The sequence below is a fragment of the Leguminivora glycinivorella genome, chromosome 8, assembly GCF_023078275.1.
Source record: "Leguminivora glycinivorella isolate SPB_JAAS2020 chromosome 8, LegGlyc_1.1, whole genome shotgun sequence".
In the NCBI taxonomy this organism is placed as follows: domain Eukaryota; kingdom Metazoa; phylum Arthropoda; class Insecta; order Lepidoptera; family Tortricidae; genus Leguminivora; species Leguminivora glycinivorella.
The window spans coordinates 284,149-765,190 of record NC_062978.1 but is presented as its reverse complement, the minus strand read 5'-3'; the positions used below and the strand labels follow the sequence as shown (position 1 = coordinate 765,190).

General features: G+C 39.1%; 9 protein-coding genes, 1 long non-coding RNA gene and 1 other non-coding gene across 19 annotated transcripts; 7 read left to right on the top strand and 4 right to left on the bottom strand.

Annotated features, from left to right (window-relative positions):
- The first annotated feature begins 13,626 nt into the window (after positions 1-13,626).
- Positions 13,627-129,711, top strand: LOC125228634 (eye-specific diacylglycerol kinase-like). Its single transcript, XM_048133290.1, has 3 exons — positions 13,627-13,711; positions 122,770-122,943; positions 129,571-129,711. Exons 2-3 carry the CDS (start codon positions 122,854-122,856, stop codon positions 129,709-129,711), a joined length of 231 nt encoding a protein of 76 aa, XP_047989247.1. The 5' UTR covers positions 13,627-13,711; positions 122,770-122,853.
- Trnas-cga lies at positions 103,614-103,685 on the bottom strand. The gene has a single exon. It is a non-coding gene; the product is annotated as a tRNA-Ser (tRNA).
- A 4,587-nt stretch (positions 129,712-134,298) lies between the features above and the next one.
- Positions 134,299-332,831, top strand: LOC125228633 (eye-specific diacylglycerol kinase-like). The gene is made up of 19 exons (XM_048133289.1): positions 134,299-135,044; positions 259,054-260,050; positions 266,946-267,149; positions 287,156-287,242; positions 288,269-288,398; positions 290,278-290,584; positions 292,781-292,949; positions 299,077-299,305; positions 300,123-300,315; positions 315,295-315,397; positions 316,967-317,157; positions 317,580-317,677; positions 321,413-321,538; positions 322,612-322,888; positions 323,569-323,850; positions 326,622-326,685; positions 327,065-327,244; positions 329,250-329,391; positions 331,524-332,831. The coding sequence occupies exons 1-19, from the start codon at positions 134,299-134,301 to the stop codon at positions 331,571-331,573; spliced, it is 4,575 nt and encodes a 1,524-aa protein (XP_047989246.1). The 3' UTR covers positions 331,574-332,831.
- On the bottom strand, positions 212,782-216,753 carry LOC125228586. Its single transcript, XM_048133209.1, has 2 exons — positions 213,103-216,753; positions 212,782-212,916 (listed from the first exon to the last, which is right to left on the bottom strand). The coding sequence occupies exon 1, from the start codon at positions 216,428-216,430 to the stop codon at positions 213,635-213,637; it is 2,796 nt and encodes a 931-aa protein (XP_047989166.1). The 5' UTR covers positions 216,431-216,753; the 3' UTR covers positions 212,782-212,916; positions 213,103-213,634.
- On the bottom strand, positions 216,761-219,201 carry LOC125228587. Its single transcript, XM_048133210.1, has 4 exons — positions 218,830-219,201; positions 218,641-218,742; positions 218,236-218,361; positions 216,761-218,127 (listed from the first exon to the last, which is right to left on the bottom strand). Coding segments are annotated over exons 1-4 (597 nt in total). The 5' UTR covers positions 218,832-219,201; the 3' UTR covers positions 216,761-217,760.
- Positions 300,736-305,733, top strand: LOC125228589. The gene is made up of 4 exons (XR_007177307.1): positions 300,736-301,292; positions 301,450-301,565; positions 303,268-304,261; positions 305,091-305,733. It is a non-coding gene; the product is annotated as an uncharacterized LOC125228589 (long non-coding RNA).
- Positions 332,832-347,285: 14,454 nt separating the features above from the next.
- LOC125228632 (craniofacial development protein 2-like) lies at positions 347,286-347,963 on the top strand. The gene has a single exon (XM_048133288.1). The coding sequence runs from the start codon at positions 347,286-347,288 to the stop codon at positions 347,961-347,963; it is 678 nt and encodes a 225-aa protein (XP_047989245.1).
- A 29,246-nt stretch (positions 347,964-377,209) lies between these two features.
- LOC125229074 lies at positions 377,210-381,614 on the top strand. The gene is made up of 7 exons (XM_048133850.1): positions 377,210-377,459; positions 377,631-377,824; positions 378,052-378,197; positions 378,625-378,770; positions 379,166-379,419; positions 379,916-380,080; positions 381,144-381,614. Exons 1-7 carry the CDS (start codon positions 377,255-377,257, stop codon positions 381,390-381,392), a joined length of 1,359 nt encoding a protein of 452 aa, XP_047989807.1. The 5' UTR covers positions 377,210-377,254; the 3' UTR covers positions 381,393-381,614.
- A 2,312-nt stretch (positions 381,615-383,926) lies between these two features.
- On the top strand, positions 383,927-386,741 carry LOC125229154 (CRAL-TRIO domain-containing protein C3H8.02). The gene is made up of 4 exons (XM_048133935.1): positions 383,927-384,276; positions 384,414-384,623; positions 385,268-385,479; positions 386,006-386,741. Exons 1-4 carry the CDS (start codon positions 384,121-384,123, stop codon positions 386,100-386,102), a joined length of 675 nt encoding a protein of 224 aa, XP_047989892.1. The 5' UTR covers positions 383,927-384,120; the 3' UTR covers positions 386,103-386,741.
- A 7,370-nt stretch (positions 386,742-394,111) lies between these two features.
- LOC125229234 (tyrosine-protein kinase Btk29A) lies at positions 394,112-459,384 on the bottom strand. 9 transcript variants are annotated; one of them, XM_048134031.1, is made up of 18 exons: positions 459,200-459,384; positions 458,456-458,611; positions 438,700-438,828; positions 426,755-426,848; positions 425,043-425,210; positions 417,085-417,155; positions 416,360-416,434; positions 415,835-415,899; positions 415,404-415,469; positions 413,450-413,546; positions 413,366-413,397; positions 412,818-413,011; positions 411,436-411,607; positions 396,336-398,109; positions 395,817-395,912; positions 394,892-395,033; positions 394,423-394,556; positions 394,112-394,287 (listed from the first exon to the last, which is right to left on the bottom strand). In XM_048134031.1, exons 2-18 carry the CDS (start codon positions 458,603-458,605, stop codon positions 394,186-394,188), a joined length of 3,561 nt encoding a protein of 1,186 aa, XP_047989988.1. In that variant the 5' UTR covers positions 458,606-458,611; positions 459,200-459,384; the 3' UTR covers positions 394,112-394,185. The 9 variants fall into 9 exon arrangements, with proteins under 9 accessions (XP_047989988.1, XP_047989989.1, XP_047989990.1 ...); XM_048134032.1 differs by lacking the exon at positions 413,366-413,397 and adding an exon at positions 413,213-413,244; XM_048134040.1 differs by having other exon boundaries at positions 394,113-394,287; positions 397,944-398,109.
- Positions 459,385-474,642: 15,258 nt separating this feature from the next.
- LOC125229223 lies at positions 474,643-476,413 on the top strand. Its single transcript, XM_048134016.1, has 3 exons — positions 474,643-475,008; positions 475,282-475,499; positions 475,720-476,413. The coding sequence occupies exons 1-3, from the start codon at positions 474,758-474,760 to the stop codon at positions 476,388-476,390; spliced, it is 1,140 nt and encodes a 379-aa protein (XP_047989973.1). The 5' UTR covers positions 474,643-474,757; the 3' UTR covers positions 476,391-476,413.
- The last annotated feature ends 4,629 nt before the right edge of the window (positions 476,414-481,042 follow it).

Here is a 481,042-nt window from a genome sequence, read left to right as displayed (position 1 = left end):
GTTAAAATACAAGTTAAAATATTTTCTATGAAAATAATTTAATTTGTTCTTAGAGAATGGTACTGCATGTAATTAATGGTAATCATTTGCTGTATTGTAATGAATTAATTATTGTTTAAAGCTAGTTTTTATTAATTAAGCATTTAGATTATTACAAATTATTTGTTATTTATTTGGTATTCAACACACCGTATGTAAATTATTTGTTATTAATTTGGTATTCAACACACGATTAAATTATTAATTATTACTCTTCCAGTAGGTTTTTATTTTTTTATACCTTAATGTAAGTTATTAGTTTTACAGTTATTTAGGTTTTTTAGATTTAATTTAGTTTTATTTGTAGGTTAATTTGTACCCATGTTATACGGTTAATCAAATAAATTCCTTTCAGAACATAAAACTAGAAATTGAACGCGTTTTGAGTAGATTAATAGTACTAGTCAGAAAGAACGGTTATTAAATGATTACGTTAGTTACATAATACACAAATATTCCGTCATTATTACTTATTTATTTATTTATTTAAACTTTATTGCACAAAAATACTTATACATAAAAATGTACAAATTGCGGACTTAATGCCACACGATTAAATGATATGGATCGTATACACAACCAAATAAAGGAAGTGCTTGATTTCAGATAAAATCAGTTTCCTGAAAATATGCCATATTATCCGGTAGATAAATAATCGATAAAAACAAATATTACTAGTAATGACCAAGATAAGTAAACTCAAAGATAACTAGATTTATAAAAGCCGATGAATCAACAGAAATGCTATCTGATTGACATTGTGATAAAGACAATAAAGAATATAATCGTAAAGTAATAATCTCCATTCTCCAATGTCAAAAGATACTTTAGTGCTCGTGATTATTGCTGCAAAATAGATTACAGACGCATTAGGTAGTACATTGTACATACACCGTGTTTTTATTGTTTTCCGTTAAATTCGACACGCAATTAGGTTCATCATCAGGAACCATCCTGTATTATCGCTTTTCGTTAAATTCATAAAAATTTTTTTACTTTCCACACATAATAAATGAATTAATTAATGTGAGAGGACATTAATCATAACATTAAAGTCAGTGTCAAGTGTCTGACGGCAAATGTCAAAAAAAAATAACATAGTAAGCGTTAGGACGCTAGTTTCTTAGAAAAATTATTTGTATTTGACCTAAAGAACCTTCCCTTAAAGTTAACGGAATTCAATCAAAACAGGGTGTATTTAGGATCAAAATATATATAATGTACCTACCTACGGAGAGTCTTTCTACAATATATGGAGGAAATGGTCATGTTCCAAAACTATCTGTAAACTAAAAATTGTGGGCAAAAAGACAATGTGTCTTCGTAAAACAGAAAAGTGGCACTTTGATCCCTCCTAGTGGGGAAAAAATGTCTTTTTTTATTAATTTTAACGTTAAATATTTTAATGTTAAATTTTAATTTGTTTTAACATTTTTGTGTCGTTGGAGTTAAGTACAGTCAGCCAAAAAAGTGGTTTACCACTAAACAGACTCGAAAAGTGGTAAACCACTTTCTTGGTCGACTGTACCTACGTGGATCGTGGATTTTCACGCCATTATGCAGAGTCCTATTATTCGGTCTATGTTTTCTGTTTTATTTGTACTTTCATGTAGCGTTAAATAAATGTTTTCTATTTTATTCCATTTTAAAGGTAAATATTTACCGCCGCTTTCAGCGCCTAAAACAATATGGTAATTAGATTATTATTTGGCGTTACGATTATCGCTTATAAGAACAACCTAGACCTATAAGCACACACACTCAACATGTATCGTGACACAAATTTGCGTCTTCGACAATGAATGGGTAAGTTTTTTTTTAAATTTATTTTGAAAGGACAAAAAAAATGTAAAAATAAGAATACAAATGGGTAAGTAAAACTCTTTATTTACATGAACATATTTACATATTTATATAAGAAACTAATACTAAAGTTAAAAGCTAGCTAATGTCTAAAATAGGCCCTTGAGGCATTGTACCCAAGGATACTGGCGACATTTCCTCGCTGTATCGCAATGCTGATACGTTGTGCAAGGAAATGAATGGGTTAGTGCGTTTTCACATTATCCCATCCGATGGAATGTAGGACCGATATCCTATACATTTAGGCAGCAATCTTTGATTTTTGACTTTGAAATCCTTCCGACATCCGATATCGGATCGGATAATGTGAAAATGCACTTAATATGGTACATACTGTTAAAGTAATACCGACAATTCGTACTCCTCGATTTTTTAGCGCCACCTATTAAATACTATCATAACTACACTGACGATGCCCACATTTTTTTTTATGTGTAATGACGTGATATCATGATTTTGTGAATACTGGAATAAAATAAAATTCCATATATTTGAGTAAATAGTGCTATTGTAAATAAATTAACAACAATGTTTTCCTCCACAATGATTAGGACTAATCCGTCTAACAATTTAGTTTTGTTCTGCAATCAACTTTTTTTAATAAATGTCAAAAAAATCAGCATATATGGCAAAATTGGCATTGTAACTAATAATAATTCATTAGTACTAGCCAGAATTACACACATAAGATATTATGATATAACAAAACCTCTTGATACTTAGTTCTCATTAAGCGAAATATCCTGAAATTTCAAATATGTAACAACGAATTAAACGACACCAATAGGGCGGTTAAATCGATATTGCGTTTATAAATCATCAAAACTTTAAACCAAAACGAATTAATAACATCTTTATGGCGTTTAACTCGATTTTGCGATTTAGAATATACGCTTATTATAATTTGTAAAAGTAAATTTGGCGTTCAATTCGTTTTTACGTAACGACTTAGTACACAGGGCCATACAAATTTTAACGTGTCGCTTGATTCTACCCCTTAAAATAAGGCTGCAAGCATGATTTTTCAACAAAGAAATAATCAATACTATAGATTATCACATTTATATCCGAACTGCATTCATAACTTTTTTTTCGGATTTTGGCGCTTAGTTCGCTATTCCATAACACCGTCCATTTGGTCTTCTAAAACATAAAAACTAATTTGGGAAAAATATGATTTTGGCCACTGCCAGGCTGCGAACAGCGCCATCTAGTTTTAAGCTTAAAAGGTCCCTACATTTCAGGGGAACGCTTTTTTATATGGGCTTTGTCAGTCCCGTATTAAATCGTTCTTGGCTGATTAGGAATCAATTTATAAACATAAACATTGCTTAGGTATGGGTAAGTAATAATAGTAGTATGATAACATAAAAAGAAAATATGAGCAGTAAAACAAATTCATTTTCTCAAACATGCAATGAAATATTGTCTTTACGTTCCTTAAAATGGGCTGGGAAGTATCGCTTTTTGGGCGCAACAACTCGAGAGGACTGTAAAGGGATTTCATATTATTTTTTAGGCCTAGGCCTGCAAAGTAACTTTTTTTTATAAAATATTGTCCTTTAGAGCATTTTTTTTTATTTCATTGTATGTTTGAGAAAAGCACTATACATGCCTCGGCGTGAAAACGGATTCCCGGCCTCGTATCCCTATCCGCCCATATATCCTATATACCCACTTGGCCGGAAATCCTCATTTTCCCGGCCTCTGATGTAATGTACTATTAAGTAATGGCATTTCAATATATCTTTTAGCATTCTGAAGTTGGCATCTCCTAAAGTAAACCAAAACGAAACTACCTATAAAGCACCACTCCGCATAGTTCTGTGTTCTCTGGAACTTTCAACTGAAATAAACTCTTATTAGTCTTGTTACCAACCGAAGTTGTTGGAGGAAGCGGGGGAGGAAAGCGGAGGAAAAGGTAGAAAAGTGTGAGAGATGATAGAAACAGTCCGGAAGAAAAACTACATACTAAGAATTAAAAAATATATTTTCGTAGAAGTGACACTACCTCGTAGAAGTCACTCAACATTCTGTATATTTTTACATGTAAAATGGTGCAATATAGTACATTTCGATACAAGTGCGAAAAAGAGGAAGTTCGAAACGAGTGGCGATAAATTAAAACACGACCGAAGGGAGTGTTTTAAATCGACACGAGTTACGAATTCCCTTTTCGCACGTGTATCGAACGACGTTTTTCAGTACAGATGGACCTCCGAAGTTTCGACCTGACATATAATGAACCACTTCTCGCACTAGTGCGTAAAAAAAACACCATCTGTACTGAAAAAGAATATTTACTTAGGTACTTACTTACTTACCTACTAATTGTACTATTATAAACATTAAATAAATTAATTTAGTTTTAGATATACACTGTATAGTTTAGAATACTTACTTGTAACTAACCTAACATTAAGTAAAATTGTCAATTGTGTTGTGAATGTGGCGGATCAGGTTTGTATTTATTTGGTTATTAATAAATTATTTTTTATATTATCAAAAAAAAAAAAAAAATTGTCAACCGGTTACAACTCAACTTGTTACAACTTATGTTTTTTGGTCCCCGCGATACAGGCTTGCCTAGTGCGGGTACTAAAGCTAATCATGTATAAATGTATAACCTAGTGGTAATAAATATTTTTCATTTTTTTTTTTTTTCAATATCAAACACATTGAAACCGGTTGGTAACAAGCCTCCAAGTGGACTTGGTCAGTTTTTCTTTGTATATATATGTTATTTAGTTCATGTTAAAAAAAATACAATTTTACATATAATAGACAAAAATCTAAACTAGAAAATTCATGTGGATTATGTGTTCAGAAAGTTGGTCAGTTTTAATAATAAAACTATACAACCTTTTTTTTTAAGTACCTTTTTTTTAAGTACATGAACATTTTTACATAGTCCTCATCATCCTCCCTGCGTTATCCCGGCATTTGCCAGAGCTCATGGGAGCTTGGGGTCCGCTCTGACAACTAATTCCAAGATTTTTACATAGTATAAAGAAAAAATAATAACATAATAAAACTACTTAAAACTAAATACCTAACCTACTTATAAATAAAAAATTTGGCCCAAAGCGCCGTCAATGGGGAAGGTGCTCAGAAGGCTGGCAGTATTTCCACGCTGTATGGCGATACTAATTCGTTGTGCGAAATACTGGCCAGCCCTCTGGTCGCCTGAGGTCTCTATAAGGCGAGCCGACAAATCTTTATATCACTTGGCTCGGCCCCCATGGCCCCAAGGTCTTATAAAATTATTCTGATTCTGATTCTGCTGTGCCGACCCCAAGTAACTAATTGGTATAAGGGCAAGCGAATGAATGATGAGTCTTGTTTCCAAACGGTAAATCTAAATATAGGTACTCTTTACCATTAAATATAACGGATCAAACAATTGTTCAGAATCTGCCGATCCTATTTTAAGAATATTGTTTGACGGCGTTTGCTTTGGATTTTGGAATCAATTGAATTGTTAATTAAGTTTGTCAATTGATTGCTAAATTTGCTTTAGATGTGCATTTTAAATAGTACGTCTATATACAGAAATAGAAAGTACCTTAGAACGTATAAACATGATTGACTATGACTGCAATAATCTAACATTTTACAAATATTAATGCCGTACTATTGTTAAGACGCTACAGGAGCGAAAATGCTAAAATGGAAAGGAGCCCCCCTTTCAATTTGGAAATTCTAGTTTCATATACTAGTGTTATCAACTAGATTTATTGAAAAAAAATTGTCCATTCAGAACAACTCAGTTAAAAGATATTACGAAAAACTCTTTAATATCGAGGTTCCGTTCTCGACTGTTTCCTCCTTCAAAACTTAAACAATCGGAACAAAATTTGAGACTCTGAATAACAAAGATTTAATTAATAATTGTTACCAATCTTGAGTATCACACCTTTTTTTTGCGCCATAACGAAAAAGGCCGTTTTAAAAAAAAATTGATTGGCTCTAGCGTCTTTAAAAATAAAAATACCAAAGAAATCAAAACGTTCCGACACAGATAAAAATAATAATAATCTGTGTTGAAAAAATCATTGCTCTATCTTCAAAAACCAGGGAGGAAATATTCGAGAGCGTTTGTATGGAGAATTGACCCCTCCTGTATCGTCTTAATGATAATTACAAAAATACTTTAGCGCTAAACGCTTGACGTTGGTACAGATGTAGATGCGAAAAGAATTTCCTTCGTATTTTTACGGAAACGTGTGTGTGTGTCATGCTATTTCAGCCAATCTCAACAAGACGTACTGACACTGTCTAAACTAGCATGACAAATACGAACGTTTCCGGAAAAATACGATGGAAAAGCTTTTCGCACTTCATCTCTTTATACTACCACAGGACGAACTCTCAATTAATGTCTTCAGCGATATAAAAATTGACAAAATTTAGCACTTTTGAAACGAGTAGTTTTTGCTTCAAAAAAATGAATAATACGAGTAGTTTTATTAATTAATAGTAATTAAGTCATCATTTTTTCTTTGTTTTAAAATGTTTGCATTATCAAATTGAGTGTCCGCTCAACATAATAGTGTAATAATGGAAAATATGGATGAGTTATAATTGCCCCCCAGTCGATATTTGCCCCGCTGTACCTTACACACAAAAAAGAAAAGCATTTTGACCTTTCCTTGGCCACCGAAACACGTGGCTTTCCTTTCCTGTTCTTTGTGTGTTGTATACGCGTGTAGCCTGCATGCGTGTATAACCCTACTAATTCACGGAGCCCCCCACGGCTTGCCGTGTAATTACGTGCCACGTGCGCACCCCGATTATCTTTATCTGACATTTGATATTCATGTATAAAAAAAAAAAACCAAAAATATCATAGGTACAAATTTTTGACGAGGCGATATTGACTTAAATTCATAATAATTCTGTCCTTTTACACCTAACTAAATACGCAACGCTAATAAAACTTAAGACGCAACAGGGGTAGAAATGCTAAAATGGTAAGGGGACGCCCTCTTAATTTGGGAATTTTAGTTAAATATACTAGTGTTATTAACTAGATTTATCGAAAAAAATTGGCCATTAAGAACAACTCAATTAAAAGATAATTATTGTGAAATAGTATTTTATACAATCGTGATATAATACAAAGCTTTTCAGTCGAGTACCATGTTTAGGCCAAGAAGCTTGCTGAGTGGCCTAATAGTACGGTACGAGAGTGAAAAGCTTAATTATATCACTATTGTATACAATACTTTTTCTACGAGTCATCATCTTCATCATCAATGGACGGAAATATCATCATTCATGCAAGTTAAAATTAATGTTAATAGAGTCGTTCACCGTTGTATCAACATCGAATTACCTAGCAACCAATTGTTTGTAATAACCGTCTCTGATTGGCCGATAACGCGACAGATAAAAAAAAACGTGTTTCAGATGCAGGAAAATTTGCCAGGTATCTCAAATTAGTATAGGAATTGTATGAAGTTCTATTTTTGAATTTATTACAGTTAACTAAAGTCAACTATAATGAGCTTATTATAATTGAGTCGGAACTGCCATAGAGTATCCAACACTGAAAAGTTAGCACTTATAGTTTAGTCTGTGGTGCCCTAATTGACAGATTACAGTCGACAAGTAGAAAAAAATCTTTAAAATCGAGATTCCGCTCTCGATTGTTTCCTCCTTCAAAACTTCATCAATCGTAATGAAATTTTTTGGCTGATTGTTACCAATTTTGAATACTACACCTTTTTTGCGCCATAATCAGTAAGGCTGTTTTTGGAATTTTTTGATAATAATCTGCGTTAAAAAAATCATTGCCCTATCTTCAAAAACCAAGGAGGAAATAGTCGAGAGCGTTTGTATGGAGAATTGACCCCTCCTGTTGCGTCTTAAAAATGTCTCTGTTCCTCGGAACTTGACACACTGTTTATTAGGAGTAAATAGGGGTGTAGGCTGCATGCGTGGATAACCTTACTAATTTACGGAGCTCGGCCCCGGCCAGTTGAGTAATTACATGCCATACCACGCGGGCATCTGATTATCTTTAGCTGAAAGGTTTACTAATTACCAAGGATTATTTATATAGGATTTACATACTTCGTACTAAGAATCGTCATTCGATTTTTTAGCGCCACCTATTAAATACTATCATAACTACACTGATGATGCCTACATTTTTTTTTCAAAATGTGTATTGACGTGATATCATGATTTTAAAATAAAGAAATATGTCATTTGTTCTTATAAAAAATAAAAACACGCAAAAATATATGGGGGAAATAAGGTTTTTTCCACTTTCAGGTTGCAAACAGCGCCATCTAGTTTTAAGCCTATAAGGCCCACACATTTCAGGGGTAAGCTTTTTTGTATGGGCTTTGTCAGTCCAGTAAATCGTTCTTGCTAATGACATTTGATTTTTATGTTAAAAACCACCACCTTTGCACCCGGTACAGCTCGCGGAGGTCTTTTTGATTAGTTTATATATTTTAATTTAGTTTTATTTAATTTTTTTAAGGTAGTTTAGTTTTAATTTTTATATTTTATTTGTTTAAGATTGTACATGTTAGTAACTTTTTTTTTGATGTTAAAATAATAATGATTTTTTTAACATAATCATGGCAAAATTGACCTAAGTCCTAAATATACATGTAAATAATAATGCCCTTCTTTTAGCCTCAGATAGGCGTATATAAAACTTAAAATCTTACCCGTTACTGGTTTATTACGGGTAAAATAAGCATGTTGGGATAAGCTGCGATATTGCAATTAAATTATCAAATTAATTAATTGATAAATTCACCATGCACTTTTGCAGCTCACTGTACAGATACAGATGTAGTGCATAATGAAAACGTTCGTATTTGTTAGTACGTCTTTTACCGAGGCTGACTGAAGTAGCATGACACGTTCGTACGTTTCCGTAAATAGTCAGGGACCAAACGACCTCTTTTACAAAAAGTCGTCGACATCTCTTCTAAATACCTAAAACAGGTATGGATGTGTTCCTCGTTCTCTCCAGATTACGAATTGACCTGTTTTAGTTTAAGGAGGGGGGGACGGGTTGAGAAAAAGGGGGAGAAAGATGGCGGCCGACCATCATAGATATTTATTCACATCTCGAGTCCTATGGCATCAATCTGTTCGTGCAAGGTGTCGTTTGAAAGCTTATTAAATCTACTTTAATTGTTTTTAAATAACTATACTCATAAAAGTAACCGTTTAAGAAATATTTGAAAATATGTGTTTTTTTATCGCGCATGAATTGCACAAGTACTAGAACAAAAGCGTCTAACTCAATAAACAATAACTTTACCGCAATTGATGTCATTATAAAATTTTCGCGTCTATTCATGCTCTTTCTAAAAATATAAGTTTCATTGGTATATGATAATATATAACCATGTAATTACGAATTTGGCTTAGCAGGAGTCACTCTGCCCGGTCGCAGAAATGGGCGCTGACCGTAGTAAAGTATTCAATATTTTTGAGGTCCTATTTTACGGATCCATATGCGAGAGGTATCGTTTCAAAGCTAATTAAACCTACTATATTTTTTTATAAATAACTATAATCATAAAGGTAGCTGTTTAGAAGATATTTGAAAATATGTGTTTTATAGACCATGAGTCGCACAAGTACCTACTGGTAAAAAATGCTTCTTAACCAATAAACAACAACTTTTCCGGAATTGATGTTAGTATAAGATTTACGCGGAATTTCGTGCGCTTTCTAATAACATACGTTTTATTGGTGTATGATATTATATAACCAAGTAATTACAAATATGGTTAAGTAGGGGCCACAGCGCCCGGCCACGTATGGATGCTGACCGTCGCCAAATTTTCTATATTTTTCAGATCCTATTTTATTTAACAGGAATCTTTTGAAAGCATATTATGCGTACTATCATTAGTTCTCAATAATTTTAGTTGTAACTGTAGTAGCTAACAAAATATTTGAAAATATGCATTGGAACCGATGTGAGTAAAACATGCTTCTAGCTCAATGAATTATATTTTTTCCGCAATTGATATAATAACAAAATAAACGGCGAAATGTATGACCTTTTCAAATAACAAGTTTTGTCAGTATTGCATAAACAATTAATGTTAATTTATCCATCATACTCACTGCGCACCGTCATATAGGTACATGGATGACCATTTTCGTTGCCGTTTTCATAATTTTTAAGATTGTATCTTGGTGCATGACCAATAAACAATAACTTTACCGCAAATAATGTTATGATAAGATTTACAGGACATTTCATATGCTTTCTAAAAATATAAGTTTTATTGATGTATGATGTTTACAACCAAGTAATTACGAATTTGGTTTAGCAGGTGTCACTGCACCCCCGTGACGTAAATAGGTGCTAACCGTCGCCTAATTTTATGTATTTCTCAGATCCTATTTTAGCGATCAATTTGTGAGAGGTATCATTTGAAAGCATATTATGCGTACTATCGTTACTTTTTAATAATTTTAGTCGTAATTGTAAAAGTTTACAAAATATTTGACAATATGTGTATTTTTACTGTAGTATATGAATAGCATTCGCACTGATACGAGTGAAACATGCTTCTAGCTCAATAAATTATATTTTTCCGCAATTGCTATAATAACGAAATGAACCGCAAAATGTATGGCTTTTACAAAAAATGAGTTTTGTTAGTTTTGCTTAAACAATTAATGTTAATTTGTCCACCATACCCACTGCGCACGGTCAATCTTCATATAAACGGATGCCCACCGCCGTTGCCTTAATTTTTTCATCATTTTACAGATTTTATTTTACTGATCAATTAAGTATATAAGTAAATTCGATACGTGATAGATTATATTTATTATGAATATACGATTAGTGAAATAAAATATGAAAAATCATAAAAAAAAGGCAACAACGGTGGACATCCATTTATATGATGGTGCGCAGTAGGTGAGCTGAACAAATTCAAATTAATTGTTTATGCAATACAAACTAAACTTAGTTTTTGTGTAAGTCATACATTTTCCGTTTATTTTGTTATTATTTCAATTGCGGAAAACTATAATTTATTGAGCAAGAAGCGTGTCTTATCAATGCTAATGCTATTCATGCACAGTAAATTACACATATTTTGTAAACTTCTACAGTTTCGACTTGAAATATTAGAAATAAAGATAGTACGCATAATATGCTTTCAAATGATACCTCTAACAAATTTATCACTAAAATAGGATCTGAGTAACGTAGAAAATTTGGCGACGGTCAGTCAGCACCCAATATCGTGACAGGGCGCAGTGACCCCTGCTAAACCAAATTCGTAATTACTTGGTCATATATTATCATACACCAATAAAACTTATATTTTTAGAAAGCGCATGAAATTTCGCGTAAATTTTATAATAACATTAATTGCGGTAAAGTTATGGTTTATTAAGTTAGAAGCATTTTTTATCGGTATATGTGCAACTCGTGCTCGAAAAAAAACTCATGTTTTCAAATATTTTATAAACAGCTACCTTTATAACTATAGTTATTCAAAAATAATTATAGTAGGTTTAATTTGCTTTCAAATGATACCTCTTACATATGGATCCGTAAAATAAGAACTTAAAAATATTGAATACTTTACTACGGTCAGCGCTCATTTTTATGCGACCGGCGGAGTGACCACTACGAAACAAAATTCGTAATTTAATGGTTATATTATCACTTACCAATAAAACTTATATTTTTGGAAATCTCATGAATAGTCGCGTAAATTTTATAATAACATCAATTCCGGTAACGTTCTTGTTTATTGACTTAGAAGCATTTTTTACCAGTACTTGTGCGATTCACGCTCGATAAAAAACACATATTTTCTAATATTATGTAAACAGCTACCTTTAATACTATAGTTATGTGTAAACAATTATAGTAGGTTTAATTATCTTTCATACGATACCTCTCACATATGGATCCGTAAAATAAGACCTCAAAAATATTGAATACTTTACTACGGTCAGCGCCCGTTTGTGCGACCTGGAGGATAACCCCTGCCAAACAAAATTCTTAATTACATGGTTATATATTATCATATACCAATGAAACTTATATTTTTAGAAAGAGCATGAATAGACGCGAAAATTTTATAATAACATCAATTGCGGTAAAGTTATTGTTTATTGAGTTAGACGCATTTTTTACTAGTACTTGTGCAATTCATGTGCGATAAAAAAACACATATTTTCAAATATTTCCTAAACGATTACTTTTATGAGCATAGTTGTTTGAAAACAATTAAAGTAGATTTAATAAGCTTTCAAATGACACCTCGCACGAACAGATTGGTGCCATAGGACTCGAGATGTGAATAAATATCTATGATGGTCGGTCGCCATCTTTCCCCCCCTTTTTCTCGACCCGTCCCCCCCTCCTTAAACTAAAACAGGTCAATTCGTAATCTGGAGAGAACGAGGAACATATCCATACCTGTTTTAGGTATTTAGAAGAGATGTCGACGAAAATCGTGAAGGAGACGACTTGTGGCCAAATTGGCTCTAGACTAAAATATACGAAGGAAAAGCTTTCCGCACTACTTTGACGACCGGTCTGGCGCAGTCGGTAGTGTCCCTGCCTGCTACGCCGCGGTCCCGGGTTCGAATCCCGGTAAGGGCATTTATTTGTGTGATGAGCACAGATATTTGTTCCTGAGTCATGGATGTTTTCTATGTATATAAGTATTTATATATTATATATATCGTTGTCTGAGTACCCACAATACAAGCCTTCTTGAGCTTACCGTGGGGCTCAGTCAATCTGTGTAAAAATGTCCAATAATATTTATTTATTTATTTATTATTTAGCCTGATGCGTCATGCGTATATAACCTTACTAATTTACGGAGTCCGTATCTTGATTATCTTTCAGCTGACCTACATTATCCTGTGGGTTCACCTTCCACCCTGGTACTTTACTGCTTAATTATCTATGCATTGTATCCGGGGCGTAAACACTCAAAACAGGACTGAAGAAAATATATGCTAATCTTAAACATTTGTTTTTCGGCGCAGACACCATAAATGATGTTCTATATTCAGTGTTTACTAACCTACTTTACGTGTTGTCTTGTTGTCTATGATTATTTGATTGTTTAATGTATAATACATGACATTGTCATACAGACATTTCTGAAAGTGGTTACATTTTGTGCTCAAACAATATTTTTAACTGATTATTTTTCAGTGGGAAAACGCGGCAAGTATCCTAGGAACGATGCCGGACGACCCTAAAATACATCGAGAACTAATAAATGAAGATGTACAACTGTAAATACCTAATATGTTTAATAAATGTTTGGTGTTTCCCTTGCGCTATGACATGGGGTTCTTCAAGAAGCAGGTATTTAGGGTTCTCAAAGGTCGGCAACGCATAAGTGGCTCTGCTGATGTTGCTATGACTGCTTACCATCAGGCGGCTCGTCTGCTCGTTTGCTGCCTATTTCATAAAAAAAAAATTGTGAACAAGCTATTTAAAAGTAGCAGAAGCTTCCTGTAAATAAAACTAAAGACGGGACGATTTCTAAGCGCGATTAGCTTGCATCGCGAAGGCTTTAAAGTTAGGTGCGCTTAAAGCTCGGGCCGGCGCCGGCGGCAGGGCGGGCGGCGCGTCAGTCGTCGCTGCGCCGAGGACCCGCACGCTCCTGCGGCCGCCAGCCCGCGCTACTCTCGCGACTTCCCCAACTAAAACTAAATCTTGTGAGTGAACAGTTTGGCTAAGTTTTGTGGAGTGACATGTGGGACCACGCGCCCGCCGTCGGCTGAGCGCTGCTTCGACCATACAACACCACAAGTTTTCTTGGTAAGTCATTTTTGTTATAATTGACGGTAGATAAAAACATCTTGTTTAACATTTTTGGCTACATTCGGATATAAAATCTTAATAACTATGTGCAAAAGACTATTTCCATAGACTATATCTTGACATTCCAACATCCGCAGCCGTCATGCTGCGACAACTATAAAAAAGCTCAACATACTAAGTTGATTGTTGATATGCAAACGGCGGCGATATCAATAAGGGTAATCGACTTAATACTTATATTAAGTTCATAAATACAACGGTTCTTTTCAATTAGACCGCTGTACACTAATTATGAGGATATATATTTTAAACTATCTGTTTGTAGTAAATTTATAAATAAATTAGTTTCCAAAGTCAAACACTGCTACTTTGATATTAATATAAAATTTCAAATCTTTTGACATTCATAAATTAAAAGTGATTAAGTAAATTTAGAGCCAATAAAGTAAAGTCCTTAAATTAGTTATTATCGAATTCAAACACAACTTCTATGATCTTTATTTTATTTCAAACCTAGTGCTTTTCGTAAATAAAAAATAAATTTAGTTAATTTAGGAATTGTAAAATAGTCACTAAACCAATTTCATATTAATATTATATTACATTTCAAATTTGGTGCTCGTCATAATAAAAATGAATTAAGTGACTTTAGGCCCAATAAAGTCATATATATTAATTTAAAGTAACACGATCTTCCCTCATATTATCTCATATTTATAACCTTTATTTATTTTTCTTCTTAAGTTAGGTTTTGTACAATATGAGTATAAAAGTAAAATAAAAAAAAACACTTACAAAACAATATAAAACATATAAACACATTATAAAAAACCTAACCTAGGGTGCCGCCAGCAGCGGGGCAGGGCCCAAGCTGCCGGTGGTTAGGGCTGCAGAGAGAGGAACCGTCGGACTATCCGCGTTGTGTCCAAGATCACCGCCTTCTGCATCTGGCCATTGATCCAGCCACCTAGCGAGAGTCTCTTAAGATGTTGGTCGAGACTCTTCGCTATGAGACCGTTCGCTGAAACGACTATCGGAACAATGATCGTTGAATCAACATCCCACATGGCGGTTATCTCGTGAGCCAAGTCTAGGTACTTACTGGACTTGTCCTTCTCGTCTTTTACGTTATTCTCATCATGGGGGATGGTGAAGTCAACGAGCACGGCCCGGCGTTGCGGTCGATCTATTATCACAATGTCAGGCTCATTGGCTACAATAGTCCTGTCAGTGATAATAGATCGATCCCAATAGAGCGTGGCACGACCATTTTCAAGAACTGGCGCAGGCAAGTACTTGTAGTACGGTACTTCGCAGTCCACAAGGCCGTATTGAAGAGCAAGTTGCTGGTGAATAATCCTGGCTACGAGATTATGTCTGTGCAAGTACTCGCCGTTAGCAAGATGAGAACAACCGGAAATTATATGCCTGAGTGACTCTCCGGGACGGCGGCATGCCCGACAAATGTCGACCGTACCGTCCTTCAGGATATATTTCCGGTAGTTGTTCGTCATCATAACTTCGTCCGCAATTGTACAGGAAAAACCCTCGGTTTCTCCGAAGAGGTCCCCGAATCGTAACCAGTTCACCGATGCGTTATCTCATATTATCTTTTATTTATCTTTTCTCTTAGGCTAGGTTTTTTACAATATGAGTCATCATTTCATTCGCCTGCCCTTATCCCATTCATTTGGGGTCGGCGCATATGAGTATAAAAGTAAAATAAAAAAAAACACACTTACAAAACAATACAAAACTTATAAACACATTATAAAAAACCTAACCTAGGGTGCTGCCAGCCACGGGGCAGGGCCCAAGCTGCCGGTGGTTAGGGCTGCAGAGAGAGGAACCGTCGGACTATCCGCGCTGTGTCCAAGATCACCGCCTTCTGCATCTGACCCTTGATCCAGCCACCTAACGAGAGTCTCTTAAGATGTTGGTCGAATTTATCTTTATCTTATATGTCTTACCATATCTCGGGACCATGGGGTCCCGGACTTTTGGGAGGCATGTGTGGGGCCGAAGCCAACAGCACAGAGGCCCTTTTAGACACTTTAATCTAAAGGCAAGGGATACACCTGGCGGATACCATCCCCGAGCGCACAATATGATACATCCAGAGATGGTCCCCGCCAGGTGTAAAGACTTTCAGTGCAGCACTTTTGTGTTGCGATGGGAACTAAGGTCATAGGCTATTGTTGTGCAAGTTGGATGGACTGGATAATGGTCTATGGGGGGAGACTATCGGACACCTGCCATGACAACTAGTCTCAAGATTGTAAAAGACAGGCGGTGACTCGCCAACTCATTGAGTGGGCCCTGCAAAACGGCCGCACGCATGGTGCGACAACAGAGCAACACTTGAAGAGTGGCTGAAAGGTTGTCGAGAGGTGAGACTGCGGTAGCCAGATCCCGGTGATCCGTTCAGCAGGCCGCCGGCGTTATGACATTTTACACTTCCAACCTGGAGCATTATCTTATATTATTATTATATTAGCCCGTGACCGCGGACGTAATGTCATGTCCGAAACGTCGGGTTAAATATAAACGTAAGTTTTACGCGATGAAATCCAATAAACTCATGTCCTTAAATAAGTTATATCTAGAACACTATGTATAAGTTAAACACAGCTATTTATTTCAAACTTGATTCTTGCCATAAATAAAAACGAATTAAGTAAAAGGGCCTATAATGTCAACTCTTTAAATGAGTTATTACCGAAGTAAAACAAGGCTACTTTGTTATTCATTATTGCTTGTCATAAATTAAATGGATCTGAGTTAATTTAGTCCCAAAGTCTTTAAATTAGTTATAGAAATCAAACACAGCTGTTTACTTCAAATCAAATATTTACCTGGGGCCCATTTCTCAAAACTGAAAGTTACAAGTTACAAGCGGAAGTCTTTTTCCAACTTGTCATATTAGACATTGACAACCGCTTTAAAATTATAACTTGTAGTTTGGACTTCCGGTTCGAACGCCATCTTAGCAGTATCGTGTCGTGAATAATTTCTCCTTCTTTTGCTCATTAAAGTGTAATATCGATAGCTTATTATGCAGTAAACTAATGTTATAGTGAGAAGCTGATGAAGAATTAATCTCGAAACGCGTTTAGCCACTTTTTTGTCGTCAACGGCCGATAGTCCACGTGCCCTTGTAAAATCTAGCTATCAATTTACAAGTGCCAACTACCGAACACTGTCGTACTTACCGTACCAAAATCAATAGCAATTAACTTATATCACCTTGACACTGGCAAAATAGTCCCACCAATGGACTGAGGCCATTTAATTTTAAAAACTTAACATTTGATTTTGAGAAAAGGGCCTCAGGGGCCCTTTTCTCGAAACTACAAGTTACATTAGTACAAGCGAAAGCCTCTTTCCAGCGTGTCATATTAGACATTGACGACCACTTGTAAATTGTAACTTGTAGCTTCGAGAAATGGGGCCCAGGGGCCCGTTTCTCGAAAGGTACAAGCCTTGTATTACAAGTGCGCGAACTGTCAAATCGTATGGGTTGTCATGGAAACACACTTTTAATACAAGGCTTGTACCTTTCGAGAAACGGGCCACTGGTAGTCAAATTAAAGCGAATAATATAAAAGGCTCAATATTAATTCTCGTCTTTAAATGAATTACCGAAGTAAAACAACTTGATATTGTTTCTTGTCATAAATTAATATGATTTGAGCAAGTTTAAACCCAATAAAACTGTCTTTAAATTGGTTATCGAATTCAACCAACAGTCAACACTGCTACTTTGATATTAATTAAAACTCAGTGCTTTTTTTAGGAGTCGGTCTCATAGGGAACTTGCCTTTAGGTACAATAAGCTGTAAAAGTGCATGGCGAATTTATCAATGACTTCATTCATATAATTTCTCCGTGCACTTTTGCTGCTGACAGTACATAAAATAGCTTAATTTACCCTTACCATGCACGAAAACACCAGATAATTATAAGTAAAACATGGACAGTAGTTTTAAACCCAATTTGTATTTAATAAGTCGGAGAGAAAAAAAAAGTAAATGAGTTGACCCTGGCACTGGCACTCAACAAGATTTCATATTAATTCCATATTAGCAAATAGTTCGAAAATCTGACCTGCAATATAATGATTATTAGCTAGAGGGCGCTGTTATTCTGATGGATGAGGTGACAGTTCAGTTTAGTACAAAGAAAAAATTAAAATTTTGAGAAAAACCCCGACATATCGTCACTACTTTGAAAAAATCTCGTATTTCACGCTGCTCCTCAAAGTTAAAACGCAGTAAGTCTGTATACATTCCATACATACTTACTACAATTTTCTTTTCATTGACAGACGAAGATACAAGTTTTTTTTAAATTAGTGACGATATGTAGCGGACCGATTTTCCTGAAACATGGCTAAGAACACACTCTTGACTAATTCAGCTTTCAAATAAAAAAAAAACTAAATCTAAATCGGTTAATTCATTCGGGAGCTACGATGCCACTGACAGACACACACACAGACAGACAGATAGACACGTCACACTTATAACACCCCGTCGTTTTTTGCGTCGGGGGTTAAAAATAGTTCTAATGAAATTCCGCAAGATGGCGCGTAGCGTAGTCATATATTTTTGGTCAGGCTTTATTTCGCTTTGACAGTTCCACACCTCGGACACTGGTGATCAAATATATGAAAGAGGCGCGTTCCTAGCACACATGTCTAAGCTCGTGTAGGTGAACGCGTACTATGCTTGTATGAGTGAAATATGTCAGGTCGACTGTTCGCGTATTTGACAGGCGGTAACTGTGAGGTAACCGAGAGGGGGTGGGCGGAACTTTCGGCGGGAAGCGGGAATGCCCATACTGTAAGTACTCTTTATTATACTGTGACAGTTCTTAAAGAGAAGCTGATTTGACTATAAGGAAAGGTCGGTAGAATAATTTGGTGAATAGTTTATAAGGCTCCCCCGGTTAATAAAGTAGGGGTCGGCGGGTTAATGTGTGAAGAGCTCTGGCTTCGGGCTTTACGACTTTCATGTCGAATTACGAACGGAAAATAGGCCGTTAACACGTTATTTATACTAGGCCTCTAGCCAAAACTACAGCCGTTGCGAATTAAGCATCTCACTCGTAGCACAGAATATAATATATAATAGTACAAGTACAGACTCGAATATTAGTTTTCGGGACATCCCGGCATCATAAATATTATGGATATGGTAGAGCGAAGCTCTAAACTCCCAAAACACCTATCAAAAAAAAAATCGAATATTAGTGCGAATAGTCCTGCCTACGTAGACCTGTAGCTTGCAAAACTATTGTAGCATGCACGCGGACAAAATTACTGGCAAACGGACTGGCACATTAAATCGATGACTGGCACGCAATTATTCTGCACGTGGCTGACATGCCAGTGTGCGTAGCCGAATGCACAAACGCTCACGATAATATCTCCTTCGTAGCTATCTATCTCTATCGCTCTTGCGTATTAGCGCGACAGAGCCGGAATACATTTCTGCGGCGTTTCGATAGCGTTTCGTTACGCTACGGGGTCAGGCAGGCAAGTATGGTCGCGCGATAAATGATAAAAAACGTGGCCATCCCTATCGCACTATTTGTAAGTTTTATCATTTATCGCGCGACCATACTTGCCTGCCGTGTGCAAGCTAAAAGGCATGTGTATCGCGCAGGAACAAGTAACCTGTTATGAAGAAATGGTGGTTCGCGGCTCTGACTTTCAGATTATATCCACCAGATATACTTGTCAAATATTAGCTATAAGTAAGTATATATACGATATGAACAGGAAAAGTAACGTTTTTGTATGAAGAAAAGTCTAAGAAGCAGAGTTTTTTGACTGATTATTCATTAAGAGCTGTTTAATATTTGACGTATATTAAAGTTTGGTGCAATGCGACATTTTCCGGAAATGCTGGTATGCAGGACTATGAACGCAATTATTTTATAATTTTTACTCTGCTTAAAAGGGTCTAATAATGTTTGTTTAGTGTCTTTTTCTACTCCCGAACTGTTATACGTCATTTACACGGTCGTGCATAGTTCTTTAAAACCCTACATAAAGGTCTATTCCCCAAAGCCAGTGTCCGCCGGCTTTCCGCGCATGCGCGCAGTATCGAAAAAACTGAAAACGCATTGTTTGGCTCTGTAACTATGGCAACGCTACCCACGCCACTCGTCTTTTTTGACCTCCTTTAAACGCCTGTTGCATAAAATACTATTAACCTTTCATATGCACCTGTCAAAAATTTGTCATTGATATACCTGATATAGTAAATACATGTTAACGTTGAAAGAATAAGGAGCAGATCTGCTACTGCATAGGAGAGTTTAAAGGAAGCGAAGGATTCACAAGCTGAACCACGTGCATAGCGAATCTTAAATAAATAAAAGCAATTTTAGTAAGTTTGTTTTAACTATTTTAACAGATACCCATCAGTCAAAATAATATGAGTCAAATTGCCAAAACTGAGGCTTTATATGTTTTAATCCTGTATTGAGCTAGTAAACATATAAGTGCAATTTCCATAGTAATTATACATTTCGTTTCATGGTTTAAAAGACGATTGATTGTTAGGGTGTTTGGGCCATTGTACGAAAACGCACGACGTGTCCCATACGAAAGTCACTGCGTTTCCGTACCGTCTGCGCATTTTGAGCAGCGGTGTGGGGAGTATGCGGTAAAAACGGTACGAATACGATGTGTCACTGCGATTCCGTACCGTCACCGTTTGTTAAGTAGCGATGTGTTTCTAGCACCTTAATCCTATACAGACATATTTAAGTATAAATTGTTAAGGTACCTAATAATAGCAATTTTCGTTTAATTCGCAATAATTAATAATTATATTCTTGTCTTCAATCTTCATTAGAAAGGTTCATTACCTCGTTCTTTGTTGAATTCCTTGAAACTATGATGAACTCTAAATAATAAAGATAATATATTAGTAAGGTACAGCGGGGAAAATCTCGACTGGGGGGCAATTGTAACTAATCCATTTTTTCCATTATTACACTATGATGTTGAGTTCTACATGTATCCACTGAACACGCCTACCATATTTAACCGGTGGATACTCTATTTAATAATGCAAACATTGTAAAACAGGGAAAGAATGGGCCAGTTACATTTGCCCCCCAGTCGAGATTTGCCCCGCTGTACCTTACTTAAGAATTTGTTTACTATGCGCTAATTAAATGAAACATATCTTCGTAAAATAAACAAAAATGTTGATTTACGCGTGGGAGAATTGAAAATAAATATCATTCCCGAATGTAAGCGAGGCAAATATGCTAATTGGTGAATTATTTACTTGTGTCTACATTCGTTTTAATTGCAATAGTCTACGATACAAGTATGCGAGTAGTTTGTGATATAAGTAATTTAATCTATTATTCATTATATAGGCATTTTCAGAATTTGGGACACAAAATTAGCGAAAGTTTTTAACAAAAATTAACTCGCTGTCAGTTTTGTGACGACAATTAAACATAAAATCTGTCTAAAAAATAGCTTTTTTCAGGAGATGTTTTGTAGGTCGCCTTAAGTTTATGTAATAAACACAAAAACAATATTTTATTAAAATTTCATGCTTACATTAAATTACATGCCTAGTGGCACTAAATTCTAATTCAACATTTACAATTATTTACATGACCTTTTTCAGGCCTCCGTGGCGCAGGTTGGAAGCGCGATGGCCCCGGCAAGGCCAAAGGTCGCAGGTTTGAGTCCTGTGAATTTTTAATTAATTTAAAAATATACAAATACGACGCCGCGGGACGTAAGCGCCACCGACAATAAGGTCAATTTTCATGAAGGTCAAATTCGCATAATGTGACAACTAATGAGATGTCCTATCGCCACTTTTCGTTTTGGCTTTGGTTATTGGGACACGCTGTATAACTGTTAATTTTAAGCATTTGTACAGTTTTCTATCCCTCAAGTGTGTCATAAGACGTGGAGTAGGAATCTTTTGTCTGCAAGTAGCACGAGCAAAATGTTGTAGGTCACAACACCAACACATTGTGGAAATTGTTTGCACGCTGGTGTCTGCAAGAGGTAAATATAAATAGACTAGCTGTTGCCCGCAGCTTCGCTCGCTTTCACCCCTGATTTTACAGAAGTCGGGTCTTAGAAAGAGATCTAAAGTAGCCTATGTCACTCTCCATCCCTTCACCTATCTCCAGGTAAAAAATCACGTCAATTCATCGCTCCGTTTTGCCGTGAAAGACGGACAAACAAACAGACACACACACTTTCCCATTTATAATATTAGTATGGAAGTATGGATTACTTATAGATGCGTATCACACAACAAAACACATGTACGAGTATGATATGAATATGAATACATGTCTGCGTGAATATACTACTACACATAAACAAACAAATAAACGAATACTATGTAAAACGATGGATACTGCTCAAACTATACCACCCCCTTTTCTACTACTGAAAAATGAAAATGAAAAATGAAAATGAAATATTTATTTTTCAAGTAGGCATATTACAATGCGCATATGAACGTCAAATAAAGCTACGCCGGCTCTAACCCTACGCCTCAGCCTCGAGAAGATTTCAGTCCCCCCTCAGTTGGGAGGGGGGTATCCACTATGGGACCGGCAAGAAACTCGGCGGGCAACTTCTTTTCAAAACATTACATCTTATAATTAACATGCATTAAATAACAAGATACAATTTAACATGCAAAAGTATTCATCAAAGAATATGAACAGACTAGGTACTCTATGGAAATTAATTTCAATAAATTATATTATTGCTTAATAATACGTCGTTCTTCTTCAGAGAAAACATATCAAATTGTCACAGAAGAAAAAGATAATATGAATCTCAATATCATTAAATATGTAATTTACCTACACAACATAAAATATAAAATATTTGATGTGCTTTCTTATCTGAACTGTGTCCTCTATACATAATACAATTATTTTAATTGCTATTCGTTTTTTGTAGTTTCTGGTTCGGGCCATGCATGTTTATCTGTCAAATAGTCCTCGACTCTGTAATAAGTCTTTAACATCAATGATTTTTTTAAGTAGTTCTTAAGAGCTGGGAGGGGTAATCTCAAAGCAGTGTCAGGTAACTTATTATTAAAATGAATGCATTGCCCAACAAATGACTTCTGTACTTTACGGACACGAAACTTCTTTATGGCAAGCTTATTTTTGTTTCTAGTGTTATAATTATGGATATCAGAATTCTTAGTGTAACAGTCTAAATTCTTAACAACATAAATTATACTATCATAAATGTATTGGGAAGCTACAGTTAAGATATTAATTTCTTTGAAGAGTTCTCTTACTGATTCACGTGTTCCTAAGTTGTAAATAGAACGAATGGCTCTCTTTTGTAATACAAAGATAGTCTGTATGTCAGCTGCTTTGCCCCAAACCAGAATACCGTATGACATTACACTGTGAAAATAACTATGATACACTAGGCGAGCTGTATACTGTATAGCTGTACTGGGTACGTATAAGTATATGTCAACTGTGGGATACGATATGAGTCCATTGTTATGTGGAGCGATGGGCTGGCTAATCTGGCAACCTGCACAACAATATCACAATGTTTCCTTTCAAACACTTCATCGCAAAGAGTGGCATTGAAACTTGAGTAGTTTCATGTGCTCCGCCTAACCCCTTTTAGGAATATACCTCTAGACGTAAGTTAAGCATGAAATCAGTTGTGTATGTATATTAAAGTAGATGCCAATCCTGTCCGCTCGGCCTGCAACTCAATAATGGACATGCCGCGTTATTCCGCCGTCGTCGCGAACATTGATCAGAGATTTAGAGGATTATAACCTAATTGGGGCGATCAGGGCCCGTGTACAAGAGGCCAAACGCTAACGCTCCTCGCCAAATATTTTACATTTTGTATGGTTTCTTATTTGGAGTTGACATATTAAGGAAAACTAAAAGTATTGGAAAATTATAAAAAGTGTTTTTCCCTTTTGACCCATAATTACAAAAACATGTGAAGTGCCAAGCGTATCATTTCTGCGCATTTCGGCGAATTTGTAGCAACACAAAGTTACACTCAAGGAGTTGAGTATTGTTGTGTGTTAAGCATGTCCACAAACATTGTCATCAACTTCATCACATCCTACTGAGAAGGTGTACAGTAATTGGGACACGTGAACGATTGACAACTTTTGCATCCCGATAAAAGGAAAAAGTATCGTTGATGGTCACGTGAGCGATTGGCGACTTGTCTACGGGACCAGGCCCCGTAGCCGAATGGCATTTCTCCGACGCCAAACGAAAGCGATACGCCGCTGGCTCTGTCGCGCCAATACGCAAGCGCGATACAGATAGATATCTACTAGCGCTTCGTTTCGTACGCACTTGTAGTATACAGCTGATAACTCCTCGGCATGCGACTGCGGCTTTTCGTGGCAGCTTCAAGTACAATGCGACCAAGTGCTGGAACATCATTCCTCCGCCCCTCAGGAACCTACAAAGTGTAACAAGTTTTAAAACCAAATTTAAAGAAATTATACTCAAACACCAGCAGTCACAGGAAGTATTACGGCATGACACAAGTTATGTCTGATGTTCGATCTCTGTTACATGTTAACATATTAAATAGTGCGTAACTGTTTTTCTGTCCTTTCCTCACTATCAAATGTAATGTAAATGTTCGTGTCCTTTCATAGTTTTGATTAGTCTGTTTCTTCTGTACCATATTTGAGGTTATGTTTCTATCCTGTAATTGTCTTTAAAGCCGTGTTTTGTTCTCTTTATATCTTCCGTAGTGTGCATAATATAAACTTGATATGATCACTTCACTTAATTTTTTTACCTAAACTTTCTCCTTGGTAACGGGAAAGCTATTAGATGTACATAATTATAAGCCTCCATGTTACGTTGTGTTGTTTTCAAATCATTTATTTTCTAATACCAAATATTTATTTTACTGTTTTTTATCACTTGTTTACATTATTTAATGATTTACCACTAATATTTATAGTTGAACTATCTATGTCATAGCGTAATGTAATAATTTATTATTATTGTGCTGTACGGTATGGCCATGTTGTAAGTAATGCAAATCAGGCAAATGTCAATTGATGGAATAGACAAAATGGCGCCTTCAGTAAGGACGCGTTCAACACGGTAGGGCCGTACCGTACGGCTGCGTTCGTGTCTCGCAAATGGTCTCGTCGGAAGATCAGCGCTGACCTCCGGGTCGGCATTATGCTGAGACGGGACCATTTCGTGATAAACTTATCCATCCCATGTACATTTGTAGTTTTAGTCATACTTAATGCATAATGTGTAGTTTTTAAGTTTATTACGAATAAATATTTTGATTGATTGATTGATTGATTGAGCGTTTCGTGAGCGATTGTGCCATTCGGCTAGCCACCCAGAACGGTCCGTGCGACACATACTGGGACACGAGATCATAGCTTCTACCATTAGTGTTTGTCATTTTAGAAATTTAAGGAAAATGTACCTATGTATATTTTTGGTTATTGATGAAATAGTACATTACGATATAAGTGCGTAAAAAAGGAAGTTCGAAACGAGTGGCGATAAATTAAAACACGACCGAAGGGAGTGTTTTAAATCGACACGAATTTGAGATGATGAGAGTTGTTTTATAGTACATTACGATACTAGTGGGAAAAAAGGAAGTTCGAAACGAGTGGCGATAAATTAAAACACGACCGAAGGGAGTGTATTAAATCGACACGAGTTACGAATTTCCTTTTCGCACGTGTATCGTACGACGTTTTTCAGTACAGATGGCCTTCCGAAGTTTCGACCTGGCACATAATGAACCGCTTCTCGCACTAATGCGTGAAAAAAACACCATCTGTACTGAAAAGATAGTTAAGATACACACATCAGTAGTAGAGACGTAATGGTCTGGGTGCGCTGTCCACGTTTTCCATACAATGACTATTATTTTCCATGGAGTTTGTTAAGCTATCGAGTAACGTATTCTAAAACGTCAAAACTCGTGGTAGAGCTACAAGTCCCGTGTTCAATTAAATTGAACAAGTACCTCCGAATCATTTCCTCAATCAATCTCGGTCACATGCCGGATTAAGGGTTTTGTATGTCCGGCCGGATGTTATTAGTATATATTTTAACATGTATTGTGGGCAGTTATTTTGTTTATTTATTTGATACACTAAACGGTGGCTCTTAGAGCTGATGCGTGTATATCATTGCACTTGTGTTTATTTTGCATTTTTTTCAGTACAGATGGTGTTTTTTTACGCACTAGTGCGAGAAGTGGTTCATTATATGTCAGGTCTAAACTTCGGAGGGCCATCTGTACTGAAAAACGTCATACTATACACGTACGAAAAGGAAATTCGTAACTCGTGTCGATTTGAAACGCTCCCTTCGGTCGTGTTTGCCACTCGTTTCGAACTTACTCTTTTTCGAACTTGTATCGTAATGTTATAATTTGATTACCTATCCACTTTATCCAGCCTATTTGAAGTTTTTTTCAACATCAACTGGGAATAAAACATAGATTCAGGCCTGTATTCCCAAGAGAACTGGGCAGAGCACATGAAACTGATCACATTTTAATACCACTCCTAGCAATGAACGGGTTAAAACGAACCTAAAATTGTGATACAAATATCGGAGTGACATGCCCATTGCGTACATCACCCAAATCCCTGAGTTGACTTCTACGACACCCACGGGAAGAAAGGGGGTGAATTCTTAGACTGTCACCTCATGGGACCGATATAATATCGGATATACCTACATATGAAGACGTAGGTATATGGCGTTTATACGTTGAGACTCAGATTAATTATAACACCAGATAGTGTTTCCGAACATCCTATTTAGTGCAGCCATGCCAAGTGCGAATTTTTTTCGCACTTGTGTGATTGTATCCGAACGGCACTCGCAGTACTCAATTTAAAGTCGTTCTAGAAACATCTCCCGAAAAAATAATAATTTGCGAGTAATATGGTAGTTTGTGTCGAGAATGGATGTTATAACACAACATATAATAAAAAGAAACCGCCCGATTGTACATTCCACGTGAAAGTATAGAGTTTAAGGTGATATTTTTACGAAATAGTAAATACTAAAATTGAAATTTTCGTCGTCCGCCATTTCTTATAAATGTTGCCAGTCCAATGATTTTTTTTCCGCCAATGTTTAAAATATAAGTAACAACAATTTTAGGTTTTTTGTGTGAAATATATACATATAGTTAATGAAATACATTTTAAAATGAAAAAATATTTTTCTAAGTTTAAAGACAAACATTTTGTTGTTTTATCGAAATTCTAATTCTAGCTAAGAATTATAGCATAATGTTTCTTCATTTTAGATTTCCTACTAATCCGCTTCTGTCTGCGAAACGTACGAATGTCATGGTACTCGTATTTCAGTCAGTCTCAGTACAAGAAGTACTGAAATTGACTGAACTAGAATGAGAAATACGACGTTTCCGGAAAAATACGAAGGAAAATCACACTACTACAACTTTCGATATTTTCACAGTTTTATTTCATGTGCAAATATCGCGCTAGTAATCAATGTTAATAAATTTAAAGTAAGTTTGTTTACACATGAATGCCTGTACGTGGGAGCTAGAAAAGAATAACTCTTTCTCGCTCCCAATTACAGGATAGTAATTGGATGACTTTGGTGCGGCAGGGTCCTCGTACGGTCATGTGTTAGCACTATAATAACACTCCCAATTCGTAGATGTTAAAAACAAATCGATAACATAAGTAGAACAGTTCTTAAGATATTTAGAAATGTGACAGACAGACAGACAGACGGCCAGAGTCGCACCATATCAAAAGGGTTCCTGTTGTACCCGGTTACTTTAGATACCTAATAGGTAACCAAACAGAAATTTATCTGTATAGGCACTCAATATGTACTTATATTTTTAAAATAAATTCATTTCAACCATTACTTACAACATTTCCATGGAACACGCACTAAAAATAATTAGTAATTAATTATTATAACCAAGTACAACGACTTTGTAAAAATCCCAACTTCGAGCGAAATCAGTTTTCTCTGGCAATATTTTTATATGCATGTGTGCGTGGGGTGAGCGTAAAACAGGAGCCGTTCCACGCACACATCGATCGGGTTTTGGCTTCATTGTTGGCCGATGAGTTGTATGGAAACTATCTTTCTATGTGTAATATTTCTATGCGTTGAGACATATCAGATTATCACTTGAGACTATGTTGCGTCTAATTGGCACGGTTCTTACAACATTTTGTCTTACTCGCAGCAATTAGACAGCAAAATTGAGATATTTTTTTGTCAACTGAAATAGATAGGTACCATACACTAAAGAATAAGCGATCAAGCCCACTGGTGGCGAAGCCGGGAATCGAACCCGGGTCTCCAGCTATTGCGGCTGACGTGCTAAACTGTTACACCACCTCGACCGCCGTCTACCCGTCGAAATTTCTCTAGTGTATGTTATCTCTGAAGGCTAGGCGCCTTTGACCAACTCTAAGGGCGAGCAATTTGAGCTTGCACCTCCTATATGAATCCTTACATATTTCCTTGATTTGTTACATAATTTTTTATCTTTTGATTAAAACGATATGTATTTATTTAAGTTGTACTCGTATTCTGTTTAATTTACGCTGTTTCCATTTGGCATGGTTTTTGTTTGAGATATGTGCGTTTTCCGTCCTACGGTCTTACCTCTAGCGAATCTACAACTACATCTAGCGCGACTTTTAATATAGACTAGCATGCAAGAGTGCAAGGATTGTTAAACCGTCATATTAAACGATTTCAATTTGATTGGATCCACGTTTTTCTGAAAGTGTTCGAAAAAAGCCATTTATATTAAAGTAGTCTTGAGTTTCTTTAGCCTGTCTTTACAAGACGAGACGGGAGCGAAGAGGTAAGCCTGCCGGTAATTGAAAGCTCGTAAAATAAGAGGAATTTAATAGCGTACGGATCGGATTTGATGCCGGCGGGGCGTATATAAGCAGCTGCCGGCCTAGCCAAATTGACAATCGGTGACGCTACTTGGCGATCGAAATCCAATATGGAACAGCGTTAACTTGTTACAAACACATATGTAACTCCGTATAGACGGATAAAGTCTAACGCCGCGGCTTGTATGGGCGACAGTCGCGCGATGGTCGCGCGACGGCGATGCGAAGCATACGAAATCAAACCTTATCGATAGGGAAGTATGAGACGCGACGCAAGACACGGCGTAAGAAAAAAACGTACCTCAAAGCCCTAGAGAAAAAGGTACGGTGGCCTAGATGCCGTTACACCTTTGGGGAACGCTCGGCTAGATGGCGCTAATGTGAATATTTGACATTTTAACACATATCAAGCTAACAATATAGGCCAAATTGTCAAAACCGAGGTTCGAAAGTTTCAAGCCTGTGTCGAGAGATGGCAGTCTATGCACTGTGATTACAGATTTTACTTTGACAGTAACTCTCTATAATACTCGATCCTCTTTGAGTTGTTACGATAATTAACGGTAATTAATTAATTTCCTTAACCTATTTCATCATTTATACACATTTATTTATTTAACTGTAACGTGATCTGGGTACCGGCAGAATATCAGTGCCTCACTCGAAAACGTGAAGCGTATAGCTGAGTCGGAATCCTTTTGTTTTCGCTGCAATGCACACAGTGTAGGTAAGCATTTTTTTTTTGTATATCGTGTACGCAATGTTAAGTCAATTGTATGTTTGAGTATATATTGTATTTGTGTTGTAATTGTGTGTTATTGCAGAGCAAAGCTTCTATCTATCTATCATAACAAGTATTACTGTAAGCATTTGTGCATTTGGCTACGCACCCTGGCTACTTAAAAAACGTCCCAATTGCTTACGCTTTGTAAGCGTCTCGTTTGACCTAATCTAGTTCTCCCTACTATGAGCTACTACCCGTACTACACCTTATAAATAAATAAATATTTGGGGGACATGTTACACCAACTCTAGGTTATACCGGTCGTTAAACATCATACCTATCTATCACTCTAGATTATGTAGCGGCGCGACAGAGTCACAGATGTTAAATAACCTAACCACAAAATTAAAATTAAAAAAAAATCCCGACTTAGTGGAAGACCGATTTTCATGAAACATGGCTAAGAACACTCCCGACTAACTCAGCTTTCAAACAAAAAAAATGAAATCTAAATCGGTTCATCCGTTCAGGAGCCACAGACAGACACACACACACAGACACACACACACACAGACAGACAGACAGACACGTCAAACATATAACACCCCGTCGTTTTTGCGTCGGGGGTTAAAAATTGATGAACTTGTTTTAGTTTGATTTTTTACAGTATTTTCCTTGTGTTGGTCTTGTGATTTTTTTTGTTTCACTCGGTGGCATAATTTGTTTAACCTACATGCCTTGTTCAAGATTCCACTTCCCGAACCACTAGCTACGCTCGCGGTTCCATGTTGTAATCTTCCGCTTGCTCGGGTATCAATATTGGCACGTGCGGTTAAACGGATCTCCGCACTCTTTCTCTTCTCTTTAATGCTCTTTTTACACCTTCTTCTCCTTTATACCTCTCTCAAAAATTTATATTTCTGGCTGATGGCAGTGGCCACCGTCTGCGTTCTAGTGCGAATTTATGTCTTGCCATTCCCCCTCACAAATCTCGTGGATACCATAAGTCTTTTGCTGTCCGTGCAGTGAAGCTATGGAATGAGCTGCCCGTCTCGCTTAGACAGGCACAATCGGTTGCGTCGCTCAAGGAGAGGCTAAAGAAGCTGTGGTTATCTGACTAAATTGCCTTTGTTGCTTTATATGTAAATGTATTTTGTGTTTCTTTTCAACTTAGTGTATTTTTCTCATTCCTTTTTGTGTGATATAGTTATGTTTATCCTATAACTATATATAGATTTTTATCCATTGTCGTTATGGTACCTTGTTGTACAAATTGCTAGATTTTGTTACCCTCTTTAACTCTTTCCTCTCATTTACTCAAAGGTTAACTGGAAGAAATCCCTCTATGGGATAAGTTCGCCTTTGTACTTCGCATCTCAATGTATGTTATTTTTAATGTGTTTTTGTACAATAAAGAGTTACTACTACTACTACTACTAAACAACAACTTAGCCCAAAAACAGATAACAAAAAAGCCTTGATCTGGGTTTGATATCAGTTTGTTTATTTATAGTGTCACGGTCGTTTAATTTAGTGTGATCGATGTATATATATCTTTATGATGTTTTGATTACTGATAATGTATTGACTTGATATACTATACACCGTGTTTTTTTTGTTTTCCGTTAAATTCAACACGCTGTTAGGTTCATTATCGGGAAGCACCCTGTAATATCACTCTTAATTAAATTCGCAAAAAAATTTTTTCATCGTTTTCATACATAATCAATGAATTAGTGTGAGAGACCCTTAAGAATAATATTCAAGTTTGTGTCAAGTGATTGACGGCACATGTGTCATAACAAATAACATTGGGAAGTGGTAAAGGCTGTCACACACATGTTCAGTAATTATTTTTATTCTTTTAATAACTTGATAACCGTAAGAGTTAAGACACTAGTTTCTTAGAAAAATTAATTGTATTTGATCTCAAGAACCATCCCTTATGTATGATTTTGGATTTTAAGTTATACGTGAAGTTTGTTGAGAGTTTGAATTATTATTATATTTTGGGACCAGGATGAGGTTCTGGTTCTCATGATGATGGAGTCAGGCAGGAGATGTTCAACAGAACTGCTATTCTACTTATCATAACTCCACCATGTTTGGGCTCATTAGATTTGGGCTGATGAGCACCATCGATCTAGATGAGGTCCAAGGTCTCATGATGGAGTCAGGAGGTGGTCAACAGAACTGCTATTCTCCTCATCATAACCCCATCATGTTTGGGCTCATTAGATTTGGGCTGACGAGCACCATCGAACTAGATGAGGTCCAAGGTCTCATGACGGGGTCAGGAGGTGGCCAACAGAACTGCTATTCTCCTCATCATAACCCCATCATGGTCGGGCTCATTAGATTTGGGCTGACGAGCACCATCGAACTAGATGAGGTCCAAGGTCTCATGATGGAGTCAGGAGGTGGTCAACAGAACTGCTATTCTCCTCATCATAACCCCATCATGTTTGGGCTCATTAGATTTGGGCTGACGAGCACCATCGAACTAGATGAGGTCCAGGGTCTCATGATGGAGCCAGGAGGTGGTCAACAGAATTGCTATTCTCCTCATCATAACCCCATCATGTTTGGGCTCATTAGATTTGGGCTGACGAGCACCACCGAACTAGATGAGGTCCAAGGTCTTATGACGGGGTCAGAAGGTGGCCAACAGAACTGCTATTCTCCTCATCATAACCCCATCATGTTCGGGCTCATTAGATTTGGGCTGACGCGCACCATCGAACTAGATGAGGTCCAAGGTCTCATGATGGAGTCAGGAGGTGGTCAACAGAACTGCTATTCTCCTCATCATAACCCCATCATGTTTGGGCTCATTAGATTTGGGCTGACGAGCACCATCGAACTAGATGAGGTCCAGGGTCTCATGATGGAGTCAGGAGGTGGCCAACAGAACTGCTATTCTCCTCATCATAATCCCATCATGTTCGGGCTCATTAGATTTGGGCTGACGAGCACCATCGAACTAGACGAGGTCCAAGTTCTCATGATGGAGTCAGGAGGTGGTCAACAGAACTGCTATTCTCCTCATCATAACCCCATCATGTTTGGGCTCATTATAAATATGTGGAAGGTCGTTAATAATAATAAATGTTTTATTAGGGTACCCCTACATGTAAAGAGGGGGCAGATATTTTTTTTCATTTCAACCCCAACGTGTGATATATTGTTAGATAGGTATTTAAAAATGAATTAGGTTTTACTAAGATCGATTTTTGATAATTTTCATATTTTCGGAAATAATCGCTATAACTTTTGAACCATATGTTTAAAAATATGAAAAAAATCACAAAAGTAGAACTTTACAAAGACTTTCTTTGAAAATTTGTTTTGAACTTTATAGGTTAGTTTTTGAGAAAAATACGGAAAACTACGGAACCCTACACTGAGCGTGGCCCGACACGCTTTTGGCCGGTTTTGCCTTTCAGATTCGAGGAGTTCCCTCGATTACTCCAGGATCCCATCATCAGAACTGGGTTCTGAGAAAAATGGGACCAATCTGTATTCATATACATTCAATAATTTTTTTTAATCGGTCCAGTAACAACGGAGATATCGAGGAACAAACATAAAAAAATGAAAAAAATAAATAAACATACAGACGAATTGAGAACCTCGCCTCAAATCTCTCAGATTTGAGGCGACGGTTAAAAAGTGACACATCATGAGCAGTTCCAATGCACCAAATGTCACTGTTCTGGACGTAAGTGCATGCTGTTCTTATAAAAATATGAAAGTCACTATAACTGTGATAATTTCCGAAAATATTAATATTATCAAAAAACGATCTTAGTAAACCCTTATTCATTTTTAAATACCTGTCCAAAAATATATCACACGTTGGGGTTGGAATGAAAAAAAAATCAGCCCCCACTTTACACTTTACACTAATAAAATTTTTTTTTCCATTTTTCATTTTTGCACTTTGTTGACGTGATTGATATACATATTGTTACTAAATTTCAGCTTTCTAGTGCTTACGGTTACTGAGATTATCCGCGGACGGACGGACGGACGGACGGACGGACGGACGGATGGACAGACAGACATGACGAAACTATAAGAGTTCCTAGTTGACTACGGAACCCTAAAAAACAGAAATCACTATTAAACTATTCTCTAATTTTAAGTTCCTAACTAAAATTTTCCTAATAAAAAAAAAAACAAATTGATCCCGCTACAAACTTTCACCCCCTTTTTCCCTCTACTAGGGGTGTAAATTTTCATAATCGATTCTTATCTCTTCGAAATTTTGTTAATGCAATCTATACAAATTTCGACTTTCTAGCTTTCGTAGTTTCGGCTCAGCGGTGTTGGTTGTTGAATCAATCAATTAGGAAACCTGAATTTATATATGTACATGTAGACTAATACTATACTTTTACTACATTCAATATACCTTATTTACTACTACCATACCATGAATATGAAATTAAATAAAGAGTCCCCATATAAAATTGAAAATTATATTATTAGCAATTTAATTCAAAACTATCAAGATTATTCGTGTCTGCGTTGAAACGCGCGTTGAGTTGCCGGTGCTCGCGTACCGAGCGCGAACGCCATCTATCGATGGCCGTTTCGTGAAATTGATGAGCGCTCTAAGGAGTAAGGGGTCTTATGCCGTGGCTTGCGTGGGTGACGGTCGCGCGATGGTCGCGCGACGGCGATGCGACGCATACGAAATCAAACCTTATCGATATGGAAGTACGAGACGCGACCGTCGCCCACGCAAGACACGGCGTTAAAGTTAACGGAATTCAATAAAAACAGGTTGTATATAATATATGGCATTTTAGTCGTAAAATGTGATCAGGAATACGCTCTTAAAATTATACGGGTTCCTCATTTAACAACATATGGCGTAAGACATGTCGAAGTATTAGTGAGTTTTCACATTATCCGATCCGATATCGGATGTCGGACGAATTTCAAAGGCAAAAATGAAAGATGGCTTCTTAAATGTATGGGAAATCGGTCCTAAATCCGATATCGGATCGGATAATGTGAAAACGCACTTAAGTTACGTAAATAGCTCACTCAGCCCGACCTCTAATGTAAGGTTTCTTCAAACTAAAATGTCACTTACGACTTCTTGATATGACGTGCCGATCCATAATCTTGCCGACAGCTTATTTATGACGTATAGCATTTACCAAACACGATATGTGTACATCATAATAATATAGATAAGATTAAACCTATAATAATTAACTACACGGAAATGCCTCCAAAAACCTTTTTTATTTTTGTATGTCCTTGTATAACATTGGCCCGCCGTAATTCAGTGTATATTAGTACTACAGGGTTCAGAATACGCTTAGTCTTTGGTTTTTAATCCCCGACGCAAAAACGACGGGGTGTTATAAGTTTTACATGTCTGTCTGTTTGTCTGTCTGTCTGTCTGTCTGTCTGTCTGTCTGTCTGTCTGTCTGTGGCATCGTAGCTCCCGAACGGATGAACCGATTTAGATTTAGTTTTTTTTTGTTTGAAAGCTGAGTTAGTCGGGAGTGTTCTTCGCCATGTTTCATGAAAATCAGTCCACTAAGTATGTCGGGGGTTTTTTCAAAATTTAAATTTAAAGTACCTAGTTACGACAAGTAAAAATGTAAGTAGTTGAAGCACCCTTGCTGGCTCAATAAAATATTGTTTTTAACCGAAGGAGGAGGTTCTCAATTCGACTATTTTTTTTTGTATGTATGTTACTCGATATCTCCGAGAGTCGTGGACCGATTTTCAAATTTTTTTTTTAATCGAACGGGAATAACCCCGAGATGGTCCCATTGGTACCAAGTCGGGGTCTGATGATGGGATCTTGGAGAAATCGAGGGAACTCTTCAAATGTTATAGGGACATGTAATGTTTTTAGTGTATTTTTCAACGGTACACCAGTATTTACGCCTGATGGTAATAATTTTATGTGGCTGAGCTGATGATGGAAGGTCAACTCCTCAATGGTTAGGAGTTAAGAGCGCTATGACAAAAAAAGGCGATATATTGTAAAATGCACAATATTTATCGACAAAATTGTACACTTTACTCATACTAAAAGACAGTGAAAGTACTTGTTTCAGTTAGAACATCTTATTAACTGTCGGTTAAATAAAAAACATATGAAAAAAAAAGCTTTTTCAATTAGTAATGATTGTTTTTCTGATGCTCGTTTAGGAAAAACCGCGTGAAGCACAGAATTCGGAGCTCTTATTATGTACAATTTGATAAGATCACTCTCATAAATGAGGTAAATTTAAGTTCCAAATATCTTGTACTTAAGGCCCATTAAACAATATTTATCATTTAATCCTTTGAAATTGAGAAATTGAAAGTAAAACGAACTCAATTTTGTCTTGAAAATACATCGAAACAAGTGATCATTTCTCCGAAAATCTACATGTTATCGAAGTTATTTTAGTATATAAATAATCTGCACAATGTGCTTAAACTGCTGTTATCCATTTGTCGTTATAATATTTTATCATGATTTTTTGCCAATTTTTTGAAAACTAGCCTTCCTGTCGCTATTTTACCGGCGACGGACGCCTGCGATTTCAGTGCCGCGCCGGAGCTCGAGCAGGTAAGACGTATGTCACTTTGGTCTCCGAGTTTTCATCGCAAACGTCGAGAATATTTATTGTTGTGTGGGTCGGACGCCTTGTTTCTACACGGGCTATCCTCGCATTGTGTGTGTGTAAACAGCGACCAACGAATTTGATCCTAGATCCGTAAATATTTGCTTTTGTAATACTTTGTTATGTTTGAATGTTAAAGTATTACAACGTTGTGATGATAAAAATGTGAAAATTACAATACGGTCAAGATGATAAGACACATCAAGATGGTACTCGGGATCTGATGATGGAGCCAGAAGGTGGTCACCAGTACCAGTGAACCATGTAAGTAAACGACTTCGTGTTTAGGCTCGTTGGGTTCGTCTCAACAAGACCTTTGACAAGAGGTGGTACTCAGGGTCTGATGATGGAGCCAGATGGTGGTCACCAGTACCAATGAACCATATAACTAAACCCACAGATGGGGAAATCGTAATCGATTCCGGATTACACGATTACTTGATTTTACTTTGTAATCTGACACTACTGGGTGTCAGATTACTTGTAATGTAATCAAGTGAAACGGTAAATTACCATTACATGTAAAGGAATCACTAATCATCTATACAATCATTACTATTACCAATAACTCGGAATCATAGTCGATTCAAAATAACTGAAATTATTGACTTGATTACTTTCAGATTACGAATATGTAGTACCTCAGATTGCCGACTGTCACTTTGACACAAAAGTCATCATGGGTGTCGTAAAATAGGTTTTAGGGGGTGCTGATTCCAAAATTAATGACCAATGTGGAATCTGACATTGCTGACTGTCACTTTGACACAAAAGTCGTCATGGGTGTCGTAAAATAGGTTTTAGGGGGTGCTGATTCCAAAATTAATGACCAATGTTCAATCTGACATTGCTGACTGTCACTCTGACACAAAAGTCGTCATGGGTGTCGTACGAGGGGTGATCCAAAAGTAATGATAATCAGTATGAAAGACACATAAAATGTTTAATAAAATAATTTATTTTTCTACGTAATCTCCTTCCAAGTCTACACACTTGGACCATCGTTTCTCCAGACTACGAATTCCTTTAAAAAAAAAATCTTTTTCTTGACCCTCCAAAAATGCCTCCACAGCGGCCATTACCTCGCCATCATTCAAAAATTTGTTGCCTCTAAGATCTTCCTTCAGCCGTGGAAAGAGATAAAAGTCGCTGGGGGCTAGGTCTGGCGAATATGGGGGGTGTTCCAGCAATTCGAACCCTGAATCACGGATGGCAGCCATCGCAACACCGGCCTTGTGGGGCGGTGCGTTGTCCTGGTGAAACAGGATGCCAGCTCGAAGTTTACCCCGCCGCTTTTCTTTGATTGCCTCTCTCAATCTGCGTATTTGGTCAGCGTAGTAGGAGCCCGTAATAGTGGTTCCCTTTTCCAGGTATTCGATCATTATGACTCCCTCAGCATCCCAAAACACTGAAGCCATGACCTTACCAGCGGAGCTTGCTACCTTGAATTTCTTCGGTGTAGGGGACGACGCTCGCTTCCAGGTCATGGATTGCTGTTTGGTCTCAGGATCGAAATGATGGATCCAAGACTCGTCCATGGTTACAAACCGACGCAAAAATGTTTCGGGATCAGTTTGAAATTTTTCAAGATTAGACTTCGAAATCTCACAACGTATTTTCTTTTGTTCAGCCGTTAACATTCTAGGCACCCAACGAGCGGAGACTTTTTTCATATGTAATTCATCAGTTAAGATTCTTTGAATGCTGCCATACGAGATGCCTGTGAGCTCAACTAGATGCCTGATAGTCATCCTTCTATCTGTTAAAACGAGATCATTAATTTTTTTACGTTTTCTCCAGTAAGGGCGACAGATGGACGGCCTTCGCGGTGTTCATCTTGAGTGGATGTTCTTCCCAAGTTAAACTCCTTTGACCAGCGTGCCACTGTAGAAACGGCGGAGCGGACTCCCCCAGTGTTCCCACTAATTCAGCGTATATATCTTTAGTACACATTTTTTTCAAACAGAAGTATTTAATAACCGCTCTCACCTCAGTTTTCTCCATTTTTGCGATATTGTTCCGACTGCTCGTGAAAAAACAAATGCAACTCTCTGACAGATACATATTTTTTATTTTTATTTTTTTTTATTTACTAAGGAGTCTTTGTGGACAGTAACGGCATACCTATTTATTTTAATCCGATGCAAAAAGTATTCAGTTATCATTACTTTTGGATCACCCCTCGTAAAATAGGTTTTAGGGGGTGCTGATTACAAAATGAATGACCAATTTGGAATCTGACAGTGCTGACTGTCACTTTGACACAAAAGTCGTCATGGGTGTCGTAAAATAGGTTTTAGGGGGTGCTGATTCCAAAATTAATGACCAATGTGGAATCTGACATTGCTGACTGTCACTCTGACACAAAAGTCGTCATGGGTGTCGTAAAATAGGTTTTAGGGGGTGCTGATTCCAAAATTAATGACCAATTTGGAATCTGACATTGCTGACTGTCACTTTGACACAAAAGTCGTCATGGGTGTCGTAAAATAGGTTTTAGGGGGTGCTGATTCCAAAATTAATGACCAATGTGGAATCTGACATTGCTGACTGTCACTTTGACACAAAAGTCGTCATGGGTGTCGTAAAATAGGTTTTAGGGGGTGCTGATTCCAAAATTAATGACCAATGTTCAATCTGACATTGCTGACTGTCACTCTGACACAAAAGTCGTCATGGGTGTCGTAAAATAGGTTTTAGGGGGTGCTGATTACAAAATGAATGACCAATTTGGAATCTGACAGTGCTGACTGTCACTTTGACACAAAAGTCGTCATGGGTGTCGTAAAATAGGTTTTAGGGGTGCTGATTCCAAAATTAATGACCAATGTGGAATCTGACATTGCTGACTGTCACTCTGACACAAAAGTCGTCATGGGTGTCGTAAAATAGGTTTTAGGGGGTGCTGATTCCAAAATTAATAACCAATTTGGAATCTGACATTGCTGACTGTCACTTTGACACAAAAGTCGTCATGGGTGTCGTAAAATAGGTTTTAGGGGGTGCTGATTCCAAAATTAATGACCAATGTGGAATCTGACATTGCTGACTGTCACTTTGACACAAAAGTCGTCATGGGTGTCGTAAAATAGGTTTTAGGGGGTGCTGATTCCAAAATTAATGACCAATGTTCAATCTGACATTGCTGACTGTCACTCTGACACAAAAGTCGTCATGGGTGTCGTAAAATAGGTTTTAGGGGTGCTGATTCCAAAATTAATGACCAATGTTCAATCTGACATTTCTGACTGTCACTTTGACACAAAAGTCGTCATGGGTGTCGTAAAATAGGTTTTAGGGGGTGCTGATTCCAAAATTAGTGACCAATTTGGAATCTGACATTGCTGACTGTCACTTTGACACAAAAGTCGTCATGGGTGTCGTCAAATAGGTATCCGGAGGTGTTTGAAAACTAATGACCAATTTGGAATCTGACACTGTTGACTGTCACTTTGACACAAAAGTGATCATGGGTGTCTTCAAATAGGTTTTCATGGGTACTGATCTCAATATTAATAATCAATTTGGAATCTGACATTGCTGACTGTCACTTTGACATAAAAGTCGTTATGGGTGTCGTCAAATAGGTTACCAGGGGTACTGTGCAATGTCAGGTTCCAAATCGGTCATAACTTTTTAAATCATTTCATTAATTTTGGAATCAGTACCCCCTAAAAACTATTTGACTACACCCATGATTCCTTTTGTGTCAAAATGACAATTAGCACTGTGAGATTCCAAAATAGTCGTTAATTTTGGAATCAGCACCCCGGAAACCTTTTTGACGACACCCATGACGACTTTTGTCAAAGTGACAGTCAGCAATGTCAAGCAATTCAAGATTCCAAATCGGTCATTAATTTTCAAATCAGCACCTCCGGAAACCTATTTGACGACACCCATGATGACTTTTGTGTCAAAGTGACAGTCAGCAATGTTAGATTCCACATTAGTCATTATTTTTGGAATCAGCACCCCCTAAAACCTATTTTACGACACCCATGATGACTTTTGTGTCAAAGTGGCAGTCAGCAATGTTAGATTCCACATTGGTCATTATTTTTGGAATCAGCACCCCTAAAGCCAATTTTACGACACCCATGACGACTTTTGTGTCAAAGTGACAGTCAGCAATGTCAGATTCCACATTGTTCATTAATTTTGGAATCAGCACCCCCGCAAACCTATTTGACGACACCCATGACGACTTTTGTGTCAAAGTGACAGTCAGCAATGTCAGATTCCACATTGGTCATTAATTTTGGAATCAGCACCCCCTAAAACCAATTTTACGACACCCATGACGACTTTTGTGTCAAAGTGACAGTCAGCAATGTCAGATTCCACATTGTTCATTAATTTTGGAATCAGCACCCCCTAAAACCTATTTTACGACACCCATGACGACTTTTGTGTCAAAGTGACAGTCAGCAATGTCAGATTCCACATTGTTCATTAATTTTGGAATCAGCCCCCGCAAACCTATTTGACGACACCCATGACGACTTTTGTGTCAAAGTGACAGTCAGCAATGTCAGATTCCACATTGGTCATTAATTTTGGAATCAGCACCCCCTAAAACCAATTTTACGACACCCATGACGACTTTTGTGTCAAAGTGACAGTCAGCAATGTCAGATTCCACATTGTTCATTAATTTTGGAATCAGCACCCCCGCAAACCTATTTGACGACACCCATGACGACTTTTGTGTCAAAGTGACAGTCAGCAATGTCAGATTCCACATTGGTCATTAATTTTGGAATCAGCACCCCCTAAAACCTATTTTACGACACCCATGATGACTTTTGTGTCAAAGTGACAGTCAGCAATGTCAGATTCCAAATCGGTCATTAATTTTTAAATCAGCACACCCGAAAACCTATACTCGTGGTATATGCACTTGAAATGTGAAAGTGAAAATGCTAGAATGACATGTAAACCACGAAGTTGTATAGTCGTTCATTGGTATTGGTGACCACCATCTGGCTCCATCATCAGACCCTGAGCACCACCTTGAAGTAATTAGAATTGTATTTGTCTTATTTTATCATCATATTAATATATACTTTACTCTAATACTTATCATATAACAAAAGCAAATATTTGGGATGGGATCTACTTTTATAATTATTACTTTAATTTTTTAAATAAATTTTAACATAATTGATATTATTTCGCGCTATATTCTCGTATTTTCGTACAAAATAATGTTTATTAGAAACCAAAAGTTTATATCGAGATAGTAGATTGTGGTTGTTATCAAAATTCCATAGAAAGGATCAAGAATGTTTTGTCCATTATTGTAGTGCGAGCGAGTGATAAGACGTGCTAGAAAGGGTCGGCATATTGGGCTCGCGCGGCGGGTAAAATACCTAATTTCGCCCGACGCCGAAATGTTATAACGCTCTTAAAGGATAATTCTTTCACTACTGTACATATATTCGGACTGATACATATAATATCAATAGGAACCACTAAAAATCAACAAATAAATAAACTTTTTAACAAAAAATAAAACCGCCTTCAAAAAAAAGCGCGTTACAAAACACGGAGAAACTAAAAAGCAAAAAATAATAAACCTTTGAATTCTGATTCCTTATCGGATTGCAATAATCTATAAACATCCAAATTATAAACAAATCAATTATTTTTGGAGTCGGGGCCAGCCTGCGTATGGTTGGGTGGGGCAAACAGGAAATAGCAAGGCGACGAACAGGTCTGGTACCGACTACAAAAATAATTGATTTGTTTCTAATTTGGATGTTTAGATTATTGCAATCCGATAAGGAATCAGAATTCAAAGGTTTATTATTTTTTGCTTTTTAGTTTCTCCGTGTTTTGTAACGCGCTTTTTTTTGAAGGCGGTTTTATTTTTAGGGTTCCGTAGTCAACTAGGAACCCTTATAGTTTCGCCATGTCTGTCTGTCTGTCCGTCCGTCCGTCCGTCCGTCCGTCCGTCCGTCCGTCCGTCCGTCCGTCCGCGGATAATCTCAGTAACTGTAAGCACTAGAAAGCTGAAATTTGGTACCAATATGTATATCAATCACGCCAACAAAGTGCAAAAATAAAAAATGGAAAAAAATGTTTTATTAGGGTACCCCCCCTACATGTAAAGTGGGGGCGGATATTTTTTTTCATTCTAACCCCAACGTGTGATATATTGTTGGATAGGTATTTAAAAATGAAGACGGGTTTACTAAGATCGTTTTTCAATAATATCAATATTTTCGGAAATAATCGCTTCTAAAGGAAAAAAAAGTGCGTCCCCCCCCTCTAACTTTTGAACCCTATGTTCAAAAAATATGAAAAAAATCACAATAGTAGATCTTTATAAAAACTTTCTAGGAAAATTATTTTTAACTTGATAGGTTCAGTAGTTTTTGAGAAAAATACGGAAAACTACGGAACCCTACACTGAGCGTGGCCCGACACGCTCTTGGCCGGTTTTTTTTTTATTAATTAATGAAAAGCAACCTGTTTAAATTTTCGTTATTAAATGTCCTCATATAACTACATCCATCAAAAGATTTTTGGGAGACATAGTAATCTAACATATTTATATGCAAAACAAATTGAAAAAAAAAATACATGTGTCAATAAGTCTTTGAGTACCGAAATCAGATAACGAAAGCAAATCATGTTAACAAATATTTATGACAGCTATTTGACATCAAACCTAAACTTTCATCAAGGCTAAAACACTTTTTAATATTTTATTACTCTTTTTGAGAGGTCATGTTCTGATATTAGGGCATTTTCAAACATTGGGACCCAATAGTACATTACGATACAAGTGCGTAAAAAAGGAAGTTCGAAACGAGTGACGATAAATTAAAACACGACCGAAAGGAGTGTTTTAAATCGACACGAGTTACGAATTTCCTTTTCGCACGTGTATCGTACGACGTTTTTCAGTACAGATGAGCCTTCGAAGTTTTGACCTGGCATATAATGAACCACTTCTCGCACTAGTGCGTAAAAAAAACACCATCTGTACTGAAAAATTAGTGACGTTGTTAACAATTACCCTAACCACAAAATTAAAATTTTGAAACAAGCCCCGACCGCGACATAGTGGACCGATTTTCATGAAACATGGCTAAGAACACTCCCGACTAACTCAGCTTTCAGACAAAAAAAACTAAATCAAAATCGGTTCATCCGTTCGAGAGCTACGATGCCACAGACAGACACATACACAGACAAACAGACAGACAGACAGACAGACGGACAGACAGACAGACAGACACGTCAAACTTATAACACCCCTTCGTTTTTGCGTCGGGGGTTAAAAATAAAAACATTAAGTATGATTTGTTATCTAAGTAGACACATTTTTTCGGCAACGATTAATGTTTGATTTAACAATGGTACAGACAAACTCACGCCTGTATTTCCGGGTAGGAAGAGTACAAACATATTTTCCGCTTCCCACCCGTGAGTACCTTTCAAAATGTGAGAAAAGGGTTAATATATAGGGTTATATTCCCAATGGGTACCAACTCGACAGGTATAATATATGGCGAACTAGTGCCATCAATGAGCGAGTTTCTGGAAGAACCCCTTTGGGTACACTGTTTACTTTCTCCATACAAAGCATGGAATTTACACATTGCACAATAACCTAACAACAAAATTAAAATTTTGAAAATACCACCGACATATAAGTAGGGGACCGATTTTCATGAAACACCCACACACACTCCCGACTACGTCAGCTTTCAAACAAAAAAAAAACTAAATCGGTTCATCCGTTCGGGAGCTACGATGCCACAGACAGACACACACGCAGATTTAAAAAGCCATGTTTCATAGAAATCGGTCCACTATGTCGCGGTCGGTTTTTTTTTTTAAATTTTAATTGTACGATGACTGTGTTCTAAAACGTCTAAAACCCACGGTATTAGAGTCCTAGAGGCTAAGGTCCCATTTACAAAATACACTCACCCATTCAACAGGTTTAAAATAGTTCTCGAAGCAAAGTGGTTATTTATATTGAACGTACGGCGCTGCTGCTATTTTGTGTATGTTTACAATTCATCATACATCACGCCGAACTGCCCAATGTTTCACGTTTCAATTGGTATGATCGGTGTTTTTAGTTTGTAGCATATAGGTATCGATAATGTTTTATGAAAAATCTATTATTTAGGGCTGAGGAATTGTTTAACTTAACATGTAGAGGTCCTTTTGATACTGAAGAGTTCACGCGTTGATATTATCAATCGATGAAGTCATATAATTTAATAAATAATAGTATTTTAAACAATCGTGATATAATACAAAGCTTTTCAGTCGAGTACCATGTTTAGGGTTCCGTACCAAAAAGGTACAAAAAGAACCCTTATGGCGCGACTCTGTCCGTATGTCTGTCACATTCCTAAATATCTCGAGAACTACTTATGCTATCGATTTGAAATTTGGCATATTTATTTTCTCTGCATGGTGGTGTCAGGTGTGCCGTCAAGCACTCCGCTAAGCGCCATGATGACAATTGACGAGTTATTCGAATACAGATAAGTACTCCAACAATTATAAGGGTTTATTTCTTATGCAAAGTACAGGTTTTAACTACGTCCAAGGGTCCACTATTATTACGACGTATGTATAAGTACTAACCGGACGTAGCAATTTCAAAGTGAAATCTATTAGTGGGTCAAAAGTTAAAACAAAGTTTAGTGAATGGGCTACTGTAGGTATTCACAAAAGTAGAAAAAGACTTTATGAACTTTATGGTGAGAGAGAGCTGAACAAGAATTCAGAATTCCTGGACTATGTAAGAAACTACTCAAGAATCTTCAAGAAAGTGTGTTTAACTGCTAAGAAAAACTTTATTAGTTCTAAATTGAAAGTGTCGGACAACAAAGTGAAAACAACTTGGAGTATTATAAATAAAGAAGCTGGTAAATGTAAATCACGCGATTGTCAAGTCAACATTGTATCAGATAATCAACAAATAGTGTCGAACAGCGATGTTGCCTCGGCATTCGAAGATTATTTCTCAAATATAGCCGTTAACACCACAAAATGTTTACATTCTTCTGCGGCTCAAGCCCATTCATTACTTTGTGCTAATGTTAAGAAATGTAATAATTCATTTGAATTTAGTCAAGTAGACTCTGTAAATATTGTTAAAACATTCAAGTCACTCAATTTAAAGAAAACGGAAGACTTATGGGGAACATCAGTTAAAGTAATTAGTCATGTCATAGATATAATAGCACCTTACTTGGCCGTAATATATAATATTTCAATTTCACAAGGCACCTTTCCAGATCTTATGAAATGTAGCAAAGTCATACCGCTTTTTAAATCGGGTGATTCGAGTGATATAACCAATTTCCGTCCCATATCAATACTTCCTGTACTAAGTAAAGTCTTTGAGAAGCTAATGTTAAATGATCTACTGGGACACTTCAACAGACATAGATTACTTACAAGCAAACAGTTCGGTTTCACAAGGGGCCGTTCCACGACCGATGCTGCTTCGGTACTCATTAAACATATATATAATTTTTGGGAAAATTCTTGTGATGCAATTGGCATATTTTGTGATCTTTCAAAAGCCTTTGATTGTGTGGATCATGGAACGCTCATTTTGAAATTAGAACACTATGGTTTGTCTATAAATGCCCTAAACTTTATGTCTTCTTACCTTAGCAATAGAACACAAACAGTAGTTGTTAACAAAACTCGCTCTAGCGGGACTGTAGTCCAATTAGGAGTGCCACAAGGCTCAATTTTAGGTCCATTCCTGTTTTTGGTTTATATAAATGATTTGCCATATATAGTAAAAAACTTTTGTGAAATAGTACTTTTTGCTGATGATACATCACTGCTTTTTAATGTTGACCGAAAATCTACGGATTACAATGTAATTAATAGCACGTTAGCTGATGTACTGCAGTGGTTTACTGTCAACAATTTACTTCTTAATTCTAAGAAAACCAAATGTATTCGATTTTCTCTGCCGAATGTTAAACCAATCGATACAAAAATACTTTTGAATGATGAATGCTTAGAGATGGTAGATACAACACTGTTCCTTGGTTTAACATTGGACAAAAATCTACAATGGAGTCCTCATATAAAGAAACTAGCAAGCAAATTAAGTTCAGCCACATACGCCGTTAGGAGAATCAGGCAACTGACTAATGTTGAGACAGCTCGCCTAGTGTATCATAGTTATTTTCACAGTGTAATGTCATACGGTATTCTGGTTTGGGGCAAAGCAGCTGACATACAGACTATCTTTGTATTACAAAAGAGAGCCATTCGTTCTATTTACAACTTAGGAACACGTGAATCAGTAAGAGAACTCTTCAAAGAAATTAATATCTTAACTGTAGCTTCCCAATACATTTATGATAGTATAATTTATGTTGTTAAGAATTTAGACTGTTTCACTAAGAATTCTGATATCCATAATTATAACACTAGAAACAAAAATAAGCTTGCCATAAAGAAGTTTCGTGTCCGTAAAGTACAGAAGTCATTTGTTGGGCAATGCATTCATTTTTATAATAAGTTACCTGACACTGCTTTGAGATTACCCCTCCCAGCTCTTAAGAACTACTTAAAAAAAACATTGATGTTAAAGGCTTATTACAGAGTCGAGGACTATTTGACAGACAAACATGCATGGCCCGAACCAGAAACTACAAAAAACGAATAGCAATTAAAATAATTGTATTATGTATAGAGGACACAGTTCAGATAAGAAAGCACATCAAATATTTTATATTTTATGTTGTGTAGGTAAATTACATATTTAATGATATTGAGATTCATATTATCTTTTTCTTCTGTGACAATTTGATATGTTTTCTCTGAAGAAGAACGACGTATTATTAAGCAATAATATAATTTATTGAAATTAATTTCCATAGAGTACCTAGTCTGTTCATATTCTTTGATGAATACTTTTGCATGTTAAATTGTATCTTGTTATTTAATGCATGTTAATTATAAGATGTAATGTTTTGAAAAGAAGTTGCCCGCCGAGTTTCTTGCCGGTCCCATAGTGGATACCCCCCACCCAACTGAGGGGGACTGAAATCTTCTCGAGGCTGAGGCGTAGGGTTAGAGCCGGCGTAGCTTTATTTGACGTTCATATGCGCATTGTAATATGCCTACTTGAAAAATAAATATTTCATTTTCATTTCATTTTCATTTTCATTTAGCACTAAACGGAATAATTTTCTTTGTTATAATATAGCTAATAAGTTTTTTTTATATAGAAACAAACAGTCTTATGAATAAATATGAATATAGGATAACAATTTTTCAGTACGTAATAGACCTATAGTTTCCTGTATGTAAGCAAAATATTAACAAATAGACTAATTACTACAAAAATAACATGCATGTTCAGTTATACAAGAAGAAGAGAGAGAACAAAAAAATAGTTTTTTAAACATCTTAATAACAATTTCAAGTTATTAAAAATTACCTATTTAACATATTTTTATTTTAATGAAGAATAAACTAATTTCTTAAACATTCTTAATGAATGAGTTAATGACATAACGTACGTCCTTATAACTGTTTTCTTTCATTAGTTTCCTACGTGCGTGAAACTAACCCTTCGCGGAAAAGCCTCTTCCATTGATTTTCACATTTCCCTGTCATTTTGACGTATGCATCCATCTTTTTCATGCTATTATGTCATCATCGATCATCGGTTCATGCTGACTATATGACATTTTGTTTAGTATTTTTTCAGTATATTAGTCTGACAAGCCATTTGGATAAAAAAGCGACACACATATAAATGATGTAGACGCCAATGTTTACCCGCCACGGAAAAATTGAATTTCGTGCCTTTTTTTGTATTTGACCGGCTAAATATTTTTTTTTTATCTAGATATGCTTTTCATGTAATGTAAATCTCAGTACCTCTGTTTATGTGATGTACCTATTGACTTGAAAATAAGCCACGGTGGCCTACTTGCAGAATACATTTTTGAATTTTCAATTGTTCATTCGATTATTGATCTCATCATTTTATTGCTTTCCTTTGGCTGTTTTAGTTTTTTGACAACTTAATTTTGCCACATTTATGTTATTACTAGCTTTTGCCCGCGGCTCCGCTCGCGTTAAATTCGAAAATTGCTTGAATGCTCCATACAAACTTCCACCCCATATTTTAAGGAAGTGGGGGGTTAGAAAGAGACAAAAAGTAGCCTATGTCACTCTCCATCCCTTCAACTATTTCCACTTAAAAAATCGCGTCAATTCGTGGCTTCGTTTCGCCGTGAAAGACGGACATACAAACAGACACACACACTTTTCTTTTAATATTAGTATGGATTTTTAAGAGCTAAGGGTGGTATCCGGATTTAAGTATATTTAAACAGTGTTTACGATAACCGTTTTTGTACTTTTTCCATTTTTTTTAATCAGAGTGTTTGACAATTTAGCAAATACCAAAAATTTTTATATGACCATTTCCGATTTCCCACTTTTGTAACATTACATTTTTCATATATTTCTAGATACCTACTAAGTATTTGTCGTTATAAAATATGGTATTATCCTATTCAATCTTGTCTAAAGCTATAAGCCTAAACCAAGCCAAGTTTGCGCCAAACACCGTGAGGGCGAAAAGCATTCCCGTGTTCGCCTTCAGCGGGAAGGCTCGGCGATTACAAACTGCCTACTTTCAGGTCCCACGTAGCTATTATAATACAATTACTTGCTCACTTTATATTAAACTCTAGTACAGGCGCCATCAGATATATCGGAGCGGGCGAGGTGCTCACAAATATCCGAACACGGCTCTATTGTGTCTGTAGTGACCATGACCCTGCCTGCTAAGCCGCGGTCCTGGGTTCGTATACCGGTATTGACATTTAAGGGCATTTTCATAATTTAGGACTCCCCAATTAGCGAAAGTTGTTAACAAAAACTGGACCAATGTCAAGTGTCACTGTGCGTATTAAATTCAGAAATTATGTATGATAACATGAATAATTTGCTTTTCTAACTGTTTAATCGAAACGGAAATCACCCACTGTATCCTCTAAATACAACTATTTGTACTGAAAGGTCCGATTAATCCGTTAACTCAAAATTGATAGGCCGCGTGCGGCCGCTGCCCAAAAATGGTCACGTTTTTAGGGTTCCGTAGTCAACTAGGAACCCTTATAGTTTCGCCATGTCTGTCTGTCCGTCCGTCCGTCCGTCCGTCCGTCCGTCCGTCCGTCCGTCCGTCCGTCCGTCCGTCCGTCCGTCCGTCCGTCCGTCCGTCCGCGGATAATCTCAGTAACCGTTAGCACTAGAAAGCTGAAATTTGGTAACAATATGTATATCAATCACGCCGACAAAGTGCAAAAATAAAAAATGGAAAAAAATGTTTTATTAGGGTACCCCCCCTACATGTAAAGTGGGGGCTGATATTTTTTTTCATTCCAACCCCAACGTGTGATATGTTGTTGGATAGGTATTTAAAAATGAATAAGGGTTTACTAAGATCGTTTTTTGATAATATTAATATTTTCGGAAATAATCGCTTCTAAAGGAAAAAAAAGTGCGTCCCCCCCCCTCTAACTTTTGAACCGTATGGTTAAAAAATATGAAAAAAATCACAAAAGTAGAACTTTATAAAGACTTTCTAGGAAAATTGTTTTGAACTTGATAGGTTCAGTAGTTTTTGAGAAAAATACGGAAAACTACGGAACCCTACACTGAGCGTGGCCCGACACGCTCTTGGCCGGTTTTTCATTTGTAGTCTGCCTCTTTTCCACTTATAGGATGATCATATACGTGACAGCTTCTCTTTTGCACACTTCAGCAGTCTTTAAGCGTAAGTGAAATGATAGGTCTGTGTTACCAACCAATGAAAAATTAGTAATTACCAGGTAGTCCAGTCTAATTAAATACTGAACAAAGCAACGAAAGTGTCCAAATAATCTATCAAAGCTAATTTTACTTTGCGAATAATATAGTTCCACCGTTAATACCTAATAGAATCTCGCTCGTTTTTACTTTACGTAACACCGCCGCCGTTCATCTTTTATGCTACAAGCACTTTCGCTAACGTATTTCTGCTAGTCGACAGAGGATTACTGACGTCAATGTTGCTTTATGACTCGATCCGACGGTAGCTCTCTTCCAGCTGAGTTGCAGCCCGCTCTAAAAATATACATCAATTTACATACATTTTTAGTATGCCACCTAACTCTAAGGCTCCCCCCTCGACCCACTGCCTTTTACCCACAGACTATCCAGATACCTCATTAAGGAGAGTTTACACAGAGCATGTCACCAGACATACGACAAATTTTATTGGTAAAATACCATGATTTCAGCAGCGTAGTTAATTGAGTAGTATCTTACACGATTACATAGTATAACAGTCCAGCGGACACACTACTTCGTTAAACTTTATCGCATGGGTGCGGACGGCCTGACGTGATATAGTTTATCGGTCATCATATTTGACGACTGGTCTGGCCTGGCGCGTAGTGACCCTGCCTGCTAAGCCGCGAATCCCGAATCCCGGTAACGGCATTAATGTGTGTGATGTGCAATCAGATATTGGTTTCTGGGTCATAGATGTTTTCTATGTATATATGTATTTATTTATCTATATAAGTAAGTATATCGTCGCCTAACACCCATAGTACAAGCTTTGCTTAGTTTGGGGTTAGGTTGATCTGTGTAAGGTGTCCCCAATATTTATTTATTTATTTTATACTTGCCTGCCAGGTTTATCCTTAAAACTCATTCTTTTATAAAATGAATATTCGTAAATTACACGAGTGCTGGTTGTGAATGTTGACATAACTGGATCAGACTGCTGCGTTCCCATACTAAATTACTAAGTATGGGAAATCATATGGGTGGTGACTATGAGTTGGCTCGAATGCTCCGTCTAGTCTAGTATATAGTTGAACTGGTTGCTTTTACGAGTAGGTACCTTAATACTGATGTGAAGCTGTGTCTTCAACTTTGAAACATTGTAATGTCGGTCAGCAATGTTGAGTGTTTGATACGATCTCGTACTTTCTATAGTTTCACGTATCAATTGAGCAAACTTGAGTTGAGAACAAAGAAGTGTGTCGTGAGGGTTGGACGGCGCGTGCTCGCGAGTCGAACACAGGTGCTCGCAAACTGTTAACGGGTCGGGGTGAGTAGGCGAAAGAAATACGAGAAACACAAAGCACAGGGTATGTATAGTGTAGCGTGTAGCCAAATGCAGACGCTTACGTTAATATCGTTACTGCTATCTCTATCGTTCATCCGTATTGGTGCGATGTTCCGTATTTGTCATTTCGGCTAGGCCGACATAGCGGAGTGAACTTTCAGTCGATGCTAATTATCAGAATCGTGCGAAATGTTCTTAGGATTTAAAAAAAAAAAAAACACAAGCATAAGGTACCATAAATAAGGTTTTTGGTCGCGGAATTCAGGATCAACTAGACAATTTCAATTGAAGTATTTTTTTTATTTCCGACTATTTATCAAATTTTGTTCCTTACTTTAAAATTACCACTTCATTCACGTTACCGGCAGAATATCATCATCATCATCGCTTAAGTCGAAAAAGTAAAGAGTATTGCTGAGTCGGAACGGAAGTATTGTTGCAACATTTAAATAAAGCTTTTATCTCAAAGGATTTGAAAGAGTCTTTTCTCTGTAAACACAGTACTCTTGAATAATTTATTTTAAATACCATAGGTGTGCATGTTTCATGTATGTACAGTAAAGTGTAAAAATATGGGTGTACACATCTTATTCAAAAATATGTCCTATAGCATCTTAGTCCGGTGTAATAAGAGCGTAGTACCATATTTATGAGACGATTATTTCGATACGTATTTATGCACTTGACTGTACCTAATGTGCCTATACTTACAAATAAATACCTAATTATGTAATTAGGTATTTATTTGTAAGTATAGGCACATTAGGTACATTCAAGAAATAAAAGGAGTTTTATTTACCTGGTACCTATGGTTTCCACGTTCTACCGAACGAACTAGTGTAGCGACGGATCTGCATCAGCTTCGTCAGTGGCGCGCTTTTATTTCGGAAGCCAAAGATTCACTTTGGATCAATGAGCCATATAGTTAGTTAGTTTGTATGGGTTCGACAGTACAGCTATCTACTCTTGAACACGGAGCTGTTTTATGGTGTACAAATAACTCTACAAATAGACTACAAATAATTATACCTACAGGTTGCAAACGAGTGAAATGAAAGAATCTGCACATTGCCGTCAACAGCCGCCCGCGCACGCTTTTACGATCTTTTGGCGTTTCCGAGCCACTAAACAATACACATTTTATTAATAGGCGCATTTAATAGCCGCTCCATGGCTAACTATTTCTGTTCTTGGGTTTGGTACCATTGTTGTGTAATTGTTTACCGCGCTAAGGTAACTGGTGAATGCTTGGAAAATATCGCGTCCGAAATAGTTCATAGCTTATATGTAACGATGGCAGGTGGACTAAAATGTTTACGAATTGGTAGCTGCTCACAGATGTAAGAAGCGCTTATCACCCGTTGGCTCGTTGTATTGGCGACATCGAGAAAATTGCGACTCACAACTTGGCGAGACTAGCTCAGGACCGGGAGAAGTGGCGTACTAGAAGAGAGGCCTATGCTCAGCAGTGGGCGATAAAGGGCTGATGTATATGATGATGATGAAGTATGTAAACTATTTATAATGAAAGGTTGAATTCAGTAATTCTGCTACTGATTGCAAATATTTAATAATAGGTACTTTTGGAACATAAGCGTATGCTCAATGTATCAAACGAGAATAAAATCTACAGACTCGCGAGTTTGCACATATTTTCATTACATTATACAACGAAATAAAAATATGTGAAAATAAGTAATTAAAAAAGTTAATTATCGTACCTACTAGAAATAACATTACTCCCTTTAAAAGCTTTTACTACGTATAACTCTCGCTACGAGTGCCTACATTGCACACTGTGGTGAAAAACCATTTGTAGCATGGCCATGAGCTAGTTAAGTCATATCATAAAACATATTAGCACACATACTACATACAAGTGAGGCTGAATGACGAGGACAGCTGTACTTTAACAGATTTCTTATCAATAGGTAAACTAATAATACCTACTTAATAAGCGTGTCGCCGTCATTACCTCCACCTATACCAACACAGAATGGAAAAATGCTAAAAGTAGTATATCACACAATCTCTAATCATGATTTGTTTCATATAAAAGTAAAGACAATAGAACACGGGCATTTTCGCGAGAACAATCACCAAAAAATTTTTTATAAGGTAGGTAAATTGTATGTTTTTCCTACTCAGAATCACGAGCCCTCTCGATCTAGGACAATAAACACGAGACAAAAAATGCTCCCAATATTTTCTATTATTTTGCATAGTTTCCACTTTGTAACTGCTGTACAAAGCGTTTGAAAAATGGTAACGAAGCGGAAAAAATAAATTTGGGACGCTTTTTTTAAGCCCAGTATCTAGGATCGAAATGGCTCGTGATTCTGAGTAGGAAAAACATTAAATTTACCTATTTTGTTGAATCTTTTTTCGCGAAAAAGCCCACATAGGTATTAATATAGGGTGAAATGAAAAGGACCGCATAAAGACTTTGTGGTCGTAATGAAAATCTTTTATTATGAAACCAATGCTGAAATCGCGAAAAAAATTTGGCTGTTTCATTGCGACTGTCATGATCTTTTTTTTTTGGGATTTCACCATTGGTCCCATAATAAAAGTTGTTCATTATTAGACATACTGACCGGGATATAGACCGTGATTACCTTTTTGATTTTTGTCGAGCTCCCGATATTTTGGCGCAGTTACATGCATCATGATCACGGAAAACTGAAGAAGGCGGATAGTTTTTCATTCTACTACTGACCTTAGCGTCTATTTCAGACGATTTATGGTGCAATGTCGTAGAGACATCGCTTTAGATGACTAAAGAGACAATACAATACAAATATTCATTATTGCTCACCATTAACAAGAGACCTATGCGAGAGCGACATATTTTGCCACATAGCTGACAAGGGAAGCTTGCAACCGATTGCGACGTTTCGCTATGGTGTCTTCTTTCCCTTTTGTCAGCAAGTGCCGCAAACCAGGTCTCATCGACATCCGCAAGCTTCTCCCAGTTTTGGTAGTCAATTTTAAAGGCTGCAATGTCCCTCTTGGCGCAGTCTTTGAAGCGAAGTTTTTCATTATGACCTCAAAAATCGCTACGGCCCTTTTTATTTCACCGTGTATAAATAGCACATTACGATACAAGTGCGCAAAACAGGAAGATCGAAACATATGAAATTGCATGCGTCCTGCAGGCTACGGTGACTGTTTACCATTAGGCGGGTCATTCATTTATTCCATTTTGGAATAGTAGCTGTATCATTTACAATACTAGGCCACCGTAGAACCTTTTTACAATAAACGTCAAAGTGACTTACACGGCGAATAAAGCACGATTTCAATAAGACAAGGTTCTAGAGTGGCATAGGATACGAATTGCTTGACTGCACACTGAAAAGTATTGTAATCAGTATGGTAATGTAGTGGTCGCGTGCCGCCTGCGTCCTAGTTAGGCGCTGCAGCTCCCGACATGTACGGAGCGAAGGTTTCCCGTGACGTCAGACTGCTAGCTATATACATGTGTCCATCTAGTTAGTAACCAGCCCCTCTAGCAGAACTTGCCTTGTCGCGCGCGAGTCCATACTTGAAGTCGCGATTGATGTATGGACTCGCGCGCGACAAGGCAAGTTGTGCTAAAGGGTCTGGTCTGGGTCTCTTGGGTCGACTCGTTCGTTTTTCGTCACGTTCCTAAATTAGTCCGATTCTGCTTTCGTCAGCCATTCTTCATTCGTCAACTTAGTCTGCAGTCATTATCGTCTTTAGCCATAAGACCAGAAGATTATAACGAGTAAAGAACGAGACGGATTAAGATAAAGATGAACAACGAAATTGACCGTTGAAAAAGACCATCGACGATCGTGACGAAAAAGAATGGCTAACGAAAGCAGAATCGGACAAATTTAGGAACGTGACGAAAAACGAACGAGTCGACCCAAGAGTATACCGGTAACCTTTGGGAGCGCTATTTACTGTCCATACAATTAAAATATTTTTTCTTAACAAATTTAAAAGTGGAAAATGTCTGGGGGTCTTGGGTGAGACTTGAACTCACGGCCTCTGGATCGATACTCCAGCGCTCTGCCAACTGAGCCACCAAGATTTCAACCAAGCCAGCGAAATTTTCCACCACTTAGGTCTTAAACTTCTTAAACGGCAACCGGAATTCCAAGTCATATTGGAAATTCACCAGTTACGATGCGCTAACCATGCTAAATTTTAACTTTTGATTAGCAGAAACGTCTGCAATCGATGCCACTTTTCCACTTTTAAATTTATTCTAAGCCTAATGGCATCGATTGCAGACGTTTCTGCTAATCAGAAGTTAAAATTTTTTCTTAACGTCTACGCTATCAAGCAACGTATTCTAAAAACGTCAAAAACTCATAGGTACAGTCAATACGAGCTTATTTCTACGCGTTAAAGTAGTGTATAGATTTCTGGCACTTTGTCCGTGCCACAATATTTATTACTTACCTTGACTTTAGTAGGAGCTCTGGTTGTCCAGGGTACGTAGCCAAATGCACAAACGATCACGATAATATCGATTTCGTAGCTTATTATCTGGGCCTTTTTTTTTCAAAGTTGTCCACCCCACTTCTTTTTAGATTTAGAACTTTTTATGTGATTTTCTCTCAGAATCGCGAGCTCTTCCAATCCTAGTAGGAGAAAAAAAGTGTCCCAAGGTTTTTTTCCCATTCCGTTAGCACTTTTTCATACATTTGGTATGGCGGTAACGGAATGGAAGGTTTGAGAAATGTATGGAAATCTTGGGACATTTGTTTTCTCCTACCAGGATCGAAAGACTTCGCGATTCTGAGTATGAATCGCGTAAAAATACCCATGTTACAAAAAAAAGTGGGGTGGACAACTTTGAAAAAAAAATGACCCATCCGCTCCTGCGTATTGGCGCGACCGAGCCAGACTGCGTTTTGATCGGCGTCTAGCGCCAACGATTGTCATTCGGCCAGGCCCCGTAGCCGAATGGCATTTCTGCGACGCGAAACGAAAACGAAACGCCCCGAAAGGTAGTCTGGCTCTGTCGCGCCAATACGCAAGAGCGATAGAGATAGATATCTACGAGCGTTTCGTTTCGTGAGCGTTTCGTTTCGTGAGCGTTTCGTGACTGTTTGTGCCATTCGGCTACGCACCCAGGCTGGCTGATAGTGGAGTTGAAATTTGCGCGTCTTAATCTCGCCTGTCCTCTCTCATTATCACGAACTATGGTTAAGTTTCGGGAACGATCGACGGAGCTTTCAAATGCAGACTTGAGCTCCGTAAAGTAGTTTTAGATTACTTCATTAGAAGTATAATTGCTTGAACTAGTTCGTTGCTAATCGGGAATCTCAGAAATTTGTGTTAATGCTACGGTTATCCTACATATCTATGTCTTCTGCCTGCGGCGAATGTGCATGTGCATGGCCACACTGTAAGTGCGTTCCCACATTATCCGATCCGATATCGGATGTTGGACTGATATCCCATACGTGTACAAGTTCATAATGGGTTGGCAACGCGCATGTGAGACTTCTTGAGTTGCAGGCGTCCATAGGTTACGGTGACCGCTTTCCATCAGGTGGACCGTATGCTTGTTTGCCACCGACGTAGTATAAAAAAAAGACAGCCATTAAAAAAATGTACCTCTACGTAATACGTGTACGTACGTGTTCTTTCAACCCCTTATTTGCCAAGAGTGGCACTGAAGCTTCAGTAGTTTCATGTGTTCTGCCTACCCCTTTATGGGATACAGGCGTGATTGTATGTATGTATGTATGTACCTCTACGTAATCTTAAGTTTTTATCGCCCCGTAGAAAACTTGAATTTTGCGCCTTTTTCAAGTGACAAAATTGATGACAAGTTATAAATATAGATCTGTGACAATTAAAAATTAGGCACGATGTTACTTTTAGTTAAGGTACAGCGGGGCAAATCTCGACTGGGGGGCAAATGTAACTGGTCCATTTTTTCCATATTTTAGAATGTTTGCATTATTAAATAGTGTTCACCGGTTATTTATGGTAGGCGTGTTCAGTGGCTACATGTAGAACTCAACATCATACCTAGTGTAATAATGGAAAAAATGGACAATTGAAAGTCGAGATTTGCCCCGCTGTACCTTACCACCATTTTAGTCCACGCTGTAAAGTACCTACCAACAAAGAGGATCAAGTATTATAGAGTTACTGTCGAAGTAAAATGTGTAATCACAGTGCATGGACTGCCATCTCTTGACACAGGCTTAAAACTTTTGAACCTCAGTTTTGACAATTTGGCCCATATTCTTAGCTTGATATGTTTTAAAATGTCAAATATTAATATTAGCGCCATTTAGCTGAGCGTACCTCAAAGGTGTATTAATGCCATCTAGGCCACCGCACCTTTTTCTGTATGGTACTGAGGTACGTTTTTTTTTCTTAGACTTTATCTGTCTATACGGAGTTATATATGTCTTTGCTACCAATCTCTATCAAATACGATTTACCTTTAATAAAATTCGCTTTTTAACTTAATCCTACTGCGACATTATAAGTACATTTCAAAGACAATTTTTCCAACTAGTTCAGTTTTAATTGCTTATCGCTATATAAATGAAATTTTAATTCCGAGCGGGTGCATTCACTGAACACCGGCAGTACTCTGCGTTCAATTAATTTTGCTCGAGAACTGATGGATCTACATTAAAACCATTGATAAGTAAATACTTGACTAAAAGAGGTCATTCAGCTATTACCTATATACTTCTCATATGTATGTATGTAGAGGTACAGTGAACCGTGAAAGTGCATGGCGAATTTATCAATGAATACATTCATAAGTATTTTCTTGCAATTTCGTAGCTCACTGTACGTCTTTTTCCATACAGTTGGCCCGACGCTACGCTCGCGAGACGCTGGATGTGGGGGGCCCTACGGTTTCACCAACAAAAGTAAAAGTTAAAAACTATTAAAAAGTGATGGCAACATCGCAGTGTCGTCCCGTTTTCGTACACATATTGATTTGAAAGGGATGAATGATGTAGTTTTGAAGTTTATTATTCGCCTTTGCGCCCATACATACTCGTAATAATATACGAACAAGTAGTAATATGTTTCGGGTGTCCATGGGCGGCAGTGATCGCTTACCATCAGGCGACCTGTCTGCTCGTTTGCCTCCTATCCCATAAAAAAAAGTAGGTATGACTGAAACCACTCGTGATAATAACAATATTATATTTGAATGTGACTAAGGTCGAATTGTTATCCGGAATATTGTTACACAATAGGTATTTACTCAGAACAGTTCGGGGAAAATTCGCAATAGTTATCAACACTGTTAGAATATTACCGTGATGTAAACGACCCCCAGTTTCTCCGTCCTATGTCGCCACCATAGATTTTTATTACGTTACTCGTTTGAGTGAATGTCACAGAAAATGTCATTAATTGCATGTCGGTGGGTTAAATTGTGGCGTAGGCGAGAGGCTGGCAACCTATCACTGCAATGTCACAATTTGGATTTCTTTTAACCACTTTTTGACAAGTGTGGCACTGAAACTTAGTAGTTCGTGTGCTCTGCCTACCCCTTTATGGGATACAGGCGTGATTATGTGTATCTATTGTATGTAATTATGTAGAATGTGAACAGCCGGCGTATCATGCTGCCAATTTTATCACTTATCCACGTGGATAAAGCATCCGTCACGCTTCAGCAAGTATGTTAGTGTTAGAGTGACAGATGTCTTATCCACGTGGATAAGTGATAAAATTGGCAGCATGATACGCCGGCTGCACCCCCAAACGGTTACTCGGGCAATTTTTTTCAAAGTTGTCCACCCCACTTTTTTTTTTGGATTTGGAAATTTTTATGTGGTTTCCACTCAGAATCGCGAGCTCTTTCAATTCTAATAGGAGAAAAAAAGTGTCCCAAGGTCTTTTTCCCATTCCGTTACCATTTTTTCATACATTTCATCACACACAGAATATGGTAGAAGTACCTACTGATCTGGGACTTAAAATAAATTTAAAGTGCAATATTACTATTCTGGGTAAGACATGGACTCACGGCCTCTGGATAATTCTAGCGCTCTGCCAACAGAGCCACAGAACCACCAAGACTAAAGCCAACAAAATTGTAAACCATATTGATTGGCCAATGCCACCCAAGTCAGTAATAGACTATTTAGTTTCCTACCTAGTCAAATCAGCTTCTTTTTAAGAACTGTCAAAACGATTTGCTAATTTGGAATTACTATGAAATACTGAGGAGTGACGTCACGGTCAATTTATTTATATCTTTCTCTTTGACTTAAATATTAAATAGAAATTATGTTTAAACATAACTAAGCACCGGCGGAGCAAAAAGAGCAAAAAGTACCGGCGGAGCTACTCAGGATCTTTCAATATTGGTACCTTAATCAGAGCAATAGTGTCAGATGGGCCGGTAGGTTTTCTCAGACGTACATGTTGAAGTGTGGGGTGAGGCAGGGGGGGATAACCTCTCCCAAGCTCTTCAGCCTGTATGTGAACGACCTGATCGAGGGATTGAGCAGAACTCCGGTAGGGTGCAGAGTTGATGATGTTAGTGTCAACAACATCAGCTACGCAGACGATATGGTGCTGCTCACTCCATCGGTCAGAGCTATGAGAAAACTACTAGGCATATGTGAAGAATATGTAGGTAAGCATGGTTTACTGTATAATGCTAAAAAAAGCGAATATATGGTGTTTAAGGCCGTCGGGGGCAAGCTACCGGAAAGTGTACCAGTCATCAAACTTAATAATAATGAACTTAAGCGTGTACACGCATTTAAGTATCTGGGACACTACGTCACCGACGACCTTAAAGACCAATAGAGAGGGAGCGTAGGGCGCTGGCGGTACGATGCAATATGCTGGTAAGGAGGTTTGCACGTTGTAGTCAACAGGTAAAAATAACTTTATTTAAAGCCTATTGTCAAGTCTTCTACACGTGCAGCCTCTGGACTAGTTATTCGCAGAAGACCATCAGTGCCCTGCGCGTGCTTTACAATAATGGTTTCAGGATGTTGTTGGGGCTGTCTCGTTTCTGCAGCGCATCAGGTATGTTCGCACAAGCTCGCACGGATGACTACTATGCCATAATGCGCAAAAGAACTGCCTCGTTGCTTTGTAGAGTGCGGGCCAGTACCAACCCCATCCTGGCCACTATAGCCTGCCGATATGACTCACCTATAGCGCGGCATTTTGAGTGTGTCATGACCGCCACTAGGTGAGTGTTTTATTGTTTTTTCTACTCCCGAACTTTTATACGTCATTTACACGGTCGTGCATAGTTCTTTAAAACCCTACATAAAGGTCTATTCCCCAAAGCCAGTGTCCGCCGGCTTTCCGCGCATGCGCGCAGTATCGAAAAAACTGAAAACGCATTGTTTGGCTCTGTAACTATGGCAACGCCACTGCGACACTGCGCGAGTGCGCGAAAAGGCTTTGGGCAGCTGAGCTGACAGTGCAAACCTTGGCGTCAAAATACAGGAAGCAGTGTGAATTTCACGAAAGTTATTCAAGAAAACTATTAAAAACTAAGTGCATGGTCGTAGAAAAAGTATTGTATGCAACGGTGTTTAACTGGGTCAAAAAATACTCGTGTCGTCTCAATAACAATTTTCGGCTTCGCCTCAAATTGTTACCCACGCCACTCGTCTTTTTTGACCTCCTTTAAACGCCTGTTGCATAAAATACTATTATTGTTGTATTATTGTGTCGACTTTTTGTTTATGTTATACTAACAGGTAGTTTTTAAAATATCCAATAATGTATAAGTACTAACCATTATGGGCCCTTTGTTGTCTTATATAATAAATAAATAAATAAATTAATTAATTAATAACTACTGTCCATATTTTTCTTCTAAATATGTGATGCTTTATTTCGTGCACTGCATACAATATTTTAAGTATAGGAAACTAGCCTACTTTCCATTTTAGTGGCATTGATAGCAGACGTTTCTCCTTGTCAAAAAGTTAAATACAACGGCCTGTATCGAGAGGTACGTTTATTAAATTACATCGAATTTATATTATTAATATATACGTCCCCCTGTAGACCGAGTAAACCTCCTAATTGAATCAGGAGTGATGAAATTTACATAGACTTGATTCTTGGCTGCTTCCCAAAATAGCCGTTCGGAGGTGAAATAATAAAATCGTTCTATCGTAGCGGCCTGTTATTGTATATAATACTTATTGGGTTGTGTAAAAGTTGTAAAACCCTAACTTATGCTTGTGCGTATTTTTTTCTTCTCTATATTTTTTGTTTATATATTACAAACTTTTGCCCTGCGCTGGTAGCCTAGCGACTGCGTGCGACTTTCGTTCCGGAGGTCGCGGGTTCGAACCCCGGCTCGCACCAATGAGTTTTTCGGAACTTATGTGCGAAATGTCATTTGATATTTGCCAGTCGCTTTCCGGTGAAGGAAAACATCGTGAGGAAACCGGACTAATTCCAATCAGGTCTAGTTACCCTTCAGGTTGGAAGGTCAGATGGCAGTCGCTTTCGTAAAACTAGTGCCTACGCCAAATCTTGGGGTTAGTTGTCAAAGCGGACCCCAGGCTCCCATGAGCCGTGGCAAATGCCGGGATAACGCAAGGAGGATGATGATTACAAGCTTTTGCCCGCGGCTTCGCTCGCGTTAGAAAGAGACAAAAAGTAGCCTACGTCACTCTCCATCCCTTCAACTATCTCCACTTAAAACAATCACGTCAATTCGTCGCTCTCCGTTTTGTCGTGAAAGACGGACAAACAAACAGACACACACTTTCCCATTTATAATATTAGTACGGATGCACTCTTGACAACGTTTTTTTAGAATATTCATAAACCAGACAGTCACACCATAAACACAAAATACTATATACATTACTAGCGACCCGCCCCGGCTTCGCACGGGTACTATACCTACATGTAAACCTTCCTCTACAATCACTCTATCTATTAAAAAAACCGCATCAAAATCCGTTGCGTAGTTTTAAAGATTTAAGCATACATAGGGACATAGGGACAGAGAAAGCGACTTTGTTTTATACTATGTAGTGAAGTGATACTAATAATATTAGCAATATAAAATGTACTGCAAGAAAAAATAAACAATAACAAAAGACCTGGATGTTCATAATTGTGTACATAATAATTAGCAGCAGTTTTCGAAAAGTTTGTACAAAAATTAAGGAAAGAGTTAAATTTGTTTTTATTATTCCTATTTTTTTGATGAATTGAGATTTCAGTAAGTTTTATTTTGCCATTAAGGTACTCTAGTATCTATATTTGCTTAATTATAACAATTATCCTGTACCTATATATCTTACGAAAGTCGACTTATATTACTAAATGTTGGTAACAAAATAGGATCAATTAAAATTTGCTGCCGTGGCTATGTACAAAGTATTCGGGAACTGCTATGGGTTTCTCCACATAATTAATTAACTCAGTTACTCTTCAGTTTCAAGTTAAAAGTAACTGAAAAACACCTCTTAACTAAAGGTTAACTGGAAGAGATCCCTTAAGGGGATAAGTTCGCCTTTGTACTGAAACTTTTTATTTTATATGTGTTGTATTCTTTGGGTCAGTTGCCTTCGAGGAAAGCCAGTCCTGTCAAACTGGTGTAACTTAGCCGACGTTTCAAATCTTCAAGAAAAGAGCGTACACCCATCTTAAAGGCCGGCAACGCACCTCCAACACCTCTGGTGTTTCGGGTGTCCATGGACGGCGGTGATCGCTTACCATCAGGCGACCTGTCTGCTCGTTTGCCTCCTATCCCATAAAAAAAAACTAAACATTTTATTGTGCAATAAAGTGTTTACATACTTAATTAAATGATTAGTGAATACAGTAATGTATTTATTCTATGTCTGTTTTAATAACTCCCATATCCGTGTTTTTCAATAACTTCATAAACTCTCCGTTTTACTGAGAAATCTACGTATGGAGTGACAGTGCTTCGTTGTTTCCCTACGGCAGGAACGTTGAACCCGTGTTGGTAAAAATCGTTAAGCGGCAGGCAATGTTCCATTTAAAAGGCTTCCAACATTGTACAGTCAGTCTTAAATATAGGAACGGGCAGTGTGCCAAAAGTATGTATCCACGACCTTAACGTGTTAAGCAACTTGTGCCACTTATATGAAGCGCGCTTGGGGATTTTACAGTAACATTATATATATGTTACATTAAAAGTCGTTTTTGGGTTGCTCACACTCTACCTAACACGCTCCTCATCGCTTCGCTCGTCGTCGCACCTAACTGGACTCTGTCACATGAGATTTCTGTTGCCGTAATAATAAGTATAGTTATTATAATATATTACTTTAATTTGTGACACAAGTTTTTCATACAACTTCCCCAAACCTTCTGCCTGATACAACATTTATCGAGCGCCGTGGTAAGACCCTAGGTTTTAATGTCGGTAAAAACCCGAAGTAAAAAACAAGTATTTCTTACATTGGGCTTTTATAAATCAGCATCGGTAAAAGGTATGGCGTAGGCGACCGCACCATACCGGCACAACGGACACTGGCGATCAAATATATGAAAGAGGCGCGTTCCTAGCACACAGTCTAAGCTCGTGTAGGTGAACGCGTACTATGCTTGTATGAGTGAAATATGACAGGTCGACTGTTCGCGTTTTTCACAGGCGGTAACTGTGAGGTAACCGAGAGGGGGTGGGCGGCACTTTCAGCGGGGAGCGGGAGTGGCCATGCTGTATTGTTTACTGTACTTCGGGCTTTAGAGTGACATATGCACATGTTCGGTACTTTGTTTTTTACGCATCTATATTTTTTATGCGTTGACTGTATAAGTACACGGTGTATATTGATACGAAAATAAACTTTTTAACAAAAAATAAAACCGCCTTCAAAAATAAGCGTGTTACAAAACACGGAGAAACTAAAAAGCCAAAAATAATAAACCTTTGAATTCAGATTTCTTATCGGATTGCAATAATCTAAACATCCAAATTATAAACAAATCAATTATTTTTGTAGTCGGTACCAGACCTGTTCGTCGCCTTGCTATTTCCTGTTTGCCCCACCCAACCATACGCAGGCTGGCCCCGACTCCAAAAATAATTGATTTGTTTATAATTTGGATGTTTAGATTATTGCAATCCGATAAGAAATCTGAATTCAAAGGTTTATTATTTTTAGCTTTTTAGTTTCTCCGTGTTTTGTAACACGCTTATTTTTGAAGGCGGTTTTATTTTTTGTTAAAAAGTTTATTTATTTGTTGATTTTTAGTGGTTCCTAGTGATATTATATGTATCAGTCCGAATATATGTACAGTAGTGAAAGAATTATCCTTTAACTCCTAACCATTGAGGAGTTGACCTTCCATCATCAGCTCAGCCACATAAAATTATTACCATCAGGCGTAAATACTGGTGTACCTTTAAAAAATACACTAAAAACATTACATGTGCCTATAACATTTGAAGAGTTCCCTCGATTTCTCCAAGATCCCATCATCAGACCCCGACTTGGTGCCAATGGGACCATCTCGGGGTTATATCCGTTCGATCAAAAAAAAAATTTTGAAAATCGGTCCATGATTCTCGGAGATATCGAGTAACATACATACAAACAAAAAAAAAACATTCAGTCGAATTGAGAACCTCCTCCTTTTTTGAAGTCGGTTAATAATAATCGTTATCGACGTGTTTGAACACAAAAGCCGTGCTATCGATTGCTATGATTTCGATGATAAATGAAGATGTCCGATTTATGTGACATTGTTTGTCTAAACGATATCTTATCGATTTGATATAAATATTGACTATAAATGTTATAAAAGCACTTTGTCAGGCGATGACCTGAACTCACTAATCACCTTACCGACACGAAACAATAGTAGTTATAATGATTTTTGAAATATTTATAAATAAATAAATATTATAGGACATTCTTACACAGATTGACTGAGGCCTACGGTAAGCTCAAGAAGGCTTGTGTTGTGGGTACTCAGGCAACGATATATATAATATATAAATACTTATATACATAGAAAACATCCATGACTCAGGAACAAATATCAGTGCTCATCACACAAATAAATGCCCTTACCGGGATTCGAACCCGGGACCGCGGCGTAGCAGGCAGGGCCACTACCGACTGCGCCAGACCGGTCGTCAAAATTTATAGTTAGGTTTAGTTTCAATCGATTATTGATAGTTATTGTACATTAAAATAGTAGGTTACATAGTACGTACTATCAGCTGCCAAAGTGCATGGAGAAATTATGAATGAATTCATTGTCAAATTCGCCATGGACTTTTGCAGCTGATAGTTCATACCTAGGCCGGTAAAGAAAGAAAATGTCTCAAATCACGTGTAATTTTATTGTCAGCCGAGGCGGAGCCGAGGTCAACAAACATCTGATCTGAGGCTCTCTTATTTACTTACTGGCTTGAGTATATTATTTTGGCTTGTACACGAAGTTTTTTACTGTTCTTTAAATACCCCGCATTAATTTTGCTACCAGCTACTTTATTTGACTGGTAGAAAAAGCCTTGTAAGATAATTCCGCTCAATAAGTGTATTAGTATTATTATCTACAGAGTGGGGCCTGTAACAAAGGCGAAAAATTGAACTCTAGGCTATTCTCCTTATACTGATCAACATTTGTTCGGCGACTTTTAAAAATAACTTGTATTTTGATTTTTATCACCCTTGAAAGTTTTTTCTAAGAGGTAATGTATTGCGAATTCTGTTAAGTCTAAAGTGTGACAGACAACGTCAATGACAACAATAATGGCGTACATTGAAGCTAATATTTATTTTGTATGAAAAATTAAAAATTTAAAGACTTCATAATTTTTAAAAGTCACTGAACAAATGTTGATCAGTATATGGAGAATAGCCTACAGTTCAATTCTTCGCCTTTGTTACAGGCCCCACTCTGTATAATACTGTGCAATATAGTCAAAATTTGTTACCTGACTTTATAATATTCTAACCGAGTGGCGTCATTGTAAGCAGCATTTCGATGATTCTGTACATTTTTCCTCAGACCATTTTTATCTAATACGAAGTTATACATATATCTTTGCCGATATAAAACGGATCTTGTGGACGCTCGAAGCTCGAACCGAGGCCTGAGGGCCGTCTAATGAGTGTACAAACAGAACTGGGTACGTAGCCAAATGTACAAACGCTTTCGACACACCTCGGACACTGACGATCAAATTAGGCTTGTGCCGTTTCGTTCGTTGATCGGAGCGCTCCGATCTCGTTCAATCGCTCCCACGAACTAGTTCGCTCTTTTAGGCCTTTTGCTCATTTAGTTCAGTCAGACCGGCGACTACTGCGGTCGGAAAGATCAGAACGAATGGGAACGAATAGTGTCAAAATGATACGAATAGTCCACAGATAGTAACATTCCGGGCCGAAAGGTTGTAAGTAACCGAAGCTTAATATGAAAACTTGACGTTTTTGTCGCTCTCGGTCGGCACAATCACACACTCGTTCTTGTTCCGAACCGCTCGCGCTCGCCCATCATATACTGAACTAAATGAGCAAAGACCGATCCACAGAGCACGGGTAGATTCAGTTCCTTTCGGTCATTGATGGGATTTTATTCCTAACAGTTCATAGTTCGTGAACGACACAAGCCTAGATCAAATATAGGAAAGAGGCGTGTTCCTAACACAAAGTCGTGTACTATGCTTGTATGAGTGAAATATGACAGGTCGACTGTTCGCGTTTTTGACAGGCGGTAACTGTGAGGTAACCGAGAGGGGGTGGGCGGCACTTTCAGCGGGGAGCGGGAGTGGCCATACTGTACGAAAGTACTCTTTATTATACTGTGCTTTCGAAAACATCGTTATCGTAGCTATCTGTCTCTATCGCTCTCCCGTATTGGCGCGACAGAGACTGCGTTTCGATCGGCGTCTAGCGTCAACTATTGTCATTCGGCTAAGCTGGCTGGATACAAACGAGTGAACGACTTGTTTGCCCTCCATTCCTGTCAGAGTTACTTCAGCAAACGTGGGTCGTTCCAAGTTGGAACGGAACTTATTCGTCGACTTATTTAGGAGTCGAGGTGAACTATCTACAGTCAAATGTAGAAATATAGCTTGGGCTAAAATAATTATGACAATTTTTCTTATGACAACGATCACATTTGCTATAAGACATAATTTTTGAGCTAGTTTTGTAACCTTTTATTTATACCTATTTTTGTATTGTTATAGGTACTTGTACTAATATGTATTCTGTGATATTGTTTTTAAATTTATATGCATTAAAAAATCCTAACCTGCCCCGCTGCTGGCGGCAGTCTAGATTAGGTTAAATACTTGTTTATGTTTTGTAATTGTTTTTATATGCATTAAAAAAAAATCTAACCTAGCACCAAAATAAAAACGGATAAAGGACATACCTTTTTTCGCCTATTATTTTTTATCTTACAAAATATAATACTTTGTACAAATTCCCCGTGTGTACATTTAAGGATTTCTTCCTTTTCCTTTTTGTGACAGAACCCTAAAAGGTGTAGACAGCTAAGCACCCAATTACTTTAAATCGATTTGTGCATTCCCTAACTAGATTCGATCAAAATTGATGATTGGGTAATAAATTGCGGGCTCGGTATACATATTGTAGGGACTTATACTTAATTATTTATGTAGTTACTAGCTTGTTCCCGCGGCTACGCTCGCGTTAAACTCGAATATTGCGGAAGGCTCCATACAAACTTCCACCCCCCATTTTAGGGAAGTGGGGGTTATAAAGAGACAAAAATTAGTCTATGTCACTATCCATCCCTTCAACTATCTCCACTTAAAAAATCACGTCAGCTCGTCGCTCCGTTTTGCCGTGAAAGACGGACAAACAAACAGACACACACTTACCCATTTATGATATTAGTATGGATATTGTTTGACGACCGGTATGACCTGTTGACTTTGAATCCCATTTATTTTTGTGATGAGCATAGATATAGTCATATTTTTAGGGTGTTATTACGTAGGTAAGTACTTACTTATCGTTGTCTGAGTACCCATAACACAAGTCTTTGTGAGCTTACCGTAGGTTGTGCGTGGGTGGTGCATCAAACAAAAACTAGGTACTAATACTAAGATCTGTTTGATATTTGGCATTTAAATACCTTAGCTAATGAATGTATAGCTAAAGCTTCTATTTTTATGTATAAATAATATACTAATAACAAAACATCGCTTTCCCACAATTTTATAGTCCATTTGTCAGAAAATAGTGTAGAAACTAGAAAACAACATAGAAATGTCGATAAGCAAACTTATCCGATTCTATCGAAAATAGGAAACTTCTGCAGACATGTTAAATAAGCTGAAAACACCCAAATTGCTTTTGTATGCTCTTTACCTTCGAATGGATGAACTATACGCTCTCTATTTCACGCTCGGTGGCCGAGCAGCGAACTTGTTGTTTGTTTTGTTACAGTTTGTTGAACGTTACATAAATTCCAAGACTTATTTATTGGGATGAGATATACTGAACTTTTAACATAAGCGAAACGTACCGTCGATATACCTACACCGAAGAGAGTCGAGTATATTATAAAAAATACTGTCAAAATAAAATGTGTAGTCACAGTATAGGTCTAGGTATAGACTGCCATCTCTCGACAGAGGATTAACACTTTTGTACCTTGTTTTTGACAATAGACTAGTTTTCTACTAGTTGAATCAGCTTCTTTTTAAGAACTGTCAAAACGATTTGCTTATATGGAATTACTATGAAATACTGAGGAGTGACGTCACGGTCAATTCATTTACTTTATATCTTTCTCTTTGACTTATTAAATAGAAATTATGTTTATACATAACTACTATCCATATTTTTCTCCTAATTATGTGGTGCTTTATTTCGTGCACTGCATAACAATTTTATTTTAAGTACAGGAAGCTAGTCTATTATTAGCGCTCATATTCTTAACTTGATTTATGTGTAAAAATTGTCAAATATTAATGTTTGTATATATAGCGCCATCCCGCCAAGAATCAAACAATGGTGTAGCGCCATCTAGATGACTATTTGTTCTTGATGGTTCCGAGGTTCTTTTTTTTTAGACTTTAGGTATCTGTTTATTAACCCCCGGCGCAAAAATGACGGGGTGTTATACGTTTGACGTGTCTGTCTGTTTGTCTGCCTGTCTGTTTTTCTGTCTGTCTGTCTATCTGTGTGTGTGTCTGTCTGTGGCATCGTAGCTCTGGAACCGATGAACCGATTTAGATTTAGTTTTTTTGTTTGAAAGCTGAGTTACTACGTGTTAAACATGTATATATGGATAGGAATAATTAGCTACTACGTGTTAAACGTATATCGGGTAATTGTCGAAGGTCGCTCGACATGTTTCGCTCCGTAACGAGGAGCACGCGCGATGCCGATGAAACATGTCGAGCGACCTTCGACAATTTTACGTGAGTTACCCGATTTTACATGTCTAATATGTCAGTGTCTCACGGTAGTTTTATTAAAGTTACTACGTGAGTTTGCAAATAAAATACCTGCCTTATTTCTTTAATATCGAACTAGTTTACAAAGCCATTTCCCGAGTGATTGTTATCTTAAAATCAGGATCGAGTGTCGTAATTCATGAGCCGCCTAATTACGGACTCCAAATTCTTCGCGCCTTCTTCAGGAAGATTAATCTTCCTCAAGAAGACGGAAGCGGAACCCGTTTGTTCTATAATGAATAACTTTTGATTAATATACTTGGGTGATTGTTTTTAAGTAAGATTCTAATCACCGACTTGGTACAGCCCTGCCAACTAAACAATTAGTATAAGACCTGGGTACAGTCGAGTCCATAAATATGTGTACAAGGTGAAAACCGGCCAAGAGCGTGTCGGGCCACGTTCAGTGTAGGGTTCCGTAGTTTTCCGTATTTTTCTCAAAAACTACTGAACCTATATCAAGTTCAAAATAATTTTCCTAGAAAGTCTTTATAACGTTCTACTTTTGTGATTTTTTCATATTTTGGAAACATATGGTTCAAAAGTTAGAGGGGGGGGGAAGCACTTTTTTTTCCTTTAAGAGCGATTATTTCCGAAAATATTAATATTATCAAAAAACGATCTTAGTAAACCCTTACTCATTTTTAAATACCTATCCAACAATGTATCACACGTTGGGGTTGGAATGAAAAAATATATCAGCCCCCACTTTACATGTAGGGGGGGTACCCTAATAAAACATTTTTTTCCATTTTTTATTTTTGCATTTTGTTGGCGTGACTTACTGCTGCGAATTAAGGTGAAGATATGTACACATATTTATGAACTCGACTGTACGTAGCCGAATGGCACAAACGCTCACGAAATGCTCGTAGATATCTATCTCTATCGCTCTCACGGCGGCACTTTCAGCGAGGAGCGGGAGTGGCCTTACTGTTCGATAGTACAGTCACCAGCATAAATAAGTGATGATTTCTGTACCTTGTCACTTTAACGTCGTGTTTGAAATGTCATATGAAATTGTCAAACGATTAAAAGCGACAAGGTACAAAAATCATGACTTATTTATGCCGGCGACTGTACTTTTTTTTATTTTATTTTATTTTCTTTATTGGGGAAAAAAACAGATACAGACCAATAATATTTATACAGACAAGTTATAAAATCTTACTTATAGCCTACATCCTAACACAATTCCCACTAGGAGGTATGACAGTAGTTTTAGGGACAGCATTGTGATCGGAACTAATTAACAAACTTATACTAAGACTTGAACTTAACTTATAAAGCTACATAGATTGTTACCAACAGAAAAATATTAAGAAACAAATTAAGAAGTTAGTTACACAATATTATTGAATATTTTGGAGGCTTAGAACTATAATAATGAGCTTACTAAACGCTTAAATCGTATTTTAGTGTTATTGAAAATGTCAACCGAGACCAGGCGTTTGTTGTAGCTATCACACATCCTACGAAGCGGAGCTCGCACCCCAGCGTTAGTGGAAGTCATTGGAACCGCGAATAGGGACTGGTTTCGTGTCCTGTGGTTAGAAGCGCGAAAACTAATAGCTTCTAATAGCTCCGCACAGTTATAATGCCCTGTACATATATTGTACAGCACTGCAGCATCTTGTGCGTTACGTCTGCTTGCGAGCGTCTTCATATTGTACCTATCCAGAAGCTTTGCATAAGACAATGTTGTACGTTCGAGTCTGTAGTGAAGGGCCCTAAGGAAACGCTTCTGTACCGCTTCTACCGCATTTATGTAGACGGCGTAATGTGGGTTCCATACCTCTGATGCATACTCGAGGTACGGGCGCACAAGAGCATTATACAGCATTAGGTATGACGAACATTTTTTTAGAGGTTTAGCAGATCTAAGAATAAACCCTAACATTTGAAAAGCTTTGGCTGTTATTTTGTCTATATGATGATCAAAAGTTAACTTCTCATCAAATGTCACTCCAAGATCCTTCACTAGCGAAACTTTTTGGACTGTTTGCCCTCCTATAACATATCTAGATAAGATTTTATTTTTATTTTTTGTGAATGTGATTTGAACACACTTGTCATGCGCAAGAAATAGTTTATTATCTAGGCAATACTGATTGAACCGATCTAAGTCCTCTTGTACGAGAGTGCAGTCCTGCTGATTTTTGACCGTTTTATAGATTTTAAGGTCGTCTGCAAACATCGCGAATTTACAATGACTAAAACAGTTTCCAATGTCATTGATAAATATAGAATATAGAAGTGGTCCTAAAATTGATCCTTGAATCACCCCTGACGCTACGTGGGACGCATGCGATTCATAGCCATTAATGACAATTTTTTGGGTACGATTGTCTAAGTAAGAAATGAACCATCTCAATAGATTCCCTTTTATGCCATTAAAAGCTAATTTGCGTAAGAGTAGCAGGTGGTCCACTTTATCAAAAGCTTTTCGGAAGTCCGTGTACACAACATCCACCTGACTACGTTTGTCCATAGCTGAGAACAAATAGTTTGAGTATACAAGCAGATTGGTAGATGTTGACTTATTTTTCATGAAACCGTGCTGTTGGGGTATGATTCTATTTTTGAAAAGCGGATAAATTGTATCGTGAATAAGTGACTCTAATAGTTTCGATATACAGGATTGTATCGATATCGGACGGTAATTGTTAACCTGGGCTTTAGACCCAGATTTATGTATGGGGGTGACGAGAGACATCTTCCAGTATTCGGGGTAAGTACCCTCATGAAGACATTTATTAAATAATATTTTAAGTGGGGTTACTATAGCGGGTGAAGTATGTTTCAAAAAATGTGGGCTAATTCTATCGGGGCCAGGCCCTTTATTAGTGTCCAGACGACGAAGTTTGCGTTTAATATCAATGGCACTTATAGATATGTCAGAAATGATATCGGCTGATTCGGAGCATGGCCAGAGATCTAAATCGCGTCTATCACAGGTGGATTTGGGCTCGAATACAGAACCAAAGAATTTTGAAAATAGTTCACTTACGTCCTTAGGTGTATTTGCAACACTATTTTCAAGAAACATAGTTTGGGGGTAGTTCGATTTTGTGTTTTTTAGCGATGATATATAAGCCCAAAAGGATTTTATATTTGATCTCATAGCATTCTCGGTATTTTCTGTGTACTTGCGGAAACAGTTTGTCATAAGCGATTTGCAACGGGAGCGTAACAGTGAGAATTCACTATAATCTCTAAGGGATTTATATGTTTTCCATTTAAGCCATACCTTCTCTTTTCTTTTTAAAGTTTTTATAAGACATTGCGAAAACCACTTAGGGTAGGTTCCGTTATTTTTTTTGCATAGAGGGACATTGTCATCTATTATTTTATATATAAAATTGTAAAATTTCGTTACAGCCTCATTTGTGTCTAAGCAATTTAGTTCTTGTGGCCAGTCAATCTTATTTATTTCGCTAATAATATCAGTGTAATTAGCTTTGTAGAAATTATATTTAGGCGTATCAATTGACGGCAATGGGACAAAAGGCTGTATATTAATGTTGAACTGAAATGGAGGGTGGTGCCGTTCAATGTTACTGAGGACTGAGTCGGGAGTGGACAGCTTACAATTTGTATTTGAAAGTAATAAGTCAAGTGTTCTCGTATTTTGATTAGTTAGGAAATTGTATTGGTGCAAGTCTAGTAGGTTGATAGTGTTGAGCAAGTGTTGGCAGGCATCGCTGGGTCTAGAAGTCGTCTGACCTATTAATTTACCCTGATCCGCAGTCCAGGTAAGTTCGGGTAAGTTGTAATCTCCCATAATACACAATTTGCAGTTAAGGATTGAATCACATATTTTTTCAATAGATTTAAAGTGATTAATATATATATATTTACTTGAGGCCGGCGGGATATAAACAACCGAGATAACTAGTTTACAGTTAGGGGTACGTAGAACCAAGAATACGTCCTCAACGCCTATAGACTCATATTCCGTACATCGGGTAGCCTGTAATGGTTTCCTGACTCCAATAAGTACTCCACCACCATCTTTTTTTGAACTAGTTGAAGGGTCGCGATCGCGACGGTACAATATGTAATCACTACCCAGTATCTCGGCATCATGTATACCGGGTTGTAGCCAAGTCTCGGTTAACACTATTATGTCGTATGCAGAGTTGAGTACGTTAAGGCGAAGATCGACCAGCTTAGACCGTAATCCACCGCAGTTCTGGTAATAAAATGATAAATCCTTTTTATTTGACACTAACGATATACAACAAAATAGTAATATAGTTCAGATAATAATGTGAAAGTAGGTATGCAGTGTGGTACGATCGCCCCTGGTCGACACATTTATATATAAGTATATTGGGTATGCAAGTGTTGTAAAAATAAGTCTTATTTCATAAATGTAATTTTTATAATCATTATTAACATAGATTTGTACTCGTGGAGGTAATATATACTTATTTAGCCCATCAGGTATTAGAATTTTAAATCTTGATATCAAAATATGTATATTACAAACAATGATTTTAAGAATTAAGCGGTAAGAACACATGTGTATACATAGCCTCTGATCAAATTTAATTAATTTATCACAATCGATGTTGGTTGATAGTGAATAATACCATAATATTAGCCAATTAATTACATACATTAATTTGTTTTTAACTATTCTGATTGTAAGCGTTAAGTAGGTTGCATAACAGTTATTATATAAATGTTGACACTCATGTACTTTAGGTAAAACAATAACTACCACAGGTGAATGTAAATAAACCCGTCACAAGCGATCGAAGTCCAACTCATGATTGCAATAATGCGCGAATCATCAGTTTTACGCATTAGTATAGTACCATTCCTTACCCATATCCACTTATAGTTTTTTTCTTTTCGTAAGGCCCGGGCCTTAGAGTGTAAGATTTTATTTTTAAGAGTTAAATGTTCATTAACATATATGGGAGTTGCCGCCATCACTGTGTCTGATGCTGACGAAGCACCAGATAAGCCGGACGCCTCGAACAGTTGCCCGGCCGTCAGTCCTCGGCGCACCCTGGCAGCGGCCACTATGTCATCCCGTAGGCGGCGCGTAGTTACTCTTTATTATACTGTGACATTTGTATGAGCTTGAATTGTTTGACATGCACGCCGCACTCCCCGCCTCGATACGCGCCCGATATGAACGTGCACTCAAGCCTGAGAGCGTGTAGCATAATTTGACTTAAGTAGCCAGTCACAGAAGACCTTATGAGAAGAAAAAACGATAGATACATATATAGGATATGTAGCATCCCCCTCCCGTACCGTTTTTCCTCCTTTGGGAGTCATATAAGTCAACTGTAAGATATAGGTTCCCTTATGGTATATAAATAAGACGAATAACGATAGCTTTTTAATTTTAAAACACAATTTCACAACCACAAACCATATTCTATTCAACATAACACATGTTGCAAATAAAACAATGTTCCCTACTCTAAATGTCAGCCATCTACCTCTATTCCAACGTGTGATTTTAAGTTCGACACGAGACCCTGATCAATAGTGTCCAGTGTCAAAGCTTAAAAGAGTGAACGGAATACATTGACCCATTTTCTAACTTCCAAAACTGCCATCACGTACGAATATCGGCTCGATTTCATTGACTTATATTTTACTTTGTAAGGACGTGGCATATATGCACCAACATGGCGCCATCAGAGTGGCAGTACCAGTGGCTTGGCACAGTAATCGCACGTTTTGCAATACTAAAAGTACTATTTATTGTACAGCCTAATGAAGTAGAATAGACTATAGAAGACTAGAATGTAGAAGTAGATAGTCTTAATACAGAAACAGTACAGTGAAGGGGTACAAGTAAAATTAGCCCTGAATAAGCTGTTAAATACTATAAAACAAGGTTGTATATTGCACTTGAAAATGCACTGCTTTAAAATTATCACAAATTATAAAGAAAAGTCCATATTCTGTTCAACCACTTTCTTTCTGATCCACTCTTTACAATACTTATAAAATTATTTGATCCTTACTTTTGAAATCTTTGGCCAACGTCGACACAGAGTCGGGGGAAATAGTTGATATAAGTAGTTTAGGGGTTGCCTTTGTGTGACAATTTTGATTGTTAATTTTCCTCCAGACCACGTTTCGGGTTCGCGGTATTTGTGAATTTGGGAATTACCTCATCCTTTGATCTAACCTTCACGTTCTCTGTCTTGCATATACAGTGTGTTACCCAAAAGTGGGTGTTTTTAATAGCGTGAATTTTCAATTTAAAGTAAACGTCATACTCATAACATTTAATTTTGTACAAGTAGTGGCGTTCGAATTTGGTCGGATACCGTTTGGATTGATTACTGCACCCATCGGTCAAACGATTCAGTAGAACGAGCCAGTAGGTATTATTGTTAGCCTGAAACGTACATTAAATGGATCGTTATTTAACCTTATCATTCCCTTAATTTACTTATTGAATAAATTAAAAAATTGACGTTTCAAACTTCCTCAAAACGTTAGGTGCCAGCAAAGTAGATTGTCAAATAAGTGAAATGACAGCTCGTAAGAATACATAGTAGGCAGCAATGTGAGTAATGACAATACGAACTAAACGCAGTACATTCAGAGTGAATTTCGATAAATTAACTGTACAGTTAATTTAAATATCTATGATTTCCTGATATACGCAAATTATTGTTTGTGAGAGTTTTGAATGATTCACGATTATTTTCATTAGAATTATATTGACTGGGATATAGACCGTCATTACCTGTTTGATTTTTGTCGAGCTACCGATATTTCGCAGTTGCATGCATCATGATCACGGAAAACATATAAACATATATTGTTAGTGATTCATATTAAATTATTATCAGTTCAAATAAATGTCTGCATGGTGGTAACACGCTGTATAAGTACATACAGTCAGCACAGCCATTAGCTTTAGCACGTATGAATACATACGATTCGAGTTCATTTAAAGGTTAAATAACATTATTTTTAATAACTTTTGCGTGTCTAGACACGTCTTCGGATGTACAACTTATACGACTGTCTATGAAAATAATGAAAATGCATCAAAAATAATTGAATGTTGTTCTACCTCCCCCTAAAAGTTAATAGGAACTCCTTTATGATTTCTAACTGCTTTAAGCAATTTGTTGTTTTCTTTTAGATTTTAGACAGACATGATCTGAATATATTATAAGGGACAAACTCCCTCCGTTCGTGCGCAGAAGCAATGCTTTTCAACCGATATTAAAATTTCAGATGAAGAAAATTATCAATTCGATTATATATATTTTTTATACATGGTGAATCTGAGTAACCCGACAAATTTCAACAGCGTATTCCTGATCCCATTTTAAGACTTATTTTTATTTATAAATAATTAGAGCATATATCAAGATACATTTGTTCAATATTATTTAACTAACTTAAATACTAACACAGACTTCAATACATAATTCTATAACATATCATCTTAAATTAACATACATATACTTTATGATCAAACACAATTACACAAAAAAAAAACACAACAACAATCAGTCAAACAACCCCCCACGAGTCATTCCAGGTGCAAAGGTTCCCAAGACGCTAGCTGCATTTCCGCGCTGGACCGCGATCGATAACCTCTGCACCAGGAATGACCCGGAGCGGGGATCGAGCCCCCTCTCCCTCAGGCGATGATTTTAAGACTAAAATGTCATGTTAAATTGTTCTGGATTTCACCAAGTTCCAGAGTTATTACCAATTGAATAAACAATATTTTTGGCAAAATTTCCTCATCTGTATATAACATTTTTCTTTCTACACTCTGTTTTTATTGAATTCCGTTAACTTTATGGGAAGGTTTTTTTTTTTTTTTTTATGGGATAGGAGGCAAACGAGCAGACAGGTCGCCTGATGGTAAGCGATCACCGCCCCCATGGACACCCGAAACACCAGAGGTGTTGGAGGTGCGTTGCCGGCCTTTAAGATGGGTGTACGCTCTTTTCTTGAAGATTTGAAGGTCGTATCGGTCCGGAAATACCGCAGGCGACAATTCATTCCACAGTTTAGCTGTTTTAGTTTAGATCAAATACAATTAACTTCTCTAATAAACTAGCATCTTAACTCTTACGGTTATTGAGTTATTAAAAAAATAATGACTGAACACGTGTGTGACAGCCTTTACCACTTCCTAATGTTATTTGTTTTGACATGTGCACTTTCAAATTTCAATCACTTGACACTAACTTGAATTTTATTCTTAAGGTCTCTCACACTAATTAATTCATTTATTATGTATGAAAACGACGAAAAATATTTTTTGTCGAATTTAACTAAAAGTGATGGTTCCTGGGGGCCGATTTTTGAGTCTCACGGCGTTCGAGTTCAGAAAATTGTCACTGAAAATAATAGGCAATTCACCGTTTTCAACCGGTATTTTAGTGACAGTGAGACTCAAAAATCGGCCCCCTGATAACGAACCTAACGACGTGTCAAATTTAACGGAAAACAAAAAAACACGGTGTATTGGCCTCAGAAATGCGTGGTTAAAATTGGTCGGGCTATTCATTCATTCAGATTCACCGTGTATGTAATAATAACAACTAAACTATGTTTGGCTCCTACAGGCCCTACAGCCTACGAAGAGAACCTTCGTAGCATGTATTTCGTCACCGAGGCATGCAGTGCTACGCCGTAGTCTGTAGCAATGGTAGCATAAACTCAGTATGCAGCGAAAATGCTTTGCAGAGCCGTAGCGCAAGGAGCTATGTCTCTATACTCTGTATCTTTAGGTACTTAAATAAAATGTAAACAAAATCTACCCTCAAATGTAAATGAAAACAATGCACGACCAAATAAGTAGGTTAAAGACAGGTCGCTCAGTAACCGATCGGTTTGGTTTTGTATTTGGTTGGTTAACCGACAATTTATTTATTTATTTATTTAAACTTTATTGCACAAAAGAACAACTTAATGTACAAAAGGAGAACTTCATGCCGTGAGGCGCAGTCAAGGCAAAGCAGAGAAGATTGTAGGCGGTGCATTAAGAGACCAATTTTGAAATACAATTGTTGGACAATTGTTGTTGCTACCTGAATTTTTATAAATTACTCTTTTATGAAATGTGAAATGTGATTTTTTTTTCTAAATAATCATTGTATGTAAATAATTGACGTGTAAATGTGAATATTTTACCAATAAACATCTAAATCTATATCTATATCTATATCTATGTTTTTTAAGTACTTACCTAAAAGGCGAGATATATTTTTAAGACTTACCTAATTGGCAAACCTAGGCCGTCTCTGATATGACAATTTGTTAAAATTACTGATGTGCCGACGGAAAGTTTCCAAAATTCAGAAATTTTCACATAGGAAAACTTCGGAAACTTTCCATACTTTGTACGGACGATTGTATGGGTGGAAACTTTCCATTTCATAAATTTAAATTCCCTTTATTTTTCGTGAAAGTTTCGTGAATTTTTCAAGAAAATTAAGATTTTTTGGAAAGTTTCAGCAACTTGCACATCACTAGCCACAACCATTTTTTTTTATTATGGTCCGACTTTGACACAACAATGCATGTCACGCGATTTAATAGTTACTATTGTCCCAGATATGTAAGTTCACATTTTTGACACATTTGTTTTGAAGTATGTTGCGATGTGGCTAAGACGTATCGTTTGCCAAATCTAACGATTAATTTCGAATTGGTTGAATTGATTAGGCCCTATGTACAAGGAGGTGCTTAAACAAATATACGATTTCTATCAACTTAGTGAAATGTCATTTGAATCGAAATGGCAGACTCTGCCACAGCACTAGTTTAAAAATAAAAATGAATGATAAATGACATAATAAGTAAATCCTGGGTGATAAATTAATATCGTAAAATACTCACTAACGAAGATCCGCAAAAATGTAACATGTGTTAGATTATGTTTAAAGTAAGCGAAATATTGTTTTTAAGTACTTGATTTTTTTTCAAATATTATTACAGGATTTTATTTAAAGTTTCATTCGGTTGCGCGAGTTTATGTTTTGTGGTCGCTGTCATGTGTCAAAAAGAGGTTCCTGTAAATCTGGGACAATAATGAATAGGTAAGTGAGGCTGAGAGTGAGTGAGATGTTACTTCTTCCTTGGTTCTGTGTCCATTATTCAAGGAACTTGGCACCGATAGCGCCCGACCGCGACCTATCAGTGTGCACGGAACAAAACATCCAGAGAGCCAGATTTCGATCGGACGTCCGTGCGCTCAAGGCCACGTCCGCGTCCGTCGACCGATAGTTTGCACGGTTATGTGTATTTCCATTGTCCAGATTCCCGTCCGCGGTCGATTTACGACGGACGTCCGCGTAGTGTGTTCCTAGCTTCAACGTGCAACGTAGCAATGGTACGGAGTAAGGACGCTATTTTTGATACTTTGTAGTGTTACTGCAGAGTGCAGTAACAACTGTAGCAGTTGGTTTCTGTAAGGTCCATTCAGAACTTTACGATGTGAGGATTATGATTGGATTGGTTAGTCAACAATGTTGGTTTTTGAAAGTTTAAAAACGAATGACAAAGTTGCATTTTATCCGCAAGAGTGCAAAGTCATCATCCTCCTTGCGTTATTCCGGCATTTACCACGGCTCATGGGAGCCTGGGGTCCGCTTTGACAACTAATCCCAAGATTAGGCGTAGGCACTAGTTTTACGAAAGCGACTGCCATCTTGCCTTCCAACCCGAAGGGTAACTGGGCCTTATTGGAATTACTCCGGTTTCCTCACGATGTTTTCCTTCACCGAAAAGCGACTGGCAAATGTCAAGAGTGCAAAGTAATTTCATACAAATTTTAGAATGGAGAATGGACGTTTAAATGATGATTTTCCATCAAAAATGTAAAAAAAAAGAATTTGATTGAGTTTGATGTTTATCAGTTCATATTTTACTGGTGTTGGTGTGGTGAAAAAATTATATACGGTCTCTGACTTTAATTATTGATCCACTTCTATTAGCTCATTTATTTAATACTGGACATCTCATAGTTAAGGATAGTTAAGGTAAGAAGTGTCCAGTATAAAATGAGCTAAAAGTGGGTCAGCAATTAAAGTCCGTGACTGTACCTACCTATGTATACCAGACACATATGTAACTCCGTATAGATGGATAAAGTCTAAGAAAAAAACGTACCTCAAACCTCAAAGCCCTAGAAAAAAGGCACGGTGGCCTAGATGGCGTTACACCTTTGGGGAACGCTCGGCTAGATGGCGCTAATATTAATATTTGACATTTTAACACAAGCTAACAATATGGGTCAAATTGTCAAAACGGAGGTTCAAAAGTTTTAAGCTTGTGTCCAGAGATGGCAGTCTATGCACTGTGATTACGCATTTTACTTTGACAGTGTCTCTATAATACTCGATCCTCTTTGTTATATTATACGTACTGTTGCATAGGTATTTCCATAAATTTTTATCAAGTTGAAATACTTTTTTACCTCACTCCTGAAACTGAAAGTTTATGATTTTGTTTATACATATAACAAAATTAAGACAATTATTCAAAACCACAGGTCCCAGCTAATCACCGTAATGTCCATCCACTTTTCGTTCACAGTTGACACAATTTAATCAGAGGCCGTGCACGGGCGACCACCCCTATCTCTTTACAGTCAATCGATACAAAACTTTAGTACGAAAGGGAATTTTTTAACCCTTAAATGCATGGTGATGTATATATGCATCATATATTTGATGGCCCGTGGTTCGATATGTAGCTATCCAAAATCACATTTATTGCTTAATTATTATTCATTATTTATTATTATTTAATAAACAATTAAATAAATTAAATAATATAATGATTTACTATTTATTATTTAAGGATTAAGATGAAATGGCGGAAAAGTGTGAAAAAACAGGACGATGGCGATTTTTAGTATGTGATTTAGGCTGATTTTTTCGGAGTTGGTAATTAGTTTATGTTTAAACATTTTATCATAGAGGTTCCACAAATAGTGTAACTTTTTAATAGTAGTAATTTTTTTTAAACAAACCTTACCAATTACGATATATTTATATAAATAAGATTTGGCCTATTTAACTTCTAACACTGATTTAGTATAAAAATCGATCTTAAATATTTTTTTTATTATTTTTCCCAGAGTCAGAAAACCATTGTCTATCACATATATTAATATCTCGTTAAAAGAAAAATTCATGCATTTAAGGGTTAATTAGTTAGGTTTTATTTTCGTTTTAAGCGTTTTTCGCTTGGTACGAATTAATAATTTACATGGCGTGATTTGCGTTGCGTTGGAGTAAACTTTAAAGATTACCAGCGCGATTTCTTTATAGGTTTATGTACAGAGTTTAGGCACAAGTCGAGGCTGAAAGCAATATAATGTAAGCGAATGTCATCGACTTTGAGAGATGAGAAACGAAGAGGCTTCGCTTTTGTCGTCTGTCGGGAGTGCCGGGAAGTAGAGCGGGGTGTCCAAGTGTTATTAATGGATAACTTCACTTTTAAATCTATACTTATCGTATATTTTGTACGAATTCAGGAACCCCGCCAAACATAACATTTCATAGCTACACACAAACTGAGGCGTTTCCCAAACGGGGTAAGCAGAGCACATAAAACCTCTCTAGCTTCTGTCACATAATATAATAGGGAACTTGACTGTAGGTATATAAATTAAAATATTTTATACCATGCACGAAATAAATCATCACGTAAATATAAGAAAGACATAGATAAAAGTTATTTTTAAATCCGATATCTATTTAATAACTTAGATAGAAAAATATATAAAGTAACTGAGTTGACCGTGACGTCACTCAATTCGATTTCATTTAAAATCCATATTAGTACGTCGTTCAAATTCGTTTTGGCAGTTCTTAAAAGGAAGCTGATTTGACTAGGAGGCAAGTAGCCTATTATTATAAAATTACAAGTAGGTACAGTCGACCAAAAATGTGGTTTACCACCCTACGGGTGAGGTTCGTTTAAACGTCATGAGACAACAAGGTCGATTTCCGCTTGCAATAATATTATGTCAGTGACAATTGCTCTGTCTATATATGATCTTTACGTCATGCCATGTGTCAAGTCAACCTTAGCGATCGTTAGAGCTCACAGAAACTTTTGTAAAAACTGGTAGACCACTTTCTTGGCCGACTGTACCACTTTCTGTGCCACGCTTAGCAAAGAGTTTCTATCATTTATTTATTTGCATTTATCATGACGGTTACCTAATAAGACAGTGTAGCAAATCTTAACTTTATTTTTGCAATATATTTGCAATACATTTCAAATAAATTTCAATGAATTAACATGAATACCTACATTTTAACTTAAGTTCTTATGAATAAATAAGTATTATTGCAATTCGGCGTCTCAGTTCTTATATTCACAATTAGAATACATGAGTTTACAAAGTGGCGCTTTATTTTAAGAATTTTGAGTAAAGCCCTATATGACTCGTGTAAAGAGCTAAATACTTGCCGGCTTCGGAATCATCGGATTCCATTAAACGGACTCCCAACGGCCGTCCGTTTAAAATGAATCCCAAGCCTGCAATGAGCTACTTCTCGTCCTCGACAATAATGTAATATTTACGATTAGGCAGTGTCTTCTTAAATAATTTGGATCCGTGGAAATCTTCAGAGCATTTGAATAAGAAGGTAATTTTCCTTCCCTTTTACTTCGTAATAAAGCTATTAGTGAACGAGGCGGGTTCTAAATTGAATTGTACCTACGGTGCGTTAGGGTAAGTTTCAAACGGGGGTAAAACAAATAAGTATCTTTCTTTCATCCCGAGTAATTTAGTCCTCTCAATATAAAATAGAAGAAATAAATCCGTTCTTTCAATGTCTGCTGACTTAAACGTATGTATACCTACCATACTGTGGTCAAGTATCTTGATTTATTTAAGCGATTACAATAAATATGACGAAAGTGTGTCACTGTCATCTATTGGGCATATGTGTCTTGAGATCTCTGGTACTTTTACCGATTGCGATGAGCAGAGATTCGATCATGCAATGAAGCATCACATTTTTAGATATTATTAGTTTTATTACTAAACGCTGCGCATAGTGGTCCCACACTGGCTGGTACAAGTATTATATAACACTGTGTGTGACAAGGACAACGTAATGTCAAGCCTTCGCGCTGTCCCTGTCACACAATGTTATACATATAACATTTATAACAGCCAGTGTGGGACCATCACCAGTGCGTTTTCACATTATCCGATCCGATATCGGATGTCGGACCGATATCCCATACATTACAGGCGCCATCTTGGATTTTTTCCATTGAAATCCTTCCGACATCCGATATCCGAATGGTCGACATTCAAAAATCGGCTCCCTGGGTACGTAGCGGAATGGCACAAACGCTCACGAAACGAAACGCTCGTAGAAAACTCTTTCTGACATTATAACATAATACAATACAATAATAATACATATCTATCTCTATCGCTCTTGCGTATTGGCGCGACAGAGCCAGACTACCTTTCGCAATCAAATCAAAATAATTTATTCAGCAAATAGGCCACAGGGGCACTTTTACACGTCACATGTACACATATTTAGAAAATATTTAAAATTGAGTTGAAATTACAATTGATACTATTATATACTAATTCTAAGTTCTAACTAAAGTTAACTCTATACAATTAATTAGAGATGTAGAAGGTCTCTAAATGTCGAATTACAACCAAGAACTACACTAAATATAAAGTACAAATACAAAAAAAAAGTCTTAAAATTACTTTAGAGGTGCAAATGACTCTAAATGTCACAACTAAAGATAAAATGTATATCTACTTAATCTAATTCTCCTTAGAGATGTATATGGTCTCCATGAGTCAAAATCATATATTTAAAATATTCACTAAAAGAAAGGAAACAAACGACAACCGAACAAAGTATCCTAATTTAATAAAAATTAGAATTAAATTAGAAAAACAATTAGAAAGCGGCGTTTTGTTTTCGTTTCGTGTCGCAGAAATGCCATTCGGCTACGGCACTTGGAGTCAGTCAGCTGACGCCAAATCGGTCTGGAATGGCATCTGCAGCTTGCAATGCAATGCAGCATACCACAGCGCATAGCTCGTACCATTGTGTCCTGGGTGGCTAGCCGAATGGCACAATCGCTCACGAAACGCTCACGAAACGAAGCGCTAGTAGATATCTATCTCTATCGCGCTTGCGTATTGGCGCGACAGAGCCAGCGGCGTATCGCTTTCGTTTGGCGTCGGAGAAATGCCATTCGGCTACGGGGCCTGCGCGACTTAGTACGCGGTATGCCAAATAAAATAAATAGGTAAGCGGCCAAGTACGAGTCCAATTTGCACGTAGTTTTCCGTAATTATATTAACTGTTAATAAGTCACGGCTGTTATATGTATAAGAGCCAAATTTCAATATTAATTTAATTCAACAGAGTGTATTTTGTTGTTGGGTCACTTCAGCTACCAGATCTCCTTGCTAACTACGTGAAAGGTTTTAGAAGGCCTTTCCTCATTTCAAATGAATGACGATTGCATTAATTTACTTTAATAGTCGGATGTTTTTCAGAATATAACCTTTTGATCGATAGGGATGCGATCCATTGGAGTAAAAAATATTTAAAATGCCTGGTTTGCTCAGCCTCTGTATGTTTTATTCCAAATCATGTAAGATTTGTTTGAAGACCGTAGCACGGGATCTGGTAGCTGCCCCCAGGGCACTAAGTAAAGGGCAGTGCATTTCTGATTCCTATTCACAAAATACACCCTGTATAACGTAACGTAGGTAGGTACAAATACACGCTTCTAATAAAAATTGTAGCCTTGTTACCGTAGGAAATAAATCTAGCCAGACCAACCAATTTAGAGACAAAAGCCGTAACAACGTGATCAGTAATAAAAACTAAATATGTACCTACTGTGCTACGTAAGTACCTACGTAGATCCACACTACATAATATTGTTACCGCGACAGTGTGTCTGTATGTCTGTTCTCTTTGTCTCTCCACGCTTAAACCACTCAACGGATTCAGTTGCTATTTGGCATATTGATATAGTTTGAATCGGTCCCCAGGGACGAATCGGACACGACAATTTTTATGACGAAAGACATCCCTAATTAGTAAAAAGTGAGGAGGAATCAGAAATGATTTTTTTATTAATTACTTAGCATAATTATGATCAAAGTGATTTTTTGCCACGATATACTATCTCCAGGCCTTACATCATCTTCCTTGCGTTATCCCGGTATTTGCCACAGCTCATGGGAGCCTTTGGTCCGCTTTGATAACTAATCCCAAAATTTGGCGTAGGCACTAGTTTAACGAAAGCGACTGCCATCTGGCCTTTCAACCCGAAGGGTAACTAGGCCTTATTGGAATTAGTCCGGCTTCCTCACGATGTTTTCCTTCACCCAAAAGCGACTGGCAAACATCAAATGACATTTCGCACATAAGTTCCGAAAACTCATTGGTACGAGCCGGAGTTCGAACCCGCGACCTCCGGATCGGAAGTCGCACGCTCTTACCGCTAGGCCACCATCTCCAGGCCTTACCTTTACCTACTTAAACATATTCCAGGCAGAGTCGCGGGTATAAGCTAGTAGTATTAGAATACATACACTGTATATAAAAGTAGGCAGGCGCGTGTAGCGTGTACGGCCGTCGTAAAATACGTGAGTGAGGTTTGCGATGTTGACCGTCACGCTGACGCCTGTTTCCAGGCTCATTCATAATTCAGCGCTCAGCAGTAAGGACGGACACTCGCAAATTACTCTGCCTTAATTCATTAAGGCACCAGAGCCTCTTACAATGAGTTTTTAAAGTTTTAGAATACGTTATTCTATAAAGAAAATATCAGAATTCTATGTATCACAGCAAAGAGGATCACGTATTTTAGAGAGTTACTGTAAAAGTAAAATATGTAATCACAGTGCATAGACTGCCATCTCTTGACACAAGCTTAAAACTTTTAAACCTCTGTTTTGACAATTTGGCCCATATTCTTGCTTGGTATGAGTAAAAATGTCAAATATTAATATTAGCGACATCTAGCCGAGCGTCCCCCAAGGTGTAATGCCGTCTAGGCCATCGTACCTTTTTCTTTGATGTGCTCTAGCGTCTATAAAAATAAGAATATCAAAAAAATCAAAACGGTCCGACACTGATGAAAATAATAATAATATGTGTTGAAAAAATCATTGCTCTGTCTTTAAACACCAGGGAGGAAACAGTCGAGAGCGTTTGTGTGGAGAATTGACCGGTCCTGTATCGTCTTAATAGGGCAGAAGAATTTCGGAAATTAGTCAAATTTGAATTCCGTCAAATTGTCAAATAAAGTCTAAACTATGGTGGTAAATATAAATGCCCCCTGCCCTATTAAGGGTCACTTGCACCAACGAAAATGGAGGGTTAACTCGGGTTAACCCTCGGGGGTTAACCCACCATTTTATATGGAATTTGACAGATGACAGCCCACTAACCTTTTTTTTTTTGTTTAGGGGGGGAAAATGCGTTCCGCATACCACTAGGGTGCGAGGGGGGACCCTAGTGGTTATGTGGGACTCCCGTATTGGCTAATGAGGCCACGGTATACCCACTAAAAACCCCCCACATGCCACCTCGCCGCTTTGTTGGCGGGGTTACCGGAACACTTGCGCTCACAACGGCGACCCCGCCGGCGGCAGCCGCCCACGTGCAGCTTCTCCGCGGATGCCCAAAGGCCCTCCACAGTGAGTGCGCCGGATGACAGGGCGCACCTTCCTCCTCGGCCGCTTATAGGTACAGTGACGGACCCCCTCGAGTCCGCCACAAAGAAGCCATGGGCGCCAGAATGTTCCGGCGCCCAGCGGTGGAAATGGTCTTTGGTTCCACCACTAACCAAGTCGGCCGCAAAGGATAGGGAGAACGGCGCACCGTAATACCGGCACTCCTCTTCCCTTGCGGCCCCACCAATGCCGCTACAGCGGAGCGGCCCCGCCAAGGTCGCAGGGGGTAGGGAGAGTGGCGCACCGTTATACCATCACGCCTCTCCCCCTGCGATCCCACCTCGGCTACCGTGGGAGGGCACAGAGCGGCATCCCATACTGCCGGATCTTCCACTGCAGTCCTCCCAGACGCGTCTTAAGTGGGCTTTACAAGCCCACTTAGAGCGACCACCTCGGGCCAGCCAGGTCCCCAAACCGGCCGGCCCTGGGTACCTCTTAGCTTCACCGTGGGTGACCAGTCCACGGTTACTAAGCCCCCCCACCACGGCAAGGTGGGCACCCTAGGGGGGGAGCCCACTAACCCTGAGTTAAGTAGTTGGTGCAAGTGGGCCTAAGGGTTAAGCTGGATAGCTGATACTTTTTTTTTTTTTTTTATACTACGTCGGTGGCAAACAAGTATACGGCCCGCCTGATGTAAAGCGGTCACCGTAACCTATGGACGCCTGCAACTCAAACAGTGTCACATGCGCGTTGCCACCCCATTAGAAACTGGTACATTCCCTTTTGCTGTGTTAAGTACACAGGAGGACTTGATAGTAACGTACCTATTTTATACGTCAAAATCTCATAGAAGAATCCCAGAGCGATGTGATTGCATGTATTAATTACTCAGGCACTTCGCGTGTTTCAAATGAGCTCTGAGTGCAGACTGGACGACCATTCGGCTTTTGATATTAAAGCTGTAATGGGATGGGCTAACCCACACCGCAGAGTGTGGCTGCGGCTTTAGCTCGCAGGTCGTTCATTTCCTTTTCATAGAAATCTCTGCGCTCGGGGCTTATTCGACCTGCATTCACTGTCAAAGTCGCATCATTTTAAAACCAACAGTGGATAGAATTTAATCAAGGTGTTTGATGAATGCCTGTTTCACCAATTTGACAATAAATTTGTCGCCCGAAAATGGCACTTCGCCGTACATTGCCTGTTCAACGACGAAATGTTGACAATGAGATGAGTAATCATTAATCAATGTTATTTATGGATCCGGGCACAGAATTGTCAATGTCAGGTGTCAATGTAACGATGGTGAAATATACCACAAAACGTATTGAATAAAGAAATATTGTAACAAAATATTTATGGGCGGTGGCACTTACCATCAGGCGACCTTTTTGGTAATTTAAATTTCCTCCTACTATCTTATAATAGTATTTTATGCAACTGGCGTTTAAGTAATGTCAAAAAAGACGAGTGGCGTGGGTAACAATTTTAGGCGAAGCCGAAAATTGTTATTAAGACATCACGAGTATTTTTTGACTCAGTTAAACACCGTTGCATACAATACTTTTTCTACGACCATGCACTTAGTTTTTTATAGTTTTCTTAAATAACTTTCGTTAAATTCACACTGTTTCCTGTATTTTGACGCAAAGGTTTGCACTGTCAGCTCAACTGCCCAAAGCCTTCCCGCGCACGCGCGCAATATCGTTATAACAATGTGTTGCCATGGTTACAGAGCCAAACAATGCGTTTCCAGTTTTTTCGATACTGCGCGCATGCGCGGAAAGCCGGCGGACGCTGGCTTTGGGGAATAGACTTTTATGTAGGGTTTTAAAGATCTATGCACGACCCTGTAAATGACGAATAACAGCTCGGGAGTAGAAAAACAAATATACCCTATACTCTATAGATACGGTTTATGGCAGTTTATAAGTAGTTTAACAATCACACTTGTGACCTAACTGTGGATTGCAAATGTCTAATTTTGACAGATAGTTGTACCTATTCGACGGGTTGCGATTTTACCCACATCAACAGAGAATGATAGTGTTGGCGAGTCGAGTAGCTCGTGTGCTCGTTAGCACAATGTGGCTGCCCCGCAACCGAGCCTTGCTCGATGATTAGGTTACCGTCCATTAATGATAGCCTTTAACTCACTAAGGTTCGGCTGTGACCATGCGGTGCAACGGTCCTGGGTTCGAATACTGACTTGTGGCAATAGCCTCACAATAGTGAGGCAATAAAAAATGTTGTATTTAGAGGAAACAGTACGATTGGCATTTTCTTTCTTTCTACAGAAAGGAATGCCAAATTGTGTCACTGTTAATATTGTCTTCGGTTACCGCGATGGTTACTCATGAAATAAAACTATGGAAACGGATTAGCTTTACTAACAGTGTGTGATCCTGCCTTAAAAATCTAAATTATTTATGGTCATGATGCTCATGATTCATTAATATTTCTTGTATGTGGGTAGCTTTTGCACAATGTAATTTTTCCTCAGTCACTCGTTGACCACGAATGCTGTAAAGTGTTCGAAACGTCGGGATGAATTGCAAATTCATTATACGCGACATAATCCGTTTCCATAGTTTTATTTCATGTATCACTGTTGTTTATACAGCGTGTGGATTCCATACGGGCGAATAATGTATCCAGTTATAGTATCTAATCATACGAATCATATAGGATAATCAAAAGTGTTGTTAATTAAGAGTAATTATTTTTTTAAATCTGACCAAGCAGCAATGTACGCCGTCCATATTAACTTGACTGACATAAACGTCATGTCGTAATGACGTTTAGGTAGGTACGCTAATTGATGTGGACGTAATACATTGCGTGCTGAATTATTATGTATGAAAAAAAAAATCTCATCTATTCAATGAAAAAACCATGTAGTTAGGCTCCTCAGGTCCAATACTAATCGTTATTGAAATATTCGCCCGTATGGAATACACACGGTCCACGCTGTATATAAAACTGCACACAAAGGGTTAAGGAAGTGCTCTACGGAGATTAATCGTTTGCCTATTTTTGTGACAACATACTGTAGAAGTGTTGCGTATAAAGGGATTCTGAGTTCTCCGTAGTACACGTGGCACTAGAACTACTAGGAGCATCATCTACAGGGTGTAACATTAATGCTGGTGATCCGCATAACCGGTATCGAATAGCGGTTACGAATACCACTTCCTTTTTTTAAAATAAACACCATGAAAATTAAAGGTACTATAGAAGGTAATGTATAAGCCGTAGGATTTATCTTCGGCAATTATGTTACATAGTGTATATTAATATCTATACAAACAAACATTGTAGATTTCCAAGGAGCCGACACGACCCCTCGATTACAATACTCGTACTATCTATAGTGCATAGACAACAAAACATACTATACAATACAAATTCACTTTATTGTACAACCCCAGAAATGTACAAAGGAAACACACATTAGGTACAATACCTGATTAACCCCTGGAACGCCGCCGTTGTCAAAAATTTGTTACTGAATTAATAACCTTCAATGTGTTAATTACAGTTTAAATTGTCTGGGACAGATCTGGAATTAAGCGTTTGAGGGGTTAAACATTATTAGTTTTTGAACCTCAATGTCGTCTACATCCAAAAATCAACCTGAGCTGTGGAGCCACCTGAACGAAAATAAAAAAACATCCTGACAAAAATCCTCTACATCCATTCTCATTGGTTCTCGTCACGGCACACATAACCGTGAAGAAATACCGCACATTCATCGGAAGGGTATAGAATACAAGCGCCGCTCTGAAGCGGCAGTCCAGTCTGCTTTGTTAGAACTGTACTATTTATTTTTATTGTGATGCACTTTCGTTCAAGTGCCACTAGGGATACTTTTAGGTTATTTTTGCACGTTTACCGTTCTCCTGTCTTTAGTCACTATTGGTCTTATACCTACGAGTTTAGAAAAAAAAATATGAAAACAAAAATGGCAGATAGACCCAATAGTCTGAAACTGACCTGAGAATCACTAATAATGGCTTAGCGGTAAGAGCGTTCAACTTTCAATTGTAATATGGCGAATTAGCCACTTTCCGTGTTTAGCGGTCCTAACAAAATGGTTTAGTGCGACATAACGCACATTGCTTGGTCAGCGACAACCACACATGTATGAGGTGAACATGGGTTCGAACCCCGGCTCCCAAACTACTGAGTTTTTCGGAACTTATGTGCGAAATGTCGTTTTTTTGCAAGTCGCTTCTTGGTGAAGCAAAACGTCGTGAGGTAACCGGAATAATACCAATAAGGCCTAGTTACCCTTCGGGTTGGAAGTTCAGGAGGCAGTCGTCATTATCTTAAACAAAACTAGTGCATCCGCCAAATCTTGGGATTCGTTAACAAGCCGTGGCGAATGCCGGTATAACTCAACGAGGATGATCTGCCTGAAAATGAGCTAAGTTGACATGTTCTTTGTGTAATAATTCTTTTACTATATGTATGAATGTAAGTCAATTATAATAATACATTCAGAGCCAGCGCGGATCACACGCTACGTTTATATCCGATAACGATGTTTTCTCACAAAGAGAGATCTGCCTGGTGATAAGATAAGCAGCAGATAAGTACCAAAGCTGAAATAAATTACAAATAAGTGAAAGAAAATTGGAGCACTGAAGGCCTTAAGTTACCTATTTACCTACTTATCATTTATATCAGTTTATTAACCCCCGACTTGTATCTGCTTGTTTTTCTGTCTGTCTGTGTGTGTCTGTCTGGGGCATCGCAGCTATCGAACCGATGTAGATTTCGTTTCTTTTTGTTTGAAATCTGAATTAGTCGGGAGTGTTCTTAGCCATGTTCGATGAAAATCGGTCCACTATGCCGGAAGGTTTTTTTTTCAAAATTCAAAATTTTTAATCCTTTTTATAAACGTTCACTAAAGTTATCAAGCCGATAAAGTTCGTTTGTCCCTTTCCTACATGTTGGTGTGATAGAAAAGGGACAAACGAACTTTATTGGCTTAATAACTCAAGTGTAATGCTTATGAAAAATTCTGACATTATTTATAAGTAGATGCTGTAGATGATAGAAGATATATGCTAAATTTCACAGATATATTCTGTCAAACAAGTCTGTCAGTAAATAAGAACTAAGAAAACTATAGGCATCCTTTTCTCTAGCACCCTACAGAAAAGGATGCCTATAGTTTTCGTTGTTCTTATTAACTGACAGACTTGGTTGACAGAGTATAGCGCATATTTATGTACAGTCAAGTGCAAAAATATGTATCGAAAAAATCGTCTTATTAAATACTACGCTCTTATTACACCGGACTAAGATGCTATAGGACATATTTTTGAGGGATGTATATCTAGATTCCTAAAGTTTTTTCTTCTATTTTTGTTTCGCCTAAACCTTTTTGGTATAATGATCAGTTGGCCTAATGATAATATGACCTAATCGTGGTTGCCCTATTCAGTTTTGGATGAAATTTTTATGTCCTAAAATTTTGTGTTCTAATGTTAATTGGCATACTCATTAGTTGTACTAATATAGTTTGCCATAATAATTCATTGTCATAATCCTTTTTCTCCCTAACGCATTGTATGACCTAATAATTATTACTCCTGTAGCGATTTAAACTAATATTATGTGTACTAATATTTTTGCTCCTACTATAATTTTGTAGAAGTATTAGATGTCCTACTTGTTAGTGCTACTAGTACTATCGATTTGGCCTGATGTACACATTTGTAGCAACAAGTCAATTTTGTGGTTGTCATGTCACAGTTCTAACCTAACCTTACCCACTTTTCTTGCAACAAGTCGTTTCTTTAATGGCCACAGTTCTAACCCAACCTAACCCAATTTTGTGCCAGCAAGTCGATTTTGTGGTTGTCGCAGTTCTAACCTAACCTAACCCACTTTCCTTGCAACAAGTCGTTTTTTTAATAGTCACAGTTCTAACCTAACCTAACCCAATTTTGTGCCAACAAGTTGATTTTGTGGTTGTCGCAGTTCTAACCTAACCTAAAACACTTTTCTTGCAACAAGTTGTTTATGTCATGGTCACAGTTTTAATCTAACCTAACCCACTTTTGTGGCAACAAACACACAACAATAACAAGTAGTATACTGGTTATTTTCGGGCAGGCAACAAATCAAATTCAGCAAACAAATTTAGATTAACTACTGAGTTGTTTTGCCACATATTATTAAGTATGACATGTTTAACGTAGAACAATTAATATGTGGCCAATCCTTTATTAATTTTATTATGCTCATTATATATTAGGCTAATACATATGAGGCGAAAGTAGTTATGGAATAATAGTATAGATCAAAAGTTTTTATGATCATAAATCTTATTGCAAATAAAATAAGGCCTTTTAAGTAATATAGTAACAGTAAATAGGACACATAAAGATTAGGCCATCCATTACACTATGCCAAGTACGATGTTATGCTAATTGATTATTAGGTTACATGCCCATTAGGCCAAAACGGTTAGGCCAAGTGATAATAGAACAAACGTTCTTAGGAATGTAGAGGGACACCCATTTTTGAGTAAGATGTGTACACCCATATTTTTACACTTGACTGTACGCGCGTATTGTTATCTAATTAGTGGTCACGTTTGTATCCAGTGCTATAGGACTATAGGATATACATAATTATACGAATAAGGGAGTAATTAGGTATGTCCTAAAATAACATAAGAATATCTTCAATAAACATTAATTTATTTTGTGTAAACACGTGTTCAAGTTAATAATTATCTTCGTCAAGATACGAGTACATTCGAAAATGTGGAACAAAGGAGGCGTATAACTTGACGTGATTCCGACAAATTGCTTCTGATATTACCTGATTCCACAATCAAATATGTACTCTGTTTACGTACGAGGCTCGGCAAATGGCGAATATGATACTGTTGTAATTTCCTAATTATAATTATACTAGCTTTTGCCCGCGACTTCACTTGCGTTAAATCCGAAAATTGCAGAATGCTTCATAAAAAAATTCCACCCTCCATTTTAGGGAATTGGGGGGTTAGAAAGAGACAAAAAGTAGCCTATGTCACTCTCCATCCCTCCAACTATCTCCACTTAAAAAATCACGTCAATTCGTCGCTCCGTCTTGTCGTGAGAGACGGACAACAAACAGACACACACATTTTCATATTAGCATGGATTAACTGTGCCGGCAAGCTTCCATGTCGCGATGTAACTTACTCTCGTTTGAAAGTTTTGCCCCTCGTTGCACAATAAATAATTAATAAATATATAGGACATTCTTACACAGACTGAGTCCCTCGGTAAGCTCAAGAAGGCTTGTATTGTGGTACTCGGACAACGATATATATAATATACAAATACTTATATACATGGAAAACGTCCATGACTCAGGAACAAATATCTGTGCTCATCATACAAATAAAGCCCCTTATCGGGATTTGAACCCAGGACCGCGGCTCAGCAGGCAGGGTCACTACCGACTGAGCCAACCGGTCGTCAATGACAATGTCGCACTATTTTTACTATCTTCTATTTTTTTTTGCAAGCTGTAAAATATAGATGTAAAACTTTTGAGAGATATTTTCAAATATTTAATCAATATATGGTTGTACTTACCTACTCACGTTATTATATCGTGACTGTTTCGAGTCATTTAGGAGACCCGTCCTCGGGCGTGAGTGCTCGCGGCGGCTAGACAGTCGTATTGATGTAGGACCGATATCCCATATATTTCAGCCGCCACTTTGATGTTTGCCTTTGAAATCCTTCCTACATTCGATATCGGATCGGATCGGAAGGATTGTGTTTAGGAAGGATCCGATATGAAAACGCACTTGTTTGCTATGAACTTAACTCCGATTTAATCCGAAAACCGAAGGACCTTTAGAAATCTCACGGGCAGTGTATACATTTTGAAACGTGTTTACTTGGTAGATAGAGGGAACAGGGATGGATTGGCTTCCTCATGCCGGTCACAAGTACGTAGCCGAATGGCACAAACGCTCACGAAACGAAACGCTCGTAGTATATCTATCTCTATCGCTCTTGCTATTGGCGCGACAGAGCCAGACTACCTTTCGCGGCGTTTAGTTTTCGTTTCGCGTCGCAGTAATGACATTTGGCTGCGGCACCTGCTCCCACGGGACCTCGTGGCTTAGACGGCTTACGGCTAAGTCTTATCGGAATTAAAAATGCACTAGACGGAAAGCGAAAAGGAAGCTTACTCAGGGTTCGTTCGTTTGATAAATAACAATTTGGAGATATACATACATTTGTTTAAGAGATTGTGATGTGATGTTTAAAAAAGGTTTTGGATTCGTTGTATTAAATAACTGTCCAAATCCAACTTTAAATCATATTATATTTTTTTAGAGGCAGCAAACAAGTAGACGATCCGCCTGATGGGAATCAGTTTTCGCCACCCATGAACATAAGCAACATCAGGAAAGGCCGCTTATGCGCTTCCGTCCCTTGAGAATCCTACCATTCCTGCTTTTTGAATAATATAAAGGTACATATAATTAACGAACATTTTATCTGAATTGCTTCATTGAATAGAATAGAATAGAAAAGTTTTATTCGTAAACACACACAGACAATAAACAATATTTATGAATGACATAGGAGAATAAAGTGCCACGAAACTGACTATTTATTTCCTACCCAAATTGTTTTCATTCCTTTAATGGATTCCATGACTTTTTCCGGGGTCAAAACCATCGCTATACCAATGTCTACATCAAACTGATCATGTTTCAGTGCTAATACTTTTAGCAATTAATGGGTTGCAGTGGCAGGTTGCTAGCCCATCGTCCACATCATAATTAATACACCACAGTCGACTTCTACGACTCCCATGGGAGGAAAGTGGGAGGGTGAAATTCCTAACCGATGACTAAATTCAACGGGGCCGGGAAGCGGTAATTTCGTTTAGCACAGCAGCCGGAAACTTGACGCTTTCCGGCCGCGCGGAGGGCAGAAAAATAGTTGTCTGTTTCAGCATTTTGCCTGTCTCAACAGGGATGGGGATGATTCCAACATAAAAGTTGTTCATGTTGACCTTAGTACGGTGCTGCTCCTAATTGTACCTATATTCATCCAGCAAATTAATGCTCCTGATTATAGTGTCTCTGTCTATTCTATAGCCTGTATCTGGGCATTCTCAGAAATTGGGACCAAAAATCAGTGACAGTTGTTAACAAAAATGAACTCGATGTCAGTTTTGTGACGACAATTTGCCTAAAAACATTTTTTTTTCATGTTCTAAATGTAGATTATTGCTTATAGTTTATAATACAAAAGAAATATTGTTATTGAAATATCATGCTTAATTGTCGTCACAAAACTGACATCGAGTTAATTTTTGTTAACAACTTTCACTAATTTGGGGTCACAATTTTTGGAAATGGCCATCTTAAGGTTTTTTTTATAGTTTCAATAATCTACTCTCAAATGGCTCCTTAGTCTAGTCGAGGGTAAACGAAAGCATTACACGACCAAAAATGAAGGTCAAAGCCAGGTCGCTCAGTGCCTGATCCGCTCGGTTTTCTATTTGGTTGCTTAACCCACAAATGTAACTACCCAAAACATACAAATTATTTGTTAACGTTTATTTTAAAACCACAGAGTGTATAAAATGTGAGTGTGTTTAATAAAACGTCCCGCTTTGTCGGTTACCATTAAGGCACAGAATATATAAAAGTACAAGTACAGAAGGCTCACTCTCAACAACCTGTCAACGGACTGCATGCGACATTGAGTTCTATTGTGCAGCGTGAAGGTTGTCAAACTTTATGGGCCGCGAACTCGCGGCCGTCGAAATGTACGGAAAAAACGCGCAGTGAGCCGCCCCTGATTAAGGTGAGATTTACTTGTATCTTTATATGAATAAATTGACAAAGCCGCTTTATAGCAATCGACAAAGTGGGATGTTTGGCCGTGCACACTCACAAATAAACACGATCCTGTATCTAATGTACGGAATATACCTAGAATACAAAATGAAACAAAACAAGACAAAATCTGTTGCAAAATATGAAATCTTGGCCAAGTTATCTGAATTGAGACGAGTTTGTGTTGTGTTCCGTTTTTCGTTGCAAAGTTGAGATGTATGCTTATTGGCTACGCCGCCATAATGCGATGTAAATCAAACGGTCTTTTAGGAGCCCCTTCCGCGGGTTTTCGACGTTTTGAAATACATCACTCGATAGCACACAAATCAAGGAGACGAACCTTCATTGTATCGAGAAAGTAAACGGTGCCTGAAAATTTAAGAGGAATTCCCTTCCGGGAACGCTCCGTTGAGGAATGAGCTCCCTGTCCATTAAGTGTCCATGTTTTTACTATTATATATTCAGTGGTTTTCCCGAATATATATATATCTATAGTATCGAGTATGGAGTTCTTCAAAAAAGGAGTGGACAGAATTTTAAAGGGTCGGCATTGGTTAGTTACTTGAACCAAGAATAGGGAAATAGACTGCAAATACTGCAGTCACTGGCAATAAAATCGTTGACTGCACAAATATATCTATCACGGTCTTATGGCTCTACTCGTAGGACTAAGATTAGCCGGCGTAGCCGAATGGCAATCGTCGACGCCAGACGCCGACAGAAATGCAGTCGTGCCAATACGCAAGAGCGATAGAGATAGATAGCTACGAAACGGACATTATCGTGAGCGTTTGTGCATTTGGCTTCGTACACTGATATTTTTAACCCCCTAACGCAAAAACGACGGGGTGTTAAAAATTTGATGTGTCTGTCTGTCTGTATGCCTGTGTGTGTGTCTGTGGCATTGTAGCTCCCGAACGGATGAACCGATTTGGATTTCGTTTTTTTTAGGGTTCCGTACCTCAAAGAGGAGAAACGGAACCCTTATAGGATCACTCGTGTGTCTGTCTGTCCCTCTGTTACAGCCGATTTCTCCGAAACTACTGGACCGATTTACTTGAAATTTGGTACACATATGTAAACCTGTGGCCCAAAGACGGACATGTAATTTAATTAAATGAAATTTAATCATAGGGGTCACTTTTGGGGGGTAAACTTGAAAATTAAAAATCAAAGTTATTAAAACTATATTATGTTATATATCAAATGAAAGAGAATTTTATGACCATTTGAAATATATTTTTTTTTAATTTTTAATTTTGGTACTTTAGAAGTAATTTAAGAAAATAGACAAAAAATGACCATTCCCCCCCCCCTTATCTCCGAAACTACTTAGCGTAAAATTTTCAAAAAAATACACGAGATAGCCCTCTACCTGTAGATTACAGGAAAACCTATTAGAAATCTACAGTCAAGCGTAAGTCGGACTTACGAGAAAAAAACTCAAATTAAGATTTTCACTCACTGACGCTGCAAGCAGTTACTAAACGTCTTAAAATTTTGTAAGCGTGATGGACAGGTAGAAAGAAATTCATTTCTGTCTTTTTCTTTTTAGAAATTGTTCAATTTTTTTTTTCATTTGCCAAAATGACTTAAGTTCCTACTAAAAAGGAGGCGCTTAAGACCGTTTGTAAGTGGACTGAGCAAAATTTTGTTCAAATCGGTCCAAAAAAAGGTCTCTGTTGACGAAAACATAGAATTTGTGGCAACGACAGCCCAAATCTGAAGTCCATTTTGCTCTATCTCTTATCGTTTCAGAGATATATACGTAAAGTCTTGAAAGTGCGAAAAGTTAACTTTGCCATCACAGTCGTTCAGGCGCTCATGAGTTCTTTGTATGGAAAAGTCGAAAACCGACTCGCACTTGACCAATGTTCATAGAACGTGTTGTGGTTTTTTACGCGGGTCCGCGACTGACGACGTTCGAATGTTTTGTTCGGAAATGTTTGAGGGTGGTTTCTTTGAAACGTCCCCGGTGGCGGGTGGTTCGACGGGCGAAGGTCACACGCCGCACGCGACGGTCTGTATTCGTTTTGTACAATAGCAACGGACGGCGGGTGGCGTCTTGATATGGAAAATGACTGACTTCACTAAAGATAATGATGAACTCATTGAGGTAATACTAGAGAGGACACTGCGAGCAAAACGTTTGCAAGTCCATTGGACTTATGTTTCTGCCTGCACACAAATAAAATGTAAAAATGCCTTCCTGCGCAACAAGATGCTGTTTAAGCCATACGAGAAAATCGAATAAAACTGACGTGTCACATTTCATCGGTTAGTATACACGCTATGTTAATCGATCTTTATTTAAGTAATTATTTCAATGAAGGGACGCGCTCCTCAAACGCGAAGCTATCGCTGCCATTTTGTTGAACGAAATCATAGATTAATCGCATCATAATCGCACAGACTTGACATGTAGGTAATGAAGTATAGTAATTGTGATTATATTCTGTTTGTAATATATAAAAGAGAAATGTTAAATTTATTTCACGTTATACTTATGAATACTACACAGTTCTAACACGAGTTGTAATCGATATTTTCATACAATAATAACCTATGATTTTCTTCAAGGGCAATTAAAGTAGGTATATGAAAAAAATCAATAATGTATTTTTGTTTCACTTAGTAGAACTTAAACATAGCACAATGTATGATAGTGCTAAAATTAAACTGCTTACCCCCTTATTCATAAACGTTCACTAAAGTTATCAAGCCGATAAAGTTCGTTTGTCCCTTTCTATCACACCAATACGCCGAAAAGGGACAAACGAACTTTATCGGCTTGATAACTTTAGTGTGCGTTTATGAATAAGGGGGTTAGTATTTTACAAAAAGTATAAAAAAAGGTCTACACTAAGAGTGTCGCGTCTAGGTGGTCATTGGTCAAGTCTTAGGCCGTTTTCACATTATCCGATCCGATATCGGATGTCGGAAGGATTTCAATAGAAAAAATCCAAGATGGCGCCTGTAATGTATGGGATATCAGTCCGACATCCGATATCGGATCGGATAATGTGAAAACGCACTTACTCTATGACACGGTACCTCCCCACGCATGCGCCGCGCGCTGCCGGCCGGAGCACAGACTTTGTTTGGGGTGTAATTTCTAGTATGTTAGTAACTTAGTACATAGTAGTTGTGTGCCCTGACAGGGTGTCATGGAAGCTATTTGTAAAATTTTAAGATCCTATGTACATGACTTATACAAATAAACATCTTATCTTATCTTATCTAGTAATTCAATGGATGAATTGTACTTCTGTGAACTGTTTTCGATATACTTAATCGAATATATGATGTAAATTTTTCTTTACTACAATGAAAGTGTTTGAGTACCAAGTTAAAAATTTCACTTTCTTTTTGCCGGTTTCATACAAAAATATCGTTTGACTGTCTCTTTTTTTGGGTAATATCAATATTTATATGGAAACGGATTAAGTCGCGTATAATCTTCTTCCTCTAAGAATTACAATGTAAGTATTTTTGCATTCATTTTGATCAGAGCACAACACAACAGTTCAAAAATCAGTCTACCAGAGCTTCTGAGTTCCGTCGCCGACGACGGGTGACCAAGGGTCAGAAAACCCACGCACCCGCGACCGACAGCGTGTGGCACAGCGGCACATGCGGCTCACATCCAAACATTCCAAACGCCGCCGGGCGCGTGTGACGGGCCAGAGAAACCAGGGCCTTAGGGCTAGGTGATTATCGCCGCGCAGAGGACGCGCTGAGGGGGGGGGGGGGGGGGGCGGTGCCTACAGCAGTTGTAGTTGTATGCATACCTAGCTCACGCACACAGACGCGCCCGCTGGCGCCGCCAGGGGCGGCTCACTCCGCTATCCTATCGCCGCGCTACAAGTATATCCTGGCGGCCGCGAGCTGTGGCCGCGAGTTCGCGGCCTACTCAGGGGTGGCGCACATTCTCACGGAATGCACGTTCGCACTTTCTATTGTTACTTTACGTCGCGAGGTTTTTAAGCGATGTCCGCGGGTGGAATGGCTAATAATACTTAATTAAATAGACATATTGAATAAAATAAATACCAAAAGATATTCTTATACAGATCTACTACTGATTAAGTCCCACGGAAAAGTTCAATAAGGCTTGTGATGTTGGAACCTTGAACAAAAATATATAAATACAGCGTATATACCTAGAAAGTACTCAAGACTTGAATATAATAATATAACATTTAATGTGAGTATTAATTCGTTTGGATCCATTGGTAACCCTATCACCGGACGCCGCGCACGTGCGGCTCGTTTCTTTGTAAGAATGTTGTAGGTATTTAAAAAGGCGACATTTCGGAAACATCAAAGCAGTGGGCCTTCTTTACTTGTGCTATTATATATTCTGTGGCGCCGCGCCGGTGTCCACGTGCGCTCTCTGCAGTGTGCGCTGCCGCTGCCACGAAACGTTTACCTACTCCGTGTAATACTGATAAAAGAAAGTATTGACATGAATTCACACGTTTCGGAAATGACTGTAGGTATTTTAAATATTTTAGCACAATATGTTTTTTGCCTCTTATTGCCTATTATACAATATAGGTATACATACCTACTATGGCAACTCTATCACAGCGCAGAATATGCAGAAGCCACATGGTGGTCTGCGACAGAAACTCAATAGACATTTTCAGAGTTTTTAAAATAAGTACCTAAGTAGGTACGTGAAGTAACATGGTAAATTAAAAAAATATCATTAGATACTTATTGCGAAGGTGTAAACAATTTCCTTCGTTTTGCCACATATCAATAATTATTTACCTATCTATATTAAATTCATTAATCCGTATACAACTATACATTACATTTTTACAGTACGGTAATACTCACCCCGTTATTCATAAACGTACACTAAGTTATCAAGCCGATAAAGTTCGGTTGTCCCTTTCCGACGTATTGGTGTGATAGAAAGGGATAAACGAACTTTATCGGCTGGATAACTTTAGTCTACGTTTATGAATAAAGGTGTTAAAATTTATAGCTACGAAATTTTACATAAAACACCTACTTTAAAATAAAATAAAAAATGTTGAATTTGGTTAACATTATAAAAGACCTCACGCAAGCTGTGCTAATCAGTTCGCGAATTCGTCGAGAGATGGCGCTAAACACAATTATGCTCATTAGAGAACCTATACTTCTAGCCTAGCCCAGTCTTTAGACTTATGTGAGTAACGTAAAAGTACCTAATAGTTTTGTAGGTACGGAACCCTCGGTGGGCGAGTCCGACTCGCACTTGTTTTTTGTCTGAAATCTGAGTAAGTCGGGAGTGTTCTTAGCCATGTTTCGTGAAAATCGGTCTACTATGTCACGGTCGGGGGTTTTTTCAAAATTTTAATTTTGTGGTTTGGTTATTGCGGCCTTCTTTTTGTGCAACGATATTTCCGATGACTGTACTATAGGTACATTTCCTGTGACGTTCAATCTGTCGAGTTGAGTCTTCTAAAACCTCAAACACTCATGTTAGCGGCTCGGTGACGGAAACTCCGTAAAGTTTATGAGCGCTATGACGCTTGGCAAATCATTTTTCACGCCCGGGGCATTATATTTGTATTATCCTCGCATTGCTTTGAGAACTTTGTTTTGTTGACTCAGATCGCTTTATTCACGGTTTGGCTTTTTAATGGCCTATTTAAAAGTGTTTTGTGGAATTAATGAAGTGAAAGAGAAAATAAATAATGAAGAATATTTATTATTCAGAACATAATAACTACATTACGAACGTATTAAAATTTACTTACTCCTCTAGCACAGCGACCCAAAGTGTGTCATGGCCTCCAACACAATCGGCCACCACTGGGGCGGCCTCGATCCTCCGCGGTTTCTCTCCAGGGTACATAGCCAAATGGGCCATTTTTTTGCTGTCCACCCCACTTGTTTTTTGATTTGGAAATTTTTATGTTTTTTCCACTCAGAATCGCGAGCTCTTTCAATCCTAATAGGAGAAAAAAAGTGCCCCAAGGTGTTTTCCCCATTCCGTTACCATTTTTTCATACAATTTGTATGGCGGTAACGGGATGGAAGGTTCGAAAAAATGTATGGAAATCTTTGGACATTTTTTTTCTCCTATCAGGATCGAAAGACTTCGCGATTCTGAGTACCTATTAATCGCGTAAAAAATACCCATGTTACAAAAAAAGTGGGGTGGACAACTTTGAAAACAAATGGCCCAAATGCATCGTATCTAAATCTCTCTAAGATTATCGTATTGGAGCGACAGAGCCAGGCTGCGTTTCGGTCGGCGCCTGGCGTCAACGATTGTCTTTCGGCTGGGTTGGCAGTTTTCAACCGGGAGCTCGAGCAGATCCGCCCCCACAGCTGCTTCCCATCGGTATCTTGGCCTACCGACTGGGGGCGAGCTGACTGATATCTCATTCATAATTAATCTTTAAAAAAATATTCGTCAATATATCCTAACCTGAAATAAATGTCATACAAAGAAAAAGTGACCAAGGCCTCCAAGTGTTCAAAGCTGGATTCGAACCAGCGTCCTCCGTTATCGAGACGGATGCCTAAACCACTCGGCCATTCGGACAGGGTTTTAGGCATCCGTCGCGATAACGGAGGACGCTGGTTCGAATCCAGCTTTTAACACTTGGGAGGCCTTGGTCACTTTTTCTTTGTATATGACATTTATTTCAGTTTATAGTTAAAATAGTAGTGTGTCTACTAAAAAATGCAAATTAAATTATTTTCTATGAGGATAAATTAATTTGTTCTAAGAATATCCTAACCTATTGAAAGTGCTCTCATATTGGCGGATACCTCTCAATTATCGATCAAAACATAATACAAAGAATACAAGTTTAGTTGAACTACAGGTAACAAGCAAAATGTCAACACTAGAAACATCTGTGTTTTAAAATTGGAAAGTATTTGTACGGCTAGAAATCGTGCTTCCGATCCGAAAGCCCAGTGAGGCCTCGGCTGGCCATTTTTAAGCGGATGCGACAGCGAAAGCCGGATATCAGGCTTATCCGGCCTGAGATACGAGGGTCACTGGGCTACGTAAATAGCGAAATATTTTTGCTGAAAAGATGTTATTTTTGTAAAATATAGATAAATAGATAGATAGATAGAATACTCTTTATTGGTGCACCTCAGCAAATCACACAGACAGCCCAGTCTCTCTCCTACGCCACAATTTAACCCATATCCCACAGTCGACTTCTACGACACCCACGAGAAGAAGGGGGGTGGTGAAATTCTTAACCCGTCACCACACGGTGTGTATAATGTACCATGATTAATAGCCAGGTTGGACTAAATGATTGGCACAAAGGATTTATAATGGCTTCCAATATAATGGACGTATCGGGTATCGGATAATTTAGCCATCGCTGTCGTTCTAACAATGCCCCGACATTTTGCAGAATCATAATTTAAAAGCAGCCACAGTCACCCGTAGCTGAGTGCAATCTTTCACACACCATGTCGTATTGTATACTTAGTTATTTGTTTCACAAGGGGGCAAAGTTGTTTAATGTTGCTTCTGTGGATAAATTGCAACTTTGTCATTCGGTTTTGAAATATCAAGAAAGACTACTAGACATATTAAACATGTAAAATCGGGTAACTCACGTAAAATTGTCGAAGGTCGCTCGACATGTTTCGCTCCGTAACGAGGGTGTCAGTCTGCGTCGGGATACCATCGGCATCGCGCGTGCTCAATGAAAATGCTTCTCGTTACGGAGCGAAACATGGCGAGCGACCTTCGACAATTTTACGTGAGTTACCCGATTTTACATGTTTAATATAATAGTCTCACGATAGTTTTATTATTAAAGACTACTAGAGTTAGTGTGGTGAAAAAGTTTTCTTCCTAGGGCATTATGTAATTTCTAAAAGTATGATGAAAGAACAAGTATGATGAAAAAAAAATGTTACTTCGGGAGTATATCGAAAACTCGAAGTCGAAATCGATTATCTTCTCTTTACGCCTCATGTTGTATAATGTACTATTTTTAGCTCTATTCGTCTGTTTTAAACTAGTTTGTCACTGTCACGCTACATACCTGGTATGGGAGGCATGTAATATGTATGGGATCGTAAAGAACTCGTAAAAATATAAACCGCATTTTAACACGCACGATGTACCCAGCTTACATGGTAATAACAAAGATTTCATATTTAAGGACAAGACAATTTGTTTTTCGCCTAAAATTCCAGACTACATTCTTGGCTGCTATAATATCGCACAAGGCCGCAAAAATATCTGATACAATCTTATTGACAGAGCCACAAGAGCGTGTCAGATATACAGCTTTCTTTTTGTGTGATATCATTGTCGGGGACTGTGTACAGTCGACCAAAAATGTGGTTTACCATTCTTGAGGTTCGTTTGAACGTCATGAGACAACAAGGTCGATTTCCGTTTGCAATAATATTATGTCAGTGACAATTGTTCTGTCTAAATATGATATTTACGTCATGCCATGTGTCAAGTCAACCTTAGCGATCGTTAGAGCTCACTGAAACTTTTATTAAAACTGGTAGACCACTTTCTTGGCCCACTGTACTCCTGCCGGCCTAGCCGAAATGACGATCGTTGAAGCTAGACGCCAATCGAAACGCAGTCTGACTCTTTCGCGCCAATACGGTCTAGCTACGATAACGGTATTATTGTAAGAATGGCGGTTTGTGGATTCGGCTACGTACCCTATGCTGACTCCATTTTTGATGCCACGTCCTTATGAAATAATATAAAAGTCGCTTGGTAACATTTTACGTGTATGACGCTATTTATTTACTTAACACATGAATATGCATGAAGTGCCTAAGTAAAGCTAGAGTATTAAAATTCTCAAGACTGCACTATTCGGAATGGAGCTGAGCAAATATTGCAAAATAAGCATCTTCCAGCACGTTGCTGTGTAAAGACTGTATTCTAAAATAAATGCCTCGAGCGCTCAGCGCTTTCCCCGGTATGTAAAATATGGATATTTATACAATCTGATTTATTTTTATTGATTTCCGTTAACTTTAAGGGAAGGTTCTTAGGTCGAATAAAATTAATTTCTAGTTTTTATATTAAAAGAAAAAAAATGGAAATATTTACGCTTCAGGCAGGACCGGTGCGGTGAGGTGCATACACTACACCACACATAGATGGCGCCACAAAAAAAAAATGTCTTGTAGCTTTCGATTATAGGTACTTGTACAGGTCAATTCACAAGAGCTGGCACGAATGGAACGAACGAAACTTTGATTGTGTGAGTGACACCTGTATTGGTATACAGTCGTAACTGTCAAGAGCCACCATTTTATTGGTTAATCTGTCACACACATGCATATTTTCATTCAAACATTCGTTCCATTCGTGCCAGCTCTTGTGAATTGACCTGTAGATGGCGTTAAGTGTCACTTTTGACATAGATTGATGGCACGAAAGTGACACTTAATGCCAATCTACAAATAATCGATGGCAACAAGGCGTTTTTTGTGGCGCCATCTATATGTGTTGTAGTGTATGCGCGTTCTTAGCTGGTTGCATTTTAATGTATGGGATGGTATGATCTTCTTATATTTAATCTATGTCAGAACCTACATACTACATACTATACTAATATTGTTTATTTTGACATGTGCCATCAGCTATTTGATGATTTTGTCTTGTTTGTTATTCTTAAGGTTCTCTCACGTATGTTCATTAATTTATTATGTCTGAATACGATTTTTTTTTCTTATTTAACAAAAAGTAACTAAATGGATAGCATTTAGTTTCTGTAAATGATAAGGACGTACCAAACTTAACAGGAATCGAAAAACACGGTGTACAGACGACTCGACATTTAAAAAATAACTTTTTCCATGAATGTAGTATTGAAGCGAATTTCTCATATTTAGCATTTTCCGAGGCAATACCATTCCAGGTTATTTAATATTGTTACAAAATTAGGCGAGTTTTATTTACATTCTGTCTACAAAGTCCCGGGTTGTGTACTTCTGACCTACTTTGCTTTTTATGTTTCCTTTATATTTACCTCTGTTCTCTTGGATGGCTTAATTAAATACTAACCCCCTTATTCATAAACGTATTCTAAAGTTATCAAGCCGATAAAGTTCGTTTGTCCTTTTCTATCACACCAATACGTCGGAAAGGGACAAACGAACTTTATCGGCTTGATAACTTTAGAGTACGTTTATGAATAAGGGGGTAGGTGTATAGTATTTATTACTCACGAAACACTTAATTAAATGTAGTCGCCATCAGTTATAGTCAGTGCGGTCAAGTTTAGATATTTTTGCGCGCCAAAGCCGGTCAGACTTATTTGATGACTGACTGTACATTCGATATAGAGGACCAATTATTTAAATTCGAGCGCATGATTTCGCCTTTCATTCGAAAGACTGGAAAACTGCGAAATGCTATTTTTAAGAATCGTGGTCGACGTTTAACCGGGTGTCTGGTAACTTAAAAAATTATTTCCTCTGTCAAAATTAATTACTAGGTACAGTAGGTACCATTTGTTTTTGACGATTAAGAATACGATACTTGATACCATAAACGTTACGGAAAATAACATTAATTGTATGGAGAAAGTGAAGAAGATTTTCCGGAGAGCGTTTACCTATCGCATAACGTACCTATTCTTAACGTCTAACACACATGGCAGATGCTCACATCATAGGTCACTAACGTGCCGTGTAGGTAGGTTCAGAGTGTACATAAATGTACCTAACTGATATACATTTTAAATAATACCTACTAACTAATTTGGAAGCGTACATCCCGTCAGCAGCGGTTAGCGGTCATCCTCAGTGACAGGCAGCAAGACTTTGCTTTTTAACCTTTTTTCAATGTTTCACATCAATTACAAACTTGTAAATAAACGACGTAAAGCTACTTGTAAAAAAATAAATTGCTTTGTTAAAATGATGAGGACAAATTGAATTTCTTTACAACACGGTGAAAGATAAACGAGCTAATAATGGGAATGGATCACTCATCTCCGAGGGTGAGAGAAAAAGACTGCGGGAAAAGATTTATGAAGTAAGGATAAGGCAATTCATATAATTTCGACTGATAGAACTAAACTACTACTTACTATTAATGCGCTTTGATAAAACGCTATAACGCGGGTTCACATTTAGGTACGTGCGCGATTGGTCGCGCGAAATCTCCGTCAGTAAAAATTGCGAACAATATTTATGTACCTACACTGAGAGAAATCTGCATTGTGAATTTAACAAGTTCGACAGTTTATCCGTTTGAATCAGCCAAACGTATATTTAAAACAATATGTGTCAGGTTGTTTTTATAAAATCGACTTGTTGATTCAAATATATTGCCGATTCAAATGACAAGTAGCTTGTTGTTTGAACCAAAGAGCACGTAGGCGCTATTTTAACCAAAAAACTTGTTGAACGAACATGAAAACTGGTTGTATTTTCTCTCAGTGTATAAGTAAATTTTCAATGAAGATTCGGTATTCAAGCACTGTTCAAGCATGTTAAATAACACATGAATTTAGTCAGTGTTTGATGAGATAGAATGGAAATTATGTACATATTGAAAGACAAAAATTGTTGTCATGATTCACAAATTCTGTAGATTGCGACTTTAGATCTAGGTACTTGCTTGGCTCACATTTGGGCATTCTGAGAGTTTCAACCGCATTGACGGCAAGATTTTTACGTGAATCTCGTAAGAGGCACAAACAATTTTGACAACTTAAGTAGAGTTCTCGGATTTATACCAGAAACGAAGATCATCCTACTATTACAGGATTTGGGTAATACTGCTGCCAACAAAGTTAAAGCGATCGAATTGCTCGGAAATTTACACAGAGAGTCTTTTACAACTCTAAAGTTATTTTAGTTATCTTTTATTTGTATCAGTTCGTTGTTTTTTCTTCGTCATGTATAATTTTTCTTTTTTTAGATGTACTTTGACAGTTAGAGACTCTATACATCTCTAACATCTCTTATTTTATTAATCATAGTAGCTTTGTATTTTGTATAATTTATTGAAATTAATTTCCATAGAGTAGGTACCTAGTCTGTTAATTTTTTTTTGATGAATACTTTTGCTTATTAAATTGTATCTTGTTTTTTAATGCATGTTAATTATAAGATGTAATGTTTTGAAAAGAAGTGGCCCGCCGAGTTTATTGCCGGTCCCATAGTGGATACCCCCCTCCAACTGAGGGGGGACTGAAATCTTCTCGAGGCTGAGGCGTAGGGTTAGAGCCGGCGTAGCTTTATTTGACGTTCATAAGCGCATTGTATTATGACTACTTGGAAAATAAATATTTCATTTCATTTCATTTCATTCATTTCATTTCAGAGGTGCCATTAGCTGTGCGATGTTATTAACATCGCTGTGTTGGTACCATTATTGATGTTATATGCCACGTCCGAGTGAAGTAATACATAAGTCAATATCCAGTGGAGTGTCGTCGGCAGCGGCAATCAGTGGCTCGTACGTGCAATCTTTTAAAAGTCATAGTTTTTATCGCTTTCACGTAAGGGCCGTTTTTGCTTCAAGTATAACGTAGACAGATTGCTTGGTTTTGCGGATTTAGATCGCTAGCCGAGACGAGTGATACTTGGATCGGTGTAAGGCACGTTCTCTGATGTTCCGTACTCGTATATTAACGACGCCACCTTCAATATTTGACTTTGACATCATTCCTATATATATCCGATCCGATATCGGAGGGACGATGTAAAAGGCAGACGTAAAATGGGAAAGTGTGTGTGTCTGTTTGTCCGTCTTTCACGGTAAAACTGAGCGACAAATTGACGTGATTCTTTAAGTGGAGATAAACTCTGTCAAACAAGTCTGTCAGTAAATAAGGACCAATAAAACTATAGGTATCCTTTCTTTAGCACCTTAAAGAGAAGTATGCATATAGTTTTCTTTGTTCTTTTTTACTGACAGACTTGTTTGACAGAGTATAGTTGAAGGGATGGAGAGTGACGTAGGCTACTTTTTGTCTATAAAATGGGGGGTGGAAGTTTCTATGGGGCATTCTGCAATTTTCTAAGATAACGGGAGCTAGTACGAGCCCCAATGCAAATGATATCGTCTAGTCACACTTCAACGTGCGATATTTATTTCCGAAACTGGTGTTTAAACCCAGATTGACTTTGATGATAAATGGAATACACGACACACTAAGCCATTAAAACTAGTTTAATCTTGCGCCGTACAAAATGCCCTAATGTTATATGTTTAAATATAATCATATCATAAAAATAACATATCTAAAGCAAAAAAATACGCCTAGTTCATATTTGAGGCATAATAGGTCGTCTATTTTAAATAAAAATAGTTTAGTAAGATTTATATTATACAATAATATTTTAAATTGAATTAATAATATTATAAGTCGTCTGATATGATATACGGCTACATAAAAAGGTAAATTCTGTAAAAAATATAATTATTCTACAACATTTTTATACCAAAATAGCAAGAGGTAAGTCGGTGCCTGAATCAGTGAGGAAAATTATAATTTCCAGTAACAATAGCGGCAAATCTACGTTCCAAAATATCCAAAGACCTTTTTTTGCCAAGATCTACGGCGCATACAATCATCCAGCATCAACTAAAACACGGAACCGTCTCCTGTTTAAATAAATCTGGCCGTCGAAGAATAACTGCCAAAGAGAAAACAGGATTTTGAGGAGCATCATCAGGAAAAATCGTCATGCAAGAGCAGGAGAACTTACCTAACCATGGCATGACGCGATCAAAATAAACATTTCAGTCGATACCTGAAAGACAGTAATGAAAATAATGGGCTTCGGTTTTCACACCGCTAAACAGAAACCATTACTTACTCAAAAGCAGAAAACTAACAGGTTGAAATTTGTACAAAAGTACAGAAACTGGACTGCCGATCAGTGGCGAAAAATAATATGGAGCGACAAATCCAAATTTGAGGTCATAGTTGGCGATGAACGAAGTAAAGTCATTCAAGAAAAAGGAGATGCATTTCACAAAGACTGTCTTGAACGCAAGGTGTAGTTTCCAGCATCTTTAAATGATTTGGGGCTGTATGTCGGCACAGGGTGTGGGATGTCTGCAATTTATAGATGGAACCGTCAATGCAGAGAAATACAAAAGCATCTTGGAATAGAGTTCACTACCGTCTATAAGAAAGTTCAAGTATATAAATGGATTTACTTTTCAACAAGATGGTGCCTTATGTCATACTGGCAAGACAACGATGGAGTGGCTGAAACAAAAACAAATTCCTACCATATCATGGCCATCCAGCAGTCCAGACTTGTCTCCCATAAAAACTTTGTAGTGGTAAATGAAGAAAAAGTTGCGAAAAGATCCTTCTAAATCCAAAGCTGATTTTAAGGAGAAACTTGTGGGTGTCTGGAATGGAATAACCCCTGAGGAGTATAGACAGTTGGTAGATACAATGCCGCTCAGAATTAAGGCCGTTTTAGATGCAAAAGGTGACGCCACCAAGTGGTAGTTGTTCTTTTCTGCATCGGCTACGCTGAAGACGAACATTTTTGCGAGTGTTACATTTGGTGAAATTATGTTTTTTTGTTTACTAGTGAGGAAAATTGTTAATTTATGTTTTGAATAAATAAAATATGCATTATAAGCTCTCTTGTTTTTATGTTACATGTTCTACTAATCATCTAATTCATCCTGAATTTTGAGGTCGAAGTTAGGACATAATATTTTTTTCATACTAGACGATATCATTTGCATTGGGGCTCGTACCTATATAGAAGATTATCGATCCTATATACATCCTGTAGGCCTAGCACATAATTACCGCGAGATTATGTCGCCGCGTATAAGCGCTTCTAACTGTATTAATGACATAAGGACGGGTAGTCTATCTCGCGGTGGCATACTCTCGCGGCAATCATGTGCTAACCCTGTTGATATCGGATAGGATAAAGTGAAAACGCTGTGAATGAATTTGCCAATATGGAAGAGCGATAGAGACAACGATATTATCGTAAGCTCTTGTCCATTTGACTAGGTACAGCGAACCAATTGGAACCCTAGGCCACTGTAGAACTATGTCATAGTGACGTTATAAATCAGATTGTAAGAAATTTCTTACTGATTGTCATTTCGACATGGTTGTAAAGTGGCCTAGGGTTTCAATTGGTTGACTGTACATACCCAGGTCTGAACTTGCTAGCGATGGGAATAGAGATCCCCGCATCAGCGACAAAGCGACGGGATTACACCGATTGCCTTTTAGTTTATACTTTATACCACTTCAACGAATTTGTTTTAAAGCGAACTACTTTTATTTGTATTTTGTGCTTTAAATAACAAACGTAGATAGCGGCCTGTTTTTACATAAACCAATATGAAATCGTCTTGTTTTATGAAGTTTCATTCATTACAAAATATACATTTACTTATTCCCATAAACTGCATTAAAGGGTCGAAAGCAAACGGAATTATGGTATTACAAAATATATGAATTATACTTAGTAGGTATGTTCGGAGACAAAAACGTTTGAAAACTGTTGCTCTTGTTATTTGAATCAACCAACATTGTTAAATAATAATCTTAACAATATTTTTAAACGTTTTCCATCGATGTTCTCACCTAACATTTCCGTGTTTTCCTCAAAACAATGGGCCGTTGTTAGAAATACCCGTCAAGAAGTTTGATCACTCACGTCGCGGCGAGTTTGCCGCGAGTTTTCGGACAGGCGCGTGAATATTCATATCCTGCCGCAGCGAATAGGAAGTTAATGAAATTCATAAAAATTCGGGAAGCTAACGTCGGCAGGTCGACTGTATTATGCATATTTTATAGATTTTCAGCCTACTATAACTTGGATATTTTTAATTCAAGAGCATAGAGGAATAAGTAAGGGATGAGTTGTAACTCTATTCTATACTTACATCAGTAAATGCGAGTTATTTGTATAGGCATAGTTAAGTGACATCTAGCGACAATCACGCGTCAACTAGCGTGAATTATCAGTACCACTACTCGATACTAGGTGGCAACAGTGTCTCGTCTGCCCGAAATTTAATATTAGAACAGTTTACAACTTATATTACAAGCAGAAGGAATTGAAAACAGAATAACGATTAAAACTATTGTAATATTAGCTAAAAATTGGTTAGCATTAGACTCTTCGTTCGTCGCGACATCTATTGTGTTGTACCTTTCTAAGTAGCTGTACTGATAATTTACGCTAGTTGACAAAAAAAAAAAAAAAGTTGCGTGATTTTAGTTCGCGTGATTGACGCGTGATTGTCGCTAGATGTCACTTAACTATGCCTATACAAATAAGTCGCATTTTACTGATTTTTTACTTACAACTCTTCCCTTACTTATTCCTCTATGTTCAAAAGTGATAAACGAGCTCCATCACTGCATCGCCACTTTTCATCAGTGGACTATTTCACGACAGTGACATTCACACTTGACACTAACAATTCTGAACTATTTCTGGGTTGATAAGTAACATTGTTACTTAGCGTCAATATTTCCTTGTTGACCAGGCAATGAGTGGCGAAGTGTCACCACACCTCGGACACTAGCGATCAAATATATGAAAGAGGCGCGTTCCTATCTCACATTCTAAGCTCGTGTAGGTGAACGCGTACTATGCTTCTATGAGTGAAATATGACAGGTCGACTGTTCGCGTTTTTGACAGGCGGTAACTGAGAGGGGGTGGGCGGCACTTTCAGCGCGGAGAGGGAGTGGCCATACTGTACGATAGGTGTCACTGTTGGGCCACAATTGTCACTGATGTGAATTATGCCACTGACCATCTCGTAGGCACACTTGTATCTTTTTATTCGACAATGATCAGCTTCTCCAGATTATCTTACCTACTTAATAAAATACCATTTGCGTTTTTAAATACTTTGTAGATAGAAAACTTAACTATAATGTTCCTTTGAAAACTCATTCTGGCGGTTAGCTTGCGGGCAAATTAAGTTGTAATATAATAGAGTGCTAGTCTAAAGGAACAAAGATAAAGGGACTCCAGGAAAGGGTTTACACAGTCTTCGCTCTTCTTGCAATCAGTTTATAACTCGAAGGTTGAAACATCGTTCCAGGGTTATACATTTCATTTCAGAGGAAAATAACAAATGAACTCTTACTAATTCTGTTTTAGGATTAGGATTCTGTTTGAAAGTGGTTTTGATACGGATTTAAATTAAGTAAGGCCATTTATTTGTCCACCCCCACAGGCCACAGTTATCCACCCCACTTTTTTTGTAACATGGGTATTTTTTACGCGATTCATACTCAGAATCTTTCGATTCTGATAGGAGAAAAAAAATGTCTCAAGATTTCCATACATTTTTTCGAACCTTCCATTCCGTTACCGCCATACAAAATGTATGAAAAAATGGTAACGGAATGGGAAAAAACCTTAGGACACTTTTTTCTCCTATTAGGATTGAAAGAGCTCGCGATTCTGAGTGGAAAACACATAAAAATTTCCAAATCCAAAAAAAAAGTGGGGTAGAAATCTTTGAAAAAAATGGCCCAATTGTTGCGTCAGTATCTCTACGCGAAATAGATCAGGCATTTTTTTTTCTTTGTATTAATGCCATAAGGACAGGACAGGTCAGGTCTGGGACCCAGTCTTTCTTACAGCAAGATCTCGCGCCAATCATGTGCTAGCTTTTCAGGACTCACGCACACCAATATGTATTTTCTTATGAATTATCTCTTCTTATGTGTAAGATGCCTAGTATTGCCACAGAATACATATTAGTACAAGTGTATATTTAGGTACTTATATTCAGACCAAGTATGCAACGATTTCGATAGCCCTGCAAGGGTAAACGTCATAATTTCATCGAAATTTTGTCGTTTTATATAAAATTTGCACCGGCGACTTTCAAAATCGCGAAGTTGATAGCGGTTCTATTACTAATTGATATAACGGCGACCTTTTTTTGGACCGATTTGGACTTTTTTTAATCCGATTTTCGTTGTAAGCTGAGTAAAAAAAAGTCTACAAAATAAACGAAAACCACATTCGTTTGTTTAAACAGAACTTGTCTCCTCTGAGCTGTAGTAAATAAAAGAAACGTATTTGTGAGAAGCGCACCCACTTATTTGTTACTGCAAGTGCAACATGACACGTGAATCCTTGAAGAAAACCCGGAGCAAAAGAGAACATTTTTATTTTTATTTGAAATAGATTCACTGTTACTGGACGTTTTCCTCGAGTTATAGAGAACAGATTATTATCAAGTATTTCTCTACTTTATTGTATTTTTCTAAGGGGGCAAAGTTGTTGTTTAACCGTACGTGCCAGTATTGATACCCGAGCAAGGGAAAGATTCCAATATTGAACCTTGGAATTTTGAGCGTTGCGAGGGTTTCAAAGCACGAAGGTTAAACAAACTTTGACACCGAGTGAAACAGAAATTTTTTCAACACACTAACACGAACAAAATACTGAGAAAAAACATCAAATTAAATCAAATCTATCAATCAATAGTTTTGATTCAAAATCATCATTTATAAAAAAAATATCAGCCAGCTTGATTTTAACTTGATATCTTGAGCTGCTCAAGATATCAAGTTAAAATTTGTATGAAATTACTTTGCAATCTTGTGGATAAAATGCAATTTTGCTATATGTTTTCGAATAGCAAAGTAAGCCTTTACCAGTTGGTGTGGTGAAAAATTGATAACAGCGATTAGCTCTTTTATTAAAGACTTCACAATGTTAAAAGCAAAAGATAATCCCTGGAAGTAATGTGTAAGAAATATACAATGTATTATATCGAACTATAGAAATAAAATTATGTTGTAAAACATTAAATATCTTAGATTCCTTTTTGAGAAACTGGCCAGTTGTCGCTCAAAACTTATAAGAATGGAAGAAGGGGGGCTTTGCCTAGCAGTGGGACACAATATAGGCTCATAATAAAATAAAAATAATAGTAACACTACCACTACTATAAGTATACCAATTGAAAACTTGAATAGACTCCACACACCAAAGAAAAACCGATGGTCTATTGCATGGTGATGTAGCCGGGAAGCAAACCCGGATCTTTAGCTTACGCGGCTAACGTGCTCACCGCTACACCACCACGACCATAGGCATTATTTATTTATTTATTTAAACTGTATTGCACAAATTTACAAAAAAAAAACCCGGCCAAGAGCGTGTCGGGCCACGCTCAGTGTAGGGTTCCGTAGTTTTCCGTATTTTTCTCAAAAACTAATGAACCTATCAAGTTCAAAACAATTTTCCTAGAACGTTTTTATAAAGTTGTACTATTGTGATTTTTTTCATATTTTTTGAACATAGGGTTCAAAAGTAAAAACGGGGGGGACGCACTTTTTTTTCCTTTAGAAACGATTATTTCCAAAACTATTAATATTATCAAAAAACAATCTTAGTAAACCATTCTTCATTTTTAAATAACTATCCAACAATATATCACACGTTGGGGTTGGAATGCAAAAAAAAAAATCAGCCCCCACTTTACATGTAAGGGGGGGGGGGTACCCTAATAAAACATTTTTTTTAATTTTTTTATTTTTGCACTTTGTTGGCGTGATTGATATACATATTGGTACCAAATTTCAGCTTTCTAGTGCCTACGGTTACTGAGATTATCCGCGGACGGACGGACGGACAGACAGACATGGCGAAACTATAAGGGTTCCTAGTTGACTACGGAACCCTAAAAAAGAGTACAAATGGCGGACTTAACGCCTTGAGGCATTCTCTACCAGTCAACCATTGGGCTAAACAGAAACCTTAGTTTGGTGCAGGATTAGGTATTAGGGATATTGGAGTTGTATCCATCCATACTAATATTATAAATGGGAAAGTGTGTGTCTGTTTGTTTGTCCGTGTTTCACGGCAAAACTGAGCGACGAATTGACGTGATTCTTTAGTTGGAGATAGTTGAAGGGATGGAGAGTGACATAGGGTATTTTTGTCTCTTTCTAACGCGAGCGAAGCCACGGGCAAAAGCTAGTTTTAAATATTCTAATAGAACGTCTATGAGTATGTATAAACCACTTATTATAGTAATATTTTTATGGAAAATAGCCCGAAGTTTTCATAGCATTCAAATTCAAAAAAAATTCAAAAAATTCAAAATTCTTTATTGTGATTTTAACATACATTATTTAATACATGGGATGGGGCCGCCCAGTAAGCAAAATTGCTTGTGTCGGGAGACACCGCTCTTCCTAAGGTTGAAGTTTCAGAGGTATGTAAGTAATTAATATGTTAAACATAATTATGTATCTATCTAAACATAAGCATGCAAGCGTGTGAGCGTGCGTGCATACGCGCTCGCGTTTATGAGCGTGTATGTGTGTGTGTGTGTGTGTGTGTGTGTGTGTGTGTGTGTGTGTGTGTGTGTGTGTGTGTGTGTGTGTGTGTGTGTGTGTAGCATACCTACCTACTGTGTTTGGTTAGCAAACATTATATCCACACAAGTTTGTCGTCTCTCTATTCCATCTATTGAATAATGCAGTAGCAACAGAACCTTTGAATGAACGTGTTATTTGTATAAACATCTGCGAACAGGAGATAATACCATCGACTTCATAAAATTTCGTAAGGACGTGGCATATGGGCACGAAATGGCCGAGTACCCAAATGTATGCGTCTTGTGCGCACAACTGTTCAATCGAGATTAGGGTCTGTTCGTAAAGAAAAGTGTTGTGAAATGTAATAGGAGATGACATGTAATAGGTACCTATACCTAGATATTTTTCTAGCACGAACGAAGTGACACTAGTGACTTCCTTCCGATATTTAGTTCATCGATAACTTACATTATAATATGTCATTAATTATTATAATTATATCATTAATTATTGCCGTGGTACTGGATCTTGAGTAATTTAATATGCTCTGCTTACCCCGTTTAGGGAATATAGCGTATTTAAATAAATAAATAAATATTATAGGACATTCTTACACAGATTGACTGAGTCGCACGGTAAGCTCAAGAAGGCTTGTGTTGTGGGTACTCAGACAACAATATATAATTATAATATACAAATGCATAAACAACGTGTTTCCGGTATCACTCAAAACCTCAGACACCCCAACAGATTTTTATTTTTTTAAACTCATCTAGAGTATTCATCTTTTAATCTGATGGTTACTATTTTTTTTAAATTGAATTTTTAGATTTCTGTACAGCTCTACTTGACTTTTAGCTCTACACTCAATAAAATAATTGCTAACTACCATCATAAACCATGAAACTATTTATTTGTGTACGTTACTGCAACGACATAAGGTTTACCAATAGGCAGCTAAGATGTCATTGTAAAACACTTTAAAGCTTTGTCACAGTATACTTCAAATTGGACAGGTAATCGCAGTAAGCAAATTTAAACCCAATATTCAGAATGACAAGGTTGTAATTAGGTACGAGTTCAATTTGTTATGACTTATGATAAACATTAAGATTAAACTGACAAACAACGTCAAACTCGTAGCGGAAAAAATAATCGTCCAAGTAACCAGTCAGTATTAATACCCCTAAATACTGAAAAAGGTAAACAACCTCTAGCAATGCGATATACACAATGTTGTATTACGAACACAATGGAATAGGCACGTAAAAAATAACTAATCATACTAATTTAAATAAAAATATTACCCCCATCAAGATATAGCTCAATCGATTCTACTCTCGATTCTGAACAAACTGTTTTCAGTTTTTTAGTGTTAAGTGAAACACGGTGTATATACTAAATTAACGACCATTTTTAGGGTTCCGTAGTCAACAAGGAACCCTTATAGTTTCGCCATGTCTGTCCGTCCGTCCGTCCGTCCGTCCGTCCGTCCGTCCGTCCGCGGATAATCTCAGTAACTGTTAGCACTAGAAAGCTGAAATTTGGTACCAATATGTATATCAATCACGCCAACAAAGTGCAAAAATAAAAAATGGAAAAAAATGTTTTATTAGGGTACCCCCCCTACATGTAAAGTGGGGGCTGATATTTTTTTTCATTCCAACCCCAACGTGTGATATATTGTTGGATAGGTATTAAAAAATGAATAAGGGTTTACTAAGATCGTTTTTTGATAATATTAACATTTTTGGAAATAATCGCTCCTAAAGGAAAAAAAAGTGCGTCCCCCCCCCCCCTCTAACTTTTGAACCATATGTTTAAAAAATATGAAAAAAATCACAAAAGTAGAACTTTATAAATACTTTCTAGGAAAATTGTTTTGAACTTGATAGGTTCAGTAGTTTTTGAGAAAAATACGGAAAACTACGGAACTCTACACTGAGCGTGGCCCGACACGCTCTTGGCCGGTTTTTCGATTGACTGTCTGTTGTGCTCGTGGCAGATTTTAGTTAAAAACTGAGAGGCTGTTTCAATTTAAAAAGCAATTCATAAAATAAGTCCATTTTTCTGTTGCGCATTGAGACGGAAACTTGGAAGTTTCAGCCTGGAAAATGAATGGAATTAAATATTTTACTAGGTAGGGGAGACCGGGGCTAGTTGACTATAGGGCTAGGTTGACTAACTATTAAAAAATTGAGCCAAAAATCAAACGAGCCAACCAGTGATACGATATGAGGTACGAGAGGCTCACCGGTGACTGACTTTCGTATCTCACTGGTGGCTCAAGTTTGATTTTTGGCTCAATTATTTATAGTCAACCTACCCCTATAGTCAACTAGCCACGGTCTCCCCTACAGTCAAGGTATTCTATATAAATGCGGACAACGTGCCACAAACATGTATCCACTATCTTAACGTATAAGCAATAAACTCGTGTCTACAGATTTCTGCACTTTGTTAATCTTATTTTATCTTATCTTTAAACGAGCAATTCTTATACTATATTTATTTACATATACCGGCGATCTCGGAGATCGCTCTAACGATTTCGCTGAAATTTGTTATGTGAGGATTTTCGGGGGCGAAAACTCGATCTAGCTTAATCTTCAGGGGATTGTTGGGTCTGCCCTGGCGCCGCAGCCCGTCGGGAATGTTCGCCGAGTGGAGCACGGATGGCTTCCACGCAGTGTTGCGTAAGAGGGTGGCGTCATTGTGGCAGCGCGTAAGGGACAGCACCAACACTCTCTTCAGGGTGGTCGCAGAAAGGGTTGATAGCCCTCTTACGCCGTGGCTTGCGTGGGCGACGGTCGCGCGACGGTCGCGCGACGGCGATGCGACGCATACGAAATCAAACCTTATCAATATGGAAGTATGAGACGCGACGGCGACGGTCGCGCGACGGTCGCGCGACCGTCGCCCACGCAAGACACGGAGTTATTACTCATTGGATGTCAATGCATGTTAGATCCAATGAGCATTATGTTTACTAATAACACTAGGTTACCGCGATAGTTACTCATGAAATAAAACTATGGAAACGGATTATATCGCAAAAAAAATGGAATGCTGTAAAGTGTTCGAAACGTCGGGATGAATTGTAAATTCATTATACGCGATATAATCCGTTTCCATAATTTCATTTCATGTTTTATTTTTAATTTGTATTTTAATTGTTTTGATCCACTAATATTTTGTTTAAATTAATTTAGGTCCCAAAAAACGCGAACTTTCGAGTCATCGAAGCTCCTTCTCCCAGGTACTGTTGTATAATACCTTGACTATACACTACAATAGGTCCTTTACCTATAAACAATAAATTTAATGTTCAATTGCGTCAACAACAACAGGACCCCGAAGATATTTATGGACCGTTATAATTTATCCCGACTGGTGACGGGTTAAGAATTTCACTCTTTTCCTCCCGTGGGTGTCGTAAACGTCGACTGAGGGATAAGGGTTAAATTGTGGGCGATGAGCTAGTAACCTTACAATACAATATCATAATTTCGTTTTCTTTTAACCTCTTTATTGCAAAATGGCCAATTTTATTTTCAAAGTTGTATATTTGTATAGGGGCCCCACTGAAGTTTCTTGCCTGTAATTTTTTGTAACATGGGTATCACGTAACGAGGCATTTTTTTTTTTCGCGATTCATACTCAGAATCGCGAGGTCTTTCGATCGAGGTAGGAGAAAAAAAATTCCCAAGATTTCCATAATTTTTTCAAACCTTCCATTCCGTTGCCGCCATACAAAATGTATGAAAAAATGGTAAAGGATTGGAAAAAAATCTTAGGACACTTTTTTCTCCTATTAGGATTGAAAGAGTTCGCGATTCTGAGTGCAAACCACATAAAATTTCCAAATGCAAAAAGATTGTGGGTTGGACAATTTTGAAAAACAAATGGCCTAAATATGTATTTAGCGTAGCTTGATTTTTAAGTGTAATGTAAGGGAGCCTCGTCTGCCAACAAAAAAACCACAATGTGGTTTGGCAGAAGATATGTTAATAGTCTTAAGCTTTACGTTCCGAATACCTAAACGTTTTCGCACACTAAATGTACCTACTGCCATTGCACACAGGCGGCGTGGGAGTTTTAGAACAATCGTTCTCCCGAGGGAGTTATGAAATTTCTAGTACCGTACTTGACTTTTTTATATCTATTTACATATTTCTTACATTGCGAGCGTGTTGAAAAACACTGTGCTTAACTCAGAACGTAAAATCCAAACTGCCAATTGGAGTCTTGGAGTGTTTATCGAGTAGTTTTGTGTTGTTTACATCTCAGGTGACACTTTGCTGGGACGTCAGTCTTCCCTCCCTAGGGCCAAACCGTTATTATTATTAATTTATTAACTGACTGCGCTTCTGTATGTTTTCGAAGCTTTTCCCTCGTGTTTTTTCGAATAAGTTTTGATTCTCGTTAAAGTTTTCGCGGCTGAGGTAATAAACGTTTATTTGAAGTTTAATAGTTCTGAACTATGATTTGGTGGAAGTTTTATTGAACTCTAGAGACTTTTGGATATTTGTAGGAGGCGAGGAGGGAAATTAAAGTTTGTATGATAGCAATGTTTTTTCGAAAGGTAATTGAAGATTATCAAAGAAGCAGTGTTTTAGTGATATCCTCATATACATTATAGGTACTTTTAATAAACGTGCGACATTCTTAAGAAATATTTTTAAATATCAACAGGTTTTAGCGTGAACCTAATGAAACTCACCTCGTCTTGCCTATGAGACTGACTATGAGTTCTATTATTATAGGCATATTCACGAAAAAACCATTGGATGTAGCCAAAAATGTTGATTATACTAGGTGTGGATTAAATTGTTAATAAAATACACTATTTTGTGAGTCTGCGGGCGTAGCACACTAGTGTGATAAAACTGATAAACCCTATCGCGGCGGTGCCTCCTTATTGCACTTAAAAATAGTGCGAAAAGGACGCACTAACGTGATACGCTTTATCACGCGACTGTGCTTGCTCGGCTAGTAATCAAATACTTACAGCATATAAAATGTTGTGAGTCTGGTGATTAATAAGATATAGCATACAGGGTGAAATAAAAAGGACCAAACATTGCATAGTGAATTTTGAGGTCATAAGTCATAATGAACAATTTTTATTATGAGACCAATGCTGAAATCACAAAAAAAATTGACTGCTTCATACATTTCGGCTGTCATGACGCCGTTCATTTTAATGGAACCGCCAATTTTTTTTGCGTTTTCAGCATTGGTCCCATAATAAAAGTTGTTCATTATGACCTCAAAAGTCACTATGCAAAGTATGAACAGTCCTTTTTATTTCACTCTGTATATAATATAGTGAGTTGTTGTAGTGGCGAGCGGTCGCGGCGGGGGTGCGGCGGGCGGGCGGCGGGGGCGCGACATGACCCGCGCGCGCGCACCCCGCCCCGCGCGCCATGCAACGTCTGCGCTCCACCTTCAAACGCTCCAAGACGCCCACGCCGCAAGACATGAAGACGCAGAGCAGCCTTGAAGTGCCTAAGCAGGTGGGTACCACATTCATGTAGCGGGTTCCCTCTATTTGGCATACCTTTCATTGTCCGAAACGATTTTCGCATAATCGGTTTTCGACGAAGGTTAATTTGGCAGAAAACTTATTTGTCATAATCTAAAATAATACGAATATTACTACCTCATGTAGCTTGTAAGTCGAGTATAAAATCTTGGTTAAAGATGAAATGAATAAAGGCTAGACTGACTGACGAGGCGAAATAGCTACTCTGCGCGCGATGAAACGTCTACGATCCAAGACGCCCACGCCGGCAGACATGATGACGATGCAGTGCCTAAACAGATGTGTACTTCATTCATGTAGCTTGGCTAGAGTCTTGGGTAAAGATGAGACGAGTAAAAACTAGAGTATAAGCGTGAGTGCTCTGCGAACAGATGAGACGAGTAAATGTAAGGCCTGAGTGGACGCTCGGAGCGTTCGGTGGGGCAAGCGAGCGTGCCTATACTCGTACGCTATGCAGCAAACACTCAGGACACTTGCACGCCCCGCCTTGCTGGACAGCCAATATAAGCGTGCACTCAGACGTTACAAATTATTGACATTATCTATAAGCGCGAGACAGAAGCCCCGCGCGCTATGCGATGTTACTTTTTTATGCAATAAGAGGCAAACGACCAAACAGGTCGCCTAATGGTACAAACGATCACTGCTGCGCTGCCCATGGACAATTGAAATACCTGACGAGTTGGAGGAGCGTTTCCAGTACGTAAGCTCTTTTCTTAAAATCTGATCGGAAATACCGTCCTACAGTTTGGCTGTGCGAGACAGGAAGTTTCTGGAGACTTTTAAACGTTCCAAAATTTCAGGCGTTGAAGTGCCTATTGCGCACTACTATACCTACTTATAAGAGTCTAGACAGCGCTCCGATCCACAAAACTGCGAGATAACACGCGAAGGGAGCACTTTGTGATATTGTATTCGGCCTGTAAATTGTAAATTGAATTTTTGAGATGTTAGAGGTCGAATCTGAAAACAGGTTAGGTTAGTAAGAATGCCAGATATGAATTTTCAGTTCAAAATTTTAACAGCTGTGATTGCTACCTTATGTTATCTTAGATTCTATCTAATTACTTCTTACTAATATTGAAACAAGACGTGGCGCCATAACTTATAATAATAAAATAAAATATTCTTTATTGCAACTATAAATAATAATAATTAAAAAGCAAAATACGATAAATACGGCCAATTAGTGGCCATATTTTCAATTCCTAATATGGTTTACATCATTCAAACTTAAGATACTTATACCAAAGAATGCTTAAAATATTAGCAAATAAATACTACGAATAATAACGACAAAAATATGCTTTGTATTATGCAAAAAGATCGCCTTATTAAGTGAAAAACATCAACCCTATATACTGTGTTGGCACCTGACTTATTAAATTTTTACGCCAAGAATCTAATTAAGTAGGCATGAGAAGTGTACCCCGGCCCAATACAATGACCCAGTTTCGCGATATTGAGTGGCTGTCGCGTCTGCTACACCTGTGCTGCTTCCTGTACATATGGTTATACTGATCACGGGAATATTTTATGCTCATCGGCTGACTTTTATAAACGTAAAAGTTTTTGGGGAAAAATAGGGTGATTGACAAAATTAAATATCCACAAGTATGTTATCGATATAATAAGAAAATAGCTACCGTGAAATACAAGACTACTCCATATACTTTTTGATAAATGTAATATCCAGACATCGGATTTCGTGGGGCGAAACTTCTTGACAGCTAGGGACTTCCTATATCGATAAACTCATTTATCGATACTAGTTCTATATACTAGTGACCGCCCCCAACATTGTGTGTGTTTTTTGTAACTATTGTTCTGAAGACCAGTATGAAATTCATACATAGCGTCTAAAATAAATAGCGTCGAAATAAATTGCGACGAGTAAACTTTTAAAAACGTTTTCAAAAAAGAAGAAGAAAATTGAGTTCTTATTTTATTATATAATTTTTTTTTTATACTACGTCGGTGACAACCAAGCATACGGTCCGATGCGGTGGAAAGCGGTTACCGTAACCTATGGACGCCTGCAACTCAAACAGTGTCACATGTGCATACTCTTTTAATAAAAAAATATTTTATAAGCAAACCTTTGTGTGATCACTAGTATTTAGAACTAGTATCGATAAATGAGTTTATCGATATAGGAAGTCCCTAGCTGTCAAGAAGTTTCGCTTTCGCCCCACGGAATTCGATGTCTGGCTAATATCCTTTGTTATTGATTTGATTTCTTGAAAATTTTCCGTAATTTACAACAACTATATTTAAGTTATATCTTTTTAGTTAATAATGTATTATAAGTTTTCGATAACAGATTTATCGATGTTTCATTTGTCAAACACTCATTTCTGCCACAAAAACTTCTATGCCTATTTATAGATAAAGCGTCGACTATTTTTTAACCGTTCGGGTCCACTCGTAGTAAGTAGTACTTTTTTTACGACAGACGTAAAACTATGGATATTGGAAGGGCACAAAATATATGATCCCTGCACGAAAATTGCGATGGAAGAACCTTTCATTGATCCAAGGCATACAGAAAATATTCTTATACTTATCAAAAAGAATACCGAATAATTTCTTCAATTGGGAATTTTTTTATAATTTTTCCTAATAACTTACTGGTTCCTCGTACTTTCATAGGTTTATAAATATTAGGGCAGATTTATGTTTTGGTTGCCGATTTCACAATTTTTTCTTTTTGAAAAATTTTGTAGTTTTTTTTAACTCAGAATCATGAGCTCTTCCAATTCCGCAGGAGAACAGAATTCTCCCCCTTCTCCAAGCTCTTTAGACGGTTACTTGTATCTACTACGAGCACGTACGGCTGGTTGCGGTGAAAGACTCGCGCTTCGGTGACCTTTTCAGCGTCCCGTGGCACTAACCGCAGCTTTAGGACAAACCGGAAACCGAGATACCTGAGACAAGCAGCTTAATGTAAACTAGAAACGTCGATTGAAATCATAAATGCTTTAATACCTACGTAAATTTGAATATATTTGACGACCAGTCTGGCTTAGCGCGTAGTGACCTAGTGACCCTACCTGCTAAGCTGCGGCCCTGGGTTCGAATCCCGGTAAAGGCATTTATTTGTGTGATGGAACTGATGAACACAGATATTTTCACCCGAGTCATGGATGTTTTCTTAGTTTGGGACTAGGTTGATTTGTGTAAGGTGTCCCCCAATATTATATACAAACTGCACTAAGTATTTAGCTTCAACGATATCGAGGGTTGATGTCTGTTTAAGTTTAGGTTCTTAGTTTTAGTTTTATTTCTAAGTCAAAAATGTAGTAATGTAAATTATCTCTAAATTGATTCAGAGATTATTTTATTCCCCATACAGGCCCCATACCACAGAACTTAATTTAGATAGAAGAAACAAATTCATATATTTGTATAGCCCCAAATTTTGTACCTTGCTGTAATTTTAAATATGTTTCTTGATTGTTCTTTGCAATTGAATATCACGGACATTTTTTATGTTTTGGTTGCAAAAATTGACGCCCGAAAGCCAAGCTGCGAGTAAAGACGGACAACTCAGTGGATTTCACTGAGTTCATTTGACACCTAAGTAGATACGTTTGCTTGATCTATGGTATATATGACATCTGTGCCCCATACCTTGCTTTTCACTTTAAAGGGACGCTCGCGCCACTTCAATGGACCCTAATGTTTTGTAAAAGTCAAGTCGGGGGAAATGAAAACGACTTAAATAATAGAAAAGAGCAACAACTCAAACGAGAAACAGTATCAAATTGTAGTTGCTAACGAAGAATTAAAAAGTTCGTGGACAAATTATGAGTTCGCGCAAAGAAAGAAGTACTTTAAACCGTCGCTTTGTATCGGTTCAGAAAATTGTTTAACTAGTTTAGACTTTATAAGCCAATTTACAATTTTCCGACGCTTAAGCGACCTTTTCTTGACTTTTAAGCTCTTTTGAGCTTGACTTTTAAGCTCTTTTGAGGTTGACTTTTAAGGGGCTCTTACCATAATTCGTTATGTTACAGTTTTTAAATGGTAAATGTTTTCAACAACGGGGATACTGGTATTTCGACACCGCCTTAATAACCTGGCGTGTCTCTGGTCAAAAGAGTCAATATATAATATTTTCTACATATTGGTATTCTAAAATAAACGTTACATTCAGGGTGAAAGTTGAGAAAACCAACGAAAAGGAAATGGCGTCTTCTGTGAGTTCAGAAGATTCTGATTCGATGCCTGTTTGGTCACTTTTACCTTCGTTTATTTTAAGAACGACCTGTCTGCTCGTTTGCCTCATATCATATCTCAGAAAAAAAAACTAAGTACACAAATGAACAACATGAAAATTATTTGACACATAACACCACAAAAAGGTAGGTGGTAAGGTAGTAGTAGTAGTACACATTTTATTGCACAGAACAAATTTCATGATGTACAGTGAATAATTATAGTGGTTATGTACAAAAGCGAGCTTATCCCTTTAAAGGATCTCTTCCAGCCAACCTTAGAACAACTGAGAGAGGAAAATAGGAAATGGTAGACAAAATGGTAAGGTAAGGTAAGATATATCTTCCCCATTATTTCATTTATCTAACTGAACGCACAGACTGTATAAAGCATGACTAGGTAGGTAGGGTAGGTACACATATATCCATACTAAGCCTGCATACGTGCGGCATATTGGTACGCAGTAGGTAATTCCAACCAAAAGCAGTGGGATACCCCCTTTTGCCAGAATTTCATTTGCCATAATTTTATTTGCCACCCTATTCAACAATCATAATATTGTTTCTCATAACATCTTATGCCATAATCATTGTTTACTACATTAATCAAGTGCTAGAAACTTTGTTTCCCATAAAGTCAGTTTCCATAATGTCATTTGTCAGAATCATCGAAATCAGTAATTACCACATTCCATACCATCATTTGTCATCCAAATTAGCGACCAGAAAAGTCAATTTCCATAATGTGATTTGGCAGAATCATCGAAATGCGTAATTATCACAGAGACGACACTACTAGAAGTACTAGAGAATAAAACTGCTATGAAAGTAGGTTAGGTTAGGTTAGAACTGTGACCCCCTGGAAAATGAAACTGCTATCAGAAAGTAGGTTAGGTTAGGTTAGAACTGTGACCCCCTGGAAAATGAAACTGCTTGAAAAGTAGGTTAGGTTAGGTTAGAACTGTGACCCCCTGGAAAATGAAACTGCTATCAGAAAGTAGGTTAGGTAATAATATGGGCAACAATTAATATGGCAATAATTGCTTATGGCGTTCGAATATTATATTAAACCATATTATTGCACTTAATAATATGGCTAACAAATAGTATGGCATTGTATGATTATGGAAGGTAATGTTCGGATAAACAACCAGTATGTCATACAATTATTATGGTAAACAAATCATTCGGGCAAATGAAATTCAGGCAAGTTAGATTCGGGTATATGAATATTATGTTAAATGACTGTCGGGCAAACAATAGACAACCATCTGCCAAGCCGAGCGCGAAGCAAGCTCTGCCGTACAATCCTTTACAGGAACCATTTCGCCGCATTTTCAGGCCCCTATTTGAGAACCTCCGGATAAGACCAGCGGGCCGATTTTTGAGTCTCACGCGTTCGAATTCAGAAAATTAACACTGAAAATATTAAAGCAAGTCACCGTTTTCAACCGGTAGTATTTTAGTGACAAAATCCCGTATGCAAAAAACAAAAATATTTTATTGTATAAATTAAAATAATAAAATAAATAAATAAATAAATTCTTTATTCGCTTAAAATATGGTACAATGAGATGGTAGGTATATATACATTTATCGAGCTATACATATTTTGCTGATTGCATGCAAATACACTTAACCTAAACTTAACTAAATACTTAAAGTAATACTATTACATGCAAAACAGGTCGTCAATAGAGTAAAACATTTTAATTTTTAGCCAACGATAGAGTTGTGTCTTAAATGAATTAAGGGTAAGATCTTTTATTGTATCTGGGAGAGCATTAAATATTTGTATGCACATGTTATAACTGCTTTTCATAAAAAGGGCACTATTAGGAACAAAATCAATTACAAGCCTATTAGGATTTCTTGTGTTTCTATGGAATACTTGATTAGCCTTGACAAACAAATGTGGATATTTTTTTACAAACACAGCAGCTTCAAAAATATACATACAAGGCAGTGTCAAAATTTCGTGCTTTGCGAATAGTGGCCTACAAGATTCTCGTTGGGGGTCTCGTTTAATATGGGTACTCTTGCATAAGTATTTTCATCATCCTCCTTGCGTTATCCCGGCATTCGTCACGGCTCATGGGAACCTGGTGCCGTAGCCGAATGGCATTTCTGCGACGCGAAACGAAAACGAAACGCCGCGAAAGGTAGTCTGGCTCTGTCGCGCCAGTACGCAAGAGCGATAGAGATACCATAGATATCTACGAACGTTTCGTTTCGTGAGCGTTTCGTGACTTTCGTGAGCGTTTGTGCCATTCGGCCCGTCCGCTTTGAGAACGGTTATAACTGGTTATTGATACAATTTATACTAATTATTATATTATAAGTATTATAACATTGTTAACCTTTCTGTGCGTGCGCAGGTGCGGTCGGCATCGTTCGATGAGATCCAATTGGAGGCGGCGCGCGGCGCGGGCGCCGGCGCGCTATTGGCAGTCCCGCAGAGCGGCGCGCGCAGCCGTTCTTTTGACTCGGCGGGCTCCGAGGATTCGGGACACATCTAGAGGTGAGTGCTGTGTGTAGCGGGGTGCGCGGCGCCGGCGCGCTGCTGGCGTGCGCAGCCGCTCGTTCGACTCGGCGGGCTCCGAGGATTCAGGGCACACATCTAGAGGTGAGTGCTGTGTGTAGCGGGGTGCGCGGGCGCCGGCGCGCTGCTGGCGTGCGCAGCCGCTCCTTCGACTCGGCGGGCTCCGAGGATTCAGGGACACATCTAGAGGTGAGTGCTGTGTGTAGCGGGGTGCGCGACGCCGGCGCGCTGCTGGCGTGCGCAGCCGCTCCTTCGACTCGGCGGGCTCCGAGGATTCAGGGACACATCTAGAGGTGAGTGCTGTGTGTAGCGGGGTGCGCGGCGCCGGCGCGCTGCTGGCGTGCGCAGCCGCTCCTTCGACTCGGCGGGCTCCGAGGACTCGGGCACACATCTTGAGGTGAGTGCTGTGTGTAGCGGGGTGCGCGGCGCCGGCGCGCTGCTGGCGTGCGCAGCCGCTCCTTCGACTCGGCGGGCTCCGAGGACTCGGGCACACATCTAGAGGTGAGTGCTGTGTGTAGCGGGGTGCGCGGCGCCGGCGCGCTGCTGGCGTGCGCAGCCGCTCCTTCGACTCGGCGGGCTCCGAGGACTCGGGCACACATCTAGAGGTGAGTGCTGTGTGTAGCGGGGTGCGCGACGCCGGCGCGCTGCTGGCGTGCGCAGCCGCTCCTTCGACTCGGCGGGCTCCGAGGACTCGGGCACACATCTAGAGGTGAGTGCTGTGTGTAGCGGGGTGCGCGACGCCGGCGCGCTGCTGGCGTGCGCAGCAGCCGCTCCTTCGACTCGGCGGGCTCCGAGGACTCGGGCACACATCTAGAGGTGAGTGCTGTGTGTAGCGGGGTGCGCGACGCCGGCGCGCTGCTGGCGTGCGCAGCCGCTCCTTCGACTCGGCGGGCTCCGAGGACTCGGGCACACATCTTGAGGTGAGTGCTGTGTGCTGCTGGCCGTGCCGCAGAGCGGCATTTTTCCATACGAAATTCGAGTTTTCAATACATCACGCTCGTACATACTAAGGTCGGGACGTAAAGGAAAAAAAAAATGAGGGCACATTTTTTTATCATCAGGATCGAATCAGCTCGTGATTCTGAGAAGAATGAGCCCAAACACGTCCAGATCTGGTGAAATTCGAGATTTATTTTGAAAAACGCCCTCTTCTGACTCGTCGTGCTCAGAGGAAACAGGCACTCATCTAAAGGTAAATATGATGATGATGATATACTGTTATCCCTCATCAGGGTAATATGGCTTTCAGAAGAGATTTCCAATGTTATAGGTAAATATTTAAAAAAGTCTACAGGGTGTAACAAAAATGGTGGTAATCCGTTTAAGGGCGTATTCAGTATTGTATTCTCATCAGGAAAAAGTAGGATAAAAATTTTTTTTCGCAAAAAATTTTTTTATCTTTGTATGGAGATTTCGACCGATTCGCGTGGCCCGGCTCATACAAAAGTAACAGATCACCACCATTTTTGTTACACTCTGTATATCTATTAGAATTTCCCATTTCTGGGAAAAGGACTGATTTCCCTAGCACTCGACTCCTCGATTATATTTTCCGGCAAGTTGTTAAGGTGTCAAAGGTGTCAAGGTGTGAACCTATTAACATGTTTGATGTCCGGTCTGACCTAGTAGTGGGTAGTACTAGTAACCCTTCCTGCTAAGCGGATAGTCCTGGTTTCGGATCTGGTAAGGACATTTACTTGCGTGATGAGCACAGATATTTGTTCGTGATTCATCGACGTAGTAGTACCTGCTACTTTTCAGCTGAGCGTTCAATGCGCACTGAGTAAAATTATTAAAATTAGTTTAAATAACTTGTGTAAGTACTTATTACTACTTACTTAAACATTCCGCTTTGTATTAGTTAAAAAAATAAGCCTAACCGAATCAAATGTTCGAATAAAATTCAAACTAGACATCAGTTATTTATTAAATATCACTGAAACAGTGATACAAGTAAAAGCTCACTATTTTAATGATATTCAAACTGTTTGGTCATGCCAATTAAACAAAAATCGAATATGTTAGCCAATTTCAGATTAGCTGAAAACAAATCGTACCTAAATGATACAGGCGGCCAACTGCTATGTTATTCATGAGTGGACATTGATCGAGTTGTTCATTTATTTTGAACTAGCTTTTGCCCGCTGCTTCGCTCGCGCTAGAAAGAGACAAAAAGTAGCCTATGTCACTCTCCATCCCTCCAACTATCACTTAAAAAATCCCGTCAATTCGTCGCTCCGTTTTGCCGTGAAAGACAGACAAACAAACAGACACACACACTATCCCATTTATAATATTAGTATGGATGTCATGTCATGTGTATGTGCGGATTCAGACCAAGCTAAGTTAGCAACGATTTTGGATAGTACCGCCTATGCAAGGGTTAATTGAATGTTAATAATTTAATAGAAGTTTGACGTATAACCTTTGCTGTCACAATTGCTGCCAAATCCTTATGACTCTAGCATCGGCAAATACCCGTACGTAGCAAAAAGCGACTACGGACTAAGTCAGCGTCAAAGAGCAAAGCACTAAAGTCTGAAATTTATTTAAAAAAATCTACTAAAATTTCAATGATAATTTTACCAACAAACAAACATTTATAGACTGCCAAGAAAATGTAATTATTATCATATATTAGCATATGGCTGAAAAGTGGCGCAGTCGGTAGGATCATGTGTAGTACCTATGTAAGGGCACAGGAAACGTGCATCAAATAAGACGAGTACTGCTTTCAGACGGATCTATTATTTTTCTGCAACCACCCACCTATTATATATGACACTTATCGCTAAAAAAGGCGGCAAATTTGAAAATGTAGAGGCCAATGTTTATCCGGCAACCTTCAAATGTAGAGTGAACAGGCATCTTCTTGGGCGAGCTTACTCTATCGTAGGCCACGTCTTTGTCTTTGGCTAATCTGTGGCCAAGAGCTGAGTAAGCCCATTTATAATAATAGAAAAAAAAACGTCTTATACAAACTTTGAATTTAGCGCCATTTTTGTGACAAGTTTTGTTTGACCGTATATACATGACATGCACATTATGCTCCTATATGGTCTATACCTTTTGATACCAAGGGACCGGATATTTTGTTTGCAATTGTTCAGGTTTCCAATTTATTCAGGTCCCAATTACCCTGGTTTCACTGTATTTCTCAATTTGTAAAAACAGTTACCACAAGAGCTCGCTTGACTTTAATCATTTTTACACTATTTGAACAGAACGTATCAAAGTAAAACTTCACTCACGGTTAAGCTAGTGTACAGTCAAAGGTATTTGATATAGATGCGGACAAGGTTACAAAAATATGTACCCACAACCTTCACGCGTAAGCAATAAAGTTGTCTATACATATTCTTGGTACTTTGTCCGCATGTATAATTAATACCTTATCTACGACGAATACTTGTATTTGCATAAAGTAAACGTTACCGATGTTTGCATTAATGCAATCTTCGTGAGATTGAATGTGGGTGAATATTATTTTAATATCAATCCACAAAATTGTTTCTGAAGTTTCTGGAAATATGTAGCTTTACGGAAGGGTCCTTTTGCTTCATAAGAGATATTTATTTATTTAAAATCTTTATTGCACCAAAAAATACAGTACAAAAAGGCAGACTGAATGATTTAAGGCATTCCTTACCAATCAACTTCTAGACTAAGCACAGCTTGTGAGTTGGTGCTACAATTCCAACAGCAAGCAGTGGTGTTTATCTCTTCCATTTGCACCAGTATATATACCTACGTATTTGTGGTAAATACTGAAATAAATGCCCTTCCCAGGGTTTGAACCCATGTGTTCTCCGGGGACTAGGCTAGGGCCGGGCCGGGGATAAGGCCAGCTGAACACAAACTGCCCTGTTGGGATAAAACGCTGTAGGGTACGTGTAAAGTCACCTGCATTCATGTGTTATACGAAGTGTATCCGTAAGGGCCCCCGCAGATTTAAGATAAGATAAGATAAGATGTGTTATACAACGAAAATATCTTTACAGCCATAATTTACAACGTGTCACATATTTGTGCGTCCTTCAAAATGTAACATATTATTGTTGGTGACTGTACTTAACACTAAAATAAATACTATAAACAGTGCGAATGTTGCATTCACTCGAATCCATTAGCCGAAGCTTATTTAATGGAATCAATAGTTCGTTGAATAGCAGTAAAATATACTAGCTATTTTATTAGTAGTAAAGGTTAAAGTAATACTAAAACGAAATGAGTTTATCGAAAGATATTACAATTATAAACAAAGAGCGCTCTAAAATATCTTACTTCAATTTAAAATGATTGCTTACCTAAAAAGGTCTTTTCAACAGAGAGTAATTGTATCCATTTACGAAAATTAAGTTGCATGATAAAGAAAACAAGTAAGACACTAGAAAAAAGCGGTAAGTTTGAAAATGAAGACCCGAATGTCGCCTTTTCTAGTGACAAACATGTTTGACCAGCTATAGATAATATATCATATTTCTCTTGAAATTATGTGTCTGTAAGACAGACAGTAAATAAAAAAGAGAAAGTAAAATAAAAGTGAAATTTAACTTGAAAGAAGATGAGAGAAGAATCATGTATTGTATTTATGTGCCAGGTACCGCGACTATGGTCCCGGCGGCGCTCGGGCAAGGGCACGCCGCCGCCGTGCGTGCACTGCCGCCACCTGGAGGCGTGGCTGGCGCGCCGCCGCGACGAGCGCGCCGACCGCCCGCCGCTCTCCTCCTCCGCCGAGGACGACGACAGCGAGCTCGACAGCGAGCTGGAGTCCCCGCGCGCGCTGCTCGCGCCCCCGCCCCACCACTCGCCGCCACCCTCCCCCACAACCCTCCTGCCCCCCACACAGTCGCCGCCTCCGACCCCCGGCGCGCCGTCCTTCGAACTCCAACCCCCCAACGACGAACCCCCAATACTCCCGCAACGCCGCCGCTCCATATCCCGCCAAGAAGCGTTCTTCGTCGAGCCCACCGGCAGCTCGCTCGAAAACGTCCGCGCTTCCGAAGAAAACGCCGCCAAGGACACCCTAGTCCACGACATTTACTTAGCTGTGCCGGATTTGAAGCGCGACCGTGCCGCGTCCGTGGACTCCTGCTTCTCTAAAGTGTCCGGAGCTCGAGCGGAGGAGTTGAAGGGAGCGGGGAACTCGCTGACGGTGCCGGTGAACGGGCTGCGCTCGCGCTCCGTGGACATCGTGCTGCCGACGGCGGAGCAGTCGCGGTACAAGGCGCTGGCGCTGACGTCTGCGCAGGCGCCGCCCGCGCCCGTCGCGCGCGCCGTCCCGGACCTCGCCCTGCCCCCGGACGACGGGTGAGTCTACCAACTGATGCATGATATCAAATATAAGTATTAACCGCCCATCTTTTTTTCCCATAAATTGACAAAAAAACAATATCATGTTAATGTTTGCTAAAGACGGAAATGACGGTATATAGGTGAAACTTTGCAAAAAGTTGCTTTTGCATAAAAGTTATCGGATATGCCTGCCCGAGGCGGTTGGCGACGAGGCGGTCGGCGACGTTCAATATTCCCTGGGACGGCTAAAGAGCTCAGTACTGATGTTGACGCGGCGCGGCGCTCGACAACAACGTTACTTATTGTTAGGTAATAACTGGGTATACAGGGAAGTGTAAAATATGGGTGTACAGCGGCTGCTCAAAGTTATGCCCCATAGCTCTTAATTCGCCGGTATAAAACAACTTTGGGGCATATTTTTGAGCAGCATTCGTACTTTCTTAAAAAGGGACGCGGCGGTATCGTTGCCATTCGATAACTATTGTTTTTCGCATACGTTAATGGCAGAGACATGAAAAAGATTTTCTCAACATAAGGGGAGGAACTCGCATGTTTACGCTTCGTAGATAATGTAATGATAAAAAAATTACTAAAACAGTTTTTCAATAAGCTGAAATTTATTTTCATATCGTCGATATTTACCTGCATAATAATATAACCACTTCGCTCTCTTATTTACTTGTACTGGTGATGGTGACTGGCTTTAATCGATCACTTTATAATATTTCCTTTAAAGTCGTTGAACTTTGTATGTAATTGCCAAAAGAGTACTACAATCGCTTTGTCATAAGTTACAGGAAATCGAGTCGATTCAATTTAGTAACTCAAAAGCTTCATGTAAGATAACTCGTATATTGTAATTCCTAGTTGTTGTAATCATGTGATGTTAATTCAAAAAGTTAAATTACTTCATTGTATGTACTTTTCTTGAGATAAGTACTAAAGTCAAGTCAAGCACGTTTGTTTTCAAACTCAAGCTTCGCCACCACCTGTGGCGTTCAGCACAAACGATTGTTCTTTGCACATATTATGCATACCTAACCCCTTATTCATAAGTTATCAGTCCGATAAAGTTCGTTTGTCTCTTTCCGACGTATTTCTGTGATAGAAAAGGACAAATGAAATTTATCGGCGTGATAGCTTTAGAGTACGTTTATGTCTAATTAATAAGGGGATTAATCTTTATTATATACATACTTCGCTCTTTTTTATTTTTTTGTCGTCTAGCACCCAATCACCCATACAAGCTTTGCTTAGTTTGGGGCTAGATTGATCTGTGTAACGCCGTGGCTTGCATGGGCGACGGCGATGCGACGCATATGAAATCAAACCTTAATCGATATGGAAGTCAGACGATGCGATGAGACGCGACGGCGACGGTCGCGCGACCGTCGCCCACGCAAGGCACGGCGTAAGGTGTTCCCCGATATTTATTTTGAATTATTTATTTAAGTATGTGATATTTAATTTGATTGTCATTTTTTGTATGACATTATGTGACGTTTTCGCGTAAAAGGTACCACATTATCGCTATGCCTTTCGGGCTGTTTCGGCTCCTTTCGGCTCAGCAAAATTATTGGTGTTGACATAACTTCACGACCCTTTAAGTGCAACCATAATATAATTACTTGTTTTTTGTAAACCCTAAAATACCTAGACGAACTTTGATTTTTCCACTCAGTTGTTTTTGGTAGCTCTAGTTACCAGCTGTCACCTTTATTTTACTTGATAATAGAGTCCATTAAACATTTTAGAGCAATTGAGTGGGTAGGGAATGTCTTTTCATGACACTACGGTCCTATTATTAATAGGGTTTCCATAATAATTGGGAAATCCACATTTAGTCTGTTATTACGTCCGATACCGATGAAATTAACACATTCTCCGCCAGTACACGTAATTATGTGTTGATTGTACGAAACTGCACCCCGGGCAGTAATTGTGTGGTCTGGGTCAACCCTTATTATGTACATAAAAATCTCTCTCTCTCTCTCTCTCTCTCTCTCTCTCTCTCTCTCATTAAATACCTCGCACGTTGCAGTAGGTACTTATCACAGATATCATATACACCATAGATCAAGCAGACGTCAACTTAGCGTGTCAAATGAACTCAGTAAAATCCACTGAGCTGTCCGTCTTTAGTCGCAGCTTGCAGCTTTCGGGCGTCAATTTTTGTAAGTTGAAGTGAATAAAAACATTAAAAATGCCCTTTTACGTAATATTTAATTACAACGACATAAAAAATATGAACACTCAAGTGCCTGAGACATATTTAAAATCACAGGCAAGTAACAACTTCAGTACAAAATCTGACACTCTCGGCCCCTATACAAGTAGATTAACTTTTTTTCTATCTAAAATCTAGTTCTGGGGTTACTTATTATACTTTTTCAGTAAGTAAGCTGAAGTCCGCGTGGTGACTGGTTAAGAATTTCACCACCTTCCCGTGGGTGTCGTAGAAGTCATCTGTGGGATATGAATTCAATTTTAGTGTGGGTTCAAACCTGTTACTGCAATATCACGATTTTCGTCTTAATTATAACCCCTGAATTGCTAAGAGCGGCACTGATACTTAAGAGCGTTCCCTGCGCCAATGACCTTCAATTTGAATCCATTGATATTATGATTGGAAAGCCTATCATATTAACAGCGCAGCGTCGTCTTTATACAAAATAGTATCTTATATTTCCTTCACAGCTCATTTTTTCTGTGATATTTGGTATCAAAATTGAATAATTTTAGGGTTAAAAACTGGTATTTTGGTAATAACTTTTGTTTAAATTACTTTATTTATTTATTTATATTTATTTATATGAGCCTAGAGTGTCCCACTGCTGGGCAAAGGCCTCCCTCTTCGCTTTCCACGTATCCCGGTCCTGACCCGTTTCCCACCAGTTGTCATCAAAAGCGTCAAGGTCATCTCGCCAACGCCGTCGAGGCTTTCCGCGACCCCGGGTTCGATTTGGTGGGACCCAATTGGTTGTCGCTTTAGCTCACATATAATCCGGCATACGACAAACGTGCCCTGCCCAGTCCCACTTAAGCTTGGCGGCTGTTTCAGCTACGTCAGTTATCCGTGTTTCGGAGCGTAGTACAGTGTTTCTGAGGCGATCGGTCAACTTCACGCCGAGTATACTACGCTCCATGGCACGCTGACAGACCTTGAGGGTGGATTTCTGAACTTTTGTCAAAGACCAAGTCTGTGCTCCGTAGGTCAGGATGGGGAGAATGCACATGTCCATGAGCTTTCTTTTTAAAGATATTGGGAAGTCACCCTTCATTTGCTCTTTCAAATTACTTACTTTAAAATTAAAATTACTCTTTAATTTTTTTTTGAAATGTCAAAGGTTAATCCAAACATGTCGATTTAATGTAATACCATTCACTAAAATCAAATTTCGATAAAAGTGTTTTATACACCATTAAGTATTATTTTCTTTCAAAATATAGCTGTTACGAATAGAGAAAGAATATTAAAAAACCGTTGGCCGCTGGTCTTATAATTCTATCTGTAGTGAAAATTTACCCCCTTAAATAATATCTGTGCTATGCTTATCCCTTTTAGAAATACAGGCGTGTGTAGTAATCTAAATGTAGTTCTTACTGGATCCTAGCCACCGATATTGTTTTATTCAAATGAGTAAATAGTACGACTCCCGGAATCTTCTTTTTGCTCAATACCATGTCATTTCATTTGCATAAAATTTAATTGAATTTCATTAATTCTAGTCACGATTAACAATACTCTTTTTTATTACAGCCCAATACAAATTTAAAGATAATCAAAATATAGATATTATAGTACTGGAATCCAAAAAAAATACTTTTAAAAGGCTATTAAAAATATTTTTGGATACTCTTATAGCGTTTGTCCTACAGTTTGTATATTTAATCCAACTAAGTATTAACAAAACAAAAGAAGTTATATATTAATTTGTATATTTAACTATATTAATAAGAAAACTGTATAAAAAGAGACTGAAACGACTCCACAGTCAAACTAATTATAGTTTTGTGGAGCATTGTTTAAGTAATATTTTGTAATTCTTGAGTATAATTATATTAATGAATTATTTATCGTATGGCTTTTACACACTGGTTAAAACTTATTACTTATTAACTTAATGAATAAAATATATATATACTCAAGAATTACAAATATATAATAATTAATCAAATACATACATACATACATACAATCACGCCTGGATCCCATAAGGGGTAGGCAGAGCACATGAAACTACTAAAGCTTCAGTGCCACTCTTGGCAAATAAGGGGTTAAAAGAAAACGAAACTGTGGCATTGCAGTGACAGGTTGCCAGCCTCTCGCCTACGCCACAATTTAACCCATATCTCACAGTCGCCTTCTACGACACCCACGGGAAGAAGGGGGTGGTAAAATTCTTAACCCGTCACCACACAGGCAGGTTAATAAAATAATTTGGTAATTCGCGGATTAGCATATAATTTCTAGATTTTGATTATCATAGATTTCCGCAAATTTACTCCTGATCTCACCATTTACTTTAAAGTAAGTCGAATGACAGCTCTAGATATGACATACGGATGTTACTTCAGTTCAGACATAAACATCTATTTTGACACTGACATACGATCGTATCTAGAAAGAATAGAATAAGAATAGTTTATTATTAATAAGAAATTATTACAATTGTACATTATTTGTCTTGTGGCCCCACACTAGGCCAAAATTGAATGAGCATCTAGAGCGTAATTTTACATATCTAAAAGTTCGAATAAAGCTAGGAACATACTACGCGGACGTCCGTCATAAATCGACCGCGACCGCGACCGATCAGTGTGCACGGAACAAAACATCCAGCGAGCCAGATTTCGATCGGACGTCCATGCGCTCAAGGTCACGTCCACGTCCGTCGACCGATAGTTTGCACGGTTGTGTGTATTTCCATTGTCCAGATTCCCGTCCGCGGTCGATTTACGACGGACGTCCGCGTAGTATGTTCCTAGCTTTAGGCTGTGTGAAATGCCGTTATTTTTTGAACAATATTAATGTTAACACAGCTACATCACATCCATATATCATATCTAGATCCAATATTATACGTATAACAACGTTGAATCGGGCAATTTAATGTATAAATACTCGCAGACAGTAGGCTTCTCCGACTAACAGATATAAACCGAATATCGATTAAAACTAACAATAGAGACGTGGCTTTCTACTCCGCAAGGATCCTCATACATTGGGTGTTTTATCAGGATTTCTGTTAGGATTTCGGATGGATCTCTGTGTGGTGACGCGTTAAGAATATCACCATTCCCTTTCTTCCCGTGGGTGTCGTAGAAGTCGACTGTGGGTTATGGGTTAAATTGTGACGTATGACGTGACGTGAGGATGACAACAGTTCATTCCACAGTTTAGCTGTGGCGGCAGGACGTTTTCTATTTTTCATGTTTGTGTGTTCAGCGGATGTAATTTGTCAGGATCGTAGTAAATGGAAAGCCGTGAAAATGAAATGAAAATGAATGAAAATGAAAATGAAATATTTATTTTTCAAGTAGGCATATTACAATGCGCATATGAACGTCAAATAAAGCTACGCCGGCTCTAACCCTACGCCTCAGCCTCGAGAAGATTTCAGTCCCCCCTCAGTTGGGAGGGGGGTATCCACTATGGGACCGGCAAGAAACTCGGCGGGCAACTTCTTTTCAAAACATTACATCTTATAATTAACATGCATTAAATAACAAGATACAATTTAACATGCAAAAATATTCATCAAAGAATATGAACAGACTAGGTACTCTATGGAAATTAATTTCAATAAATTATATTATTGTTTAATAATACGTCGTTCTTCTTCAGAGAAAACATATCAAATTGTCACAGAAGAAAAAGATAATATGAATCTCAATATCATTAAATATGTAATTTACCTACACATCATAAAATATAAAATATTTGATGTGCTTTCTTATCTGAACTGTGTCCTCTATACATAATACAATTATTTTAATTGCTATTCGTTTTTTGTAGTTTCTGGTTCGGGCCAATCTCAATATCATTAAATATGTAATTTACCTACACAACATAAAATATAAAATATTTGATGTGCTTTCTTAATATCTGAACTGTGTCCTCTATACATAATACAATTATTTTAATTGCTATTCGTTTTTTGTAGTTTCTGGTTCGGGCCATGCATGTTTGTCTGTCAAATAGTCCTCGACTCTGTAATAAGCCTTTAACATCAATGTTTTTTTTAAGTAGTTCTTAAGAGCTGGGAGGGGTAATCTCAAAGCAGTGTCAGGTAACTTATTATAAAAATGAATGCATTGCCCAACAAATGACTTCTGTACTTTACGGACACGAAACTTCTTTATGGCAAGCTTATTTTTGTTTCTAGTGTTATAATTATGGATATCAGAATTCTTAGTGAAACAGTCTAAATTCTTAACAACATAAATTATACTATCATAAATGTATTGGGAAGCTACAGTTAAGATATTAATTTCTTTGAAGAGTTCTCTTACTGATTCACGTGTTTCTAAGTTGTAAATAGAACGAATGGCTCTCTTTTGTAATACAAAGATAGTCTGTATGTCAGCTGCTTTGCCCCAAACCAGAATACCATATGACATTACACTGTGAAAATAACTATGATACACTAGGCGAGCTGTCTCAACATTAGTCAGTTGCCTAATTCTCCTAACGGCGTATGCGTGATCTCTGCCTACCCCTCTGGGACACACGCGTGATTGTATGTATGTATGTGTGTTCATTTTCGTTTTCTGTCAACCTCTATCAAGAGTGGCACTGAAACTGGAGTACTTTCATGTGCTTTGCCTACCCCTTTTTGGGATACATGTATGTAAGTACTTCAGAATTTAACGCGAGCGAAGCCGCGGCCAAAAGCTAGTTTATCATATGTCTGGTGACCACACGCTCTTTGTAAATGTTTCGTAATTTGATGTGTCGACGACCGGTCTGGCCTACTCGGCACTTGGTAATGACCCTAGCTGCTAAGCCTATGGTCCTGGTAAGGGTATTTGCGTGATGAGCTGATGAACAAAGATATTGTTTTGATACCAGAGTCATGGTTTTATCATTGTTAGAGTACCCTAAAAACAAGCCTTTTTGAGCTTACTGTGGGACAGCCAATTTATGTAAGAATGTCTTAATAGTTATTTGTTATACAAGGGGGCAAAGTTGTATTTTAACGCCGAGTGTGGAATTGAAAAACGAGCAAGTGAAAGGATTCTATAGTCGAACCACGAGCGAAGCGAGTGGTTCGAGAATAGAATCCTGAACTTGCGAGTTCTTTAACACACAAGAAGTAAAATACATTTGCACCCGATTGTAACACAAAACTTTTCCCCTCACTATAGCGAGGAAACTACAAAGCAAAAAACCGGCCAAGAGCGTGTCGGGCCACGCTCAGTGTAGGGTTCCGTAGTTTTCCGTATTTTTCTCAAAAACTACTGAACCTATCAAGTTCAAAACAAATTTCCTAGGAAGTCCTTATAAAGTTCTACTTTTGTGATTTTTTTCATATTTTTTAAACATATGGTTCAAAAGTTAGAGGGGGGGGACGCACTTTTTTTTCCTTTAGGAGCGATTATTTCCGAAAATATTAATATTATCAAAAAACAATCTTAGCAAACCCATATTCATTTTTAAATACCTATCCAACAATATATCACACGTTGGAGTTGGAATGAAAAAAAAATATCAGCCCCCACTTTACATGTAGGGGGGTACCCTAATAAAACATTTTTTTCCACTTTTTGTTTTCGCACTTTGTTGGCGTGATTGATATACATATTGGTACCAAATTTCAGCTTTCTAGTGCTAACGGTTACTGAGATTATCCGCGGACGGACGGACGGACGGACGGACGGACGGATGGACGGACGGACGGACAGACAGACATGGCGAAACTATAAGGGTTCCTAGTTGACTACGGAACCCTAAAAATGCGTTTATCACTGCTTCCAGTAGTTCCACAGGTGGTAAATCATCTTTATTACTAGATTCACCTACTTTTATTAATTTTAAAGCAGTTAATTTGAATTTATTCAAGGTCAAATTACTTTACCCACTAGTGGATAAAATGCGTTTTTACCCGCTGGTATTAAAGGAAAAAACACGTGTTTCCGAGCTAGTGAGGGGAAAAATATTTATTATATATTATTATATTTTATTCCTGGCAGTACCGGTGACGCGCACGGTGTCGCATAAGAATTCGCCGCTATGTCGTGCGTGCGCTTACATTGCTCAATACGCTTCTGACATCCGCACCTGAATGCGACTTGTTTGCGTGGAGATGGGCGAATGTGTGTTATGAATGTTTAAGGTTTTGTGAGTCGATGGATGACAGGTTGTCTTGTTTTGTTATAAAATTTGTATTTGTTTTGTTATAAAATTGTGTACAGCGAAAATGTATATACTCTATTTCTCGGTGTATTGGCTTGTCTGTAATGCCGTGTAAATATATTGCTAGATAAAGAAAGCTTATATATACGCTAGCGAAGTCTAAGAAAATGCGATATTGGTTAGGCATTAGGCACCACGGTTTTGTGTACTTAGCATGTATTTATTTAAGCGAGAATATCTGGAAGGTCCGGATTACGTATGTAGCTTTTATTTACTTATTTTATCTATTTTTAGCGAACTGTATCTAGCTTGTATTTATATACATACACAAGCCGCCATTCAAAAGTTACAAAATACCCGGTTTTTTTGTAGTGAAACGTATAAAATAGAGTCTATGCGGAAAGAGAAGAGACAGGATATATTATTGGGCCCCATACATTCCACGATTCTTTTCTTGGCTTGGCAACGATTTTGATAGGCTCCTTTTTGCTGTGTACTTAACACAGCAAAAATTAGTGTACAAGTTTGTAATGGGTTGGCAACGCGCACGCGACACCCTTGAGTTGCAGGCGTCCATAGGTGACGGTGACCGCTTTCCATCAGGCGGACCGTATGCTTGTTTGCCACCGACGTGACATTAAAAAAAGATAAGTCTGCCTCTTGGAGGGTTAATTAAATATTATAATCTCATCGAGGTTTGACGTTTACCAGCGAGGATGTCAAAATCGTTACCGACTAATCTTATATTAACTAGATACCTATACAAAGAGGTAAAATGTCAAAATAAGTAAGTACTTAATCCATACTTATAATACTGGAAAGTGTGTGCGTCTGTTTGTTTGTCCGTCTTTCACGGCAAAATGGAGCAATGAATTGACGTGGTTTTTAGGGATCCGTATTTAAAGTGGAGATAGTTGAAGGGATGGAGAGTGACATAGGCTACTTTTGTCTCTGACTAACCCACTTCCGTAAAGTGTATGGAAGTTTGTATGGATCATACCGAAATTTTCGAATTTAACGCGAGCGAAGCCGTGGGCAAAAGCTAGTTAACTTTAAAACTCCCGTGAGAATGGAACATAATATAAATATTTAAAGCGCGTTACTCACGGTTAATTTAGTCGAAATAACGCTCGACGTGTTTCAATCCATTTTTGAGGCTTATTTTCACACGAGTAGTTATTTAAATAAGTATTAATAAGTAACTTATTTTCTATTTGTCACAAAAATTACTTGAACTACGGATTAAAGTATAAACCTTCAGTCGAATTGAGAACCTCCTCCTTTTTTTGAAGTCGGTTAATAATAGCGTTCGATTGGGGATATAATGAATTGCTAAATATTGTGCCGTTTAGGTATAAATACAACAGGTAGGTACAACGTTTTCAAACTAATTCTAGCTTTGCTTTCCCTAAAATAAAAGAAGCAATGAGAATTTTACAAATCAGTGCGGTTTAAAGGTTTAAAGGTACAGGTTGAATGAACGCTAACTGAAAAAATTGCGTACAGTTCTGACATATTTAAATTGCAGTTTGTAGGTAACCACTTTATTGCACAAGAAAATAATACAACAGATATAAAATAAAAAGTTTCAGTACAAAGGCAAACTTATCCCTCTTAGTCCGTTTTCACATTATCCGATCCGATATCGGATGTCGGAAAGATTTCAATGGATAAAATCCAAGATGGCGCCCGTAATGTATGGGATATCTTTATATACACTTAGGGCGAGTGGCGATACATAAATTAAAACATGACCAAAGGAAGTGTTTTAAATCAACACGAGATTCGAATTTCCTTTTCGCACGTGTATCGTACGACGTTCTTCAGTACAGATGGCCCTCTGAACTGAAGTTTCCATTTCGTCCTGCCAAGAAATGATCCACTTGGCGCACTAGTGCAGGCAAAAAGCACCATCTGTAACTGAAGAATATTTAGCGTTATAAAAGGGTTGACAGTTTTCCCTTTCCCTGTATGATATCTCCAAGAATTTCCACTTCAGATTTGGAATGCCACGTCGAATAAAGCTCGGTTACCGACGCATGCCACAGAGTGCCGTAAAGCGTGCAGTAAAACGTACTTTATGGCGCATTCTCTCCATATATTATTTGAACTGCGTCCTAAAAGCAGCCGAGCCGGAAAATCGGAAATTAGTCTTGTATCCGGAAGAATTTATAGAGCGAGCTTGTACTGAGGGAAACTACAATATTATAGAAAATAAGAGAGATGAAATACATATTCTATTGCTTATTATTTATACTAAGTAATATTTATTTGGGTGTCGTAGAAGGCGACTGTAAGATATGGGTTAAATTGTGGCGTAGGCGAGAGGCTGGCGACCTGTCCTGCAATGTCACAATTTCGTTTTTTTCAAGCCCTTATTGCCAAGAGTGGCACTGAAACTTGAGTAGTTCATGTGCTCTGCCTACCCCTTTATGGGATACAGGCGTGTTTGTATGTATGTTGTATGTAAGTAATATTTAGGGTCGGCAATACACTCTTGGAAAACATGTGGTTTCAACAATTCGGGGCCACGCGTCACATGCCACAAGCCACAATAAAAACATTAAAAAGAACGTTTCCTGGTCGATTACTTTCGATTCGAGAAACGGTGTCATTGACTGCCCCACAAGATCACCTGATATAACAGCTAATGACTTTTTTCTGTGGGGCATCTAAAAAAAATCTAAATTAACATAATTATGTAGGTAAAGGAGAGAACTGATGATGCCTTGGTAATAGCACACTCAGTAAGTATAATTATGTGTAAGTGGCCACCACCGAGTGCATTCTGGTCCAGTGTATGAGCTATCTCAGCGATCAGCCAAGACGGCCAGGAGGCTGTGCCGGCTGCCACGCAGGGAACTATACTATGACTAAATGGACGTGTCTAATAGGCTAGTTTCCTATACTTAAAATAAAATATTTTATGCCGTGCACGAAATAAAGCACCACATAATTATAAGAAAAACATGGACAGTAGTTATGTTTAAACATAATTTCTATTTAATAAGTCAAAGAGAAAGATATAAAGTAGATGAATTAACCGTGACGTCACTCCTCAGTATTTCATAGTATTTCCATATAAGCAAATCGTTTTGACAGTTCTTAAAAAGAAGCTGATTTGACTAGTAGGAAACTAGCCTATTGTCTATGCTATATGCCAACGAACCTTCAGCAATTAAAACGAAATATTCGAAACACAGTCACTGAGATAACGCCGAAACTGCGAGAAATAGTGATGAAAAACGCGAGGAAAAGGGTTCCCATCTTCTGCCGTGCTGCTGGTGGAAATTTGTCCTACATTATTTTCATGTGTAATTGCCGGCCCAAATATTAAATAAATATAAATAAATAAATATTATAGGACATTCTTACACAGATTGACTGAGGCCCACGGTAAGCTCAAGACGGCTTGTGTTGTGGGTACTCAGACAACGATATATATAATATATAAATACTTATATACATAGAAAACATCCATGACTCAGGAACAAATATCTGTGCTCATCACACAAATAAATGCCCTTACCGGGATTCGAACCCGGGACCGCGGCGTAGCAGGCAGGGTCACTACCGACTACGCCAAAGCGGTCGTCAAATATTATATCTAACAATCTATCTAAATATATAAAAGAAGAAACTGACTACCTGACTGACATATCAACGCACAGCCGCACGCAGCACGCGGTTTCCGCTGGTCCTAGAGATTCCAAATTTGGCACGTAGGTTCCTAATAAGGTGTAGAGGAGCACTAAGAAAGGATTTTACAAAATTCACCTCCTGAGGGGGTGAAATGGGGGCCCAAAGTTTGTATGTGAAAACAAGATTAAATTAGTACGCGGGCGAAACCGCGGGAAAAAGCTAGTACTTCATATTTTTTATGACTGTGTTATAGAATACAATTTCAAAAATAAACTCTCAAATTTAATTGTCATCTATATTTGACTAGGGTTGCGAATCTTACAATCGTGCGAGTGGCGTACGCTCGGTCACTTTACAAATTACTCTTTCTACCTTGTAATGGAACCTACCGCGGCATAACCCGCTTTCTTTATTATAGAAAAGCGTCTGCGTGAAAAATACTCATCAGAAACGAAATTACTTTCAACAGAAAAAGCGAAAACGAATTGAGGCAGAATTCGCTGAGGTAGCTCGCATTTAATAAATTACGTCGGCGATACTTAACCATTTAAGTGAAAACTTATACCTGAGTCTGGTTTATTTAATAAGATTCTTTGTAAGAAATTACTTCTTGATCTTAAAAGCAATTTTGTGGAAATATTTCTACAGTTTCTTTTAATCCTGTCACCTAAATGTAACGTAGCCGACATAAAATAAAAATAAAGTTGAAGTGAACTTTCAAAAGAGCCTTCGGGTTTCTGAAAATCTATATAAAGCTGAGTTTACACCAGCAAGTTATTGCTGCAAGTTTTGAGACGCAACTATGGGTAAGAGTGAGTGGCAAATATCTACATCCCTTTCTTGCATATACCTCTGTTTCAAAACTTGCAGTAATAATGCAAATTTGTCCAATAATGCCCATTTGAAGGCTCACACATTGTACGTAAGTCTTTTTTGTAAGCCCGCTTTAGTACCCCACTGCTGGGCAAAGTGTTCCCCTCCTTTTCTCCACTCGAGCCTGTTATCATACATAAGCAACATGTACAACATTTGTAAACCAATTTTGACCATTGTATATCTGAGTTCGTCTGTTTCCATGACAACAAGTCATGTTGGGATTAAATCAGCTTATCTTTCCAATTAAATAGTCTAATTTGGGGGTTTCCCAAAAGCCGAGCTTCTACCACGAGTCTTTGACTTTTTAAATACATTAACACGTGTCACAGTACTCGATAGCGTAAAAACATCACATAAAATGTACCTTTGTAACTTTGAACCCAGTATGTAACAGTTTGGAGGCGCTGCTTACTTTTTCGTGTAATTTTCCGTGAAATTTAACTAGTAACGTAAGTACTATGGAACCTACTGAATCATGACCCACTTGGCAGATAATTCGTTTGAAAATTTCAAACTTGTAAGGTCTAGCGCTTATAATGTCAGGTCGTTTTAAATACTAACAATTTTTTTTCGCTACACACATGTCAGTGTCTAATAACGTTCGTCACCAAGGAAACCCTATCTTCAAGCGATATTCGATCTACTTACATTTATACGGTTTGGCAAAATGAGCGGTCGGTCATGATTCAGTTAGTTCGATAGTACAAGTATTCAGAATTCATGGCAAAGGATCAGCGTGCGTAGCCGAATGCACAAACGCTCACGAAACGCTCACGAAACGAAACGCTCGTAGATATCTATCTCTATCGCTCTTGCGTATTGGCGCGACAGAGTCAGACTACCTTTCGCGGCGTTTCGTTTCGTTGCTCGTAGATATCTCTATCGCTCTCGCGTATTGGCGCGACAGAGCCAAACTACCTTTCGCGGCGTTTCGTTTTCGTTTCGCGTCGTAGAAATGCCATTCGGCTACAGATGCGCGTCTTATCACGCGGACAGCGTAACAAATTGAAATTGAGGACCTTTTCAGCGCCGAATGAACAGTGCTTACGGTTTCGCACCCTGGCACCGCTTGCACCCTCGCACCATCACGTTCGAGTTCGAGCAGCCAATGTAATAATACGGGTACGGGCTTGTAGTGATGTGCCGATGGGAATGTTTTCGCACCATCACGTTCGAGTTCGAGCAAAAATTAGTGCTTTATCTTATTTTTTTCAATGTAATAATACGAACGTCGTCGTACGCCCGCGCGGCGTCGACGGCTTGTAGTGATGTGCCGATCGCAGTGACGTCCGCGCGGCGGAATGCGCCGCGCCTCCTTTCGATTCTGAGAATGCCTAATGACGAAGAAATTTGGCCTGTGTTGTATCAACACGTTTGAGAATTTCATCGGAAAAAGCATTCTTGTAAAAACACTAAACAGAGAATGTGTCGAAGAAATCAAAAAGCAATATTTATGTGACTGATGCAAAAATTAGTGCTTTATCTTATTCCGATTTTTTCGGTTTTGAAATCTACCCAAAAATGAGAAATTTTCTGGATTTATTTTCTTTACGTTTACGGGAGTTTCGTTGGAGTGGCGACGACGTTCGCGAACTAGATGTGGGGGGACCCTTACTTTCAAATAACGTGTTTATGTTTAGGGATATTTCCGAGGTTTTACTACCGGCGTTTAGTCAATTATTGTTTTAAAGGTAATTGCGTTCAAGTTTCTACATACTTATGTTATTCGTCTCATCTCTTTTTACTAAGCAAATACGATTAAACATTTCGTCGAGTTAGCGTTGAAAAGGTTTTAGTTCCCAGTGGGGAGATAAAAATTTCACCATAGTGACACTGACGATTCTGTGCCTATTTCTGGGTTGCTACTTAGCGTTAATATTTTCTTGTTGAACAGGCAATTAACGGTGATGTGTCACTGTCGGGCGACAGTTGTCACCATTGTGAAATAGGCCACAGAGAACGTTTTCAGAAATTTTCGAGAACGTTCCCTATACATTTCTCTGTTCTCGAGAAAATTTCGGGAACGGCACATCACTAGATGTGGGTGCTAGACTCTCTGTGATCCTTTAGGAGCGTGAGTGCAATTTGTAAACGCCATTTCTTATTCACTCTTTAATTCACGCTTTGAAATGTTATTTACATGAAACATGTAAATAAATAGAACGATCGGAATAGGAATTTGTTTACGCACAGCTTTACAAAGAAAAGCATAAATATTTTGTTTCTTTCTAAAAAGACTTGTTTTGTAAATCATTGCGCTGCAGGGCATCAGACCCTCTACCACCGGTCATTAACGTTTTAGAATACTCAATTGCGTTAACGTCACGGAACATGTTACATGGTACAGTTTTGACTACCGGATAATTCCAATTTATCTATACTCTGTACTTTTAGGTACAGTATGGGGTTCTTCAAAAAAGGAGTGTACAAGTTTCTAAAAAAAATGGGTACGATGCCACAGACAGACACACACACAGACAAACAGACAGACAGACAGACAGACAGACAGACAGACAGACAGACAGACAGGTAACGCTTATAACACCCCTTCGACACCTCTAATGGGTCGGTTGAGTTGCAGGCGTCCATAGGTTATGATAACTGCTTTCCATCAGGCGAACCGTAACATACCTGTTTGCCACCGACGTGGTATAAAAAAAACTTTAAAAAACGTAAACAAATAATTTGTGAATTTTCGGGTGGTTACAACTTTTATCGGTTAACCAACCAAATACAAAATCAAGTGGATCTGTCACTGAGCGACCTGTCTTAACCTTTTAATTTGGTCGTGTAATGTTCGCACTTACCCTCAAGTGGCTTAAGGACAGACTTTGTCGTGATTTATTTAAATACCTAAAAATAAAGAATTTTTTTTTCTGTTTTACACTATTGACTTTAGTGCCATATGTGTCACTGAACACACGTGAAATGTGACCAGTGCAAGTAGACACTCTAATAATTTAAATAATGTAACCAAGTAACTGACCCAGTAATCCAAAGTGAATCTTGGTTTCCGAAATGAGAGCACGCCTTAAATAATCTAAAAAAAATTATAAATCATGTACAAACTCGATAATTTGAAACTACGCACCGGTCAAAATGACTATCTATTGATCCCCCTGTACCTGTACCTTATGTAATTTTTTGGTTGTAATGTAAGTAACCTTCGTCTTTTTCCATACAATAAATGTCATCATCCATGACACTCGCTATCGAGTAGCGTATTTTAAAACACCAGAAACCCATGGTAGGCGTTCAGACATATGTACCTTAGCCTACTCATCTGGGACGGCATTGCGCTCTTTAGAAAAGTTACTTCCAGAGATGAGCCGAAACAATAGGCATTGTGGAGACGGGGGGTTACCATGAAGTACTAAAGCCTTTCAGTTTGGGTCGAGAGAAAGGGACAGCTATACCAGTTACATAGCTCCGTCCCTGTCTCTCAACCTAAACTAAACGGCCTGAATGAAACCGACCTGAAACTCGTGTAACTTGTGTTCGTCGTACGTGAGGTTCGTTTGTTTACAAATTGTCAACTGTAGTGGCGAAGGGCTTAAGATTAAGAGGATAGGGGATTATCGATTTTCCAGACAAATGTAGTGTTCCGCATTTTCCTATCAGGTTGCATTAAAGAAAATATTTTACTCGTAGTCAGTTTCATTCATTCATTTATTTAATGTAGGTACTTAATTAATCATTACGAAATAATATTTCAATCATCAGGTATTAAAGTTTTACTTTTTTAATGAATGTGAAAGTATAAAGTCATAGGAATTGAAACAATTTGTTAGATTACAAATAAATGGGAATTGTAACAAGCTGCTATGGATTGACTTATAAGCCCCTGTACAGGTATTTCCAGTGAGTATTTTTCTGACTGGCTTCACGTAGGAAAGTACGCTCTTTCCTGCTGAGGTGTAAATATATTTACAATAATATCAATATCCCGGAAGGAAAATGAAAGTTACTTTTATAAAAATAACCGGGTACAAACGGTCGTCCACTCCCGTCTTAAGAGGATTTGCTCAAGCATCTGCGTGACGTCAACATGATGAATCGCCGGCAAGAAGGCGGAGTAATGACGTAATAATCAGCTTGAACAAAAGCTGCCGCTAATGAGAGATCGCTTGCTTAAATTATGGCGTTAACGAATAATGTCGCATCTTGAGTTGAAAAATTAAGTATGTACTTATTCCTTTACATTTGTTATGTTTGGTTTGTTTGAGTGATTCTTAGGACTGTTTAAAAAACTGTCTTATACATTTATAGCTAATAATATTCTAGATGGCCTTAGATTACCTACTGTCGGTTTTACATCTGGTTACCAAACACCCTGTACGTAAATATTTTTTCGACGCTTACTTTCGATATCTTCTTTTTATCCAAAAAATAAACCCACATAAAAATTCACGCCTCTTAAAATATATAAAAATGATCAACATAAAAGGGAAATTCGTGTAAATGTGCTTCTAAATATTAAAATTTTTTGGTTTCCTCGCAAATTTATGATGTTGTAAATTACCCATATGACGTTGTTGGTTAATCCCGCTCTTGGGTACTGGTCCCACCGCGAGCTAGTAAGCTATGAGCTATCGGCTATAAAAACGAACAAAAGATAAGCACTCTCGTGTAAATAAAAGAGACACGGCGATATTGATAGCTCACCGCTGGGCGAGTAACTATAAACATCGCCGTGTCTCTTTTATTTACGCGGGAGTGCTTATCTTTTGTTCGTTTTTATAGCCGATAGCTCATAGCTTACTAGCTCGCGGTGGGAGCAGTGCCTCATGTACCTTGTTTGAAACTCGGGCTTGTGTCGCTGTCGTTTTGACATTTTCATACAGGTTGTTATAATATATACTAACACCTGAGCCTTTGTTATGATATGGAGTTGGTTTAAAATACTTTACTGGACGGTGTAATTTTGAAAACGACATGCATGGTACCTATAGACAGTGTGATCAGCGCCCCGAAACGGTTACTCAATAGAACCTAAAATACGTATTTTCCGTGACGTTTACGCTAAAGTAACGCAGGAATTTTAAAACGCCAAATACGTATGCTAATGGCTCTATAAGTAGTAATTTATAAGTACTTAGTAAACATGAAGGCACACTACTACGTTAGTACTCTTTATTATATTAATAAATATTATAGGACATTCTTACACAGATTGACTGAGGCCCACGGTAAGCTCAAGAAGGCTTGTGCTGTGGGTACTTAGACAACGATATATATAGTATATAAATACTTATATACATAGAAAACATCCATGACTCAGGAACAAATATCTGTGCTCATCACACTAATAAATGCCCTTACCGGGATTCGAACCCGGGACCGCGGCGCAGCAGGCAGGGTCACTACCGACTGCGCCAGACCGGTCGTCAAAATATTGTGACACTACTCAAACTTTTACTTTGATTCCTACACCAAAATTGGAGAATGTACCTATATAAAGGATTAAAAGAAAAAGGACTAAAAAAATGTACCTTCCCAAACAAAAAATTCAAGGTATTCAGTATATGATGTATCAATTTTTTCGGCGCCCAATCTATGTAACTTCTTGGGATAGATCCTATAGCAGTAAATACAGGACTCCTTATAATACAGAATATATCATTATTTTCCAACATTAAAGTTTATTATTTGCGAGAGCTCCGAGAGCTTCAAAATTTTTGTTGTTTAATGTGTAGCTGCGTAAAACCGAATCAAGAGCCCTTAGCATGAGTTTTTGACGATTTAAAATACATTTAGTAAAACATTTCAACACGTTTTCTCATGTGTGGGTCGCAAAAGTCGTCAGTGGGATATGGGTTCAATTGTGGCGTGGCTGTAGACGATGGGCTAGTAACTTATCACTGCAATATGGTTTCGTTTTCTTTTAATCCTTTATATAATTGCTAATAGTAGTACTAAAACGTGAATAGTTTCATGCCTATCCTATTCGAGAAAACGAAAAACGAGCATATCCGAAGGAAGTGTTGAGTTTATGCTCTTTTCTTGAAGGTTTTTTTGGGTGCGATCATATAAAATTGTTATATAGATTATTGGTAGTCCGAAAATGTTTTCACACAATTTTACGATCCATGTTAATAACATCCGAATGAATGGAAACGAACTTTTAATGTTGTATATGACTGATGCGCTTCTATACCAAGTTTTTCTTAGCAAAACTTTGAAGACGCCTGTAGGTACGAACAGTGATAGTAGTACTGAAACAAAATTATGATAAGTAAAATTATTTCATTCGGAGCACAAAGGTTGTATGCGTAGAATATGTTGCTCGATAGCGCAAAATGTTAACGTTTTCTAAAACGTAAAAACTCGTGGTAGAGAAGAGACTTTGTTATTTTTATGCAGACACTAAATAACTCTCTTAGCCAACGACCGCAGTGCTCCATCATTAGTATTTTATTCATGATTAGCCATTTCTCCGCGCACTTCTGCTAGGTGTTTCAAATTTCCCTCGGGTGCTAAATATTTTTTCTGGTGAAACAAAAACGCAGTATTAATACAGGGTGAATTGAGCGACGTGCAGGGCTTAGCACACACTTTACACTCCCTTAATGTTACTTAATGGATGGGTGGATGGAGGAAATTTCCAATTTAATGGGGGCCTTTTTGAAAATACAATTTTTCACGTAAAGCACCTTGGGTAACCAAATTATGTGTACAGTCACCGGCATAAATAAGTGATGATTTCTGTACCTTGTCGCTTTAAATCGTTTGACAATTTTATTTCGTATGACATTTCAAACAAGACGTTCATGTGACAAGGTAGGTATAGAAATCATCACATATTTATGGCGGTGAATGTACTATCAGCTGCAAAAGTGGATGGCGAATTTGCCAATGAACTCATTCATAATTTCTCCATGCACTTTTGCAGTTGATAGTACCAGTATTTATACGTTTCGGAAAAACTTGGTTATGATATATACAGAGCTAAGTGTGATACAACAAGGGCTTTTTCCCTTTATTTAATAAAATTAATGCTATCAGTTTACTCTTAGTCATAAAAATTACTACTCGTAGTGTACGAATGGATATTTCATTTGTAATTACGATAATGTTCTTGTAAGATTACGTGTAAAGTACTTATTTTTGATATTTATTTACAAAAAATATTTTGATTTAAACAAACACGATTTAACTCAAATTATTAATATTTTTTAAGCTGTTACGTTAAACTACGTAACATTACTAATTTATACACATTCCTACAAATACACCTGCAGTTACCTAAACTAATAATGTACAACCCAAAAATAGCCCCGTATCCCAAATCCGTTGGCCACCGCATACCTATGCCGTATAAATAGACTGATCACTTGGCAGTTGTCCTCCGATGCTCACATCGCGTGCCATCCACGACGACGCACAGTTTGTCTCATTTAATGCTTATTCATAGGATAGTACGAGTGAAGGTGCACGTGTTCGTAAATGATAGGTCCCTGCCAGCCTAGCCGGAGTATCAGTCGTTCGTTGGCGCTAGACGCCGATCAAAACGCAGTCTGTCTCTGTCGCGCCAATACGGAGTAGCGATGGTATAGCTAATAGCTACCAAAACGATATTATCGGTAAGCGTTTGTGCATTTGGGCATTTTCGCGAGAACAATCAATCACCAAAAATATTTTTTTCTAAGGTAGGTAAATTTTATGTTTTGCCTACTCAGAATTACCAGCCCTTTCGATCCAGGACAAAAAACAAGAGACAAAAAAATGCTCCCAATTTTTTAATTATTTTGTATTAAAATGGTAACGAAGTGGAAATATTAAATTTGGGACGCTTTTTTTACGTAGTAGGATCGAAAGAGCTCGTAATTCTGAGTAGGAAAACTTTTAAATTTACTTTTACGGATTTTAGATACAGAGCTGTTTTGAATCTTTTTTCGCGAAAATGCCCATTTGTACTCTGGGTACCTAGTCAACTTCACACTTACGCTTCCTAAGCGTTTTGTCCCTAGCTCTCCCTATCATTCTTCTGTAGTAGCCCGACAGAAACTGCGTTTCGTTTCGATCGCCGCGTAGCGTCAACAATTGTCTCTTCGGCTAGGCGGTACACTGCACGCCATACTAAATGTCGCGTGTGAACGCTCTTTCTGTTTATTTTCGTCCGAAGCGATTGACGCGACGACCTGTGGTATCGATCGGACATGTGTTGATAATTGGGTAGACTACTAGTCAAATCAGATGAGCTTTTGAAGTTATAATCTAGGCGTTCACATGTCCGTATCGTACACATTGCATTTCGTCCATTGATAATTGCGGTACGCACAGAATACTGATTCTACGCACTTGTGTAACTTTCTATAAGTACAATAATATTGGGTTGGTAAGAAAGTAATGAGCGAATCATAACCAATAGTGTAATTTTTATTTAATTTATTATTTTAATCATTTATCAAAAATATAACGGCCTTCGTTATCTACTACTTGTCTCCATCGTTCTGGTAAAGAATGAATAGCATCGGCGAAGAAGTTCTTAGGTTTAGATTCAAAAAACTCAGCTATGTACTGTCGTAGATGGGCTTGATCATCGAACTTTTTTTCATTGAAGGCATTGCTTAGCGATCTGAACAATGCGTAATCCGTAGGTGCCAAGTCTGGAGAGTACGGTGGATGAGGTATCACTTTCCAACCTAGCTCCAATAGCTTTAGCCGAGTCACTTTTGCAATGTGTGGGCGAGCATTGTCGTGTAAGAAAAAACTTTAGCATGCTGTGGACGATTCTGACAGATTTTTTGGTTTAAATTTTCAAGCTGATTACAGTATAGGTACTGATGCGGTAACAGTCATTCCACTTGGTAGGAGTTCCCAGTGAATAATACCATGAATATCCCACCAAACGGACAGCATAACTTTTTTCGGGTGAGGCTCTGTTTTTGGTGCCTCTATTCCTTTTTCGTTTGGAGCTAGCCACTGACGTTTGCGTGTGTGATTTATATATAAGACCCATTTTTCATCTCCAGTGATAAGATGGTCCAACCAGTTGAATGTGCGGCGAAAAGACAGAAGTTGTATGCAGATATCGGCACGGCGGTTTAGTTGATCTCTATCAAGTTCGTGCGGTATCCAAACACTGTATTTGTAGTTTTTTCCCAACTCGTGTAAATGTGTTTCTATGGTGACATGAGAGCAGCCTAACTCGGTAGCAAGAGTACGACTCGTCAGCCTCGGATCTCCTTCAATTAAGGTTTTTAATTTGGCTACATCAATCTTCACCGGTCGACCAGACAGGTTGATCTGATAATGAAAAGTCGCCACTACGAAACCGCTGGAACCATCGTTTCGCCGTGGCCTCAGACACAACTTCAGGAGCAACACGCTGACATATATTACGCACTGCTTCGGCGGCTGAATGGCCAGACTGAAATTCATATAGTAAGCAATGCCTTACATGCACTTTTAATTCGTCCATTTTCTTCCTTATATTAGCTCGGCGACAGCTAGTGAATGACTGACGAGAAACTGTGCGACTCGCCCTTTATATACTTTCGACCATAGAAGATTCTAGAACTCTCTCAAAAATTTTATGTGGAATTCAATCGATCGCTCATTACTTTCTTACCAACCCAATATTAAATGCGTTGCGTCCGATGCGTGCAATGCGTGTCTAGAATACGTTCCACGATATCTTAAAGGTCACAAAAAAGGATATTCATTTTATGGAGAATGTGTACAGCGTCAACAGACAGAGAATTACTTGCTAGAACTACTAGTTGAACCAAAAATTACATACCTAGATTTTCTATGACGATCAGGCTATTGAGTAATGTATTCAAAAACGTTATAAACTTATGGTAGAGGATTATTTATTTTTTGTCAAAATGTCCACTGTTAGCTTGTTTGTTGCTTTTTCAGGTTGTTCGTTTAAAGATGGACACAATGACATACATAGATCATCCTTATAAATGCCTTCTTGAACTTACCGTGGGACTCAGTCTGTGTAAGAATGTCCCATAATATTTTTAACCCCCGACGCAAAAACGAAGGGGTGTTATAAGTTTGACGTGTCTGTCTGTATGTATGTCTGTCTGTCTGTCTGTCTGTCTGTTTGTCTGTCTGTCTGTCTGTCTGTCTGTCTGTGTGTGTGTCTGTCTGTGGCATCGTAGCTCTCGAACGGATGAACCGATTTTGATTTAGTTTTTTTTGTCTGAAAGCTGAGTTAGTCGGGAGTGTTCTTAGCCATGTTTCATGAAAATCGGTCCACTAGGTCGCGGACGGGGGTTTTTTCAAAATTTTAATTTAGTGGTTAGGTTATATTTATTTGTTTTTAAATAGTAAGTGGCAAAGTTTTTGTTTTATTTTATTTCCATACTACGTCGGTGGCAAACAGGCATACGGTCCGCCTGATGAAAAGCGATCACCGGAACCTATGGACGCATGGAACTCAAGGAGTGCCACATGCGCGTTGCCATCCCCTTTAGAAACTTGTAAACTCCTTTTTACGTTGGACTTTATTAAATTTTGACACATTTATTTAATAAAACAATCACCTTATAAGTAGTATACCTCTGTTTTTTAACCCCCGACGCAAAAATGACGGGGTGTTATAAGTTTGACTTGTCTGTCTGTTTGTCGGTCTGTCTGTCTGTGGCATCGTAGCTCCCGAACGGAGGAACCGATTTAGATTTAGTTTTTTTGTCTGTAAGCTGAGTTAGTCGGGAGTGTTCTTAGCCATGTTTCATGAAGATCGGTCCACTATATCGCGGTCGGCGGTTTTTAAAAAAAATTTATTACAGGTTGCACTTCGGGGAGTGTGCTCAAGAGCTACACGAGCTTATTCCACCGTCCCCATTCTACCATCGGACTCTTAGATGCACGGCCGGTCTCCATCCTTACTTGGTAGTTATTCCGCGAATTCGCACGAAGCGCTTTGCTTCTTTTCTTATGCGCACTACCAAGGAGTGGAATTCCTTGCCGGCGGCTATATTTCCGAGCTCATATAACCCGGCAACTTTCAAATCAAGGGTAAACAGGCATCTTCTGGGTGAGCTCACTCCATCGTAGGCCACGTTTTTGCCTTTGGCTAGTCTGGTGTGGTCAAGATTACTCTTGCCCATTCATAATAATAAAAAAACCGGCCAAGAGCGTGTCGGGCCACGCTCAGTGTAGGGTTCCGTAGTTTTCCGTATTTTTCTCAAAAACTACTGAACCTATCAAGTTGAAAACAATTTTCCTAGAAAGTCTTTATAAAGTTCTACTTTTGTGATTTTTTTCATATTTTTTAAACATACGGTTCAAAAGTTAGAGGGGGGGGACGCACTTTTTTTTTCCTTTAGGAGCGATTATTTCCGAAAATACTAATATATTATCAAAAAACCATCTTAGTAAACCTTTATTCATTTTTAAATACCTATCCAACAATATATCACACAGACATGGCGAAACTATAAGGGTTCCTAGTTGACTACGGAACCCTAAAAAGAGTACGAAGGAAACCCTTTTCGCACTATATCTAACTTTTATTATGGGACCAACCAAAATGTATGAAATGCCAAATTTTTCGCAATTTCGCGTTTGCTCTAATAGTAAAAGTTGCTCAGTTTGACCATTTGGTATCTTTATGGTTACCTTTATGGTATCTTTTTCCTTTACCGAAAAGCGACTGGAAAATTATATCAAATGATATTTCGCACATATTATTATGTTCCGAAAAACTCATTAGTACGAGCCGGGGTTTGAACCCGCGACCTCCGGATCGAAAGTCACACGCTCTTACCACTAGGCTACCAGCGCTTCCAGTAAACATACATAAACATATAAGTATATACATAATTCTATATATCAGTAGGTATATCCGTATATATGTATTATATCATCCAAAATATCGTCTAATTATTATTAAGGAGGATAATCTTTGCCAGTAGGCATACAAACAAAACAAATACATTAATAGAAGCTTAGGGAACGCCGATATGTTGCGTCACTTACGTCATTAGTCATTATTGTCAAACACATTACATTATATGCAACGACTTCAAAACTATGGATAAGGCAATTTAATTCGACTGAATTAATTCGACATTCTCGTTTGATGACGACATGCCCTAGGTAGAACACTACAACGTGATTGGTTGATGAGTTGGCAACACGCGCGCGATTGGTCGCGTAGACTGCACGCTTGGGTCCCATTCGGTCGCAGGCCGCTGAGCTGGCGTCATTTGTGGTCTTAGTGTTGTACCGATGTGAATGTTCTCATTTCTGAGATTTCTTTTTCAGAAGAAATTTCCAACTTTCTGGAGAACGTTCGGTCTTACTAGCAGAAATTAGTGCACTATCTGATTTTTTAATATTTTCTTTCCTTTAGTTTACGTCATTAGGATTTATTTTTAAGTTTTACTGCAGGTTTTTAGTTACCCTATTATTATAGTATTTTTCAATGTTACCATGGGTGTTACAAAGTATTTGCGTTAAGTATTTGTAATATTTGTTTTATTTCTTTTATCAAGCCATGGAATATAATAAGCTAGGTACTCCTCGAGTTTAGGTCCCAGAGAACGGTTTTGGAAATTTCCGTAGATTTCTCTGTTCTCGGGAACAGGAACGGCACATCGCTATTTGTGATGACATGGCACGTCCTTAATAAGTAATAAACAAGTCAATGATTACACTACATTAGCGGACAAGGAAGTGCGTCCCAGTTAGCCCGGGCTCATTCCAATTAACAAACATTTTGTCCGTCCCCCCCGGACCGATGAAACAAATTAAATTAGTGCCTGTTTGTTTTGCTACGAACAATATTGTTTCACCTGACTGTTCAGTGTTGATATGGGTTCTGCCGTGTAATTTATTTAGTGTTCAACTAATTTTGAGTTCGGAAGTCGAAGTAATATTTCAATGAGCATGAATTATGTGTAAATACTTGTGTTTTCCTCGAATGTTTATTTCGAGTTCGAAGTAAATAGTAAGTTAAACCTGTAAGTTCGTACTTACTAATACTCATTTTCATTTATTTATATTACTTATTCAGTTCGAAGTAGGGGCAATTTTGTTTAATTTCAATAACAGGTCAATTTACACATTCATTAAAGTGAGTGAGTGGTCATTAAAGTGTTATAACAGGTCAATTTATCAAATCTTGATTCGATCAACTGGACAAACTAAATTCATGAATTCAAGAAATAATGAAACAAAATTCAATTTTGCATTTGGTGCCTCTTTTGTCACCAAACTGTTAATGTGATTTTGACATGATTTTTCCAACATCAACGGCTATACATACATATGATCAACACGGTAAGACAGTTTTCGCATACCAAACGTTTAAAGGCGTTTTTAAAAGGTTTCTCCATTTGCCAGCAGTAAGTGTGTTACAAAACGTACTACAGAGGCTTAATTGTCAGTTTGACTGACATGACCGACTCAGAGACCTCGTGTGACGTCTCGGATCAAGCTTGAAGACCCGCGATCAATACGGACGAAATAGAGGCTCGATTCCAACAGGATTCCTCAAAAATTAGATTTCGATACATTTTCCAACAGATGACATGACATGTTTTTTGTTTGAAGAAACGTCGTTTTTGATCCAATCCATATTGTATCTAGAGCTTCTTTTTGACGTTCGAATCTGGCAGTAAAACGTATTGTGTACCTACTGTTTACATTGTTTACGCAGTTGTTGAAGAAGGGAGGCGGACGTGTTTGCACGTGGATCTGTTGTCTTTGTCTAATATATTGTCATTCTCTTACCTTGCGGGTCTTATCTTTTATATCCCTTGTTGCAGTGACACAGATAACCTACTAACAGAATTGTCTTCATAAAACGCTTGCCTTCCTAAATTTTGACGGCGGAATCATTAATGAGTCATAGAAAATTTAGGGGTGAAGGTTTAGTTCCCATAGAAAATTTGAATATCGCGCCTCTTTTTAGGGCCAACATTTGGTTGATTATGCATTATATCCATAGTTCAGGCTTGTCGAGCATTTATGAACAACGCCATAAGATGAATAACGTATTAATCTTATACTATAAACGAGATGAAGTATTATACTGAAATTTGTTATGTATGGGTAATATCTAGCGTAGGATATCGAGTATTAATACGTTTGTAAACATAAAATATATGTGTATGTTTGTGTAGGTATATACGCAGATAGATTTTAGGGTTTTTTAAATTGTAAATCTAAAGACGTGATATATTATACAGACAGATATTAAATACATGATATTTTATTTTTACTATTGATGTATATATTATTATTTAAATTGTAAATGTACTGTAACAGACATTACAGCTTAGTGTATGTATAATTTTCCTATTCCTTTAATTATGTCTTGCACTACCATTTTCAAAATGTCTATTCTTTATTGCCTGCTACTCTAAGGTTGTCTGGTACAGATCGCTTGCAGCGATAAGACCGCCTGTTATTATTATATGTTTAATGTAATTCAGCTATTTGTAAATCTGTTATCTTTGTGGTGCAATAAAGAATATTTACTTACTTACATATGGTAATGTCCGCGCAGACAAGTCTGGCGAATTTCGTCGAGGTCATGTAGTCAAGTGTTGTAGACTATTGGAAGCATTTCTATTTCGGAGCGACACGAATGTCGCGTACGCGTGGGACCGGCGCACGCGCCGCCGCCGCCGCGCCGGCGCGACGCGACCTGTCACTTTAGTTCGCGAGAGTGTTTATTGAAACAAACACGTACGGGAACAAAGTTATCGGAGTGCAACGAAAAGGGATAACAATGGTCATCTAAAAGTGAGGTTACAAAAGTGATGTTACAAAAAGTGATGTGTTTATAGTCATATGGGGATTACCCTTGAGGATAAAAGTATAGTGAAGGATAATAATAATAGGTAAATTTGAGCGTGGTTCGTGCTTTAGTTTGACAATGGGTTGACAAAGATTTCGGTTGAGTTAACCTCGAAGCTGGTTAACTATTCAATATAACTTGCGGAATTAAGTGACATTTTGGATTTTAGATGATCTTTAACCCGTACAAACCCTGAACTGCCTTATAAATCAGATTGTAACAAATCTCTTAGGTACTGCTTGTCATTTTGACATGGTTGTAGAGTGGCCTAGGGTTCCAATTGGTTGACCTTAACGTGTAAGCAATAGAGTTGTGTATGCATATTTTTGGCAGTTGGTCCGTATCTATATTTAAGGTTGAGTCACTCTGCCTATAAAGCTGGTGGTTCTGGGTTCGAATCTTGATCAGGATATTTATTATTGTACGATATAAATAAATAAATAAATATTTTAGGACATCCTTACACAGATTGACTGAGCCCCACGGTAAGCTCAAGAAGGCTTGTGATGTGGGTACCTACCTACTCAGACAACGATATACATAATATACAACTACTTATATACATAGAAAACGTCCATGACTCAGGAACAAATGTCTGTGCTCATCGCACAAACAAATGCCCTTACCGGGATTCGAACCCAGGACCGCGGCGTAGCAGGCAGGGTCACTACCGACTAGGCCAAACCGGTCGTCAAAACGACGATATGATACTTTTATTTATTTATTTTAACTTTATTGCTCAGTAAAAAATTGTACCCAACGCGAACCTAATGCGAGAAAGCATTCTCTACGAGCTAAGCTTTGGGCCAAACAGAGATCAATAAGAGCTTAATAGGTAGGTGCGTCACGTCATGGATATTTTCCGTGTATTTAAGTACATATTTGTAGATATATATTATGTTATATTTTCGTCTGACTGCTCACAAGTTCACTAAACAAGCCATTACTGTATAGGTCTAATAAATTATTAGGTGCCTATAAATATCGAGATGATCTATGAACTTTCTTGTGTGTTGTGTGCCAACACTTTGCGCATACCCGATTAAGAGGATACGGTAGGGGTCAATTCTCCATACAAACGCTCTCGACTATTTCCTCCCTGGTTTTTGAAGATAGAGCAATGATTTTTTTAACACAAATTGTTATTATTTTTTTTGTGTCGGACCGTTTTGATTTTTTTGATATTCTGCTTTTTAAGACTCTAGAGCCAATCAAAAATTTCCAAAAACGGCCTTTTTCATTGTGGCGCAAAAAAAGGTGTGATACTCAAGATTGGTAACAATTAACCAAAAAAGCTAAACGGTCCGACATAGATTATTTTATTGTTATTCAGATTCTCAAATTTCGTTCCGATTGATTAAGTTTTGAAGGAGGAAAGAGTCGAGAGCGGAACCTCGATTTTAAAGATTTTTTTGAAATATCTTTTGACTGAGTTGTTCGTAATGGACAATTTTTTTCCGATAAATCTAGTTAATAACACTTGTATATTTAACTAAAATTCCCAAGTTGAAAAGGGGGCTCCTTTCCATTTTAGCATTTTCGCTACCGTATCCTCTTAAACAACAGTAAGCTCAATACGGATAAGTATGTCATAAGGGGAAGTGTGTCTGGCCTTCATATTTGTCCTGTTTAAAGTGTTTTCATCACACCCGCACTTTAAATGTGCTATTGCACGCAGGCAGAGTGTGAGTTTTAGAAAAATCGTTCTCCCAAGGGAATAATGAAATTTCTTGTACCGTACTTAACTTTTTTACATCTATTTAATTTTACATATTTTTTACATTGCGAGTGTGATGAAAATCATTGTGTGTAACTCGGGAAGTATGAATATTACTAACTCGAGTCTTTAAATCGCTCCGGCAAGCCGTCGCGATTTAACTTACTCTCGTTAGTAATATCACAGAATATATAATAGTACAAGTACAGAAGGCCCACTGCTTTGATGTTCACGAAATGCCGCCTTTTAAATGCCTACAAAATTCTAACAAAGAAACGAGCCGCACGTGCGCAGCGTCGGGCGATAGGGTTGCCTATATGGATTAAAACGAATTAATTCTCAGATAAAATGTTATACTATATATTCAAGTCTTGGGTACTTTCTAGGTATATATACAGTATTTATATATTTTGTTTAAGCCTTCAGCATCACAAGCCTTATTGGACTCTTCCGTGGGACTTAATCAATAAGATAAGTGTGTAAGATTGTCCAATTTTATTCATGATGTCTATTTAACTAAGCATTATTAGCCATTCCACACGTGGACATCGCATAATGAACCCTAAAAAAAATTCGCGACGTAATGTAACAATAGAAAGTGCAAACGTGCGTTCCGTGAGAACGCGCGCCACCCCTGATTAGGCCGCGAATTCGCGGCCGCCAGCATGTACTTGTAGCGTGGCGATAGAATCGCGGAGTGAGCCGCCCCTGGTAATATTTAACTTCCTCCCCTTGTTGCACAGTGTACTATTAAACCAATGTTCAGTGTTTATTGAGAGTCCATACGCATACACATCCCCTAATCGTGAGTAGCAAGTAGCAAAAGTATGAACTCGGAAAAACAAAAATACCTGTGACAATGAGTAAAAAGGTCAAATGTGAAGGCCAGACATACTGGCTACCCCTTATGATACACTGATCCGTACTAACCTTACGTAAATATATATATTGTACATATTGTTACATGCCTAAATAATGTAAGAATAATGTCGCTTTGAATTGAAGAGTCTCGTCCAACATCTTAAGAGACTCTCGCTAGGTGGCTGGATCAAGGGTCAGATGCAGAAGGCGGTGATCTTGGACACGGCGCGGATAGCCCGATGGTTCCTCTGCAGCCCTAACCACCGGCAGCTTGGGCCCTGCCCCGCTGCTGGCGGCACCCTAGGTTAGGTTTTTTATAATGTGTTTATCCGTTTTGTACTGTTTTGTAAGTGTTTTTATATTTTATTTTATATACATATTGTAAAAATCCTAGTAGCCTAGAGAATGAAAAGAAATACCGAGGAATGTCGCTTTTGATTTTTTTATTAATTATCATAACTACTTCGTTTAAATTAAAGATAAGTATAACCAAAGAACGCACCTAATGGGTTGGTAATCAACTTATTAATATTCGTAGATCTTGAAGTGAGTATCGTAAAATCTTCGCCTAGCTTTATAAAAGTTGAATTACGTATCGCTTAGTTTTTATTGTAGTTTCCTCAAAATTAACTAAACTAAATTTTATTACTAGTTCTGTGCGGAACTACCACTAAAAACTTGACGCTAATTTCAACTTTTATGAAATCTGACGAAGATAGGTAGGTATCTTAGGGTAAAAGTTGGATAGAGGTTTTAAGTTACCTAATTATTATATTATACCTAAATAACTATGAAACAGAGTAGCTATGAGTTTCAGAAGTTTTAGAATGGGAAACAAAAATGACATTAAATAGTTGTATTCTAAGGAGAAAGTAAACAGAAGAATTAGGTATGTACACATAGAACCTAAAATTACAATATATACCAACGCCCATTCTGCTTATCATTTACTGTATCAAGTGACGTATTTTAAAACGTCAAAAATTACTTGTTTTAAAAACTCATAGCTGAGGTAGGTATACTGTCGTTACAGACTTAACATATACGGTACCTATTTATAGATACCCGCATTGTCCCCGTGACAACGAGCAACATTTAAAAATCGTTAATGAATACGCCACGACCAACTTGTGGCGTGGAAAATGTACACGTTGTCGTTGTGCGAAGGCCGCCATGAGCCATGACTCACACGATTCATACAATATGAACTCCTTATTTGAATACCCCTTTTGTCGCTGAAGCCAGCGCTGCGCCGCTCGTATTTTATTCAGACTGCAAATAATTTACCAACTGAATATCTGATGACATGGACGCAGTATTTCGTATGATTTGTTTATTTCATTGATCGATGAAATATGTGAAATATGTATTGGATTTGAATTTTACTAAAATATATATGAACAAACAACAACACAACAATATGTATAGGGGCCAATGAGTTAAGAAGATTACATTAAATTATTGTACAGAAGGAAATGCTTGGAACACACATTTTTTTTACTTTATTAATGTTTCAAAAGACTGCTTCGTTGGTGATAATATCAAAAGTTTCATGGGTCATACCCTTCAGAAGGGGTGTTTCAACATATGTAAATTTTTGCCCGTACATCTCGGAAACCAAGCATCATAAGAACATGATGTTTATGACATAATAAAACCTGATAAGATTTGCTACAAATTTACTCAAGTCAAGTTTTTAGGCATCTTGTATACTTACCTAGAATTGTAAACCATTTATTGCTTGGACTAGAACGACTTTATCTATTTTTTAGTTTAATTCAGTTTCATGTATTGATAGAAAACACCAGTAATATAAGGCCCTAGATATAATATTAGTGGGAATATCCCGCAGTAACTGTGAGCGGAAAAAACCTTCCGAATTATCCCAAATGACGACAGAACACGTCTATAAATGCAGGAGTTTCCCAAGTAATAAAACCATGTGCGATATATCTCATAGTACGTTCGGCCCCGCATCACCGACTGATCGAAGTTAATGTACGCCGCGATAGCATTGTTTGCACAGTGATAGGCCGCCGCGCGCTGCGCGCTCCGCACATTCCTACCAACCACCTGTTTACCACGGAATCTGTGCGCTACATCAAATTAACCACAGAAATTTGTTCTCCCATTCCGGAGCTTTTAGACACTTACCTCAAAGTCGGGCTGTGTGATACATATCTCAACTTTAACGAGTGATTGAAGCTTTACGCCGCGAGATAGCGGGCCACCTCAAATTTACCACAGAATTTCCCTCGGAGCATGTGATAGTATTACAGTGAACAGTGAGAAGTGCGCGTGACCCGTGTTCGTTCAATCGGCGCGCCGATATGTTGTTGAATGGTGCGGCGAGCTGGCCTGCAGTACAACGGAGACGCTCAGGTCTCTGCGCAGCTCCATGCTGTCATGGGCCGGCGGCAAGGCGCGGGCGCCGGCGCGGGGCCCGGCGGGGCCCCCCGCGCCCGAGGCCCCGGGGCCCGACGACGAGGGCGCGCTGCTCGCGGGCGCCGCCGCCCTGGCAAGAAGGCGACACGCCATAAGGATCAAGAGGAAACCGAAAACTTTTCGAGTATTAAGGTCTGTACTGTTAACTCAATCACGGTCTCAAAGGTCACTAACACCAAAATCATGTAGTTATTAATATATCTAACTATTAAACTACAAAACAGATAAGTTAAACACTGAAAAACGTGTTTTGATGGCCAAATGTTTCGATTGTTCCGGAGATTCATGAGTGTTCACTCACGGCCGCTCAGTGGAGCCTCGTTTTTGTTTTGAATAAGTAATATGTCTCACGAAAGTTTAACTTTATATTTATTAACTAGCCCACTAACTAGAAGAAGTTTCTACGCTTGGCATGCACAGTCAACTACAGGTTTAATTTAAGTCGGCCAGTGACGTCGGTAGCCTCATTGTTAGACAATTTAGGTCAATCAATGAATAAAGCACTTATCACGTCCATTGTAAGAAGAGGCCCAGTGCGATATAATACAACTGGACCGTATTGTTCAATTTTGCATGTACAAGCAATAGCTATTGACGTTTATAGTACAGGACGGGGCATACGGGCGGCAAAAATGCCCTAGCACAGAGTATAGGCTAGTTTCCTACTAGTAAAGTTAGATTCTTTTCAAGAACTCCACGGGCTGCCCCGTACAAAATATTATTAATTATTTCGTGCGTTGAGATTTTTGTTCGGCATTTAAAGCGGGCGATCAAAGTTCTGTGCATAATTCTGCACATTGCCTTAGATAAAGATCCTCTCACACCAGCCAATTTACAGATGATACTTCATTCGTGTTTGTACGGGACAACGTTGGACTTTTTCATGAAATGCTGCTTTTGCTAATATGTATGGAATTTAATGAAATCGTGAGTAGTGACGTCACGGTCAATTTATGTAGGTACTTTACTTTATATCTTTCTCTTTGACTTATTAAATAGAAATTATGTTCAAAAATAACTACTGTTCATAATTTTCTTCTAATTATTTGAAATGAAATGATATATGCATAAAATATATTATTTTAAGTATATGTATTATTGTGTATGTATGTGCGACGAATCGAGCGCGTGATGCGACCTCATCAACCAATCGCGTTTTAGCGTTCCATCAAGGCGCATGAAACGAATTTTTATGAATAGCACTTATCCTTACTTTTGAAATCTTTGGAGATATCGATTATCGATGCATGCAATTTCGAAGTTCGGCAAATGATTGGCTGAATTGGTTTTTGACAACGGAAACGGGACGGACGCGGAAGCCAATTAAAACTACAACTTTATTTGTGTACAACAGCGTGTATACTGAATATTTCAGTGTCGAATGACAGCTACATTTGTATAAATCTATCCAGTAAATAAATAAATATTATAGGACATTAGTTCTTATCTACACAGATTGACTGAGTCCCACAGTAAGCTCAAGTAAAGTCAGTAAGTTTGTTAATAAATTTTTGCGAATGGATACAACATTGTGGAGTACTTAGTACCAGGTGGTAGACCAGGTGGTATTTTTTAATTTCTACTCTTTCTAGTCTTTCTTGATAGGTTGTATCCATCAGAATCAGAATCACTCATTATTTGCTAAAACATGGTACAAAAGGTCATGTATTGGGTTGGTAAGAAAGTAATGAGCGAATCATAACCAATATTGTAATTTTTATTTAATTTATTATTTTAATCATTTATAAAAAATATAACGGCCTTCGTTATCTACTACTTGTCTCCATCGTTCTGGTAAAGAATGAATAGCATCGGCGAAGAAGTTCTTAGGTTTAGATTCAAAAACTCAGCTATGTACTGTCGTAGATGGGCTTCATCATCGAACTTTTTTTCATTCAAGGCATTTCTTAGCGATCTGAACAATGCGTAATCCGTAGGTGCCAAGTCTGGAGAGTACGGTGGATGAGGTATCACTTTCCAACCTAGCTCCAATAGCTTTAGCCGAGTCACTTTTGCAATGTGTGGGCGAGCATTGTCGTGTAAGAAAAAACTTTAGCATGCTGTGGACGATTCTGACAGATTTTTTGGTTTAAATTTTCAAGCTGATTACAGTATACTGATGCGGTAACAGTCATTCCACTTGGTAGGAGTTCCCAGTGAATAATACCATGAATATCCCACCAAACGGACAGCATAACTTTTTTCGGGTGAGGCTCTGTTTTTGGTGCCTCTATTCCTTTTTCGTTTGGAGCTAGCAACTGACGTTTGCGTGTGTGATTTATATATAAGACCCATTTTTCATCTCCAGTGATAAGATGGTCCAACCAGTTGAATGTGCGGCGAAAAGACAGAAGTTGTATGCAGATATCGGCACGGCGGTTTAGTTGATCTCTATCAAGTTCGTGCGGTATCCAAACACTGTATTTGTAGTTTTTTCCTAACTCGTGTAAATGTGTTTCTATGGTGACATGAGAGCAGCCTAACTCGGTAGCAAGAGTACGACTCGTTAGCCTCGGATCTCCTTCAATTAAGGTTTTTAATTTGGCTACATCAATCTTCACCGGTCGACCAGACTTAGGTTGATCTGATAATGAAAAGTCGCCACTACGAAACCGCTGGAACCATCGTTTCGCCGTGGCCTCAGACACAACTTCAGGAGCAACACGCTGACATATATTACGCACTGCTTCGGCGGCTGAATGGCCAGACTGAAATTCATATAGTAAGCAATGCCTTACATGCACTTTTAATTCGTCCATTTTCTTCCTTATATTAGCTCGGCGACAGCTAGTGAATGACTGACGAGAAACTGTGCGACTCGCCCTTTATATACTTTCGACTATAGAAGATTCTAGAACTCTCTCAAAAGTTTTATGTGGAATTCAATCGATCGCTCATTACTTTCTTACCAACCCAATATATTCAATTTATAAGGACTACATGTTTCGTCACAAAGACATGCAAATATTTATAAATATTGTATGCATACAACATTAAGATACTCTTTAATACTATAGTATGCCTTAGCACAGTATAATAAAGAGTACTTTCGTACAGTATGGCCACTCCCGCTCCCCGCTGAAAGTGCCGCCCACCCCCTCTCGGTTACCTCACAGTTACCGTCTGTCAAACGCGAACAGTCGACTTGTCATATCTCACTCATACAAGCATAGTACGCGTTCACCTACACGAGCTTAGACTGTGTGCTAGGAACGCGCCTCTTTCATATATTTGATCGCCAGTGTCCGAGGTGTGGCCTTAGCCAGCTAAAAAGATATACAGTGTAGATTTAAATTCTTTTATATTTTCAAGTCGTAGGTATGCTTAATGGTAATTTATTGTATATTGTAGGCGCTATACCAATTATACGTTTAGACACAGAGGCGGTTCTAGATAACTTATAATAATTTTTCCCTGGTTTTCTTTTACCATACGTTGACATTTTAGAATACGTCCGGTAGGTACTGAGAGCATCCAAACATTTAAACAACGCTTTGAATCAATATTTTTTTTATATTTTAGGAGCTAAGTACAACCGTTCACTCTCAATCGCTGCTTCTATATGAATGCCCCTTTGAAGTGTCTGTTTTCCTTGACATTCTTATACTGTTCCAATTTTAAATCAGGGACTGCCAGTCAGCGACCATGACTGCTGTAAAAGGTTTCATTCTGAATGCGAAACCTCTTACATATCCCTCCCCTTATGTTAGAAGCAGCCATTGTTCACAATACTACACCCTATCCTATCCTATTCTACCCTAACTACCGGTTGGCCCTACCTAAGCCAGGCCCCCCTACACACAAAAAAAAATCTCCTAACACCCAATAGTGACAGCCTCATTCAAGGTAGCCAACATCTAACGCTCTTTGCGTGGTTGCCTAGTCCACGGTTGAGACCGCCATAATTTGGATAGTTGGACTATAGCCAAGGTCCTCGCAAATTAGTCAGATATGGACTATGGTTAGGAAAACCAATGGCAAAAACCTAACCCCTGCCCATCGACTAAACCCTTTTATTTTGAACTTTCTGACAGCTAATTGTCTGTGGCCATGACTAGATGACATTGACATGACAGCTGTTAGCAAATTCTCCTAACTTCAAGTAAAAAAAACAAGGCAAAACGTTTATTTTACATGAAAAAACATAATAAATTTTGAAGATGCCGATTCTTGTTGGCGGTGGCGTTGAAGTGGGGGCTTCTCATGGCCGCCAATCTTCCCGCCGCGCCGGTTGCGAAGTGAAGCGGAGCCCGAACGGCTCATGAAGATTGCTACAGCTGTAGTGTGCTGCACGTTGGTGATGACGACGAAGTGGGGGTTGCATATGACCGCCAGCCATCCCGCCACACCGTGAGCAGCTGGATCATCTGGTCATCTAGTCGGCCTTGTCTTGATACATGTAAAAGAAATGTGTATGAACGTTGTTCTTTGTAGTCAGGAAATTATAAGGGTGTTGTGACATTACTCTATAACTTTAAACGATTGTATCTATTTATTAAATATTTACAGTTTGGGGTGTGTTTTATTCCACAGTTTACATATTTTCATATAACTTAACCTTATTGGTAGCTATAGGAAAACATTATGGAATAAATAAGCCTATCAAATAGTTTTTATTCTAATATAAACATTGCATAAATAATATGTAAAGTATTCTACATGTTATATATTGCGCCAAAATAATTAGTTCTATGTGGTTATTTACAAATAATTATCCTTTTTAACATTAGGGATAGGCAAATGACATTTTCTGCCACAAGTCGTTTTTCCTTTGAAATAATGTACATTTTAGTTCACAAATCACAATTATTCCGTAAGTTCTACAATATAATGTATAATTAAAAGATTGAAACTAAATTTACATTGCCTATCTAATGTAACCTACATATCTAGGAAGATTTACTGCATATGTGTATGATTAAGTATATAGGTATGATGGAGCTGATGTTCACGCAATTCGCGTCGACGCCCATGGTCACCGAAGAGGAGTCGTTGAGTTTCTTGAATAACACAATCTTGAGCGCCCGTTGCTCTGTTGAATGTCTCGCATTCCATTTTTACGTCAATTCTGCACAGCTATATGTTAACTACGGAATGGGTGATAATGAGTATTAAATAATAAGAAGTATATCACCCGGGATAGCTCTTCGTATCGGCGACGATGGTCACTTTGTTTTCCTTCTTGTTAAAGCGCGTTTGGCTTATCGCTTGGCATGCGCTTCCTCGCGCTGTGAGGTCGGGGTTCGTTGTCTGAAAACTCTGAAACCGAAACTAGGGGAAACTTTCAGACGTTAGTGCCTCCACCATGTAAGAGAGTCGGCCTATCAGTGGAGAGCATCCAAACATTTAAACAACGCTTTGAATCAATATTTTTTTTATATTTTAGGAGCTAAGTACAACCGTTCACTCTCAATCGCTGCTTCTATATGAATGCCCCTTTGAAGTGTCTGTTTTCCTTGACATTCTTATACTGTTCCAATTTTAAATCAGGGACTGCCAGTCAGCGACCATGACTGCTGTAAAAGGTTTCATTCTGAATGCGAAACCTCTTACAGTACCCTATACCACCCTATACTATCGAGTATCGAAAAACGCCAAAAAGTCACGACAGAGGCTATATCTGCATTGAAGTTAGACGGCTCACTTGTATTAGCGTCGAGCACGCGTGAACAATGGCTTCCGGCGCGCGCTAGTCTCTAGTCCAACGTACCATCGCTGGCGCTCCGAACGATTTTATACGCAACTGACTGTCGCACCACTGTGGAAGAGCGACAGTGATAGAGATAACTGCAATATGCTACGGAGCGCCATCGATTGCACGCTTGGCTAGAGGGCTGGTTAGAATTCCGTACGTGGCGCTGCCGCTCCACAGGTACCCGTACAATGGGCTGGCCCGCATACGGGCGCCTTTAACATAGGCCCGATTATTAGCTCCAAATACGATATGAATCGGATATATAGTGTCTCTTTGTCAGTGTCCTGAAATATGTTCCTTTATTTAAAAGTTCGAATTGGATCTTATTGGTCTATTAATTTGCCGAGTCACCATAACATGGTCAACACGTGTTAAAATGCATTGAGTTTAAATACAATGCAACTATGACTATTTTCGGTGTGGTTATTTATTTATTCATATTGTGGCGTGTGATTAGAACCGTGATCAGGGGGCCGATTTTTTAATCCCGGCCAATCGATTTCGTGAAATTCGTTCAATAATATCTCCACTACTAGCGATTAAAATTCTACTAACAGGACCGAAAACGAGTGGTTTTTAGGGTTCCGTAGTCAACTAGGCACCCTTATAGTTTCGCCATGTCTGTCTGTCCGTCCGTCCGTCCGTCCGTCCGTCCGTCCGTCCGTCCGCGGATAATCTCAGTCACCGTAAGCACTAGAAAGCTGAAATTTGGTACCAATATGTATATTAATCACGCCAACAAAGTGCAAAAATAAAAAATGGAAAAAAAAATTTTTTTTTGGGTACCCCCCCTACATGTAAAGTAGGGGCTGATTTTTTTTTTCATTCCAACCCCAACGTGTGATATATTGTTGGATAGGTATTTAAAAATGAATAAGGGTTTACTAAGATCGTTTTTTGATAATATTAATATTTTCGGAAATAATTGCTCCTAAAGGAAAAAAAAGTGCGTCCCCCCCCCTCCAACTTTTGAACCACATGTTTAAAAAATATGAAAAAAATCACAAAAGTAGAACTTTATAAAGACTTTCTAGGAAAATTGTTTTGAACTTGATAGGTTCAGTAGTTTTTGAGAAAAATACGGAAAACTACGGAACCCTACACTGAGCGTGGCCCGACACGCTCTTGGCCGGTTTTTTACCACTAGTTTTAAAATGACTAGCCGTCCTTTTTCAAAAATAGCATTAAGTCTATTTTCACAGACTTTCGAACGGCGAATTCGTCCGTTCCAAATTCAAAAATCGATCCCCAGTCCCAGTTTCTTGCACTTAACTAAATGGTCAAATGCAGCTGCGGATGATATTTTAACGTGGCTAAATACTTACCAGAAGGCCTAACCAAACTAGAAATAGCTTGTATTGTAGAGAATCTACCAATCTATCCGTGATTGTTTGAGATACTGTGAGATGATGGATGAGTTAAATAAAATGATGTGACTGTTCTTCGCATTTTTTTACATAATTGTATAAAGCCTTTTTTTGGATAAAGCATTTTGTTTTTTGGCATATTTGTACCATTTGTTATTATTGCCTTTTTTCTAATTGTATAATGTGTATTTGCATGAATTAATCATAATTACTGTAATTATTAATCTCACTAAGCATGTTTAAATTTGCCAGCGCTTTGGTGCAAACTATAATGCTGTGTAAATTGTATATTATATAAACAAATAAATAACTAAATCTACATCACAAAATGATCGAGATAATCCTCCAACACCGCTGAAGAGTCGTGTGAGTTGTGCGGTTTGCCATAAGGGCCAGGCATAAGGGTGTCTCCAAGTCTATCCACGCGGGGTCGGCTCTAGCCTAGCCGACCAAAAATCGATCACGGTTCGTTACAACCAAATTTTATAATACCATGTTCTTAGAATGTCGCAATGTTAAAACCTATTAGTAGTAAAATGTCTAAAATTACAAAAAAAACAATTTTCAGTACATCAAAAAGCCGAAATGACATTGGATTATTACATCCAATACCTGAAATTCTGAGAAAGTGTCATTTTGAATTCTGGTTATTATGAAACTAATTTCATAATAACCAGAATTCAAAATGACACTGTCTCAGAATACCTAAAATTTTATAAATTTACAGCGTGCATTATATTGCTTGCACTGTGTTTTATTATTAACTTTATTATTCATCTAATGAATTAATGCTAACTATTTATGAAAAACAGTAAAAATACAGTTTTCATGGATTTTTCATTTTAGGCATTTTGAAAAAGTGAAGTTTTGGTTTTAAGTTAATTTGACTTTTAAACATTTTGGGAAAACGGTAATTTGAGAAGTAGGTTTAAGTCATTGCAAGTTTTAGACATTAGGAGACTAATCTGTTTGGGCGTTGCGACATTTTAGAAATATGTTTAAGTATAATAATGTAACCGTAATCCAAAAATCGCTCGTTAGTATAAAGATACTTATGCGTCGGAAAGCCCAACGCATCGGTCCGCATGTACTAATTCATACTAATGAGTGATTTTTGGTTGACGAAAACCGATTCCTCGTCGATAGGATTAGAGAAACCAACCGGCCTAATATGCTTCCAATTTTATCACTTATCAGCGTGGATAAGACATCTGTCACTCTTACACTGACATACTTGACAAAGCGTGACAGATCTCTTATCCACGTGGTTAAGTGATAAAATTGGAAGTATAATAGCCGGCCAGATTTCCATGTCCACGTGTCATCATCATCCTCCTTGCGTTATCCCGGCATTTGCCACGGCTCATGGGAGCCTGGGGTTCGCTTTGACAACTAATCACAAAATTTGGCGTAGGCACTAGTTTTACGAAAGTGACTGCGATCTGACCTTCCAACCCGAAGGGTAACTAGGCCTTATTGGAATTAGTCCGGTTTCTTCACTATGTTTTCCTTCACCGAAAAGCGACTGGCAAATATCAAATGACATTTCGCACATAAGTTCCGAAAAACTCATTGGTACGAGCCGGGGTTCGAGCCCGCGACTTCCGGACCGAAAGTCGCATTGCATGTCCACGTGTAACATAATATAATTATACCCTTTACATTCCCATAAAAATACATTGTAAAAGTGAGCATATAATCAGTATTGGTATTGTAATAGTACGTAATGAGTTAATGACGGCTGCGATGTACGTGCCAATTACGCGGCTTCCCCCCCCCTCCCTCTACATTGTGTGACACGTGACTACAATACTCGTGACTTTTCGTTTTAAACCGTCTTGAGTTATAAATACATTTCGGGGGATACCTTAGTCGTGCCTTTCTTCCCGTGGGTGGCGTAGAAGTCGACTGTGGGTGTGGGGTGGTTAACCCATAGTTAACATGGTGTGGGCAATGGACTAGCAACCTGTCACTGCAATATTACAATAATATATCGTTTTCAACCTCTATATAAAATTTCAGAAAGGAGAAAGTCCCCGCTCGCTCCTAGTCGTTCCTGGTGCAAAAACTGTCCATAGTAATTCAACGCGGAAATGCTGCGAGCGTCATGGGCATTTTTGTATCGGGACCGACAGGGTACAATTTATTTGGATAATTTTATGTTTTTATTCTTATTAGTTATTAGGTACCTATTGTTTTAGGTTTATATAAAATGTATTAGGTTATTTAGTTTTAGTTTAATTATTATGAGTATAGTCTTCGGGCCGGTTGCATTAAACTGTCTGTCACCATTAAAGCGTTCGTTAAATTTTATTGTATGGGAAGTTCCATAGACGTCTGCTGCGTGACGATGATGTGTCTGTCAAATGTGGTTGGTGCAACTGGCCCTTAGTAACCTAGTGTCAAGTGTCTGAAGGCATATTAAATAAATAAATATTGGGGGACACCTTACATAAATCAACCTAGCCCCAAACTAAGCAAAGCTTGTACTATGTGAGCTAGGCGACGATATACATACTTACATAGATAAATATATACTTATATACATAGAATTATATTATGTCAATATACGAGTCAATAATATTAGGATACTGAATTATATTATTATTAAAAAATATGGATATTATTAAAAAAAAGGTTGTAACTTATACTTAAATAAAACTTATTTTTTAAATAACTCATTAACAGTAAGAGAGTAACACACTAAAAACGTTCAAATCTTCTTACAAAAAATAACTGTACTTAAAGAAGAACAATGAACTTTTAAAGATTTTAAAGAAACTGTATTTGACCTAAGAACCTTCCAATAAATTGAACGGAAATAAAATAAACACGGTGTATAAAATGAATTCATGACGCGAGTATTGAAATATCATTCCGACATGTTATTTTATTACACAGTGAAACTACGTGATCAATAGTTCAACGTGTACGGGTAGGTGTGTGTTCACGTCACGTCACGTCAATCAATACTAGTTACTTATCAATATTATGTTACTAAATAGAGGCTACTAATCTACTGAAAAATGTGTTGTTATGCCTATAAATATAACTATCACTCTTAGTACATACATGCCTTGCCACTTTTTAACCCATATTTGTTTCGCTTAACTTGCAAACCTGGGTAAATCCATTCTACTTTAAGGTTGAATATATAAAAAATATAATATGGTCTGAAAGATAATCAATCTTATAGCAGAATGGACTTACCCAGTTTTGAAGTTATGAATAACATTTATGTACATTGTACATACAATTACGCCTGTATCCCACAAAACTACTCGAGTTCCAGTGCCACTCTTTGCAATAATTAAGGGATTGAAAGAAATCGAAATTGTGTCATTATGTTGATGAATAAATGGATTAGAAAGAGTACTTTGCTACGTCACTCTCCATCCCTTCAAATATATATTTAAAAAACCACGTCAATTCGTCGCTCCGTTTTGCCGTGAAAGACGGACAAAGAAACAGATACACACACTTTCCCATTTATAATATTTTTTTAGAATCGTCCCGAGAAAAATCCCATTTATAATAAGATTTTAACGAATTTTTCGCAATATCTTTTAACTGAGTTGTGCAGGAAACGTAGCCGAATGGCACATACGCTCACGAAACGAAACGCTCGTAGATATCTATATCTATATCGCTCGTGCGTATTGGCGCGATAGAGCCAGACTACATTCGCGGCGTTTCGTTTTTGTTTCGCGTCGCAGAAATGCTATTCGGCTACGGCACCGTAGTATCTTATACTTTTAAACGAGCAATTCTTGTATATTTATTTATTTATTTATTTATTTATATATATATTTATTTACACTGACGATCTCGGAAACCGCTCTAACGATTTCGCAGAAATTTGTTATGTGGGGGTTTTTGGGGGTGAAAAATCGGTCTAACTTATCCTTAGGTTTTAACTTCTGATTAGCAGAAACGTCTGCAATCGATGCCGTTAGCAGAGCGCTGGAGTATCGATCCAGAGGCCGTGAGTTCAAGTCTCACCCAAGGCAGACATTTTCCACTTTTAAATTTATCCTTAGGTCCCGGAAAACGCGAATTTTCGAGTTTTCATGCGTTTTTCTTCGCGCGCCATCTCGTGTGCAGTAGTTGTACTGTTAAGACAGAATTCTTTCGGTTGATGTAAGTACTATTTATTGCAAACACTAGATGGCGACACAGGTCAAGGCTAAAACGAATAGAAAAATACACTATTTGAGTTTTTGTGGCGAAATGCGCGCCATCTCGTGTGGAGTAGTTGTGTTGTTAAGGCTGAGAATTCTTTCGCTCGATGTAGGTACTATTCATTTTTAAACTAGATGGCGACACATGTCAAGGACACGAAACAGAACCGAGCGAAGCTCGGTTGCCCAGATATTATTTAACTAAAATTCCCAAATTGAAAGAGGGGCTCCTTTCCATTTTAGCATTTTCGCTCCTGTAGCGTCTTAAGATGTATTCTCGCTGACGTCTGCAATGCGGGTTTACTATACATAATAATAAACGTTAGAGTTCAGGATCCAGGGAGAGCGTCAGAAGTGGAAGGTTATCAAACAATAAGCCTATTAACGTGTCGGCCACTGTACAGCCGCCGGGCTATTAATTATTCAATACGGACTCCCGTGCCCCTGATGTGGTCTCTTGATGTATAGATATTATGCTTTATTCGGCATTTGGCATAATTATCCTGTTATTTATAATCAGATACCTACTAATCACACACTTGTTTTGTTTGTTATTTTAGAGCGCACTATTCGCCAATAAACTGTTTTGCCGAAAAAAGATTGTGTAGGTATTTTAAAAGTTGTACATTTTTAACAATGTACATTTAAAAGTTGTACATTTTTGACGACCGGTCTGGCTCAGTCGGTAGTGACCCTGTCTGCTGAGCCGCGGTCCTGGGTTCGAATCCCGGTAAGGGCATTTGTTTGTGTGATGAGCACAGACATTTGTTCCTGAGTCATGGATGTTTTCTATGTATATAAGTATGTATTTATCTATTTAAGTATGTATATCGTCGCTTAGAACCCATAGTACAAGCTTTGCTCAGTTTGGGGCTAAGTTGATCTGTGTAAGGTTGTCCCCAATATATATTTATATATATATTTATATTTAATGTTAAATGAATAAAGGAGTTTGTAAACATTTTCTGGGTAGTTAGATAATCGATGTTTCACAAATTTCATAATTACTGTTATTAATCCTAACTAACGATTACAGCTAGATTTAGATTTTCATAAGCCTATAAAGAATGTTGCACTGAAATTGCTGGAAAATGTACGATTTAAATATGGTTATATTGGTTATTACATTCTTGGGCATTTTAAAAATGTCTGAATAAGTTGTTTTTAATTTATTTTTTAAATCGAGCTAAATTTTGGATACCCTATTTATGCATTCCAGGAAAGTACATGGTTCTCGATTTCGATGAAATGTAACTTTTATATACACATGTGCTCTGCGACCTACTTTTTATAGCCAATATAAATTTTCCAGTAAAAAATCCAGTTTCATAGATACACTATTAATAACCACTTTAATGCATTTCCATTAAGTTATGAAACACTACCTACGAGTATGAATGATCCTGGGGTGCTGTTTTCATATTTAATGCACGCATACAGCGAATGAAATCTAATATTAACATAAATTAAATGTTGATATTTCATTTGTAGATTTGAAATTCGATTAAATCAAATTCTATTTAAATACATGGAATAGGCAGATACCTGCAAGGCTGCAATAATAACTTTGCTGCGGCTACGTCGGTTTACATACGTACATATCGTCACTACTTTTAAAAATCTCGTATCTCACGCTGTTCCTCAAAGTTAAAACGCAGTAAGTCTACGAGTATATGCATTCCATACATACTTACTACAATTTTCTTTTCATTGACAGACGAAGATACAAGTTTTTTTTAAAGTAGTGACGATATGTGGCATCATCATCATCATCATTCCTTTGCCCTTTTCCCATTTTTGGGGTCGGCGCAGCAGATCATCTTCCTCCATTCCTCTCTATCAGCTGTCCTTTCCATACTAATACCTTTCACTCTCATATCATTATTCACCCAATCCATCCATCTTTTCTCAGGCCTTCCACTACCATTGTATCCATCCACCTTCATAGTCCGTCTGTCTGTCTGTCTGTCTGTCCATCCGTCCGCGGATAATCTCAGTAACCGTTAGCACTAGAAAGCTGAAATTTGTTACTGATATGTATATCAATCACACCAACAAAGTGCAAAAATAAAAAATGGAAAAACATGTTTTACTAGGGTATCCCCCCCCCCCTACATGTAAAGTGGGGGCTGATATTTTTTTTTTTAATTCCAACCCCATTGTGTGATATATTGTTAGATAGGTATTTAAAAATGAATAAGGGTTTACTAAGATCGTTTTTTGATAATATTAACAGTTTCGGAAACTAAAGGAAACTTTTGAACCATATATTTAAAAATTATGAAAAAAATCACAAAAGTAGAATTTTATAAAGAAGGAAAATTGTTTTGAACTTGATAGGTTCAGTAGTTTTTGAGAAAAATAAGGAAAACTACGGAACCCTACACTGAGCGTGGCCCGACACGCTCTTGGCCGGTTTTTTTTTTTATTATTTTCTCTCTGTCTCACTAATACTGAAGAGCAATCGATAAATAACTACTTACAGGTACAGTAGTTATTTTTAAATTGTTCTTCAGTATTAATAAGACATATACATATTTACCTACATTGTTTAATTTTAATTTAATACAATTTGATTACTCAAGCCACATTTTAATGAAACATCAGTGACCTGTCGAAGCCTGTCACACGATTAAAATGGCCGCCAATCAGCCGCACTCGACTCGAGCGCCATCGAGCGGGCTTCTATCGAAAACTCAACTCGTAAGTAATTAATACCTGAACCCATACTACGAGTTTATAAAAATTTAAAATACATTACTCGATCACGTAAACGTCAACGAAAACAACAAACTAAAGCCTTCAGTTTGGCTTTTTTGCTGAAGGAAGTTACAGCGCGACTCTTGGCAAATAAGGGGTTGAAGGAAAACGATCCTGTGACATTGCAGTGACAGGTTGCCAGCCTCTCGCCTACGCCACAATTTAACCCATATCCCATAGTCGACTTATACGACATCCACGGGAAGAAAGGGGGAGGTGAAATTCTTAACCCGTCACCAGTTTATAAGGTTTATAATGCCAATATAATTTTGGGGTTCTAGTGTCGAACCATGATATGTTGGCAACGATTTTGGTAGCCCACCCAAGCCTACATACGTCACTCAAACCGAGGGGCCCCACGCCCGCCTGTGTAGTCGCGTGGCACGTACCTACTATTCTTCTGAGTTTTACGTAGTAACTAAAGTACGTAGTAACTAAATAAAGCGTAGGTATTTATCGTTTGGTGAACAAGTGAAGGATCTGTTACGTAATAGTGGGGAAGTTTATCGACAAAAAGAGGCCAAACCTTTTTTTTCTTGACCAAAGCATGAAACTTGGCACAGTTGTTCCTTATATCAAAATAAGCCGATTAAGATCGGGAGCCTTCGGGAGCCTCCCCCCTGGGGCTCGGGAAGGGGGGGTCAAAGTACCGCTTCACCCGGCTTGCTTTGAAAAATTCTAACATACCCCGTTTAGTTCATAGGTCATGTTTGGTATCGTTTTCGAGTAAATCAATAACGTAGAATTCGTTTTTAGTACTAAAATTATAATTTAATGGTAAATAAAATAAAAAAAAATAAAAAAATTGAAATTTTCATCCATGATTTACAAATTCAGTTCATCATAAATAACAAACTGTTTGCTTTTTCTATAAATAAAAAAATAAGACATGATAGCCTATTTAATATAGATTATAAAAAATATAACTTTTATCCACCTTTACTGACGTTAAGTTCCACAAAAAAATTACTTTAAGACGCGCGGCGTCGGGACGCCGCGAGCGTAATTTTAAAATGCCTTTATTTTAAAAAACTCTATTAGAACCCGTTTAGCTATTAGGTCATGTTTAGTATCGTTTTCGAGTAAATAAATAACGTAGAATTTAGTTTTGGTACTAAAATGACCATTTAATGTTAAATGAAATAAAAAAAAAAAAAATTCTGTGAGTTGCAAATTCAAGTCACCATAAATGTCAAACGGTTTGCTTTTTCTATAAATATAAAAATATGATATTAAAGCCTATTCACAAAGGATAGTACGCGTTCACCTACGCGAGCTTAGACTGTGTGCGGGGAACGCGCCTCTTTCATATATTTGATCGCCAGTGTCAGAGGTGTGTTAATGCATAAATAGAAAAAGATTCATTATTATTGACTCCGGTGTCGACAACGGCAACACTCGGGTCGGACCACACGATCTAAAGACCGACTGTACCTGTTATTTATTCATTGTAGTGAATCCTGTAAGAAATTTATATAATAGTATTTTATACAATCGTGATATAATACAAAACTTTTCAGTCGAGTACCATGTGTAGTACGGTACTAGAGTGAAAAGCTTAATTATATCACTATTGTATACAATACTTTTTCTACGTGTCATCATCTTCATCATCAATGGACGGAAATATCACCATTCATGCAAGTTAAAATTAATGTCAATAGAGTCGTTCACTGTTGTATCAACATCGAATTACCTAGCAACCAATTGTTTGTAATAACCGTCTCTGATTGGCCGATACCGCGACAGATAAAAAAAATGTGTTTCAGATGCAGGAAAATTTGCCAGATATCGCAAATTAGTATAGAAATTGTATGAAGTTCTATTTTTGAAATTATTATAGTTAACTAAAGTCAATTATAATGAGCTTATTATAATTGAGTCGGAACTGCCATAGAGTATCCAACACTGAAAAGTTAGCACTTATAGTTTAGTCTGTGGTGTCCTAATTGACAGATTACTCATACTCATACTATACATTCCCTTCACAGAGACATAGCTGGGTACATATGGAACTGCATAAAGAAGGCTCTACCCACTTTATGCAGTTGCATCGGTGTTTGCAACCTGATTTACATTTACATCTTTTAACTTCTAAGCATATACTGGCCACTTCAGTATTGCCTGACTGGGATGGAAGGAAGAAGGAGACGAATGGGTACCACACTACCCATTCGTCTCCTTCTTCCTTCCATCCCAAGAAGACGGACTTGGCAAATTTTGGTGTGGCACCAACGCCTGACTCCAAACAAGAACGCCCTGAGTCCCATTTCTCAAAACTGAAAGTTACAAGTTACAAGCGGAAGTCTCTTTGCAACTTGTCATATTAGACATTGACAACCAGTTGAAAATTGTAACTTGTAGCTTCGAGAAATGGGCCCCTGGTACACTGTGCGCAGTATATGCTGATGCAAGGCAGCCTCTGAAGGAGGTATGTGCTCCAATTGTCGATCTTTTTTGGTACCTAAAGAGGTAGGTACTTCGACCACTCATTCACCGTTACGCAACGACTTGGTCTGAATCTGAAACAATATGTGCATTATCATTTTAGAGTCTACAACTATCAATTTACAACTTTTTGGTGGATCACGTAACCTTCAGTATTACCCACTTACGTTACGTATCATACAAAATTATTACAAACTTTAGTAGAATCTGATTCGCCTCTGATATTGCTCCATCTTGTAATAGTTTGACACCTTGGGTGGCCTGGCTAAGCTTCAAAGCCAAAAGAAAACTTTTCTAGATTAGACATAGTATGGGATAGGTACGATAAACGCAGCTTGAAACGATCAACAAGGGAGAAACATGGCCACCTAAGGCTTCAAACTATTACGAGATGGAGCAATATCATAGATAGGCTAATCTGATTCTACTAAAGTTTGTAATTATTTTGTATGATAGGTAAGTGTGTAATAGTGAAGGTGATCCACCAAAATGTTGTAATTTGATAGTTGCAGAATCTGTTTAAATAAAATGACAATGCACATATTGTTTCAGATCAAGGGTCCTTACGCAGCAGTGAATGAGTGAAGGAAGAACCTCTTTACTAGAAAAGATCGACACTTGGAGAACATACCTCCTTCCGAGGCTGCCTAACTTCATCATATACTGCCATTTGTCTAAGACTGGGGCTAAAGACATGCCAACCACACCCTTGCTGCCGACGCATTAGGACACCACGGACTCCACTGCCAGTCTAGTGCTGGCCGAATTTTGTGACACGCTGCACTTAACGATTTAATCCGCAAGGCTCTCGGCACAGCGAACATACCGACAACCCTCGAACCTGTCGGCTTATCAGCAGCAGACGGAAAGCGGCCTGATGGTTGCTCGCTTTTGCCTTGGTTTCTGGGACGACCCTTGGCGCGTGACCTGTGTGGATACCTTGGCTCCGTCCAACGTCTAACGTTCGGCCCAGAAACCAGGGACTGCTGCTGCAAAACGCCCAGTTTAAACGCGCAAATATGCATTTTTAAAAAACAACTACATATTTGCGGCAATTGCATTTGAAACATTTGGACCATGGTCATCAGACACAAAGCAGTTCGTGAAGGAAGTTTTCACCAAACTTGTCTGGGTGTTTGGTGACATACGCATAGGCTTTTACATCATATTTTTTATTTAAAGAAAAATCAAACAGTTGACATTTTTGTTGACTTGAATTTGCAAATCATAGATGAATATTTTTTATTTATTTATTTACCATTAAATTATAATTGTAGTACCAAAAATAAATTCTTCGTTATTAATTTAATAGAGTTTTTAAAATAGAGGTATTTTAAAATTACGCTCGCGGCGTCCCGACGCCGCGCGTCTTAAAGTAATTTTTTTGTGGAACTTAACGTTTGTGAAGGTGGATAAAAGTTATATTTTTTATAATCTATATTAAATAGGCTTTCATATCATATTTTTTATTTATAGAAAAAGCAAACAGTTTGTCATTTATGATGACTTGAATTTGTAAATCATGGATGAAAATTTCAAATTTTTTAATTTTTTTAATTTTACTTACCATTAAATTATAATTTTAGTACCAAAAATGAATTCTACGTTATTGATTTACTCGAAAACGATATCAAACATGACCTAATAGCTAAACGGGGTCTAATAGAGTTTCTAAAATAAAGGCATTTTAAAATTACGCTCGCGGCGTCCCGACGCCGCGCGTCTTAAAGTAATTTTTTTGTGGAACTTAACGTTAGTAAAGGTGGATAAAAGTTATATTTTTTATAATCTATATTAAATAGGCTATCATGTCTTATTTTTTATTTATAGAAAAAGCAAACAGTTTGTTATTTATGATGAACTGAATTTGTAAATCATGGATGAAAATTTCAATTTTTTTATTTTTTTTTATTTTATTTACCATTAAATTATAATTTTAGTACTAAAAACGAATTCTACGTTATTGATTTACTCGAAAACGATACCAAACATGACCTATTAACTAAACGGCGTAAGTTAGAATTTTTCAAACCAAGCCGGGTGAAGCGGTACTTTGACCCCCCCTCCCGGGCCCCAGGGGGGAGGCTCCCGAAGGCTCCCGATCTTAATCGGCTTATTTTTATATAAGGAACAACTGTGCCAAGTTTCATGCTTTGGTCAAAAAATTTAAGGTTTTGCAATAAACTCCCCAGCTATAAGTAACTTATTATTCTTATTAATAATCTGTGGCCCATCTTAGATAAGAGAACATCACAATTTCACTGGAGAAAGACCTTTAGAATCCAATTTAAATGTTTTAAAATTTACACTAATGTGCTGATTTTATTCTCAACAGCAATTTCATTAAACATTATTTTTGACACTAATGACCTTCAAACCTGCAAGAAAAGAGCGTATACTTATTTTAAAGGCCGGCAACGCACCTCCAACCTTTCTGGTGTTTTAGGTGTCCATTGGCGGCAGTGATCGGTAATGGATTTTTTTCATCAGCAATTTAATGAAATGCGTAGCTTGAAGATTTCTTATTTAAGTACCTACATGCGTAATTACTTCCGTAAGAAACGTAAAGCTAAGAAAAAGCGCCTTTTATGAAGGGACCGAGTTTCCCTCGGCAATTATGGCTGAATTAAAATAAAAGGAACTCGTTTAAAAAACAAAAAAGATCGTAAGCACATTTATTTATTTATTTATTACAAGTTTACATCTGTAACTTACAGCTAACATGCCAAAGCGTTGACAAATATTAATTAAACATAATTATACTCATATCAACAAACTATCAAATTTACAATAATTAAAATCTAATGCAGACATCGTGATTTAAGAATTCTACATATAACACACTAGGTTTTTCTCGCGGCTTCGCTCGCGTTAGAAAGAGACAAAAAGTAGCCTATGTCACTCTCCATGCCTTCAACTATCGCCACTTAAAAAATCACGTCAATTCGTCGCTCCGTTTTGCCGTGAAAGACGGACAAACAAACAGACACACACACTTTCCCATTTATAATATTAGTATGGATATGGATATTAGGATGTTTCAATAACTTCCTTACATTTTTGAATTAGGAAATCCCATGTAGAGTGGAATGGATCACATTGCGTGTCTGAGTGAAGTATGGAGTTGAGCTACATAAGACCACAGATTAAATATAAGAAGATCATACCATCCCATACATTAAAATGCGTCCGCCTAAGAACGCACATACACTACACCACACATAGATAGCGCCACAAAAAAATATCTTGTAGCTTTTGATTATACTTGTAGATGGCGTGAAGTGTCACTTTTGACATAGATTTATGGCTCGAAAGTGACATTTAACGCCAATCTACAAATAATCGATGATAAACAAGGCATTTTCTGTGGCACCATCTATGTCTGGTGTAGTGTATGCGCGTTCATAGGCGGTCGCATTTTAATGTATGGGATAGTATGATCTTTTTATATTTAATCTATAATAAGTCAGAGGAAAGACAGCGTGCCTAAGGGAAAAAAGTTAGTTATATAAGAACATTTAATTTGATTGTTTTATTAAACAATATTTAAGCACGTGAATTCAGTGGATAAATACATAGTATTATGTACTTTCAAAATTTTATTTCTTATCTTTCTTTTCAACATAATTTGGTTTCTAAATCGCTTAGTGTTCGGTAATTAGTAACAATCATTCAAAACATACATGCTATTTGTGAGTGTGTTTAGTAAACCATGTCCCACTTTGTCGATTGATATACAGCCGCTGTGTCATTTATTCATATAAAGATACAAGCAAATCTCATCTTTATGGTAAGTGACAAAGTGGGACGTTTGACTAAACATACATTTTTTATCGATTTACTTCATAAAATTTATAGCTTCATATTTTTTAAAGATTGTGTGACACGTATTTCATTTTACATTTATGTGATATTTTCGAATCACGCTAAAATTATTCATATACTTAACACTAAATATACCCAGGTAGGTTGGGAGGTTAGACAGAGCAAAAATGCCTAGGAAAAAACCCATGCACTAGCTTTCGCTCCACGAAAGGGACGCTATAAAAATTCTTGTAAGAAAATTGGAATTTATGGGATGTTCTTCATTGATTTATATATTACTTCGTATGGACGTGGCATACGAACACAAATAGTGTTAGTAACACCGCTGTGGACGAATGTGGATCAAGCGTACAGTCTATCGTCAACCAATTCCATTGTAGTGTTCCATCAATGAGCATCAAATGAAAATGACATACTTAATGAATCTACGGTTTTACTCACGTTATTATATCGCTATTGCTGCGACATGTTTTGGGCCAATTTGGAGGCTCCTCTTCAGGTATATAGCGATATAATAACGTGAGTACAACCGTAGATTCATTAATTATTTGAATATGTAATACTTTAGACAACAGAATCAATGTTTAATCATTGTTTACACTGTACTTTAATTATATAGCTAACTTGTTTTTCTAACTTTCATGACATATAAATGCAATACAGGTCTCCCGCGGTACAGGCCTAGCCTAGTGCGGGGACCCCTGGAAACTTGTGTTAACAATAATTAGGATATGCACAAATGGATGTAAATTTTACCTATCTTTTGTAACAAATGACTTTGTGTTTATGTGCAACAATAAACGATTTTTACTTTTACTTTTACTTTACTTTACTATGTCTCACGAAAGTTTAACGTGTATAATGGCATACTTTTTTAAATAAAGGGAAAATTAAAACACATGATCTGTGGCAGTAGGTCCAGTCCAATTGCTCTAACTATCTAAGCTTCTAAACTATGGAGACTTACCAGAAGTAGTGTTGTGATTTTTTCCGTGCCTTCCCCCAATGAATAAACGAAAAAATAAGGACATAAATATCAATTCAGTGTCACGGTAAGCCAAGAAATCTTGTGTTGTTAATGGGACCATAGTCAATCAAAATTATGAATTCATCATCATCATCATCATCTCAGCCTTTTATCGCCCATCACTGCTGAGCTTAGGCCTCTCTTCTAATCCGCCACTTGTCCCGGTCCTGAGTTATCTCATCCTGCTGTGACCCGTATTTTTCGGATGTCGCCCACCTAATGAACCAAGGGATGCCAAGCGCTGCTTATAAATAGCCTTATCCTTACTGTTGAAATCTTTGTTATCTTCATATGGCAATTGGCACCCCTAGGATCTGAGGTGTCGTTTAGTCCGATTTCACGACAACGCTCTTTTATGGCAGATAACCTTTATGGCTTTCGTACAACATTGACTTTGTGGGTTACGACTTTGTAGTAAGGGCAATCCGGGTAAACTCGAAAGGGGGGTTATTTTGAAAATGGCCAATTAAAAACTGGAACCACTAATCCTTAATTTGGTAACACTTTGTAATGTTGATTTTTTTTTCTGTTTATTTATAAGTTCGTCAACTTTTGCTGAAAGCGTATTTGTTTTATCAGTCTGTGTACAATACTGTGTATTTTTTATCTTTTATCTAATTACATGTATTGCTTATTATTGTTACAGTAAAAATCCACTATCGCCATTATGTAATTAATGACAAATTTCGTTTTCTGTGAGCAAACAAATTTAAAACGTTGGCTACACGGGCTGTTCAATTCGTTTGTGACAAGACGAAGGTGATTAAATCCCACGGTGTTTTCAGTCAAAGGAAATAGTAAGGTCAAGCGGGACAACTGCGACTACTGTATAATCTTCGCTGGGCTCAGGTGTTCTTGATGGTGGTAAATGATAAGCGGACTGTAGTTTATGCTGGTTTAATCCAAATTGTAAGATTCCAAGAAAAGTGACACCGTGAATAAAGTCGTTGGAGAGCGGAACAAGCGAACAGTAACAGTAAGTTTTTGAAAGCTCTAAAAAGCTGTCGGATTTGAATTTTGAATATTGCCATTTGTGAATAAGTAGTGATTTTGGTTATACATTCCAATGAATATTTTATTTAAAAAATATGCAAGTATTATTAATGAATTATAGAACTATCAATGAACATTAAATAAAAATTGAATAAATTAATACTGATGATTTGCAATGCGTAATGTCAACTTGAATACAATATTAAATATTTTAATGAAGGAATATACAAATTGAAATGTCAACAGTTACATGATAATGAATTAGAATTAAAATGAATGTCTTTCCCATCACGGAACAATGGTATTTCGGACCTTTGGGAGGCGTGCGCGGGGCCGAAGCCAACGCGTAGAGGCCCTTTCGACACTTTAATGAAATGTAAGGGGTACACCGAGCGGATGTTGCCCTTGCCCGTATCATGGGACACACGCAGAGGCAACACCCGCCAGGGTGTAAGGACTATTTGAGAGTTAATGGAATCTAAAATGAACTGGTCTATTTTGATGAAAGTGATGGAATAAATACTGGGCTATGGATAAAAAACCGGACGCTTGCCTAATAAAACGGTATCCAATTTTATTTCCGGCAGACGGTGACTCGTCCCCACAAGATGGGCCCCCACAAAAAGCGACATCTAAGATGGCTCAAGGGCAACACCGGTGTGAGAACTCAAGGGTGTCGAGAGGTGTACACCGCTTTCTGCCCAGGGTGGCTAGCCGAATGGCACAATCGCTCACGAAACGCTCACGAAACGAAGCGCTAGTAGATATCTATCTCTATCGCGCTTGCGTATTGGCGCGACAGAGCCAGCGGCGTATCGCTTTCGTTTGGCGTCGGAGAAATGCCATTCGGCTACGGGGCCAGTGGCTGTTAAGCCACTGTACCAACTCGAGTCTTATGCAAATTTTCACTTCCACCCCTGGGGCATGTAGCCCTAACGACTCCACTCTGGACGGCCAGCCAAGGCAAGCCAGAGGTAGAGAGTACTGTCCCACCCACCCGCCTTACGGGTAACAGAACTCCCCAGGAGCACTCGGGTACGTGGGGTCGCTGTTCCCCAACAGCTCGCCACAAGCTGCCCTGCGTTGACTGATTGCACTGCTAAAACCAATGGGCGATGGGGTCGTCACATCCCTACGCCAAATGAATTATTATTATTAAATTTATAAAATTGAAAATTGATTTTTAATTACAAAAATTAATATCTTAACCTAACGAAGACGGATCAAAAACTAGGGTGGTTTTTGAACGGTTTCGTAACATGCTCCCGCCTTGAAGTCTATGACTTCAACAATGTTGTTAGGGAGAGGGTAGCTGATGTAAGCCGTTCGTTGCCGTCGCTGCCATGGATGCCTCCCAACTTGTCCTGCTGATGAGTGCCACGAACCGTTGAAGTGTTGCAGGCTGCAATCTGTGCATATGAAACGAAATGTGTGGATCGCCCATCAGGAAGTGGAAAGGGAGGAAAGGACTTTCGACCCACGGCTTCGATGATGAAGACCCGTTGTATAGATGGAGCCTGACTCGGTGCCACAGTCTTGTCCTCTCACAATTCAGAGGCTTCGTAAGGACCATGTATAATCTTCGCTGGGCTCAGGTGTTCTTGATGTTGGTAAATGATAAGCGGACTGTAGTTTATGCTGGTTTAATCCAAATTGTAAGATTCCAAGAAAAGTGACACAGTGAATAAAGTTTAATAGTCGAAATTTGTCTCCATCGCAATTTAAGGGAATTTAAACTATCGCTTAAATACTACATATTAACCCATTAAAATCAGAAGACTGAAGGACATACAAACATAAAAAAGTTTATAATTATGCAACTAACTGTAGAAAAAATGTTAAATCACATTAAAACCATAATTTTTATGGAATGTTTGAGAGGCTGTCTCTCACGCGCATACTACCAATTTCGTCGAAAACTTCACGGTCGTGTAGATCAGAGATCATTAGTACCTACTATCAACACTTCATTCATCATGAATCAATTGTACTGTGTACTACTAAATCTGTATTTATTTTTATTTTTACCAATATGACATTTTAATTTGTTCGCACTGCTTGTTTCCATTTTATTTGTAATTTTAATTTTATTATTTCTTTTATAACGATCGTTATACGAAATAAACTAAACTAAACTAAACTACAATATTCTACAATTCATTCATTATTTAGAATATATGATGTAATTTTTGACGATCACGATAAAAATATAAGCATAATTTTGTCATGTAGGTAGCTTTATAGTGTATTTTTTATCATGAAATAAAGAAATCGATCCATATTTGATATCACAACAGTTAATATAATAATTTAACCAAGGTACAGCGGGGCAAATCTCGAATGGGGGCAATTGTAACTGATCCATTTTTTTCATTATTACACTATGATGTTGAGTTTTACATGTATCCACTGAACACGCCTACTATATATAACCGACGGACACTCTTTTTAATAATGCAAACATTGTAAGACATGGAAAAAATGGACCTGTTACATTTGCCCCTCAGTCGAGATTTGTCCCGCTGTACCTTACTTAAACAGAATAAAATTGCTAAGAGTTGTTTTGTTTTATTTCGCTTAATTTGAAAACGAAACCAATTCTATTATTATTAAATAATCTAATATTACTGGCAATTTTCCTTGTACGACGGGACGCTTGAAGGTGAATTTGTTTATTCAAATAAAGAAAATGAAATGGGCCTCCTTTTGCCATTGATGTATCTAATATACCTACATTTCCGGTGGTATTTATAGGTACCTTTTATGACATCTTTCAATTCTTATCTTGTAATGTAATGTAATTTAATGATAATAAATAATAATAATAATGTAAATAAAACTATGGAAACGGATTAAATCGCGTATAATGAATTTAAAATACATCCCGACGTTTCGAACTCTTTACAGCGTTCGTGGTCAACGGGTGACTGAGGAAAAATTAAAATGTGCAAAAGCTACCCACTTACAAGAAATATTAACGAACCATGACCACAAATAATATAGATTTCTAAGGCAGGTTCACACACTATTAATAAAGCTAGTTATACAATATTCAAAAAATTTTACCATTACTCTGTTAAAAAATAATTAACCAATTAATCTACACAAAATTGACAAAGAAACAAACTGCAAATGTCCAACACCATACAACACAAATGCCTCACAGCCTTCGTCGTGCTTGTTCCATTATCAGATGTACTACTGGATCCCAAGCCGGTGGTAAAGTAAAGCCATCCTCTCTATTAAAGTTTGGATATTTCTTGATCTCAATGGCCTCTCGCAACATTCTGGGTATATATCGCTTCTCCTTAGCGAGAACCAGAGGCTTGTCAAACTTTATAGCATGATTGACTTTATCCATGACATGTTCAGAGACTGCAGACCTTTGCCGACGGTGCTTGACATCCGCTATGTGTTCCTTCACCCGTGTGGAAATGCTTCGTTTCGTCTGTCCCACATATGACAGGCCGCACTCACAGTCTAGCCTGTACACTCCCGCGCTTTGTAGAGGAGTTTGACATTTCACAGGCCTCAGGAATTGGGACATCTTCTTCATAGGCTTGAAATATATAGAAAACCTACTCATACTGATAGGTACTTAAATGGCAAATCCCACCACCATCCCAGTCAACTAGCTATTGTAGGCAAATCTTTGTTTCAGAGAGCCCAAAGGATATGTGACGACCAACATTTGACCGCGGAGCTTCAACATGCCAGGCAGGCGCTGTTGGCGAACGAGCTCAAGATACCGCGTGTCAAGCAGAAGGCCCGTTTGAAGATCCCTACAGTCGAGCGCCGGCCTGCAATTCTCCCTTTTGTTAGAGGGGTCACAGATAGGATCAGCCACATCTTGAAACGGGCTTCTATTAAAACTTATTTCAAGCCTATGAAGAAGATGTCCCAATTCCTGAGGCCTGTGAAATGTCAAACTCCTCTACAAAGCGCGGGAGTGTACAGGCTAGACTGTGAGTGCGGCCTGTCATATGTGGGACAGACGAAACGAAGCATTTCCACACGGGTGAAGGAACACATAGCGGATGTCAAGCACCGTCGGCAAAGGTCTGCAGTCTCTGAACATGTCATGGATAAAGTCAATCATGCTATAAAGTTTGACAAGCCTCTGGTTCTCGCTAAGGACAAGCGATATATACCCAGAATGTTGCGAGAGGCCATTGAGATCAAGAAATATCCAAACTTTAATAGAGAGGATGGCTTTACTTTACCACCGGCTTGGGATCCAGTAGTACATCTGATAATGGAACAAGCACGACGAAGGCTGTGAGGCATTTGTGTTTTATGGTGTTGGACATTTGCAGTTTGTTTCTTTGTCAATTTTGTGTAGAATAATTGGTTAATTATTTTTTAACAGAGTAATGGTAAAATTTTTTGAATATTGTATAACTAGCTTTATTAATAGTGTGTGAACCTGCCTTAGAAATCTATATTATTTGTGGTCATGGTTCGTTAATATTTCTTGTAAGTGGGTAGCTTTTGCACATTTTAATTTTTCCTCAGTCACCCGTTGACCACGAACGCTGTAAAGAGTTCGAAACGTCGGGATGTATTTTAAATTCATTATACGCGATTTAATCCGTTTCCATAGTTTTATTTCATGAGTAATTATCGCGGTAACCGAAGACAATATTAAATATATCTCGTTTGAAAGGGCTAATTTATAGCATTAAGCTATTATTATAGTAAGTAAGTTGCTCTGTTCTTTGCGGAATGCTTCATACAAACTTCCACTCCAGGAATGTGGGGAGTTAGAAAAAGACAACAAGTAGCCTATGTGACTCTTTATCCCTTCAACTATTTCCACTTAATAATCACGTCAATTCGTCGCTCCCTTTTGCCGTAAAAGACTAACAAACAAAGAGACACACATACTATCCGATCCATAATATCAAAGACCTATATAACTTCGTATAGACAGATAAAGTCTAAGAAAAAAACGTACCCCAAAACCATACAGAAAATGGTACGGTGAGCTAGATGGCGATACACCTTTGGGGTACGCTCGGCTAGATGGCGCTAATATTAATATTTGACATTTTAAAACATATCAAGCTAAGAATATGGGCCAAATTGTCAAAACTGAGGTTCAAAAGTTTTAAGCCTGTGACGAGAGATGGCAGTCTATGCACTGTGATTACACATTTCACTTTGACAGTAACGCTCTTTAATACTCGATCCTCTTTGATAATACTAAAGTATGAATTTTATTTCTGATACCAACTTTGAATTACTTGCACCTAGAAGTCAACTGTGATATAAATATATTGGTTTAAATTATGGATTCATTTCAACCCGTATAAATACGTATGTATGTAAATATCTCAAAATCGTACTTAAACTTACCTTGGACTAGCTGTAGATATAACCCGCTCAATAGATTTAGCTTCGTTCCATCCTGGGGTTAAATTTTCTAATACTAATACAACTTATTCGTATTGAAAATGAAGTCTCCATGGAATGGAATAGAGATACTTTTACTTTTGTACAAAAGATTTTCAACAATATTTTCCTAATACCATCGCTTCAAATTCGATTGCCAATTTTCGCTAGAGGATTACAGTCAGCGTCGGATATACTGTGACAGCCAGTGGGCTTTCTGTGCCTATTTCTGGCCTGATAACATTGTTACCAAGTACGATATATATATGGGGACTGATAAATCCCATAAAAAAATGTATGGGCCTTTTAGAGATAAAACTATGTATGTAGCTGGCGCTGTTTCGCAGCCTGGACGTGGCAAAAATCAAATTTTCCCCAAATATTTAAGCTTTTCTATTTTTTAAAAGAACAAATGACAAAAGTATTTCTTTATTTTATTTTTATTATTTTATCACGTCAATAAACATTTTGAAAAAAGAAAAAGAAATTTGTAGGCGTCATCAGTGTAGTTATGATACTATTTAATAGGTGGCGCTAAAAAATGGAGGTACGATTCCTCTAATTCTTAGTATGAAGATTGTCAATACTATAGAAATCATCCTTGTTGTTACTCAGCGTCAATATTTCCTTGTTGAACAGGCAACGTCGAAGTGTCACTGTCAGGTGACAATTGTCACTGTTGTGAAATAGGCCACAGAGGGCCAAATAATACCTATACCATACCTATCGTAACAAAACTTCGTTATTATAAAAATAAACATTTGTATTCCGGTATATTTCGCGCTTCGACTCTCAGAATATATTCTAAGTTAAACAGTGTGTTTCTTGTAATACGAGCAAATAATTAAAACATTAAACATGATGACATTGATGACACTAAACTTGTAAGAAATACGTATATTTGAAAGTCAAAAGCAGTAGGTACACAAAAATTCTCCAAAAATTACTCCTTAAAACTTTAAAATTGAAGTACTAATCCGATTCAGGGCCGGTTGCACCAAACCGTCTGTCTCCGTTAAAGGGTTCGTTAAATTTTATTGTATAGGAAGTTCCATAGACGTCTACTGCGTGACGATGATGTGTCTGTTAAATGTGGTTGATGCAACTGGCCCTAATTATTTGTTCAATAAGAAAGTTGTAAAAATTATGATTTATGTATTAGTCATTAAACTTTTACGTAGTTATCGGTGTATTTCATTAGCGTTTATTAGTTCCTCCTTCACAAATTATAACACAATTCTCAAAAGGTTTATTTGCTTGAATTGAAATCATAATACAAGTTATATTTAGAAGTCGCTTAACAATAATTTTACTTTGTTTGGAGAGTTCAGCCTACAGTTCAATTATTTGCTTGTGTTACAAACCACGGGTCAAATTGCTTGCAATTTACAGGTAGGTATAATAATTTATGATGTAATTATCAACAATTATCAGCAATGTTTTACAATGAGACTGCCCCACCCGAAAAAAGGCGATTTTTGGCTGTCTGATCTTGACATTTTGTATGGCACTCTCTCATTGTTTCGGACGAGTTTTTTTTACTTAATCGTCAAATTGGCAATACTTAATTCAAATTGGCAATAAAACATACTAAGGAAGTAACATGTCATGAAACATCTCACTTAGAATAACATTTCAGAGCATACCTTATTATCACATGATCCCACTATTTTCATTAGAAACAACGGGAATTCGTACCTCAAGTCTCGTCTACCGTAAGGGCCAAGTAAGACTATTGAGGTCACACACATAAATGGCCGCGTATAACCATGTATACATTTAGAATGGGAGCGAAGCCGCTACTATCAATTACGATTAACTTGTGTTAATTATATAAAGATATAAGTGTAAATCGACACCAGTTACGAATTACTTCTTTGCGCGTGTATTGTATGACGTAAAAAATACCCGCCTGGGCTGTAATACCTCTAGCTATTATGTATATACAGATGTACTTATAATACGAACAAAATATCTATATCTAAGCACTGTTGGCTTTACTCCTCAGAATGACCAACATTTGTTCAAGGACTTTAAAAAAATAAATGACTTCCTATTTTTCACACAAATTACTTGTAACCTTCATGTACGAGTACGCTGTCATCAGTGTAATTGACGTTGCTTTGTCATGATTTAACCCTTCATTTGGCACAAAAAACTCATAGTCGATTGGTCGTGCTTTCAAGCCTCTTCGTTACTAAGAGGTACAAAAAAAATGTACTAGTAAAAGAAACAAAAAGATGAAGAGGGTTTTAAACGTAACAAAATTCGCAAAACACTGCGTACTTATTATCATATCTTAAAGTTAGGGAAAGAACATAGGATTGTTTTTATAAATCGCTATATTATCGTCATTCCAAGCAGACGAAGTCACATGTAGAAGCTAGTGGTACCTAATAATCTATTAAGCATTAGTATTAATTGCTCTTAATTGGATAACAGAGAGCGGTCTAAGTAAGTACTCTCTCCATTTTTACCTCGTGATGCGACAGCGCCGTACAATCCACATAATGTGCCTAATTAATTCGTACTAAACAAATGGCGTCAAGGGCTCAGCCCTCCTTTATTTAATTGTCGTTTTAAGCCACATAAAAATTCATATTTCTTTAAGGAAATTGTAGACAAAGTAAGTCAAATAAATTAGTCACCGTCTTAAATTTCTTTATGCTTTTCTTTCCAGGAATTTTATTTTTAACTTGAAATGTTTCTCGGTTTCATAGTCTGCAGAATTTTAAATCAATTATGAGTAAAGTTGTGCTCAGTTTGCATTGACTCTGGAAGAATACAATTGGCTTCATTAAAATCTACGACCTTTTTTATTCGCCGTAGTTTAATTATAAAGGGATGAATTTTTCATTAATTTTATAGATAATATTAGCACAATAATATTATTATTACCTAAGAGAACAAAAATATTTACTTGTATTTTTACCAGACCTTTTCTTAGTCACTCTATAAAAAATGTTGTTTGAACTTTAACAAGCTATACCTACCTACACATTGTAAGTAATCCCTGGGATCAGATACAAGCTTAGAATGTATTTTATTATGCCCTGTTTGACGCCTCTCTCTAACGCCCACAAAGCCTCTTTTATTCCCTACCTGCATTAGTCTAAACTTATCTATGAAAATAGAGTGAACAGAGGAATGTTCAAAGATCGAGAAGCAATATTCCCGTGTGGCCGTAATAATCCTGCAACGACGTCCCAAGGGCAGACTAGGGTAGAAGACACTTCATTTATTAATTCAAAATCTTAGGCTAGGTTATTACTAATATTTAGGCACTGGTCCCACCAGCAGCGAGTAAGCGATGTGCTATCGGCGATAACAATTAAAGGTAGTGTGTTGTCTTTACTTATAAACAGAGATCGGATTTTTGTGCGTCATCTCATACTAAAAGTCACTAAGAACGTCGCAAATCCGTCCGATCTCTGCTTATAAACGAAGGGTCGGTTGTACCAAACCGTCCTATACCGAATTTAGTAGAGATGCACCAAATATTCGGTTACTATTCGGTATCCGGCCTATTCGGCCCTTATTTTAATATTCGGCCGGATACCGGATAGTGACCTACTATTCGGCCGGATACCAGATGTGCTATTTTTGATTGAATGATTTTGGGGTAAACAAATTAAATGTAAAAAAAAAACAGTTACGGTTATAATCAGAGATGTTAAAAAATAGGTTGTGCAATGTATTTAAATACGAAATGCAAATACTTTGGGTTTATACCTATTTCAAATAAAAATACAAAACAGTTTTACAAAAAAGTATTTGAAATACAAAATGCAAAATAGGTATTTTCAAAATACCTTTATTCAAATAAAATACTTTTTCAGTACAGATGATCGCTTTTTTACGCACTAGTTCGAGAAGTGGTTCATTATATGTCAGGTCGAAACTTCGGAGGTCCATCTGTACTGAAAAACGTTGTTCAATACACGTGCGAAAAGGAAATTCGTAAACGTGTCGATTTAAAACACTCCGTTCGGTCGTGTTTTAATTTATCGCCACTCGTTTCGAACTTCCTTTTTTTCGCACTTGTATCGAAATGTACTATTTTGACATAAAGTAAAACTTTTATTTTTAAGATGTATTTAAAACACAGAAATCACAGAATCACCAGAGAACCCAAAAACCTGGCTCCTTCCTGGCTCTATAAAATGAACACGATAAAAAGTGAAACCAAAATAGACTGTGTCCATGTCTTTTACCTAATATTATAAAAATCGAATGAAAGAGTTACATCGCATGTATGAAATATGAAAAAAAATATCCTAAAATAGTACTTAATATTAATTAGGTATACGAATCGATATGGATTTTCCTCGATTTTTCGATGTTCACGGTCAGGGGTCACCTATTTATTGAACCTTAATTATTATAGGAACCACTATGTTGGCAGCACTGAAAATAAGTGTGTTTTTGTAAAACATCAAATTAAGCACTTCCGAACGTGTTGTTCCGGTCACAACTTGGGCAGACAAAGAAAAATAGAATACGCGCTCTGTACCATCTATCTTACGTCAAAAAGTGACAAAAAGCATTTTGTATTTTGAAATGGTAGAAAATACAAAATACTTGCACTAAAAAGTATTTCAAATAAAATACAAAATAGTTTTCGATAAAGGTATTTAAAATACCAAATACAAAATAGGTAGGTATTTTGTATTTCTATTTGAAATGCTTTTATTTCAAATAGTTAACATCTCTGGTTATAATACTTATAATCATAGCCCTTTATTATTAAAAAAATAAACATTTAAAACAAAACCGGACTCCGCGCGAAGTTCACTACGAAACAAGTCAAAACCTGCACGACACGCCCGCTCCCTGCTTGAATTGTAGGTATTGTAGGTAAAATTCTGCTGTCCGAATATTCGCGGCCGGATACCGAATATTCGATCGATGGTTGGGCCGAATATTCGGTATCCGGTATCCGGCCAAACAACTATTCGTTGCATCTCTAGAATTTAGCATTACCAATTTTTTTGGGAATTTCCATATACTTGTGCTGCGTGACATTGATGTATCTGTTAACTGTGATTGATTCAACTGGCCCCATAATTGAATAATCAATAATTGAATCAATAACAAATGTTATTTTATTGTTTCAGGTAAGAGACAAAGGGTTCCTGGTGCAATGCGGCCTAAGGTTTTTAACCCTAACATTACCATTGTTAACGGTTATAATCGCTATCGTGAATTCTTATTTCTAGGTAAATATTAGATTTTATAACTGGCACTACTTTCAAGATATGGTAAGCTGGCTAAGTAAAAAAAAAGTAAACATCAATTAATATCATTATGTCGTTCAATATTGCAGGTTATAAAAATGACAACCTGTATAACATGGTAAACATTCATAAATTTAGTTAGAATTTGTGATTTTGATCATAGCCGTGTATATCGTATGTCTGGTGTGATTAGAAGTTATCTATCTATCTACCCGTGTGGTGACGGGTTAAGAATTTCACCACCCCCTTTCTTCCCGTGGGTGTCGTAGAAGTCGACTGTGGGATATGGGTTAAATTGTGGCGTAGGCGAGAGGCTGGCAACCTGTCACTGCAATGTCACAGTTTCGTTTTCTTTCAACCCCTTATTTGCCAAGAGTGGCACTGAAACTTGGGTAGTTTCATGTGCTCTGCCTACCCCTTCATGGGATACAGGCGTGATTGTATGTTATGTTATGTTATGTTATGTCTATCTGAAAATGAAAATGAAAATGAAAATGAAATATTTATTTTTCAAGTAGGCATATTACAATGCGCATATGAACGTCAAATAAAGCTACGTCAAATAAATCTATCTATTATATGACACTATGTAACTCCGTAGGCGTAGGCGAGAGGCTGGCAACCTGTCACTGCAATGTCACAATTTCGTTTTCTGTCAACCCCTTATTTGCCAAGAGTGGCACTGAAACTTGAGTAGTTTCATGTGCTTTGCCTACCCCTTCATGGGATACAGGCGTGATTGTATGTATGTAACTCCAATGTGGGAGCCAATACTGTCTATTGCTCTTCGACACACATTCGACAATCAGTCTCGTCTCGTCCGACTGTCCCGTCACACTACTTATATGTATTTTTTATACACAATACCTATAACAGCGGTCACGAATCTTAATTTACAACTCACGGTTCTTGCTACGTAGTACGTACATATGTATGTCCGAAACAGAAAAGTGCCAATCACGTTTTCCTTATACCGGTATACGCCGGTACGGTCGCGCGACCGAACCGTTGTCGTCTACTTCCATATCGATAAGGTTTGAGTTCGCATCGACAATATCTTATGGTGTCACGCATTAGGACGCGCCTTGGTTCTTTCTTAATCGTCATGCCGTTAAAGGTAAAGCTAGATTTGACGATTTTGTCGATTTTGGTACAATCAATGAATTCATTCATAATTTCTCCATGCCATTTTGCAGCTCACTGTACTTAACTATCGTAAGTTGGACTAATTGTCCGATATCCTATAGCTATATTTATGGCCCTATCTTTGACATTTGACTTTAACATCCTTTCTACATCCGATATCGGATCGCATAATGTGAAAATGCTCGAAGATTTACATTATACACGTAGTATACCTACGATTTTTATTACGAAAAATTATACAAAAAAATAAAAATAAAAATTATAAGTATATTATTGTATTCGGTTGAAATGAAACGAGTGTCTTTTGCGCGTCATCTATAGATGATAATTTGTGGCGTGCCATGCCCAAAGGGACCTAATGATCCATTAGCGATAAGAGCCTATTTATCCGACTTTCCGTTTCAATATCAGATGTAAAGAACCTTATTAAACTTAAATCATAAGCACTTAAGGCTTGGAAAGCCCCACTTTGTGGCACAATTGCCTCCGTTTATTGTATGTTAATTGAATCTCGAATGCGTAGGCGCAGATTGAGCTCATTCATCATCACGGCAAGTAAGGCGGCCTAGCAGAAATGTCAATCGTTGACGCTAGACGCCGATCGAAACGCAGTCTGGCTCTGTCGCGCCAATACGGAAGAGCGATAGAGATAACAATATTATCGTAAGCGTTTGTGCATTTGGCTCCGCACCCTGGCCTTGTCTAACGCTAGTAACTATTAGAAAATCGTGCGCAAATGACGAATCTCGTTGCCATTATATTGTCATTTTTTTCATCTTTTGTACCTGTGTATTAATAAGAAACAGACAGTAACTCGTATTAAATTTAAATCGTTTTTTTATAATGAAAATGTGGCCGCACTTGCATCAGCAGCTTGCACGTAGAAGTAGTAAAATGTCTATCACGTCATCACATGCATCGAAGTGCAACGAGTAATGGCAAGTCAATCAATACTAGACAAAAAAAACCTTCCTAAAAATACCACCTTTAATGTGACCATCGCGTGTAAAGTTTACCACGGAGCTTATCTATACGTGCCTATACTTTAGTCTGATAATGGTATGAAATGAGTTCATCTCACTTGTGATATTAAGCTGCGATATACCTGACTGGTAAAGTCCTATTTTGAAATTGAAATGACCGCTAGTAATAGCAGTGTGACGTAGCGAAGTGTGACGTCACGGCGTGCAGCGAAGTGCATCGAGCGAGGCTCGGCGGCCGCGGAGCCGCGGAGCCCGACGGTCGCGAAGCCCCCAGCGGAGCTCCGCTTAGTCATGCCACACTGCGCGGCCGCCGCACACCTGTGATAAAACTTCAAACTCCCACCTACTAATATTTATTTGTTTATTAGCCTGTGTTGCTGGGCAAGCATTTCATCCCACGCGTCTCGGTCTAAACAGCGATGATTTCTCAATCTTTAAGGACTTCAAAGTAATCCCGCCATCTCCTAAGTGATAACTTGTGATAAATCTGTGATAACCTATCTGTGATCAGCCATGGGCTTTCTAAGTGGTGTTTCGTTTTCTGTTTTCAAAAAGTGTCCCAGATTGAGAAGACGGAAACCTCGGACCAGGTAGGATACGTATTTCACTGAGATGAACGTGTGATTGTTATCTTTATCACTATCACTGATAACGCTTATCTATCTTGCAATATGTAGGTCGATAGGGAGTACCTATATAACAAAAGAATATCGGTATTGAATGTGGTTTGCGGACTATTGTTTGTTTATTGTTTGATATTGATTTATGGATAAACCTTGAACTTCCCCGCACCTGAGTAATTGATACAACTGTGTTGTGTGTCGGTTTTTGCCGTATAAATAATATATGGAGTGACAGTATTTATATTAAGGATAAAAATATTCAAATCAACATTACTGTTCTAGATGATAAAATAGATTAATGGACTCTTCGATTATAGGAATTCTTGTTCTAAACTAGTTTTTGAATGTTTATTATGAATGCGTAGCAGGTATCTAATTTATTTACCTGCACATTAAAAAAACTGTATGATAATTATATCGCTTGACAGAATCTACAGATCTGTTTTTATATAAATGATGTAATACAAACAATTATGACAGAGGTAGCAAACGATGGAACTAGAACAAGCAGGTAATCATAAAAATAAACATGTTAACGTCAAAGTTTGTTTTCCTCATCAAGCGGAACATGCTGATATTACCTTTTCTATCTCGCAAAATTACTTATTTAATAAACCAGTTATAAGGTACAATGTTTTCCTAAAAACAGACCTAGCGATCAATCAGAAACAGTCACAAACCTATAATATTTTTCTTTGAGGTATAAAGTCTTATTTACCATTTAACTTTTTAAAAACTTTGGTAATTTCTATCCTACAGTGCTTAGCACTCTTTAAAGTACTAGTAGTATACAGAAACCTAATGAACACACACAAAAGAAGTCCAAGTAATATCATGAATGAGAATTGAGAGTTTAGGTACCTATTAGAAAGCTATTTTTTAGGTAATGCCCTCAATAATGTAATAAACTAAGCAAGGTTATTTAGCAAAAGTTGCAAAATCAAATTAGGAAACGTCAAAAAATGTGACCTTTCTGTTACGAGGACTAGTTTTATAATAAAATAACAAAAATTGGACTTTTGACATTGAGAGACCGTACGAAAACAAAAACAAATTAAGCCTACCTGTATATGTAGATTGAGTTCTCAATAGAATGTGTACCTACATTTTGACCGGATTATATTTGGCTCACCATACATTTTAAGTACCTAACCTATTATGAAACACTGCCCAGTAGACAATAGTGACAAAACACGGAAATCTTTTCTATTTCCTCTTACAGGATTCGCAATATCGCTGTCAAAGCACGTCAGGCGCTTGGCTAAGAGTAAGCGGATTGCCGCCATTCAATGTTGGCAACACTATCAGTGTGGACCGTAACCATGGCAACGCCGGGCATTGTTGGTATAACACTATCAGTGTCGACCGTAACCGTGGCCGTGACGAGGCAACGGATCGCTGGCTGCACATGCCCGTTCAAACTTGGATTCTGTAACTGGGGGACTAACGTTCAAATTTGATACTGTTTTTAATGAATTGAAATCAAAAACACAAAGGACTATTCATGGGAGTGTTCCCTTTTAAATAACAATATCGCCGAATGGAAGTTGCTAAATCCATTCAGTTACCATTTTAGTTACGGACTTAACGTACTTATTGTTTATGAATTTTAACATTTTTAACGTGATAAACTATGAAAATTAGTAAAGAAGGTAGTTCACTATTTATTTCCTACAAGACCTAAGTAGCTACCGTAGGTATATTTAATTAGGTACCTGCAGTATTCGAATAATGCTTCTTGGATAATAAAGTATCATTGCTATATGATACCGACTTGTTCGTTTCATTTTTTTTTAAATATAAACGATGTTATAGACACTGACTTATCCAATCCATATCGTATCTAGATGTAATATTTGTCATAAGTAGCTATATATTGGGAGTTCTGGCCCACTCCTAATGCTCCAGCTTCGCTTCGCTCGCTGTCGCAGTCGTGGTCCAGACACTCCCAATATATAGCTACGTGCGTGGTTCAGAAACTCTCAGTATATAACCATCATTTGCAACGTTGGGATAAAATATATACTCTAAAGCTTATTAAAATATACTACTGGCATATTGTCTTTCAAGTTAGTTGCACGTGTCTATTGATAATATGAAGTTTGTAAAACAGTCTCAGAAATTGCAGTTGGATGCTGTTTGTTCTTTGTCCAAGAAACGCTATTTTCGACATGGCTCACTTTTACCTGACACCATACGCTGTATAATATGCGGCCCATCCAACTGTGGAAAAACAAATTTAATTGTTGGTTTGCTGCTACATGAACAAGGTCTACGCTTTGAAAATGTTTATGTATACTCTAAAACCTTATTTCAACCAATGTACCAATTTCTTGAGCAAGTTTTAAAACTAGTTCCATCAGTTTCATTTAAAAAATATAGTGTAAATGATGAAATCTTAAGTCCTCATATAGCAAACATGAATTCCATTATAATATTTGATGATGTTGCGTGTGAAAATCAAAATAATATACGAGATTACTTCGCAATGGGAAGACATAAAAATATAGATAGCTTTTATCTGAATCAAACGTATAGTAAAATACCTAAACAATTAATAAGAGATAATGCTAACTTAATCATTCTTTTTAAACAGGATGATATTAATTTAAAGCATGTTTATGATGAACATGTAGGAAGTGATATGTCATGGTCTCAATTTCGTGAAATGTGTGCACAAGTATGGAAGATACCGTTTGATTACTTAGTCATAAATAAAGATTGTAATAGAAATTCAGGATGTTATAGAAAAGGATTTGATACATTTATAATTCTAGATTAACTTGATATATAAAGGATAGTATTACATTAAAAACTTATTGTTGAAAATGAAACCATCCAGTTCAGACATGGAACATAAAATTAACGAAGAAAAAATATTTAAACATAAAGTACTCAAATCTGCTGAAGCAGTAAGAAAAAAGTTAAACGCATTCGTGATGTTAAAACAAACGATAATATGATGTTGGAAGCAATGTTAAAACCAATCACAGACCCACTTGGTGAAATGGTAAAAAAACATAGTAGTAATGATAACAATCTTAATATTAGTGCCTCAGATTTCGATAACGATAGGTTTAAATGGAATAAGTCGGTAAAAACTTTGAAATATAGTCCTTCAGAAGATGGGATGAAAGAAAGTTTGGATAATAAAACAATGCTGAGAAAGTCATTTGAATCTGAACCAAATTATAGTGAAAATGAATTAAATGATAGTGAATATAGTGATTCTTCATCTCAAAGAAGTGGGAACCAAAGTGATTCTGATACAACAAATAATGTATCATTTAGAACGTCAGACTCGTTTTATTCTCCTCGCGATGATCCTGCTTGGCAAAAACAATATTTTATCATGAATATTCCATTCGGTGTACGAAATGAGCGCGGAAAGCTAATGCTTGGATCTTACCCAATTTCTGTTAATGATGACAAACTCGTAATAGGTGGAGAAAGCTATTTTTTAACACGAGGCTTAAATGATTTGTTGTTTAAGAAAGTACCTGACTTAAAACTAGTAACTGAAGATGATAAACGATTGTATAAAACATTGTTATTGAAAACGAATGCACATAGACGTGACTTTGATCCAAATAAACCCATAAAAAGCAACAAGGGTATGAAATATTTAAACGTTATAAAACCCCTTTTCAAATTATCCAAACAACGCACAGTAAGTGAAGAATTATGTGTATCCGGTGAAGGTTTACCATCAATGAAAAAAGTAAAAAGAGATATTTCATATGTATATTGGGATGATCCAAACGAATTAGTAGACAGATTAAAACTGCTTATGGCATCGCGAGACGCTGGTAATACTGGGTTAGATAACGAAATCATATCCATAATTGAAGAATTACGTGAAGCAGGCTTGATAAATAATATATAAGTGAATACTCTTACCTTTCTAATCAGTCGAAGTTTGACTTTCAAGTAAAAAATGAATATAGACAAATTCGGACACCATGTTCATAAACGTTTGCGTACTGATGAAATCTCTGAGCTCAAGTACAAAGCTTTGCTTCGAACAGAAGCAGGAAATTTTGATCTAAAAACTGTTAGATTAAAAGGAGTTGTTAAACCATTATCTTCCGATGATGCAGTTAACAAACAGTACGTTGATGAATACATTCAAAACATGTACGAAAAGAAGTATATAGACTCTTTGTTTAACACAATAAATAATCAAATTCACCAACTCGTAACTCAGTTAAAACTGAACTTTTACACGAAGAAGGAGGTAGATGATATTTTAAAAAAAATAAATAATGGCAAAACAACAAATAGTGAACGAGATCCACCGGTCAGCGCGAAGAAATTTTAAGCGACGATCGGTTGTACTAAAAGAAATTGATGATTTATGGCAAGCTGATTTGATAGATTTACAAAAGCTTCATACTGTTAACAGAGGATATAAATATATTTTAGTCGTTATTGACACATTTTCAAAGTATGCATGGTGTACACCTATTAAGTCTAAAACTAAAACAGAAGTCAAAGATGCATTCGAACTAATAATCAAAACATCTAAACGGAGACCTAATAACTTACAAACTGATCTAGGAAAAGAATTCTACAATCATGAATTTGATTTCTATTTAAAATCATTAAACGTAAATCATTACTCAACTTATTCAATTAAAAAGGCATCTATCGTTGAAAGGCTGATAAAGACCATTAAGTTTAAACTCTACAAACATTTCAGTTTAGTTGGTAACTATAAATGGGTTGGTAAGCCATTAGACGATGTAGTAAAATCGTATAATCAGACCGTACATCGCACAACAAAAATGAAACCTATTGATGTAAATGTTGATAATGAAATGCAAGTATTAAAAAATATTAAAAGATCACAAGCCACTTTGTCTTATAAATTGAACAAATTTAATAAAGGAGATTGTGTACGCATTAGTAAGTATAAAAATGCCTTTCACAAAGGTTACACACCTAATTGGTCAACAGAACTTTTCACTATTACTCATGTGAATCGCACTCAACCTGTTACGTATCACGTTCAAGACCAGCATAAAAACACTATACTCGGTACATTTTACGAAGAAGAACTTCTGAAAACCAACCATCCAAACGTTTACCTTGTAGAAAAGGTTATTAAAAAAAAGGGTAGAAAGTTGTATGTTAAATGGTTAGGCCTTGATGATAGCGAAAACAGTTGGATTGATAAAAGTGCCATTGTTTAATGTTATTTATATAATATCCTTTTAATGATAGTGTTATTATCTTACGGGATATGAAAGGGAGAGGACTCTTAAACAGCGCTATTAATAATTTGCCCTTCGAATTACACTTACCTGGTTATAACTATTGTGGTCCGGGAACGAAATTGCGCAAAAGGTTACAAAGAGGTGATAAAGGAATTAATGCGCTAGATAATGCGTGTATGAAACACGACATAGCATATGATAATTATTCTGATTTAGCTGGTAGACATCGTGCTGATTTAGAACTATACGAAATGGCGAAACAAAGAAGAAAGTCGAAAGATGCAGGAGAGGAGAAAAAATTGCTTCATGGTTAGTTAGCAAAGTGATGAAATCGAAAATAAAGGCCGGTGCGGGTATAAAACCTTTTAAACGTTTTGTGTCCAAGATACGCACTGAATTAAAAAAGAAACCAAAAACAAAACGTAATATAATTGATCGAGCTCTTATTGCTGCGACAAAAATTTTCAATACCAATTCCAAGGTACGGGTACCTCGTATTATACCAATTCCAAAAACTGGAGGCTTCTTACCGCTGATACCTATTTTTGCCGGTCTGTCTGCGCTGGGATCATTAGCAGGAGGAGCTGCCGGAATTGCTAAAGCTGTAGGTGATTACAAAGCCGCTAGAAAAAATTTAGCGGAATCAGAGCGACATAACAAGATGATGGAATCTATTGCATTAGGAAAAGGCTTACACATTAAACCATATAAAAATGGCAAAGGATTATGTTTGAAAATTTCAAAAAACTAAATGAGAGGTTACCCAGGCGCGCTCTTTCAAATATTGATATTTTAAAACACTCATCTGATATTCCATATTTTCGAGGAGTTTATATGAGAGACAGTTTACCAAAGAGTCCTAAAAAGTAGAATGTGGAATTGTTAATTTGGACAGTTCTAAAAACAATGGTACACACTGGGTAGCCTATGTAAAAGATAATAATTATTGTGAATATTTTAATAGTTATGGAGACCTTCCACCTCCGCTAGAATTAAAGAGGTATTTAAAAAAATATGATATTTACTATAATTATGACACGTACCAAAAGTTTAACACTGTCAATTGTGGTCATTTATGTCTAAAATACTTAAAACAATATTGGTATAACCGTTTAAATATCATCGCACAATAAACAGTTTATCATTCTCACAATGTCTTTCACTTTGTCTATAACTGGAACATCTTCCACTCTGTTAACAAACTATTCACCAGCTCTTCAACTGGATGGTGAATATGAGTGTGGGCTATTGTATATGTCAACTTTTAATTCTATACCCAACATAGACAACAGAAATAATAAGTTATATTATGGTAAAAACAAAGTAATTAAAATTCCTGAAGGATCATATGAACTTCAAGATATTGACGATTACCTTAAAGAACATATTGAAGGATGCTCTTTTGCATTAACATGCAATAATAATACCTTAAAAACATCTATTTTATGCTCTGAAAATATTCATTTCAACAAAGAAGGCTCTATCGGTAATTTACTTGGCTTCGGTTCAGAATCCATTCAAGCTAATATATTAACCGAATCCCCTTATCCTGTTTCCATTCTGTCGACAACTATAGTACGCATTGAATGTGACATAGTGAGCGGTTCATTTGTTAACGGAAAACCTAGTCATATAATTCACGAGTTTGTACCAAATGTGGCACCTGGTTATCGGATTATAGAAACACCAAAAAACGTTATTTATTTCCCTGTAACCCAAAACAGCTTAAATACAATTACGATAAGAATTTTAGACGTTAAAAATAATCTAGTTAATTTACGAGGTGAAGAAATTCAGATATACTTACATCTAAGGAAAAAATGATAGACTTCAATAAAACTTCAATCTCTCTTAAAAAAACTATCAGTACTCATCCTGCAATCATAAAAAGAAGACCTAAAGTGAAACTTACGAAACAAAATAAGCAATTCCTCCAAAGCTTACGGCTATTAAAATGAGTATATTAAACTTAACAGAACCTTTTGTCTTTGATAATTCTATCGAGAGCTTTGAATATCATTCATATAAGCCGTACGTAACAAGTTTTAATTTCAACGATGAAATACGTATACCTATAAACCAACAAGATCTTTATGTACTACCATCAGCAAGTTCTTTATACATAGAAGGTACTATAACCGCATTCAATAGAGAAACAAAAGCCGAGGTAAAAAGTGTTCTTTTTACAAACAACCCCATACTTCATCTATTTCAAGATATTCGATATGAATTAAATGGAATCGAAATTGACAAAATTAAAAACGCAGGAGTTACAACAACTATGAAATCTCTTGTATCTATGAATGAACTGGAAGCATCTATGTCTAAGTTATGGGGATTTGATGTCAAAGGCATAAAAAACACGCAAGGTTCATTTTCCGTGTCTGTACCCTTAAACAAGATTCTCGGGTTTGCTGAGGATTACAACAAAATCATAATTAATTGCAAGCATGAACTCATTATTTTAAGATCCAATACTAATTTGAATAGCGTTAAACTAAATGCGAATGAATATATAGACAATATTACTATATCTAAAATAGTATGGCGCATGCCTCATGTTAAAGTGTCTGATCGAGAAAGATTAAACTTACTCAAATGTTTGGAAAGTGATCGTGCCATTCAGATAGCATTTAGGACTTGGGATTTATATGAATATCCGCTCTTGCCTGAGACGTCAAAACATTCTTGGTCTATCAAAACTTCATCTCAAATTGAAAAGCCGCGTTATATTATAATTGGTTTGAAAACGGGACGAAAAAATGACGCTAATAAAGACATAACACATTTTGATCACTGTAATTTGAGAGATGTTAAAGTTTTTTTGAATTCAGTCTACTTTCCGTACGAAAGTTTTGATGTTAGTTTTTCGGGTGGAAAGTTTGCTATATTATACGAGCAGTATGCGAAATTTCAGCAGTCTTATTATAACCGTCTACAAGCGCCGTTGTTAAGTCCTCAAGACTTTAAAGATATAGCTCCTTTATTTGTTATCAACTGTTCTCGTCAAAACGAAACCTTAAAAACCGGATCGGTAGATGTGAGAGTTGAATTGGATTGTGAATCTGATATACCAAAGAACACTGCAGCTTACTGTCTGATTTTAAATGATAGTATATTTGAATATAAGCCCTTAAGTAATATTACGAAAAAAGTATCGTAATGCAGCATATATTTGTAGACCTTCAAGGATTTAAAACAAAAGAAAATGAATTTATTGTCAAAGAATTTGCATACAGCACGCTAGAATACACTCAAGTTTTCTTAATAAAACCCCCTTTTCGTTTTTCTAAATTGGCGGAAAGTGAAAAGAGGCAGACAAGATGGATTGAAAAACATTTAGGTATTTTATGGCACGAAGGTTATGTTGATTATAGAGAATTTAGAAGACTTATTGATAACCATATAAAAGATAAGACAATCTACGTTAAAGGTTTGGAAAAAGTTCAATGGATTAAAGATTTATATCCAAAATGCACTATTTTAGATTTGGGTGAAAAAGATGTGCCTAATTTAAAAGAACTGTATAAAAAATATTGTACTAATGAATGTATTTTTAACTGTGTGTATCATAAAAAATCTTGTGCATTAAAAAATGTTTTATGTATAAAAAAATGGTATTTAGACAATCGACAAATCTAATTTTAATTTGTATTCAAAATGTGTTTCTTAAAATAAATGTTTGTTATTAATTATATTAGTTTTTTTTATACCATTCTATATAACTACTGATAACTACCTAATAAGTTTTTTATAGTAAATGTTATATTTTTAATTTTTAGCTTAGATTTTACATAATTTGCATAAGAAAAACTTATTAGTTAGTATGGATATAAATAAAACGACAACTTACTCATATAATATTTATTACTTATATAATATTTAAAATACAACTTTAATAACTAGTACTGTATCCACAAATTTTTTTGAAATTTTATTTATTAAAGCCTCTGTGCTGTCAATAATTTCATCAAAATTATCGCCTGCAACATACTGCGCGCTCAGTAATACATTTTCGTTCTGTTCATCGTTTTGATCCCTTACATCCTCTGTTATGTTGATTATTTGAATTTTGATCAGTTTATTGCCTTTGATCTCATGATTATTTATCACAAAAGATGGTGGGTGTCCTTGAGTCCTTTTCACTACTTTATTATGAATGTTAACTTTATTACGTTTCTTGGCTTTAGGGTTTTCGATGTTCTTTTTAATTTTTTTATATAAGTCGCTATCGTCAAATTCTTGTGGTAGCTCAAACTCTTGTGCATATTGCGAAAATGGAATTGGGATGTCTTCGCTGTCTGCCATTTTTTGAAAACCTAAGACAAAACGAAAAATTATATAATATTGATAAATCAGATTACACAACGAACAAAAATGTATATAACCACAAATAAATTAATTTTAATGTTTATTTGATTTGTAAAATATAATATATAATTTTAATATATATATAATATATATATATATAATTTTAATAAGTAGTTAGTTAAAAAACAACTTACCAGGTCTATGTCTGCGAGTGGATAATAAAGACGCGTTGATGCTATTCGAATGTAACCAATTAAAAATTACTTTGCGCTTATAAAGGTTAGCTATTGTTTGTTCAGCAAAATATAAATGCGCAATCCTGTTATATGATAGCTTTAACTTTACACGTGTGTATGTCTTTACCTAAACAAGTCACAACTTGTTTTATGAACACGTTTATGAATAAACTATCTATAGAAATGTTTAAGGTAAATTAAAATGAAAACAAGAAAATAATAAGATAATATATTTATTTATCATAAGACATCACTGAATAATATTGTTAAAATAAAAACACAATAAGTATAATAAGTAGAAGAAAGATTTATTTTTAGGACATATAATTGAATTAGTTATTATCTTCAACTTATATTTATAGTTTTTAATAGATTTATAAAATTAATATCAAAATGTTGTTTCAATTATATGTGCTATTCAATTTACTAATGACCTCTGACTGCATATAGTACAATTTATTTTATACAAAACATGACAATTGATTACAAATTAAACATTAAGTATTGAGGTATGCCCCCAAGCTTTCGTCACTATTTGGTTGTCAGATATCATACGCTTATCATCATTAGCTGAAAGGGCGACTTTATTTACACTTTGGGTAAATATATTGTGCTTAATCGACTTAAATAATATGTTTCTTCTTTTTATTTCATCTCCTTGAAATAATGATTTCACGTAATGAGAAAACTCAAATTTGCATACTACAGGTTCTCTCACACCCTTAGCTTTTTTAATAATTTTATCAACTGTTTTGATAGAATACACTTTAGAACGAAGTCCAACATACTCTTTAATCATTTTTCCTTTCATTTCATCCTTAAAAAGTCCTGGCACTTTTTTATTTTGAACAGGTAATAAAAATTTATTATCAATATCGTAACAACTAGTATCGAAATATGTTAAAAAATGCATTCTTAAATCTTTAAAAAAGTCTTTTGTTTGTATATAATAAACAAAACTATCTGTATCCGTGTAACACATTTGTAGACGAGTATCATAAAAACGTTTAAATACTGAATAATGAAAATCATACATATGACTTTTAGATAACTCTAGTACAGCGAAACCAATGTAGATCGGTTTATCTAAAATTATTAGATCTGGTTTCAATTGAACTGCCACCAAATTTTCAGTAAAAACTGATACACTGTGAAAATTTGGCCTTGCAATTAATCTGTCAGCGGTGATTTTCTTTTTTGTTGTGTTATCATTGTCTGTCCACTGATTAACTAAGCGCACATCAACCCTTTTCTCAGTATTTTCTAAAGTTTTACCAAATATACTGTTATTCATCAATTTACAAAAATCTTGTTCAAAGACAGACGTTGCCTCTTGACGTAGCCTTGTATTCATATCAATATATTGTTTTAAGTAAGGGGACTGTTTGAACGTAATTACTCTATGTACTTTTTTTAATTTTAAACCATGTTTAAGACACGTTTTCAAATGTACATAATGAATCACATACAAATATTTGTCATATAGATTAGGTACCAGTTTATAATGCGTCCCACCTGGTGGAACACATTTTTCGGGACAAAATGGTAAATCATTATGTTTATCATGTAAATCATTGGGGTAAATAATATCAACTTCTAGAATGAAACCATAATCCGAGTCATCAGGGATTTGAGTGATATTTAAAGCACTTATTTCATTGGTTTCTAGAAACCTAAAGTCTGATAGGGGCATATACTGACACATGCTGTAACCATATAAATTATTACAGTCGATATAAATTAGGTATGAGTCTATCTGGGATGAGTCATAGTGAGGTAAGTATATGTTATTAGCCTTTGCATATCGTAGAGAGGTCATACAGACTCCCCCTCTTATTCCAGATTGGATCATCTTAAGCATGTTAAAGTCATCTATAAGCTCTAATTCAATACCAGTTTTCAGAAGCATGGCATCAAATGATAAGCTAGGTGTAGTTAAATAAAAAGCAGGATCCAAGTCATAGTGTTGTTTGCAAGTAGCGCGAAACTTTTCAAAAATATCGGTTAGCAGAAGAACATCCGTTTGCAAATATAGGTCTGTATATTCACCTAAATTTTGAATTTTAAACTGTTGCCATACTTTTTGCGCATGATTATAATCTTTTACAGAAATGTTCTCATCAGTGAGCGAATTATGAAAACAGTCAATACTTGGCAGGTATTTTTCTTCAAAACATTGCCATTTATTCATATACTCATAGGGAAACACACCTTTTCGTGTAAGTAATTCAAACTCCTCATCATTACAAAAATATTTATGTAAATGAACAAAGTCAGATTTCTGCATAGTTGTAGTTAGTTTTTCTAAACTTGTATCTAAAAATTTGAAAGAATCTACAAAACGAAGCTGAAAATACTCATTCTCGATAGGGATAAATTTAGTAAAAGAAATATAGTTTTCTTTGGTTTTAGGTATAACTTTGACGTTTCCAGGTGCCTCCCCCAATTTTTTGATAAATAGATGGCAATCATAACCAGACAGATTGTGAAAAAAAATAGGTACGAAACAAGGACGTTTATATTGTAAGTTACATATATTATGTGCCGCTCCCCGATATCTTCCTGTAATGTGACAGTGATCTCGAACCCGATCAGAAAATAGAAAATGGTTACAAATATGACAACGTTTAGCGTTCAAAAAGTTTTGGTCGTCATTCTCATTACATATTATTGGGGTATTTTTGTTCACAATTTTATAAATTTTAGCAACATCTTTGTAGATTGCCTCAATAAATTTATCGACGCAATCAGTACCGCGATAAGAGAAATAACGATTATGACTCGGATCTGCGTTACAAACAATATGATACCCAAAGGCAGCTGGTATATGATGATGCAAAGTTGTAGTGTTAGGGGTAAGACTATCACTAGTATCAGTATCAGAGTCACTAGTTTCAGTTGGTTGTAGTAACGATTCAAAATCTGCATATATAACGAATGGAACATTCTGTTTACGATCGAAATGTTTAAATTTAATTACTGTCCCCTTTTCTGGTAAAACGGTAACTATTCCAGTACACAAGTGATTTGCGAGTTCTTCCTGCGTGAGAAAAAATAACAGACAGGTTTCGCAAAAGTATATCTTACTATTATGCTTTGTTACTTGTCTGCGCACAAGACGACTCAAGTCTTTAATTAGAACATAATGTGGTGGGTGACTACCATCGTCTATTAAAAGTAGGTTTATATTTTTTCTACATTTCTGATTACTAGATACTTTAGACTTGTAAAGGGGGCCCACAACAATTTTATTATTTTTCAAACCAAAAATCGTCAATGAAATCATAGGGTTATTTTTTTCGAATATTCTTATGTCATCAAATGTGACTGGAAAAGAAATTTGAGAAATATTCAAAACGTCTCGAAAATTAGGATAAGATGATACTCTTTCAGGGTGTTTTGTAGAAGGATGCAAAGCCGCTGTTACACACCATAAAAAACAGCATTGATCGTTGTTTTGTATATTTATACATGCTTTTTTGTTTTTTATGAACTTTGGCAGGTCAACATAGCTTGAACCTCGTAATGGTTGATACTTGTTAATGTTGATCTCTAAATGAGAGTTACTAACAAAAGCCCATCCACTATCACGGTCTTGAAATTCCTCAAATTTTTCTTTAGACAGTTAACAACTTCGCAAAACAGTGACTCAAAATCATAACTTAAGTATAAAATTTTATTTTTAGTTCCAAATGATTTTATTGATTGACTATTATCTTTGAACATTAAAAACAATCCAAAGAGCTCGAAATTTACTTTTACGCACGTATGTTTCGTAAGTGAATTATCTAAAAGCCGTTTTATTTTGTTTCGAATAGAGTTCATAAACGCATCGACAGACGCCAGACTTTGGTCGTTGGTTGCTGATATACGATAAGTGGCAATGCGCATCCGAAATGCAGACTCTACTACTTCAACACCATCATTAAGTAATTTGTTAGAACATACAGTTGTTTTATGTGCAGTGCTTCGAAGATGACCTGTCCATTTATTTTTGTCTACAGATGAACTACACGGTACACAGAAAGGCATAATGAATTATGTTAATGCAAAAGATGTAGCTAAACTCACTAGGCTATTTTGAAACCGTAATTTGTCAAACACTAATTTAATACATCTATTTACTATTAGCATACGTTGTATTAATCAAAACAGTTGACTCGACTGACTTCTCATTAAGAATGCAATGAATTGTTAACACTATGCAAAGTATGGTAGTATAAGTCTATAAATATAAATCAAATAAAGTCGCAGTATTAAATTATCGCATTCGAAAATATTCTTTAAATTTAACAGAAAGTAACCTTTTATCTTACAAAAATTAATTTCTGTATTTATTCATTAAAACTTTTTCGCACATAAAATATTGAAAACCTATAATATTTAAGTATCTATTTTTGTACACAAACTATTTATATAAGCGTACGATAATATCGTACGCTATACGAATATATTATATTCTTAATGCAAAAACCATATTCGAGATTTAGTTATAGACGTAGGTATCTACCTTTGCTATTAACTATAACTTGATTTTGTCAACAACTTTGAATAAAAAATAACAAAATTTTGTTTAAATAGAATTCTCTTACTGTGGGAGATTTGAAAATATTCAACTAATTTTTTTTATAATTATTATAATAAACAGGTTCACATTCTCCAAAAATATTAAAGGCTTGACCTAAGAACGTTTGTATTTGATTCCACTCGGAGGAATTCTCTTGACATTGCAATTTAACCGACGCTAATGCTTTTTTATAACGTTCTTCAGGCTCAGATTTTTGGTAATCATTAATGTTATACACTTTTAAATCAATGAAAAAATTACCGTCTGTTATCGTAGTGCGTCGACTAGAACCTGTCGATACGCGGCTGGTAAACGATGATGTTGTCTTGACGGTTTTCGAACTGCCCTCGCTGGTGATCTTCTCTTCTTCTCTTATGATTTTGAAGATATCGGTTTCAGGCGATTTTTTGGAAGAACTGAAAAATAAAACAGAATTACAATATTTCAAGCAAATACATTATGTTATAGTTGCACAATCACAATAAAGTAATTTAATTTTAAAAACAACTAAAAATAAGTAGTACCTAGAGCCAACATTCTTATTTTCACTGGTTGACGTTCGTGCTTTTTTGGTTGTTTTTTTCTTTTGCGCGCAAGGTGTTGGTGAGGATGAATGTAGTACCCGTCGATTTTCTGTTTCAACTTCGGACCTTAAATAAGAAAAACAATATTAAATATATGTCAATTAATAATAATTATGTTGACACAAAACTAAACCAAGTTCATAGTTATGACTGACAACGTTATAAATAGATGAGAATAAGATAACTGAGAAATAAATTAACGTGATAAACACACAGATATGCCTTACCAGGATTAAATCCTGTAACCTCAAGCTTAGAAAATAGAGTCACTAACGACTAGACTAGCAGGAACTGTTAAATATAACTCTAAGGATTATTTTAATTAATATAAAATAAATGAATTACCTTGCGGCTGAGGATGATTTCCTTTTCTTGATATTCTTTGTAGCAATCTTCTTCGGTTCAGGTGAGGGCGTGCGCGTGTATACTGAACATTCGGAGTCAGACCTTCAAAAAAGAATAAAAATATACCAACAATACTTAAATCAAAGTTTTAAAGAGATTCGATATATAGGGTTATAAATACTTACTAACATTTTAAATGAAGTTGAAAGTTGCAGATTCCTCACTTAACAAAAATAACGAGCAGCTTCACGTCGCAATACAGAATAGTAAAGAAATTGTTGCATAAAAACGCATTATTTTATAGTGAAATATTTGATGAGTTGATATTAAATCGAAACATAAATATATGACTAAAGAACCAAGTTCTGACATTCAACTTTAGATCTAAATATTATAAATTTAAATAAATATTATCGTTTTTATAAATTGAAGCACATAATTTATATTCAAAGTATATTACCACTTGTATTTCACAAAGCGCCGACAAAGTATCGAATTAACAAATAATACCGCAAGTCTTGCAACACGTGTAAATATGACCGCTACCACGAGTACTTACCGATTAAGTTCAAAATGTTTTTTATTTTTTATTTCAGTATATATATATATATATATATATATATATATATGACAAATACCATCAACACTATCGTTTTTCGTTAGTTCGGGTGCTACCTACGTAAGTATTAAACATTTTTGAAAGAAGAAAGAAAGTAAGAAAATAAAGACATTAATTGCAGCCAAATAAAATATACAATATGAGGCTTACATACTAAACAGTACAAAATCAGTTACATTGGGTTTGGTTTGTGGTTGCAAAAGGACACCACTCGACATATGCTCTGACACTGATGGTGGCACAGCGCTGGTCTTCCGTGGAGCCTTGGGTCGGGCGATAGTGCAATACAATAATTATTATACAATTAAAGGCACAGAGTAATTAAGAAAGTCAGTGACACACTATACAAGGACAAGACTACTTATAATATTTTTGAACATTTATGGAAAACAACTTAAAAACAAACCTTCTTCAATGCATATAATATGTATTAACATATTATATGCATTAATTATTTACACTAAATTATTATAAAATCATTAAAGAACAACAATGTTTCATACAATAAAACACAACTCACCTTTATAGAATGTTGGTTAAATAATATCATGGTATAGGACAATAAACACAGCGTCATCATTTTCAGTAAGTAACATGCAATTCTCATATCAGCGACATTGTTGATTGAAATAAAATACCTCGACACATTGTGATTAACACAACAGAAGCGTCATTTCGAATAATAGTTGTTGATATGCAGAAAAAAATTATTACTATTATATATATATATAAATGTAATTAACTTAAATTCAATACACTATTCTTTTCAATAGACTTATTTGTCAAAATAATTTGAATTTGCGATAGTGAAAAGCAAAAAGGTTCGCGTCTTTCCTGTAGATCATTTCAAAAATAAGGGTTTAAATCCTATCTTTTATTTAATCAGTCTGTATTACCATTACTTTTCATTCATTAAGCTTATCAGTATTATGTTCATAAACTTAGATGCGTATATGACTTAGGTAGAAACAGTAACCAATCTCTTATTTTATTCTTTAATCGGATTATTACATATCAACATATCGGACTCGACTACCTGTTATCGCATGTTCCGTCACTTGTTTATTTATATATTATATCCAAAGTATGACAAAGACAAAGCATAGCAGGTTCGACTATTTACGTTTCATAAACAATTTAGAGTATTAATACATACGTACTTTGTTAGTCTTACGATCATATGTATGTATGTAACTATAGACTTAAATAAAAATTATGCTTTATTTTCAGTGGATAACATTGTTTTTTGATTTAACCTTACTTTAAGTTTTGTTGGTTTTACATTATGAACTAAGTTTACATGAAGATAAAATTACATAAATGTATTTTGAACTTGAATACGATCGGACTATGGTTGAAATCGGTACTAGTAAAGGCAAATTACGTTAAATCTCGTAACACCAACGTCACATTTAACAACCAATCACATTGTCAGGTCTACATCGCGCTATTGAAGTTTTTTGTATTCGTTTGTATATATACAATTTACAATGAAAGGCATGTCGGAGTGACTGTGGCTATACCGACCGATAGTCTCAGGTACTCTTACCTCTTCGATGTTGCGAGGCATGGCCAACCTTGTGACATTGACTTGGTAACGCGGTGGCGTGTGCAACATACTTGGTTCTAATAACCCTACCTTGGGCAGGGTATGTATGCATGACACACTACAACGTGATGACGGTTAAACACATACGTGATGACGTATACAGCGATAAATTCCTGTCTCATGGTAGGTGCTGTATTACACGGGTGATCCATGTTGCTAGACGGTCGTAGTAACGTTGGAGATCCCATCCATACTCTAACATTACAGTCTCTGGCCAAGTCTGTGTTGTGAGAGTGTGAAAAACACCGTAATAAACCTAGCCCGGCAAACCTCTACCCGATGCAAATCTGGGCTATGATGGTGCGTTACGAGATCTGGTTCTCAAATAGAACAAGATCTGGTGGGTGCAATGCTAGCAGTACCCGTTGTGTTAAGCCTTTTGCATTTTTTTATCGTAACATAAAATCAACCCTCACTTAACATAATATTTTGGATTTAGCTGAATACAACGTTAACGGCTACGTATCGAGAAAATCCAAATGCATCTCGGTGTTCTACCCCAATGATACGACTACGTATAGGGAAACGGGTTCTACCCCACTGATACGAGCTATATATTGGGGGTTTCTGGACCACGACTGCGACAGCGAGCGAAGCGAAGCTGGAGCATTAGGAGTGGGGCAGAACTCCCAATATATAGCTACTGTCATAATTAAAGTCGGATCGGGCCGTTAGTCACTGCACCTAACTAGTTGACCTCGCTGCGTCAGATCGTGGTGTTTTACTTATACTTTAACAAGGATTACTATATTTACTATAGCAGCGCTAATCTCGTTGCCCATAACATTGTGTTCACATTATCCGATCCGATATCGGACGTAGGGCCGATATCCCATACAAATAAGCGGCAATCTTTGATTTTTGCTTTTGAAATACTTGCGTCATCCTATATCGGATCGGATAATGTGAAAACGCACTAAGGCTATGGTTGCCATCCATACGAGTTTCCGAGGATTAGGTCTTAGTTTAGAGGGCATCTAGGAAAGTGTCCGGGTGGGGTTTCATTTGTACCTAGTCTAAAGTTTAAAAATTAAAAGTACGTATTTTTATTTATAGGTAATTTACATTTTCAACAGTTTTTTATTACACTAAGTTTAAAAAACTTTTTGACATGTTCGGGTTTTGGGTCCTAAAATTCTGTATTTTCGTGGTGTCCGGCTGGTTTCTAGGTACATCAGATGGGTCAATCCGCAGCAAGAGTAACATGAGTCACGATTTTGTGGCATGTTCCATTTGGTCACGACGCAATTTCAAGTGATAATCTATGTCTAAATAAGTGTTACTTTCCCGATATACATATGCATAGATCTTTTATTTTGCAGCTGTAGTTCAAATAAACACGCAATGAAGTCGTGACTCACGTTACTTTTGCGTGGATTCACTCAGATGGCGACCCTACATAAGGTCGATTAGGCTGTTGCGGGCACAGGTATCAAACTGACCTCGCCTCCTCATTTGTTGTTGTTGACGTGAAGCCGAAACCGGTTATGTATCTATTACCACGTGATGCGTATTATTATGTATTTATTACGTTTTTGCTTGTATATAGAATAATCGATGGAATCAGGCGTTACTTTGCGGAAATCCATTTTAATCGTAAACTAGAACATTACTCGCGGTCCTGGGTTCGAATCACGGTAATTAAGGGCATTTATTTGTGTGATGAGCACAGATATTTGTTCCTGAGTCATGGATGTTTTCTATGTATATAAGTATGTATTTATCTATTTAAGTATGTATTGGGTTGGTAAGAAAGTAATGAGCGAATCATAACCAATATTGTAATTTTTATTTAATTTATTATTTTAATCATTTATCAAAAATATAACGGCCTTCGTTATCTACTACTTGTCTCCATCGTTCTGGTAAAGAATGAATAGCATTGGCGAAGAAGTTCTTAGGTTTAGATTCAAAAAACTCAGCTATGTACTGTCGTAGATGGGCTTGATCATCGAACTTTTTTTCATTCAAGGCATTGCTTAGCGATCTGAACAATGCGTAATCCGTAGGTGCCAAGTCTGGAGAGTACGGTGGATGAGGTATCACTTTCCAACCTAGCTCCAATAGCTTTAGCCGAGTCACTTTTGCAATGTGTGGGCGAGCATTGTCGTGTAAGAAAAAAACTTTAGCATGCTGTGGACGATTCTGACAGATTTTTTGGTTTAAATTTTCAAGCTGATTACAGTATACTGATACGGTAACAGTCATTCCACTTGGTAGGAGTTCCCAGGGAATAATACCATGAATATCCCACCAAACGGACAGCATAACTTTTTTCGGGTGAGGCTCTGTTTTTGGTGCCTCTATTCCTTTTTCGTTTGGAGCTAGCCACTGACGTTTGCGTGTGTGATTTATATATAAGACCCATTTTTCATCTCCAGTGATAAGATGGTCCAACCAGTTGAATGTGCGGCGAAAAGACAGAAGTTGTATGCAGATATCGGCACGGCGGTTTAGTTGATCTCTATCAAGTTCGTGCGGTATCCAAACACTGTATTTGTAGTTTTTTCCCAACTCGTGTAAATGTGTTTCTATGGTGACATGAGAGCAGCCTAACTCGGTAGCAAGAGTACGACTCGTTAGCCTCGGATCTCCTTCAATTAAGGTTTTTAATTTGGCTACATCAATCTTCACCGGTCGACCAGACTTAGGTTGATCTGATAATTAAAAGTCGCCACTACGAAACCGCTGGAACCATCGTTTCGCCGTGGCCTCAGACACAACTTCAGGAGCAACACGCTGACATATATTACGCACTGCTTCGGCGGCTGAATGGCCAGACTGAAATTCATATAGTAAGCAATGCCTTACATGCACTTTTAATTCATCCATTTTCTTCCTTATATTAGCTCGGCGACAGCTAGTGAATGACTGACGAGAAACTGTGCGACTCGCCCTTTATATACTTTCGACCATAGAAGATTCTAGATCTCTCTCAAAAATGTTATGTGGAATTCAATCGATCGCTCATTACTTTCTTACCAACCCTATATCGTCGCTTAGCACTCATAGTACAAGCTTTGCTTAGTTTGGGGCTAAGTTGGTCTGTGTAAGGTGTCCCCAATATTTATTATTTATTATATTTATTACTTTGCTAATGTTGACGTTTGCGAAGTTTGCGGAACTTCGGACCGTCAACATCAGCTCCTGAGGATGCCTCGTAGAGAGGCGAAACATGTGTCGAGTTTTGTATTTTTGGTGGTGGGTTGTTATATTTATTTGCGTATTTATTTTTATTTTTGCGGTGGGAGGGTGGGAAAATTAATTGCATGTAAAAAATACGCAAGTAAGTATAGCGGGTTAACACTGATTGACTTGCACGTTATCAATTTGCGGATTAGCAAAGCAATGTTCTAGTTTATGATTATATATGTCGGTTGTGAATAAATAAATATTATAGAGTATTTAGTAAATACTCACTATTACAAACCTAGAGTTTACCGTGCCGTGTAACTTAGTCAATTTAATATAAGAGTGCCCCTATAATATTTATTTATTCACAACCGACATATATAATCATAAACTAGAACATTGCTTTGCTAATCCGCGAATTGATAACGTGCAAGTCAATAGTGTTGCTATACTTACTTGTATTTTTTAGTGAGTATTCCCACCCTACTAGGGCTTCCATTCCGTAATTAATTACAAACGTAATTTCTTAATAAATAAATGTATAGTAAATACAATTTACTGGTACAGTCGACTACAAAGAGATAGAGATGTTCCACTTTTTCACATCATTGCATTGTAATAAGGTGAAAAAATGGATACATCTCTTTGTACTCGACTGTACCTATGTCAACATTAAATTTAGTTTAATTGAACTACAATGTTAAAGTATATCAGTTAAATAAACTTTTTTTTGTAGGTTATACTTATAATCGTTTGCTAACAAAGGCTGCCTGTCATATTTGTTTACATTCATTTAAGGCGTGTCATTTTTTCTTGTCCAAGTGTAATCATTTGTATTCCGTTCGTACCTTATTTTGAAACAGCCACTTTATTTACCTACTTACTGTTTTTATTCAATGTAAACCAAGAATAATTTATGTAAGACTATTATTATAGCTTTTGCCCGCGGCTTCGTTCGCGTTAAATTCGAAAATTGCGGGATGGTTAGAAAGAGACAAATAGTAGCCTATGTCACTTCCATCCCTTCAACTATCTCCACTTAAAAAATCACGTCAATTCGTTGCCCCGTTTTGCCGTGAAAGACGGACAAACAAACAGACACACACACTTTCCCATTTATAATATTAGTATGAATTAGTATGAATTTCCAATCTTCATACTAAGAATCATACCTCGATTTTAGGCGCCACCTATTAAATACAATCGTAACTACACTGATGATGCCTATAAATTGATTTATTTTTTCAAAATGTGTATTGACGTGATTTAATGTATATTAAAATAAAGAAGCGTGTCATTTGTTTTTATAAAAAATGAAGACGCAAAAATATTTGGGGAAAATATGATTTTGGCCACTTCTAGGCTGCGAAACAGCACCATCTAGTTTTAAAAGCCTACATTTCAAAGATCGTCCTTGATGTAAACTGAACCATATTACATTTCATAGATTTAGAATTATTAAACTAGATTGTTTAGTTACGTCCACATGAGAGGTAATTGTTTGGGCTGGTTTTGTATGGGCTACCAGTCAATTTTCAAAGTTATTACCAAATCTACTAATACCCATTTGAACATATTTTTTAATTATACATATCTTTGATTTACTGGCATCAAAATAATTACATTATAATTATTTCCAAATTTTTTGAAATATATCGAAACCCTAGATTGTATTATAAATCGTCCTTTATGTAAACTAAACACTTTATTACGCCAACAAACAAGAAATAATCTGTATATCCTTCAAACACCCTTCAAACCTTTGAATTGCTAGTGAAAAACACCGAGGTATCAATATAAAATCCACTAATATTATATATGGAAAAGTGTGTGTCTGTTTGTTGGTCCGTCTTTCACGGCAAAACGGCAATTTCGCGAGAAGAATCAACTTCAAGAAGAAGGTAAATTTTATGTTTTTCCTACTCAGATGACGAGCCCTTTCGATCTAGGATAAAAAACGGTCCCAAAATTTTCATTTTGCATACCTACTTTCCACTTTGTAACCGCTGTACAAAGTATTTAAAAATAATAAGTGGAAAGTACGGAACCCTAAAAACTATTCGGGACGCTTTTTTCCACCTAGTAGGATAGAAAGGACTCGTGATTCTGAGTGGGAAAAACATTAAATTTACTTATTTTGGAAAAAAACGTTTTTAAATCTTTTTTCGCGAAAATGCCCAAAAAGACCGACGAATTGACGTGATTTTTTGATATTTGAAGGGATGGAGAGTGACATAGGCATTTTTTTGTCTTATTCCAACCTCCCCTTCCCTAAAATGGGGATGGAAGTTTGTATGGAGTAGAGATGCAACGAATAGTTGTTTGGCCGGATAGTCGGATACCGAATATTCAGAAGACCATCAGCCGAATATTCAGTATCTAGCCCCGAATAATCGGGGAGTGAATTTTACCTACAATACCTACAATTTGGAGCAGAGCTCATCGTGCGGTTTTGACTTGTTTCGTAGTGACTTCGCGCGGAGTCCTTTTTGTTAAATGTTTATTGTTTTTATAATCGGGCTATGATTATAAGTATTATAACCGTAACTGCTTTTTTTACGTTTAATTTGTTTACTCCAAAATCATTCAATCAAAAATAGCACATCCGGTATCCGGCCAAGTTTCATACTATCCGGTATCCGGCCGAATATGAAAATAAGGGCCGAATGGCCGGATTCGAATAGATTACGAATATTCGCTTTGCATCTAGTATGGACCGTATTCCGCAAACGAGGCCCACTGACGTAGTCATATAAATATATTATGATCTATAAGATGCACGCTTACCTCGAGAGATGTACAAAAATAAAGTTCGCAGATCAAAGGTAAGATCTCTGGAGGTTACGTATGCTTTATAAAGGCTTTGATGTCGAGTAACAAGCCTACACTAGGAATGGAACCTGGAGCTTCATTCGACTTGCTTAAAACTGACGTTTCACGTTGATTCTCGATGTGGACAAAATCGCAAGTTGTCGAATAGGTACAATCACCTGTCAAAATTAGAAATTTTGTATTATCATAGTTTGGTATGCAACTTTTTAGCCAAGGATGGCGCGGGATGCATTATTTTAGCCTTATTGTATAATTAGTACATTACTACAGAGGCCGGGACAAATGGTGGTCCCGCCGACGTATGTATATTGTATGGTGCTTTTCTCAAACATGGTATGAAATACATAAAAATCTCCTAAACGGTGCATCGTAGCGCAAAATTAATCAAATTTTCGTTCCCCTCTTAATGACCGTACATAAAAAAAAAAACAAGTATGAAAACGCACCAAAAATCAACTAGTTTCAGTAGGCACGTCTGTAAAGCCCCTTATAGTTTTTTAATGGCTAAATACCTAGATGTTATGTCACAAATATTAGTGACGAAATTAAAAAACAGGACTTTGTCGGCCTAGGCCTGCAAAATTTGCATGAAATTTCATTATCGACCTATTGTCCTAGCCGCACCTGAAACGTCATACTTCGATGCCCATTTATAATATAAGGAACATAACATCAATATTTCATACCATGCTTTGCCTTCCCTGTGTGGTGACGGGTTCAGAATTTCACCACCCCCTTTCTTCCCGTGGGTGTCGTAGAAGGCGACTGTGGGATATGGGTTAAATTGTGTCGAAGGCGAGATGCTGGCAACCTGTCACTGCAATGTCACAGTTTCGTTTTTTTTTTCAACCCCTTATTTGCCAAGAGTGGCACTGAAGCTTTAGTACTTTCATGTGCTCTGCCTACCCCTTCATGGGATACAGGCGTGATTGCATGTATGTATGTATTTCATACAATGTTTGAGAACGGTTTTATAGTAATATAGGTATTTTATACTATGAAGAGTGAAACAGCCTGCTTGACGTCTTTATTAGATTATACAAAGCGATACTTGGTATAGCTACGATACGGATTTGGTCGTCAAATATTGACGAAGTCAGCGTTAAGCCGGGGTAAGACTCGTGGCTATCTCGTTTAAGGTGACCGTACATACAGTCGAGTTCAGAAATATATGAGAAAATCCAATGCTTCAAAAAAAATACATTTTTATCTGAACAGATTAATCATGCAAAAATAACTATGTGCACAAATAACTGTCATAATGAAACTGAGCAACTCTAACAAATATATGTAAGCATCTAGAAACTCATAAATATATGTACTAATATTTTTCAAAATTATTTAAGCCAGAGTAAATACACAAATACCTACTCACCAGTTTTTTCATATAATTTTAAGCATGTATTGCCACAAAAATATATTATGTACTAACGTTTTACAATTTCGGTCGTAATCCCCGACATCATAAAGTTTGATGGTAATTACTAAACCGTATTAGATTTACACACTGCATGTTTCATGTTGCGGGATGCACCGGGAGCTTTGACAGTGCTTATCCATAATAATTATCATAACTTTTAAATATTGTGTGAGGTTTGAGGCCATGAAAAGCAGACTGACAGGGCCGATATGTAATTTTTATAAAGGTCCTTTAAAAAAAAATCTCGCATTTTCATGTTTCTATGTTCATCAAATGAAAACATTTGTACAAAAGCTGCCGAAATGCGACGGTTGTTGCTTGTTGAGACTGATTAAAAAGTGTGCAATTGCCAGTGACACGCGGGAAATATTCTCTGTTCTGTGCCAGCGAACCAAGCGGGCGATGAGAGATGGCATTTTTTTTAAACACCCGACGCAAAAACGACGGGCTGTTATAAGTTTGACGTGTCTGTCTGTCTGTCTGAGTGTTCTTAGCCATGTTTCATGAAAATCGATATACTATGTCGCGGTCGGGGTTTTTTCAAGATTTTAAATTTGTGGTTAGGTTATAAGTAGGTCAATTTTATTCAAAATGAACCACTACATTTTAGTTGACATGCCTCGCTTGACTTCTATTCCATCAAACATGGCGATGAGCGTTCTTCTCCCGACTAATTCAGCTTCCAAACATAAAAAAAAAACAAATCTTAATCGTCTATCCGTTCGGGAGCTACGATGCCACAGACAGACACACAAACAGACACATACGTCCCGTCGTTTTTGCGTCGGGGGTTAAACATTGATGATTTGAATGATAAAAATATGAAATAAATTAGCTGCTTTTAATGTACTTTGGTGATATAATAAGTAGTAAGCTGTTGACACACTTACCCGTATTGACCTCTGCGTTTCTATTTGTGCGTGTTTGCGGGGATTGAGGAAGCTGAGATTGTGTAGAATTGCGAACAGGAAGAATCGCTAATTTACACAAGTAATGCCTGTGCATAAAATCTAATGAGGTGGAATACTATTGTGTCGAATTCAGATTGATGAGAATTGCGAATAGGAAGAAACTATACTGTACACAAATAATGACTGTGCACAATAGCGCAAGACGCGAAATACCCATTGTGTGGAATTCGAATTGCGTAGAATTGCGAATAGGAAGAAACTATACTGTATACAAATAATGACTGTGTACAATAACGAATGAGGTGAAATACCTATTGCGTCGAATTCGGATTGCGTAGAATTTCGAATAGGAAGAAACTATTCTGAACACAAATAATGGCTGTGCACAGTAGCGAATGAGGCGAAATACCTATTGTGTGGAACTCAGATTGTGCAGAATTGCGAACAGGAAGAATCGCTACTGAACACAAATAATGACTGTACACAATAGCGCATGAGGTTAAAAACTATTGTGTGCAATTCAGAATGTGCAGAATTGCGAACAGGAAGAATCGCCACTGTTCACAAGTAATAACTGTGCACAATAGCGAATGAGGTGAAATACTAATTGCGTAGAATTCAGATTGTCCAGAATTGCGAATAGGAAGAAGTACCGACTCATCATCATCTTCCTTGCGTTATCCCGACATTTGCCACAGCTCATGGGTGCCTGGTAGGGTGGGTCACTCTTGAATGGAGAAAAAAAAAGTATTATATTTTCATTGGGCACAGTTACAAAAACTTGCCAACTGATGCAAATAAACAGTATTTCAAATTATTTTGCAATTGGAATTCATCTTCTGCCTCCGGATCCACTTTGAAGTTTTCATAATTATATTTTTTAGTACATTTTGTGTGGTGTGCGAAGTATATCTATGTATTGTCTTCTAATTTAAAATTTTGCTATAAAGATATACCATTATTGGCATCGTAATAGCATGCTAAAGGTTCAAAGAAAATAAATGAACAAAAAAACCTCAAAAATTAAAACCTTTTTTACACTTTACTCCATATAAAATACAAAAACTTCAACTGAAATCCGGAGGCAAAAAATGAATCATAAAAATTTCAAAAAAAATTGTGCACTAATTAATTACAAAATGGCACCTTTTTGTGACTGTGCCCCCTAAGAAAATAAAAAAAAGTAAAAATAACCCACCCTAGTGCCCGGGGTCCGCTTTGACAACTAATCCCAAGATTTGGCGTAGGCACTAGTTCTACGAAAGCGACTGCCATCTGACCTTTCAACCCGAAGCGTAACTAGACCTTATTGGAATTAGTCCGGTTTCCTCACGATGTTTTCCTTCACCGAAAAGCGACTGGCAAATTATATCAAATGACATTTCGCACATAAGTTCCGAAAACTCATTGGTACGAGCCGGGGTTCGAACCCGCGACCTCCGGATCGGATTTTTCGCTATCGACTAACCTAATAAAAACTCACGGTAGCGACACCGCTTGACGTCGTTGTCAACCGTCTGGGCGGCGCCAGCAACGAGGGCTGACGAGTTATGGCCTGCCCACACGATCTTATTTAACCTTAGATACATACACTTTTCTATTCTTATGCCAAGATCGTGTGTGGGATGGCCCTAATGCGAATCTTTGAAAAACGCCCGTTCTGGCGCGCGCGTGAACATATGTTTTACTACAAATAGCTACATATTGCAAATAATAAGGGGCGGTTTCTCGGGGAAACAGAATCTAATATTGTCTTGTCAACTTTAAACAGCTACAAATTTACTTGAACCGCAAATAGCTGAGATTCATACAACATGGTTCACATTCCACCAAGGATGATTTATATAGGATTGACAATCTTCATACTTACTAAGAATCGACCCTCAAGTTTTTAGCGCCACTTTTTAAATACTATCATAACTACTGATGATGCCTACAAATTTTTTTTTTTTTTTCAAATGTGTATTGACGTGATATCATGATATAAAAATAAAGAAATATGTCATTTGTTCTTATAAAAAATAAAAACTCGCAAAACTATTTGGGGATAATATGATTTTTGCCACTTCCAGGCTGCGAAACAGCGCCATCTAGTTTTATACCTAAAAGACCCGTACATTTCAGGCGCAGGTACACTTTTTTGTATGAGCTTTGTCAGTCCCGGTATACATGCAGTGATCGGAACTATGGGAGTCATACTTTAACAAAACTTGCTCAGTTGACATTATACAGTGCTTACACTTGTAAGCCTTACAGCCCTGAAAATATTAATATCCTTGTAGTAAAGTATTGAAAATCTTGGATTCAGGTACAGAATCAAATTTAACATTGATCTGAAAATAATAATGTTGGTTTTATTTTAAATTTATGTCAGTTCTAACTGTTCTAAGGTTTTGTTAAAGTTTTACTCCCATAACCGATCACTGATTATATCGTCCTCGCATTCCACAATGGAGCCGCCTATACGCGAGATGAAAGGGGGTGGCGAAATTCTTAACCCGTCAGTCAACGGGTGTTCAAATATTCAAGAGAAATTAAAGTAGTCTTGTTGTCTATTCGTATTTTTTATGAACAGGGCTAATTCTCAGTTAATAATAATAACCAAATGGAGTTAAATGTCAAGTCACAGGTGTTATCTTAGGCAGGAAAGTAATAAAAATAGATTAAGGCACTTTTTAACTCGTAAGTATTTTACATGGAGCGCGCCATGCTCGGTATTAAGATGCAAGATCGAGTAAGGAATACCAAAATCCGTCGTCGCACTAAGGTGCAAGACGTAGGTGTCGTTATTACTAAAATAAAATAGAGTTGGGCGGGACATGTTGCTAGGCAGAGTGATGGCAGGTGGACCAAAATGTTAACGGAATGGTGGCCGCTAACAAATGTAAGAAGTGCCTGGCATCCGTTGGCTCGTTAGGTCGACGACATCCGAAAAACTGCGGGTCACAACTGGATGAGATTAGCCCAGGAACGGGAGAAGTGGCGTACTAGAAGAGAGGCCTATGCTCAGCAGTGGACGATAAAGGGCTGATATGATGATGATGACGAAGTATCTTACAAGTTACAACTAAACTAAATATGTAGACGACAACGCACCTATGCCAACTGTTGAGTCCTTGACAATCTCATACACCCGTAGGCCTAATGCTATTCCTCTATTACATAACACATTCTAAGCGCTGAGTAACCCTGTTACCTAATACCATTAAACTAAGGTACAGAATAGGATGAGGTTTGTCGGTACATACATACCACGGGTTAGCCGCGCAGCATTCCTGTGTGCTTCACGCCACATGCAATAATTAGAATGCAGACGTCCTGCGCTCTGCGGCTTTCAGGCTGATTGTCTTTGTGATTATTCGATTTGCGGTATCTATAGCTATGTTACTATAAACTAAATCGACATAAACGAAGGCTCAAAATAAATATATTTTGTATTTGTAAGATCGAACGAATCTAGGTGTCAAAATATTAATGAAAAGTTAAGGCAGTCTTGTCTTAATTTTTTATGATCAAGGCTATAATCCGGTTAATAAACAACTGTCAAACTAAACTTTGTGTTAGAGTTCACGGGCATTTATATATTTGTGATGTTATCTGGGTAAAGGGCTGGGTATTGTCGATGGCGCTTACGTCCCGCGGCGTCGTATCGTACACGAACATCGCTCATAACGCCGAAAGCGCCATCGAGAATAAGGTCCCTTTACCCAGATAATGTCACATTTGGGCTAAATAGGGTTTTAGTTGCTACCGCGCAAACTACGAGTATACCTACTTTACTATTGACATTTTGGCTACGCAGCCATACAAAAGTGTACTATACGAAGAAGTGGTTCTACCCGTAGACTTATTCGCCTTATCTTATCTACTTTTTGACAAACCAAAAACCGAAAGTACTTAAGTAGGATAGTTCCCATTACCTCCTACGCCTTTTCGCTTTCTTGCCTCTAATTGAATTCTGTTTGTAAATAATTCATTATCTCGGCGAAGGCCTAAGAAGACACAATATTTCATTTCCCTTTACAGCCTTTTATACAAGTTGTAAAATAGAAATTTTATTCAAGCGATTTTCGTTTAATAGGTCTCTTAAGACCTCGTCAAATTAAATTTCTTCATCCCTAATGATTGCAGCCAAAGGTTTTAATGTGATAATATTGCTCTCATAATAGCCGCAACAGACTATCGCACCGCACCGAGTCGCGGAGCAGCGTGGTGGTCTGAAGACACTTTAATAAGTTATGAACGGTACACCAAAATTGCTAACCAAGCGTTGAGCATAGTTTATATTATACTTATTAGGTGCAAGGTAAATCTGGTTAAAATTCTAATTATAATTTACAATATTTTTTGTACAGCGTCGCATTTTTTTTTATGGTAAAATGTACCTACTTTTAATCGAGTCATAATTTATTTAGTTATAGCTAGAAAGAGAAGCGGTAGGTGTAATTTCTTGGAAAAAATTCACTCCTCGAATACAATCGGCCCTATTCGAAACGTCACAAACGTCCAATAATTAATCTGGATACATGGATCGGATATATCAGTTTCAAAAAGGACATCTTATTCGTGTCTTATTCACATCAATTTTTATAGCCAGACTCGCTTTACCAACTCGTAAGTTCTAATCGCGTCTCGCTTATCGCCGGCAGGAGCAGTTCCTACTTTAGCTTTATTAAAATCTGTTCTGATATTCTAATAAGAGAACCTTAATTATGGAAGGTGTATAAAAGGTAAATGAGGGGATAAGCTCAGCTTTAGTGCGAGGTCGAGGGGGGGGGGGGTCGGCACCCCGCTCTTTCAACCCCGACGGCTATTCGTCTCTTTATCATGCAATTAGATTATTTACTGTCAGACTTTAATACTGCTACTTCCTAAGACGAAAATACCCGCTTGCTAAAAACCGGTATTTTCATTGAAAACAGGTAAAACAAATTAAAAGAGTCCGGGAAATGTTTTCAGCATAAAATGGAAAACATAAAGATTACTTATTTAGAAAAGAGAATGATGAAATTGACTTATTCAATTTGATGGAAATATTTTTGGATATAAAATTACGTATTTTGTGTTTAGTTAAAAGTACAAGTCATTACACTCGACACATACGTACCGACAGTACGTAACGAATGACTAAAGAGCAATCAAACACAATTTATACTATGTACCTAAATCATTCGCAAGGCCACATTTAAAAGATGTGCGAAAAATAGGTATTTTCAATACAAGCCAGATAATCCTTACAGGTAGGTATAACATGAAGTCTGAATCTGAACAGGGTGTAAAGAGGACTTTGTATTGTTCGCGCTGAGCTTATCTCAAGCATGCTCGATCTACCTAAAGTGAGGATACGAGTTTCTGCCTCTGAGCTGCGATTGCTGGCTAGTGACTTTTTCCACAGTACGTTATAGAAGTTAAACTTTCTCGAAACATAATAATTATATTTTAAATATTGACAAGCACGGTTCTACTCTTTATAGTCTTTATTTATATCACTATTGGCGACATGATTCCGTGCGATCCGCCGCGAGCACTCATGGTGACTCATGTCATGCCTGACGAAAAAAATTGACGAAACACGTTGCCTGTGGCGATATAGTAAAAGTGAATAGAACTGTGTCTTTGAATAATCATAATATTCATTCTTTTCTCGTATTTAAATATGCATAATACGTACGTCAGAAAAAAGCACTTTTTGTTTTCTCAAGTTCTAGTAAGTACCTACTCGTAACTGTTTGAGGGCGCTAATTCACTGCATCCATACAATAAATGTAGTTACAGTATTTAATATACAATATGACTTGAGAGCATGCACAGAGCCGTGACGAGTGGCGGAAAACAGGGGAGGCCTTTGCCCAGCAGTGGCACACATTATAGGCTATATAAAAAAAAAAAATATGACTTGAAGGTACACAGTACGAGACGTGTAAGAATAAGAACCCTGACTTATATTGTACATATAGGTACTTCATAAAGAAGGGCCTTACGAGCGCCAAGAAACGGTGCCGGCACAAAGAGCAAAGCTACCTAATTGTGGTTTCTGACGCGTTTTTAAATGTGTTGCAGTCAGAAGCGACAAGTTTTTACACTAGTAATATTCATTTTAAAGCCAACTGATACTCAATGAGTCAATTTTATATACCCCAAATAAAATTAGTTTGGGTTAATTGGGTTATTTTAACATAGAATTGTTTCTTGTAAATTTTGGTTTCCTAAATTGTTCCTTGTCCATCATAGGAGGTACGCAGTTTTCCGGTTCCAGTAATAGACACTCGCAAAATAACACAATTTTTTTTATATCTTTGCAGCAACAAACTAGTATGTTTTATACCTTTTCTCATGGTTAATGCAGTAAGTAAAAATCATTCAAGCTTACACCGAGTATTATTTTTTTATTATTTTATACATGAACTAAGAATTCGTCTTGATATTTTTTCTATACAATGGAGCCGGAAGACGAAGCGCGCCGAAACTCGACATTTTGCGCACTACGAACCAAAAATAAATATGCGAAACTAACGGACTAACTTATATAACCTACATGTTTAATTGAAATAAGTAATATTATTTACCATTACCAGCGAGGTTATGCACATTTGCAGCTTAATTAGAGGGGCAATCTAAAAACGCTGACGCCGCCCACAAACATCAAATTAGTTGCTCCACAAACCAGGGGGGGCTACCACGAACTACGCTCGACGTGTTGCCTCTCTGCCGCACTTGTGTATTCCTACGTAAGTAGGACAAGGAGGCAACCTGTCGCACGTGATTCGCGGTAAGCCCTTAGTTGCTCTAGAAGTGGCACTGACCTTTGCAATCTTGGTAGGTATCATGCAATCAATGATCGCTAGCCAATATGTCACTCAGTCTCTTAGGTTTTTTATAAAAACACTGAATGTCACTTCCGGAAATTGGTAAGCTGGCTCGAACACCCCAAAAAATTTGACGAATCAACTCAAATGCATACTTACTTCCCCAAAATGTCAACACTGTTTGAGCTGCTTTCAACATCTGTAAAATACCTATGTATCTAAAAATCATTTACTTACATTTACCTATTCTCACAGGAATTGCAGTAGTTGTATCTGTCTATAAGCGTATCAAGGCTTTAGTGGAATTCTTCGAGCGGCCAACCCCTTTGACGTAAAGCAACAACGTAAAGTAAACGCGCGCCCCCCGGCAGTGATTTTATGAAAAGCGCAAAATGTTTCCCGGCATCACGCTCCGTGTTGATATTTAAATTTGGGCCCCAGACCCTCCACCACGAGCTTTTATGTTTAAGAAGACGTTGCTCGATAGCGTAAACGTAGCGGAATATGGGAGTTATGTATGATTCAGTCACCGGCAATTACATTATCACAAAAAGAAGGCCGCAAAAATATCTGACATTATCTTATTTCTAAATTAGTCGGTCAGATACTTAATGCAGCCTTATTTTTGTATGATATACAGTGTGTTTGGTTAGCGCTGTCGGAGCTTTTAAGGACGTAAACTACAATCAAGAAAAAGAAAGTGACAAGGAAAACTCATGTTCACAAACACAACATTCAGTGGAGCATGGCGAGGAGTTACTGGACAGGTCTTCAGCCGCAGCGGGTAGGCGCGCGAGGACTGCACCTGAGCCGGACAAAGCCACCACGACGTCCACAACTGCCATAGACAAGAGACAAATCAAACTATGTATTTTAAGTAACAAACAGAACAGTGGTATTCTGAAGGCCATGAATAATACTTTTGAAAATAATGTTAAATATTGTCACTATACCACGCCTAATACTAACATTATAGGCCTGCTTAATAACTTAGAATATAAATTGGAGAACTTCACTATGAATGATTTTTGTGTAATTTTTATAGGCGAAGAAGACCTTAGTGAAACTCAGAACAGCATTCAATTAGTAAACTCTATTCGTGAATCTCTCTTAAAAATTACTCACACAAATAAAATAATTTGTCTGCCTACATATATCTGTGGGGCACTTATACACAACTACAAAGTGGAAATGTTTGGAAATTTGTTGGCTATGGATATGCAGAGTAATAATTACGCTTATATATTTGACACAAACCGTGACTTGACTTTAGATATGTTTTCCTACCAATCAGGCAAGTTAACACAGTTTGGCATGAGAGCTGCATTTCTAAGCCTTAAGCAGTTCATTCCAAAAAAAACCCCATTAAGAAGAACAAAATTGAGCAATATTTAATAAAACCAAAAGACAATGCAGCAATCAAACCTCCTTTGTGCCAGACCACCACTTCTTCTCCACCCCCCAGCATATGACAAAAAGCAGCGACCTCTCTGCATCCCCCAATACGGCCGGTCACCGCGGGGGTCATTGACCACAACCCTCCACTCCACCCACTATATATTTGTACATATAACGCTCGATCCCTATTATCACATGAAAGGCTACTAGATTTTAAACACGCAATATCAACGATTAAATATGACATTATTGGTTTGGCAGAAGTTAGACGCACGGGATACAATATAGAAGAAGACGAAAACCATATATTTTGTTATTATGGAGAAACAAAAGGAAAACATGGTGTCGGCTTTCTCATTAAAAAATACCTAAAAGAATATATTCACAGCTTTATTGCAATATCTGAGAGAATTTGTATATTACATCTGAACATACGACAGACAAAGATATCTATTATTCAAGTTTACGCCCCTACATCTGAAGCGAAAGAAATCGAAATGAAGGTTTTTTATAGTCAAATACAAGACTGTCTGAAACAATGTAACGACAACCTTATAATTATGGGGGATTTCAATGCTAGAGTCGGCACAAAAAAGAAAGGAGAAGACAAAATAATGGGCACCTCATTCTTTGGAAAAAGAGATAAAAGAGGCGAAACTCTACTTCAGTTTTGCTGGGAGAATAACCTATTTGTAATCAACAGCTTATTCAAAAAACAAGAAAAACATCTATGGACATGGCTCTCGCCGAAGAAGAAAAAGAGTCAAATAGACTATATTTTATCAAACATAAAAGAAAAAGTCGTCAACATCGAAGTACTGCAAAACCTACAATACCCAAGCGACCACAGGCTGGTCAGATGTACATTTCAACTAACCAAAGGCAAAAAATCTAGAGCCAAATATAAAAGTAAGAAATATACACTGAGCACAATGGACGAGCAGCATCGATTTAAAACAGCTCTAGAAGCACAAATTACAAATAAAAATCTAGAAGATGTAAAAAATGTAGAGATGTACTATGGAAAAATCAAGAACGCTATTGAGGAGAGTATGAAATCGATTTCAAGTGAAAAATACACTCATAAACAGAAGTTTAGCCTTTCGGACAGTACAAAACTGCTCTTGCAAAGAAGAAACGAGTTAACAAATAAAAAACACTTAAGTAAAGAAGAAAAGAAAGAGAGAAGCTATTTATATAAAAACACCTATAAAATTATCAGAAAAGAATATCAAGAGTATAAATTATCTATTATTGAAAAACATTTAAATAAATCAGGCAGTATGAAAAAAGGCTTGAAGGAACTAAGAACCTCAAAAACATGGATCCCGTGCCTGAAAAAGAACTCTACAAAAAACACCGAAACATTTTCAAGGCCAGGTATAATAAGAGAAGCTACAAAATTTTATTCAGATCTGTACTCAGTAAAGTCAACATCACAATCCGAGACTCTACCACACATAGAAAACAATACCACCTTAAAAAGATTTTCACTCCAAGAAATATCAACAAAAATAGAATTTTTGAAGAAAGAAAAAAGTAACGGCCCGGACGGCATTCCAAATGAATTAATCATAGCAGGAAAGCCTATACTAGCGCCATACCTGACCTCTCTATTCAATAAAGTATTAGACGAAAAAACCATACCTGACGAATGGGCCAAATCTGACATTGTTCTCCTATATAAAAAGGGAGACCCCTCAGATATTGGCAACTACAGACCAATAAGCTTACAACCAAATCTTTACAAGCTATTTGCTTCCTGTGTGGAAGAGCGCCTCGCGGAATATACGGAGAACCACCAGCCAGTAGAGCAAGCGGGCTTTAGAAAAAGTTATTCGACCATAGATCACATCCACTCTCTGGAAATAGTGATAGAGAAGTACTTAGAATTGAACCGTCCGCTCTACCTCGCATTTATAGATTATGCAAAGGCATTCGACTCTATCTCCCACGAAAGCATATGGAGAGCTTTACAAGAATGCGAAGTACCATCGGAAGCAATTGAAGTTATAAAGGACATATATAAGAAAAGCAAGAGTAAAATAATTTTGGATAAATCAGGATCAGAAATAGACATATGTAGAGGCGTCCGTCAAGGAGACCCTTTATCACCGAGAATTTTTATCACCGTACTTCAAAACATAATGAAAAATCTAAAATGGGAAAAGAAAGGTATTTTAATCAATGGAAAGTATCTTAGCAATCTTAGATTTGCGGACGACATAGTACTCTTCGCAGAAAGTGCGTCACAGTTAGAGTCTATGTTGAAGGAAATTGTAAATGTCAGCTGCGAAATCGGTCTAAATTTAAACACGACAAAGACCAAAGTAATGACAAACCATAAAAAAATCGCCATAAATGTTAGCAACGCCCCTTTGGAATATGTTGAAGAATATATATACCTGGGTAAGCAAATATCCTTTAAAAAGTCTAGACACCTGGATGAACTAACTAGACGTGTAAATATGGCGTGGAACAAGTTTTGGAGCCTGAAAGAAATACTGAAATCAAATACCCCGATAAAACTTAAAAAGCTCGTCTTAGACTCGTGCATCTTACCAACTCTATCTTACGCATCACAGACATGGATATTCGATAAACACACAAGGAAAAAGATAACAACAACTCAAAGAGCGATGGAGCGTAGCATCCTGAAACTAAGATTAAAAGACAAAAAGAAAAGTGAAGATATAAGAAAAATAACAAAAGTCATAGACGCATTACAACACTGCAAGAAATTAAAGTGGAAATGGGCCGGCCATATTGCTCGTATGAAGAACGATAGGTGGACAAAAAAGACGACCATATGGAGCGGCCCGGTTGGTAAGAGAAAGAGAGGAAAGCCAGTGCAAAAATGGTGCGACGAAATAGTCCACAGAGCGGGCAAAGACTGGACAGAAAAGGCTACCGATAGAGACATGTGGAGAAAAATGGAGGAGGCCTTCACTCTGTAGAGAGGTCCTTAATAAAATTAGTTTTAAATGACATTAAAAAAAAAAAATAAAAAAAAAATCATAGATATATTTTAAATAATTAAAAAAAAAAAAAAAAAAAATTGTAAAATTATAAAAATATATATATATATAAATGTAAAACTGTATATAAATGTAAAGAGATGATGACATGTATTTGTATATGATATTTTATTAAGGAATCAAATAAAGGCTTTATTATTATTATTATTATTATTATTAAGCAGTTCATGCTAGAAGTTGACGAATACTTGATAAATGTGCAAAATAAATCGACAAGTTGATAATAGCAGAGTGGATTTATGTACTAGTAATGATCTTTTTCATGACGAATAATATACATGTACTGCACCAAAACATTAATGGTCTTATAAGTAAGATGGACCTACTCTCCGTCCACATACAAGAGTTAATGGATTCTAGGAAACGCATGGATGTCATTTATATCACAGAACACAATATGAAAACAGGTGACGAAACGCAACTCTCTTTGCCTAACTTTAAATTAGCTAGTCACTTTTGTCGAGAGAATAGAAATGGTGGATCGTGTATTCTTATAAGAAATATTTATAAATTTAAGCCTTATATGTGAAATTGTAAACCTGTCTATTCCTAATTTATTAGAATGTTCGGCTATTGAATTAATTGACTTAAAAATAATAATTGCTTGTATTTATAGAGTTCCTAAAAATGACAGTACAACTATGACTATATTTTTTAATAGATTGGAATTAATTTTAGATAAACTACGTAGTAAGGATATGAAAATAATTATTTGCGGGGATTTCAACATTGACATCTTAAAAAGAACAAAATTTTCAACTGAATTTCAGAATCTTCTCACTGGTTACAATCTTAGATTTAGCGTTAAAGAGCCAACGCGGTTGCATAGCAATACGTGTATTGATAACATAATCCATTGTATCCGGGGTGCCAAAACCGAAGTTATCGACTTCGCCATGTCAGACCATACTGCACAAGTTATGAATTGCCCTGTCAAAAAAATTTGTCTATTATCACACTGGTATGTAAAAAGGAGAGACACATGTATAGAAAATATAGTTAAGTTCAATGAGTGTCCACAAAATTTGAGCTTTAACTGTGTGTATATGGCGAATACTGCTAATGAAGCTTATAATCAATTCTTAGATTTGTTTCAACTGTTGTATGACTTGTGTTTTCCTCATACTAGATTAAAAATTACCTCAACAAAAAAACCAAGATGGATCTCATCAGGAATAAAAAAATGTTGTGTAAAAAAGAGAGCCTTACTTTGGAAATGTAGAGTATGCCCTGACGAAAATAACAAGAGGCGTTTTAAGCAATATTCTAAGCGTTTGAGAAAAGTGATAATGTTGACGAAAAAGTCCCAAAATGATTATTACATAAAATGTTCATCAAATAAATCTAAAGCTACTTGGAATATTATCAACAGCACCAAAGCTGTTAATCCCAAGGAAAATATGAACCATATAAGATGTAACGGCAACTTGATAACAGATCCTCAATTAATCACACAGGAATTCAATGATCATTTCATAGATCAAGTAAAATTGATTACCGATTCTAATGATTATAATACTGCTGTAATAAACAATAATTTAGATAAGCAATATAGGCATAGTACATTGACATTTAATTCATCACGTTCCTTATTTATGCAACCAACAAGTCCGCAAGAAGTTTTAAACATAATATATTCTTTGAAAAATAGCAATAGTACCGGTTATGACGGAATATGCACCAAAGTCATTAAGAGTGTTGCACCTATATTAGTATACCCAATTAGTTATATTATAAATTTATGCATAGAGCAGGGTACCTTTCCAGAAAAACTGAAAATAGCAATTGTGCGACCGCTTCATAAAAAAGGGGAGAAAGAAAATATTGATAACTACAGGCCAATTGCACTTCTTCCAGTATTTTCTAAAGTCTTTGAAAGGGTATTTTATAGTCGCATTAGTTTATATTTTGAATCTAATAACTTATTTGCGCAAGAACAAAAGGGATTCCGTAAAAATAAGACCATAAACATGGCTATTTTTGATTTATTGAAAGTAATCGTGTCGAATATGGATAAAAGACAACCAGTTTGCGCCCTGTACATGGATTTAACTAAGGCCTTCGACTTGGTAGATCACAATATTTTAATGCACAAGTTGTACTGTTATGGTTTACGCGGAAATACCTATGATTTGATACTGTCATACTTAGCTGGTAGGAGACAAATGGTTCAAATAGACTACATAAGCTTAAAAACGAAATGCGAGGTTACCTTTTCATCTAAATACAGAGATGTCACACGTGGCGTTCCACAAGGAAGCGTATTGGGGCCATTACTATTCCTCATCTATATAAATGATCTCCCACAGTCCGTTGAGCACCCAATGGTTCTCTTTGCCGACGACAGCACAGTTATATTGACTGGAGAAAATCCACAGCAATGTCAAGAGAGAATCATACATTGGAATTAATAATCAATTGGTTGAATTGTAATAATCTACATATAAACTTGGAAAAGACGAAAATTATGAATTTTTACCAAAGAAAAAATGATATGATTAATAATCTTACTGTGACATATAATAATCGTTTAATTGAGGAAACCGATTGTACAAAATTTTTACGATTAAATCTAGACAATAAGTTGACATGGGAAACCCAAATTGACATTATTTGTAAGAAGTTAAATAGTTTTTCGTATGCATTGTATAATTTGAATAAAATCGTAAATCGCACTCAAGTACTTACTACTTATCACGCATATGTAACATCTACACTGCGCTATGGTATCATGTTCTGGGGTAACTCAACTGATAGGGAATTGGTATTTAAGGCTCAGAAAAAATGTTTGCGCTCTGCATGTGGGCTAAAGATACTTGACTCATGTAAACAATATTTTGTCAATTTGAAAATATTAACTGTACCGTGTTTATATATTTTTGAAATAGTAATGTATGTAAAATTAAATATAAATCAATTCCCTGCTTACAATAGTGCGCGGCAGCGACATAAAATTGCATATCAGCAATTCAAAACAGCCTTGCGTGCAAAGAGTGTTTACGGGATGGCGCCTAAAATTTACAATAAGTTACCTAACTCAATAAGGGAATCTGAAATGCCGCTATTCAGGAAATATTTATTGGATTTTTTGGTGAAAAATGCTTTTTACTCTATAAAAGAATATTTAAACTATATGCCACACATGTATTAATTAAGTATAAGTAATTGTAGGATGTTTATTATGCATGCTGCATGATAGTCATAAATTCTAGTTATATAAGGAACGCTGTATGAAACTAGTTTTCTATAAGATTTTGCATACCCTCTAGCTGGCTGAACACACTGCACTTTACATTTGTTTGATACCATCTACTTGACTGTATTCTTGCAAATAAACGATTTGATTGATTGATTGATTAAATAAAAAATAAAAAAAATATCGATAAATTACCATGCGATTTTTTTTTGTGTCAACGGTAATTAAATGGCGGCAATTTCAAAATTACAAAGAGCTGAACACGGGTGCATGTGGTATTTCTGGAATTATCTGTCTGTTATCGGTCCTATTGTTACAAAAAAAATCTTATTAGAGAGCTCATTAAATAAATAAACTAATTAAGCTAATTATTTGACTCAATTATTTCAATAACAAGGCCAAAAAAATTATTAAACATAAATAATAGTAAGAAATTCACCTAAATTTTTCAATTAATTAAAATTTTCATGAAAACTAGGTCGTTAAGATAGGTTTTTGTTATTGTCATTTGTCCATCCTCAAACACGAACCAAAAAATGTAGATTTGTCGCAGGAAGGGAAAAATTAAACAAGGTGTTACATTAGTAACACCAAAAAATAACGTAACTTACCTAATAAGTTAATTTAACTACTTAAGAAAACTCGTTTTTGACCAGTAACCAGAGACCATCGACTAAGCTAAGTATCAGAAGGATAGCCAACCATATGAATTTAAATTTGTGGACAATATGGAGAATATTAAAAAGAGAAGGATTTCATCCCTACCATTTTCAAAGAGTGCAGGACATCATCGAACCTGATTACGCTGCAAGATCAGTTTTTTGTGCCTGGATTGTCAGCCTCGTGTTCACGCGGAGATGAAACGTTTTTGAAACGCATCATGTGGACAGACGAAGCCACTTTTACCCGATCGGGCTTTACTAATCATCGCAACCAGCACCTGTGGCAAATGGAAAATCCTCATGCAGTGAGAGAAAGTTCGTTCCAGCATCAATTTTCCGTCAATGTTTGGGCAGGAATGATCGATGATATTTTAATTGGGCCAGTTGTTTTACCAGGAACAATGAACGGTCCGAGATTTTTAGAATTCCTGCAAACGCAGTTCCAGGATGCATTAATGGAACTACCCATTGCTTACAGATTGAGGATGATCTTGCAACTGGACGGAGCTCCCCCACACTTTGCAAGAGATGTGAGGAATTACTTAAATTAGCACCATGCCTCGTGGGTTGGACGAGATGGGCATATCGTCTGCATGGCCACCTCGTTCACCGGACTCAACACCACTCGATTTTTTTTTATGGGGCACTCTGAAGCAAAGAAAAGTACTTAAGGTATTACATTTTTAGTATTGCAACACTTTGTTTATTTTTTTCCCTTCCTACAAAAAAATCCTTATGGTGGTTTGACCTCCTGTTTTAAAGCTTAAGGTATTACATCATCTGTTCTAACAAATAACAACAAAAAAAAACCTATCTTAACGACCTAGTTTTCATGCAAAATGAAATTAATTGAAAAATTTAGGTAAATTTATTACTGTTATTTATTTTACATATTTTTTTGACCTCGTTGTTCAAATACTTGAGTCAAACAATTAGCTTAATTAGTTTGCTTATTCAATGAGCTCTCTAATGAGATTTTTTTTGCGAAGATAGGACCGATAACAGACTGATAATTTCAGAAATACCACGAGCACCCGGTTTCAGCTCTTTGAAATTTTAAAATTGCCGCCATTTAATTACCGTTGACACAAAAAAAAATCGCATGGTAATTTATCGATAAAATTGATTGTAGTTTACGTCCTTAAAAGCTCCGACACCGCTAACCAAACACACTGTATATGGGTTCAAATGTGGTCTGAGCGATGGGATACCAACCTGTCACTGCTATATCACTATTTTTAACCGACTTCAAAAAAGGAGGAGGTTCTCAATTCGACTGAATGTTTTTTTTATTTTTTTTATTTTTTTGTATGTATGTTCCTCGATATCTCCGAGAATTGTGGACCGATTTTCAAAATTTTTTTTTTGATCGAACGGGTATAACCCCGAGATGGTCCCATTGGCACCAAGTCAGGGTCTGATGATGGGATCCTGGAGAAATCGAGGGAACTCTTCAAATGTTATAGGCACATGTAATGTTTTTAGTGTATTTTTCAAAGGTAAACCAGTATTTACGCCTGATGGTAATAATTTTATGTGGCTGAGCTGATGATGGAAGGTCAACTCCTCAATGGTTAGGAGTTAAAGGATAATTCTTTCACTAGTGTACATGTATTCGGACTGATACATATAATATCAATAGGAACCACTAAAAATCAACAAATAAATAAACTTTTTTAACAAAAAAAAAAACCGCCTTCAAAAATAAGCGCGTTACAAAACACGGAGAAACTAAAAAGCAAAAAATAATAAACCTTTGAATTCAGATTTCTTATCGTATTGCAATAATCTAAACATCCAAATTATAAACAAATCAATTATTTTTGGAGTCGGTGCCAGCCTGCGTATGGTTGGGTGGGGCAAACAGGCAATAGCAAGGCGATGAACAGGTCTGGTACCGACTGCAAAAATAATTGATTTGTTTATAATTTGGATGTTTAGATTATTGCAATACGATAAGAAATCTGAATTCAAAGGTTTATTATTTTTTGCTTTTTAGTTTCTCCGTGTTTTGTAACGCGCTTATTTTGTATTCTTTTAACCTCTTTGTTGCTAATAAAGGCACTGAAATTTAACCAATTTCATGTGTTCTACCTACCCCTTCTAGGAACAAATTCAAAAGTAAATTTTGGGGGCGCTGTTTCCTTTCTTCAAATTCTATACAGTGCATGTTTTTATCGCGTAACGTTTCCTAAAACGTGTAAACTCGTGGTACAAGCTCCGATACAACGGGCAAAGGCAATAAAATACGAAAAAAGAACGGCGAGGCACTCAGTGAAAGGAAGCGAGTTCGTTTTGTTTATCGGTTCGCGGCGAACTCGTCAGCGAACGGATAGACGCGCACAGATACCAAAGCGAGGAGTGACATTTAAATGAATTTGATGTGGATAAAGTCATTTCAGACCGCAGCTGGTGGCCTAGCGGTAAGAGCGTGCGACTTTCAATTCAATCGCGGGTTTGAACCCCGACTCGAACCAATGAGTTTTTCGGAACTTATGTGCGAAATGTCATTTGATATTTGCCAATCGCTTTTCGGTGAAGGAAAACATCGTCAGAAACCGGACTAATTCCAATAAGGCCTAGTTACCCTTTGGGTTGGAAAGTCAAATGGAGTCGCTTTCGTAAAACTCGTGCCTACGCCAGATCTTGGGATTAGTTGTCACAGCGGACCCAAGGCTCCCATGAGCCGCGGGCGGCATATGCCGGGACAACGCAAGGAGGATGATGGTGATGAAAGTCATTTCAGGCCACATCGGTAGATCTAATAGGAGATATAAGTCTAGTCTATGCTTAGGAGCGATAAGTCGCACATTAAAATTTGTTGCGATATTTCGGTATATTTAGCGACCTATAGTATAATATTTTTACCTTCATTACCTTCATTATAATTAGTCACAAAATATTCTGTGAAAGTGAAATCTTAAAGAAATACTATAAATTTTCAGTGAAAACATATTTAGAAGAAATTTTGACACCTCTATCATTTGACATTCCTATAGAAAATTTGTGACATATTTACCAACATTTTAGTGTTTTGATATTATTTACCTAAATCAAATGATATTTCACGTTTTTATACCATGTCTATACAATTCGGACTGTTTGGGAGTTCTACACATTGACGCCGAACAATGAATATCAACAATCCGACTAGTCAGGATAATAATGCAGATACGGTAACATGTCTCATTTGTTCCAAACCTTTCAAAAGGAAGGGGCTTCAGCGCCACATACGCGCTGCCCACAACGCCCCCTGCCTGTCTCAGCCTCAGCATCCAATATATGCCGCTCCATCTCTACAACAACCACAAATATCCACACTTGAAGACGCCTTTGGATCGCCTTACCTCAATAACAGAGGTGCGCAGACCGGAATATGGCAGACACGCTGGAATAAAGCTTGTACTCTTCGAGGCAAGCTATATGACCTCCCTTGTTCTAATACTGTCAGTAGAAAATTTATTCATACGCTCGCAGATGAAATAGAGCTGCTAACCAATGACCAATATCCCTCTGAGAGAGTTCTAATCTTCATCGTAACCATGCTTCAACGAGATAAGAATATCAAACAAGCGAAAGACATATGCCGATTATTAGAACGACGTCTTAAACTTTGGGCTGATGAACTGTATGATATTCTATTAACCGAATCAATCAAATCAGACAACACCCTTCGTAATTCATTCGATCGTAAAAAGCATAATGATGACATTGATGACGTCACACGAAAATTTACACGCCTAATCCTGAGGGGCAAAGTACGTGATGCTGTAAACTGGCTAGTAACAAAAGATACCAGCAAAATACTGAATACCCATGGTGAAATAGATCCTACCGGTAAAACAGTCGGTGATATTCTAAAAGAAAAACATCCACACCATACCATTCCCGATCCGGAGTTATTCACTCTTCCTAACGGCGTCACTGACCTGCCACCACTTCTAGAGGTCGATATAACTAGCAGCCATGTAGAACAAGTCGCTAGAAAGTTACATGGTGGCGGTGGCCCAACCGGTAGCACTTCCGAAAACTGGAAGGATTTCCTCCTCAGATTCGGTGAGGCAAGCCTACATCTCATAAACTCCATAGCACAATTAACAATGAAACTTAACAATGAATATGTCTCTTGGAACCATATACAAGCACTAATGTCGAGCCGCCTTATAGCCTTAGATAAATCCCCCGGTGTGAGGCCCATTGGCATTGGCGAGTGCTTAAGACGTATACTATCAAAATGTATGATCTTAGCTACCGGTTCCGAAGTAACAGAGGCATGCGGTCAGTCACAACTATGTAGCGGTCTTAGTAGCGGTATCGAAGGTGCAATACATGCAATGAGTGACCTCTTCAATATTAACTGCCACCCCGGTTCAAACTGGGGAATGCTTCTCGTCGACGCCAATAATTCATTTAACGCCGTTAATAGACAACTAGCCCTATGGCAAGCTAGAATACATTGGCCACACTGTGCTCGTTTTCTATATAACACCTATAATGGTCATGCGGAACTTGTCATGCGCAATTCCGACATGAGACTTTACAGTCAAGAAGGAGTAACTCAGGGAGATCCACTGGCCATGCCGCTCTACGCCCTTGCAACACTTCCCATCATAAACAAACTTAAAGATCAGCAAGGAACCACACAAACCTGGTACGCCGATGACTCTTCAGCCCAAGGTGATCTGGGAAGTCTACGCACCTGGTGGGACAAACTTAACAGCATAGGATCATCCTTTGGATACTTTCCGCAAGCTAAAAAAACTATACTCATAGTTTCCGAAACCGACAAACAATCAGCCCACCAAATCTTCAGAGACACTAACCTAAGTATTGTTACTGGATCACGTTTCTTGGGAAGCTACATAGGCGAAGGGAAAGAGGACTTCATACAAAATAATGTGAACAGATTCGTCTCTACCATAGAAAAAATTACAGAAATTTGTAAAAACTCTCCGCAAGCTGCTTATACTTCCCTTACCAAAGCGATTCAGTCTCAATGGTCATTTATACTAAGAGTCCTGAAAAATTCCCACAAACTATTTGAACCAGTAACACATGCACTACGAACACTGTTTCTGCCAACTCTCTTTGGAAGCAATGTCACCCCGACAGAAGCTAATCTATTTTCTTTACCAGTAAATAAAGGCGGATTAGCAATTTTTGACCCATTTAACGCCACCAACCTAAATTATGAAATTTCCAACAAAGGATGTAAGGTTCTCACAGCCGCCTTAATAGACAAACAACAGATTGTTTTATCTGACCACGTTACTGCCCTAAATGATGCTCGCAAAGAGGGCCGCAGAGAAAAAGAAGCCCTTGATGATAAACTTCTAGAAAGTACATTAAATAACTTTAGTACCACTAAGAAAAGAGCAATCGGAAGATCCATTGCTTCTAAAATGAAAACAAAATCCTCAAATTGGCTTTCAGTTATTCCCACAAAGAAGGATCATTTCGACCTATCCCCATTGGAGTTCAGAGATGCACTTTCAATACGTTACCATAGATCACCAAACGCTATGCCACAGACGTGCGACGGTTGTGGTAACAACCATTTCAACATCGATCATGCACTCTGTTGTAAAACCGGCGGCCTTATCACACGGCGTCATAACGAGATAAGGGATCTATTCTGCGAACTCTGCCAATACGCTTGGGGCAATGTAACAAAAGAACCAATAATAGCTGAAAACGACTGCGGCATACGTGCAGACCTTTCTTGCCGTGGGGTATGGGATGCTCAGAGGGAGGCGTTATTTGACATCCGTGTTGTTGACACCGACGCTCCTTCTTATATCTCAAGACCCGTATCTTCCATCCTTAAATCAGCCGAAGATGAAAAACATAGAAAATATAATAATGCCTGTGAATTACGACATGCAACTTTCACCCCACTCGTAACATCGGTCGACGGTGTCTTTGCTCCGCAAATGTCTTCCTTCATTAAACATATGGCAGAAACCATATCTGAACGCTGGAATCGCTCCTTGAGTACCATCCTAGGCTGGCTTCGAGCGAGAATTAATGTCGCAGTAATACGCGCTACAAGTATGTGCATTCGAGGCACTCGCCACCGCTTCAAGCCCGCTGCCAGATGGCTTGGTTTCGACGATGGTGCTGCCCTCCCCCACGTTGGCTAACACTTTTTCCGGAACTTTTTTCTAATTTCAAATTATTTAATGTATCGTAATGTACTTATTAAATGTAAATTATAATTTAAAAAAAAAGGAGATATAACTGATATAAGTAATTGGTCAAAAGTGAACTAACTAGGATTATTTATGTATATGTTTGTGATATGTATTACGGTTTTATAAATGACCATAAATCGATTGTGGAATTGCATTTATGTGATTTCTGCACTAGGCCTTCACATTTGTCAAATTTTTGGTAAAACAATCTCCAGCTCCTTCGAGGATGCCACAACGAGAGTATTTTTTTCCGACGTGGGTGCAAAATTGAATTTGGTTTAAATGTAGAAAGTTTCAGTCAGAACCATTGAATAAACATCTATCCCTGGAGTTTGCGTCGGAGTCGTATTATTTTCTAGATATTCTTGTTTCCAACCGAACAGTCTTCACTGCACGCCGATAACCGTGATTCACTGCACTTCTGCGACTTGTTTATATTCTATCCAAACACGGTTCAGATGCCTTATTCCCTAAATACCGCTCATGAATATAGTACTTTTTCAGTGTGATCATAGAGGAATAAGTAAGGGAAGAGTTATTTGTAGTGACATCTAGCGACAGTCACGCGTCAAATAGCGTAAATTATCAGTACCACTACTCGATACTAGATGTCAAAAGTGTCTATTCTGCGAAAAATTTAAGATTAGAACAGTTCACAACTTATATTACAAGCAAAAGGAATTGAAAACAGAATACTGATTAATACTTTTGTAATATTAGCTAAAAATTGGTGAGCATTAGACTCTTCGTTCGTCGCGACATCTATTGACAAGTAGCAGTAATGATAATTTACGCTATTTAACGCGTGATTGTCGCTAGATGTCACTACAAATAACCCAAATTTACTAGGAGTTACGACTCTTCCCTTACTTATTTTTCTATGGTGTGATTGTGATGTACTTAACCTAAATCATAATGATTTTCTCTCTGTTATATACTTGCATAATATTCATAATATTTGTGTTATAGAATTTAGTTTCATCATTTAAAACGTTGCAACTAAAACACGAATACTACTTCGAGCAGAAAGAGCGTAAGTTACAAACGTCAAGACAACAGCTTCGTGACGTCACATGTGTTGTTTCATACACCCAAGAAAACGTGTGTGTGTGGATTGAGTGAGCACCTTCCGAAAATAAAAAAAAATATGCTGATCATTTAGTAAAAGTTCTAAAACAATTGTAAAACGAATCTCTGAATTTGTAAAAAGATAAATCAAAAGATACAGCCATTAACATGTGCTCACTCAGTTCTCACAAACTACCAACGAAAACAGTGAATATATTCATTTAACATATAATATTTATATACTATTAAATTTTTTACAAATAGTTTCTTATGCTCACTCAATCCACACACTTTTGAAAAGCCGAATTTTGATGAAAAACATAAGATTTAGACCGCTATTATATGTGTATAGTTTAGTAAAAGTGAAATGGGAATTTGTAAAATACAAAACGGACCACTAACGTGTCAGATTTTTTTATAATAAATTTTTGTAAGTGCTCACTCAGTCCACACGTTTTCAGAAAGTTAAAAATGTAAATATCTTACGGTTTGTAGCACCTAAGACACTCGAAAGTACTTCAACATTTAGTAAAAATTTTTACTAAATATCCACCATCTAATATTTTATATTCGTTGTCTGGTTTTAAAGATATTCAGACATAACTTTTCTCATACAAATGTATCAAGTAGGGTGACCACACTATGTCGGCTCCTGATTTTCCCCACCTTCCCATTGTCATATTGAGATTGGGGAGTTTCGTTCAATTTTGATAATAGTTCACCGGATTTGTAAGTGGGAGCGAGAAAAGAATAACTATTTCTCGCTCCCACTTACAAATCCGGTACGCTCATCTGTTAGCGCGATTAGATTACCAGGTTCTGGTTTCTTACTAGTGAAGTATTATATTCTTTGTTTCTTACCAATTATCATTCATGTCCTTTTTAATGCATGCATGTCGATATGGTTATTATCCTGACGTCGATAAAAATTACACAATACACATCATCACTAGGCCAAGAACATAACCTAAAAACAGTTTGCAGATGGATAATTAATATGGTATTAGTTTAATATTATCAAAATTGAACGAAGGAAACTCCCCAATCTCAATATGACAATGGGAAGGTGGGGAAAATCAGGAGCCGACATAGTGTAGTCACCCTACTTGATACATTTGTATGAGAAAAGTTATGTCTGAATATCTTTAAAACCAGACAACGAATATAAAATATTAGATGGTGGATATTTAGTAAAAATTTTTACTAAATGTTGAAGTACTTTCGAGTGTCTTAGGTGCTACAAATCGTAAGATATTTACATTTTTAACTTTCTCAAAACGTGTGGACTGAGTGAGCACTTACAAAAATTTATTATAAAAAAACCTGACACGTTAGTGGTTCGTTTTGTATTTTACAAATTCCCATTTCACTTTTACTAAACTATACACATATAATAGCGGTCTAAATCTTATGTTTTTCATCAAAATTCGGCTTTTCAAAAGTGTGTGGATTGAGTGAGCATAAGAAACTATTTGTAAAAAATTTAATACGTCACTAGGTGATCTAATATTTATAGAGGTAGGTTGGCCTATTTTTTACTAAATGTTAGTATATAAATATTATATGTTAAATGAATATATTCACTGTTTTCGTTGGTAGTTTGTGAGAACTGAGTGAGCACATGTTAATGGCTGTATCTTTTGATTTATCTTTTTACAAATTCAGAGATTCGTTTTACAATTGTTTTAGAACTTTTACTAAATGATCAGCATATTTTTTTTTATTTTCGGAAGGTGCTCACTCAATCCACACACACACAAGAAAACGACAAAATCATTTCTAAAAAAAAAGTTTTAACAGTCAGCTCAAACAGTTCGGTATGTCTGACTGTCAAGTGACTCAAGTGTCACTGTCAACCAACAGTGAATGACTACGAACCATAGACTAAGCCATGAAATTTTTAATATCTTTGCTACGAAGAGTGATAAGTGTCACTGTCAAACTCAAGTGACAACCCAACTGGAAGATGTTTTTGTTATAGTGGCAGCTTTAAATCAGCTATTTGACGTCACTTCCCCTTTAAGCTATTTTTAAGATTTTTTTATACTAAAAATACGGAAAAAAAAAATTAAAAAAATTATTTATGTGATCTACAAGCGTATATCTCGAAATGGTTTTCGATTTAGGGACATTGAAAATTTTGAAACGTTGTCAATTATAAAGTTCGATGAGATACCGCATACATGCTCATTTTGTAATTACAATTCACGTATTCATAGCCAGCAACCATAATGCAAAATGTTATAAACCGAGAATGCAGAAGCTTTATTCGTCTTGCCAAAACTGACGTTTCGTGTTCATTCTCCTTTGTTAACAAAATTTCAAGTTGTGTATAATAGGAACAATCACCTGTAAAAATTGTATATTTGCAATCCACATTTAGATGACAAGTGTGGTGTGACAACCAAACCAAACTATTGTAAACCGTGTAGTAGTAATAAAAAAGTGGATTTTGTCTCATGATTTTTTCAATTAAGGTTATGTGGGACGAGATTGAAGGGTTTTGTCATGGGCGTTAACATCAGATATATAAGTTAAATAACGAAGAACGAAGGCAGTTTTTATCTTAACCCGCGAGAAAAACCCTTCAATCTTACCCCATGTTACATTAATGTGTTTTGGTTTTTTTTTATGGGATAGGAGGCAAACGAGCAGACAGGTCGCCTGATGGTAAGCGATCACTGCGGCCCATAGACAACCGACTTTTGACGTGTTGTACTTTTGATCGAGTTAAGATTTGATAAAATCAAGATGCAATCGTTAATTAGAGTTAAGATTTGATAAAATCAAGATGCAATCATCATCATCCTCTTTGCGTTATCCCGGCACTTGCCACGGCTCATGGGAGCCTGGGGTCCGCTTTGACAACTAATCCCAACATTTGGCGTAGGCACTAGTTTTTACTAAAGCGACTGCCATCTGACCTTCCAACCCGTAGGGTACACTAGACCTTACGCAGTGTCTTGCGTGGGCGACCGTCGCCGTCGCGTCTCATACTTCCATATCGATAACGTTTGATTTCGTATGCGTCGCATCGCTGTTATATTGACCGGGATATAGACCGTGATTACCTTTATGATTTTTGTCGAGCTCCCGATATTTCGACGTAGTTGCATGCATCATGGTCACGGAAAACTGACAAAGGCGGGTGGATGTCAAAGTTGCATAGACAGCGCGCGATCTACCCTCCTTCGCGCGCGTCGGCTGCGTTCACTTTCAGCGTTATCACTGGTCGCATTCACACTCGATGGTCTGTCCAAACACACTATACTCACAGTCAATATAAGTCTAATGAAAATAACCGTGAATCATTCAAAACTCTTACACTAGAACTTATACTGGAATTAGTCCGGTTTCCTCACGATGTTTTCTGCAGTGCAGATTTGTTCTGCAGAAGAGGGCTATTCGAGCAATATACAAAATGAACTATACAGACTCACTTAGAGATAAGTTTAAGGACATAAATATGATGACAGTGCATTGTCAATATATTTATGAGAATATTATGTATGTACATACATAATATTGTCTTCGGTTACCGCGATAGTTACTCATGAAATAAAACTATGGAAACGGATTTAATTTAAAATTCATCCCGACGTTTCGAACTCTTTACAGCGTTCGTGGTCAACGGGTGACTGAGGAAAAATTAAAATGTGCAAAAGCTACCACAAATAATATAGATTTCTAAGGCAGGTTCACACACTTTTAATAAAGCTAGTTATACAACATTCAAAAATTTACCATTACTGTTTAAAAAAAAATTGTGGTCATGGTTCGTTAATATTTCTTGTATGTGGGTAACTTTTGCACATTGTAATTTTTCCTCAGTCACCCGGTGACCACGAACGTTGTAAAGAGGTCGAAACGTCGGGATGAATTTTAAATTCATTATACGCGATTTAATCCGTTTCCATAGTTTTATTTCATGTGATGTACAAAATTTAAACACTAGAAATAAGCATAAGCTTGCAGTGCCCTTCACTCGGCTCCATAAAATTAAAAAATCATTCATGGGTAATTGTGTAAGATTTTATAACATACTTCCTAATGCCATCACTGAACTGTCTTTTAATCGATTTAAACATTATATATGTAAAGCGTATACTGATCTCTAAAGCCTACTATAGCACACAAGACTACATGAATGATGAAACACCGTGGGATACAAGTATTGCTGAAAACAATTAATTATATAGGTTATTAATGATGATAATTGATAATTCAATGTATTTTTATATAATATTTTTTTGATATTTAGAATTTATTCTACCTCTATAAGTTTTTAGTCTAGTTTTTTTTATACAATTTAGATTGATATAATTTTTATTTAAGTTTAAAACAATATTGTTCATTGCACCATTTGCACCAATAAATAGCTCTGATAATATGTAGAATAAGATAAATATTGTACATTGTTGACAATTTAAAAGTGTTTATTGTAAGCCTATTTGAATAAAGAATATTTAGACTTTTGACTTTTCCTTCGAAAAGCGACTGGCAAATATCAATTTCGCACATAAATTCCGAAAAACTCATTGGTCAAACTCATCGAGCCGGGGTTCGAACCCGCGACCTCTGGAACGAAAGTCGCACGTACTTACCGCTAGGCTACCAAAGTCAAGATACAATAAATGCGATAATATTTTTTAATTAAAAACGATGCAACTTTGACAGTTAATGTAAATCTAATAAGGCCCGGAACACCAAAATGCTAAAATCTACAGGAATATTCATTATTCGGTTAATTTGAAAGGGGTTATCGATGTTTTAGCACGAATTTCGCTCCCGGCGCTTTGACTGATAACACTCTGTGTTAATTAAGTTTTGTTTCGTATGAACTATGTTTACTATGTAAGTATATGTGGCTACCAAGAATTTTTAATGGGTTACTCGATCGTGCAACTTTCAAGAGACATATTTTAAAATATTTAAAAAACAAATTCTGTCGCATTCTTGTTGCTATTAGTGACATGACGCGATCATAACAACATTAACATAATAACAAAATATTTTTGTAGAATCGGATTAGCCTTCCAATTGTAGCACCGTGCTACGCCGTAGTGATTCGTAGGGAATCGGAGCGCTGGGCCTCTAGCCAAGCTTACAATCGTTCACGCGCTGTTGCGAACGATACGCTACTGGCTCTGTCCCGACAACACAGAACAGCGTTAGAGAGAGACAACTTCAATTCACTACGGAGCGCCAACGATTGCACTATCGGTACGTTATCGGCAAACCATCACTTACATTACATTAGGTAGAAAACGGTAACGTGCATGATATTGAAGTGACAGTTTGCTAACCCATCGCCCACAACACCACTATTGAACCCATATCTCACAGTCGACTTTTACGAAACCCACGGGAGGGAAGGGAGTGGCGAAATTACTAGCTCTTACCTTATCGCCCTTATTTTATCGAGATTATACATGATTATCTATAAAATAAGTCCAGTATTTATTGCAAGTTTTGTTATTTTGTTTTAATTTCCAAGTTCATAACAATCCATACTTCCATACTAATATTATAAATGGGAAAGTGTGTTTGTCTGTTTGTTTGTCCATCCTTCACGGCAAAACGGAGCGACGGATTGTCGTGATTTTTTAAGTGGAGATAGTTGAATGGATGGAGAATGACATAGGCTACTTTTTGTCTCTTTCTAACGCGAGCGAAGCCGCGGGCAAAAGCAAGCAAAGTACTTTGTACTGTTCTTTACTGTAATTACTGTGTTTTTTGTTATTAATTATACAGTCAGCACAAAAGTGGTTTACCACTTTTCGACCTTATACGTTTGAAATAGAGTCGAAAAGTGGTAAACCACTTTCTTGGCTGACTGTACAGTAAAGAGTTTACTACTACTACTACTACTAAAAGCTAGTACATAATAAAAAACAATAAAATTAGGGCCTGAAATAAATCTATTAAACTGTATTAGTACGGAAATGTCAGGAAACAATGTCCTATTCGACCTACTCGTACTATTAGAGCAAGTAAAAAATACTCGTCTACGTTTCCACTACATCACATAAACCTTCGATGATTTCCATTGTACAAACTGAGGAGCAAATTGGTCAGAGGCAAAACCAATTGGAGACCCCTAGCATAAGTAATGTCAACAGATGCCATAGTAAGACCAAGGATGATTTATATAGGATTGACAATTTTCATACTAAGAATCTTTTTTGCGCCACCTATTAAATACTATCATAACTATACTGATGATGCCTGCAATTTTTTTTTCAAAATGTGTGTTGGCGTGATATCATGATGTTAAAATAAAGAAATATGTCATTTGTTGTTATAAAAATAAAATCACGCAAAAATATTATGATCTTTTTGCCACTTCCAGGCTGCGAAACAGCGCCATCTAGTTTTATCCCTAAAAGGCCTTTGACTTTGTTAGTCCCGACATATATATCCTTGGTCTGAGGGTTGTTTATTTGCACAGCGTCTTTGTAAAAGATGTGAACCCTACACGGAAAATAATCCGAGAAACAATAAACTGAAAGAGGTTTTATTTGTTGAAGACAGCTGTCCTGAAGGGTGCAGGAATCTCACGAGTCTCTGTTTTTGTGGCCGGGTACCGGCGCGGGACAGGATATTGTACGATATTGGATGACAATAAATTGAAGTGTAATTTAAAAAGGCTATTTTTATATTATACGTATGGATATACCTTTAGGAAACGATAGGTACATGAAAAGAAAGGAAGCCATGGATGTTTTCTATGTATTATTATTTATTATTATTTATTTAATTATTATAATAAAAGGTAACAATGGTATAAATATACGAGACAGTGCTCCACAAAACTATGTTATAAGTTTGACTGTGGAGTCAAGAAATCAAATACTTCTAAGGTTAACAGTCAGATATCATCAAAATTGACATTCCAGAAACATTAAAATAACATAAACATAAATGCAGGAAGACGATCCCTTATAGTATTTATATATTATATATATCGTTGTCTGAGTACCCACAACACAAGCCTTCTTGAGCTTACCGTGGGCCTCAGTCAATCTGTGTAAGAATGTCCTATAATATTTAGTAAAAAAAAAAGCCAAAAAATGAAATGATATTAGTTACAATACTTACAATGTATAATAAAATAATCAAAGAGCTATGTTAGGTACATGTCTATTCAATAAAAAATGTTCTAAATATCCAACAGTCTTTTTTTTTTTTGAGAACCCAAAGTTCTCCAATGCTTGCCGGCGTACTCCCTGTATACCTATTTCCTTCAACGTGTCATTGTAAAATAAGGGCTAGGCGGTACAATACCTCCCACTATGTTTCATAACAATGCGGTATTTGATCGGTCAGTCGTATCGTATCCTCAATAGACCATAAAGTGTCTAAAATCGCTAACGAATTCGCGCGCCATCTAAATTTAGCCTTAACACTTTCGCTCCGGCATCGAATCTTTTCGACAATGATTGATGTGTTTGTTGGTTGGTTGTGGTTGAGGTTGTGTTGTCACTTCAATGACATGCCATCATTGACGTTTGAATGTTGTCCACAGACGCACGGCCGAAGAGACCGGCGGAGCGCGCGTGCTGCGCTCCACGCCCGACTGGAGCGAGGCCGCCGTCAGCGGCGAGCACCTGTGGAGCCCCACCTCAGTGGGGGAGAACTGCTACCTCGGCGACGCAGAGTGCCAGGTGAGACACACAAGGCCGGCGGCGCTCGTGCTGCGCTCCACGCCCGACTGGAGCGAGGCCGCCGTCAGCGGCGACGTGCTGCGCTCCACGCCCGACTGGAGCGAGGCCGCCGTCAGCGGCGAGCACCTGTGGAGCCCCACCTCAGTGGGGGAGAACTGCTACCTCGGCGACGCAGAGTGCCAGGTGAGACACACAAGGCCGGCGGCGCTCGTGCTGCGCTCCACGCCCGACTGGAGCGAGGCCGCCGTCAGCGGCGAGCACCTGTGGAGCCCCACCTCAGTGGGGGAGAACTGCTACCTCGGCGACGCAGAGTGCCAGGTGAGACACACAAGGCCGGCGGCGCTCGTGCTGCGCTCCACGCCCGACTGGAGCGAGGCCGCCGTCAGCGGCGAGCACCTGTGGAGCCCCACCTCAGTGGGGGAGAACTGCTACCTCGGCGACGCAGAGTGCCAGGTGAGACACACAAGGCCGGCGGCGCTCGTGCTGCGCTCCATGCCCGACTGGAGCGAGGCCGCCGTCAGCGGCGAGCACCTGTGGAGCCCCACCTCAGTGGGGGAGAACTGCTACCTCGGCGACGCAGAGTGCCAGGTGAGACACACAAGGCCGGCGGCGCGCGTGCTGCGCTCCACGCCCGACTGGAGCGAGGCCGCCGTCAGCGGCGAGCACCTGTGGAGCCCCACCTCAGTGGGGGAGACCTGCTACCTGGGAGATGCAGAGTGCCAGGTGAGACACACAAGGCCGGCGGCGCTCGTGCTGCGCTCCACGCCCGACTGGAGCGAGGCCGCCGTCAGCGGCGAGCACCTGTGGAGCCCCACCTCAGTGGGGGAGACCTGCTACCTCGGCGACGCAGAGTGCCAGGTGAGACATACTGCAGACAAGATGCACTCAAAAATGGCGGGTAGTGGTGTGAGCGAGCACCTACAGAGTGGGGATGGCCACCTCCGTTGGGGCGAAGCGAACTGTCAGGTTAAATCAAGCGGAGATTAAGGCACAGAATATATAATAGTACAAGTACAGAAGGCCCACTGCTTTGATGTTCACGAAATGCCGCCTTTTTAAATGCCTACAAAATTTTTACAAAGAAACCAGCCGCACGTGCGCAGCGTCGGATGATAGGGTTGCCTATGGATTAAAACGAATTAATTACTCAGATAAAATTTTATACTAAGTACTATATTTAAGTCTTGGGTACTTTCTAGGTATATATACAGTATTTTGGTTTAAGTTCCAAAAATCACAAGCCTTATTGAACTTTTCCTTGGGACTTAATCAATAGTAGATCTGTGTAAGAATGTCCTATGGGTACATATTTTATTCATGATGTCTATTTAACTTAGCATTGTTAGCCATTCCAGACGCGGACATCGCATAAGAACCTTAAAAAAAACTTGCGACGTAAATTAACAATAGAAAGTGCGAACGTGCGTTCCGTGAGAATGCGCGCCACCCCTGATTAGGCCGCGAACTCGCGGCCGCCGGCATGTACTTGTAGCACGGCGATAAAATCGCGGAGTGAGCCGCCCCTGATTAAGGCTTGATTGAGTAGACGGTTATTTGAGCACCTTTGGATGGCCACGTCTATCTTAGAGAAGGACCTTGGCGAAGCAGGCAGTCACCCTATGGTGTCCCCTGTTCTCATTTTTGTATGCAAACCTAAAAACAATGATCTTGAGGAATTATAGTTATTTGTTATACAAGGGGGCAAAGTTGTATTTTAACGCCGAGTGTGGAATTGAGAAACGAGCAAGTGAAAGGATTCTATAGTTGAACCACGAGCGAAGCGAGTGGTTCGAGAATAGAATCCTGAACTTGCGAGTTTTTTAACACACGAGAAGTAAAATACATTTGCACCCGAGTGTAACACAAAACTTTTCCCCTCACTATAGCGAGGAAACTACAACGCAAAAATGCGTTTATCACTGCTTCCAGTAGTTCCACAGGTGGTAAATCATCTTTATTACTAGATTCACCTACCTTTATCAATTTTAAAACTGTTATTTTGACTTTATTCAAGGTCAAATTACCTTACCCACTAGTGGATAAAATGCATTTTTACCCGCTGGTATTAAAGGACAAAACACGTGTTTCCGAGCTAGTGAGGGGAAAAAACTTTGGAATATTTATACCCATGATTGTCTGCCTCAAACACGCTATATCTACTGACTACTATTAGAAAGACCATTAAACCTAGATACGTCGCACACAAAGACAGTAAATTGACCGTCAACGCCGTCATCAACCCGTCGCATATTCTGAACGTGAAATGTGTCATAAATGTGTGAACGAAAAATTATCCTTTATAGGCAATATGGCCGCCCAGTAAACCGCTTAGACGCTGCCAATAAAGATTGATGTACCTTTAATATTTATTGGCGCGAATAGATCAAGCGAACAACATACTTCATCCGTAAAACAATATTTGTTCCTTCATTCTGAGAACTGTTTTCTGCGAACATTTAGTATGGTCTGACCCTACAATGAATTATTATAGAGAGCCTGCTATCGTACTGCTGGAGCAAGGTCATTTTTCTGTGTAAAATATCGACAAATAATGATCGATGTATTTATAACAATATTTTTTACTAACCTAAAACTGGCTGTTAGAATTAACATTTTAATGATGATTTTGAGTTGGTCATAAGGTCATAACCCCTTAACCCCTCGCGATGCTCAAGATTTCATATTTGGAACCACTCGATACGCTCGCGGTTCAGTATTGCAATTATTGACGACCGGTCTGGCGTAGTTGGTGCCTGTTATCCGCGGTCCCGGGTCGAATCCCGGTAAGGGCATTTATTTGTGTGATAAGCACAGATATTTGTCCCTGAGTCATGGATGTTTTCTATGTATATAAGTATGTATTTATTTATAATATAAGTATGTATATCGTCGCCTAGCACCCATAGTAGGTACAAGCTTTGCTTAGTTTGGGGCTAGGTTGATCTGTGTAAGGTGTCCCCCAATATTTCGAATCCCGGCAAGGGCATTCATTTATTTGTGTGATGAGCACAGATATTTGTTCCTGAGTCATGGATGTTTTCTATGTATATAAGTATTTATATATTATATATATCGTTGTCTGAGTACCCACAACACAAGCCTGCTTGAGCTTACCGTGGGCCTCAGTCAATATGTGTAAGAATGTCCTATAATATTTATTTATTTATTTATTTTAGCTTACTCATGTAAAAGAAGTTACCTACTATTATTTTTCTAAACATTCTTATATTACAGCAATACAACCAACTAAAATTAACAAATAACAAAAAAGTAACAAATGCAATAATACTGCATAGCACTGTCACGGCTCTGGTGAAGGTTACCGATGACATTCGTCTTAATATTGAAAATAAAAAGCTTACGCTTCTCGTACTTTTGGACTTCAGTAGTGCTTTTAATACAGTAGATTTTGATATCCTTCTTCATATTCTTCGTACTTTTAATGTGTCACAAACGGCTTTATCTTGGTTCCGTAACTACCTCTTTGGGAGACGCCAGCGTGTCAGGGTCGACGACAAGATTTCGGATTGGTGTGATCTGTCTGCTGGTGTTCCCCAGGGAGGGATACTCTCTCCTCTCCTATTCTCAATTTTTATTAATGGCATTGCTGAATCCTTAAAGTGTAGTTTTCATCTCTACGCGGATGATTTGCAAATTTACGCGTCGGCTAGCATGGACGAGTTTCCTCATCTTGTCAATAAAATCAACAGCGACCTTGAGTCAATACGTCTCTGGGCTCACAAGTTTGGGTTGAAAGTGAATGCGTTGAAGTCGCAGGCGATTGTCATCGGTGGCCCTCACTTTGTGTCCAAACTGTCGGAAATGGTGGTACCCAACGTAATTTTTGATGGAACAATTATCCCATTTTCCGCTACAGTGAAAAACTTGGGTATCACCATAGATCAAACTTTGTCCTGGTCAGCCCACGTCGCTGATGTTAGCAATAAAGTGTTTGCGTCTCTCCACTCGCTGAGGCGTTTACAAAATTTTCTTCCACTTCAAACAAAAATACACTTTCTTCGTCATTGTTGCTTCCTTTGTTAGATTACGGTGATATCGCTTTTCTGGACCTTAGTGAGGAGTTGCTTGACAAACTCGAGCGGTTGCAAAACTTGTGTATCCGTTACATCTATGGTTTGCGTAAGTTTGATCGCGTATCCCAGTTCCGATCTCAGCTTGGCTGGCTGCCGATTCGCCGTCGTCGAGACGTGCATGTCCTGTCACTGCTTTTTAATGTCTTATTTAATCCGTCTTCGCCACGTTACCTTTCCGAAAGATTTAGTTACTTGGCTGCTGGCAGTAATCACCGTTTGCGATCTAGCGCCAATCTTGCTCTTGCAATTCCACCCAATAAGACGCGGACATACAGAAAATCCTTTTCTGTCTATGCCGCTAAATTGTGGAATGAGATACCGGTGTCCGTGAGGCAATCCCAATCTGTAGCAGCACTCAAGAATAACCTTAAAAAACTATGGCTTTCCGACACTTAATTTTTTTTTTTTATCGGATTGTTTTGTTATTTTTTTTCTTTTCTCTCTTTTTCTTTAATTTTAATCTATTTTTTTTTTAATTGTCGTCTTGCTTTGTGGTTCGAATTAATATCCATATACTTTTTGGTCTAAGTACCTATATAAATATATATTTTATGAGTATTTGTTTATTTATTATTATATTATTATATATGTATATATTGGTGTATTAATGTAATTGTATATGTATATATTTGTTACCATGTGTATACAAAATTTGCATTTAATTCTTTTAGTGGTTGTACATTTTTGAATTCGTCACTCATCGTTAATTCGCTTCTACTCATTTCCTCAAAGGTTGACTGGAAGAGATCCCATTAAGGGATAAGTCCGCCTACATTGTATATTACTGACTCTGTAACTGTGTCTCTTTTGTTTCCTTTATGTACAATAAAGCTTATACATACATACATACAATAATATTAGCGCTTCGTTCGTAGCGCCGGTGTTCGTTTTGTATTTAATACCTGTCCGTTTTCCATGACAATAATCCGCTTTTCCTGTGTCAAATATTTTCCTCTGTGGAATACTTTTCCTGAATAAACCAGCCTTCCTTATCCTTTATTTATTCTCTATTTTTGCTATATTTGAAAGGTACCAATTCCCATTCATATTTATTTTGGTCCCATCGAATATGGCAGCTCTTTCGATAAATAACGAATACCGACATATTAATGTTTCGTTTATTATGAGTTAATATGGGTCGACGCCGAAAGTAATTGTAGGCAGTCAATGACTTAATATATTACTCCGTAAGGACGGGCTTTACGAGCACAAAGAATGGTACCAGCATATCGGTGTGAAGACTGTCCGAATTTTAGGCAATGCCCGTCCAAATATGTAGGAATTTAGCGAATACTAGTAACCAATGCAATTTCTTGCTATTTAAGGAAAGCGGAAAGATGCCATAACGCAATGTACGCGACCTATATTAACTATGTCTAGGTAGCATTAACGCAACTACTTGACGCGAACTATGATGACAATCAGTATGACGGCTGAGTTAATTTTTTTTTTGACATCATAACCTGCATATTTTTTTTGTACAATTTTTATATTTATAAATTTAACAACTAAGTGCGTTTTCACATTATCCGATCCTATATCGAATGAAGGACCGATATCCCATACATTACAGGCGCCATCTTGGATTTTTTCCATTGAAATCCTTCCGACATCCGATATCGGATCGGGTAATGTGAAAATAGACTAAGGTTCCTAAAGCAAATCGGAGTAACTATCATACGGATTATCAAAGTCTGCGTCAGGTATGCTGATCCACATGACGCGACCAACCACAGTGTGCCTTCCACCAAGGCCTACCAAATGAGAATTCAGTCAGACTCATACAAAATGACCTATCCTTAGTTAGTAAGTGTTGGAGGTAATACCCTGGCGCCATTAGCAAGTTTCCTGCCCATTGTGCGGCGGCTGGTCGCGCGTAGTTGAATGTAAGATTAATGAGCCGCTGTCGATGCTATTATATGTACAACTATACATACCTCTCATACAAAAAATACTTCCATGTTTATTTTTGCATCGGTTCAGCGAGACCTGCGGGAGTAGCACGGTAGTTCGATAAACTTTTTCGTCATCCAGTTGTGACCCGCTATTTTCCGGGTGTTCTTTTAGTAAGTATAATAGTTATAATTGGCATGCACCATTACCGCCTGGGGTCGTCAGCGTGACGCGACAAGGGCTCCGACCGCACGGCGAGCAACCAATCGCCTAATCGCTACGCTACATTAGGGGACGTTCGAGTCTCCATACAAACGGGGGTACAACTTTTCTCTCTGGGTTAATAATGTAGGTACAGGAAAAAAAATCCATGTAGAGAATATTCCCAGGAACGGCACATCTCTACTCTGGATGTTGATATTATGGAAATTATTTGTATACTAGCCTTTGCCCGCGGCTTTTCTCGCGTTAGAAAGAGACAAAAAGTAGCCTATGTCACTCTCCATCCCTTCCACTATCTCCACTTAAAAAATCACGACAATTCGTCACTCCGTTTTGCCGTGAAAGACGGACAAATAAACAGACACACACACTTTCTCGTTTATAATATTAGCATGGATAATCTGATACATGTGTAAAAACGTAGATACGTTTGATTTATAATTAAGAACTCAATTAAACATCGGAATCGGTGAAAATCAGACCTTCGACTTTCAGTTTACAGTAATACTCCTCATAAATAATAATCATTTAAAGCTTGTTACACATCGAAAGCAGCAAAATTATCTGACACGGTCTTATGTGTAAGAGCCATAAGAACGTGATGTCACATCTTTTGCGGCCTTCGAAGAGTAGCATGTTATTGCTGGTGACTATCCCACTACCGGACTAATTATTCTGACGTACAGCAAATCGCTGCCTAGTTGCTACATTAGGGGACGATCGATTCTCCTTACAAACTACTATGGCGGCTACAAATGAGGAGTAATAAGTTTGTATGAAAGGCGAGGCACTCCATTCAAAGGGCACTCGTTCAAGAAGCTTATGACGAACAAATTTGCCGCTCTGTCACATTTGTATTAAATCTGTACGTAAGTGCGACAGGGAATGCGCTAATGGCCCATCCCCCGCATCTCCGTCTAGTGAAACATTTTAAAATGTGTAGTCTTCTTAAAGTAGCCAAGTAAAGTTTTATAGTGAAGAAAAGTTGCAACACGTTGTAAAATTGCAGGAGCGCTTCAGGTTTTAAGTGTTCCATTTAGCAATATTACTCAGTGTCTGTACATCTCAATTGTACCTCTGTGTACGTAAAAACTACGAAGATAAATAATATTTCCTTGGAGAGCTTTTACCACTGATATTAGTGTGTATTAAAAACCTACTCTAATAATGGATTAGGTACAGTTTAAAAGTGTACACAAAGCGCTGAAATTGTAAAACGCCATAAATACGACAACCTCCGAATACCATTTTGTACCATTTGGCATTATAACTCTAGATCCATGGGGTTTCAGCACAAACAAGTTTTTGCACAAATTTCAAAAAGTCTGACTGACGAAACTGGTGCTCATAGAGCTGGCGACTTTCTCGCGCGATATACCTATCAGCATTGAGGAATGCCACTACCATCCTTAGCACTATACCTCAAGGGCCTATTTTCTTTTTTTAAATTTACACAAATGCTTCTTCGACTCAGGACAGGAGTATAAATTGTTTGCTTAAAAATGTTGGTAAATGTTCTCATTATAACACTTTTATTCGTACAGAAACTGGGCCCCCGCATGCGTTGCTCCGCGTGCCGCATCGTCGCGCACCAGGGCTGCATCGACGTGATGCTGGAGCGGCACCCGTTCGCGTGCAAGCCCACCTTCCGCGACGTGGGCGTGCGCCAGTACCGCGAGCAGACCGTCACGCACCACCACTGGGTGCACCGCCGCAGCGAGAAGGGCAAGTGCAAGGCTTGCGGGAAGGTCTGTACTCATTTAACACATCACTTGAACAATGAACACATTGGTAGTCACTTGAGCACATGTCATAATAATACCTACTACTAGTAGTAGTAACTTAGGGATGTTACGGAAGTGGCTTTACCGGATCCGGAGCCGAAGTTGAGCCGAGTTACGGACCCGGAGGTTTACCAGGTGCGGAGCCGGAGCCGAGTACCTATTAACTACTTTTGATTGATGAAGAAGGTTGATGTATTGAGATACAGTCAAAACTTATAGGAGTACGCCGCGCTGCCGCACCAAATGCAATGCGTTCAACTCCGTTATAACTTCGGTAAAAAAATATCGGAGGTGGAGGCGAAGGTGTGAAATAAAAATTAGCGAAGGCGGAGGCGGATCCGGAGGCGTAAAAGCAAACGGAAGTTCCGATTCCGACTTAACGGATCCGAAGGCGACGCTCCGTAACATCCCTAGTAGTAACTAGCCTAATTCTGCTTGTAAACCAGCTTTTGCTTGACCAACTCTAGAGTAGCAATGTACAAGTTGCAGAACATCTTCAAAATTACAGCAAATTTTCATGAGAAAACTGACATGCAAGTTGCTATTGAGTTGAGAACAGTCTCTGTTAAGATTAGGATGTATTGCGCAATGATCTCAACAGTTGAAGTTCGCGTTGTTCGATGTTTGAGTTACACACCGCAATTATTATCAAATGCCATAAAAAATTGGCCTAAAAACTTGGCAATAAATGTGCGAAGGACAATAGCAAGAACTTTCCATTCCGGACACATTCCACTAAATAAATTAGCATTTTTAATGAGGAAAGTCTAGTCGCCGGAATGTTCAGAGTGTGGTGGATTGGAGGATGTCTGTCATATTATGATGGAGTGTGTTCGGAACGAGGACAGAAGGAATGAACTCATGCTTCAAGGCATTCATATTAAAAAACATGACTGCTGTAATAGAATCTTGGCTTTCCCGCAATCAAGGGAAGCGAAAGCTCTATATAGTATGGTGATCCGGTGGTTTGGGCATCCGAAGACGAAAATAAGTAACTGTATAACATTTAGTATTTTAGTGTAAGAATAACTCCTGATGTGTATCATGGCGCGACATCGTCTCTTAGACTAAGCTCATTAAATAAATATAAACTTTCCATGAGAACATTTGCAATTTGGGAAAGTTTTTTCCGGTGCATCGCTACTATAGAGTAATGAAAACGTGTTGCTTTGTTATGTCATTACAATACAATTTGATGTGATTTTATTATTTTTCAATGTACATACGAACTGATTTGTGATGATCAACCGAAATAATTTTACGTTTTAAATTAATTCAATCAACACAATTAAATGCTTTGCGAATCAAGTTGTTGGATAGTAGTATTCGATAGTTTTTAATTGCCCCTGTTTTATTTCATTTGTGTATTAATCAACCAATTATTTAACATAACGTTATATTAAACCACGTATATTCCCACAAGAAGTAGGCAGAGCACTTGAAACTGCACAAGTTTCAGCACCACTCTTAGCTCAAGGACGATATATACCGAGACGGACAAATCCCATACAAAAAAGTGTAGTCCTGAAATGTATGGGCCTTTAGGGATAAAACTAGATGGCGCTGTTTCGCAGCCTGGAAGTGGCAAAAATCACATTTTCCCCAAATACTTTTGCGTGTTTTTGTTTCTTGTGTTGGAGGCCAAAATTCATTTTGGGTTATCGCGCCAGCCAAGTAAGTAAGTTTATTTGTTATAAGAACAAATGACATATTTGTTTATTTTAATATCACGTCATCACATTTTGAAAAAAAAAAAGAAATTTGTTGGCATCATCAGTGTAGTTATGATAATTTTAATAGGTGGCGCTATGAATTGAGAAACGATTCTTAGTATGAAGATTGTCAATCCTATATAAATCATCCTTGCTTAGCCTTAACGGGCTAAAAGCAACCGAAATTATGGTAACTGCTGTGACAGGTTGCTAGCCCATCGCTCACGCCATAATTGAACCTTAATCCTACAGTTCGATTCCTGACACCCACGGGAGGTAAAAGGGTGATGAAATTATTAGCCTGTAATCACAAGGGCGACGTATGTACTTACCACTTTTATCTAAAATAAATGGCCGACTTAAAACAACAACCATTTTGTATCTTGCACATTTAACAAAATAAATTTTACATCATATTGCGAAAACCTGAGATTGCATTCAAAAGTTTTCGGAAAGTTCAGATACCGCAATGTAATGAAAATTTCATGCAAGTTCTTGCCGGTCTAAGTTGTGTCTCTTTTCTTTATTTTAATTTTACTTCAGACCAACTTCTGTTGGAAAACTCTTAAGATTCATTCGTTATTTATTTATGAATACATACATAAGTACATAACATAATTATTATAAATGTATACACGGTGCTCGTGAACATTGCGAGAGATTTTAACAGCATATTCCTGATTCCATTTTAAGACTAAAAATTTCATATTTACTTTTCTTAATTTATTTCACTTAGTCTCAGAGTTATAACCAACTGATTTTTTTTTTATTGTTGCTCAGTACAAAAGGCTTTTTTAACGACGTTTATGCCATTATATAGTCTCATTATCCTGATTGATAGATGTCAGAAAGTGAGAAGTAAAACCTTTTAAGACAGAGGTTTTTAGAAAAAAAAACGTTTAAAGTCATTTTAAGTGCCAGTTTTATGCAAAAATAGTTAAAAAAATACGATTATGTTTTTTTAACATTTTGTCGTCTGTATTTTTTGGTTAAAATCCCTCGCAATGCTCACGAGCCCCGTACCTACTATACATATAAAGTCGCACAGCTACCTAGATATTAAGAACTTAAGGTAATTTATAGGTAGTAAGATATACATATATACAGACATACAGACTTTGGTAAATATAAAATATACATGTTACACGGCATAGCCTTAAAAACTAGTTAAAACTATTTACACTGAATTCGTCCATTTCAAATTAATTAAAACAAAGGACATTATACATTAGGTTCACAGAACTAAATTATTTATAAACCTGGGACAAGTGTAGGTAATAGTTACTACAAAGACCGAGTGATATGGAGATTTACAGATAACACTATACTATTCATTTAGACTGTAACAAATATCTGTTTTCGTCACACAAATGCCCATACAAGGATTCGATTCCGGAACCATCAATCAGCAGGCAAGATAACTATTTATTTATTTAAACTTTATTGTGCAATAAAAAAGAAGTACAAATGGCGGACTTAATGCCTTAAGGCATTCTCTACCAATCAACCATAGGGCAAAACAGAAATTCGCGAATGTGGGTGCAGTAAGAAAAATAATTTAGAGAGCATGTCAACTAGGTATAGGCAATTTACGACAACTATGAACACTACCCGCTAGGTCAGACCGACCGTACATATAACAACATGGCCCAACACACTCATATAACAATCATTAAGGCAATCACGGCAGCCGTAAACGTCCCAAGAATTTAGGAAGCACTGAAACACGACGTTAATGAGAACTACGGAATCATTAGAAGGAGGGTCCGAGGACCCGTTTCATTAGCTCGTTAATAAATTAAGAAGCTAGCAGGGCGCCTAGCCAACGACACTATCGCTTATGCTTCGTAAGCATCATAATAATGACTCATACGGCGCTGGTGGCCTAGTGGTAAGAGCGTGCGACTTTCGATCCGGAGGTCGCGGGTTCGAACCCCGGCTCGTACCAATGACAATGAGTTTTTCGGAACTTATGTGCGAAATGTCATTTGATATTTGACAGTCGCTTTTCGTTGAAGGAAAACATCGTGAGGAAACCGAACTAATCCTAATAAGGCCTAGTTACCCTCCGGATTGGAAGGTCAGATGGCAGTCGCTTTCGTAAAACTAGTGCCTACGCCAAATCTTGGGATTAGTTGTCAAAATGGACCTCAGGCTCCCATGAGTGGTGGCAAATGCCGGGATAACGCAAGGAGGAGGATGATGACGGCCAGCGACTGCTTTCAAGTCCGTTGCTGTCTCTGGTGCCGTAGCTGAATGGCATTTCTGCGACGCGAATCGAAAACGAAACGCCGCGAAAGCTAGTCTGGCTTTGTCGCGCCAATATGCACGAGCGATAGGCATAGATATCTACGAGCGTTTCGTTTCGTGAGCGTTTGTGCCATTCGGCTACGTACCCAGGTGTGCTCGCAAATGGCTGACATAGCCGATCTTGTTGGTAAATGTTCGTGGACACTGCGGACATGTGAGCACACCATTGATATGGTTGTATTGTATTGCCGCATGTTTCGTCGCGCTTAGAGTCTGGGAATTTTCAGAAATTGGGACCCAAAATTAGTTAGTGACAGTTGTTAACAAAAATTAACTCTATGTCAGTTTTTGACGACAACTAAGAATAACATTTGTCTAAAAACCAACTTTTTTGATATTTTAAGTGTAGATTATTGCTTACAATTTACGTAATTAACACAAAAGCAATATTTTTATTGAAATTTCATTCTTAATTTTGGTCACAAAACTCTGAGCGCCGTTGATATTTAAAGTCCATTACCGACCTATTTATTTAGATCAGACTCCTGCATGGCGGCATGGAGTGCTGCGTTACTGTAGATTCGTAAGCATATTGTAGCTATAGACGGTCAACCAAATCTTGGGACTAAAATGTTGCGCAAAATTGAAATAAAATATTCTGAGGGAAATATACTTTCACCCATACATTTTCAATCAATTTTAATGGTGATGGCTCGTCGATGATTCCACCAACTTCAAGGTTTAGGAAAGCACGCGTGTTATGAAGACAATGGCCGGTGAGCACTACATTTCTCAAACTAGCTTCGTTCGTAGATTTGCTTGACCGTCTGTCCGTTCTTGTGTAGTTGCAGGACAGAGGCAAACTGCGTTTCTATCGCCACCTAGCGGCAAGGATTGTCCCTATGGCTAGAACGGCAGGTGGATTTACAGTGAATGTTCCGGCTATTGTCGGAACAATCGGAACCGTGCGATGTTAAATCATTGAATTTTATGAGCCCGTGTTCAGATTGTGACACCACCGTACAGAGAAGTGAATTATTTTCGCGCATGTTTTAACTGAAAAAGTATTTTTTTTTCTCGCGTCACCTTTTAAATGAAAAACACTTTTATGCCGTATTTGAAACAAGATATTTTTATAGCCTCTTAGATAAAACAATCTTAATACTTAATGCAAAATATCAAATAATAATGTCGTTAAGTTTTTAACTTCTGATTAGCAAAAACATTTGCAATCGATGCTACTCGGCTTAAAATTAATTTAATTATTATTATTATAAGCCTACATTGTATCCCACTGCTGGGCAAAGGCCTCCCCCTTTGATTTCCACTCGTCCCGGTTCTGGGCGATCTCCAGCCAGTTGTTGAGATATACGTCCAGGTCATCCCGCCATCTCCGCCTGGGCCTGCCAGATCCTCGTCCGTCTTGCGGCATCCATACTGTGGCTACTTTAGCCCACCTCTGTGGATGCATACGGCAAACATGGCCTGCCTCAGTCCCATTTCAGCTTGACGGTCTTGATCCCAGCATCAATAATGCGTGTTTTTGAGCGCAGCGTAGAGTTTCGGATTCGGTCAATCCGTTTTACTCCTAAAATGCTGCGCTCCATAGCTTTTTGACAAATTAATTTAAAAGTGGAAAATATCTGCCTTGGGTAAGACTTGAACTCACGGCTTCTGGTCCAACTGGGCCACCAAGATTTCAACCAATGCAACTAAGTTTTCCACCACTTAGGTCAATGGGACCCGTAACGCCATCTACCGTAAGAGTACCTATTAAACTTCTTAAACTCATCTTCTTACATTTATTCTAAGCTCAAAAATGAAGCATTTTCGTAAACTTTCTAAAAAATTTTTAGAGATAATGTAAGAAATGTTATAGTATGCTATATATTCGTGAACTACTCAATAAGCCCTTTCATTTGGTACCCCACACGGCATGGTTTGATATTATTTTTTTATAAATCTTTGTATGCTATCTTTAATTGCCGGGTAGGGACTCCCCCCTAGGGGGACCACAAAACTGGTTGGCAACATCTGTTTATAGGATGTCTGGGATCTATACAATATATATCAGAAGTCAGAATGAGGTGCGCTATTTGTGCAAACGAACATCCCCTTGGAGCCTGGTCTATTGCTGTGGGTAATCGTAATATATGTAGGGCAATCGGTAAAATTATGCAAGCGAACATAATAAATCAGTCTATAATCAGCTGAGGTGGTGTCATTGTGTGATCCTTAGTACTTTAGGTATATGGCGCAGCCGGTAGGATCCCTACCGACATCCACCTAGTACTTTACAGTTGTCATAGAAATATGTAATAGTACATTACGATACAAGTGCGGAATAAAATAAGTTCGAATCGAGTGGCGATAAATTAAACCACGACCTACGAATTTCCTTTTCGCACGTGTATCGTACGACGTTTTTCAGTACAGATGGCCCTTTGAAATTTCGACCTCACAAAAATTACCAACTTCTCGCAATAGTGCGACAAAAAAGCACCATCGTACTGAAAATATATTAATAACGTTATTTTCTTAGACAAATGTTAATTAAGAAGTTATAAAAACTACAATTACAACTTATAATTAGAAATTTGGGCTTTCCCTCCACAAAAACGTTATCCTCCCTCATTCGGAAACGTGAACCGTTTTTTACATGTATCCGCGTATTTAATTTATCAACATCCGCTACACAAATTAGAAACAGGAGAGTTATTGTAGCCTGTTGATTAATTTTGTTCTGAAAGCCCTTTGTTTACAATCTAATCGTGGAAAGTTATTTCCCATTTTCATACTCTTCATACTTAGTACGATTATTCGGCAAGGTTAGAAGTAGTACAGTCAAAGGTCAAAATTAAAAAGATTACTTTTCTAATCCGCGAATGATTAATAAAATTGCTGCTAGTCAATCAGAGCTAACCCGTTATACTTAGGGACTTGAGTATTTTTGCAAATTCCATCGTTACAGTCAAAGGTGTTTAATATTGGTAGTTTAGCTGCCGATCTGGCATAAGAAGTGTGCGGTCCTGGGTTCGAATCCCGGTAAGGGTATTTATTTGTGTGATGAGCACAGATATTTGTTCCTGAGTCATGGATGTTTTCTATGTATATAAGTATGTATTTATCTATTTAAGTATGTATTGTATATCGTCGCTTAGCACCCATAGTACAAGCTTCGCTTAGTTTGGAGCTAAGTTGGTCTGTGTAAGGTGTCCCTAATATTTATTTATTATTTATTTATTTTATTACGTTATTGTATCTAATTCCCACTATTAAGTACATAGGCTTTCTATGGTCCAGTAGTTGCGTGATAATTAAGTTATTTATTTCATTTCATTAACAGCTTCAAGTATAATATTAATGGATAATGGCACAGGGCCACGGCCGGCACGCGTGCACAGTACGCCTTACAGTACAGGTCCCGCCTCATTCATCACTCCCCGACTGTAATAACTACTTTCAGTTCATTAAAACGGACTGCGTTTCAACTGCAGCCTTTTTAATATACACGAAGCTTTACGTAAAGTCCGGTACTCATTCAGCAAGTGCCAAATAAGTCTTTCAATTTCTATAAATAGAATATCTGCGCTGAATATATTTGCTTCTAGCTGAATATTGCCGTCTTTTGAAAGCCAGCTATTCGCTAGGTGGGCAAATGGTGTTGCCCTCGTTTGGGTGCCAGACTTTCATCAATGTTATGGAGTCAAATAAGCTTCAACGGCTACCGGCATGTTTGGTATTTTAAAATCAGGTCTTTGTGACAACTATTGCTAGTCGTAGGCACCTTGCCAAATGAAGAAAAATAAGTTAAACTAAAAAACCTAACCAAAAACATAACGAAAAAATTTTGCTGGCTATTATGCACACTACATCTGTAGCAAAGACATATGTAACTCCGTATAGACAGCTACAATCTAATAAAAAATCGTACCTCAGAACCATATAGAAAAAGGTACGGTGGTCTAGATGGCGTTACACTTTTGGGGGACGCTCGGCTAGATGGCGCTAATATTAATATTTGACATTTTAACACATATCAAGCTAAGAATATGGGCCAAATTGTCAAAACTGAGGTTTAAAAGTTTTAAACTTGTGTCGAGAGATGGCAGTCAATGCACTGTGATTACATATTTTACTTTGACAGTAACTCTTTATAATACTTGATCCTCTTTGATCTGTAGGTACTTAATGCTTTTAATAATACACACCACTGTATTATAATGCCTTTTAAGCAAACTGGTACCAAGATAGCACGTTATTGCATAGATAGCCATCACAATAGTATAAAGTTACGCGGTACAGAGTTACAAAGCCATCGTTTTATGAGCGTGTGCATCGCATGCTCGCTCGCTCGGAATGGCGCGTGTGTTGTGTGCCTTCACTGCCTAGGTAAGTACTAGATCTCAAGCGGCATACTAATACTTTTTTCTGCTCCCGGGCTTTTATTTGTCATTCACAGAGTCTTGCATAGATCTTTAAAGCCCAACCTTATTGAAGTCAGGACAAGTTCGTAGTCTATTTCCCAACGCATAATGTGCATACAATACACGCACACGCATTATGTTTTTGCCACACAAAAATATAGTGAAATCTTGCAGAAATTGTATATTTGTGCGTTTTCAAAACTTAGATCATATTGTTGAATATGGTTAGCCGAATCAAGTACAGATTTTTTTACTTAGAATGCCGCTCCACTGTGGTGTACATACATATAAGTATGTGTAGGTGCAGATATTGCGCCAGGGAGGCGTAATTAAAGCACCGTAGTAGCGTGCCCGCCGCCCACCCTGTATGTATACCCATACAGGGTGGACAAACAATTATGAACCTATTGCACCATATCCCGAAATTACTAAAAATATTAAAACATATTTTTGCCGTGCGGTGCACGTGTTAACAGTTTACTGCGCCGGAATGCCACAAAACTGGAGCATACTTAATTAAGGTTACCTACAGTAAAAAAAACTTTGTTAAATTGCATGTGTGAGTGAAGTAGTTGAATCGTGCGATATTTTGAAATTAGTAACGTGATGTATGGTTTGCAAACTCATTATTTACCTTTCTTTAGAGTTTTATTAACTACTTACTTATTATTCGATTATCACGACAAGATCTAAAACATCATTATAATTTGTCAATGAGAGTTTTGAATGATTTGCGACTACTTTCACAAGCTCGTGATTATTATAATATAGACCGTTATTTATCGAGCTTTGTGTTTTTTGTCAAGCTTCCAATACATATGTCGCAGTAAGATAGATAAAGCCGTTATATAGTTATAACCCTAGGAATATAATTATACGTCGTAACATAGTTAAACGAAAACGATTAATTGCTATCTTACTACTAGGAATATGATTAGCGCCTAAGCATCAAGGCGCTAATCATCCCAGTCCTTTTGTATGGCTCAGAGACGTGGTGCCTTTTACAAATCCGATGTAAAAGAGCTGGACACTTATCATCTGAGGTGTTTAAGACACATCCTCAGAATCAAATGGCAAATTCGAGTTTCGAATTCTGAAGTACTGCGTCGTTCCGGGCTCTATGGTATGGAGGCTCTATTAATGCAGCGGCAGCTAAGGTGGTGTGGGCATGTCCTTCGTATGGATGATCGCCGCTTGCCTAAAACTGTATTCTACTCTGAATTGGTGGACGGCAAGCGGAAGCATGGCGGTCAGCATCTGCGATATAAGGATGTGCTCAAACGGCACCTGAACGCTTGCAGCATTGACCCTGAGCGGTGGGAGGAGCTTGCTACAAATAGGTCATCTTGGCGATCAACAATCTTTAGAAATATCAAAGTATTCGAGGAAAGACGCCTCAATACTTTAGATGCCAAACGCCAGCAACGTAAAGACAGACCGAAGCCCTCCTACGTATATACATACTCGTACAATACCTCTGGCCAACTCTATTGTAGCACTTGCCAAAGAGTCTTTAAGACGAAATTCGGCCTGGCCAGCCATATTAGAGCCCATAACAGGCGTAATCCATAGTTGCTGGGGTCGCCATCGCCGAAATCGGTGAGGAGGACTATACTAGGAATATACGAGAACTATAATACGTTACTAGTTTAGTCATATAGTTATATGACTGGATTCAGTTTAGTGAAATGATTGTAGGCAGGAGTGCGGCGGTGCGGCGGAGGTATAGTTATAACCCTAGGGATATAATTATATGCCGTAAAATAGCTAAACAAAAGCGATTCATAACCATCTTACTAGAAATATAATTATAATACGTTACTAGTTTATATAATTATATCACTGGATTAAACTTAGTCTAGGGATCTAATTATAATACGTCTCTAGTTAAGTAATATAGTTATATTACGGGATTAAGTTCAAGTAGTAAGGCGGGCAGTTCTTGCGGTTCAAAGATGTGTTGAAGCGACATATGAAGAGAGCTCATATAGAGCCAACGAAATGGGAGAGTCTGGCCAGTGATCGTCCACGATGGAGGCATACTGTGCAGACACAGGTGCGTCAGTTTGAAGCTAGACGGCGCACAGAACTCGACGCTAAGCGCGATGAGCTAAAAGCCAGACCACCTGTGGCTATTACTTACAATTATGTCGGAGGGGTGCTGACCTGCCGCGTGTGTGGCCGCACATTCGTAGCAAAAATTGGCTACGTCAGCCACCTGAGAGCACACCAACGACGCTCTCAACTGTAAAACGCAGTCGCCGTAGCCGAAAACGGCTAGGAGGAGATGATGATGATGATGAATCAGTAGTATAATTGTAGCAGTGTAGTGCGGGGGTGCAGTGGAGACGGGGGAATATAAGGAAATACAATAGTACCATGGTTTCAAGCAATGTTGCAAATTGCACTATTTGCGATAAATATCATGTTTATCTTGTCAGATTAAATTAAAACTGCCATCGCACAAATCCAAATGCAGATACAATTTAAAAAAGAATAAATCGGATATTTTGAAAAGAACCGGGAGCACCGGTTCCTAAATTTTTGTCCCGGTTCTTTCGCCACCATAAAATTACCGGGATTTCCCGGGAAATCAAGAACCGGGAAATACCGGGAGCATGCCCTAACTGTTACGTTTTAACTAATATAGCTTGGATTCGTTTGTTTAGTAACCAAACCTTGTGTACTATGTTCAGTTCAGTTCAGTTTTTAAAATTTAAACGTCCCGCTACACGTATTATAAAACACTGATTTAAAATTTCACGATTTTTACACATATTTAAAATTGCAAACGGAACTTAATACTTACATAGTAATACGCGATTAAGTCCCGTTTGCAATTTTAAATACATACATACATACTATCACGCCTGTATCCCATAAAGGGGTAGGCAGAGCACATGAAACTACTAAAGCTTCAGGGCCACTCTTGGCAAATAAGGGGTTAAAAGAAAACGAAACTGTGGCATTGCCGTGACAGGTTGCCAGCCTCTCGCCTACACCACAATTTAACACAATTTTAAATACCGTATTATAATTATATTCCTAGTAAAATGGTTATGAATCGCTTTTGTTTAGCTATGTTACGGCATATAATTATATCCCTAGGGTTATAACTATACCTCCGCCGCACCGCCGCAATCCTGCCTACAATCATTTCACTAAACTGAATCCAGTCATATAACTATATGACTAAACTAGTAACGTATTATAGTTATATTCCTAGTAAGATAGCAATTAATCGCTTTCGTTTAACTATGTTACGACGTATAATTATATTCCTAGGGTTATAACTATATAACGGCTTTATCTATCTTACTGCGACACATACATATTTTGACGTAATCACATGCATCACGGTCACGGGTAACTGAAGATGGTGGGTGCACGTCAAAGTTGTGTAGACAGATCGCTGTCTACCCTCATTCGTGCGCGTCGGCTGCGTTCATGTTCAACCACGGCTCCACGAGTGTGAATGTGAGCAGTGACTAGAAACTGATTGCCAATCCAATCTACTACTTATGTAAACACGAACACGCGCGCCTTACTTCTTATTAGGCTTGTGTCGTTCACGAACTATGAACTGTTAGGAATAAAATCCCATCAATGACCGAAATGAACTGAATCTTTTTGTGCTCTGAGAATCGGTCTTTGCTCATTTAGTTCAGTATAGGATCGGCGAGCGCTAGCGGTTTCGATCAAGAACGAGTGTGTGACTGCGCCGACCGAGAGCAAGAGCTACTTAGCAGAGGAACACAAAAACATCAAGTTTTCATATTAAACTTCGTTTACTTACAACCTTTCGACCCGGAATGTTACTATCTGTGGACTATTCGTATCATTTTGACACTATTCGGTCCCATTCGTTCTGATCTTTCCGACCGCAGTGGTCGCTGGTCTGGCTGAACTAAATGAGCAAAGACCTAAAAGAGCGAACTAGTTCGTGGGAGCGATTGAACGAGATCGGAGCGCTCCGATCAATGAACGAAACGGCACAAGCCTACTTCTTATTGTCATGGCTTCTTAGATTTGTCAAATTCGCCCGTCAACGTGAATCTCTGACTCTCGGATTATCTGACTTATAAGAGGCAAACTAATGTCTACATCTGCGGACATACCGCAAGCGACATCGCTACAGCAAGTCATATGTTTACACGTTGGTACCTCGACCTCAAGAAAGACTACCCATCACTCCCTACTAGATACAGTTTGAAGAAGACGGGTAGTCTAACTCACGAGATACTATCAAACATGAGTTTACCCATAGCTCCTAAGCCTATCTTTGAAGCATCTGTATGTAAGGTAAATACATTCTTTTCAGAAAAATCAGGATAATCTAGAACTTGTGGACCTGTAAGTATTTCTTTCAATTTTATAAAAGCTGTTTCACACTCTGGGGTCCAGTTGAAAACTGCATTTTTCTTAGAAAGTTGATTTAATGGATAAGCGATGTTCGCGAAATTTTGAATAAACCGTCTGTAATAATTGGCAAATGCTACGAATCTTTTTACCTCATCTGTACTCGTTGGTCTTGGATATTTATTTAATGCTTCTACTTTTGCTGGATCGGGTTCTACTCCATTTGAAGTGATTCTATGGCCTAAATACATTATGTCTTTTCGCAAAAATTCACACTTTAATGGATTTAGCTTAAGATTTGTGCTTCTCAATCGTTCTAACACTCGAGTAAGGTTATGGTTGTGTGACGTCATAGAGTTTCCTATGACAATGCAATCGTCTAAATATATGAAACATTGTTTGTAATTTAATCCGGACATGGCTATAGTCATAAGTCTAGAGAAAACACTAGGGCTTGTTCGCAGTCCCATGGGACATCGCTTCATTTGATACATCTTATCGGTCGTAAACGCTGTATACTTTCTGGATTCTTTGTCTAAAGCTAGTTGGTAATAACCTTGAGAAAGATCAAGTTTTGAAAAATATATACTACCTGCAAGGGAATCTAAAATTTCTGTTATATTGGGTAGTGGGAACTTATCATCCTGTATCTTATTGTTAAGCTGCCTATAATCGACAACTAACCTCCACTTCTTTTCTCCTAACTTATCACATTTTTTGGGAACTAGCAAAACTGGGCTGGACCACTCAGAGGTGGTCTCCTCTATTATATCGTTATATAGCATATTTTTAATCTGAGTTTGAAGTTCATTACGTAAAGCATGTGGTATTCTGTATGGCTTTACGTATACTGGACTTGCATTATCTTTTAACTTAATTTTGTGTTGTAGCAAGTTAGTTGTAGTTAGCTTGTCGCCGGGCAGATGAAAAACATCTGCGTATTTTGCGCAAATTTGTTCTATGCTTAATTGTTCCTCTTTATTTAAATAAGTCTCTAAATTTAAAAGATCTAATAATGTTTTTACTCTATCAACACTAATTTTCCTTGAATCAAAATTGCAAATATCAAAATGGCATAATCTGTGTACATTCAAACTTGATAAATCTAAACTGACTGGCTTATCTGTCGTATTTAATATTCGTACTGGTATTTTACCTTTCTCTGGTCTTGAAATGACACCTGCTACAAAAACGCCTTCTTGCATTTCTTCCGATAGTACTACACAATCATCGGTCAGCTGTGACGCGATGTGAGTCATAATTTCGCAGCGAGGTGGTATGTTTTGAATAAAACTACTTTTAGAATACACGTTCATAGGTATTGAGACAGTTTGACCTTTGTCCTCTAAAAATAATGCATTATGTTTATAACTTATGTCTGCATTGTAACGTAAGAAAAATTTTTCACCTAAAATAGCTTCAGCTGAGCATTGCAAATTCTTAAAAACATGAAACTTTCCTTTGCAAATAAAACCGTTAAAGTCTAAATCTAAATAAATGTATCCATCTGAAATTAAATCTCCACAAACTCCAGTAATAGTAATGCTATCTCCTTGTAATCGTTTAAGGAGATCGGGTTTGTCTTGCAAATATTCATACCTAACAGCACATAGACCTGCTCCACTGTCGGCCAAAAGTTTTAATTTATGTCCCTTACCTACACTACAATTTACCGTACTATAATTATTTTTGTTATAGTTAAATATCGCACTATTCATGTTAGTCACGAAAAAACTGCTTATTTGGCTTTACGTCCTCATTTGCCGATCGTATGTGTTGTGCACGTGAATGCGCGGGCGCGGGCCGCGGCGGGGTCGCGCGCGCAGGTCGGCGAACGCTGGATGCGCGGTCAGCAAAAGGCTGTGGCCGCGTAGCTCTATTTGTCGAGAAGTGTTGCGAAATACTTGCATTACGGCTATTATTAGAATAATACCGTGTTCTAAATGTATTTCTGTCTGTATTATAACTTTTACTCCTATCGTAATGATTATAATAATTATTCCGGTTCTCGTTGTTATGATAATTATTACGAGAACGTCCCCGTCTGTAATGTAGGATCTGATCGTCGCGTGGTGACGAGCTATACTCATCAATGGCTGTCCTAATAGCTTCAGGCAAGGATGTAAATTGCCTAGAAGATATTATTGTGCTTAATTTTGGGTCTGAAAGACCATCTGCAAAGCGCTTAATAGCTGACTTTTCGTTCAGTGGACGCAGTACGTCATAACTACTGTCATTACCGTCGGCCTGTGAAATAGTCAAATTGACAAAAAGATCCTCAATTTCAGCTCCGAAAGCTTCTATTGTTCTCCTACCTTGTCTAGCTCTGTAAAGCTGAGCCTGAATTGATTCGGACGATTTTTTAGGAAGCAAAAATGTACGCATATCCGAAACGAGAGATTCTACGCTAACGTATGACGTCTTTAACCTGAGCTTAGCGCTAGACGAAAGTCTTGTTTTTAAAACAAATTCTATCAATGTCCGCTGAGATTCGGTATTAATAATAGTACTGTACATAAGAATACCATCTATTAACTGTTTAGTTGTATCCTCTTGCCCTGTCATGACGGGCAACAAGGCGATGGCCGTTTTAACATCAAAACTAGGTTTAGCCATTTTTTCGTCTGTTTGGGAATCTGTATCAAAGAATAGTAACGATAACTTAATCCTCTCGTAAGTTTCTTTGACTTCGCCTATAAGTCTATTACCTAATTCTATTTCTGAAGAACTAAATTCATCCTGCTTTTTCTTTAACTGAGACACAATATCCGCAAAATGGTTATATAATTCATTTGATTCCTCTAATTTCCTTCTACCTATTTCTTTCCGTCGCCTCTCTGGACCTAACTTAGAAATATCCTCTTTCAACTTATTTAGTTTATCGCGTAAAGACTGTAATTCTAATAACATAATAAATTTGTCACCTCAATTAATTAATAAACAAAAAAAAAAACGGCGGCAAAAAGGATCCCTATAAATTGCTAAATATCATGACAAAATAATATAACTAACTTACATAGATAGCGGCAATGTACTTCGCTTAGTAGGTCATGTTGAATTGTTGACGCTACATTCCGCGCTGGCACGGGCGGGCGGTCGGGCTGTCGCGTGACGCTGGTTGGCAACGTGAGTCTTCCATGTGCACGTGACCGATGCTCTGAAGATGATGCGGGCCGGGCTAACCCTGGACTCCCTCGAGCTGGGCCGGGATAACCCTGGACACCTCTTGATGATGGGCCGGGATAACCCTGGACACCTCTTGATTCGCGAGCCGGGAAACCCTGGACAACGCTCTTCTTTCTTCGTAGGCTTATTTATATATAGGACATATTTTCTTTCTTCTTTTCTTCTTTAGTTTGCTGAGAGGCTTCTTTCTTCTTAAAAATGATTTCTTCAATGCTGATCTTCATAAAAGTAATCTTGTATCTTCAGTGCCGATCTTCATAATGGTGATATCTTCGTTAGGGTAATCTTGAATCTTCAATCTTGAATTGGTTTTCTGTCTTCATTATTGCGCTCCGTGGTGAAATCCGTTTCCTTGGTTCTACTGGTATGGGTCGCCATGAGATATGATGAAGTTGGAGGGTTGAATGGAGGTTAAGTAAAACCGGTCATTATGGATGATGTATGTTGTATTGTCAATAATCAATACAGAAGAGAGAGCAAGTAAAACTAAACATACTTTATATAGTAAATTATTGCTTACATGCTATTTTATTCACATACGTGCGTCACATGTATGTTGCAGACAGTAACGTTAAGTTACTGTTAAAGTGTTAATTAGGGATATACTACAACATCTCCGCGTGACTGCAGTGTACTCATGAATATTGGAGATATGACCCGATACGCGGCGAGGCGTGTAAGCCTTTGACGTCATTACACATATGTAGCTTCATAATTAGTCAATGAGTACTCAGACTATCTACAATGCTAATACAATTACGTACAAATGACTAAATCTTGTACAAGGCAAAACAGGTCCCGTAGCCGAATGGCATTTCTGCGACGCGAAACGCCACCGAAACATAGACATAGACATAGAATGGCTTTATTTAATATCACAAATTTCACAATGTTACAATGTTAAAATTAAAATAATTAGGTCAAACATGGATATTAAAAAGGGGCGCGACTCAGCATAATGTTGCAGTAATTTTTTACTGCAACGCTGGTTTTCAGTCGGACCCTAAGTACTTCACTAAACCTAAACTAATTAACCTAAACTAGTTTGTGTGTGTGTGTGTGTGTGTGTGTGTGTGTGTGTGTGTGTGTGTGTGTGTGTCATGTGTGCGTGTGTGTGTGCGTGTGTGTACGCAGAAATGTAGTCTGGCTCTGTCGCGCCAATACGCAAGAGCGATAGAGATAGATAGCTTGTGCATTCGGCGACGCACGCAGGGTCCTTACCATGACTTTTTAACGTTTTGAAATACGTCACTAAACAGAATGTCACGAAAATTTATGTTAGTTTTGATTCTAATACTTACTTAAGTAGCAGTTTACTGATGCTGTTCACCTTCTCCATACACTGAATATAATTTTCTGTGTCTTTTGCGTTATCGAGTCAAATCAAATCAAATCAAAAAAAAATGTTTATTCTGTAAATAGGCTTATGCTAGCACTTTTACATGTCAACTTAAAATTATATTTATATGTACATCTTATTCTAATTTAACATAAATGCATCCTTATCTTCTACGAATTCCTTGACAGTATAGTAAGCCTTTTGCAGGAGCTGTCGTTTTACGAATGATTTGAATTTATTTATTGACAATTCAGATACATTAGGTGCTAACTTATTATAAAATCGCACGCTGTTCCCCATAAATGAATTATTCACTTTTTGTAAACGGAATCGCGGGATCGCCAATTTATTTTTATTTCTGGTGTTAAAATGGTGTACATCACTATTCAATTTATACATGTCAATATTTTTTTTTACATAAATAATATTATCGTAAATATATTGGGAAGCAACAGTGAGGATGTTGATCTCCTTAAATTTATCTCTGAGGGACACACGTGACCCCAAATTATAAATATTGCGAATGGCACGTTTCTGTAAAATAAAAATAGAATTAATATCAGCGGCTTTTCCCCACAATAAAATGCCGTAAGACATGACGCTATGGAAATATGCAAAATACACCAGCCGTGCCGTCTGTACATTTGCAAGTTGACGGATTTTTTAAACTGCGTATGCTGCTGAACTCAGTCGACTTGCCAATGTAGAGATGTGCGAACCCCACTGTAGTTTTAGATTTAGATCTAAAACTACAGTGGGTTTCTTTAGAGTTATGCCTAGAAAAACGGCTTTGTTTTCAAAGTCTAATGTCTCGTTCTTTAAAACAACTTGTACGTCATTCGTATGCTGGACATTAGACAACGAGAATCTAACACATTTAGTTTTTTTAGCATTGAGAAGTAAATTATTAGTAGTAAACCACTGAACTAAAGAGGACAATACATTATTTATTTCATTAGAATCACATTCATTCCTTTTTACTTTAAATACAATTGATGTTTCATCAGCAAAGAGAACTAACTTATGTTTTTCATTAACTATATAAGGCAAATCATTAATGTAAACGAGAAATAAGAAAGGACCAAGAATAGATCCTTGGGGAACGCCCATTGAAGTAATAGACCCCGATGATTTAGCTCTGTTTATGTTCACCCTCTGAATTCTGTTTGTAAGATAAGACCAGATCAGATCAAGGGCCTTATAATTGACGCCATAGTGGTGCAACTTGCGAATAAGAGTGTCATGATCAACGCAGTCGAAAGCCTTCGACAGATCACAGAACACGCCTATAGCATCTAGTTTTTGTTCCCATGCTTCAAGTATCGAGTTATGTATTCTAAAAAAATTTCAAAAACAAATAGTAGAGGATTTGAATACTTTTAGACATTTCCACTAAGTCTGATATCGCACGGGTGGTTTCGTTAAACTTAAAGGTTTCATTCATCAAAATTCTTTTGAGAATACAGGCACGAGTTTATGTGTTTTTGTCGCGTAGGCTAAAGGCCCAGGTTCGTTTCCCAACTCGGCCGCAAGATTTGGTCACTTTTTCTTTGTGGCGCGATATCTATTTCAGTTTATTATGTATGTATGTTGACGACTGTGGGTGCTAGCCGCCGTCACGTCGGTCGCAGTCATTTGCATGAGCCGCGCGCCACGCCACGACTCAACGCGAAATTAAAACTTCATTTTTAATGACGTGTTAGCATATCGCCCGTCGCGAGCACGATTTTCAGCGTAAAAAATGGGGTTTCTAGGTTACATTGCTTCTATTCACGCGCTTTTCATATGAGTAATGATAGCTGTAAACGCTTGCATTTGTTGTATATTTGTTTATGTTGTATGCAGTGCCGGATTAAACCGCAAGCTTGTAGCAAGTTCTATCGAGAGGCCCTTAAAATTCTGGATCTCTATGCATTATGCATGTTGAAGCAATAAATCCAAGCCTTGGATTTTCTGAGTAATGTCAATACAGATAAGTGTGCCATATGGGGATAATTTTTGACACAGGTGTTGCGAGTTCATACTTTAGCTACTTACTACTCACTAAACTATGAACTCTCAATAAACAGTGATCATTGTTAAAACAGGCTAAACGTAGAGGCTATCACACTTCTCCTTATGACACTCACTTCACCGTATGATCTATACTTTTTTTTACTTCAAAAATTACTAATAGGTTTGTGTCTTTTAGTATTTAATAACACTTGCTCAGTGCTACCAAAATCACTGCCAAATCACAAGGTGTTCTTTTTATTCCCACATCGAAATTTGCTTCCATTCCTTTTTTTTGTTTTGTTCTTAGGCTGGTTCAGTGTCACGCGGATCGACCGCGATCAGCATCGGTCTAATATGTATGTATTAAGTTCAGGGAGCGTTTTAGAGGAAAGCGAAGGGTTCAGCGCAGACGACAACATCAACTTCAATACAAATTGGTCGTGCGGAACGGTCCGCGTGACACTAAAACCAGCCAGGCCTGATTTAAACGGCATGCAAACTCGCATGCGATTTTAGTTACAAAGCGGGCTGTTGAGGTTGCATACAATTTTGCACAGCCATCAAATATCGCAATGTAATAAAACTCACGAATTCTCGTACCGTCTAAATGGGCCTTTAATCCGCCACTGCTTGATTTTTTTAGTTAGACATTTGTTTAGTTGTGTTGACCGCATGTGTGTTGCATGGCTGTTTTGTCGGCAGTCGCTGCGGCGCCGCTGCTGCCGGGGATGCACGCAGGCGCAGCACTCTGTAGACTCCGCTAATGAGATAAACCCTGACTCCGATATTGTGCGTATATACTATCAGGCTAGGTACTCTAACTTACATTGGTAAGACATCAGATCTTATAAATATATGAATTTTTTGACGTTTTAGAAAAGCTTGGACGTCACGGAAAATGGCATAAATTGTATGAATGTAGGCATAAATTGTATGAATAGCGCCCCCAAACGATTTTTTTTTATTGTATACCACAAACATAGGCAAATAACAAATAGTGCAGAGGCACTCATACACCGGGGCCAGAGAGGACTACTGCAACTCACACCAGACGCAGCAGAGTGGCTCAGTTGTTTAAATGTTGACCTATACATTTTACATTTGTATTCTTTTTACTAGTTTTATTTTATAAAACTGGAACCTATAAAATTTAATACATTGTCCGTGACGTGTGCATTATCGAGTGACATATTCTAAAACAACATTACGCTAGAGGCCCTGACACTTCGCTCGTGCTTGCCCGTAGTTGCATTAACGCGGGCGAGGCGCACGTGAGGCGCACAATCATTAAATGACATCTTTCTCTACCTGCCCTACTTCTAGATCTTACTGCCTTACTAAAAATTATTATGCCTCAAAGCTCTTAACGAACTCTGAGTCTTTTGAGCAAATTCTGTGTACCCATATTTTACTTAACTGTAACGGTAGAAGCTTTTTTATTATTTTGATGAACAAGTCTAGTCAAAGGTCCTACTGTGTTCTTACCATAAGTATAAGTGCGTTTTCACATTATCCGATCCGATATCGGATGTAGGACCGATATCCTATATATTAAGGACGCCATCTTTAATATTTTCCTTTGAAATCCTTCCGACATCCGATATCGGATCGGATAATGTGAAACGGCACTAAGACTTATAAGATAAAAAATATCTTTATACGAACAGCCTGTCAAAGTGCCCTGAATAAAATCACTGGAATACTTTATAATGAAAGTGACAAAATGGGACTTTTCACTTGAAGACGATACAATGCTTAAGAGAGTTAAACAGTAAACACGTCTCGTAGTGATATACATACTGTGTTTGTCTGCAGGCACTGCAGGCGAAGCTGTCGTTCAGCTCCAAAGAGATCGTGGCCCTGAGCTGCTCCTGGTGCAAGGACGCCTACCACAACAAGGAAAGCTGCTTCAATCTGCAACGAATAGGGGAACAATGCTCACTTGGTAAGTGCTTAAGAGGCCTTGGAAAAATACTTCATCTCAAACTATGAAGAAAGTATAGGTAATTTTAACTAACTGTTGACTATATAGGCGAGAGGCTGGCAACATGTCACTGCAATGTCACAGTTTCGTTTTCTTTCAACCCCTTATTTGCCAAGAGAGGCACTGAAGCATTAATAGTTTCATGTGCTCTGCCTACCTCTTTATGGGATATAGGCGTGATTGTATGTTGTATGTATGTATGTTGACTATATAAATAATACTTTGATCTTAATTTGAGCAAGTAAAGGAGTAATATATAAGGTCCTAATTTATTAGTTGCAGATATTTTAACACATGATACTTTACATTAAAATAATTAACTTTAAATATAAATTAAGAAATCTTTTCATGTAACTTTTTTTATTTCATTTTCCTAACAAAAAAATTAATTATAATTTCGTCTAAAAACAATCATCATGTGCATTATCACATGTCACAATAACACTGTCTGTCATGTCAACAATTGTTTGTTGTAAATGTCGTAAAGGTTCGGCGGGAAAACTGCACATGTCATTGAAGTGGCCAGTAGCAGTTAAGTGGTACGTAAAATAGGTACTAGAATCTGTTCAATGAGTTTTCATTTAATAATCACATAAACAGGGTGTTTTTACGTAGCAAATTTGTTTTTCCGTTTTCTCCAAAAAAACGTCGTAAAAGCTATAATGTTTCACGGTTCAATATACTCCAGAGACCGAGTACTATCAGCTGTAAAAATATCTGCATCTAATAAATTAGGACCTTATATATATACGTGCAAAACAATTTTTTTTTTCCAAAATTTGGTCAATTTCGAGTGATCGTTGAGTTGAGATTTCTCCATAAAAAGTCACTAAGGTACATCTAAATTGTATGTTACTAGATCACATTAGCCCTGTCAAAGCTAGTAACAGAGAGAAAATATTATCATTTACGTTACATCACACTAAAAAGTACTAAATTCATGAGCGGTATTTAGGGAATAAGGCCTCTTAAGTTTTGGAGGGATTGCATCATTTCTTAATTCGGCAATACCGGGTACGATCATTGAAAAGGGAGATAAAAGTAAGCAGAGAGTGTTCACTCCATATACACAAAAACTCATTAATTTAAGTATCTAGTAAGCTTTAGGAAAGCTTATAAGTAATAAGTTTGAAGGAAATGATATCCGATATAAAGAGAGCATTAAATAATGATCTGACTGAAGAACTTGTGCCCCCTTGAATTAATTATAGGAACACGTGCCGCCCTCAATCAATACGACAAAGTATTGTTATTTACTGCGCAAATGGAAGTACTGACTTATGTAGAAATACGTATACAAGTGAAGTCAATTTTCTTATTATAAAAAGGCGCAACAGGAGCTACAATTCTAAAATCAAAATACCCACTTTCAATCGGGGAATTTTGGTTAAATAAAGGTACCTATTGAACTGATAATTGTTTTGGAAAACCCATAAATGGACAAGTAATTATTTTGGTGAAATATATTGTAAATAAATAGGACTAGGATGCGTTCTGACTTTTCCTTCTCCAAAACTTGACCAATCCTGACAAATTTTGAATATGAAATATTTGTGTCGGTAAATTTCGGGTATTGGTTGAGTAGTTGACATCAGTTTTTAATAATATACTTACTCTGATTTTTTAACATTTTTGAAAACTCTAGTGCCCCTAACAATTAAATATAAAAAAAAACCTTCCAAGAAAGAAGTTAATTTTTAGCTTCAAAAATCAGAAAGATAACAGATACGGGCGTTTGTAAAAAGGAATGACCTCTCCTGTTGCGTCTTAATACTTCTTTGTGCGCACTCTGAATATTGATAACGAAATGAATTGGTTAAATCAAATTGAATGTTATCAGGTGTCCAAAGCAATATCATCGTCCCGCCATCATGGATTGTAAAACTCCCTAGAAGAGGCAGCTTCAAATCGTCGCTAAGAAAATCTCCAAAGAAGAAAAACGCCTCTAAAAAGAACGGGAAGGGTTCGAAAAACGAGCAAAGAACGTTTGTGATCAAGCCGATACCTACCGGGGATGTGAAGCCGGTGCTGGTGTTCATAAACCCGAAGAGTGGGGGGAACCAGGGGGCCAAGTTGCTGCAGAAGTTTCAGTGGCTGTTGAACCCTCGACAGGTGTTTGATCTTACGCAGGGAGGGCCGGGACCAGGGTGAGTGCAATATATGCTTTAAAAGTATTAGTGACTTAATTACATATACACCGCGAGGCTGCACTGGTAGGGTCGCCATGTGATGTGTAGAGTAACGGTCTCCCCAAACATATCGACGTCGACCAGAAATCGCTCGCTAGTGTGAACATGCGTGCGCATGCGTGCAGCGACGACGACGCGTAAGCGTCTTCATACTAACGAGCGATTTCTGGCCGGCTAGAGCCGATTCCGCGTCGATTCGTTTGGAAAACCCTTAATTACGTCGCACCTTTAAAACGAAACCGACCCAGGTGATATTGGTCCGTTATTGTTTTAAAGATGCGACACATAGACATTTTAACCTCGTTAATCCTAGACCCGGAATTTAGAATTTAGAATTTTATTTTATTTCTATAAACATGTGGAAAATCTGCCTTCATATTTTATCTTCCGTGCTAACCTACTTTAATAACGGAATTTTATTGCTACTTAGGCGGAACAGCAGAGAGCTTTTGGCGAGATGGCGTTCACTTCACAGCTCTTAAGAATTTGCCTCAAAAATAGTTTTGCAAAACTTTGTCATATGTATGAAAGACTTTTTAGCTATCAGCCGGGCTGCATAAGGTTTTAGTGTGTTACTCGATTGCGTAAATGGCACGGAAAATGACATTAAATGTATGGAAAAAGTAATTAGTGCCCCTAGACGGTTACTACTTAGAACCAAAAACACATACCGTAAAATTCACCAACTATAGTCCAGTAAATACTACAACTATAGCCCACAAGTTCAAAAATAATTTAAGTATCATTACATTCATTATCGATAGTTAAATAGTTAGTCTTTTTGGTTTAGGTTTAGACCTAGCAAGTACTATTATTTCCATACATTAATATATTATGTAAATTAGCCTTAATTAATCAGCCTTTCAACTACAAAAATATAGTAAAAGGCACACCTGAACGAAATATTTAGTTCATTTTGAACTATAGTTAGGAGTTTTGAACTAAAGTATGGGGTATAAAGTACGGGTATTCATGTTTTACGGTAAGTACATTTTCGTGACAATTACACTATCAAGTAGTTACAGCTGTTGTAACGCGAAAAGCTTTTCCTTCGTATGCTTACGGAAACGTACGAACGTGTCATACGATTTCAGCCAGTCTCAGTACAAGACGTACTGACACTGTCTGAACTAGCATGACAAATACGAACGTGTCCGGAAAAATTAAACGAGAAGTAAAATACATTTGCACCCGTGTGTAACACAAAACTTTTCCCCTCACTATAACGAAGAAAGTACAACGCAAAAAACGCGTTTATCACTGCTTCCAGTAGTTCCACAGGTGGTAAATCATCGTCATCACTACATTCACTGACTTTTATCAATTTTAAAACAGAAAAAATGACTATATACAAGGTCAAATTACTTTATCCACTAGTGGATAAAATGCGTTTTTACCCGCTGGTATTAAAATACAAAACACGAGTTTCACGAGCTAGTGAGGGGAAAAAGCTTTTCGCACTACATCTATAGCGTGTTATAAAACACAAAAAAAACACGATAGAGTCTCAGATTTGTTTTGGTGCAATCGAGCAATATCCATTTACAAGCTTTGTTAAAATCTTGAATTATTAACTCAATAAACATTTCAATGGCTATTACTTGACTTCCCGAGCACGATGATCGGTGCGCTTTGTGCGGATTCAAAGCTTGTAAGTGAATTATTATGGGCTCCAGTGTACCGTCTAATTTGTCAGACATTGTTAGACCGCCTGTGGAGGTTTTACGCAACGAGGCGAGCGGTACGAATGTGGCCTTTGATTGGCATGAAATACTTAAGGGCTATTTACTTAGTACATACGTACTTAAAATGAATAAAAGTTTATTTCTGAGGACAGAGTGAACAGGCATCTTCTGGGCGAGCTCACTCCATCGTAGGCCGCGTCTTTGCCTTTGGCTAGTCTGTGGCCAAGAGTAAGCCCATTTATAAAAAAAAGATAGTAAGTAGGTGATGCATTCAAACTAAAGAAATTAATCACTGAACGAAATATGCAAGCCTGTAAAACTGAAAAAAATCATTGAAATTAAAGTACATACACTGACTTGAAAGGGATAAGTATATGCACGTTTTTAATTTCTACTTTTTTTTCAGCTGTGTGTGTGTGTGTGTAAGTACAAACTACAAAAAATTACATAATTGCGTTTTCAATATTAGGTTGGAGATGTTCCGCAAGGTGCCAAACCTGCGCGTGCTGGCGTGCGGCGGCGACGGCACCGTGGGCTGGGTGCTGAGCGTGCTCGACCGCATCGGGACCCGGCCGGCCGTGGGCGTGCTGCCGCTCGGCACCGGCAACGATCTGGCGCGCGCGCTCGGCTGGGGCGGGGTGAGCACTAGTCTGTAGGATCCTCGCGAGCACCGCGGGCTGGCTGCTGGCTGCTGGCGTGCTCGACCACATCGGGACCCGGCCGGCCGTGGGCGTGCTGCACAGTGACCTGGCGCGCGCGCTCTGCTGGGGCGGGGTGAGCACTAGTCTGTAGGATCCTCGCCGGCACCGCGGGCTGGCTGCTGGCTGCTGGCGTGCTCGACCACATCGGGACCCGGCCGGCCGTGGGCGTGCTGCACAGTGACCTGGCGCGCGCGCTCGGCTGGGGCGGGGTGAGCACTAGTCTGTAGGATCCTCGCCGGCACCGCGGGCTGGCTGCTGGCGTGCTCGGCCGCAGCAGGACCCGGCCGGCCATGGGCGTGCTGCACAGTGACCTGGCGCGCGCGCTCGGCTGGGGCGGGGTGAGCACTAGTCTGTAGGATCCTCGCGGGCACCGCGGGCTGGCTGCTGGCTGCTGGCGTGCTCGACCACATCGGGACCCGGCCGGCCGTGGGCGTGCTGCACAGTGACCTGGCGCGCGCGCTCGGCTAGGGCGGGGTGAGCACTAGTCTGTAGGATCCTCGCCGGCACCGCGGGCTGGCTGCTGGCGTGCTCGGCCGCAGCAGGACCCGGCCGGCCATGGGCGTGCTGCACAGTGCGCGCGCTCGGCTGGGGCGGGGTGAGCACTAGTCTGTAGGATCCTCGCCGGCACCGCGGGCTGGCTGCTGGCGTGCTCGGCCGCAGCAGGACCCGGCCGGCCGTGGGCGTGCTGCACAGTGACCTGGCGCGCGCGCTCTGCTGGGGCGGGGTAAGGATTATTACCTCTTTATAGAGAAAATATAACGAGGTCAGACTGTAAGTACCTATTTTTTCATATTACATACATTTTGGACTAGAAAAGCTAGGAAGCTTGAGTTGAGGATTTGTCTGATAAATGGCTACTTGAGAGTTCCAGACTTTGGATGTATATTTAAAGATATGCACTTATTGTTATTAATCGTGGGTATGCAATGAATATTCAAAGAAACATAACTAAGATTTGATTATTCCAATATTTTTTCTGTAAGTAGGAGTGGTTATAACAAAACTTTTTTTTGGTGTAGGTACCTATATTTTTATGTGTACTTCATACTAAATGGAAGTATAGGTCTTTCTGTAATCTAAGAACTTAAGAGGGGGACGTACGAAATTCGTGAAAAAGGCAGTCGGCGTTTAACAAATGCTGTTCACATTTCTCAATAAAATAAATGTAATTAGTATCTTAAAGAGTGTATCTACAATTTTTGATGACTATTCAGAATCTCCAGTTCATAAGAGTAAATTAAATAAACCTACGGAAAGTTTACCTAAAATGAAAAAAACGTATGTCAGCGTTTAGTAAACTTTGTTAAAAAAATTCAATGGTTTATTCACAAATTTAAGTAATTCTAAAAGCCAGATAAATGGACTACAGCTTTTGAGGTTATATATATTTTTCCTCTTAAAAACAACGAAGTAATTCTATCGTAAATGTATACTTTCGTTAAATTTTCATACATTCGCCATTCCTGTCAGAAATCTCCTTTGGATCAGATGCCGCGAGCGGCTCATTGGAAGCAGACGTATCGCTGATCGCTCCGCGTTGACGTTTAATTTTGACAAATATTTTGACAGAAAATGAAGTACGTACACGAAAAACCATACCAGTGTAAAACTGTGCTCAAAATAAATAGGGTAAATCATTACTATCAGAGGGAGATCTAATCTCATTTCAAGTTAATTTTTTTAATTCACAAGTCATGCATGATCCGACAAAAATATAACACATTATTAAAGAAAATAACAAACACAACCGAACGTGCATAAATTATTTCATTCTAGTTCGCTTAAATTGAAAAAAGTTTCATGTTTTATTTTACTCGTTGGAATAAATTTTCATTACGCTGGTATTAACAGTACGTCATTTTAAATCATATGTGATAGTACCTGCGTCAGACAAGGAAAGCAAGATGACACGTATTATCTTGTCTGTCTTTTTAATTCCTCAAAGGAGGTCAGTAGTTAACTACAAACTCAATATAACACCTTTAAAAAAATATTAAGGGTCACTGACCTGTCACAGTAGTGTGAGTGAAGAGTGTTTGTGTGTGTAATGGGGAAATTTGACAGAATCTGAAAATTTTCCCTCCTCTACCCCCTCTTAAACATTTTTCTATGTGACTGTTTGTTTCCTAAATAAAAAAAAATAAAAAAACTGGAAAAATATTTGCCGGTAAAATAAGACAACACCACCCTGCTCATCTTATAATATCTTGTACGTTAGCCACGAAGTAAAATCGACTTGCAAACATTTGCAACATTAGATTAGCAACTTGTTCCGAGTATGGAATACAAGCAGGAATCGAACATTTATGAATATTTCACGTAAACTTTGTCGGCAGCGGTGTTGTTGCTCGATGCGAGCTGTTACGATGTTAGCCAACTTGTGTATAAGTACCTATTGTAAGTGTTTTTAATACATGCATACATACAACATACAATCACGCCTGTATCCCATGAAGCGGTATACAGAGCCCATGAAACTACTCAATTTTTAGTGCCACTCTTGGCAAATAAGGGGTTGAAAGAAAACGAAACTGTAATATTACAGTGACAGGTTGCCAGCCTCTCGCCTACGCCACAATTTAAGTCATATCCTTAAACAAAGGATACTATAGACTAGACAGCCAAATAATAATACCACTACCGAACGAGATGGTCACATACAAATTATAATAAGAGTGACAGAGAGCAAAATGTTATTTTTTGTCTTTGTCATAGTTTCACTTTTCCGCCGCTGTCACAAACGAGTTTGTGGCAAACAATAAGGACGTGACTTGTCAAGCTTATTATCCGCCCAAATTACGTAGGTTGTGTATGGTAAACTGTCAGCCATTTTTAAAGTGATTCTTAAATTCGCTCCATTATTCTATATCTGTCCCTTACGGGTGTACCCTTGTGTCAAGTCTATAGTATCCTTCGTCTGAGGTCATATCCCACAGTCGCCTTCTACGACACCCACGGGAAGAAAATTAATTAATTAATTATTTTTAATATGCAAATAAAATCATGCAAAAACAGCTGGGTGAATCTCCACAACATAAAGTGGCGGGCATTGCGATACTAGCGCCACCTCCGGTATTTTTAGGACCTAATTCAAATACTGTAGGGATGTATTTTCAAGAATTTTCCCTTATCATATCGACAGGTGTATGTATGTTTCTTATTCAAATTATTAATTAAGTAATAAAAGCATTTTGTTTCTGCTCCTGTTATTACAATAATACATAAATTTTAAAACTCAAGTAATTCAAAATATAGACCCACGTAATCGGTTAGGCACTTAAAAACCGAACAAAGACATTCTGAGCCTTTTGTTTCACAATATTTCGATACCTATCTCTTGATTACCAAAAACAAAGAAGTTCATAATGAATTCAGCTTTGCATTTAGAGGTATTACATTTATTTATTTATTTATTGGTAAACATGATTACATGACTTTACAGCTAACCATTGCGTCACGACATCTTTCTTTCAATTGCCGACGTAGAAGCGTCTTTAGACTTCTAAATTTTTTTTCACATAAGACTTTCAAAAATACTTATTAAAATCAAAAACAATACCTACTTATGAAATAAAAGTATGGAAACGGATTATATAATGAATTGACTCACCCGTTGACCACGAATGCTGTAAAGTGTTTGGGATGAATTGTAAATTCATTACTTATACGTGATATAATCCGTTTCCATAGTTTTATTTCATGAGTAACTATCGCGGTAACCGAAGAAAATATTAAATACCTACCTACTTACTTTCTTGCGGCTCAAATATTTCAATTGAATCTACAGTAAAAAACATTGTATTATATAAGATGTATGCAATAAATACACAATTAAATTTACCTAACTGAATATTAAATACAAAGCACTAACAGGTATTGTGTACATTTCAAAGGAAGGGTGTAATCATTGTGGATGAAAACCGTAAAAAATACAAAGACCTTTCTTCATTTTATTTTTAAACGAAATTGAAACCCGATGGGGTGAACCAGACGGCAAATAAATGCTTCAATGTACACGCAAAAAAAAGAAACTGGTGGAAAGGAGGCCTGCTATTTTTCAAACGTTTTATTTTGTTCCGTTTATCCCGGGGACATGGTTGAGACCATGGAATTCACCTGCGTGGAATAACAAATACAAATGATATACTTATTCGTAGGTAAACTGCATAGCATAGCACTAGGTACATAAAAAAAATTATAACAATTTTATTAGTAGCAGCAGTGTAGCGCCTGGGTAAAGTGTTATGGCAAACATTCTGTTTGAGCATTAGACTCACATCAATTACCAGGCAATTTATTGTCTCCATTCCACCCCTGTTTTCACATTATTTAGAACTGTCATTTGTCATCAATTTAAAATATATTTATTGTACACACCGTGTTACTTGTAATGATATCCAAGAAATTAAAATCACTGTAAATATCCTAGCTACAATGAATCTATTACAGTATGTAGGTAAGTATATGAATCCATTATTGTCATTGTTTCGTCGTTCGGAATTTTGTTTATCGTTCTGTCGAACAATAAAATGTTGATGTTCAAAGTAATATGCCTCGTTTATGTGCTCGTTAACTTTATACGACAGAAAGCTACGGATAATCATAACAGAACACCTACCACGAGATTTTGACGTGTAAATGACACGGGAAATAACATCTATTGTATGGAGATTTGGTCCCGTAGCCAAATGGAAGTACAGTCTGGCTCTGTCGCGCCAATACGCAAGATCGATAGGGATAGATTGCATTTCTGCGGCGTTTGGCATCTCAAAAATGCCATTCGGCTAAAAGTCCTTAACAGTGGCAACAGTTCCCTCAAACGGCTACTTACTAAAAGCTAAAGTTACGTACCTGCGACAATATGTTATTCTTTAAAGGAAGCAGAAACTTATGACACGCCCTGATAGCTCAACTAATAAGATGGTACTTAGTGTCAGATATAAATTGTGTGACAAGCATGACTTGGACATGTGTATTAAATAAAAATCCGAGATCTTAGTAAAAGCTTCTAATCAAGGTTCCACAATGGGTACTTAAAATTAAATGGTATGAAAAATTAAATATAAATATCAGTGAAGCGCACATGAGCGTATCTCAGAGTCTCGCTAGGTGAATAGAGAGGCGCGGAGCGCGGCAGGCGGCCTAACATGTTTAGAGGTCTCCGGTCCCCGCTTCCTCTTCTGTGGTAGACGCCGCACCACTGTGTACTTGCGGTCTCCGTTGCATAACATATTATTTCTGGTGACTGTACATGCTCCGCTACGTTTACGCTATTAAGTAAAATATTCTAACTCATAGTAGTGGTTCGGTTGCCTACGTTGTTGATTTGAGATACAGGCCTGAACAACACTTCGACTAATTGCTTAACAAACATGAAGCGAAGATACTTATATTACAAGGAGGTATAGAACTAATTAAAAGGAAATTGCGGCCTCTTTTCTAGACGTCGTCTCAATTGTCCTCAGGTAATAACATCAAGGATTTCTTTTACATTATTTGATGTATATTAACTAAAGCTTCCCTCACTTATTTGGCTGACGCGATAAACCAAACTTAGTCTTTGCCTTTAACACAAGAGCACTCCACTGTGCTCTGTTTTGAACAGTATTGCGCCAGTTTCGCCGACACCGAGCTCACGGTGATCGAAGGTCTACGTCCACTCTATTCGCCAAATTATATTTTTGATGACGAACAGGACGGCGTCCATTAGTTACTTTAGTTTTAAAATTTCAGCCTTATTTTTTAACAAACAGAGGGGTATTTTCCAAGAGAATATCGCTTACGACATGCAATTCTTCTAATACTTCTATAGCGAAGTTGTGTCTGACAACCTTTCATAACTTGGTTAACAAATTGGCAGTATTTTCTCGAGCTTTACGGATTTGGTTGAAATAGCTATCCATACAAGGCAAAAGCAGGTCGTATGCGACATTCTCGAGAAACGTTTGCTAACGTATTTTCACATTTTTTTTTATTAAAGGGAAAAATGGAAAAAAATTACACTTCGGGCGGGACTATTTCAATGTTATTTATCAGCAGTGCTAACCTCTTAATTATCCCTCAGGGTTACGAAGACGAGCCGATCTCCAAGATCCTGAGCAACATCGGGAACAGTGACACGGTGCTCCTGGACCGCTGGGAGCTGAAGGTGGAACCGAACCCGGCGGGCGCGGCCGGCTGCTCCGGCGAGGAACTCAGCCAGGCCAAGCCGGACCTGCCGCTCAACGTCGTCAACAACTACTTCTCCTTCGGGGTCGACGCGCACATAGCCCTGGAGTTTCATGAAGCTAGAGGTAATTCGTAGTACAGTTATTCCGTAATGATAAGGTATTTTAAACTTCAAAAGTCGATGAAATTATGACGTTATTAAACCCAAAAGACTATTAAACCCTTGCAGAAGTGCGGCTGTCAAAATCGTTGCCAACTTATCTTAGCCAGACTACTCATTTGTGCAGTCTTTTGGAAGTCATACCCGAAGAGGGTACGAAGAGAGAACGTTTCAAATTAAATGTCAAAGGATTTCATACCTTTCAATATATTTATCACTATTTATTAATAAAATGGAAATTCATCATTTATTGCAAACGATCAATTTAGTTGCAACATTTGAGGAGTGTCTTTTCAAGAGGACTTATTTCTATAAGTCAACAGAGGTTATTTTTATCTATGTCTTCCTAGAGAAATAACCCTTGTTGACTTATAGAAATGAGTTCTTTTGAAAAGACACTCCTCATTTAATATCCGTTAGTTTGATAAATAATTTACGAGTAAGTATGTTGTATATCGAATACTGTGTGACCTTGTCTCCCGTATACTTTCCCCTTCAAACACATTGCTGCAAAACGTTGTTGAGTAGAGTTACACAAAGTAAGTCGTATTTAGAACATGAATAACAGTGACCTTAAGAGTTTTAAATGAGTCACGGTTAGTTTCATTAGACTTAATATTGACCATTATATAACGTAGACCAGGGAATAGTTTCCCGTGATCACGATCCATATATAACTGCGTCGGAATATCGGGACCTCAATAAAAATAAAAATTTTTGATTTTTATTGAGGTCTATATCCCGGTCAATATATTATGTCTAACAGCGACCTTGTTTTTCAGAGGCGCACCCGGAGAAGTTCAACTCGCGGATAAGAAACAAGCTGTTCTACGGCACGGCGGGTGGCAAGGACCTGATGTTCCGCAAGTGGAAGGGGCTGGCCGACTGCATCGAGATGGAGTGCGACGGCCGCGACATCACGGCCACGCTGCGAGAGCTCAGGGTCCATGCTATTGTCTTACTCAACATTCCAAGGTGAGTCTTAACATACAGGTCTTTGAATGTCTCAAGCAACAACAGAAGAAGAGTCAGAAGACCGGCAATCTGATGGTATCATGATATATATATATATATATATATATAGATATAAAATATAATATATATATATATATATATATGTGTCAAAACCATATATATATATATATATGAGCTAGATGGCGATACACCTTTGGGGTAGGCTCGGCTAGATGGCGCTAATATTAATATTACATATCAAGCTAAGAATATGGGCCAAATTGTCAAAACGGAGGTTCCAAAGTTTTAAGCCTGTGTCGAGAGATGGCAGTCTATGCACTGTAATTACACATTTTACTTTGACAGTAATTCTCTATTGGCTACGTGCACAACAATTACGCCCACTACCATGTGAACTTGAAGTGGAAAACAGGGGCAGGAAACTTAGAAGAGGCCCCTTTTTGCATAGAAAGTGGCTACATCGTGTAAGTTTTGGTACCAAAATTTCTTAAGTTGGTACTTTCAACTATAGCTACTAGATGGCGGGGTCACTAAAATACGTTTCTAAAAGTTTCTATATGAAATATTCCATTTCAAGCACAGAACATTTAATGTTATTTTGTAACAAAGATTTTTATTGAAAAATTATTTTTTTACTGAGAAGTTAAATATCAGTATTTTAGAATTATCATTATTAACATTTATTACTTATTACAAACAATGTCCGAATATGCCCACCGTAAAACGAAACGTTTGGAAAAATGGCGTTACAAAAGTCATATTTTTTTTAGGTTAATTTACTTGGTTTATTATTTTATTATTTATTTATTAGTTTATTATTTTTGATGTCTTTTTTATCACTTTATTAAATAAAAATTAAATGTTCCATTTTTTTTTTTCAATTCAAATTCGAAATTGTGATTTTGTTAATTTCTTGTTAAAAATGAGTGAACCCGGCAGAAATAAACGGTATTGCATTTTCAGCTGTGCGGATTTGGGTAAGTAAAGTAGTTTTTGATACATTTTCCATTTGCGTGGTAATTATTTCTTAATATTTATTGCGTTGTGGTGCATACACTTGGCCTATGCGTTTTGGATATTTATAATTTTTCTTATAAGATTAAACAAGACGGTTTACCACCACATATGTTGCAGGTGCACCCATGCACGGTATTCCTCATCCGGAAAGAAAAGTCGAGTTATTTGCTATTTGGCTGTCAATTGCTGGATAGAAACTGAAGGAGACTGACCCTTGGAAGATATATAAAAAGGTTTGTGACCATCACTTTACATTACACCAGAGCAAAAAGTAGCATGCCCGGTGGCATGTGTGAATTTTGAAGGTGGGTAAATAATTATACACCATATTTTTATTGAATTCCGTTAACTTCGGCATATAGTTAGGTCCACAGAACTTAATTTAGATAGAAGAAACAAATTCATATATTTGTATAGGGGCCGAGCGTGTCAAATTTTGTACTGAAGTTGATTCTTGCCTGTAATTTTGAATATGTCTCAGGCTCTTGATTGTTCATAATTTTTGTGTTGTTGCAATTGAATATCACGTAACAAGGCATTTTTTATGTTTTGGTTGACTTCAACTTACAAAAATTGACGCCCGAAAGCTGCAAGCTGCGAGTAAAGACGGACAACTCAGTGGATTTCACTGAGTTCATTTGACACGCTAAGTAGATACGTTTGCTTGATCTATGGTTTATATCTGTGGTTAGGTCCATTATAGGAAACAGAATAGCATGGTTAGTTTTTTTTATTTCGTAACTTTTTTTGAAAAATCCCATACACCTGCAATAGATGTTACATCAATTGCGGTTAAGAAACGGGCTCTGTGTGTTTGATATGCGATTTAGTACGAGTTCTTAACCAGTCCCGTCTGGCAGAAAGCATGAAATTTATGTAGCTTATAGGGCATGTATGTAGCTTATAGGGTTATAAGAAAAAATAGAAGTAGAAACACGCCGAGCTGTCAATGTTTCCCCTCTTTCCCCCCACTTTTGTATCCCTGTTTTCAGTTTTTTTATATTTCCATGAAAACCGTAAAAGCTACAATAATAACGTCTAAAAGAAGTATATTCTCTATAAAATTCCCTACAATATTGTCTTTGTTAGCTAGAACTTATAATTTTCAAACTATGCTCATTTTCCCTTTGCCATATTTGTGTTTGGTGACCAGTAGGATAAGTAAGGCCAGCGACTTTGCACTTTTGCCTGTGGCGACGCTGCTTGGCAAAATTGTTCCTTGGGTCAAACTGATCCGATTTACCCCAATAGTCATGAAATCGCACGTGACTACTCCCCACAAAGAGAAGGGGAAGGGGCCGGTTTCCTCGATGAAATCTATGCAATACTTCTTCTTGCTCCTAGCGACTAGGGCAAATCGTATATCATTTCCGTGTTAATCGTTTCTGCAAAAATCGTTGCTCCTTTTCATACAAAAAATAACGATTTTATAACAAAATAATGTTTTTAGGGTTCCGTAGTCAACTAGGAACCCTTATAGTTTCGCCGTGTCTGTCTGTCCGTCCGTCCGTCCGTCCGTCCGTCCGTCCGTCCGCGGATAATCTCAGTAACCGTTAGCACTAGAAAGCTGAAATTTGGTACCAATATGTATATCAATCACCAGAACCCCAAAGGCGGCGGTTTTTTTTTTCTTAAAAATTATTACATTATCCGATCCGATATTGAATGTCGGACCGATATCCTATACATTAATTACAGGCGCCATATTGGGTTTTTTCTACTGAAATCCATCCGACATCCGATATCGGGTCGGATACTGTGATAACGGCCTTAGGGTCATTACGCACCAGATCGGTCGTCATATATTATGGGTTCGTAGCAAAAATGTACAAAACGGAACCCATATAGTTTCATCATGTCTGCCTGTCCATATGTCATTGAATTATTAATTTTGATAACAAGTAATTTTTTCCTAATTCTTATTTATAACTGCAGGTTCATCACAGTTCCTGCACAAGGAAAGTAAATCTGCACAAAAGGACATCAGAAGTTTAAAGAACAAGTTGAGGAAGTCAGTGAAACAGGCAGGACATAAAAAAGCAAGACTCGCCACGGTTTCTAACCTGTTACATAGATCTGACGATATGGCAAGATTTACAAAAAATATGAGCCGATCATGCCGCATTTTTACGGGCATGCAATAACGCCAAGCATCAAAAAAACCAAAAGGAAGAAGATATAACATGGAAGAAAAAGTATTGGCGCTATCCATTTTCAAGAAAAGCCCTAAATGCTATAATTTATTGTATAAATATTTTAAATTATCATCAGCAAAATCATTGAAAAACTTGTGCGACATAAAAATATTGCCAGGTATTAACAATTGCATTTTTGAAAAATTAAAAGAAACTGTTGATGAGCTCATTGAAGAAGACCGATTGTGCACTTTAATGTTCGATGAAATGTCACTGACACCTCATGTTCAATATAACCCTGGAACAGATGAACTGAAAGGTTTTGTAAGCCACGATGATAAATTAAAAATCGCCAACCATGCCATGGTTTTCATGGTAAAAGGTATAAAAAAGAATTTCAAACAACCTCTGGCATACTATTTCACACAAAGTCTGAAAACGATTGAATTAAAGTAAAGGCGATTATAAAAGAAGGCTATACACAAAACTGGCCTTAAAGTGATATGCACGGTGTGTGATCAAGGGGCAACGAACGTGAGCGCTATAAACAGTCTCGTTAAAGACACTAGAGAAATGTATATAAAGGCAGGAAAACAATGGCGGGAGGAATGTTTCGAAGTCGAAGGAGCCAAAATTATTCCACTTTACGATGTCCCCCATCTTATCAAAGGATTACGAAATAATCTGTTAAACAAAGATATACAGTATAAAGATTCAAGCCAAAATGATAAAATTATAAAATGAGAGTTCTTCGAACAGCTTTATGAAGCCGATAAAACACGCGGAGAGCTTAGGTAAGTCAGCATTCATAATTACCAGGGTTCGAAAATATTCGATATTTATAATAAATATCAAAGTATCGGATATTTATGATATAGTATATCGGATATATATCAGCATTGATATATCCATTTTGTATGGAAGGCATATTATTTTGTTGCACTATTTATGAATATAACTTCAAGTTCAAATAAGGAAAAATCTTCAAAAAACATAACATTCAGTAGAAAAACAGAATCAAACACAAAAAAAAAATATCTTTAACAATGTAAAAATTTTTTAAACCATTTTTGTATTGCAAAATTTATAAAAAAATTGTGTGTTTTTATTGAATTCCGTTAACTTCGGCATATATTTAGGTCCATTATAGGAAACAGAATGGCAAAGTTAGATTTGTTAAATTCGTATTTTTCTAAAAAAACCATACACCTGCGATATATGTTAACTTCGATTGCTGTTGAGAAACGGGCTTTACAATTAACTCACACTAAGTAAGTGTCAAAACTATGTCATGTCAATCGCGTATCAAACACACAGAGCCCGTTTCTTAACAGCAATTGATGTAAAATCTATCGCAGGTGTATGGGATTTTTAGAAATTAGCGCGACCTGTATTGTATGTCGGTTTTTCAGGGATAATTATTTATATTGTTAATGCAATTCAACAGTTGTTATTTAATTCGAAACAAAATATTTTACACTAGGTTTTTTACATTTTCCTGAGAGGGTTCCTTTTCTATGACCTCACTTACCTCACTAGTAGTGTACATATCAGAGTGTTCTTGCTGAAATGTAATATTATTTTAGCACTAATGTATTAATTTTGTTCCTTGTCTATTTTCAGGAGCCTTCACAAACTAAGCCTTCAAAAAGATGAGAGTGAAGATGGCTGCCCAGATTTTTAGTCATAGCGTGGCTACAACAACAGACCATTTCGTTGCCAGAGGACTCTTGCCCGAGGAATGTCGACAGTTAATAAATCCTGTTCTCTTGATTGATAAGCTATTCGTTAGCTTGAATGCTGGTACATTTCATGTGCCAAATGGCAAATTATATAGAGGAGCTGTGCGCAAAACATCAGAGCACCATGAACTGTGGCGAAAGGCAATAACTTTTTTTAAAAATGCTAAATTTTTATCAAAAAAGAAGATAGGAAACAAAATTAGACTCGTCGAAACAAATATTCCTAGTACAAAAAATTTAATTAAAACTATCGAGGGAATGCAAGCCATCTGGAAAATTCTTAGCCAAAAATATTCTCTAGATAGCATGTTAACAAGAAATTTTAATCAGGACCCGGTTGAAAACTTTTTTGGAAATATTAGAAGCTTGGGAGTACGAAACAATTCGCCAACATGCACTACTTTTGAAGGTTCATTTAAATCTCTGCTCTTAACCCTTAATTTGGCAGAGACTCTGGTGACATAAATTTTCCGATTTTACTTAATATATTGAATTACAGGTGTTTTTAAAGCGTCCGAAAAATATTTAAAAAAAAATCTAGATTTATTAGTTTTGGAAAAAATATGTCCGCCACAGCGGACTCTGCCAAATATTGGGATAATTAATATGTCCGCTGAGGCGGACACTGCCAAACATACGGTCATTTAAAATAAACAAGTATTTCTTAACATATATTTATTTTAAAAATTAACAAATATAATAATTTTGTATGAAAATCAAACTGACACATATTTATAGTCAAATATCATAATTTTAACTTTTTTCCGACTTTTTGGCCAGATTACACAGGCCGTGATTACGACAGACTGATGTGACAGTGATGTCCCAGCAAAATGTCGTCGAAGATGTAAACAACACAAAACTACCCGAAATTAATTATATCAATGTTCGGGGCAGACAAAGAAATTATAAATTTTGATCTACCCGGTTTTCATTAATGTTTATTGCCCCTCGCGCGACATGTAACATTCACAATATCCGCGCACTACGTATACCTAAAAGTGCCAAAATTTTAACTGCTTGGTCCAGCACCACACGCTGTTGGATTAAATAAAAAATCTAAGCATAAAAGCAGGCCACCAAAACAAGAAAATCAAAATAATAAACAAAACAATATAATAATTTGTTACAATACGTGTCACCGTAACATTGGCATAGTCCGCCACGGCGGACAAATCGTATTTAGTATATATTTGGCACTGTCCGGTGCGGCGGACAACTTGTTTAGATGATGATTATGAGTATTAGATATTGAGAAATAAATTGAAAACATAACCACTTGCAACTATTATGTAATATATTTTATTATTTATACAACAGAAATACCCTGTTCTTACAAAAACCAAAAGAAAAACGCATAAATATTTTGCTAAAAACAGTTGACTTCTGATGCGGTGCCATCTTGACGAGTAACTGTCAAACGAGTGTAGACAGTGGTCAAATAGTATTTTTATACAAAGCATGTATCATAAAAGAGTCTCTTTCCATATGTTAAATTAAATAAAATTCTACCTAAAAAGCGAAATATTTTTTATTATCACCTGTCCGTCCCACCGGACTTTGCCAAATTAAGGGTTAAATTAAATAACTTTAGTTCCCAACAGGCAATCAACGCGAATTGCGAAGAAGATTTCAATTCATACTTGCAAACTTTAGATTTTTTTTAGACGAAAATAAAAAAAAGAAAGTTTAAAAAAACAGAACGATATGCAAATAAACGAAAAACTTATGGAATCATTAACATCAGAGTCGACAAACAATGCCAATTCGTCTACGCAGGCGCAATATGTTTGTGGCTGGGTCCTAACTAAATGTTTAAAAAAAAAAACACAATGTTCTCTATGTCGAAACTCTTTGCTCGCAAACAAAAATGGAAAAGGTACTCTCATGCAGGCTAGAGAATATACCAACAAGATTTGGCTTTGCTATCCATCGGATGCATTATACAATAGTTTTAGAGAAATACAGGACATAACAGTCACATACAGTGCTGGACAAAATGCATCATACACCGACATATAAAATAAACTTTCTATCATAATTTTTTTACCCTTAAGCCCCATTTAGATGGTACGAGTTTCTCGCCCGTTTTGGTCGAGAAACTCGTATGACATTATCGTATGCGATAATCGCCTGGCGATTATCGTACGAAAACGTTTACATTGGTGCGAGAAATAAAAACTCGCATACGAGTATCGTATGCGATACTCGCCAGGCGATTATCGCCAGGCGAAATAGTTTAGACGGAGAGTTGAATTTTCGGGAAATATTTCCATAACATTTCTCGACTCGTCTAAACCGGTTCTCGTATGACATTTCTTCTCGAACGTGCGATTATCGCACGAATCGGAGCGAACCGATTTTCATGCGAGTTTTGCCTGTCAACTTGCGTGCTTAGTTGCTAATTAATTAATTATAAACACATATATTACATGCTTTTTTATAATGTTGGATATAATTTACTTTGGATTTATTTGAATTTAAGAGGAATAGTACCCAATAATATTAAAAACACTATAAAATATTTATGACGGTCTAAATAATAATTATATAATAGGGAAAATAATGAATTCGACCGTAGCGTTACCTAGTTAATAAAATCTTGGTTGCGATACTTGCTATTAGGTTTAGGATATTATTGAACATAAAATATAGATAAGATTTATTTTAAATGATAGCATTCACTATATAATATTGATAATGATAACCCTAATTTATTTTTGGCTTTAGCTGTTACTGAGAGTTAGCTGTAAATATAAAAATACCATGGTTTCTGTTTCTAGATAAAGAGAATTAATTTCGACTGTAGCGCATAAACTCGTATACGATTCTCGCATACGTGTTTTGTTTACACGGAGACATACAAACATCAAAGGTGAGGCGATTATCGCCTCCTCCCGAGCGATATCGTACGCATAGTTTACATGATACGATATTTTTTCTCGTACTTCGATAATCGTACGTTCGAGGCGAGAAACTCGTACCATCTAAATGGGGCTTTAAACTTAACATCACAGTTGTGTTGGAAAACTTTTAGCTAATTTCATGGCGTACAACATACAGACAATATCATATCAATGATTGTACAATTATTGTTTAACATGGGTATAAATATTAGTACTTTTGGCTCTGAACAAATTTGATCATACAATAAAATAGTAATAGTAATTAAAATACGAATGAAATGCAATGTACAAGTGTGTATGGCTTTCATCTGCTTTAGATATTGTTGCTTGTCTCATAGGAACATTTTCAGTTACAAACTGAAGGTATTTATCCAACCCAAGCTTTTTCCTGTGTGCCTACTAGAGTAGGCAAAGTGGGTATAATTCAGAATAACATTGGATATTTTCTTTGTTTTTCCAAAAACTTCCTTAAATTTTGGCTAGGATTGATAACATGACACTATGTTAGCCATTGAAGCTTCTTAATCCTATGAATCACAACGAACGCATGAAATAGACATTCTAGTATTTTCTTTCAGTCATCTTTATTAAACACATCATATATATTCAGACGGGCGATGGCTGAAAAATAATACCAGTATGTATATCTCATGCGTTTGTTATGATTAATAGGAATGAATAGCTTGAATGGCTAACATAATCTCATGTAATCAATCCATGCCAAAATTTAAGGAAGTTTTTGGAAAAATAAAGAAAATATCAAATGTCATTCTGAATTATACCCACTTTGCCTACTTTAGTAGGCACACAGGAAAAAGCTTGGGTTAGATAAATACCTTCAGTTTCTAACAGAAAATGTTCCTCCGAGACAATCAGCGATATCTAAAGCAGATGAAAGCCATACACACTACTACATTGCATTTCATTCGTATTTTAATTACTGTATGATCAAATTTGTCCAGAGCCTAAAGTACTGATATTTATATTAATTATACTCATGTAAAAAATTAATTGTACGATCATTGATATGTTATTATCTGTATATTATAAGCCATGAAATTAGCTAAAAGTTTTCCAATACAACTGTGATATTAAGTTTAAGGGTAAAGAAATTACAATAGAAAGTTTATTTTATATTATCAGTGTATGATGCATTTTGTCCAGCACTTACTGTATTTAAAAACAATTTTGAGTAAAAATAATATAAAAGAAAATATAATGAATTTAACAGATTCTTTTGTCGCCTTTCCTTCGAATTGTGGAGAGCATCATGATTCATTTAAACATTTTTTCACTAAAACTACTAATAATGTATTAATACATAGTTGGTGTCGCTCTGTAAATAGAATTTTGTCGAGGAAGCAAACATATACAGAGAACGACGATCCTATTAAAAAAAGTGCTCAAATTTATTACAATATTCATAAAAATAAGAAATAATTATTTATATTAATATTAATACTTAAAATTGCAAACGGGACTCGCGAGTAACTATGTTTTTAAACTAATTTCCGTTGTTTGAAGGACGGCTTTGTCCCCGTGGCCTCGGAAAAGACAAGTCAAGAAGTCTTCTCCCAGACTACATGAACAACGCCGTTCTTCAAACGTCGTCGATTGGTTTAATCATCAATCATTCTATTTATCAATGATAACATTGAAATAATTGTGAAGGCTCGTTAAGTTTTAATGAAAATAAGTATATTTAAATTTCTGTACCTCAAAAACTATGTTTTTAACAATATTTGGTTATGCAAAATGTCATTTACTTTTGTCCTCCTAAGGCCTTATTTTGTTACTCAATAAAAGTTCAAAATTAATTTTGAATTTGTACAAAAATTTGTACACATAACACGAGGACTGAGATGACTATAAAAAGAAGTTAATGTGCTTGCATTATTTGCCATTTTTATTTCGGTTTTGGCGTAGAGCTCCTCTTGTAAAGACTGTACACGATAAAATCCGGCCATGCATAATATGGAATATTTTTTCACCGAATCCACATTTTGAAGTAATGTTTGTACTTTTATTAACCAGTATATCTTAAACTATGTAATAATAGTAGCTTTTCGTCGTGATGCATGAGTATGTGTGAGTTTCGCCGAATATAGTGCAAAGTACATTTCAATTTTTTTGTCCAGCGTTTTTTGACAATCTTCACAGGCTTCCTATCCCACTTTTCACAATTGTAGTTATATTTTTAAAAGCTGTTTTACACGCATTAGAATGTCATCATACCAAAAAAATAGTTATTGTAACTCATTTCGACATTTAGGAGTCAGGAAGACTTTCTACTCCAAGCACTGAAAGTTGTTTTTATATGGGAAAGCCAAAAAGTGTCAAAAAGTCGAACTCAGCAAAGTTAGAAAACCTCAGAACTTACTTAATCTTATTACAATCAGAAAAATGTTTACTATTGTGGAATCAGTAGGTATGTCATCAGTTATATTTTGGCTAATATTATTGAACATTAAAAAATCTTTGAAAGTTTTGTAAAGACTGCCAGAAGACAGTGGACAAAAAATACTGGTACCATGAGATATACACTGCTAAAATTCATAGACCAACTAACGTTATGGTATGTTTATATCTTTAATTTGTAGGTTGATATCCACAAATTATATGGAAACGGTCCTGCTTGAAAATTCACTTTCTATTAAAAGATTTGCCATATTATGTTTGGCCAGATTTTATCGTGTACAGTCTTTATTATAGACGTTAAAATTTCGTGAGACTGCTGCGACAGGTTTCGGGCCAATTTCCTCTTGTATTAGTGATTTATTTACTATTAGCACACTTATTGTTAATTATTTTACCCTGTCATGTAATACAATAATAATTTAAATCCTGACCAGAAATGACTATGACCGACGCTGTTATTGTGATGCATGCGGTGACAATTCAGCATAATACCTATGAAGAAAATAGTTTTTATGAAATTCCGCAACAAGGTGCCTAGTCATGTATTTCTGGTCAGGCTTGCTTGTGTAAACATTATAATATGTGATCAAACAATAAATTGAACATCAATCGGCACATATTGATTTTTTTTTACTTTTTCATGACTGCCCCTTGACTGTGTAGTCACCTATAATGAGATGTTTTGTTTTTACATTTTATTTGGGGCGCTTGCATCAACGTGCGTCCACGTTTGGTCGAGAGATGGCTCTCTTTTTATAATACTATTATTATACTCTTTGGTGGAAAATGTCAAAAAATGACACGTAAACAAACATTATATTTTAACGATTTTTCGTTAATTTTAAATAAATTGAATAACAAGAGCTACTATTTCAAGTGTAATTTAGGTAGATAGATTATAAAGACATGGATATGATACCAAAAATCAGTTTCCAAAGCATTACTCACGGTATAAATTTCCAACCCCAGACTACAGAAAGAGTCAATAAATTGGTGCTGGCAGGGCATATAAGGAATCTTGAAGAACATAGCAGTAATGGTACAAGTTCTTCGAGCTAGTGATATGGTATTCGCTAAACCTCCGTCCCGTTAATGCCATATAAAACAAATCTAAACGTAAGTACCTAGTCATGTCCGCGGCCGCAGAAATATCCGACACGGGCCTATTCCCAAGCTAGGCCTGAATCTTTAAGCATAATCTTTTACGGTAGGAAAAATACTAACAGCGTATTGAACAATATTAGGTAAACAAAGCTTAAATATAATTTATTATAATGTTTTGTTTTGACATGTCACTTACGTTTTCTTTTCACCGTAGCTATCCATTTAGTTCTTTGATCCAATTTGTAGTGTGCTCTAAGAAACGCATAGAACGTGCAACGACTATTTATGCCATTATTTGTACAATTAACAACGAAACAACATTGATGCCCCATATCAAACATTACACATTGTATTATATTTTATGAGTTTTGATAGATGACAACCACAATCAGTGTCGATTTTGACCACCGCAAGCACTGCGATCGCTTTGCTTACCCCCTCCATACACTTCGCACGAAGCCAATAATACTCGATCCTGTTTGATATATATCAAAAAATTGGATGTGACGACGGACAGACAGACACACGAGTGATCCTATAAGGGTTTCGTTTTTCCTTTTTGAGGTACGGAACCCTAAAAAGTATGAGGACACAAAACCTGACCACAGACACAACCCAGGCTAGATGGTCCTGGCCCCAGCTGAACTGGGAAATGAGCTGGACATAAAGTTACCTCTGTATTCTCACTGGGGGTTGCCAGAGTATGAAATTGTTCAAGTTTCTGTGCTCATTGGAAGATTGGAACTTATTCTCTATAGAAATGTAACAAAAGGACTTATCAATCATTAGCCTAAATACTACGCTGATACTTCTATGAGATCTAATTTTATTCAATAGGTACGAAAGTATAAAGATATATGTCCTTCAGATAGTAACATAAATAATTTAACAAAATGCTCTTAATATAATGTGCAATTGTGAAGTCACTGGATAGGCTCTGCTTATTAGTGTGATCTACTAAAATGTAGCTGTAAATGACTAATTTTTAAAATAATAATTTACTTTAATAAACTTACATTAATGCTATATAGCCAACATCTCTCTTCACAAAGCTCCGTCAAAGCTGAGGCGACAGGCTGATCTTAATAAATAACTGAAATAATTGTCACCCATTACAGAGATCATTCCGTCCGTTGATTGCGCCGCTCGAGCGTTTAAGCCGCGTCTTTACTGAGGTGAAATGAGCGAGGTATTTCCACGACTATTGTTCCGACGAGTTCCGACAGAGCACAGCATTTATCGGGCTTACCGGACAGGCCTCAGATGTTCCGCTCATTTATCAGACAAATGTCATACGCTTTGGAATAAGCTACGGGTAGCCTAGTAGCTGTAGTATCGGTATTCTTCTTTGGTTTACTTTAAAGACGTGATTCAGTCCGGCGGCCTCTGCTTCAATGATTTCCAGCTTTATTCGAAATTAAAATACGCCAAGCATTAGCAATATATTATATATTTCACGAAAGTTTTACAGTTAAACTTATAGGAATAGATAGCAACAGGCGCTTGGCGGGTCAATGTAGAAGTCTCTTTTCTTTACTATCTCGGACATCATCCGTATTCAAAATGATATAAACAGTATTTATTCACCGAAATTTATTACATACCTACCAGAAGTCGCTGTGAAAGACTCCATTTTCCCGGCTGAAAAATAACATCCCACATGCATAACTGTCAAATCTATCATAATTTTAAAGGTAACTATTTGATGTATCAAGTCTTGATTCGACCAACTGTGCTCTCACAAGACATGTGATGACACAGCTCTAGCTCTTTATTATCAATTACATATCTGAATCATGAACGTTTTCTATGTACTTATTTAACGAATATTTATAGAAATTGATGTAGGTAAGTTAAGTACTTCATTGAGCACATTTTTAATCTGATTTCGCTTTTGGCGATGCGCAGTAATCCACTCGGAGGGTTACATGGCTTCCTGACCCTGAACTTAATACAACTTGTTACTTAAGCACTTGTGACGTTTGAATATCTATTATAATTATACAGCGCGTAAACCTAATAAGGGCGATAAATGAAACCAGGCATATAATTCAATATTGTTATCATTAATTAAGAGGTGTTTTTGAGTTACTCTTAATTTTCACCCCATAATGAATTTTTGAAAAAAATCCCAGCAGCAATGTACTGTAAACGTTGTTGCGATAACAATCAATGACAACTGTCAACGAGCGTTAAACGCGAGTGTGTTTGCATTACGTTGCGGGCCGAATTAATTTGTATGGATAAAAAAAAATATTTCAATTTTAAGTAAAAGTTATCTAATTCCATTTTGTATGTCCTATACTCACCACCGTTAGGCCGTTTTCACATTATCCGATCCGATATCGGATGTCGGACCGACATCCTACATCCGATAAACGCTTCCGATAGTGTCGGATGTCGGTCCGATAAAACGCATTGTTCCAAATCAATGAAGTATGATTTTGTGTCAAAAAATATTTAAAAAATGTTTTATATTTAATAATTATAAGCACTATATCCTAAATATTATTTGTAAAATTAAAATGACGAGCATAAAAAAAATACTCAGGGTGTCAGGCAAAATAAATAATTTTACATTCAACTATATCTACAAAAAGATGAAAAAACTAGTATCCGCAATTCGGACCGATACATTACAACCTTTTTTTTTTTCAATGGAAATTGTCAACTAATTTGAATTTCGATCATTAGCAGCTGTTTAATAGACGCCATTTTTGTCACGCACACTACTACAAACGTATACATACATTATATACGCACACAAACAAATATTATCGGCCGACAACTGACGGGGGGTCCGGCATGCCAAAAAATGTCGGAAGCGTCCTGCCGATATCGGCAGTTCCATGGTGCCTCGGACAAAAACTGTTGTAGGAGAGTGCCATCGGCGTTAAATCCGCAATTTTTGCGTTTTATATCGTTTTTTAGTAATAATGATCTATTAAATACATAAATGAAGACCTGGAAGCGCATAAATCTTACATTTTACATCCTTCCTACATCCGATATCGGATCGGATAATGTGAAAACGGCCTTAAGAGGTTCGCCCGTATTAGGTTTACACCCTGTATAAGTTGTGGACGACCGGTCTGGCCTAGCGCGTAGTGACCCTGCCTGCTACGCCGCGATCCCGGGTTCGAATCCCGGTAAGGGCATTTATTTATGTGATGATCACAGATAGTTTGTTCCTGAGTCATGGATGTTTTCTATGTACCTCTATATAAGTATTTGTATATTATATATATCGTTGCCTGAGTACCTGCAACACAAGCCATCTTGAGTTTACCGTGGGACTCAGCCAATCTGTGTAAGAATGTTCTATATAATAATTAATAAAATTGTCTTGTGTTGATGTAGTATTTCTTTTTCTTTTGAAGTGCGTTTTCACATTATCCAATCCGATATCGGATACTGTACGACCGATATCTCATATTATATTTAAGCCGCCATCTTTGATGTTTGCCTTTGAAATCCTTCCTACATCCGATATCAAATCGGATATTGTGTAAACGCACTAACTCGGTGGATTTTTTACCATCGTGCCAGGGAGAATAGAGGTACATCGTGCCTTGAAACCCTCACAAATGTCAAGATTCTAATTTTCGCAGCAGTGATTGCGCTTTGCCCCTTGTAAAACAATGTACTTGTCGGCAGCTACGGCGGCGGCACGCGGCCGTGGAACAAGTCGGGCCGCTCGCAGCAGGCCTCCACGGAGGACGGGCTCATCGAGGTGGTGGGGCTCACCACCTACCAACTGGTAACTGCTTATCAACAACTATTTAATACTCGACTGACAATTAATACTACTACGACTAATATCAATACTGCATATTTTTTAATTACTTAAAAGAAAAATTGAAAAATTCACCCTTCCGGCAAGACTCCAACCTGCGACCTTCAGCATTGCCGGGGCACGGTACCTCCGTTGCTGCGTTGGTCTGAAGTTCGCAGGGTTGAGTCCTGCCGGTGTGATTTTTTTTATTTTTCCTTAATTTAAAAATATGCTTATCCTTATCAGGAGTTTTCGTGACTTTATACGCAGTAGGGAATATTATGCAAATATTTGCAGGGCGCGTTTGGTAAATACATATATCAATGGGGGCTTTCCGTGAACCATGTTTGACGTGTTTGCTCAATATTGCACTTGTAAATTGATAGGTACCTACGTATGACCGGAAAGAAAGACGACCCTGTTTCTATGGATTTCTGTTTATTTAAAGGGTTCTTTAGAACAATAATAATATTATTTATTTTGACATTCACTGTGTCATCAGAAACATAACGCTTTTATGTTATTTCTGAGGTTCCCTCACGCGTATTAAGTAGGTAATTCATTTATTATGTGTGACAAACGAAGAAACGCGCCTATTAATGAGCCTAACGACATGTCGAAAACGGAAACAAAAAAAATACGCTGTATAAAATGATTCAATAAAAAACAAAAACTAGTTCGGTTACAATGTTTCAATAATAAAATTGATCACTTCATTATCGGGGGCGATAAAAATAGCTCTGTACGAGCTGGGTTCTGAATTATTAGGATTTTGTATGATTTAAAGTGTGTAGCGGCTTACAGAGCGATAAATCTCTGAGTAAGAGCTTTAGAGCGGGGCTGAAATATGGCTGCAAGGTGTGATTAATGACGAGACCGGCCACATGTGCCCACTCACAGAAACTTGCTCGAAACCAATAATATAAGTGTAAGTGGAAAAAATATTATCAAGATTCGGGACTCTACTACAATATTTTATTAAATTAGTACCTATATTATACGTAAAAAAATAAGTGTATGATGAGACGATGGGCGATAAAGAAGTATGGAAGAATGGGATAAGGGCAAACGAATGCTGATATATGTATTAATCGTAAAAAGTCCGAGGAACAGCTACAAATTAAATTATAAACCCTTATTCATAAACGTTCACTAAAGTTGACAAGCCGACAAAAATCGTTTGTCCCTTTCATACCCATACATCGGCATGGGACAAACGATTCTTAGCGGCTTAACTAACTACTACCACCTGATACCACCTGATGATATACCATATTTATCGCAATAAGAGTCATTCATCAATTCATTCATTTACTAACTTCAGTAAACGTTTATGCCTAAGGAGGTAAGTGCTGGATATCGTCACTACTTTGAAAATATCTCGTATCTCACGCTGTTCCTCAAAGTTAAAACGCAGTAAGTCTACATGAATTCCATACATACTTACTAGAATTTTCTTTTCATTGACAGACGAAGATAAAAGTTTTTTTAAAAGTAGTGACGATATATACCTAATAGTAAAGGAGATCAAATAACGCATTTTTTTCTTCGTAGCCTCTACTACAAGCCGGTGCGCACGGCACCTGCATCACGCAGTGCAAGACGGCGCGCATCGTCACGTCCAAGGTCATCCCCATGCAGGTTGACGGCGAGGCGGCGCGACTAGCGCCCTCTATCATCACCGTCTCGCGGCTCAACCAGGCACTTATGCTGGCCAAGAGGAAAGCTGGACGGACGAATGCACTGTGAGTGAAACATTGAATACTTAGGTATCCCCCCAGAAAAATATGATTGCGTAGCTTCTGGAATATGTATGCGTGCAAAGCGAGCAAGGTGATTCCCAAGCAAGTGGACGGCGAAGCGGCGCACCCGGCGCCCTCTGACGGTAATGATACCGGACGAATGTACTGTGAGACGTAGAACAAGACAAGTAATGACACGCGAGTTCACGATACAAGACCCAGACACCGAAGATGTAATTATTTCTTCAATTTGAAAACAATTATCCTAGTTTCACAAGTTTCTTCTTAACAGAACATTGTTTTAATTGATTGTGTTATTATAAAAGCAATTAAAATCAAAGCCTAAGTTAATATTATATTGTTACACAATGAAAAGCCAAAAAGGGATATCAAAGATGCTAAACAAAGTTTTCATCTTGTTTCAGGCAAATGAAGTTAGACAAACTTTCTCTCAGCGTGAATCTCATTAACATGGCGGACTACGAGCGACATCATTACGAGAAGGAGCTACTCGCCGCGACAGGTAAGGACGACACACATGGCCAAAAACATGGTAAAACGATTAGATCAGTCAATGAATGCTCAAAAGGGGGGTCTAGGTGGAATGGCCGAAAGCAGAAAGTTTCACTACGGGATGTTGTTAGGGGTAGTCAGGAGATATACATACTAAAAGTCCTCGGACTTTGGACGTGAGCTCGAAGAGGGGGGGATGAAAAACGGTCCCATTTTTTGGTTTTTTGCTCATATTTCAAAAACTATGCGTCATACGAAATTTTGGTTTACTACATCTTGAAAGCTTATAAAATTCTCTATAACTTTGATCTAGAAACTTTTTTTCTATTCTCAACCATTATCTAGGTATGAGCTCCTAAAAACTGTTAATTTTTAAAAATCGTTTTCCCCCACTTTTTGCTTCATACATTGCTCCATATCTTGAAAAATATTTATCTTAGACAAAAGTTTTCTTAGAAAATCTTGTAGATCATTCAAATACCTTTCATAATATGTGTACATATGCTTCTCGGTCATGTACCGTTGAATAATTATACGACTTTAAAACGAAATGAAACAACAAATGTATGTGATAAACGTGTAAAATATGTATTTCATGACATGATTGTATTATGATGCTGTATAAATGCATTCACACAACAGGTAACAATACAATTAGCTGTACATAAAGGCCTTCTCACACCCACATCTACCACTACTACAATCTGTGGTGCACCGGCAAAATATTGACTTCAGTATTTCTTCCGGAGCAGCTGGTACTTTGGTTTGAACAGGAATCAGTAAGTTGCTTTCGTTCCGTGCCATCCCCATTCATCATCCTCCTTACGTTATCCCGGCATTTGCCACGGCTCATGGGAGCCTGGGGTCCACTTTGACAATTAATCCCAAGATTTGGCGTAGGCACTAGTTTTACGAAAGCGACTGCCTTCTTACTTTCCAACCCGAAGGGTAACTAGGACTTATTGGAATTAGTCCGGTTTCCTCACGATGTTTTCCTTCACCGAAAAGCGACTGGCAAATATCAAATGACATTTCGCACATAAGTTCAGAAAAAAGTCATTGGTATATTAGCGAGGGAGGTAAAGAAAGTGTGGAATACTAATACAACTAACTAACTTAGTTTCGGAGGTAAAAACTGCAAATAACAGCATAAGTTACAATTATGTCCTATTTTAAAAAACCGGGACTTAATCGCGTATACATATTAAACTGACCTCCAACGTTTCAAGGACGGCGTTGTCCCCGTGGTCTCGGAGAAGACTGGCTTGAAATGACATCAACACCTTCTGACAGCCGCGCGAGTTTTTCGAACTACCCGCACTTGGTTTTGATTATCAACTTGAACTGTTTGCGCACTAGGGATGTTACTCTGTCGACATACAACACTGACGATATTCGATTTAACGACTGTCGATATTATTTTCGGCTTACACTTATTAATGACAGGGTTCCATGTGGATGAGATCCTAAAACCTTCGTCCCGATCTCATCCACATGGAATCCTGTCATTAATAAGTGTAAGCCGAAAATAATATCGACAGTCGTTAAATCGAATATCGTCAGTGTTGTATGTCGACAGAGTAACATCCCTAGTGCGCAAATAGTTCAAGTTGATAATCAAAACCAAGTGCGGGTAGTTCGAAAAACTCGCGCGGCTGTCAGAAGGTGTTGATGTCATTTCAAGCCAGTCTTCTCCGAGACCACGGGGACAACGCCGTCCTTGAAACGTTGGAGGTCAGTTTAATATGTAGTTATACGCGATTAAGTCCCGGTTTTTAAAAATAATTATGTGTAATAATCGTGAAAGTTTAAATCAGTGTTATGTCCTAACTGTTAAAAGTTTTCTACTACTATTCTACTTTGAATCAAATTTTAACGTAAAAAAAAAGGTTTTTACTTGACGAATACTGGACCAAGTGCGCTAAAATACTCGTATACTGGTTCAAGTACTCTTAGATCATAAACTGTTATAAATTTGAAATTCTCATGAATGCAGAAATAATCTCATTCATTTCGTTAAAACAAATCCGAATTCTTATGTTATTACGTGAACAAATATGTTAGTTATGTTACTTTGTACCTTTGAACGGCTCTCCTCTGTAAAATCATGAGTTTGCACTTGCCTCAGTATCCTTAGGAGGTATGGATATAACTTACACGTGTTTTAATTTACTCGCTGCCTCTTTGGGCGGGATGATACTAATCGGTCTTCTTTGTTTGTTTGAAATGCTGTCGGTCTCACACCTTACTACTGTCAACACTGCAATTCTCTAACCTTGTGTGTTACTGTGTTTGTTGTCCCAAATAAATCAAACAAATTGAAACTGTTTCTTCCATGTCATCTGGATCAGATGTGACAACTGTATCTTAGACAATATCCTCCCCGCCGTTATCATCAGTGTCTTCCTCTATCCTGGGGGTGTCGTTGACTTTCGATCCGGAGGTTGCGGGTTCGAACCCGGCTCGTACCAATGACTTTTTTCTGAACTTATGTGTGAAATGTCATTTGATATTTGCCAGTCGCTTTTCGGTGAAGGAAAACATCGTGAGGAAACCGGACTAATTCCAATGTCCTAGTTACCCTTCGGGTTGGAAAGTCAGATGGCAGTCGCTTTCGTAAAACTAGTGCCTACGCCAAATCTTGGGATTAGTTGTCAAAATGGATCCCAGGCTCCCATGAGCCGTGGCAAATGCCGGGATAACGCAAGGAGGATGATGAATGGGGATGGGCACGGAACGAAAGCAACTTACTGATTCCTGTACAAACCAAAGTACCAGCTGCTCCGGAAGAAATACTGAAGTTAATATTTTGCCGGTGCACTACAGATTGTAGTAGTGGTAGATGTGGGTATGACAAGGCCTTTATGTACAGCTAATTGTATTGTTACCTGTTGTGTGAATGCATTTATACAGCATCATAATACAATCATGTTCATGAAATACATATTTTACACGTTTATCACATACATTTGTTGTTTCATTTCGTTTTAAAGTCGTATAATTTTTTAACGGTACATGACCCAGAAACATATGTATACATATTATGAAAGGTATTTGAATGATCTACAAGATTTTTTAAGAAAACTTTTGTCTAAGATAAATATTTTTCAAGATATGGAGCAATGTATGAAGCAAAAAGTGGGGGGGGAAAACGATTTTTAAAAAATTAACAGTTTTTAGGATCTCATACCTAGATAATGGTTGAGAATAGAAAAAAGTTTCTAGATCAAAGTTATAGAGAATTTTATAAGCTTTCAAGGTGTAGTAAACCAAAATTTTGTATGACGCATAGTTTTTGAAATATGAGCAAAAAACCAAAAAATGGGACCTTTTTTCATCCCCCCCCTCTTCGAGCTCACGTCCAAAGTCCGAGGACTTTTAGTATGTATGTCTCCTAACTACCCCTAACAACATCCCGTAGTGAAACTTTCTGCTTTCGGCCATTCCATCTAGAATCGTTCGTTGACCAAGCTAGATTCGATGGCTAGGGGTGGGGTCTTGGTTGCTCTGTCGGTAGAGTGCTATAGTATCGGTACAGAGATCGTGACCCACTGGCACATTGGTTTACTGACTGATACTCACGTTTATGAATAAATGTAACAACATTTGATAATTTTAGGCCAAAATGTGTGTAAGAGTAGACATAATGTAACATATTGAATATGCCACACTTACACTCATAAAACTTGAATTTTTTATAATTATTCACACAAATTCAAAGGACACTATCACTATTATATTCCAGCGGAGAAGCTGTTCACTTTAGCAGTGGACCCCGCCGCGGACCTGGAAATGATGCGCGGCCTCATACAGAATATGCTGCAGGAATCTCAAGCGCACTCCAACCTCAGCGACTGGTGGTTCATCGACTGTGAGTTCACTAAACATTTTCCTTTATAATTCAGTGGATTAAGATTCGGCAGACCTTTATTCTTTGAGAAGTTTTTTAAGACACAAAGGGCGGAGTTCGTCTCCAAACGCTTTTGATTGTTCACTGGGTTTTGAAGGTAGCAGCAATGATTTTCAAGATAGATTACTATGAATATCTGTGTCGGATAATTATTTTTCTTTTATATTTTTGTTTTTTAAGGGCGAGGCTAAAACGGCGAGATATTTAGAACTAAATACGAATTTGTTGAAGGAAGCTAAAGTGTCCGAGACATATTATTTCATTATAATGCAGATTTCCAAATTTCATTACCATTGGTTGAGTTTCAAAAACAACCGAGTTTTTTTTTTCAATATCTTCCACTTGGAGTTGTCCTTATTCCAAAAAATGTGGTTAAGTATATTATTTCCAAATTGAAAAAGGTACTTCTTTGAACTTTGCCACTTTAGCTCCTGTTGCGTCTTAAAGGCACAAAAGTTCTCAAAAGTTTGAAGAAGGAATCCGATGAATTGTAAAGAGCTCTCACGTTTGACTGCCCGCGCCCGGCGCCCGGCGCCGTACGGCCGAGTGCGGCGACCCGTGCCAAGGGCTAACTGGCAGGGAGGCTGTTGGAACAAATCTTATACTTCAACCAATTAAAATATCACTTGAATAAGTACGGTCGAGGGAATTGATTCTTGAGCAGTTTGCGGTCATTTTCAAGTCAGCTTTTAACACAAGTATGTTCAATCTTTACTTTAAAGAATCAATTGCCTCGACCATGCACTTAATCTTACAACCATTTTAACAGGCTTTTTTGTACTTTTCTCAATGATAAAACCAAAATAATGAATACAGTTCAATAAGCAGAAAAGCGAGGATCACGAACCTAATTAGTAATTTATAACAAAATAATTAGATTGTAAACAGGTTTGTGTATTAATTATAGCTTTACAAATTTCTGTACGTTTTTAGGGTTCCATCAATATAAAGGAAGCTTCAAAATACGACACTTAGCTTATATTTCAAATAATTATGAAGTAGGTTACTTTTTTAAATTGACTATTTATCTACAGCGGTAACGGCCGAGCGATTCTTCCGCATCGACAAGGCGCAAGAGAACCTCCACTACGCGACGGACATCGGCAACGAGACCATCTACATCCTGGACCCGGCGCCGGCCACGCCGGACACCGAGTCCACCGCGCCGGTCACCTCGGCCTCGCTCGACCGCTCGGGGCCCTCCACCTCGCTCGAGACCTCCGCAGGCCTCTCCGTCTCGCTCGACATCTCGCAGAGCGTCGACACGCCCAGCGCGGGCGTCTCGCTCGACGTGCCTGAATCTCACGCTAGGTAAAAAGAAATGAAATGAAATAAAATGAAATAAAATGAAATAAAATAAAATGAAATAAAATTAAATGAAAATGAAATGATTTATTGTCAGACCACAGGTAAAAAATATAAAAGATGTCAAAAATAATAATAATCGTATCTTTTCCGCAGTCTACCATTTCTGGTGTACAATATAACACAACAACACACACACACACACATAACATACACATACATACACATCTACACATAACACTAACACACACACACACACACACACACACACACACACACACACACACACACACACACACACACACACACACACACACACACACACACACACACACACACACACACACACACACACACACACACACACACACACACACACACACACACACACACACACACACACAACATGTCTACTGTGTGCTATATGTTCTAGACATCGTTCTGGTCAAATATAGGTAAATGATGAGTTAGGGGCACCCCACATCTGGCGTCTCGCGAGCGTAGCGTCGGGGCAACTGTATGGAAAAAGACGCCGCGTGGACGTCAGGCTTTGCTATAATATAGTTAGCCCGACGCTACGCTCGCGAGGCGCTATATGTGGAGATGGGCTAAAAGTTACCTAAGTAAGTTTTAAATAACACTAGAAACTTATTATGTGTATAAATGCATTATTATTTTCATGACAGTGAATCCGGCCTCGGCAGTGCGGCCCGCACCGAAGAGATGCTGACTCCTCAAACGCCCCCGCCGTCCTACCCCGCGCCCCAAACCCCCAAAAGTCCGAAAAGCCAAGCCCCGCTGCCCCCCAAGCGAGCCCCCACGCCCAAGATGCAGCCCCCTCCCACTCCTAAGCACTCGGCCCCGAAACCGTCTTCCTCGGTGCAGGATTCCTCCTCGCCCCCGCTCTGCACCAGCCCGCTCTCTAAAGAGAACCCGCCGTCACAAGAAGCCATCGCCAGGTTCAAAACGTAAGTCACATGTCTATATCAGTCTCCACAAACATATCGACGCTGAACCGGCTTTCGTCGACCAAAAATCGCGATATGAACATGGCTACGGTCTTTTTAGGGTTCCGTAGTCAACTAGGAACCCTTATAGTTTCGCCATGTCCGTCCGTCCGTCCGTCCGTCCGTCCGCGGATAATCTCAGTAACCGTAAGCACTAGAAAGCTGAAATTTGGTACCAATATGTATATCAATCACGCCAACAAAGTGCAAAATAAAAAATGGAAAAAAATGTTTTATTAGGGTACCCCCCCTACATGTAAAGTGGGGGCTGATATTTTTTTTCATTCCAACCCCAACGTGTGATATATTGTTGGATAGGTATTTAAAAATGAATAAGGGCTAAGATCGTTTTTTGATTATATTAATATTTTCGGAAATAATCGCTCCTAAAGGAAAAAAAAGTGCGTCCCCCCTCTAACTTTTGAACCATATGTTTAAAAAATATGAAAAAAATCACAAAAGTAGAACTTTATAAAGACTTTCTAGGAAAATTGTTTTGAACTTGATAGGTTCAGTAGTTTTTGAGAAAAATACGGAAAACTACGGAACCCTACACTGAGCGTGGCCCGACACGCTCTTGGCCGGTTTTTATATAAATGGGCTTACTCTTGGCCACAGACTAACCAAAGGCAAAGACGTGGCCTACGATGGAGTGAGCTCGCCCAGAAGATGCCTGTTCACGCTTGATTTGAAGGTTGCCGGGTTATATGGTTCAGCGACGACGCGTAAGCGTTTTCATACGAGCGATTTTTAGTCGACTGGAGCCGATTTGGCATCGATAGGTTTGGTGAAACCCTGTCGAGTTGTGCGTTGTGTATTCTAATTTGCCGCAATTGATCGCTTCGACATTATGCTACAACAAATCAAATCAAACTTGATGTAACACCTTAACACGCTGAAGCTACAAGCCGCCGTTAATATAAATGTAAATTCGAAGCCGTCAATTGGCAGCGTGTTTGTTACGAGTGACATGCTGCGCAAATCAAAAAATAATGTACTGTGAGCTTCGGTTCTCACAGTTATTATCTTATTATACTGCACGCTTTGGGGACTTTAGATTCTTTAGAGCTAAGCGGGTACTTTCACTGTTACTGTTGACTGTACCCTAATATCGTTAACTACCCAACTATAGTTCCTACTGCAATTGATGACTGGGCGGAATCCACCCTAGGATTGGTCACCTTCTTTTTTATATTTATTTCAGAGTATAATTATATAATATGTGACAACTCAGACACGCGAATCCAAAAAATATAGTAAAATAATATCTATCATCATATATAGTAAAATATATTTTCACATTATCCGATCCGATATCGGATGTAGGACCGATATCATATACCATTAAGGACGCCATCTTTGATATTTCCCTTTGAAATTCTTCCGACATCCGATATCGGATCGGATAATGTGAAAACGCACTTAGTTGGGAAGATTTTTTTTTCGTAAGAGCTACAATTTTGTTGAGAGCTCTTAGACTATAGCTGGGTTGGTAGTTGAATAGTGTATGTAATCCTGATACTAGCAGTGTCCTGTACGCACGACGCACAGTAGATAATAGAACCGAGTTGAACATCTGCACTCTACTTCTTCTTTCTTCTATTGCATGCAGCATTCATGAAAAACTATTTGGACTTGATCAAGAAGTGTTTGGCTATAGGTGAGAACGACAGCAGGATGGACCCTGTGACACGTAGAACCGTTAGCTACTTTACAAAGGGCTTGAATAGTCAGCATCAATACCTAGTGGCGGATGAAATAACGTGCACCAACAATATCTGACATCGGGAATAACTTCTCGAAATTTATAGTTAAATCTGTACAGTTCGTGGTCAAAAGTCGACGACAACGACGTACAAGGCGAAATCGGTGCAATTTTCTGAAAAAAATAATTGCAGTTTGCACCCTATACGTTGTTGTCGTCGAAGTATCCATTGATATTTAGTGGTTAAAGAATAGTAGTTACTTCTGAATCGTCATTAATTTATCCGCTAAGTACTACGATGCTGACTATACAACGGACAATTTTTTTTTTTTGCTTTTATATTCTTCTTTTTAGTGGGTTCATTAGTTTCATAAGTTAGTTCATAACAAGAAAAGTTTGCTTGAAATACTTTAAAAAATAGAGTGCCCGGTTTTAATGCACTGGTTATTCAAATATTCATCATCTTGTCAATTTTAATGCGTTTACGATTACGAAGAGAAATAAATAAATAATAAATAAATATTGGGGACACCTTACACAGATCAACTTAGCCCCAAACTAAGCAAAGCGACGATATACATACTTAAATAGATAAATACATACTTATATACATAGAAAACATCCATGACTCAGGAACAAATATCTGTGCTCATCACACAAATAAATGCCCTTACCGGGATTCGAACCCAGGACCGTGGCTTAGCAGGCAGGGTCACTACCGACTGAGCCAGACCGGTCGTCAAGGTTAAATGGTTGCATATTAAATATTTCAGCCTTCACAGTATGTGGTACCTATATAGACTCCAGTTTTTATTCTTGTTTTCTCACTTTGCACACCTTTAAAATACAAAAACGTAGTATTCTTCTTTAAATACATAATTCCATACATAATTTAATTTAATTTAATCTAGCAGCTTACAGCTTTTTTCTTAACGCAAGTTTTAAGTATCTACTTATAAAGTTAGTGAAGCCGTGCGTCGAAGTCATTCACGTTGTTATTTTTAGTATTCCTTTTTACTATTTACAGAAACTTATTGGAAAAAACCTCAGAAGCCCTCCTGAAAGCTGCAAAAAATGGAGATTTAAAAATGGTAAAGTACTTGTTCTTTTTTTATTACGAACATATAAAATCATTGTGTAGCTACACAAATGTTCATTAATTGGATAGGTATCCTATAAACTAGCAACATATTAAAAAGTCACCGTCGGCAAGAAATTTACTGGAACCCCAAAAAAAACAATACCTAAATAATCTACTTTTGAGCCCTAATTACTAGAGCCAATAACTACATACATTTTCTGTGATGATCTAACTAACAAGTTATGTCACTAAAATAAGCCATGAAATTCAGTGTTTTCTATGGGACAATGAACACTCGCGCCTATTTTTTTTTTAATTTGCCGCTTTCTGTGTGTGTCTCGACTTATCACTACCTACTAAATTACTACTTACTAAATTATTATGAACAGTTGAAGGAGCTCCACTCGGCGGGCTACTCGCTGCTCTCGATCGACGCGAGCGGGCAGACGGCGCTGCACGTCGCGGCGCGGTACGGCAACAAGGAGATCGTCAAGTACCTGATCGCGAGCGCGCCCACCGCCATCCTCAACATGCGCGACAACGAGCGCGGACAGACGGCGCTGCACAAGGTACCGTCACAGGCGGCTTTACACGTCACGCGGTACAACAAGGACGACGGCAAGTACCTGATCGCGAGCGCGCCCACCGCCATCCTCAACATGCGCGACAACGAGCGCGGACAGACGGCGCTGCACAAGGTACCGTCACAGGCGGCTTTACACGTCACGCGGTACAACAAGGACGACGGCAAGTACCTGATCGCGAGCGCGCCTACCGCCATCCTCAACATGCGCGACAACGAGCGCGGACAGACGGCGCTGCACAAGGTACCGTCACAGGCGGCTTTACACGTCACGCGGTACAACAAGGACGACGGCAAGTACCTGATCGCGAGCGCGCCCACCGCCATCCTCAACATGCGCGACAACGAGCGCGGACAGACGGCGCTGCACAAGGTACCGTCACAGGCGGCTTTACACGTCACGTGGTACAACAAGGACGACGGCAAGTACCTGATCGCGAGCGCGCCCACCGCCATCCTCAACATGCGCGACAACGAGCGCGGACAGACGGCGCTGCACAAGGTACCGTCACAGGCGGCTTTACACGTCACGCGGTACAACAAGGACGACGGCAAGTACCTGATCGCGAGCGCGCCCACCGCCATCCTCAACATGCGCGACAACGAGCGCGGACAGACGGCGCTGCACAAGGTACCATCACCGACGGCTTTACACGTCACGCGGTACAACAAGGAGGACGTCAAGTACCTGATCGCGAGCGCGCCCACCGCCATCCTCAACATGCGCGACAACGAGCGCGGACAGACGGCGCTGCACAAGGTACCGTCACAGGCGGTTTTACACGTCGCGCGGTACAACAAGGAAGTCGGCAAGTACCTGATCGCGAGCGCGCCCACCGCCATCCTCAACATGCGCGACAACGAGCGCGGACAGACGGCGCTGCACAAGGTACCGTCACAGGCGGCTTTACACGTCGCGCGGTACAACAAGGACGACGTCAAGTACCTAATCGCAAGCGCGCCCACCGCCATCCTCAACATGCGCGACAACGAGCGCGGACAGACGGCGCTGCACAAGGTACCACCACAGGCGGTTTTACACGTCGCGCGGTACAACAAGGAGGACGGCAAGTGCCTGATCGCGAGCGTGCCCACCGCCATCCATCATCCGAAGTTTGATAGCGGATCAGGCACAAACCGGGATGTCCTATCGTCAATACTGTCGTGCCATATCGCAGTTTTATAGGCAAAGATAACGGACCAAGGCCAGACTAGTAGCCATTAGTCAGACTAGCCGTCAGACTAATGGCGAAGCTATAAAAGTTCCTATTGACTAGAGCACCCTTTACTTAGGTTATAGAGATTGTTCATGTGGCAACGGTTTAATAATTTTACCCCCTTTTCTCCCGTGGCTATCGTACAAGTCGTCTATGAAATATGGGTTTAACTGTGAGGTGGAAGACAGGCTAACAACTTGTTAAATTTATACCACTATTTCGTTTCCTTTCAACCCCGTAATTGCTAAGAGTAGCACTGATACTTGAGCAGTTTCATATGCTTTTCATATTCTTGGGTGCCGATTTTTGAATGTCGACCACTCGATTTCGTGAATTTTGTTCAATAATATCTCCACTGGCGATTTAAATTCTACTAACAGAAGCGTAAACGAGTGGTCATCGCCACTAGTTTTAAAATTACTAGCCGCTCTTTTTCAAAAATTACATTACGCCGTGTTCCACAGAATTCCGAACAGCGAATTCGTGAGTTCGAAATTCAAAAATCGGTCCCCGTTCGGAAATACAGGCGTGAGTTCATGTATAAACGTCCCTATATTTACATACGTTAATACATAAGAAGAACGAACAGAAACGAAAGGCGAGTGTTTTTATCCTCGTGGGGCCTGGTAACGTCATCTTTTAGACATTTTAACTCGGCACTGTGCAATGCTGCTGTTGTTTCAGCACTGTGCGTATATTTCTCTATGTAATATATGTATGGCATGAGGCCTCGCCCCAGGAGGTTAAAGCCCACTACAGAGTGAGGTGTTGCAGGCGGCGGCGTTCAAACGACGCGCGGTGTGCTGCATGCTGGTGGCGGGCGGCGCCAGCCTGGCGCACGCCGACCACGCCGGCCTCACGCCGCGCCACCTCGCGCTGCGCGCCGAGGACCAGGACCTGGCCGCCTATCTGGAGAGTGAGTGCCGGTGCCGAGGCCGATGCCAACACACACCCCCATGAGCGGTATACGGGTTTTTCCTTTTTGGAGGTTTTTGTATTGTTGCGATACCACTGCCGGTGTGTGCGCGCGTCTAATGAGAGCTCTTACATTGTTTAGTCGGATGTCGGGTACAAGTAGATACAAAAAGCAAAAAAAAAATTCAGTCAACAAAGCATCGAGCTTTTTATAAGTCTGTAGGTATTCTCAAAAGGCCTTCTGAAATCTAAGACAAGATAGCGCAATTGTCATGGCGAATTACATTAATTGTTTGAAGAATGTAAACAGCGCCCCCAAACGGTTACTTACTAGAATTACATACATTTTCAGTGACATAAGCGGGGCAAATCTCGACTGGGAGCAAATGTAACGGGTCCATTTTTTCCATGTTTTACAATGTTTGCATTATTAAATAGAGTGTCCACCGGTTATATATGGCAGGCGTGTTTAGTGGATACATGTAGAACTCAACATCATAGTGTAATAATGGAAAAAATGGATTAGTTACAATTGCTCCCCAGTCGAGATTTGCCCCGCTGTACCTTACGCTATCGAGTACAGATGTAGTGCGAAAAGGGTTTCCTTGGTATTTTTGTTAGAAACGTTCGTATTTATCGTGCTAGTTCAGTACATCTTGTACTGAGACTGACTGAAATAGCATGACACGTTCGTACGTTTCCGTAACAATACGAAGGCAAATCTTTTCACACTACATTTGTAACGTATTCTAAAACGTCAAAAAACTGATAATAGAAGCTCTGACATTAGAACAATGTAAAGACGCTCAAATCTCAGCCATGAAGCGTACGCCCTAACCCTGCGCGTGCAAAGCGTGCATGCCCGCATTGCTCGCTGACGACTTCACGTCTGTGGCGTTTGGACACGCGTTTTGTGGCCACGCAAGTGTGTATCATATCAATATCAAAACCGTATTAGATTTTAAAATCTGAATACCTCTCTATTTTACCTCTCTTACACTTACTTATTTATGAGTTGTTGCTTAAAGACCTATAGAATAAAATAAAAGATCCTTAAGGCCTTGGTCGTTCTGACTAAGAATGTCACTCTTGAACATTATTGAAATATAGATACAGACGCTACGACGCCAGCTACGCTAGGTCGACGTCGGCGTCGGCGTCGGCGTCGGCGTCGGGCGTCGGGCCAGAACAACCAAGCCGTGTGGCCTTAGTGGCTCAATTTCTTACACAATATCGAATAATGCATGCAATGTATCGTTAGTTTTTCTCATTACAGTAGTATAAAGTTGTGTCTTATCTAATCCCATTGCCCTTTTAATTCATTTTGTATGAAGCTGCGCCGTAGTAGAAAGTAAATACCTATAAGTGTTGTCTTTGACCTCAAGGCACATTTTTTGAGAATGACCATCCTGATTATATTAATTAAGTCAATACCTAATAACATCTTCATTTTGTATCTTATTTCATCTCTAAGTAGTTAGTTGTTTTTATACCTAAATAACTTCAAGTTAGTCATTGTTGACCAAGGAATATTTCTTTAAAACATTAAGGACTTCAGTTTTGACCATTAGAATTATATCCTTTAAATAAAGTGTTTTAAAATTGTTAAATAGGCATTAATACTCATTAGCGCCAACTAACCGAGTCAAATTCAGCAACCAAAGGTGCTACCATCTAAACAAGCATGTTTTTTTATTCCCTGTTACGTTAGATTTATATTGACCGGGATATAGACCGTGATTACTCTCTTATGTACACCTATGTTGGACAAATAAATAATTCTGTATTCTGTATTCTGTGATTACTCTCTATATCCGGGTCAATATGTCTAATAAAAATAAACCATGAATCGTTCAAAACTCCGAGTTACGGGTTTTCTTAGACAAACTTTTACGAAGTTATTCTCTCTATGCTTGTCATATTAGGAGGGTATGTAGCAAAACTATATTGATGTGGTCTTTGAAAATTAATATAATCAGTCATTGCTCGATCCTGTCGTTTGATTGATATGTTCCCTATACTATTATATGGCGCAGTCGCTAGGATCCATACATTATTATGTCGTTCGAGTCGAGGCAGACAAGAATCTTGTAAAGTGTAGGCATTTATTACAGATGTGTCCCTCTATTACAGGTCAGGAGCACTTTCAATTAGTCTCAGAAGACACGGAAACTCCGGTCTGAAAGTACGAACTTACAGCCCGGGACCGGGCGGCGAAACGACCCTTCGAGCACTTGAACTCGCGGTACCAATTTGCGCTCTTTTTTGAGAATATCTTACATAATACTATTAAATTATACTCCTTACACCAGAGTGATATTTAGAGTTTTTGACAATTATAATGTTTCATAGAATCTTGAACAATTTGTTAAGTACTTTAAATAAAGTGTGATGTGAGTGTGAACGTAGCTTCAAGCTATCGAGTTGATTTGAAAATGAATAAGTAAGTATGTCAAGATATTCGTTTAAGGATCTTATTTTATGTAAAATGTTGCATATCATGCATAAGGACTCATTAATAAACAATATAAAGAAACTTGACGGTACAAGTTATATAACAAAATAAATGCAATTTGGTTTGAATCCCCACACATACAAACGCCTTGTCGAAATATTAGAATTACGAGTGTCGTCTTATATTCTGTGTATTTCACGAAAGCTTATTATAACCTGAAATAAACGGCAATGCCAGTTCATACTAATAGCGTAAGTGCGTTTTCTCATCATCCGATCCGATATCGGATGTAGGACCGATATCCGATACATTACAGGCGCCATCTTGGATTCTTTCCATTGAAATCCTTCCGACATCCGATATCGGATCGGATAATGTGAAAACGGACTAAGGGCCCATTTAGACGGTGCCAGAACTCGCATGCTACTTTCCCTACGTTGCGGTATTTGATTGGTGTAAATCTCTAAATAGGCCCTTAGTTCGGAACCCACAATACACAGCAGTGGCAAAATTAACGACTTAACCAATTAATCTATCAAAGTCAGGACGTGTGGAGGTGGAATAGTAATTAATTGGTGAAATTATATGACTATTATGTATTGGTATAATACATACCTCTAAACTCCATTATGCCGTTAATGTATCCAAAGTAGTTGACTCGTATATTAGTTTAAGCATATCTTTATTTGTTCTAGGAGACATATAATTAGGCTAATAATAGCCTATTACATATGTATTGCAATTCAGTAATTTCACAACCATTAACATTTCGTAAATGGAGAGCTTTACGTAATACTTCAATAACTAAATCAGAGCTTCAATATGTACGACAGTGTCATAATAATAAATTGCAATTATATACCTATTGTTATAATATACTAAATAGATCTGATTATAATGATGGTCGGGTGGAACCATAATTATGTGCATTTCATGTGGTTTCAAGTATAGACGAATAAGAACAAACAAAGAAATAACACCGGCTATTGCGTGGGCGATTCTCAGAGATGACGTTCGGTGCCTGATTTCGGTGCTGATTTTTATTTTCTACTTTTTTGATAAGTCAGTCTATGTACTAAAATCTAGCCTAAATATAAAATATATTGGTGGTGGAGGCCTCCATTAGAACCTTATAGTTTGTAAGAAATCTGACATTTTAAAATCACCGAAATTATGTATGGGCACTGTAATCAATTGGCACCACCGAATTCAATTTTTTACACATTATTCCACATTTTCATCTTTATGTATAACTTATTATTCAATTTATTGATATCTTTCATTTTAATTCGATGACAGGTGATAAACAAAGGCTCATAATCACGCAATTTTACTAATTTTGACATGTTAATAGACTATTCATTATCGAGTAGTGAATTTTGTACCCATAGTATGGCTTAATTTGCTTACAAACATAGTTTTATGTTTTTACAAAGTATATCCTACTATTTAAGTATTAAATGTTAGAAAATAATGCACAATAAACTAGTTTACAACGTGGCAATCGAAGTCGGTGGTCACTTTTTTTGATATCGGTGGTCAAAAAATCCACCGAAACCACGGAAATCAACTCCACTGATATCAAATTTTATCGCTTTTTTGGAGATAACTGCAATAGCATGCATGATACAGAGGAGAGGTCATAATGACGTAATAACATCCGTTCAAGGATTTATTAGTACCTTACATAACGATAAATGCACTAAAACTGTGGGAGTAAATTGAACCACCGAATCTTAAAAAACATGAGACCAAACAAGCCGAATGACTGAGAAACCTTTAAAAAGTCCCCTTTATAAAACGGTACTGCATCTCCTCTACACTGAATAGTTAAAACATAGTTAAAACTTACTTTATTTGTGCCACTATGTCCCTGATCTACTAATTTGTCAGAGTACTGGCTTGTTTAGCAAATGACACCGAAATCAGTCACTAGCCCGAGACACATCGTAAATTTGTCTTTACTCGATGAGTTTAGCTAACATATTATTTTTATATAGAAAATATGGTAGGTAAACTAATACTTTATGCGTGAACATCTATAACAACTGCGATCAACAACTCCATCTTGAGTTATGATTTTTTGTTTTGCAAATTCTGGGTGCGAGACACGTCCACCGAAGGTCATTTTTCGCATTTAATATTTTATTACTTATATTATACAAATAATAAATAAATAATTTTATAGTGTACCAAACAGAACAGAGGCTAAAGATTATGCCTGAATTAATTCAGATTTTTAAAACAGTCCGTTCTGACGTTTTTTGCCCCGGACACGTAAAAACGCGCCTCCTGAGAACTGCCCGCGTAAAATAAATATAAGTAGGTATTTTGGTATTCCGTATGTGACTATGCAGCCGTTTCTGCCATGTAATTGTACTCATCTACTGAAATTGTGAATTACAAAAGTTTTAATACGGACCAACGTACAACATAATGTAAATATTACAAGCTATTCGGCTGACAATGACTACAATTTTAATGAGTTGTAAAAGTGTTATAACTGGCCTAATCTAATGAATCAAAAATATTCCTTCAAATATTACGATTTGACTCCATTTGGATATAATAACAAGTTACAAGCGGAAGACAGCGGCTAATCCGACGACCTAAAATGTAGGTATTTGCAGATATAATATTATTTAAATGTAGGAAGATATTTTTAGTAATTGTGTAGTATGCCCAAATGCCCCATTAGCCCACATACAAACAACTCATAAAGTACATTTAGATATAAGTACATTCACTTGTAGCTCTAATTGATTTGTGCATAAACCTATTTATTAACTATTTAATAAAAACCTATTTTATAGGTACGTGGCAATAATATTAGTCTACCACACTTATATTTGTGATCTCATCGTTGTGCGTTTAAAATATGTATAATAGTTTACAGGTTTATTTATTTTTATCGCCCCGATTTTCAGACTGAACTGGTTTGGTTCTGTGTGTAGTCACCGCAACAGTAATCACGGCATGTTTGATTTGTTTGCCTACATGTACCCTGCGCCCTCTTGCTTGGTCTTATGAGATGTAAAAACACTGAGTGTACTTGACCATCAGAATCATTGTATCCATTTACACGGCGAGCGAAATCGCATGCAATTTCGTTACATTACGGACTGTTGAAAGCACATACAGTTCAGTATATCAACATAATACCGCAATGTAATTAAAAACACACGCGCGTTCTTGCTCCGTGTAAATAAGCACTCATTTATACGTCAATTTCTATAGCTACATAAATGTTTTTTTATTAGTGTTTTATTGTTAAAACTTGTTTAAGATTTTAAAAGTTTAATTTAGACATTGAGTGTTTCTTAGTTGTGTAGATGCGTGATCGCGCGCAGTATTTCATGTGATGTAACTCAAAGAGTTTAGTATACTTATTACCTGTTTTCTAATACTGTGTGTCTATACCTGAAGTGTAGGCGTACTTAATAATTTAGTAATTAACGAATTTACTCGTACTACTCGCGATCAAGCGAACAATGAAAGACAAAGCTGTGAGAATTTTGGTCATAATGTAAATAGTAAGTTCATTTTTATCTTAAGCAAAAACGAAGTAACTTCACGAATATGCTCCCTCGTGGAACGTGTTGTCTGTAGTATGAAAAAGTAATTGTCAGCTAGTTGTTTACCTAGCTTTAGACTTAAAAACGTCCTATCTCCGTAGCTTGCGTGGACGACGCGGGCACGCGACGGCGACGCGGCGCGGCGCAACGAAATCAAACCTCCGATCTCTATGGAAGTGTCTTAGGTGAACTATGGATGACAGGATCGCAACGGCGACGGTCGCTCGACCGTCTTCCATGCAAGCTACGGCGTATCTCAGAACAATGCTGATTTCTTCGAATCGGCTCAATGTCTCGTGTTGCTTAGTTGTAATGTTACCCTTTTATAAAAGCCCCTACAGGTCTGTTATTATTTATATCCCGAGTGTTTTGTTTTTGACAGAATATATTTTTTGCTAAGGCACTGTCCCAGCAGGAGCGTGTATTCGGTGAGCTATCGGCGGTAGGAACGAACAAAAGATAGTCAAATTATATAAGGAACGCAATGATATCGCGAGCGACCTCAAATTCGTCGCCGAGCGATGAACTATGAATCACTCGCTCTCTATTTTATTTACACGGGGCCCGGGGGCGACTACTTACATATCTTTTGTATGTTTCCATTACCAATAGCTCATCGCTTACTCTGTCTTTCGGTAGGTAGGACCAGTGCCTAAGTAAAGATAATTACCTCTATATTGAAGTCGTTCGATCTGAATATGTGTCGGCGGCTGCGGTGCGCATGTGAAGGGAGTCGGCAGTGACAATCTCGACAGTATTTTTACACAAAGCCGACGTCCTTTACCACCCTTGAGCCGTAATGTAAGCTAAGTATGTACGTGTGTATATTGTATAGCACCAGGTGTCGTGCCTGCATCTTTATTAGTGATACTTTCCTATTAGATAGTATTTTTAATCTTTGTACCTAAACTTTACTGGCGGCCTTCGTATAGTAGGTATATTAATATTATGATAATTCTTCTAAATTAAATACATTATATTGTATTATACCAACTTCCGACCAACTTCTTTCTGAATAATGATTTTATTATATGTATATCACTAGTTAGATTAGAAGTTTTAGATATATTATATAAAATAAGATATATTTTCAATCGAGTCGAAATTAATTAATAAAGATATCATGTATTTTAATTGTTATCTGTCTCATGCCTTCTTATGATTCTATTTTTTTAACGTAGTTTACCCTGGATAATCAGTATACAGTTAAAGTCAGCCAGTCATTCATTGTTGAAATTTACATTTAACAGAAAACAAGGCACTGTACATTTCTTTGAAACTGATTTAGTACTTTCCTTTTTGCATTACAAGTAGGTATGTGTTACCAACCCTGGATAACCTGGATTCCAATGTTTTGCTCTCAAAAATATATTTAAAGAGGAAAGGCAATTTACTTGGTTTTGTATAAAAAGTGTGACATTGATTAAGTATTACTAGTGATTTATTTATTTATTGAAGCCGACTTTGGTTTGTAGTTAAGAGTTTAGTGTATCGTATTTACTTGTTAGTAAAAATAATTTGTTAATGTGATTGTTGAAGTACGTTGAATGATTTATGGTTGTAGAATAAAATAAACATGTTATGTACTGGTTGCCTTGTGATGACTGCGTATGTAAGAGTTCTTAACATTTTGTCAAACTTTATTGTATCTGATTTACTGCTGAATAACTATCGAATATTACGAGAAGTATTATAAAAGACACCATATAAGTAAACCACGTAGTGATTTAAGGTTGATTTTGATAATAAATTGCTGTATATTTGATTCTAAACATAGAAATATAGTCATAGTTGCTGCGAGTTGAGTCTACCTTGTTTATTCACCATTTGAATCTCGACTAGTTATGTTCATAGTCACTACTTATTTAAGTTTTTAGTTTTAACTAAGGTAGTAAATTATTACTTAATATATGAATGACCTACAGGGCTACTCTTATAATATACTTAGACCTTACAAATATGTATAGAGTTCCACATATTGACTGACTCAACTCTTGCCAACTTACTAAACTTCTTTTTATTACTAATATGACAGATTTTTGAAATATTGTAATATTTAATTAGATATAAAGTCATACAGTATTTTACATAGGTACTTTATAAGCTTGCATAATGTATAAAGATCAACAAGTACCTAAACGTAAAGTACTTTAAAGTTTTGAGAGCACTCGTTTCATTAAATACATTATTTTTGCACTAAATGAAATCACTATTTTAAATAAAATATTAATGAAGTACACTGAAAGAACAATAAAGTGAGAACAAATAGATGTTGTTTATTTTCAAACTCCTCCGCCTCGCAGACAGAAATAGCTCAAATAGCCTATCCACTATAATGTTATTATAACGAACAAGATTTAAGAAATGAATAACGGGAATTATAATAATGTTACCTACCTGATCAATCTATGATGGTATTGATGGTATCTTAGTCAAAATTGAACTTTCTGTGGCAACTCTCAAAATCGATTAGTGAATTAAAAAAAAAGTTTCTAAGGTACAGACACGATTTTATTTTTCCTGTAATAATACCTTAAAGCAACGTTTCGTGAAAAACAAAAAAAATATAAATAATAGTTTTGATATGTTAGAAAGAGCTCAAATTGTACATATCAAAACTATTATTTATATTTTTTTTGTTGTGGAAAAAAAAAGAATTATGAAGGAAAATGTTAAAAAATATCGTTCCCCTCCGAAGTTTACCATACCTCCTAAGTTGACCTCCGAACTTATGAAAATTTCACGAAACGTTGCTTTAAGGTATTATTACAGGAAAAATAAAATCGTGTCGAATCGATATGATATGCATTCCCTTCGGTCATATTTTCATTTTTCGCCTCACATTTAAAATTTCCCCTTTGCTTTCCTACTATTTTCTCCTTTTTACATCGAAGAGTTTATTTTTAAAACCGTGGACAGGTTAAACCCGGCAGTAACATATCGGCTTATCCAGGCAACTCGGCTTCCTCTTATTAAGCGCGGGGTACGAAGCCAAATGCACAGATAATATCGTTATTGCAGCTAGCCATCTCTATCGCTCTTCCGTATTGGCGCGACAGAGCCAGACTGCGTTTCGATCGGCGTCTAGCGCCAACGATTGTCATTGTGGCTAGGAAACTGCTAGCGCGGGGGCGGGAGCGGATGCTCTCGTCGCGTTTAACAAGATTACAACATTTTTACCCTTGACGAGCCCTGCACGTGTATGTGACCTTTGAACTTTGGAATCTAGCTTGAAAGCTAGCCCGCAGAAAAAAAGCTGAATTGATTTTAAAGGGACGGCAAAACATTTTTTCCTGCCACTTTTTGATTTTTACTCTTTTTACCCGGCTGTAGTTTCGACTGTAGTTTGAGTTTTAAATGTTTAGAGTTTATAACAAGGTTGGTGAAGGAAAGCATCCTGAAGAAACCTTACTAATCCCTGTAAGGTGTGGTTTACCTTCTGGGTTTGAAGATGAAATGGCAGTCGCTTTTGAAACTAATGCCTACGCAAAATCTTGAGATTAGTTGCCAAAATAAACTCCAGGCCCGAGTGAGCCGTAGCGTTGCCGAGACAACGTTATTGTCATATATATAAGGTCCTAATTTATTAGATGCAGATATTTTTACAGCTGATAGTACTCGGTCTCTGGAGTATATTAAACCGTGAAACATTATAGCTTTTACGATGTTTTTTTGGAGAAAACGGAAAAACAAATTTGCTACGTAAAAACACCCTGTTTATGTGATTATTAAATGAAAACTCATTGAACAGATTCTAGTACCTCTTTTACGTACCACTTAACTGTAACTGGCCACTTCAATGACATCTGCAGTTTTCCCGCCGAACCTTTACGACATTTACAACAAACAATTGTTGACATGACAACAGTGTTATTGTGACATGTGATAATGCACATGATGATTTTTTTAGACGAAATTATAATTAATTTTTTTGTTAGGAAAATGAAATCAAAAAAGTTACATGAAAAGATTTCTTAATTTATATTTAAAGTTAATTATTTTAATGTAAATTATCATGTGTTAAAATATCTGCAACTAATAAATTAGGACCTTATATACTTTGCACTGGAAGCGCTGGTGGCCTAGCGGTAAGTACGTGCGATTTTCGTTCCGAAGGTCGCGGGTTCGAACCACGGCTCGCACCAATGAGTTTTTCGGAATTTATGTGCGAAATGTCATTTGATATTTGCCAGTTGCTTTTCGGTGAAGGAAAACATCGTGAGGAAACCGGACTAATTCCAATAAGGTCTAGTTTACCCTTCGGGTTGGAAGGTCAGATGGCAGTCGCTTTCGTAAAAACTAGTGCCTATGCCAAATCTTGGGATTAGTTGTCAAAGCGGACCCCAGGCTCCCATGAGCCGTGGAAAATACCGGGATAACGCAAGGAGGATGATGATACTTTAATATAGTGTGGGTAGATGAGTAAAGATTCAGTCTTGATAGCCAGCTTGCGTGTGTTAGGCCCACATGCACCAACCATTTAACTCAGGGTTAGTGGGCTGTCAACTGTCAAATTCCATATAAAATGGTGGGTTAACCCTCCATTTTCGTTGGTGCAAGTGGCACTTATTTACTCCTCCGTCTCAATACATATTTTAAATGGCGCAGTCGGTAGGATGGAAGAAGACTGCATATCAACGAACCACAGACCTTATCTGAACTCTACCACTCATAGTTTTTGTAGAGAGGATAGAGCGCCTACGGTTTGGCTTGATAAATACCGACAATCAGTCTCCATTGCGGCTTTTGATAGGATAATTTGATACGGCCGCGGAGCTATTTATTTATCTTTTGAGTGATTGCCGGCTCCGGCCAGCTTGGGCTTCAGCCTGTATAACAAGGCTTATGAAATTCTACGAAAGGGGGATGTTTACGTATCTTAATATTCAAAGTTTGCCGACAAAGCTAAAAGAGCCTACCTAAATAGATCTCTAGAATCTAATTCGGGCTCATCTCTTAACGGTGGTTACTATAGGACATAATAAATGTAATTAGATAACTTTTCCTTGAAATTGAACTTAACATCTTCTCTATGCAAAACAATTCGGCTCGTAATGTAATGCGTTTGCATTCGCATTACATAAGACACTCGAAAGTGACATTTAATGCCAATCTACAAATAATCGATGACAACAAGGCATTTTTTGTGGCGCCATCTATGTCTGGTGTAGTGTATGCGCGTTCTTAGGCGGTCGCATTTTAATGTATGGGATGGTATGATCTTCTTATATTTAATCTATTTTGACAGTTACTTTTAAAGCTCATATTGCGTATGTAATGTAATGTCATTAAAAAACTATTATCTCAACCATGTTTACTGCTCAGAAAATCTCCAAAAATTAATTATGGGGTCAACATTTAATGTAACTTAAAACACCTCTAAGTAATGTTGATGAATCTATATTTTTTTTTATAGTATGAATAGGTAGACGTTTGACCACGATCACACCTGGCCCCGTTTTTTTATAGTATGAATAGGTAGACGTTTGACCACGATCACACCTGATGATAAGTGATGATGCGGTGTACGGTATCTGGTTTAATTTATCGCCTGTATAAAACTTACACACTGTATGTATTGAGCAGATTACCAGCCTTATTTCCGGCAATACATGTAACCCATACCTCTCATATGATGTAATTGATGCGGCCCGCTCCTGACCACAATGGGTGGTGATTACTCCCGCTTTCCTATCCCCAAACTTCGCAAACTAATCTAATTGCTACCCAACAATTAGTTTAGTTACTTAACAATTAGTTTAGTTATTGGTGTCGGTGGCGAAAACGGAAATACCGGTTAAGTAGTCCAATTACTACCTTGGGCCGACGTTACTCTGGCTTGAGTCTGGCTGAGTGATATTGACAGACTACTTCAACGAAAGTTAAATCAATTTCGATTTCAACCGGCCTAGACGACGTAACAATCGGGGTTTGTAGCCGCGACCATCGGATTGAAAGCCCCGGTATGAAAACTGTATGACTTCAATACTACAGTGGAAACAGATCCCCAAATTTCAAATTTCAAACGAGTGTTAGAACTGTAGGTAATTAATTACTATGTATGTAATAGTAGATTAGGTACATACGCAGACGCGTAGCACGCAAATTGGTTGAGAATTGTTGTAAAAGAGGACATCCTTGAGTTAAAACGTAGCCTTTGCTTCGCTTCAGTCTATTAGGTACAGTAAACCAATTAGAATCCTAGGCCACTCTATACTCCTGTCGTATTGACACAGTGCTTTGTTTTCTATAGAAGTCAGTTTGACATTTATTGTGAAAGGGTTCTACAATGGTTTAGGATTCAGATTGGTTGACTGTAGGTGTATGCAGACGCGTAGCAAGTTTCGATAGGTAACAAACATTCTACTTGTAGTATATATGTACGATTTTTACCTATCGAAACTTCTCTGGTGTTCAATTAGGTAAGTATTTAAAGTGAATTAGTTAATCCCCGATGTCGCCACCCTGCAACACGTAATGTCCTGGATTTTGTAACTAATTTGGGTAATTCGGTGAGACACTCGCAATTACTGTGCGGGAAGTGCTGGGGGCGGGAATTTCCCTGGACGGGTATTTTTCCGGGAAAATTAACTTGTCAGGGAATTATTGTTCGATTTAATTAGGATGCTTTATTATCATGAGTTTTTCTTACATGCAGCCAAACGCTAACAGTTTTATGGGTTAAATGGTGTTAAAAAAAAATCATTAAAAGCGCTTATCTGGAGTGACGATTAAAGGAACTTGGCATATTTTACCAGTTAAATCTCTTAGGAAGGCCTCCCCATTGAGGATGATTCTCGCTGACATGAGACTATGAAGAGCATGAAGGTGATAGCTTGGATGGTGCGGTATTGTATTAAGATACTAATTACATGTAGGTAGATATAGTGCATAACTCATCACAAGTATCAATATATGGGTAAGCCGCTCACGCTTGACTATGTTTTTAGTTCTAAATAAACCGCCATTACAGTAACATCGTGTTTATTTATATTGCCCTATAAGTACATGACATTGGCGCAGTCGGTAGGATCCGAAACTACGCTCCCAGAGGGAATCTGATTTCCAAAGTATAAATCGTGACAATTTCAATAGAAATTGATAAATCGGCCTGTAAGTCGTTCAACATGTGTCATCCTGTACGTGAAGAGGAATATTGCAGCGGCACATCCCTTCGCGAGTGTGCGCGAACAGGTAACGACAACTCGAATGATCTCATTTAAGTTACGGAATGTAGTTTCGGAACACATCAACATTCACCAGCAGTTGTTCGGTACTTATCGTTATCTAGACGTCGAGTCAGGCCAAGATAACTTGGCAACTATTTTCATAGGTCTCTGCAAGGAGTGATAAACATTATAATATTATTATCATCAGAGTTTGACTTTAAATAGTATATTACGTAGCACACTTGTATGCTACGTTGGTTAGTCATTACAGACAAGGCGATAATGCACGTGTGTTATAAATAAGCTAGTGTGTTGAATTAGGAAAATCAAGAGTCGTGAAATGTATGGGGTCCAATACATTTCACGACTCATGACTTTTCGAACAGACTACAAGTGCGGAAAAAAGAAAGTTGAAAACAAGAAAGAAGGGAGACATTTTCCCGAAAACGTACAATAATTATTTGTTTTACAAGGGGGCAAAGTTGTTGTTTAACCGCACGTGCTAATATCGATATCCGAGCAAACGAAAGATTCCAATACTGAACCGCAAACGTAGCGAGTGGTTCAAAAAGTGGAATCTTGAGCGTGCCGAGGGTTTCAAGGCACGAAGGTTAAACAAACTTTGCCGCCAAGTGAAACACAAAATTTTTCACCACACAAACACTATGAAAATATGAACTTAAAATATGAAAATAAATAAAATACTGTAACGCCATCACCGCAATACACCCAACAACTGCACTATGGATGATTAGTTCCAGTGTCACCGCTAGATGGCGCCAGTGGAAAAAATAGAACACGCTAACGTTTGGTCAACGTAGAATCATGACCCCCCGGCGTCGACCGAGTATCGTTGTACTCTCACAGTAGGAACTAGCTTACTGCACGCTCTATGCCTTAACCTTTGCTTAAGCATATGAGTGTCTTCTAGCTAAGTACACCTACCTAGCCATGCTTGCATCCACCTCTGCTGGGTCATGTAGGTTCAGTGAGGTATCACTAACTTGTAACCTTGTCAATAAAGTCTAGATTCGTACACTCTGCTTTCTCTTCACTTCGCCAAACGCCATCCCGCCTTACAATACTTTAATTTATTTAACATTTATGATTCAAAATCATCATTTACACGTGAATTCTAACACCCAACTGTAGACATCAAGTTAAAATTTGTATGAAATTACTTTGCACTCTTGTGGATAAAATGTAATTTTCCTATCAGTTTTCGAATAGCAAAAAAGCCACACCAACTGTGCGGTGAAAATTATTTTTTTTACCTTTTTTAAGTGCCTGAAAGTACAGAGTATTGAATTTCCATGTCCGCAGAGCCATTCGTGCTCACATCGGACTTAGAAACAGAACAATCCCCAATTTCCTAAGTACTTCGCAAGTTTCCTGCGGAGGCTTACCTTTGCTTATTTAAACGGAAGTCGAGTGAAACTGCTTTGACTAAATTATTAACGTAACTTCGCCACGTGAACGTGTAAGCCGCCCGACCTCGTTTGATAATCCTTTACTTAATAAACAAGAAGTGGGTTTAGATCCATAGGTTAGCTTATACTTATTTTATTTTAATATAATCAATAGGAAAGTGTGTGTGTCTGTCCGTCTGTCCGTCTTTTACTGATTCGGTCAAGTTGGGAAATACTTAAAAAAAAATTTAATCCGGCAAAATTTTAATGTAGTATGGTACCTTAGGGTAAGGTGCTTTGCGCACACTAGCGTCCCCTACCGTCCCCCTGACGCAACACCCCCTTTTAGCACGAAATAGGTCCCGTTTTACGGTTTTTCTTCGTTTTTCAGAAAAGTACCAGAGTTAGGGAAAGAGTGTCTATGAATGAATTAATTCTTATTAAATTTTAGACCAAAAAGGTTTTATGCATTTTTTTGTAGCACTTACCATATTCGTGCATTAGCTTGTTGAAGTTCGATATAACTCAGTACTTAATGAAATAGTCATAATGTGTATTAGTGGTTTAATTTCAGAATTTTGACAAAGTTTATCAAGCTACTAGTTTTTGCCCTTCTGAAGTACCTTTTTACCAAGTTTCAAGCCTGTAGCTTGAAATAAAACTTATTCCCCATACAAACTTCAGTCAGCCTCATTTTAACTCTCTTAAAGGATAAAAATCCAAAAACGCTGAAATTAGTTTCTTTCCATTGTAATTTTACCTTTATAGTATTAACACGAAGTTTCAAGCTCATATTCTCAAAAAAAAGGTAGATCCTCATACGAATTTTTTTACACCCATTTCACCCCCTTAGGGGATGAATTTTGAAAATTCCTTCCTTAGCGGAGTTCGTAGACCTTATAAGTAACCTACGTGTCAAATTTGGATTCTCTAGCATCAGCGGTTTGGGCTTTACCTTAATTTAAGTCAGTCAGTCACTGAGGACTTTGCCTTTTATGTATGTAGATAACATGAAAATAGTGCATGATATCAAAAAATCTTATTATGACCTTTCTTCTTGGGAATTTCATGAGCATTATTTCTTTCAGTGACAACTTTTTTCTAAAATGTATACTTTCCCCAAAAATTAAAAAAAAACTAAATTTTGGGACATATTTTAGGGTCAAAGGGGGGTTGCGTCAGGTGGGGGGGAGGGGACGCTAGTGTGCGCAAAGCACCTTACGCTAAGGTATCAAACCGCATGTATATTTATTTGGATTTAATTTTTTTTTTCAAAAACACAGTTTGACCGAATCATACGGCAAAACGGAGCGACGAATTGCAGTGATTTTTAAGTGGAGATAGTTGAAGGGATGCAGAATTGCAGAGTGACATAACTAAGCTACTTGTTGTTTCTTTTTAACCCCCTACTTCCCTAAAATGGGGAGTGGAAGTTTGTATGGAGCTTACTGCATTATTTTAATGAAACGCGAGCGAAGTCACGGGCGAAGGCTAATATTGTATACTATAAAAATAAAACTGATTCGGATGTTAAAGTGACTGCTACAAAAAATATAATATATTATGTACAATGAATATAGCTACACATTACATCAATGTTACGTAAAAATTTATAACACAAAATAATGCAAAGAAAACAATTACTTATAATAATATTAACGTTTGCCTACCATGGTAAATACATTACTCGATAGCGTTAACGTCACGGAAACTAAATAACATTTAAGTAGATTCGATATAAAAGTATAGAGAGTTAACTAGGAACACAAAAATTACACAGTCAGATGTTTTTGACTATCCCTAAAACAAGCGCAAGCTTGGGAAACCGCTGTTGAATAAATGAATATGCAAACAGTTATCAATATTTATTATTCAAATTTGTTTCAATGCGGAACACATTTTTTACTTCCCAAATATCCTGTAAAATAAGTAACATCAAATTAAACCTATCTACGTCAAAATAAAACAAATTATATTGCCCAAACACTCAAACTAACGTTCTGTATACCTAAATGTAATACTCTTCAAATACTCAAAATAATGTTTTTTATAATACTCTATACACGCTCAATTGTAAAAAATGTAGGCAGTCGAGAAGAGTTGAAATATCATAGAATATTATTGTCTTTTTCTTTTGACATGATTGAGTCTGTTTGAGTACATATATCAAACATGGCCGTGAGGTCATGGGTTAAGAATATCGCCACCTTCGTTCCTCCCGTGTCGTCGACTGTGGGATATGGGTTCAATCGTGGTGTGTGCGATTTAACCCCTTAATTACTAAGAGTGTCACTGAAACGAGCAGTTTCAGGATTTCTGCCCAACCTTTTTCAGAAATAAAGACGTGAATTTATGTATGTTGTATGTAGTTTAATAAGTTTATGTTTAGGACGCGCCGGTCACGTTATAGTCCTGAAGTTCAAGACAAGGTTAAGGTGGACATGGTTGACAGAAAATTCAATAGTAAACAATTTCTAATAATATGGTACTGAAATGCAAATGTCGTGTAGAACAAAATGATACACTATGAGCACACAAATGGGCAAAGTTTGAGTAACCGCTGCTGTCAAGACCGCAGCCTAAAAACCTTATTAAGAAAGTTTCTTGCACGGAAATGATGTGCGACTACGGCCAACTTTGCCTTAAAGAGTAGCAATTAGACAATGTGACGTTGCGCTACTAAAGAGCCCCTACCACAAGCATTTCATATTTTATGTTACTCGACAGCGTAACAAACGTCAGTTAGGTTAAAGCAAGGACGGTATAATACGGGACACACAAAGCCCATACAAAAAAGCATACCCCTGAAATGTATGGGTCTTAGGCTTAAAACTAGATGGCGCTGTTTCGCAGCCTGGAAGTGGCCAAAATCATATTTTCCCCAAATATTTCTGCGTGTTTTTTTTTTTTTTTAAACAAAATGACATCCTTCTTTATTTTAATATCATGATTTATTTTAGAACAAAACGGGACTTAATCGCGTAAACACTTACACTTACACTTACACTTACACTTACATTTAAGTCCAGAGGGTGGATCCATCACGTTACCTGTCCGGTAACTGAATGGAATCACTACGGGTACGCGACCCCGGACTGCTCTAGCTGCTAGTGTCACACGCCCCTCTGTCTCTGTGACCCTAGTATCCCAAACCCTTGCCCTTAATATCCTTTCCTTTTCCTTACCTAATCTTATCTTTCTATACTTCTAAGCGAAGAATTCCCAAGGAGGGTTGATGTCAGGCAGGCGGCCGATCGTAAAAAAAGACATGCCAAATCCCACACAACATGAGTATTAGTGCAACGGATGGAATATGTGATAATGCTAGGGCGTACCCCGCAGGCGACGCGCAGGCGCAGCACCCGGCGGCTGTGGGAAGTGGACGAGGGTTGCTGCACCGGGGACGGGGGCAGCGTAAGAAGCTAGTCCGGGAAGTAAGACTGAGGATTGCAAGCTGGAATGTAGGTACGATGACTGGGAGAGGAAGAGAGTTAGCGGATGTTTTGGAAAGAAGACGAATAAATGTAGCATGCCTGCAGGAGACGAAGTGGAAGGGACAGAAAGCAAGAGAAATTGGGGCGGGTTACAAGTTTTATTATTGTGGAAGTGACGGGAAAAGAAATGGGGTGGGTGTAGTTCTGGATAGAGAACTCAAGAACAAGGTGATGGATGTAAACAGAGTGAATGATAGAATGATTGCCGTGAAATTGTTGCTAGAAAACGTGATTGTGAATGTAATAAGTGTTTATGCACCGCAGACTGGGTGTAATAATAGTTTGAAAGAGAAATTCTGGAGTGATTTGGATTTGTTAATTATGGGAATACCAGAATATGAGGAGATATACGTGGGTGGGGATTTTAATGGACATGTGGGAAGGATGAATGATGGATATGAAAGAGTGCATGGGGGCGTGGTTACGGAGTCAGGAATCAGGAGGGTGAAGCTCTACTGGAAGCAGCCTTAGCCTTTGACTTGGCTATAGTTAACACCTACTATCAAAAGAAAGATCAACATCTTGTCACATACCGTAGTGGTCAACACTCTACCCAAATTGATTACTTTCTTTTGAGAAGGAGTAAAATACTTTCGGCTAAGGACTGCAAAGTTGTACCAAGTGAGAGCTTAGTTTCCCAGCATAGGTTACTGATTCTGGAGTTGAAGCATAAAGTAGCACGTAAGCATAATAACCTAAAGCCCCCACCTAAAACGAAGTGGTACAAATTGAGTGACAGGGAGTTGGCTGATGAATTTAAGAAAAGAATGGTCGATAAGATGATAAAAATGAATGATATGGCAGAGATGAATGAATGCTGGAATGAAATGGCTGTAAGTTTAAGAAGTGTGGCGAAGAATGTACTTGGTGAAACAAGGGGGAAAGGAAAGATTGATAAAGATACATGGTGGTGGAATGATGATGTGCAAATGATTTTGAAAGAAAAGAAGAATGCTTTTAAAGAATGGAAAAGTATGGAAGAGGGTAATGATAGAGAAAAGGAAAACAAGAGGTCAGCTTATCTAATAAGTAAAAAGAAGGCCAAGAAAGCAGTTGCAATCGCGAGGGCCAAGGTCCAAGATAAGCTCTACAACCATTTGGAAAGCCCACAAGGCCAAAAAGACCTTTATAGAATAGCAAGAGAGCGGGAGAGGAATGCAAGAGATATCAATCACATGAAATGTATGAAAGATGAAGCAGGAAAGATTTTGACGGATGACAAGAGCATAAGAGAACGCTGGAAGAACTATTTTAATAAACTTATGAATGAAGAGAATGACTGGACAGGTGTGCTAGATGATGCTAAAAGTAACATAGGTATGGTGAAAGAGATTACTGTAGAAGAAGTAAAAATGGCAGTGCAAGGTATGAAGAATGGGAAAGCGGTAGGGCCAGATGATATACCAGTGGAAGTATGGAAGGTTCTGAAAGCGGATGGTTGGAAGTGGCTGACTTTATTCTTTAATAAGTTGTTGCAAGAAGAGGCGATCCCTGATGAATGGTGCAGCAGTACATTGGTGCCCATTTTTAAGAATAAGGGTGATGTACAGGATTGCAACAACTACCGGGGAATAAAGCTCATGTCACATAGTATGAAGATATGGGAAATAGTGGTAGCGAGACGAATAAGAGAAGAGAGTGAGGTAACACAGAACCAATTTGGGTTTATGCCGGGCCGGGGAACCACGGACGCCATATTTGCACTTCGCCAACTATGCGAGAAATACAGAAAAGCCAAAAAGAACTTGCACATGGTGTTCGTGGATCTGGAAAAGGCATACGATAGAGTTCCGCGTAAGGTTCTGTGGTGGTGTATGAGAGAGAAGGGAGTGCCAGAGAAGTATGTGCGGCTTGTTCAGGCGATGTATGATAGAGCTAGTACTCACGTCAGGTCTGAAGCTGGAGTCACCGACAAGTTCAATGTGGCGGTAGGTCTACACCAGGGGTCGGCTTTAAGTCCGTATTTGTTCCTCCTGGTTATGGATGCTCTGACATCGGACATACAGGAGGAAGCACCCTGGTGTATGCTGTTTGCCGATGACATTGTTCTTGTTGGGGAAAATGCACTTGAGGTCCAGAGCAGACTGGGAAAATGGCAAGAAAGACTGGAAAGTGTGGGACTGAAAATCAGCAGAACCAAAACTGAACAGATGTTCTGCGATTTCGGTGGTCTATCCAGTTTTTCCCCTATTGCCTTAGATGGTGTATACCTACCAGTCTGCTCCGACTTCCGGTACCTTGGGTCATTATTCCAAAATGACGGAAGCATCGACCGAGACGTGAAAAATAGAATAAATGCGGGATGGATGAAATGGCGACAGGTCTCAGGGACAACATGCGATCGACGGATGCCCCTTAAACTTAAGGGGAAAATCTATAAGACGATTGTGAGGCCTGTTGTATTGTATGGATCTGAATGCTGGGCGACAAAGGTGGAGGATGAAAGGAGATTGCACGTAGCGGAAATGAGAATGTTGAGATGGATGTGTGGAGTGACCAGAATGGATCGGATCAGGAATGAGTATATTAGGGGAAGTTTGAAAGTTGCGCCTATAACGGAAAAGATGAGGAGTGGCAGGTTGGCGTGGTACGGTCATGTAATGAGGAGGGATGAGTGTCATATAGGCAAAAGAATGTTGGAGATGAATGTTCATGGATGGAGAGGGAGGGGTAAACCCAAACAACGATGGATGGATTGTGTGAAAGAGGACATGAGAAAGAAAGATGTGAGTGTTGAGATGACGAAAGATAGGGGAGAATGGAAGAGAAAGACATGTTGTACCGACCCCACATAACGTGGGATAAGGGTAGGAGGAAGAAGAAGACTTACATTTAAGTATATTTGGCCCGACGTTTCGAACATCACATTATGTTCGTGGTCACGGGTAGACTGGCGAGGAATTGCATCAACATCTTCTAGCCGCGCGAGTTTCTCGAACTACCCGCACTTGTTCTTAATTATTCACTTTTGCGCTAGGGTTGTCACTTTGCCTACACACAACACTCACGACATCAGCCGGTGTGTCCCTCGGTGTTTTTTCACGCTTACATTTGCTAATCACTGGATTCCACGAAGAAGAAATTCCCTGTCCCTCATTTTGGTTGAAATTTCGATGCTTCCTAATTTCAATCGCTTCACTTACTTTTCTGCTGTAGAACAGACGTTCCGTTGATAGAATTTTGGGACTATGGAGCTCGATCCAGTGGTTTGGTCCCGACTGTAGCAGATGTTCAGCTACCGCAGACTTATTAATTTGGCGGTTTTTGACAGCCGCGATATGCTCCTTGACCCTTACCGCTATTGTGCGGTTGGTTTCTCCAATATAGGAACTACCACAGCTGCAATCTATCTTGTACACACCTGGTGTCTGTCTGATACAGGATAACATCCTTTGCTGACCTAAGTTGCCCTGACACTTTGGACATCGGTAAGTACACGGTACGTATAGAATACTTCCCTAGTACCGTCCCGACCTTGTCCGTCACACCTCCCGTCACGTCCCGTTAAGTCCCGTTTTGTTATAAAATTATGAGTGCAAATCGTGTTAGTCTAAATCAATATATGATTTATTTTAATGTCAATTGGTACACATTTTGTAAAAAAAATAATTGTAGACATCATCAGTGTAGTTATGATAGTATTTAATAGGTGGCGCTAAAAAATTGAGGTACGATTCTTAGTATGAAGATTGTAATTCCTATTGGTTAAAGTAATTACCTGTTTGGGGACGCTGTTCGCTTTCTTCATAGTGTCTACATACCTATTTATCCATAACGCATTTTCGAAAACCCATGGTAGTGGTTCTGTCCGTGGCGAAGTTAGTTACCGTTGTTTAGGCGTGGTGCGAGGCGAGCTAAGCCCACGCCTGCAGACACGAGGAGGCGTATTTAGAATATCAAACTACGATTGTACAGTACAGTGAGCTGCAACATTGCATGGAAAAATTATGAATGAATTCATTGATAAATTCGCCATGCATTTTTGCAGCTGATAGCTGATAGTACCTAATACGCGTCCTCGTTGAAAGCTCAACAAAGTAGGACCGGCAATGCACTCGCAGCGCCCTGGTGTCCATGACCTACGGTTTCTGCTTAACACTTTTTCTTGCCTGTTATTGCCATGGTTACGGTCTCCTGGGACACGCTGGTTTTATGCAAAATTATGCTACTGAAATTATGCAAGCATGCATATAGTCCATGTTTTTAGGTGGCAAATTAAGAAAAGGGCTTGTAATACCAGTAAAATGCATGTTTGCAAGGTTTAAGTAGCATAATTCTGCATAAAACCAGCGTGACTCAGGGTACCGTAACCATGGCAATAACAGGCAAGGAAAAATTGATTCACCCAGGTACAGTTTTTCTTCTAAAAAGTAAAAAGCAGATATCAAGATTCTGCCGCATTCTGAGCAGCATATTTCATAAATGTAATTATACTTGTAGCTTTTAGTACCACAAATGTACACCGGCCCCGTAGCCCAATGGCATTTCTACGACGCGAAACGAAAACGAAACGCCGCGAAAGGTAGTCTGGCTCTGTCGCGCCAATACACAAGAGCGACAGAGATAGGTATCTACGCGCGTTTCGTTTCGTGAGAATCGTGAGCGTTTGTGCCATTCAGCTACGCACGCAGTATTCGAACGCCTCCTGCTACGTAGGTAGTAAGAAAGTGTCTACTGATTGATCGTTAAAGCTTACGAATTGACCATAATAAGCTACAGCGGGGCAATTTCAACTGGGGGCCAAATGCAACTGATCCATTTTTCCCGTGTTTTACAATGTTTTCATTATTAATTAGTGTGTTCACTGGTTATATATGGCACGTGTTCAGTGGATACATGTGGAAATCAACTTAATAGTGTAATAATGGAAAAAGTGGATTAGTTACATTTGACCCGCTAGGTACCTTATATTATTTAGGTAATTCTACTTATTCTACTACGTACTATTCTATTCCAGTTCTAGCCTAGAAAAACTCAACAATTATTTGGTGTTAGTTGATTAGCAACGTCGTTGGCGCGTACACAGCGCGCGTAACAAAGCGACCAAGTTGTTTTTTGAATAATTTGTAGACTTTGTGCAGAAGGCTTCTAGAGCTAAAAGCTCAAATTTAGTAACTTTTTGACTCGCGAGCCGTATATGGTCTCATATGGCAACATTTTTCATGAACATCTTTTGTTGAGTTTACATTTAATTTTGCATAGTGCAACTAATATTAAAAGTTTTATTTTAATTGCATTGTTTACCTGCAAATTTAGATTTTTATCATAAGCATTATGAAGAATTGTTTATTTTCACAAAATCGATAAGATTAAAACAACCCGTCGACGCCTATATTCAGAAGTAGGTAATTATTCAAAAAATAATGAACTTCAGAAAATATTTTGAAAACGAAACGAACGCGAACAATTAATTATGTTGTAAATGTCGAAAACAGAAGATCTGTTGCTTTTCATCCATTCTTATTAGGTACAGATTTTAGTTCACCAGTTTTACTCTCTAATGTTTATTTTTATTTTAAACACAAGTTAATACGAGTAAGTAATTTAATACGTAGCTCCTATATTCATAAATAAAACTTATCAAGCCTTCGCTCGTTTCATAAATAGGTTATGTATGATATTTCTATGAATACTTGTCGGTTACCTATTACTCTGATACTCAGTTTTATTTGAAAATATTTTGAAGCGAGAAGAATACTACACGTACGAGTATAGGTATCTACGATTGTAGGTATCAAAAGACGACTTTGCACGTCACCCTTAAAAGTAATAAATAGGCACGTACATTCATGCTTGCACATTTCTCAAATGGAATCAAATAAAACCAAGCTCAATAATGGTAAATCACAGATATTAAAACTGACAGTATAAGCCGTTACTGCTGAAATAGGCTTACGTGCGTGCCATCCTTTATTTTATGAGTTTAATAAAGCTTACTCAGAACAGCACAGGTGAATGTCGTGCATATTTTTTACACGACTTTCACATTATAAATTGAATTTTAACTTGTGTGCGGTGGGCGGGTGTCGACCCCGAACTTTTTATTTTGCTGGAACATCAATTATTCGCGACTACATGAAAACTGCGTTCAAAATAAACGTAATAAAATTTGTGATAAACCCGTTTTAAACAAGTTTTAATTTCCACATTGTTTCTGAAAAGCAATTAGGCCTGTTCATGGCTCACTGATGCCTACTCGCAGGCACACGCCCGCTAGGTGCGCGACTGTTGTAGGCTAATCTGTATTATATCTTATGGAATCTAAGGTAACGGACCCAATCATGGACAGTTTAAGATAAAATTTTTCCAATTTTTGATATTTCACTGATACGTGTAAAAATTCTACCGCTAAGCGTGTTAAAACTTGAATTTCCTGTCCCTCTTTTACATTTCAAGCGTATTTCAGAATAGATATTGCATTTGGTTTCTAATAAAGTATATTAAGTGGATCGAAATATTATATACGTTTATTTACATAGAATGATTGAACAAGAATGACATAAAGAAAAAATAATAAATAGTGGCTTGCTTTGACAGACAATTGGTCTATGGAGTTTATCATAAATCACAACCTCCAACATCCTCCCTTTTTGGTAAACTTCTATAGGTTGTATGCTAAACCAATCAAGCCACAAATTAATGCCATTCTTGGCTTAAATACCGGCTTTGTAAGTATGTCCGCACATTGGTATTCTGATGGAACATACTTCACATTCAATTCATTTGAAGTGACTAGCTCTCTGACATAAAAGTGCCTTATGGCAATATGCTTCGTTCTTCTATGAAGTTCAGGGTTCTGAGCCAGTTTTATAGCTGCATCATTATCTATTTGCAGTGTAGGAATCTCACTCAAGGTGGTAATTTCCTTAAATAGTCGTTGAAGCCAGACTATCTCTCGGGCCGCTTCGCTTGCTGCGACTATCTCAGCTTCTGTGCTCGAAATCGCGACTGATGTCTGTCTTCGACTCGCCCAGGATATTGCACCTGCTGAGTATAAGCAAAGTATGCCTGAAGTGGAGCGTCCAGTAGTGAAATCACCGCCGTGATCAGAGTCACTATAGCATTCTAACACTCCGGGTTTATGTTCTTTCTTATATACAATAGCCGAATCAATAGTTCCTTTTAGATAACGGAAAATGCGTTTTACTCTCAGGACATCTTCATGAGATGGATTCGCTAGTGTTCTGGAAACAACACTTATGGCATATGAAATGTCTGGTCTGGTTCCGGTCATTAGGTACGCCAGTGCACCAACAGCTTCTCTGTAAGGGAATTTGACATCGTTGTCTTTCTCCGTATCTAGCTGTGCTTCCTTTATAATAGGAGTGCTTACAGGCTTGCAATCACTCATTCCAAACCTTTCTAGAAGTTTGTTTACATAGTGTTTTTGTGAAACCTTTATGGAACCATCCTTTTCGGTTCTAATTTCTAAACCAAGGAAATATGACGCTGGTTTTGTTGTAATCTTGAACCTTCTTTTCAACTCAGTTAAGAATTTATCAGATTCCTTCTGATTAGTAGAGGCGATCAAGCCATCATCAACATATAGTCCCATTATGATTTTGTTTCCATTCCTGTTCCGAATAAACAAACATGGGTCCATGTCGCATTGCTTAAATCCGATTGATTTCAAGTAATCAACAATACATTTGTTCCAGCATCTCGGTGCTTGTTTGAGACCATATAAACTTTTCTTTAATTTACATACTCGATTAGTGCCATCATTGTAACCTTCTGGTTGGTTCATGTAGATATCTTCACTTATCGAACCATTTAAGAAAGCTGTAGCTACATCGAATTGCGTGAGGGAAAGTCTTTCATTCGCTGCAATGCTAAGAATTGAGCGTATAGTTGCCATTCTAGCAACAGGACTAAAGGTCTCGTCGTAGTCTAATCCTTTTTCTTGCGTAAAGCCTCTCGCTACGAGTCGGGCTTTATACTTATCAAGACTTCCATCTGCATTGGTTTTCTTTTTGAAGACCCATTTACAAGAGATTGGTTTTCTATCTTTAGGTTGGTCTACAAGAATCCAAGTCTTGTTTAAGTTTAAGGATTTAACCTCGCTTTCCATAGCTTTTATCCATTCAGCTTTTTGAGGACTCTTCATGGCTTCTTTGTAAGTTTTGGGCTCATCTAAATCTTCAACTATAGCTGACATGATAAAATCGTCATATCGAACTGGAGGGTTTAGTTTCGATCTATCTCTGAGAACTCTCGTTTGAGGAATTTCATCATGATCATCATTTTCTTCATGATCTTCATGATCATCAGAGTAGTTAACTCGACATCCATCAGGTTCAGGAGTATCATACCTTTCTACAGGATCTTCCTCTTGTTGACATGGTAAATCATCTGAGATTTGAGGCATATCAGAAGATACTTCGTCCTCTTGCTCTATATCCTCCCTTGCATCAAAGATTGGATGATTTTCCTCTGCCGTTGGGAAATGAATTTCTATTTCAGTAGTGGGTTCTTGATCATTTGCATTAGGAGCATCTGATTCTAATCCAACAGATCTGATTATAGATTCGTTAAAGGTTACATCTCTCGACCTGATAAGTGTTGGTTCTTTATTTTTGTTAAAACCAAGTAACCGATAGCCATCATCACCTTCGTACCCAATCAATATACATTTTTGGGCTTTTCTGGACATTTTTGTTCGCTTCTGTTTAGGAACGTGAGCAAAACATTCTGTCCCAATGACTCTCAAATGTTTTATTGCAGGTTTCTTTCCAAACCAGAGTTCAAATGGTGATTTTCCTTCTTGTGAGGTTGGTCCGGTTCTGTTTAAGATATAAGCAGCCGTATTGACGAGCTCTGACCAACAGGCAAGTGGGAGTTCCTCGTGAGCGTGCATCATGGCGCGAGCAGCTTCTATAAGAGTGCGATTTTCTCTTTCACTGGATCCATTCTGCTCAGCTGTGTAAGGCATTGTCAATCGGTGTTGAATACCATGAGATTGAAGGATTTTCTCAACTGCTTCATTTTTAAATTCACCGCCATTGTCGCTAAGTATTGTTTTTATGGTATGGCCAATAGTCTTCGTTTCGTTGATCATCTGCACGAGTTTGTCTTTAACTTCTGACTTATGCTTGATGAAGTAAACATGACGATATTTGCTGTAGCCGTCCTTAAACAATACAAAATAGCGTAAATTTGTGAATGAATTTGGAAAAGGGCCACATACGTCGGTATGTATAATCTCACCTGGTGCATTAGCTTGTTGTCTTGTTCCAAATTTATGTCTGTGTGCTTTTCCGTAGATGCATCCAGTGCATAATTCTGAATCAAGTTTAACTTTAATGCCAAGTTCCTTTTCAATCACTTGTTTAACATGTCTTTTGTTCTGATGAGCAAATCTCTCGTGATATAGTTGTAAAGTGTTTTCTGTTGACACCACGTTCAATTCTGGATTTTGATTCGATACAGTAACATTTAGTTTGTAGAGACCTCCATTTTTGATTCGTGATCCAATCAGTTTAACTCTTCCATCATGTATCAGTTGACAGGATTCTCTTTCAGATGTAAAGACACTGTTATCAAGTTTATCTTGAGCAGCAAGTACAGAAAATAGGTTTCGTTTAATTTCAGGGACGTACCAGACATCACATAGTTGGATTCGTTCTTGATGACCATGGACTTTTGCTAATAATTCAACTGTTCCTTTTCCAATTGCTTTGTTTTTAGATCCATTGGCAGATGTAACCGTTTGATCATGATTGAAATGTTGAAAGCTGGAGAATACATCACTTCGACAGGTTACGTGACTTGTAGCTCCATTGTCGACATACCAATTCTCAGGATCTACTAGATTTGTGACTGTCCCGTTGACCTCTACTTGCATTAGAGTAAGGTTCAAGTTTGTATTAACAGTCTTGGTATTCGATGGTTCAACTTTTGGAGGTTTTCCATCCGAAATCCATTTGTGACATTGTTTGACATTGTGTCCAAGAATTTTACAATACCCGCATTTCTTCTTAGCTTTATTACGTGCGGAATGCAGTGACACTAGTGCTTGTGCTTCAGATGTTTCCGATTCTTTACTTGTCAAAGATCTTTCGTAACTGCATATTTGAGCTGTCAAATTGTCAATGTTACGATCCTTTTTAGACATAAGCATCCAGCTTGACTTGAACGGGAAGTAACTGTCATCGGGGAGCGTTTCAAGAATCTTGCAAATAAGTAAGATGTCAGGAAGTTCATGCTTATCCTTTTGAAGTTCGACCTTGAGTTCATGCCATATGTTTTTAAGCTTAGATATGTGCATTGACATGTCATGAAGGGGATCCTTGCGATAGCTGAAGAAGCTGTAGCACAAATTATAGCTTTTATCTTCTGACGTGCCGTCAAATAGGGTGTGAAGCTCATCCCAAATTTGTTTAGCACTGGTTAATCTCATGACTTTTTATAGAGTAACGTCAGACATATTAGCCATTAAAATAAGCATAGCTGCACTATCCGTCTTGTTATATTCTTGTAGAGCATCTTTATAAGTTGCCATGACATCGGCGGATGCTGTTGAGACTGGCTGAGTCGGTGGCTTTAGATTGCCGTTGATAGCATCTAGGCCTCCAGGAGTACCTCTTAGCAGTAACAGTACCTTGCATTTCCATGTCGTCCAATTTTCTTTACCTTCTAATCGACCAATATCAATTTTACACGTTGTTGTGGAAGTTGACATAATGACGGTTCTTGATAGAATTTGTTTTGAAAATTTGAAATTAGCGAACTTATTTTTGAAAATTTATTTACGTTATGGACGTAATTTATTTTCTTTCACTCATTTAGAATATATCTTGTAAATTCATATAAATACTCCGTGATCTGCTACCATAATAAAGTATATTAAGTGGATCGAAATATTATATACGTTTATTTACATAGAATGATTGAACAAGAATGACATAAAGAAAAAATAATAAATAGTGGCTTGCTTTGACAGACAATTGGTCTATGGAGTTTATCATAAATCACAACCTCCAACAGTTTCCTCATACTTAACAAATTAAAACGAGGTGTTTTTTCTCGAGTCATGGACGGAAGTTCTCCAGTAATGGATCCCCCATTATGGACAGTGAAATAAGTTTAAAATTTTACTTTTAAAGCCAACTGATACTCAATGAGTCAAATTTATATACCCCAAATAAAATTAGTTTGCGTTATTTTAACATAGGATTGTTTCTTGCAAATTTTGGTTTCGTAAATTGTTCCTTGTCCATCATAGGAGGTACGCAGTTTTCCGGTTCCACAAAAATAACACTATTTCTTTATATCTTTGAAGTACTAGTATGTTTTATACCTTATCTCAATTCATGGTTAATGCAGTAAGTAAAACTCATTCAAGTTTACACCGAGTATTATTTTTTATTATTTTATACATGAACTCTCTTAGCATCATTACTAAGATTTGGTCCTATTTAATATTTTTTTCAGTAAACTGAAGACTTTTATCTTGCCGCCAAATTCTTCATATATTACAGAATTAAATGAAAGTTCAAAATTAAGTAGCTCTATGACTCTAGTTTATGGTTATGGTACAATGCAGTTAGTTTTTAGAAACTAATTTTAGATACTTATTTTTAAGGATTTGTGTTTTTATTGTCCATAATGGCTTCATCGTCCATTATAGGGTATTTTACAATATTTTCAAATTTCCAGAACATTACGTGTATTTTTAACAATCGGTGCCACTCCTCATGTTGCCAATACAACCTTAAATAGGTAGCACGTGCCTCTTAATCCTAATGAAATGTTTTTGATATAAATATGTTATTTCTTATAATAACTTTCACAAGCACGTGGAGTGGATATGGAAAGCTAATAGGAGGGTTCAGTTAACAGGGTGTCCCGGAAGTACCACGCCACAGTGACACCGGACTAGGACATGCTCAAGAGGAACCCAACCAGCCTAACATGATTTCTATAACTTAATACTTACTTGTATGATTGTATTTGGAATTTTTAACCGCCGCCCATTTGTTTTCTTTCTTTGTTATGTTTGATAAGCATAATTATTGATTGAATTTTCAAGTTCTTGTATCTATAAGTATTTTGTCAAGCTCGATTTCTTATAATCGGATATCGGATTCATGAGAAATTGAGGAAACTTCTCAAACCTTAACGGTATACGTATATTCATTTGTGTTTTCATCAAATAATCAAAGATTTACATTAAACGCAGTTTAAAAAAATACTTACCTACACATTTCTACATAATCCAACATTCGCAAGCACCTTTCACCAGAACCCCAAAAGAGACGGTTACTTTTTCTTAAAAATTATCTCATAGAGCTTTACAGAAATCACAGAAACTTGGAGAATGTCCCGCAACATGCATGTTCCTAACACAAAGCTAGAGAATTTCTTGCCCTTTGAGTTCCCTCGCTGCTAGCTCAAGTAGGTAAGGGGAGCGAAGTAGGGGGTACATGCTATGATTTACTGTATCTTATAACATGAGAAGGTTTCAACTTTATGATTCTCAACGTTGTATAAACGCCATTTTTTATGAAGACAGTAGGCACCCATAAGGTGCGTATTCAGAAGTGGTTTACAGAAACAATATTTCAGCTCACATAGTGTAGTGTGAACAGTCTAAGATTATAATGGAGTCGGCTATAAAAAATGGTGTTTACTGCAACTATTTTTGTTAGACTTATATTGACCGGGATATAGACCGTGATTACCTTTTTGATTTTTGTCGAGCTCCCGATATTTCGACGCAGTTGCATGCATCATGATCACGGAAAACACGGGTCTATATCCCGGTCAATATAAGTCTAATGAAAATAACCGTGAATCACTCAAAACTCTTAACTATTTTTGTGTCTTAGAACACCGCTAATTGCCGGCTCTAATTAGCGTTTTCACATTATCCGATCCGATATCGGATGTAAGAATAATGTGAAAGATGGCGCCTTTATAAATGTATCTTAGGATATCGGCACAGATTACTAACACTTCGTTCCCACATCCGATGTCGGATCTGATACTTAATGTAAAAATGCACTCAGTAATACAATACTATACCGTTGAGCAAGAATGCGAGCAAAGCGTGCAGTGTGTGCAACCAATCGCGCGCGTGAAAACTCATCAACACACACCAAATTAAATATAAAATGATTTTTTCTTCCCGACCCCCCCCCCCCGACCCCGACCGGTCTGGCGCAGTCGGTAGTGGCCCTGCCTGCTACGCCGCGGTCCCGGGTTCGAATCCCGGTAAGGGCATTTATTTGTGTGATGAGCACTGATATTTGTTCCTGAGTCATGGATGTTTTCTATGTATATAAGTATTTATATATTATATATATCATTGCCTGAGTACCCACAACACAAGCCTTCTTGAGCTTACCGTGGGCCTCAGTCAATCTGTGTAAGAATGTCCTATAATATTTATTTATTTATTTATATTCCCACTGATACTTATACCTTTACAAAAATGCAAAATCATTATTTGTGTATTCTATACATAAGCAGTTGCTCATAATGCATAAATAATCAGAATGTCATCCTACTGTGTTAATTTTACAAACGCCTCAAGGCGCTGTGAAACTTGAGCCCGCCTCGCAGCCCTAGGGCCCGTCAAAATTATAAATGAGCAGAGCTCCGGTCTCAGAGTTGCTAATTATTATTCCGATGACTACACATCACTCAACCGAACTATTTCAATTACAATATCTGAAATAACCTACCCTTGAAATTAATGTGACTTTTCTATCAAAAAGTACCAAATTGAAATTACCAATATTAAAGCTGTTATGGATATGAGCACCTTACTAACCGACAATATGTTACTAAATGTTTTGTTAAAAATGCCACAAATGTTGCCATCCCTATACAGGGTTTAAGAAAATAAACAAATAATTTTGTAAATTTCCGGGTAGTTACGATATCTGTCGGTTAACCAACCAAATACAAAAACAAATATATAATTTGTCACTGAGCGACCTGTCTTAAACCTTTTTTATTTGGTCGTGTAATATTTTCGTGTACCCTCAACTCAACTGCCATAAGACTTTTGACAGTATATCTATATATATATTGTTTACATTCACTTAAATACATATAGATACATACTGTAGCTACTGTACTCCTTTATTTCTAGAGTACTGCGTGCGTAGCCGAATGCACAAATACTCACGAAACGCTTACGAAACGAAACGCTCGTAGATATCTATATCACTCTTATGTATTGGCGCGTCAGAGCCAGACTACCTTTCGCGGCGTTTCGTTTTCGTTTCGCGTCGCAGAAATGCCATTCGGCTACGGGGCCAGATCTTATAATGTAAACCTAAGTATTCGTTTCGTAAGTTAGGTCCTATTCTAAAGATCGCACTTCTCCTTAAGGATCTTTTCTTCCTGTTCAATCTATGATTACTTCATAAATTGTGCTTATATAAACGCAACACAAAGAGCTCGCGTGGGCCTACTGCAAATAAGGTGCCGGCTAAAATATTGCGTCTACACATATTAGTCTAACATAGTTATTAAGTTTTAGAGCTACTAACCATATTATGGAACCTGTCTTCTGAAATAAATGATTTTTATTTTATTTATTATTTATTTATTTATATAATGAGATTTATTGTATGCCAGCATAGATAACTGAGGGGTGCGCATTTCAAATGTGCTTGTTCTCTACCTTGTTTGTACCTTGGTAGAATAATTTAAGTAATTTGTTTTATAAATATTTTCTTTTGTTTAGTTCGTAAAGTAATTCATTACATTTCTTGTCAGATCGAAACTTGGACATAATTTCATGCTACCATGTGATATGTACTGCTTTTCACATCACCTATGAGGAAATCTCAAAATATGAATTATACCTGTTAAAAATATTACGCATCACAGATAGAAGAAACAAATTCATATATTTGTATAGGGGCCGAGCGTGTCAAATTTTGTACTGAAGTTGATTCTTGCCTGTAATTTTAATTATGTCTCAGGCTCTTGATTGTTCATAATTTTTGTGTTGTTGCAATTGAATATCACGTAACGAGGCATTTTTTATGTTTTGGTTGACTTCAACTTACAAAAATTGACGCCCGAAAGCTGCAAGCTGCGAGTAAAGACGGACAACTCAGTGGATTTCACTGAGTTCATTTGACACGCTAAGTAGATACGTTTGCTTTATCTATGGTATATATGACATCTGTGTTACGCATATTATAATTCTGTCGGTAATTTAAACCCGAAATGAACTCTTTGATGAACGCATGTGAAGCAAACGCAAGAACGTTCTTGCCAGCACAACACCAGAACAAACTGGGTACAGTGAACTGCAAAAGTACATGGCGAATTTATCAGTGAATTCTCCATGCAATTTCGCAGCTCACTATTCGGTACTTAATACGAGAGAGTAAACATTTAACCAATTAATTAATTTCTGTTCTGCTCACGTATTCCAATCCCTCGCACGACCTGTTTTGGATGCGAGTCGAACCGTAAAATTAATATGACTCGTGACAGTTTAAATTCGGTTTAAGCAAATGTGTTAGCCAGGACTGGCAGGTTGATACAATCATACTAATCATAGTACCGTACCGGAGGAAATTGTTCCGTTGCGAAGTATCTTTTGTCATTTTTTTTTATTTAATCTTTATTGTACACAAAGAACAGATAACTTATAGTACAAAAGGCGGACTTAATGCCAAACAGCATTCTCTACCAGTCAACCTTTAGGCAAAGCAGAGATATTGTGGGCGGTGCTACACTGAGAGAAATTTGCATTGTGAATTTAACAAGTTCGACTTGTTGCGGTTTATCCGTTTGAATCAGCCAAACGTATGTTTAAAACAATATGTGTCAGGTTGTTTTTATAAAATCGACTTGTTGATTCAAATATATTGCCGATTCAAATGACAAGTAGCTTGTTGTTTGAACCAAAGAGCACGTAGGCGCTATTTTAACCAAAAAACTTGTTGAACGAACATGAAAACTGGTTGTATTTTCTCTCAGTGTACTAACAAAATTTTACATACACAAGAAATAACATAATAAATTTACATAAACACATAAATATATATATTGTATAGAGAAAGTATACAGCGTCACTAAACGGTTACTTAATAGAATATTTTTTTGCGACGTTTACGCGGCTCAGAAAATCTAAAGATTACCTAATGTTGTGTTACCTATGCACGTAGGTACTTTTCAACATTCTTTTGATGTGAAGCAAACATTACATACCTTTTGAGGTATGTTTGTATGTTTGCTTCATCTAAACGATTCTCCCTCGAGCCTTGTGTATGTATGTCAACACATTGGTCCCCCTCTTCTAAACAAAAGTTTGCAGCCACACACCCACCCGCCATCCCGCTATCTCCTCCTTTATCAACATCCCGAAAACCATTATATCAATTGAATTCTTATCGGCCCCGACGACGTAATGCCAAATAAATCAATCAACGAGATATTTCTGAATAAAACTGATTGTATCTTTATCAGGTACAGTTTTGACTAAATTAAGATACGGAGTTTTCGTATAAATTCGGCATAGCGTTTGATTATTTTAAAATTAATTTGCGATTAATGATTTTGGGTATGAGACCGCTTGGGTTGGCCCTGTTTATAATCGTCCAAAACCGGGCGACTTCGCCTTCCTCATAAGTAGGGTAACTTACTTAAAGAATCAGCCGAAATTCAACGCACGCGGTCCAAGGCCGGGCGGTTTCTGAGAGTCGGGCGTAGAGACATCAAGTCAGAGAATGTGGATGTGTGTGTTAGCAGAAAAAACCGGCCAAGTGCGAGTCGGACTCGCCCACCGAGGGTTCCGTACAAATTTCTTTCATACTCATATTCATTTATTTGTAACGCCATTTTACACGTCAAGATTTGATTTAAAAAAATAATATTCATACAAAAATAATACTTAGAGAATAAATTGACAGAAGATTGAAATTACAAAAAGTTAGGCAATATTCACATAAAAAATGAACAAAAATATTTTTCTAATTAGGTAATAAAAAAATTGTCATATTTAAGTGTAGAACGGGTGCTCGACCAGCCAATTTTTTAAGCGATACTTAAAGTTCGACACACTAGGCGCTTCAACCACATATTGCGGCAATTTATTATAGACGGCAGGGTCCATCAGACCATCACATGTGTTAATTTGTTGGATTTCGCCAATTTACGGTCGATACCTACTAACTTTCCGGCATTTCGAGTGTTGTACTTGGAATACATGTTGTTAGTTTTGTCACAGAATATATAATAGTACAGTTTTGTATGCTGCCAAGTTCTGTCTTACATAAATGGCTACCAGCATTATAACTATTGCAGGCAGTGTAAGGATTCTTATTTTTTAAAGAGTTCTTTGGCCGGAGTGTGTACCTACAGGTCGTTTCTGACAGCTCGTTTCTGAAAGCGAAATTGGTCTCAAACCTTACTACTGTCAACTCTGCAATTCTCTATTATAACATTTATAACCTTGTGTGTTACTGTGTTTGTTGTCCCAAATAAATTAAACAAATTGAAACTGTTTCTTCCATGTCATCTGGATCAGATGTGACAACTGTATCTTAGACAATATCCTCCCCGCCGTTATCATCAGTGTCTTCCTTTATCCTGGGGGTGTCGTTGACTTTCGGTCCGGAGGTAGCGGGTTCAAACCCGGCTCTTACCAATGACTTTTTTCTGAACTTATGTGCGAAATGTCATTTGATATTTGCCAGTCACTGTTCGGTGAAGGAAAACATCGTGAGGAAACCGGACTAATTCCAATAAGTCCTAGTTTCGGGTTGGAAAGTCAGAAGGCAGTCGCTTTCGTAAAACTAGTGCCTACGCCAAATCTTGGGATTAGTTGTCAAAGTGGACCCCAGGCTCCCATGAGCCGTGGCAAATGCCGGGATAACGCAAGGAGGATGATGAATGGGGATGGGCACGGAACGAAAGCAACTTACTGATTCCTGTGCAAACCAAAGTAGGTACCAGCTGCTTCGGAAGAAATACTGAAGTTAATATTTTGCCGGTGCACTACAGATTGTAGTAGTGGTAGATGTGGGTGTGAGAAGGCCTTTATGTACAGCTAATTGTATTGTTACCTGTTGTGTGAATGCATTTATACAGCATCGTAATACAATCATGTTCATGAAATACATATTTTACACGTTTATCACATACATTTGTTGTTTAATTTCGTTTTAAAGTCGTATAATTGTTCAACAGTACATGACACAGAAGCATATGTCTACATATTATGAAAGGTATTTGAATGGTCTACAAGATTTTTTAAGAAAACATTTGTCTAAGATAAATATTTTTCAAGATATGGAGCAATGTATGAAGCAAAAAGTGGGGGGAAAACTATTTTTAAAAAATTAACAGTTTTTAGGAGCTCATACCTAGATAATGGTTAAGAATAGAAAAAAAGTTTCCAGATCAAAGTTATAGAGAATTTTATAAGCTTTCGAAGTGTAGTAAACCAAAATTTCGTATGACGCATAGTTTTTGAAATATGAGCAAAAACCCAAAAAATGGGACCTTTTTCATCACCCCTCTTCGAGCTCACGTCCAAAGTCCGAGGACTTTTAGTATGTATGTCTCCTGACTACCCCTAACAACATCCCATAGTGAAACTTTCTGCTTTCGGCCATTCCACCTAGACCCCCCTTTTGAGCATTCATTGACTGATCTAATAATAAAGAGTACTATCGTACAGTATGGCCACCCCCGCTCCCCGCTGAAAGTGCCGCCAACCCCCTCTCGGTTACCTCACAGTTACCGCCTGTCAATAACACGAACATTCGACCTGTCATATTTCACTCATACAAGCATAGTACGTTCACCTACACGAGCTAAGACTGTGTGCTAGGAATGCGCCTCTTTCAATATATTTGATCGCCAGTGTCCGAGGTGTGCTAAGAAGCAAAGAAGATCGCGGATTATAGACTCAAAGTAAAATGTGTAATCACAGTGCATAGACTGCCATCTCTCGACGTAGGCTTAAGACTTTTGAACCTCCGTTTTGACAATTTGGCCCATATTCTTAGCTTGATATGTTTTAAAATATCAAATATTAATATTAGCGCCATCTAGCTGAGCCCTTCTTCTGTGTGGTACTGAGGTAAGTACGTTTTTTTCTTAGACTTTATCTGTCTATACGGAGTTATATATGTCTTTGGCTAGAAGTATAGGTACTCTAATGAGCATTATTGTATTTAGCGCCGTCTCTCGGCAAAATTTACTAAGTAATTTACGCGACTTGAACTTGTGCGAACCTTTAGGCATGGAAAGTCACATGAAAAGTTGTCGAAACTAATAATAGATGGCGCTGCATTTGAATTTCTTGACTGATAACTCTAATACTAAATTGAATATACTCTAAGGTAGAGCAGAGTCTAACTGGGGAAGTACCTCCGCTTTACAAAAGACCGCAGTCAAGTAGCACTAAACCTTACTCAATGTTGTGTTCCTGCCGGTAAGTAAGGCAGCCAGAGCTCAACGAGACAATAGATTGTCCTTTGAGTCGTCGGCACCCAGGCCCCTTCTAACTACAGGTTTGTACAAGTTTCTAATGAGTCGGCAACGCACATGTGCCACTCCTTGAGTGGCAGGCGTCCATAGGTTACAGTGACCGCTTTCCATCAGGCGGACCGTATGCCTGTTTGCCACCTACGTGGTACAAAAAAACTCTCGACGAATTCACCTTAAACATTAAAAACTAAATCAAAATCGATTGATTCGTTCGGGAGCTATGATGCCACCTGGATGCCACAGACAGACAGACAGACATGTCAAGCGTCAAACCTATTATTATTATAACACTCCGTCGTTTTTGCGTTGGTGGTTAAAAACAAGAAACCTCCTTCAAAACTATAATAAAACACAAGTTTCTATGAAAATTGGTCAAGTGCGAGTCGGATTTCGACATTTCCATACAAACAGGTCATGAGCGCCTGACGAGATGTAATGGCAACGTACACTAAATTTCGTATTTTCAATTTCGTATATTTCGGAAACGATAAGAGATAGAGCAAAATGGACTTCAGATTTTGGTTGTCGGTGGCACAATTTTTTTGTTTTCGTATATATACACCTTTTTTTGGACCTATGTGGGCAATATTATGGTCAGTGAAGTTCTAAACGGTCTTAAGCGCCTCCTTTTTAGTAGGAACTTAAGTCATTTTGGAAAATGAATTTTTTTTTAACAATTTCTGAAACAAAACGAAACAGAAATTAATTTCTTTTGTGCCTGTCCAACGCGCCTACACAATTTTAAGACGTTTAGTAACTACTTGCAGCGGCAGTGAGTGAAATTCGTAATCTAAGTTTTTTTCTCTTAAGTTCGACTTACGCTTGACTGTAGATTTCTAATAGGTTTTCCTGTAATCTACAGGTAGAGGGCTATCTCGTGTATTTTTTTGAAAATTTTACGCTAAGTAGTTTCGGAGATAAGGGGGGGAATGGTCATTTTTTGCTTATTTTCTTAAATTACTTCTAAATTACCGAAACAAAAAATATAAAAAATATATATTTCAGATGCTGGTAAAATGCTTTTTCATTTGATATGTAACACAATATAGTTTTAATAACTTTGGTTTTTAATTTTCAATTTTACCCCCCAAAAGTGACCCCTGTGATTAAATTTCATTTAATTAAATTACATGTCCGTCTTTGGGCCACAGGTTTACATACGTGTGCCAAATTTCAAGTAAATCGGTCCAGTAGTTTCGGAGAAATCGGCTGTGACAGAGGGACAGACAGACACGCGAGTGATCCTATAAGGGTTCCGTTTTTCCTCTTTGAGGTACGGAACCCTGAAAAATATATAAAAAGGTAAACAATAATACTACTTTGTAAGGACTTGCCATATGGCCGTGAGCGTTAAAAATGGTGCCAAGCAATGTTACTGACAGGAATACGAGCCAAGCAGACAGATTGTGCAGCCTGCCTGGCCGAATGACTGTCGTTGACGCTAGACGTCGATCGAAACGCAGTCTGGCTCTGACGCGCCAATACGAAAGAGCGATAGAAATAGCTATTATCGTAAGCGTTTGTGCATCTGGATGCGTACTCGTTAATCAATCGCTTGGTATTGTTCCACTAAGGAACATCAGACCAGAATGTTCAGTAAAACCAGCGCCAGGCTGCCAAGCCTAGCACTAGCACATGCTGAAAGTGGAACCCATTTGCCATTGCTCACTCAGGTTTTTATTTGATTTTATTTTTAGTTTTAGTATTATTTATGTTATAGTTGCCTGCAATTTATTTTATATAATAATATTGTAGTTAAAATTTTATGAATAGCCTAAGGTCTCAATAGATAAGGTCCTTGCTTCAAAAATCTTTGACAACATAATAATGCTTCGTTATTAATTGCTTTATCATTATTATTGAGCTGTAATAAAAATTAATGTGAAACATTTAGAGATTGTCTGTAGGTACCCAGACACCGATATACAATAATTAATATACTTACGAAAAAGTACGTAAATAAATACATAGAAAACACACATGACTCATGCTTTTAAATAAATGCCCTTACCGGGATTCGAACTCTGAAAAGCCAAGATGGTCCTGAGACTCAACAGACAGGGACTACGCCAGATCGACCGTTTTTAACTCCCGACGCAAAAACGACGGGGTGTTATAAGTTTGACTTGTCTATCCGTTTGTGCAGTGTGTGTTTGTGGCATCGTAGCTCCCAAACGGATGAACTGTTTAGAACGATTTCGTTTTTTTTTGTTTGAGAGCTGAAAATTTGTCGGAAGCACTATGTTCGCGGAGCCCTCGGGCGCCTCGGGGCTCCTGCGCCTGCGCGAGGGCGAGGAGCTGCTGCTGGCCTGCACGGGGGCTGGCAGGACTATAGTCCACCCCAACGCGTTCGCTATACTGCAAGACGCGGTCAGTATCAGTGCGGGCTAGTGGCTCGGGGCTCCTGCGCCTGCGCGAGGGCGAGGAGCTGCTGCTGGCCTGCACGGGGGCTGGCAGGACTATAGTCCACCCCAACGCGTTCGCTATACTGCAAGAAGCGGTCAGTATCAGTGCGGGCTAGTGGCTCGGGGCTCCTCCACCTGCGCGAGGGCGAGGAGCTGCTGCTGGCCTGCACGGGGGCTGGCAGGACTATAGTCCATCCCAACGCGTTCGCTATACTGCAAGAAGCGGTCAGTATCAGTGCGGGCTAGTGGCTCGGGGCTCCTCCACCTGCGCGAGGGCGAGGAGCTGCTGCTGGCCTGCACGGGGGCTGGCAGGACTATAGTCCATCCCAACGCGTTCGCTATACTGCAAGGAGCGGTCAGTATCAGTGCGGGCTAGTGGCTCGGGGCTCCTCCACCTGCGCGAGGGCGAGGAGCTGCTGCTGGCCTGCACGGGGGCTGGCAGGACTATAGTCCATCCCAACGCGTTCGCTATACTGCAAGAAGCGGTCAGTATCAGTGCGGGCTAGTGGCTCGGGGCTCCTCCACCTGCGCGAGGGCGAGGAGCTGCTGCTGGCCTGCACGGGGGCTGGCAGGACTATAGTCCATCCCAACGCGTTCGCTATACTGCAAGAAGCGGTCAGTATCAGTGCGGGCTAGTGGCTCGGGGCTCCTCCACCTGCGCGAGGGCGAGGAGCTGCTGCTGGCCTGCACGGGGGCTGGCAGGACTATAGTCCATCCCAACGCGTTCGCTATACTGCAAGAAGCGGTCAGTATCAGTGCGGGCTAGTGGCTCGGGGCTCCTCCACCTGCGCGAGGGCGAGGAGCTGCTGCTGGCCTGCACGGGGGCTGGCAGGACTATAGTCCATCCCAACGCGTTCGCTATACTGCAAGAAGCGGTCAGTATCAACAGGTAAACAATAATAGTAGGTATTCGTATAAATATGAAAGAAGTCATTAACATTTATGCACAGCACAGTGTTCTATTTCAGTATCGACCGGCCCCTATTGGAAAACCCTTTATTACTTGCATGCCGCGGACGTGCTCATTAAAGCTACAACATCCATTGACTTATTATACTACTTTGTAAGGACTTGCCATATGGCCGTGAGCGTTAAAAATGGTGCCAAGCAATGTTACTGACAGGAATACGAGCCAAGCAGACAGATTGTGCAGCCTGCCTGGCCGAATGACTGTCGTTGACGCTAGACGTCGATCGAAACGCAGTCTGGCTCTGACGCGCCAATACGAAAGAGCGATAGAAATAGCTATTATCGTAAGCGTTTGTGCATCTGGATGCGTACTCGTTAATCAATCGCTTGGTATTGTTCCACTAAGGAACATCAGACCAGAATGTTCAGTAAAACCAGCGCCAGGCTGCCAAGCCTAGCACTAGCACATGCTGAAACTGGAACCCATTTGCCATTGCTCACTCAGGTTTTTATTTGATTTTATTTTTAGTTTTAGTATTATTTATGTTATAGTTGCCTGCAATTTATTTTATATAATAATATTGTAGTTAAAATTTTATGAATAGCCTTATCCTTGCTTCAAAAATCTTTGACAACATAATAATGCTTCGTTATTAATTGCTTTATCATTATTATTGAGCTGTAATAAAAATTAATGTGAAACATTTAGAGATTGTCTGTAGGTACCCAGACACCGATATACAATAATTAATATACTTACGAAAAAGTACGTAAATAAATACATAGAAAACACACATGACTCATGCTTTTAAATAAATGCCCTTACCGGGATTCGAACTCTGAAAAGCCAAGATGGTCCTGAGACTCAACAGACAGGGTTACTACGCCAGATCGACCGTTTTTAACTCCCGACGCAAAAACGACGGGGTGTTATAAGTTTGACTTGTCTATCCGTTTGTGCAGTGTGTGTTTGTGGCATCGTAGCTCCCAAACGGATGAACTGTTTAGAACGATTTCGTTTTTTTTTGTTTGAGAGCTGAAAATTTGTCGGAAGCACTATGTCGAAAATTTTCAAAATTTTAATTTTGTGGTTATAATCTGAATCTACTAATCTGCATGTACAGGGTGTGCTCTACGAATTAACGGCGACCTGGGCCAGCCGCAGCCGGTGTACCTGCGCGCGGCCAGCTTCGCGGAGCCCTAGGGCGCCTCGGGGCTCCTGCGCCTGCGCGAGGGCGAGGAGCTGCTGCTGGCCTGCACGGGGGCTGGCAGGACTATAGTCCATCCCAACGCGTTCGCTATACTGCAAGACGCGGTCAGTATCAGTGCGGGCTAGTGGCTCGGGGCTCCTCCACCTGCGCGAGGGCGAGGAGCTGCTGCTGGCCTGCACGGGGGCTGGCAGGACTATAGTCCATCCCAACGCGTTCGCTATACTGCAAGAAGCGGTCAGTATCAGTGCGGGCTAGTGGCTCGGGGCTCCTGCGCCTGCGCGAGGGCGAGGAGCTGCTGCTGGCCTGCACGGGGGCTGGCAGGACTATAGTCCATCCCAACGCGTTCACTATACTGCAAGAAGCGGTCAGTATCAGTGCGGGCTAGTGGCTGAATGTGGGGCCTCCTTACGCCTGCGTGAGGGAGAGGAACTACTGCTGGCCTGCACGGAGGTTGGCAGGACTATAGGTCGAGTTCCATCCTAACGCGTTCGCTATACTACAAGAAGCTGTTGGTAATGCAACTACCTGCCACCAATTCCATTATATTGACTTTTAATTAGGTATCTAAAAAATCTGGAAATATTAAAACCGGGAGATGGATGTTCAAGAGATCCCTCTCACCTTTGTACTACTTATTAATTATACAAGAATATTTACCTTCCTACAATTTATTTAACCGTACGTGACATTTACCTAATTGTTTAATAAATCGTTTATTTCCTAGGTCAAGTAATTAAAAATGTACGTCAAGAGTTAAATATGAACATTCCCAACTTTGATGAAGGACAGGCCCGGTTTGTTGATATGGGACCCGAAAGCATAAATAAATAATAACTCGAACTTACCTATTCTCACCTACATCACTCCAGCCCCGGGGCTTAAGTATTTGACTTGAGAAAGTTTATGACTTTTAGCTCCCTAAATACGAAATGTCGTTTGATAAATATTGAATATTGCTAGTCGCTTTACGATGAAGGAAAACTTCGTGAGTAAACCGGACTAATCCCAGAGACTAGTTTGAAGTTCAGATACAAGTCGCTTTCGTAAAAACACTACATTAGTTCTTGTATTTGATTGGAATCACTAGTATGTTACGCCAAATCCTTAATACCAGGATGCCAAAACCCCAGGCTGTCATGAGCCGGGATAGACGGATTATGCGACGTTCTTGCCAATGTTACTTCTTCCTGTTCGCAATTCTGAACAATCTGAATTCTACGCAATTAGTATTTCACCTCATTCGCTATTGTGCACAGTTATTACTTGTGGACAGTGGCGATTCTTCCTGTTCGCAATTCTACACATTCTGAATTGCACACAGTAGTTTTTGACCTCATGCGCTATTATGTGCAGTCATTATTTGTGTACAATAGCGATTCTTCCTGTTCGCAATTCTGCACAATCTAAGTTCCACACAATAGGTATTTCGCCTCATTCGCTACTGTGCACAGCCATTATTTGTGTACAGAATAGTATCTTCCTATTCTCAATTCTACGCAATCCGAATTCGACGCAATAGGTATTTCACCACATTCGTTATTGTGCACAGTCATTATTTGTATACAGTATAGTTTCATCTTATTCGCAATTCTACACAATTCGAATTCCACACAATAGGTATTTCGCCGCATGCGCTATTGTGCACAGTCATTATTTGTGTACAGTATACTTTTTTCCTATTCGCAATTCTACACAATCTGAATTCGACTCAATAGTACACAATCTGAATTCGACTCAATAGTATTTCACCTCATTCGATTTTATGCACAGGCACTGCTTTGGCTAGAAGTATAGGTACTCTAATGAGCATTGTATTTAGCGCCGTCTCTCGGCAAAATTTACTAAGTAATTTACGCGACTTGAACTTGTGCGAACCTTTAGGCATGGAAAGTCACATGAAAAGTTGTCGAAACTAATAATAGATGGCGCTGCATTTGAATTTCTTGACTGATAACTCTAATACTAAATTGAATATACTCTAAGGTAGAGCAGAGTCTAACTGGGGAAGTACCTCCGCTTTACAAAAGGCAGCCAGAGCTCAACGAGACAATAGATTGTCCTTTGAGTCGTCGGCACCCAGGCCCCTTCTAACTACAGGTTTGTACAAGTTTCTAATGAGTCGGCAACGCACATGTGCCACTCCTTGAGTGGCAGGCGTCCATAGGTTACAGTGACCGCTTTCCATCAGGCGGACCGTATGCCTGTTTGCCACCTACGTGGTACAAAAAAAACTCTCGACGAATTCACCTTAAACATTAAAAACTAAATCAAAATCGATTGATTCGTTCGGGAGCTATGATGCCACCTGGATGCCACAGACAGACAGACAGACATGTCAAGCGTCAAACCTATTATTATTATAACACTCCGTCGTTTTTGCGTTGGTGGTTAAAAACAAGAAACCTCCTTCAAAACTATAATAAAACACAAGTTTCTATGAAAATTGGTCAAGTGCGAGTCGGATTTCGACATTTCCATACAAACAGGTCATGAGCGCCTGACGAGATGTAATGGCAACGTACACTAAATTTCGTATTTTCAATTTCGTATATTTCGGAAACGATAAGAGATAGAGCAAAATGGACTTCAGATTTTGGTTGTCGGTGGCACAATTTTTTTGTTTTCGTATATATACACCTTTTTTTGGACCTATGTGGGCAATATTATGGTCAGTGAAGTTCTAAACGGTCTTAAGCGCCTCCTTTTTAGTAGGAACTTAAGTCATTTTGGAAAATGAATTTTTTTTTTAACAATTTCTGAAACAAAACGAAACAGAAATTAATTTCTTTTGTGCCTGTCCAACGCGCCTACACAATTTTAAGACGTTTAGTAACTACTTGCAGCGGCAGTGAGTGAAATTCGTAATCTAAGTTTTTTTCTCTTAAGTTCGACTTACGCTTGACTGTAGATTTCTAATAGGTTTTCCTGTAATCTACAGGTAGAGGGCTATCTCGTGTATTTTTTTGAAAATTTTACGCTAAGTAGTTTCGGAGATAAGGGGGGGGGGAATGGTCATTTTTTGCTTATTTTCTTAAATTACTTCCTGTGATTAAATTTCATTTAATTAAATTACATGTCCGTCTTTGGGCCACAGGTTTACATACGTGTGCCAAATTTCAAGTAAATCGGTCCAGTAGTTTCGGAGAAATCGGCTGTGACAGAGGTACAGACAGACACGCGAGTGATCCTATAAGGGTTCCGTTTTTCCTCTTTGAGGTACGGAACCCTAAAAAACGACATTTTTATTCAAATGACACTCTTAGTGACATCTAGTGACATAGATTTACGGCTGCCAACGGGGTACGGTATTTACTATGGACTCTGCTGGTCCTTTATAATCGTCCTTGGTAATAGGTAGGTACTTATTGCATTGCATTGTATTATTCCACTCGTGTATAGTATAGGCTGCACTGGTACATAACCTCCCGCCCGCACACCGAAGACAAGTTTCTTAAATTGCGAATGTTCTCATGGAAAGTTTTTCGGTTTTTTCTTCGCACATTTATTGACAAACTTTAAAAAAGCGCTGGTAGCGGTAAGTACGTGCGACTTTCGTTCCGGAGGCCGCGGGATCAAACCCCGGCTCGCACCAATGAGTTTTTCGGAGTTTAAATATGTGCGAAATGTCATTTGATAAATATTTGCCAGTCGCTTTTCGGTGAAGGAAAACATCGTAAGGAAACCGGACTAATTCCAATAAGGTCTAGTTTACCCTTCGGGTTGGGAGGTCAGATGGCAGTCGCTTTCGTAAAAACTAGTGCCTACGCCAAATTTTGGGATTAGTTGTCAAAGCGGACCCCGGGCTGCCATCAGCCGTGGCAAATGCCGGGATAATGATGATGATGATTTATTGCCAAACTTTGGGGTCAATTTCTAAGGCATTTGATGAGTTAGTAACGATCGCCAGTGTGTAACTCAAACATCAAATGACACGATCGTCAACTGTTGAGAACATTACGTGATACACCCTGATCATAAAGAGAATGTTGTTAATGGCAACTTGCATGAGAATTTTCCCATTAAAATTCCAATAATTTGCGGAAATTATAAGAATGTTCTGCCTAGCCGTTCACGGTATCGAAACGCAGTCCGACTCTGTCGCGCCGCTACAGATAAACGATAAAGAGAGGTACCTACGACAATTATATCATGGTAAGCGATTGTGACGTTGGCTAGGTACCGAAGGCCGCTCGCTATGCAACTGCAATCTAATCGCCTAACCCCACGCATCTATCGCAATCTATCGCATCTTTATATTTCGTAGGAACAATAGATAGCATAGTTGACACTAGTACGAAAAATATGGTAGTTTTATTGTATACTACGGTACAGTCAGCATCACAGGCAGGACAGCGCCAAAAATAGGTATCGTGACATTCGTGACACAGCTTTGTTACCATAAAAAATGTAAATTGTACATAGGAATTCAATTTTATTTGGCGCTATAGTAAGGACTGTATCGTTAATTATAGGGACAAAACAAACCTCGTCTAAATGTTGACATGTGCATAATTTTGTATTATTATGGTCCGAGAGTATGATCTGAAGGTATTGGTAAGTACTATTTGATATAAAAGAAGGTCTGATATTTTTTTTATTTTAGGGACTTTATGGTACTATCATTAAGGTCTAGCAAATAAATTTCGGACAACCCCTAATCTGGCTTAATTTGAGAATATCTCAAAGACTCTTTGTACGATTTCGACAAACAAAGGTTAATATGCTGCCAAAATATATTTTTTAAGAGTCCTCGTCATGGTTGTTCAATTGGGTACTTGCAGAATAAATGCGGTGAATTTATATAATTTAAAAAAACGCATTTTTGAGCAACGTTCCGGATTGCCGTAAATTTTGGATACAAGCAGGATGAGAGAAATAGATAAAAAAAATTAGGCATAGGCCAATGACCAATAGACATTCCTGGTGTTTGACCAGTGCCTAAACCAGATCGATTTATACAGTGTATGATAGTTAAATTCGACATCAAAGTCGGAGTTAGCGTAAGCGCCATGCCACATTCTCTAAATGGCCGCCATACACAGATCATGAACTTTATTTTTTAAAAATAACAGTGGCTAGACTATGTCTCTAGATATTCTGCTTTGTGGATCATATGTCGTTGAGGTTCGCACTGTACAATTTTTTTTCGCAATTGTGTCGTCTTGTACGCACTTTGTGAATTTTCTAGTAGCATTTGTCCGAAATCGTAATTGGTACTCGGGAGGATTAAGTCAATGCTGTCTAAACCACATGCTTTACGTCGAGTTTCTAGGACAAAATGCGTACCTTATTATGTGCCTTATTAAGCCCATGTCTTGTTATAAGAAAAAAATATAATAGCAAATAAATACGGCTACTCAAAGTTGTCTCCATATTTAACGATACAGTCTTTATAATATACGTATACAAACATTACTAAGCGGGAGAAGTTAAAGTGTTAAAATGTTAGACTTACAGTACCTGTATTCGATGCTATGCTGCCCAATTAAAATGAGTTTACCTAAATCAAAATTTTCATCGAAACTATTATTATAGTACCTACCAGTACAGTAGGAGTAGGAGTGCTAAATTACGAACTCATCAAATCGAATTTACCTACCGATAATACAATAAATCCGATCAGATAAGGCATAGTTTAATTATACATTCGACAAAGTATTTAAGCAGATAGGGCTATCGGATATATTATCTGGGTTAAATAAATTCAGCACACCTTGATACATAGTCGGCATAAGTAAATAAGCGTGCGTCGCGCCCGCTGCTGATGATGATTCGTCCCGTGCTGGTCGCGTTGGCGCTGGTGGCGGCGGTGGCGGCGGCAGCGACGCTGCCCGCCGAGCTGCCGCATCCTGGGGAGCTGGTGTTCGTTCTGAACGAAGATGACTGGGACGACTATCTGGACGCGTGGCTAGCCAATGAACAACTAAAGTCGGGGGCCAACGTTACCAGAAGCGACGGAGCTCCAAGTGGTACTTGCTCTCACCTTTCCATCTCTGTCAGATGTTTTAATAAACAGCATCGATACTTGCGTTCGCAGCTTGTATAGCGAGCGAGGATTTCGCGCCTACGCGCCTGCCTCTATTACGCATCAGAGTAAACAATGACATAGGTATCTTATTGTGTGGGTGGTTTGTTTTAAGGGTGTACCCTCCGAGTAAACGGCGACCTCGGGCAGCCGCAGCCGGTGTACCTGCGCGGGGGGAACTACCTGGCGGCCGACGGCAACTCGGGCCAGATCCGGCTGAGCTCCGGCGAGCAGGTCACCATCGCCTGCACCGGATCCGGCCGCACCATTCAGCATCCCAACCTCGCCACCTCGGGACTCCAGACCGCTGTAGGTATCGCTTATAAGTAGTGGCATTCACGAAAACAAGTACTTTGGTTCATAATTGTTGTTATTGTAAAGTGATTGGACAAATCTGAACGTCATCGTGAATAACACGATTTATAAAAAAACTAAGCAAGCTTTCATAAATTCTGATAATTACAGAAAGAAGTTCACGTTATAACCTGACTTTATATCAAGTCAATGGCGGTGAAATAACACATATACTATTTCAGACTGCAAGATGTACCAGCGGCAGCCAGGTGAGCGGTACCTGGTTGAGCGGGAACAGCGCGTTTGACGGCCTCACGTGCAGCGGCCATGCCGTCCACGAGGCCATCGGTACTAGCAGCAGATGCTACAACAACAACCTGCTCATCCAGTAAGCGCACACTTGTAACTGGTGGAGGCCCACGGTGTCAGTTCGAGTATCGGGACGCGTGTTTTGAGTCTCGGTCTCTGCGAGGCATGCTCCGGATATTCTGATTGCTCTGAGCCGTCGGTCAGTTCAAATCAGTTCCTTTTTTTTCTCAGAGTAGCTATTTGAGTGTTATGTGTTTAAATGTGAATATTGTGTATTATTAGTGTCGTATAAGGTACACTGCATCATCCTGCATCCATCAAAAACGAAGCTTTCTTCTATAACTTCTAAAGTTAGAAGCTTACTAGATTTTATGCCAAAATTTATTGGTTTTAAAAAGTCTTCTTCCCTGGGATCTTTAAATACTTGACGATTTCAAGTTATATACTTAAAATCTATGCATGCTATCTAGTAGTTTCTATTACTTAAATTAAAATGTATTCCACAGAGTCGGTTTCGTTGTGGACGGCTGGTTGTACCCACTGTACGTGTCTTGCTTCGACCAGAACCGGCTGGAGGTGCTGTACGTGGTGTACGAGCAGACTCCCGCTAACGCCGTGCACCAGACTGGCGTCGTGCGCCCGAGCTGGTTAGGTGAGAACTGAGAACATACCTTTTCTTTTTGACACTGGAATCCTGATGGATTACTTTATCACTGCGCTGATGAAATCTCAAAAACCATGACATTTTCATTAGAGTTAATTCGCTTAATGTGATACCTTTTTCGTTCGTTTCGTTTTGGTGTTGGTGGTATATCGTAGCATCGCGATATTCGCGACACTTACCTAATGGCCAGCTCAGCATATGTACATAATGTGGGTTTTCATGTCCAACAGGTTTCTTGCTTCGTAAGAAATAAAAGGAGACTTCTGTTGGAATCCCTTCTGTACTTAATTAAAAGCCACATACTTATTGTTGTGTGTGTAAAAGTCAGCACACAATTCTTCTCGTGCGTGCCTCTAACGTGACGTCAAATTGAAACCTTGCAGCCGGCAGCTGGTTCCCGGGCGTGACGGTGAACACGGCGTACACGCAGGTGCAGCAGAAGCTCGCCATCGCCAACGCGGTGGGGCAGGCGCAGGCCGACAAGTACGTCACCTCCACGCAGTTCCTGGCGCGCGGCCACCTGGCCGCCAAGTCCGACTACGTGCTGGCCACCGGACAGCGCGCCACCTTCTGGTTCATCAACGCCGCGCCGCAGTGGCAGCCCTTCAATGTTGGCAACTGGAACTCGCTCGAACAGGTTGGTTACATCACTTATAAGTAAAAATTTTAACTTCTGATTAGCAGAAACGTCTGCAATCGATGCCGTTAGGCTTAGAATAAATTTAAAAGTGGAAAATGTCTGCCTTGGGTGAGACTTGAACTCACGGCCTCTGGATCGATAGAGCGCTGGAGTATCGATCCAGAGGCCGTGAGTTCAAGTCTCACCCAAGGCAGACATTTTCCACTTTTAAACTTATAAGTAAGTTTATTATAGGCATATGCGTGTATCGGAAAGGATAAGATAAGAATGCACAAAAGATCTTCATAAGATCGGAAAGGGGAGTTAAGAAAATCTAATCAGTGGGTTTACTTTACGACGTAAAGTTATTCAACTAATTGTTTCGTTTCTTACTAAAATTAATTTACTAGTCAATTTAAAAATGTTAAGTAATAAAAGTACAAAAAACAAAAAAAAATTCATTTAGGTACCTCCCTAATACCTATACTTACAAAAATATCCACTTTATTTCAAGAACGCGCGTGCCCGCATCGGCGCCGCCGGCTACCACACGGTCATCTACACCGGCACGTTCGGCGTCACGCAGCTGCGCGACGGCAACAACGTGCTCCAAGACATCTACCTACATCGCGACGCCAACAACAACCCGCAGTTACCCGTGCCGCTATACTACTACAAGGTAACAACAACACCACTCGGGCATGTGAGGTCTCACGCGGCTGCGCGACGGCAACAACGTGCTCCAAGACCTCTAGGTACCTACAACGCGATGCCATCAACAATCCGCAGATACCCGTGCCGCTATACTACTACAAGGTAACAACAACACCACTCGGGCATGTGAGGTCTCACGCGGCTGCGCGACGGCAACAACGTGCTCCAAGACCTCTAGGTACCTACAACGCGATGCCATCAACAATCCGCAGATACCCGTGCCGCTATACTACTACAAGGTAACAACAACACCACTCGGGCATGTGAGGTCTCACGCGGCTGCGCGACGGCAACAACGTGCTCCAAGACCTCTAGGTACCTACAACGCGATGCCATCAACAATCCGCAGATACCCGTGCCGCTATACTACTACAAGGTAACAACAACACCACTCGGGCATGTGAGGTCTCACGCGGCTGCGCGACGGCAACAACGTGCTCCAAGACCTCTAGGTACCTACAACGCGATGCCATCAACAATCCGCAGATACCCGTGCCGCTATACTACTACAAGGTAACAACAACACCACTCGGGCATGTGAGGTCTCACGCGGCTGCGCGACGGCAACAACGTGCTCCAAGACCTCTAGGTACCTACAACGCGATGCCATCAACAATCCGCAGATACCCGTGCCGCTATACTACTACAAGGTAACAACAACACCACTCGGGCATGTGAGGTCTCACGCGGCTGCGCGACGGCAACAACGTGCTCCAAGACCTCTAGGTACCTACATCGCGACGCCATCAACAATCCGCAGATACCCGTGCCGCTATACTACTACAAGGTAAACAACAAAATCCTACTTGTGGTGTGACGCAACAACATGCTGCGCGACATGTACCTACATCGCGACGCCAACAACAACTCGCATTATTATAAGCTAATACGTAGCTAAATCATTAACGACTCTACTAGTGTTATCTAATAAATTCTCAATAAGTAAAATCTGTGAAAGGAACAGCAGCACATTGGCGATAATCAGCTAGTTAAACATAAACAGCTCACAAAAACCAAAACTCTTGCAGGTGATCTACGATGAATCTCGCCGCCTGGGCACCGCGTTCGTGAGCATCAACAACCCGTGGTACACGGAGGCGGAGGCGCACGCGCTGACGTTCTGCACCGACCGCTGCCGCAACAACGCCGCCTTCAGCTGGCTCGGCTGGCAGCCCGACCGCGTCGACATCGGCTACAGCTTCTGCTGCGACGTGAACGACTTCCGCCGGACCGTGCCGCATCTGCCGGCGTTCACTGTTAACGGACTCTTGACATGAGACACAAAATTGACGTTAGAGTTACCATTAGACTAATAAGCTTAATTACTTCGGACTACGATAGAGTCGAGTGTCGAGCATGTTCCGTGCATACCCTTTTTATACGCAAAGTCACAAATACTCGCCACTGGATTCGACAAAATTTCAAACTGGCAAACAGGGGGAAGTTTAACGTGTACAACTGTGCATAGTGTAAATATGTAAATAAACGTTGACACATAATTGTAGTATAATTCTCAGTACCTACGTTTCTATTGATGGCGTTTTACGATAACTCAGTATTTGCTTCAGAAAGGTGAAAGTGAAACCTATAAGGTTTTTATTACCATCTTAAAGAAAACCCTAACCCAACTTATTTTAAATACTACGTTGATCTTTCTTTTATGCGGGGGGCTTCGCCCCAGTCCCCAATTTTGCTTTTGTTATCAATTTTCCTTTTGTAAGCGTGTGGACGCTAGCCTGCAACCTGGGCTGCATATTTAAGGGTCACAAAAAAGACCCTTACCTGACTTAGTTTAGATACTTAATCAGTCTTTCCTTTTTCCGCACATAAGGGTCGCAAGTAAACCCTAACCTAACAACCTAACTTAGACCTCGCTTCGCTTCGGTCAATAATAGGTTTGTTATAACGTTGAAAACGTAACGTTCAAAGTTAATTACCTGGCCTTTCTCACAAGCGCTAACACAACTAATCATAGTATCAACGAAACGCCATCATGGAATGCCAGTGCCTATCTTCGGGCTTCATTATCAGACCTTGAAACCTAAATCGTGGTCAAAGTTCATTACAAGACTTTTCTAAGAAACCCAAAAACAGCTATGATACGAAGTTCCATCATGTAGTTCCAGTTCATATCTTCCGGCTCCATCATCAGACCTTGAAACCCAATCGTAGTCAAAGTTCATTACAAGACTTTTCTATTAAGAAACCCAAAAACAGCTATGATACGATGTTCCATCATGTAGTTCCAGTTCATATCTTCCGGCTTCATCATCAGACCTTGAAACCTAATCGTAGTCAAAGTTCATTACAAGACTTTTCTAAGAAACCCAAAAACTGCTATGATACGATGTTCCATCATGTAGTTCCAGTTCATATCTTCCGGCTCCATCATCAGACCTTGAAACCTAATCGTAGTCAAAGTTCATTACAAGACTTTTCTAAGAAACCCAAAACCAGTTATGATACGATGTTCCATCATGTAGTTCCAGTTTATATCTTCCAGCTCCATCATCAGACCTTGAGACCTAATAGTAGTCAAAGTTCATTACAAGACTTTTCTAAGAAACTCAAAAACAGCTATGATACGATGTTCCATCATGTAGTTCCAGTTCATATCTTCCGGCTCCATCATCAGATCAGTTCAACAGTACCATATTATTGTATTGTCATCAGAACTACATACAGCTGCCAATTTTCATTACGCTACGATCCTTGGAAGATGGTTAAATTAGCCTCCTTAGATTCCATTACATAGTTAGTTACATACACGACGACCCAATAAAAGCGTGTTAAAAAAAGTGATATTTCCGAGTTTATTAGAACAAGAGAGGAGGAGGACAATATTTCATGGCATGTACCATGTTTGACAAAACAAGTTTGTCACTAGAAAATTGCGCGAAATTCATATTTTCTATGGAACAAACCACTCAAACCAGTGCCCCCTACATTTTTTTTATATTGACTCATTGAAGTGACGTGACAGGCTAAAGCTAAATTATACCTTTTTAGGGTTCCGTAGTCAACTAGGAACCCTTATAGTTTCGCCATGTCTGTCTGTCTGTCCGTCCGTCCGTCCGTCCGTCCGCGGATAATCTCAGTAACCGTTAGCACTAGAAATCTGAAATTTGGTACCAATATGTATATCAATCACGCCAACAAAGTGCAAAAATAAAAAATGGAAAAAAATGTTTTATTAGGGTACCCCCCCTACATGTAAAGTGGGGGCTGATATTTTTTTTCATTCCAACCCCAACGTGTGATATATTGTTGGATAGGTATTTAAAAACGAATAAGGGTTTACTAAGATCGTTTTTTGATAATATTAATATTTTCGGAAATAATCGCTCCTAAAAGAAAATCGTAAAATAGGTTTTAGGGAGTGCTGATTCCAAAATTAATGAACAATGTGGAAAAGTGTGCGTCCCCCCTCTAACTTTTGAACCATATGTTTAAAAAATATGAAAAAAATCACAGAAGTAGAACTTTATAAAGACTTTCTAGGAAAATTATTTTGAACTTGATAGGTTCAGTACTTTTTGAGAAAAATACGGAAAACTACGGAACCCTACACTGAGCGTGGCCCGACACGCTCTTGGCCGGTTTTTTTTTCATTGAGATAGACTATAGTTGGACTATAGAGACTTGGATAGAGACAGACTTATCGCTCGTGCGCGTTGTCGGAACGCTTGGATCTAATTGGCCCTATAGTCCGGTCCGCGACATGTTCGATCGTATCATTCGCATGCCGTACATCTTAAAAATATAATAGAAAAGACCGGCCTTAACGAAGCGAAAAAGAAGAGAAGAGATATCATTTGTCTGTGGTCTCGTCTCTCTGTGTTGTGTTGTGTTGTGGTAGAGTTGATAAGAAAACATGTTTTTGAATAATTTAAAGTCAGTTTTCTTGTTCTAGCTTCTAGGATTATTATACGTATTACGTTTTGACCAAATTGGGTTATAGCCCACTTTACGAGAATATAAATATAAATATCTTGTTGTTTAAACATGGCAGAGGATCTAAAACCAGTAAATGAAGACGACTTGAAGCAGTTAAAAGAACGGATGAATATAATAGTTAGCGCTGATCCGGAACAGTACCACAACGATTTCTCTCTACGGCGGTATCTACGTGCCTTCAAAACTGTCGATAACGCTTTCCAGGTATCTATCTAAGTTTTCAGCACGCTTGACAATATTCATTGCAATATATCGATTTTCTTTCTAAGTTTATCACCAACTTTGCCAGTTGTATAAACTAAGTACTATTTATTTTGTAAAAGCTGTTTTAAACGTTTCAGGCAATAATAAAAACGAACAAATGGCGTGCAGAGTATGGTGTGAGTGACTTGCACAAGGATGCTGAACTGATAGAGAAGTACTCGAGCAAGGCCCGCGTGCTGAAGCACCGCGACATCGTCGGGAGGCCCGTCGTCTACATCCCCGCCAAGAACCACAGCTCCAGCGACCGCAACATTGATGACCTCACCAAGTTTATTGTTTACTGCTTGGTAAATATTACAAATATGATGTTTTCTTTGCTGCAAAGTTTAACTCCTTCACTGCCTGCAACCTGTTAGGGTTGATTCTCTGTGGGTGCTTTTTACTACATTAACTTGTTAACTTGTAGCAAGTAATTTTTGCTGGCACTTATTGTGCTTAAATACATGGCAAACAGGTGATTGGTTCAAATTCTGGTTTGAGCATTTATTTGTTTAGTTACCACTAACGCCTGTTTCAAAATATTTGATTTATCTACTTATACCTACAAATATTGATGGTTGTCTTTTAATTGAACACACAAGCCTTTTTAGCGACTTGTTCAATTTATCTAATATTTCCATCTGGATAATTCCATCAAGAAGCATCAATCTTGGCATATACACAATGTAGCATATTCATTCATTCATTTAGAGCCTAATGTGTCCCACTACTGGGCAAAGGCCTCCCCCCTCTTTTTCCACTCGTCCCTAGTAGCATATACAGGGACAAAAACAATTTATCAAATAGTGTTTTCCTCTCTTCCAATTCATTCCCCCATATTGTGGTTTGGCAGTTTCCTATATAGAAATACATGTGTTTTTCCTGAATAGTTACATATTTTAAATGGGTGATTGGAAGTTTTGTAATGATAGAAATTGTATTTAATTTCCAGGAAGATGCCAGTAAAAGATGTTTCGAGGAAGTGGTTGACAACCTGTGCATAGTGTTCGACCTGAATGGGTTCACCCTCTCGTGCATGGACTACCAGGTCCTGAAGAATCTGATCTGGCTGCTGAGCAGGCATTACCCGGAGAGGCTCGGGGTATGTCTCATCATTAATGCACCCACATTTTTCTCCGGGTGCTGGACTGTTATTAAAGGATGGTTAGTATTTTAAACTTTTCCTAATCATATATCCTCAATTGAATTGTGACTGAATATTGAGTGGGTAATAAAACTCATCATGGATGCTGAATCAGCTGAATGTAAGCATTATTATTAACACCCTTTTTAAAATGAATTTTGTCACTTGCTAAAATTTTGATGACAGTTACATAAGGTGTAACAGATGTAATGCAAAAAGGGTTTCCTTTGTATTTTTCCGGAAAAGTTCGTATTTATCATGCTAGTTCAGTCAATGTCAGTACATCTTGTACTGAGGCTGACTGAAATAGCATTACACGTTCGTACGTTTCCGTAACAATGCAAAGGCAAATATTTCCGCACTATGTCTGCATTAAAATGCAATTTTGTCTTTACAATATTCTTTCTTACCGTCAGAACACAGTTACCAAAGAACATGCCTTTAAACAAATCCCCATTATTTTTGTTATACCTTGGATAATAAATGAATATTTAAAATCCCAGCTTTCTGTCATTGAGTGAAATTAAATCTTATTTTTTTTTACAGGTTGGATGAAAACACCTCAAGTAAAGTAACCTTTGTGAACTCCGAGATGGATCTCTGTCAGTACTTGATACCGGACATCTTGCCGACTGATGCTTAACAGGCAGTCAGATGGTGTCAGGACCATCCTTATGAAAATATTGACAAGGCAATTATCATAGAGAAATGAGTAAGAATCATACATCGGGGTTTTGGGAGCGGGAATGATTTACACTAGCCCAAAAAGGGTGAAAACGATGAACAACAGACATTACTGTAACATTTCTAGGTACATTAGGAGCCCAGATACATAGTTTAATCTATATTTCAGTAATTCAAGTTACTATAAACAGAGTTATAAATACACAAATTCATTCCCGCTCCCAAAACCCCGATGTATGGTAAGAATAGTGTGCCTACACCATACCTCAAAGTTTTAGTATCAACACCATTATGTGGATAATGTTAGTGAATGTGTTAAATCATATTATCATAATGGTTTAGTATGAAAACTGCTGTATGAAGTGAGCACATTTTTTACTTATGTATTTCTCCATGGACTGGACAAGGTACATGATTTTGGGTAAAAGTAGTGTATGTAAAATTATTTACCTGTAGGCCTAAGTTATCATTTGTAATTTTAAGTCTATTTTCTGTCACTGTGTGTCACTTCAAAGCCTAGGTAAAGTTGACAGGGACAAATTTAATAAACTCAATGAGTTCATAGGTGGAATATTTTATTACATGACGTAAATTATAAAAGCTCATGTCGTATGTCCCGTAATTAGTCAAAGCATACTAGTATAATAATAATCTACTCAGAGAACAAAACAAAGAGCCCATATGACCAATTGAATTCGAAAAGTAATGGAATAGGCGAAAAATTTTCAGTGTTGCACTTATTAATTTGACGACCGGTCTGGCGCAGTCGGTAGTGACCCTGCCTGCTACGCCGCGGTCCCGGGTTCGAATCCCGGTAAGGGCATTTATTTGTGTGATGAGCACAGATATTTGTTCCTGAGTCATGGATGTTTTCTATGTATATAAGTATTTGTATATTATATATATCGTTGTCTGAGTACCCACAACACAAGCCTTCTTGAGCTTACCGTGGGACTCAGTCAATCTGTGTAAGAATGTCCTATAATATTTATTTATTTATTTAATCCCGGTATGACGTTTTTTTCGAAAATACCAAAAAGAGTTCCTAAAGGCCAGTCCAGACGGGACCCGTTGCTCTTCAATGTTATTCGATTGTCTGATTACTCGATCAGTGATGAGGACGTACTTAATGTAATTTATCTAAAATTAGGGATTAAATTGGAGATTAACAACCAAACCTTATCGCGTCTGGACTGGTCTTGAAACACGTTTTAGATCAATGTATTTTTTTTTATCTAGCCTATAATGGTGTCCCACTGCTGGGCAAAGGCCTCTCCCCTGTCGCGGCCGCGCTCTATTTGTATCCACATCCAAATATTATCGGACCAAAAATATTTGTGGGTTTCAATTGCAAAAGGGTCCGCTTCACCGTTTCGTTAATTGGAAATTCCAACAGAAATTCTGATAAAAATAGTCCTTATTTCACTTGAAGCACGAGCAGACGCCGAGCACGCGTGGACGACGGCGCTCGCCCGGCGCCGCGTCGCCGTCATCGATAGTTCATCGGCGACGTGGCGTTGCCCACCTAAGACCGTTTTCACATTATCCAATCCGATATCGGATGTCGGAAGGATTTCGATAGAAAGAATCGAAGATGGCGCCAGTAATGTATGGGATATGGGATATCGGTCCGACATCCGATATCGGATCGGATAATGTGAACACGCACTAAGACACTTTCAAAGAGATCGGAGGTTTGATTTCGTCGCGCCGTGTCGCGTCGCATCGCATCGCCGCCGCGCGACCGCGGTCAGGCAAGCCACGGCGTTAGATTAGGTATCCTAACTATCCTAAGTGTTGAAGTTTTTTTTTTAAGTTAGCGTAGACTCACATCTTGCCTATAAATAATTAAATATGTTGTTAATTTAATGAATTAGAAATTTATGACAATGTTAACAGATTGTATATTTAAGTCAACCATATAACACCAAATAGTCGATTCGTTACTAGACCTTGAATTTAATTAGGTTATATTACTAAGTAGGTATATTTTAAAATACTTACTTTATTAGCTTTAATAAATGTGTCTGCGAGGTGTTTGTCGCGCGTCACGCTGTTCGATTTTTATTCTTCCACTACGAACTGGACAAGCTCGAGGTAAGAAGCCACTTTTTGACTTATTTTTTATGAATACGTATAGGGTGATATGTGTAGTTATTCAAAAAATAATTTACAGTATAGAAAATTCAAGGGATTATACCGCTATTTCGGTTTATTTCCTAACTCGCATACCTACGTCACGTCCATTACGCCACATCACAAAACGTGTTGTATAAGGGAACCCAAAAACGTGACGTATGGAACAAAAAAGCATGGTTTACATGCCGGTGGCTTTGAACAAATACGCTATGGCTGATTCTGATCCTTTATGGGTAATTCCGAACCTTTAACATTGGTTTTTGACAATTCAAAGCTTATTATGCATGTATGCATGATTTTTCCATTTAGAATAAAAGTAGCATGAAACGTATTGTTAAAAACACCTACATCAATACATACCAACTAGCTGATTAATAACTACCGGCAACATTTTAAATTTTTCTCACCATCGATGGACCTTTTGCCATTGGAATAAGGTTCACAACTTGATCAAGTTGTAATAAGGTTTCTGTATGTAACCTGTCCAGCTATATGTCAGTAAAATTCAAGAGTTACCTATTCACACGTGTATCGTACTATGTTTTTCAGTACATTTGTTTTTTTGATGAGACACGCACAGTGCTCTAAACCGCACTAGGAAGGTAAATTAGCACCATGTGTACTAATTTTATTTTTTTATTTTGTTCATATAACAAGAACACCAAATTTAAAATATTGTGATTTCAACTTTCACAAGTTTTTAATTTAAAATTCCAATGCCTTAGTTTTTTTTTTAATTTCCAACTTTTTTCTGAAAACTACTATACACCTGTGCGATAGAAATTATTAAGAAACGGGCTTTGTGTGTTCGATATGCGATTGACATGTCATAGTTTTGACACTTTACTGTGTTAGTTAATTGTAAGCCCGTTTCTCTACGAAGTTAACATCTGTCTGTCACTTACTATCTAGTTAAAAACTGACAAGAATTCACATCACATGTATTGGGTAATAATAAGCGTTTTGGCAAGAAAACTGGTGGAGACTATAGCGTGGGCACTCTATCCTTATTTACCAGGTCTTCAAAATGGTGTAACTCCTCCTTCAGGGTGTACGTGTCCTGCAATATTTGAAGGAATATAACTTGATAATTTTAATATTGTACTATTTTATGTCACGCTGTACGCTGTAAAGACGGGTCTTATGGGCGGTACAAAGTTTGGACATTTTGTTCAATTCATAGTACACACCTCATTACTTGTATGTGATGAGAAGATACTGATGATTATGTATAAATTATGAATGAGTTCATTGACCAATTACTTATTCGCCATGTACTTTTGTACTGAGGAGGCACACTCAAACGTCATGAAAGATGGCGCCACCCTATTAGTCCATTGCACAGATAGAGAATTTCATACGTCAGAGCAAGAAGATATGTTTTTCTCTCTCTCTCATATATGAATGACAGTGACATGCCTAGGCACTTGCACAGCGCCGCCTGGCGGGATACAATGTCAGTGTGCCTCCTCGTTCACTGGATATTTGGATAATCAAATGGAGGTACTACTTGTCGCCGGTAAGGCTTGTCTTATTAATTTATAATCTAGTAAAATAATTATTGTAAAGCTTTCGACGTTGGGAACAATTCAGTAATTATTACTTTTTTGACTTATATAGGTGACTTCCTGGGGATATAGACCGTGATTACCATGGTTTCGGAGTTTCGACATGGGTTGTGGTCGTGCTAGATAGGTACTCCCTGGCACGACCGCACTAAGTTTTTTGATTTGACCATCAAATTAAACATAAATATAGTTTTGTCGAGCTCCCGATATTTCGACGCAGTTAAAACGAAAGGTAAGGAAAGGTAATCACGGTCTATATCCCGGTCAATATAAGTCTAATGAAAATAACCGTGAATCATTCAAAACTCTTAATTCAAATTATTTTATTAAGAGCTTGATCGCTTTTTCTTTAGTGTGGTATATATTTAATTTTATAATAATTGTAAATCTTGTTAATTATAGTTAATGGTTGCATGTTTGCGCCAAATAGCGAACAGACAACGTAATGACTGTTCTCAAGAGCGACTTGAGAAAGTCGGAAATCCACATTCCGTTCCGAAAAAGTATTATTAGTGGACGAGTAGGTACGCGACATGCTTTATTATGATTGTTATATGTAATAATATAGTACACTTACATTTATAATTTAATTCGATATAGCCTTACGTACCTAATTGTTGATCTTGCATAATAACTTTATTCTTTTATCAGTGCCATTCCATATTTTATTTGCATTGAGATTAATACCTACTATTTAAGTAAAATACTATTTATATATTATACCAATAAAGCAAGTACATAAAAATGTCGGCAACGTTTCCTTGTTTTCACATATTATCGAGCCATTAGTACACTTCCAAGTGAAGCGTGAGTGAAGCATGCAAGGGTGCAAATTATATCTCGCTTTCGTGATAAGTGCATTCTAACGAATCATTTGTCTTGGTAAATTTTTTAGTTTGGTTTTGGTATTATAAATAAAAAAATCATATGATTTCAATAATTTTATTTGAATTACTAATATTACAAAACAGTTATACAAATAAATCACTGTACAATCCGAAGCGAATCACCACTAAACGGAGTCATTCACGTTGCACAAATATTCCTATCATATTGTACTGTCAATTTGTCATTCTTAACTTTGTGTTTTAACCCTCTGAAAGACTGCTTCAGAATTCACGAAGGTTATATAAGACTACGGCCGGTTGACGTCTTCAGTAGGTATTCAAAGGGTTACAATTATTGACAACACTGATTTCATTTTCAGGATATAAAGAAACTACAAAGACTTGGGAATATAACGTAAACTCTGCGTAGAGGTCGCTACTAGCACAAACAGCAAATTAACCATCTTGATGCATTAATGTCATATTCATTTCTAGCAATAAAATCTGTGAAATATGTGAAAAACATAGGTTCCGGTTTGTATTAGTGCTGCACTCTAGCGGCAGAATATTTCAGTAATAATCCACATTACAAGTGACAAGGATGTGTCTGGTAAACAGCCAGAGACGTTTCTTCTCTGAGGGAGGAGCACATTTCAGTTCTCACAAACAACAATAATTCGAGCCTACAATAATGTTTATATCAAATGTTAAGTCTCACGTGTACCTGTACTTTGTCGTGTTCCTAAAAGTAATAAATGTAACAATAGTATTGGCACAATGTTTAGAATTGGTTAAAATCGAGTCGTTTCATTATTTAGCTGAGCCAGGGGTCGACAACAAATGGACGTAAATTGTAGGAAATGGATCCGATTCAAAAAAAATCAGTCATTATAACTTGAACGTTTTGTCAAAAGGAAAAGTCATCAATGGTAATTTTGAGAGGATGAATCCCTTTCGCTAAAGTACGTCCAAATGTTCTACAGAGCGTGTCGCCATCGCCAGCGACGTCAAGTCGGGTGGCACAACTTTGCCGGACTTTGCTTTTGCGCCTTATTTGGCGTGGCTTTTTTAATGGACAAGAAACAAGTCAACAAATGTTTAAAGATAAATTATCACACATTTTGTTTGCTTATTTTGACTAGTTCATGCAATACAAATTTAATTGTCTCATTTCTACCCAAAAATACCAAAATGTCCTGGGTCCTTTGACCAGACTTCGACACAACAAAAATAGGTGTTTTATACACTTTCAGTTACAAGTTTACAACACACCATGGAATGTTTCTAACGTCTTATGTCCGTACTGGCATTATGTAAAAAATCCCATTTAAACAAAATTTACAGATATTTAAGTCATTACAGCATCGTATTGCATTGCGTCGTGGAAGCACGTCGGAGTTACAGTTCGGCTTGCGAATCATGATACTAATTATTCACACAAATTAGCTAGGATTCAAATATTTTATAGGTAGGTTATATTATAGTATGAATTTTCTGAGATGCACTTTTCGGTTTTGCCCTAATCTGTTAAACAAAGGCCTTTGTTTCTATTATTCGCTGCGGTTAGCTCCCGTTTCCACAGCACGTGCTAAAGTCTCAGTGTAGTTAAAAAGCAACTATCATGATAGCAATAAGGTTCAAATCCATAAAAAGCCCTTTCGGAGATAACACGTTTTGTCATCTTCAAAAAAAAGTTACCTGCACACTGCAAACTGTTTAATAAATTTGAACCTTATTGCTATCATGATAGTTGCTTTTTAACTACACTGAGACTTTAGCACGTGCTGTGGAAACGGGAGCTAGCCGCCGGGAATAATAGAAACAAAGGCCTTTGTTTAACAGATTAGGGCAAAACCGAAAAGTTCATCTCAGTAAATTCATACTATAGCTGAATCCCCGTGGGAATATGTATCGTCGAAATAAAACCAGTCTGTATAAAAAAATCTACTGAAGTAAGACAGAATGCAAGGAATAAAAATAAATGATTACCGTTTATTGACACTGACATAGATTTTTTGTTATATTCTTTTTGAGATCATTTGTCAATATCGTCTATCTAATATTAAAACTATGCCAGTGAACATCAGCTACGGCAGTATCACGCTTCGCTAGCCAAACTTACTCAAACTGTCAAAAACATACACTAAAACAGAAACATTACAAACTTTAATTTATATCAAATAATTACAGGTCTATTTATGAAAGTATATCCTACATACCATACAATGGATAAATACATAAAAAAACGTCGCGTTGTATACTATTCATATTCACGGCCTTACGAGTTAGCGACGGTCGGGACATATTATATAGGACGACACTAAGATAATATAAATACTGGTTTACGCGTAAAATAATGACTACATGTACAAAATGTCACTATACTATCTACATGCTAACTTAAATACGTGTATAATAGTCTTTTTATTTACACTAGAATATTAATGGATAATGATATGATGAAATAGATGAGTATGAGTATGCAAATGAGTAATCGCACAGCTCGGGGGTCGATTTTTTAATTCGGAGAGACCGATTTCTTCAAGTATTTTACACCGGTAAAAAGCGGTGAAATATATATGGGCGGTAGAAATTGGGTGTTTAGATAGTGGTTTTGACCACCTGTTATCAATAACATTAATTAAGAATAAGGCCTAGTAGTAGACATATTATGTAGAAAAAAGTAGACATACGTGTGAAATGAAATAATTGAAATGAGTCGCTCTAAATTAAAAAAATCGCCAAGTTGTATGGATTTGGGTACGGGCGCGTACACATCGGCAGTGGACGGCGCAAGCGTGAGCTCGGTTTTGCAATTTATTAAAAATGTAAACTTTATAATCAATTCCTCCCTCTGTCCCGGGTTAGATCGCGGGGTTTGTCGTCCGCGTTCGTCGTCGGGTGGTTTATTATAATATGTCACACTTCAAGCGATGAGATCAGAAGTATCGCGGTAAATATTAACGAAAGCGGGCTACGGTCGCGATCGGTTTCGATGCGGTCGCAGGTCGGACTAAAGTATATTTATGATTCTAGTCGGAGATTCAAATGTGTATAATTAACGGAGCGGAAACGACGGTATCGTCAACGTATCGTTCAAACGAAATACGGACCAGACTCGCGAATTTAATACGCGATTCGTCGAGTAGTTTTTTATTTACGTCGTATCTGTTTTTTTTATTCGAGAAGCGGTCTTTCGGGGAACGTTTTCGAACGATTATCGAATAAATCAGACGGGCGACCGAGGAGGGGTGAGATTTTTGAGCGGGGAACGATTTTGAAACGTTAAGAGCGGTCGTAGTTTTGTATACTCGGGGGCGGGTCACGCTTGTAATATTACCGCAGCACGGGCGCGCTCCTGTCAGACGGGCGCGGACGCGTCGGGGCGGGCGGCGCGGGGGAGCGTGTGTGCGGGGGCGGCGGGGGGAGCGTGTGCGGCCGGCGAGGGCGAGGGCGAGGGCGAGGGGGCGGCGCCGGGCGGGCGCAGCAGCGCTCGCAGCAGGCGCAGTCAGTCGGCCAGCACGGCCTGCGCCACGCCGGCCAGCTCCGCGTTCAGCGCACGGAACGACGGCCGCTCGTCCGGCACGCCCCGCCAGCACGCCCGCATCACCTGTAAACGAGGAAATCGTCACTTCGGTACCGACACCGACGAACTAAAATTACGACGTAAACGAATAATATAAAGGCGATTCTCGATGCGCCCGCGAACCGTCCGCCGACGGCCGCCCCGCGTCGGAACACTCACGTTGTAGATGACGGGCGAGCAGCCGTCGGGCTTCTCCAGCAGGTGTCCCCGCTGCACCATCTCCACCACCTGCGTGTTCTTCATGCGCCCGTACGGCACCTGGCCGCACGTGAACACCTCCCACATCAGAACGCCTGCGATAACAAACATTTATTTTATGTCATTACAAAAGCGAATCATCAAAACCGCTCAGCCTACGACTGAAACTATTAAGTACTTACCTATACATAAATTCAGATTAAACAAATTCATTCAAATATTTTGTTCAAAAGCGCCTCACGGCGCAACAAACGGTCACCACGACACCACATTTAATGAACCCGACAGTTATACTAGACATTTTCCACAAAAAACCACAACTAGGTATTGTGACCATTTCTTGATGAAAAATGTACCCACTTTGACTCGGCCTGTGTCCAGACAGCACCTTGATATACAAACCGACCAAAAGCCGACACCGCAAACTCACCGAAAGCCCACACGTCTGATTTGGAGGAGAAGCGCGTGTAGTTGAGCACCTCGGGCGGCGCCCACTTGATGGGGAACTTGGTGCCGCCCGAGCTCGTGTACTGGTCGTCCAGCACGTACCGCGCCAGCCCGAAGTCCGCCACCTGCAACACACGACGCAACTCATTTATTTATATCATTTATGGACCCAGCATGGTGCAGCGAGCACGATGGCTGTTCATATGTTCACCGGTTTTTAACCCCCGACGTAAAAACGACAGGGTGTTATAAGTTTGACGTGTCTGCCTGTGTGTGTCTGCCTGTGGCATCGTAGCTCCCTAACGGATGGACCGATTTATTAGATTTAGTTTTTTTTTGTTTGAAAGCTGAATTAGTCGGGAGTGTTCTTAGCCATGTTTCATGAAAATCGGTCCACTATATTGGGGCTTTTTCAAAATTTTAAATTTGTGCTTAGGTAGGTAATTATATAAAACGCGAGTGTTCTGACGTGGGGTGTTCATAGGTGTATGTGACGGGTTAAGAATTTCACCACCGATCTTTTTTGGTAGTCGTAAAAATCGACTTAAGGTGTAGGGAGTATAAACGGACAGCAACATTCTACCCTAAATCACTGATAAACTTCAGTTTTTACGAACTGTCTTTTCTGTTCGTCAGTAATATTTTTTTATCTTGTAACCGAAATTACAGGCAATGTTTTCAATCAGACTTGTCAAGAAAAAATAAAATTATAACACTCATCCCCTGTTACATAGTGTCATTCTTTTATAGAATTGAAATTGTGCCTCCCTACCTGCATCTACACGAACAAGAATAATACCAGAAAAAAAAGACTTGAGTCACGAAGAACAAAACTAAAATGAAGCTAATACTAGTATCCAATAATGCATTTGGGCAAATTAGGATGAATCCGTAAGATTAGCACTCACCTTGACGACGTTCTCGTCTCCCACGAGGCAGTTCCTCGCGGCCAGGTCCCGGTGGATGTAGTTGTGCCTCTCCAGGTACGCCATGCCTTTGCACACCTGCAAATATACAACACGTGTATTATTGTCTGCGGTCAACATTCGAAAGTCAACTTTGTATTACAAGCTTTTATTTACTTTCACCTGTCCCGTTGTGTCTATAATTAAAACTCGCAAGTTAAATTTGACCCACTTCCCGGTTTCCGATTGAGCTGAAATTTTGTACAAATATGTAAGTCACGCGACCGTGCAATATTATGGTATCATGAAGCTGACCTGATGATGGAGCAGAAAGGTGGCCATAGGAACTCTATAATGAAATGTCGTATCCTCATCGAGTAAGGCTTTTAGAAACGTCTCGGAGAGGAGTAGATGACTGTTGAAAGAAAAGTACAGTCGGCGAAAAAAGCTCGACATGTCGTTGAAATGTCGAGCAGCACGGCGGCGGCAGCAGGTGGTGGAGCAGGTGTCGGGCACTGGTACCTGTATGCACATGTCCAGCAGCACGGCGGCGGCAGCAGGTGGTGGAGCAGGTGTCGGGCACTGGTACCTGTATGCACATGTCCAGCAGCACGGCGGCGGCAGCAGGTGGTGGAGCAGGTGTCGGGCACTGGTACCTGTATGCACATGTCCAGCAGCACGGCGGCGGCAGCAGGTGGTGGAGCAGGTGTCGGGCACTGGTACCTGTATGCACATGTCCAGCAGCACGGCGGCGGCAGCAGGTGGTGGAGCAGGTGTCGGGCACTGGTACCTGTATGCACATGTCCAGCAGCACGGCGGCGGCAGCAGGTGGTGGAGCAGGTGTCGGGCACTGGTACCTGTATGCACATGTCCAGCAGCACGGCGGCGGCAGCAGGTGGTGGAGCAGGTGTCGGGCACTGGTACCTGTATGCACATGTCCAGCAGCACGGCGGCGGCAGCAGGTGGTGGAGCAGGTGTCGGGCACTGGTACCTGTATGCACATGTCCAGCAGCACGGCGGCGGCAGCAGGTGGTGGAGCAGGTGTCGGGCACTGGTACCTGTATGCACATGTCCAGCAGCACGGCGGCGGCAGCAGGTGGTGGAGCAGGTGTCGGGCACTGGTACCTGTATGCACATGTCCAGCAGCACGGCGGCGGCAGCAGGTGGTGGAGCAGGTGTCGGGCACTGGTACCTGTATGCACATGTCCAGCAGCACGGCGGCGGCAGCAGGTGGTGGAGCAGGTGTCGGGCACTGGTACCTGTATGCACATGTCCAGCAGCACGGCGGCGGCAGCAGGTGGTGGAGCAGGTGTCGGGCACTGGTACCTGTATGCACATGTCCAGCAGCACGGCGGCGGCAGCAGGTGGTGGAGCAGGTGTCGGGCACTGGTACCTGTATGCACATGTCCAGCAGCACGGCGGCGGCAGCAGGTGGTGGAGCAGGTGTCGGGCACTGGTACCTGTATGCACATGTCCAGCAGCACGGCGGCGGCAGCAGGTGGTGGAGCAGGTGTCGGGCACTGGTACCTGTATGCACATGTCCAGCAGCACGGCGGCGGCAGCAGGTGGTGGAGCAGGTGTCGGGCACTGGTACCTGTATGCACATGTCCAGCAGCACGGCGGCGGCAGCAGGTGGTGGAGCAGGTGTCGGGCACTGGTACCTGTATGCACATGTCCAGCAGCACGGCGGCGGCAGCAGGTGGTGGAGCAGGTGTCGGGCACTGGTACCTGTATGCACATGTCCAGCAGCACGGCGGCGGCAGCAGGTGGTGGAGCAGGTGTCGGGCACTGGTACCTGTATGCACATGTCCAGCAGCACGGCGGCGGCAGCAGGTGGTGGAGCAGGTGTCGGGCACTGGTACCTGTATGCACATGTCCAGCAGCACGGCGGCGGCAGCAGGTGGTGGAGCAGGTGTCGGGCACTGGTACCTGTATGCACATGTCCAGCAGCACGGCGGCGGCAGCAGGTGGTGGAGCAGGTGTCGGGCACTGGTACCTGTATGCACATGTCCAGCAGCACGGCGGCGGCAGCAGGTGGTGGAGCAGGTGTCGGGCACTGGTACCTGTATGCACATGTCCAGCAGCACGGCGGCGGCAGCAGGTGGTGGAGCAGGTGTCGGGCACTGGTACCTGTATGCACATGTCCAGCAGCACGGCGGCGGGCAGCAGGTCGGGCGCGGTGCGGCGCAGGTAGTTGAACAGGGAGCCGTGGCGCATGTACTCGGTCACGATGTAGATGGGCCGCCGCTTCGAGCACACGCCGTACAGCTGCACCAGGTTCTGATGCTGCAGTTTACTGAAAGTGAAATTATGCAAGATAAATAGCTTTATCGGAAATAAGAAACGTTACAACATATCGGTAGTAAGTGGCTAGTGACAATGTTAGTCACTGTGAGAGTTCATGTGGGCGACATTCTTACTTAAGGGCCGGGCGAACATGGTGCCCTCCTTCATCATCTTGACGGCGGTGTCGATGCGCCGCGCCTGTCTCCTGCAGAAGGGGGCACACGGCAGTACTCACGTCATGACCTTGGCCTCCTCGATGAAGTCGTCCTCGGACATGGTGCCCTCCTTCATCATCTTGACGGCGGTGTCGATGCGCCGCGCCTGTCTCCTGCAGCAGGGGGCACACGGCAGTACTCACGTCATGACCTTGGCCTCCTCGATGAAGTCGTCCTCGGACATGGTGCCCTCCTTCATCATCTTGACGGCGGTGTCGATGCGCCGCGCCTGTCTCCTGCAGCAGGGGGCACACGGCAGTACTCACGTCATGACCTTGGCCTCCTCGATGAAGTCGTCCTCGGACATGGTGCCCTCCTTCATCATCTTGACGGCGGTGTCGATGCGCCGCGCCTGTCTCCTGCAGCAGGGGGCACACGGCAGTACTCACGTCATGACCTTGGCCTCCTCGATGAAGTCGTCCTCGGACATGGTGCCCTCCTTCATCATCTTGACGGCGGTGTCGATGCGCCGCGCCTGTCTCCTGCAGCAGGGGGCACACGGCAGTACTCACGTCATGACCTTGGCCTCCTCGATGAAGTCGTCCTCGGACATGGTGCCCTCCTTCATCATCTTGACGGCGGTGTCGATGCGCCGCGCCTGTCTCCTGCAGCAGGGGGCACACGGCAGTACTCACGTCATGACCTTGGCCTCCTCGATGAAGTCGTCCTCGGACATGGTGCCCTCCTTCATCATCTTGACGGCGGTGTCGATGCGCCGCGCCTGTCTCCTGCAGCAGGGGGCACACGGCAGTACTCACGTCATGACCTTGGCCTCCTCGATGAAGTCGTCCTCGGACATGGTGCCCTCCTTCATCATCTTGACGGCGGTGTCGATGCGCCGCGCCTGTCTCCTGCAGCAGGGGGCACACGGCAGTACTCACGTCATGACCTTGGCCTCCTCGATGAAGTCGTCCTCGGACATGGTGCCCTCCTTCATCATCTTGACGGCGGTGTCGATGCGCCGCGCCTGTCTCCTGCAGCAGGGGGCACACGGCAGTACTCACGTCATGACCTTGGCCTCCTCGATGAAGTCGTCCTCGGACATGGTGCCCTCCTTCATCATCTTGACGGCGGTGTCGATGCGCCGCGCCTGTCTCCTGCAGCAGGGGGCACACGGCAGTACTCACGTCATGACCTTGGCCTCCTCGATGAAGTCGTCCTCGGACATGGTGCCCTCCTTCATCATCTTGACGGCGGTGTCGATGCGCCGCGCCTGTCTCCTGCAGCAGGGGGCACACGGCAGTACTCACGTCATGACCTTGGCCTCCTCGATGAAGTCGTCCTCGGACATGGTGCCCTCCTTCATCATCTTGACGGCGGTGTCGATGCGCCGCGCCTGTCTCCTGCAGCAGGGGGCACACGGCAGTACTCACGTCATGACCTTGGCCTCCTCGATGAAGTCGTCCTCGGACATGGTGCCCTCCTTCATCATCTTGACGGCGGTGTCGATGCGCCGCGCCTGTCTCCTGCAGCAGGGGGCACACGGCAGTACTCACGTCATGACCTTGGCCTCCTCGATGAAGTCGTCCTCGGACATGGTGCCCTCCTTCATCATCTTGACGGCGGTGTCGATGCGCCGCGCCTGTCTCCTGCAGCAGGGGGCACACGGCAGTACTCACGTCATGACCTTGGCCTCCTCGATGAAGTCGTCCTCGGACATGGTGCCCTCCTTCATCATCTTGACGGCGGTGTCGATGCGCCGCGCCTGTCTCCTGCAGCAGGGGGCACACGGCAGTACTCACGTCATGACCTTGGCCTCCTCGATGAAGTCGTCCTCGGACATGGTGCCCTCCTTCATCATCTTGACGGCGGTGTCGATGCGCCGCGCCTGTCTCCTGCAGCAGGGGGCACACGGCAGTACTCACGTCATGACCTTGGCCTCCTCGATGAAGTCGTCCTCGGACATGGTGCCCTCCTTCATCATCTTGACGGCGGTGTCGATGCGCCGCGCCTGTCTCCTGCAGCAGGGGGCACACGGCAGTACTCACGTCATGACCTTGGCCTCCTCGATGAAGTCGTCCTCGGACATGGTGCCCTCCTTCATCATCTTGACGGCGGTGTCGATGCGCCGCGCCTGTCTCCTGCAGCAGGGGGCACACGGCAGTACTCACGTCATGACCTTGGCCTCCTCGATGAAGTCGTCCTCGGACATGGTGCCCTCCTTCATCATCTTGACGGCGGTGTCGATGCGCCGCGCCTGTCTCCTGCAGCAGGGGGCACACGGCAGTACTCACGTCATGACCTTGGCCTCCTCGATGAAGTCGTCCTCGGACATGGTGCCCTCCTTCATCATCTTGACGGCGGTGTCGATGCGCCGCGCCTGTCTCCTGCAGCAGGGGGCACACGGCAGTACTCACGTCATGACCTTGGCCTCCTCGATGAAGTCGTCCTCGGACATGGTGCCCTCCTTCATCATCTTGACGGCGGTGTCGATGCGCCGCGCCTGTCTCCTGCAGCAGGGGGCACACGGCAGTACTCACGTCATGACCTTGGCCTCCTCGATGAAGTCGTCCTCGGACATGGTGCCCTCCTTCATCATCTTGACGGCGGTGTCGATGCGCCGCGCCTGTCTCCTGCAGCAGGGGGCACACGGCAGTACTCACGTCATGACCTTGGCCTCCTCGATGAAGTCGTCCTCGGACATGGTGCCCTCCTTCATCATCTTGACGGCGGTGTCGATGCGCCGCGCCTGTCTCCTGCAGCAGGGGGCACACGGCAGTACTCACGTCATGACCTTGGCCTCCTCGATGAAGTCGTCCTCGGACATGGTGCCCTCCTTCATCATCTTGACGGCGGTGTCGATGCGCCGCGCCTGTCTCCTGCAGCAGGGGCACACGGCAGTACTCACGTCATGACCTTGGCCTCCTCGATGAAGTCGTCCTCGGACATGGTGCCCTCCTTCATCATCTTGACGGCGGTGTCGATGCGCCGCGCCTGTCTCCTGCAGCAGGGGGCACACGGCAGTACTCACGTCATGACCTTGGCCTCCTCGATGAAGTCGTCCTCGGACATGGTGCCCTCCTTCATCATCTTGACGGCGGTGTCGATGCGCCGCGCCTGTCTCCTGCAGCAGGGGGCACACGGCAGTACTCACGTCATGACCTTGGCCTCCTCGATGAAGTCGTCCTCGGACATGGTGCCCTCCTTCATCATCTTGACGGCGGTGTCGATGCGCCGCGCCTGTCTCCTGCAGCAGGGGGCACACGGCAGTACTCACGTCATGACCTTGGCCTCCTCGATGAAGTCGTCCTCGGACATGGTGCCCTCCTTCATCATCTTGACGGCGGTGTCGATGCGCCGCGCCTGTCTCCTGCAGCAGGGGGCACACGGCAGTACTCACGTCATGACCTTGGCCTCCTCGATGAAGTCGTCCTCGGACATGGTGCCCTCCTTCATCATCTTGACGGCGGTGTCGATGCGCCGCGCCTGTCTCCTGCAGCAGGGGGCACACGGCAGTACTCACGTCATGACCTTGGCCTCCTCGATGAAGTCGTCCTCGGACATGGTGCCCTCCTTCATCATCTTGACGGCGGTGTCGATGCGCCGCGCCTGTCTCCTGCAGCAGGGGGCACACGGCAGTACTCACGTCATGACCTTGGCCTCCTCGATGAAGTCGTCCTCGGACATGGTGCCCTCCTTCATCATCTTGACGGCGGTGTCGATGCGCCGCGCCTGTCTCCTGCAGCAGGGGGCACACGGCAGTACTCACGTCATGACCTTGGCCTCCTCGATGAAGTCGTCCTCGGACATGGTGCCCTCCTTCATCATCTTGACGGCGGTGTCGATGCGCCGCGCCTGTCTCCTGCAGCAGGGGGCACACGGCAGTACTCACGTCATGACCTTGGCCTCCTCGATGAAGTCGTCCTCGGACATGGTGCCCTCCTTCATCATCTTGACGGCGGTGTCGATGCGCCGCGCCTGTCTCCTGCAGCAGGGGGCACACGGCAGTACTCACGTCATGACCTTGGCCTCCTCGATGAAGTCGTCCTCGGACATGGTGCCCTCCTTCATCATCTTGACGGCGGTGTCGATGCGCCGCGCCTGTCTCCTGCAGCAGGGGGCACACGGCAGTACTCACGTCATGACCTTGGCCTCCTCGATGAAGTCGTCCTCGGACATGGTGCCCTCCTTCATCATCTTGACGGCGGTGTCGATGCGCCGCGCCTGTCTCCTGCAGCAGGGGGCACACGGCAGTACTCACGTCATGACCTTGGCCTCCTCGATGAAGTCGTCCTCGGACATGGTGCCCTCCTTCATCATCTTGACGGCGGTGTCGATGCGCCGCGCCTGTCTCCTGCAGCAGGGGGCACACGGCAGTACTCACGTCATGACCTTGGCCTCCTCGATGAAGTCGTCCTCGGACATGGTGCCCTCCTTCATCATCTTGACGGCGGTGTCGATGCGCCGCGCCTGTCTCCTGCAGCAGGGGGCACACGGCAGTACTCACGTCATGACCTTGGCCTCCTCGATGAAGTCGTCCTCGGACATGGTGCCCTCCTTCATCATCTTGACGGCGGTGTCGATGCGCCGCGCCTGTCTCCTGCAGCAGGGGGCACACGGCAGTACTCACGTCATGACCTTGGCCTCCTCGATGAAGTCGTCCTCGGACATGGTGCCCTCCTTCATCATCTTGACGGCGGTGTCGATGCGCCGCGCCTGTCTCCTGCAGCAGGGGGCACACGGCAGTACTCACGTCATGACCTTGGCCTCCTCGATGAAGTCGTCCTCGGACATGGTGCCCTCCTTCATCATCTTGACGGCGGTGTCGATGCGCCGCGCCTGTCTCCTGCAGCAGGGGGCACACGGCAGTACTCACGTCATGACCTTGGCCTCCTCGATGAAGTCGTCCTCGGACATGGTGCCCTCCTTCATCATCTTGACGGCGGTGTCGATGCGCCGCGCCTGTCTCCTGCAGCAGGGGGCACACGGCAGTACTCACGTCATGACCTTGGCCTCCTCGATGAAGTCGTCCTCGGACATGGTGCCCTCCTTCATCATCTTGACGGCGGTGTCGATGCGCCGCGCCTGTCTCCTGCAGCAGGGGGCACACGGCAGTACTCACGTCATGACCTTGGCCTCCTCGATGAAGTCGTCCTCGGACATGGTGCCCTCCTTCATCATCTTGACGGCGGTGTCGATGCGCCGCGCCTGTCTCCTGCAGCAGGGGGCACACGGCAGTACTCACGTCATGACCTTGGCCTCCTCGATGAAGTCGTCCTCGGACATGGTGCCCTCCTTCATCATCTTGACGGCGGTGTCGATGCGCCGCGCCTGTCTCCTGCAGCAGGGGGCACACGGCAGTACTCACGTCATGACCTTGGCCTCCTCGATGAAGTCGTCCTCGGACATGGTGCCCTCCTTCATCATCTTGACGGCGGTGTCGATGCGCCGCGCCTGTCTCCTGCAGCAGGGGGCACACGGCAGTACTCACGTCATGACCTTGGCCTCCTCGATGAAGTCGTCCTCGGACATGGTGCCCTCCTTCATCATCTTGACGGCGGTGTCGATGCGCCGCGCCTGTCTCCTGCAGCAGGGGGCACACGGCAGTACTCACGTCATGACCTTGGCCTCCTCGATGAAGTCGTCCTCGGACATGGTGCCCTCCTTCATCATCTTGACGGCGGTGTCGATGCGCCGCGCCTGTCTCCTGCAGCAGGGGGCACACGGCAGTACTCACGTCATGACCTTGGCCTCCTCGATGAAGTCGTCCTCGGACATGGTGCCCTCCTTCATCATCTTGACGGCGGTGTCGATGCGCCGCGCCTGTCTCCTGCAGCAGGGGGCACACGGCAGTACTCACGTCATGACCTTGGCCTCCTCGATGAAGTCGTCCTCGGACATGGTGCCCTCCTTCATCATCTTGACGGCGGTGTCGATGCGCCGCGCCTGTCTCCTGCAGCAGGGGGCACACGGCAGTACTCACGTCATGACCTTGGCCTCCTCGATGAAGTCGTCCTCGGACATGGTGCCCTCCTTCATCATCTTGACGGCGGTGTCGATGCGCCGCGCCTGTCTCCTGCAGCAGGGGGCACACGGCAGTACTCACGTCATGACCTTGGCCTCCTCGATGAAGTCGTCCTCGGACATGGTGCCCTCCTTCATCATCTTGACGGCGGTGTCGATGCGCCGCGCCTGTCTCCTGCAGCAGGGGGCACACGGCAGTACTCACGTCATGACCTTGGCCTCCTCGATGAAGTCGTCCTCGGACATGGTGCCCTCCTTCATCATCTTGACGGCGGTGTCGATGCGCCGCGCCTGTCTCCTGCAGCAGGGGGCACACGGCAGTACTCACGTCATGACCTTGGCCTCCTCGATGAAGTCGTCCTCGGACATGGTGCCCTCCTTCATCATCTTGACGGCGGTGTCGATGCGCCGCGCCTGTCTCCTGCAGCAGGGGGCACACGGCAGTACTCACGTCATGACCTTGGCCTCCTCGATGAAGTCGTCCTCGGACATGGTGCCCTCCTTCATCATCTTGACGGCGGTGTCGATGCGCCGCGCCTGTCTCCTGCAGCAGGGGGCACACGGCAGTACTCACGTCATGACCTTGGCCTCCTCGATGAAGTCGTCCTCGGACATGGTGCCCTCCTTCATCATCTTGACGGCGGTGTCGATGCGCCGCGCCTGTCTCCTGCAGCAGGGGGCACACGGCAGTACTCACGTCATGACCTTGGCCTCCTCGATGAAGTCGTCCTCGGACATGGTGCCCTCCTTCATCATCTTGACGGCGGTGTCGATGCGCCGCGCCTGTCTCCTGCAGCAGGGGGCACACGGCAGTACTCACGTCATGACCTTGGCCTCCTCGATGAAGTCGTCCTCGGACATGGTGCCCTCCTTCATCATCTTGACGGCGGTGTCGATGCGCCGCGCCTGTCTCCTGCAGCAGGGGGCACACGGCAGTACTCACGTCATGACCTTGGCCTCCTCGATGAAGTCGTCCTCGGACATGGTGCCCTCCTTCATCATCTTGACGGCGGTGTCGATGCGCCGCGCCTGTCTCCTGCAGCAGGGGGCACACGGCAGTACTCACGTCATGACCTTGGCCTCCTCGATGAAGTCGTCCTCGGACATGGTGCCCTCCTTCATCATCTTGACGGCGGTGTCGATGCGCCGCGCCTGTCTCCTGCAGCAGGGGGCACACGGCAGTACTCACGTCATGACCTTGGCCTCCTCGATGAAGTCGTCCTCGGACATGGTGCCCTCCTTCATCATCTTGACGGCGGTGTCGATGCGCCGCGCCTGTCTCCTGCAGCAGGGGGCACACGGCAGTACTCACGTCATGACCTTGGCCTCCTCGATGAAGTCGTCCTCGGACATGGTGCCCTCCTTCATCATCTTGACGGCGGTGTCGATGCGCCGCGCCTGTCTCCTGCAGCAGGGGGCACACGGCAGTACTCACGTCATGACGTCATGACATGAGAAAAAAAAGAAAATAACACTAGACATAAGTTGAATGTAACTTTATATAATCTTTGTACATATAGTAGTAAGGTTAGCATAATTGACACTAACAAATTTGTTAGTAAATACCATATGCCTATGGTGTTTTTGACTAAAGGTAAATGTTACCTTTCAAATTATTATAAAAGACAAATAGCTTTATCGCTATCCTATTTATTTGACATATCTGCCAAGAATTTGGCAGACAACTCTGCTCCTATTGAGCAGCAAAGTATGAACTTGGAATTGGTTCCAGTCATAACCAATGATTTAAACTAGCTTCTAAGACAAAAGATTCTGTCTCTGGCAATTTAATTTTAAGTAACTATAAGAATCAATACTGTGAGCAAGGAAAGTATATCCACCTGGTGCATCAAAATATTCAATGTATTAGAGGAAAAGATTTACAAATTGAACTATTCATGAACGAATTTTATGTAGACATTTTATGCATTACTGAACACTGGTTAAAAAACAATGAATTAATGCCTCAATTTAATAATCACCAGGTGGCAAGTTCGTTCACCAGACATAGTTCCATACATGGTGGGTCGTTAATTATAATAAATAGCCAGTTAAAATTTAAGGAACGTAAGGATATTGTTTCCATGTCTGTTGAACGGACTATAGAACTAAGTGCTGTAGAATTGGAGCAATTTATTGTTGTCTGTGTGTATAGGCCGCCATTAAGTAATTTTGAAACTTTTGAAAAAATTATGGAATCTGTGCTACTTAAAATATCATCTTCTAGTAAAAAAATACTTATATGCGGCGACTTTAATGTAAACATCTTGGAAAATTCAACAATAAGTATCAGATTGTTGAATCTTTTCAAATCATGTAATCTCAATCATATTTTTATGGAGCCTACTAGAGTGACTGCCACTAGTGCCACCTGTATAGATAATATTTTCACTGATATTTTTCCTATTACTAAAGATGTAATTAGCAACTTAGAATCAGACCATTTAGGCCAATTGATAGTATTTGAGACATTAAGGAAAAATACTTTGAGAAAACAAATAACTTTTGTACCAGTAACCTCCGACCGCGTGGAACGAATGAAGCAAAGTTTGGTTCAGGCGCTACCCTCCCTGTCTTCCGATATGAGTCCTAATAGTATGTATAATTCATTCTTTCACACTTTTCTGCAACATTATAATGCAATATTTACTTCAAAATCGGTCGTAGTTAGTGGTGCATCAGTTTTTAGTGAGTGGGCTACTGCAGAGTTACATCAACGAAGACGTGCATTGTATGCCTTGTATGAAGAACGGCGGTTTAATACGAGTGATGAATTTAAAGAACATGTTAAGCAATATTCGAAGAAGTTCAAGATAGATTGTCATATCGCTAAGCGAAATTATCTTAGTAATAAAATAAAAAATAGCTCTGACATTATTAAAGCAACGTGGAAAGTAATTAATGTGGAAACTGGTCGCTCGAAACACGCAGTAAAAGATATTAAACTGAATATTGATAACAAAATTATAGATTCCAATTTTGAAGTAGCAACAGAGTTCGAAAAATTTTTCACCGAGATACCAGCATTCACAACTAAGGATTTAAATTCATCACCCTTATCTGCCGTCACATTATTAGAGGAAAACGTTCCTGAGTGTTGTAGAGACCTTTATTTTGAACATGTGTGTACCTCAGATATAGTAAAGGCATTTAAATCAATTAATGTCAAAAAAACTAGTGACCTCTGGGGGGTCTCCGTCCATGCCGTAAAATCCTTAGTTGAGGTTGTAGCGCCTGACTTAGCAGTTATATTCAACAACAGTGTTGACTGCGGCGAGTTTCCTGATCTAATGAAACATAGCAAAATAACTCCTTTATTTAAATCCGGCAGCCACTCTGACCCCACTAACTTTAGACCAATATCTGTGCTGCCAACTTTCAGTAAAATATTTGAAAAATTAGTTCTTTCTCAATTAGTACGACATTTTAACGTTAATAATTTAATGCATAATAAGCAATTTGGCTTCACACGGGGTCGCTCGACAACCGATGCTGGTGTTGAGCTAATTAAGCATATTTTCGATGCCTGGGAGGAGTCACAAGATGCTTTAGGTATCTTTTGTGATTTATCTAAGGCCTTCGACTGTGTTTGTCATGAAACATTGATCAGGAAACTACATTATTATGGAGTCAGAGGATCAGCACTAGATTTACTCAAGTCCTACTTAAATGGTAGAATACAAAGGGTAGATGTCAATGGACAGAGATCAACTGGGTCATTGGTCTCTATGGGTGTACCACAGGGATCAATATTGGGGCCTTTCCTGTTCCTTATCTACATAAATGACTTGCCATTCCTTGTAAAGACCCACCATGATATAGTATTGTTTGCAGACGACACCTCACTTATTTTCAAACTCAAACGACAGCAACAAGCTCACAGTGATGTAAACAATGCTATCTCTAAAGTAGTGAACTGGTTCAATGCTAATAATTTATTATTAAATGAAAAAAAGACTAAATGTATTAAGTTTGTCACTAATAGTAACGTAAGGAATGAGCAAACAAGTGTCGTTGTGAAGGATGAGGAATTAGAACTGGTAGATAGTACAGTTTTTCTTGGTATAACTTTAGATTCTAAACTTCAGTGGGGTCCCCATATTGTTAACCTCTCGAATAGACTTAGTTCTGCAGCTTTTGCAGTGAGCAAGATCCGTCAGTTAACAGACGTGAAAACAGCTCGATTAGTTTATTTTAGTTACTTTCACAGCATTATGTCATATGGTATTTTACTTTGGGGCAGTGCTTCAGAGATAAATACCATATTTATTCTGCAGAAGAGGGCTATTCGAGCAATATATAAAATGAACCATAGAGACTCACTTAGAGATAAATTTAAGGACATTAATATAATGACAGTGCATTGTCAATATATTTATGAGAATATTATGTATGTACATAAAAACATTTGTAATTTTAAGAAAAACTGTGATGTACATAATATAAATACTAGAAATAAACATAAACTCGCGGTGCCCTTCACACGGCTCTGTAAAATTAAAAAATCATTCATATTATTATTATTATTGTTGATGAAATTAATATTGTATTTTTTTGGACATTGGATTTTTCCTAGAAATATTCTAGACATGTATTTTTATATATACATATACCTAATTATATATTTTTTGTTTAACGATTATTTTTATATGAAATTGTATATTATAGACTCAATATTATTATGAACAATAATTTACAACAATAAATTGCTCTGATAATTAGGTTAGATTAAGATCATAATATATATGTAATGAACTATTCATAAGAGCTTGTAACTAGGCCTACATGAATAAAGATATTTTGAATTGAATTGAATTGACCTTGGCCTCCTCGATGAAGTCGTCCTCGGACATGGTGCCCTCCTTCATCATCTTGACGGCGGTGTCGATGCGCCGCGCCTGTCTCCTGCAGCAGGGGGCACACGGCAGTACTCACGTCATGACCTTGGCCTCCTCGATGAAGTCGTCCTCGGACATGGTGCCCTCCTTCATCATCTTGACGGCGGTGTCGATGCGCCGCGCCTGTCTCCTGCAGCAGGGGGCACACGGCAGTACTCACGTCATGACCTTGGCCTCCTCGATGAAGTCGTCCTCGGACATGGTGCCCTCCTTCATCATCTTGACGGCGGTGTCGATGCGCCGCGCCTGTCTCCTGCAGCAGGGGGCACACGGCAGTACTCACGTCATGACCTTGGCCTCCTCGATGAAGTCGTCCTCGGACATGGTGCCCTCCTTCATCATCTTGACGGCGGTGTCGATGCGCCGCGCCTGTCTCCTGCAGCAGGGGGCACACGGCAGTACTCACGTCATGACCTTGGCCTCCTCGATGAAGTCGTCCTCGGACATGGTGCCCTCCTTCATCATCTTGACGGCGGTGTCGATGCGCCGCGCCTGTCTCCTGCAGCAGGGGGCACACGGCTGTACTCACGTCATGACCTTGGCCTCCTCGATGAAGTCGTCCTCGGACATGGTGCCCTCCTTCATCATCTTGACGGCGGTGTCGATGCGCCGCGCCTGTCTCCTGCAGCAGGGGGCACACGGCAGTACTCACGTCATGACCTTGGCCTCCTCGATGAAGTCGTCCTCGGACATGGTGCCCTCCTTCATCATCTTGACGGCGGTGTCGATGCGCCGCGCCTGTCTCCTGCAGCAGGGGGCACACGGCAGTACTCACGTCATGACCTTGGCCTCCTCGATGAAGTCGTCCTCGGACATGGTGCCCTCCTTCATCATCTTGACGGCGGTGTCGATGCGCCGCGCCTGTCTCCTGCAGCAGGGGGCACACGGCAGTACTCACGTCATGACCTTGGCCTCCTCGATGAAGTCGTCCTCGGACATGGTGCCCTCCTTCATCATCTTGACGGCGGTGTCGATGCGCCGCGCCTGTCTCCTGCAGCAGGGGGCACACGGCAGTACTCACGTCATGACCTTGGCCTCCTCGATGAAGTCGTCCTCGGACATGGTGCCCTCCTTCATCATCTTGACGGCGGTGTCGATGCGCCGCGCCTGTCTCCTGCAGCAGGGGGCACACGGCAGTACTCACGTCATGACCTTGGCCTCCTCGATGAAGTCGTCCTCGGACATGGTGCCCTCCTTCATCATCTTGACGGCGGTGTCGATGCGCCGCGCCTGTCTCCTGCAGCAGGGGGCACACGGCAGTACTCACGTCATGACCTTGGCCTCCTCGATGAAGTCGTCCTCGGACATGGTGCCCTCCTTCATCATCTTGACGGCGGTGTCGATGCGCCGCGCCTGTCTCCTGCAGCAGGGGGCACACGGCAGTACTCACGTCATGACCTTGGCCTCCTCGATGAAGTCGTCCTCGGACATGGTGCCCTCCTTCATCATCTTGACGGCGGTGTCGATGCGCCGCGCCTGTCTCCTGCAGCAGGGGGCACACGGCAGTACTCACGTCATGACCTTGGCCTCCTCGATGAAGTCGTCCTCGGACATGGTGCCCTCCTTCATCATCTTGACGGCGGTGTCGATGCGCCGCGCCTGTCTCCTGCAGCAGGGGGCACACGGCAGTACTCACGTCATGACCTTGGCCTCCTCGATGAAGTCGTCCTCGGACATGGTGCCCTCCTTCATCATCTTGACGGCGGTGTCGATGCGCCGCGCCTGTCTCCTGCAGCAGGGGGCACACGGCAGTACTCACGTCATGACCTTGGCGATGAAGTCTCCTCGATGAAGTCGTCCTCGGACATGGTGCCCTCCTTCATCATCTTGACGGCGGTGTCGATGCGCCGCGCCTGTCTCCTGCAGCAGGGGGCACACGGCAGTACTCACGTCATGACCTTGGCCTCCTCGATGAAGTCGTCCTCGGACATGGTGCCCTCCTTCATCATCTTGACGGCGGTGTCGATGCGCCGCGCCTGTCTCCTGCAGCAGGGGGCACACGGCAGTACTCACGTCATGACCTTGGCCTCCTCGATGAAGTCGTCCTCGGACATGGTGCCCTCCTTCATCATCTTGACGGCGGTGTCGATGCGCCGCGCCTGTCTCCTGCAGCAGGGGGCACACGGCAGTACTCACGTCATGACCTTGGCCTCCTCGATGAAGTCGTCCTCGGACATGGTGCCCTCCTTCATCATCTTGACGGCGGTGTCGATGCGCCGCGCCTGTCTCCTGCAGCAGGGGGCACACGGCAGTACTCACGTCATGACCTTGGCCTCCTCGATGAAGTCGTCCTCGGACATGGTGCCCTCCTTCATCATCTTGACGGCGGTGTCGATGCGGCCGCGCCACTTGCCGCGCCGCACCACGCCGAACTGCCCGGCGCCCAGCTCCTCCAGCAGCACCAGCTCCGAGGGGTCGATCTCCCACTTGTCTGCAAGTTACATTAGCACATCACAATCACGGTAGAAGATTCGTTTACGCTTAGGATAGAAACTGCTGTGCTTACATTAGGCGTACATTAGCCCAATAATGTATAAGTACTAGGGCCCTTTGTTGTCTGATATAATAAATAAATTAAATTAAATTAAATTAGGCTGGCTTTGCTGAGTTGTTAGCCAAATTATTGTTATATCAGTTTTCATATTCACTGCCAGCGCTAGTTACGCGCTACGAGATACGCATATATGTAGCATACTTTTTTCCCGCTCTTACGATTGAGGATCGCCTAGCGGGTAGCGGGTCGCTGGCAGTGAAGTTCTAACGTTTCTGAATTTTCGTTCAAAAAGTTGAATATGTACTCTAAATATCATGGTTAGAGGACCTATGGACGCGGCGTACTACGCCACGGGCAGAGACTGACTGAGGCAACATAAGTCCATGGACTTATGTTCGTGGCGCAAATTTTTTGTTCGCAGTGTCCTCTCTTGTACATTATACCTCAATGATCCCAACACATGGAGTGTGCAAACGGTACTGACCGTGGCTGAGCCCGCCGCTGTTGTGCTCGTGGTAGTTGACGAGCTCGGGGCTGGAGCTCGCAGGGTACTGACCGTGGCTGAGCCCGCCGCTGTTGTGCTCGTGGTAGTTGACGAGCTCGGGGCTGGAGCTACTGACCGTGGCTGAGCCGCTGTTGTGCTCGTGGTAGTTGACGAGCTCGGGGCTGGAGCTCGCAGGGTACTGACCGTGGCTGAGCCCGGCGCTGTTGTGCTCGTGGTAGTTGACGAGCTCGGGGCTGGAGCTCGCAGGGGCTGGGAGCCGCCGCTGTTGTGGTAGTTGACGAGCTCGGGGCTGGAGCTCGCAGGGTACTGACCGTGGCTGAGCCCGCCGTTGTCGTGTGCTCGAGCTCGGGGGTCGCAGGGTACTGAGTTGACTGTTGTGCTCGTGGTAGTTGACGAGCTCGGGGCTGGAGCTCGCAGGGTACTGACCGTGGCTGAGCCCGCCGCTGTTGTGCTCGTGGTAGTTGACGAGCTCGGGGCTGGAGCTCGCAGGGTACTGACCGTGGCTGAGCCCGGCGCTGTTGTGCTCGTGGTAGTTGACGAGCTCGGGGCTGGAGCTCGCAGGGTACTGACCGTGGCTGAGCCCGCCGCTGTTGTGCTCGTGGTAGTTGACGAGCTCGGGGCTGGAGCTCGCAGGGTACTGACCGTGGCTGAGCCCGGCGGTGGGCGGCGCGGGCCGGTCGCAGGGCGTGGCCTTGAGCCGGGAGCAGAGCCCGCCGCTGTTGTGCTTGTGGTAGTTGATGAGCTCGGGGATGGACGCGCAGCAGTGCTTGTCCGAGAGGTAGAAGTCGCCGCGGCTGTTCTGCTTTATGTGGTAGTGCTTCGTTTGCGCGTGGTTTCTGAAATTGAGTTATCAGAAATAAGTTGCTGTAAAACATAAGACTTGTGTTAGTTGCAGCGATCGTCACTTGCCAGTATAGACCAGTTTCTTATGAAAGATACAGTCCCGAGGCAGTAGGTAGTGTAGTTACACCAAGTTACCTACAAGTTGCCTTAGTATATTGTTGAGATAATTTTCGTCCGATAAGATCGGTACTCACACTTTGGTGTAGAGCGACAGCGTGTACATGCCCTTGGTGGAGGAGTTGCGTGTGTATGTGTGTGTGTGTGTGTGTGTATACTCACACGATGCCCTTGGTGGAGGAGTTGCGCACGACGTGTGTATGTGTGTGTGTGTGTGTGTGTATACTCACACTTTGGTGTAGAGCGACAGCGTGTACATGCCCTTGGTGGAGGAGTTGCGCACGGCTTGTATACTCCTAGAGCGACAGCCTGCCCTTGGTGGAGGAGTTGCGCACGACGAAGCAGCCCTCCTTGTCCTCCTGCTTCAGCAGCGACTCGGCGCGCTGCCGCGACATCTCGCCCACGTACCACCTGACCACACACGCGTCACATTACTCTCACTACCACTACACCTTACAATTATGACGATAACCGCTCACTACACCGTATATCACCATACTTGCTACAATATACATCGGAAAAGTAGCTAAGAGCTTTAATCACAAACGCTGCCTAATAAAAAATAATGTTGCGACACACGCCAATATCGCCAAACAATATTCGTTACTTACTCCCAAACGAGTAATGTGACGTGACTACGAATATAACAGCATAATTGTGAGTGAGCGTAAATAACTATTATGAGTAATAAATTCATTGTAAATCAATAAAAGTGCAATTTAATATGTATTATTAAATGTATTATTTTAATAATAATGAATCAACGAAAACATTCGCAAATTACACTTTATTTAAACGTTTGATTAATATATCATAATTAGGGCAATTCCCCGAGTACCTACTGTGATTAATAAGCGAATTATGATGTTTATTATGCAAATTGGCCATAAGAGCACTTTTACTAATGACTCATGCAGAAGCGAAGTTTGATCCATCACTTTTTCCACCTAACGTGACTCAATACGACCCGCATTCCGAAGAGAACAGTAACATCATGAAAGTCATGAAATGAAAGTATACCAGTGGTGGGCAAAGTACGGCCCTCGGGCCATGTCCCGTCCGCGACAGGATTGTATGCGGCCCGCTATCGGTCCTTCAAAATAGAGTGTGATCGCTCTAGTAAAAATGCATTTTTGGTTTAAATCTGGTCCACCGCTAAAATTCCTTCCACCCCCAAATCCCCCAATGTAAAAAGTTTGCCCACCACTGAACTACCACCACTACCACTATACATTCAATTCAGCTTTGAAAATATTTCCATATCTTGTTTTTTAGAGCAGCTACCAGATTCCGTGCAGCTACGCGAAAACGGTCTTCATTCGTTTGAAGTAAAAGGCCGTCCTTCGATTTCAGCGAATGAAGATTGACGTTTACAGATATTGACAAAGCACACAGGTTGCGAGAAAAAGTTTCCTATCCCATTCCTCTCGAGGATCTTGCATGGGACAAAAAATCTATTTGTTTTTGTTTCGTTACTCAGAAGGCTAGACAAATTATGGTGCAATCACACTATTTAGTTCACTGGATCGGTCATACGTGCAAAAAAATAGTATGAATTTACCGGGCGATGACACGGTTCGATTGGGAGAGTACTCATATGTAGGCGTAGGTGTCAGGGTGATTCACGGCTAGTTTCACTATCAGAATGGTACCATTGTTGTGCTACCATGCGCGCGACCCAGTCAAAATACCGAGTGTTCAACAACATTCCAAAAAGTAATCACGGTACTATGTGTATTGGGATCTGTGTACCATCGAAACTTGGATCATGACCCACTATGAAACCTTTTCACTTTCTTGGATTTAGTTCGATTTAAACTTATTATGAGGCTTACAACTTTACAAGGCGTATAAGCTCGTCGAAACCAAGTAAAACGAGCTTTTAAGCTCTTATAAGTAGGTTTTTTTACCGTTACCGCTTTACGGTACGGTACAAGACAAGACTAAAATGACTGTATACTCTAGTCTGTAGCCGCGCGCCCTTGACTTTGTCACTGACAAGTCGATCCGCCGATCGAATATTCAAAATATGTAGGTTGTACATAATATTATCAGTATTTGATATTTGAATATGTAGGCATATCAATTTCACGGTTTTCCCGTCCGATAATTTTATTAGGATTTGTATTTCCCCCCTCTATACATGGTGCACTGCAGTACAGCTAAGGTGATCCATTTCCATAATATGGTCACGGGCAAAATGACACAAATATGGATAACGACCCTTTTCCTCGATGCACGCAAACGCACGGAAAAAATAACACTTACTCGTATTTCTGTAGTCCTAATGTTTCTTTTTCTTTCACGTAATTGCTAGGGATGAATCCAACGGCCCTGAAACCAACATTATCTTTTAAGAGAAGGCACTATTCATTTTATCTTTGAACCAAAATAACAAAAATATTGAAATTGCCTATCTATTTACAGGCTTCTATTAATTTCTACTTGCAATATCATGAAGGCAAAATTTAACAGGAATTTTACCTATTTACATTATATACAGTAACCCCCTGTTACCTATTTACATATATACGTACTCTAATGTTATAAAGCCGATAAAGTTCGTTTGTCCCTTTCCGACATATTAGTGTGATAGAAAAAGACAAACGAACTTTATCGGCTTGGTAAGTTTAGAGTACGTTTATGCATAAGGTAGTAAAACTATAAATGAATGCTTCCCGATGCAGTATTTTACTTACCCATTCTCGTCTTTCACTTTCCACCAATGTTCTTGCGAGTCATCGATCACTTCGTACTCCGCTCCCTTCAACCAAAACAATATTATTTTATTCTTAGGTAAGTAGTTACATTTAGTTGTACTGTTGTATAATTTGAACTATCTCTTATTCATTACCATTATGGATATGGATTTTATTTTATAAATAAATACGTGTTAAGTTTCGGGCATATTATTAAAACAAGTAGCAAATAGCAATTATGCACATATTTCTCCAAAAGAATGTTAAAAGTAGAAAATCTAGAATGTGCAAAAATCAATCATCATACAATACATCTGAAAATGATTTTTGTACGGTCGACTACAAAGAGAAGTATACACTTTTTCACCTTATTGCATTGTAATAAGGTGAAAAAATGGATACATCTCATTGTAGTCGACCTTGATTTCTGCACATTGAGATATCGATAGTTGATCATCATCATTGCTGGGTGTCTCTGGGGTCTCTAATTATATTTTTAGGAAGAGAAAAATAAATTTAAATTACCTTTTCTAAGGAGAGGTCCCCGCTTTCGATTGCCTTGAACGGGTATAGGGCAACCACAACTTTTTTTTGTTTTTCCTAAAACAAGCAAAAATATAATTATAAAATTATACCTAAGTAGCGTTTACAAAATCTAACATCTTTTAACTGCTTGATTCTTACCTTAAGATACGTCTAATATGTCTAATAGATACGACATGGATTGAATATGTCAGTGAAAAAATTACATTTCATTCAGTGTTAAGTGTAAAATGGGCACTTTTAACAGTGAGATGGCTGATCCTCATCGCAGCTATCTCGCGTTAGGTACTACCTCTACCTAGCATACAGTTGTAACAGAGCCGTATTTAGTACTAAGTGTTCGTGAATGTTCATCACATTGGCTCGTAAAGAGCTGTTATTAAAGCGGTGCGGCCTGTAAATCCTACATTTGTCACACATGAGGACTGTTTTGTGATGGAAACGATTCCAAAAACACCAAATTAGGTGTGACGTAATGAATGAATGACACCAAGATAATAGGTATACCTATCTTGTATAATATTAGGCATGAATTATTGTAGAGATTTCTTTAATGATATCGGCAGCAAACGAGCAGACGATAGAAAGCAGTCGCCGCCCATGGACATAAGCAACGTCAGGGGAGCCACTTATGTGTTGCCGACCTTTGAGATCCCTGAATAGCTGCATCTTGAAGAAACATGTGATAGTTTGTATTGAGTACTCACTTTAAGCTTGGCTGAGGGCGTGCCGGGAGGCGCGCCGCCTCCCCCGGGCATCGTGACCGCTGCGGTCACCGCTGCGGACAACACAACACGTTACATACTTCTGCGGCAAGAGCCAGGACAAGCTAAGTCGGCAACGATTTTGATAGCTCCGCCTGCGTAAACGTCATCATTTCACAGAACATTGACTTTTAAAATAGCTCGGTCCACACAGAGCGAGGCACATTCGCGAGGCAAGTTCCTCGTGCGAAAAACGAGCTAAGTAGAAGTGCTTCGGCCGAGGCAGTACGTGCGTTTTGCCGAGGCATGTCTTTTGTCGAGGCATGTGTTTGCGCGAACACATTTCCTCGCAATGTGCTTCGCTCTGTTATGATCCGACTAATAACATTTGCACCGGCGGGACTGTCAAAATCGGTGCCAACTTATCTTGGTATGACTCTAATCCATCTCACATCTATTGTTATGCAGATTGCAGGAATTCCATTTGAAATTTTGTGCAGATATCATGTAAACGATCGTTGTAGCATCATCAATTCATCACGAATCACGCCCATACTACACCTACCTAGGTACGTTCCGAAGTGCTGCTGGTTGCCTAGCGAGAAGAGCGTACGCCTTTCAATCCGAAAATCGTGGCCATCGTGGGTTCAAACCCTGACTCTACTGAGTTTTCAGAACATAATACTAGTCGGTGTAGCAAACACCGTGAGGACGCCGGACTAATCTCAATATGTCCAAGTTGATTAGTGTAATTATGTAACGATCAAGAATTGAGAATGCGTAAAAGTGCACAGAGAACAGGCAACTATCAAAATGCAATAAGGTGGAGTAAACCGCACCGCGCCGGTTACCAGCGGCTAAACTGTGCGGCAATTAAACAGACCGCAAGTATCATGAAAGGCCGCATGTCATTACTTTCAACAAAGTTATACATAACTCCGTATAAGACAAATAAATGACGTATTTGCTGATGTACCTAACGTGCGACATAAGTAAAATATGAATTTTAATTCAACACACTTTTCACGGTCAATTAGATTTCCGACTAATTATATTTTTCACTTGGACGTAGTTACGCAGAAACGTTCCAATCCACACGAAATTGTCATTAAGTTTTAGACCTTGTATGAAAAACACAAGTCTTTCATTTCAATGACAATTTCAGATGGATTGGAACGTTTCTGCGTAACTACGTCCACTTGTTAGGTATCGGTTGTGTTTATGTCAGCACTGAGCACCTATTGATACCCGAAATTGGAAAGTGAAATCTTAAGCGTTGCGAGGTTTAAACAGACTTTGCTACTGTAAGAAAGACGTGAGTTTTAATGCTGGGAACAAATACTATCATTTTAAAACTAAATCAATCACAGTAGTATTTCCCAAACTAGGAGACCTTACAGACTAGAAAATCTTAGCATTACTAATTACATTAATATATGTATATTTGTCTCCTATTAAAATTGTTGTTGGGTAGGTCAACTTTGGGGACCACTGAATTACACAATGTAATTTGCAAAACAACTCAATGTTGCTTCAAACTTTGCCAATTTTGTGGATAAAGTGCAACATAAAGTTGTAACACTCATCCAATAAATGTTAGACAAACGAAGTGAGCCCTTGAAGCTGACATGGTGGAAAACTTAAAATACATGTACCTTATGCTTTAGACTAGATGTGTCCTTGTATGTACACAATTACATGGTAATTTGTGTAAATACAGCCACATCTTGTAAACCTCCCTACAATTATCTAGCGGTTCCGTAAGGCCCAGAATCGTGTGGCAGCCGTGCCATTATGCACTTGTCAACAATTATGTACACTTACTGACGCTAACCTTGATTTATGTGCGCTAAATTGAGAGAATACTTTTTACTCTACTAGAATATAATACAGGTCTATTATATTAGTATCGTTGTATTTAAATGAAATATTACACGAACAAATATTCTATGTTTTAGATCACATTGTTACACAAACTAAATAAGGCTCACGGTAATCTCAATAAGGCTTTCTGATGTGGATACTTCTACGATAAAAACCTATGTCCTACATACATTTAAAACAACTTCAACTCTAGCACAAATGTCTGTGAATAAGTGTGATAGTCATTGGGATACAGACCCAGGGCCATCAACTTAATAGGTTTTTTATATGAAGTAATATAAATAAACATACCTATTCCATCTATATGACGCAAGACAACAACAATAAGTATAAATATTGTCTTAAGGCATACATCCAGTTTAAATAAAAACAAACCATACACCCGGCCGCGGCCGTGACGCAAGCACAGACGAACAACAAAACAACATCAACACCAGCACTTTCCAGACACGTACATCGACCGATTAACTTGAGGCAAAAAATGTTATTAAAAGCGACCGCTATATTAAGTTTCCTAACGCGAAACACTGATTGAAACTTTCACGGTTTTAACGCGTTACTCTCGCGATTTTAATTTCCTAAAGTAGTGGTAATGGAGTCGAGTAAAATGAGGACATTAAACACTCGAGACCACAAACACTCGCGTGTTACACAAACGTTTACATTACACCTGATCGAGACAAGAAAGTGAGTGCAAGAGTGAACGCTGGCGAGGCCGCCGTGGAGGTCACGGGTCGGGACAGGACAGGACAGTACCCTCGAGCGCGGGCAGGAAGGAGGCGAGCGACAGACACGGGATCTTGGACTTCTTCTTGGTGACCATGGCGTCGGCGTCGTCGGCGTGCAGCATGGGGACGGCGGCGCGGGACGGCGGCGGCGGGCGCGGGCGCCGACTACCGAGCGACTGCCGACTAACGTGTCAATGTACCGTATCCGCGGTAAGGCGCGCGCCACACTGGCCCCAAGAGAACTATCGTGGGTGACGATCACGGTACACTGCTTTTTTTATACTACAGTTAGGTGTACCGTTTTGATACATTTTAATGTTTTCATATTTCGTTTAGTGTAGTGTAATTTAAGGTTGCGTAGTACACACAATTCTCATCACATAAAACCTATGTAATAAATCCATAATAATATTATAGAGGTAAATTGGAAAGTGTGTGTGTCTGTTTGTTTGTCCGTCCTTCACGGCAAAACGGAGCGTCGAATTGTCGTGATTTCTTAAGTGGAAATAGTTGAAGGGATGGAGAATGGCATAGGCTACTTTTTGTCTCTTTCTAACGCGAGCGAAGCCGTAGCCGTAATAAATAGAAAACAATCAATATATTTTTAATCAATATTTTTTTAATTTTAATTAATGGTTTTTAGTTTTATTTTATAGTTATTATGTTAGTCCTAATGTTACTAGGTACTTAGAGACCTCCAATGAAAAAATAAAAATTCAGTCTTAACGATTTGTTTTTATTTTCTATCATTAAATTTTAAAATAAAACAATTGAACTCTTTTTTGAAATACCACGAATTGCCATTTTAGTAATCATAGGGCATCCACATAAACACAAGTAAAAGTATAAAATCAATCACAAAGCAAGACTCGGCCTTACATTCGTCGAAGCTACGTCGAGGCTTCAAAGATGGTCGCGGCCTACATTCACCATCGCCGCGCGCGCAGGCGGCCTCCGTCTCGCTCCCTCTCGCCTACGCTCCACTGGCTAGAGAGCGACGGAGTAGGTACACCGCGAACGTCATCAGCTAATCGACTGGTAGACTATAACGTTGACTATAGAGCGGATGGGATGGTATACAGCCTTCTGCGAGATTCACACACCACAGACGCATCAAAATGATTGTGTGCAATGTTTTCCTCGTAAGATAGGCGATTTAGACAATCACTAGTACTAAACCTTAAAACAGTCCCGTCTGTCTGTCTGTTTGCGATAATCTCAAAAACTACTGAACGTATTTCCATACGGTTTTCATCTATGAACATCTGTGTGATTTTTAAGAAAGGGTTAGGTCTATAAATTGACGAGGTTCTGTATGAGCTGGCTAGGGGTCGGTTGCACCAAACCGTCCGTTAACAAATGTAGCGTAGGTATACATTTTTTTATGGCAGAATTTTTGTAGACTTCTGTTGCGTGACGTTGATGTGTATTAGGGTGGAGCGAAAAAACACTTTTCTGGAATTAGCAAACCTAATAGTTATAAATCAGTGCCCCTTAGTCTATGAAGCCTGTGTGCTAATTTTCAGCTTTTTAAATCAACATCTTCTGCCTCCGCATTAGGGTTGAAATTTTGAAAATCTCATACAAACCTAAAAATTCAACTTTCAGATAAAAAACAAATTTCGACAGTATTATGTTTAGTTTATGTTATTGTTCCGTATCATTATGAGAAACTACAAAAAGTTGCGAAAATAGCGTCAAGAATCGCCTTTAGTTTGTCTAGTTTCAGTACATTCGCCAAAATAGCCGCTAAAATACTGAAAATTGGCGATTTTTAACGCTATTTTCGCAATTTGGCAGTTTCTTGTAATAATATGTATCAATAATATATACTGAACATAATACTGCCGAAAAACATTTTTTATCTAAAAGTTGAATTTTCAGGTTTGTATGAGATTTTCAAAATTTCAAACCTAATGCGGAGGCAGAAGATGTTGATTTAAAAAGCTGAAAATTTGCACAAAGGCTTCATAGACTAAGGGGAATTGATTGATAACTATTAGGTTTGTTAATTCCAGAAAAGTTCGAAAAGGCCCAAAAGTCCGTTTACGATATTACAACATAATGTATAGTGGAAATGTCTGTCTTCTTTATAGGTCTACACCTACAGAAAAGTCAGCGATGGAATATTATCATTAAAGGAAGCTCTCTAATCTTACTACACCATTCCTTCCCGTACGGAGCCGGGCGAGTCGCTAGTTAGCCACATAAGTATTACGCTGGGGACCAACAAGGAAGGAAGTACGTGATCACTTGATCAGTGATCACGGATACTAGTTTGCCTTGGGTGCGAAATTAAATCAATCGATACACATTACACGTTCGCTGTTAATAAACTAGTACTACCATCAAAACGACGATTCTGATCCGGCCAGCGAAGCCGTCTTGGGTTCGAATCCTGTAAGAGTATTTATTTGTGCGATGAAAACAGATTTTGTTCCTGGGACATGGTGTGTTTCTATGTAGTAGGTACCAGTAGGTGTAGTAGGTACATGTAGTAGGAGGCAGGAGGTACCAGGGCGACCGAGCTTCGCTCGGAGTTCTATTTTACTATATCGCGTCATTAGATTAAAAAGACTCTTACGGGTTAGCTCATGGCTGACTTGTAGAGAATTGCACCTGGCATTAAGTCCGCCACTTGGACTTTGTTTACGTATTGTGCAATAAAGTTTGAATAATAAATTAAAAAGCTAATAAAATGATTAATCCTATTAAGTGCTCCAAAATAACGTTGAATAGGATAATGTCCTCATTATTACCAGTTTTCCGTTCCACGTTTTACCTTCTGAATTCCCGGTTATAATACAAAATCATTTTCAAATCTTTTAATAACTTTGTCGACATTTTTTGTACCGTCATGTTAATAATGATCTTTATGAAAATTTGGGGTTTTCAAAAGAGATTAACGTAAAATCATAAAACATTAACTACGTAATTACTCGTTCGTAGGAAGGGATGTGAAAAGGAAAGGATGTAGGAAGGAAGTAACGGAATAATAAACTATAGTTTTTGAGACCACCATTAAAACTTTCAGTAGCTTATTGTAGCTACGTAGTCAGAATACACCAGCAGCCAAGGTGATCAAATACTTCGTCACAGAAATACCTACCTATTAAATATATATCGACGGTGAAGTACCATGAACTCCCAACTACTTAGGTTTTTATACTTAGTTAGGAGTTCATGGCACTTCGCCATCGATATGGTGTGACGAACTATTTAGTGTAAAGCAAAGAGGATCGAGTATTATAGAGAGTTACTGTCGAAGTAAAATGTGTAATCACAGTGCATAGACTGCCATCTCTTGACACAGGCTTAAAACTTTTGAACCTCAGTTTTGACAATTTGGCCCATATTCTTAGCTTGATATGTTTTAAAATGTCAAATATTAATATTAGCGCCATCTAGCTGAGCGTACCCCAAAGGTGTAATGCCATCTAGGCCACCGTACCTTTTTCTGTATGGTACTGAGGTACGTTTTTTTCTTAGACTTTATCTGTCTATACGGAGTTATATGTCTTTGGTGTAAAGACATGATATTGATATTTAATTGATTTCAGACGATACAAGAGGGGTCAATTCTTCATACAAACGCTCTCGACTATTTCCTCCCTGGTTTTTGAAGATAGAGCAATGATTTTTTCGTCGGACCGTTTTGATTTTTTTGATATTTTTATTTTTAAAGACGCTAGAGCCAATCATAAATTTCCAAAAACGGCCTTTTTCATTATGGCGCAAAAAAAGGTGTGATACTCAAGATTGGTGACATTTAGCCAAAAAAACTAAACGGCCCGACAGTTTTTTTTTTTATTATTAAATTCTTAATGGACACTTTTTTTTTCGATAAATCTAGTTAATAACACTAGTATATTTAACTAAAATTCCCAAATTGAAAGGGGGCTCCTTTCCATTTTAACATTTTCGCTCCTGTAGCGTCTTAACGTCACCCATTAACCAAAATACCTAGACATCAAATCGCATTGGTGTCGGTCTTTAGGTATTTTCAGATTTGGACTAAGCATATGAAAATTTAAAATCGATGTGACATTCGGCTATTTCAATATATTTAATCAGTTTGGGACTAAGCTGTTTTGAAATTGAGGACATATAAAGACAATGGGATTATGATATTTAGGTACAACCTCAACCTACAACGAAGCCAAAGCGACTAAGTCTCGGGAGTACAATACCTATGTAGGTAAACAGTATTAGCGGCACAAAACGAGCGGCAAGCGAGGCGCCACAAGCGGCTTATCGCGGATTACTCGCGGCGGCTCGCTGACTACTCTGCCTGCAAACTTAACGCCACTTCCACAAGACGTCTAGATAGCGACTAGCTACAGCTACTGTAAATAAGGAATTAGTCCTATTTTATAGAGGATATTTAGGATAGGCCTGTAGTTTCCAAAGTCGATATCTAATAAATAAATAAATAATAAATAAATATAGGGGACACCTTACACAGATCAACTTAGCCCCAAACTAAGCAAAGCTTTTACTGTGGGTGCTAAGCGACGATATAAATACTTAAATAGATAAATACATACTTATATACATAGAAAACATCCATGACTCAGGAACAAATATCTGTGCTCATCACACAAATAAATGCCCTTACCGGGATTCGAACCCAGGACCACACGGCTTAGCAGGCAGGGTCACTACCGACTGAGCCAAACCGGTCGTCAAATGAAACACATTTTCACGGAAGTTGACGAACGTAGATGTCATCACAGAATATATAGGTAATGGTACAAGTACAGAAGGCTCACTCCTTTGATGTTCACAAAATGCCGCCATTTTAAATTCTTACCTACATTAACAAACGGACCGCACGCGAGCACCCGACATTGAATTCTAATGCGCCGCGTGAAGGTCGTTACCACTGAATTGGGCCGCGAACACGCGGCCGCCGGCATGTACTTGTAGCGCGGCGATGGAATCGAGTGAGCCGCCCCTGGTGTCATGCTAGTTCGGTCAACGTTCGTACTTCTTGTACTGAGACTGCATGATTGACATAACATGACACGTTCATGAGTTTCCGTGGAAATATGAAGGAAAAGCATTTCGCACAACACTACATCTGTGTATAGGGAATATTGTGTTGTATATTCTGGGACTGTGTATCACGGGAACGACCGAGTCTAGATTGACTGTCAAATCTTTAATGTCTAGATATACACTCACGGGGCATGTTGGTCGTACTGGTGATCTTATTGAGCTGCAGCAAGTCAGGTCGCGCATCCCTGGAAGAGCGTGTGGTACTCACGGGGCAAGTTGGTGGTGCGGTTGTGCTTGTGCAGGAGGTCGTGGGGCGCCAAACGGGGGGCCCTGGAGGAGAGTACTTACGGGGCAAGTTGGTGGTGTGGTTCTCCTTGGGCAGGTCGTCGTCGGGCGCCCAGACGGCGGCGAGCGCGCAGCCCGGCGCCGCGCGGCGCTCCGCGTCGCAGCACGACCAGCTGCGCGACCACGCCGCCGGGTGGTAGCGCGCGCGCGCACGCCCGTTCGATATGCACACTGCGGACAACACCTCATTTTTAGGATCACACGACTATTGTATCCGTAAAGTTGACCGAACATGTCTCGTTCGATATAAAGAAGGAAAGAAGATCTCGTGATCGGCTCTTAACTTTATATTTCGTCAGCCTTACCTAGACAGATACGAAGATAATTTATAAATGTAGGGTGATCACTTTATGATTTAGGCATGAAGTAGAAAAATTGAGGGTCAAAAAATCTCCTATTTGTTTCTAATTAAAAACATTTGGCATCTCCTTGAGGTCGAGACGTAGGTACGGTCAGCCAAGAAAGTGGTTTAACACTTTTCGACTCTATTTGAAACACATAAGGTCGAAAAGTGGTAAACCACTTTTTTGGTTGACTGTACCTACGTCTACAGGTACCCGAGAGTTCAATAATAGGAGCGAAGTGCATAGTTAGGTCCCGTGACTACTCGGGCAAGCAATTCGATGAGCGCCCCCTCCCAGCTAACTCACCCTACAGGAAATGACGTCACGCAAAGGGGCGCCGATACCTTTACAATGTTCTTTTTTAAATATTCTATTCTGTGTAAGTGATTACGTGTGAACATTATAAAAATACTGTTATGTAAGTAGTTATACAAGTGTGGTCGGTGCTTAAATACAAATTACGGAATTGGTGTAAATAGTGGCGTAAATATAACATTCACCTAACATGCTTATTAATCATTTTATTTAGTCAAGTGTTCAAAAACTCTATCGAAATTGGTAATTCGAAACGATAGATTACTACTAGTGGCCAATACACACCTGATCTGATGGAGTTGATCCACTGCACGCGCTCGGCGTTGCTGCCGGCCACCAGGTACAGCGTGTAGTCGGTGCCGCGCCCGTGTACCCCACCTGCACACAACCATACTGGCTACACAGACAACCTGATCTGATGGAGTTGAATTAGGCTCGTTGCTGCAGGCTCAGCAGTTTAAGTGATAGTGGGGCAACATAAGTAAGAATATTTGTGTAAACCGGCTCTACAAGAAAGGTAAGATAAAATGGTATTTGGAGATACCTGATCTGATGGAGTTGATCCACTGCACGCGCTCGGCGTTGCTGCCGGCCACCAGGTACAGCGTGTAGTCGGTGCCGCGCTCCGTGTACCCCACCTGCACACAACCATACTGGCTACACACACACACACCTGATCTGATGGAGTTGATCCACTGCACGCGCTCGGCGTTGCTGCCGGCCACCAGGTACAGCGTGTAGTCGGTGCCGCGCTCCGTGTACCCCACCTGCACACAACCATACTGGCTACACACACACACCTGATCTGATGGAGTTGATCCACTGCACGCGCTCGGCGTTGCTGCCGGCCACCAGGTACAGCGTGTAGTCGGTGCCGCGCTCCGTGTACCCCACCTGCACACAACCATACTGGCTACACACACACACACCTGATCTGATGGAGTTGATCCACTGCACGCGCTCGGCGTTGCTGCCGGCCACCAGGTACAGCGTGTAGTCGGTGCCGCGCTCCGTGTACCCCACCTGCACACAACCATACTGGCTACACACACACACCTGATCTGATGGAGTTGATCCACTGCACGCGCTCGGCGTTGCTGCCGGCCACCAGGTACAGCGTGTAGTCGGTGCCGCGCTCCGTGTACCCCACCTGCACACAACCATACTGGCTACACACACGGGAACCCATAACCAACCTACATACAAGCATATACTGGGTACAGTCACCGGCATAAATAAGTGATGATTACTGTACCTTGTCACATTAACATCTTGTTTAAAATGTCATACGAAGTTGTCAAATGATTAAATGCGACAAGGTACAGCAATCATCACTTATTTATGCCGGTGACTGTAAAAAACGGGTACACCATCTGCACACAACCATAGGTACTGACTACACACAAAGGTACATATTAGCTACACGATGATAATTATATCTGATTGATATATCTGTACTACACTATGTACAAAAGACGCGATTCCCTCCACAGTTTTCGACATAAAATACATCTCTAATTAACAATAGTGGCTCCGTATTTACTTCATAGAATGTAATTCCCATTTTCTTGAGATCTGCTACTGTACTAAATGCACTAAAAGTATGAACTATAAGTATTAGTACCAGCAACACACATGGACCTGTCCGGGACTAACAAAAGGGACTGAACACTGGCTACACTGCCATCGAACGTCGCGTCTGACTCAAAGCGTGGACATGTACCTATGCGGATACCTGTGTGCTTTCGATTGGTCGCTGCTGGGAACTAATACGGACGCACAAATAGTCTGAAATAACGCCTGTCTACCTATGCCAAATTAAACACCATTTCGTGTTGGTACTATTTCTTCTAGCAGAGATTTAATAGATTTGTCTCGTGCCTTGTGTACACATACATACTTACATTTTGAATGACTACCATATACGTTTTAATTATTACTAAAGCGACCCGCCGTCCCGGCTTTGCTTTGCACTTGCACAAAGTAATTTTCCTTAAAATATAAATAAACGCCATCCATAGCGTAATTTTTATTAGATCTATGTAAGAGAAACAATTTCACCATACATTGTGTTGATATATCTCAAACGGCCCTTCGTTTGATTTAATTTCTCATATTATTTTCTTCAAGCACAGAGTAAAAAAATGCCAAGCCATGATTATAAAAATGCCAAGTAAGGTAAGTGGATATTGCCTGGACTATCTAGAGACAACTTCAAGTAGGTCAGGTGTTATTATATTAAAATAAGCTAAGAATTTCTAGCGACCTACACAACAAAATCTTCTTGAACTTGTTATTGACTCAGTTATTACTTAGATATCACTGTTTGGCAAGTTGTCAACATTTTCCCAATCATATCGATGACAGCGCACCGTACAATTTTTACATTGTCCGAGCAGACGTCAGATCGGGTGTAATGTAAAGTCATGTCTTTAGTATTAGGGCCCATTTAGATGGTACGAGAACTCGCATACGAGTTTTATTACATTGCGGTATTTGATGGCTGTGCAAAATTGTTTGTAACCTCAACAGCCCGCAATGTAACCAAAATCGCATGCGAGTTCGCACGCCGTCTAAATCAGGCCTTATATTCGCTTCTACAGTATTACAGTAGGCATTCCGTATCATCGGATGTATACTCCACATCCTTATCTTATATCCGAAACTCGATGAAATGTATCCGATAGTGCATGGTGAATGGTGTTTTGCACCGCCTACAACTTTTCTGCTTTGCCTAATGATTGATTGGTAGAGAATGCCTTACGGTATTAAGTTCGCCTTTTGTACGATGTTTTTCTTTTATGCAATAAAGATTAAATAAATAAATATTGCTGGTATACAATTTACATGGCTGAAATTATCGAAATCTAAAGCTGCGTTTCCTCTTAGTGTTCTGAACAGTATACTGAGTGAGCATTAGTTCGTTCGTGGACCGATACAGGTACCTACCTACTACCTATGGAATGGAAGTCAAGTGTTTTCATCTGCGCACGAACGAACGCATGCTCACTCACAACTGTTCAGTAGAGATACCCGTACTTTGTGAAATTCGGTGTAGGTATATAAGGTAGGCCCTGAGCTTAGGTATAATCAGGAATCACATGGAAGGAAGGCGTCCCATATTACCGTCACAGCAACAGGCTCATTAATATACCGCAGAATCAGCGTTCCCTCGTTAAAAAGGATGTCATTCAAGAATACGCGTCTCTTGGTTCTTATTGCCATGATATTAAAGGTCATATTTGTCAGATTCACACGTCATACTGAATGACGCGACGCGATCTGTAACGATGAGCTCCAGTGATGCTCAACCTAATTTATGTGAAGCGTTAGACGTTCCACACAAGACTTGTCATCTATAAATAGAAAACTTGGGAAGAGTAGCAGCCACTGATGCGAGTACTCCATTGAATCCCGGCCGGACCTTAACTGCGAGTAGCAAAAAAGATCCACTTCATTTTATTCACCTTTATTTATCTACATATATCGCAATTCTTACCTTACTAATGATTTGTATTTGAGAACTTTAATGGCAGTAATTGAATAAGGCTTATAAAATGTGAGAGTGATACGAATGACACGATACTAGCGATTTTATATTAATTGAAATAGATATCATACACGAAAGAAAAAACGGCAAGGCCCACTGGTGGCCGAGCCGGGAATCGAACCCGGGTCTTCAGCTTACGCGGCTAACGTCTTTACCACTAGACCACATGCCCCCCCCCCCCCCCCTGTTCGATTCCCGGCTCGGCCACCAGTGGGCCTTGGGCCTTGCCGTTTTTTCTTTCGTGTATGATATCTCTTCTTCCTCCTACCCTTATCCCACGTTATGTGGGGTCGGTACAACACGTCTTCCTCTTCCATTCTCCTCTATCTTTCGTCATCTCAACACTCACATCTTTCTTCCTCATATCCTTTTTCACACAATCCATCCAGCGTTGTTTGGGTTTACCCCTCCTTCTCCATCCATCAACCTTCATCTCCAACATTCTATGATATCTATTTCAATTAATTAATAACCTTCATCTCCAACATTCTATGATATCTTCGTGAATGATATCTATTTCAATTAATAATTTATATATAGTAGTGTGAATACTTGCAAAAAGAACAAATCAAAAGTATTCAATAAAATAATTTAATTTGTTCCCTATACCTTGTACTTTTGGCACTTGAAAAAAGTGTAAACAAACCTGAGCTGTCAAATTTGAGGGTTGTTTATTAGGTAACGTTTGGTTCCTGAATTTTTTTCTCTATTTAAAAATAATTGAGCTCACTACTATTTTCCATTTCATTCCACTAACATGTAATTTCGTTTAATTTGACGAAACGTATACACCTTCACGAATATAAAAATATCGTCGTTACATTTAATGAATATTATTATTTTCTTCAGGGAATCATCAACCAAAAAGTACCTAATTTTGCAGAGGTTTAAAACTTATGGTTGCATTTTAATCTGGGTGTAACTCCGGTTTCACATTATCCGATCCGATATCGGATGTCGGAAGGATTTCGATGGAAAAATCCAAGATGGCGCCTGTAATGTATGGGATATCGGTCCTACATCCGATATCGGATCGGATAATGTGAAAACGCACTAACTCTACTAAAATATAAAGGTAGTACAACTTACGCGATTTTTAATTTTATATGTCTAACATTTGCCATTGCTTGTTATCAATCATCATCATCATCATCATCTGTTCCGAGTTCGATATTTGTGTTGATGATTGTTATATTTATGTTTTTTAGGGTTCCGTACCAAAAAGGTACAAAAGGAACCCTTATGGCGACGCTCTGTCCGTCTGTCTGTATGTCTGTCACATTTCTAAATATCTCGAGAACTACTTACGCTATCGATTTGAAATTTGGAACAGTTATGAACATTTTAAACCTCTACAAGCTGAAACTATTATTTTAAAAAATATATTAATATTAATTATAGAAAATGGCCAAAATGGAAGGGGGCCAACTGTAAATGTCAAGTTACTAGGTCAAGTGGGGTATCGTTAGAATCCTTATCTCCCGAAGTTTACCAACGAAAAATTATGACTTTTTACGAAATATTGGTTTTAAGCTAAATTTTACAGGAAAAGGTTTCTGGCCTTAAAAGGTTCACTATCCCTGGATCTGTCAAATTTGACGGCTCCGGTTTGTTTACACTTTTTTCAAGTGCCAAAAGTACAAGGTATAGTTGTAGCGATTTTTGTTGTCGAAATATCACTTTTGGCACTAACGTTTTACTATTCCTTTTATGTAGAATTTATTTATTGTCCGCAGCGAAGTGTATACTCAAATTAATAAATATAAGGATTTTGATTAAGTTCCAACATTAGAGTAATTTTAGAGGCTTCGTTAAGCGACTCAACGTTTCTAGTCTGAATCTTGTCGTGTTTCATTAGCTGAATAAACACGTAAGTATTACAAGGTTAGTTAATACATTTGCCTAATCAATACTTATGTCTGCGCAAAAGTAACTAAAACTAAATCTATTCACATTCCAGGATTATATTCATACATTTGGAGGTTACTTACTAGAACCAATAATTACGTAAGGTCAGTGCGGGCAAGACCGGCATAGTTTATTTGAAATAAACTCTATAATTAATTTAGTCTGGCGTAATGCGCATGGTCCTATGGGATAGCAAATATTATATTTTACAAAGCTTTTATAGTATTTTGGCGAAATAAGGTAATTTTAAGTCATAAAAATCACATTTTTTAAGGCTCGGCGGGTTGACCGTCCTCCCGCGATGAGTACAGAAAGACCGTCTAGTGCTTGTTGTCGCGTAATTTCATATGAGACTAGGTTCCAAAACCATGATCATTGTTATTTTACGTAATAACAGGGCAGAATGTGCTAGATAAGTAATAAAATAACGTTGAAATTTTAAACATATAAGCATTTTTCCATTTATAAGGCAAGACCGGCATATGTCCCGTAGATGGGGTTCATAACCTTTTCTTTTCAGGTCCAATTTAGTCACGATATTACAGGCTCATATAAATCCAACTACTTATTTGTTTTTGAAACTTTGCTATTAAGTAAAAGGTAGTACGTGAATTAGTTTGGTAACATTTCTTAGCAATGTCTGGGTTTTGCTGTAGTCACTACCAGCACACCCGAGAACCTGTTTGACCAAACCCATGACCACTTTTGTGTCAAAGTGACAGTCAGCAATGTCAGATTCCAAAGTGGTCTTTAATTTTTAAATCAGCCGACCGAATCCGAAAACCGACTAATGACACCCATGGCGAATTTTGTGTCAAAATGACAGCCAGCACAATCAAATTCTAAATTTGTTATTAATTTTGGTATCAGCACCCCTGAGAATCTATTTGGCCACACCCATGATGTCTTTTGTATCAAAGTGACAGTCAACAACGACAGATTCCAAATTGGTCATTAATTTTGAAATCAGCACCCCTGAAAACATATTTGACGACACCCATGACGACTTTTATGCCAAAGTGACAGTCAGCAATGTCAGATTTCCAATTGGTCATTAATTTTGGCACCCCCAGAAACCTACCTATTTGATGACACTCATGACGACTTTTGTGTCAAATGACAGTCAGCAATGTCAAATTCCAGATTGATTATTAATTTTGGAATCATCACCCCCGAGAACCTATTTGACCACACCCATGACCTCTTTTGTGTCAAAGTGACAGTCAGCAATGTCAGATTCCAAAGTGGTATTTAATTCATACCAGGCGGCTATATTTACGAGCTCATATAACCCGGCAACCTTCAAATCAAGAGTGAACAGGCATCTTCTGGGCGAGCTCACTCCGTCGTAGGCCACGTCTTTGCCTTTGGTTAGTCTGTTGCCAAGAGTAAGCCCATTTATAATAATAATAAAATAAAAAATCAGCACCCCCGAAAAAATATTTGATGACACCCATGACGACTTTTGGGTCAAACTGACAGTCAGCAATGTCAATTAACGGTCGGGTAGCCGTAAAATAGTCGGTCAAAATCGTTTTTAAGGGTATCCATACGGTCCCTGTTGGGTAATGCTGATTATAAAAATAATAACCAACTTGAAACCCTACTCTCTTTTGAAATATTTAAATCTACATATACTTAAACAAAAATAATAAAAAACGGGTAGAACTTTTATGATAATTCTACCAACTTAAATATGATGATGAATAATGCAGCTTACTTCTGTTCACCTCTTATCATTCTTCACAACCATGTCACATATATTTTATTTTTACTTAATACTTTCGAATGATTTTAGTAACACAACACGAATCATTACCAAAACTGTATTTCGAAGTTAAAATCAAAAACGGTACAACTACCATAAGCCAAAAACGTACTTATATATTGATATCATTTACACTCGACTTATTTCCAATAAAGCCTAAAAAATGTTGGCAACTCCTTGTTTATGATATGCCGGTCTTGCCTTTCTCTTTTATGCCGGACTTTCTGAGTAGGCACAATTTCTAAGTTACATATTTCAGAACATAAAACTAGAAATTGAGCGCGTTTTGAGTAAATTAATAGTACTAGAGTCAGAAAGAACGGTTATTAAATGACTACGTTACATATACAATATACAAATATTCCGACTGCTTCTATTTGATTTTAAAACCCTCTGCAACTGTGGTGACTTTTTTAGAAACATTCTACTGATGTGGAGTCTACCAGACGTCATTTTCGAAAATTTATTAAAAATAAACTAATGGCAAAATAGTAAAAATTGTTTTATAAAACGTTTATTTCATTCTAAATTAAATAAAATAAATCGTGAATTGGGTTTTAAAATAAAATATATAAGATATATTTAATACACTTTATTGAGATCACCGTTTCTTGTAATTGAAAAATAGTCTCACAAAAAAAATGAAATAAAAAAAACTATTAACAACTTCTTATAACTCAAATAATTTTCCTTTTTTTTAACATACATATTATACCTATAAAAAAAATCAACAGAATCTAAAGACAGAATAAAGCACCAATCAGCCTTGAATTTGGCACTAATCATGCCCGCTATCCAGCTCAGCGACATCAGCCAAGAAGTCGGGGTCTGCCACTGAGCAATCCACGTCGCTAAAATCAACTTTGTCGTTCAGTTCTTCCATCCATTCACTGATTTGTCGGTCGGAAGACTCGGAAGTGTGATAACTGGACACCCATTGCGGGTCCGGTTGTACGGTCTTTCTTGGTCAGCCATCTAAAATACCTCTATAATTATTTATGTGGTTACGTATCTCAGACACTATAGAATCATAAATATTTTTGTGAGGTAACGTCTACCAGAAGTACCAGACACTATACAAACATTTTTTTTTTATGTGGTGACGTCTAATAGACACTATGAACAAGTACATAATTTTATGAGGTGACGTATTTCAGAATTAGGACTTATTACTGTACTCACGTCTGTGGGACACCCGCAGCTCGTATCTCCAAGAGTGGGAACCGCGTCGCCACTTGGGCATCACTGCCAGTTGCCGCGAGCCGGTCGGGGAAGGTACTGAGCGAGACAGAACTATATCGCGCCCAAGGTCGGCACAGCAACGAAAAGTTTATTTGGCGGTGTCTGATATACGTCACATCAGTCGCAGAGGGTTAATTTTTTGCGGAACCATGTTGAACTCGATGTTCGAGTTCGAAACACAAATCAAGATTATTGTTAACTAGTGTTCGTCCTAGGGATATGTACTGAAGACCAATGGCTTGAGGATGAAAAACTGCTATACCTTCGGAGGTGTGGGAGGCGTAGATATATAAACACAAAAGTTATAGTCAATAGACGGTCTTTCCGGGTAGACGGTCTTCACCACACTGACCTTAATTAATAATATTAGATATAAGTAGACTTTAAAAACGGGTCAAGTAGCCTATTACCTGGCAGGGATACCTGAGAAGCGCGCCTTTTTTTTTTTATGAAAATAGGCAGCAAACGAGCAGACGAGCCGCCTGATGGTAAGCAGTCATCGCCGCTAGGGTTTGCAATCCGGATATTCGAATATCCGAATTATTCGAATATCCGCCAATATTTTTATCCGAAAATATTCGAATAATCCAAGTGAAATTATCCGGATAAACGGATAATTTCTATAAACATTATTTTTTATTTATAAGTAATATATTTAATAGATAGACGTCACTGAAACCAATTTTGATCAATTCTTAATACGGACAATGTTATTGCTAACAAGTTAACACCTATTTATCTTCAAAATCAAACTAATATTTACAAAACAAAGAAAGCATTCGTGGACAAGAAGTAAGCAGAATGCCTCACCCCACGCACTCAGTTCTTATCAAATATTCGATTAATTGGATGATTTAAAAAAACAGAAAAACGTTCAAGTATTATTTTTTAATATGAAAACGTTACCCCAACCTACTTTCATTACTGCTAATACTGCTAATAGCTAACGTGAAGTTATCTGTAAAACCGTACTTAATAAGGGAGATTTATACCTAGATTTACTGGTCCCTTGTTTTTTTGAAATTGAAATTTAGCGCCTCACTCCGAATTTAGCTGTTATCAGTTCCATGGCAATTTAGTACGCCAGAATTCCCTCCACTTCACTAAGAAATATAAGGCATTTTCCTTTTAAGTCCTTAGTTACATTCATACACATAAATCGGTCTAATTACTACTTATACTTTGAAATCTTAGCCGATCTACTGATCAGCTTGGAAACTAAAACCCATCAAATCGCTGCCGAGCAATTTGAGGCGTTTTGGATTTGAATATTAAAATAAGTTCGCCTTTGTACCTCCTCCTTCTTCATTCTTTTAAATTTTATGTCTTGTATATTTTATGTTGGTGGTACAATAAAGAATTTACTTACTTACTTATTTATCACCTCTCCCCTTCCATTGGTACTTTGGTACCAGCCACTGTGCAACTAAGGTCTAAAATGATCCACACCTGGATAGGAAGTGTCGTCGACTAATTGGTCTTCTCTTTTTTTGGTTATTCTGTTTTGAACGAGTACTTATATTTTTGCTCATTCCTGTTCTAAGACCCTAACCGGGACGCTTTTGTTTAGAGCCTACGAAAAGAGTTTTCAACTTTTTATGTTAAGTATCCGATCCAGTCCAAGATGGCATGTGGTACGGGCGTAGGTATTTATGCAAATGACTAGTGACTACAGTGGTAGTATCAGCATGGGCAATTATGCCACTGTCTTTTAAGCCGAGACATACGCAATAATTACCTGTGTATATAAGAATATAGTTAGACAAACCCAAGGAAAGAATATCTATATACTCAGCGATAGTCAGGCGGCACTCAAATAAGCCTTCACATCGCCCAGAGGTGACTCTTGACTGGTATTAAACGGCATCCAAGCAAGAGCTTGTTAAGAAACAAGCTTGGAAGGCAAAACAAGGTGCAACTGGTATGGATACCGGGGCACGAAGGCTTCATTGGCAATGAAAATGCTGATGAACTTGCCAAGGCCAGGTCTGAAGATAACGTCACAAGGAATCATTAAAACGGCTATGAAAGACCATACAAAGGCTAATCACCAAAAAGAGTGGGATGCCCTGGTAGGTTTGAAGCATTCAAAGCTCTTTATGCAGAGGGTAGAATCTGGATGGAGCAAAAAGCTAGGAAAGCTAGGCAAAAGACAACTCCAAATTATAACGGGGGTGTTCACAGGCCATTACGAGATCAAAGGAATGTTGTCCAAGATGGGACACGCTGACTACACAGATTGTCGCATGTGCGGCGAAGAGGAAGAGACCGTCAGACATCTAATGTGTGAATGTCACGCCCTCGCCAGACAAAGAATGAAGAACTTTGGAGCAGGCTACCTTGTACCAAAGGACATCAGAGAGCTACCCATGAGCCTCATCATCCGATACGTGGAGATGGTCGAGAAGCTCCTGAATAGCTGAAGGATCTTAAGATCGAAGGGGGTAATTGCACAAAAGATCCCGATGGGTCGAAGTGTATCCGGAAGGGCCCCGCAGATTTAAGATAAGATGAGTATCCGATCCGATCGAGCGAAGGACCGACTCCTATACATTCTCGAAATCATTCAAGGCGCCATCTTTAATTTTAGCCTTTGACATCCTTCCTATATCCGATATCGGAACGGATAATATGACAACGCTGTATGGCCCTATAACCATCATCATATCCAATTATGTTGTCTCACGTTCCACTCTACACAAGCCATACTCTCTACCATCCATTTCCAAGGTAAAGGTGTTGTCAGAAAAACTTCTCGTTATACCTAACACCAGTAACACCTAACTAATCACTACTACTAACTGTCTTATATCAACAGCTCACTATCTCATTGCAAGATTCTAGTCATAGAACTAAAGATAGAGAGCTAGGTGTGTTTTAATTTCTACAGTTTGCTGATTTACGCAAAAAATAAATAAAAATGTAGGTAAATTTCGCATTATGGCGCTCATCTTTTTCAGCCGTTATCAATTCCACGCTTATACGCACCTGTAACATTAATTTTGTTCCATTTAATAAATTATCCGAAATTATCCGAATTATTCGAATATTCGAATAATAAAAATTGTATTATCCGAATTATTCGAATATTAAAAATCCGTCGGATAATGCAAACTCTAATCGCCGCCCATGGACATAAGCAACATCAGGGGAGCCACTTATGCGTTGCCGACCTTTGAGAACCCTAAATACCTGCTTCTTGAAGAACCCCATGTCATAGCGCAAGGGAAACACCTCAGAAGGTAGCTCATTCCACAACTTACACGTTCTGGGCAAAAACGAGCGGGAGGCCCGTTTGTTCTTGGTTTGCCACGTGTCGAGAAAGTGAGGATGAACTTTGTTTCTTTGGCGGGAGGTGCGGTGATAAAAGCGCGACGGTGGCACCAAGTCAAAGAGTTCATCAGAACATTCCCCGTTGTACAGACGGTAGAACAAGCACAGAGAGCCAACATCTCTCCGAAGGCTAAGAGGATCTAAACCGGCTGTGAGATCGAGATCGCCAACAATACGAATTGCCCGACGTTGGATAGAGTCAAGTGGAAGAAGTTGGTATTTCGGTGCTCCAGACCAGAGATGAGAACAGTACTCCATATGCGGTCGAACCTGTGCTTTGTATAGCAAAAGCCGGTGACCCGATGTGAAGCACTGTTTCGCTCTGTTGAGCACCCCGAGCTTCTTAGAGGCCAGTTTGGCCTTGAGTTCCAATTGACCCCGAAACTGGACCTCCTTCGTAATGTCGACACCGAGTATCCCGATACTCTTAGAGATAGTAAGAGGAATGTTCTGGAATTTAGGCGCTATGTCGAATGGGGTTTTCTTTGCGGAAAACGCGCAAACTTGTGTCTTACTGGGGTTAAACTCAACGAGGTTACGTTTACCCCACTCGGATACCTGCTGAAGAGAGGCCTCGATTTCAGACACAAGTTGCATTCTGCATTCCGAAACCTGCTCACGAGAGGCATTTGCACGACCTGTGTATTGGCTATCACCAGTGCTGTCATCCGCATAACAATGGATATTGCTAGCTAGTAGCATATCATTGATATGAAGGATGAATAGGGTCGGCGATAGGACAGATCCTTGGGGTACACCAGCGTTAATGGGCCGGAGGTCCGAGCATTGACCGTCGATGACAACTGAAATGCTCCGCCCAGATAGAAAGCTAGCGACCCACGTGCAAAGCCCTTCTGGGAGCCCGTACGAGGGAAGCTTGGAAAGAAGCGCCTTATGCCAAACTCTATCAAAAGCCTTAGCGATATCTAGGCTAACTGCCAGAGCTTCTCCCTTGCTCTCAATGGCGGTGGCCCAACGATGAGTCAAGTATACCAGAAGATCACCAGCGCCTCGGCCATGGCGGAAGCCGTATTGCCGGTCAATCGGTCGTGTGCTGGCGGCAGGAGGCGTGTATTACCTGGCAGGGATACCTGAGAAGCGCGCTGTCTCGTGTGCTGGCGGCAGGAGGCGTGTATTACCTGGCAGGGATACCTGAGAAGCGCGCTGTCTCGTGTGCTGGCGGCAGGAGGCGTGTATTACCTGGAAGGGATACCTGAAGAGCGGGCTGTCTCCGTCGCCCTCGGGGACCTGCTTGCCGAGCTCGCCAAGCTCCGCTTGTTCCACCGTGTGGATCGCTTCCGTCTCGATTCGTCCGCGCTCCTTGCGCTTCTGTAAACAAAAATAGGTGTTAATCTTGCCTTACGGACGTAACGAAAGATCATCAGCTATCCAGCTATAAACCAGTTGAAATCGACAATTGCTCTGAGAATAATTTCATTAAAGCTACGTATTTATTTTGTTTGCATTGTGTTATGCTAATTAGGAGGTTAAGATTTGCTATTTACTATCGTATTGGGTAACTGTAACGGTAGATGTATCGTTGTTGTAAATTAAAAAAAGGGGGAAAGAATTAAAGCTCCTGAAATACAATCTCAAAAAGTACAAATAATAAAAGTAAATAGTTTTGAACAGATTAATTAGTAACATTTTAGTATCAAACAAGATATATTTTGCATCCGAAACAGCAGTAGCACGGTACAGCAACCACTAATTGAGTAAAAGCGAAGCGGCGCGCGAACGGTTTCCGCGAACTAAGTTATCAGCCGGCCGGAAAAAGCTCGGCGCGCTGAATAATGGCATTTCCACATCCAACGATAACTGGGGTGTGTTAAATGATCCCCGGTAACTTAGGCATCGCAGGTTCCGTACCCAAAGCACGTCACCAGGCTGTATCTCATAAATCGTGATAATAATTAAGACATGTCGACAAAAAATACTATAAAACAAAAAAAAATATTCAAGTGCCATAAAACAGGTTTTTTTTGCCGTTTTTACAGCTTGTTGGACGGAACCCTTCATGGTCTTCATGCGCGAGTCCGAGTCACATTTGGTCGGTTTTTATTAATTTATTTTATTGGTCTGATTCAACCCGGGATCGTGTTATTATTAATCAACTTAATACAATTTAGTAAAGAGCGGTCCTACCCTGTACAAGGTTACACGAGGCAGACGATTGGTGTTTACAAAAACTAAAAGCTCGCATTCTCGGAAATTACTAATGAGTACCTAACTCATCCGAGTTCAAAGTAATAACTCCAGGTACAACCCTGAAGCGTACCGCCGTTGTGAGAGCACCGAGCATGTAAAATTTAAATGGTAATCATACTAGAATCATCTCATGTTCCTATTCAATTAGAAATTCACTATTTAATTTCGTTTACCCAAGCATATTTTTTATGCGATAGGAGGAAAACGAGCAAACGGTTGATTGTAAGAGATCACTGCCGCCCATCACGCCCATAGCCACTCGACTCGAAACACCATCACAAAGGTTGGAAATACGATTGCCTTTATTAGATTTAAAAAGTTTAACATGTCTGAAATGTAAATCCCAAATATATTTTTTCCAGAAAGTTAAATTTAAGAAATTTAAAAACAAGTCCGACTGGGAATTCGGCTTTTCGTGAAATATACTTCAAAGCATTGGGATATTTTGGAACTTGGGAAAATATGAATAGGTTTAAATTACGAAATTCGACTAGTTTTAATAATATAGATGCTTAAGTATATTATTATTCATGACTAGTTGCAGAAGGAAATACCTCATACGTTTCACGTTTCAGAAATTTCGGCATGACGAAATTCAAACGGAATGAGACAAAAGCGAAACGTATAAATACTATGAGTTAAGGTCTAGTGTTATATGACAGCGATTTTTGCAAGGTGGAGGAAGTCCCCTATTGGGCTCTGCTCCAGATTTGGAATGACATTCGCTGTGCTCTGCCAAACAAAGTGAGACGAAATTCACAATGCCCAAACCACTCTTTTGGACGTAGTTTAAGGATACACTCGGGTCAGGACGCAAGGAGTGTACGCTATCGAGTAACGTATTCAAAACTCTCAGTACGCAGCCACACTGCACAATTTATGGCGCAGATTTAAATTGGCTCCGGTTCCGAAACGCGACGCGAACTAAGCAGTTAGTGAGTTACTGACGTATGTGGCCGGTGCCGGAGTGCCGGACCGGGCCGGGCCGGGCGTAATTGAGAGAGAAAACTACTAGGTGAAATTATGCAGTTGATGTTGGAGGTTCCGAGCGTAAGGGTCAGTGAGAAGTTAAATTAGTACATCCAAAATGTTGTAACAACAATTTATCGTTTACGGGTAGGTACCTACCTACCTATACTTCTGTGTAGAGGATTCGCGGAGCTATACAAATAATCTCTACAGTTCCAAAACGGTTTTACTAAATGTATAGAGTTGGATATTTCTAAGCAGGAGCATTTATTGAAGGTATGAAAACGTCTCCGTGTAATTTCGTGACGTACGACTTCCGTGACGTTGACTTATGTAGGTAAAATAATGAAAAATAAATTACATTGTACGGTGGGTGAGTCAGACTCGCACTTCTCAGGTTATGAATATGAAAATGGTACTAAAATGCACTCATCCTACGAATTCGTATCACTAGCATGGCCAACGCGCAGAGTGGCACATAAGGTGAGCGACGGCTGCAGGCTGGTCCGCTGGTTGGATGGCTGCCAACCGCAAGCCTTATCACTAGCATGGCCAACGCGCAGAGTGGCACATAAGGTGAGCGACGGCTGCAGGCTGGTCCGCTGGTTGGATGGCTGCCAACCGCAAGCCTTATCACTAGCATGGCCAACGCGCAGAGTGGCACATAAGCTGAGCGACGGCTGCAGGCTGGTCCGCTGGTTGGATGGCTGCCAACCGCAAGCCTTATCACTAGCATGGCCAACGCGCAGAGTGGCACATAAGGTGAGCGACGGCTGCAGGCTGGTCCGCTGGTTGGATGGCTGCCAACCGCAAGCCTTATCACTAGCATGGCCAACGCGCAGAGTGGCACATAAGGTGAGCGACGGCTGCAGGCTGGTCCGCTGGTTGGATGGCTGCCAACCGCAAGCCTTATCACTAGCATGGCCAACGCGCAGAGTGGCACATAAGCTGAGCGACGGCTGCAGGCTGGTCCGCTGGTTGGATGGCTGCCAACCGCAAGCCTTATCACTAGCATGGCCAACGCGCAGAGTGGCACATAAGCTGAGCGACGGCTGCAGGCTGGTCCGCTGGTTGGATGGCTGCCAACCGCAAGCCTTATCACTAGCATGGCCAACGCGCAGAGTGGCACATAAGCTGAGCGACGGCTGCAGGCTGGTCCGCTGGTTGGATGGCTGCCAACCGCAAGCCTTATCACTAGCATGGCCAACGCGCAGAGTGGCACATAAGCTGAGCGACGGCTGCAGGCTGGTCCGCTGGTTGGATGGCTGCCAACCGCAAGCCTTATCACTAGCATGGCCAACGCGCAGAGTGGCACATAAGCTGAGCGACGGCTGCAGGCTGGTCCGCTGGTTGGATGGCTGCCAACCGCAAGCCTTATCACTAGCATGGCCAACGCGCAGAGTGGCACATAAGCTGAGCGACGGCTGCAGGCTGGTCCGCTGGTTGGATGGCTGCCAACCGCAAGCCTTATCACTAGCATGGCCAACGCGCAGAGTGGCACATAAGCTGAGCGACGGCTGCAGGCTGGTCCGCTGGTTGGATGGCTGCCAACCGCAAGCCTTATCACTAGCATGGCCAACGCGCAGAGTGGCACATAAGCTGAGCGACGGCTGCAGGCTGGTCCGCTGGTTGGATGGCTGCCAACCGCAAGCCTTATCACTAGCATGGCCAACGCGCAGAGTGGCACATAAGCTGAGCGACGGCTGCAGGCTGGTCCGCTGGTTGGATGGCTGCCAACCGCAAGCCTTATCACTAGCATGGCCAACGCGCAGAGTGGCACATAAGCTGAGCGACGGCTGCAGGCTGGTCCGCTGGTTGGATGGCTGCCAACCGCAAGCCTTATCACTAGCATGGCCAACGCGCAGAGTGGCACATAAGGTGAGCGACGGCTGCAGGCTGGTCCGCTGGTTGGATGGCTGCCAACCGCAAGCCTTATCACTAGCATGGCCAACGCGCAGAGTGGCACATAAGGTGAGCGACGGCTGCAGGCTGGTCCGCTGGTTGGATGGCTGCCAACCGCAAGCCTTATCACTAGCATGGCCAACGCGCAGAGTGGCACATAAGCTGAGCGACGGCTGCAGGCTGGTCCGCTGGTTGGATGGCTGCCAACCGCAAGCCTTATCACTAGCATGGCCAACGCGCAGAGTGGCACATAAGCTGAGCGACGGCTGCAGGCTGGTCCGCTGGTTGGATGGCTGCCAACCGCAAGCCTTATCACTAGCATGGCCAACGCGCAGAGTGGCACATAAGGTGAGCGACGGCTGCAGGCTGGTCCGCTGGTTGGATGGCTGCCAACCGCAAGCCTTATCACTAGCATGGCCAACGCGCAGAGTGGCACATAAGCTGAGCGACGGCTGCAGGCTGGTCCGCTGGTTGGATGGCTGCCAACCGCAAGCCTTATCACTAGCATGGCCAACGCGCAGAGTGGCACATAAGGTGAGCGACGGCTGCAGGCTGGTCCGCTGGTTGGATGGCTGCCAACCGCAAGCCTTATCACTAGCATGGCCAACGCGCAGAGTGGCACATAAGGTGAGCGACGGCTGCAGGCTGGTCCGCTGGTTGGATGGCTGCCAACCGCAAGCCTTATCACTAGCATGGCCAACGCGCAGAGTGGCACATAAGGTGAGCGACGGCTGCAGGCTGGTCCGCTGGTTGGATGGCTGCCAACCGCAAGCCTTATCACTAGCATGGCCAACGCGCAGAGTGGCACATAAGGTGAGCGACGGCTGCAGGCTGGTCCGCTGGTTGGATGGCTGCCAACCGCAAGCCTTATCACTAGCATGGCCAACGCGCAGAGTGGCACATAAGGTGAGCGACGGCTGCAGGCTGGTCCGCTGGTTGGATGGCTGCCAACCGCAAGCCTTATCACTAGCATGGCCAACGCGCAGAGTGGCACATAAGGTGAGCGACGGCTGCAGGCTGGTCCGCTGGTTGGATGGCTGCCAACCGCAAGCCTCTCCTCTCAGGCGGCCTAGCCGACACAACCAAACGCTTTGGCTCGCTATCGTACGATAGTGATAATGATAATTCATAATTCATTTATTTATTGCTTCCATTTTAGGCATATTATTAGCGTGTTGACTACGCGGCCAGGTGAGACTGCATCAATTACTAAAGTAAACACGACCCCTTAGACGTAGGGGATCGCAATCGTGAATTTATTATTTGGTTTAGTACCGTTTGGTCCAAAATTTCGTATACAAGTTGGTACGCCTATTCATTTTAAAATATTTTAACAGGCTTTTTGTTAAATTCTTAATTTGTTTTTTTTTTTGTAGGTATTTGCTTTATTTTTGGGCGTTCTGAATATGTGTCTGTTTGTTTGTCCGTCTTTCACGGCAAAACGGAGCGACAAATTGACGTGATTTTTAAGTGGAGATAGTTGAAGGGATGGAGAGTGGCTACATAGGCTACTTTTTTTCTCTTTCTAACGCGAGCGAAGCCGCGGGCAAAAGCTAGTATTTTTATAAATGCCTGTGTACGTGCTAGTTAAAAAATAGTCTACGATTTTCTCTTGTTTCAGCCGAAACCGAACTGTTGGCCGAAACTTTATGTCAAATTCTAAACAGAAAATACTGAAAATACAGTCGAGACGTTTCCCAACATAATATGCTATTGTTTATGCCATAACTATTAACCTATTGGTCGGACACTGCTAATAATCGTATACTTTCTAATATAGCTGGGATATTGCATTTCTTTTTATGTCGAAATCAAAATTTAAGTGGTCAAAGTACTAAGAACCTCTAATCTAAGTTTTCTAAAAGTAAATACATTGCATAGACTCGGATCGATGTGAATTGTGGACGCGAAACGAGATCGGTCCAGCCTCCAGCCTCGTCACAGACTTCAGGCCAGTTCAGGCCAATTCAAACGTACACCCATATCAGAACGATACCTCGTCTGTGCGTTTCACCCGTGCCAATAGAGATACGGGCAGGCACGAGTGAAATGCACGATAGAACGACATCCTTCAAATATATCCTAACGATGTCTGTGTTAGAATAGCCCCGTTCGTCTCCCGCAGGGAAATGCTCTTAGCGTCTTATTGCTGGCGCGTTTGAGCAGGCAACCTCATTACCGGCGAGTCAATATACTTCCCGATCACATCGTTGGGTACTGGAGTGCCGATGCCGTGCCGTTTCAGGACGTTTCCTCGTATTTTTTGCGTTTGACTTTAATATAGAAAATATGTCGCTCGGTGTTTTTGCTGAAATCTATTTGTATGACGATTTCTACACGTAGAAAACGCTATTCAACCGCATACGTTCTTTTTCTTTCACACCTATGATGGTTCGACGTTTAGTGTCTCAGTAAATTTTCCTTAAAGTCCTTAGGTTTCATTCACTGCAGAAATGGATAAATCAGATTAACTTGACAGGCATATATTGTTGAGGTGATTATTTTATTTTAGTCCTATCTTCGTCAGTGAAGTTTTAGTGAATTAAATCGGTATTCAATTTACCAAAACTTCATTATTTTGGATACCAAACGAATTATTAATTCAAATAATTAATTACCACAAACTATTAAAGTACGGTGCATAAACAGACTACCTAATAATAGGTGTTTACTTTCAATAAAAATCAAGTTAAAGAACAGATAACAAAATTGTGAAGCGAAAAATACCCCACGGGCCGCAACGTGAGTAGAAAGTGAAGAAGCCTGAACCAGCCGTGGGCGGCGTGGGCGTGGGCGTGGGCGATGGGCACCACTCATCGTGTCGTTCGCGCGCTAAAGGTACCTCCCATCACATTCAATAACGCTCTAACAAGTTGCTCGTATGACGATACGAGCATATTTAATCCTTATGCGACAAATTGGTACCTTCCTTCCCACAATTTTATATGATTATGACTTATATAGCGTGGGAATGCACTTTTGCAGCTCGCTGTTCATACCGCCAATGGTAGTTTAAGTGGGTCTGAATAATTTATAGTATTTTTTATCAAGCAAAGACGTTTGCGAGCGATACTACACTTTTTTAACTAAAGCACATCTCGGACACTGGCGATCAAATATATGAAACTTATGAAAGAGGCGCGTTCCTAGCACACATTCTAAGCTCGTGTAGGTGAACGCGTATCATGCTTGTATGAGTGAAATATGACAGGTTGACTGTTCGCGTTTTTGACAGGCGGTAACTGTCAGGTAACTGAGAGGGGGTGGGCGGCACTTTCAGCGGGGAGCAGGAGTGGCCATACTGTACGATAGTACTCTTTATTATACTGTGACTAAAGGTTGTGCGTGTACTCTGCTTGCCCCTTTTGGAAAAACAGGCGGGAATTAAACCACTATGCACCACAGTCTGGGCTCGAATAGAAACTGCGACCTTTTGGACCGGCGTCACTAAAATGTTATACTATTCAAGTTTTGGTTACTTTTTAGGTTTATATATAGTATTTATATATTTTTGTTTGAGTTCCAACATCACAAGCCTTATTGAACCTTTCGTGGGGACTTAATCAATAGTAGATCTGTGTAAAAATGTCCTATGGTATTTATTTTATTCATATTATCTATTTAACTAAGCATTATTATCCATTCCACACGCGGACATTGCATATGAACCTTTAAAAAAACTCGCGACGTAAAGTAACATTAGAAAGTGCGAACGTTCGTTCCGTGAGAACGCGCGCCACCCCTGCTTAGGCCGCGAACTCGCGGCCGCCAGCATGTACTTGTAGCGCGACGATAGAATCGCGGAGTGAGCCGCCCCTGCCGGCGTTCAAAGTTCGCAGGTTCGAGTTCTGCAAGGTTTGACCGACTTTTTCCTTTTTTCTTTTAATTTTTTTTTTGTGTAAAATGACTACAACATAAATATATTGTATGTTTTGTTAAAAATCTGTATTCACACTATTACACACTGTGAACGAACTACAAAGAGACATTTTCAGAGCGCATGACATATTCCTAACAAAAAGCTGGAAACCAAGGCTCATTCACAAAAGGCCGCAGCAGAAAAACGCCGAAAGCTACAGTGAGGTTACCATAAGTTTTTAATATTTACTATAAGTACTCGATAGCGAGAATACTACGGGTAAAATGTATGTAAATACATATGTTTTGGCTCTAATAAGATAGGATAGTCATATTAGTTTTTTCTCCGAGAATCGTGGACCGATTTTCAAAATTTTTTTTTTGATCGAACCGGTATAACCCGAGATGGTCCCATTGGCACCAAGTCAGGGTCTGATGATGGAATCCTGGAGAAATCGAGGGAATTCTTCAAATGTTATAGGCACATGTAATGTTTTTAGTCTATTTTTCAAAGGTACACCAGTATTTACGTCTGATGGTAATAATTTTATGTGGCTGAGCTGATGATGGAAGGTCAACTCCTCAATGGTTAGGAGTTAAAGGATAATTCTTTCACTACTGTACATGTATTCGGACTGATACATATAATATCACTAGGAACCACTAAAAATCAACAAATAAATAAACTTTTTAACAAAAAATAAAACCGCCTTCAAATATAAGCGCGTAACAAAACACGGAGAAACTAAAAAGCCAAAAATAATAAACCTTTCAATTCAGATTTCTTATCGTATTGCAATAAGCTAAACATCCAAATTATAAACAAATCAATTATTTTTGGAGTCGGTACCAGCCTGTGTATGGTTGGGTGGGGCAAACAGGCAATAGCAAGGCGACGAACAGGTCTGGTACCGACTACAAAAATAATTGATTTGTTTATAATTTGGATGTTTAGCTTATTGCAATACGATAAGAAATCTGAATTGAAAGGTTTATTATTTTTGGCTTTTTAGTTTCTCCGTGTTTTGTAACGCGCTTATTTTTGAAGGCGGTTTTTTTGTCAAGTTCTTAAATACGACATATTCTGCTTTGGTCACCCATTTTTCATTACATATGTAGTGCGAAAAGATCTGCCTTCGTATTGTTACGGAAACGTAGTCTCAGTACATGCATTACATGATGTACTGACATTGATTAAACTAGCATAACAAATAATAACGTTTTCATCACATTTGCTCTTTAAAGGTGTCATTACGTCTACGTGTACTGAAGCATAATGTACTATTTTATTCCCAAGGGAATAATGGATTTAGTTTTATAAATGAATACAATCCGTACAATACTTCAGGCAAAGGATGTTTCAATCTGCCAAGGATTTTTATTGCACAACCAAAATTTGTCTATTAACCACTTGATCCGAATATGGTCGCGCGGGCTGGGCGCGACCATATTCCGGTCAACCGTCCGGGTTTTTAAGCGACGCGCGCAGCGCGCTGCGCATTCACAACTTTTTACAAAAACGTCTGTATCTTCTAAACTACACAAGGTATAGTTCAAAAAAAAAATACTTCGGTATAAATGAACGTACAGTACTTGAAATAAAATTATAGTGATAGTAAAATATGTATGATTATATACTATAAATCAAGGTTAAACTTATGTAATCGAAAAAAAAATGAAGAAATTTTTTATTTGACTATTACTTAAATTACAGGAAATTTTGAGCGATGACCCCCTTTTTTATTACGTATTAGAGAAATATACTATTTTACCTTTATAATGATACCACAACCAACACATACAGTTCTCATGAAGATATCCAAAAAAATTAAACAAATTCAAAATCAAACACAAACACGCGGAGTTTGACAAGGCACTGCCGAATTTATTTTTTCATTCACTAAGTAACGAGCGTACACTGCCATCTATACTTTTTGTAGCAAACTATGTAGTTAGGCTACGTTATTGTATCAAGAGAATAAGTAAATAATGCCGCAATATTTCGCTAGATGTCACTTTAATCAACTGTGTCTCCATCCCCTCTTTTGGATAGTAAGGTATCGTAGGACTGTCTACCGGAATTTTTTTTTGGATACTATGCTATCGTAGGACTGTCAAGTGGCTAGGCTATAAAAGATATTATACGGTATGAAAAATGCATTTTATTTATGTTTTACAATTATTTCAGTGTGTTTTACATTTATTTCGTAAATTTAACTCAGATAAATTGTTATATAATTTATAATCTGACAACATGCTCTCTACTCGCGCTTGACCGCGTGCGTACGCGAGGCACCTACCGTTGCCTAGCAACGGAGAGTACAACAGATAAAAATATTTAAATGAATGAAAATATTTATATGAGTGAAAAGTGAAATTTTAGTTCAATTATATGATTTATCTGCTTTTTTGAACATTGCAATTAATTTATACGCAGTATTTTCGAGTTTGTTTTCGTTCAAAAAGTGTTTGTTATCAAAAACAATGGATTTAATATGAATAATCTGATGTAAATCAAGATACACTACTGGTCGCAACGCCGCCGGTTGAAGGTTTTGCCTTATAACTGTTTCCTCTGTATTTTTCTCTCAAATGTGATGAAAAACATTGTGTGTAACTCGGGGAGTATGAATATTACTTACTCGAGTTTTTAAATCGCTCATCGTAATTCCATAAAAACATAACTAGAGAAAGACCATATTAAACGATAGCACGAATCAGGAATGATCTGTAGTAAGATTAAGGCAAACAACAAATATGATCAAAGATGTCAAATGTCACCGAAAACAGTGGCGAGATGAGAATGAATAAAAAAGCAAAACGAAGAAAGAACAGAAGAGCAGAAGAGAGGCGAATTTCACTACCTACGATACCTTCTAGTAAGTAATCGTTTGGAGGGGTCGGATTACTATAGCCAGTATAGCCACAAGAATACAATCTTTGACACTCCTTGGCCAGCGATAGGAACGTAAGGTAACGGTAGTGCCAATACGGAAAAGCGACAGAGAGGTAACTACGACACGCCACGGAGCGTCAACGATTCTACTCTTTGACTAGAGGCTCAGTTCACTTTCTCCATACAATGACTGTCATTATTCCTGACCACAGACCAACCCCTATAGACATCTATTACAAGACGACTCGCGGTTGCCAGCCTTCCTAGTATTTGCACTGATATAAGCGCGGGCGCTCGCCGTGCCCGATCAGTATCGACCAAGTAACAGACCCGAAAGCAGCGCGTGTTTTTCGCACAAAAAAATTGGAAAAGGGTATTTTGATGCCTTAAAGATGTCCACCTGTAGTGTGAAATGGTGTGGAAAGGTAACAAGAAGCTCAAATTTAAAAACAGACGGCATTACATTCCACAAATAAGTCATATTTATAATTTATTCAGAGCCGGCATAGGTCAACTTACATTGGCCACTTACGCGTCAGCAGAGGGACAGTCATACTTCTGTCCCTTTTCATCTGGCGCGACTGCCCGCCGTCCTTGAAACGGCCAATCACAGCGCGCTTAACACATTCCCCGCCCGCTCCTCGCACCCCAAACACTGGTGACTCGTATCGCGAACCAAATATACAAGACTGCCACTCTATAGGAGGTTCTCTGTGTTCCTGACGTTCTCGCAATCGAGCAACGCATTAAAAACTCGCGTTAGCCTGCGAGTGAGTCTTTTGGAAACAATTAGCGCGAGTAGCGGAGGGCCCTCCATTAAAGCCGCGCGGGCGACGCGACGAGGGGCTCGCGTGGTGCAGTCAAGTGCACGCCGTGACTACACATACATTAAGGGGACCGACCCGAAATCGGTAGTTCGTACAAATATTGTCCCCATTTATACGCAAGTTGATATTTTCCATTGGCAATATTGGGAGCGAGACACGATTTGGTACAACTTTTTAAGCGTTCTTAACCCTTACAATACTTACATGAAAATTAAAAAAACGTAGGGGCAAGAATCTACAACCGTAACTATGCCACTTTAAGACAAATTATTTCGGAATTATGTATCAATCAACATTAACTATTGGTTGAGTACTCGATTAGATGGCGATGATTAATCATTTTAACATACATACCAGTCAAATAATATGCGTCAAAACGGCAACTAAAGTCAGGGGAGTAAAGAATACTGTGACCACAGAATCTGGGGGCACTGGTGCCCCCGCCAAGTCGAGCGCAAAGCAAACACTGCCGTATCATCCTTTACTGGAAACATTTCGCCGCATTTTCAGGCCCCTATTTGAGAACCTCCGCTGGATAAGACCAGAACGCAGAAATGTTCGTCTTCCAGTAAGCTATAACCACATACTTAAAATCCAAAATTTCAAGTCTGTAGGTCATTTAGTTCCGAAGTTAAGCGAAAGCAAATTTTCGCATTTATGACAGACACTCACTCATTCATGATTATCAGAATAGAACTAGTACATACTTCCCTCAGAGAGCTGAAATTTGGTACAGAGTTAGGGTTTAATGACCACATAAAGGGAAAATTATAAAAACTAGGATACTCGAAGATCTGGAGTACCTGATTAGAAAACACAAGTTACACAAGAGCCCAACCAAACTATTAGAGATCCACATACCCCCTTTACAAAAAACATTCAACTTGGTCGGCTGCTTCATTTCATGTCCACGTTTCAGCAAAAAGACGTGAAATCCCACCAAAAACATTCTGTAAAAAACTAGCCAAGTCTCGATGGAGCTGCTTGTTTATCTCTAAAAAGTAATGAAATCTAGACAAAGTCGTGCCAAGTCTAATGTTCCGTACTGCGATTTCTTTATTATTATAAGTAGTTAATGTTGTGTGACTTGGCCGTTGAAGAGTACACAAGGGTACAAAACCAGGTGCTCCATGACACCATTGCTTTAATATGTCGCCAGAACCGCTAGCCTTCAACGGCCAAGTCACACAACATTAAAATATTACTTTTTAGAGATAAACAAGCAGCTCCATCGAGACTTGGCTAGTTTTTTACAGAATGTTTTTGGTGGGATTTACTTTGACAGTAAGCCTCTATAATACCTCCATTCTCTTTGGTAGGGGCAAAGCATGTGTAAAAATATTTTCCATAATGTCAGTATCCAGAGAGGAAAATAAGGATTATGTTTGTATAGAGAAGCGTTCGACCCCTTCCTCTTAAACGGCGAGGGTAGTTCCCTCCACTGAGGGATTGTAGTGTACACTTCGCGGCCAACGAGTGCTGCGGGAAAGACTCGGGATAACGAAGAACGCTTGGGACGCGTCAACACTACTCAACACTATATAAGAACATCACAGAACTAAATATACATAAGTATTTAAATAGAGAGAGAAATAAGTTGACCTATTTGCCCAAGTGTTTATAATTGTTCGTGTTGTAGCATTTTTTATGTTTTTGTTGACCTGCAAAAATTGACGCGCGAAAGCTGTGTAATAGAGACGGACTATCTAGACGTTTTGACTGAGTTCCGATATTCGATCTCCGTCATCCGGTTTCTTTCCGACCTTTCTGTCATTCTTTAGATACCTGCTCATAGTCTGTATTACCATACAAACAGTTCTACGGCTACGGCGGATCTTATTTTGACAGATTTGGATCGGACGTGGTGCGAAACCGCTCTAAGTAGATGCGTTAGCTAATTCTATGGTAAATCTGTAGATTGTAAAGAAAAGCTTGGGGTACAATGAAGAATGCTTGGGGCGCGTCAGCACTAAACATCGACATTTTCAAGTTCAACATTTCAGTTCATTTTAGGGTTCCTTAAATTAATTAAATTCTTATATACTTTGCGTAGATTGTAAGTATGTTAATGTTACTAAGTAACTTTGACTAACTGTAAAATACTCTACGATTTTGATTTTTAACGAGTTTTTCATTCTCGAAGTCAAAATATCTTGGAAAGTGTCAAGGAAATGTGCCTTAAAAGGCGTTATTGGCGTGAAGTGTTTCACGTATTTATTATTACTTTTTTATTAGTGGGAAATAAAACGTATCCTTTCTTTACAAGACAAATTAATATTTGAAACTAGAGTTGAGGAAGTGGATCTCTTTTTTTGCCTTTTAAAACATTGCTGACGGGATTCACGAATAATGCCCATTTCGATGGCTTATGAGAGAAACATAATAAGTACGTTTATTTTCACATTAGTTAAATAAGACAGTGACCACTAAAATATTACAAACTTTGTGTAGCATGTGGCGGATACAGGAAGAGGTGTACACACAAATTGACACGCCTGTTGTATGAATGAAACAGGGGTCTAAATGTGTTGTAAAAACGCGTAGACCCTGTGTTACTGCGCTAGTTTCCGTCCGGCGCGGCGTCAGTTTGCGTTCATGTGACGAAATACCTATAAACCTTCTTTACCACACTTAATGCAATCCTTATAAGCAATATATCTTCCTTACATACACTTTATATTTCGCATATTACAAACTGAAAAATCATTTGTTATTGTGTGGACGAAAAACTAGCGTAGGTACGTGGACGCAAACTCACGCTCGCGCTCCTCACAAGGCACGGCTGATTGTATGAATTGATCGCTCAAAATGTGTTATTGCAACGCGTAGACAACATGCTAGTAATTACCAGTGGTGTCTGGGACGGCAGGCAGCCCCCGGCCGCTCGCGGAACTGCCCGTGCCCGGCGCGACACGCCCAGCCCGCGCATGCGCGCCCACCCTCCACCCTCCACCCTCAGCCTCACCACGATATACGGATATTTGTATAATTCCCCACGAATAATGCGCAACATCTTTGATCAAATCTGCTTCGAACAATACTTACAGTTTACGAGGTGCGGTCCAAATGTCTCCGGCCCGACAAATATGGCGGAAGAGTTTAAAAAAAGTATGGATATCATTGTGTTCGTCATTTATTCCACTTTTTTGGTGTATAGTTTCTTTAGGTGTCTGTTGGCTGTAGGTTTTTTTACGGTGTTTAGTGCTAGGTTAGTGCCCAAACTTTTATCGTGCTTACAGCGAGATGAGTGAAAAACCGTGAGTTCATGAAACTTGAGACCAGCATAGACACCGCGTAGCGAGTTTTTTGAATGCAATTGCTACTGTAGATGAAACCATGGTTATGTAAGACGATACTCTGTACAAAAGAAAATTAATGGAGTGACAACGTCATGGTGAAAAGGCGCCTAGAACAACCTCTGTCACAAAATGCACGAAAAAAGATAAAGGCATTCTACGGTTGCCGGTACTACGGTATTCTAGGGTTGTCACGAAATTCTAACGATTTACATAAAAGAAGGGTAGACTACGGTAAATAGCAGATGCTACGCAATATTTTTTGTCCAATTACGATAGCAGATTATGCAGAATAGTCTTTAAAAACTTAGCAGAGGCACAAGGGCATCTCCGCGACAATTTCCCCGTTCACGCTGCTTCATTTTACAAGGTTGCTATAACGAAATGTGTCTTCAAAAATATTCGGCACCTACCTTATATTCGAGACGTGACCCCAAGTGATTATTATTTGTTCTAAAAACTTAAGGTAGACTGAAGTAGAAAAAAAAATCTTCGTTTGACGAAGTGACCCGTGCGGTTTAGGGCGATTTTAAGGACAAAAGTCTTTATTATTTTTATTAGGTGATGGAGAAGCTTATAAAGAGATTTGAAAAGTGCGTTGTGACAGAGGAAGACTATATTAAAAAATAAAAATAAAATTGTAAAGATATGTAAGCCCTTTCTTTGTTAGGCCGGAAACTTTTGGACCGCACCTCGTACATGAAAAGTTACTTTTACTCGAACATGTAATGAATAGGATTCAAAGTATCGCGTTTCAGGCGGAGCAACACGGGGTGAATAAAATTAGGAATATAAAGGCATACAGAATGGAAGCCTAGGCCGGGAAGTTTTAGTTATTTCCGTTTCACAGATATTTATGAGGTTTATGAATTATGACATTAAATAAGCAATTTATAAAACTACTAGCTTTTACCCGCGGCTTTGCTCGCGTCGCGTTAAATTCGTAAATTGCCGAATGCTCCACACAAACTTCCACCCCCCACTTTAGGGAAGTAGACGTTAGAAACAGGCAAAAAGTAGCCTATGTCACTCTCTATCCCTTCAACTATCTCCACTTAAAAAATCACATCAATTCGTCGCTCCGTTTTTCCGCGAAAGATGGACAAACAAACAGACACACACACTTTCCCATTTATAATATTAGTATGAATTTAGCTAGCGCACTTGTTGTTTAAGTACTACGAGTCAGAAATTACTTAGGTAAATTGGAGAAAGAGTAAATTTAGACAGCGAGATATGAAGAAAACATACATACATATTTAAACACTCCTTTATTACCAAAAGGGGTAGGCAGAATACATGAAACTGCTCAAGTATAACACTACATATTAAGCTCTTAGCAATGAAGGGGTTGAAAGTTAACGAAATTGTGATATTACAATGACAGGTTGCTAGCCGATCACTCAACAATTGAACCCATATCGCACAGTCGACTTCTACGACACACAGAAGGAAAGGGGTGGTGAATTTCTGAACTAGTCACCACGCGGGGATATGGTGAAAACGTGACTTTATTTACATTTTTAGCTCGCTTATCAGCTCTGCACATTATTATGATCCGTAAAATAACAGGATGCAGTATCGAGTACCTAAATAAGCTGATACGAAACCCACGGTGTGCGAGTCCAGCTCACCTGACACCTGACAAAGGCTATCCTTTCTATACAATCAAAAAACCATTTAGGCCTTTCAGACTCTATCTCTATCTATTTATCTACCTAAAGTATAAGTGTAATAGAGTAGTCCAGCTGGTCTATCACAGCCTGCGCTCTCGCCCGCGGGTCCGCACCTGAAGTCGCACTTGATGTATGGACTCGCGCTCGACAGCGCAACTTGTGCTAAACCGCCAGGAAGCATTAGCATGTAATAATAATAACATCAGGTGCGCACTGCATGTAAATAGTTTTAAGTTAATTAGTGCCTAACAAATATGTAAGTATATGTAAAAGTTAAAAATGAGCGCTATCTCGCCAACAAACTGCAAGACAGTTTGGCGAGAAACATAAATGTGAATAATATAATGTGCTTATTTGTTAAATAAAAATAAAAATAAATCAAAAACTCACGTATTGTCGGTCGTATTGCTTGTTTCAGCATTACGAGCTAAAAACTACGTTGTTATTTTTACGAGCTTATACGCGCACTTGTTTTTCCATTTATTCTATAGGTATGCGTGCTATATGAAATGCTCGTCTGAACTGAACCCACTCCCAAGCTTTTCGTTAAGTTAGACATCATCCGTAGGACAAAGGCTAATATTTTTCCCTCGGGAGTTATGGCTGTAACAATCTATATCTCCCTAGAGTCCGTAAACTCCGTAAAGAGTCTAGTCTATATCCATAACTATTCATGTAGATCTATATCCATAACTATTCATGTAGATCTATATCCATAACTATTCATGTAGATCTATATCCATAACTATTCATGTAGATCTATATCCATAACTATTCATGTAGATCTATATCCATAACTATTCATGTAGATCTATATCCATAACTGACCAATAGAAAATTAAACTCAGCTGGGCCTGTCCAAATGGAAAGAGTGCCTCCCTTATATTGTACAGTCAAGTGTAAAAATATGGGTGCGTACAACTTATCAAAAATATGTCCCATAGCACTTTATGTCGGCGGAATAAGGTCTCGGTACATATTTTTGAGCGGATAAAATCGATACGTTTTTTTGCACTTGACTGTATTATATTACATTATAGCGTTAAATTCTACTTCACCTTTAATGACGACTGTTTCGGTGCCGTAATTTCGTAATTAATTTCGTAAATTCTTTCTTTCTTTGTGGTCTACATTTAAATTGTGGTCTTCATTTAAATAATAACAATTATACCAAATTAAATTTTTGAAACTTTTTGTACCTACCTATACGAGTGAGCTTGATCGCTTTTTCTTTGGTGTATGGTATCTTTGGTATCTATTTCAGGTTTTGCACTTACCTATATACACCGTGTTTCACTTAACACTAAAAACCTGAAAACAGTTTGTTCAGAATCGAGAGTAGAATCGATTGAGCTATATCTTGATGGGGGTAATATTTTTATTTAAATTAGTATTATTAGTTATTTTTTACGTGCCCATTCTATTGTACTCGTAATACAACATTGTGTATATCGCATTGCTAGAGGTTGTTTACCTTTTTCAGTATTTAGGGTTATTAATACTGGCTGGTTACTTGGACGATTATTTTTTCCGCTACGAGTTTGACGTTGTTTGTCAGTTTAATCTTGATGTTTAACATAAGTCATAACAAATTGAACTCGTACCTAATTACAACCTTGTCATTTTGAATATTGAGTTTATTTGCTTACTGCGATTACCTGTCCAACTTGAAGTTTACTGTGACAAAGCTTTAAAGTGTTTTACAGTGACATCTTAGCTGTCTATTGGTAAACCTTATGTCGTTGCAGTAACGTACACAAATAAATAGTCTTATGGTTTATGATGGTAGTTAGCAATTATTTTATTGAGTGTAGAGCTAAAAGTCAAGTAGAGCTGTACAGAAAATTAAAAATTCAATTTAAAAAAAGTAACCATCAGATTAAAAGATGAATACTCTAGATGAGTTTAAAAAAATAAAAATCAGTTGGGGTGTCTGAGGTTTTGAGTGATACCGGAAACACCGTGTATAAACACTATTATGTACTTTAGCATGTAGTTGCGCTCTCTCGGAAGGGTTTCCACGGAAGACCAGCGTCGAGATCCTTAAGTGGTATCTTGACATTAAGCTGAGTGGAGACCCTTTCAGTGACGCTTAACAATAAATTAGTACTGTCTATGTAATTCCTAAATTTAAGCGTTTTCTGAATAACTTTCTTCTATTCTTCTTCTATTCTATTCTATTCTTCAATATTTAAAAGAATATAAAAAAAAACTTACCTTACTAAATGTTATTAGATGTCCTGAGCAGCATATAAAGTAAAAATGTCTCAAGTTAGTATGTCCACAATGTAATTACTAATTAGTCTAAAGTATTATTAATCTGTCAGTCAAAATAATAGTTTCTTGTCACTGTCATCATAGCATGAGGTCCCAAGCAACTTAACATTTGATTGTTACTATGAAATCATTTTGAAATAATAACTGATTCCGATTTCATGGAATCTATATTGCAATGTGCGACAATATTGCAATCTGGAACTATAATTTGAATGAGCTCACTCCATTGTAGGCCACGTCTTTGCCTATGGCTAGTCTGTGGCCAAGAGTAAGCCCGTTTATATATTTTTTTAAATATTAATAATTTGAATAATTGGAAAAACATATTGATTTTATCCTCTTTCTTGTGTAATCCCAGCAAATTTATGATTAAAATATTGCCACAGCTTGAGGGGAGCACTTAGTCTGTATCTTTACACTGACCGAGGAGCCTCGTGAGGCAATGCCTTGCACGCAAAACATCCATGCTCATACACACTTAACAACTTGTACCAATTACAAAGTAAGTTTACTATGCAACAATATGTTTGATAGACACTAGACAGATACAGATCAAATTCCAAGTTCAAGGCCAAATAAAGTGTAAAATATTAGCAGAGGGCGGAATTGCTCATGGCAAAAATCAAACGTCAATAGAGTTGGAATGTAAAATTTTATCGACATTTTCAGCTATCGATAAATTCAGTCTCCTTTTACATTTCTGACTTTAAACCTCTTTGATTAGCTATTCGACCATTTGATTTTGACCTCTTTGATTAGATTAAAAGTAAATTGTATGACATATAATTACAATTACCATTTCTGTCACTAGTCCTTTTGAAACTAATTCACGTTTGAAAAAAATGGTTAATCCAAAACGAAAAACAGTCAACAAATGGATAAAGAAGTATCCTTGTCGTACTTACGTCGAAAACAACTCAACAATATACTGATAATTTCAGTGTAGGTAATCGATAGTCGATAGAATTTAACGTTCCAACTCTATTGACGTTTAATTTTTGCCATGAGCAATTCCGCCCTCTGAATATTAGTGATAGAATCACTCACCTCATTGGCATTGTCGTAGTAAACGAGAGCCCGCCGAGTGAGCACCAGCCACCGCTCCTTGTAGTTGACGGGAGTGAAATACTTCTTGTTCTGAGATCTCTTCACCATAAATGTCTCGCAAATAACCTCATCTTCCTCATTCTTTTCCATTGTTTCCTGTAATTACGTACAAATATTATAATAATTATTATCAACATCAATTTTCATCAAAATAATAGGAAATGTTCAGCTTACAGCCACTTTTAAAGTTGTAATTATGCAAAATAAAATTATTAACTAGGAATTTCATTATTTATCTAAATATTAATACCCAATGAAAGTTAGTTCTGTATTTTTACTACTTAAAACTATTTTCTTATTTCAAAGGTAGACTAAAAGTCTAGGATGATTTATAATATAATGAGCAAACTACCTGTTTTTTATTGCATATTGTTTGAGTTATTTAAAGAAAAAATGTATTTGTCCTGAGTATGATAAATACTTTGTTACAGGAATAGTTTAAACACAGAGCAACATTCCTCTGAAGAATATGATAACAAAGAATAAAATGAAACATAGTTATGTTGTGAAGGCTAAAACTTGCGATTATAATTAATACTGGTGTATATTAGGCACAACGAGTTCTTTTGCGATGTCATCGTTACCAAATAAGAATGATACAAAACATTTAAACCGGCTAGTTTTAAATACTTCAAGATATTTAAAACCGAAATACTTGGGACAAAATAATTATACAAAACCTACCAAAATTAGTGGAAGTCCATAACCAGGGTATTTTATCAGACAGCAGCACTTTCTTTACTGAAAACTCCAATAAATTCCTTAAATCCTCGTCATACACTGCATTTAATATTCTGCTTTCATTACTTGCTTTGCCTAGGAAGTTTGCTTTGCTTTGCTTTTTGCATGAACGAGAAAGACATGGACAACAAAACATGACAACAAGAACAACCCAGAGCATAGACAAAATATGTCTTGTCAACCGTCCACAAACTACTAAGGATCCCCACAGACAGTCTTAAAAATTCATAATCTTAAAAAAAACTTGTATGCAATCTGACAGTTCAAACTGACACTGACAAGACACTGACAGATCTGAACTGTCAGATTGCATACAAGTTTTTTTTAAGATTATGAATTTTTAAGACTGTCTGTGGGGAGACTAAGAAGATATGCAACTGTCATAGGCTCCCCACAGACAGTCTTAAAAATTCATAATCTTAAAAAAAAATTGTATGCAAATTGACAGTTCAAACTGTCAGTCAATCTGTCAGTGTCAGTTTGAACTGTCAATTTGCATACAATTTTTTTTTAAGATTATGAATTTTTAAGACTGTCTGTGGGGAGCCATACCAATTTATGGGCTCTACGGAACTTACGATAATGGCTTCACTATTTTATAGGGCCAATTAGAACTACAAGTTGCATCAGACTGAAGTTATGCTGGACTTAACGCTGAATTGCCCAATATAGAGCTTAGCTGTCAAACACACGTCAATCACCCTTGTGTTCGTAATAGAATTTGCCGCCTTTATGTAGTGCCAAGTGCCAATGATTAAAGCTAAAAGTCGCCGTCAATAGAAATTGCGAACAATGTAAACAAACCAGCAGTCAAAATTTCGAACTGTGTTTGATTTCCTTTCTAACTCGTCAAATACTGGCTAAACACTGTGTTATTTAATCAATATGCATCACATGATGATCTTAAAATAATCAAAGAGTGCTAGAATACGGATATTACATTGGCTGATTTGCTTACATTGTTCGCAATTACTATTGACGGCGACGGAAAAAAATTGGTTGTCTGTAAAGTCGGTTTACGGACGGTAGTTTAACGTGATAACGTCAAACATTACAGTAGTATAGACAGGGGCGGTCAGAGTATAGCAAAAGGGGCCCGATTCTGGGACTTTTTTCACGTTTATTTATTTATTTATTAAAAATACACAAAAGTTAACAGTTAATCACCTAAGGAGTGTAGAGTCTATGAACCTTAAGAGTTTTCTGTAAAACACACCAACACTATCAGCAAATATGTCAATATCGTCTGTCTCCAACATGATGCGGTTAAGAGCAGCTCGGGCTCGAGCGGTGCGCCGGCCGCCGCGAACAGGCGCCGCCGCCGCCGCGCCGGCACCGCGCCCGGCATGCCAACCACCACATTCGCTCTTGGCACTTGCAGCCCCATTCTCTCAAGCACGGATGCGTCATCTACTCTATGGTGAAACAGTTGGCGGTAATGCATAATATGCAGCAGTTTCCGTCTGGTTTCTAGAGTTTGAAGACCAACCATTCCTGTTACGAATAGAGATGGATACATATATGGGTTTCCGGATAGGGGGCGAAGGGTGGTCTTCATCAATGATACAGCGGATGTTTCTTGAGATGTATAATAATGTTTTCAGATTACAACAAAGGTTTAACCACGTTTAACTTAATTATCTAATTAAAAGATAGAGCGGCGTGTGCTACTAGCTTTTACCCGCGGCTTCGCCCGCGTAATAAAAGTATTGTTATTGAAACGTTTACAAAAAATAAGAGTTTCAATTGGATCCCTAGGTTTCTTTGTAGGTACATCTGTCCGCGATTATTTCGATTAAGGTGTCTGTTGAACGGACTATAGAACTAAGTGCTGTAGAATTGGAGCAATTTATTGTTGTCTGTGTGTATAGGCCGCCATTAAGTAATTTTGAAACTTTTGAAAAAATTATGGAATCTGTGCTACTTAAAATATCATCTTCTAGTAAAAAAATACTTATATGCGGCGACTTTAATGTAAATATCTTGGAAAATTCAACAATAAGTATCAGATTGTTGAATCTTTTCAAATCATGTAATCTCAATCATATTTTTATGGAGCCTACTAGAGTGACTGCCACTAGTGCCACCTGTATAGATAATATTTTCACTGATATTTTTCCTACTACTAAAGATGTACTCGTAATTAGCAACTTAGAATCAGACCATTTAGGCCAATTGATAGTATTTGAGACATTAAGGAAAAATACTTTGAGAAAACAAATAACTTTTGTACCAGTAACCTCCGACCGCGTGGAACGAATGAAGCAAAGTTTGGTTCAGGCGCTACCCTCCCTGTCTTCCGATATGAGTCCTAATAGTATGTATAATTCATTCTTTCACACTTTTCTGCAACATTATAATGCAATATTTACTTCAAAATCGGTCGTAGTTAGTGGTGCATCAGTTTTTAGTGAGTGGGCTACTGCAGAGTTACATCAACGAAGATGTGCATTGTATGCCTTGTATGAAGAACGGCGGTTTAATACGAGTGATGAATTTAAAGAACATGTTAAGCAATATTCGAAGAAGTTCAAGATAGATTGTCATATCGCTAAGCGAAATTATCTTAGTAATAAAATAAAAAATAGCTCTGACATTATTAAAGCAACGTGGAAAGTAATTAATGTGGAAACTGGTCGCTCGAAACACGCAGTAAAAGATATTAAACTGAATATTGATAACAAAATTATAGATTCCAATTTTGAAGTAGCAACAGAGTTCGAAAAATTTTTCACCGAGATACCAGCATTCACAACTAAGGATTTAAATTCATCACCCTTATCTGCCGTCACATTATTAGAGGAAAACGTTCCTGAGTGTTGTAGAGACCTTTATTTTGAACATGTTTGTACCTCAGATATAGTAAAGGCATTTAAATCAATTAATGTCAAAAAAACTAGTGACCTCTGGGGGTCTCCGTCCATGCCGTAAAATCCTTAGTTGAGGTTGTAGCGCCTGACTTAGCAGTTATATTCAACAACAGTGTTGACTGCGGCGAGTTTCCTGATCTAATGAAACATAGCAAAATAACTCCTTTATTTAAATCCGGCAGCCACTCTGACCCCACTAACTTTAGACCAATATCTGTGCTGCCAACTTTCAGTAAAATATTTGAAAAATTAGTTCTTTCTCAATTAGTACGACATTTTAACGTTAATAATTTAATGCATAATAAGCAATTTGGCTTCACACGGGGTCGCTCGACAACCGATGCTGGTGTTGAGCTAATTAGGCATATTTTCGATGCCTGGGAGGAGTCACAAGATGCTTTAGGTATCTTTTGTGATTTATCTAAGGCCTTCGACTGTGTTTGTCATGAAACATTGATCAGGAAACTACATTATTATGGAGTCAGAGGATCAGCACTAGATTTACTCAAGTCCTACTTAAATGGTAGAATACAAAGGGTAGATGTCAATGGACAGAGATCAACTGGGTCATTGGTCTCTATGGGTGTACCACAGGGATCAATATTGGGGCCTTTCCTGTTCCTTATCTACATAAATGACTTGCCATTCCTTGTAAAGACCCACCATGATATAGTATTGTTTGCAGACGACACCTCACTTATTTTCAAACTCAAACGACAGCAACAAGCTCACAGTGATGTAAACAATGCTATCTCTAAAGTAGTGAATTGGTTCAATGCTAATAATTTATTATTAAATGAAAAAAAGACTAAATGTATTAAGTTTGTCACTAATAGTAACGTAAGGAATGAGCAAACAAGTGTCGTTGTGAAGGATGAGGAATTAGAACTGGTAGATAGTACAGTTTTTCTTGGTATAACTTTAGATTCTAAACTTCAGTGGGGTCCCCATATTGTTAACCTCTCGAATAGACTTAGTTCTGCAGCTTTTGCAGTGAGCAAGATCCGTCAGTTAACAGACGTGAAAACAGCTCGATTAGTTTATTTTAGTTACTTTCACAGCATTATGTCATATGGTATTTTACTTTGGGGCAGTGCTTCAGAGATAAATACCATATTTATTCTGCAGAAGAGGGCTATTCGAGCAATATATAAAATGAACCATAGAGACTCACTTAGAGATAAATTTAAGGACATTAATATAATGACAGTGCATTGTCAATATATTTATGAGAATATTATGTATGTACATAAAAACATTTGTAATTTTAAGAAAAACTGTGATGTACATAATATAAATACTAGAAATAAACATAAACTCGCGGTGCCCTTCACACGGCTCTGTAAAATTAAAAAATCATTCATGGGTAATTGTGTTCGATTTTATAATAAACTTCCGAATCATATTACTGACTTGTCAATTAATAAATTTAAGGATCATGTAAAGCGTGTACTCATTTCCAAAGCTTATTATACAACACAAGACTACATGAATGATAAAACAACGTGGGATTAATAACAATTAATCCCACGTTGTTTTATCATTCATGTAGTCTTGTGTTGTATAATAAGCTTTCGAATAACAATTCGAAATGGTTTCTTATTTTTACGTTTATTATTATTGTTGATGAAATTAATATTGTATTTTTTTGGACATTGGATTTTTCCTAGAAATATTCTAGACATGTATTTTTATATATACATATACCTAATTATATATTTTTTGTTTAACGATTATTTTTATATGAAATTGTATATTATAGACTCAATATTATTATGAACAATAATTTACAACAATAAATTGCTCTGATAATTAGGTTAGATTAAGATCATAATATATATGTAATGAACTATTCATAAGAGCTTGTAACTAGGCCTCTACATGAATAAAGATATTTTGAATTGAATTGAATTGAATAAGGTAAAGCGGGGCAATTCTCGACTGGGGGTCATTGTAACTGATCTATTTGCTGACTTTTTTGGCTGACTGTACCTTACACATATTATTATTGTTTATAAAGAAATTCTTGCAATGGTTGTAGAATTGTTACACAGCGACCACAGCGTAGGTAGTAGGTACGAATAGGTATGTATTTTATATAAATATTTATACTGGGGAAACTTCGTACAACCCACATAGCCAGTATCTCGATACTATGGTCGGTAGGTTAAAAAGTACTTCCTTGCATTATCGCTTACAATTTTTTCCATTTTGCATATACAGTACTTATTGCAAACGTAAACTTATAAAAAGCAAGCAGTCCCCGTCCCCGTCCCCGTCCCCGTCCCCGTCCCCGTCCCCCCCGTCCCCGTCCCCGTCCCCGTCCCCGTCCCCGTCCCCGTCCCCGTCCCCGTCCCCGTCCCTATCCCTATCCCTATCCCTACCCCTATGCTATCCCTGTCCCAGTCCCTGTCCCTGTCCCTATCCCTGCCCCTGCCCCTGTCCCTGTCCCTGTCCCTGCCCCTGTCCTTGCCCCTGTCAAATTATCATGCTAGGAGGTGAACTTTGAAAAATCCTTTCTTAGTGCTCCTCTAAGGAACTTCCGTGTCAATTTGAAATCTCTTGAACCAGAAGTAAAGATAAAAACTAAACCTATACTTATGGCTATTTTGGATATTTTAACCCCATTGCACAACAACAGGAGAGAAAATTTCTTTTCCACCTCATTAAATTTTAAAATCGTTGTATTTATCGTGATCAGCGACCAAATTGGTACCAAATTCATAAAAACGATACCCATATTGTGTTTTTGACTTTACCCCCTTTGCACCCCTTTAGGGGTCAAATTTTCAAAAAATCAGAAACATGTATTTAGTCATATGTCTTTAGGAATCCTCCTGTGAAGTTTCGAACAAAATAGTCAAACTAATCTTGTTTCCCCATACAAACTTTGAACCCCCATTTGACCCCCTTAGGAGGCGAATTTTGAAAAATCCTTTCTTAGTGCTCCTCTACACTATATAAGGAACCTACGTGCCAAATTTGAAATCTCTAGGACCAGCGGTTTCGGCTGTGTGTTGATAATATCAAAAATCCTTTCTTAGTGCTCCTCTACACTATATAAGGAACCTACGTGCCAAATTTGAAATCTCTAGGACCAGCGGTTTCGGTTGTGCGTTGAGTCAGTCAGTCGGTCGGTCGGTCGGTCGGTCGGTCGGTCGGTCGGTCGGTCGGTCGGTCGGTCGGTCGGTCGGTCGGTCGGTCGGTCGGTCGGTCGGTCGGTCGGTCGGTCGGTCGGTCGGTCGGTCGGTCGGTCGGTCGGTCGGTCGGTCGGTCGGTCGGTCGGTCGGTCGGTCGGTCGGTCGGTCGGTCGGTCGGTCGGTCGGTCGGTCGGTCGGTCGGTCGGTCGGTCGGTCGGTCGGTCGGTCGGTCGGTCGGTCGGTCGGTCGGTCGGTCGGTCGGTCGGTCGGTCGGTCGGGTCGGTCGGTCGGTCGGTCGGTCGGTCGGTCGGTCGGTCGGTCGGTCGGTCGGTCGGTCGGTCGGTCGGTCGGTCGGTCGGTCGGTCGGTCGGTCGGTCGGTCGGTCGGTCGGTCGGTCGGGTCGGTCGGTCGGTCGGTCGGTCGGTCGGTCGGTCGGTCGGTCGGTCGGTCGGTCGGTCGGTCGGTCGGTCGGTCGGTCGGTCGGTCAGTCAGTCAGTTTCGTGCATGCTGCCCGTAGTAACGAGTTATTAGACGTTATCACGTCAAAAATATGGGACGCATCCGCGGACGCACGTCCACTGCCGCGATCTAGATAATGAATATACGCTGAACTTGCCTCTGTAGACCCAACAATTTACGAGATAAAGTCTTTCACAGTTTATAAATGTTTTTCCGAACTTCGCAATTTTTTCAAAAAGATAATGAGGAGTATGAACGAGTTCAATATGTGTTTACGATATATTAAGAAGGCTTTTCAGAAGACCCGAAACAGGCAGAACTCGCTGTACTTCCGAGAGAGATGACCTATTTATCGTTGTTACCTCTCTAAGAAGTCGTCAACTACTTAAACGCTGTTCAGGTCCAGCAAAAGCTTTGAGAGACCCGCAATGTTTGTGTCAACCGATGGACTGTTAGAAGACGGCTGAAAGAAAAGAAATTGACAGCCTACAGACCTGCAAATGGCCCAAAACACACTACAGATCATCGAATTGCACGACGTGTCTTCGCTCAGGCACATGAAGGTTGGACCCTTGAGCAATGGACGTACTTTGATCCGATGAGTGCAGGATAACTTTTTTCATTAATGACGGACGGGCACAAGTCTAACGAAGTCCTGGACAGGGGTTTTTTCAATGCTGAATAGAGGAACATGTTGCCTATGGTGGCGGATCGATAATGGTCTGGGCTGGCATTTCTCGGGAAGCTAATAAGACAGACATCATGTTCATCACAGGGCCAGGTACCAGGCCGAGTGCGGGCAGTTTGACTGCCGGCCGATAGGTACGTAGAGAAGATCCTGGTCAATCATGTGGTGCAACCCGCAAATGGGGGGTATATCGGCGATGACTTCTTGTTTATGCAAGATAACGCTCGGCCGCATACAGACCGGATCACTAAGGAGCTAGGCATCGACGTCATGGACTGGCCCGTTGTTCAAGCGACGTCTAAAATATTGCAACAATTTAGGGAAAGGTTTAATCTCGTAAACTATTCTGTTTAAAGAATGTTTGTATAGTCTTGGGTCGACTCGTTCGTTTTTCGTCACGTTCCTAAATTTGTCCGATTCTGCTTTCGTCAGCCATTCTTCATTCGTCAACTTAGTCTGCACTCTGCAGTCATTATCGTCTTTGACCATAATGAGTTGTTAGCCTTTTTCATATTTCGAAATTTTGTCGTTTTTCGTCATTTCGTATTTGGTCATATTCTAAGTTGGTAGGTACCTTCCTTTCTTAAACACTTTCAAATCTCGCAAACAAAATGTATCAGCATCACAATGCTCGCCGTATCACAATACGGCGAGAAAATGATGAGCTTTCTTGGTGTAATACCTCAAGGCCCTGTACCTATTAGGTTTAAGTTATCTATTAAGTTGTATGATTCGTCTTGAATTCAATAGAATGTAAGGAAGACTGTCGAGTTTGGAGACTGTTGAGTCGGTAATCAGTGCACCGTATGTGTTACAGACAGAAATATAAATTATACACGCGTTTTATTATGAATATAGATATAACTATAATATTCGGTTTCAATGAAACGCGGAATAAAAGAACATAATAAAATGATATTAGCAATAGGTATGTATTTCATTTCCGTGACACCTTCAATAAATATCCTTATTTACAAAAGCATTGCCATCGTCAACATTTTTATCAGCATTGATATAAGGCTGAAGTTCTTCTAAACAGTAAGTTCTTCTAAAGCTCGTCTCCTTGCGACTGCGGAGTGGGAGTCGGGTCTGTGGCTACAGGCTTTACCCTCACCAAACATTGGGACTCTGCTGGATAACACCACCTTTTGCCTAGCAGCTAGCTTGCGATTGGGGGCATCAACAAACCAGCCTCATCGCTGTCAATGCGGTACCATGGTGGACACATTGGGTCACCATGGCCTCTCATGCTCCCGAAGCGCTGGAAGGATCCCGCGCCACGCCAGTATCAATGATGTTATCCGTCGGGCCCTTGTCAGCGCGAAAGTGCCAGCAGTCCTGGAGCCCACCGGCCTGGCTAGGGACGACGGCAAGAGGCCTGACGGTATGACACTGGTGCCTTGGAGCATGGGTCGGCCGCTAGTTTGGGACGCTACTTGCGTTGATACACTGGCGCCGTCCCATGTTCCAGTCACCAGCGTTGCTGCTGGCGCTGCGGCATCCTCAGCCGAAAGCATCAAGCGCCGCAAATATGCCGCCCTAGGAACCAGCTACATATTTGCGGCGTTTGGCGTAGAGACCTTGGGGCCATGGGGGCCCAGTGCCCGTCATTTGTATAAACATTTGTCATCTCGCCTAATAGAGACCTCAGGCAACCAGAGGGCTGGCCAGTATTTTGCGCAACGTATAAGTATCGCTATACAGCGTGGAAATGCTGCCAGCCTTCTGGGTACCTTGCCCATTGATGGCGATTTAGGCCAAATTTTTTATTTATAAGTAGGTTAGGTATTTAGTTTTAAGTAGTTTTATCATGTTTTTGTTTGTTTGATGTATTTATTAAATAAAAACACCCACAATAGCAAAAAAAAAAAAAAAAAAAAAAACAGTAAGGTCGTTCAATGAATCTCTATAAAGTAATGAGTGACAAGCAAAGAATATAATACTCAGTAGGAGGTGACAAGTTAGAGGGCCTTCAGCATCAATAGCCTCTCTGTATCATCTGCCACTGTCTAACTGACATATGTCCGATGTGACATCGAAAAAAATATAAACAATCGAATACACCAGTCAGCGAGGTATCTGAGGTATATATAATTAAAAGTAGGAAATTACTGCCTTAGGTAAGACTTGTTGAGGTGGATTCACAGGTCATGAGTTCAAGTACCCGAAGCACTGTTTTTCCACTTTTAAATGTATGCCTACTAAGCCTAGAGGCATCGATTGCAGACGTTTCCGCTTGTCAAAAAGTTACATCTAATACATTTATTTTATCGTCAACTGAAAAATAAAATTGTCGACATGTTTAAAATTCTATCAAGTATTTATATTGTGAAGCGTTTTTCATGTGAGCTCTATAATTACGCACGATTGTCTTTTCAGACCATTTCACGAATGAATTAGTAATTTCATTAAATATTTTCAACGGGTTGATTTCGATGTACCGTATTAAATGTTGAGAAATGTTTGTTTGTAATTTATTAGATTAGGTACCTATTATACGTATACAATACATTACAAACATTTTTTATTTATTTAATGTACTCTCGTTTTTAAGTTAAATGCCAATGTTTAATGGACATGTAGGAAGAGTGAATGATGAGTACGAAAGAGTACACGGTGGGGGGGAATGCGGAACAGTGAGGGGGAAACCCTTCTACAAGCGGCAGTTGCATTTGATCTGGCTGTACTAAACACGTGGTTCCAAAAAAGTGACCAACATCTTATCACTTATAAAAGTGGCTACCACGCTGCACAGATTGATTATTTCCTGATAAGACGGAACACAATCAACTGTGTCAAAAACTGCAAAGTGCTGCCAGGCGAAGATTTGGTATCCCAGCACCGAATTCTGCTAGCTGACGTTATTGGTGTTCGCCCCAACAAGAACAAGGTTTGTCCCCCGCCCAAAATAAAGTGGCATCTATTGCTAAAGGATGAGTCATGCAAGTGAATTTAGGGAGCAAGTAGTGACCAAAATGTTAGAGATGGGTGAAATGGAAGGAATGAGTGCGAATGAATGTTGGTTAGTAATGGCTGGCTATATTAGAAGTGTGGCAAAGAATGTATTAGGGGAAACAAAAGGGAAGCGTATGATAGATAAAGAAGTATGGTGGTGGAATGAAAGTGTTCAAGAAGTGTTAAGAGAAAAGAAAAAGGCGTTTAAAGAATGGCAGATGGTTGAGGATGAGAATGAAACATTAAAAGAAAGTAAGAAAGAGCTGTATAAAGAATGTAAGAAAAGAGCAAAGAGGGCAGTTGCAATTTGTAGGGCGGAGGAGCAGGACAACCTGTACCGGTCTTTGGAAAAACCTGAAGGTCAGAAACGACTTTTCCAAATTGCAAGGGGTCGAGAAAGGAATGGAAGAGATATTTCGCTTGTTAAATGTATAAAAGATGGTTCTGGAAAGATTCTGACTGATGATGAAAGCATAAAAGAACGATGGAAGGAATATTTTGAAAAGTTGATGAATGAAGAGAATGAATGGAATGGTTTGCTTGAAAATCCACCACTGAATCTGGGCCTTGTTAGGGAGATTAGTATGGAAGAAGTGAAAATGGCTGTAAGAAATATGAAAAATGGAAAAGCGGTCTGCCCAGATGGAATACCAGTTGAAGTATGGAAGTTGTTGAGTGCGGATGGATGGAAGTGGCTGAGTGTATTCTTCGGTAAGTTGTTGCATGAGGAACGCATACCTGACGAGTACGTGGTGCAGTAGTACGCTGGTACCGATATTTAAAAACAAAGGAGACGTCCAAAATTGCAATAATTATCGAGGAATAAAGCTTATGTCACATACTATGAAGGTCTGGGAGAGGATAATAGAGAGAAGAATGAGAGAAGAGTGTGAAATAACGCAAAATCAATTCGGATTTATGCCCGGTCGAGGTACGACAGATGCCATTTTCGCCTTACGCCAACTGTGCGAAAAGTACAGGCGCGCGCATAAAAATCTGCACATGGTTTTTGTTGACCTGGAAAAGGCTTACGATCGTGTTCCCCGTGAGGTTTTGTGGTGGGCCTTGAAAGAGAAAGGTATGCCTGGGAAGTATGTAGAGCTAATTCGTGCTATGTACAGATCGTCTTGTACGTGTGTTCGATCCGCTGCTGGAACTACTGACAGCATCGGTGTGGCTGTGGGGTTGCACCAGGGCTCGGCATTGAGCCCATACCTCTTCGTGCTTATAATGGACGCTTTGACGTCGGACATGCAGGAAGAGGCGCCCTGGTGCATGCTCTTTGCCGACGACATCGTGCTTGTAAGTAAGTAAACACTTTATTGTACAGGAAAATAATACAGCACATAATATTTAAAATAAAAAGTTTCAGTACAAAGGCGAACTTATCCCTTTAAGGGATCTCTTCCAGTTAACGTCATCCAGTCATCGTGCTTGTCGGAGAAGAGGGACTCGAGGTACAAGGCAGGTTAGTGAAGTGGCAACAGAGGCTGGAAAATGTTGGCTTGAGGATCAGTAGATCCAAAACAGAGTATCTTTACTGCGACTTCGGCGGTCTTTCCACCCCTGTTGCCATGACACTAGATGGCGTAATATTGCCTACTTGCTCGGATTCAAGTACCTGGGTTCCCTCATTCAGGGAGATGGCGAGATCGACAGAGCAGTTCAGCACAGGATTAACGCAGGATGGATGAAGTGGCGACAGGTTACAGGCACAACGTGCGATCCCCGAATGCCTCTCAGGCTGAAGGGGAAAATTTATAAATCAGTTATCCGACCTGTCGTCCTGTATGGAAGTGAGTGCTGGGCCACCAAGACGAGTGATGAGAGAAGACTGCATGTGAATGAAATGCAAATGTTGCGATGGATGTGTGGTGTGACAAGACTGGATAGAATTCGGAATGAGTATATAAGAGGAAGCCTGAGAGTAGCGCCAGTGACAGAGAAGTTGAGAGGAAGTAGATTAGCATGGTATGTGCATGTAATGCGGAGGGATGAAAGCGATGTTATAAAACGAGTAGTAAATATGAAGGTGGATGGATACAATGGTAGTGGAAGATCTAAGAAAAGATGGATGGAATGTGTGAACAATGATATGAGAGTGAAAAATATTAGTATAGAAATGACGGCTGATAGAGAGGAATGGAGGAAGATGATCTGCTGCGCCGACCTCAAATAATGGGAAAAGGGCAAGGGAATGATGATGTTTCATGTGAATAAGTGTTAGTATAATTCAGGTAAAACCATCAAGCAGCCACCAGGCAGTGGCAGCCTGGACAGTCAATTTAATCACCAGTTACTTTTCTAACATTCGATATTATAAACGAAACAAATGCAGCAGCTTCCTTCTTTGTTTCAGAATTATTGGTTTATAATAATTTACTTTCTAAGTTCAAAGTTGAGCAAAATAAATATTCTTCAAATTATGTTAAAAAAATGTACAGTAACTAAATCAAAATATAAGAAACACCATTTTGTACTATTTTCATTATTTTGGCAGTATTGATATTTGATAGTGTATATATGTATAGTGATAGAATTAAAAATTGAAAAGCGGAATAGGGATGACGTCCAAAAATACTAAACACATATTTTTAGCTACAAGAAGATATAGAACGTTAAAAGTTCCGGAGTGGGGGCTTGTGACGTCACTTCTAAGTAAAAATTGTACCTAGGCGTGACTTCACGCGAAACTTCAACGCACTGAAGGTACACTGCTAGGTACCGTACCGTCGTCATTTTTTGTTTACGAGAAAAATAAGTTTAAAAAATAAATGTGTCCAAATTTTTTTGATAATCTAAGTAATCTAACTGATAGACTAAATATGTAATTAGTTTTTTTTAGTCGTCTCGTCTATTGCTCTATAGAAGAACTACCTGCATGATTAGACATTGGATAACATTTTTATTTTATCTATTACATCATATCATAAGCATAAGTTCTCTTTAATATTCCTAGGAGCGATAAGAAATATACGCCTATATCAAAGAAAACTTGATTAAACATTACTTTTATACTTCTTGTTACTGGGGTATTTAACATACACATGTAAAATGTATCCAAGTAAATAATAGTACATTGTGTAACAACTGGAATATTACGGAGAGTAAGTTAAATCGCGACGGCTTGCCGGAGCGATTTAAAGACTCGAGTTTGTAATATTCATAGTCCCCGAGTTACACACAATGTTTTTCATCACACTTGCAATATCAAAATATGTAAAAAGATAAAAAAAGTTAAATACGTTACTAGAAATTTCATAACTCCCTTGGAAGAACGACCTTTCTATAACTCACGCTCCGCCTGCGTGCAAAATCACATTTAGTGTGCGAGTGTGTAGAAAAATATTTCTTTATAACTGAACAAACGAACTCTGCTGCTGCGGCTAGTAGGTACAAGCATTTATTATTAATGTATTCAAACATTTTTTACATGCCGCGGTAAAAAGCCTAAAATATTTTGACTCAAATTAATAAGTAATATAGTATCTTTAAATTGAATGTATTGTATTGGAAATGTTTCCCAGCAGGCAAGCATTGTAGGCACCGCTAGTATGTCTTTATGGAAGATAGTATAAAAAGCTTAGAAACAAACACTATTTTATGCATTCGCATGACATAGGTACCTAAGCCAGCCGAAAAAATCAACTCCAGGCAAATATTTAAAGGGAAGAAGTACCTACCTGTCTACATATACGAGATATAAATCATATATTTTTCCATAGAAGAATTTATCCGTCCATATCCATAGAAAAAAAATATTGAAAATATGGGGTGGTGGCGCGCGTAAGTTGACTTTTTGTGTTTAATTAATGATTAAAATAACTGGTGTAGGTAATGGCGATGAAGAGGATTGAGCTTGTTTCAAGGTTTCTGAAAGCCGCCCTCTGTCCTCTTGTCTGCAAACCCACTTCCTTATCTTCCTCCCTGGATAATTAAATCATTGCAACAGTGAAGTATTTTAAACATAGCAATACCTACGGCAATTAATTTTTCTTAACTTATGCGTTTCTTAAGCATATCGCAAAGATCTACAGCACACAGAACAGAGCCAGCACCTAATTAAGTAGGTAATTAAGTAATTTTAGCTGTGCGTGTGCAGTACGAGTAGGTAGTGTACCATACCTACAAAACAAGCACTTAAATTTGAACACACAGAATCGACGAACGTTCTTGTAGACGATCTTGGAATTTATATCAGAGATAAAGTTTATTTAGATTTATTATTTCATAATACATATTAATGCCTTGATTTACGTGGTAAACGTAGCGTAACCTAATTATGTACCTCGGTAAAGTATGAAAATTGAACGCTGCGTTGATCGCACAAAACAACCACGCACAACTTAAGTTAGATTGTATCATTCTTATAGTAAAACTTTAAGCATCTTTTATTTTTACCTTTTATTAACCGGCATAGCCTTTTTCCACAAGTCTTACATCAAGCGAGCCCGTACCTCCGCCACGAACTTTTATCGAAGATCGGCGATAAGCGGAATATTGATGAAAAGTTCTGTTTTTATGGTTATCAAATATACAGGGTGTAAACCTAATACGGGCGAACCTCTTAACGGTGGTGAGTATAGGACATAAGAAATGTAATTAGATAACTTTTACTTAAAATTGAGATAAATGTTTTATCCATACAAATTAATTCGGCCCGCAACGTAATGCAAACACACTCTCGTTTAACGCTCGTTGACCTAGTTGTCATTGATTGTCATCGCAACCACGTTTACAGTACATTGCTGCTGGATTTTTTTTCAAAAATTCATTATGGGGTGAAAATTAAGAGTAACTCAAAAACACCTCTTAATTAATGATAACAATATTGAATTATATGCCTGGTTTCATTTATCGCCCTTATTAGGTTTACGCGCTGTATAGTATCAAAGGTAATGATATTTTTGACTAAACATTCACATTTGATATGCCTTGCTGACACATGACAGGTTACAAATGCTGCAATTCGGTTGGTTGAAGTACCTACCTATCGCCGGCGCGATTGGTCGGATTAAACTGCACGCTTGGCTCGCTTGTGTAAGCGAAGTTAAATGACGCCACTGTGCCATCTTTGTTATTCTTACGAAGTAATATTATAGTTTTGTACGTCGTATTGTAGGTATAGTTTAGAGTTCTCCGACTTGCCGACGATGGTGGCCAACGTTGCAGACCTACTGAAGCATCTGGGTCTTAATATTGACGGCAAACCACGAGGTATGTCTACCAAATATTAGAACTCCGTATGAGATATTTAAAAGATGACACCTTGCCTTTAATAAAATTGATACTTGGTTAGTTGGCGCCACAATATAACAATTTTAACAGACAATTAAGTCCCGCGCGGAAACTCCGGTCCGAAGTCAGCCCGGTCTGGATCCAGTTTGATATGAATGTGTCCAACAAGGTCACCGGTCTGATTAACCGAGTCATCGTTCTGGGCCCCGCAGTGATCCCCGTGCTGTCGGTGCTGTGGACGGTGGCGAGCGCGGTGCTGTACTTCTACGTGTACGTGTTCTCGGTGGTGTGGTACGTGTTCTGGCGCGGCACCGGCGACCCCGTCGTGGACGCCGTGCTGCTGTCGCTCGCCTGCGCCTGCATCATCGGCCAGCTCAAGCTCTTCTTCCTGCACGCCAACAGGTGACACTGTACTGCACGTGTTCTCGGTCGTGTGGTGCGTGTTCTGGCACGGTTGGTGACACTCTAAATAATAAATAATACATTCAGGGGCTTGTTACGGCCATCATATCATCTACATACATATATTTTGTATTGGTAACTTTGTTGCAAAATCAAATTGCTCTTTTAATATGTAAAAGCTTTGAGTTTCTAAAGCTTTCTTATTAGCAGTTTGTAACCATTTACACCGCTTATTGCAAATTGTATATATAAAAAATTTCTTGTTTGTTTCAGAAAATTCTTACAGAAAACCCTAGTGAGCTACCTGACGTACGACGCGCGGCTGTGCCGCGAGAGCCGCATGTACGCGCGGCTGCTGAAGAACCTGCGCGTGATCAAGCGGCGCGCCACCGCCATCTGGGTGCTGCTCGTCGTCAACGGCGCCCTCTACTGCCTCATGCCGCTGCTGCTGCCCGGCCGCCATCTAGCCGAGGACACGCAGGTCATCTACGGTCAGTACTTATGACTGGCTACCAGAGCCCGTAAACGAAAGGCCAATTTCTCATGATCCGTGCCAATCGAAGAGTAACTCTCACTGTCACATTCATATGAAAGAAAAGGATAGAGAGACACAAAGCGTTTCGATGTCAAAGCGATAGCTCACTTTTAAAACTCTATAAATTTCGGAGATAATAAAGATGAATTAATCAAGCACTACACTTTTCCGTTCAGGTCTGGAGCCAATGTTCGAAAGCCCAAACTACGAGATAGCTCACATTCTGTTTTGGATCACCATCATGCTGACGGTGTACTGCTCGGGCAGCATCGCGGCGCTGCTGATCACGCTGGCGGGCTACGTCGAGGCGCAGATGCTGACGCTGGCCGACGAGGTGCTCTCGCTGTGGCCCGACGCGCAGGCGCTCACCTTCGACGACGGCCAGGACGAGGACCGCCTCAGGAACCTGTTCATCCGACACCAGCTGGAGCACATTATCCAGGCGCACGCCGCTAACTTGGCCCTTCTCGGAATGACCGAGCGCATCTTCAGAAACGCCATCGCTGTAGAGTTCTGCTTGCTAGGCCTGGCCCTCATCGCGGAGTTGCTCGGCGGTATAGAGAACACTTATATCGAAATACCGTACGCATTGAATCAGGTGTCTATGGACTGTTACACCGGGCAGCGGCTGATGGAGGCGAGCCTGCGGTTCAGCGAGGCGGTGTACGACTGCAAGTGGGAGGAGATGGACGCGGCCAACATGCGGCTGGTGCTGATGATGCTGCGCAACTCGCGCACCATGGTGCTGTCGGCGGGCGGCGTGGCCGAGCTGCGCTACACCAGCCTCATGGCCGTCTTCAAGTCCATCTACTCCGCCTACATGGCGCTGCAGTCTACCATTGATTAAAGTTTCACTGCAGTTAGAGTGTACTACATGCGCTGCATACTTAGTACACATATTATAAAGTAGTATAATCTTTAATACATAACTCTTACAATTTAGCATTTGACCTTTATTGAAAAAAATATAATAAATACAATTACAAATGTCGGACTTACATTCAAAAATAAATTATCTACCAGTCAACCATCAGGCTAAATAGTAACAGTAGAGGTGATTTATATTATGACCGATTGAGGTGGTGAGCGTTAATTAACTGTGTTGGTGGAGTGTGTCTTCTTCTTCAGCCTAGCGCCAGGGTCCGCTTTCCTGCTCAGTCTTCTCCAATTCAAACACACACACAAACACACACACACACACACACACACACACACACACACACACACACACACACACACACACACACACACACACACACACACACACACACACACACACACACACACACACACACACACACACACACACACACACACACACACACACACACACACACACACACACACACACACACACACACACACACACACACACACACACACACACACACACACACACACACACACACACACACACACACACACACACACACACACACACACACACACACACACACACACACACACACACACACACACACACACACACACACACACACACACACACACACACACACACACACACACACACACACACACACACACACACACAGGACATCAACCCTATCAGTGTTGGTAAAGCTGAAAAGAAAGCGGAAGATGTAATGAGGAAAGTCACACGAGCCTGTGATGCCTGTATGCCCCGAAAGCGTGGACTCAATCAGCTACCACCGGTTCACTGGTGGAATGACCAGATTGCTGCTCTTCGTGTAGAGTGCTTCAGCAAGAGAAGGGCATCACAGCGAGGTCGAAACAAACCAAACTCTGAGGATCTTGTGACGGAGTATAAGAATGCACGCCGAAGGCTGAACAAAGCCATTAAGGTCAGTAAGAGACAATGCTGGAGAGAACTGATCGATGAAGTAGAGGATGACCCGTGGGGCAGGCCGTACAAAGTGGTTATGACACACCTGAAAACTCAGCCAACGCCATCGCCCACGTGTCCCAAGCTCCTTGGAAAGATCGTAACAGCCTTGTTTCCTCAGCAAAGGGAACCCCAATACAAGCCAGAAGAGTGCAATATTGAAGAAATTCCACCTATCACAGGACAACATTTAATGGAAGCATGTTCCAGAATGGGAAACACAAAAGCCCCGGGACTAGATGGAATCCCAAACATTGCCTTAAAAGAAGCCATCAAATTAGACCCGTCACCATTCTTGGAGGTCTACGACGAGTGTCTCAAGGAAGGAGTTTTCCCTATGAAGTGGAAACAACAGAGACTAGTGCTTTTGCCTAAGGGGAAAAAACCTCCTGACGAACCATCATCTTACCGTCCGCTTTGCATGCTTGATACCGCAGGAAAAATACTGGAACGGATTATTCACTGTAGGATTGAAAGGGTTGTCGAACCGCTGCTCTCACATAACCAATATGGCTTTCGAAAAAACCGCTCTACTTTGGATGCTATTAACTACGTCGTCAACACTGCTAAGGATGCCATTGCAGGAAGTAGATGGAAAGGAGGGACCAAGAAGTACTGCTTGGTGGCAACCCTTGATATCAAGAACGCCTTTAATTCCGCTAAATGGGATTGTATCTTGAGAGCCCTCAGCGACATGAACGTACCGAGATACCTGCTAAAAATAGTGGCAAGCTACTTCTCTGGTAGGATCCTGAAATATGACACCGAGGCCGGTCCAAAAGAGTACAGGATCACCGGAGGGGTACCTCAAGGTTCCGTTCTAGGTCCGCTACTGTGGAATGTTATGTATGACGGACTACTCAGGCTGGAAATGCCGAAGGACGTCAAGCTGGTGGCGTACGCCGACGATGTTGCCGTGGTAATCGTAGCGAAACACCTAGAAGAGATTAACTTGGCATTTGATATTACCTTCGAGAGGATCAGCCAATGGATGGACACGGTTGGCTTAAAATTAGCTGAACACAAGACTGAGGCAGTGCTCATTACTAGTAGGAAACAGTTGGAAACGATCACACTGCAAGTCGGGGCACATGAAATAACATCTAAGCCCTATATTCGCTACCTAGGTGTCATGATTGACGCTCGGCTTAGCTTCAAACAACAGGCGCAACACTTGAGCGATAAAGCGGCGATAGTCAGAACAGCCTTGGCACGGCTAATGCCCAACATAGGAGGACCAAAGCAGAAGAAGAGGAAACTACTATCATCTGTAGTGACCTCTGTACTCACCTATGGCATCCCGATATGGGCTGATGCATTAAAAACACAGGAAGCACGGAGGAAGGTGATGCCAGTATATCGATTGAGTGCCTTGAGAGTGGCATGCGCTTTCCGCACGGTGTCCCAAGACGCAGTGTGCGTTATAGCCGGTATGCTGCCTATAAGCTTACTTGCTGAAGAGAGAAAGGCCCTCTACCGGAGAAAACGTTCTACCGAATTAAGCCAAGCTGAACTCACGGATGAAGAAAGGAAAATCAGCCTACAACGATGGCAAAAAGAGTGGAATTCCTCGGAAAATGGCCGATGGACTTACCGTCTTATTCCACGAATAGACACCTGGGTGAACCGTGAGCATGGAGAAGTTAATTACTACCTGACGCAGATGATATCAGGTCATGGGTGCTTCCGGGAGTATCTGTATCGTTTTAAGCACGACACGTCTCCGGAGTGCCCATCCTGCGCCGGCGTAAACGAAGATGCGGAACATGTATTTTTTGTGTGCCCTCGTTTTGAGTCCTCCCGCAGTACTTGGGAAGATGCGTTAAATCAGAAGCTTCGTCCAGAGACCTTGGTGAGCATCATGCTGTCATCGGAGACCGCCTGGGAAGAGACAAGCTCTTTTGCGACTGAAGTCCTCAAGAAACTCCGCTGCTTAGAAAGGGATCGAGCAGCTAGTAGAACAGGCACTTAAGAATAAACTCGAAGGAAGAGTATCATTACTAGATCCTCCCCCGCGAAGTAATACCTAACGGCAGTGCCGCGGGGGAAACAGAGGCCGAAGACAGAGGAGGTTTTTTAGTCGGTATTGAACATCTGAGTCCGACATACCGGGCGCAAGCCTGATGATACGCAAATGTATTTTTCTACCTCTATAAAAAAAAAAAAAAACACACACACACACACACACACACACACACACACACACACACACACACACACACACACACACACACACACACACACACACACACACACACACACACACACACACACACACACACACACACACACACACACACACACACACACACACACACACACACACACACACACACACACACACACACACACACACACACACACACACACACACACACACACACACACACACACACACACACACACACACACACACACACACACACACACACACACACACACACACACACACAACACACACACACACACACACACACACACACACACACACACACACACACACACACACACACACACACACACACACACACACACACACACACACACACACACACACACACACACACACACACACACACACACACACACACACACACACACACACACACACACACACACACACACACACACACACACACACACACACACACACACACACACACACACACACACACACACACACACACACACACACACACACACACACACACACACACACACACACACACACACACACACACACACACACACACACACACACACACACACACACACACACACACACACACACACACACACACACACACACACACACACACACACACACACACACACACACACACACACACACACACACACACACACACACACACACACACACACACACACACACACACACACACACACACACACACACACACACACACACACACACACACACACACACACACACACACACACACACACACACACACACACACACACACACACACACACACACACACACACACACACACACACACACACACACACACACACACACACACACACACACACACACACACACACACACACACACACACACACACACACACACACACACACACACACACACACACACACACACACACACACACACACACACACACACACACACACACACACACACACACACACACACACACACACACACACACACACACACACACACACACACACACACACACACACACACACACACACACACACACACACACACACACACACACACACACACACACACACACACACACACACACACACACACACACACACACACACACACACACACACACACACACACACACACACACACACACACACACACACACACACACACACACACACACACACACACACACACACACACACACACACACACACACACACACACACACACACACACACACACACACAGGATGCACTTTTCTTTTCTTTTCTCTCTGTATATTAGGTATTAACTAGCTACGTTGTTCATACTGCAATATCTGTTTATTATCTCACTGTTAACTCTAGATTGTATAAAGACGTACTGCACTCCAGGGTCCCAAGATACAGGCTCAGCCAAGTTTGGGATCCGCCAGAGAAACCATTTA

Bases quoted from the DNA above. Each gene is read 5' to 3' on its own strand.
- LOC125228634 (XM_048133290.1), top strand. From the start codon at position 122,854: ATGCAACGTCTGCGCTCCACCTTCAAACGCTCCAAGACGCCCACGCCG. The intron at 122,944-129,570 runs GTGGGTACCACA...GTGCGTGCGCAG, and splicing joins GCCTTGAAGTGCCTAAGCAG to GTGCGGTCGGCATCGTTCGA.
- LOC125228633 (XM_048133289.1), top strand. From the start codon at position 134,299: ATGAGAGAAGAATCATGTATTGTATTTATGTGCCAGGTACCGCGACTA. The intron at 300,316-315,294 runs GTGAGTCTTAAC...ACTTGTCGGCAG, and splicing joins GTCTTACTCAACATTCCAAG to CTACGGCGGCGGCACGCGGC. The intron at 329,392-331,523 runs GTGAGTGCCGGT...CCTCTATTACAG, and splicing joins CCTGGCCGCCTATCTGGAGA to GTCAGGAGCACTTTCAATTA.
- LOC125228586 (XM_048133209.1), bottom strand. From the start codon at position 216,430: ATGATTTCATTGACGATTTTTGGTTTGAAAAATAATAAAATTGTTGTG.
- LOC125228587 (XM_048133210.1), bottom strand. The intron at 218,362-218,640 runs GTAATTCATTTA...TTCTTATTTAAG, and splicing joins AAATCATCCTCAGCCGCAAG to GTCCGAAGTTGAAACAGAAA. The intron at 218,128-218,235 runs GTACTACTTATT...TTTATTTTTCAG, and splicing joins AATAAGAATGTTGGCTCTAG to TTCTTCCAAAAAATCGCCTG.
- LOC125228632 (XM_048133288.1), top strand. From the start codon at position 347,286: ATGAGTATTAGTGCAACGGATGGAATATGTGATAATGCTAGGGCGTAC.
- LOC125229074 (XM_048133850.1), top strand. From the start codon at position 377,255: ATGATGATTCGTCCCGTGCTGGTCGCGTTGGCGCTGGTGGCGGCGGTG. The intron at 378,198-378,624 runs GTAAGCGCACAC...TGTATTCCACAG, and splicing joins AACAACAACCTGCTCATCCA to AGTCGGTTTCGTTGTGGACG. The intron at 380,081-381,143 runs GTAACAACAACA...AAACTCTTGCAG, and splicing joins TGCCGCTATACTACTACAAG to GTGATCTACGATGAATCTCG.
- LOC125229154 (XM_048133935.1), top strand. From the start codon at position 384,121: ATGGCAGAGGATCTAAAACCAGTAAATGAAGACGACTTGAAGCAGTTA. The intron at 384,277-384,413 runs GTATCTATCTAA...TAAACGTTTCAG, and splicing joins CTGTCGATAACGCTTTCCAG to GCAATAATAAAAACGAACAA. The intron at 385,480-386,005 runs GTTAGTATTTTA...TTTTTTTTACAG, and splicing joins TGGACTGTTATTAAAGGATG to GTTGGATGAAAACACCTCAA.
- LOC125229234 (XM_048134031.1), bottom strand. From the start codon at position 458,605: ATGGAAAAGAATGAGGAAGATGAGGTTATTTGCGAGACATTTATGGTG. The intron at 416,435-417,084 runs GTGAGTACTCAA...TGCTTGTTTTAG, and splicing joins CGCCCTCAGCCAAGCTTAAA to GAAAAACAAAAAAAAGTTGT. The intron at 415,470-415,834 runs GTAAGTAAAATA...TGTTGGTTTCAG, and splicing joins AAAGTGAAAGACGAGAATGG to GGCCGTTGGATTCATCCCTA.
- LOC125229223 (XM_048134016.1), top strand. From the start codon at position 474,758: ATGAATGTGTCCAACAAGGTCACCGGTCTGATTAACCGAGTCATCGTT. The intron at 475,009-475,281 runs GTGACACTGTAC...TGTTTGTTTCAG, and splicing joins TTCTTCCTGCACGCCAACAG to AAAATTCTTACAGAAAACCC. The intron at 475,500-475,719 runs GTCAGTACTTAT...TTTTCCGTTCAG, and splicing joins GGACACGCAGGTCATCTACG to GTCTGGAGCCAATGTTCGAA.